Source organism: Anas acuta, chromosome 4, assembly GCF_963932015.1.
Source record: "Anas acuta chromosome 4, bAnaAcu1.1, whole genome shotgun sequence".
NCBI classification, from domain to species: domain Eukaryota; kingdom Metazoa; phylum Chordata; class Aves; order Anseriformes; family Anatidae; genus Anas; species Anas acuta.
The window spans coordinates 132491-662006 of record NC_088982.1 but is presented as its reverse complement, the minus strand read 5'-3'; the positions used below and the strand labels follow the sequence as shown (position 1 = coordinate 662006).

At 64.0% G+C, this 529516-nt stretch overlaps 41 protein-coding genes and 3 non-coding genes across 90 annotated transcripts in view; 20 read left to right on the top strand and 24 right to left on the bottom strand.

Moving 5' to 3' along the window:
• Positions 1–657, top strand: part of AP5S1 (adaptor related protein complex 5 subunit sigma 1) — a 1719-nt gene extending 1062 nt beyond the window's left edge. The window contains 2 exon segments of the mRNA XM_068679456.1: positions 132–179; positions 181–657. Coding sequence (XP_068535557.1) covers positions 132–179; positions 181–541 — 409 coding nt within the window. The 3' untranslated portion in view covers positions 542–657.
• Positions 658–2309: 1652 nt separating this feature from the next.
• On the bottom strand, positions 2310–4528 carry LOC137855370 (C-type lectin domain family 4 member F-like). The gene is made up of 7 exons (XM_068679455.1): positions 4370–4528; positions 4144–4260; positions 3978–4052; positions 3847–3903; positions 3571–3722; positions 2616–2728; positions 2310–2537 (listed from the first exon to the last, which is right to left on the bottom strand). Exons 1-7 carry the CDS (start codon positions 4437–4439, stop codon positions 2381–2383), a joined length of 741 nt encoding a protein of 246 aa, XP_068535556.1. The 5' UTR covers positions 4440–4528; the 3' UTR covers positions 2310–2380.
• Positions 4529–6473: 1945 nt separating this feature from the next.
• On the top strand, positions 6474–13063 carry LOC137855369 (RING finger protein 145-like). 3 transcript variants are annotated; one of them, XM_068679454.1, is made up of 10 exons: positions 6648–6923; positions 7391–7499; positions 7582–7673; positions 10414–10649; positions 10762–10937; positions 11044–11184; positions 11351–11533; positions 11649–11796; positions 11994–12350; positions 12455–13063. In XM_068679454.1, the coding sequence occupies exons 1-10, from the start codon at positions 6791–6793 to the stop codon at positions 12890–12892; spliced, it is 2013 nt and encodes a 670-aa protein (XP_068535555.1). In that variant the 5' UTR covers positions 6648–6790; the 3' UTR covers positions 12893–13063. The 3 variants fall into 3 exon arrangements, with proteins under 3 accessions (XP_068535553.1, XP_068535552.1, XP_068535555.1); XM_068679452.1 differs by lacking the exon at positions 7582–7673 and having other exon boundaries at positions 6474–6923; positions 11652–11796; XM_068679451.1 differs by lacking the exon at positions 7582–7673 and having other exon boundaries at positions 6474–6923.
• A 3285-nt stretch (positions 13064–16348) lies between these two features.
• On the top strand, positions 16349–32290 carry LOC137855368 (transcription factor COE4-like). 4 transcript variants are annotated; one of them, XM_068679448.1, is made up of 18 exons: positions 16349–16651; positions 17240–17355; positions 21097–21253; positions 21374–21437; positions 21502–21557; positions 21777–21850; positions 22423–22491; positions 26674–26755; positions 27614–27731; positions 28620–28753; positions 28820–28946; positions 29252–29340; positions 29505–29570; positions 29838–30012; positions 30102–30284; positions 30443–30646; positions 30745–30820; positions 30927–32290. In XM_068679448.1, the coding sequence occupies exons 1-17, from the start codon at positions 16370–16372 to the stop codon at positions 30813–30815; spliced, it is 2067 nt and encodes a 688-aa protein (XP_068535549.1). In that variant the 5' UTR covers positions 16349–16369; the 3' UTR covers positions 30816–30820; positions 30927–32290. The 4 variants fall into 4 exon arrangements, 3 of the variants coding, with proteins under 3 accessions (XP_068535549.1, XP_068535550.1, XP_068535551.1); XR_011095687.1 differs by having other exon boundaries at positions 16350–16651; positions 28523–28753; XM_068679449.1 differs by having other exon boundaries at positions 16354–16651; positions 28623–28753.
• A 16130-nt stretch (positions 32291–48420) lies between these two features.
• Positions 48421–55729, top strand: CPXM1 (carboxypeptidase X, M14 family member 1). Its single transcript, XM_068679441.1, has 14 exons — positions 48421–48834; positions 50289–50396; positions 50683–50792; positions 51217–51356; positions 51434–51518; positions 52345–52495; positions 52607–52695; positions 52809–52932; positions 53032–53228; positions 53305–53484; positions 53576–53873; positions 53961–54100; positions 54473–54575; positions 55426–55729. The coding sequence occupies exons 1-14, from the start codon at positions 48486–48488 to the stop codon at positions 55692–55694; spliced, it is 2343 nt and encodes a 780-aa protein (XP_068535542.1). The 5' UTR covers positions 48421–48485; the 3' UTR covers positions 55695–55729.
• Positions 55730–55804: 75 nt separating this feature from the next.
• On the top strand, positions 55805–57607 carry LOC137855366 (probable N-acetyltransferase camello). 2 transcript variants are annotated; one of them, XM_068679442.1, is made up of 2 exons: positions 55805–56001; positions 56772–57607. In XM_068679442.1, the coding sequence occupies exons 1-2, from the start codon at positions 55947–55949 to the stop codon at positions 57452–57454; spliced, it is 738 nt and encodes a 245-aa protein (XP_068535543.1). In that variant the 5' UTR covers positions 55805–55946; the 3' UTR covers positions 57455–57607. The 2 variants fall into 2 exon arrangements, with proteins under 2 accessions (XP_068535543.1, XP_068535544.1); XM_068679443.1 differs by having other exon boundaries at positions 55843–56001; positions 56735–57607.
• Positions 57608–58202: 595 nt separating this feature from the next.
• Positions 58203–60441, top strand: LOC137855367 (N-acetyltransferase family 8 member 3-like). 3 transcript variants are annotated; one of them, XM_068679446.1, is made up of 2 exons: positions 58203–58318; positions 59692–60441. In XM_068679446.1, exon 2 carries the CDS (start codon positions 59697–59699, stop codon positions 60387–60389), a length of 693 nt encoding a protein of 230 aa, XP_068535547.1. In that variant the 5' UTR covers positions 58203–58318; positions 59692–59696; the 3' UTR covers positions 60390–60441. The 3 variants fall into 3 exon arrangements, with proteins under 3 accessions (XP_068535547.1, XP_068535546.1, XP_068535548.1); XM_068679445.1 differs by having other exon boundaries at positions 58317–58454; XM_068679447.1 differs by lacking the exon at positions 58203–58318 and adding an exon at positions 58455–58473.
• Positions 60442–62023: 1582 nt separating this feature from the next.
• Positions 62024–69993, top strand: VPS16 (VPS16 core subunit of CORVET and HOPS complexes). Its single transcript, XM_068679440.1, has 24 exons — positions 62024–62180; positions 62270–62358; positions 62440–62537; positions 62896–63024; positions 63391–63535; positions 63604–63719; positions 63986–64108; positions 64930–64985; positions 65191–65280; positions 65481–65575; positions 65727–65803; positions 65994–66125; positions 66225–66352; positions 66569–66604; positions 66770–66878; positions 66970–67104; positions 67181–67289; positions 67577–67674; positions 67809–67913; positions 68475–68552; positions 68704–68873; positions 68987–69083; positions 69210–69313; positions 69550–69993. The coding sequence occupies exons 1-24, from the start codon at positions 62128–62130 to the stop codon at positions 69692–69694; spliced, it is 2517 nt and encodes an 838-aa protein (XP_068535541.1). The 5' UTR covers positions 62024–62127; the 3' UTR covers positions 69695–69993.
• Positions 69994–70276: 283 nt separating this feature from the next.
• On the top strand, positions 70277–76989 carry IDH3B (isocitrate dehydrogenase (NAD(+)) 3 non-catalytic subunit beta). 2 transcript variants are annotated; one of them, XM_068679428.1, is made up of 12 exons: positions 70277–70369; positions 70556–70636; positions 72023–72121; positions 72520–72640; positions 73033–73093; positions 73182–73314; positions 73711–73844; positions 74042–74144; positions 74563–74709; positions 74792–74886; positions 74986–75046; positions 76820–76989. In XM_068679428.1, the coding sequence occupies exons 1-12, from the start codon at positions 70334–70336 to the stop codon at positions 76895–76897; spliced, it is 1149 nt and encodes a 382-aa protein (XP_068535529.1). In that variant the 5' UTR covers positions 70277–70333; the 3' UTR covers positions 76898–76989. The 2 variants fall into 2 exon arrangements, with proteins under 2 accessions (XP_068535529.1, XP_068535528.1); XM_068679427.1 differs by lacking the exon at positions 76820–76989 and adding an exon at positions 75374–76244.
• A 277-nt stretch (positions 76990–77266) lies between these two features.
• On the bottom strand, positions 77267–81335 carry NOP56 (NOP56 ribonucleoprotein). The gene is made up of 11 exons (XM_068679413.1): positions 81268–81335; positions 80973–81062; positions 80726–80840; positions 80483–80644; positions 80151–80349; positions 79735–79922; positions 79478–79629; positions 79183–79283; positions 78693–78841; positions 78389–78510; positions 77267–78191 (listed from the first exon to the last, which is right to left on the bottom strand). Exons 1-11 carry the CDS (start codon positions 81268–81270, stop codon positions 77652–77654), a joined length of 1821 nt encoding a protein of 606 aa, XP_068535514.1. The 5' UTR covers positions 81271–81335; the 3' UTR covers positions 77267–77651.
• On the bottom strand, positions 78279–78351 carry LOC137856578 (small nucleolar RNA SNORD57). The gene has a single exon (XR_011096598.1). It is a non-coding gene; the product is annotated as a small nucleolar RNA SNORD57 (small nucleolar RNA).
• LOC137856579 (small nucleolar RNA SNORD56) lies at positions 78583–78653 on the bottom strand. Its single transcript, XR_011096599.1, has one exon. It is a non-coding gene; the product is annotated as a small nucleolar RNA SNORD56 (small nucleolar RNA).
• On the bottom strand, positions 79982–80113 carry LOC137856582 (small nucleolar RNA SNORA51). Its single transcript, XR_011096602.1, has one exon. It is a non-coding gene; the product is annotated as a small nucleolar RNA SNORA51 (small nucleolar RNA).
• A 213-nt stretch (positions 81336–81548) lies between the features above and the next one.
• On the bottom strand, positions 81549–138339 carry DCTN1 (dynactin subunit 1). 13 transcript variants are annotated; one of them, XM_068679380.1, is made up of 33 exons: positions 138185–138339; positions 135441–135570; positions 123389–123637; positions 119958–120036; positions 117194–117225; positions 114184–114204; positions 102894–102914; positions 99854–100042; positions 98461–98496; positions 96959–97156; positions 94295–94499; positions 93586–93664; positions 92962–93121; positions 91937–92041; positions 91629–91820; positions 90809–90925; positions 90262–90414; positions 89649–89809; positions 88952–89120; positions 88485–88553; positions 87924–87986; positions 87689–87838; positions 87098–87259; positions 86676–86807; positions 86076–86204; positions 85668–85810; positions 85231–85397; positions 84009–84023; positions 83378–83511; positions 82680–82869; positions 82089–82165; positions 81881–81970; positions 81549–81803 (listed from the first exon to the last, which is right to left on the bottom strand). In XM_068679380.1, exons 3-33 carry the CDS (start codon positions 123614–123616, stop codon positions 81666–81668), a joined length of 3804 nt encoding a protein of 1267 aa, XP_068535481.1. In that variant the 5' UTR covers positions 123617–123637; positions 135441–135570; positions 138185–138339; the 3' UTR covers positions 81549–81665. The 13 variants fall into 13 exon arrangements, with proteins under 13 accessions (XP_068535481.1, XP_068535474.1, XP_068535476.1 ...); XM_068679373.1 differs by lacking the exons at positions 135441–135570; positions 138185–138339 and adding an exon at positions 131342–131567; XM_068679375.1 differs by lacking the exons at positions 114184–114204; positions 135441–135570; positions 138185–138339 and adding an exon at positions 131342–131566.
• On the top strand, positions 136791–141098 carry LOC137855351 (uncharacterized). The gene is made up of 5 exons (XM_068679416.1): positions 136791–136988; positions 137082–137660; positions 138980–139130; positions 139219–139385; positions 139749–141098. The coding sequence occupies exons 2-5, from the start codon at positions 137514–137516 to the stop codon at positions 141033–141035; spliced, it is 1752 nt and encodes a 583-aa protein (XP_068535517.1). The 5' UTR covers positions 136791–136988; positions 137082–137513; the 3' UTR covers positions 141036–141098.
• A 205-nt stretch (positions 141099–141303) lies between these two features.
• Positions 141304–144479, bottom strand: LOC137855296 (retinol dehydrogenase 12-like). The gene is made up of 6 exons (XM_068679334.1): positions 144308–144479; positions 142535–142774; positions 142357–142446; positions 142089–142277; positions 141606–141712; positions 141304–141498 (listed from the first exon to the last, which is right to left on the bottom strand). Exons 1-6 carry the CDS (start codon positions 144462–144464, stop codon positions 141304–141306), a joined length of 978 nt encoding a protein of 325 aa, XP_068535435.1. The 5' UTR covers positions 144465–144479.
• Positions 144480–148962: 4483 nt separating this feature from the next.
• Positions 148963–151299, bottom strand: C4H2orf81 (chromosome 4 C2orf81 homolog). 2 transcript variants are annotated; one of them, XM_068679419.1, is made up of 4 exons: positions 151240–151299; positions 150694–151083; positions 150320–150529; positions 148963–149860 (listed from the first exon to the last, which is right to left on the bottom strand). In XM_068679419.1, exons 1-4 carry the CDS (start codon positions 151258–151260, stop codon positions 148982–148984), a joined length of 1500 nt encoding a protein of 499 aa, XP_068535520.1. In that variant the 5' UTR covers positions 151261–151299; the 3' UTR covers positions 148963–148981. The 2 variants fall into 2 exon arrangements, with proteins under 2 accessions (XP_068535520.1, XP_068535519.1); XM_068679418.1 differs by having other exon boundaries at positions 150694–151277.
• A 602-nt stretch (positions 151300–151901) lies between these two features.
• On the top strand, positions 151902–156847 carry WDR54 (WD repeat domain 54). Of its 2 annotated transcripts, XM_068679429.1 has the most exons (9): positions 151902–152233; positions 152858–152920; positions 153049–153115; positions 153446–153502; positions 153732–153859; positions 155575–155675; positions 155879–156041; positions 156204–156278; positions 156553–156847. In XM_068679429.1, exons 1-9 carry the CDS (start codon positions 152009–152011, stop codon positions 156682–156684), a joined length of 1011 nt encoding a protein of 336 aa, XP_068535530.1. In that variant the 5' UTR covers positions 151902–152008; the 3' UTR covers positions 156685–156847. The 2 variants fall into 2 exon arrangements, with proteins under 2 accessions (XP_068535530.1, XP_068535531.1); XM_068679430.1 differs by lacking the exon at positions 153446–153502.
• A 1365-nt stretch (positions 156848–158212) lies between these two features.
• LOC137855346 (rho-related BTB domain-containing protein 2-like) lies at positions 158213–163218 on the bottom strand. The gene is made up of 9 exons (XM_068679407.1): positions 162924–163218; positions 162705–162808; positions 161374–161559; positions 160362–161284; positions 160123–160241; positions 159767–159917; positions 159489–159577; positions 159273–159378; positions 158213–159191 (listed from the first exon to the last, which is right to left on the bottom strand). Exons 1-9 carry the CDS (start codon positions 163113–163115, stop codon positions 159022–159024), a joined length of 2040 nt encoding a protein of 679 aa, XP_068535508.1. The 5' UTR covers positions 163116–163218; the 3' UTR covers positions 158213–159021.
• Positions 163219–165431: 2213 nt separating this feature from the next.
• On the top strand, positions 165432–171176 carry LOC137855347 (drebrin-like protein A). Its single transcript, XM_068679409.1, is given in 15 exon segments — positions 165432–165591; positions 167003–167055; positions 167150–167262; positions 167467–167541; positions 167949–168086; positions 168205–168282; positions 168394–168545; positions 168672–168726; positions 168965–169039; positions 169137–169257; positions 169338–169521; positions 169523–170043; positions 170165–170280; positions 170536–170590; positions 170672–171176. Coding segments are annotated over 15 exon segments (1923 nt in total). The 5' UTR covers positions 165432–165505; the 3' UTR covers positions 170773–171176.
• RTKN (rhotekin) lies at positions 171150–178863 on the bottom strand. Of its 9 annotated transcripts, none has more exons than XM_068679400.1 (14): positions 177719–177911; positions 177103–177343; positions 175143–175342; positions 175002–175063; positions 174831–174884; positions 174647–174764; positions 174195–174416; positions 174024–174118; positions 173642–173748; positions 173240–173371; positions 173010–173175; positions 172822–172926; positions 172475–172676; positions 171722–171917 (listed from the first exon to the last, which is right to left on the bottom strand). In XM_068679400.1, exons 2-14 carry the CDS (start codon positions 177205–177207, stop codon positions 171911–171913), a joined length of 1575 nt encoding a protein of 524 aa, XP_068535501.1. In that variant the 5' UTR covers positions 177208–177343; positions 177719–177911; the 3' UTR covers positions 171722–171910. The 9 variants fall into 9 exon arrangements, with proteins under 9 accessions (XP_068535500.1, XP_068535498.1, XP_068535504.1 ...); XM_068679401.1 differs by having other exon boundaries at positions 172475–172583; positions 177719–177907; XM_068679399.1 differs by lacking the exon at positions 172475–172676 and having other exon boundaries at positions 171150–171917; positions 173240–173368; positions 177719–177907.
• Positions 178864–179312: 449 nt separating this feature from the next.
• On the top strand, positions 179313–182024 carry INO80B (INO80 complex subunit B). Its single transcript, XM_068679432.1, has 5 exons — positions 179313–179569; positions 179773–179965; positions 180137–180255; positions 180592–180773; positions 181047–182024. Exons 1-5 carry the CDS (start codon positions 179524–179526, stop codon positions 181509–181511), a joined length of 1005 nt encoding a protein of 334 aa, XP_068535533.1. The 5' UTR covers positions 179313–179523; the 3' UTR covers positions 181512–182024.
• Positions 182025–182211: 187 nt separating this feature from the next.
• On the top strand, positions 182212–184672 carry WBP1 (WW domain binding protein 1). The gene is made up of 4 exons (XM_068679433.1): positions 182212–182458; positions 183002–183104; positions 183208–183369; positions 183557–184672. The coding sequence occupies exons 1-4, from the start codon at positions 182390–182392 to the stop codon at positions 184219–184221; spliced, it is 999 nt and encodes a 332-aa protein (XP_068535534.1). The 5' UTR covers positions 182212–182389; the 3' UTR covers positions 184222–184672.
• A 231-nt stretch (positions 184673–184903) lies between these two features.
• Positions 184904–187791, bottom strand: MOGS (mannosyl-oligosaccharide glucosidase). Its single transcript, XM_068679388.1, has 4 exons — positions 187425–187791; positions 187087–187307; positions 186790–186983; positions 184904–186714 (listed from the first exon to the last, which is right to left on the bottom strand). The coding sequence occupies exons 1-4, from the start codon at positions 187774–187776 to the stop codon at positions 185004–185006; spliced, it is 2478 nt and encodes an 825-aa protein (XP_068535489.1). The 5' UTR covers positions 187777–187791; the 3' UTR covers positions 184904–185003.
• A 303-nt stretch (positions 187792–188094) lies between these two features.
• On the bottom strand, positions 188095–191169 carry LOC137855295 (programmed cell death protein 4-like). The gene is made up of 9 exons (XM_068679333.1): positions 190731–191169; positions 190203–190300; positions 189988–190101; positions 189490–189711; positions 189244–189341; positions 189067–189181; positions 188463–188750; positions 188234–188373; positions 188095–188146 (listed from the first exon to the last, which is right to left on the bottom strand). The coding sequence occupies exons 1-9, from the start codon at positions 191167–191169 to the stop codon at positions 188095–188097; spliced, it is 1566 nt and encodes a 521-aa protein (XP_068535434.1).
• A 576-nt stretch (positions 191170–191745) lies between these two features.
• CCDC142 (coiled-coil domain containing 142) lies at positions 191746–204578 on the bottom strand. Its single transcript, XM_068679387.1, is given in 11 exon segments — positions 191746–192052; positions 200488–200699; positions 200773–200950; positions 201032–201146; positions 201317–201481; positions 201576–201727; positions 201853–202008; positions 202081–203429; positions 203431–203545; positions 203654–203771; positions 204185–204578. Coding segments are annotated over 11 exon segments (2850 nt in total). The 5' UTR covers positions 204221–204578; the 3' UTR covers positions 191746–191798.
• Positions 204579–204588: 10 nt separating this feature from the next.
• Positions 204589–210847, top strand: TTC31 (tetratricopeptide repeat domain 31). 3 transcript variants are annotated; one of them, XM_068679411.1, is made up of 17 exons: positions 204589–204723; positions 204853–204920; positions 205014–205074; positions 205475–205722; positions 206155–206238; positions 206458–206526; positions 206733–206882; positions 207002–207133; positions 207822–207918; positions 208266–208356; positions 208450–208591; positions 208701–208802; positions 208877–208955; positions 209104–209263; positions 209463–209537; positions 209802–209904; positions 209993–210847. In XM_068679411.1, the coding sequence occupies exons 1-17, from the start codon at positions 204636–204638 to the stop codon at positions 210074–210076; spliced, it is 1833 nt and encodes a 610-aa protein (XP_068535512.1). In that variant the 5' UTR covers positions 204589–204635; the 3' UTR covers positions 210077–210847. The 3 variants fall into 3 exon arrangements, with proteins under 3 accessions (XP_068535512.1, XP_068535511.1, XP_068535513.1); XM_068679410.1 differs by having other exon boundaries at positions 208874–208955; XM_068679412.1 differs by lacking the exon at positions 204589–204723 and having other exon boundaries at positions 204883–204920; positions 205497–205722; positions 208874–208955.
• A 4810-nt stretch (positions 210848–215657) lies between these two features.
• On the bottom strand, positions 215658–219857 carry LBX2 (ladybird homeobox 2). Its single transcript, XM_068679434.1, has 2 exons — positions 219215–219857; positions 215658–216296 (listed from the first exon to the last, which is right to left on the bottom strand). Exons 1-2 carry the CDS (start codon positions 219543–219545, stop codon positions 215896–215898), a joined length of 732 nt encoding a protein of 243 aa, XP_068535535.1. The 5' UTR covers positions 219546–219857; the 3' UTR covers positions 215658–215895.
• Positions 216889–351391, bottom strand: AUP1 (AUP1 lipid droplet regulating VLDL assembly factor). 4 transcript variants are annotated; one of them, XM_068679421.1, is made up of 13 exons: positions 351234–351391; positions 350837–350974; positions 350219–350369; positions 349109–349296; positions 348949–349021; positions 345914–345987; positions 344950–345016; positions 344258–344363; positions 343783–343938; positions 343447–343607; positions 343155–343243; positions 341301–341398; positions 216889–216912 (listed from the first exon to the last, which is right to left on the bottom strand). In XM_068679421.1, the coding sequence occupies exons 1-12, from the start codon at positions 351281–351283 to the stop codon at positions 341350–341352; spliced, it is 1302 nt and encodes a 433-aa protein (XP_068535522.1). In that variant the 5' UTR covers positions 351284–351391; the 3' UTR covers positions 216889–216912; positions 341301–341349. The 4 variants fall into 4 exon arrangements, with proteins under 4 accessions (XP_068535522.1, XP_068535521.1, XP_068535523.1 ...); XM_068679420.1 differs by lacking the exon at positions 216889–216912 and having other exon boundaries at positions 341197–341398; XM_068679422.1 differs by lacking the exons at positions 216889–216912; positions 344950–345016 and having other exon boundaries at positions 341197–341398; positions 345919–345987.
• PCGF1 (polycomb group ring finger 1) lies at positions 234887–238519 on the bottom strand. Its single transcript, XM_068679370.1, has 9 exons — positions 238314–238519; positions 237708–237813; positions 237467–237619; positions 236621–236692; positions 236391–236499; positions 235841–235874; positions 235566–235652; positions 235382–235462; positions 234887–235057 (listed from the first exon to the last, which is right to left on the bottom strand). Exons 1-9 carry the CDS (start codon positions 238407–238409, stop codon positions 235010–235012), a joined length of 786 nt encoding a protein of 261 aa, XP_068535471.1. The 5' UTR covers positions 238410–238519; the 3' UTR covers positions 234887–235009.
• LOC137855294 (uncharacterized) lies at positions 240316–243586 on the top strand. The gene is made up of 2 exons (XM_068679332.1): positions 240316–240499; positions 242342–243586. The coding sequence occupies exons 1-2, from the start codon at positions 240316–240318 to the stop codon at positions 243505–243507; spliced, it is 1350 nt and encodes a 449-aa protein (XP_068535433.1). The 3' UTR covers positions 243508–243586.
• Positions 247891–254293, top strand: TLX2 (T cell leukemia homeobox 2). Its single transcript, XM_068679368.1, has 5 exons — positions 247891–248418; positions 250926–251163; positions 251359–253315; positions 253657–253781; positions 253853–254293. Exons 1-3 carry the CDS (start codon positions 248022–248024, stop codon positions 251573–251575), a joined length of 852 nt encoding a protein of 283 aa, XP_068535469.1. The 5' UTR covers positions 247891–248021; the 3' UTR covers positions 251576–253315; positions 253657–253781; positions 253853–254293.
• Positions 254897–257171, bottom strand: LOC137855197 (interleukin-12 subunit beta-like). Its single transcript, XM_068679306.1, has 6 exons — positions 256900–257171; positions 256371–256592; positions 255997–256108; positions 255745–255929; positions 255454–255602; positions 254897–255093 (listed from the first exon to the last, which is right to left on the bottom strand). The coding sequence occupies exons 1-6, from the start codon at positions 256967–256969 to the stop codon at positions 254932–254934; spliced, it is 900 nt and encodes a 299-aa protein (XP_068535407.1). The 5' UTR covers positions 256970–257171; the 3' UTR covers positions 254897–254931.
• On the bottom strand, positions 258928–265079 carry DQX1 (DEAQ-box RNA dependent ATPase 1). Its single transcript, XM_068679396.1, has 11 exons — positions 264408–265079; positions 262633–262826; positions 261968–262343; positions 261473–261712; positions 261195–261294; positions 260956–261114; positions 260584–260775; positions 260344–260469; positions 259976–260166; positions 259696–259886; positions 258928–259458 (listed from the first exon to the last, which is right to left on the bottom strand). The coding sequence occupies exons 1-11, from the start codon at positions 264687–264689 to the stop codon at positions 259275–259277; spliced, it is 2235 nt and encodes a 744-aa protein (XP_068535497.1). The 5' UTR covers positions 264690–265079; the 3' UTR covers positions 258928–259274.
• LOC137855362 (dedicator of cytokinesis protein 2-like) lies at positions 266494–339175 on the top strand. The gene is made up of 53 exons (XM_068679438.1): positions 266494–266568; positions 268154–268237; positions 268367–268407; positions 268632–268687; positions 268763–268859; positions 268948–269096; positions 269454–269589; positions 269682–269836; positions 270039–270120; positions 271198–271333; positions 272424–272499; positions 272972–273051; positions 273243–273368; positions 273678–273802; positions 274611–274709; positions 274861–274933; positions 275771–275874; positions 277831–278020; positions 288578–288675; positions 289045–289134; positions 289210–289310; positions 289428–289562; positions 294938–295049; positions 300383–300453; positions 300716–300822; positions 300990–301117; positions 301573–301644; positions 304741–304836; positions 327757–327855; positions 328109–328203; positions 328755–328833; positions 328962–329062; positions 329260–329318; positions 329901–330049; positions 330974–331059; positions 331536–331692; positions 331964–332004; positions 332231–332321; positions 332414–332533; positions 332986–333075; positions 333206–333310; positions 334688–334829; positions 334978–335059; positions 335162–335246; positions 335475–335561; positions 336128–336304; positions 336432–336515; positions 336598–336735; positions 337000–337085; positions 337545–337695; positions 337895–337991; positions 338294–338427; positions 338495–339175. Exons 1-53 carry the CDS (start codon positions 266526–266528, stop codon positions 338582–338584), a joined length of 5487 nt encoding a protein of 1828 aa, XP_068535539.1. The 5' UTR covers positions 266494–266525; the 3' UTR covers positions 338585–339175.
• Positions 280074–287767, bottom strand: LOC137855334 (uncharacterized). Of its 2 annotated transcripts, none has more exons than XR_011095685.1 (2): positions 286479–287767; positions 280074–282803 (listed from the first exon to the last, which is right to left on the bottom strand). XR_011095685.1 is itself a non-coding variant. In XM_068679367.1 (2 exons), the coding sequence occupies exons 1-2, from the start codon at positions 284076–284078 to the stop codon at positions 282764–282766; spliced, it is 1089 nt and encodes a 362-aa protein (XP_068535468.1). In that variant the 5' UTR covers positions 284079–287767; the 3' UTR covers positions 280117–282763. The 2 variants fall into 2 exon arrangements, 1 of the variants encoding a protein (XP_068535468.1); XM_068679367.1 differs by having other exon boundaries at positions 280117–282803; positions 283030–287767.
• On the bottom strand, positions 307859–325033 carry LOC137855350 (INSYN2B protein-like). Of its 2 annotated transcripts, XM_068679415.1 has the most exons (4): positions 324894–325033; positions 313249–315130; positions 310786–310860; positions 307859–308290 (listed from the first exon to the last, which is right to left on the bottom strand). In XM_068679415.1, exons 2-4 carry the CDS (start codon positions 314757–314759, stop codon positions 308098–308100), a joined length of 1779 nt encoding a protein of 592 aa, XP_068535516.1. In that variant the 5' UTR covers positions 314760–315130; positions 324894–325033; the 3' UTR covers positions 307859–308097. The 2 variants fall into 2 exon arrangements, with proteins under 2 accessions (XP_068535516.1, XP_068535515.1); XM_068679414.1 differs by lacking the exon at positions 324894–325033 and having other exon boundaries at positions 313249–320420.
• On the bottom strand, positions 339380–341046 carry LOC137855361 (BCL2/adenovirus E1B 19 kDa protein-interacting protein 3-like). 2 transcript variants are annotated; one of them, XM_068679436.1, is made up of 5 exons: positions 340874–341046; positions 340548–340665; positions 340240–340473; positions 340013–340162; positions 339380–339758 (listed from the first exon to the last, which is right to left on the bottom strand). In XM_068679436.1, exons 1-5 carry the CDS (start codon positions 340884–340886, stop codon positions 339710–339712), a joined length of 564 nt encoding a protein of 187 aa, XP_068535537.1. In that variant the 5' UTR covers positions 340887–341046; the 3' UTR covers positions 339380–339709. The 2 variants fall into 2 exon arrangements, with proteins under 2 accessions (XP_068535537.1, XP_068535538.1); XM_068679437.1 differs by having other exon boundaries at positions 340240–340392.
• A 349-nt stretch (positions 351392–351740) lies between the features above and the next one.
• HTRA2 (HtrA serine peptidase 2) lies at positions 351741–360306 on the top strand. 2 transcript variants are annotated; one of them, XM_068679425.1, is made up of 8 exons: positions 351741–352078; positions 353854–354058; positions 354125–354319; positions 354580–354612; positions 355045–355153; positions 355951–356020; positions 359525–359620; positions 359934–360306. In XM_068679425.1, the coding sequence occupies exons 1-8, from the start codon at positions 351756–351758 to the stop codon at positions 360097–360099; spliced, it is 1197 nt and encodes a 398-aa protein (XP_068535526.1). In that variant the 5' UTR covers positions 351741–351755; the 3' UTR covers positions 360100–360306. The 2 variants fall into 2 exon arrangements, with proteins under 2 accessions (XP_068535526.1, XP_068535525.1); XM_068679424.1 differs by having other exon boundaries at positions 353854–354319.
• Positions 360307–362132: 1826 nt separating this feature from the next.
• On the bottom strand, positions 362133–381137 carry LOXL3 (lysyl oxidase like 3). Of its 7 annotated transcripts, none has more exons than XM_068679392.1 (16): positions 381001–381137; positions 372714–373035; positions 372026–372189; positions 371035–371246; positions 370507–370560; positions 367883–367942; positions 367399–367618; positions 366910–367090; positions 366524–366678; positions 365554–365727; positions 364870–365032; positions 364410–364653; positions 363861–363976; positions 363627–363763; positions 363014–363125; positions 362133–362793 (listed from the first exon to the last, which is right to left on the bottom strand). In XM_068679392.1, the coding sequence occupies exons 2-16, from the start codon at positions 373021–373023 to the stop codon at positions 362720–362722; spliced, it is 2376 nt and encodes a 791-aa protein (XP_068535493.1). In that variant the 5' UTR covers positions 373024–373035; positions 381001–381137; the 3' UTR covers positions 362133–362719. The 7 variants fall into 7 exon arrangements, 6 of the variants coding, with proteins under 6 accessions (XP_068535493.1, XP_068535491.1, XP_068535492.1 ...); XM_068679390.1 differs by lacking the exon at positions 381001–381137 and adding an exon at positions 380513–380569; XM_068679391.1 differs by lacking the exons at positions 365554–365727; positions 381001–381137 and adding exons at positions 365252–365407; positions 380513–380569.
• A 734-nt stretch (positions 381138–381871) lies between these two features.
• Positions 381872–397789, bottom strand: LOC137855363 (protein O-GlcNAcase-like). The gene is made up of 17 exons (XM_068679439.1): positions 397101–397789; positions 393801–393852; positions 392210–392307; positions 391670–391800; positions 390896–391067; positions 390464–390562; positions 390030–390314; positions 389617–389745; positions 387610–388652; positions 387364–387538; positions 387005–387061; positions 385264–385349; positions 384919–385023; positions 383690–383781; positions 383123–383315; positions 382874–383045; positions 381872–382576 (listed from the first exon to the last, which is right to left on the bottom strand). Exons 1-17 carry the CDS (start codon positions 397705–397707, stop codon positions 382440–382442), a joined length of 3633 nt encoding a protein of 1210 aa, XP_068535540.1. The 5' UTR covers positions 397708–397789; the 3' UTR covers positions 381872–382439.
• A 2826-nt stretch (positions 397790–400615) lies between these two features.
• Positions 400616–406949, top strand: DOK1 (docking protein 1). The gene is made up of 5 exons (XM_068679371.1): positions 400616–400774; positions 400993–401292; positions 403510–403621; positions 403774–403946; positions 405415–406949. Exons 1-5 carry the CDS (start codon positions 400712–400714, stop codon positions 406504–406506), a joined length of 1740 nt encoding a protein of 579 aa, XP_068535472.1. The 5' UTR covers positions 400616–400711; the 3' UTR covers positions 406507–406949.
• Positions 406950–411669: 4720 nt separating this feature from the next.
• Positions 411670–431806, bottom strand: M1AP (meiosis 1 associated protein). Its single transcript, XM_068679372.1, has 9 exons — positions 431542–431806; positions 426500–426682; positions 423687–423864; positions 417091–417264; positions 415352–415502; positions 414029–414170; positions 413279–413485; positions 412129–412284; positions 411670–411825 (listed from the first exon to the last, which is right to left on the bottom strand). The coding sequence occupies exons 1-9, from the start codon at positions 431788–431790 to the stop codon at positions 411685–411687; spliced, it is 1581 nt and encodes a 526-aa protein (XP_068535473.1). The 5' UTR covers positions 431791–431806; the 3' UTR covers positions 411670–411684.
• A 21031-nt stretch (positions 431807–452837) lies between these two features.
• On the top strand, positions 452838–458815 carry LOC137855329 (integrator complex subunit 6-like). Its single transcript, XM_068679366.1, is given in 9 exon segments — positions 452838–452978; positions 454349–454472; positions 454899–455041; positions 455160–455301; positions 455304–455396; positions 456077–456267; positions 456270–456474; positions 457259–457352; positions 457761–458815. Coding segments are annotated over 7 exon segments (912 nt in total). The 5' UTR covers positions 452838–452978; positions 454349–454472; positions 454899–454954; the 3' UTR covers positions 457861–458815.
• The last annotated feature ends 70701 nt before the right edge of the window (positions 458816–529516 follow it).

The window sequence follows — 529516 nt, the reverse complement described above, 5'->3', positions numbered from 1 at the left end:
CCCCCAGCAATAGGGGACCCCCCATTTTGGGGGGGGGGCAGGGCCCGGCGGGACCCCCCCCAGCAAGCCCTCCCCCTTCCCCCACACCCTATTAGAGGGGGGGTCCTCACCCAAATCCCCCCCCCCTCCAGACAGGTCGCCTCCCACTGCCACCTCCAGCACTCATCCTCCGGCCGCCCCCTCGCCCCCCCCTCTCCCGGAGGAGCCCCCAGCCCTGCAGCACGCCCCGGGGGGGCTTTTCCAGCTGCCCCCCGGCGACCCCTTCCCCCGGGCCACCCCGGTGGCTTGGCTGGGGGGCTCCGGGCTGGCCCTGGCCCTGCTGTGCGACCCCCGGGACAACCTGGCTCTGGCCGAGACCACCCTGAGGCTCCTGGCCCCCCGGCTGCTGGCCGCCCTGCGCCCCCCCGGCCCCCCCGGCCCGGGGGTCCTGCTGCGCCCCGATGCCGCCGACCTGCTGCTGGAGAGGCTCCTGCCCCGCGGGCAGCTCCTCTTCCTCACGCAGGCCTTCCTCCAGGCTGGGGAGAGGGGGGGGGCGCGCTGAGGTGGACCCCCCCCCCCCCCACACACACACACACCATGGGGTGTGGTTTTTTGGGGGGAAAAAGGGGGAATGGGGACACGGGGGGGTGCAGGGGGAATAAAGGTATGTGCTGGGGAGTGGTTGTTGGGGGTTTAATTGGGGGGGGTTGCAGAGGGGGTCATGGGGATGGGATGGGGTTGGGGTTGGGGTTGGGGATGGGGTGGGAGGGGAATGGGGATGGGATTAGGGATGGGATTGGGATGGGATTAGGGCTGGAGATAGGATGGGGATGGGATTGGGGATGGAAGGGGGATGGGATTGGGATTGGGGATGGGATGGGAATGGGATTGGGATTGGGGATGGGATGGGAATGGGATGGGCGTGGGATGGGGATAGAAGGGAAATGGGGATGGGGATGGGATTACGGATGGGATTAGGGATGCGGATGGGATGGGGATGGGGATGGAAGGGAAATGGGGATTGGATGGGATTGGGGGTGGGATTAGGGATTGGGGTTGGGATGGGAATGGGGTTGGGGATGGGATAGGGATGGGGATGGAAGGGGAATGGGGTTGGGATGGGATTAAGGATGGGATTAGGGATGGAGATGGGATTAGGTATGGGATGGGATGGGGATGGGATTAAGGATGGGATGGGGATGGAAGGGAAATGGGGATGGGATGGGGATGGGATTAGGGATGGGATGAGAGTGGGGTGGGGATGGGATGGGTTTTGGAATTAGGGATTTTATGGGGATGGGATGGGAATGGGATTAAGGATGGGGATGGAAGGGGAATGGGATTGGGGATGGGATGGAAGGGGGATGGGATTGACGTGGAGATGGGATGGGGATGGGATTAGGGTTGGGGATGGGATGGGGATGGAAGGGAAATGGGGATGGGATGGGATGGGATACAACAGGACAGGGTAGAATAGGACAGGACGGGACAGGCTGGGATAGAATGGGGGCACGGCTGGGCGCTGGGGGGAATAAAGGCACCCGCTGGGGAATGGTTGTTGGGGGTTTAATGGGGGGGGTCGGGGTGGGGTGGGGGGGTGAGAGTGGTGGGATAGGATTAGAGATGGGATGGGATTAGGGATGGGATTGGGATGGGGATGGAAGGAAATGGGGATGGGATGGAAGGGGGATGGGATTAGGATGGAGTTGGGATTGGCATTGGGATGGAGATGGGATGGGGATGAGATTGGGATGCGGATGGGGATGGGATTAGGGTTGTGATAGGGATGGGATGGGGATGGGATTAGGGATGGGATTGAGATGGGGATGGGATGGGGATGAGGATTGGATGGGTTTCAGAATTGGGGATGGGATGGAAGGGGAATGGGATTGGAGATGGGATGGGAATGGGATTAGGGATGGGGATGGGATGGTAATGGGACGGGAATAGGGTGGAATGGTGATGGGATGGGATACAACAGGACGGGGTAGAATAGGACAGAACACTTGGGTGGGGTTGCACAGACCCTATGGATCCCACGCCCCCCCCCGAGCACCTCGGGGCTCCCCAGGGGCCGGGCGCGTTCCCGAGGGCATCGTCAGGGGGCACCGGGGGGGGGGGGGGCTGTGGGGCTCTGCCCACCCTGGGGGGGGGCAGCACCGTGGGTGCCCCCAGCACCGGGACCTCCCCGGCCCTCACTGGGGGGGGCTGGGGGCTGCGCACGGGGGGGTCCCGGGGCAGGAATGGGGTGGCCACGGGGGCACCGGGGGGTGGCTGATTGGGGACGGGGGCGCACGGAGATGGGGGCACAGCATCGGGGGGGCACAGCGGATGTTTAATTGGATTTAATTGGGGGCAAATGGGCACCGCCTGCCTCACCCCGGGTTTGGGGGGGGGTCTCTCAGGGCCCCCCCAGGCCCCGCTTGCAGATCCAGAGGAAGGGGATGTTGCAGTTGTGGTCGTTCCAGAGCCCGGTGCCCACCGGGTGGATTTGGACGCACCCCTCGCGGCCCTGCTGCCCGTGCTGCTGCCGGTCCGGCTGCCCCGGTGCCCAGAAGCTGGGGGGCACAGCAGGTCGGGGGGGGGGGTCCCAGCAAGGTCCTGTGCCCCCCCCCAGATCCCTGCCGCCCCCCGACCTGTTGGCCGGGCTGTACGCGGTGCCGTCCACCCAGCGCCAGGTGTCGTTGGGGCCGCCGTCCTCCAGCCCGATCCAGTAAGAGCCCCCCCGCGACTCCCGTGCCAAGAACTCCTGCAAGGAGGGCTCAGGGGGGGGCAGGGGGAAAGTGGGGGGGTCGGGGGGGTAAAAGGGGCACGGGGGGGGGCAATGGGGGCACAGGGCGCAGGGGGTGCATGGGGTGGGGGGGCAGGGGGCTAATGGAGCAACAGGGGGGCACAAGGGGCAGGGGGGCACATGGGGCAGGGGGGTGCAGGGGGCAGGAAGGCACAGGCAGGGGGGTGCATGGGGTGGGGGGCACAGGGGGCAGGGGGGTGCATGGGGTGGGGGGTGCAGGGGATGGGGGGTACATGGGGCAAGGGGGGCGAATGGCACAGGGGGTGCACAGGGCAGGGGGGCGCATGGGGAAGGGGGTGCAGGGGGCAGAGGGGTACATGGGGCAGGAAGGCACAGGCAGGGGGGTGCACGGGGTAGGGGGGTGCAGGGGGCACAGGGGGCATGGGGTGCAGGGGGCACAGGGGGCATGGGGTGCATGGGGCAGGGGGGGCGAATGGCACAGGGGGTGCATGGGGCAGGGGGTGCAGGGGACAGAGGGTACATGGGGCAGGAAGGCACGGGTAGGGGGGTAGATGGTGCATGGGGTACGTGGGGTGGGGGGCGCATGGGGAAGGGGGTGCAGGGGGCAGAGGGTACATGGGGCAGGGGGGGCACAAGGGGCAGGGGGGCGCATGGGGCAGGGGGTGCAGGGGGCAGAGGGTACATGGGGCAGGGGGGTGTGTGGGGTGAGGGTGCACAGGGGGCACGGGGGTGCATGGGGCAGGGAGGTCAAATGGCACGGGGGGTGCATGGGGCACAGGGGGCAGGGGCAGGGGGTGCCCGGGGGTGTCCGCAGGGCGCAGCCCCCCCCCAGCTCCCACCTGCTCGTCCCAGCTGGTGATGGAGGTGAGCTGCGCCTGCCGGGACAGGCAGAACTCCCTCGCCTCGCGCCAGGGCTTCTTGTCCCAGGAGAAATAATAAATCCTCCCCCCGTGGTACCGCCAGCCCAGCCCCAGCCCCTGCAGCCAGCGCCCTGGGGACAGCGGGGGGGGGCTCGCTGCAGCCGTGCCGGGGGGGCACACGGGGGGCACACGGGGGGCACAGCCCTGCCCCGACCCCATGGGGTCTGTCCCCACGTCCCCACATCTCCACGTTACCCAAAGCGTCCCTGCGCCTCTGTGCCACCTCGGGGCTGTCACCGGGGCTCCGTGTGCCTGGGGGGGGGACAGCAGGGACAGGAGCCTGGCACAGCCCTGCCCGCGCCCCCCCTGCCACCAGCCACACTCACCCTCGGGGCTGGGCAGGGGTCCCAGCACCTCCAGCTCTGCCCGTGCCACCCGCAGCTCCGCGCGGTCCCGTGCGCCTGGGGAGGGCAAGGGGGGGGGTCAGGGCAGCCCCAGCCTCCCTCCTGCCCCCCAAAAAGGGGTGAGGGTCCCCAGCCTGGTTGTGCTTACGCAGGGTGGCCACGGCCACCAGGGCAGCCCCCAGGGCCAGGAGGGTCACCAAGCCCACGGCCAGCAGAGTGCCCAAAACCTGGCGGGATGGGGGCGGCCGGGTCCCCAAATCCAGAGCTGCGGAGAGACAGCAAAGGGACCCTCAGCGGGGGCTGAGCGGGACCCCCAGGACCTGCACCCCGGGGGTCCCAGCCCCACGGAGGAGCCGCGGGGTCGGGGTGCTCACCGCGGGGGTAGCGGATCTGGAGGTTCTCGTACAGGTCCGGCCCCTCGCTGCCCATCCTGCTGCCCCCCATGCCCCCCGACGCTTCCTCCCCGAGCCCCGCAGCGGCAGCCGAAGCAACCGAAAGTGCCAGGAAAGGGAAGAAGATACCGGGGGGGGGGGGGGCTGCGTGGGGTGCCACCGCCCAGGCTGGACAGGGATTCCCCCGTCCCAATGGGGTCAGGCCTCCACGCAGGGTTTGGGGACACCCCACGGGGACACCCCGCATGGGGGATCCCTGTCCCGCACCCCACAGCCAGCCCTGGGCTGCGGGGACCCACGGGTGGCTCCCCTGGGGGCACATCTGGCTCGTGGGGATGGCACGGGGGGGTCAGCCACAGCCTTGGCCACGCTCCCGAGCACCCCCCCGGCGCAGCCCTGTTCCGCTTTTTGCCCTCAGATGCAGAACTGGGTCCGGGAAACAGCAGGGGAAGGCTGGGGGGGGGGGGGGGGGGGGGGCGGGTTTTGGGGCTGTTTCCTGGGCTCAGCACCCCCGGTGTCCCCCCCCCAGGACAGCCCTCGCCTGTGCGCCCCTCCCCGTGTGCCCCACACCTCGCTGTGGGTGCCCCGGATGAGTTATTTCGCAGCTTTCTGGGTGTTTTTTTTTGGTTTGTTTTTGTTTTTGTTTTTGTTTTTAATTATTATTTTAGTTTCTGGGTGGTTTTTTTTGTTTTGTTTTCGTTTTGGCCCCATCCATCGTGGATGGATCTGCAAGATGCGGCACTGCCCCGGCACGGGGACGACCCGGGGACGCGATTCCCCCACCCGCCTGCAGCCCCTCGCCAGGCTCAGCCCCAGTGGCCCTACTGGGATGAACTGGGAGCCCTCATCCCCCCCCAGGCCGCTCCTGCACAGGGCTGAGGCCCCCCAGGATGAGGGGTCCCGGTCTCAGCACCCCCAAGGAGCTCCTGGGGGCCAGGAGGGTTTGGTCCCTGCTGCTGCGGGGGTCTTGGACTCGATGATCCCTGGGGGTCCCTTCCAGCTCGGGGGGTTTTATGGCCTCGGTGCTGGTGGGGGTCTCGTGGGGAGCAGGGGGAGGTCGGGGTGGGGTGGCTGAAAGCCCCAGCACGGGGAGCTTCGTGCAGGAGGCAGACTAAAAATGAACACCGAAAGAAGCAGCCCCAAAACCAAAGCCAAAGTTTCGGCTACCCAAAACGGCAGCACAGAGCCCGCTGGGTGCACCCAGAGCAGCTCAGCACGATGTAGCACGGCCCGAAATGAGGGATGGGGTCACTGGCTGCAGCCCCTGGGTTATGGGGTCAGACGCCATCCTGCCCCCACCACCAGCACCACCAGTACCACCAGTACCACCAGTACCACCAGTACCAGCTGGGCGAGCAAAGGCAGAAAGCGAGGCCTTCTCCTGTCCACTTACCCACGTAGCGTTTCTCCTTGTTAGGACAACACAACCACCCCGGAATGCAGAAATTTGGTTCTCTACTACAAAAACACAACTTCGTTTCTCACAGAATGGGCTGAAATTGCACCAGGGGAGGTTTGGGTTGGATATTAGGAAGAAATTCATTACTGGAAGGGTTGTGGGGCACCGGGACGGGCTGCCCGGGGAGGCGGGTGAGGTATTTAGGAGACATTTGGATGCAGAGCTTGGTGATGTGGGGCAGTGGAGGGCTGGGTAGGGTTGGGTCAGGGGCTGGGCTGGGGGATTTTGGGGTCTCCTCCAACCTGGGTGGCTCTGAGGTTCTGGAATTTTGGGGGATTCTGGAATTTGGGGATTCTGGGATTCTGGAATTTGGGGATTCTGCAATTTATGTGACTCTGTGACTGTGGGATTCCATGATTTTGTGACTCCGGGGTTCAATGATTTTGGGATTCTGTGCCTCTGGGGTTTTGTGGCTGTGTTTTTGGGGTTTTACACCGTTTTGGGCTCTGTTTCTTGGCAGCACGGAGGCGCTGCAGAACCCCCCCCCCCCTCCCCGCGCCCCTCTCAAAATGGCGGCCGCGGGGTCCCCCTCGCAGCCTGCCCGCACCCAACATGGCCGCCACCCGGCCGGGCGGGCGTCACCGGGCCGGGCCGCGCCCCTCTCCAAAATGGCCGCCCCCAGGCGCATCGCCCTCACCCAAGATGGCGGAACAGCGTGAGCCAAAGACACCGGTGCCCGCTTCCAAGATGGCGGCCGCAGCTTCATCCGCAGGCGGGCCCTCGCTCCGGGCCTCCCCGCCACGCACCGGGGCGGAGCGGGAGAAACCGAAAGTGGCGGCGGGCGCGGGGCCGGCACCGGGAGCGGGAGGGGCGGCGGGGGCGGGGCCCGCCGGGAGCCCCCACACAGGGCCAGGCCAGGCCGGGCGCCCCCCGCCGGGCCAGGCTGGGCCGGGCCGGGCCGGGGGAGCTCCCCCGGTGCCCCCCCCGGTTCCCCGGTCCCGGCCATGTCGCGGCTGGAGGCGGCGGCCAACGTGGCGCTGCGGGTGCCGGCGCTGGCGCTGCTGGACGCGCTGTACCGCTGGGACACGGCGGGGCCCGGCCCGCTGCCGGTACTGCCCGGGGCCGCCTCCTGCCTCGGTGAGGGCCGCGGGGGGGGGGGGCAGGGAGGGGGGGGCACCGGGACCGGCACCGGGACCGGGGAGCCCGGGGGGGTGAGGGGAGCTCTGCCCCGTGCCCCCCCACAGCCGCCCCGGTGCCCGGGGAGAGCCCCGGCACCCAGCGGGGTGGGGGTGTCACGGCCCCGGGGGGTGAAATTTTAGGAGGGGATGGGCAGAAAGCCCCAAACGCCCCAAAATTTTGGGGAGGGGATGGGCAGAAAGCCCCAAACGCCCCAAAATGTTGGGAGGGGACAGGCAGAAAGCCCCAAACGCCTCAAAATTTTAGGAGGGGATGTGCAGAAAGCCCCAAACGCCCCAAAATTTTATCCGGGGACGTGCAGAAAGCCCCGGCCGTGCCCGTCCCGTGCCGTGGCGGTGCTGGGGGCACGGAGGGGACCCCCCCAGGGACCCCCCCCCAATTATCGCTGTCCCCGTTGCCCCCCGCAGGCCACGCTCTGTGCCTGGTGCTGCTGCTGCTGCCCGTGCGCGCCCTGGTCCGGCTCTACCTGCACCTGCTCACGGCGCTGCTGCTCTGCGCGGGGCACCAGGCGGCCAGGTGAGGGGGGTACGGGGTCGGGGGGGGGGGTTTTGGGGTCCCGGTGGGGGGTTTTGGGGGTGCTGAGCCCCTTTCTATGCAGTGAGTACGTGCGTCGGGAGCTGGAGCACGGCTTCCAGGGCGCTGTGTACAGCGACGCGGCCGCCTTCAGGCGCTTCGCCACGGCACTCGCAGGTGAGAGGGACCCCCCCGGACCCCCCCGGACCACCCAAAAGGGTGGGGAGAGGGTGCGGGATTGGGGGCGAGGCGGAGGGTTTTGGGGACACGGCCAGGGGTTTGTCCCAGGGTCAGGGGGCTGCGGGGTCGTGGGGCTGCGGGGTCGTGGGGTGCTGCGGGGTCAGAGGGGCTTGTGGGGTCATGGGGCTGTGGGGTCGGGGGTTTGCGGGGTCAGGGGGCTGCGGGGTCGTGGGGCTTATGGGGCCAGGGTGCTGTGCGGGGTCAGGGTGCTGTGGGGTCGTGGGGGTACGGGGTCAGGGGGCTGCGGGGTCATGGGGGCTGCGGGGTCGTGGTGCTGCAGGGTCAGGGTGCTGCGGGGTTGTGGGGCTTGTGGGGTCAGGGGGCTGCGGGGTTGTGGGGCTTGTGGTGTCGTGGGGGCTGAGGGGTCTGGGTGCTGAGGGGTCTGGGGGGCTTGCAGGGTCGTGGGACTGCGGGGTCAGGGTGCTGCGGGGTCAGGGTGCTGCGGGGTCGTGGGTGCTGCAGGGTCAGGGTGCTGTGTGGGGTCAGGGTGCTGCGGGGTTGTGGGGCTGTGGGGTTGGGGCTCTGTGCGGGGTCGTGGGGGGCTGCGGGGTCGTGGGGGCTGCGGGGTCATGGGGGCTGCAGGGTCGGGGTGCTGCGGGGTCATGGGGGCTGCAGGGTCGTGGGGCTGTGGGGTCAGGGGTGCTGCGGGGTCGGAGGGGCTATGGGGTTGGTGGGGCTGCGGGGTTGGTGGGGCTGTGGGGTCAGGGTTTTGTGGGGTCGTGGGGGCTTGCGGGGTCGTGGGGGCTGCGGGGTCGTGGGGGCTGTGGGGTCGTGGGGGCTGCGGGGTCGTGGGGCTGCGGGGTCGTGGGGCTGCGGGGTCGTGGGGGCTTACGGGGTCGTGGGGTCTGTGGGGTCATGGGGCTTACAGGGTCAGGGTGCTGCGGGGTCGTGGGGGCTGCAGGGTCAGGGAGCTGCGGGGTCGTGGGGGCTGCGGGGTCGTGGGGGCTGCGGGGTCAGGGGGCTGTGGGGTCAGGGGGCTGCGGGGTCAGGGTCCTCCAGGGTCGTGGGGCTGTGGGGTCAGGGTGCTGCGGGGTCGGGGGGCTTATGGGGTCGGGGGGCTGCGGGGTCAGGGGGCTGCGGGGTCGTGGGGCTGCGGGGTCGTGGGGCTTATGGGGTCAGGGTGCTGCGGGGTCATGGGGCTGTGGGGTCGGGGTGCTGCGGGGTTGTGGGGCTTACGGGGTTGTGGGGCTTACGGGGTCGAGGGGCTGCGGGGTCGTGGGGGCTGCGGGGTCAGGGGGGCTGCGGGGTCAGGGGGCTGCGGGGTATGGGTGCTGCGGGGTATGGGTGCTGCGGGGTCGTGGGGGCTAGGGGGTCGTGGTGCTGCGGGGTCGTGGGGCTTACGGGGTCGTGGGGGCTGCGGGGTCGTGGGGGCTGCGGGGTCGTGGGGGCTGCGGGGTCAGAGGGGCTGCGGGGTCAGGGTTTTGTGGGGTCTGGGGGGCTTGCGGGGTCATGGGGGCTGCGGGGTTGTGGGGCTTGTGGTGTCGTGGGGGTTGTGGGGTCAGGGTGCTGCGGGGTCAGGGGCTTGCGGGGTCGTGGGGCTGCGGGGTCATGGGGCTGCGGGGTCAGGGTGCTGCGGGGTCGCGGGGGCTGCGGGGTCAGGGGGGCTTACGGGGTTGTGGGGCTGCAGGGTCAGGGTGCTGCGGGGTCATGGGAGCTTACGGGGTTGTGGGGGCTGCAGGGTCAGGGGTGCTGCGGGGTCGGTGGGGCTTCGGGGTCGCGGGGCTGCGGTGTCAGGGTGCTGCGGGGTCTGGGGGGCTGCAGGGTCAGGGTGCTGCGGGGTCATGGGAGCTTACGGGGTTGTGGGGCTGCAGGGTCAGGGTGCTGCGGGGTCGTGGGGGCTTATGGGGTCGTAGGGCTTACAGGGTCAGGGTGCTGTGGGGTCGGGGTCTGCGGGGTCGGGGCTCTGTGCGGGGTCGTGGGGGCTGCAGGGTCAGGGTGCTGCGGGGTCGTGGGGGCTGCAGGGTCAGGGTGCTGCGGGGTCGGGGGGGCTGTGGGGTCGTGGGGGCTGCGGGGTCAGGGGGCTGCGGGGTCAGGGGGCTTACGGGGTTGGTGGGGCTGCGGGGTCGTGGGGGCTGCGGGGCCGTGGGGGCTGCGGGCTCAGGGTGCTGCGGGCTCAGGGCGCTGCGGGGTCGGGGGGCTGCGGGGTTGTGGGGGCTGTGGGTTCAGTGGGGCTGCGGGGTCGTGGGGCTTGCGGGGTCGGGGGGGCTTATGGGGTCGTAGGGCTTACAGGGTCAGGGTGCTGCAGGGTCAGGGGGCTGTGGGGTCATGGGGGCTGCAGGGTCAAGGGGCTGTGGGGTCAAGGGGCTGTGGGGTTGTGGGGCTTACGGGGTCGTGGGGGCTGCGGGGTCGTAGGGCTTACAGGGTCAGGGTGCTGCGGGGTTGTGGGGCTTGTGGGGTCAGGGTGCTGCAGGGTCATGGGTGCTACAGGGTCGTGGGGCTGCAGGGTCAGGGTGCTGCGGGGTCGGGGGTCTGCGGGGTCGTGGGGTCTGCGGGGTCGGGGTGCTGCAGGGTCGTGGGGGCTGCGGGGTCATGGGGCTTGCGGGGTCGTGGGGGCTGCGAGGTCGTGGGGCTGCGGGGTCAGGGGGCTGCAGGGTCGTGGGGCTTATGGGGTTGTGGGGCTTATGGGGTCGTAGGGCCTACAGGGTCAGGGTGCTGACCCCCCCCGTGCCCCCCCCAGCCCAGGTGTGTGTGTGCACTCTCTGCACGCTCCTGCTGCGGCCCCGCCAGGCCTGGCTGTTCTCCGCCCCGCTGCTGCCCGTGCTGGCCCGGCTCTGCGGGGTCCCGCTGCGGCTTCTGCCCCTCGCCAACACCCTGGCGGCCGCCTGCAGCGGCGCGGAGCTGCTCTACCTGCTGGGCTCCCACCTCCTCGGCCCCTTCCAGCTGGCTGCCGCCGCCTGCCGCGAGCTCATGCAGGTACGGGGGGGGGCTGCGGACCCCCTAAAGTGACCATCCCCAACCCGCCACCACCCCTCGCCCCCCTGTATATGACACAGCCCCCTCCCCGCTGAGCCGTGCTGCCCCACAGGCCATGGAGGTGTACCGGGTGCTGGCGCTGGGGGTGTCCCTGTGGGGCCAGCTGGGCGTCCCCCTCCTCTTCCTCGTTTTTTGGCTGGTGCTCTTCTCCCTGCGCCTCTCCGCCTTCCTCGCCTCCTCCGGCAGCGCCGTGGCTCAGCAGGGGCTGCTCTTCGTCCTGCTCAGCAGGTGGGTGCTGGCGGTGCTCAGCCTTCCTCCCTCCTGGCCTCAGAGCGAGGAGGAGGAGGAGGAGGAGGAGGAAGGTGAGGGGTGCTGAGCCCGGGTCCCCCCGCAGCGTGGCCGAGTGCTGCAGCACGCCCTATTCCCTGGTGGGGCTCACCTTCACCGTCTCCTACCTGGCCCTGGGCGTGCTCAACCTCTGCAAGTTTTACCTGCTGGGCTTCGGAGCCTTCCACAACGGCAACGTCATGCACCGGTCAGCACCGGGGGGGCTACCGGGGGGGCTGGGGTGGGTGGGGGGCGTCCCCTGTCCCAGCCCTGCATGGGACAGCGGGGTCAGGAGCGATCCCGGGGCATCCAAAATGGGATGGGGACAGCCCGGGGTGTGGAGACCCCCGTCCTCACCCCCCTTTTTGTGGCAGGGGGGTGACGGAGGGGGTGACGCTGCTGCTGCTGGCGCTGCAGACGGGGCTGCTGGACCTGCAGGTCCTGCAGCGGACCTTCCTCCTCAGCATCATCCTCTTCATCGTCGTCACCTCCACGCTGCAGTCCATGATCGAGATCGCTGACCCCATCGTGCTGGCGCTGGGGGCTTCCCGAAACAGGTACCGGGCACCCGGGGGTGGGTGGGCAGCAGGAGGCAGCCCGGAGGCAGAGGGTGCTGCTGGGGGGTGCCTGTGGGGGGGAGACCCCCCCTGGCTGAGCTGTGCCCCCCCCCAGGAGCCTCTGGAAGCATTTTCGGGGTGTCAGCATGTGCCTCTTCCTGCTGGTCTTCCCCTGCTTCATGGCCTACAAGATCGCCCACTTTTTCCACCTGGATTTTTGGCTGCTCATCCTGGTCTCCAGCTGCATGCTCACCTCGCTGCAGGTACGGGGGGGCCCCCCCTGCTTCTGGGGGGGTCGCACATCCCCTCCCACAGCCCCGGGAGCTCCTGGAAGCTGGGCTTCCCTGGGCTGCTGGAGCACGGCGGTGTGCCAGGCGTGCTCGTGGTGCTGGGGGGGGGTGTCGGGGCGTGCTGCGCCCACCCAGCAGCACCCACCGCGTGTCCCCCCCCCCCCCCCCAGGTGCTGGGCACCCTGTTCATCTACGGGCTGTTCGTGGTGGAGCTGCTGCAGGCCACGCCGCTGGAGCGCATGGACGAGATCATTTACGGCGTCACCGCCGTCAGCCGCGTGCTGGAGTTTTTGGTGGCCCTGTGCGTGGTGGCTTACGGCAGCTGGGAGTCCCTGGTGGGCGAGTGGAGTTGGGTGGGGGTCTCGGTCATCGTCCTGCACTCCTACTGCAACGTTTGGCTGCGCGCCCGGGCGGGCTGGAGGAGTTTCTTGCTGCGCCGCCAGGCTGCCCAAAAAATCAGCTCCCTGCCCCGCGCCACCCGCGCCCAGCTGCGGGACCACGATGACGTCTGCGCCATCTGCTTCCAGGTGAGCCCCCCCACAACCTCCCCAACACCCAAATGGGGTCCGGAGGAGCCCCCCCCCCTGGGGTGTGTGCCGCAGGGTGATGTCCCCGCTGTGTGTGCCCGCAGGACATGCAGGTGGCCGTGGTCACCCCCTGCGGTCACTTCTTCCACGGCGCCTGCCTCCGCAAGTGGCTCTACGTGCAGGACACGTGCCCCATGTGCCACCAGGGGGTCGCCCCCCCGGCCCCCCAGGACGATGCCGGCAGCGGGATGGGGACGCAGGAGGGGGCAGCCCCCGAAGACGAGGGGTTGGAGGACGCGGGACCCCCAGCACGGCCCCAGGAGGATGAGCCCCCCCCTGGGGACAGCGTGCCAACAGGCCCAGGGGACAGCGGGGCTGGTGCCTGCAGCCCTGAGCGGGGTGAAGAAGCGGCGGGGGCCCCCCCACAGCCCCCCAGGGTGCCCCCCAGCACGGACTCGCAGCAGCTGCTGCCCCCCCCTGCCAGCCCCGATCCCACTGTGGGGGACAGTGGGGACAGCCACAGTGGGCACCAGCCCTCCTAGCACCCCCCCCTCCCCTCCTGCAGCCCCCTGGGTGCCCCCCCCCCCACCAGCAGCCCCCGGTGCCGGGGGGGGGGCTCCAGGCCCCCAGGGTTGGGGTCTCTCTGTGGGGTGCAGGGGCTGGGCCCAGGCTGTGCCCCAGGGACAGATTTTTGCAATAAATTTGGAGCTGAAGCTGCTGTGCCCCCCCTGCGCCCCCCCCCAGGACCTCAATGGGGTGGGGGCTGGGGCTGCATCCAGCCCTGTGTGCTTGGGGGGGCGCAGGGTGGGGGTCTGCCTGGCGGGGGGGGGGCATGGCTGGGTGTGGGGGGGTGCTGGGCTTGGCATGGGGCTGGTGGGGGACTGGCACAGGATGGGGGGGGGCTTGGTGGGGGTCTGGACACCCCCAGCCCCCTCCCAGCCCTGCTGCCAACCCCATTTCCCCAGTGCCATCCACATGCTGGGGGGGGGGGGGGCGTGGGGGCCCCTCTGTTCCCAAAAGGGGCTGGGGTCCCCTTCCCTGGGGTGCTCAGCCCCACTGGGGCTGGGGGGGGTCCCTGCGGGGGGGGCACGCAGCCCCTCTGCAGCCCGGCGGGGGAGGCAGGGAGGGCCCCAAGGGCTGGGGTCCCTGGGGAGGAGGTAAATGTGCCCCCCCCCCACCCCCTTCCAGCTCGGCCCCACCCCGCACTTACCCTAAGGAGGGTGACGCAGTGTCCCGGGGGGGCCCTGTGCATCCCATTAGCCAGGGGGGGGGAGGGAGAAGCGGCCATAAAACCCCTCGGGGGGAGCCTCCCTCCCCCCCCCTGAATCCCCCCCCCAGCCCTGCACCACCGCCTCGACCCCCAAACCCCCCCCCCCCGTGCCAGGAATGGGGCTCCCTGGTGGAGAAACCCGGTGTGCCCCCCCCGGGTGTGCCCCCCCCGGGCACGGCTCCGAGGGTGCTGCCTGGAAGTGGGAAGGCTGGGGGGGGGGCGCGGGGCTGGGGTCCCCTGGGTGCTGCCCCCCCCCGGGATCCCAGCACCGGCAGCATAATGGGGGTGGGGGGAGCACCAAGGCGGCCCCCCCCCGGGGCTGGGGGGGGTGCCCAGGGCTGGGGGAGTGCCCGGTGGGCTCAGCCCCCCCCCGGGGGGGTCCCTGCAGAGCCCTGGTGCAGAGGCTGTGAGGGGAGCGGGGGCTGCGGGACACCAACGACCCCCCCAGACCCCCCCGGGGCTGTCCCCTCCCAGTTATTTGTGGTGGGTGCTCATTTGGGGTCACTCTGGGGTACCCAAGGGGCTCTTTTGGGGTCCGTGTAGGGGATGCAGGGGACACAACGAGGGGCACTGGGGGCCCTCAGGAGGCAGGGGGGGGTCATTGGGGTCTCCTGGGGTCCACCCGGGGTCTCTGTGGGGCACCAGGCGATGCGGGGGGGTCCCTGGGGGATGTCTCCTGGTGGGGATCCCACGGTGCCTCGGGGGTCACCCCGGGACATCTGGAAGGCCAAGTTCGGGGCTTTTTGGGGTGAATCGCGGGATGCAGTGGGGTCACTGGGGCATCCATGAGACTGGTTTGGGATCTTTTTGGGGTGTCTCAGGAGATGCAGTGGGGTCACTTTGGGGCATCTGCAGGACCAGTTTGGGGTCCTTCTGGGTTATCCTGGTGGATGCAGTGGGGTCACTGTGTGGCATCCCTGGGAGCATTTTGGGGTCCTTTCGGGGTGTCTCAGGGGATGCAGTGGGGTCACTCTGGGACATTCATGGGACTGGTTTGGGATCTTTTTGGGGTGTCTTGGGAGATGCAGCAGGGTCACTCTGGGGCATCCACAGGACCAGTTCGGGGTCCTTTTGGGGTGTCTCGGGGGGTGAATTGGGGTCACTCTGCAGCATCCCTGGGGGCACTTTGGGGTCCTTTTTGGGTGTCTCAGGGAATGCAGTGGGGTCACTCCGGGGCATCTGCAGGGCCAGTTTGGGGTCCTTCTTGGTTATCTTGGGGGATGCAGTAAGATCACTCTGGGGCATTCATGGGACTGGTTTGGGATCTTTTTGGGGTGTCTTGGGAGATGCAGCAGGGTCACTCCGGGACATCTGTGGGACCAGTTTGGGGTCCTTCTGGGGTGTCTCAGGGGATGCAGTAGGGTCATTCTGGGGCATTAATGGGAATGCTTTGGAGTTCTTTTGGGGTGTCTCAAGGGATGCAGTGGGGTCACTCTGTGGCATCCGCAGGAGCATTTTGGGGTCCTTTTTGGGTGTCTTGTGGCAATGCAGTGGGGTCACTCCGGGGCATCTGCAGGACCAGTTTGGGTGTCTTTGGGGATGTCTCGGGGCGTGCAGTGGGGTCACTCTGGGGCATTGCATGGGAGCAGTTTGGGGTACTTTAGGGGTGTCTTGGGGGATGTAGTGGGGTCAATCTGGGCCATTCATGGGACTGGTTTGGGATCTTTTTGGGGTGTCTCAGGGGATGCACCAGGGTCACTCTGGGGCATCTGCAGGACAAGTTTGGGGTCCTTCTGGGGTGTCTTGGGGGGTGAATTGGGGTCACTGTGTGGCATCCCTGGGGGCACTTTGGGGTCCTTTTGGGGTGTCTCAGGGGATGCAGTGGGGTCACTCTGGGGCATTCATGGGACTGGTTTGGGATCTTTTTGGGGTGTCGCGGGAGATGCAGTGGGGTCACTCTGGGGCATCTGCAGGACCAGTTTGGTGCCATTTCGGGGTGTCTCAGGGGATGCAGTGTGGTCACTCTGCGACACCCCCAGGGACACTTTTGGGGTCCTTTTGGGGTTATCTTGGTGGATGCAGTGAGGTCATTCTGGGGCATTCATGGGAATGCTTTGGAGTCCTTTTGGGGTGTCTCAAGGGATGCAGTGGGGTCACTCTGTGGCATCCCCAGGAGCATTTTGGGGTCCTTTTTGGGTGTCTTGTGGCAATGCAGTGGGGTCACTTTGGGGCATCTGCAGAACCAGTTTGGGGTCCTTCTGGGGTGTCTTGGGGGATGTGGTGGGCTCACTCTGCAGCATCCCCGGGGGCACTTTGGGGTCCTTTTTGGGTGTCTCAGGGGATGCAGTGGGGTCACTCTGGGGCATCCATGAGAATGGTTTGGAGTTCTTTTTGGGGTGTCTCAAGGGATGCAGTGGGGTCACTCCAGGACATTCATGGGAGCAGTTTGGGGTCCTTTCGGGGTGTCTCAGGGGATGCAGTGGGGTCACTCTGCGACACCCCCAGGGACACTTTTGGATCCTTTCGGGGCATCTCACAGGTGCAGCGGTGCCACCCACCAGCGCATCCCCGCGCCCTCCCCAGGCTCCCAACCACGACCACCCCCCTACCCCCAGCTCCCCCCCGGTCGCTCCCCGGGTCCCCCCCGGCGCCGTCCTCGGCGGCGCTGCCCGCGGAGCCCCTCGGCGGCTCGGGGAGGGGCCGCTCCTCCCCGGAATGATGTCAGCCTGCCCGGCCGCGGCCCCCGCCTCCCCCGGCGGCTCCGGCCCTGCCTCCCCGGGGAGGCGGCGGCGGCGGCGGCGGCGGCGGCATGGCCCGTGCCGGTGGGGCGGGGGGGCCGCGGCGGCGGGTGCTGGTGCTGATGGTGCTGGTGGCGGCGGCGGGGCGCAGGGGTCGAGGAGGGGGGGGAGGAGGAGGAGGAGGAGGAGGAGGAAGGCGGCGGGGCGGGGGGGGCGCCCCCGCCGGGCTCCCACCGCCCCCGGTTCCCCCCCCCCCCGGCCGCCCGTTGCTGCTGCTGATGCCGCTGCCGCCGCTGCCGTCGCCGCCGCCCCCCCGCACTGCGCCCACCGCCGCCGCCGCCGCCTCCCGGCCGGTAACGAGCCCCCGCCCCGGGTCGCGCCTGCCCCCTCCCGCAGCCCTCCTCCTCCTCCTCCTCCTCCTCCTCCTCCTCCTCCTCCTCCCTCCCTCCCCCCCCGCGCCCCGCATCCCTCCTCCAGCCCCCCCGAGCCTCCCCCCAGCCCTCCCTCCACTCCTCCCCCCGGCCTTCCTCCCTCCCTCCCCTCCTCTGCCTCTGCCCCCCCCCCCATCCCCATCCCTCCCTCCACTCCTCCTCCTTTACCCTCCCCATCCCTCCTCCCCCCCCCTCCCCTTTTCCCCGCCGCCCCCCGCCCCTTTCCCCTCACTTGGGCTCCTCCGTCTCCAACTTCTCCGGCCCTGCCTCCGCCCCCCCCCCGCCCCCGCCGCCCGCCCCCCCGCCCCCCCGACCCCCCCGGTCCCCCCCCCCAAGCTCCCCTCGCTGCCGGCCCCCCAGCAGCCGCAGATGCCGCTTCCCCGGCGGCCGGGACGGCGGCGCCCGGCACCTGCCCGGCTCTGAGCGCAGCGCCCCGGAGGAGGTGGTTTTTGGGGAGGGGGTCGCAAGTTGGGGGCGGCCGCTGAGCCCCCTGCCATGTTCTCCGTGCAGGAGGCGCTGCCCCGGGGGGGGCTGCCCATGAAGGAAGAGCCGCTGACGGCCGGGCTGCCCTCGGTGAGGTGGCTGCAGGGCACCGGCATCCTGGACGCCAGCACGGCGGCGCAGAGGTAAGGGGACGGCGGCGCAGAGGGCACCCCAAACAAACACCACGGGCACCCCGGGCTCCACGAGCATCCTGGGCTCCGTGGGCATTCCCAGCGCCATGGGCATCCCAAACACCACGGGCATCCCGGGCTCCGTGGGCATCCCAAACACCCTGGGTACCCCAAGCTCCGTGAGCATCCCCGGCACCATGAGCATCCCAGGCTCCATGGGCATCCTAAACACCACGGGCACCCCAAACACCACAGGCACCCCAAACACCACGGGCACCCCAAGCTCCGTGGGCACCCCGGGCTCCATGGGCTCCGTGGGCTCTGTGAGCATCCCGGCTGCCCCCAGCAGCCCGGGTACCACCAGCACCCCGAGCACCCCGTGCACCACAAGCACCCCACACCCTACAGGCACACCCTGCACGCTCCGAGCACCCCAGGCACTCAACCCCCTCAGCATCCCGGGTGCTTTGGGCATCCCTAGTGCCCACTGGGGACTTCGGGCATCCAAAGTGCCCCCCACACCCTGGGCTCCCCAGGCCTTGTGGGTTATCCAAACCCCTGAGTTTCTTGGGTACCGTGGGGACCCCCAGGGACCTCAGCAGCACCCCAAATCTGTCACCCCACACGTGCCAGGCTGGTTGCCCCGTGCTGGGCGGCTGGCAGGTCCCACAGCAGGGCAGGTGCTGCTGCCAGAGCTGCGAGGGGCTCGTGCCGAGCTGTGTGCTGCATGTCTTGGGGTGTCTTGGGGTCGGACCCGCACCCTGCGCCCCGGCTGTAGGGCAGGGCTGGTGGCATCGGCCGGGCGAGACCCCGCTCACGCAGCCTGCACAGCCCCCTGTGCCCTGCCTCACCCCGTTCCCTGCCCTCCTCATAGGGCTCTGCGTGCCCTGTCTGTCCCTGTCCCCAACCCCTGCCCTCCCTGTCCCCATCCCCTGCCCTCCCTGTGGGGCTCCCCGTGCTCCACCCCGTCCCCATGGGTGCACAAAGCTCCCCTGCCCTTCCCCAGCCCTGCACCCAGAGGGGTCCCAGCAGTGGCAGGGGGACACCTCCACCCCTGTCCCCAGTGCCCCTGCTCCTGCTGTCCCCCTGGGCTGGGGGGCTCGGTCTGGGGGTGCCGTGCTTGCGGTGTGCTGCGGCGCTGCCTGGGGGTGCCAGGGGGTGCCGGGGGTGCCGGGGTCCCTGGGACAGCCTGGACGCAGCCCAATGAGGGTGCGGGTGCTGCCACCCCACTGCCCCTGCCCTGTGTCCCCTCCCAGCCAGGGACACTGGGGCTGGGCTGCGTTGGAAGCCCTGGGGTCTCCCCCGGGACCCCCCCCAGCTGCTGCACTCGCAGACGCTCCGGGGTGCTGGAAACCTGCAGCGATCCTACTGCGCCCCCCCAAAAACCACCCGGCCCCCACTGCACCCCAGCAGAGGGGCTGCACCGGGGGGGGGCTGTCCCAGCCCCGGGAGGTGGGGAGGGGGCTGCAGAGGGGGGTGAGAGCCGGGGCGCAGGGAGGGGCTGCTCATTGTGCACCCAGAAACTTCCCCGTGCCCCGGTGTGGTGGGGGGGCAGGCGGATGACATCCGCCCCCTGCCACCGTCCTGCAGCACCTCGCAGCCTCGCTCCCCACGTGCTGCCAGCGAGCAGCCCCCGGGCACATCCCGGGGGTGACTTTTAGGGTCGGGGTCCCGGGGACAAGCCCGCGCCCCGTGCCTCGGCTCCCCGGGCTCCCCCCCAGCCCTCCCGCAGCCCGAGCGCGGAGCCGGGGGCTGCATAATTGCGCGGTGCCCCCCGTTCCTGGAGGATCGGTGAGTGGAAGATGTTGCTTTCCTGTAACAGACATTCGCTGGGCTCATTTGCTAGGAAATGCTCTGATTTCCTTTAATAATTAATGGCAGCCGGGCTCGGCTCTCGGAGCGCCGGGGTCTCGGCAGCGCTGGGAGCAGAGATGCAGCTATTACCCGGCCGGCAGCCCAAGGGCCCCCCCCGCTGCACTTTAGGGCCAAAAAAGCCTGGGGGAGGCGGAGGGGAATTAAAAGGCCGAGGCTCGCTGCAGCTGCCCTGCTGCTGGGGCCGTGCCACCTCCGCATTAGCCGGGAGCCCCGTGGATGGCAGGGTCCCCGTCCCGGCAGCGTCGTGGGGCTTCGTGCACCCAGCTGGGGTCCCCGGGGGCTGGGGGGTCCCGGGCTCAGCACCCATGTTTGGGGATAATGGTCCCGAGCTCGGAGCGTGGCACTGCCAGAGCCCCCGCTCATGGGCACGGAGGGGGTTTGGGGAGCGCCCCCCGCACTGCTCGGAGCCTGGGTGCGAGGCGGTGAGGACGCGGGGGTGTGAGTGTGCAAAGAGGTGTGCAAGGAGGTGCCAGCAGTGTGCAGGGACAGCGAGTGTGAGCGTGCACACCCGTGTCCAGCCATGCACGCTGCACTGAGCTCGGGCACCCGAGTGCCAAGCAAGCGCAGGGCACCGGCACCCCAGTGTGTGCCAAGGGGCTCGGAGCCCCCCCGCGGGCACCTGGGTGGGCTGCGCGCCCCCCGGCCTCGGAGCGTCCCGGAGCTTTGGTGAGGGTCTGGGGGAGGCGAAGGGGGTCTGGGGGCCGTGCCCCCCTCCCCGCCGTTCCCGGGCCGGCCATCAGGTGGCGGCCGTGCCCCGGCGCAGCGGGGGGGCCCCGTACCGGGACCGGCTCCGGCAGCGCCCTGGCCCCCACCGAGCCCTCTCCCACCCCCCCCCGGGGGGCTCCGGGGCTGGAGCAGGGCCGGAGGGGTCGAGTCCCTCACGTTTGTGCCCCCCCCCTCGGTGCTGACCCCTGCCTGCGCCCCGGCTGCCCCACACCGGGGGGGGCTGCGGGCGCAGGGGGGTCCTGCCCCACAGCGGGGGTCACTGCGGGTTGTGGGGTCCCCGTGGGTCTCCGCTCCCTGCCCTGCTGGGGAGGCTCGGAGGCAGCGTGGGAAGCGGCTCCGGCAGCCCGAGCCCCCCGAGGCTGTTGCTGGGGGGGGCCGAGCCCCCCGCCCCCGGCTCGCTCCCGGCCCGATGTGTTTTTAATCGCGGAAGCGGGGAATTTCTTACAGCCCCGTGTTTGTCTTGGCCGAGCCTCACGGCAGGGCCGGGTCCTGCTCCCGCGGCCCCCCACGCGGATGTGCGGGGCGGGGGCGGCCCTGACCCCCCCCCCCCCAGGGTGCTGACACCGCTGCGGGGACGGGGACCACCCGCCGGGCTGGGGACGGTGCCGGCCGTGTGGGTGGCTGCGTGTGCCGGGGGGACAGGCAGTGCCAGGGCTGCTGCCCATCCTCTGACCCCCCCAGTGCCACCCGTGCCTCGTCACCGTGTGCCACCCGAGCCTTGTCACCCTGTGCCACCGCTGCTTTGTCACCAAGTCCTTGTGGGGACAGCAAGGGGGTCCCATGAGGCTGGGTGGCTGGTGCCCACGTTCGCCCCGGGTGTGTGCACGTGGTGGGGCCCCGCTGCAGCACTGGGAACTGGGGGGTCCCTGTGGCTGCCCCCCTCTGTGCGCCACAGCCTTCGACCTCGCTCATTTTGGGGGTGAGCTGGGTGGGGGCACGGCCCAGCCGTGGTGCAGGGCTGGGGGCTGGGGTCCTCCCTGCTTCCATCCCGTGGGTACCGGGGACACCCTCGCCCTGGGGGCACCACGATGGGCACGTCACACTGAGTCCCTCCCGGGGAAGGGGCTCCATGGGGGGACGCAGGCGGCCCTGGGGAGGGGGCGCAGGACCCCAGCAGCCGCCCCGCGCTCACCCCCTGCCTCGTCCCCGCAGCGGGGTGGGCCTGGCCCGAGCCCACTTTGAGAAGCAGCCCCCCTCCAACCTGCGGAAATCCAACTTCTTCCACTTCGTGCTGGCCATGTACGACCGGCAGGGCCAGCCCGTGGAGATCGAGCGCACCTCCTTCATCGACTTCGTGGAGAAGGAGCGGGTGAGGCCGGGGGGCACGGCATGGGGGGGGGGGTAACACCATAGGGTGAGGGGTCTGGGGCCGAACCCGGGGGACGGTGACACCCCGCGGCCCCCTCCCGACCGTCCTTCCCCTCCCCAGGAGCAGAACGGCGAGAAAACCAACAACGGCATCCACTACCGGCTGCAGCTGCTCTACAGCAACGGTGGGTGCTGGGGGGGGGGGCGCGGGGGCGCGGGCCGAGCTGACCGACCCCTCTCGCCCCCCAGGGGTCCGGACCGAGCAGGATCTCTATGTCAGGCTCGTCGACTCCATGTCCAAGCAGGTAACGCTGGGGGGGGGGGTCCCCGTGGTGTCCCCCCCCGCCCCGTCCCATGAAGCCGCCGAGCCCTGCGCGTGCACAGGGGGGTGTGCAGGATGGGCACGGTTGGTGCAGGGTGGGCACAGGGGTGTGCATGGGCACACGCGTGTGCACGCACCCCCTGGCTGTGGGCACACCGCTGCTCCTGGTGGAGCCCCCACCTCCCGTTTTCCCCCCCCCCAGGCCATCATCTACGAGGGGCAGGACAAGAACCCCGAGATGTGCCGGGTCCTCCTCACCCACGAGATCATGTGCAGGTAGGGGGGCCGGGGTGGGGGGTGGGTGGGGGGCTGCCGGCCGCAGCTGCCTGGTGCCAGCGCACGGTCCCCGGTGCCCCATTAGAGCCGCTCTTGTTTACCACGCTCGCTCGGTGTTTGTGCAAATTAGCACTCCGTGCCAGCACGGCTAATTGAGCTCCAGGAGCCGCGCTAACGATGCTGCGGCCGGGCCCCCTGCTCCCCGTGGGGCTCGGCCCTGCCGTGTCCCCCCCTGTCCCCGTGGGAGCCTGCGGGGTGTGGGTGTCCCCGGCGCACGGAGCCCACCCCGTGGCACCCCGCTGCAGAGCCCAAATTCAGAGCCTGGTGGCACAGTGGGACCAGTAAGGGGGGGGTGCAACAGGGTGACCCCTGTGGCACCCCAGTGCCCCCCGTGCCCTGGCACCACGTGGCCGATGTCCCTGTCCTGGGGACAGCCCTGCTCCCCTGGGGGCTCGTGGTTGTCCCTTCCGTGGCTGCCCCCCATTTTTGCTCCCCAGTAAAGGGGTTGGTGATGGGGGGGTGTTCTGGGGCTGGGGTCCTGGGGGGTCCCTCACTCTGCTCCTCTCCCCCAGCCGCTGCTGTGACAAGAAGAGCTGCGGGAACCGCAACGAGACGCCCTCGGACCCCGTCATCATCGACAGGTACGGACGGGGCAGCGCCCGGGGGTCCCCGGGGAGCCACAGGGCAGGGAGCCCCTGTGCCGGGGGGGGAGGGGGGGGCGGATGTGAGCGCTGCCTCGTTAGCGCTAACGACCTCGGAGCCTCTCCGCGCTCCCTGCTCCCTCTTCTCTGCTGTTTGTGCAGCTGGCACTGCGGCACCCGGTCCTGCCCGGGGCCCTGGGGGACAAGGGGGAGCCCCCCCCAGCACGGGGCCCCACACAGTGGGGACAGCCTGGCACGGTGTCCCCAGGCGTGTCCCCACAGGGGGGGGACAGCCCCGAGTCCCCCCGAGCCCCCCGGGGTCCCCGTGTGTGCTCCCCATCCCTCGGTGCCGGGGCTGAGCAGGTGTCACCCCCGGGTCCCCATGCAGGGTCTGACACCCCGGGGGCACCCCGACCCCAGGACAGAGCGGGGAGGGGGTCTCCTGCCCTTAAAGTGGGACACAAAGGGGCACCGACGGTCAGGAGCCACCTCCAGGTCCCCCCCCCTTGTGGGACTAGGGGCAGCAGTGGGACCCAGGCTCTGAGCTGGGCACGGCACCACGACCCCCCCAGCCAGCCCCATGGGGGCTGCCCCCTCCTCACCTCACCCCCGTGCCCCTTGGTCCCTGGGGGCCACCCGGGATGCGGGGGGGCTCTGGTGGTGCTCTCAGGCCGTGTCCCCGTGTCCCCATCCCCATCCCCTGCCCTCTGGGTGTGACCCCAGCCCCAGGTGGGTGTCAGGTCCCGGGGTGTGCCCCCCCCCCCAGCAGCATCCAGCTGTGCCTGGCCAGATGTGCAGGGCCAGATGCGCCCCCGCCCCCGCCCTATGGATCAGGAAATCCCCACACAGCCGCGGGACCCAGCGGCCAAGACAAACTCCCGGTACCGGCCAGGGGGTCCCCGGGGCCCTGGCCCCCGCCCCCTTCTTCCCCCCACCCCGTGGGGACGGGTCCCCCCCGCGCTGACCACCCCCGACCCCTTTGGCCACGGAGACCCCCGGGGACCCCTGCCCGGTGCCGTGCCCGGGGGTCGCGGCTCTGTCCCTGCTCCTGCCCCTACCCCATGACCCGGCCCTATTGGGGACCCCCCCGTCCCCCCCCATCCCGTTCCGTGCCCGGGGCCGGCAGGGTCCCGCCCGGCGCCGCCGCCGCCCCCCGGCCCTACCCCCGCGCCCGCTCCCGGCCCGACGCCCGGCCCCACTGGTTTAGAGAGCCAGATAAGTGCCCTATCAACATGTTAATCAAATTACTTAGGAGCTAAAATTGACGCTTTTTTCATTAATTATACAAGATTATTCTAATTGCGAATTCAAATTTATGCGCTCGGAACAGAAGGTGTTCGGCAGCACTGCCGGGAATTTGCATATTAAATGGGGAGCGCGGCGCATCAGGATGCTAATGGATGCGCCGCGCGGTATTTTTAACTCTGCGCCCATCTGCGCCGTGCCGGAGGGGGCCGCCCGCCGCCCCTCTCCCCTCTCGGGCCGGGCCGGGCCGGGGGGGGCTCAGCCCCGAGCCGCCCCTGTCAATCTCCTGGCGGGGGGGGGGTTGCTTTCCTGGCCCCCCCTCCCCGCGCCTTCCTTCCGCTGATTACCACCTGCGAGGACGCGGCCCCGCGCCCGGGACACGGGGAGGGGGGGGGTTGGGAGGGTTAAGGGGGGGTTGTGGGGGGGCGTTTCCTGTGCCCTTCCTGGGAAAAATGTCCCTGAGTTGGCTGGGGACAGGAGTAACCTAGGGGACAGTGGGGGGGGTGCTCCGGTGGGGATGGATAGGGACCTCGGGGGTCTGCGCCCCCCTCCCCTCATGCGTCCTGCCCCCCCTGCCCCTCCTGGGCTATTGGGATGGGGTGGGATGGGATGGGGATGGGGATGGGGTGGGATGGGGATGGGGATGGAGGTGGGATGGGGATGGGATGGGGATGGGATGGGGATGGGGATGGGATGGGGATGGGATGGGATGGGGATATGGGATATGGGATGGGGATGGGGATGGGATGGGATGGGGATGGGGATGGGATGGGGATGGGGATGGGGATGGGATGGGGATGGGATGGGGATGGGGATGGGGATATGGGATGGGATGGGATGGGGATGGGGTGGGGATGGGGATGGGATGGGGATGGGATGGGGATGGGGATGGGGATGGGGTGGGGATGGGGATGGGATGGGGATGGGATGGGATGGGGATGGGGATATGGGATGGGATGGGATGGGATGGGGATGGGATGGGGATGGGGATGGGGATGGGATGGGGATGGGATGGGGATGGGATGGGGATGGGGATGGGATGGGGATGGGATGGGGATGGGGATGGGATGGGGATGGGGATGGGGATGGGGATATGGGATATGGGATGGGGATGGGATGGGGATGGGGATGGGATGGGGATATGGGATATGGGATGGGGATGGGATGGGATGGGGATGGGGATGGGGATGGGGATGGGGATGGGATGGGGATATGGGATGGGGATGGGGATATGGGATGGGGATGGGGATATGGGATGGGGATGGGATGGGGATGGGGATGGGGATGGGATGGGGATGGGATGGGGATGGGGATGGGATGGGGATGGGGATATGGGATGGGGATGGGATGGGATGGGGATGGGGATGGGGATGGGATGGGGATGGGATGGGGATGGGATGGGGATGGGGATGGGGATGGGGATGGGGATGGGGATGGGATGGGGATGGGGATGGGGATGGGGATGGGGATGGGGATGGGGATGGGGATGGGGATGGGGATGGGATGGGGATGGGGATGGGATGGGGATATGGGATATGGGATGGGGATATGGGATGGGGATGGGGATGGGATGGGGATGGGGATGGGATGGGGATATGGGATATGGGATGGGGATATGGGATGGGGATGGGCTGCTGGGGCAGGGTACCAGGCAGTGTACTGGGCAGGGTGCTCAGGGGGATGCTGGAGCAGGACATTGGGGTGCTGTCAGTGTGGGGTGCTGGGATCAGGCACTCAGACAATGCTGTGGCAGGACGGGGGCAGGACGGCACCCCAGGGTGGTGCGGGGGGGCTGGGGCTGCCCCGTGCTGGAGCAGGGGAGGGGGTGGCACAGGGGGACACGGTGACCTGGCACTGCTTGGTGGCCTGGCACAGCAGGGTCCTGGCATGGAGCAGGGACTGGGGCAGTGACCTGGGGGAGTACCTGGGGGGGGGGGGGGGACCTGGCACATCCTGGGGGCTTGGTGTGGGTGGTGAGCGGGCACAGCACCGCGACCTGGTCAGCACCACAGCTCAGGGGGGGGGTTGTGTGTGTGGGGGGTGCGTGGTGTGGCTGTGGTGCCAGGGGATGTGTCAGTGATACTGGGGGACAGGTCTGTGCTCCTAGCATGTGCCTGTGTGCCATGGTCCCTGTGCATTCCCCATCCCATATCCCCACTCCATCCCCATCCCATCCCACCCCCATCCCATTCCCATCCCCATCCCACCCCCATCCCATCCCCATCCCCATCCCCATCCCATCCCCATCCCCATCCCATATCCCCATCCCCATCCCATCCCCATCCCCATCCCCATCCCCATCCCATCCCCATCCCATCCCATCCCCATCCCCATCCCATCCCCATCCCCATCCCCATCCCATCCCCATCCCCATCCCATCCCCATCCCATCCCCATCCCATCCCCATCCCCATCCCCATCCCCATCCCCATCCCATCCCCATCCCCATCCCATCCCCATCCCATCCCCATCCCATCCCCATCCCCATCCCATCCCCATCCCATCCCCATCCCATCCCCATCCCCATCCCCATCCCCATCCCATCCCCATCCCCATCCCCATCCCCATCCCCATCCCCATCCCCATCCCCATCCCCATCCCCATCCCATCCCCATCCCCACCCCACCCCATCCCATCTCTGCCCCTAATGTGAGTGCTGCTGCTGCTGCTCATTAATTATTGAGGGGCCGATGCTGATTAGGGCCGTGGACAAGCAGCCTGAATATTTCATCATGCCGGGAGGTGGGGGGGGCAGCTCTCCCTGCTGCCCACCCATCTCCCAAAACTGCCCCACTCCTGTGGGTCCTGGGGTGTGCACACACCGCTGCAAGGTGTAGGCATGGGGGGGGGAGAGCACCCAAGCACGTCTGGCTGGGGACATGGGGACAGCGGGACGCTTGCCCTCACCCCGCTGGCCCCCCCCCGCCTTCCTCCCCAGGTTTTTCCTCAAGTTTTTCCTCAAGTGCAACCAAAACTGCCTGAAGAACGCAGGGAACCCACGGGACATGCGGCGCTTCCAGGTGAGCCCCGGGCCCCCCCCTCCCAGCCCTGCCCCACACATCGGGATCCTCATCTCCCCCTCAGAGGGGCCGAGGGGATTTGGGGGGGTTCGATCCGATGAAGAAGGCGAATCAGATCCTGAATCCCCCCCCCCCCGACCCCTTCGCAAAGTCTTCCCCAGCGTCCCCCTTCCCACAGCTGGAGTTTCCGTAGCGAAGCGGGGGGGGGTGTAGGGGGGGGGGGGCTCTGTCCCGTCCCCCACCCAGCACGGGCGCCTTCATTAGGGCCTCTCGTAAAGATATGATAATTGTGACATTTTTACATGATTAACGACCTATCCAATTTGCATAGCGCCAAGCAGCTCCGGGAGAACAGCCAAGTCCACGCCGGAGGGAGGGAGGGGGGAAGGTTGGGGTGGGGGCGCAGGGGGCGGGATGGGGTGTCCCCCGCCGTGGTGGACCCGGGGTGTCCCCGGGGGGGTGGCGTGGGACGGGCAGGTCCTGGTGGTGCCGGGGGGGTACTGGGGGCACTGGTTTCTGTGCGGGAACGGCACCCATGGCGCACACGAGTGCTCACCAGCATGGTCAGGTACCCCCCCGCCCCCCCCCCTTGGCTCCCCACCTCTCCATGCACACGTGGCACGTGTTGGCACACGCATTGGGGGGGGCTGGGGGGCAGGCGTGACAACGGTGGCGTGCCCAGAGGCAGAGGGGACACCAGAGGTGACCGCGGGACCCCTCCGGTGGGTGCCGTACCCGTGGCAGGGTGCCCTGCGGGGGTCCCCACGGGGACGGGCACCAGCCCCATGCGCCCCACGGCTGCGCCCCCCCCCCCCGTGGGGCAGGAGGGGGCGGTGGGGCTGACGGTGGGTCCCGCAGGTGGTCGTGTCGACGACTGTGAACGTGGACGGCCACGTGCTGGCCGTGTCCGACAACATGTTCGTGCACAACAACTCCAAGCACGGGCGGCGAGCGCGGCGCCTCGACCCCTCCGAAGGTGAGCGCACGCACACGCACACACACACACACGGGATGTACACGTGTGCACACGCGTGTGCCATGCTGCTTGCACACCCAGAGCCACACGTGTGTGTGTGTGTTTGTGCAAGGGGTGGCCGGGCACGGGGCTGGGAAAGGGGAAGGGTCCCCAGCTGTCCCCAGGCTGCGGGGTCTGGCACAGCCCCACGGCACCAGGGCAGCCCCCAGCCCCAGGGGATTGTGTCCCCATGGTGGGACCCCCAAGTGGGGGCCGTGCAGTGCCCCCGCTCTGCCCCACGCTGCTCTGAGCCTGCCAGGTCAGCGGGGCGAGCGGGCACCCTGGGGTGGGCACTGAGCCCGGTATTGGTGCCTCGTCCGTCTGTCCGTCCGTCCAGCACGCAGCCTCTCCATCTCCCCACCGTCCTTGTGCGTTCTCTGTCTGTCCCTCCGCCCGTCTGTCTGTCCGTCCAGCACGTCCAGGCTGTCCTGCCACCACGCACACGCCGCCCCCCCAGCCACTCCGTGCGCCCCCGCCGTCCGTCTGTCCGTCCACCCGCTGTCGCCGTGCTCTGCCTGCCCACCCGACACGTCCGCTCCCTCTGTCCGTCCGTCCACCCGCCCGCCCCCCCGTGGCACCGTCCCCGTCCCCCCGCCGCCCCCGCCTGTCCCCGCGTCCTGGCAGCGCCAGCCATCCCGTGCTCCCCGCGTGGCGTCTGTCCGTGTCCGTCTGTCCCCGGCCGCGCGCCCCCCCGCCGCCGCCTGGTTCTCACTCTCTGCCTCTGCTCTCCCTCTCTGCCTTCTCTCCCCCAGCTCGCGCCCCCGGCCCCGACCCCGGCGCCCCCCGCTCCCGCCACGCGCGCGCCCCACACTCACTGCTGCCCTGTCTCTCCCCCCCCCCCGCCCGAAGCAGCCACCCCCTGCATCAAAGCCATCAGCCCCAGCGAGGGCTGGACCACCGGAGGCGCCACCGTCATCGTCATCGGCGACAACTTCTTCGACGGGCTGCAGGTCGTCTTCGGCACCATGCTGGTGTGGAGCGAGGTACGGCACGGGGCGGGGGGGGGCGCGCAGCCGGCCGAGGGCTCAGCCCCCTCCCTGTCCCCGCAGCTCATCACGCCCCACGCCATCCGGGTGCAGACCCCCCCGCGGCACATCCCCGGCGTGGTGGAGGTGACGCTCTCCTACAAGTCCAAGCAGTTCTGCAAGGGCGCCCCGGGGCGCTTCGTCTACACCGGTGAGGGGCCCGCAGCCCGGGGAGGGGGCACGGCCCCTGGGGGTGCCGTGGGGTCTCCGTGCCCGCTGCCGGCCCCAGGGCTTCCCCCGGCGCAGGGGAAGGGGCTGCGGTGGTTTGCATGGGGGGGGACAGGGGTGATGTGGGGGGGGTCCCTGCAGTGGGAGGAGAGACCCCGGGGTCCCCCTTTCCGCTGTCCCCTGCTCGGCTCCACGCACGGTGCTCCGTGCCTCAGTTTCCCCAGCGGATAGGGCAGGTTTGGGGGCCCGGGGCTGGCCTCACCACTCCCCCCTTCTCTCCTCGGCCAGCGCTGAACGAGCCCACCATCGACTACGGGTTCCAGCGCCTGCAGAAGGTCATCCCCCGGCACCCCGGAGACCCCGAGCGCTTGCCCAAGGTGGGGACAAAGTGGGGCAGCGCTGGGTCCCGGCCCCTTGGGGCTGACATGGGGCAGGGCTCGGGGCATTGCACGGCAGCCTGGGGAGGTGACACTGGCATGGGGACGTGGTGGGGTGCAGGGGGGGCCGGGTTCCACCTGACCCTGTGCCCCTCGCTGCCCAGGAGGTGCTGCTGAAGCGGGCGGCCGACCTGGTGGAGGCTCTCTACGGGATGCCGCACAGCAACCAGGTACCACGGCCCCCTCCCACCCCACAGCCCCCCCTAAATCTGGCCGGGCTCAGCTCCTGGCGCTGGAGCAGGGCCGCAGGAGCCGGCCCCACATCTGCTCCGCGTTAGGACTCCCCGGGCGCTGAGTCAGGGCCGCGGGACCCCCCCGGCGCCGCCGCCCCCGAACCTGCGCGGAAGCCGGAGCCGCCCAGGTCCGGCCGCAGGAGCTGCCCCGCTCCCACGGCCCCCCCGCAGCCCCGGGTGACGCCGTGCCCGTGCCATCCCCAGGACATCATCCTGAAGCGTGCGGCGGACATCGCCGAGGCGCTGTACAGCGTCCCCCGCGCCCCCGCGCAGCTCTCCTCGCTCGGCAGCCACGGCCCCGGTGCCGTGATGGGCGTCAACTCCTTCGGCAGCCAGCTGGCCGTCAACATCGGCGACTCGGCACAGGGCCCCGAGCAAGGTGGGCTGGGGGCTGGGGAGGGTCTGGAGGGGCCGTGGGGGCCGTGGGGGTGGCACCCTGCCCGGTGCCACCTCGGCTCTCGCCCGCAGGTTACTCCCGGAACACGAGCAGCGCCTCGCCGCGTGGCTACGTGCCCAGCTCCACGCCGCAGCAGGGCGGCTACGGCGGCGCCTCCGGCATCAACGGCTACGGGGGCAGCGGCATGGCCGGCTTGGGGGTGCCCGGCTCCCCCAGCTTCCTCAACGGCTCCACCGCCAACTCCCCCTACGCCAGTGAGTCCCCACCGGGGGCCGTGCCGCCGGCTCTGCCCTGGCTGCGGGCACCCCCTCCCCGAGCGCCAGCCCCGTCCCCATCCCTGTCCCTTGCTTTTGGGTCCCCCCTGGGGGAGCTGGCGCAGGGGCTGGGGGTCCTGAGCGCCTTCCCCCCGCAGTCATGCCCGCCAGCCCCCCCCTCGGCGCCTCCTCCATCACCCTCCCGTCCGGCACCGCCAGCTCCGCGCCCGCCGGGGGCTTCTCCTTCTCCCCCGTCAACATGATCTCGGCGGTGAAGCAGAAAAGCGCCTTCGCCCCCGTGGTGCGGCCGCAGACCTCGCCGCCGCCCGCCTGCTCCAGCACCAGCGGCAGCAGCCTGCAAGGTGAGCCCGGCCGGGAAGGGGCTGCCCCCATCCCTGTCCCCAGCCCTGTCCCCGTCCCTGTCCCCTCTGGGCTCACCCTCTCCGTCCCCACCGCCCAGACCCGGCTTTTGAGGACTCGGACAAGTTCCACACCCCGGCACGGTCGCTCCAGGGACTGGCCTATTCCTAAGCACAGTAGGTGCCTGGTGCTGCATCCACACCTGATGGGGACCAGGCCATGGAGGGCTGGGGTCCTGGTCCCCCCCCCCCAGCACTGCCGACCCCTCCCCTTCCCTTACAGCCATGCCCGGGCTCCTCGTGCTGCCCGCAGGAGCCGGGACAGCCCCGAGCAGCGGACGGGGACGGGACCGAGCGCAGCCGTGAGCGTGGCGGTGCCGGCCCCTCCGACCCATGCTCAGGGCTGGGGGGGGGCTGCAGGGCCAGGACCCCCCTTTCCCGGCTGCCCACGGGTCCCGGAGCTCAGCCCCTGCTGCAGCGGGGTGCCCCCAGGGCTGCGGGGTGCCCCTGGCCAGCATGACCAGAAGGGGCCAGCGTGGCCGGATCCTGGATTTGGCACAGCCCCTTGTGGGGCCAGACAGACCTCGGGGGAGCTCCCAGGATCGAATCAACCCCTCCAAGTTCATCCTCAGAGGCACCCCGAGACCCGTGCAGCAGGACCGGGACCCCCGTGCGGGGGCAGCTCCGGGAAGCGGGGCGGAAGGCTCAGCCCTGCTCCCCCCCGGCTCGCCCAGCTGCGCGCTTCCAGATGTGCGGCCGCCCACCCGCAGCTCCTGGGCGGCCACGGCCGGGTCTCTGCCCCCACACAGCACCGGGGCCGTGCGGGGGCTCAGCCCAGCCCATCCTGCCCAGCTGGGGGGGCCACGCTGCCCACCCCCGGCCCTAGCACCCCCATGGGGGCACGCAGCACTTTGCCCACCCTGAGCCATCCGAGCCCCCTGGCGCGGTTCCCGGCAGCGCCCGGAGGCAGCAGGCACAGGACACGGGACACGGGACATGGGACACGGGACACGGGACAAGGGACATGGGACATGGGACATGGGACATGGGACACTGCTGCAGCCCCGTTACTGCCATCAGCACTGGTTTTAGCCAGGTTGGGCCGGGTGGGAGCCCCCCCCGGGCTGGCACTGCCCCCCCTCCCCATTGGGGCTCTGCTGGCACTTCCAGGCAGGGGGGAGCGGACAGAAATTTTGTAAATAAAGGGAAAGAAAAAAAAAACACACCACTCCCCCCCACACCCCCTGTCCCTGCCCCATCCGCACCCCCTCGCAGGGTGGCCGTGCCGCCCGTCCCCCTGCCACAGCCGAGGTGACGCCTCCGTGCCCAGCCTGTGCCCCCCGCACCATCCCCTCCTCCGGAGCTGGGACCTCACCGGCTGTCCCCACCCGTCCCCAACTGGGGGTCCCAGGGTAGAGCCCCCCCCGGTGACCCCCAGCCACCAGTGCTGACCCCTGTCCCCAGCCCAGCCTCGAGGCCAGGGGGCTGGGGACGGGGTCACGCAGCGCTGGGGACGGGGTGGCCGGGACGGGGTGGCCACATTGGGGTCCTGGTGCCCCCCAGGGTGGTGGCACGGGGCGGGCGGTGCAGGCTGGCTCGGAGGGGGGGGGGCTTTTTGAAACAGAAATAAAAAAGGACTTGCAGAAAGGCAGCGGCTCAGCAGGGTCTGTGGGTGGGGAGGGGGCTGCCTTGCACCAACCCTGGGGCAGGGAGAGCGCATGGGGGTCCTGGGGTCATGGAGAGAGGGACGGGGACGGGGACAGGGACAGGGACAGGGAGGCTCTGGAAGGTGCTGGAGCCGGTGCCACGGTGGGGCTGGGGGCTGCAGGCTGCCCCTGCCCGGGGGGGTCCCCTCTCCATGTGGCCAAGCTGCTGCCCCGGTCCTGGCCCCCCGCACCTGGAAGCGCTCAGCCCCAGCCCCGCAGCCCGGAGCGCAGCGGGGTGGGCGCGGAGCTTCCTCCCCACGCCGGACCCCCGGGACCCCCAGGAACGCGCCCGCTCCTCCCCACCCTGCAGGGTCAGAGCCCGGGGGACGTGGGGCCAGCCCCCAGCCCTCGCAGCTGCTACGGGGGGGCCACGGCCGCCCCCGGACCAGGCTCGCCACGGTCCCTGGGAGTGGATGCTGTGGGGTCTGGAGGTGTGGGGCCGTGCCTGCCCCACAGCCAGCCCCAGGGGCTCCGCACAGCCAGGGGCTGAGCCAGCATGCGTGGGGGGGCAGCGGCTTGTGCCCCGTCCCCTGTTGCCCCCGCAGCCCAAAAGCGGCCTGGGACCACCCTGTAGGAGGGAGAGGAGCTGGGTAGGGGGACATGGGGGGGACATGGGGGGGACACGGGGGGGACAGGGGGGCTTGGGGACCCCCCTGGCCACAAGGAGCAGCAGGGCACCCTCAGGCACCAGACGTGGTTGGGGTTTTCCACCCAGCCCCAAGTGCAAGGGGGGCACACGGGGGGGGTCGCAGGGAAAGGGCGCACAGCGGGCTGCGGGGCCGTGGGGTGAGCGTGTGCGTGGGCTGCGTGTGCACAGGGACACGCGGGTGTGGGGTGGGTGTGGGGTGGGTGTGGGGTGGGTGTGGGGTGGGTGTGCCCCCGGGGGAGGGGTGCGGGCACCGACCCCACAAACCCAGCGCCACCGCTGCGGGGGGGCTGCGCTCCAGGCTGGGACACAAAACCCCGGCTGCAGCAGTGCTGGGGGGGGCAGCAGCAGCACCCCGCACACGTGTGCACACACACACACACACACACGTGTGCAAGGGGAGGACCCCTGTGCCGCTGTGCCCCCGAGGAGCCCGGGGGTCTCAGCACCCCCACAGCGCCTGCCCCACACCCTGACCCTGCGCACAAATGGGGGCACAGCCGGCAGTGGGGCACACGCGTGTGCAAAGGGCGGGTGGGGGGCCCCGCTGCCACGCTGGGGGGGTGCACGTGTCCTCACCTCGCTGCTGGCACACCCAGCGGTGTGCACCCGCCTGTGCCCGGGCAGCCAGCACCACGGGTGGGTGCGGGCACCTGGGCAGTGCTCAGGGGGGTGGCAGTGCAAATTTGGGCCCCCCCAGCCCCTCTCAGCCCCCCACACTCTGCAGCACCCACACGGAGCATGGGGGGCACAGGAGGCAGAGGAGCCATGGGGGTGCAGCCCGGGTGGGTGCACAGAGCGCAGCCCCCACTGCCTGCCCCCAGCACCCTGCTCGGGGGGTGGGGGGGGTCTCAGAGCTGCCTCCATTGCTCCAGCCCATCTGGGACCCTCTGGGTGGTGGCACCCCCCTGCCATATAGCCCACTCCCCCCCCCTTTTGTGCCACCTGCAGCAGGGCAGGGAGCAGGGGGACCCCCACCACCCCCACCACCCCTCGCTCCTCATGCCGGCCACCTCTGGCACGGGCAGGACCTGGGGGGTCCGGACCGGTGCCCCCTCCCCACCCTGCCCCGGGTGTCCCCAGCCCCCCGTGGGGTTGGGGTGGGGGCCGTGGCCGTGCTGGCAGCGAGGAGGCGTCGCGGTGGGACGGCGCGCACCCACCCCACCGAGCGGCGTGCCGGCAGCCTCCGCCTCGCACAGATGCTGCCAGCATCTGCCTGGGAGGACCATAAATATTTATGGCCCCCGGCGCAGGCAGCAGCTCCCGTGGTGTGCCTGCAGCCCCCCCGGATCCCCCCCCCCAAGCTGCCCCCGAGGGCTCCCTGCCCCATGGGGATGGGGCACCCCAGCACCTGCACCCACATCGGGACCAGGGGCCACTGGACTGGGGCCCTTGCAGCCCCCAGACCCCCAAGCTGCCCCCCCCTCCCCAATGCCCCCCAGCACCTCTGGGGTCCCTCAGCCCCCCTGCGTCCCCCCCACATCCTCCCCTTTGTGCAGGGGTCTCCAGCCTGGGGGGTTGGGACAAGGTGTGCAGGGAGGGGACCCCCATCGGGGCGCCCTGGGGACACCCCCAAACCCCCCAGCTCATCCCAGTGGCTGCGGGTGCCAGCTCCCGCCCCCCCAGCCCCGCGGAGCAGCGCAGCCTGCGATGTTTAGATTAGAGGATAATGTGCTGGAAATAATTGCCTTAATCAAGAAAGGTTAATGAGGCTGCCTGTGTGTACAACTGCGGCGGGCGCCGGCGCAGTGCGGGGCTCGCGGGAGCGCTCAGCGAGCGGCAGCGCGGCACAGCCGGCACCAGGAGTGGGCCCAGGGCCACCTCGTCCCTGTCCCCAAATGGGGACACGCCACGCATGACCCACGGCGGGTCTGGGTGCACAGGACCCATCGCCTGCATGGGGTCCCCACCCACAGCCTGGGTGCCCCCAGGTGGCCGTCACCTGCTGGGGGATGTGGGGAGGGTCTGGGGGGACCCTGGGGTGCCCACCCTGCTGCTGGCAGTTGTCACTTTGGGGACATCGCAGGGGCTGCCCAGGCTGGTGCTTGAGGCAGAGGAGAGAGCACCGTGCCTGTGGCTGGGAGGGGACGGGAGTGGAGCCATGAGGACCCCCAGGACCCCCTGTGCAGGGGTCAGCCTCGCTGGCAGGGGTCCTGCACCCCCTGGGGTCCCCCAGCACCTCCCCAGCTCCTGCGCACCCGGTGCCACCAGCACCCTGCCCAGATTTCTCCTTGGCTACGGCACCTGGGGTCCAGGCCCCAGGGAGCAGCACTCGGGGACCAGTGTCCCCAGCACGCAGGCGGTGTCCCCAGCTCGCGGGGGTGACCGCAGGGAGGGGGCTCAGCGGGGACCCGTGGTGCTGGGGGGGGGGGGGCGCAGCACGGCCGTGCCGCCAGCCCCGCTGCGCATTTGGTGGGAAACAGAGACATCTGCAGGCCTGCGCCCTGCTCGCACGCTGCGGTGGTGCCGCACGGCTGCACGCTCCCCGGGGCTTGTGGCACACTCACAGCAGGGTCCTGCACACACGCCTGGCTTGCACAAGCCTTTATTAGTGCCCCACACTCACAGCCCACCTGCACAAGCACCACACCAATGCCACACACACCCCACTGGCACAAGCAGCAGGACCCCTGCACCCTCCTTGCACGAGCACCACGCTCACCTCGATGCCCACACGGCCCTGGTGCAGGAGTGAGGTGTCCACATCAGTGCCCTGCACACCCATCCCGCTTGCACGAGCACCGTGCTCACATCCACGTCCCCTCACCCTGCACCTTCTCCTTGCACCCCCTGCCTCACACCCAGCCCACGCCCCCTGCTCCTGCCCCTCTCCGCCGGCTGTGGGAGCGCGCACGGCTTCGCGCCCCGGCACCCTCAGCTGGCTCCTGCAGGGGTCCCAAGGGTGCCCTGGGGGGCAAGCCCAGGGGGACATGCCCAGAGCAGACTGGGGGCATCCACCCCACAAAAAACACCCCCCCCCCATGGCACTCCCACCCCCCGGTGCACCCCGGTCCCCTGCGGCCGGTGGCCCCGGAGGGCCCCAGCACCTGGCTGCGGTTGCGGCGCTGCGCCGGGGAGACGCTGACATTTCCAGCAAGCGGGACGCGTCGGGAGCTCTCAGCCGCTCCTCGCGGCTCATTAAAAGCCAGACGAGCTGCAGCAGTAATTGCTTTAATTTATTTGCTTACGGCTGGGGCAGAGGGGAGAGGCATGTGGCACTCGCTGCCTTTATGGGAACCATATGGAACCCATTTATCACCATTTGCTGCAGCGGGGCAGGGGGGGGCAGCGGCTCCTGTTAACGCGCTGCTAACGGTGAACTTTTCTCATCATCTCCTGCTGCAGGAGAGGCGGGGGCACGGCACTGGGGGCCTGGGCAGGGGTCCGGGCAGGGGCCCGCAGGGCACAGCACCCACCGGGCACAGCACCACCTCCCCTTCCCCATACACAGCCCCTCCTGGCAGCGTTACAGCAGCACCCAGTGCCCACATCCCAGCCCCCACAGAACAGGGCACGGGGCATGCAGGGTGCTCGGGGAGGGACCGCAGTGCGGTGACGCTGGAGCACCCCCAGGGGACAGCCCCCTCCTGCAGCCTCAAGGTGTGCAGCTGGGAGCACCCAAGGGTGGGATCCGATCGGGTCTCACCCCTTGACCCCCCAGCAATGGATCCAGACGGTGTGCTGGGAGAGGAGGAGAGGGGGTGAGGTGGGACCTGTGGCGTCCCAGGGACGTGGCCGTGCCGTGGTGTTCCTGGGGATCTGTCTGTCCCGGAGCTGAGAGCCCAGCTCCAGTGCTGGCTCTGGGAGCGGGACCTCAGCACCCTGCGGTCCTCCCACCCCCAGTATCGCTGCCCCACATCCCTCCGGGCTCTGCCAGTGCCCGGTCACCTCCCAGCCACTGTCCCCAGCACGTGGCAGGACACCAGGGACACTTGCTGGTGAGGCCAAGAGGCTGCAGCACGAGGCACGAAGCCCCCTGGAAGGCGCAAGCAGGAGGCGGACTCGTGGCAGTGCCGGGGCTGTATTGAGCCGCGGGACCCTCACCACAGCAGGGCCAGGGCCTGGGCAGCCAGAAGCAGCAGCAGCTGCGTGCCGCAGAGGAGGATGAGGGTGGGTGGGAAGAGCGCGGTGAGGAAGGCGGCCAGGGCCAGCAGCAGCCCGTTGAGGAAGACGTCGGCGACGGGCAGCATGGCACGCAGCAGGGCGAGCAGGGCCGGCAGCACGTGGTCGTGCAGCACGAACACGGGCAGGAGCAGGAGGAAGAGGAGGAGGAAGGCGGCGTGCAGCAGGAGGTCGCAGAAGGCCACGGTGACGGCGAGGGACAGGAACCTGTGCAGCGTCTGCGAGCAGCACTGCAGGGCGCACCGCACGCTGCCGGGGCCACCCCGCGCACAGCCCGCTGCCACGCGCTGCCTCTGCCTGGGGGGAGACCAGAGGGGGCTCAGTCCCTTCCCACAGCTGCCCCCCACCCGGCTCGTGCACCCCAGGGCTGTGTTAAGGGGACATGTGCTGCCCTGTCCCCGTCCCAGCCAGGATGCCCAGCGATGCCCGGTCACCCCACCAAGCCCCCGGTGCTGCGTGCGCACAAACCCTGCCCTGCCCCAAGCACCAGCACAGCCCGGGGAGGGTGCGCTCCCCCAGGGCCACGCTGAGGGTAGGGGACAGGGGACCTTTGGGACACCCCCCGGGGACATCAGCCTGGTGCAGAGCCCGAGGGGGGGCCATCAGGCAGCCCCCACACACCTCCGGTGCAGGCCCGCCATCAGCAGGGCAGCGTCCCGCTCCTCTGGGCTCTGCCAGCCCCGGTGCTGCCGGTCCTGTGAGGTCACAAAGGCCACGTGCAGCTGGGGACAGGGGGACAGCAACGGCGTCCTGCAGGGACCCGCAGCTGGGAGATCCAGCTTCCCCCCTGACACCCCAAAAAAGCCTCCCTGGAGGTGTTAATGGCAGTTACACGACCCCCCAATAACACAAAGTGACCACAGGGGTGGGACGGGGTCCTTGCCATGAGCAGAGATGGGCTGGGACATGGGGACAGGGCTGGGACATGGGGACACGGCTAGGACATGGGGACAGGGCTGGGACATGGGGACAGGGCTGGGACATGGGGACAGGGCCAGCCCCCCCCCGGCACATGCAGGCAGAGCCACCTCTGTCCCTGCACGCACCCAACCCTGGGCTGCACGAGCCCCGAGCACCCGCCAGGCGCTGCCCCCTCCTTGGGCATGGGACAGCCCAAAAGAGCCGGGCACCACGAGCCCCATGGGGCAGACCCAAAGTGGAACCGCAGGGGACTGGTGGCCAGGGCGTGGGGACACCCCAGTGCTGGCCGTGGCCACGCAGACACCCTGGCACGGACACCCCGGGACACAGAGCCCCTCTGGGACACAGAGCCCCTGTGGGACATGGACCCCTTGGGACACGCTCCCCCTGGACCCGGACCCCCTGGACACTCTCCCCTCGCACAAGCCCACCCCGGGACACAAACTCCTGGACATGGACCCCTGGGACACAGAGACCCCCTGGACACGCTCCCCCTGGGACACTCGCCCCTTTTCACAAGCCCACCCTGGGACACAACCCCTTGGACATGGACCCCTGGGATACAGAGACCCCCTGGACACGGACACCCTTGGACACGCTCCCCCTCGCACAAGCCCACCCCGGGACACCCCCCCCGAACCCCAACCCCCCCGGGACACACGGCGCCCCCGGACACAGCCAGCACGCGGGGCCTGGTGCCACGTCTCGGCTTTATTGGCAGGTGTTGCGGGCACAGCAGCAGGGCCGTGTGCGGGCGCGGTGGTGCGCGGGCGCTGCGCGGGCGGTGGCGGCCGGGGCTCCCATCAGCGGCGGCTCCGCGGGCGCCCGGGGCCGGCGGGGACGGCTCAGTAGCGGCGGCTGCGTCTCCCGCGGCGGCGGCGGCGGCGGCGGCTCCTCCCGTAGCGGCGACGCCGGCTCCTCCCGTAGCGGCGGCGCCGGGGGCTCCCGTAGCGGCGGCGGCTGCGGCGACGCCGGCTCCTGCTGCGGGTCCTGCTGCGCCGGTAGCTGGCCATGCTGGGCTGGGGGCGCGGCTGCGGGACGCTGGCCCTGCTGTGCCGGTGGCTGGCGCTCTGCGCCCCCGCACCCCTTTTATAGGGGCCCGCGGGCGAGGCCCTTTGTGACGGGGCGCGCGTGCCACTGAGGGGGGACCCCGGCGGGGCTGGGGAGGGGCAGGGGGGTGCAGGGAGAGTCACAGAACCCCAGACGCCCAAAATTCCAGGGTCCCAGAGCCCTCCCGGTTGGAGGAGCCCTCCAAGGTCACCCAGCCCAACCTCTGACCCGACACCACCCAGCCCTGCACTGCCCCACAGCACCGAGCTCTGCATCCAAACGTCTCTTAAATACCCCAGGGGTGGTGACTCCTCCACTTCCCCGGGCAGCCCATCCCAATGCCAAACACTTGGGGTAGGAGCGGGTGGGGGCCTGGGCTCTGCTGCGCCCCAGCTCCTGCTGCCAGGCACCGAGCCCCACCAGGCGCCCGCCTTTCCCACCAGGATTTGGTGCTGAAATGTGGTGCTGGTGGTGCCCTGCGTGCTGCCTGCTCGTGGCTGCGCTCCTGGGGCTGCTCCTCAGTAGGTGCTGGTATCAGGACGATGCCCAGCCCTGCAGCAGCGAGGATGCACCCAGCACAGGGAAGGAGAAGGGCCACAGCACGAGGCCTGTCCGTGTGTCACCCCCGTCGCCGTCCCCATGTCTGCTGGGAATGGTGACCCACAGCCAGCCCCTCGCGCTCTGGCCACCTCCCTGCTTGGTGGCTGGCACGTGGTGGCAGGGCTGCCCCCAGGTGTAGCACAGCCCAGTGTCCCTCTTTCCCTCCTAGTAGCTGGTAGGGTGCTGTGTTTGGGATTTAGGATGAGAATAATATTGATATCACGCTGATGGTTTAATTGTCACAGAGCAGTGCTTACACCGAGCCAGGGACATCTCAGCTCCTCGCTCTGTCCTGCCAGCAGGCAGGCTGGGGGTGCAGCAGGAGCTGGGAGGGGACAGACCCAGGACAGCTGACCCAAACTGCCCAAAGTTTGACTATTATCCTCTTCCGTACCATATGGGGTCATGCTGAACAATTATATGGGGGGGCTGGCTGGGATGGGGGGGCAGCTGCTGGGGATAGGCTGGGCATCGGTCAGCGGGTGGGGAGCAACTGCATTGTGCATCACTTGTGTGTACACGGCACTAGGAGTAGCACTATTGTCATTATTTTCCTGTGTTAATAAACTGTTTCTGTCTCAACCCACAGTCTTCATTTTCCCATTTTTCTCCCCAGTCCCAGAGAGGGCAGGGGGAGGGTGAGCTTGGCTGCGGAGCGGGCTGGGGCCCTGGGAGAACCCCGGCCCCGCTGACATCACGGTGACAGCACAATGTCCCCATGGCTACGCAGCATCGCGCCCGGGCTCGGTGGGTGCCGGTGGCCGCAGCAGGAGGAGGCAGCGCCGCACCCCCAGGACCACCATGTGCCGCTGGGCCCCCCGGCCCCGCGCCCCAGCAAGGCGGCGCAGGAGGAGCCGCCGGACCAGCAGCCGGCGCAGGCGGCGCCGTGGGAGGAGGCAGCGGAGAGGTGGCGGTGCCCCTGCACCCCCGGGGACCCCGAGGGGACCCGGAGGGGACCCCGAACTCCCCACCCCCCAGGAGTGGTAGGGGGCACGGCACTCAGCCTCGCTTCTCTCCTGCAGGTTTCCAAGCCAAGACGGTGTATTACTACCGGAGGAGCAGGGCCCGGTGAGCGCTCGCCGTGCCCGCACGCCTGGAGCACCCCTGGGCGCTGCCACCCGCCCCAGCCGTGCTCCCCGAAGGCTGCTGGGGGTTCACCTGCCATTAAATGCTGCGTGTCATCCTGCACAGCCGCCTCTGTCCTTCCTGCTGCCGCCGGCCCCAGTGCGCTCACCCCGATCCCTCCCAGACCCCATCCGCCCGGGGTCACCTCCCTCTCAGCCCTGTCCAGCCCCCAGCTCCCAGCCCCAGCATGGGGGGAGCTCACCGTGAGCACCGTGGGTGGGTTTGGGGGTGGCCCACTGGGGGCCAGGGATGCCCACAGGTTGCACACAGGGGCTGGCATCCTGGGGACAGGGGGGTCCTGGGCTGGGTCCTGCCGGTGCCCCCAGTGCGTTGGGGTGACATGGAGATGGGGGGCACAGGACACAGACACCCGGCACGCACACAGCTCCGTGCCATGCAGGGGCTGCTTCTGTCCCCGCTCCAACCCAAGCAGCTCCTGCACCCACAGGGAGTGGGACAGGGACAGCGTGGGGACAGGGATTTGATGGCTGGGGTCAATGACAGTGTCGTGACAGTGGGGTGATGTGGAGCGCCCCAGTGCAGCCACGCACGAAGCGCTAAGAGGAGCGCGAGGCTCGGCACCATCCTGGTGGCACTGAATGACTGCGGGGTCCTGCAGGACACGGGGCTGTCCCTGAGGGCACAGGCAGCCCGCCTGGGACCCCTGCCCAGCAAAGGGGGAGCTGGGCACGGCCACAGGCAAGGCGGGCTCACTGCTGCTGGGGTCATCACAGGTACGGGAGGGCAGGTCCTGAGCCGTGCCCTGGGCTGTGACTGTGCCACGTGTGGGGCTGCGCACGGGGGCCCTGTGCCACGCACCCCATGCAGTGCGCCCTGTGCCGAGGCCCTGTGCCACCAGCACGTGGGCACTGGGGCGCTGCAAGCACCTCGCTGCCATTTCAGCACCAAATCCTGGTGGGAAAGGCGTGCGCCTGGTGGGGCTCGGTGCCTGGCAGCAGGAGCTGGGGCGCAGCAGAGCCCAGGCCCCCACCCGCTCCTACCCCAAGTGTTTGGCATTGGGATGGGCTGCCCGGGGAAGTGGAGGAGTCACCACCCCTGGGGGTATTTAGGAGACGTTTGGATGCAGAGCTCGGTGCTGTGGGGCAGTGCAGGGCTGGGTGGTGTTGGGTCAGAGGTTGGGCTGGGTGACCTTGGAGGTCTCCTCCAACCGGGAGGGCTCTGGGACTGTGGAATTTTGGGCGTCTGGGGTTCTGTGACTCTCCCTGCACCCCCCTGCCCCTCCCCAGCCCCTGAGGGTCCCCCCTCAGTGGCACGCGCGCCCCGTCACAAAGGGCCTCGCCCGCGGGCCCCTATAAAAGGGGCGCGGGGGCGCAGAGCGCCAGCCACCGGCACAGCAGGGCCAGCGTCCCGCAGCCGCGCCCCCAGCCCAGCATGGCCAGCTACCGGCGCAGCAGGACCCGCAGCAGGAGCCGGCGTCGCCGCAGCCGCCGCCGCTACGGGAGCCCCCGGCGCCGCCGCTACGGGAGGAGCCGGCGTCGCCGCTACGGGAGGAGCCGCCGCCGCCGCCGCCGCGGGAGACGCAGCCGCCGCTACTGAGCCGTCCCCGCCGGCCCCAGGCGCCCGCGGAGCCGCCGCTGATGGGAGCCCCGGCCGCCACCGCCCGCGCAGCGCCCGCGCACCACCGCGCCCGCACACGGCCCTGCTGCTGTGCCCGCAACACCTGCCAATAAAGCCGAGACATGGCACCAGGCCCCGCGTGCTGGCTGTGTCCGGGGGCGCCGTGTGTCCCGGGGGGGTTGGGGTTCGGGGAGGTGTCCCGGGGTGGGCTTGTGCAGGGGGAGCGTGTCCAGGGGGTCTCTGTATCCCAGGGGTCCATGTCCAGTTGTTTGTGTCCTGGGGTGGCCTTGTGCGAGGGGAACGTGTCCAGGGGGTCCGGGTCCAGGGCTTTGTGTCCCGGGGTGGGCTTGTGCAAGGGGGCGAGTGTCCCAGGGGGTCCGTGTCCGGGGGGTTGTCCTGGGGTGGCCTTGTGCGAGGGGGAGCGTGTCCAGGGGGTCCGGGTCCAGGGGGAGCGTGTCCACGGGGTCCATGTCCCAGAGGGGCTCTGTGTCCCGGGGTGTCCATCCCAGGGTGTCTGCGTGGCCACAGCCAGCACCGGGGTGTCCCCACGCCCTGGCCACCGGTCCCCTGCGGTTCCATTTTGGGTCTGCCCCACGGGGCTCGTGGTGCCCGGCTCTTTTGGGGGGTGCTCGGGGCTCGTGCAGCCCAGGGTTGGGTGCGTGCAGGGACAGAGGTGGCTCTGCCTGCCTGTGCCGGGGGGGGGCTGGCCCTGTCCCCATGTCCCGGCCCTGTCCCCATGTCCCGGCCCTGTCCCCATGTCCCAGCCCTGTCCCCATGTCCCGGCCCTGTCCCCATGTCCCAGCCCTTCTCTGCTCATGGCAAGGACCCCGTCCCACCCCTGTGGTCACATTGTGTTATTGGGGGGTCATGTAGCTGCCATTAACACCTCCAGGGAGGCTTTTTTGGGGTGTCAGGGGGGAAGCTGGATCTCTTGGCTGCGGTCCCTGCAGGACGCCGTTGCTGTCCCCCTGTCCCCAGCTGCACGTGGCCTTTGTGACCTCACAGAACCGGCAGCACCGGGGCTGGCAGAGCCCAGAGGAGCGGGACGCTGCCCTGCTGATGGGGGTGTGTGGGGGCTGCCCGGACCCCCTTGGGCTCTGCACCAGGCTGACGGACCCATGGGGTGTCCCAAAGGTCCCCTGCCCCACAGCATGGCCCTTGTGTCCCATGGTGTCCCCTATCGTTCGTGTCCCACCACATCCATGCGCACTGAGCGTGCAGCCCCCCGTGTGCACCCCCCTGCCCCCAGCTCTGTACCCCCATCGGCTGTGTGTGCCCAGAGGCTCCACGTGTCCCAGCGGGTGTGCACATCTCAGGGCATTGTGCTGCGTGTCCCCTGGTCCCGTCCCCTGGTGGCAGCACAGCGGAGACCCCTGGAGCTCGCCCCAGTGCCCGCCCTGCCTCCCACCGCCCCTTCTGGGGGATTTCCCATTGCAGCCGCTGTGCTGGGCTGCCTGGGATGGAGTCAACCTTCCCTGCAGCCCGTGCAGTGTCTGCTGCTGCACGCTGCTGGCACAGCATCAGGACCCCCTCCAAGCCTTTTTTTTTTTTTTTTTTTTTCCCTTTTCCCTTTAATTAAATCATCCTTATCTCAAACCTCGAGCTCTTTGTCTCGTATTTTCTCCCTCTTCCTCTTTGAGGAGGGGGAGTGAGAGCGGCCGTGGAGGAACTCATGGAGGCAAGGACCCCCCCCGGGAGCTGAGCACGGCCGTGGGACGTCCCCGTCGGCCACCACATCCCCGTCCCTGTCACTGCCCCAGCTCCCAGCCCCTCCACTTGCAGGCAGGATGCCCGACGGGGCAGGAGGGCACTCGGCGAGCAGGGGGTGCAGCGCGCCCACCCTCACCCCCCAAGGCACGACACAGCACGGAGGGCAGGAGGCATTATTGAGCAGCTCAGGCAGGACCCGCAGCCATCCTCATCATTCCCCGACGGCGTCCTCGAAGAGGAGCAGCAGGGGCAGGAGCACCAGCAGGTAGAAGAAGAAGACGTTGGCGTGGGACAGGTAGCAGGCGAGGATCACGCACGCCACCATCTCCAGCACCATCTGGTTCTCGCCGTGCAGCTCCATGGTCCGTGCGCAGCCCCAGGCGGTCGCGTCCATCCTGCAGGGACACGGAGCCCGAGGGCATCACCCACAGAGCCAGGTGGGAGCCCCCCGGGGGTGCTCCCAAACAGGGCCCAGCACCCAGGGCCCCCCCCCCTGCGCCCCTCGCCCCGCTGGGGGCTGGCACACATTGGCTCTGCTCCCGTTGGGGTCCCGGCACGGCTCCGCTGGCCCCCCACGTACCCACGGCTCAGCACCACCAGGTCCCGGCTGTGGCAGCCAGGAGGGCGATGTCACAACCGGGGCTTGTGGGGTGACACCACCTGCAGGGAGGGGACAGCCCCGGAGCATGGCCTCCCCTGGAGCTGGGGGCTGTGCTGGGACCCCAAGGCTGGGCATGGGGCTGCTGTGAGCCCCCCCTGTCCCTGCACGGAGCCTCTCTGGAGCGGCTCCCAGGGGAGGGCTGTGATGTTAGCATGGTGCAGAGGTGGCTGCGGGGACAGGGCACGGCCCCGAGCAGCCAGAAAGCCCCACAGAGCCCCACAGAGCCCCACAGAGCCCCACAGAGCCCCACAGAGCCCCACAAAGCCCCACAGAGCCCCACAGAGCCCCACAGAGCCCCACAGAGCCCTTGACCCTTCTCACACCCGGCAGCCCCACTCCAACCCCCAGCCACCTGCCCACCCCCAGGGGATGTGGGGCCAGCAGGAGGGGTCTGCCCGCACCCCCCGTCTGCTGCCGTCACCCTGTGGTGGGGACAGCACCTGGGGGACAGGGACGAGGCCAGAGGGGGCCGGGCTGGTGCTGGCAGCCCTGTCCTGCAGGTGGGCACTCAGCCACCCCTGTGGGCTCCCTGGGTGCGTGCCGGGCGGTTTGGGCACGAGCCTGGCGGCCAGCGGCGGCTGCCAAAGTGTTTGCCTGGGCCGCCAGCCCTGACCTCAGCCACGGGCTGCGGTCCCCGGCGGGGCAGGACAGGGCAGAGAGCCAGGGCACGGGGCAGCAGCACCACGGGGCAGCCCGGGGCTCGCAGCCATCCGTGTCCCGCGGAGAAGCTCCCTCCTGGGGCACCCCGGCACTGGGGTCCCCCGCGGCCTCTCCAGCCCCACAGAGAGCTCCAGGCTCCCCAGGGGTGCAGGCACCAGCGGGTCAAGGAAGTGCTGTTGGATCTGAGACCCCGCAGAGGTGTGCAGCACCTCATCCCCTGCCCCAGCCCGGCGCCTTTAAGGCACCTCCTGCAGCCGGGGAGGGAGCTGGCGGCTGGCCGGCGGTGCGGCCGCCTTGACTCCGGTCCAAGCTGCATGTGGAAATCCAGCGAGTCCCTGGAAGTGCTGACTGGGGCGGAATCCACCGCTGGAGCCCCGCTGCGCCGAGTGCCTTGGCCTCCGGTCACCACCACCGCGGGCACCCCCGGAGCGGGGCCAGCTCCAGCACGGCCTCTCCTGCCCCGCAGCCGGGCACCGGTCCCAGCGGTGCAGCCAGGGCAGCGCGGAGCCGTGCCAGCCCCGCTGAGAACCTCGAAAGCCCCATCACGTGGAGGCTGAGTCAGGCCCCCAGGCAGCCTCCCCTCCCGGCCCTTCCCGGAGCCGCTGGGCTGCGGGCGCTCCGGCACGCTGCGGAGCTGCCTCGGCTCCCTGCAAGCCCTTCCTGCGCCCTAGCCCTGGGACGGGATGGGAAATAAAGCCGTGGTTCTGCAGCCCAGATGTGTGGTGTGGGGGAGCGCACGGCATTCCCGGCCACATCCTGCTCTCACCAGGGCTGGGGAAGGAGCCGGGTCGCAGAGCACGAGGACCCCCTCCTGCAGGAGCACCCCTGGGTGTTGTGGGACCAGGGGGCCACATCCTGCTCCTCCCGGCCAACACAACCCATTCGGTGCTGGCCCAGCCCCAGGGCGCTGTTCCCATCCAGGAGGAATGCGCAGCCACTTCCCAGCCCCCGGCACCACTCCGAGTCCTGTGACCCCTCCAGGGATCCAGGGAGAGCAGGGATCGGGGATTCTGGGCTGGATCCGTGGGCTGCAGCGGGTTCCAGGAGAGCCACAGGGACCAGGAGCAGGGAATGGGGTGGGAGCAGCACCCCGACCTGCTGGCTTCGCTCCCTGCCCGCTGCAGCCAGGCACACGGAGCCTCCCCAGCTGCTCTTGGCCACCAAAGGGTGCCGGTGGCCAGTTGGCAGCAAGAGCCCAGCCGCTGCCTCCCTCCTCCTCGTCCCAGCCCAGATGCTGGAGGCTGTAAAAATCCTAATAAACCACAAGTGAAGGTCAGGCCCAGGAAGGCCCTTTAGGGGTGGAAAATGAGGTCATGGCAGGCTGGTGTCGGTGCCAGCAGCGGCACGGCTCCTCGCAGGATGCTGCCCTGAGCAGGACGGGGGGCTGAGGTGTGCCAGAGCTCCCCACAGGGTAAAGGGAAAGAGGACAGGGCTGGGGAAGGGTCTGGACACAGCCCAGGGGAGCCCCCAGCTCCCCCAGCCCGCACCAGGGCTGGTGCAGGGGCAGCGGGGCTGTACCAGCAGGCAGTACCAGCACTGCACAGCCCCCACTCCCTGCGCCCCAGCCGGGATCCCCCCGATGTGTGCGGGATGGGCTCCCCGGGCACCACGGGGCCTCGAAGCGACTCCGGCACCTCGTGCTTCCCTCCCTGCAGGCTGGATCCAGCTGCAGGGACACGGCCGGGGCAGGGCAGGGTGCTCAGAGCCACCTTGGTGCTGGTGCCAGCGCCGCAGCCACCCTGCCCTGGCCATGCTGGCGGGGGTGCACGGGGTGCCACGGGCACCGCATCCCTGGGGCTCAGCTCTGGCTCTCCTGGGGGTCCCTGCACTCCCAGGGACACCCCTCCCTGCTTCCCACTGTCCCCCGCTGCTGGTGAGGGGTGGGTTCAGGTCCTGGTGCACTCACAGCTCCTGCGCTCTGCCAGGATCTGGCTGCGATGCCCCGGCTGGGCTCAGCTCCATGCCAGCAGCTCCTGGGGCCTCGCGGGTGCCCGGGCTCAGCCGGTGGCACCGGCTGCTGCTGCGAGCAATGGGGTGGGGGGGGCTGGAGCCCCCAAAACCATGCTCTGCTCTTGGAATGCACCGTGCATGGTCACGGAGAGCCAGGCACAGCTCCATGGCCAGGTTTGGCTGGGGAGTGCTCAGGGTCTCCTGGTGGGCAGATGGGGAGTGGGGAGCACAGCGGGGCACCCGCGGGGCACCCAGCGCACCCACCCGGAACGGGGGACACCCAGTGGCTCCAGGAGGGTTGGGGACAGCAGGAGAGCGGCTGAGGAGCAGGGAACACGGCTGAGGAATGGGGAACACGGCTGAGGAGCAGGGACCAGGCCAGGCAGATTGTTCCAGTCTGGGAGGGTTTTGTGCCCAAAACTGCTGTGTAATCAGAGCCGAAACATTCCTGCAAGGGCGGCAACAATCCCCGATGTGCGAGCACTGCGGGATCAGCCAAGGAGAGATGGGGCACCCTTTGCTGCCAGAGCCGGGCGCGGGCAGCCCCGGGGGCATTCAGCATCCCCAGGAACGGGGGGGTCCCCGCACCAGGCACCCCCAGGCTGCCCCGCTGGTCCCCGCACGGCGCTGCCGACGTGGAGGACGGGACCGCAAATTTCCTGCGGGACCGGGGCCAGCGAGCAGCGGGGGCCGGGGCCGGATCCCGGCGGTGCTGAGCGCCCCCCACCCAAACGAGGGGCCGGGGGCTCCCCTGCAGCACCGCCGGGCCGGGGGCTGCGAGCTGGGTGCGGGACACGCGGGAGGCAGCGGGGGCCCCCCCGGGCACCCCGAGCACCCCGGGGGGCGCAGAGCCCGGCTGGGGGCGCACAGAGCCGGGGGGGACCCCGAGCCCCCCCGCTGCCGGGGGGAGCCCCCAGCCCGCTCCCGGGGGGTGCCCGCGGCCCCGGTGAGAGCAGCGGGCGGCGGGGGGCGAGGAGGGCCCGGGGGGGGCGGGGACGGGGCCGGGAAGGGGCCGGGGGGGGGCGGCGAGGGGCGGGGGCGGGCGGGGGCGGCCGCTGTGCTCGGCTCGGCTCCGTTCCGCCCGTCCCGTCCCGTCCCCGTCCCGTCGCGGCGATGCCGGGGCTGCGGCTCCCGGTGCTGCTCCTGCTGCCGCTGCTGGCCGCCGCCCCCCCCGCGCCCCCCACCCACACGGCGCCCCCCGACGGCGCGCTGAGGCCCGGGGCCGCGGGGGTGGGGGGCTCCCGGGGCTCCACGGCGGCTCCCCCCGGAGACGCCGGGACGGGGGGGCCAACGAGCAGCAGCGCCGCGACCCCCCCGAGGGGCACCGCGGCGGGGGGGGCGCCGAAAAGCCCGGCCGCGACCCCCCCGAGGGGCACGGAGAGGGGGGGGCCGGGCAGCGCCACCCCCGCCAGCCCCCAGCCCCCTGAGCGCGGGACGCTGAAGGGGGGGGCAGGGGCCAAAGGTAGGAGCCGGGGGGGCTGGGGCTGGGGGGAGGGGTGAGGGGTGGGGGTGAGTGTACATGTAGGGGGGGGTGCATGTGTGTGGGGGTGTGTGCACATGTGTGCATGTGTGCACATACGTGTGTGTGAGCTGTGCATGTGTGTGTGTGTGTGAGAGCGTGTGTGTGTGTGTGTGTGCTTGTATGTGTGTGCATGTGTGTGTGCATGTGTGTGCATGTGTGTGAGAGCATGTGAGTGTGTGTATGTGCTTGTACGTGTGTGCATGTGTTGGTGTGTGTGTGTGCATGTGTGTGTTCTTGTGCATCTGTGTATGTTAGTGTGTGTGCAACTGTTTGTTCATGTGTGTGTGTATGTGCTTGTACATGTGTGCGTGTGTTGGCGTGTGTGTGTTCTTGTGCATCTGTGTATGTTAGTGTGTGTGCAGCTGTGTATTCATGTGTGTGTGTCTGTGTGTGTGCATGTGCTTGTATGTGTGTGCATGTGTTGGCGTGTGTGTGTGAGCGTGTGTGTGTTCGTGGGCATCTGTGTGTGATTGTGTGCAGCTGTGTGTCTGTGTCTGTGCATGTGTCCGTGTCTGTGTGTCTGTGTGTCCGTGTCTGTGTGTCTGTGTGTCTGTATGTGTGTGTGCAGCTCTGTGCATGCATGGTGGTGCAAGCAGGGCAGTGTGCAGGGCTGTTTGTACACAAGTGAGTGTGAGCGAGGGGAGGGATTTAAGCGTGCACTGTGTGTGGGGGGGGGGTGAGTGTGTGTGAGCATGGACGTGTGTGCATGGTTTGTGTGTATCGGTATGCAGCAGTGTGTGCTGTGTGCCTGCGTGTGTGCACTTTGTGCACTGTGTGTGTCTGTGCACTGCTTGCACACGCAGCAGCACGGCTGGCACAGCGTCGGCATTCCCCGGTGCCAGTTGTGCCAGTCCCGCTGTGGTTCTGTGCAGATGCCCTGGGCAGGGTGTGTGTGTGTCGGGGGTGTGCATGTCCGTGTGTGTGTGTGTGTTTGTGTGTGTGTTTGTGTGTGTGTGTGTGTGTGTGTGTGTGTGTGTGTGTGTGCGTGTTTGTGAGCTGGGGCTGTGCACACCTGGGGGCTGTGCTGAAGTCGTGCGTGTGAGGGGCTGCCCCAGGGTATCCCTGTGAGCCAGAGGGACGGGGGTGTGCACATGGGTGCGTGCACGTGTGTGTGCACATGGCTGTGTGCACGTGTGTGTGCATGTGTGTGTGCACATATGTGTGTTTGCACATGGGGGTGTGCACACGTGTGCCGGGTGCTCCCCAGGGCCATGCACTGCAGCGGGGTCATGCAGGGCTGCGCGGTTCCCCAAGTCCTTCTCATAGCCCCCCTGGGGCCATTGGGGTGTGTGCGCCCCCAGCCCCAGCTTTGCCCCCTCCCACCCAGGGGCACCCCGAGGGCCGGCAGCCCCCAAGCCCTGAGCCCCCCCCCCCGTCCCTGTGCCTGCCCGCAGCCCCCGTGCCCAGGAGGAAGGTCGTGCGGGTCAAGGTGGTGAAGAAAAAGGTGCTGAAGAAGAAGCCGAAGGCTCCGGCCAAGCACCCGGCTGCCCCGCAGGAGCCTCGTATGTACACACCTTACACATGCGTGTGTGGGGGGGGACACAAATCACACACACAACCCCCCCCCCAATCACACAGCAGGGCTGGGGGCACTGGTGGGGCTCCCCGCATCCACCCCAGTGCCAAGACGTGGCTGTGCCCCTTAGGGCGGGTCCCCAGGGACCCCATGCACAGGACCAGCAGGCAGAGGAGGGCGCAGCATGGGGGCAGCCCTGGGGGGACCCCTGCATGGGAGCCGCCCTGCGTGGGGTCTCTGAGCACACCGTGCCCCCTCTGCTCTGCCCCCAGAGTGCCCCCCGCTGGGGCTGGAGTCCCTGCGTGTGCTGGACTCCCAGCTCCGTGCCTCCAGCGACAAGCGCTACGGCCTGGGCGCCCACCGCGGGCGGCTCAACATCCAGGTAGGGTGGCAGCGCATGCATGGCGTGTGCGTGGCGTGTGCGTGGCATGTGCATGGCATGTGCATGATGTGTGCATGGCGTGTGGTGTGTGCTCGGTGCGTGTGCAGTGTCTGTGGCACCTGCACGGTACCTGCACGGCACGCAGTACATGCATGGTGTGCACATGGCACACGTGTTTTAGGGGAGCCGGGGCTCTCCGCATCGCCCCTCCTGGCCCTGCTGTGTTTTGCTCGGAGGGGGGGCTCCACCACGACCCCCCCGAGGGCCCCGTTAAAGGAGGGCTTGGTCCCCTGGCCGAGGCACCCGGTCAGCATGGAGCTGTCCCATCGCTGCAGCACCAGCACAGCTCCATGCGGGGTCACTGGGGCTGTGCCCGGGATGGTCCCCGTGTCCCCCCCCCACCCTGACCCCCTCCTGCCCGCAGTCGGGGCTCTACGACGGGGATTTCTTCGACGGCGGCTGGTGCGCGGGGCAGGAGGACAAGGAGCAGTGGCTGGAGATCGACGCCCGCCGCCTGACCAACTTCACCGGGGTCATCACGCAGGGGCTCAACTCCATCTGGACGTAAGGCGCGGGGCAGGGCTGGCCCCGGGGCTGGGGGCTGGGGGCCGGGCCCCCCCCTGACCCTCTGCCCCTCGCAGGTACGACTGGGTGACCTCCTACAAGGTCCAGTTCAGCAACGACACGCACACGTGGCAGCCGTGCCGCAACGGCACCGAGGAGGCGGTAGGCACCCGGGGGGGGGGGGGGAAGGGAGCGGAGCCCCCCCTGCGCCCCAGCCCAGCTCCGGCTCCTGGCGCAGAGCGAGGGCTCGGCGGAGTTAACGGCACGGGCGGGCGCTGTGCTGGGCTCCGGTGCTGTTGCCTTTGGCCTCCCTTCCCGGAGAGCATCCTCCAGCGCTTCCCCTCCCGCACAAAGGCTGCTTGTCCTCGCTGCCCACCCGGGGGGGGGGGGGCCGGGAGCACGGGGAGGGGGGACGCACGCGGGTGTGCGCAGGGCCCCATGGCACGGCGGAGCGTGCCCGAAGGCGAACACGGCAGCCTGGTGCTTGGGTGCACGTGTGAGAGCTGGGCAGCCGTGGGCACTTGGGGGTGCGGGCAGGGAGGGTGCAAGCAGCCCCCCCGGGGGGGCGCAGGCATGGGGGAGAAATGGGGGCTGCCACAGCAGGGCTGGGGTCCTGGGGCAGCGCTGTGCCAGCAGCGGCTTTGGGGTCCCCGTGCCAGGAGCAGCTTTGGGGTCCCCACGCTCACCCTGGTGCCTGTGCCGGGGGTCCCGCAGTGGGGTGGGGGCAGAGCAGTGCGGGTGCCCCAGGCCCCATGGCTCTGTCCCAAATCGGGTCCCCCCCCCCCAGTGCCGGTGCTGGGCTCAGCCCAGCGCCACGTGTCCACTGTTCATTAGGGGCTGGAGGGGGGCCAGGGGAGGCCGGGGCTGGGCGGCCGCACGCCCGTAACCCTTCGGTCCCCAGCCGGCAGCTCTGCCCCAGCCCCGCGTCCCCCCCCTGGGTGCCACGCTCGGGCCCGGGGGCACGCAGGGGCTGCGCCTCCCCCCCCAGGTCTTCCCGGGGAACAAGGACCCCGAGACGCCGGTGCTGAACCTGCTGCCCTCGCCGGTGGTGGCCCGCTACATCCGCATCAACCCGCAGACCTGGTTCGAGAACGGCACCATCTGCCTGCGGGCGGAGGTCCTGGGCTGCCCCCTGCCAGGTGGGCGCCCCCCCGGCCCCTGCCCTGCCCCATGTCCCCGGGCCGGGCTCTCCCTGCGGGGCTGGGGGCTGGGGGCTGAGCTCCCTCTCACGGGTCCCCGGCTCCCCGCAGACCCGAACAACATCTACTACTGGCCCAGCGACCCCGTGCCCACGGACAAGCTGGATTTCCGCCACCACAACTACAAGGAGATGAGAAAGGTGCCGGGGGCAGGGGGTTCTGCACCCCTGGGGACCACCCAAACCAGTCCAGGGGTCCCTGCACCCCCCGGGGGTGCGCTGGACCCCGGCGCCCAGAGCTTTGCCCTCCGCAGCTGATGAAGCGGGTGAACGATGAGTGCCCCAACATCACCCGCGTCTACAGCATCGGGAAGAGCTACCTGGGCCTCAAGATGTACGTCATGGAGATCTCCGACAACCCCGGGCAGCACGAAGTGGGTACGTGCCCCGCAGCCCCAGGGCAGGGGAGGGGCGGGAGCAGAGCCGGGGGGCGCACAGCCGGGGGGGACCCGCAGCCACCGGGTGCCGTGCCCGCAGGCGAACCCGAATTCCGCTACGTGGCGGGGATGCACGGCAACGAGGTGCTGGGCAGGGAGCTGCTGCTCAACCTGATGGAGTACCTGTGCCGCGAGTTCCGCCGCGGGAACCCCCGCGTGGTGCGGCTGGTCACCGAAACCCGCATCCACCTCCTGCCCTCCATGAACCCCGACGGCTACGAGACCGCCTACAAGCTGGTAGGGCCTGGGGGCTCTTCGGGGCTGTGCGCCCCCCTCCTCCCCACACCGCCCGCTGACCCCGTCCCCCCTGCAGGGCTCCGAGCTGTCGGGCTGGGCCATGGGCCGCTGGACCTACGAGGGCATCGACCTCAACCACAACTTCGCCGACCTCAACACGGCGCTGTGGGATGCCGAGGACAACGATCTGGTGCCCCACGAGTTCCCCAACCACTACATCCCCATCCCCGAGTACTACACCTTCGCAAACGCCACGGTGAGGGCACGGAGGGGATGGGGACGGAGCCGGGGGGTCCCGGCTGCGCCCACCCCCCAGCCCTCGTGGCCCTGACGCAGCGATCCTGCAGGTGGCCCCCGAAACGCGGGCGGTGATCGACTGGATGCAGCGCTACCCCTTCGTGCTGAGCGCCAACCTGCACGGCGGGGAGCTGGTGGTCACCTACCCCTTCGACATGACCCGCACCTACTGGAAGGCGCAGGAGCTGACGCCCACGGCCGACGACGGCGTCTTCCGCTGGCTGGCCACCGTCTACGCCACCTCCAACCTGGCCATGGCCAGCGAGGAGCGCCGCCTCTGCCACTACGACGACTTCATGCGCTCCGGCAACATCATCAACGGGGCCAACTGGCACACGGTGCCCGGCAGTGAGCGCGGGGCTGGGGGTGGGCAGCGGGGGGGGCACGGCGGCGGCAGCAGCTCCCCTGCCCTGACGCCCCCGATGCCCCACGCAGGTATGAACGACTTCAGCTACCTGCACACCAACTGCTTCGAGATCACGGTGGAGCTCTCCTGCGACAAGTTCCCGCACGCCTCCGAGCTGCCGGCCGAGTGGGAGAACAACCGCGAGTCGCTGCTGCTCTACATGGAGCAGGTGCGGGGCCACGTGGCACCCCCGGCCCCGGGGGTCCCACCGACACTGAGGGGCTGGTGCTGGGATGCAGCCAGGGGGTCCCCAAATGCCCCCTGAGGCTTTGCACCCCCCTTCCCTCCTCCCTCAATGGGGAGACTGGGGCTGGGGCAGCGGGGGCGTGCGCACTGTGTGTGCGCTCTGTGTGTGCGTGCTGGGGCACACGCGTGTGCTGCTGACGGACACGTGCTGGGTGTGCACATGTGTGTGCTGTGCCACCATGGCCCGTGCCGTGCCCCACAACCTGTTTTGGGGTACAGAAAGCATTGGGTGCACCCGGGGTGTTGTGCTGGGGTGGGGGCTGCCCCTGACACCGCCCTGGTCCGTGGTTCCCAGGTGCACCGCGGCATTAAGGGGGTGGTGCGGGACGCGGAAACGGAGCAGGGCATTGCCAACGCCATCATCTCCGTGGATGGCATCAACCACGACATCCGGACCGGTACGGGGGGACACGGGCAGGGCTGGGGAGGGGACGTGGGGATGGGATGGGAGGGGGTTGGATGGGATGGGATGGGGATGGGGATGGGATGGGATGGGATGGGATGGGGATGGGATGGGATGGGGATGGGGATGGGATGGGGATGGGGATGGGGATGGGGATGGGGATGGGATGGGATGGGATGGGATGGGGATGGGATGGGATGGGGATGGGGATGGGATGGGGATGGGGATGGGGATGGGATGGGATGGGGATGGGGATGGGATGGGGATGGGGATGGGGATGGGGATGGGATGGGATGGGGATGGGGATGGGATGGGGATGGGATGGGGATGGGGATGGGGATGGGGATGGGGATGGGGATGGGATGGGGATGGGATGGGGATGGGATGGGGATGGGGATGGGGATGGGATGGGATAGGGATGGGGATGGGATGGGGATGGGATGGGGATGGGATGGGGAAGGGATGGGGATGGGATGGGGATGGGGATGGGGATGGGGATGGGGATGGGGATGGGGATGGGGATGGGGATGGGGATGGGGATGGGATGGGGATGGGGATGGGGAAGGGATGGGGATGGGATGGGGATGGGGATGGGGATGGGAGGGGATGGGGATGGGGATGGGGATGGGATGGGGATGGGATGGGGATGGGGATGGGATGGGGATGGGGATGGGATGGGATGGGGATGGGGAGGAGGATGGGGACGGGACAGGACAGGGGAGGGGACAGGGACAAGATGGGATGGGATGGGGTTGGCAGTGGGGTCAGGGCTGGACACGGGGCCCGGAGGGGGCTGGTACCGGGGGTGTCCCCCCCACGCCCGGTCCCTGACGCCCCCCCCCCAGCCACGGACGGGGACTACTGGCGGCTGCTGAACCCGGGCGAGTACGAGGTGACGGCGCGGGCCGAGGGCTACGAGGCGGCCACGCGGCCGTGCCGGGTCCCGTTCCACAACGAGCCCACGGCCTGCAGCTTCCTCCTGCACCGGCACCGGCCGCGGGGCCGAGCGGGGGCCGCGTCCCGGCCGCCCCCCCCCGACCTCCCCCTGCGCCTCCGCCGCCGCCGCCTCCGCCGGCTCCGTGCCCAGCGCCGCCACGTGGGGGCGGGGCCGTAACGGGGAGGCCACGCCCATTTTACGCGCGCCCCGCCCCTTGTCCCGCCCCCTTTCCCTGGTTATCAATGGCGCCGCCGCCGACGGAAGCCCCGCCCCCCTCGCGTTAGCCCCGCCCCCAGCCCCGGCCGTTCTCACGCTTCATTCATGCGACCGGCCCTGCCCCCTCAATGGCCCGCCCCTGCCGCCCTTCCGCCGGGCGCCTATTGGCTGGTGGCCGCGGGGGGGGCGTGGCCGCGGAAGTAGCGGCGGCCAATGGGCAGCGAGCGCCGCGGCGGCGGGCAGGCGGCGGCGGCGGGCGGAGGGAGCGGTGAGCGGGGGCGGGGCCGGGGGGGGGTCCCGGGGTAGGGGGGTCCCGGGTAGGGGGGGGGTCCCTTGGGGGAGGGGGGCAGAGGGGGGTGCCCAGGGCTGGTCCATGGGCGCGAGGAGGGGAGGGGGGCGCGGAGAGGTGGGGGGACCACCCGGGGGTGTGGGGGGCACCGGGGGGTGCGGGGGGCACGGAGAGGTGGGGGGGTCACAGAGAGGTGGGGGGGCACGGAGAGGTGGGGGGGCACCAACAGGCAGGGGGGGCAGTGAGGGGTATGGGGGGCACCGGGGGGGGTGAGATGGGGGTGCTGAGAGGCCCGGGGGGCACTGAGGGGTGTGGGGGGCACCGAGGGGCCCAGGGGGCATTGCAGGGCATGGGGGGCACCAACAGGCACGGGGGGCACTGAGGGATATGGGGGGCATGGGGGATGCTGAGATGCGGGTGCTGAGAGGCCTGGGGGGCACTGAGGGGTGTGGGGGGCACCGAGGGGACCAGGGACCATTGCAGGGCACGGGGGGCACTGCGGGGGGCACAGGGGGGCGTGGGGGGTGCTAGAGGGCATGGGGGGCACTGAAGGGCACGGGGGGCACCAAGGGGCATGGAGGGCACCGAGGGGCGCGGGGGCTCCCCGGGGCACGGGGCGGTGCTGGCGCTGCCCTGCCCGCACCCATGGGTGCCGCACCACCCTTGGGCTCCTCGGGTGGCCCTGAGCCCGTCCTGAGGCCCTGCCGGGCAGGGGGGTGCCGGGGCCGAGCCGCCCTCTCCCACCCCAGGGCGCACCATGGCAGGGTACCGGATCCGTCCGTACCGCGACGAGGACTCCGAGGCGGTGCGCGAGGTCTTCGCCACCGGCATGAACGAGTACGCGCCGGCGCTGTGCCTGCACGTGCTGCGGCAGCCCTGGGTGCTGCTGCTGCTGGGCTGCGTCTTCTGCCTGCTGCTCGCCAGCTCCCGCTCCCTGCTGCTGCCCGTGCTGGCCCTGACGCTGCTGCTGGCCCTGGGCCGCCAGCTGCTGGGCTGCGCCTGGAGCGCCTACATCGAGCGCTGCCTCGGGGACGACCTGCGGGACATCCGCGCCGCCTACATGGACATCCCCGGCGCCTGCTTTTGGGTGGCCGAGGCGGACGAGCGGGTGGTGGGCACGGTGGGCGTGCGGCCGGCCGGTGACAGCGGTGACAGCGGTGGTGGCGGCGAGTTGGCGCTGAAGCGGATGGCGGTGCGCAAGGACTACCGGGGCCGCGGCATCGCAGCAGCGCTGGGTCACACCGCGCTGGGCTTCGCGCGGCAGCAGCGCGGCTGCCGGGCCGTGGTGCTCAACACCGTGATGCTGCAGCACGAGGCGCGCGCCCTCTACGAGCGCCTGGGTTTCCGCCGGGACCGCCACTACCTCCTGCCCACCGTCTACGGCCGCCTGGCCAACTGCACCGTCACCACCTACCGCTACGAGCTGCCCTGAGCCCGGCGGCACCGGGAGGGCTCCGCCAAGTGCTCGGACCCCGCTGTGCCGCAGGCTCCGGGGGGTGTGCTACGAGCTGCCCCGGGGAGCCCCCCCCCCGCCTCGTGCCTTTTGGCCAAGCTGCGCCAGCGATGCCTCTCAGGGAGTGCGGGGTGCAGGGGGTGCGGGGGGTGCGGGGGGCTGGGACCCTCGTGCCGTGCGGTGCCTGGCTGGGGACCCCCCCCCCCCGGTATCCCAACCCTGCTGCACCCCGAGACGCCCACCCTGGGGGCTCAGCCTCCGGGGGGGGGTCCCTGGGGTGTGTGTGTTGTGCACGATGCCCCCGTGTCCCCTGGGTGCACAGGGACCCACGGGGGTGCCACGTGGCCGTGTCCTTCTCCCGCTGCCCCCCTGCAGTGCCTGGGGGCTGGGGGCTGCCCCTGCTGCCCCCCCCCCCCAGCAGGCAGTGAAATAAAAGTGTCTGCAGCGCTGCCCGCAGCCCCACTTTGTGCTGGGGGGGGGGGGGGAGCACTGGGGGGGCTGCCAGCTCCCCAGGGACCCCCAGCAGCCCCTCGGGGGGGGCTCCACGCGGGGTCGTGCCCAGTCTGCGGGCAGCCCCCGGCCCCCCCCGGCCCCCCAGCAAGGACACCGGCCCCGGGGTGCCACTGCCCCCCCCCTCGCCGTCTCCTCCCGTCCCCTCCGCCCTTCGCTCGCGGGACGTGGAGCCACTGGCAGGGAGCCCACGGCACCGGCGCTGCCCGTGGGCAAAGTCCCCGGGGGGGGCCACGGTTCCCGGGGGGGGCACCAAGCCCCCGCATCCCCGCGCCGTGCCCGAGCATCTCCCGCCGCCGCCGGTCTCCGTGCGCCTGCCGGGGCCGCCCTCGGGTGCGTTTCGCCGGGTCCCGGTCCCGGTGCCGGTCCCGGTGCCGGCGGAGGCGCCGCGGGGAGGTCGGTGCGGGGGGGGCCGCCCCTTCCCCTTCGCCGCCCGCCCGCAGCCGCCGCCAGCCCGGCCCGGGCCCCGGTAAGGGCCGCTACCGCCGGTAACCGGCACGGCCGCGGCCTCGGTGTGCGGGGGGGGCACCGGAGGAGAGGGACGGGGGGGGGGACACACAGGGGGATAACGGGGGGAGTGGGGGAGAAACGGGGGGAGCGGGGAACGGGGGGCGGGGGGGGCACGGAGTGGGGGGGGGGACGGAAAGGAAACGGGGGGGGGGCGAGAGGGGAGAGGGAGAGGGGAACGGGGGGAGATGGGGGAGGAAGCGGGGAGGGGGGGGAAGCGGGGAGATGGAGCAGGGAAGGGGAGAGGGGAGCAGAGGGAAGCGGGGAGGGCGGAAAGGGGAAGCTGGGGGGGGGGGGAGCTGGGGCTGCGCAGAGCAAAGCGCGTCCCATGCCCCGTGGGGGGGCTGCGGGCCCGTGTCCGTGGGGCTGGGGGGGGCAGCACGGCGTGCAGGGGGCTGGCAGCAGCGGGTGGGGGGCGCAGGAGCCCACCGGTGGGGTGTGCAGTGCCACAGCCCTAACGGAGCTGGATGGGGGCAGGTGCCCCCCCAGAGACAAGGCCAGCACGGCCCCCTGGGGGGGTGCAGCATCCCCAGCGCCTTCCCCAGCCCCTCTCTGCTTGGGGTCCCCCCCGCTGGGGCAGCTCAGCCCCCACAGGCACAAACTTTGCCCCTCGCTGACAGCTCCTTGGGGCACGGGGCAGAGCTGGGGCTGTGCTGGGACCCCACTGGGTGCTGGGGGTGCCGGGGGGGCAGCAACCCCCAGACCCTGCCCCGCTGGAAGGGGCTGTGCTGGGGGGAGGTCCTGCTCGGCCCCTTGTCCCAGCCCTGCAGCCTCAAGGTCTTTGGGGCCCTGGGGCTGGTGGTGTGAGCATCTCTGTGGCCTCACCAGGAACAAAAATTGGGACCCCCCCCCTGCCCATTGCTTGCAGAGGGACCCCCGTGCAAGTCCAGCCCGGCACAGCCCTGGGCTGGCTCTGCTCAAAGTGCTGGGAGTGGGGCAAAACCCCACGGGGGTCCAGCAGGACGGGGGCCCGGGATGCCTGCCCCAGGCAGGGTTTGTGCAGGATTTTGGTGGCAGGGGGGCACCCACGGTGGCGGGGGGGCACCCACACCGACAGGGGGGTGCAGGCCGGGGGCTGGTGCCCAGCCGATGAGGGACATCGTGGTGGTGGTGCCCACGTCCTGGGCACCGCGGGGTCGAGGCATGGCCGGGGGCGCTGAGGGCTGCCGGAGCCGTGACCCCCCCGGTACCACCCGCAGGTGCCATGGCTCCCTGCCGCATCCGGCAGTACCGGGACCAGGACTACGACGCCGTGCGCTCCCTCTTTGCCCGCGGCATCCTCGAGCACTCCCCGGCCGTGTACCGGCACGTGCTGCGCTCGGCGCGGATGCAGCTGGCTCTGCTCGCCCTCTTCACCGCCGTGCGGGCGGCCGCTGGCTGCTGGCTGCTGGCGCTGGGGGCCGCGGCGCTGGCGCTGGCGGGCGCCTGGCCCCTGCTGCGCTCCTTCAGCACGTCCTACGTGCGCCAGGCGCTGCTCAGCGACCTCCTGGACATCCGCGCCACCTACATGCGGGCGCCCGACTCCTGCTTTTGGGTGGCGGAGGCCGGGGGGGCCGTGGTGGGCATGGTGGCCGTGGCGCCGCCGCAGGACCCGGCGCACAGAGGGGTGGCCCTGGAGCTGAAGCGCATGTCGGTCAGCAAGGAGCACCGCGGCCGAGGCATCTCCAAGGCGCTGTGCGGGGAGGTGCTGCGCTTCGCCCAGGCCCGGGGCTACGGGGCCGTGGTGCTCTCCACCTCCGTGGTGCAGGTGGTGGCCCAGCGGCTCTACGAGGGTCAGGGCTTCAGGAAGGTGGGCGCCTCCAGCCCCTCGCTGCTCGCCAGCCTGCTCTGCTTCCAGATCTTCCAGTACCGCTGCGATCTGCCCGGACGCCCCCCAGCCCCGGCACCGCCGCGCTAGGCCCCGCCGCGGCACCAGCACCGGCACCGGGACCAGCACCGGGAGGTGGCGGCAGGCTGTGTCCGGGGGCTTTTCTGGATCCTAGAGCACTGAGAAATAAACAGAGACCTGTGGGACGTGCTGCACCAGTGTTTGGGGCCTTGTATGGGGCCGTGTACGGGGCTGTGTATGGGATTGTGTATGGGGTCATGTACAGGGCCTTGTATGGGGCCGTGTATGGGGCCATGTTTGGGGGTGTGTACAGGGCTGTGTTTGGGGCCATGTACAGGGCTGTGTATGGGGGTGTGTACAGGGCTGGGGCCAGGGGTTGTTCAGGGTTGTGTATGGGGCTGTACATGGGGCTGTATACAGGGCCGTGTATGGGGCTGTGTACGGGGCTGGGGCCATGTATGGGGCCGTGTATGGGGGTGTGTATGGGGTCATGTACAGGGCCATGTACGGGGCCGTGTATGGGGGTGTGTACAGGGCTGGGGCCTTGTACGGGGCTGTATCCGTGGGTTGTATGGGGTTGTGTATGGGGCTGTACATGGGGCTGTATACAGGGCCGCGTATGGGGCTGTGTACGGGGGTTGTACGGGGCTGTCTATGGGGCTGTATACAGGGCCGTGTATGGGGCTGTGTACAGGGCTGTGTATGGGGCTGTGTACGGGGCTGGGGCCATGTATGGGGCCGTGTATGGGGGTGTGTATGGGATCATGTACAGGGCCATGTACGGGGCCGTGTTTGGGGCCATGTACGGGGCCGTGTATGGGGGTGTGTACAGGGCTGGGGCCTTGTACGGGGCTGTATCCGTGGGTTGTATGGGGTTGTGTATGGGGCTGTACATGGGGCTGTATACAGGGCCGTGTATGGGGCTGTGTACAGGGCTGTGTATGGGGCTGTGTACGGGGCTGGGGCCATGTATGGGGCCGTGTATGGGGGTGTGTATGGGGTCATGTACAGGGCCATGTATGGGGCCATGTTTGGGGCCGTGTACGGGGCCGTGTATGGGGGTGTGTACAGGGCTGGGCCCTTGTATGGGGCTGTGTCTGTGGGTTGTATGGGGTTGTGTATGGGGCTGTCTATGGGGCTGTATACAGGGCCGCGTATGGGGCTGTGTATGGGGTCATGTACAGGGCCTTGTACAGGGCTGTGTTTGGGGCTATGTACGGGGCTATCCCCACATGTCCAAGCCCCCACAGCTCCTGCCCATGCTGCAGGTTGCCGTTTCCCTGCACCATGCCCATGTCCGTGCCAGGCCCCGGTGCTGCCCTGCGGCCCAGGGTGCTCCCGGTTTCCCTGCGGCCCTACACACACCGGGTGCCCCCCGGGGGCTTCCCCTGACGCACCGGGCATGGCGGGGGGGTGACGGGCCTGGTGCTGGCCCGGTGGGTGGGGGGTGTCGGTGGGGATGTTGGTGTCGGTGGGGGTGTCAGTGGGAGGAACGGGGCTGGAAGGGGCTCGGGGCACCGAGGGCTGGGGCCAGGCCTCGCGGGGCCACCCCGGGATGGCGGCGGCCCGCCGCGCCCTCACTCAAGATGGCGGCGCCTCCTTCACCCCGCCGGTGCCCTCACTCAAGATGGCGGCACCTTCCCCCTCCCCTCCCGTGCCCTCACTCAAGATGGCGGCAGCCGGGGCGGTGTCGGTGGCGGCGGGGCGGGGCCGGGGGGGGGGGGGGGCGCGGGCACCGGCAGGGACACGGGAACCGGCAGGGGCTGAGCGGGGTGGGGGGCGACCCCGGGGGTCCCGGTGCGGCGCCATGGACTGCTACACGGCCAACTGGAACCCGCTGGGCGAGGAGGCCTTCTACCGGTGAGGGGCGGCCTGTGGCGGGGCGCGGGGGGGGGGGCGGCCGGTGGGGGTCTCAGCACCCTCACCGGTGCCGTGTGCCCGCCCGGCAGCAAGTCGGAGCTGTACGCCATGGAGTGGGGCCTGCGCGAGGAGCTGCGGGACTGCCTGGTGGCGGCCGCCCCGTACGGGGGGCCCATAGGTACGGGGGGGGTACCGGGGGGGTACCGGGCCCCGGGGGGGTGCCACCGGCTGAGGGTCCCCCCCCCATGGCCTCCCGCAGCTCTGCTCCGGAACAGCGCCCGCAGGGAGAAGTCTCCCGGTGCCCGCCCGCTGCTGGACACCTTCTCGGCCTCGGGGCTGCTCCTCGCCAGCATCCCGGTGAGTGGGGGTCCGGACCGGCCCCGGGGGGGGGGGGCAACGGGGCCTCAGCACCCCCCCGTGCAGCTCCTGCGACCCCCGGGGTGCCCGGAGGGGCTGCTTGGGAGCGGGGGGCACCGGGGGGTGGGTATGGGGGGAGAGGGATAGGGACAGGGACTGGAAGCCCACCAGGCTGGGAGAGGGGATGTGGGAGCAGTGCTGGGGTCCTGGGAGCACCGTGCCCCCCGTCCCCCTGCACGGGGCTGGGGCAGACACGGGGGGAGCTGCCCTCGTCTCGGGGTGCTGCGGAGATGGGGGTCACACCTCCCGGTGGGGTGCCCGCAGCCCCGCAGCACGCTGAGCGGTGCCGTGCCCGCAGTGGAAGAGCGGCCAGGTGGTGCAGCTGGGCTGGACGGCCGGCGAGGACCTGCTGTGCATCCAGGAGGACGGCACCGTGCTCATCTACAACCTCTTCTGCGAGTTCAAGCGCCACTTCAGCATGGGCAACGTGAGTAGGGGGGGTGCAGAGCGCGGGAAGGGCCGGGGGGCTCGTCACCATCAGCTGGGCAGGGCTGGGTTTGGGGGGCAGAGAGGTGCTGTGAGGCCTTGCTCGGTGATTTCGGCCCCACGGGGCTCAGCTGAGAGCCTGAGGCCCCCGCTGGCTCCCTTCGGACATGAGCTGGGGGCAGAGCAAGCCCCCAGTTTGGTGCAGGAGCGAGACCTGTCGCAGCTGGGATGCTGCTGGCCGTGCAGCACGGGGCTGGGCTCGCTCCTCCCCGGGACAATTTTGCTCCCAGAGCCCCGGTGCCTCTCTGGCAGCGTGCTGCACAGCCCAAGTGCCCACCTCCCTCTCTTCTCCCTCTCCGTGGCGCAGGAGGTGCTGCAGAACCACGTGCTGGAGGCGAAGGTGTTCCACACAGAGTACGGCACCGGCGTGGCCATCCTCACCGGGGCGCACCGCTTCTCGCTGGCCACCAACATCGACGACCTGAAGCTGCGCAGGATGCCCGAGGTCCCAGGTGGGTTTCATCCCTCCTGCTCCCCTCTCTGGCTCCCGCGGGTCCCTGACGCTCGGTGCCCGCTGCAGGCCTGCAGAAGCCCCCCTCCTGCTGGGCCGTGCTGTCCCAGGACAGAGTCACCATCGTCCTGCTGGCTGTCGGCCAGGACCTGTACCTGCTGGATAACACCTCCTGCTCCGTGGTGGTGAGTGACCCACTCTGAGGGGAGCGGGGCAGCCTCCAGCACTCGCTGGCAGGTTTTTCCCCCATCCCTGCTGTCCCACGGGCAGCACAAACACCCGGACACCTCAAAGGGATGAGGACAAGGTGGGCACAGCGAGGGAGGGGACAGCTTTGGCCAGCTCACAGCCCCTTACTGAGTCAGTGCCGGCGTGTGGCACGCTGTGTGTCCCCAGGTGGTGCCCCTGGGTGTAACCCTGTCCCCTGACCCTCTCATTTTCCCTGTCCCAGACCCCCCCCGGCATGAGCCCCTCTGCCGGCGCCTACCTGCAGATGGCCGTGTCCTTCAACTACCGCAGCCTGGCTCTCTTCACCGACACTGGCTACATCTGGATGGGGCTGGCCACACTGAAGGTGAGCTCCCCTTCCCGCTGCTGGGGGCTGGGGGCTGCCTGCCCCTGCTCTGCGCTCCCTCCCTGCCTCTCGCAGCCAGACCTGAGGCGTCCCGGGGGGGGGCATCCCAGCAGCATCCTTCTGGGCACCGATGGGCTCAGCTCTGCAGGCTGGCCTTGCTGCTGCTGATAAGCATCTGCACTCCTGTCATTGAAATATCCTCCCACCTTTGTTTTTTCATCTACTTTTAGACCTATCTCACCAATTTTTCCAATTCCAAATCCACATTTGCATCTCCCTTTCTAAATCTGAACTCCTCCCAAACAGCCTGCCCCCAAGTGCTTCTTCCACAGCAGATTCTGACACCTGTACCCAAACTGGGCGGTTCCAGTATCGTTTCCCAGCTAGTCTCACTCTTATTGCTGTGAGCAGTGTGCTCACTCAGGTGTAGGAGGCCTTGCAGGACTTTGCCCAGTTCCCATACTGGAGGTGTCCCAGTTATTTATGTGCTCCCCTGAAGCAATTTCGTTTCCTTTAGTCTCTGTCCACTTGCTGGTCTCATTTGAGCACCAGCAGTTCCTTGCTTTGCATGTGGATGTGCTGCACACCAGAGCAGCAGATAAATGCTTCTCACAGATGGTTTAAGTGCCCACACAGCATCCTCACCCTTTGGCTGTGCCAGCCGTGCCCTGGCTCGCTCTGGGGCTGGATCTGGAGCCAGCTTCTTCAGCAGGACGTGTGCTCTGTGCTGGTTTTCACCCCTAATCGCACCCCTGGGTGCGTGTCTCCAGCAGCACACACACCACCTTCCCTCACCTCTCCCTGACTCATTTCTTTCCCAGGAGAAGCTCTGCGAGTTCAACTGCAGCATCCGAGCGCCGCCCAAGCAGATGGTTTGGTGAGTACCCCCCTGGGCTGTGCCCCCCACCACACACCCCTGGATGCTCGACCCTTTGCCGGGGTCTGCCCAGCTCTGCAGCCACCCCGGGACGAGTGGGACCGTCCCTCGTGTCCCTGCTCCAGGCGTGGGGGCTGCGGGGCAGTCCCGCTGCTGCAGTGGGGCTGGGGGCAGCGCTCCGTGACCCCCTGGGGTTCCCCCGCAGGTGCATGCGGCCCCGCAGCCGGCAGCGTGCCGTGGTGATGGCGTGGGACCGGCAGCTGATGGTGGTCGGGAACTCCACGGAGTGCATCCAGTATCCTCTGGGGAGGGGGGGCTCACCCCAGGGGTGAGCGAGGGCTGTCATGGTGGGGCGATCCCTGCCCCTCCCCAGGCCCTGGAAAAGGGGAGGGGGCTCATGAGGCCAAGCTGAGGGGGTGGGTGACAGGGGGACGCTGCGGGGCTGGGCTGGCTCCGCACCGCTCCCTTCCCGCGAGCCCTTAGCGGGGAGCACAGATTCGTCCTGGATGAGGACTCCTACCTGGTGCCAGAGCTGGATGGGGTCCGCATCTTGTCCCGCACCTCCCACGAGTTCCTGCACGAGATCCCAGGTGAGATGTCCCCCGGGTGAGGCCCCTCCAGCCCCGCTGGGAGCGGGCACTGGCACCGGATCTCCCATAGGGTCCCAGAGCTGCACTGGGAGCAGCACTGGGACAGCCCCAGCTGACACCTGCTCTGTTTTTTTTCTTTCTCCCCCCGCAGAGGCCAGCCAAGAGATCTTCAAAATCGCCTCCATGGCCCCAGGAGCTCTCCTGTTGGAGGCACAGAAGGAGTACGAGGTTTGGCACCCTGCCCTGCTCCATACCTGCCTCCTGCCCCAGCTTGGTGGGGCGGCTCTGGTGCAAACCAGCACTGCCTCTGTGGTGGGACTGGGATGGCCTGGCAGCCCCTGTGGTCCTGGGGCTCCCCCTGGCTGGTGGGCGTCCCCTGGCCCGCAGATCCCCCCCCACGGGCTGTGCTTCCCTGCAGAAGGAGAGCCAGAAGGCAGACGAGTACCTGCGGGAGATCAAGGACCAGAAGCTGCTCCCAGAGGCGGTGAGCCAGTGCATCGAGGCGGCTGGCTACGAGCACGAGCCGGAGACTCAGAAATCCCTGCTGCGGGTGAGTGAAGGAGGCAGAGGAGGGTCTGGGTGAGGCCGAAGGCGTTTCCCCACCTGCTCCAGGCCTCTCCCGTGAGCAGAGCCCACGCTTGTCCCGCAGGCAGCCTCCTTTGGGAAGTGCTTCATCGACAAGTTCCCCCCGGAGAGCTTCGTGCGCATGTGCCAGGACCTGCGGGTGCTCAACGCCATCCGGGACTACCAGATCGGCATCCCCCTCACCTTCACCCAGTATCCTGCCTCGTGGGGGGGCGGCAGGGGGTCCCTGGGGGGCAGGGGGTCTGGTGTGAGCTGGGCTCTGTGCCCGTGCCTCGGGCCGGCTGTCCCTCCGTGATGGGGTCCCGTGCTGCTGGGCTGGCCCTGGGGTGCTGCCGGGAGGGGAGAGGCACCCAGCAGGCGTTGCCTGCGCTCTGGGGGGGTCCGAAATTCCCTTGACTGTCAGCACAGGTACAAGCAGCTCACCATCGAGGTCCTGCTGGACAGGTGAGGCTCCCCTGCACGGGGCCAACCCCGAGCAGCCCAGGCTGAGGCTGTGCCCGGCCCTGCTGCCGTCCCCACAGAGCTGGGGGCTCAGCGGGCTCTGAGCTGCGTGGCCCCTCGCCCACCCTGCTGCAGGGCTCACCACTGAGCCCCCACGTCCCCCCCCAGGCTGGTGCTGCGGCGCCTCTACCCCCTGGCCATCAGGATCTGCGAGTACCTGCGCCTCTCCGAGATCCAGGGCGTCAGCCGCATCCTGGCCCACTGGGCTTGCTACAAGGCAAGGGGGCAGCTCCGGGGGGGTGGGCGGCTCGGGGGGGGGCTCTGCAGCGCCAGGGCCGTGCTGACCGCGCCGCTCTGCTCCCCTCCAGGTGCAGCAGAAGGATAAATCCGACGAGGAGGTGGCCTACGCCATCAACCAGAAGCTGGGGGACACGCCGGGCATCTCCTACTCCGAGATCGCCGCCCGGGCTTACGACTGCGGCCGCACGGAGCTGGCCATCAAGGTAACCCCGGGGGGCCGGGGGGGTGCAGGCACCCACGGGGGGGGCTGCGTGCTGATGCCCTCTCTGCTGGCCACAGCTTCTGGAGTACGAGCCGCGCTCCGGGGAGCAGGTCCCGCTGCTGCTGAAGATGAAGCGCAGCAAGCTGGCCCTGAGCAAGGCCATCGAGAGTGGGGACACGGACCTGGGTAAGGGGCAGGGCTGGGGGGGCAGCGGGTGTGAGGGAGGGTCCTGAGGCAGGATGGGCTCTGCGGAACCCAGCACCGGGGGGCTGCTCGGCATCCGGGCAGCAAAACTCCCTTGGGAAGGGCTCGGAGTCCGGGGGAACGTGGTTATGGCTCTGTGCTGCGTGGGGTGGGGACAGTGGGAGCTGCTTGGGACCTGCAAGGGGGGAAGCACGGGGCTGTGCCCTGTGCTGGGGTGGCTGCACGTCCCAAAATGCTGCCCCTGCCCCAAAACGCTGCCCCTGCCCCAGTCTACACCGTGGTGCTGCACCTGAAGAACGAGCTGAACCGCGGCACCTTCTTCATGACGCTGCAGAACCAGCCCGTGGCCCTCAGCCTCTACCGCCAGGTAGGGGCTGCCCGCTCCTTCCCCTGCCCCTCGTCCCCTGCCCCGATGCCTCGGGGGGGCCCTGGTGGTGCTGCGGTGTGGCGGGGGCAGCTCCCAGTCCCCGCCTGCCCTCCCCTCTCCCTGTGCCCCCCCAGTTCTGCAAGCACCAGGAGCGGGAGACGCTGAAGGACCTGTACAACCAGGACGACAACCACCAGGAGCTCGGCAACTTCCACGTCCACTCCAGCTACTCGGAGAAGGTCTGTGCCCGGCGGGGGCAGGAGGAGGGTGGCGGAGGGGCTGGGGGCTCCAGTCTGGCTCCTCCTGGGCCGTGGCAGCGTCCTGGGCGCCCTCCCTGGGGAGAAGGGGCTGGGGGGGCCACGTCCTGCCTGGTGCCTGCGCCTGTCCCCTGGGGTCAGCAGCATGAGCCTGGTGTTTGCACCCTCAGGGTAGGCTCTGGCTGTGGGATTCATAGAATATCCCGAGTTAGGATGGACCCATAAGGATCAAACCCAACCCCAAGCACTATGAAGGGTCCCCCTGGCTCATGTTTTAGGGTCAGCACCTCCCTGGGGCTCTGCTGGAGGTCACCGTCCCCTCCTGCGTGTGCTGGGGAGCTCTGGGTCCCCCCAGGGCAGGAGGGATCCAACCCCCTGCCTATTTTGGGTGATCAGTGCTGAGTGTCACCACGCTGGAGCCTGGCCTTGGCTGTGTCGGTGTCACCCACCCCTCCTGCTGGGCTTTGAGGGGCCGCCCGTCCCCGGCAGCGTGCCAGCCGTGCTGCCGGGGGGGTGACGTGGCCGTGGCTTCTGTCCCCCCAGCGCATCGAGGGGCGAGTAGCAGCCCTGCAGAACGCGGTGGATGAGTACTACAAGGCCAAAAACGAATTTGCTGCCAAGGTGAGCGGGGCCAGGGAGGTGCCGTGGCCCCCCCACTATAATACAGGGCTCAGCTGGGCCACGGGCACAGGATGGGGGCCACAGGACCCCCACCCTGTGTGGGGTGCTGCCCCTGGGACAGGGACCCCTCAGCCAGGACCTCGTTCCCCAGGCCACGGAGGATCAGATCAAGCTGCTGCGGCTCCAGCGGCACCTCCAGGAGGATTTTGACAAGCCCTACCTCGACCTCTCGCTGCACGACACCGTCTCCACCCTCATCCTGGACGGCCACTACAAGAAGGCCGAGCAGCTCTACCGCGACTTCAAGATCCCCGACAAGCGGTGGGGGCACAGGGGGGCGGCTTTTTGGGGGACCCCTGGGCTGGGGGAGTTACGGGGGCTGCAGCCTGCTGGCAGCAGCTGGAGCAGCCCCTTCCCTCTGTGCCCCCCCCCAGCTACTGGTGGCTGAAGATCAGCGCCCTGGCCACGCGAGGGGACTGGGAGGAGATGGAGAAGTTCTCCAAGAGCAAGAAGTCGCCCATCGGCTACCTGGTAAGGGCTGGTCCCACTCCTCGAGGGTCCCACCAGCCCCTCACCCTGTCCCCCTGCTGTCCTGCAACTGGGGGGGGTCTTTGTGGGGGGCAGCTGCCTCCCCTCTCACCCTGTGCCTCCCCCCAGCCCTTCGTGGAGATCGCCGTGAAGCACCACAACCGCTACGAGGCCAAGAAGTACGCCCCCCGGGTGACCCCCGAGCAGCGCGTCAAGGCCTTCATCCTCGTGGGGTGCGTGGGGAGCCCGGGGGGGAGCCCCGGGGGGGGGGCCCCGGGGACAGGGCTGGGGCTGGGGGGAGCAGCTGGGGTCGGCGCTCCTCAGGCTGTGGGTTTTGGGGGACTTGGGGGCAGCACTATGAGCCTCCTCCTTCTGTAGTGGGGGGGGTCCCCCTGTTTCCTTCCCCTTGTTCCCCGTGGGGGGGGGAGCGGTGCCGCAGCCCCCAGCCCCCTTTGTTTTATGCCCGCAGGGACCTGGAGCAGGCGGCCGACGCTGCCATCGAGCACAAGAGCGAGGCGGAGCTGAGCTGGGTTCTGGCGCGCTGCACCCCCGGCACCGACAGCGCCCTGATGGAGAAACTCAACCGTGCCCGGGCCCAGATCATGAAGAAATAAACCCGGGGGGGGGCTGTGAACCTGGGGGGGGGCCGTGAGCCCCCCTGGGAGCTGCTGGGGCCAGGGGGCCTCGCTTTGCCCCCCCCGCCCCTTCCAGCCCCTCGTCCCCTCTCGCTGCTCCCCCACCCTGTTGGTTTAGGGGCTGAGCTCAGGGGTCCTGGCCCTGTGCTGGGGGGGGCCGGGGGGGGGCTGCGTGCTGTGGGCAGGGGGTGCCTGACCCCCCCGGCACCCCCTGACCCCCCCAGCACCCCCTGACCCCCCAGCACCCCCACTTCTGGTCAATAAAGAGCAAAAGCGCCCGGCTGCCTCCCGTCTTGGGGGTCTGGGGGGGTCGAGGGGGGGGGGTCTTAGGGGTCGGGGGGGGCATCTGGGGGCTGGGAGGGGGGGTCTTGGGGGTGGGGGGGGCTCTCAGAGGGCTGGGGGGGGTCTGTGGGGGTCTCAGGGGTCTTGGGGGGGGGTCTTGGGGCTGGGGGGGGGCTGGGGGGGGTCTCGGGGGTGGGGGGGGCTGAGGCCATGGGGGGGGTGGGGGAGGCGCTCTTGGGGGCGTGGCCACCAGACCCCGCCCACCCCCAAGCCCCGCCCACCCTCCCCCTAAGCCCCGCCCCCCTCCCCAGCCGCAGTGCATTGTGGGACGGCAACATGGCGGCGCTCAGCGCGGGGCGGGCGGCGGCCGGGGTGAGGGGGGGGGGCTGGGGGGGGCGGCTGGGGTTGGGGGGGGACGGGGGGGGCGGCCTGGGCCGGGGGCCGTTTGGGTGGGGGGGGGGGTTGGGGGGTTTTGGGGGGGGTTTGGGGGTCTCCAGCCGGGGCTGGGGGCTCGGGGGGGGGCCCTCGGCCGCCGCTCACCGCCTGCCCCCCCCCCAGAGCCTCCTGCGTGCCCGCAGCATCGGCGCCTGGCGGGCCCTGAGCGCCACCGCCGCCCTCCGGGACACCGCAAAGGGCAAGGTGAGGGCTGGGGGGGCGCAGGGGGGGGCTGGGGGGGGCTCGGCCTGGTGCTGGGGGGGGGGGGGCTGTGAGGGGCTGCCAGGGGGGGGGGGTGCAGGCAGGGGGCACCGGGCTGCGGCAGGAGCAGGGGGGGGGGCCCAAAATGTAGGGGACGGGGCATGGGGAGCCCCTGCAGAGCCCCTGCACCCGGCTGGGTCTGCGTCGTGTCCCCGTCCCTGTCCCCGTCCCCGTCCCTGTCCCTGTCCCCGCAGGGTTTGTGCAGCCGCAGCTCGGGGCTGCAGCAGTGACAGGCAGCTTGCTCTGCCCCCTGCCCCTTACCCCTAATTTCGGGGTGTGTAATTATAGCAACTGCTGCCAACAGCGCTCTGAGCAGCAGTGTGCGATCGCTGCTAGAGGTCAGGTAAGGTAAGAGCAGTGGCTTAGCACATACGAACATGATTTACCCTTCATGGCCTGAAAAGCAGAACCACTCACTGCTTTCGGTGGGAGTAAGGACGGAGCAAACAAGGGGAGCGCCAGGCAGTGAGGTAACATCTCTGTCACACCGTGGCTGACAGCACAGCTCCTGCCCGGACCCCTCGGTGGGCAGAGGTCCTGTGCCTGTGGCAAAGACACCGAGAGGAAGGGTTCAGCACTGGGTAACATCTGCTCTGAAGGTGCTCTGCCCCTTCTCGACGCTGACTTGGCGAGGTTTTCTGCCCCGCAGCTTGATTCTGGGCTTGTGCTCTCCAAAACAGACAAAAGCAGAGACTTTTGTTTTTCATTTCACGTTTGCTGTTGCATTTTGCCTCTCCTCACCGCCTGCCTGCACCTTGTAGTGCTGACACGTGCACTCCCCCTGCCGCGCGGAGGAGAGCAGACAACATTTACATTTAACATATTAAACATCTTGCTGTTTGGAACTGGATAAATGCCTGCCAGGCGTGGCTGTGGCTCTGAATACAGCGTCCCTGACTTGCCCCTGTCTGGTACTGGAAGGTCAGGAGTGGCTGAGAGGAAGAAGAGGAAACGTAAGGTTCCCTTTCACACCGATGAGGGGAGCCAAACCTCATATTCTTGTCTCCTCCTGAGACTGCTGGTTCTGTGAGATCTCGGCTCAGCTCGGTGCAGGGAATTACTGCCTGCAGGGGCAGGATTAGTAAAAGGAGCGGGTAAAAATAGGATCCAGCGAAGTGGGGGGGCAGCAGGGCTGATGTTGGGGTGCCTGTGGGGTGGCTTGGGGATTAGCCCGAGGCTGGTTCTGCTGAGTGCTTTCAGGCTCTGTCCTAGCACAAAACCTGGGGATGTGCCAGCTCCCCTTCGGTGGGTGCCGGGGGGGGCAGGGGGTGTAGGTGGGTCACGGCCCCGGGGGGCAGCAGCTGTCAGTGCCCTCTGCTCTCCCTGCAGCCAGAGAACACCAAGCCGGACGGCACCTTCCAGGTCACCATGCTGCCCGGGGACGGCGTGGGCCCGGAGCTGATGCACGCCGTCAAGGAGGTGTTCAAGGTAAGGGCTGCCCCCGGTGGGACAGGGACGGGGGGGGCAGCTGCTGAGACAGCTGAGACAGCTGAGAGCCTGCCCCTGGGCTGCAGCGCCGAGCTGCAGGGGTCTGAGAGCCCCGGGGCTTTGCCCTTTCCCTAAAAAGATTCAGCTCAAATAGTGATCCTGCAAATAGGGATGGGGTGGGAGGCAGCAGGGAGCGGTTCTGTGCTCTGGCACGTGACAAGGTTGGTGACAGGACCCCAGCACGCCCCGCGGTCGCTTCCCTCCTCTCCCCGAGGCTGGTTTGAGGCTTCACGCCCCTCGCTCCGGGCCGTGCAGTCGCTGCCCCTCTGTGGGGTGTTTGAAACGTCCCTGCCGAGCCTCCTGCGGGCCGTGGCTCCCGTGCTGCCTCCCTGCTGCAGGCCGCCAGCGTGCCGGTGGTCTTCGACGAGCACCACCTGAGCGAGGTGCAGAACATGGCATCGGAGGAGAAGCTGGATGAGGTGGTGGACTCCATGAAGGAAAGCAAAGTGGCCCTGATAGGTAAGGACAGCGGGACTGCCCGGCACCGAGGGCTCCTGCTTTGCCTGAAGGTGTTGCCTTAACCCAAACGCCGTTAGACGCTTTCAGAGGGCAGGAATTCCTGTGTTAGCCCTGGGGAAGGCAGCGTGGGGTCTAAATAAAGAGGCAGACTGCCCATATTGGGTGTCCTTAGCTTATAAATGAGGTGTGTGAGGCTGTGTCCAGCTTCTGCTGCTGAAGGGAGATCTGGCACGGGCTGGAGAAACAAAGGATCTCACGGGGCTCCTGCAGCGCGTGGCCAAGGCTCTGCTGAAAGCCCCCAGTCCCTGCTGCTGTCATGCCCAGGTTCAGGCCGTGCCCTTAGGGGCTGTGAGCGCGCTCCCTGTTCTTACTCCTGCTCCATGTCCCCGCAGGCAAGATCCACACCCCCATGGAGTACAAGGGAGAGCTGGCGTCCTACGACATGAGGCTGAGGTGAGCTTGGAGTGGTGGCAGCGGCAGCAGCTCTCAGCCCAGCACAGCTCATGGTGAGGTGCCGACCCTGCTGCCGCTTCTCTTGCAGGCGCAAATTGGACCTGTTTGCAAATGTTGTCCACGTGAAGAGCTTGCCAGGCTATAAAACACGCCACAACAACCTGGACCTCGTGATCATTCGTGAGCAGACGGAGGGGGAGTACAGCTCGCTGGAGCACGAGGTACGAGAGCTGCCCTCCAGCGCGTGGCTGCTCTGCCTTGGGGACATCGCTGAGGGCCGGGGACGCCTGCCCCAGGCTGTGTGGCTTTTCTTGCTGCTTCCCACAGCGGTTCAGCACAACCGAGGAGCTGGCTGAAGCTGCAGCGACGTGCCACGGGGCAGTGGTGGGCGCAGGAGATGGGGTGGAGGGGTGGAGATAGGGACTTGATGGGCTGCAGGAGGGACAGTACCCAAGAAAGGCAGCACGGCTTTGAGGAACCTGCTGGTGAGAGGAGATCCAGCGCCAGGCTCCTCGTCTGGGGCTCACCGGGGCTCAGCGGTGCAGGGGGGGGCGCGTTGCAGAAGGTTGGGGCAGGGCTGCACGGTGCCCAGCTCCTCACCCCCCTCCCATGCCCAGAGTGCCAAGGGAGTGATCGAGTGCCTGAAGATCATCACCCGGGCCAAGTCGCAGCGCATCGCCAAGTTCGCCTTTGATTTTGCCACAAAAAAAGGGCGCTCCAAGGTCACGGCCGTGCACAAAGCCAACATCATGTGAGTGCCATGGGGTGGGTCTGACACCGTGAGCTGGGCTCTGTGCCCCTAGGCCACGACTTCACCGCTTTGGGTTTGGGTGGAGGTGCCCTGCTGTGCCCTGCCATGGTGGGACAGCAGTTGCTGTTGGATTACCTGCTTCTGTAATGGTTTTGCTGCGGCCCTGCAGGACTTTCACTGTGTTTGCTGTGTCTCAGGAAATTAGGCGACGGGCTGTTCCTGCAGTGCTGTGAGGAAGTGGCAGAACTGTACCCCAAGATCAAGTTTGACACCATGATAATTGACAACTGCTGCATGCAGGTGAGGATCCTGATTCCCTGCCCTACCCCAAAAGCTGTTCTTTACCTTCTGCTGCTTCACCTGCGGAGCGAGGGGATTAAAAACACCGGTGTGAAAGCTGACACAGCTGCTGCTGCTGACAGCTCCCTGCACGAGGGAGCACAGAGGGGGTTCTGCAGGTCCTGTCCCTGCTCTGTGCCAGCTGAGGGCAGGAGCTGCAGGGCCATGTGCAGCTTGTGCCTGGTAGAGGCTTATAAAACAGCCTGGATGCCAGGGCACCCAGCTCTTCTCAGCAGGGCTCTGCCTGCTGCCACTTGAGCACATCTGGGGATGTTTTTGGGTACAGACTCATGAACCTTCCCCCCTCCTGAGGGCTGCTGAGCTGCCTGTGTCGGGTAGGAGTGCTGAGCAGGGCTCACAGCCTCTTCCCCCCATGCAGCTGGTGCAGAACCCCTACCAGTTCGATGTCCTGGTCATGCCGAACCTCTACGGGAACATCATCGACAACCTGGCGGCTGGCTTGGTGGGCGGTGCTGGCGTGGTGCCAGGGGAGAGCTACAGCGCCGAGTACGCCGTCTTCGAGATGGTGAGGGGGGGGCTCTGCGGGGGGCTGCGGGGGGCTGTGGGGGGCTGCGGGGCTGCTCCCTCACCGGCCTCTCCTCCTGCAGGGCGCCCGCCACCCCTTCGCCCAGGCCGTGGGCAGGAACATCGCCAATCCCACGGCCATGCTGCTCTCGGCTGCCAACATGCTGCGGCACCTCAAGTAAGGGCCCGATGGGGGTGTGTGGGGTGGGGGCACGGGGCGGGCGGGGGGCACGGACTGACAGCGAGGGGCTGACCTGTGGCTGCTTTCACTCCCTAGCTTGGAATTTCACTCCAACTTGATCGCGGACGCGGTGAAGAAGGTGATCAAAGTCGGAAAAGTGAGTGTTGGGCGGCCGCTCCCGGTGTGTGTCCGTAGCTCCCGTGGGAGCTGTGTCCCAGCTCCCTCCCCAGCCGTCAGCTCCGAAACCCGCGTGCAGCCGTGCTGTAGTCGGTCCCTCTGTGCTTGTCTCGTGCTGTCCGTAGCGTTCGCTGCCTAGGGGAGCTGTGGGGGACGTCAGGCGGCCTCTTCCTGGCTTGCTGCCCCGCCGGGGTGCCAGCAGGGTGTGCAGAGGGAGCTGCTCCCCTCTCCCTGCTTGCGGTCACTGCGCTCAGTTCACGATGGCGTTTCTCCCTTGTTTCTCCCCTTCCCTGTGTTGGATTTTTAGGTTCGGACACGGGACTTGGGCGGTTACTGCACCACTTCTGACTTCGTCAAGTCTGTGATTGACAACCTGCACCCCCACTATGGGGCCTAGGAGCCCCGTGGGCAGCCCTGGGACTTCTCCGCGCCCTCCACCCTCCACCAGCCTCCCCCAGCTTAAGGCCTAGCAGCGCCGCCTCCCCCACCCACCCCCCGGCTGCCGGGTCCCTGGGGAGGAGGGGGCTCGCCTCCTCCCCAGCCCAGCACCCACCCGTGGCCGGCACTGGGGGGCTCCCAGCCCCCAGCTTCACATCAGCTCCGTCTCCCCTCGTCCCCATAGCCGGGGTGGTGCCAGGTGGTGGGCAGCGCCCAGCACGGCCCCCGGCAGGCAGCTCAGCGGGGCCGGGGTCCTGCGGGGTCCTCCCCCTGCCCGCAGAGGCTGTAGCAATAAATAGGACCCCAGGGCTGAGACCCCGCACCCAGGGATGCAGAAGGGGAAGGTTCTCGCTCGGCACCAGCAGCCCCTCGGGCTCAGTGCCAGGTCCTGGGACAGGCGGCTGTGGGGTGGGGGCGCTGCCGGCCCCCAGCACCCGGTGCAGACCAGGGGCTGTGCGAGGGGCTGGAGCCTGGGGGCTCTGGGGGCTGTGAGCTGAGCCCCCCGCCCCCAGGCAGGGCAGTGCAGGAAGAGGCCCAGGCACAGCCGGCTGCTCACTGTGCTCGGGGTGGGCACACTGCTGCTGCTGCAGCCCCCAGGGGCTGTGCCCCACGGCGCTGTGGGGCTGAGCTGCACGCGCTGGGCAGGACCATGGGGCAGACACTGCCCTGAGTGTGAGGGAGTGGGGCCTGGGTGCCGCCGCGCTTTGTATCCGTGTTTGCAAATAAAGGGACCAACGCTGCCCCCCCAACCCCAGTGCTGTTTCCCCACAGGGTTGCTCTCCCCCTGCCCTGCCCTACAGCAGCAGGGTCATGGGGAGGTGTGGGTCAGCCCCAGCCCTGGCAGGGACCCGAGGCCGTGCTCCAGGGGCCAGATGCCGGTTGTTGGAGCTGGGGGGGGGGTCCAGCTCCTCACCCCCACCCCCAGCCTGCAGCAGGGGAGCTCTGCCCAGGGAGCTCTGCTCTTACCACAGCCCTCTGGGTGCAGGAGAGGTGCCACCCTTCCTTTGCAGCCACCAGCAGCCCCCGGGGGGGGCTCAGAGCAGGGGAAAAAGTGCTGGTCACTGCTGAAGCCTGCGGCAGGACACCCAGCACCACACACACCCCCACAGCTGCGGTGTCAGACACAGCAGCAAAAAAAAAGATTAAAAAAATCAAGAGGACTGATGCTGCACGATGCAGGCGGGATGCACCACCTGCCCCCTGCTCCCACAGCTGTCCCCATGGCCCCTGCACCAGCGCTGGGGACACCAAGGGGGGCTTCAGAGGGCCTGGGGGGGCCCAGCCCCGCGGTGCTGACGCTCCCCTCTCGTTGCAGGTGCGCACAGCGGACATGGGTGGATACGCCACGTCCCTGGACTTCACCCAAGCGGTGATTGCAGCCCTGGATGTGTAGGGATGCTGCTCGGCCGTGGGCAGCCCAGGGGCGCCTGCTTTGCCTGCCCGGTAATTTATTGCTTCCCTGTAATAAAGTGGCCTCTGCAGCACAACGGGGGGCTCCGGGTGTGCACCAACTGGACGCAGCAGGGGGTGGGGGGCACAGCACCATGCAAGCTGCATTGGCTGCTCCAGGGGCACCAGGCCCCTCCTGGAGGCGAGCTGGGGCAGGATGGGCACAGCTGCAGGGTGCTGGGGGGAGCAGGGGGACTGCCCGACCCCCTCCCACCTGGGCAAGGGGGAGCAAAGCAAAGCTGGGGTCTCCCCCTGCCTCTCCCAGGCTTTCAGCCCCTTCTGAAAGCTGCAGCAGGACAAAAGACAGAGGCGATGGACAACAACCTCAGCCCTTTATTGAGGTTCAGTCACACCGAGCTACTTCCTGCCCCCACTGCGCATGCTGGGGGTGCTGGGACGGGCAGGACACAACCAGAGCCAGCCCAAAATGGGCTTGAGGAGGCAACGCTGCGTAAGGCACAGCGAGGCTCAGGCCTCCCCGTGGAGCCTGCTGGCACCTGGGCCTGGCCCATGGACTCACCCGGACCCCGAGGTGCCAAAACACCTTTAATGCAGCCCCCCCGGTTACATTCTGGGGCATGCAGCTGCCGGGAGCCCTGGGACGGCAGGCGGGGGGGCCGCAGCCGTGCCAAGCTGAGCTCCTGCCAGGCAACGAGTCCACACTGCTGGAGCACGGCTCTGCTCCAGCTCCTGCTCCCCTAGTCCTCCTCCAAGTCCTTGGCCGCCTTCTTCTTCTTCTTCTCCTGCTGGGCAGCCTCTCCCGTCAGTTTCCTTTTCTTCTTGGGCAAGGCGTCTTCCTCCAGCCCGTTCTCCTCAGGCTCTGAGAGGGACTCCTGCTCCTTCTTCTTCTTCTTCTTTTTCACAGGCTCTGTGTCATTTTCCTGAAGGGAAACCGACGGTAAATAAATGGGCTGTGTCCAGCCCGGGGAGGAGACAAATGCCAGGTCCATGCAGGCTGCTTCCCTCACCTGTGGGGGCTGGGCTGTTTTTTTTTGGGGTCCCAACGCCCCCACAAACCCTGCAGGGCAAGGACCAGCCCCACCCTGCACAGCAGGGCCACCACAGCCCCTTCCTGACAGGCACCCGCCCGGAGCTCCTGCCCTCACCTCTGCCTCCACCGAGTCCTCCATCTCTTCTGCAGCTGCAGCCAGAGCCTCCAGCCGCCGCTTCTCCCGCTTCTTCTTCTTCTTCTCCTTCTTCTCCTGCTTCCTCTTGACCTCAGCCACCACCTCGTTCGCCTGCCAGGGGAGGAGAGCGAGCTCATCAGGGTGGGGAGAGGCTCCCAGCACGCAGCTCAGTCCCAGCCCCTTCCCGTGGCACCCGTCGGATCAGCCTCATTAAATCAGTTTTTTTTTTGCCTCCACGGCAGGTCAGGATGGCAGGTTGACATCACGTCCGACACGGGGCCCTGCCCGGCCACCCCACACGGCCTCACCTCCACCATGGCCTCCTTCATGACCTCCAGGTTCTTGCGGGGCGGCTCCCCGGTCTCGTAGAAGGCGAGCCGCTCCTCCACCTGCTCCCGGAGCTTGTCCCCGAAAACGCTGGTGGGGACCTCTGCAGGGACAGGACGGGGGCTCAGCATCCCTCCTCCTGCCCCAACCTCCCACCTCCCCCAGCCCCAGCGCTCTGCTCAGACCACAGGAGTCACCATTCACTCAGTGAAATGCTGTTGACGAAAAATTTTGCCATCACGGCAGAGCCTGCGGGGCGCCAAGGGCTGTGGTCCCCCCACCCACCTGAGAAGCAGTCGATGCGGGAGGCGATGGTGCACTTGTTGGCCAGGTAGCGCGAGATGCGCCCCTTGTTCTTGGCGGCCGCCCGCCCGATGAAGGTGGAGTGGAAAATCAGCCCGTACTTGGGGGTGTTCCCCCGCGTCTTCAGAGCCCTGGAACCGGGGGGAGGCGTCAGGGGAGAGCCCAGGCCTGAGGGCACCCCAGGCAGAGCCACTGCTCCTCCCCCAGCCCCGGTGCTGGCTCACAGGCAGTGCCCCAGGGGCTGCCTCCCAGCTCCCAGCTCCCAGCCCACCACAGCGCTAACCTCCAGGGCAACCCCTGGGCAGAGCCGCCTGGGGCACCCGGCACGCCCCGCTGGGCGAGACGCAGAGCCGCGGTGGTCGCTCAGGGGCTGGGGCTGGCTGATCACACGCAGCCGAGGCAGCGGGGGCCCGGCGCATCGCACCCAGCGGCCCAGGAGCCTGCCATCACCGCAACCACCCTGCAGCGGTACCTGAACAGGGCCTTCTCGGCCCCCAGGATCTGCACCGTCGAGGCCGGGTACTTGGCCAGGTTCGTCAGGCTGCCGGCATGCGAGATGAGGCGGGCGCCCACCTGCGAGGAATGGGGCAGGGGTCAGGGCTGCCCCTGTCCCACAGCCCCACGCCAGCAGGACGGGGCAGGACGCAGCCCCCGGGCCGGGATCAGCAGTGAGAGGTGTCAGCAGCACAGCTCAGTGGATTGACAGATTAACTGAGACATCATCTCCGCGGCCGGGGGCAGCCGGGGGGGGACACACTCGCACTCACCACCTCCCCGATGAGAGCCGAGAGGCTGGGAGCCACCTGGCTCATCTTGGAGCGCAGGTACTCCTGCAGGCCCTTGCGGTACTCGGACAGCGAGATGACGCGGCTGGAGAAGCTCTCGATGTTGATGAGGTCGATGGGGGAGATGTCCATGCCTGGGGAAAACGAGCACCAGGGCTGAGCAACGCCAACCACGCAGCAGCAGCGACCCCGCTCAGCTCAGAGCTCCGACGGAGCCATCGCTGCCCATCCCCACCTACCCATGGAGGAGCGGGAAGCTTCCAGAATGGCCTGAGCCTTGGCGCTGTCCATGACGATCTCCTCCAGCCCCTCCAGGCTCTCCTCGCTCAGCTCCTTGCGGTTGCCGATGAACTTGGCCAGCCGGCAGTAGGTGTAGTTCTCGGAGACGATCTTGATGAGCTCGGGGAAGTGGTACCCGTACCACTCCCTGCAGGCACAGCGTCAGGGCACAGCCCGGCCCCATGCACGCCCCCACCCGCCGGCCCCACGTGTGTCCCCGCTCACAATCCAGCCGGGGCACGGCCTCCCCGGCTGGGGTGCATTCGGGGCCGTGCTCTCCCTCCCCGTTCTGTACAGGCAGCCGGAGGACGAGCTGCCTGTGGTAAGCATGGGGAGGAAACCCGCGCCCCTCCTCCCGCCCGGGGACCCCCCTCACCGAACGCGCATGGAGAAGGTGTTGATGTCCTTGTCCAGCTGGTCCAGCAGGCTGATGGACTGGATGATCATGTTGTCCACGCGGTTCACGTTGAACTTCACCTTGGCCCGGGAGTAGCTGTGGCCGAGGCCCAGCTGCGCCTTGGAGGCCGACTGCGCGGTGAGGCCCTTCACCAGCGCGTGGAAGTGCAGGCGGATCCCTGCACGGGGGGGCTCCGTCACCACCCCGGCAGGACGTGCGGTTCAGCACCCCCAGGCTGCGCCCCCCTGCAGGGCCCGAGGCTCCCCCCAGGCCGCGAGATCCCCCTGCCCCCGGTGCCCCCGGCCACTCACCCCGCAGGATCTCAGCCACGACCCCCCCGGTCTGGCACTGGTAGCCCAGCTCCTCCAGGATGGCCGCCCCGATCTTGGCGTCGGCGACCCCCAGCAGCGCCTTCTTCTTCTTGGCGGGCATCGAGGTCTCCAGCAGCAGCCGCAGGTCCTCGTGCAGGATCCCTGTGACGGGGGTGGGGGCGGCTCAGCGGGGCCGTGCCCCCCACCCTCTTTGCCCCCCACCCCCGGTGCCCCCCCACTCACCCTCGGACACGGCGTTGATGTTCTCCAGCGCGCTCTGCGCCGACTTGAAGGGCGCGAAGGCCACGAGCTTCACCACGTTGTGGAACTTGCCGATGGTCAGGACGCTCTCCTCCACCTGCCCGCGGCACCCCCTGAGCGCCCGGCGGGCACCGACCGGCCCCGGGGGGGGTCAGCAGCCCCCCCCCCGTGTCCCCCCGCCCCCCAATTTCCCCCCCACCCCCCAATATCCCCCCCCCCCATCCCGTACCTGCGGCAGCAGCAGGCTGATCTCCTCCACCTCGCGCACGGCGAACAGCGCGTACCCGGCCGCATGCTCGAACAGGACGTGCAGCAGCACCTGCGGGGCGCCGGTCACACGCGGGCCGGGCCGGGCCGGGCCAGGCCGCGCCCGGTGCCCCCCCCCCTCACCGCCCCCATCCCCGCGAGATGCCCCCCCCCCAAGCCCCGAGGCACCCCCCCGGAGCCGCCCCCGCCCCCCCCGCGCCCCCCGGTGCCGTCCCGGTGCGGATGGGGGCGGATTGAGGCCGGCGCCCCCCGCTCACCATCCCGCCGCCGCCGCTGCCGCCCGGAACTGGCCGCCCCGCACCGGAAGCCCGCCCCTCGTCGCTTGCAGCCAATGGGAGCCCGCGCACCGCTCCCCGCCCACCAATCGGCGCGAAGAGCCTCGGCCAATGATCGGGAGAACCGGGTGGCCCCGCCCTCCGCTGCCGCCCCACCAATCAGCGCCGCGTATCGCGGCTTCTGCCCGCCCCTCGCCGCCCGCAGCCAATGGGAGCCGCCGCCGCGCTCCGTGGCCCCGCCCCCCGTGAATAAAAGCGCGGAGTGCGGGGAGCGGGAGCTTTATTGGGGGGGAGGGAGGGGACGGGGCAGGGGTGCGGGGGGGGGGGTCCCGCCGGGTCCGTTCCGTGCGGGCGGTGCGGGGGCGGCTCGGGGGGGGGTCTCAGCAGACGAAGTGTCCCTGCAGGCGCTGCAGCAGCTCGGGGGTGAGCAGCACCCGCTCCGTGTGGCCCTGCCCGGCCGCGCACGGCACCGACACGCGCCCGAAGGCGGCGGCGCCCTGCTCCTGCTCCCGCTGCGCCTGCGGGATCAATGGGATTAGTGATTAGCGATCGGGGATCGATCAGCAGCCCCCCACCCTGCCCGGCCCCCGCTCACCTTGAGGAAGGAGGAGGACGGGAAGACGCCGAAGGCCGTGGGGACGCTGGCGCCCGGGTGCTGCTGCACCACCTCCCGCAGCGTGTCGGCCTGGGGGCACAGGGGGGCACAGCACTGTCAGCACCACGAGCCCCGGGGGCAGGGGGGGGCTGTGCCCCGCAGCCCCCAGCCCACCCCTCACCCTGACACCCCCCCAGGCCCGCCGTACCTGCAGCGTGTCGATGGTGGTCTTCAGGGACCACAGGCGGGCCGTCTGCTCCAGCAGGCGCGTGGCCGCGCTCCTTCCTGCAAAGGCCGGGGCTGAGGAAGGGGCATTTGACCCCCCCATGGCCCAGCAGGGCCCAGCACCCAGCCCTCAGCACGGTCCCACACCGCGGAGCACCGGCCCAGCCCCGGTTCTTTGCCACCAGGGGAGGGCTGTGGGGACAGGAGGCTCCAGGCTCAGCCTGCAGCACCTTGGGGGAGAGGCTGAGCCACCCCGACAGGGAAACAGCTTCAGCCTCCTGCCCGCCAGGCTGGAGCCACGCTGTCCCCAGACATGTGCTGGGACAGGAGGGCCACGGCTCTGGGCCAGGAGAGCTCCCCAGGGGAAGCCCGGCCAGCACAAGCTGCACAGCCCCATCCCTCCCAGGGATATGGGGCAGGCTGGAGCCGTGCCCTGCAGCACACACCCCCTGCTGCTGGATCCCAGCTGGATGGCCAGGGGGTGCCAGTCCCCATCAGCAGTCCCCCCGTGGCACAGAGCACCTCTGCGTGGTCTCCCAGCTGCCCCAGCCCCGGGGGGTTGTGCAGCACCTACCTGACTTTGTCTGCTTCATGTCCACCACCTTAGTGTTGGTGCTCATCTGGTAGAGGGTTTCCAGGAGCTGGCTTGTCTTGCGATAGAGGCTGACCGTAGCCAGATCTTCCCCGTGCTTGTTCTTGGCGACAGAGACCTTAGCTACGTGCAGAGGTTTCAAGCTGGCCAGCTCCATCTTCATCTGGGCTCCCTAGAACCAGCGGGTGAAGGTGATCAGAAGTTGTTTATTTGGGAGGAGTAGAGCAGAGAAAACGAGGTGTAAATACAGCTGAGAGTCTGTGAGCCTCAGGGCAGGGAACAGATCGGCACCCCAGCACTTACAGCACCCTAACAAGGCAGCGGCCACAGACGTGACTCGGATTTAATAGCTACAATTAACATCTGCACAGTTATGCGTAATAATCTGCATAATGATATGTCTATGAATTAGTACCAGTGGAACGTTATTTTGCTAATTAGATTATTTGCTGCTTTGCCAATTTCCTCATAGTGCAATCATTAATCAATCAGGGACTGGATCAGGCTCCATCAGCCAGCAACCAGAGCATCTGCTGCAACGGGGCTGGGCAGGGACACGACACCAGCACCGGGTGCTGCCAGCCCAGCACAGGAGCGGGGACGGTGCCCTCGTGTCCTGGCTGGGCTCCCCACAAAGCTCCCTCCCCTCCATAAAGCAACATCTGCTGCCCCCTCCTCACCTTGAGCCGGTTGTTCTCGTTCTTGAGGTGCTTGATGGAGAGCTGCAGGGCTTCGATTTGCTGCAGCAGAAGAGGCGAGTCCTTCACCTGCACCGGCCCCGAGCCTCCTCCCGCTGCCTGGCCGGTGCCCACACCTGCAGCAGGCACAAAGCAGAGCTGTCAGCACCCAAAACGCCCCGGCACGGGGAGCTGCAGCGGGCGCCAGGCATGCAGAGGGGGCTGGGCACCAGGACACGGCCGCAGCACCGGGGGGTGCACACCCAGGTGCCCCACGAGCCATCGGGAACATGCAGCACTGCACACACCTTGCTCGGATGGAAAAGGCCAAAACCCAGCAGGGCCGGGCAGCATCACGCACCCATGCTCCTCAGCAGCCCCGGCACCGGGCACCCACTGCCCCTTGCCCAAAACACGGGGTTCTCCCCGGCCGCTCCAGGGCCCCCTCTCTCCAGTGCTGGGGTCACAGCAGCTGCCCGCTCCCCTGCCCCACAGCCCCCATGGCACCCGCACGTCCTGGCTCCTTCCCCCCTCCGCCCCGGCCAGACCTTGCCCTGGGCACCTCCCTGCAGCCCCTGCATGCACGGCTGGGGCTGGGAGCACTCGCATGCTGGGGAGCAGTACTGTACTGTACCTCTCTGCTGTTCCTCTGCGGTACGAGGAGAGGAGGCAGAGGAAAGATGAGAAGAAGCAGAATTAAGCCAAGGGTCAGCTTTGGAAGGAGCCGTGCCCAGAGGGCTGCGAGCCATCCGAGTGGGACACGCGTGGGCCCACGACTGCTGCCCCTTGCTCTGGGTCTGAAGAGGTGCGGATCCACACGGATCTGCCCCAGACGCTCAGCCAGAGCCTCCCAGTGCAGGAGCAGCCCCACGGAGGCCCCTCAGGCTTTGCACGTCCCCAGCAGAATGCAGGCTCTGCACCCAGGATTTGCATCCTCACGGGGTGTTTTGGGGGCAGGGGATGGCCAGGGGGTGACCTCTGCCTCTTGGCAAACTGACAGCACTCGTGGTGCAGCCAGAGCCAGCCTGAGACCTGCCCTGCCCTCCTTGTGCAGGGCTCTTACCCAGCCCTGGTGGGGCCGTGAGGGACACAGACCCAGCAGACCATGGGCACGCTGCTGCTAGAGGCACAGGCTGCTCCCCAGCCTCCTGGGCACGGTCCCAAAGGAGAGCTGAGCTCACAGTTCAGCAGGCCACGCACTGCCCGATGGCCAGAGCTCCTGACAAAGATGCCAGCACAGCTCTGTCACCCCACGGCCCTGCTTTGCCTCTGTACCTGCCTCCAGGCAGTTTCCATAGGGTGTTCCTCCAAATGGAGGGACCCCAAAGGCGCTAAGCCCTCTGCTAGGCAGCACGAGGAACTGCAACCTCAGCCATCACCTGTCCTTCACCATCACCCACCCCTCGCTGGGGGCTCCAGGGGAAATTGGCTCTCATTCACCGAGCCAGGTGGACAGCAGAGCCCACCCGTGTCCTGGGGAGCTGCAGCAGGGAGGCAGGCGCTGCATGCAGCAGGGAGGACCCACCAGCAGGTTGCACGGAGCCCTGCATCCCCCCTGGAGCACCCTGCGGGGAGGACAGGCCCAGCCAGCTCCACAAAGCTGCCCTCGCTGCTCTGCCTGCCCCTGCACGGAGCTGCCAGGGGCTGCGGGCTGCCTGCATGCCCCACTCCTCACCACGAGAGCCCAAACACCTCCTGCCCTCTCCCCATCCTGTCCCCCACCAGGGCCGTGGCTCCCCGAGGACAGGTTGGGCAGCAGAGCTGCGCTGCTCCCAGTGCCGGGGGCATTCCCCTGCACGGCTCCTGCCCTCTGCCCCCACCCCACGGCGGCTGGGAAGCTCTCGGTGGTTACACACCTCCGGCAATGCCGGACACGATGGAGGCAACCCCGGAGGCAGGCGCCCCGCGCAGGCCCTCGATGGTTCTCTTGGACTGGTTGTTGAGGCGCTGCTTCAGCTCCACCTTCTCCGACTCCAGCTGGTCGATGTCTGCCTGAAGAGCATCCATGGTCTCCTCGAACTCCCTGGGAAGAGCACACAGACCGTGTGGGAGATCCTCGGAGCACAGCGATGGCAGTAAGAACACGCCAGGACAACGGCCTTTTCCACAGAGTGTTTGAACAATGCCTTCCCCAGGATCCCTGTCCCAGCCTGAGCTCTGCTGTGCACCACGAACACAGCAGTTTCCCTGCTCAGCCCCCCCAGTATCACCCTGCACTAATGCACAAACTCCCGGCCAGCCCGAGGCATGCAGACCGTGCAGTCCCAGCTCCACGAACCCACCCCACACTTACTTCTCCTTCTTCTTGAGCAGCGTCTGGGTCTCATCCAGCTTGGTCTGTATCTTTTCCACGCGGTCGTCTGCGTCCTTGGACGCGCTGTCCAGCTTCTTCTCCAGGAGGCTGAGGCGCACGTTGGCCTCGCTGAGCTCCTCGCCCTGCAGCAGCAGAAATCAGGGGGCTCAGGCCCTGGGGGTGGCACCAAGGAAAGCTCCTCGTGGTGCCTGGGGGGAGCCTGCCCACAAACCATCGGTCCTGCCCCCGCCACAGCAGGCAGCAGCTCCCTGGCAGCAGGGTCGGTACCTCCAGGAGATCCGACCAGGATTTGGGGCAGCCAGCACCACGGGCAGCACGGTGCCGGGAGCTCAGCAGCCCCACTGCAGCTCCTCACCGACCGGCAGAGGCAGATGAGGAACGGCTCACCTTGATCTTCAGGGACTTTTTCAGCTCCTTGATGACCGTCTCCCTGTCCTCCAGCTTCAGCCCCAGCCCCTCAGCATCAGTGATCTCTGCCCGAAGGGCCGCAGCCCGCAGCTCAGCAGGGGGGGTGGGCTGCAACAGATCAGAGGAAAAAGCCATGAATAGTGGTGTTTTAAGAGGAATCCCAGTAATTGCAAATGGGCCACAGGGCAAGTGGGGGACTGTTCTTGGCCCCCCTGTACCTGCAGGCCTCTGCCACCCATCCCCAGGTCTCTGCCCCCCCTTGCACCCAGAGGATTTCTCTAGCCAGGGACCAGCAGCGGGTACCCCACCGCTGCCCACCACGTGCTGAGCACATCAGCAGCTTGTTCCGTGTGCTCAGCACCACGTCCCAGCACCACCAGCCTCAGGGCATTGCACCTTGGTATTTGTTCAGAGGGTCACTGTTCCCTGTGCCTTCACCACCACCAGTGTCAGCCCCTGGGGAAACCTCGGAGGCACCAAGACCTCGCAAAGGCCTCGTCTCTCTCAGCAGGATCCTGAGTTGTGGGGAATCCCAGAGCAGCTCAAACGCCCGAGGCTCCTCCCGCAGGCAAAGCCCACCTTGGTCTGAGGCCTGTCAGCATCGTACTCTCCCTCCTGCATGGCCGTGGCCATCTTGTTCATGGTCGCGATGAGGATGCTGCAGGACTGCCGCAGGCACTCGTAGGGGTTGATGCCCTGGGTGCCGTAGATCTGCACGGGACAGGACAGAAGCTGTAGGTGCCCCTCAGCCCCCGCTGCAGCCCCCTCCTGGCTCCCCACCAGGTGCCCCTCGGTGTGGCTGCAGCACAAGGCCAGCCGTGGGGAAGGAGAGCACAGAGCAGGGACCGGAGCGTGCTGCATTTCGGCATTCCCCAGCCACGCTCCCAGTTCACTGCCAGGCTCCCCGAGACCCTCCCGGGCAGGTCTGCATCCCCTGGGGACGTGCACCAACCCCCCCCACCGCAGCAGGGAGCAGGGGCAGCAAGAAGAGGATTTCCCACCTGCTCGCTCGCCTTGAAGGCCAGGTCCTCCAGCTTCACCGCCAGCAGCCCCTCGTTCTCTGCCAGAGGGGCGATGAGCTGCGCGCCCGCCGCGGCCACCTCCTGCAGCACGGCCACCACCCAGGTCAGGTGCTTGCGGCAGTCCAGCAGCGTGTCCGAAACCTGGGGCCGGGCAAAGCAGGGGGGGGGTCAGGGAGGAAAGGCAGGGGGCTGCCCCCCAGCTCCCTCCCAGACACCGCAGCTCCCGGCTGCACAACGCTTCCCTCCCTCTGGTGCCAGCTCCTGGTGTCTAACACACATCTGAAGGAGGAGGATGGAAAACACCAGGAAAGACAGAAAGAAGCTCAGGGCTGGAGGAGAGCAGCTTACAAAGGCCACGTCTCCACCCTGACCAGAACATAAAGCCCAGAGACACTCTGTCCCTGTGCTGCTGCTTGGCTCACGCAGGGCTCTGCCAGCCTGTGTGCTCCCTCTGTGGAGCCGGCGAGGAGCGCAGCGAGCTGAATGCTCTCGGTGCCAGCCCCAGCACGTGGCCGTGGCCGTGGCCCCCCAGGGAGCAGCTCGGGCTCCCTGCCTGGCCGCCCAGCTCACCTGCTGCCCAAAGCCCAGCGCCGCGGGGATCCCCGGGGCGTCTGTCCCCGGCATGCGGCGCCTGATCTTCTTGCAGAACTGGCGGATGTCGCTGCACGACGTCTCCAGGTCCTTGAGGAGGATGGCGAGGTCGGACGCCTCCTGCCCAGCCTGGGGAGCAGCAAAAGGACCTCAGAAAGACCAACCGAGGGCTGGGGGGAACCCAGCAGCAGGCAGCAGGGCCGGGCACTCCTACCTGCAGGAAGGCTCGCAGCCTGCACACCTCCACGCCCATGCAGTCCAAGGCACTCTGCGTGAACTGCGGAGCACAAGCACGGGCACCGTGAGCTCAGGGCAGCAGACACCAGGCAGGGCAGCTGCCCCAGGACAAGCTGGGGCTTTGGTCTCGGGTGTCTGGGGACGGGCCCTCTCTACACCACGCTGCCACGGCTCCAGGTTTCCCAGGAGAAGTTTGAGGCATTGAATCCATTCTTGTTTTACTCCGTGGGGCACAAGACACCCGCACCCCCCTCTGAAGCCCAAGGAGTGCAGCGGCTCGGGAAGCACGACGTCCCCCCCAGACACAGGGCTCCCTGCACCCCCCTCGCTGCTCTTCTCTTCCAGGGATGTCTGCAGGGTGAAGGGCCCGGGTTTCCCTCCCCTCTCCCCGAGCTGGGAGCCTGCAGCGTGGCTGTGCTGCGAGGGGAGGAGGGGGCAGAGGGGCACCCCAATTCACAGAACGATCTCAGGGGATTGGGGGGGGGCAGAGGGAGACAACACACAACAAGGACACTGGGGTTATTTGGCACCACTTCACCTTGATGTGGTCAGCCAGCTGCATCGTGCAGTCCTCAGCCTGCTCAGCCAGGTGGATGCTGTACAGGTGCTGGGGGAAAACAGCAGAGATCATCACCCCTCCGAGGTTTGCACACACACAAGCAAACAAACCCAATGAGGGAATCCAGAACAAAAGCAAACACCGAATTTTTGGCCCAACTTCCAACTGAAGTGCAACCTCCCGCAATGACCCCGCCGGGTCCCTGTCAACACTGCCCCCTGACCGATGGCCTTTAACTCAAACAGGTCAGTGCCCCCGCCCTGCACGAGCCTGGGACAGGGGAACCACGTCCCTGCTGCCCGCGTCCTCCCAGGGACAGAGGACGCAGCCCCCAGGTGCCAGTGACTCAGGCTCATGTCCTGCACGCTCCGAGGGTGAGAAGCACCCAAGGGGGAGTCGCTGCCAGTGGGCTTTATCTGCAGCTCCCCCACGCCACGGCCACGCACCTGATAGTACTTGATGGCTTTGGTCAGCGGCTCCACGTTGACCGTCTCGTCCAGCTGGTCCTTGTGCAGCAGCTCGATCAGGAAGTCCAGGGAGCGCTCGTGGACGCTCATCTCGGGGTACAGCATCCCCACCTTCTTATACACCTCCACGCTGCACTTGTTCAGGGCCCTGGGGAGGGAGACACGAGGTCTGCCTGCCAGCACCAGCAATGCCCCGTACGGCGCTCAGTGACGCGCTGGGGAAGCTCTCCCGTGGAACTGAGCACGGGGCACATGTGGAAGGGGGCACTGGGCTGCAGGGGGCTGGGAGCCTGAAGCCCAGAGCGAATCCCAGGCACAATTCAGCTCAGCAAGAAAAAGGCTGTGGTGTGGGACAGATGGAAAATAAAAATACAAATCAGCGCACCAAGGCTAATCCTGAGCTAAAGACACACAGACACAGCTGAAGAACCAGCCATGCATGCTAGAGATTTGAGTCCCCCGTGTGTCAGTTCTTGGGAAGAAAATGAGGAAGGGGACAGAAGAGAAGTGGCCACCCCATAGCAGGAGAAACCCGGGGCCCCTCAGCTTTGTTCCAGCCTCGATGCCCAAACTTCAGCTCCAGCAGGATCCGGGCCCTGCTGCGGGGCTGCGAGCTCCATGCTTCCAGAGGGTGAAGAGGGTGGGAATTGGGGCTGGGGGGCGGCTGGGTACTCACTGCTCGTATTTGTGCAGCGTGGCCTGCAGGAGGCTGAGGGAATACACCAGCCCTGCAGCAAAGCTCAGCTGCTCTCCCGGAGCGCCCCGGAGGCCAGCACGCTCCGCGCAGTTCTCGTTCAGATCAAACTTCTCCTGAGCTTGTTTGCTGATCAGCTCGGCCTGTTGGGGAGGACAACCTTGGAGAATCCCCCTGCGCCCACCCTGATCTGTCCCACTTAGACCTGATCAACCCTCCCCTGCACCCCTACCCCCAGAAAAACAAGCTTCCTGGGAAAGATTTGAGTCCAGAGGGAGAATAAGAGGGACAGCAGAGAGCCGAGCAGCCCGCTCAGCACTGCAAGGCACCAGGGCTGACAGCCTACCCTGCACCCAGGCAATTAATTAACAAGTAAATGTTCAAAATCCCAAATTTACATGGGACAGAAAGAAAATCTCCCCCAGAGCTGCGGCACAGCCACCACCTCCTGGTTAGGCCCATGGGCTTGCAGACACTCCAAGCCCCATCAGCCCAGCCCAGAGCCTTGGTGCATGAATTAACGCGAGCTCTTGACGAAGCCTAACCCCCCCCCCCCCTCCCCCAGGGCAGGCAGAGGCCGCGGCAGCCCCCCCACCTTGCAGATGAGCCGAGGGATGAGCAGCAGCACCAGGATGCAGTCGTGGTCCCCGCCGTGGCGCAGGAAGCTGTCCGGCATGAAGGAGGTGAGCAGGGAGACGTGCCGGTTGGCCTGCTGCACCTCCATCTGCCGCAGCTCCATCTCGATGGCCTGCAGCACACAGCACAGGGGCTCAGCGCCGCAGGGACACAGAGCCCCCCTCCTCCTGCAGCCACCACCGCCCTCCCTGACACCCCCCATCACTGCCCGGGGGCTGCTCTGGAGCTCTGGCCCCAGAGAAGTTGGGGTACACCAGTGTCAGCCAGTGTCCCCCGTGCTGGGATCCTGCTCCCCCACAATGTGCCCTGTGTTCCCTGCAGCTCCCAGCAGCTGCCTCGGTGTTTCCACTGCTAGCAGGAGCACCACAGCCCGGCTCTGAGAGCTGCCCCAGGGGCAGCCCCACCACATGGCGGGGACAAACCTGCCCCGAGCCCAGCATCTGGAGCACAGAAGTGCCCAGCACCCAGTGGGTGAGCCTGGCACACAGCCCTCCTGCTGCCCCTACCTTCGCGTGGGCTTTTGTCTCTGCAAACTTAATCTTGAAGTCAAACATCTCGGGAGGAGGCTGCTGCTGCTTCTCAGCAGATGCTTCTTGCTGACTCATGAGTTCTCGGTTCACGTCCTGAGCACAGACAGAAGCTGCTGTCAGAGAGAACCGCCGCGGGGAGGTCTGCAACCCTGCAACCCCACAGCTCTGCAGCCCAACCTCCACGTGCCCCCTTCTCGGGTAGGGTGGGAGAGCTCTGGGGGCTCATTGTGCAACACACGCAGCGATGGATGAACGTCAGGAGGAACACGAGCACTGTCCAAATGCTCTGTTGACTCCAAGCTGTGTGACAGCCAAGGACTCCACACGGACTCATCACCCCTCTCCTCTGCACCGCCAAAGCCGAGAGCAGTGCTGGAACAACCCCACGCTACCCCGACCTCTCCAGGACTCAGCTCCCAGCCTGGAGCAGGAGCAGCTCAGCAGAGCGAAAAGCCAAAACCCCCATGTGGTCAGCGCTGACTTCAGCAGCATCCAGCAGGGGCCCTGCCAGTGAACTCCCCCTCGGGGTGGAGGCCAGAGGGCCAGGCCTGTCAGAGGTCACACCAAGCACGTGAACCTGGCAGTGCTGGAGGCTCAGGGAAGCTCTTTCTGCAGGCCAGCAGCCACCTGATGAGAGGAGAAGTTCCTGCTCCTGCCAGCCCATTCCCAGGGGCCCACGTGTGCTGCCTCCCTGTAGTGAGGTCTGCTCCCGAAGGACCTCAGCTCCAGGGGGAAGCGCTCCTGGCTGGCAGCACCTGCCTCCCAGCCCGGCCCCCTGCAGCACTGAACGCCCTACCTGGAGGTGAGCAGTCAGCTCTCTGTACTTCTTGATGGTCTGCTGGTAGTCGGCCACGGTCTCCTGCGCAGCCTCCACGCGCTTCTCGGCCTCGCGGACCCGCGCCGTGGCCATGTCCAGCTGCTCCCGGAGCTCCAGCTCCGTCTCCCGGGCGTTTTCCTGCAGCTCGTCGTTCATCTCGTTCATGGCTTCCTGGCAAGGGGTGGCAGGGGACGCAGTTACCCCGCAGCCCGGTGTTTTTGGAGCAGAGCTGGGGGGCACCCTGGGGTGCAAAGCACTGCCCCTTGTCCCGGGGGAGTTTCTCTTACCAGGTCCCCGACAGTCTCACGCAGCTCCCGGACCTTCTCCTCCAGGTCCAGGTTTCTCTCTGTCAGGGTCTCCACCATCTCTTCAGCGCCCAAAGCAGCATCCACCTGGAAGCACACACCCATCAGAGTACAACCCGGCTGGAGAACGCAGTTTGAAGTCACTTCACACCACAATTGGGGTCATCCCGTGGGACATGGCTGGTGCATCCCCTCCAGTGACAGAGAACACCAGGACAGCAAACAGCTCAAACCAGAACAGCCCCCAGCCGGTCCTGTAGCCCCAGCAGGACGGGCACAGGAAAAGCAAGGCCTGGCTGTGGCTCTTACGGTTGTTACTGGCTCTTCAGCTGCAGCCCCAGGGCACAAGTTGAACAGCTTCAGGTCAGCGTAAATGCTGCCGACCTTCGGGCTGGGTCTGTAGGCTCCTGACACGGCCCTAACCAAGCTCCCCAAGGGCCTGGTGGTGGTCACACACAGACACTTAACAGGGAACGGGTGTTGCAGTCCTTGCCCTAAGAGGCAGCACCCCCACCAGCAGCCCACGGCCACACAACCCCAGCAGTGCTCAGGTAGCGCGGGGCCAGCTCCCTGGGGGGAGCAGCTCAGAGGAGAGCCCAGGCAGCTCTGCAGGGAGCACAGATCCATCACGGGGGCTTCCTCAAGGCAGCCCCACACCCACACCAACATCTCAGCCTGGGGAACACCCCACAACGATGGCCAGGCAGGGAGGTTACAGGGACCAGAGCTCAGATTGCTGCTGGGAGGCACAAGCAGCTGCCTGCACCCTATGCTCCGGAGCCACCCTCACACCCAGCAGAGCCCCGCACAGCTCCAGGGCTGGAACAGCGTTTGGTTATGAGTTCAGACCAGAAATTAAAGTCCCTGCAGCAGTATCACCAACTGAGCGATGGACAGAAAGAGCTGCGTGCCAAGAGGTGACCCAGAGCTGCCTGGCAGCGGCTGCTCGGTGCCCAAAACCAGCCCCGAGCTTCCCCTCCCCACCCACCCTCTGTCGGTGGACTCACCTGCTCCTTCAGCTCATCCACCGTTTTCTCTGCCTGCTTCACCTCCTCCTGAAGCTTCTCCCTCTGCTGGCGCAGGGACTCCAGCTCGGTGTTCTTCTTCTCCATTTGTTTCTGAAGCTTGACGTGCTCCTGCTTCTCCGAGGCAGACAAGTCCCGCATCCTTCAAGAGAGCCACCAGCCTCAGCACAAGCCCAGCAGAAGCCGTCCCCTCGCAATACACCGCTCCTGGTGGGCTTCAAGACACCACCACCACCCCCTGTTGGCGCTGGCTGCCCGCTGGCAGTGAGCTGCTGAAGAGCCCTGCCAACCTGCACAGACCAGCTGGGCACAGAGGGGAGTTTTTTAAGCTCTCCCAAGGACGCTTGTGATGCCCAACTAGTGCCTGGGCCAGCACTTTTGGAAAAAAAAAAAAAAATCAGAGCTACAGGGGCTGGAGGGAGCAAAGGCAGAATGGGAAACAAACAGAGCACAGGAGAGACGGGGAGGAAGGAACAACCACACATGGGATGGGCCCAAAGCATGGAAGGGAAGAACCAAGGGAGTAAAGACCAAGAGGGCATGGGCTCTCTCCAGCAACTCCAGCAGCAGCCTCCCAGCCTCCTGGGGCAACGAACGGTCTCCTACCTTACGAGAGCTTCCTTGAGCCTTGCATTTTGCTCTTCCAGCTGTTTGACCTGGTAACTGGATGCTGCTCCATCCGAGCCTGGAGTGGAAAGGAAACAGCTCAGCTCTCAGCCCTCCTGGCCCCCGGGGTTCAGCGAAACCAAACTCAGACAAAACGACATCGCTCCCTTCAGCAACGTCCACCCGTCCCTGCAGGCTGCCTTTGTCCTCTCCGCATTCTTCCCACTCCCTCAACACGTCCATCTTTCTGTCACACCCCTCTGCCTGTATGCCTGATCTTCTAGGGGTTTGATTTATTGCAGGTATAAATACAAGTATTTATACGTGCATAAGTGCTCAACGGCTGGCTCGTTCCCTGCTGTGCGTAATTTTTAAAGCTCACCTTGAATACAAAGAGCTACGAGGCCACAGGGGAATCAAATCAAGGGCAGTGCACTGGTTTTGAAGCTATGCTCAGTGCTAGGCTGGCAAGCTGGATCTAAAATCAGCGAGCAGCAGCAGCAGCTACGGTACCTATCACATGAAGGATGTGTCACAACACCTTTTGGGGTGGGATCCGCTGTCCCCAGCAACAGTCACGAGCACTAAAGCTGAGCCTCTGGCATTAAACCCGAGCTCCCCCAGGCCCAGGACAAGTTCGCCCGTCCCCATGCTCAGAGAGCAGCAGCGAGGCTGCCCCCCAGAGCCGCCTTCCCAGCTCCTCTCCCACCTTTCTCTTCGATCTCGTGCTTTAGGATCTCCAGGTCCATGGTGAGATATTCCACCTTCTCCTTCAGGGAGTCCACCTCCTGCTGCAGGGACTCTGCCCGCTCCTCCGCCATCTCCTTGTCCAGCGTGGCCATCTCGATGGCGTCAGCGGTGTCTGCCATCTCCTCCATGTAGCGCTCCTTGGCTTCCAGGGCATCTTTGGCTTCCTGCGGGCGAGCACACGCAGCTGGGGCTCGTGCAAACCACGAGCCTCAGACCCTCACAACGCTCACGGCTCCCCCAAAGGGAACGAGTCCAACTGACAAAGTGTTGGGGCTGAGAGGAGAAGGCAGGCCCAGCGCCTTCCCCCCAGCATCTCCCCTCTCCCCTCCATCAGAAGAGCCCAGCAGGAACACCCCCAAAACCACCCTGCAGGCGAGGGGAGGGGGGTGTGAGGGAAGGAGAGACCCGGACCCGCAGCGCTGGTGCTGGAGCACACCAACAGATCGCTGGGGAAATAAAGGAAAGAGCCCCCGGGACAAAACAGGGCAAAGAGCAGAGAGGAGAAGCTCATTCCTCAGAGCTGAGTGCTGCCAGCCCAAGAGCACCGAGCTGCAGCACGAGGAGCACGTCGGAGGAGCCTGTCCCTGGGGAGCACAGGGCACTGACACCGAACGGCAGGCACCCGGTGACACTGCGGGCAGGGAGCCCTGCTTCATAACTCGGGTGAGGACAGCACAAAAGGCAGCCTAGAGCTATTGCTAGAAGGACGACAAGCCTTCAGAAGAAGGGAGGGACCCAGGAACACCCGGGGGGTAAGGACACCACACCCCAGCAGCTGGCACAGGGCTCGTGGGCACGGTGCAAACCCCAGCGGCTCAGCACCTTCCCTGCTGAGCCACGGCAGCAGCAGCAGAGCCCGATGGAGAAACATTTCTCCGTAAGGAGCAAAGCCCAGGGCCATCAGCTCCCAGCCCTGGGGCTTCCACTGGCGGTGACTCTCACCAAGCTGCCCTGCAGGGCAGGAGCTCGAGACACAGCACTTTGGCTAAAGGGAGAAGAAGTTGAACAAGTTAAAAGTCTGGGAGCCCGCTGGAGGGAGAAATTGAGCCAGAGCACGTAAGGAAAGGAACAGCAGAGACGTGTGTGTGTGTCTGTCTGTCTGTGTGTCTGTCTGTGTTTCACACATCCCCACGGTGGGGACTCCGCAGCGTCTCTGCTCCGGGGTTTGATCACTTCCACACTAGAAGTTTTTCTTCCTGTTTAAACCAAATTTCCTGTATTTCCGTTCGTGCCCCTTTCCTCTTGCACTCCCAGTGGGCATCGCTAAGAGCCTGGCTCTGTCTTGTTCCCCCCCTTAATCAAACACACTGATAACCCCCCCCCAGCCCTCAGCCTTCCCTCACACCATCAGGATGCGCTCAGCTCCAACACGGCTGCAGAGCACTGGATCAGCCAAGTGCTGTGCAGGACCAGCTCCTGGGACACCCAGCTCCCACGTGGAACCTGTGCTGATCACTGACTCAGCACAACGAAGAGCAGCTTGTGTCACTGCTGTGTTTATAACGCTGGGATGGAGCTGCTGTGAGCGACCAGCGCTGTGCAAGGACACGCTGCCCACTCGAGGGGAACCCCCAGCGCAGCGCAGGAACAAGCAAGGGGAAGGACAGGACTCCTCACACACATCAGGGAGTCAAAGAGAAGCGTGCAGGGCAAAAAGAAATCCTTCACGGAGGAAATTAAGAGCAGCACGGCAGTTTCAAGAAATCTGTCAAGACACCCAGGCACTGGGACATCGGGGAAGCCAAAGCCTGCAGCCAGCACTGGGGAGGTGAGCAGGTCGGGTGCTGTTACCCGTGGGTCTGCTCCTGCTGAAGGAGCTCCAAGATCTCCAGGAACTCTCCCTCAGACCTTGGAGGAGAACAGCAGCTTATCAGCAGGTCTGGAATCTTAACGGAGCCATTCCCACAGCTCTGGCAGGGCTGCAGCAGCAGATTAAACCAGAGAAAGGCGGCTGCGGCCACACGGGGACCCCTCCCCTGCAGGGTGAGATGCACAACCCGCTCCTCAGCCACTGCTCTCCAATCCCAGCTACTAAAGGAAACCACCCGAATCTGCCTCGTCTTACCCTGCACAAGGCTGACAGGAATGGATCTGTGGATAGCGCAGACGCTCCTGCCTCGAGCTGTCTGACAGAGGGGTCCGGCAGGCGGCAGAAAGCAAAGCAATCCCCAGGGTGCCCAAAATCTGATACCTTGACAGGCCTGTGCAGGGTCCGCCCAAGGGCTGTGTGCTCTCACAGCTAGCGTGGGGAAAGGAGGAAGCCACGGCTCCAGCTCCAGGCCAGGCTGCACGCACTGCCAGAGGCAGCCGGCACCCACGCGCCGTGCAGCCTGTGCTCGGCGTTTGCACGGGCAGCTCAATGCCTAAACCAATATTTACGATGGAGAGAACAGCGATAGGTGAGGTCAGAGGCCACTTCACAACCCTGCACATATTCAGAAGGCCAAGAGCCAGGACAGGCCACAGTTTAACGCTGGGATATCAAAAAAAAAAACACAGAACAAAGCACACAACTCCCACCCAAAACAAACAAATCATTCTCAGCAATTGAATTAGCCCTGGGATCATTCCCCCCTGCGCCAGCCCCAGCACCGTGGCTGCGTGGCTCCCCGGGGCTGCCCACCTTTTTGGCCTCCTTTAACCGTTTCTGGAGATCAGCCTGTTGCTCTTGCATTTTGCTCTTCCATTCCTGCACCTGCTCCAGCTGGATCTTGTACTTCTCGAGCTCTTTAAGCTTTGCTTTGTCTTCATTCCGCTTTATCTTCAGAGTCTCCAATTTTTCCTCCAGGTCCCTGACTTGAGAACGCAAATTTTCCTCCTCCTACAAAGTCAAACAAAGAATTACCAAAGGGAACAGGAGCGTTCTTTGGAGAGACCTCCAAAGGTGTTGATTTACCCCGCAGGGAGCAAACCTCAGCACCTGGCCCAGGCACCCGCCTGTAACTTGGCCTCGTGGCCAGGGCACTGCCAGCAGAGCGCATCACTGCGCACTTGCAGCTGGAGTAAATCCATGAAACCTGCTGATCCTTTCTACAAAACCTCGTTGTGATCAGTGCTCCTTGTTGCTGACACAGGCTGGCTCGCCCGTGATGCTAAGCACCTCGCCACTGCCCTCGCAGGGAACCAAGGATGCCCGAATCTTTTAACAAAAATTAATAAACAACCCCCGAGGCAGTAACCCGCCCAAATCCACCCGTCGGTAGCTCTCCTCCTCCCCCTAGGGCCGCAGCAGCATTATGGCACGCAGCAAACACCCCCGGAGCAGATGTCACCGAAAGGTTACCGAGCAGCCCGTGCGCCCAGCTGGTAGCGTGCCCCCCAAGCGCAGGCACCGGTGGGCACACCGCAAACCGTGCTCATGCCACGCGCCTGCTGTGCCCCGTGGGAGCTGCTCCCCTCTGCCTCCCACAGCACCCAGCCTGCAGGCTGAGGCTGGCCTCTAAAAAAGGGGGTCCTGGCCACTGAAGGCTACAAGGCACGAGCCTAAAGCCGGGAGCGCTGCTGCCTGGAGGCATCACAGCCCAAAGCTGGCTGTGCTGCGAGCCCCAGCACAGCTCGTGTGGCAGCCAGGGGTGCCCCAGCTCCCAGCCTGAATCCACTCCTGTCCCAGGGGATTTGGGACAGCACAAAACTGGCTTTGCCTTGAGTAAAAGACAGGGCCTGGGGAGGTGCTGCCTGATCCTGGTCGGTGCTGGGCTGGGAAGGGCTGCACAGGGACACAGCCAGAGCCCACAGCGTCGCTTTGTGACCAAAGGGGCTGAAAATAAAGCTGGTGCATGGGGAAGGGCCCAGCCCCGAGGTCTCCAACAAGACTCAAAAGCTGCCCCCTCGGGGGCCGCATCCCACCCGGCTACAGCATCTCCCTGAACAAGGCTCCTGTTCTCTGGGGGAAGGCAGTGACTGCCCTAAAAAGCATCGGGGTTAGCGCCGAGCTTCCAGCACAGCCGGGTTGTCACTGGGGAGCTGCCTACGGGGAGGGAAAACATCACTCAGCACCAAGCCAGGACGGCGTTCAGCCACGCGGGAGGTTTTGCTGCAGAGCTGGTTAGGTCTAGGCAGGGCCCCCCCCGTTACACGGCTCCCACATGCAGGCTCAGCAAACCAGAGCCGTGGGGCTGCGGTCACCTGGCCTTCGGGGCCCACGCGTGGTGCCGAGGTGCTCTGGGGACAGAGAAAGGCCTGAGTTAGCCGGGCTGTCCCCGAGGAGATGAGTGGAGCCCCCCGCTCAGGCTGCTCGGGGCTGGCTGTCCCCACGGCCACCCCAGACCCCTCCCAGCATCCGAGCACCCTCACCCTGAGCACCCTTCCCCGTACCCACCGGGGTTTCCTCGGCTGCTGCTCATCGCTGGCACCTCACCCCGTGCCACCACCCTGTGCCCTGCCACCACCGGGGACGTCCCGGGCTCCCCACCGCTGCCCACTCGACCCCACAGCAGGGAGACCTCATCCTGTACCTGCCAGGGCAGCTCCCAGCGCAGGTAAATGCTGGCACCAGCACGCGGTACCCGGCTGTGGGCAAGGGCAGCAGGAGGGGACGCAGCCCCCTCCTCTCCCAGCAGGACCCCAGGCTGAAAGCAGCCCCATGGCTGGTGCTGAGGGGTCACAAAGCTGGGTGACATTAAGGAACGGGCTTTGAAAAAATCCCACGTCAAACAGCACAGGAAGACCAGGCTTCTCTGCTGCTTCCTCAGCCCTGGATGTGCCACTGTCACCAGCGCTACCACGCAAACAGCTTTTGGTGAGTTTCCATAAGCCTGGTACCAAAACCCTCTGGGCCAGGCAGGGCTCAGGGAATGGCAAAATCCTTTCCTTCCTCCCCACCCACTGCGACTCCTCCAGCTGTCTCCCTGACACGCAGCCTCGGAGCAGGCTCTCTGTCCTCTCACGCTATTAATTCCTCACCCTTCTGCCCTAAATCTTTCACGAGCTCTCATTTTAACTAATTAATACAAAGCGGGACGGAAGTAATTAAAAACTATTTTAAAGAACAAAAATGGAATGACTGCGCAGATGTAACTGTTAGAAAGACCCAAGCCAGGGACAGAGGGGTCCTCCCCGGGGTCTGTGCCCCCGCAGGCAGCAGTGACCCGGGGCGCACCGCCCGCTGTGGGCTGCTGGTGGCAGCAGGAGGACGGGGGCTGTGTCCCAGCCCTGTGCGGACCCCTCGGGGACACCCCCTGCACTGCCTCAGCCCCTCGGCACGTTCCTTGGGGTTGGTCTGATGCCACGTGTGTCCCATGGGGACCCAGGAAGGGAGAACGCACCAGGAGCTGAGTGAGGCTGTGGCACCCTTTATTTCTCCAGCGCCTTCCCATGTCTGGGCCAGCAGCCTCCGCATCCCCCCAGCCGGCCCCGCTCCCCCCGCAGCCCCGGCTGCCTGCGGGACGAAGCCTGGCAGGTCCCCACGGGGTGGGCACACGAGCCCTGTGCAGGGATCACCACCGGCCCCTTCCCTCCTACCAGTGCCGGGGAGGTTTCCCTGCTCCTCTCCGCACCGACCGCAGCCGCTGCGCCTTACCTTGGTGGGCGAGGGAACCATCGGTGCCACCGGCGAGGTGAGGGAAGGAGACGGGATGACGGGGGCCACCAGTGGTGTCTGGGCGGGCGTGCTGGGCTCGCTGCTGCTCATCTCCCCGCCAGAGGCAGAGGCTGAGCCCGAGGGCCCGGCCGTGCCGCTGGACGCCGCAGAACTGGGGGTCCGGGTGGGCTGCAAGACAACGCGGGCAGAGGGGAGCATCAGAGGAGCGTGTCCTGGGGGAGAGGGGCTTCCACGGCCACTCTGCCCCCCTCACACCTCGTTCAGTCCTGCCTTCCTTTCACCACGGCGTTGGCCCATCGCCACCACTGTCCTTGAGACCCCTTCCAGCACAGAGGAAACCCAGAATAAAACTTCAGAGGTGCTTGAGGCTCTCACAGTGTGAATACTCACCGGCTGCGATAGGAAGGGAGCAGGAATTTGGGCAGCACAGTCCCACCCAGGCAGGGGGGATGCCCTGGGAGAGGGCTGAGGTCGGGCACAGCTCGCCCGGATGGCAGAAGGGGCTCTGCAGGGCACGGTGACAGGGGGACGGTGACAGCAAAGTGCCTCTGGCTACGCTGAGCACAGCCATGACCTGGTTTTACCGAGACCTGCAGCGTGCTGAGGATGAACAGCACTCCGGAGATTTCCCAGCAATAAATTCTGTGGGTTTTATGCTACAGAGTCTGGCTTGAGCAAAATTCATAGATACTGGGTTGCTGAAGGGAAGGCAAAAGGTTATTACGCCACTACCATAGCTAAAAACCAAACAAAACCACAGATTTTTGTCTGCGCACACAAGCCCTGCTATGGGTCGGACGCAGCAGTCCCTCTGCTCCCTCCCGTGGTGACGGGGACAGTACGAGGCTGCCCTACAAACTGTTCCCTGGTGCTGCCACATCCACCCTGCTGCTGCAGCCAGGCTGGGCACTGAGTTCCTCACACCAAGCCCAGCTGCAGGCACCACCTACACCCATCAGGTGAGCGTGCAGAGCGGTCAGCGAAGGGGCTGAGGGGGGCCCTCGGCACTGCCCGCAGGCGGGACACGTGCCCAGGGCTTTCAGGGTTCCAGCTGCGGAGGATGAGACAGCAAAACCCCAAAGTGTGCAGAACCAGGGGCCGGGCAGCTCTCACCCCCTGCTCCCCGTGCAGAGGGCTGCAGGCATGGGTTCGTGGTGCGCCCAGCTCGGGCACGGGGATGTCGCCGGCAGCGCCATGGGGACACCGCAGCAGGGTCCCAAACCTGCATCCTCTGCTTGCAACTGGGCTGTGGGCACACAGCACGGATCCTAGGGCAACAGGAGGACAAAATGAAGAGTAGCAAGGGTTCACCAGAGCCCAGGGGAAATCAGAGGAACCTGAAGAAGCAGCGCAGCGGAGCCGCTCCAGCGGTGCTTACGGGGCTGCTGGCCGCAGGCTGGGAAGCCGGCAGTGAGGCGCGAGGCTGGCTGCGTGACCCGGGGTTGGGGTGCACCCCATCGGCCCCTCATGGCCCTGCACTGCTGAAGCACTTATCTCCATGGTACCTAACACCCTGTAAATTAACCTCCTGACTGTTTTACTCCTCAATCTTGGCTTTTTGGTGCACTGCAGTCTCCCAAGGCACACAGCTCACCAGGCTGGGTGCGCACGGGCACTGAGACGGGCACGGCACGGGCACCGCTGCTCCCGCCTGCCAAAGCAGCACTGGAAACGGGGCAATCACCTGCCCCGCTGCAGCCGGGTCTTCTGCAGACTCCTCACTCATTTTGGCCAAGCCTGGCCCTGCTGCAGTTGCTGAACGCCCCACGGACAGGCGGGCTCAGCCCCCCCTGCTGAGCACAGCCCCAGGAGCAGCCCCCGTGGTGCCAAGCCACCCACGGGATCCCCAAGAAACGTCACACTCAGAACAAGGAAGTTCAGAGGTGCTGCTCTGGGATTAAAACCACAGATTGAGCTTTAAGCTTCTGTGGGCAGGGAGAAACATGGCCCGGGGACACTCCTGGTGTGGCTTAGTGGTGCAGAGCCCGCTGACAGCCTGGCGGCTGGGGTCCAACAAGGTGCCAGGGAAGGGATGGTGCCAGGACCAAATGGAAGTGTGCCCTGGCACCCCTAGAGCCCCGAGCACAGCTACAGCACAACCCTCACCAGTGGTTCCCACTGAAACCAGTGTCCCAGGGCGAGAGCTGCCTGCTGACCCCATCTGCTGTGGCTGTGAGCCTGACCACAACCGGGTGCGATGCTCGAGAGGGGCTCGCTGCAAATGCACAGGTCTGCAGCAACACCCCTGCCCTGTCTGAGGCATGTGGGGTTTTACACTTCTAGGCACTTTAGAGGAAATTTTGACCTACAGGTTTTACCCTTGCAGATTGCCCATACACTGCTCTTTTTTTTTTTTTACCCATGAGGTAAATGCCCACGGATCAGCTGCTGCCCTGCTTTGTGTTTCTTGTACATGCCAGTGAAAACCAAGCCCTCCCCGCAGAGCACCCTCCACAGAAGAGATACAATCATTCACAAACCATAACTTGGCTACTGAAGAGTTCTTTGAGGTTTTATCTCCCTTGTTTGTTCTCATCTATCGTGTGCTGTGCTCCTCTGCTGGTCCTGCTTGCTGGGGCAGACCTCGACACGTGCGTGACTGTGCTGGAACCAGTGCAGCCCTAGCAGCTACCTCTTACCTCTCCCCTCCCGCTGATAAACTCAAGATGCTGCTGGAAAATCTCCTGCACGAGCTAGCAACAGTCAGTGAGCAGCAATAAGGACATTAAGAGGGACACCAAGCAGCATGCTCTGCCAGCCAGGCTTGGTGTTAGTTCGCTGCCTGTAAGCTCCGCTGCTGGATGCGCTCTGGCTGAGAGCACCAAGCTTCTCAGTACGGTTTGCCCCAGAAGGCTGTGCCATGATTCAGACCCACCCTAGAGGAGCAGTTTTGTGAGCTCCTTCAGGTTCTGCACAAAGGACAACAGCAAACAAACGCGCTTTGGGGTCAGCACTCAACGAGTTCATATTTACAAATCCGGGGGTGCTCAGCCCCCCGAGCGCAGCTGCTGGTTCTCACCTTGGGCCGCCGGGCGGTGGTCTGGAGGGCAACAGGAGCAGAAGGCAGAGGAGGAGAGACATTCATACAGGGAAAGACAGGAGCAGAGAGACAGACGGCAGCAGCACAGCAGCAGATGCAGCAGAGAACAGGTAAAGGAAACAAAAGACATCACTGCAATTAGTGCGTGTGGCATCAGGTGTCGGTGCTCATTAACCCGCGCTCCCAGCACAGCTCCAGGTGAAACCCCGCAAGCAGAGCCCCCAAGGAGACAGAGCCCGGCAGCAGCCCAGCCTCCCGCTCAGGTTTTCTGGCCCAGACCGCCCGGAATTCGCCGTGCCCCATCCCGGCTTCTCCCCCCGTAGCATCGGTGTGGGACCACAGGGCTGCCTGCAGCCCGAAACCCGCAGATCCCCGCAGGAGCCAGCCCCAGGACTCCAGCAGGTGCCCTGGGTGCAGAGGCTCCATTTGCTTCCAAAAAGAGCTTCGGCTTCGCGGGCAAAACCTGGGCTGCCTGAGGTCAGCCTGGAAACGGCCCCGTTCCTGCAGCACTGCTCAGGGCTCGCCGGCGTTCTGCTGCCAACCAGGGGGTCTCGCTCAGCACGTCTTTCCTAGGCAGGTCACGAAACTGAGATTGACTTTTTATTAAAAGAAATAGAGAGACAAAATTTCTTCCCTCCCACCCTTTGTTTCCAAAGGACCTAGAGCATCACCACGCCAGCTGCACACAGAGGTGCCAGAGCCCCCGGGCTCTGCTTTAGTTGTAAGACTTGTAGGCATAACATCTCGTGAAGCTTCTTCTCAAACACTCCAGATTTTCTTCTCATTTCTGGAAACAAATGGCTCCGGAAGGTGCAGGGCAGGACCCCCTGCCCCCAACACGCACTGTTTGGCACGCAGCACGGCAGAACAGCCACAGCCTGCACGGAGATGTCTCAGCACGCCTCGCAGGGTCACATCAGCAGGATTGTCCCGTTACCAAACGCTGCAGCAGCAGGGGAGATCTGGACGGCCCCGCTCACGGTGGGACGCTGAAGCCACCAAAACCAGGCACCCGCACCCACTGCAACGCCTGGCCAGCAGCAGGGGGCCTGGAAACGCCACCCAGGAGATCCTGCAGCCACTTTTCTATTTGTACATAGATCAGAGCTGGGCAGATCGCTGCTTCAAAATAGCGAACCCACAATTGGACTGCTTAGGCTAAACCCTGCCCTGCTCATTGCCAGTGTCCTCTAAAAGGCTGCACTCAACAGCAGGCCCCCACCAGCACAGAGGGGAAGATGCACATCTCCCAGATCATATTCCCATTTGCAAAACTATCTGGAAAAATGTAACAAAACCAGCAAAAGCTTAAAACTCTCTGATAAACGCCACGCTGATTTAGGAGCACCAGCTTTTCGTAAGCAGGGCTTCTTTGGGAAGCCCTGCTAACCGAGGATTACTTGGCATGACACCAGCAATCCTCACAGAGACCTGAAAGCTCCCCCGGACCCTGCAATGCCAGCAGGAACACCGCACAGTGATCACTGATCCTGTTCCCATCGCTCAGCCCTCGCCTGGCGGCTCCTGGTCCATGGGGGCGGGCAGAGGCAGAGCATCTTCCCCACTGCAAATGCTGAAGAACGGGAGAGACCTCCTGGTGATGGCCACGTTACACAGAGAGCAACCCTGGTCTGGTGCCTCCTCTCCCAGCACAGTAGCACAACGCAGAAGGTCATTCTGGCTCCAGACCACGTACTGCCAAGCTGCTATCAGGAGCTGAAGCTCTGGGGTGTGCCAGGCAAGCACCCCTTGTTGAGGGGAGGTCAGAGGAGGTCTGCTGCTCAGGAGGGTGGCTGAGCTCCTGCTGCTTTGCTGTCCGCAGCACACCCCGCTCCTCCGAACCAGCACTGCGAAGGCAGAAGTGCTCCCTGCTGGAGGGGGCCAAAGGTGCTGGGGAGCCCCTGGGGCTGAGCACGAAGGGCACTTGGAATAAAAGCAAGACCCTCGTGCCTCCTCGGGGAGCAGCTGGGGTCAGCTTTCAGGCAGCAATTCACCATCTGTGGTCTCCAAAGCACTTGTAAGCGGCTTGCAGAGCGGTGCCCGGGCTGGGCTGCTGGCTCCTCCTTCCCAGCCATTAGGATCAGGTAGGTTCCAGCTCTCACCTCCCGCTCCCCAAAGCGCATCCGAGATGGAGGGAGGCAGCACCGCTCCCCCGATGGAGCGCTTCCCACCGCGGGATCATCGAGGAACACTGGTCAGGAATGGGGCTCAGGCCCTCATGCTTCTGCCAGGCTCCAGAACTGGCTCCCCACGACGTCTCTTAACGCAGACACTTTGTGTCCTCCTGGATCCCAGGACGCTCCGCACCGGCCCGTTGTGGCCATTAATATTTTATTTGGTGGTTCTGAACTCTGCTGCGTAATGTTGCTGCATAAACACTCGATGATGCTATCACACAGCCTTCAATCCTCAGGAGCAAGAGCAGCAGCCGGGGCTCGAAGCAGACTCACTCATATACAAACCCCGCATCCAGCCCTGCAAAACTCCCGGCCACCTCCAGCTGCCCCCAGCAGCAGCCGGTGTCACCCACGGGTGCTGCGAGGCTGCGGATGGCAGGTCCCGGGGTGCTGCCCAGTCGGTTCCACTCGGAGCACGAGAATCACAGCCCAGAGCCAGCCAAGGGCACCGAGTGCTGGCACCATCCCGAGCGTGCTGCAGCTCTGCCCTCGGGATGAGCACGCCGGTGTCATCTCCTCTCTCCGGGTACCACCTCGCCGAGGTCTTCTGCTGGATGTGGCTTGTGGGGTTGAGGCGCAGCGGGGCAGAGCTCTCCCCACACCACAGGCCCTGCTGCAGACATTTCCCACGTTGTCCCTGGGAGGCTTCTGGCAGCCGAGGTCAGCGCGCGGCTCCTGCTGCTGGCAGCGCTCCCTTCCCGGTGATCCCCCAGCGATGGAGGATCCGAGCCCTTCTGGGGAGTGCTGGGTCAGATCCCACCTGTTGGTGCTGCCCCATCGCCGAGCTCCATCCCTGCAGCTTGTCCTGGGGTCCCGGTGCTGCCGGGGGCGTTCTGCTCGGGATTTCAGCACACGGGAGCAGCCGGCAACGCCTCGGGCACCGAATGCCTGCGGCACCCAAGGCAAAGCAGGAGGAAAACCGAGACCGAAGCGAACCAAAGCGACACCTCCCGAAGCTGGGGGAGAGGCCGGGGGAGAGGGGCTGAGCCCTGCCGCGGGGACACCCGGAGCCTCGGCGGGAGCTGTACGGGCACCGGGAGGCACCGGGCACCGCTGGGGGGGCACCGGGAGCGCCGGACCCCGGCTGTACGGCGGTGAGACCGCAGTGCCCGGCCGGCACGGTACAGCACAGCACGGCCACCGCCTTCGCTCCGTGGCTCCCGGTGCTGCCCGGGGCCGTCCCCGCGGGCACGGAGCGGGGCGCGGAGCACCCGGTGGGGTCGGGCCGGGCCGGGATGCAGCACCGGGAGGAGGAGAGGGAGGGGGGGGGGGGATGAGGCCGTGAGCCCGGTGCCGCCGCCTCGCCCCGCGCCCCCCCCGCCCGCCCGCAGCGGGCCCCGACGCCGGTACCGGGGGGAGGCAGGAGAGCGGCTGTACCTTCCGTGCGGCCGGGGCCTGCCTCATCATTGCGGAACGGAACGGAACGGGGCGGGAGGAGAGGACAGGAGCGGACAGAGGAGAGAGGAGCCGGGGAAGGGGAGCGGAGCGGAGCGGAGCGGGGGGAGCGGAGCCGCCTGGAGCCGCCCGGTGCTGCCGGCGGCGCCCCCCCCGCCGGTGCCTGCAAATGGCCGCGCGCCCCGCCCCGGCCCCGCCCCCTGACGTCATCGCCGCCGCCACCGGGCCCCGCCCCCGACCGGGAGCTGCGGGCGGAGCCCCCCCCCCCCCCCCCCCCCAGCGACCACCTCCCCCCTCCCCTCCCCGCCGGTCCCGGGCACCGCCGCCGCTCCGGGCTCCTCCGGGCAGGCACCGGGCACCGGCGGTTGTTCCCCGTGCCCCCCCGGTGCCCCCCGGTGCCCGGTTCCCCGGCCAGCACCGCCCGGTTACCGGAGCCGCAGGGCGCTACGGGCGGCACCGGAGGGAGCCGGGCTGGGGGCCCCGAGGCCTCGACCGGGGTAGTGCAGCGCTGCGGGTGGGCACCGAGCCATGCCCCCGCCTTAACCGGCCCCTCGGGACCCCCTGGAATAACGGGACCGAGCTCAGGCTGCAGCCCTGCTCCCTCCAGCAGGACCGGAGCCCGGCTGCCGGCACCCAGCAGTGCCCGGGCCCCCTGCCCGCCAGCCCCCCGCTCACCCCGTTCTGCTCCATGGGGCTCGGCCACGCCGTGCGGGGAGCCTCAGCTCCCGGGGACCCCATCCGTGGGGGACCCCCTGCCCTGCAGCAATCACCCCCGAAACCGCGTCCCCCGCTTGGTGCCACGCTGGGAGCTCTCAGAGCTTCAGCTGAGAGCTCCTGAAATATTTGGCAGTGAAGCCGCACACCCAGCCCCTATGGCTGGGGTCCCGCAGTGTCCCAGCGCACTCCCTGTGCTGCACAAACACACATTTGGGTAGACTCAAAGTCTACAAAAAACATCAGGCACAAAAGGCAACCTTGGGGCTACCACCTATTAGCCCAATATCTCGGCTATTAGCCCCAAATATCCCGGCCCCGCCGCTCCGTAACGCTCCGCAGACCAACGAAGGAGCCTGGCAGCGGCACCCGGCGCAGCCCAAAGCTGAATCATGCCCTGCTCGGCACCCTCCTCATCCATCGGCCTCGGCACAGCCCTCGGGTACCTTAAAAGCACTTAGTGCCGCGCTCAGGTTACACACCCCGATCGATGGTCCTCAAGGGACGGTCTGGATTTCATTACACTGAGGCTGACGAGTGCCGGGGACGAGCCTCGCACCAGCAGCCCCCATCCCCACACCAGCACCCCCCGATCCCTGCACCAGCACCCCCCAATCCCCGCAGAGCCCCTGGGGCTGGCGCAGGCTGCCCCTGCTGCAGCTCACCCGCTGCAAGGACGGGGACAACTCCCCGCATGGGAACTGCTAACCCAAACCCTGATTCCATCTCTTTTTGTTTTTCTCCCTCACAGGGCGATGCTGTCCAAGGCCCAGGAGGAGGACGCAAGGTGCAAGGCTTTGGTCAATGACCGCAGCGCAGGAACCCGGTTCCTCCATGCTGGGGGTGGGCAGCAGCTCCCCTGGCCCTGGGGGTGCAGAACTCGGCCCTTAGCGCCTCTAAAGCCTTCCACGTCCTGCGTTTTGGATGGTTGCTGGTTGCTTTGGTTTGGTTTCTGAAACCAGAGAAATCCTCCCAGAGATGCAATCATCACTGGAGCGGCCGAGCGAACAGCGCGTGGCCTCAGTGCAGAGCACGGCTGCAGCTCCTGAGATGCTCCCGCAGGACGCGGGATCACGCCAGCGGATTGAGTTACAGAGCAAATGCAGACAGCCCGTAAGGATATCCCACGAAGAGTGCGAAAGGCAATTAACGCAGCAATCAAGGCCCGTCGCTTTGTCGTGATGCTCCGAACGCCTCCTCGTCCAGCAGCTGCGATCACGGCTGCCTGCAGCAGCGCATCTGCTCTCGGCTTAGGGACCCTCTGCAATGCCCGGTCCCCGGAGCCCCGCTGCCCACATTTCCCAGCCCTGATGTTCTGTAGCACTCCTGGGTGTTGTGTCCTTCTGCCGGAGCACCGGTGGGCTTACACCAGCCCCCAGGCAGTTGAGCTGCAACTCCTTGATAGGATAAATGTCAGCAATTTTGGGGCACCTGGCCAGTCTGGATGCGCCCTCCTTGGCATTTCCCCTTCAGGCAGCGTCTCTCCTCCTTCGGGAAGGTCACAGGCTCGGGGCTGGGCTCTGTCCTTGGCAGGTGGGGGTCTCCAAGCAGTGCTGAGGATGAGGCAGGTCACCGGCCTCCCAGCCCCTCCTGCTGCAGAAGCCGGCAGTCCGACAGCCGCCCAGCGGCTCTCCTGCAGCCAGGCTCTCCTGGAACCAACCCCACACAGAGCTGAGCTTCCCCTCCACCAGGAGCAGGGACAAACGATGCTCCTACAGCTCCACCTGCACAGCAAAAACCTGCGAGTTTTGCAAAATGCGCAAAGGTGCAGGAAGCACACGACAACTGCGTGCCACAGCACTGCAGAAGGGACCTTGTACAAAGCAGCCCCGGCCAACGCGTGGCTGCCTCAACCGCTGGGAATTGCTAAAGCAGGGAAAAAAAAATCTTAAGACAGCCACAGAAGATAAACGCTGAGGGCAATGCAGGCACAGGCAGCAGCCACCCGCACGCATCCAGCGAGAGCCAAGAAGTCTCTGCCTGCACCTAATGAGAGGCGACCAAAGAACCTGGAGGCCAAGTGACACCCCCAGCCCCCAGTACAAGGCTGGGACGCCTGCCCTGCCACCTCCCTCCTCTTCAGTTTTGATGACGACTCTTCAAGGCCAACCAAAACAGCTCATTCTGGGGCAGCACAGTCAGCCCATCACTCTACGGAGTGAGCTGCTTATCTTTAAAGTCCCGTCTGGCCCAAACCATTTTATGAGCTGCCAAATCAGACAGCTCAGTGTCTGCAGAAACCATTCTTGGAATGGGACACAGCCAGCACCCAAGGCAAAGGGTCTTTGGGTTCCCTCTATCTGGCCGTGGAGCTCCTGCGGGGGGTAACAGGTAGCAAACAGCACGGGCACCTTGCAGAGCCGGGGCCGGGCTCCCAGCGGGTGCGGGCAGCAGCTGGAGGCAGCTCTCAGAGCACTGACAGCACGTGTTCATGGAGAACCACAGAGTCCCATTAGCTTCAGCGCGTCACAGCAAAATTTGCTTTGGGTCAGGAGTTGGTTTTGTACAGAGATGGCTTTTAAGTGACAGGGAGGCACCAAGCAGCTGCTCCAGGGCAGCCCCTCGCCAGGCGCCCCAGGGGGGGCAGAGGCCAGAGGCTCGCCTCCATCTCGCAGTCCCCACCAACTGTTTGCCTCCAGGCAGGGGGCCGCACACCCGTTAAGTGTTCCCAGACAAAAGCATCCTTCATCCGTGGCTGTAAGCCCCTTGGTGAACAAAGTGCCATATAGATTGCTATGGGAGTCACATGAAAGCTTACGCAGATTTAAGGTTCAGAGAATGAAGGAGTTACAGTGAGGGGGGGAGGCAGGAGCTGCTCTCGGGAATCAACCCCTCTCCTAACGCAAATCCCAGGCTCTGTACATTTCTTCTCCATCCAGCACGGAGCTGGCCACACCTTCCACAGCTGCCCTCGTAAGCAGGAGGAGGAGGTAATAAAACACTGAAAAGAACGATGCTCGATGCCTCAGAGCTGCCCTTTAGAAACCACTCAGCAATATCCCAGAGAAGTTATTTAGACGAGAGCCGTGCGGATTAGCAGGGAGCTCCTCGCACCACCGCAGATAATAAGATTGCTGACTCTGATCTCGGTTCTGGAGCCGGCCCAGCTCGTGCTACCTTCAGCTCCTTTCCGTGGGCTGCCCAGCTTGTGGCGCCAGGCGCTGCTCAGCTCTGCGCGCTGGCCCTTCCTTTGCCAACAGCCAAAAAACCGACCCGGCACCCCCATGGGCCTCGCACATCCCCGTGAACGACCCCCGGCAGGGCTCCTGGGCAGGAGCAGTGCAGGCACCGGCACCACCTCCACCGAGAGCCTTTTGTAGGACACGTTCCCAGCAGCTCAGATGTGAGGCACGCTTTATGAGGTAATCGGATTACTCTTTCCTTTAAAGGATTAACAGGGCTCGGGCTGGCCCCTCTTCTTTAAAAAGAAGCCATCTGGAAGCGGAGCGCCCCGTGCCCCCTCCAGGCTGGCAGCAGCCATCTGCTGCCCCAGGGGAGATGACTGCGAGCACCGGGGGCTGCGAGCACCGGGGGCTGCGAGCACCGGGGGCTGCAGCCTGACGCAGGAGCACAGGGGGCAGCGGAACGAGAGCAAGCACACAGCAGAGCAGGAGATGAAGCTCACTGCAGATCTGTTGTACTCGGCTCAGAACAAAACACTTAAAATCCAGCTCCAGCACACCGAATGCCACCTGGAATGATGAAGGGGACAGGAGTGCTACCAGCATGGGAACAACGCCTGTCCGAAAAGCTGGCATCACGCTGGTACAGGATGGGTGAGCTGCGGCTAGATGGCACGATGGAAAATAGTTATCGTCATCAGCACCTGGCCGAGGTGAACAGGGCACAGCACCAAGTGCGCTCCCACTGCAGGGACGGGCTCGCTTCATCCACGCCTGCAGCCGTCGCCACCAGCAGCGCGCCCACGGGACCAGCAGAGAACTTGCTCCCTGCTCTGCCTGACCTGGGACCTCCGTGCCCGGTGCTCTGCAGGGCCCAGACCCAGCAGCGTTGGGCACACCTTTATGAGTGTTTCACCCAGGAGCTGCTGCCCGTTGAGCCCAGAACGTGCACTTGGCTCGTCCTGCTGCCAGCAGGGGCACAGCTCAGCCACCACCACGCAGTGTGACGGGGGCTGTGACGGGGCCAGGGAGCAGAAAGCAGACGGACTGCACGTGAGCAGGTAGGACACACAACAGCCAGAACTCAACCAGCAGAGAAGGCAGAAGCATGTTGTGCTCGGACACTGCCACCCTACCGCAATATCCTCACGAGCATGGCCGAGCCCATGGTGTAAAACCAAGAACGGAGGAGCGCAGCAGCATCCTTGGAGCACCCCAGCAGCAGCAGCGTTAACACCAAGCAGGCAAAGCAGCCTCCAGATTCCTGCTCCCAGCCCCAGGGCAGCTGCAGGGCAGGACCCGGGGCTGTGCTGGAACCCCCAGGGGAGCGGCCACGATGTGCAGGAGCAAAGGGCAGAGCAGAGGCCCAGGGATGGGCACGTGGGGAGGGCAGCACCCAGCTGTGCTCCCACACACTGGCAGCTCGTGCACCCCTGAGCAAAACACGATTCACGTGCACTTCGTATTCCTTAAGATTTATCTTCAGGGAGAGGATCTGTCCAGTCCTTCCATGCAGCCCTAAGCGCCCTCATCACACCACTGCCCCGGACAGGAGCGCCCCAGCTGCATCACGCCGCAGGACCCAGCGCTGCCGGCTGCTGGAAGGTGACCCAGCAGTGACACCTGGCATTTCGGCAAGAGGGGGAACAACACTGCTGACACTGGGCACCGGGGGACTCCTCCCGCCCAGCACAGCAGTGGTTTTGGCAGAGCAATCCTGGCTGAGGATGCGGAGGGGATGCTGGAACCAGCCCCAGCAGCTTGAGCGAGGGATGCGTGGCTGCTGCCCATGCGAGGGGGGAGCTCCCCAGCACCCTCGCAGCACCCCAGGGACAAGAATCCCCCCGACCAACACCAAAAGAGCAGCAAGACCAAGGCAAAGGGAACACACAGCGAGGGGGACAGTAGCTCGGAGGATGAGGACCATCTGGCACAACAAAGCAGCAAGCAGCAGCTTTCAATACGATTAAGTCTATATTTAACATGCAAAGAGCTACCTTAATCTCATGACTAAGGATTTACCTGCTGATAACGTTAGTTATTTTGCGATCATACCAACTGGACCACAGTTTTCATGCAGTTGTGCAATGTCAAGAGCTGCAGGGGAGGGGGATGGAGAGCTGGCAAGTTTATTGTTTATTAGAGGCTTTTCTCTGAAAAATTAAATTCTCAGGTGACATCGGAAAAAACACGGCAGGGGTCTGTCCCTCTGCAGAAAGCTCCACGTACCTGCCTGAGCCCACCTCCACGCCAGGAGAGCTGTCCGGACAGCTGTTAGCACACAACCACTTCTAAAGGCAACACAGCCACAGCTCTGAGCAGATGGCAGCGTACGTACGACAACCCACAACCAGCCCAACTGCCCGCCAAACCCAGGGAAAGGGGGGATGGAAAATAAAGAAACAAAGCATCCCAGACGAGTCCTTCCCATGGGCAGAGGCACGGAAAAGAGCTGGGTACGAGCACAAGCTGCGTGCAAACCAGCAAGGGTCAGAGGCAGTGGGACTGGACAAGCAGGAGGAGTGTGTGCACGCCTGCCCAGCCCCAACACGGGCAGGGGATTTGGACAGAGGCCGTGGAAGTGGTCGGAGACGGAGGCCACGTGGCAGCTGTCCCTCCCAGCCACCCCCCTGCAGCTCCGCGCTGCCCCTCATCCATGGACCTTCCAAAGGAGGAGCAGTGCTGCAGTTTGGATCACCTCTGCACCCCAAAATCCGAATGGAAGCGGCTGGGAACTAAAGATCCATGGCCGAGACCCCTGACGGGCATCCTGCACGCAGAGGACTAAGCAGGTATGGTTCCAGCATCCCCTCGCTGCTGCTCCCCCAGGTCCCTGAGCGCTGCTGTTTGCTCAGTAAGATTTCCTTGGCAAAAGAAAATGTTCCCCAAGCAGCCCCTGGGAAAGGGTCGCTCTCTGCCAAGGCCTGTGTAGCTGTAGGTCATTTTGGCCATAAGGGATCCCAAAGGCTTTTTGCTCTGGTTTGTGCTATAGGCACACGGGGCGTGGGGTGTTCTTACCTGGAGGCAGCACGGGGAGCCACGTCCCAAGGGGAAGGCAGTAACACAGCTAAGCAAAACGGTGACTTGTCTGCAAGTCCCCAAACATATTTCATGGCACTGTGGTACCTCTCCCAAACTCCCATGGGAGCTCCTTGCTTCACCAGCACCCAGCTACACGTCAGACCTGCCCAGGAGCGCAGCATCACCCCGTGCTGCTAGGTATTGATCAGAAAAGGGCCACACGATGGCCCTGTGATAACACAGCGGGTTACCAAAATTCATCTGTCATGTTTTAAATGTTTCCACTGAAGACAGTAAGCGCCAGGGAGCACAGCTCATGCTCCCCACGGCGCACAGAGCACTCGGCATGCAGCACTTGACAGCCCCCGTAGGCAGGGGAACATGCCCCACGTTATAATGGCACTTAGAGGAAAGAGAAGAAAGAAGAAAGCAAAAGCCGAGGTGAGTGTCAGCCATCGTTCACATGGGAGCAGCAATGTGTGTGCTCACTTCATTGCCTCAAATTTAACATCCCTTGATGTAAAACCTAGGCACAGACACGTTGGGAGCGATGCTGGGCACAGCCCACGGGTACCAGCGACCGGCACCACGTGCTGCCTTGAAGGCCCAGCTGCAATTAACTCATTAGCAGAAAGTGCTCACAACTGTGCTTTTACCTGCATTTACCTCGTACCCCTGGGTAGGCTGGGGGCTGCAGGGGGGAGCGCATGCAATGAGCAAACATGCAGGGGTACGATGGGGGCACAGCAATGAGTGGCGATGGACTGGGATGCACCAGAGGGCGTTTCATGCGGCCAGGAGACTGCAACATGCAGGCTAATTTGGCAAAAAACGCACCACCTTTTTAGGTTTCACTCCACGCTGCATGAAGAGGAAACAAAAGGTTAGAAAGTTAGAGCTCACATCACACAGACAGCCCTGGTAAGAACGGTTTGCTCTCTGCCCAAATACCACAAGTTTTAGAGCTAGTTCGTCACAAAAGAGCACATTTCCCAATGAATTCACCAGGCTGCAAAAACACGAACCGTCAGAAAGGAAGGAAATTGCATTCAGACACATTTAAACAAACGTGAGGTGGCTTAACAGGGACGTAGACAGCGGGGCTTGTGCTCAGCCACCCGATTCACTGACTCACTGGCTTCACTCCACTCACGGGTCCAGCCCCCAAATCCCTCCAGCACAAAGTCTTTCCAAGTGCCAGGGCACAAAGGAAGAAAAGTTCCTTCACTTGCTGGCAGCCGGCAGCACCTGCAAAGAGCTAACAGCGGGGACAGCCCACCCCAAACCCAGCTCCTGCAATGCTCGATGCTCGCCTGCTGCTCTGGCCCACCTTGGAGCAGCCCCCGCAGAGGGCAGGTGGTGCTGTGCCCGGCTGCTTTCTGCTCACTTTTTTGGGGTACATTTGCAGCTATTGAAGAGGAACTACACCTCGGGACACGCTTACAATTTACTGTAACACAGCGCTTTGTGTTAAAGCACAGCTCAATCACACGGAGGCAAAGCCCCCCTCGGCTGCTGCCCCCATGGACAATTTCCCCTGTTGGCAGTGCTCACCCAGCGTGCTGCCCAGTGCTGGGGGCTGCTCCGGCTGCCCCGTCCCCACAGGTCGGGGCCCGCTCCACGTGCTCTGTCCAAAACCTGCACTGACCCCTCCTGGCAGAGCCCCCCGAGGCCGTGCTCTGCCCCGCTGCACTGCAGTGCTTTGCCGTGGTGAGGAGAGCTCCAAAGCGATGCCACGAGATCAGGCAAACTGGGTGCGAGCTCTGTGGATCCCTGCGCCATCTCACAAATGCTAAAATTTATCTTTTTTTTATATTGCTTCTGTGTCCGTGGCACTGTGGGGGCTGCCCTGCAGCAAGGGCCAGCCTCATCTGCTAGCCACCCCCTGTGGCCAGCTCCCAGCCCAGCAAAGGACATCGGGGTGCAGGGGCAGTGTGCTGGGGGTGCTCCTCCTCTCCACCTCTCCGGGACATCATTTGGGTTACGCCGGGAACCCGCTGCGCCAGGGCAGCACCTCAAAGGCAGCAGGGCGTTATTTAAGAGTTTTTCCACACCAAAAAGCTCGGCCGGCTGCCCCACGGCACAGCAGCACCTGCAGCCCCCAACAGCACAGAGCTGCACCTACCTGAGTGCCCTGCCTCCAACATGGCCAGCACCAAATTCTCTCTTACACAGAAAAAAAACAAAACAGATGCTTAAAGCAGGGGGCACCACCAGGTATCTAACTGGGGGGTTCTAAACCTGGGAGCAAACCCTGCCAGTTCAGCTCCTTTCCTTCTTAGGCAGAGCAGTTGCAGGACAATTACTATTTTAGCACCCCGATTTCATGAATGTTACATCTTTCCCCCTTCATTAATATTTTATCTGTCTCTTACTACAAATGTTCTGAAACAATTTTAAAACCTCTCTTCCAGCACCCCACAACTCCCTCTCGCAGCCTTTATTCTGAGGAACCATATTCTGGGCTGACCCTTACAGCACACAGCTTCACCTAGCAACCCTCGCACTAATTGCAGCATGTAATTAACCCAGGACTGGGATGTCATCACAGGCACAGGACACAAGGGGGAGAAGTTGCCACCAGTGCAGGGCCCTGCAGCGGAAGGGAGCAATCCGCCAGGACACGCCAGCAGGTAAGGGGAGCCCCGGTCAGCAGAGGAGGTAACCCTACAAAATCCCCCAAATCCCTTAAATACGAGGCTGGGGGGTGGGAATTTCCTCTCCACCCTCTACTCTGGGGTCTGTTTGACTCAGAGCATGAGCGAGGCTCAGCCTCTCAGGCCCGTGAGGGTGCTGAGCCCCTGGAGCCCCTCCACATGCGGGTTCCTTGCCCACATCCCACCGTGGTGCAGGCTGACCCCGACCCGGAGCACGGCTCTGCCCACCGTGGGGAAGTGCCTCCTGCTCCTGGCAGTCACGGGTACCACAGAGTCCATGATTGGGCTGGTGAGCTGCCCTAACGCTGCCCCAAAACACTGCCCCAATGCTGCACCAATGCAGGGACACGGGTGCTGGGCACACCGGAGGGCTGCCTGGCGAAGCCACCGTCCCCCCCAGCACTACCACAGCTTTCTCAGTACCTGCACACACGCGTGGCCATTTTTGTGCTTTCACACTTAAATAACTGTCTGAGCTTGTCTGGGGGGCAGAAGCATTTGTGGAACAGGTACCTGCTCCCATTCCTGTCCCTGGTGGCGCACACGGCACATGTCTGGATACAGCACGTACCCATCAGTGCCTCAAGAGCCATCGAGATTCCTGGCTGCTCAGAAGTAAACACACAGTTCCTCTGCAAGCCCTACAGGAGCCACAGAGCGCTTATTTCCCATATCCTGAGGAGCACACTTCCTGCAGGGTGTACGGGTGCTTTTCTGTCTGGTTTGTTGTGTTTTTTGTTTTTTTTTTTTTAAGGATCACAGCCAAGAAGCGTGCAGGACGTGCGTGTTGCAATGCTGATTGAACTTAGCCTTAAGTGTGTGACATCAACAACTGTGCTGGGAGTGTATTCCTCTGCAGCTCACTGGTTTCTCATGGTTAGCTGAGAAATTGCTTCTTAGAGAGCCTCGTTTCCCATGGGTTTCAGGAGAAATGCACTCTGTCACTGGCACTTTTACAGCAAAGAATGGAAAAGGGCTAATAGGACACGGGGTGGAAAAGCTGCCCTTTTGTGTGTGTGCAGCTCCGTGCACTTTTCCTGCAGGGTTGAAAAATGGAGCTTCTAGAGAGGTGATAAAAGTTAACGGAAGGAAAAACACTGGAGGGGAATGTGTGAGCCTGCCTCTCCCACTGATCACGTGCTGCAAAGTGAATGTGTTTCAGCAGCCTGCAGCGTTATGGGCTCAGCACTCACCAGTTTGCTGGCTTTGGCAGCTTCCAGGGAATCTGTAAAGAAAAACAGAAACAAACCCATCAGCTCTGGCACAGCAGTGCCCTCGGGCCTGACCCGCATACCAAGTGTCTGCAGTCCAGCGAGAGCTGGGGCAAGCCAAAAGGACATTTACACGAGATCTTAAAGAGGTGGGAGTGGGGCAGAGCCCACGGAGCTCTGCAGAAACCAGGACGTGGTGGTGTACCAGGGCATAAACGTGTAGGAACAGGGGCTCTCATCAGACCTGCTGACAGTCTGAGGAAGGAGCCCAACGTCCAGACACGTTCGAACTAGGTCACGGAACCCTTCCCTTCTCCCATGAAGTTACTGCAGTGCAGAGAGCCTTGAGCCACCCTCAGCACATCCCCTTATTGGGGACAAATGGCAACCCAGCCACCCAACCAGCACCTAACCAGATGGATCCCAACAGGAGAACCACGAGCAGAGGCACGGGCCCGGAGGGTGCTTACTGTGCCCACCAGGACTGCCTGCAGCACTGCACACACAGCACGGACACAGGAGGTCTGCTCGGGGACACGTCCGAGCCTCCCAGCCCTGCAGGAGCCCCGCATCACTTCCCCGAGGGCATCCTCAGCCCCAGCCCTGACTGAGCAGAGGGCTTCCCACTGCTCCGGAGCCAAAGCCCTGCAGCATCGGAGGTCGTTCTGCAAACCAGCCGCGTCCTTTGCTGCACTGCTGGGTGCCCGATGGGCTTGCAAGCAGCTCACAGCTGCAGGGGGTGCCCCCTCCTCTCCCGGCTGCAGCCCGGAGCTCAGTACTGCCCGTTCGGTGTTGCTGCTGGCCCAGCAGCGAGCACAGCAGGGGCACATCTCAGAGGAGAGGAGCTGCCAGCCCCACGCCTCGGGCTCTGGGTGAGGCAGGTGCTGGGCTCCGGGCTGAGGCTGCCCCAGGTTGTGCAGCGCGGCTGCGGCAGCCAGCACCGACATCTCTATGGCAACTCCTGGCACGCAGCCGGCACCACACCGAGCAGCTCCTCCAGGGCAGCTGCTGCAGACGGCAGCGGCACCGAACCCCCCGGCAGCCCCGGAGCTGGGGTAGCCCCGTCCCCTGTCCCCTGTCCCCTCCTGCAGTGCTCGGCGGGCTGCGGGCAGCGCAAGGTGCTCCAACGGTGCCGGTGCTGCGTGCGGGGAGGCACAACGTGACCCGTCTGTGTTTCACTTGCTTTGAATTTCAATGAAAGAACCAGCAGCGGGGGGAAAAGGGCCAGAGCATCGCTGCAGGAAGCTCGGTGAATGCTGCTGGCAGTGACACCAAGCCTCAGAGCGTGCTGAGAAGGAGGAGGCTGCACTGAACAGCCAGCGCTGTGCTGCGAGGAAGCAGCCGCAGACCTCCGGGTGCTGCAGTCGCTGCTGGTCTCCCCCAAAGGTTTCAGAAGAAAGCAGCAACCCTGCAGCACGCAGCACAGAGCCTCAGAAAAGCTTCCACATAATGAGGGGGCACCCGATTTAAAGGCTCCTCGTGCTGACCCACAGAGCTACCCAGAGGTTTGTTTGTTCCTCCTCCCAAGGCAGCTGACACACGTCTGGTCTGTGCCCGTCCTGCGCTCCTGACAGCATCTCCACTCCCTGGCTCTCAGGACTTTCAACGAGGGTCTCATGGGGTGTTCCTCCTGCCTAGCCCCCGGGATCTCAGGGACAAGAACAACAGCGGGCTCCCAGCTCCGGGAGCCGTGTAGCTTTTTGCACGTTCAGTGTTCTAAAAGGTGAAGGCCATTAATGTAAATTCAGAAAACCCAGACCTACAGGAAAAGCGGGGACAAAAGTGTTTGCAGTGCTCCACACAAGCTCCTCATCCAAAACGAGGACAGAATTTTAACAAGAAAAAACGAGCCTTCAGCTGGGAAGTCTGAACTGACAAACAGTGAAAAGATCGTACAAACGCTAGGGAATATTTTCGTTTACTGTTAACATCGAGCAGTTAAAAAAAGAACAGACTGAAGCTGCTCAACTGACTGGGCTCTCCAGCACTCTGGAGCAAAATAACACAACTCGGACCTGGGTACTAAGCAGAAGAGTTTTCCTCTTTCACATTAAGCCCTGCACCCCACCACCAGGACTGGATTCACCAGCGCCCCGCTGAGCTGCACGTGCTGATGGACGACCACACCAGGGGCAAACCAAGAGGTGGGGGCACAGCACCTCCAGGGCCCCGCTGCGGCTCAGGGCTCCCCGGAGAAGGCAGGGGGATGCCCAGAGAGGTGAATGCCAGCTCACTGCCCTTCCACCCCAGGGACACCAAATGAAGCTGCTGGGAACCCCCCTTCTGAGTCGATCGTCCCCCTCGGGTGCCTTTGGGCACGTTTGATGTGGCTGCAGGGTGGGTTTCGTTTGTGAATAAAGGGAAATTTTGGTTTCTACTGGCCAGGAAAGGAAAAAAACAACAAAGGAAACAGTCCTGCTCTGAATCTCTAGGCATGTGTTCAGCAAATGCTCCGCACACAAGGAATCCTCAGCTTGGCACGCACAGCTTCCTGTCCTGGACAGTCTGCAAGCAATCAGACGGGTTTTCTTTTTCCCCCTCAAGCTCCTAGGATTCCTAAACGTACTGCTAAATAATCGCTAAAAAAACAGGCCTCAAAGGGAGTCAAGCCTGACAAAAGAAGGAAAAAAAGAAAAGAGCAGCCTCTGAGGTAACAGAACGGGGCCATCATGAAGTGGCCTGATGACGGGGAGCAGAGGGAGGCTCGGCAGGGAGCACGACGCGCAGCGCAGCACGGTGCCCGTACCTCTCTTGGGGACCTTCAGGGCAGCGGAGTCCGGCGTTTCTGGGGACGTGGTATCAGCTCCATCTTCAAACACCTGGATCTGGAACACAGCACAACAGCCGTTAGGGCAGAGAAGAGGATGGGTGCACATCTAACCCCCCCCGCTGCAGGTTCATACAGAGACTACAGGGTTTTGGTGCAGATTTTTATTTTGGTTACTCAAGGACCATCCTCCTTCCCGCAGGCTCCCTGAAAAAGCTGCGTGTTCACTTGAGAAAAAGGCAAAGCTGGGGATTCACCCCCCCAGGGGATCCACAGCAGCTTCGTGGTACCCCCGGGGCAATCTGCTCACACCCCCGGGCTGGTGACCACGTTACGTTACTGGCACTTGGCAGAAAGCTTTTTTTTTTATCATGTTTTGTCTTAAAGTTATTTTAAAACCTTTCTCCACTGTAAGGAAACTGCTTTTCTCTGAGACAGCACCTCCTGCGCTGCCGAGCAGCCAGCAGCGGGGCCGGGCTGGTTTTGCTCCCACACTGGAAGCCCGCGAGGCACAGACAGGAACACCCCCAGCTCTGAGCTGCATCAAGGGATGAGGAGCTGGGGTTTTCTCTGTCATCTATTTCTGGACACATTTCTGCTTCATAAATATAGAACACGAGACCGGAAAGGATTAGGCCACTTCCTCAAAACTGTTCCTCAACCTCGGAGGGCCAACACCACCTGAATTGCTCCTGGCAGGTATTTGCCGCAGCTGCCCGCTCCGTAGAAGCCTTAAGCACGGGACTTCAGTTTAAAAATAACATTCCAAAATAACAATCAGATCCTGTACACCTGCTGGTCACGGCTTCCTTTCTGGAAGATGCCCAAGTGTCATACTGGTAAACGGGAAGAAGCACGGAGGCTGGTGTCACAGGAATCATCACGACTGCACCAGTGCTGCAAACACTCACCCAATGGTTTAAGAAGCGAGGAAGAGGCAAGTTTCCCCTGAAATCACACAGAAAGTGCATCTCTGACACAGCCAGGTACGCCTGATCTCTGAGCAGCGTGGCGATGCACTTTCAGAGCCATTTGCTAACAGCAGTGGGACAGAAAGGTGAGGATGACAGGACGGAGATCTGCTGCGCCCTCGGGGTGCTCCTGGGGACCTCCTGCAGCCACCAGCACCAGAGCACCCGGAGATGGCCCCTGGCAAAGGAGGGGGCTGGAACAAGGAGCCTCTGGTTTACGCTGGAGAAGCACAACACACACGAGGTGCTGCAGAAGCAGGACCAGGCTGAGTCCTTCTGCCAAGCAGGAGCAGAAAAGCAGCTCCACCTGACGCCAAAATCGGCGACATTTCCACGTAAAACAACGCACACTCGGAGCTACGAGCCACATCCAAGCCCTGGGCAGGTGCAATGCTGAGGCTGCCAGAGCCAGCCCCCGGCTGGAGATGCCCATCCCAGAGGCACAGGGACCGTCTGTGGGCACTGACACCCCCAGCACTGCCGCAGCCCCACGAGGGAGGGAGCCCTCCTGGGGTCCATCCTGCCCCCAAGGCGGGGGCACAGCGAGGGGCACGGGGCCATCGTTGCCCCAGGGCTCCTGGGTGCCACCAGGACGCGCACCCCCCTGCAGAGCAGCCGGTATCACCAGCACTCGTTTCTGGAGGCGTATTTTGAGGTGGAGAGAACAGAAAGTTAACCTTGGAAATTTCTTAGGAACATTTTACGTGTGTCCAAGATGCGCCGTAGTCCGTCTCCATGAGCAATGAGAAAAACATGTTAGTTTTTCTCCTCGAGAAAAATCATCGCCATCCAGAGGCCTGACACTGCGTGCAACCACAGGAAAGCCACCCGCTGCGCTGGAGAGACCAGCAATGAATGAGGGGAGGAAGCAGCAGACAGATTTACAGCCGAGAGCACGAGCAGAGCACTAACTCCACTGGAGGGAACCCTGCCATCTTCCATCTGCATCTTAAAACCAGTTCTTGAAAAATTAATGCCCCAAACCAAAGGGACCGTTCCGGATAAGCCCTCTTGGTACGGGCCAGCTCGCCCAGCCCTCGTGCTGGAACTCCTCTGGGACACCGTGCTGCACGAAGAGGGCTCTGAGGAACAGAAGGGAACCGAGCCACCGCCCCGCACCGCACCGGGCACCGAGTGCTGGGCTCGCAGCCTGCTCCGGACACGCTGCTCAGAGACCGAGCTCGCCAAGTTCACGGTCTGAATTTTGGGGTAGAGCTGCGTGGTGCCAGGAGCTGGACTTGATGATCCTTGTGGGCCCCTTCCAACCCGGGATATCCTGTGGTTCTGTGATTCCAGGTTCACCTTCCCACACCGAGCACGGGCTCAGAGGGGCGGGCGGCGCTGCCAGCACCAGCTCACGGCTCCCCTCGGGCTGGGTCCCGCAGCGTGGTGCTTCCACGGCCCAGATTTAGCTGGCAGGTTAGGCTGGGAGGCAGAGCAAGGAAGCCAGGTCCACGGGTCCCAGAACAGCCAGGAGAAGGTTCACTTCTCATCAGTGAGCTGTCACCATGCCCCTGCATCCACACAGGACCTGACGGCCCTCCTGACGGCCGGGACAGGGGATGGGGGGGTCCAGCTCAGGACTCCTCTCCCAAAGCAGCTGATTTTCCCTCTACTTCCACAGTCACCCACTGCCAGTGACCTGGAAGGGAGCCACCACGTCTCCTGGTGCAGCGGGAGGGTTCGGGGAAGGGGAAACGAGCTCAGTGCTCTGCTTCAAGCCAAGCTTCCAACAATGGTTTTGCACTCAGGGAAGGAGGAAAGGAGCTGAGCGTCTCCTGCTGCGACGTCGTGCTTGGAGCACAGCCACCCGTGGGACTAGAGCGCTGCCACCTCGCTGTGCTCGTGCTGTTGGAGACTGCACAGAAGTTAAAAGGGAAGAGACGTGTCTGCACGCAGCCGAGATGGCTGGCTCCTACCTGGGCACAGGAACAAGAGCTCCCCAACCAAACACCCAGGCGCTGGTCGCAAACCTGACTGGGGATAACGGAGCTGGCAGCGCGCTGAGGCAGCACACAACGGGCAGATTTGTACTCCTCGTTTCAGAGGTGAAGTGAAAGCATCCCACGCTGCCTGGAGCTCAAACTTTCTTCACCTGACTCATCTGCAAACACTTCACTACAACCTCCCAGGCTGAACCGAGATGCTCAGTGAGATGGGCAGAGGGGATGAGCACCAGGCTAGTACGAGCCACAGCTCTGGCAGCAGCACTGCCTGCTGGTGAGGCCTGGGTTTGTGGCTGGAGCTGTTCTTTCCCTTGCACAGTGGAAGACAGAGTCCCAGAAACACTGTGCTCCCTGGGAGTGAAGGAAAAACATTTTAGCTCTCCCATCAATAGGTGCAAAGAGCCATTTTCCTCTATTCAACCAAGAAATCCAGGAGCTACACGAGCCTGGCAAGCAGAAGCTGTCGCAGGACACACGCACGGGAGAAGCGTACCTGTGACTGCCGCACGAAGATGCCGTGGTTTTCCTCACAGGTGAAGTATTTCCTGCCCTGCACGGTCCCATCGTTCTTGCCCTTGGCTTCATCCAGGATGACACCGACCCACTTCCCCGTGGCAAACAGGGTGGCACCGACATAGGCCACAGTACCGCGGTGCCCCTTCCCGATGACTTCCACTCTGGAGCCCACCTTCAGGGGCTTGCTGCTGCCTTCCGCGCTCATCCTGGGGCCGGTGCTGGATGCCTGCAGAGAGAGGAGAAGAGCAGCCAGTTACGCACGGCCAGTGCAGCCAGATGGAACAGCAGCTTGGACACCAGTGCCCCGTTCCCTGCAGGGGTGGGCTCCCAGCACGCGGTGCCCCCCCAGCACCCTGCCCAACACCGAGGGTCGGTCCCTGCTCGCACTGCACCAGCCCTCGGGTGCGGGTGGGATGCCCTCCCTTCCGTTACAGCTGCCCACAGGCATCACAGACAGCAGCAGAACCCCCGACTGCAGCTCGCAGCAGGCCCGCTGCTCTCACACCCACGTCGTGCAGTTTGTAGAGGATCATGGAGCAGCTCCAGAAAGAGCTGAGCGAAGGGGCCGATGTGAGTGCAAGTCTCCTTTGCCTCTGGTGCTGGCTGCATTCTGCTTTCACTGCGCTGGCAGCTGCCTGGGGCTCCCCAGCCTCTTGCCCTGCACACTCAGGAACAGAAAGCCCCGTGGTGGAGCAGCTCCAACAGCTTCGTTTCCTGCACCTCGACCACGCGCCCTGCAGCCTCCTGCCACTGAGCCAGGTCCCGTTCCCCACAGGACCGCGAGGTCACAGCGCTGCTGGGCACAAAATGCCTCCAGTAAACCCAGTCAGCTCGAGGCATCGCCACCTGGAACGCCCAGCGGTGCACACATCACTCTGTACCCCCAGAAATCAGGCTTGCCACCTCTCTGGCCAGGCGAAATTAAGCACATCAACCAACCCCATCACAGCATTGATAAGGGGGACAGGAGGAACTCCATTACAGCGCCTGGGACCCTCAGCCTTACCTCGATTCTGCAACCTCAGTGCAGTTTATAAGGGGGGGGCAGGCAAGACAGGCATTGGGACCCCATTGCCCAAGGCTCCCTCCTCTAAAACACGACTGCGTGAATAGATGAAGTTTACGTTATATTGCCATGGAGTTAAATTAACTGCATGCTTTAATGGTTTGAAAATTAGTGCTGTCCTAATTGTCCCTCCACAAACAGCCCTCCAAAGGCTCCTACTTTTAAATAGGAATCAGCAGGCAGGGGGACACTGACTGTTTGCTCATTTGCACGGCTCGGTGTGGCAGCGTGGGGCTGTCCTCACGCCAGTCCCAAAATGAAGCAAATCTCAGCATTTACATCACGCCGGGCATTCTGCCCAGCTCATGCAGCAGCCCAAACCCACCACCATCGGCAGCCCACCCAGCCGGCCGTCTCCTCCCCTCGCACGCTGACCACGCGGGTTCTGAGCGCAGAACGGCCCCGCGGTGCTCAGAGCGCGCTGAGACCGGGAACTGTGACAGCAGCTTCCACACGACCCCGTTCCACTTTCCGTCCAAATGCAATTGGCGGAAATCAAAAGCACAAAATCTCTTTTATGCAAAGAAAATCACTCATCAGTTCTAGCAGGAACAACAAACAAGACCTCGAATCTAAAAACGCACGCTGCACATTCAGAGGAATGTCTGCCAAAACATCGGATCGTTTAATTTCAGGACTAGCAACAACGTCCTGCACAATACTGAGAGCCATAAAATCTGCAACCTACTAGCTACAAGAAACGAGAGCAATGCTCAGGGAAAACAGCAGGCCTGGAGGAGGACAAGCAAGATTTGCAATTTAAGTGGAAAGCTTCCTGCTCAGCGATATACGAACACCAACCACCGCCGTGCTGCTGTCCGCCCTCCCCGACACCCGTGGGTCCCATCCGGGGGTCCAGGAAACCTCACACGCGAGGGCTCGGAGCTGCCCGTGGCTCGGCACAGCTCGGCCACCAGGCTGGGGCAGGGACTCCTGTGCATCAGCGCGTCGGCTGGGGAAGCTTTTGAAACAGAACACGTGCAGAGAAAATGTGGAAGCAGGAGTATAAACTGACAATACCGCACTGTAACGTCACTGTGCCAGCGCCTCTCGATTCGATCAATGGCCTGAGTAGTTAACGGAGCGCACGCAGCCTTACTTGAATCCATAAGGCAAAAAGTTGCTCTTTCTCCCTGCAGAAGCTCAGGTCCGGCCCCACGGCTGAAGGTGGGCACCTGGGGGGCGTTCTGCACGGCCCCAGGGCAGACACAGGGCTCGGTCTTCGTTGCCTCCTCTCCAGGGTGCGACCAGAGCAAAAAGCACGACCTTGAAGCAGGCGGACACGGCACGGCTCCATAACACAGCAGCCCCCCCGCCTGCCCCCGGAGTGGCCAGGCCCGGGTGCCCTGGTGCAGGGGGGGGCTCGGGGAGCACCGTCGGGGCTGGGCGCAGCCGTGCCGCTGCTGCTGCTCCTCCTCGGCCCTGCACGAACTCTCCAGGGAAGAAAATCTGGGACTTTGCAGGGAACAAGACTTTTTTCTTTTCTGATCCAAAAGCTCTTCAGGGCCCGTCTTACCAATTATGCAGCAAACATGCATATGGGGGAAAAAAAAAAGCAAAAAGCAGCAGCACATCTTTGTTCTCTGCCAGCGCCTCTCTAGAGACCACCCCTAGGGCTCGGCAGCGCGGCCGGACGCGAGGATCGCCTCGCCAGCCCCAAAGCCCCGCCACATCTCACTCGCAGCGTGCTCAGCGCGGATTTTCTGCCGCTGTGATGCCTTTCGGTGCCAACGAGGAGCAAGTGGCTGTGCGAGATAAAACCTCTGCCCTGCACCAATGTCCCGAGGCTGCTGCTACAACCAGCTACTGCAGCAGCGAGGTGCTACCGGCAGGCCTTGACAAAAAGGAACAATGGGAAAAAAAAACCAAACCACTCGGGCACATCAGCGCCTGGCGAGCTGGTTACACCATCCTGGCCCTGGGAAGCCCCCGCTTTGCTGTCAAGCAAGTGGAAAAATCCAAACGCAGGCAGAAGGCTCCAGGACGTGCCGTTTTCCTGGCTCTGAGCAGAGACGCAGCGCAGGGCTGCTCGTAGCTGTACGAACAGGCAGACCACAATAATTCGTGTCACCAGAGCAAAACACAAGATTATGCAAACCCATTGTAAATCTCGAGTACCCTGAAAAAAAAAAAAAATCTGGCAATTTCGGTAGCGTTTCCGTGTTAAGGGTCGTTATGGCACACACTGGGGCAGGCGCCCTGGTGCCATAGGGCCGGGTCGGGTGCCGTGCCCGGCAGCAGCCCCCCCAGTTCCAGGTACTGACCCCTCCAGCGACCTCCCGCTGCTCCCCACACCCAGCCGGGGGCTCGGGGCACCTGCAAAGTGCCACCAGGTGAGGACAGGAGAGCGGCTGCATGCGCTTGGTGGCACGTCCCCGGCACAGGAGGCCAGAGCCCCCGAGGGCGCAGGACCCCAGCAGGAGCCTCCTGAACACCAGCAGCCCCCACCCTGCAGGGACAGCAGCTACAGCACCTACAGGGTTCTGCCTTCTTTTGCCTCCTGACTCCCCACCACCTGCACGGACACAGGCCGGCCCCACGGCTTACACCTCACTCATTAGGTGTTCTAATTAACGCAGCAGCCCGTTAGGAACACGCAGCATGCGTCACCTCCAGGAAGCACCGAGCTGCTAACGTCTCCTCACCGCTGTGATCTCACCGGTGCTGACAGAGAGAAGTTAATGAAATTCACCCTGGCACAAGTAGGTATGTGTTTTTTTCAGCCCCAAATTTAAAATTTAATAACTTCTTAATTCTGTCAACTCAGCTTTCTTTTTAAGCAGCAGGTCAGAAGCTTGCTGGCCTCCCAGTGTCCCGGTGCTGCGCCCTCCCCTCCCCAGCAGGTTGGGAAGGCAGCAGAGCATCCTGTCAGCTCCACGGCTGTGCTGAAGCCCGAGCCTGGTGCTGCCTGGCCCCACCGCCTCCCCTCGGCTCACACACGGCACAAACCACACCTCGAAGGCCCAGGGGCTCCTCCGCTGCCATCTGTGGGGCTCTGGAAGATGACTTCTAGCGATACGAAACCCATCCTGAACAGAACAGCACCAACAGGACTGATTGAAGAGGAAGATCCCTGAGCTGCGGGTGCTTCCAGAGCAGGACTTCCCAACACACGGATTGCCCAAGAACCCTTTTTATAGGTGTATCGGTACGAGTACAAGCCAAGGGCTGGCACACGGAGGCTTAAAGTCACTGCCTGGTGCCAGGCTCTGCCTCGGATGGGGCTCCGGAGGGCGCAGGCAGCCCGGGGGCGCAGTGACCAATGGCCCTCAGCTCGCGTGGGGCTGAACCGGGGTGTAGGAACCATGGTTGTAAATCCTCACACTGCCAGATCGATGCCACGATGGAAGAGCTTTTTGTGACTGAGGCAGCTCCGGTGGTGTGAGAAGGGTGGACTCGAGGTGGCCGGGACAAAGCCGCGTTCCTCCAACACCTTCAGGAACATGCGAGCGCTGAGCTCCTCCACCTGCTGGTGTCCCCGAGGGCTGCCCCAGCGCCTCCCTGGTGGCATTCAAAGGACACACAGACATGGTGCTTGGGGACGTGGCTCAGGGCAGACTTGGCAGCGTGAGGTTCACGGTTGGACCTGCCCATCTCAGGGTGTTTTCCAGCCTAAATGGCTGGGATCCCATTCCCAGGAGCCATGGGGAAGGGGAGCCCCAGCACTGCACAGCCACCCCCGGGGCGCTCAGCACCGGGACACCCGCTCGAGCAGGGCTGAAGGCAGAGGCTGAGCCCATGGAGCGGCCACAGCAGTGAGTAAAGGGAGTGCCTGGATCCTCACCCCAGAAGATTTGATTCGTGGGATCCCCCTGGGGCTCGAGAAGCTTCACTCACCCCACCGCGTGCCAAAACTCAGGCCGAGGGGCACCGTGCTGCCTCCTCTCCGAAGCAGCTCCCACACTCAGATGGTCCCTTAGGTGTGAGTGCTGCCACCACATCTACCACCAGCCTCAGCTTCTTCCCAAATGCAACACCAAGACACAGCCCCGGCGAGCACAGGGAGCTCCAGGGCCGTGATGCTGCTACCTGGCCAACTCAGCGCATGTCTTGGTCCATTTGTGTCCATTTGGTAACCAGCAGTGATTTTACTGGAAGCGTTTTCCAAATCTTAACATTCAGGAAAGACAGCAGGGCACAGAATAAGCCCCCTGACATACTCAAGCCCTTAGGACTGCTCTCTAGCTTTTCTTCACAACTCACAGTAAGCCAGGGGAACAAGGTGCAGTGCTCCAAAACGAGGGTCAGTGCTCGCCGTCCACCACAGCCTGAAGCTGAGCAGGCCACAGCACACAGCCCAGGTATCTCCCCAAAATCCAGAGAGTGCACGGCTCAGGTAATGCGTGACAGCTTTGCTCCGGGGACTGACCGCCTCACCAGACCCAAGCCTGGTGTTCCCAGAGGGATTAAAGCCAGCGCCATTATTGCAATTTCAGATTTTAAAAGGGGAGAAGCCGTGCGGGCTGCAAACACCGCCTTGCCCCATCGGCCTCCCCAGAGGGACGGCTGCTCGCTCAGAGCCTGATGGGGAAGGGCAGAGCCTGGCCGGGGAGCCCGTGGGGGTCTGCCCCGTGCCTCCTGGTGGCAGATGTGCCCCCAGCCATCCACGGGGTGAGCGGGGGGGTAAGGAACACCACGAAGCTGGGGGACGGTCACCCAGGTACCACACTGCCCAAAAGGGCAGCTGGCGACCCAGCCCAGAGCTTCCTCGGGTTCTTCAGTTCAGGTTCCCCTCTGAGCTCCTCCTGAAGGACGCGGGCAGAGCTCTCCAGGCTGGCACCGAGGCTCTGGCAGCAGCACGAGCACCTCAACTTCAGCCCCAGCTGCCCACTGCCCCCACGCCAGCCTCTCCAGCAGCCCCTCCAGTGCTTCAGACACCCAAGCTTTGGAGCATCGTGCTGCTGATGGGTGAGTAAAGCTGTGGGGGACCTCCAGGCTGGAGGAGCTGCAGCAGACCTACACGAGGGCAGAGAGAAGCAGCTCACACCCCGACAGGCTCCCTGGGGGCCCTGAGGAAGGCTTTTAAGCACCAGCACGATTCAGGACAGCTCACGCCCATTGCTCCCATGCAGCGGTGGCCAAAAGGGTGAACGAGCCACTAAATTAAATTAAAACAGAAACCAGCAGCCAAGCGATGACCTGCATAGGGCTGGGGGGCAATCGGGCAGTGGGGGCGCAGCCGCCGGGCACCCTTCCCCCAGCCACCCGCCGACTGCCACTGCCCCAGCTGCCCACGCACAATTCCCTCCGTTGTTTAACGCTACTGATGATTAGCCACTGAAAAATGTCTGTAATTTCAAGTGACTTCACTTGGGATTCGAACACGATTGGGGTCACTGCCGTGCTTCATCCGAACGTGACAGCTTCAGCACCCGGCTGCACCGCAGGGGACAGCCCAGGGAGCATCCACGGCGTTCCTTCCCGAAGCCAGGCGGGGGGGACGCCTCCCTGCGCACAGACACTCGCTGAGCCTCAAAGTGTCACTCAACGCAGATCAAAAGTTTCAGGCAAAGCAGGAGCACAGCAACTGCCTCCGAAAGCTCCCGTGATGAGATTCACAACCACGGGTTCCAGCCCCAAATCCAAGGGGTGCCCCAAGGCAGCTGGAACACGGGAGGACCTGCCGGTACCTGCAGCACCCGCTGAGCCCAGGCACTGCCAGACACACGGCGTTGGGTGCTGCTGTGCCACCCGGCACGGCAGGGGGACTGCGGGGTCGGTGGTGGGGAGGCAGAGCCCTCACCGGTGAGGGGCGGGGGGCTGCGGGATGCCCCACAGGGTGCCCAGCTGCTGCTTCCCCTGTGGGGCACCCACCGCAGTCGTGCCAGATCTCACCTGGTCAGGGCTCAGAAGCCAGAGGCAAAGGGCGTCACGGACACGATGGCACCGGGTGTGTGTAGAAGGGACCCCCCAAAACCCTCATGCAGCCCACCAAGTGGCAGCAGGACAGCCGTCACCCGGCCCACCCAGCTCAGACCCCCCCGGCACCGCCCGCAGCCAGCGGCCGTCCGGCCCAGCTGCAGCTCGGCGCAGTCACAGCACAGAGCTGCCGGCACCCAGCCCGAAATTCCACCTCTGGGCCCCGCTCCCCGCACCAAAACGGGGACGCTGAGCAAACGCAGAGCCCCGGGGCCGAGCGGTTGGAGGTGACAAACCCGAGGACATCCCACCCCCAGCCCACAGCCACCACAAAGGCTCCCGGCCCCTGCACAGGGTGGGTGAAGCAGCCCCCAGCCCCACGCTGCGACCGGCACCCCTCGGCCCTCTGCACGGGGCTGCTGCCACCACCTCCAGCCACACAAACAGCCCTCGGCAGCGGGGACCAGGACACGGCACGGGGTGACAAAGGGGAGCTCGGCAGCCAGGCCTCGCTGCGAGGCCGCTGCCCGGCTGGAGTCGTGCTGCCCACCCCCAGCCCGGGGGTCACTGCAGTACGGGGAAACCTGGCAATGATTTCTGACACTGGGAGGGCCGGCGTCTGTCCACGCAGCCTGGAAAATAAGCAGACGGGGAGAAAAAGCTCACGGTGGGGAAAGGGAAACGAGCCGGAATCTTTGTGCTGAAAAACCCTGGAAAGATTCTGTCAGCAGCAGCGGCTCAGCTGACGCCTGGCTGCATTATCCGCGACAATTACCAGCACAGAAAGCCTCATTTAAATCAGAAGGACGCAGCCACCACCATCGCTCAGACAAATCCATCCACCCACCGCACAGCTGAGCGGATACGGCTGGGGATGGAGGGAAACACAGCCCCAATTCCTGCACAAAACCAGCCGCAGCCCCACCGCAACAGCATCACGGCGCAGAACAATGTCTCACGGCACAGCCAGGAGTTGGTAAATAAGTTTCCCTCCCCCCAACTTACCCGCCCGTACGTGTGTCTCTTGCTCTGGGCCATGCTGCCGCCGGCTTTTCTCTTTTATTTGCAGGGTTTATTATTTCCCGCAGCGCTCTCAGTTCATGGCTCGCAGCGGTTCAGCGGAGGCTTTTCCCCGTTTCAGCTGATCTCATCGTCCCCGCGCCCCCCCCGGCGCCGCGCTGCGGGCTCACAGGGCGCGGGGAGAGGGCCCTTTTGGGGCGGAGGATGCTCGGATGGGGGCCATGCGGAAATCCAGCCCAGCTGATGGAGACGAGACTGCGCCACTGCGCTCCGGGGCTGTCACCGCGCCGCGCGCTGGGTCCTAACGCTGCCCGGCTGCGGAGGGTGGGCACCGCAGGGGGATGCTCGGGGAAGGCCCCGGCAGGCAATGGGAGGCCCCGGGGGCAGCCCCGCACCCCCCGGGCTCCTGCTGCCACCCTTGCCCCAGCTGCCCTCGCCCCAGGCCCTCTGATGCTGCCCTGGGCGCAATGGCCCCGAGCCACGTCCCGGCCAGCACCCAGAGGGGCTGCAGCAGCCAAAGGGTTAATCCCGGACCATCCCGGATCAATACTTGCTGTCGGCCTGATCAGGACAGATGCCTAATTAAAGTCATCGCCCCCCCCTTCCAATGCAGCGCTAATTGCTGCCCTGGTGGGGCGGAGGGAGGGGCAGGCGGGGTGCCCCCAGACGGCTCCCAGCAGTGCGCGGTTAAACCCCGCTCAGCACCCGGGGGCTGCAGCCACCAGGCTGGGGCTGGGGCTCTGCAGAGCCCGGCTCAAGGAGCCAGCCCAACGGCTGCACCTCAGCTCCCTCGGCTCCTGCGTGACCCCACCGGGCGAGCGACACGGCCACCGGGCTGGGCACCGGGCCCGCATCAGCCACGGGACAGCCTCAGCCCGGTGAGGGCAGCATGCCGGGGCTGGGGGCTGCCGCAGCGCCCACCGGGCTCCAGGGGTGGGTTGGCAGCACCCCAGCACCCAGCAGTGCTCATCCCCCAAAGCCGAGGCCACGCTGCCCATCAGACAGGCTCGAAGCATTCAGCAAGCCCCAGCCCTGCTCCCGTGGAAGGCTGGCAGGAAAGGGAACCCAAAAGCTGCCAATTGCTTCCTGACGTCTCTACAAGAATGTGAACGTCTGTCTCCATCATTTTTCCTCTCCTCTGGGCTGTTTTAAAGGATATACAGAAATCCAGCCCAAAAATTATTGGGAAAGTTACAAAAAATCAAGACTGTCCTCCCGTTCCCCTCCGTTCTGTCAGCTCCAGGACAGATGAAGGGCATCAGGTGCAAAACCTGCATGGCTTGTACAAAACCCAAGTGAAACACTACCAAAATTGGTCAAACACAACAATAGTATGAAAAAAACAAAACCAGCACCAGCTCGGCCAGCCCATGTGCACGGTGTGGCTGTGCTGGGGCAGCCCAACACGTGCCCTATGAGTGGGTTGGGTTGTTGGGGCTGTCGGGCCCTAAGGACCCCACAAACACCCTCTGTCCGCTCTGCTTACTGGGGGAGGGAGGCTGCAAAGCAACCCCCAGGAGCGCTGCCACGTGCTGCCTGCTCCCGTGCAGCCTCCTCATCCTGCTCACATCACGCTCTCCAGCTGCTCAAAACCCAGCTGACATTCTGGGGGCAGATCACAAAACCCCGCACACCGCGATCAGTGACACCGGGTGGCGTGGGGTCAGCGCAGGCAGCCCCGGGGATCTTTGGGGTTCTCCTGAGGTGTGAACAGAGTCATGGGTCAGAGAAATCCCCTGGGGAGAGCCGCCCTCCTCTCAGCCTTCCCTCGTTCCTCTGTGAGGATTCTGTATGCATCCAGGCTGCCTGCTCCACCCCCTCTAATAAATACCTCCAGGTTCATTCCCTTACAGAACCCCAGCCAGTGCCTTTACCCAGAGGTGGAACCAGCTCGGGGAGGCTCCAGCAGCACCCTGCAGGAGCTGTGAGGTTGTGCTGGAGGACGCGCTGTGGTGCTCTCTTTCCTCCTGGGAGCCCTGGGTCTGCAAGGCTGGGGCAGAGCCAAAGCAGCAGCAGCAGCAGAACGAGGAGCACGGCCAGCACCGGGGGCACCTGGCACAAACCCTGCAGGACACCAACCCCACACGGTGCCAGTGCTGTGTGTGCTGGGGGAGAAACCGGGTAACAGCAGCAAGATGAGAATGAGGACAGGGATGAGAACCTCAGGGGGACTCCAGGAAGCACAGCCCAGGCACAGCGGGGCGCTCTGCTCCCCCTCAGACCCCTCAGACCACCCTGCCAGCAGCACAGATCCCAGGAAGGCTCCCTCCCACACAGCCAGCAGGGCTTTCCTTCCCTTTCCAGGGAACACCACAAGTGCCACCCGGCCGATGCCCCCTCCCCTGTCCTGAAGTTCCCCCAAAAAGCCGGAGGTGCCAGCAGCTCCCAGGAGGCAGGACCCCGAACTGCTCCCGTCTGCCTCGGGGCGAGCTGTAGTGCTGCAAAGCCAAACACCCGGACACAAAGCTGAGAACATCTGCTGTGTGAAACGTGCCCACAACGAGCCCCAAGGACAGTAAGACAAAAGCAATGTTAAGCTTCCCCAGCGCATACAAAAGCTGCAAAATAACTGACAAAAAAGGGGAAGAAGCCTCAGTTTGGGGTCACTTGCAGCTAAATCACACCTCCCAGCGGGAGGCGTCCCTGCCCATGGCAGGGGGGTGGAATTGGAGGATCTTTCAGGTCCCTTCCAACCCAAACTGTTCTGCGATTCTGTGAGACCAAAACACCAGCAAACACTGGGGCTACCTGCCCCAGCACGGGCGGCTCAGCACCCAAAGCACGCTGCCCCCCACGACCCCAGCACTGCAGCTGGAACCTGCCTCCGTTTTCTGCAGGACCCTGAGGGGGCCGGGACGCCGGGGAGCGGCTGTGGCTGCCAGGAGATGGTCCCCCAGGGTCCCTGCGAGGCTCCTCACAGAAAAAGGAACCCACGCAGCTACTGAAATAGGTCAGGAACGAGAGCACAGCACCTGGAGCGCACGGAGCACCTGCTGCTGGAAGGGAGCCCGAGGGACGGCAGAGCCCAGCCACCCCGCAACTGACCCCGAGCTGCAGCCCAGGGGCAGCGCGGCCACGTGGCTCCCGGCAGAGCGCGCCCAGGCTGCAGGACACCAGCTCGGGCTGCACGGCTCCTGCGCCCGGGCTCAAAGCACAAAGAGCAGGAGCCTCTGGCAATGGGTTTGAGGTACCCACACGCTGGGTGTTGTGCCTGGTGCCCAGCAGTGCAGGAGGGGCTCCTGGGGCACCACGCAGCCCTGCCCTCACTGCGTGAACATCAGGGAAAGCCAAATCTCGACCAGAAGGCAAGAAGCCGATGTTCAGCAGCACTTTTATTAGTTAACGAAACTGCATCGCATGGAAACATGTAACTTCTGTAATTAAAGCACTCTGAGGTGGGCTGAAGCAAGGAATGCAAAGAAGAACACCCCCGAGAGGTGGCAGCCTGCTGGTTGCTGCAACCCAGGGCCTGCTCCACGTCCCAGCAAACAACTCTTCCCCTCCCACCCCAAACTCAAACACGGGCACTTTCGAACGATCTGCCCTTCCCATCAAACAAAACAACCAAAACCAATCAGCCCCGGTGCTTCCAGAAGCTGCCACAGCTGTCGGGAGCACAGCAGCCCGGCCCCACAAGGGCACACCCAAGTTTCTGACTCACTTTAAGATCTGGAATACCCCAGCGTGTGAATTCCTTCCAGGAGCTTGGTTCAACAAACCCCAGGCGTTTCCAAACGACAGGGGATGCCCGAGGAGCAGGCAGTGAACCCCGAGCAGCACAGCTGCCCCGCCAGCAGGGCTGGAGCTCTCAGCCCCCCGATTTCAGGGGGCACCCTCACCTCTACCACCCACTCCCAGCTGTGCTGGGGGAGCCTCGCGCCCAGCCCTCACCCCGGCAGACGCCCAGCGCTGGTTCCTTCACCAGCACCACAAGCAGGCAGCCCGTGCGCCCCATCCCACCCATCGGGGGGCCAGCAGCAGGGAACGGGGTGCCCCACAGCACCGAGGCCAGGCAGGTGCCAGCAGCCCGGGCAGCAGGGCAGGGTGTGGGGTCACAGCCCTGTTTTGGGGCGGTAACACAAACCTCAGAGTGAGAGCTGGCCGGGTGCTGGCTCACGGATCCGACTCAGGAGGCGTTGATCGGCACGGGAGGCTGAACTAGCACATGGGGCATCATGCACGCATCGGGGTCCGCCACGGCAATCTTCCTTCACCTGCAAAAGAGTGGAAATGTCACCAACCCTGCACGCTGCCCCCTCCCCGTCCCCTGGGGCCAGGCCCCGCTGCAGGACGCCCCCAGCCAGACCTTCCCGAGCCCCAGGAGCCGCCCCCGCTGTGGTTCCTACCCCACTGACATCGGGACAGGAACCAGCCCAGAGCAGCTGCAGCACCAAGAGCACAGCTGCCGTGGGCAAACCCAGCAGGGAGCCCACGAGCCTTCAGAAAACTCCTCACTACTTATCTAGGAAGTGTGAAATTGTATCTTACTGTGTTTATATTTATCCACACACACACACAAAGCTGCTTCAGCGCAGCTTCCTGACTCCTAAGTGTCTGAGTCTGCCAGCAACCTTCTGCTGAGAACAGAAGTCCTAAAAATGGCACGTCAGGCTCCAATCTTCACCGCGTCAGTACAAACCCAGACCAACCCTGCTGGGCTCAGGACTCCCGAAAGAACCAGCGGCCGCCTGGGTTCCTTCTGCTCCTCCCATGGGCACGCAGAGGAGGTGAGATCTCGCTCTGCCCACTGCCTGCTCCGCTCTCAGCTACAAACCCAGCATTGCTGAGCAGTGCAGCAGCACGGGGGAGGCAGATTCCTGCCCCTGAACTGACACAACAGACAGAGCAAATCCCAGTGCCAGCTCCTGGCCCAGCACAGCCGCACCTCCCTCCCCCAGCAGCCACAGGTGCAATCCCAGTACCAAAGAAAGTCTGCGGGGCTGGTAAACACCTCACCAGGGCCCTCATCTGCGGGGAAATCCAGCAGCAAGCCCATCGCACTGCCCCGTGAACCCGCTGTGCTTCCCAGGGCCCTGCAGCCCACACCCTAACTAGGACTTTGGGGACACTGCTCGCCCCGTCCCTGTGCACCTGCCGTGCAGGGAGCTCCTGAGCCTGCTGCAGACCACAGCCACGTGCCCACCAGCCAACAACACATCCACCCAGCAGGGTTTTGGGGCGTTTTGCTCATCCAAACACGAGCTGACAGATGCAGGTGAGCCACATGGCACTGCTGGGGCAAAATCCAGCCCTGCCTGTGCGCAGAGCCCCGGAGCAGGGGAGGCAGCTGCTGCCAGGCACAGCACCGTGCCAAGCCATGCCATGGGGCCGTGGGGCAGCCCAGCCCGGTGGCAGCGAGCTCCAGCCCCAGGCACTAGGACCCCGCGGGCAGTGAGCGCGGCGAGCCTGCGCCCTGCACAACTGCAGCATTTCCCGAGCCAGCGGCAGCGCCGCAACAAAGCCGGGTGAGGAGCTGGAAGCTGACAGCGCTCCGCAGCCCCCACAGCCTGGACCCTGCGGTTTTCTCCCCCGCCTCAGCCGAGCCACCAGCAGCACAGCGAGCACCACACCAGCAGCACAGCGCAGCGCAGGATGCCGCAGCCCCACCACATCGCCCTGCTCGCAGGGGCAGGTCAGTGCCAGCCGCCTGCTGCCCGCAGCCCCCAGGGGTTCTGCTCGCCCCAGGAGCTGCCGCAGCCGCCCCTGCTCTGCCTCCCTGCTGCAGGGCTGGGAGCTGCCGCAGCCGGGTTTTGCTCCCGCTCCCTCCGGGACATTTTGGCTGAAATGCTGGGACAGCTGCTAGCACATCCAGCACCCACAGAGCCGCCTTCGTTTGCATTTCGGAGCAATTACCCCTAAATGAGGATATGCCCAAACTTCTCTGCCTGGCTGCACTGCGGAGCTCCTGACCAAGGGGACCCGGTTTCTCCCAGCACCGTGTAACCGCAGCTGCCCCGGCCCCGGTCACGGCGCCTCCCGGAGCCACCCGGCCACAGAGCCGGCACCGCGCCCCTCCACAGGAGGACCCTGCCCAGCCCCTGCGCGCTCCGTGCCCAGCTCTCTCGGTGCCGTTTTGTGACCGTTTGGATTTTTTTAAGCGCCCAAACCCGGCCCCGAGGGCTCCTCGGGAACGGGAGCAGGACCCGGCCCCGCGGCCATGCAGCTCCCACAGACCCTGCTGGGATCCGGGGCCTCGGCGGGGCGCGGCTCGGCGCTGCCCCCGGGACGGCCTCTGCCCCCCGGAGCCAACGGAGCCCCCGGACCGCTCCAAGCAGCAACGACGCAGGGAGAACCGGATCACCGGGTAACCAAACAACCGGGATAACCGGATAACCAGATCACCGGATCACCGAATAACCAGATAACCGGATAACCGGGTAACCCAGCTCGCTGCTCCCCGGCCGGTCCCGCTTTTTCCGCCGCAGGGAGCCCCCGCCCCGCCCGGGAACCGAGGAGGAAAATGGACGGGACCGAGACCGGGACCGGGACCAGGACGGGACCGGGCCTCGGCCGAGGCCGCCCGGGCGGAGGCTCCGGGACACGGAACCCGCGCGGTGCCCGCCCCCGGGACCGGCCCAGGGGGACGCGGCCCGCGCAGCGCCCCAGGTACGAGGGGTCCGGGTGGTGCCCGGGGGGCTCCGGTAGCGGCCTCGCCGCCTCCCAAGGCCCGGCCCGGCCCCGCCGCCCCCTGCCGCCGGCGGAGGGCCCGGCCCGGCCCGGACCGCGCGCGGGGGGGTTGGGGGGGGCTGGGGGGCTCCTCCCCGGGGCTCCTCCCCCGCCCCCGCCCGCCCGGGGGGTCCCGGTGCCGCCCCTCCCCCCGCCCGGTACCTGCCGCCGCCGCCGCGCCGCGCCCCGCGCCCGCCCTCGGCCGCCGCCGGCCCCGCCCGGCCTCCCAAGGCCCCCGCGAGGCCCCCCCCGGGGCTGCCCGGCGCCACGCCGCTCCGCAGGGCCTGAGGCCGGCAGCGCAGCGGGCCGGCAGGCGTGGAGCGGGGCAGCCCGGCGGGGAGGGAAGGGCGGAAGGGGCCTGAGGCCGCGCGCAGGCGCGGTGCGCGGGGTGAAGCCGGCCGGGAGCCGGGGGCACCGGGCAGGGCCGGGCCGGGCGGGGCAGGGCGCGGCCGGGGGGCGGGGCCGGGAGGGAGCCGGAAGCGGGACGGGACCGGGACGGGACCGGGAGCGCCGCCGGTAAGTGCCGGGGGTGGGGGCGGCCTAGGCCGGTCCCCAGCCCCCCCCCCGGCCCCGGTCCCGGTCCCGGTCCCGGCGGCAGGAGCGGGGCCGCTCGGCCCCGGCGGGCGGCCCCGGCCCGGCCTCACCCTCCCGGTGCCCGGTGCCAGCCCCCGGGTCCCGCTCGGTGCCCGCCCGGCCGCAGCCGTTACCGCCCCCCCGCTGCCCCCCGCCGCGCTGCTCGGCCCCGGGGCCCGTCCCGCCGGCCGGGGGGGGGCGCGGTGGGGACCCCCGGGTCACCGCTCGGGGTCCCCGCCTGTCCCGGTGCCACCGGGGCTCCTGCCCGCGGGTTTGTCCCCTTGCAGAAATACCCGAAACCCACCCAAAATCAGCTCCGGGCCCCCCCCCCGAGCCCCGGTGCCCCGGGGGCAGCTCCTGACCCCCGTTTCCCCCCCCCCCCAGATGCCCCGGAGGAAGGCGGTGGCGGCGCTGGGCAGCCTGTGCCTGCAGAGCCTGGCGCAGCACATGCAGAGCGTGTGGGTGAAGGATTACAGCGACAACTACCTGGACGAGTACCAGTTCCGATTCGTCATGGGCCCCTTCAACGACCTGGGTGAGCCGGGGGGCAAGGGGGGGGCGGGAGGGTGAGTGGGGCCGGGGTCCCGCTCGCTGACCCCCCCCCGTGATGTCCCCCCCCCCAGCTGGCAGCCTGGTGCAGGATCTCATCCGGCTGCTGGGCGAGAGCCGCCGCCTGACGCGAGCCGCGCTCCACCTGCTGCTGGTGCCGCACCTGCAGGAGCTCAGCCTGCGCCCCTGCCCCAGCCTCGTCAGCAACGCCATCGGCCAGCTCGTCACCGTGCGCTGCAAGGTGGGCGGCGGGGACGGGGGTAATCAGCCATCGGGGGGCCGGGGCTGACCCTGTGGGGATGGGGGCTGGGGCTCAGCACAGCGGCTGGCAGCCGGGGTGCTCCGGTCCCTTGCTGGCATTTGGGGTGAGGGGCTTTGGGTCCCTCCATCCCGGCCCTGCCTGGCTCCCTGACCCACATCTCCCGCAGCCGATGCCGTGGGGCTGACGCTGCCCTGGCTGAGGGTGGGGGCGAGACCACCCGCCCTGCTGGGGGCACGGGCTGGGAGCCACAGCCCCCGTGAGGCAGCCGGGTAGTAGGGAGCAGGGTGTGGGGTCCCCCCAAGCCCCGCGCCCTGCTGAGGAGGCTCCGTGTGTCGGCGGCAGAGCCTGAGCGCCCTGGACCTGCACGGCTGCAGCCGGCTGTCGGCGGACGTGCTGGTGGACCTGGTGGAGGAGCTGCCGCTGCTGAGCCGCCTGGGGCTGGCGGAGACGCAGGCCAACGTCCAGGTGCTCTCGGCCGTGGGCTCCTGCTGCCGGCGCCTGCGGGAGCTGGACGTGTCCCACTGCAAGAAGGTGTCACCCCGCGCCCTGCGGCACCTGGCCTACGACCCGCTGGAGCGAGCCCTCTGCTGCCCCGCGCTCCGCGTCCTCCTGGCCCGCGGCCTCGAGCCGGCGGGGGACGGCGGCATGGTGGCGGCGCTGGCCTTCCTGCTGCTGGCCCTGCCGTGCCTGGAGGTCCTGGCGCACGGCGCCGTGCCGGACGCGCTCTGCCTCCTGCACGCGCAGCAGCTGGGCGGCGGGGGGGACGCCGATGGCTTCCCCTCGCTGCAGGAGCTGCTGGCGCGGCGGCAGAACGGCTCCCGGCTCACCCTGCCGCTGCGGCGCCTGGAGGAGGTGGAGGAGCCCGTCCTCGCCACTGTCTGCGCCCTGTGCCCCGAGGCCGAGGAGGCCGGCGTGTGGCTGGGGGACGGCAGGGTGGCCGGCTGGGACGCGCTGCGCTGGGGCCGCCTGGCGCGGCTCAGCCTGTCCTGCACGGGGCCGCGGGGCCGGGCGCTGGGCGAGGTGCTGCCGCTGGCACGCAGCCTGGGCCCGCAGCTGCAGAGCCTCGCCCTGCACGGCTTCTGCTACGAGGACGAGCTGTCGCTGGGCGCCCTGCTCTGCAGCTGCCCCAACCTGCAGGCCTTCAGCACCGAGCTGCAGGCCCCGCCGGGCGCCCGCCCCGAGGAGGAGCCCCCCGACGAGCCGTCCCGCTGGGACACCGACCTGCTGCCCCACGCCTTCCCCCAGCTGCAGCGCTTCTCCCTGTCCCTGGACAGCAGCGCCAACCCTTTGCCGGTCCCGCACGGGCTGGTGCTGCGTGCCACGCTGGCCTCGCTGCTGTGCCACTCGCCGCGCCTGCAGAGCCTCTCCCTGCTCAGCATCCCCTTATCACTGGACTCGGTGTTCGAAACGGTGCTGGCGGCCCCGGGGCCGCCCCTGCTGGAGCTGCGGGAGCTCTCGCTGGTCGGGAGCAAGGTGTCCAGCCAGACTGTGCAGCTGCTGCTGGCCTCCGACGGCCGCCTGTGCCGCCTGGACCTGTCCCACTGCCGCGACATTTACCGCCGGGACTACGACGGCTTCCTGCAGGCGGTGCGCAAGCAGCGGCTGGACCTGGACATCACCTGGGAGTAGGCGCCCAGCCCGGAGAGCGGGTCTGGCCGTACAGAGCTCTTTAATAAAGGAGTTGCACTGCGAGCGCTGCGACTGCCCGTGGCTGCTGATGACGCCTCTGCCCCGTCCCAGCGCAGCTGCGCTCCCCGTGCCGGGCTGGGGGGGCTCAACCGTGCGTTGTGGTGGTGGCACCGCAGGAGCTGGGGAAGCGCCCCGCACCCCGGCGCTGGCTGCAGCTCGGGGGATGCCAGGCGGCTCGGCAGCCCAGGCCCCCCCCAGCAGCACCAGTTCAGTGTTGGGGGCCTGCCAGCAGCCCCGTCAGCCTCTCCGACTCCTCCCAGAGCTTGCGAGCCAGGCCGGCGTCGCGGGCGGCTGCGGAGGGGAGCACGAGGCCGCAGTCACTGTCGAAGTACTTGCCCGTGATGCCCGAGACCTCCTCCGAGATGGCACAGTAAAGGGTGCTGACGGCGCCCTGCTCCGCCGACTGCCAGGGGAGGGACGGGTGAGGAGGGGGCCCTGCTGCCCCTGCCCGGCCCGGCGCCCCCCAGCTGTGGGGCAGCTCCCGCTCAGCCCCCCGGTGCCTGCGCTCACCTTGATGAAGGGGCGGATGAGGAAGAAGAGGGTGCGCAGCGGCCAGCTGAAGCGCCGCATGATTCCGGTGCTCACCACGCCGGGGTTCACGCTGTTGGTGGTCACCCCTGCCCCCGGCGGCACCATCAGCACCCGCTCCGCAGGCACCGGGCAGCCGGCACCGTGCCCAAGCAGGGACTGGGGCACAGGCAGAGGTGGTGGGATGGCTCTGGGAAAGAGGGGCCGGGCCCCTGCACCCCCAGGACAGAAAGAAGGGCCCTGTCCCTGATCCCAGCTCTCCCACCCGTGGGGCACGCGGGGGTCCTGGGGTGTTTCTGAGAGGGCTGAGCCCCTTCAGCCCCCCGTGCAGCTCCTGGGGCTCAGCACAGCAGCGGGGTGCAGTGGGGACGGGCGGGTGGCCCTGAGGTGCAGCCACCCCTGGGAACCTGAGGCCAAGCAGGGCACGGCACAGCACGGCATGGCACGGCACGGCACGGCACCCACCTGTGCCCTGCAGGCGCTGGGCCAGCTCGGCGGAGAACAGGACGTTCATCAGCTTGGTGCTGTTGTAGATGGGGTCGTAGCCGCCGGGCTGCGCCTGCCCGGAGAGGTAGCGGACGTCGACGGTGCCCACGGCGTGGCGGAAGGACGAGACGTTGACGATGCGGGCGGGTGCTGAGGCCTTCAGCAGGTCTGTGGGGTGCAGGGGGTGAGCGGGGTGGTCCCCAGCCGTCCCCAGCCACCCCCAGCCCCGGCAGCCCCCTGCACTCACCCAGCAGCAGGTTGGTGAGCAGGAAGGGGCCCAGGTAGTTGGTGGTGAAGGTCTGCTCCAGCCCCTCCGCCGTGATGCTCAAGGGCAGCCCTGCAGGAGGTGCGGGGAGCCGTGGGGCTGCCGGCCGGGCAGGCGTCACCCCCCGGGGCAGGACGGGGAGCGGGGCCCCGGCGCGTACCGGTGAGGCCGGCGTTGTTCACCAGCACGTCCAGCCGCGTCTCCTCCCGCAGCACCGCCTGGGCAAAGGCACGCACGGAGGCCAGCGAGCTGGTGTCCAGCAGGCGCAGCAGCACCGCGGGGTTGCCGGTGGCCGCGCGGATCTCCTCCACCGCCGCCTGGCCCCGCTCCTGGCTCCGGCACGCCAGGATGGTGCGGGCGTTCCTGCGGGCCAGCTCCAGGGCCACGCATTTGCCAATCCCTGCAGGACATGGAGCGGGCACGGGGCTGGTCCCCCTCCGAGCCCGGTGGCAAGGGGAGCCCCCAGGGTCTGTGCCCACCACCCCCGGGGCCCGTGCCAGGCAGCTTGGGCACTGCCAGGAGCCTGGTGCCGAACCACGGGCACCACAGCCCTGAAGCAGGAGGCCAAAATGGGGGCGGCAGCCCTGGGGCGCAGGCAGTGCAGTGCAGGCGGGCTGAGCGGGATGGGGATGGGGATGGGGATGGGGATGGGGATGGGATGGGGATGGGGATGGGGATGGGGATGGGGATGGGGATGGGGATGTGGATGGGGATGGGGATGGGATGGGGATGGGGATGGGGATGGGGATGGGGATGGGATGGGATGGGGAGGGGATGGGGATGGGGATGGGATGGGATGGGATGGGGATGGGGATGGGATGGGGATGGGGATGGGATGGGGATGGGATGGGGATGGGATGGGGAGGGGATGGGATGGGGATGGGATGGGGATGGGGATGGGGATGGGGATGGGGATGGGATGGGATGGGGAGGGGATGGGGATGGGGATGGGGATGGGGATGGGGATGGGGATGGGGATGGGGATGGGGATGGGATGGGGATGGGGATGGGGATGGGGATGGGGATGGGATGGGATGGGATGGGATGGGATGGGGATGGGATGGGGATGGGGATGGGATGGGGATGGGGATGGGGATGGGGATGGGATGGGGATGGGATGGGGAGGGGATGGGATGGGATGGGGATGGGATGGGGATGGGGATGGGATGGGGATGGGATGGGGATGGGATGGGATGGGATGGGGATGGGGATGGGGATGGGGATGGGGATGGGATGGGGATGGGGATGGGGATGGGGATGGGGATGGGATGGGGATGGGATGGGGATGGGGATGGGGATGGGGATGGGATGGGATGGGGATGGGGCAGGACAGGATGGGAAGGAGCCAGGGCTGGCAGATCGCTGCAGCTCGGTCAGGGCTCCCCTGGAGCACGCAGCACAGCCGTGGTCACCGAGCCCACGCGTGGCCCTGTGGCAGCCCCGTGCCATGCGGAGGGGGCCAGGGGGGAGCAGCTTCGAGGCGAGGCAGTGCCGGGGGCGGCTGGCACCGTGGTGGCCCACGGGGACAGGCGGCACCGGTATGGCCTTGGCTGTCAATCATTAACCCAGAGGGGACAGAGTCCAGGCTCAGGGAGCTTCCCAGAGCCTGGCGAGGGAGAGCAGCTCCCAGGCAGAGGATGCCAGCGGGCAGCAGGTCCCCAAGCACGTGGCCGGTGGTGAGCATGGGGCAGGGCACGGAGGCACCGGGGGCACAACCTGCACACCCTGGGGACCGGCTGCCAGCCTCTCCTGGGGCCATTTGTGCCTCCAGAGCAAGGCTGACAGCTGGAGAGGGGGGTCCTGTGGCAGCCAAGCCCCGTGGCCATGCGGGGTCCCACAGCCCTGCGCCCCTGTCCTGCATCTCCCTGGCCCCCCGCGTGGCATCCTGATGTCCTGCGTCCCCGCGCACCCCACGCCCCCAGCCCCATCTCACCGCTGTTGGCTCCGGTGACAATGACCGTCTTGCCCGTCAGGTCGGTGGGGCACTTGCGTGGGTCCCAGCCTTGTCTCCTCCTGGCCCAGAGCAGCAGCCCCAGGACCAGCGCCAGCACGGACCAGCCCGGGTGGCTGCAGGCGCTCCGCAGCTCCATGGCTGGGGACAGGGGCTGGCTCGGGGAAGGAGCGTGTCCGGGGCACCGAGATCTGCACGGGGGACAGAGTCCAGCTGAGGACCTTCGTTCAGCCCCGCGGCCCTGGCACACCGCGGTGTCCCCTGCCTCCCAAGCCAGGACAGCCAGCAGGATCCTGGGGCTCACTCCAGGGAGAGGCCAGGCTGGGCACGCTGTGTCCCGCACGGCTCCCGGCCCCGCTCGCCCACGTCTCTGGGAGCCCCTCTGGGAGTCCCGGGGGCAGCTGTGCCACGAGGGCTGGCTGGGTCGGGACAGCCCCGAGGTCACCGTCCCACCAGGCAGGGACAGGCTCAGCCAGCAGCCGGGGTGCTGGAGGGGCTCCCCCGATGTGCGGAAAAGACCCCACAACCACAGGGTTGTAGGATAGGGACACTGCATTGTGCCGCACCCAGCGCACTGGGAATAGCTTCCCCCAAAAAGTGCGCGCCTGCCCGGTCGTCTCTCACAACTTTATACAAGAATCCTCTTACATATTACATGACTCTTATACATATTTCTTAATTTCCCCGAAAAGGAGGACCTCTTCCAAGTACTCATTCCCATACTCCCCGCCCTTAACTCCCAGCTGCGCCTGCACAATGCAGCCTGGTGGTCGTGGGCAGGGGGCTTTCAGGAGGAAGGCAATGAGGAAGAGGAGGTTAAACTTTTTACCTTTCAGGATTTTGCCTTTTGTTGGACAGTATTTAGGCCTTTTTTATTTATCTTTGCCTCTGTGGAGGTTTTACCACGCTAGGCAGCTAAACACCACAACCGCTCTCTCACTCCCCCTCCCTAGATGAGGAGGGGAAGAAGTAAAGCAAAGAACAACTCACAGGCTGAGATAAGGAAAATTTAATTAAAGGGAAATAATAATAATAATAATTATTATTATTATGGAAATATTATTATTAACTAAACAATTTAACTAAAGGGAAAAACAAGGGAAAGGGGGAAAGGGAGGGGGAAAGGGAAAAAGAAAAAATAATAAAAAACAAAATAAATAAAGGCTGTGTGGAAGTGCAGAGGAAATAAATCACTCTCTACTTCCCACAAATGAGCGGTGCTTGCCCACGTCCTTGAAGCGGGGCCTCAACGCACGGAGCTGGTGTTGGGGAGGAGGACCGACGTTTTCCCAATGAGAGCCCACCCCTCCCCTCTTCTTCCTGTTCCCACCTTTTATCGCTGAGCGTGACACCATTTGGGATGGAATAGCCGTTTGGTTGCTTTAGGGCAGCTGCCCTGGGGATGTTCCTTTTCTCACTTTTTTGCCCACCCCCTAGGAGGGTCAGGGGGTCCCGGTGCTGTGCCCCATAATTAGGATATTTTTAGGTTCTCATCCACATCCCCGATAATTAGGATATTTTAACATATATGTAGCTAAATACTAAATACTAAATAGCTAAATACTAATTCAGAAAAGTTTTAGCATCTTCCCCATCTCAATTCCCCCCCTTTCTTCCAAATTAAGTACATTCTTTTACCTAGTACTTAAAGTATTAAGCACTAAGTACTTTACTTAGTACTCTAAATCGGTTCCTACTCTTTGGAACTGATCAATTTACCTACAGCAACTCTGCTTTATTACAGTGCCCACTCCCCCTTCCTTCGCTGCTAATAAATCTAATGCCATTGGGTTTTGTAAAACCACCTTCCTGAGGGACGAGATTTCCACCTGTAGTGCTTTCATCGCGTCTGTGGTGGAATTCTCCACCCGTTCTAATTCGGCTGAAATATTTACTATTGCCTTTTCCAAATCGCTCAGGAGACCCAGGAGCTCAGGTGGTGACTCGGAGGTCCTTGCTTAATTGCACACAGAGCCGACCAGTTTATGGGCTTGGGAACGACCCCCTCCATTCCCTTCGAAATCCACCCCTGATAGGCCTGGAACCTCTCCGTATGGACCGACCTATTTGGGTCCCATTTGGGATCCTGAAGGGGGAGGCACCCTTAACACCCCCTCCTGCAGCCTCTAATGTTCCTCAGCCGAATCTGCTGCAGTTTTCAGAATCAGCTCTTTCTCTGTTTCCGTCATATACTCCAATACCAGCTGAATATCTTGTCCTGGTCCCCGATGAATTTTGCTTATCTCAGTACACCTCTGCCCGATGCTGCCCGCTGAACAGCACCGCCTCAATTTGCCTTTAAGTCCCTTGTTGTTTCCTCCCTCGAGGGCTACCACCGCGGGGTCCTGTGGAGGCACAGCTCCACAGTCCCTCTGCCACCCCGGGTGATTTCAGAGTGAAATCCATGCCTGCATGTGCAGCCTCATCCCATTTACTGTCTCAGTAACAACATCAGCTGTAACATAGTGTTATAATTAATAGCTCCATTTAGGGGCCACTGCTCTCCATCCTCTGATTTATAAAGTGGCCACCACTGATTACAGGATTTGATGAGTTCTTTTACTCTCTGTCCCCCCTCGCCCCGCTACATCCCTCCCATGTGTAAGCACACATCCTAAGGGGCTTTTCTGTGAGATTTCTTTGCTTTGGCCCTGTCCCATTCTGATCTCTAGCAGTTAACGTTCCACCGTCCTCTCCGGAGCTGCTTACTGGTTTATCCCAATTCCCTCCCAAATCCACAATATACGCAAACACAATCAGGGCACCCTAAATCAACTGCCTGTAGATGATTGCACCAAGGACAGCTGAGTCTGAAGGACCGATAATACGCCAGAGCAAATGTCGTTCCCTTTGGCATACACCCCGATGGCAGTTCCCATATTACACTGTATTTACGTATCTTTACAGATGTTTAAAAGAATACTTCACCAACAAGTGCCCGGGCCTTTACAAAGACAATACACAATTATTATTCCAATTAGAATGATTCCCCCAGCAGCTGCAAACACCGTGCCAGTTACCATTAAAGCTCGCTTACCCTCCTCCCGTCCCTTCCACAATCTTTTAGGAGGTTCCTTGTGGTTCCTGGAACCAGGGTACAACGGCTTCTACCCCAACCCCATTTGGCTGCTCTACCGGCCACTTCCCAGGACGCCCTCAGGGTTCATGTCACGAGCTAGAAGTCTCTATGCAACTTATCAACCTCCCCGGCCAATTGGCTTACCTTAATTAAGGCATCATACCATTTGTCCGCAGCCACAGGATCTTCCTCTGTCCCCGCAGTGAGTGGCTGGGAGAGGAGCTCCCCCGAGAGAGAAAAGGCTCGGGGTGCACCTAGGAGGTCCGCTCGCTGTCGATCCCTCAGCCGAACAGAGCCCTCCTGCCTGGCTCGCCAAACTGATGCGCAGAAAAGACTCAACCACAGGGTTGTAAAATAGGTATACCTTATTAGTAGGTATACTTTATTAATAGGTACATTTTATTAGTATGTATACTTCATTAGTAGGTATACTCTATTAGTAGGTATACTTTATTGCGGTGCACCAGATGCACTTTTTGAGGGAAGCTTTTCCCAATGCACCCAGCAGTTTGGGGGCACCGGCACCGCTCTTCTCCTTGGCACGCTCCTGGCCATCCCCTTCTGGTCGTTCCATCGGCAGCAGCACCGGCGGTGCTCCCTGGGGGATGCATCCAGCTCCCCTGGGCACAGACAACTCGAAGCATCTGGTGCTGGATGAGCACCACCGGCCCCGCTCTGCCGCTGCTCCCTGGCCACGCCGGGCATTTCCCCGGTGCCGATCCCCGTCCCCAGCGGAGCCACCCCTGAGTATCAGCAGACCGGCACAGCCCAGAAATGGTTCTTTTTAGCAAAACTGGGGCACTTGTGCAGTCAGAGAGCTGTCAGAGCCAGCCCTGTGGTGGCTCGGTCCCTCAGCCGAGCTGAAAAGCTGGCGTGAAAAATGATTGGTGCCGAGTGCTGCTTCCCAGGTGCTACGGGAGCACCTCGGGTTTATTTGCTTTGCTTCCCAGAGCTTGTGAAGAGCCCAACCTCACCACGTGCTGCATCCATCGGTGGCACTCAGCCCACAGGACGAGCCCGCACCCCCAGCATGCGGCGCAGCACCGGAGCTCAGGCAGGGCGAGGGGGCTGGTGGGCACGGGGCTGGTGGGCACGGGGCTGGTGGGCACGGGGCTGACAGCAGGCAGGGAGCTGTTGGAGCTCGTTCCCCAGCCCATGCCCCATGGGTCACCTCCGGTGCCCGCAGCTCTGCCCTCCCAGCCTGGGGCTGCCCAGTGCACGAGGCCGGGGAGCAGCAGGGGTGCGGGCACCAAGCCTGGCACAAGGCGGTGCCTCGTGCCCACGGTGAGGGCGCACACGGTGCTTCAGGACACCGGGAGCCCCCGGTGCCAGACCCGGCAGCTGCTGGGAAATGCCCAGGAGAGGAGGGGAGGGAGCGGCGTTGGAGGCGCTGGGTTAGGAGCTGGCTGCCAGCAGCAGCCCCGGGACACACAGAGCCTACAGAGGGGAGCAGGGGGTCGGCACCCGCAGTGCCCACAGCTCTGTGTGGGATGGGAACGGGGCTGCCCCCGAGCAGAGAGGTCCCCGCACACCAAACACTGACCCACAGCCTGGGAGGTGTTGGATGGGTGCTGCATTCAATGCGGGCCATAGCCGGTGACCTGGCTCACTGACACGGTGGGGAAGGGCACGGCGGGGCGCAGGGGCCTCAGGTCCCGCCTGGCCTCCCCCATCTCCTCCTCCTCCTCCTCCTCGTGGTGTGCAGGGCGGCAGAGCCCGTGCCTCTCGCCTTCTCCACGCCTGATGGTGACACCGGGGGCCAGCCGGACGGCATCCAGCAAGGAGCCCAGCTCTGGGGGCTGGGGGCTGCTGGGCTGCCGGGCCCCCGGGGCAGGCGGCAGGAGCTGTGCCCCCCCTGCAGCTGCCAGCCCCAGGGGGGGCAGCGAGCTGCCCGGCCCCTTGTGCCTCACGGAGGGGCTCCGAGGCTCCCGGCTGTGCCGGCGGGTGGCTGGGGGGCACGGCTGCCACTTGGCCTCCTCGCCCGGGTCCAGCACCTCCACCTGGGGCCGGATCCAGCGCCTGGAGGGGTCCAGCCGGGAGGTTCCCAGCGTGGTGCTGGGCTTACCACACACCCTCGCCTTGCTGCATGGGGGCCTCCCTGTCTGGATCTTCACCAGGGGTCTGCAGGAGAGAGGCAGCAGCAGCCCGTCCACGCTGACCTCCACCGAGCTGCCAGCCTCCCTCTGTGCCAGGAGCTCCGGGCTCTCGAGGCCGGGCAAGGGCTGGGGCTGGTGCCGGGGCTGGCGGCGGGGCCGTGCTGCAGCAGGGCGGAGTGGGGCTGGCTGTGGGGCTGGTCGTGGCGCTGGGCTGGGGGAGCTGCTGGATCTTCCCCCGGGTGGCTGGGGAGCGGTGAGCGCCCCGTCCTGCGGCAGAGGCGCGTGGGAAGGTGCTGGCACGCCGCGGGGTGCTGAGGAGGCGCACTCAGCCTCGGCCAGGACGGTGTCGGTGCTGGAGACCTGGCCAGGACACAGGGGCAGCGCTGGGGGAGGGCACGCTGCCTGCACAGCGCCACAGCCCCAGCCACGGCCCCCACGTGCGGCACCTGCCCAGGAAGGGCAAAGCTGGGGGCGCTTTGGGGGGGGTCAGGGGGGTGTGCTCAGCATGGGCTGGCTCCGAGGGCTGCCCCCATGTCAGGGGGGGCTGCTCGGGCTGCACCAGGGCTGCTGCAGGCACTGGTCCCTTGTCACCCACACAGCCCTGTGGCATCATGCAGGGGACGCGGGGATGGGAACAGTTCCAACTCCCAAACAATGCCCTGAGCACCCAGACCCCTCCTGCCCCTCACCCAGACGTGGCCGTGGCTGTGAGGACCCCCGGGCTCAGCCCCAGCCAGCCGAGCTCCCCCCAGACCCCACGCACAGGAGGAAGGAAAACCCAGGGTGTGCAGGGCGCAGGAGGGGCCGGGGGGCTGTCACCTCTCTGTCCCCCGGGCGCGGGGACGGGTGCTCCTGCAGGATGGGAACCGAGCCCTGAGCCCAGGCGTCGATGGCGCAGGGTTGGGGCTCCTCGTCCTCCTGCCAGGCGCCACCTTCCAGCTCCGCGTCCCCCTCGTCCCGCGCCTGGAAGCGCCACTCGGCCACCTGCAGCACGGCGTCCCTCGCCTGGCTCACGGTGAAGGGCACGCGCTGCGGGCACAGGACCCGCATCGGTGCCCGCTGCGGTGGCACAGGGCAGCCGGGAGCGGGGCTCGCACGGGGACCCCTGGCAGCCCCCGGCCCCGCGGCCACCGGGCGAGGGGCCCACAGGGACGGCGGCCGCGGCGTCCCGCAGGCGGTGGGGGGCTGCCCACCTGCCGAGCCAGGTAGAGCTGGAAGCACTCCTCCAGCACACGGCCCAGCAGCTCGGCCAGGACGTCCCCCACGTCCTCGTCCCCTTCCTCAGCCGCCAGCAGCGCCAGCCACTGCGCCTCGCTCAGGCGCCCCGGGACAATGTCCGTGGGGACGGCGGTGGCCGTGGAGGGCCGGGATTTGTCCCCGCGCAGCCTGGAGGCGGCCGTGCGCTCGCGGGAGGCCATGCCCTGCACCGACACCGCCAGCCCTGTGGCCATGCTGCCCGCGGCGCCCAGGAGGAGCCCGGCAGGGCTGGGGGCTCCCCCCTGCCGCCCGGCACCCCCTGGGCTGGCACCCACACACCCATCACACTCCCCAGTGCCCCCAGTGCATCCCAGTGCCTCCCAGCACTCCCCAGTATCCCCCAGCACATCCCAGTGCCCCCAGCACATCCCAGTGACCCCCAGCCCCTCCTGGTGCCCCCAGCACATCCCCGTGCCCCAGTCTATCCCAGTGCCTCCCAGTTCCTCCCAGTGCCCCCAGCTCCTCCCAGTATACCCCAGCACATCCCAGTACCCCCAGCACATCCCAGTGCTTCCCAGTTCCTCCCAGTGCCCCCAGCTCCTCCCAGTATACCTCAGCCCCTTCCGCTGCCCCCAGCACTCCCCAGCGCCCCCAGCCCCTTCCAGCGCCTCCAGCACATCCCAGTGCCTCCCAGTTCCTCCCAGTGCTTCCCAGTTCCTCCCAGTGCCCCCAGCTCCTCCCAGTATACCTCAGCCCCTTCCACTGCCCCCAGCACTCCCCAGTGCCCCCAGCCCCTTCCAGTGCCTCCAGCACATCCCAGTGCCTCCCAGTTCCTCCCAGTGCCCCCAGGTCCTCCCAGTATCCCCCAGCACATCCCAGTGCCCCCAGCACCACATCCCAGTGCTTCCCAGTTCCTCCCAGTGCCCCCAGCTCCTCCCAGTATACCCCAGCCCCTTCCAGTGCCTCCAGCACATCCCAGTGCCTCCCAGTTCCTCCCAGTGCCCCCAGCCCCCCCCAGTTCCCCGCCCCTCCCGGTGCCCCCATCCCACCCCGCCCCCCCCACAGCGCTCACCCACCCGTGCCCGTGCCCACGGAGCCCCCCGGGACCCCCCGGACCCCCCCCCAGGCCCCCCCCGCACCCCTCCCCGCGGCGTTGCGGTCTCCATGGCGACGCGGCCCGGCCCCGAGGCGCGGCGGTGACGTCTCCCCGCGCGTGACGTCATCACGCGGCGCCGCCGTCTCCATGGCTGCGGCGGAGCGGGGCTGAGGCGGAACCGGGAACACCGGGGGGACACCGGGGGGGGCTCCGGGATGTACCGGCGGGACAGGAGCGTGCAGCTGGGCGGCAGCAGCTCGGCGCTGTACAACAACCTGAGCGTGCTGCGCCTGCCGCAGCGCCAGCTGGCCTGCTTCTGCGCCGTGCACGGCCCCGCCGTTAACGTGCTCAGCGCCGCCACCGACGGCCTGGGCGGCTCCCAGCGACAGCTGCGGCCCCCGCCCGCCGCACCGGCAGCCGCCGCCGCCGCCGTCACGCAGGTGGGGCCGGCGGGGATGCCCCGGGCCCTCCCCCGGTCCCAGCCCCGGTCCGGTCCCGGTCCCGGTCCCGGTCCCAGCTCCGGTCCCGTTCCCGGTCCCGGTCCCGGTCCCGATCCCGATCCCGGTCCCGATCCCGATCCCGTTCCCGGTCCCGGTCCCGATCCCGATCTCGGTCCTGATCCCGGTCCCGGTCCTGATCCCGGTCCCGGTCCCGATCCCGATCCCGATCCCGATCCCGGTCCTGATCCCGGTCCCGGTCCCGGTCCCGGTCCCGTTCCCGTTCTCCATTTCCCGTTCCCCTCCCGGCACCCCGAGGCGGGCGGCGCTCCCCGGTGATGCCCGGGCCTTGCTGCATTCCCCCGCCCGGTGCCCGTTGTCCGGTGCCGGGCGGGCAGAGGCAGGGCCCTGCCGAGGGGGGGGGCTCCGGTACCGGGAGGAGGCAGCAGGAGGGAAGGAGCCCCCCGGGGAGCCTCCTGAGGGGCCCCGTGTGGGCCTGGGGGGTCGCTGAGGTCAGAGCCCAGCGTGGCTGCGGGGAGAGGCAGCTCGATTTTGGGGAGGGGGGGGTTGGGGGGTCCTGCCCGCAGCCCCCTCCCCAGCCCCTGACTGCTCGGTGCTCCCCTGCAGGCCGCCTGGTGCGTGCTGCCGGCCCGCGTGCTGCTGGTGCTGACCTCGCAGAAAGGCGTCCAGGTGAGGCGGCTCCCGCGGGGCAAACAGGGCCGGGGGTGGGCTGGGGGCAGCCGGGCTCCGGGGCCCGGGGCTGTGGGAGCAGCTCTCCCCGCAGCCAGCTCTCACCCTGCTGATTTTTCTCTTCCCAGATGTATGAGTCGGATGGCTCCGTCATGGTTTACTGGCACGCGTTGGACGTCACAGAGCAGCCGCCAGGTGAGTGCTGCAGGGGGAGCGCAGCAAGAAGCCCCCAGACCCCCCTGTGCTGCTCCTGGGGGTGTGGGGTCAGGTGGTCCCGTTGGGCAGCCTGGTTCCTGCCGGCCTGGGACCCCAGCAGCATTGTCCCCATGTCCAGGCAGGGCTGAGGCAGGCTCAGTAGAAGGGTCTGGAGGAGGTTTTGCACCATCCTGACTCCTCCGTCCAGGCTTCACGTGGGCCTGGGAAGGTTAGGAGGGGCCCTGTGGCAACCACGGGACTGGGGGTGACACCGAGCCGGGGGTTCCCGTGGGCTGCCCCAGGCTGCAGCCAGCTCTCGGTTCCTTCCAGCACAAGCCGTGTTTGCCCGAGGGATCTCTGCAGCTGGAGAACGCTTCATCTGCGTGGGTGAGTGACGTGGGGCAGCCAGGGGGAGGAGGGGATGGCAGGGACACACCGGGTGGTCTTTGTGGCCCCAGGTGGAACGGGGAAGCGTGGGGGCAGCCGGGGGGGCTGCACTCACACTGCAGCTCTCATAGGGAGCTGGTGTGTGGGGCGGCTGTGCCCGGCAGCAGGAGCTGGGGGCTCGGCCGTGGGACGCGTCCCCGCTGACACCTCCAGTCTGGTCCCCCCGCAGGGACGTCCTCGGGGACGGTGCTGGTGTTTGACATCCCCCACAAAGGGACCAACGTGACGGTGAGCGAGGTCCTGGAGGAGCACCGCCACGCCATCACCGACATCGCGGCGGAGCTGGGCCAGGCTCCGGTACGTGCATGGCCACCGGGGCCAGAGGTGCTGCAGGGGCCCCGGCCGTGGGAGGGGGCTCTGGGGGCTCCAGCTGCCCCTCGGCGTGGGGGCTGCCCGGGGCCTTTCCCGGTGTGTGGCACCGCAGGCAGCCCGGTGCCCGTGCAGGCTGCAGGGCAGCCCAGGCAGCTCCCCCTGCGGTGCAGGGCGCAGGCAGCTCTCACCTCCCTTCCTTCACCCAGGACGTTGGCTCCCGAGGCTGCCGTGGCACCGGGGGGGTCTCTGCTGTTCGGGGAGGTCAGGACAGGTCCCTGCTGCAGCCCGTACCCCGGCTGGCTGGCTCAGCGTGGCGTGCAGCAGAAGCAGGTTGTGCTGGGGAGCAGCTCCAAGCGCTGTGTGTGCAGGCTGGCATTTCGGGGCTCTTCCTTCTGCTCACACAGCTGGGAGCAGCCCCCCCGCCAGCTGTCCCGGCTGTGCTGGCAGCGTTCAGCCAGTTCCTGCCCCTTCAGCTCCTCCATCTCCCCGTCTCTGAGCTGACCGAACCTCAGTCCCGGTCACACAAAGTCTCGTAAAACAAACCGTGCAGAGGCAGAACCGTCCTGACAGGGAAGAGCTGAGGCCCTCCCACAGGAAGGGTGGCCGTGGGCGTGTGAGTAATGGCCAGAGAATATCCTGTGAGGCAGCGGGGTGCGTGCCAGAGCACACAGCAGCTATTGAAGCCCAGGGCTGGTCTGCTACACGAGCAGATGAGCAACACCAGCCCTGAACAAACACGCGCTGAACTCAGGCTCCCAGCGTGCGGGCAGGGAGCTGCTGGGGCAGACCCTCCCCAGGGCGGGGGGGCACAGCCCTGTCACACCCCAACCCCTGGAGCAAGCCCAGGCACCGAGCTGCTGGTGCAGAGCGCGGTTCTGCTCCCCGGGAGCAGGGGGGGCCGAGAGCTCCGCACCCGGGGCTGGGTGCAGGAGGTGCCTGAGGCCAGGAGCCTGCTTCCCCTCGCTAAATTCCCCAAATGGATGGAGGTGTCCTGTCCGAGCTGCCACCGACACCGCGGTCACCTTCCTGCTGCCGCACGCAGATCCTCCTGCTCTCAGAGCAGGCTGCAGCCAGGATGGGGCTCCCTCCACTTCAGTCCGTTCGGGTTGACATTTCTGCAGATGCACTAATTGGCTTCCTCATTACTGGCTGCACACTTCCCAACGAGGACACTTTCAAACACTTTCTCTAATTAGGTACACTTAACTTGCTCTGCGCTTGGGACTCCCTTGAACAATTAACTGCTTAGAACGGGTTCCCAATTAGCCTGGATATGGAGCTTGTTTATGCGAAAGCTGCTCTCTCGTCTCTCATCTGTCTCTGGCTGACTTTAACTCGCTGTGCTCGGACTTTGCTCCGTGGTTTGTTTGAAAGGCTTTCCAGCAAGCTTTGCACACACAATCCGAGGTGCGTGTCGAGGTGAAGTCTGTTGTGACTCGAAAGCAGAGGGAGGAGATGCAGTGACTGTTCTCACAAATTTATCCCCTGTGTAATTAGCGTTGCCAAACACCGACATGTTTCAACTGAAATGCCCGTGTACGATCACAGCCCAGCCTTCCTCGTTCACAGAGTGTCAGCAGTTTCTGGGGGCAGCTGAGCTTTAAGCCTGTCCTGCTGCAGGCTCTGGCCCCGGTGCGCAGCAGCAGCTCGGTGCCTGGCGCCGCCCCGGGGGCACTGCTGACCCCGCGTCCCTCCTGCAGGAGGGGGCTGGGGACCTGGTGACTGCCGACGATGCGGGGGCCCTGTGCATCTGGAGCTCTGGAGAGGAGTTCACCTTGCTCAACAAGATCCCAGCCTTGGGGTAAGCCGGAGCAGCGTGGCAGGATCCCCAGGATCCCCACAGCAAGGTGGTGCCGGACATCCCCGGCCAGACCCTTCCAGGCTCTTGCGTGGGACTGGGAGGGTGCTGGGCCGGGACAGGAGGGGACCCCGGCCCCGGTGTGCGGGTGTGCAGCTGGGAGGGGAGGAGGTGACGGAGGAGGTGACGCGTGCCCCTGTGCCCAGCTGCACCTGCTCCTCCGTGAAGCTCTGGAACGGGGTCGTCGCTGCTGGCTACGGCAACGGGCAGATTCGGCTGTACGAGGCAGCAACGGGCATCCTACGAGCAGAGATCAACGCTCACGCTCGCTGGATCTACGCCCTGGACCTGGCACCACTGACGGGAAAGGTAAGGGGGAAGCTGCCCGCAGCGGGCACCCGGCCTGCCGTGCCTTCTGTGTGCGGGACCCCCAGGCCCGGAGCTGGGCAGGGGCTGCTCAGCACCGTCACGCTGTGCTGCACCCCTCTGGCGTCCTGGTCCCCACGGCCCCTCTGCTGCTTCCCTCCACAGCTGCTCTCGGGGGCTGAGGACTCCTTCGTTCACGTCTGGAAGCTCAGCAGGAACCCAGACACCGACGATGTCGAGGTGAGTCCTGGGACACGGACACCCAGCAGGGAACCTGGAGCCGGGGTGGGTCCCTGTGGGGTGTCGCTGCCCCAGTGGGACCGCGGGTCGGTGCTGCGGGGTCACGCAGCCTCCCGCGAGCTGCTGCTGCTGCTGGGGGCTGCGGAGCTGAGCTGCTGGCTGGAAGCCCCCCGGGCCCAGCCGGAGCTGCTGCGTGGTGGCCCAGCGCTGGGGCAGTGCTGGTTGTGCTCAGCTCCCAGTGCTCAGCTCACGTTGCCTCCTCGTCCCGCTGCAGATCGAGCACTGCCACGCCGAGTGTGTGACTGACACCCAGATCTGCGGCGCCCGTTTCTGTGACCCCGAGGGCTGCTCCTTTGCCGTGACCGGCTACGACCTCAGCGAGATCTTCCGCTACAGCCAGGTGTAGGCTGCCAGCGGCGCCCTCAGGCCTGAGCCAGGCCACCAGGCACCCCCTGGCCCAGCGCTGTGCCCCAGTGGGGTGGCAATCAGTGCAGAGGTGGAGCTGGAGGGGGCTCCTGTCACTCCCAAAGCAAACCTGCCCTTAGTGGGGCATGGCCGTGCACGGGGAACATCAGCTCCGAGCTGCTCTGGCTCAGTGGGACCCATCTGCACGGCGCTGTGGGTCCCTGAGCCGAAAGCTGCTCCCCCTGCCCCCTCCTGAGCCCTCCCGGGAGGGCAGGAGGCAGCAGGGCTGATGTGTCTGAGCAGCGGCTGCCTCCACGCAGGCTCTGGTAGCAGCAGCGGTGGGGAGGAGCAGAACCGGCTCCCCTCTTCCCCGCGGCACCTCTGCTTCAAACAGGAGAGGATCCAGGGCGAACCTGCCCTGCACGCTGCTCCGGCCGAGAGGGCTGCTGGAGCCGCTCCCTGCGGGGGGGCCGCACCCACGGGCGCTGCAGCGTGGGCCGCCCTGCCTCGGGGCAGCGTGTGCGGACGGGCTGGGGCGAGGAGCCTCCGCGCCCTGCCAGCCGCCCCGGGCACGGCCGCGTCCCAGCGGGGCCCCCCCGGCTGGCAGGGAGCTGTGCGGGGCCGCAGCTGCGCTCCTGGGCTGGAAAAAGCAGAGGCGGCCGCACTGCGCTCGTCCAGGCCAGCTGAGCGCCCCAGGGACAGGCTGCGAGGTCACCCAGCGGAGCCGTGGCGCTGAGCGGAGCCGTGGCGCTGCGTGCCAGCAGGCTGGGCTCCTGCTCCAGCCCCCAGCCTCAGCCTGGCTCCCCGCTGGCTTTGACCCTGCCCCAGACTGGGGGTGCTGGAAGGGGGCACACGCCGTGCTGGGGCTCCCCCCACGTTCCCGGTGCTTCCCCCTCTGCGTCCAGGGCAGGGCTCGGCCCTGTCCCAGCAATCGCTGTCCCCCTGGTCCTTGTCCCTGTCCCAGTCCCTCTCTGCTGGCTGCTGTTCCCAGGGCCCTGCGGGGGCAGGGGGGCCCCATGTGCGGGGGGGCCCTGCCCGGGGCAGGCCCTGTCCTCAGCAGGCAGGGAAGGAGCTTCCCGCAGCTCCCGGATCCGGCTCGGCCCCGCAGGAGCTTCCTGCAGCTCCTGGCAGCAGCAGGGCCCGGCCCGGCCCTGGGAAAGGCAGCCCCAGCCCCAGCCCCAGCCCCAGCCCCAGCCCCTGCTGCTGCGCTGGGGGAGAGCCACGCTGCGGGCAGGGGGCCCGCTGCCCACACACTGCATTGCCCCCAGCTGCGGGCCACAGCCCCTGGCCCCCATCGTGCCCCTTTCCCAGCATCACTGAGCCCAAGCATCGCACCACACCCCCCCTGCTGCACCCCCTGCTCATGCTGCACCCCCATGTGCTGCCCCCCTGGCTGCAGGTCAGGACTCCGCACCCTGCCCTGTGCCCCCAGCCCCCCAGCCCCGTACCTCCCCCACAATAAACGCACCTGAACCGAGCCCCCCGCGTCGCTCCTTGCTGTGGGACGCTGAGCAGGAGCGGGAGCCCCGTCCCGTTACAAAAGGCTTTATTAAAGGTTAAAACTCGGCGCGGCGAAGCGCGGCGCCCCACTCACAGTGGTTGGGAAGGCGAAGGAAGGTACAAAGAGCCCTTGAGGCGGGCGCAGGCGCCCGGGAGGTTGTGCTGGGTCGGGGCGAGCGGAGTAGAAAAGTGTACAAAGGGTTGTGCAGCGCAGGGACACCGCGACGGGGACGTCGGCCCCGCCGGGACGTGTCCAAGGCACAGAGATGACCGGGGTGAGCCGGGACGCCCTCGGCGGGCAGGGGCAGCTCCTGTGGCACACGCAGCCCCCGCGGCCCCTCTGCCCTCCCGCCCCGTGCCCCGCTCACAGCTTGGCCCCCACCTCCGCTGAGGCAGAGGAAGGGGGGAAAAACAGCACCAGAGAGCCCAGCCGGGGAGCCCCAGCCTGGGGAGCCAGCACCCTCCCGCGGGGCCCTGGCAGGGGAGGGGGCAGCAGAGCCCCCAGCCCCACAATACTGCTCGGTCAGAGGTAGCACCAGCGCCGGCCGGGGTGGGGGGGCCCTGCCCGGCTTGGCACGCCGCCGCCCCAGGGAAAGGCACCGCGAGGCGGCGGCAGGGGGGGAATGGGGCCGTAAACCAGAGCGGCGGCGGCAGCGAGCGCCTGTAAACCAGCCTGGGGACGGGGGTGTAAACAGGCAGCCCCCAGGGCCCGCAGCGGCCGCAGCCCCGGGGCAGGAGGGGGGGCGGAGAGGGGAGCCCCCCGCCCTGTGCCAGCCGGGCCGCGGCCGTGCCCCCTGCCCCGGGGCGCGTCACGGCCGTGCCCCTCGTGCCCCTCGCTTCAGGAGACGTGGGGCGAGGGGCGCCAGAAGCACCACTTGCTGCGGGTGTGCTGCTTGCGCTGCAGCTGCTCCTCGCGATCCCGCTCCTTCTTGGAGCGCAGGTACAGGTCCTCCTCCTTCAGGTACCACACCGGCGGCCAGCGGTGCCGCTCGAAGTGCGCCTGGTTCTCTGCGGGGACGGCGGCGTGTCACGGCACAGCCGGACCCGGCACCACCGGGGCCATCCCTGCCCGGCCCCCCGGCAGCCTACCTGGGGACATGAACTTCATCTCCCGGGGGAAGCGGCGGCAGACGCTGTTGTAGTTGGTGCAGATGTAGTGCAGGCACCAGGCGGCCAGCTGCCGGGCGTTGTGGAACTGCAGGCAGGGGATGGGGGGAGCCAGGGCTGGGGATTCACAGCCCGGAGCCCACCCTGGGGCTTCGTGCCCCGCAGCAGCCCCCACCCTGTGCCCCCCACCCCGCATACCTGCGTCATCTCCAGGTAGATGATCACCTGCTCATCGATCTCCACCTGCTGCATGAAGGCTCGGAGCAGCTCGTCCACGGCGTACTGCTCTGGGGGCAGGGAGGGGGGGCCGTGAGCGCCGGGGGACGCGGTGCAGCCATGCAGTGGGGTTACGCCGGGCTCGTCGGGCTCTTACATAAGGGCCCCGCTAATGACACCCCGGGGCCGCATCGATCCCATCCCCATGGCTCCATAATCGTATTGGCAGCTGACGTCAGCGGGGCGCGGGGGGGGCTCACCTGTGAGCGCCTGCAGCCGGGGCAGGCAGAGGCGGTTGGTGAGGATGAGGAGCTCCATGGCGTCCAGGTCAGGCGTGGGGGTGAAGACGCCGGTGTAGAGGAAGTCGAGGACGGCGCGCAGGCAGGCGCAGTTGGTGCCCGGCAGAGAGACCTGGAGGGACAGGGGTTGGGGGCTGGTCTCTGGCAGCGGGGTGGGCGCTGCAGCAAGGACGGACCCTGCCCCGCCACCCGGCATCGCCTGCCCCACCATGGGGACACCATGGGCGCAGCTGGGCCCCGTGTGCCCCGTGCCAGCAGAGCTGCAGCCCCACGACAGCCTCGTGGTGTCCCCCCCCCAGCCATCCCCATGCCCTCACCTCGGCAGCGTAGCTCTCCCGGAAAGCCCCCCGGAACATGGCCATCATCCAGTCGCAGCCGGCAATCAGCAGGGGCTTGTGCGCCGGCACGGTCCCGTCGTCCACGCGGAAAACCACGTCTGGGGTGGCACAGGGACAGGCTCAGCACGGGACAGGCACCCCTCGGCCGTCCCCGTCCCACAGGGAGAGGGAGCTGTGTGATGTCCCCGCAGGGCACCGCCACCCCTCGCCCCCTGTACCTGCGAAGACCCCCTTCCCCAGGCACTCCTTGATGCGGTTGGCACGGCGGACGTGGAAGGCCTTGGTGATCTCCTGGTTCATGAAGCTCTCCTTGTTGAGCACGTTGGCCACCATCATGCGCAGGTCGAAGACCTCCAGCAGCTCGGCGATGGTGGCCACCTGCATCAGGTCCCCGCGGGCCTGGTCCAGCCGCCCGGTGTAGAGGTACTCCAGCACGGCGCGGAAGGGCTCCGCCTGCACCAGCCGGTCCATGCACACCACCGTCATCCGCTTCTCCCGCCCCGCCACCGGGTCCTCCACCAGCTCCCAGCGCATGCTGACGAAGCCACGGCCCCACGCCGACAGGTCGCGGGCACCGGGCACCGCGCTGTCCCCCGCCGCCGGCCGCAGGGCATCGTCACTCTGCGAGGTCCGCAGCGGGGCGCGCGCCCCCTCGCCCAGTGCCCCCCGCTCCCCATCCAGGCTGCGGGCGCGGGCGGCCGGCTCCTTGGCCGCCCCCCGCGGCCCCTCCAGGGTGAAGAGGTCGTAGAATTTGGAGCAGGAGGTGGCCAGGTAGACGCGGTGGGCGAAGACCTGCTGGCCGCCCTGCAGCTGGAAGACGACGTCGGCGCACAGCGGGGTGCAGAAGAGGGCGGCGGGGCCCCAGCTGCGGCTGGCAGGGGGGTCGGGGATGTGGATGACGGGCGGCGGGGGCTTGGGGGGCAGGAAGGGGGCCTGCAGCAGCGGCCGCTGCATCTTCTTCAGGTGGGACTTCCAGAACTGCAGGTGGCGGCGGGAGATGAGGGCGGCCCGGATGGCGTTGTCGAAGACGTCCTTGATGCCGAACTGGGCCACCACGCTGGTCTCGTAGTACGGCACACCCAGCTCCTTGGCCACCTCGTGGCCCCGCTCCGGGGGCAGGATGTCTGTGGGCTTGATGGGCCTGGGGGTGCAGAGCGGGGCCGTGTCACCGCATGGGGGGGCCCAGACCCCAACCCTGACCCCCCACCCACCCACCAGACGCAGCCTCACTTGGCCAGGGGGCGCCGGGCGCGGTTGACGGCCTCCAGGTCGGCGTAGCGCAGGTCCAGCTGGCAGCCCACCAGGATGATGGGGGTCCGCGGGCAGAAGTGCTTGATCTCGGGGTACCACATGGTCTTCACGTGGCGCAGGGAGTTGGGGTTGGCCAGCGAGAAGCAGAGCACGACCACATCCGACCTGCGGCGAGGAGGAGGAAGAGGAAGAGGGGGAGGAAGGGGGTCAGAGCAGCCCTGTCCTGGCACAACCTGCAGGCGCCACGTGCACCGGCGGCTGCAGGGAGATGCCCACCAAGAGCAGCCGGGACAGGGGCAGAGCAGGCGCAGGGGACCCGAGCCCCGTCCCGTGCCCATTGTGGGGCCGGACCCCTGTGGGCAGGGACCCTCAGGGCGGCCGGGAGCAGCCGCGTGTCCCCCAGGCCGGGTTTGTTTTTAGTCCGTGCCTTCCGAGACGTGACCAGGAGCCGTGTTTGGAGCTGGGCCCGTGCCGGGGACCAAGATAGACGCCGTCCTCCCGCCCCCCCCGGGCCCCCGGCCAGCACGGGAGCCACAGCTCAGCCGGCACCCGCTGCCCCGCGGGGAAGGGGACGGCAGGGTGGTGGCACTGGGTGCGCTCTGGGCACCCCGGGCTGTGCCCCCTCACCCGGGGGTGCCCCCATTCCCACCGGGCGTCCCTGCCCCCCCACACGGAGGGGAGCTCAGAGCTCAGAGCTGGCGCGCTGCGGCGGGGCGATAAGAGCCTGGACGTGCCAGAGGCCACGGGGAAGGGGTTGTTTACAGCCCAGCCACTTGGCACGGGGGGGGGCATGAGGGGGCGGGGGCTGTCACCCTCTCGGCCACAGCCACGGTCACAGCCACGGCCACGGGGATCTCCCGGTGCCAGGACGGGCTCAGCCGCACGGCACCGGGGCTCAGTGCCTGCTCTCGGCCACGGCCGGGGACCCCCCGGGTCCTGCCCTGGGACCCCATGGCCGTGCAGCCCCGGGTGCGGCGGGTCCCGTGTGTCCCAAATACCCCCCCGGAGCCCCCTGGTGCTGCCACTGCCTGCAGGGACACCCCGGGCACCCAGAGCTGCCCCCGGAGCCGGTGCCTGTCCTGTCCCTTGGGTCACGGTGCCCCCGGGGCTGCAACCGGACACCGGAGGGGGGTGTGAGGTGTGGGGGGGGGGGGGGGGCAGACCTCTCCCGGCCCCCCCGCGTCCCACCCGGCCGCGGGTCGGGTCCCGTGGGGGGGGGGGGGGGGTTCCCTCGTGCTCGGCGCCCCCCGCCCACCACCGGGGCTCGGAGCGGGACCGCGCCCCCCGCGCCCCCCCCCTCCCCCCCCCACCTGCCGTAGGCGAAGCGCCGGTCCTTGTGGTGGTCCCCGAAGGTGTCCCAGAGCCGCAGCGACACGCTCACCTCGTCCACCACGTCCCGGGAGCGCTCCAGCACCTGCGGGGGCGGCGGTCAGCGGCTGCCCGGGGTGGGTGGGGGGGGGGGTTCCCCGGGGGGGGGGTCCGGGGCCGCCCCCCCCCGGTGCCCCCGGTGCCCCCCGGTGCCCCCGCACCTCCTGGCAGACGCGGTACTGGTCGATGGCCCACACGGTGGGCACGTGCGTGGCCAGCAGCTGGTACTGGCTGAGGGTGGCGTTGCAGGCGCGGGCGCAGATCAGCCGGGTCTTGCCCACGGCGTTGTCGCCCACCACCACGCACTTGATGGTCTCGACGTTGGGCCGCTCGTAGTCCACGTCCAGGTCCATGGGGGCCCCGCTCAGCGCCCCCCGCCCATCCCGCGCCGCCGCCGCCGCCGCCGCCGCCGCCGCCCGGGCCCGTTACCCCGCCCGCCCCGCCCCTCCCCGCCCCGCCCCGCCCCGCAGCCAATCAGCGCCCGCCCCGCCGCGCCGAGCCACGCCCCCTCAGCCACGCCCCGCGCCCGCAGCCAATCCGCGCCGGCCACGCCCCGCCAGGCCACGCCCCCTTCAACCCCCCCCCCCCCCCGCCGCCAATCCGCGCCCGCCCCGCCGCGGCCCCGCCCGCGCGCGGACAAAGGAGCGCCGCCAGGGGGCGCCGCGCCCACGTGACCGGCCCCGCCCCCGCGCTCCTCGCGGCCGGCGGCGTGCGCGGCCGAGCCCCCGGTGGGCGGGGCCCTGCGGGAGGGACACGCCCCCTGGTGGGCGGGGCTATGAGTGGAAGCCACGCCCCTCTCCTCGCCACGCCCCCCCGCCCAGCGCCGACGGGGGGGACGGCGGAGACACCGGGAGCCGCGGGGGCACGGAGCGACAGCGGGGCCGCGAGGGGCACCGGCAGTGAAAGGGACAGCAGGGACAGCAGGGACAGCAGCAGCACCGGTGGCACCAGTGACACCAGTGGCACCAGTGGCACCAGTGGCACCAGTAACACCAGCGGTACCAGCAGCACCAGTGACACCAGTGAGACCAGTGACACCAGTGGCACCAGTGACACCAGTGGCACCACCGGCACCAGTGTCTCCAGCGACACCAGCAGCATGAATGGCACCAGTGAAACCAGTGACACCAGTGACACCAGTGGCACCAGTGGCACCAGCAGCACCAGTGGCACCAGCGGCACCAGTGAAACCAGGGGCACCCGTGACACCAGTGGCACCAGTGACACCAGTGGCCCAGCACAGCCAGCACACGCCTGGCACAGCGGGACACCAGGGACACAGGGGTGCTCCAGCATTCACAGTGCCACCAGCAAGCTCCAGTACAAACCAGTGACACCGTGAGCCTCTAGGCCTGCCCGCTGTCCCGTTGTCCCGCTGTCCCTGCCCCCACAGCCCTGCCAGAGCCCCGCGGTGCCCGCAGCTCTCCTGCCCCAGCGCCTCGGGGTGCCGGTGCTGCACCAGGCCCTGCGGGCACACCACACCCCGGGTCCCCCCCCGTGCCGGAGCTCTCCCTGTCCCCGGCCACCTCCTGTGGGTCCCCGGGGTCTCGGGGCTGTCCCCCCAGGACTGGGTACCACTGTGTGCCAGTGGCCCAGGGCATCGGTGGCTGCTGTGGCGGGGGCCCCTTGTTTTGGGGGCGTGAGGGCTGTGGTGTCTGGGTCCCCGTGCCCGCATGGGCTGCAGCTCGGCCCCCCCCGCAGGGGTCCCCAGCGGTGCCCCCGTTGCTCGCATCAGAGAAGGGACCAGGACGGGCCCGGCGGCCGGGGACTGCGGGACCGGGCCCCCGCCCCAGGCTGCCAGCAGCGACAGCCGAGCTGGGGAGAGCTGGGGGGGGGACAGCAGCGATGGGCACCCCCGTGTGCGGGGCTGGGGGGCAGCTCGGGGCGCTGCGGGGACACGGGACGGTGCCGGGACACGGGGCGGCGCAGCGACACGGCGCGGGGGGGGGCTCATCCCCGCCCCCCGGGGGGCGCCCCCCCCGCCCGGCCGCAGCTGCCGCTGCCGAATTTTTTCTCTCTCTGGGGCTTTGGGGCTCGGAGGCCGCGGTGACCAAATAAGGGCAGCGGCGCCGGGCGGCCCCGCGCGTGGGGAGGCCGCTCCCGGGGGGGCCGGGCCCCGGGGGGGCTCCGCGTCACGCGTCGCGTCCACCCGCACGGGCCCCGCCGCGCCCGCACCCACGTCCCGGCGTGGGACCCCGATCTGCACCCACGTCCCGGCCCCCCCGGGGCGCTCTGCCCTGCACCCGTGTTACGCGTGGGACCCCGCCCTGAGCCCCTGTCACCGCGTGGGACCCTGCCCTGTGCCCACGTCACGCAGCGGGACCCCCGCATCGCCCCCACGCCGCGCTGTGGGCCCCGCGCTCTGCCCACGGTACCGCGTGGCACCCACGAGCCCACGGCCAGCCCACGGACCCACGCCCTCGGGCTCCCGAACCGGCGGGGGGGACCCGGCACCGCCGCGCCCCCGCGCTCTGCTCCGGGCCGGGCCCCCCCCGGAGGCAGCGACCCCGTCCCGGGCGGCCACCGGGCGGCCCCCGTGCACCGGTAACGGCCCCGCCGCCGGTAGCGGCCCCGCGCCCCCTCCGCCGCCCCCTCCGGGCCGGGCACAGGGCGCGGGGCTGGCGCGGTGCCCGGTCCCGCCCGGTCCCGCCCGGTCCCTCCCCGCCCTCCCGGCGGCGGCGGAGGCGGGGCCGGGCCGGGCGCAGGATCTGTCCGGGCGGCGCGGGGCCGGGCAGGGCGCAGCATGGGGGCCCCGGGGCTGGACCGGCACCGGCTGGCGCTGCTGGCGGCCAAGGAGGACGTGGGCAACCCGCGGGCGGCCACCAACTGGTGAGGGCACCGGGCACCGGGCTACGGACGGGCTTCGGCACCGGGCACGGGCGGGGACCGCGACGTGCGGGGCAGCGGGCGGGGGGGACCCCCGCGGGGCCGGGGAACCAGGACACCGGAGCCGGGACAGGGGGTCCTGGGCCGCACGTGGACCCGCGCACCGGGACCGGACGAGCGTGGCCCCGGGGAACGGGGACGGCGGGACGGTGCCGAGACGGTGCCGCGGCCCCGGGGCTGGGCCCCGCCCGGCGCTGAGCCCGCGGACCCGGGCAGGGAACCGGGCGGCCCGGCCCGGCCCGTCGGGCTGGGAGCGGCTCCGGGGTGCGGGGCCCGCCGGGGCTGAACGGCTCCGGGACGCGCCAGGGCCGGGGGGAGCGGCCGCGCCCCCGCACCGGTGCCAGCCCGGGGGTGCCCGCAGCGCCCCGCCCGGCTCTGCCATCCCCCCCCCCGGCCCCACCGCGTGGGGACCGCGGCTCCTGCCCGGCCGCGCCCGGGCGTGGGAGCCCCGCGCCCCTCCCGATGCCGGCGGGGCGGCGGCGGACCCGGTCCCGGCACCGGTGCCGCTCCTCCCGCGGGAGCCGGGCCGGGAGCCGGCGCCCTCCCGACACCGGGCGGCCGCGGTCGGGGCCGGCTGTCGCGGCGGGTCCCCCGGGCTGGCGGCGGCGGCGGGGCAGGGGGGGGCCGGGGGCGGGGCCGCCCCTTTCCCCGCCGCTTCCCGGTGCCGCGCGGCCCCGCGGCCGCTGCCCTCTGCCCCGTGGCCCCGAGCCGCGCCGTGCTCCAGCGCGCCGCTACCGAGCCGTGCCGGGCCGGGCCGTGCCGCTCCGCACGCGTGCTGCTGGAGCCGGGCCGCGCCGTGTCCCCGGCGCGCAGCGTGCCGCCACATGCGGCTGTAATCGGAGCCGTGCCGAGACAAAGGCGGCGGCGGCTGGCGGGGAATGCCGCCCCGGCGGGGGGCTCCCCGGCCCCCCCGGCCCCAGCCCCGGGCGCACGAGGCCCGGGGGCGCCGGCGGGTCGGGGCTGCCCGGTCGCAGGGGGGGCTCTCGGGCAGCGGGGAGAGGCCGGCTCGGGGCCGGTATCACCGGGGGAGGGGGGGCTCGGGCACGGGCCGGGGGGGTCCGGGCGCTGCGGCGCTTCCCGCGGCCCCATTGTCCCCTGGGCGGATGCTGCCGGCGGCACTTCCACGAATTCAGCCCGGCGGGCAGCGGGGGGGGCACGGCGGGGGTGTGCGATGGGGTGGGCACGGCGCGGGGGCCGGGCACTGGTGGGCGGGGGCCGGCGGGGCCGCGCGGTCCCGGTGCGGCGGGGACCCGGTGCTGGATACCCCCCCCCCGGCCCTGCCCTGACTCCTCCCGGCGCCACCCCGGGGGGTGCCGCTCCCCCCCCCCGGCTGCTGATCCCTCTGCCCCCCCAGGGCCGTTTTCGCCTACGAGAAGCACCATGACCTCAAGCTGCTGGACTCCGGAGGTACGGAGGGGGGGGGACCGGCCGCTGCCTGCCCCCGCAGAGTGCGCGGGGGTCCCGCAGCGCCCGGCCCCCCCTGACCGCCCCCTCCTTGCAGCCGGGGGCGCGGACGAGCTGGCCGCCAAGTTCTGCGCCAGCAGCGTCATGTACGGGCTGTGCCGCCTCCGGGACCCCAACACCGGCGCCCCCCGCATCGTCCTCATCAGCTGGGTGAGTGCGGGCCGGGGGCTCCTGCGGGGGGGCTCTGGGGCTGACCCCGCCGCCTCGCACCTTGCCCCGGGCACGGCCGAGGCTCCCCCCGGCCCCCAGCCCCACGGCTGTGCGGGATCACGGCGGGGGCTCCGGCCGGCGGCGGGCGCGGGGCGGGGGGGGCGCGGCGGGGCCCCAGCCCTGAGCCGCCTGTGCCCGTGCCAGGTCGGGGAGAAGACGCCCGAGTCCCAGCGGCAGGCGTGCGCCGGGCACCTGCCGGCCATCAGAGCCTTCTTCAGGGTGAGTCGGGGCCGGCGGGGGGCCGGGGGGGGCCCCGACATGGGGGGGCTCCCCCCGCCCCTCCTCCCGCCCCCCAACCCCGGGGCAGCCCCGACCTTTGCTTGCTGCGCTCAGTGCATTCCTGGCGCTGCTGACTCAGGCGCCGCCGTTCCCAGTTCCCAGCCTTGGCCGCCGACCCGGGGCTGTGGCTGGGCTCCCTGCCCCGGCCGGATCCTGCCCGGCCCCGCAGCAGCGGGGAGGCTGCCCCGGCCCGCCCGGCGGGACGGCCCCCGCGCCCCGAGCCGTCGGGGAATGGCGCCGGGATCCCCCGGGGAGCGCTCGGGGCCCGTCCCGGGGGGAGCGCGGGGGGGGGCTCCTGGGCACCCCCGCGGGTGCTCGGGGCTGACTCCGTCCCGGTGTGGCGGCAGGAGGCCAGCGTGGTGCTGAGCGCCCGGCGCGCCGAGGAGGTGACCCAGGAGGGGCTGAGCCGCGCTCTGGCCCAGCTGGCCCCCACCGCGGCCCCCCCGGCCAGGAGGGCCCCCCCGGCTGACACCGAGGAGCTGGTGGTGAGCGGGGCCGCCGGGGACGGGGAGCGGGACCGGGACCGTCGGGGCGAGGGCGAGGGCGCCCCCCGGTTCCCCTCCGCCTTCGCGGGGCCGCCCTGAGTCCCGGCGGGTCCCGCAGGGCACCAACTACCGCAAGACGAACCCGGCGCTGGAGATCCGCCGGACCCAGCGGGACTCCTTCTGGGCGCAGGCCGAGGTGAGGGCCGGGGCACCCCGCGCGGCCGCCGCTCCCGGGGGGCCCGGGCTCGGCCCCGGTGCCCATCCCGGGGGGTCCCGGCCCCTCTGAGCCCGGTGCCGCCCGGCGCAGCGCGAAGAGGAGCAGCGCAAGGAGGAGGAGCGGCGGCGGCTGCTGGAGGAGCGGCGGCGCTGGGAACGGGAGCGGATGGAGGAGGAGAGGCGCGAGGCGGCCGAGCGCGAGCAGCGCTTCAGGGAGAAGGAGCGGCTGATCGAGGAGCACCGGTGAGCTCCGCACCCCCGGGGGCACGCAGCCCCCCCCGCGGCCCCCCAGCGGGATCCGCGCTCCCCGCGGTCCCCGAGCCCCGGCGGCCGCCCCGGTGCCGGCCCTGAGGGTCCCCGTCCCGGCAGGAAGGAGCAGGCGCGGCTGGAGGCGGAGGAGCGGAGGAAGGAGAAAGCCCGCTGGGTGAGCGGGGACGGGCACGGGGGAACGGGGCACGGGGGAACGGGGCACGGGGGAACGGGCACGGGGACGGGGAGACGGGGCACGGGGGCACGGGGCGGGCACGGGGTTGCCGCGCCCCAGCCGGCTCACCGCGGCCCCATCCCGTTCCCGTTCCCGGTCCCGTTCCCGGTCCCTGTTCCCGGTCCCTGTCCCGGTCCCGGTCCCGGTCCCGGTCCCGGTCCCGGTCCCGGTCCCGCAGGAGCAGCAGCAGCGGGAGCACGAGGAGGCGATGCGGGAGCGCTCCCGGCGCTCCGAATCCATCGAGAAGGCGGCCGTGAGTGCGGGGGGGGGCCGGGGGAAACGGGACCACCGGGGGGGCTCCGGGGGCTCCGGGGGCCGCCGCTGACGCCCGTCCCGTCCCGGTGCTGCAGGAGGCGGCCGTGCTGGTGTCCCAGCGCCCGCAGAACCCCCGGGATTTCTTCCGGCAGCGGGAGCGCGCGGGGTCCACCTCCGGGGCTCCGCTGCCCGCCGGCCCCGGGGGCGCCCGGCCCGGTAGGTGCTGGGGGGGGGTGGGACGGGGCGGGTTGGGGGGGGCCGGGCCGGGGGCTGGCCGCTGACCTGCGCTCCCCCAGGAGCCCGGCGGCCGTTCCTGCGGTACCAGCGCAGCCTGACCGAGTCAGCCTTCATCTTCCGCCGGCCGGAGCCCCCGCCCTCACCCTCGCCCCTCGACCCCGGGGCTTTCAGGGCGGCGCCCCCCACCAGCCCCCGCCGCCCCCCACCGCCGCTCCCCGCCAGCCCCGCGGGGACGGGGCCCCCCCCCTCGATGTGCCGCCGCGGGGGCTCTCAGCCCAGCCGGGGCAGGGCCCCCCCCGACCCTGCCGGGGTCCCCGCCCCCCGCCAGCCCCCCCGGGTCGGGGCCCCCCGACGGCACCCGTGGGGCAGAGCCCGAGCCCCCCCGCGGCACTCCCGGGCTGGGCTCCCCCAGCAGCCCCGGCGGGGGGCTGCCGCTCCCGAGCCCTCCCTGGCAGCCCCCCCCGGGGCCGGCTGCGCTGTCCCCCACCGGCAGCGCGGGGGCTGAGGCTCTGCCTCTGCCCAGCCCCCCCAGCACCCCCTTGGATGAGGAGGGGCCCCCCCCGGGCACCCCTCCCCTCCCCAGCCCCCCGGCTTGGGGGTCTCCAGGGCTGCCGGTGGAGCCGGGCGAGGGGGCCCCGAGCCCCCGGGGGGGGTCTCCTCCCCCTGGGCTGGTGCCTGCCCCGGTGCCCCCGCGTGGCCCCAGCCCCCCCAGCCCGCTGCAGGATCCGGCCCTCCCCAGCCTGGCAGCCCAGGAGCCGCAGCAAGGTGGGTGCCCACAGCCCCCTGCCCGCTATGTGGGGCTGGGGTGGGGGTCCTGCACGCTGCACCCCCCAGCCCCAGCACCTGGGTTGGTGGGGGGGGCTCAGCCGTGCCCGCATCCCCCCAGGGACCATCAGGGAACCTGAGCAGGAGCCAGCCCGGAGCGACTCGGGGCACAACGGCATTGGGGACCTCGGGCATGGGGGGTGGCCAGCCCCCTGGGAGCAGGACCCCCCGGTGCAGGTAGGGCTGGGGGGGCTGGGGGCAGGTGGTGGTGGCATGGGTGGGAAGGGCGGCACCTGCGGCAGGTGGGGGGCAGCGGGGGGCTGGGGGTGGATATTTGGGGGCTGGGAGGGGACAGCAGGGGGAGCAGGAATGGGATGGAGGGGGGACATGACAGGACAGGGGCTGGGGGGGCAAGATGGGGCTGGGGGCAAGGGGCAGGACCAGGCAGGGGGGCCCTGAGAGTATGGGACCCCCCGGGGCCCTCTCGTGCAGGGGGATGAGCCCAGTGACACCATCCTGCCGGAGCCGCTGCACAAAGCCAAGCCAGGTACCGCTGCGCCCCCCCGGCCCCCCCGTGTGTCCCGAGCCCCCTGGCCGGGCTCAGCCCTCACCCCCTCTCCCCCCCCAGGCTTCGCCCTGCTGCTGGCCCGCGATGCCCCCCACCAGCAGCTGCCCGCCGGCAGCACCCCCCCAGCCGAGGACGAGGACCTCTCCCCCCATGCTGTGTAGTGGGGGGGACAGCAGCACACCCCCCCCCCACCCAGCACCACCTACTGTGCCCCCCAGCACCCCCCAGCCGGGGCTGCCCCCAGCCCCCCATGCATTGGCTGCCCCACACCTCGCCCCACTGCCCCACGCTCGGTGTGGTACCTGCAGCCCCCCAGCCCCCCCCCAGCACCACCTCTTGCACTGGGGCCGCTGGCCCCCTTCCCCCCCCACCCCCCCATACAGCAGCTTTGGGAAACAGCCACACACCCACAGCCCTGACCCACCTGTGCAGCACAGGGCTGGGGGGGGAACAGGGGTCCCCAGCTTGGGGGGCACAGGGCAGGCAGCAGGACCCTGCCCCCCCGCGACCCCCAGCCCCCCCAGTGAGACGCAGTGGCTGTTAAATAAATTTTAATGCACATGAATGAGGTGGTGGTGTCAGCTGGTCCCCACGGGGTGCAGCGGGGCCAGGGTTAGGAACGGTGAGGAAAGCAGAGTGGGGGGGCTCTGGCCCCCTGGGCTGGGCCCACAGCTGCTCATGGTGGGGTGAGCCCCGAGCACCCCTCGGAGGGGGTCAGCCCCCAATGCCCCCTGCAGTGGTGGCAGTGGCCCCAAGTGCCCCCCCCCCCAGCACAGGGGCACCATAAATTCCAGTTTCTCCCCAGGGAAAGAAGCTCTGAGCCCCCTGCAAGGCCTGGGACCCCTGGGACCCCCCCCCACCGCCTCCCAGGACAGGTCCCCTGTGGTGTCAGCCCCCCCGGAGGGGGACAGGGCCCCCTGCCCCTGAGCCTCCTGTAGGTCCCGGGCTCAGACCTGGGACTGGAGGTACCCGGGGGGGGCCGGCAGGCTGGGGGGGGGAGGCACGCGCTCCGTGTCCGGGCTGCTGCTGCCGGGGCTGGAGGAGCTGGAGCTGGGTGAGGGGCGAGGGGAGGGGGCGCGCCTGGCCCCCCGCCCCTTCAGGGTGCTGAGCTTGGCGTCGAGCGAGAGCGTGCGGGGGCGGGCACGGGGGCCGGGGCTGACCCCACTGGGGGTGGTGGCGCACAGGGGGGGCCCCTCGAAGAGGGAGAGCCAGGGGGGGCAGCCCAGCCCCGGCCCCCCCTCCAGCCCTGCCGCCCGCCGCGTCAGGATGTCCGTCACTGCCTCGATGTCATCGGCCGGCTCAATAGCTGCGGGGAAGAGCGGGGGTCAGTGGGGAGCCAGACACCTGCATCCCCCACCCCAAGGAGCGCCGGGATGTGCCCCACGGCTGTGACGTGCCCTATGGCTACAACGTGCCCCACGGCTGGGATGGTCCCCAAGGCTGGGACATGCCCCACGGCTGGGACTTGCCCCATGGCTGGGACTTGCCCCATGGCTGGGACATGCCCCACAGCTGGGACATGCACCAGATCTGGGATGTGCACGGGAGCCAGGACGTGCACCAGAACCAGGACATGCACCGGAGCTGGAATGCGCCCCAGAGCTGGGACAACTGGGATGTGCCCTGCAGCCTGGGTGGCCAGGACAGCCAGGATGCGCCCTGTGGCCAGGGCAGCTGGGATGTGCCCTGCGGCCGGTGCTGCTGTGACACCTCCGGCAGGCAGAGGCAGCCGTGCCGTGCCCCGTGGGCAGGGTGGCCGTGCCGTGCCCCATGGCTGTGCCGTGCCCCGTGGCTGTGCCCCGTGGAGCTGTGCCGCGCTGCGCAGCGGGTGCTGCTGGCCCAGCTGCCGGCCCCGTACGTCACCTGTCGCTGTAATAGGAGGAGAGCAGGGCGCGGATCTCCGCCGAGACGGCGTTATCCTGCAGCAGGAGCCCTTCGCAGGCCGAGGGCGGCACGGCAGGGCCGGGCAGGGCTGCACCGTGGGAGGGCACGGCCAGGGGCAGAGAGAGGCAGAGGACAGCAGAGAGAAGGCAGGAGGTTAGGGAGGCGCAGGTGGCAGGAGAGGCTGGTTAGCGGAGAAGAGGAAGGTGAGGAGGAAGATGAGGAAGATGAAGAGGAAGGTGAGGAGGACGATGAAGAGGAAGATGAAGAGGAAGGCGAGGAGGACGATGAGGAGGACGGTGAGGAGGCCACGCGCTGGCCGTGCTCACCCATCTCGTGGTACAGCGAGCCCTGCCGGGGCAGGGGGGCAGGCGGCCGGCGCGGCGGCGGCACCTCGATGCGCATCAGCTCGTCACAGCACTGCTTCCACTGGCCTGCGGGGAGCAGAGGGGCTGGACTCAGTGCGCCATGGGGCAGGGGTCCTGGTCCCCATCCCCGTCCCCGTCCCCGCACGCACTCATGTCGTAGAAGTGCTGCCAGAAGGCCTCCATCCAGCGCTGCGTCTCGGCGCGGCTCTCGGCCAGCAGCGTGTGGGTCACCTCCTCGGCCCCGTAGCGGTTGGTGACGGACATGCTGTGCAGCTTCCCGCGCGCCTCCTGCTCCGTGGCGCGGATCCGGGTCTCCTGTGGGGCACACCGCGGTCAGCCCGCGCCCCCGCGCCCCCCAGCCCCCCGGCCCGGCCCCTACCTTGTTGATGGCGATGGTGAGCGCCGGCTCCACGCCGGCCTCAGCCTCCTGCGGGCGCCGGTAGCAGAGGAGGTTGGTGCCGCGCAGGACGCAGAACAGCCGAGCCCAGCCCTGCGGCTCCCCTGGTGCCTGCTGCCGTGGGACAGGGCTGCTGAGCGCACACAGCCCGGCCCCGGGGGTGGGAGCAGCCCCCTCCCCAGCGCAGGGATCCCCGCTCCCCATCCCCACCATGGTCCATAGCCTAACGGCAGGGATGGCTGGCACTAGGTTGGCACTGCCTGTCCCTTACCCACCCTGCCCCAACACAGCCTGTCCCTGCTCCACCCTGTCCCCATCCCATCACTGTCCCATCCCCGTCCCCACCCCGTCCCCATCCCGTCCCCGTCCCCATCCCGTGCTCACCTGCACCTTGAGGAAGCCGCACATCATCTGGGCGGCCATGCAGCGGGGCTGGGCAGCCAGGCGGCAGCACATGCTGCCATACAGCGGCAGCCAGAAGGAGCTCTCCTCTGGGGGGGGGGGCACAGCACTCACAGGGGGGCCCTAGGGCAGGGCCCCCCTGTTCCCCCCCTGCCTGTCCCCAGCTCTCCCCAGAGCTGCCCATGTCCTGGTGCTGCCTCCCCACCTTGCCAGGCCCCCAGCCCCACCAACCCCTCTCCCCTCCCATCCAGCTGGGACCCCGCAGTTTCTTCTCCCCCGCCCCATCACACCCCAGCCCCCCCTGCCCACCCTCAGGCCCCCAGCCCCAGCCCTGCCCGGGGAGCCCTCACGGCGCTGCGCTCACCGTTGCAGGCGATGGCGAGGTCGTGGGTGCGGAAACCGTCCTGCACCTCGGCCAGGGACAGCACCGCGTGCGCCAGCAGGTGATACTTGGGGCCCCTGGGGGAGCCCAGAGTGAGGGGCAAGCAGGTGGGGAGGGGGGATGACGGGGGGGGGGGGGGGGTCAGGTACTCACGGCACGCTGGGGGCCGGCAGCAGCAGGGGGCCGCTGCCACCGTTAGCACCGGGGCTGCCGGGACCCCCGTCCATGGCGCTGCGCAGCCGGCGCCCCGAGGAGCGGCCCAGGGAGCTGCTGAGTTTGCTGGCCAGCTTCTTGGGCGCGCTGCCCGGCGCCTCCTCCTCCAGCCCCGCGCTGTACAGCTCCACCTTCAGCTCGAAGTCCGGACCGGCCTCCGTGCTGGGGGCACGGCTCAGCGGGCGCACGCAGCCCCCGGCCCCCGCCCCCCCCTGCTACCAGGGGGGGGCACTTCCAGGGTGCCCCCGGGGACGTGGGGATGCAGGGACGCGAGGGCACGGAGGTGCGGGGAAGCGGGGACGCGGGGACAGGCGGGGATTTGCGGGTTGCGGGGACGCGGGGGGACACGGGGACATGCGGGGACGCGGGGACCTGCCCGGCGCGGCGCGCACAAGAGGACGGCGTTCTCGAAGCAGATGTCGGTGAGGGTCCGGTCCACCAGCACCATCTCGGTGTCGTAGATCTCCACCCCGATCTGGAGGAGGCAGAAGACGGCGCAGCGGTGCAGCTCTGCGCCGGGGGCGGGGGTCAGGCCAGCGTGGGGCTGGGGGCCGCGCTGCCACCCCCCCCACTCACCTCCCTTGTTCCTGAAGTACTCCGTGTCCTTCCACATCAGCGGGATGCGCAGGTCTGGGGGAGTGAGAGGGGTGGTGGTGAGACCCCCGGGGCCCTGTCCTCACCCGAGGGGCCGGTGCAGGACCCCCAGCAGCCCCCCCTGGCCCCGCAGGGTTTTTGGGGCCCCCATACCTGAGATGCAGACCCTGCCCCGGCAGGGCAGGCGGTCATCCGTGGGGCCAGCGTCCGAGGGGCTGCGGGAGGAAGCGCAGAGCCGTGACCGCTGCCCGGGGGCCCCCACCTCCCAGCCACCCCCCGCCGCGGGGTCCTCACCGCCTGGCCACGCGCTGCATCACCTGCACCTCCTTCATGCGCTGCAGCTCCGACATGTAGGCCAGGATGCGGCTGTTGCACACCAGGAGGCTCTTGGTGGCCTCCAGCGCCTGCTCCCGCTGCGTGCAGGCGGCCAGCAGCTTGCAGGCCCCCTCCCGCATCCGGATCTCATGGTCAATCTTCTTCTGGATGTCCGTGTCCTGCGGGATGGGCGGTGTGAGAGCGCAGGACCCGGTGGGGGGGGTCCCGGGTTCTGCCCTCCCCCACCGCTGCAGACCCCCGCAGGTTCCCGGGAAGGGGTGGCCACATTCACAGGGAGGGGACGGTGGCCCCCACGCGGCCCCACTCCCCCCAGCACGGCCAGTGCCCGGGGCTGACCCTCCCACCCCGAGCTGTGCTCAGCACACACGTCCCCTGACCCCCCGGGCACAGAGCCACCATCCCGGCCGGGCCCCTGGGGAGCCACATGCCCCACGGACACGTCGCGTGCCCCACGGAGCGCCGTGCGCCCTGCGGATACATCATGAACCCCGCGGGAGAGCCAAAAACCCCACAAGCACTTCACGAACCCCACAGGAATGCCACATGCCCCACGGATATGTCATCTGCCCCACGGCTGTTTCACACCCCACGGACAGGTCGCAGAGCGCACAGTTGCACCTCGTGCCCCACAGCAGTGCCACACACCCCACGGGTCCATCATGCGCCCCACAGACGAGCCACGTGCCCCACAGACACCCCACAGGGCAGACGGATACCCACAGCTCCATCATGCACCCTACCGAGGTGCCACGTGCCCCACAGCTCCATCATGCACCCCACAGACGTGCCATGCACCCCACAGCTTCACCGTGCCTCCCAGGGGAGCTCCGTGCCCCACATGCTGCCCCACACCCCACGGAGGGGTGACGCACCCCACAGCCGCCTAACGTGACGCACAGAGGGGCCGCGCACCCCACGGCCCCCCCAGCACTGCCCCCCAGACCCTCCCCCTGAGACCAGAGCTGCACCAGAGCCACATCGGAAGGTGGCAAAGCCCCCCCCAGCCCCAGCCCCACACCCTGGAGCCCGCAGCCGCAGGGGGAGGGGGGCACCCCCCAGCCACACGGGCGGAGGATGCCAGACCCCGGCGTGGGGCTGCCCCCTCCCGCAGGACCCCCCCGGAGCCCCCCTGCCGCAATCCGCAGCCTCGGTGCTGCGCATCCCCCCTCCACCCCCCCCGCCGGCTCGGCCCCCGCCTCACGTTGCCGGTGCCGCGGCGATCCATGCCGGCCCAGGGCATCCCCCTGCCGCCCCCCGTGCCCCAGCCCCCTGCCCCCGGCCCCCGGCAGCGGGGCCCGGCGGAGCTGCGGGCGGGCGCGGGGCCGGGGCTGGCGGAGCCGCAGCGCCGGAGCGGTGACATCACCGGCAGCTATAAATAGCCACCGGAGCCGCGGCGGGGGGCGCGGGCGGCTGCAGCCCCCCCCCGGGACCCCCCCCCGTAAGCCCCACGCTCCCCCCGCAGCGCTCACCCTCCCTGCACCCGGCGGCCCCACTCGCTATAGGGCGCCTGCCCCACGGCGGGGAGCTTTTGGGGGCGCTGCAGGGCGAGGGGGGGGGCGACCGACGTGGGACCCCCCCCCCCACATACACCGAGCGCTGCAGCGCGCCCTGGCCGGGCGGGCGGAGGGGGCTGCGGGGGGATTCGCTCCGGGCACCGCGGGCTCCGTGCGCCCCACCGGGGGGACGCGGGGGGGACCCCCGCGCGGCAGGGCAGCGCCCCGGGCTGCGGGACCGGCCCGTTACCGGAGCCCCCCCCCATGGCCCCCGCGCCCCGTCCCGGCCTCGCCGCGTGGCATCGCCCCGGGGGGAGCCGCCGCGGGGCTGGGCGGCCGCGAGCCTCGGTCCCGGCGCCGCGGGGATCCGGTACCGGGGGGCCGCTACCGAGGGGGCGGGGGGCGCGCCCCCCCCCACCCCGTACCTCGAGGCTGAGGGCGATCTGGCGGATGTAGAGCATGTTGAGGTCCTCCAGGATCCGCAGCTTGTCCTGCAGCGGGGCGCAGCCGTCCCGCCCGGCCACCTCCATCGGCCCCGCCGCGGCCCCTCGGGGAGCCGCCGACACCGGGCGCGGGGATCCCGCATCCGCCCCGGCCCCCGGCCCGCGGCCCCCGCCGCGTCCAGCGCCGTGCGCGGCCTCCCCCGCCCGGCCCGGCCCGGCCCGGCTGCGGAGAGAAAGGGCCTTTCATCGCCCGGCGAACAAGCGGCCTCTGTGCCGGGAAAGGGCAGCGCGGGCGGCGGGGGGCACGGGGGGGACGGGGGGACCGGGAGGGGCGAGGGGAGGGGGGGCAGCGGCCCCGAAACCCGCACGCGGGGACTGAGCGGGGCGCGGGGGGAGTGGGACCGGGCACCGGGCACCGGGGGGGGGGGTCAAGGGACGGGGGTGAACGGGGTGCGGGGGGCGCCGGGACGTGGCGGGAGTTGCGGGGTCGGGGTCCCGGGTGCGTGGCGGGGACGTGGCCCCGGTGCGCCTCGCGCCGCCCCCCCGCCGCCCTCTGCCGGCCCCGGTGTGCGCTGCAGCGGGGCCGCCCCGCCGGTACCTGCCGCCGATCCCGGACCGCTGCTCCGGCGCCGCGCGGCGCTCACAGGAAGGCGGCGGCCGCCCGCCCCCGGCCCGCCCTCCCCCGGCATTCCTCCGGCGGCTCCGGTTACAGGGGCCGCCCCCGGCCCGGCCCCCCGCCCGCGGCACCGGCGGCACCGGCACCCCGGGACCCGGGGGCGCCCCCTGGCGGCGGGTCCTTCCGTCCCCCCCCCTCCCCGGTGTACCGGGACCCCGCCGCTTCGACTGCAGCCGGTGCGGGGCTACCGGGACCCCCTCCCCATAAAACACCCCGGGGCTCGGGGGGCTCGGGAGAGCCGGGACCCCCCCGTCTGTGCCCGGGGCTCGGAACCCCGGCGGCCGCAGCCCCCCCGCTGCACGCGGGCAGACACCGAGCCGCGGGGCTCGGCACGGCTCCGCCGCCGCCCCGGGCACGACGCGGCCCCGCAGCCGGCGGGGGGGGCGCGGGGCCGTGGGAGCCGCCGGGGGCAACGGCCCCTCCCGTGCCACGGGGCCGGTTCCCGCTCCGCCCGGCCGGGCTCGCTGGGCCGGCAGCGCCCGGTCCCACCGGCGGGACGGGACGGGACGGGACGGGACGGGACGGGACGGGAGCGGCCGCCGCCGCCTTCGCCCTTCCCAGGCGGTTGCGCGGCCCCGGCCGTTCCCACGGCCCCGGGAGCCTCGTGGGACCCCGCGGCACGGGAGGTCCCGGCGCGCCCAGGCGGACACGTGGGGACACGCGCGGGGCTCCCGCCCGTCCCGCGGTGCACGGGGGGCTCCGGGGGGGGCTCCGGGGGGGGCTCCGGGGGGGCTCCGGGGCGGCCGCGCGGGTCCCGGCGGCGGGGCCGGGCCCTACCTGCGGGGCGGCACCGAGCAGGCTGAGGCGGCAGCGGCCCCGTCGGATCTCCATCTCCAGCGCCGAGCCGCGGGCCACGGTCACCCGGCTGCGGTGGTTGCGGCAGAACATCGCGGCGGCGGGGCCGGGACCGGGACCGGGGCCGGTACCGGGGGTTGGGGCCGCTCCGGGACCCGCGGGAACTTCCCCGAGCTCCAAAGTCGCGCAAACCCCTCCCCGGGGCCGGCGGCACCTGGCGGCGGGGGCGGGCGGCGCCGCACCGGGGCTGCACCGACACGCACCGGGCTGCACCGGGCACACACTGAGAGGCACCGGGCACCCCCCGGAGCGGGAGCGGGGCCGGTACCGGGCGTCCCCTGGCACGGGCGGGGCGGGCGCGGTGCCCCCAGCCCCGCGTGGCACCGGGCGGACAAAGCCCGAGTCAGGGCGGGCAGCTGCGGCCGGGGGGGGGGGGGTGCGGGGGGGCCGCGCGTGGCCGTGCCCGTGCCCGTGCCGGGGGGGCGTGCAGGTGGCCTGGGCGCGTGCCCGGGGCTGCGCACACGCGCGTGGCCGCCGCCGTGCCCCACGCGTGGGGCTCCGCGGGACCCCCGGCCGCGGGCGCTGACCCGGGATGGCCGCGGAGCGCCCCGGTACCGGCGGGCCCGGCCCCTCCCCTGCCCCCCCCCGCCCCGCCCCCCAGCCCCGGGCCCCCCCCGCGCCGTGGCCGAGCCGAGGCGGGGCAGGCGCGGGCCCGGCCGCAGGGCGCGGAGCAGCGGTTCCCACCCGGGCAGCGGAGCCCGGCGGACTCTGCCCGCTTCAAAGATGGCGGCAGCGGCGCCCCCTCGCCCTGCTGAGGCTGCGCGCGGTGCCCTGCGGCGGGCGGAAGCGGGTCCGGCCGGAATCGGTTCCCCCACGGCGCGGGTTTGGGCTTCGGGGCCAGCACCGCCACCGGGCGCGGGCGGCTCGGCCGGATGAGCAAGGCGTGGCGGCGGGGCAGGGCCGAGGGCGGCGAGCACGGTGAGACCCCGCGCGGCCGGGGCGGGCCGGGGCCGGGCGCTTCCCGGCGCTCCCCGCGGGCCGGGCCCGGTGCCCCTGGCTCGGCCGGCGGCCAGGCCGCAGCCCCGGGAGCCCCGGTGGCGGCCCCGCCGGGCGGCCCCGTTCTCCCCTGGCGGGGTCCCGCGGCCGGGGCTCCGGGCGGGGCTGACGGCGGTGCCCCGCAGGCGAGGAGGACGATGGCGGCGGGCACGGCTCGCACAAGAAGAAGCACAAGAAGCACAAGAAGAAGCACAAGAAGAAACACCACCACGAGCCCGGGCCGCCCGCGCTGGAGCCCGCGGAGCCTGGAGCCGCCCTGCGGAAGCCGCAGCTCAAGCTCAAGATCAAGCTCGGGGGGCAGATCCTGGGCACCAAGAGGTGAGCGCGCGGCCGCTGTGTCCCCAGACCCTGCCTGGTACAGGGGCCCGGCTGGCCCCAGCCCCCCCCGCGTCCCACTGCCCCAGCGCCCCCAGCCCCACAGCACCGGTGCCTGCCCCCACCCCCCAGAGCCCTGTCCCGGCCTCAGGGGCTGCCGCGCTCTCTCCGCAGCGTGCCGACCTTCACGGTGGTCCCCGAGGCACAGCGCTCCCCCTCCCCGCTGATGGTGGTGGATGAGGAGGACGAGCCCACGGAGGGGGTGCCCATCGAGCAGTACCGGGCATGGCTGGGTGAGTGCTGGGGCTCGGCCAGCCCCGGGGCGCTGCCACCGCTGTGGGCACAGTGCGGGCAAACGTTGGGGATGGAGGGTCTCTGAGGGAGTGTTGGGCTGTAGGGGTAGGTGGAGGGGCTGGAGCAAGAGCGGGGGCCCTGTGGGGATGTTCTGGTTCCCTCCTGCAGGCTTTAAGCAGGCTGTGAGTGTCCAGTGCCTCACTGAGGGGCTCAGAGATGGTTCCTGCATCATGGGGAGAATGTGATGCAGTTTGGGCACGGCATCACCCCAGGATGGAGCAGACACGGCAGCTGTGCTCCACAGTGACCGTTCTGTCCCTTGCTGCCCGGCCCAGATGAGGACAGCAACCTGGACCCCTCACCCCTGCCGGACCTGGACTCGGAGAGCTGCTTCCCTGCCCGTGAGGAGGAGGAGGAGGAAGAAGAGCGCTGGCTCGATGCCCTGGAGAAGGGTGAGCTGGACGACAACGGGGAGCTCAAGAAGGAGGTGGATGAGTCCCTGCTGACAGCAAGACAGGTGAGGGTGGCAGGATGGAGCAATGGGGCTGTGATGGGGTTGGGTGGACTGCCCTGGGGCCATTGTGTGGAGCCCCCAGCCGGGGGCATCCTGCCCGGTTTGGGTGCTGCCCCAGAGGCGGCTGGCTCTGGTGAGATGAGGAGCGTGGGGACCCCAGAGCTGGCTGGGAATCGGGTCGGAGCCTCCGTGCCCTTGGAGGGATGGGGATGGGGGGCCCTGGTTGGGGTGCCCCCACCTGCCTCCAGCCTGACGGCGCCCCCGTGGCCCCCGCAGAAAGCCCTCCTGCACAAGCAGCAGAGCCAGCCGCTGCTGGAGCTGCCCATGGGCTACAAGACGAAGGAGATGACGGAGGAGATGCTGGTGAAGCGGGAGGAGCGGGCCCGCAAGCGGCGCCTGCAGGCGGCCAAGAAGGCGGAGGAGAACAAGAACCAGACCATCGAGCGCCTCACCAAGACCAACAAGGCCAAGGTGAAGACGCTGCGGGAGCGCCGGGCCAAGCAGGCGCCGTGCCCCGTGGTGCACTACTGCAACGCCGCCGACCGCATCACCGTGTCCTTCCCGGCCGGCATGGCGCTGCCGCTGCTGCCCGCGCCCGCCCCCGCCGTGCCGCCGCCCGCGCTGTGCGGGGTCAGCGGCTGCTCCAACCACAAGCGCTACTCCTGCTCCCGCACCGGGCTGCCCCTCTGCAGCCTGGCCTGCTACAAGAAGAACCTGCGGCTGCAGGAGGCTGCGGCCTAGCGCCGGGACCACGGGACTGGGGGCACGGGACGGGACCGGGGGCACGGGACGGGGCTGGGGGCACCGCTGGGACCGGGGGGGTCCCGGGGGCTCTCTGGGGGGTCCCCGGTGGGCCCCGTGCCCGGGCCGTGGGGGGGGCCCAGCCTCGGGCCCAGCCCCGCCCCCCCGGTCCTGGCCCCGCCCCCCGAGCACGCCCCGCACCGGGAAAGGGGGCGGGGCCGGAGGGTGGGGTTTGTGGGGGGGCGGGCACCTGCGGGCGGGCCCTATTGGCTGGGAGCGCTGTCTGTCAAAGAACAACGCCGCTGGTTGGTCGGCCTATCCGCCAATCTTTCGTCCGAGCAGTGGTTTCGCGTCTGTTTAGCTGCGGGCCGCTGAGGGTCCGCCTCTGGGGCGGGGTCGAGTTCGCCATTGGTGGCTGTGGCTGTCCATCATGCGCTGCTTCGGAGGTCTAGGCTCCCATTGGGCAGTAGCTACGTCCGTCACGGCTGGGGAGGCGGTGCTCGGCCTCCGATTGGCTGCCTCCGCCGCCACTCCCCGCGGGGGCGGGGCTCGGTCCCTTTGTCTCTGTTGTTGGGCGTGAGGAGCGGGCAGACGGCACCCGATTGGCTGGGGCAGGGCGGCGGCGGCGGCGCCGATTGGCCGGCGGCGGCGAGGCGGCGCCCGATTGGCCGCGGCCTCCGCGGAGGGGGCGGGACCTCGGGCCCGGGAGCGATGGCGGCGGCGGCGGCTGCGGCCCGGGCGGCGGCGGCGACCCCGGCGGCCGCCATGGGGGCGGCGGCGGCGGCGGGGGGACAGCGGCTGCTGCTGCGGGCGGCGGGGGCCGGGGCGGCCGAGCGGGAGGAGCCGGCGCGGGGCCGCGGCGGGCTGTAGGCGGCGCCATGGAGCGGCCCGGGAGCGGCGGCGCCGAGGGGGCCTGGGCCGCGCTGCTGGGCCGGCAGCACCAGCAGGTACCGGCGGCACCGGGCCCGGCCCGTTCAGCTCCGTCCCGTCCCGTCCCGACCGGGCCCGTCCTGGCCTGTCCGGTTCCGTTCAGTTCCGTCCTGCCCGGCCCCGTCCGGTCCCGTCCTTTCCCTTCCCGTCCCGTCCGGCCCCGTCCGGTCGCGTCCCATCGTGTCTTCCCCGGTCCCGTCCGGTTCCGTCCCACCCGGTCCCGTCCCGTCCCGTTCCGTTCCGACCGGTCCTGTCCTGGCCTGTCCGGTCCTGTCCTGCCCGGCCCCATCCTTTCCCGTCCCGTCCGGTTCCGTTCAGTTCTGTCCCGCCCGGTCCCATCCGTACCGGCGGGACCGGCCCCGGCGGGGCGGCACCGGCTGGGCCCGTCCCGTTCAGCCCCGTCCCGTCTTCCCCGGTCCCGTCCCATCCTGTCCTTCCCGGTCCCGTCCCGTCCCGTTCCATCCCAGCCCCCCCGGTCCGGTCCCGGTGCCCAGCAGCGGTGTCGGGGCCCGTCCCAGCTCCGTGCCCCCCTCCCGTGACGGTGCCGCTGCCCCCCGCAGGCCCGGGAGTACTGCCCGGGGGTGAACAACCAGCCCTACGTGTGCGAGACCGGGCACTGCTGCGGAGAGACCGGCTGCTGCACCTACTACTACGAGCTGTGGTGTGAGTGCGGCGGGGCCGTGGGGGGGCCGGGCGCGGGGCAGGCGGGGGCGGCGGGACGGGACGGGACGGGACGGGACGGTCACCCCCCGCTCTGCCTCCGCAGGGTTCTGGCTGCTCTGGACCATCCTCATCCTCTTCAGCTGCTGCTGTGCCTACCGGCACCGCCGGGCCAAGCTGCGCCTGCAGCAGCAGCAGCGGCAGCGGGAGATCAACCTCATCGCCTACCACGGTGCCTGCAACTACCCCACCTCCATGATGGATCTCAGTGAGTGCCGCTGCCCCCGCGCGTCCCCAGGGCCCCGCGCTCGGCTCCGTGCTCGTCCCGGTCCCGAGGAACCCCCTGGGGATGGACGGGGCTGCGGTGGTTTGGGGTGGCTGCGCCCTGCAGAGGGGGGTGCCGTTAGGGCTGGTGGGGGGCTCCCGTTGCCGTGCTCACCCCGTGCCCCCCGCAGGGATGCTGGCTTCCTTCAAGCTGCCTGCCTACGAGGAGGTGGCCCACCGGCCCAGCACGCCGCCGCCGCCCTACAGCGCCATCCTGGCCCAGCTGAGCGGGCCGCGCAGCCGCCTGGGCTCCAGCAGCCTCACGCTCTCGCCCAGCTCGGAGAACTACACCAGCTGCTCCTGCGAGTCGAGCTGCGTGACGTCCCCCAGCAGCACCTCGCTGTCGGTGCAGGTGACGGACGAGACGGAGCGCAGCCGGGCCAGCACGCCCAGCGAGGAGGGCGGCACCAGCAGCACCGGCACCGGCGCCAGCTGGGAGCTGCCCGAGGAGCTGCCCGCCCGCACGGCCCCGCACAAGCACGCCCTCTTCTCCTCCAACGTGGACTTCTTCGAGGCCGACTGCCACCGCTGCTCGGACATCGAGGAAGGCGAGGAGGAGGAGGGTGGCGCGGCCCCGGAGGAGGAGGAGGGCGGCGAGCACTACCGGCACCGGCGCCTGACCGGCGACTCGGGCATCGAGGTGGGGCGCTGCCAGGAGGAGGAGGGCGGCGAGGAGAGCGAGGGCGAGGCCGTGCGCCTGCTGGGCAAGGCCGGCCCCGCGCCGCCCCCGGCCCGGCGCAGCGTCCCGGCCGAGGGGGGCAGCGGGGAGCCGGGCGCTCCCACCCTGCCCGTCTGAGGGGCCCGGCCCGGCCCTGCCGCCTCTCCCGCCGCGCCGCCGCCACCATCCCCCTGCCCGCGGGGCCGGCCCGGTGCCGCCCGCGCCTCTCCCCGCCGCCACGGCTCGCGCCGCCGCTCCCCGCCTTGGAGCAGCCGGGCTGGGGGCACCGCGGTGCCGAAACCGCCCCTGCTCAGAGGGCCCCGGGTGCGGCAGGGCCGCCTTCCCCCGCCTCCGCTCCCCGCTGCGGCCCCCCGCGGGCTCTGCCGCCATCCCCGGGCTGTGGACTCTCACCGCGGAGCCCCCGGGATGGCCCCGCCGCGGCGCCGCCGTGCCCCCCGCTGTCCCCTCTGAACTGCTTCCAGGGAGCCGGGCCCCGGCCGGGGGGGTGGCTCTGTCCCGCAGCAGCCTGCAGGTCTGTGTGCGGGGCCCGAGTAGCGTCCCCTCATCATTAAAGAGATGTGGAATTATGGCCCCGCCGCCTTCCTCTGGGGGAGCGCAGGGTGCTGTGGAGCTGGGGCTGAGCTGTGACACCCCCCCCGTCCCCAAATCTTTCCCCACGGGCAGGGACACAGCAGCGAGGCGATGCTGCCCCCCTCCCCACAGCAGGGGAGGACCAGGACAGCTGGAGCCCAGGAGGTTTGGGGGCAGCAGCGCTGCTCACCCGGCCCCTCGCACCCATCCCTGACACAGGCACCGAGGCTCGTCACGGCTGAGGTTTATTGTCGGTGGAGGACTCGACCCCAGATCCGGGGCGCCTCCACCTGCCCCTGAGAAAGCCAGGCCCCCCGTTGCGCCCTGCCCTAGTAGTCCTCGGCCATCACCAGCACCACCAGCGCCGACCAGCCGGTGAAGGGGTGGGAGCCCTGCCCCGCGCCGCTGCTGTCGCTGTAGTGCTCCCAGAGGTAGCCGCTGTCGGCGTACTGCCGGTACAGGTTGGCCACGAGGTTGTGCCGCAGCTCACGGTACAGCTCCGCCGCCCGCTCCCGGTGCGGCCCCGGGAGGCTGCCGTAGGCGTGCAGCGCCCGCAGCGCCAGGTAGTTGATGTTGACCCAGACGGAGCCCCGCCAGTACGGGGGGTCGTGCTCCGTGTTGCGCTGCATGTACAGGGGGCTGTCGCGGGCGAGCGAGCGCAGCCCGAAGGGCGTCCAGAGCTGCTTCTCGCTGCGCATGGCGGCCAGCAGCGGGGCCAGGCGCGGCGAGTCGGGGGGCAGCAGCTGCAGCAGCAGCGGGAAGAGGCTGACGTAGCCCAGCGCCCCCACGAAGCGGGGCTGAGGCGCCTCGCGCACCACGCGCACCAGCCGGGGTTCCGGGGGGGGCCGCCCGGGGGCCGCCCGCCCCGCCTCGCGCCGCAGCCCCACCGCCCGGCTGTGGTTGCCGTAGTCGGCGAAGGCGCCCAGCTCCTCGGCCCAGTGCAGGCGCTCCAGCAGCTCGCTGTCGCTCAGCGCCCGCTGCATGTGCCGGTAGGGCTCCGCCGGCTCCCCCAGCCGTTCGGCCGCCTCTGCCAGCACCTGGGAGGCCAGCGCCATCCAGCAGCGCAGGTCGAGGTGCCGCTCGTCCGCCGAGGGGTGCGAGGCGCGGGGGTAATCGTCCAGCCCCGACGCCAGCGTCTTGGGGTTGAGGAAGCGCTCGGGGTCGGTGTCGCGGCCGCGCCAGCGGAAGGTGTAGGGCAGGGGCCCGGCCTGGGTGCTGTTGTACCACTCGTACCAGGCGCGCAGGCGGGGGAAGAGGCGGCGCAGGTAGGGCAGCGGGGCCGTCCCCAGCAGCCGCTGCAGCGCCAGGAAGAGCGTGGGGGGGTTGGCGGTCTCGCTGTGCTGCACCACGAACTCGGGGGGCACCTTGGCCAGCGCCTCCTCGCCCAGGATCTGCTCCCGCGGGATCCAGCCCTCCGCGTTCATCAGGTCGAACCAGTGCGCGATCACCTCGCGGCTCAGCTCGGGGTCCCAGCGCGCCAGCAGCAGCTGGTGGAAGCCCTCGTCCCAGAGGAAGCCGCGGGGGAAGAAGGAGCGGGAGGGCACGGCGGTGAACAGGGAGGTCTCGGCGTAGGGCACGGGGCGCTCGTGCAGCGGGGACTGCACCAGGGAGCGCCCGTGGAAGTAGCCCATCCCGCCCAGCATGTTGCTGAGGGCGGCCTGGGCGAAGCGGCGCTGGGCGGGCGGGAAGCCCTTGCGCTCCAGGCCGAAGGTCTCCTCGAAGCGCCGCTCGAAGGCGGCCTCGTGCCGCGCCAGCTCCGCCGTCAGCGCCGGCCCCGCCAGCGGCCCGCGCCGGTCCCGCACGCTGCCCGACTCGAAGGTCACCTCCACGCGGGCCGGCAGCCGCAGCGTCACCTGGTGCAGCAGCAGGTGGCTGCGCGGGGCCTCCACCGCTCCTGGCAGCCCGCGGAAGGTGTCCACGGCCAGGAAGCGCTGCCGGGGCCCCCCCGGAGGGGAGAAGACGAAGCGGTCGCTCAGGCTGCTCCGCACCACGTCGGTGAGGCGGTGCAGCCCCGGGCTCCACGCGTCCAGGTAGTGGTAGCTGCAAGCACAGAGAAGTCAGCGCCCGGCGGCACCCCGGGGACGGGGGGGGGGGGGCGCGGACGCCACGAGGCACCTGCTGTACGTGGAGCCCTCCCCGCTCTCCGAGGTGGGCCTGAGGAAGGTGATCCTGAAGTCCCCCAGCTCCTCGGACGTCCCGCTCACGGCGCCCAGCCGCGTCCGGTCCTCCACGTGCGGCTGCAGCGTCCCCTGCCCGTCCGTGGCCACGTAGAAGAAGAGGGAGACGAGGGAGGCCGGGCTGCCCGCGCCCTGCGGGAGGGGGGACACGTCTGGATCAGGGGGTCCCAGAGCCGCCTGCGTTCCCCTCCTGGGGACGCCGATGTCCGGGGGGGTCGCGGGCGGCAGCACCCACCTCTGGCCGGGCGGTGACGCGCCAGCTCCAGTCCCCGCCGTGCTCCCCTCCGGGCCGTTTGACGAACTCTGTGCGCAGCAGCAGCCCCCGGTCGCGCAGCTCCTGCACCCCGAAGTTGTCGCCGTCGTGCCGCAGCCAGCCGTAGCTCGCCAGCCCGTCACCCTGCTCGCACGTGTGCCGCAGGCCGCCCCCCGCCTCCCGCTGCTGCAGCCACATCAGCCCTGGGGGCGCGGGGCGGGGGGCGCTCAGCGGGCTGCCGGTCCCCGGTCCCCGGTCCCCCGGTCCCGACCCCCGACCCCCGACCCCCCTCCCCATTTTCCCCCGTCCCCGCCGCGTACCGGTGACGACGGCTCGGGGGCTGCGTGTCTTCATGCCGAAGTAGACGTGTGGCCGGTAGGAGCCCCAGAAGCGGCGGGGCGCGGCGCGGGGCCCGGTGGCACCGGGGGGCAGCGCGGGGGGCGCGGGATGCGGGCTGGCGGCGCGGGCGGCCGCTCGCCACCGGCCCCACTGCCCCAGCGCCGCCGCCGCCGCCGCCAGCCCCAGCCCCAGCGCCAGCGCCGCCGCCAGCCCCAGCGCCGCCCGCCCCCCCCGCGCCCCCCGCGCCGCGCCCCGCTCCCGATCCCGCTCCCGGGGCCGCCCCCGCGCCTCCCGCGGCCCCTCCGCTCCCCGCCGCCGCCGCTCCGCCGCCATCGCCGCGCGTCACCGGTCGGGGAGGGGGGGGCGCAGAGCCCCGGGGGGGGGGCAGCGCCCTCTGCCGGCGCCTCCGGGGGCCGCTGCTCGGGGGGGGGGGCGCGACCGAGGCGCCCCCGGTAGCGGCGGGGCCGGAGCCGCAGACGCAGACGCGCTCGTCCCTGGAAGCCGCTTTTATTGTGCCCGCGCCCGCCCCGCCCGCACCGGCGGCCCCGGCTCCGCCGCGGGGTCCGCGTCCGGGTCCGGGTCTGGGTCCGGGTCCGTTCCCGGGGGAGCCTCGGGGGGGCCCTCGGTGCCCGGGGGGGCCGTGCCCGGCGCTCACTGCTTGACCTGGCCCCCGTCGCCCTCGCTGACGAAGCGCTTCCGTCCCCTGCGGAGGAGGATGAGGATGAGGATGAGGAGGGGGTGAGGGGATGAAGGCCCCGCCGCCCCCCATCCCCCCCCCGTGTCCCCGTACCTGGCGGGGCAGGCGTCGCGCAGCGCCCTGGTGATGATGCCGCGCTGGAAGCAGAGCTCCACCAGCCGCTCCAGGAGCCCGTGCGCCAGGGGCACGTCCAGGCTGATGTCCCCCAGCTCCGCGTACACCCGCTGGAAGCCCTGGGGGGTCGCGGGGACACTGCAGGCGTCAGCCCTGGGACCCCCGCCCCGCACCCCCCGGCCCCCCTGAAGGTTGTCTCCGCGCTCACCCGGTTCATCTGGTCCAGCGTCACCAGCCCCGTCTCCCACAGCACCTTCAGCAGTGTCACCATCATCGTCACCGGCGCGTCCCCAGAGCCCTCCAGCACCATCACCACCGCCTGCAGGCAGCGGGCGTCAAGCAGGGCCATGGAGCCCCCCCGGCACCCCCAGCCCCCCCAGCCCCTCACCTCGTACACCAGCTCATGGTGGAAGTGCGGCACCTCCAGCGCCCGCAGGCAGCGCTCGGCCTCCGACACCTCCCCGGAGAGCAGGTACTCCCGCAGCAGCAGGTTCATCTGGGGACAGAGACGGCTGCGGTGGGGACACAGCAGGGACTTTGTGTGGGGACGGCTGGGAACGGGGTCCTGATGTGGGGGTGGCACTGAGGCAGCTGGGGGTGCTGCTGGTGTGGCAGAGCAGACGCAGGGACATGAGCAGGGGATGCCACGGGGGCGTGCAGGTCCAGAGGGGTGCGGCGGGGGACACGCGGGGCACGTCTGGAGGCATGGGCAGGGCTGAGGGGACAAAGCGCGGGGACATCTGCAGGGACGGGGCACGGGCAGGACCGGGGGACGCGGTGCGGGATGCACGCGGGGCCGGCCGCGCGCTGACCTCCTTGACCAGGTGCTTGACGGGGCGCTGGCCGCCCCCCACGCCCCAGACGTTGTCGAGCCGGTTGACGTCGCGCTTGATGCGCAGCAGGACGGCGGCGCGGTCGAGGGCGGCCCTGCGGAGGACGGGGTGAGGGCCGGGCGCGGGGCGGGCAGCGGGGGCCGGGGCGGCGCTTACCTGGCGTGCTCGCAGTCCACGCGCCCCTTGTAGCGCTCCAGGAAATCCAGGGGCAGCGCGTGGTCGGCCACCGCCCGGGCGATGAACTGCCCCAGCATCTGGGGGCACGGTGTCAGCGCGTGGCCCACCGCCAGCGTGGCCGCGTTCCCCCCGGCACCCCCTGGCACCGCCGCCCCCCCCATCCCGGCACAGCCACCTCCCCGCACGGCAGCCCCGGCACGGCCGCGTCCCCGCGCCCGCTGACACCTGGGGGGCCTCGGGGGTGTCGAGGATGAGGTCGGGCAGGTCCTGCAGCATCTTGTCGAAGGCCCAGGCGATGTCCTCGGGGCTCACCACGCGGCCCACCAGGTCGGACAGCAGGCGGGATGTCAGCTCGCGGTGGCTGGCCTTGCCCTCCAGCGCCAGCGCCACCGCCAGCGAGGGCACCGCGTGCTTCTGGCTGCCCAGGTTCAGCCCCCGCAGCAGCGCCTGCGCCCAGCACGTTAATGCCGGCCCCACGCACACCCCCCAGACCCTGCCCCTCCCCAGACCCTTCCCCACACCAGCCTGGCCCCTGCATCTCCCCTCCCCATCGCCGAGGCACCCCGTCCCCTCCCCAAGGGACCCTGCCCCTTCCAAAGGGCTTCCACCAGCAAGGGACCCCCCTCCTCGCTCCAAGGGACCCTTCCCCTCCCGGGACCCTGCCCCGCACCAGCCGGCCCCGTCCCCCTCACCAAGGGTCCCCTCTCCCCCTCCCCGACGCACCATGACCTCACTGGTGTCCCCGTGCTCAAAGTACTCCAGCACCATGGGCTGCACGTTCTTCTCCAGCTCGTCCTCCTCCAGCTCGGGCACCACGGTGGCATACACCGTGTCCCCCTGCGGGGACGGACAGATGTGGCTAAAGGTGGGGTCCCAGTTGGCTGCCCGCAGTGGGGGCTGCCCCAGGCAGGGGCTCGGGGAGGGGGCCGGGGCTGTACCTGAGCCACCTCATCGTAGTTGGGGTCGCGGGCGTCGGGCTCCTGGTAGCCGTACACCACGCCGGGGGCACCCCACACGCCCTTGCCCCCGGCACCGCCTGCACCGGGCACAGGTAGGGCTCAGCCGTGGGGGGCACTGGGACTAGCCGGGGGGGGGCTACCAGCAGGGCCAGCCGGGGGGGCTGGGAGGGAGCCGTGCCCCTTGGGGAGTGGGGAGGGAGGAGGGGGAAAGCTCGTGGGGAGGTGATGGGGCATTGCGGGGCAGGGAGGATGCAGGGGGGTGTCCCAGCCCCATGGGGGGTGACAGGGCTGTGCGGGGGTCCCAGCCCCGGGGGAAATGGAAGGGGGGGGGTCCCAGCCTCATGGTGGGGGGGGTGAAAGGGCCGCGTGGGGGTCCCAGCCCTGGAAGGAAACGGAGGGGGAATCCCAGCCCCATGGGGGGGGGACAGGGCTGTGCGGGATCCCCAGCCCCAAGGGGACGTGGCGGGGGGGTCCCCAGCCCCCCGGGGGTCCCAGCCCGCCCCTCACCTTTCTTGGGCAGCCCGCGGCCCTTGCCCATGCGGGACTTGCGGTCGTGGGCCCTGCCCTTGGGGCTGCCGGGCTCGGGGCCGGGCTCGGCGCCCTCGGACAGCGACTCTCGGGCCGAGTCCCGGGACGAGGCGCGCCGCAGCCGCCGCTTGGCCTTGGCCTTGAGGCGCGCCTCGTGCAGCTGCTTCTCGCGGGGGGCCCAGGGCAGCGCCCCCCCGGCCCCCGCCAGCTCCTCGGCCCCGTCCTCCTCGGCGCCCGCCGGGCACGGGCCCTGCGCAGCACCGGCACCGTCACCGCGCGCCCCGCCGGGACCCGGCGCCCCCGCCCCGCCCCGCCCCGCCCCGGTCCCGGTCCCGGTGCCGGTGCCGGTGCCGGTACTTGCCGTGGCGAAGGGGGCGCGGTCGGCGGCGCCCAGCTCGGCCGCGCTGGCGGCGGACATCGCGGCGGGGCCGGGCCCGAGGCGGCACCGGGACGGGGACCGGGACCGGGACCGGGATGGGGACGGGGACCGGGACGGGGAAGGGGCGCTGGGCTCGGCCCGACCCCGCCCCGCCCCGCCGCGCGGAGGAAGTGACCGGGGGCGGCGGCGGCGGCGGCGGCGGCATGATGGGAGCCGTAGTCCCGCCGGCACCGGGCGCGGGGAGCACCGGGGGGCCGGGAGGCCCCGGCACCGGGCACGGCGGCACCAAGGGGGGCGGGAGAGAGGGGAAAGAGACGAGACGCGGGGGCACGGAGGGATCCCGGGGGTGGGCAGCGGCGCGGTGCGGACCCCGACCCCCTCCTGGGGACCCCCCCCCGCACCCCACACCGGCCCCGGGCAGCACCGGGCGAGCACGGCCAGAGCTGCACCGGGCTTGGGGGAGCCCCTCGGGGACAGCGGGACCGGGGCCGGGCTCAGCACACACCGGGTGTCCCCATCGGACACCCCCACGGGCACGGGGAGGATCCCACAGCCAGGGCAGGGGCTGCCCCCCCCCCCCCGGGGCGCTCCCACGGGACCCCCCCCCCCACGGGGAAGGGGACAGAGGCCCGGAGCCCGGCTCTGCCCCGCGGGCACTTTATTGCTGCTCAGCCCTCGGGGCTCTTGGCCATGCAGGGCAGGCCGGGCACACGCCAGCGCCGGGCCCCGCGCAGCCGCAGCGACAGCCACTGCTGCTGGCTGCCCACCAGGTACGACTCGGGGGGGGCGCGCGGCCGGCCGGGAGCCTCGGTGCTGGGGGAGGCCGGGGGGGGCCCCGCCGCAGCCCCCGGCACCTCCAGGGTCTCCAGGCTGTGCAGGCTGCTCGCACCCAGCTCCTGCGTGTGGGCACCGTTGTTGGAGCCTGGATGGGGAGAGGAGAGGGGGTCACAGGAGGGATGGGTCCTGCCCTGTGCCCCCCATCCTGAGCTCCCCGACACCGGGGGGGTGAGGAGCCTGAGCCAGGCACCACGGGAGCTGCAGGCTGGTGATGGGGGCTCCCATCCCCATCCCATCCCCATCCCCATCCCCATCCCATCCCCATCCCCATCCCATCCCCATCCCCATCCCCATCCCCATCCCATCCCATCCCCATCCCCTCCTTATCCCCATCCCCATCCCCATCCCATCCCATCCCCATCCCCATCCCCTCCTTATCCCCATCCCCATCCCCATCCCCATTCCCATTCCCTCCCCACCCCATCCCCACCCCATCCCATCCCCATCCCCTCCTTATTCCCATTCCCTCCCCACCCCATCCCATCCCCATCCCATCCCATCCCCATCCCCATCCCCATCCCCATCCCCATCCCCATCCCATCCCATCCCCATCCCCATCCCCACCCCATCCCATCCCCATCCCATCCCCATCCCCATCCCATCCCCATCCCCCTCCCATCCCCCTCCCATCCCCATCCCCATCCCCATCCCATCCCCATCCCCATCCCATCCCCATCCCCATCCCCTCCTTATTCCCATTCCCTCCCCACCCCATCCCATCCCCATCCCATCCCATCCCCATCCCCATCCCCACCCCATCCCCATCCCCATCCCCATCCCATCCCCATCCCCATCCCCTCCTTATTCCCATTCCCTCCCCACCCCATCCCATCCCCATCCCATCCCATCCCCATCCCATCCCCATCCCCATCCCATCCCATCCCCATCCCATCCCCATCCCATCCCCATCCCCTCCTTATTCCCATTCCCTCCCCACCCCATCCCATCCCCATCCCATCCCATCCCCATCCCCATCCCCCTCCCATCCCCATCCCCCTCCCATCCCCATCCCATCCCCATCCCCATCCCATCCCCATCCCCTCCTTATTCCCATTCCCTCCCCACCCCATCCCATCCCCATCCCATCCCCATCTGTCGTGGTTTAACCCGGCCGGCAGCTAAACACCACACAGCCGTTCGCTCACCCTCCCCCCTCCCTCTCTGGGACGGGGGAGAGAAATGGAAAGTGAAGCCCGTGAGTTGAGATAAAGACAGTTTAATAAGACAGGAAAATAATAATAACAAAATAATAATAAAAATAATAACAATAATAATACAATGGTGATAATAGGAAAGTAATAATAGTATGTACAAACAAGTGATGCACAATGCAATTGCTCACCACTCGCTGACCGATGCCCAGCCTAACCCCGAGCAGTCCGGTCCCCTCCCCCCGGCTAGCCACCCCTATATATTGTTTAGCATGACGTCAGATGGTATGGAATACCCCTTTGGCTAGTTTGGGTCACCTGTCCTGGGTCTGTCCCCTCCCAGCTCTTACTGCACCCCCAGCCTGCCCGTTGGCAGGACAGAGCAAAAGGCTGAGATGTCCTTGGCTTAGTATAAGCACTGCTCTGCAACAATTAAAGCATCGGGGTGTTATCAGCACTTTTCTCATCCTAAGCCAAAACACAGCATTCCACCAGCTACTAGGAAGAAAATTAATTCTGTGCTAACTGAAACCAGGACATCTATCCACCCCTTATTCCATACCATTTATGTCATGCTCAGGTTACACTCTTTTCCATACATTCTAATTAGTCACCTATAGTAATCATGGTAGTGATAACATACAGTATAATATACTATTTAACATGGTACAATTCAGTTCATGGGCTATTCTCACCCAGTATTAAATCTCCTTGAGGTACACACCGGACCTCTCCGTTCTTTTGCATCACCCACCAAGTGTATCCAGGTCCCTGAGCGAAAACAATTCCACGAATAGGTTTGCCTTTTCCTGAGGCAGGAGTAGCCCAGACTGTTTTACCCAGCATATTTTTTACATGCACTACAGGAACTTTATCCCCATCTACAGTACGTAACAGGTTTGATTGGGCAGGTCCAGCTCGGTTGGTAGATCCCCTAGTATTGACTAACCAGGTGGCCTTTGCTAAATGCGTATCCCAGTTTTTGAACGTCCCAGCGCCCATTGCTTTCAAGGTAGTCTTTAACAGGCCATTGTATCGTTCAACTTTCCCGGAGGCTGGTGCATGATAGGGGATGTGATACACCCATTCAATACCATGTTCTTTGGCCCAAGTGTCTATAAGGTTGTTTCGGAAGTGAGTCCCATTGTCTGATTCTATTCTTTCTGGGGTGCCATGTCGCCATAGGACTTGCTTTTCAAGGCCCAGGATGGTGTTCCGGGCGGTGGCATGAGGCACAGGATATGTTTCCAACCATCCGGTGGTTGCTTCCACCATTGTAAGTACGTGGCGCTTGCCATTGCGAGTTTGAGGGAGTGTGATGTAATCAATCTGCCAGGCCTCTCCATATTTATATTTCAGCCATCGTCCTCCATACCAAAGAGGCTTTGACCGTTTGGCTTGCTTGATTGCAGCACATGTTTCACAGTCATGAATAACCTGTGCTATAGCGTCCATGGTCAAGTCCACCCCTCGATCACGAGCCCATCTGTATGTTGCGTCTCTACCTTGATGGCCTGAGGTGTCATGGGCCCATCGGGCTATAAATAATTCACCTTTATGCTGCCAATCCAAGTCCACCTGAGCTACTTCAATCTTAGCAGCCTGATCCACCTGCTGGTTGTTTTGATGTTCTTCAGTAGCCCGATTCTTGGGCACATGAGCATCTACGTGGCGTACTTTCACAGCCAGGTTCTCTACCCGAGCAGCAATATCTTGCCACAATGCAGCAGCCCAGATGGGTTTGCCCCTACGCTGCCAGTTGTTTTGCTTCCATTGCTGTAACCATCCCCACAGGGCATTTGCTACCATCCATGAATCGGTGTAGAGATAGAGAACTGGCCATTTTTCTCGTTCAGCAATGTCTAAAGCCAGCTGAATGGCTTTCACTTCTGCAAACTGACTCGATTCACCTTCTCCCTCAGCAGCTTCTGCAACTCGTCGCGTAGGACTCCAGACAGCAGCCTTCCATCTCCGATGCTTCCCCACAATACGACAGGACCCATCAGTGAACAGGGCATATTTCTTTTCATTCTCTGGCAACTGGTTGTACAGTGGGGCTTCTTCAGCACGACCCACCTCCTCCTCTGATGATATTCCAAAGTATTTGCCTTCTGGCCAGTCCATGATCACTTCCAATATTCCTGGGCGACTGGGGTTTCCTATTCGAGCCCGCTGAGTAATCAGTGCAACCCACTTGCTCCATGTAGCATCAGTTGCATGATGCGTAGAGGGGACCCTTCCCTTGAACATCCAGCCTAGTACCGGCAATCGGGGTGCTAGGAGGAGCTGCGCTTCAGTACCGACCACCTCCGAAGCAGATCGAACTCCTTCATATGCTGCCAATATCTCCTTTTCAGTTGGAGTATAGCGGGCCTCAGATCCTCTGTATCCCCGACTCCAAAACCCCAGGGGCCGACCTCGAGTTTCCCCAGGTTCTTTCTGCCAGAGGCTCCAGGTGGGGCCGTTCTCCCCGGCTGCAGTGTAGAGCACATTCTTTACATCTGGTCCTGTTCGAACTGGCCCAAGGGCTACTGCATGGACTATTTCCTGCTTGATTTGTTCAAAGGCTTGTCGTTGTTCAGGGCCCCATTCAAACTCATTCTTCTTACGGGTTACTTGGTAGAGCGGGTTTACAATCAGACTGTAATTTGGGATGTGCATTCTCCAAAACCCCACAACACCTAGGAAAGTCTGTGTTTCTTTTTTGTTAGTTGGTGGAGACATAGCTGTTATTTTGTTGATCACATCCATTGGGATTTGACGACGTCCATCTTGCCATTTTATTCCTAAAAACTGGATCTCTCGTGCAGGTCCTTTGACTTTATTCTGTTTTATGGCAAAACCGGCTTTCAGAAGGATTTGGACTATTTTCTTCCCTTTCTCGAAAACTTCCTCTGCTGTGTCACCCCACACAATAATGTCATCGATGTACTGCAGGTGTTCAGGAGCTTCCCCCTGCTCTAGCGCAGACTGGATCAGCCCATGGCAAATGGTAGGGCTGTGTTTCCACCCCTGGGGCAGCCTATTCCAAGTATATTGGACTCCCCTCCAAGTGAAGGCAAATTGTGGCCTGCACTCTGCTGCTAGAGGGATGGAGAAAAATGCATTAGCGATATCAATTGTGGCGTACCACTTGGCTGCCCTCGATTCAAGTTCATACTGAAGTTCCAGCATGTCCGGCACTGCAGCACTCAGTGGTGGCGTGACTTCGTTCAGGCCACGATAGTCCACTGTTAGTCTCCACTCGCCATTAGACTTTCGCACTGGCCATATGGGGCTATTGAAAGGTGAATGGGTCTTACTGATCACTCCTTGGCTCTCCAATTGACGAATTAGCTTATGGATGGGAATCAGGGAGTCTCGGTTAGTGCGATATTGCCGCCGGTGCACAGTTGTGGTAGCGATTGGCACTTGCTGTTCTTCGACCCTCAGCAACCCCACAACAGAGGGGTCCTCTGAGAGACCAGGCAAGGTAGATAATTGTTTAATGCCCTCTGTCTCTAAGGCAGCTATACCAAAAGCCCACCGGAACCCTTTTGGGTCCTTGCAATATCCTCTTCTAAGATAGTCTATGCCAAGGATACATGGAGCATCCGGGCCAGTCACAATACGGTGCTTTTCCCACTCATTCCCAGTCAGACTCACTTCAGCCTCCAATACAGTCAACTGCTGAGATCCTCCTGTCACTCCACAAATATAGATGGGCTCTGGTCCTTTATAGCTCGATGGCATTATAGTACATTGTGCACCGGTGTCTACTAAAGCCTTATACTTCTGTGCGCGTGATGTGCCAGGCCATCGAATCCACACAGTCCAATAAACTCGATTGTCCCTTTCCTCCCCCTGGCTGGAGGCAGGGCCCCCCTAATCCTGGTCAGAATCTTCTTCGTTTCTGTGTTTGAAGGATTGTCTGCTGGAAGTTGGAGCAGCAAACTTTTCGGAGAATCCTTTTTTCCTGATTGTTTTCTTTTGCAACTCACGTACCCGTGCCTCTAGGGTTGCGGTAGATTTTCCATCCCATTTTCTCATGTCCTCTCCATGGTCTCGTAAGTAAAACCACAGGGTGGCACGGGGTGAGTACCCACCATATCGTCTTCCTTGTGTGGGTGAACGCCTACCCCTGACAGCTGAGACACTGCTTTGTGCAGGTGCAGAGGAGAATAATCTCTCTTCAAGTTGGTGAACCTTTTCAGAAAGTTTCTCCCAAGTGTTCTCTTTTGGTCGGTGGGCACTGGTTGGTTCAGGTTGGGGGGAAGATAGATTCTCTTTAAGTTGGTGGACCTCTTCAGACAGTTTCTCCACAGCTGAGACGCAGGCCTGTAAGGAAGAGGAGAGACTTTCTTCGTACTGCCGGAGTTGTTTAGCCGCTTCATCCACTGTGGGTTCCTCATCCTCTTTCCAGGCCATTACTGCCAATGAGCTGGCATATGATGATGGTGCACTCCGTACAAACTTCCGCCACATGGGTCGTGTACACTTGACTGCATCTGGATCTTTGGATGTTTGTGTCTGGTCTGGATCCTCATAAATCACTTCCCGTACGGCTAATTCCCTCAGGTACTGGATTCCCTTCTCCATAGTGGTCCACTTGCCTGGTACACATAAAATATCTTCCTTGAAGGGATACCTTTCCCTCACAGCTGAGAGGAGACGCCTCCAGAGGCTGGTGGGTCGTGCTCCATCTGCAATTGCTTTGTCAATGCCGGCGTCTCGAGCAAGGGATCCCAACCGTCTGGCTTCCCTGCCGTCTAATTCCACACAATTGGCTCCAGAGTCCCAGCACCGGAGCAGCCAGGTGACAAGCTGCTCACCTATACAGCGACCAAAATCTTTTCGCACATCTCGTAGCTCGCGCTCGTTTAGGCTTCGGGTAGTTACTGTTGCTCTTTCGGCATCCTCATCTTCCTCCTCCTGAATCCTTGATGGCCCAGCGTCGTCATCATCTTCGTCATCTCTATACTTAGTTTTGGCAGAAGCCTTACCTGGATTGGCAGAAGACTCTCTGCGTTCTAAACGACTTGAATTTCTGTACCATATTTTCACCTTCTCTACAGGGGCAGCTTGCACTGCTACTGCTCGTTTCTCTGACTTTGTTACAGGGTCTGCCACAGGGGTTGGAATACCCTCTGCAGGGGCAGCTTGCACTGCTACAGCTCGTTTCTCTGACCCCGTTACAGGGATTGGAATACCCTCTGCAGGATCAACTTGCACTGCTACAGCTCGTTTCTCTGACACGGCCACAGGAGCTGGAGCGGCTGCAGGAGCTGGAGCAGTTGCAGGAGCTGGGACTGGAGCAGCAGTAGGAGCTGGAGCTGGAGCGGCTGCAGGAGCTGGGACTGGAGCGGCTGCAGGAGCTGGAGCTGGAGCGGCTGCAGGAGCTGGAGCTGGAGCAGTTGCAGGAGCTGGAGCTGGGGCGGCTGCAGGAGCTGGAGCTGGAGCGGCTGCAGGAGCTGGAGCTGGAGCAGTTGCAGGAGCTGGAGCTGGGGCGACTGCAGGAGCTGGAGCTGGAGCGGCTGCAGGAGCTGGAACTGGAGCAGTTGCAGGAGCTGGAGCTGGAGCGGCTGCAGGAGCTGGGACTGGAGCGGCTGCAGGAGCTGGGACTGGAGTGGCTGCAGGAACCGGATCTGGAGCGGCTGCAGGAACTGGATCTGGAGCGGCTGCCGAGTCCACCGTAGGGGTCACAGTGGCCGTTGGATCTGTCACAGGGCTTGGAGTGGCCGCAGGGTCTGTCACTAAGTTGATAGCAGTATCAATGGCAGCTCGATAGGCATGAGCCAGGCCCCAGCACGTTACAATGATTTGTGTTACTTTAGAACTGCCAGAATCATGACACCTTTTTTTCAAGCATTCTGCCAGTTTTTGAGGATTTTGCCATTGTTCAGGGGTGAATTTCCAACACACTGGGGGTGCCAACTGCTCTAGATGCCTGCCCATATCCGCCCATACTCCCTGCCACCCACAACTATCCTGCCTCCGGGCACATCTCCGAAAGAGCTTCCCAAGTAGTTGTTTAACTTTAAGCAGAACCTGAAGTGCATTCATGAGGCAGAACAACAAGACTATGGTACTCTGAGTATTCCAGAAATATTCAATATCTTGGAGAGCTATTGTGACAAGCTCAGGGGATAAGAGGGTGGTGAAGGAGGAAGGCAGAGTGACCCAGGAGGATACAGGGGTGGTGAAGGAGAAAGGGAGAGTAAGCAAGTAAGGAAAAATATCCTCCCCTTTCCCCTCCACAGATTGACTCCCTAATGGAAAAAAACAATAGGTATAATTGCTAATAGTTTCCAAGATACAGTTTCCAAAGTACAGAGTCGACGATGTTACTGAATACAAATAACAAGTTAGAGTCATGACCACATATTTCATCGTCTCATAAGCCATTGCTACAACACACAGCACCATAATGATCTGAAACCAGGGCCCGGAGAGGATAAACAACACGACAGAGAGCAAATACGGAAAATAATGTACTATAATACTCAATTTGGAAAACAGGCGCAGCAGAGTTGAGATTAAAGCAATCAGCATCATGACAAGTGACTATTAAGCAGGTCTAATCCTTACACCAATTTTAGTTTAACACACTCTGGTCAGATCTGCCGTTATCTCAACCTTTCGGGCCCCACGTTGGGCGCCAAAAAGGCTGTCGTGGTTTAACCCGGCCGGCAGCTAAACACCACACAGCCGTTCGCTCACCCTCCCCCCTCCCTCTCTGGGACGGGGGAGAGAAATGGAAAGTGAAGCCCGTGAGTTGAGATAAAGACAGTTTAATAAGACAGGAAAATAATAATAACAAAATAATAATAAAAATAATAACAATAATAATACAATGGTGATAATAGGAAAGTAATAATAGTATGTACAAACAAGTGATGCACAATGCAATTGCTCACCACTCGCTGACCGATGCCCAGCCTAACCCCGAGCAGTCCGGTCCCCTCCCCCCGGCTAGCCACCCCTATATATTGTTTAGCATGACGTCAGATGGTATGGAATACCCCTTTGGCTAGTTTGGGTCACCTGTCCTGGGTCTGTCCCCTCCCAGCTCTTACTGCACCCCCAGCCTGCCCGTTGGCAGGACAGAGCAAAAGGCTGAGATGTCCTTGGCTTAGTATAAGCACTGCTCTGCAACAATTAAAGCATCGGGGTGTTATCAGCACTTTTCTCATCCTAAGCCAAAACACAGCATTCCACCAGCTACTAGGAAGAAAATTAATTCTGTGCTAACTGAAACCAGGACACCATCCCCTCCTTATTCCCATTCCCTCCCCACCCCATCCCATCCCCATCCCATCCCCATCCCCATCCCCCTCCCATCCCCATCCCATCCCCATCCCATCCCATCCCCGTCCCCGTCCCCACTCACAGCACTGGCGCAGGGAGGGCCAGGGCTGTGAGGCCAGGTATGCCTTGCCGCTGGGCTGCTGCAGCAGGCAGAGGATGGCGCTGTCCATCTGCTGGAAGACGCGCAGGGACAGCAGCGACTGCCGGGTCTCGGGTGCCAGCCCGTAGTGCTCCGACTGCACCAGGTCCCGCACCAGCGCGAAGTCCTGCTGCAGCTGCAGGGCGCCCTGCAGGCTGTGCACCACACCTCAGCCTGGGCGCCCCCGGCCACGGCCCCCGCCCAGCCCCTGCCCCGCCGCCCCCTCACCTGAACTTGATCTTCCGAGCCAGGATGTGATCCAGCCAGGCCTCCACGAAGGCCGTCGTCACCCGGGCCAGGGTGGGCACCTGGGAGTCGCGGGGCAGCAGCTGGGCCCCCTGCAGGACCTGGCCCAGCACCGTCTGCACCGCTGCCGCTGCGTAGTCGCTGGGGGAGCTGGGCAGCTCTGTGGGGACAGGGACCCGGTCAGCTCCGTGGCCCTACACGGGATGGGGGGGGGGGGGGGATCAGGGTGCCTGCCACCCACCGGCTCGGAGGCTGACCCGCCAGTGCTTGCCCAGCGGCATGGTCTGGTCAAAGATCTCGGCCGACATCCGCTTGCAGTCGGTGGAGAACATCCTCAGCACGTCCCCCGCGAATTGCTGGGGAGCAGAGCGAGGGGAGCTGGGGCTGTGCAGCCCAGCACCCTGCTGTGCCAAACCACCCCCCTCCCCGCTGCGGGACCTCTCTGACACACCGCACAGCTCGGTGCGTGGCGGCTGCTGGCACCCGGGGCTGTGGCACAGGAGCCGCTGGCAGTGCTCAGCCCTACCTGGATGCTGGCAGCCATGGAGCGGATCTGCTGGCACAGCCACAGCTCCTGGTGGCACCGGAGCCGCTGGTGGGGTGCGAGGTGCTGGAGGCTGTCCCCGGGCTCCGGGAAGGCTGCACCCACCAGCAGCACCAGCGCGTCCGTCTCAGCCTTCAGCAGCTGCAGGTGGAAGAGGGAAGAGTGACCCAAATCCTGCCCCCAGCCCTGCAGTGGGGCTGAGCCCCCTGTGCCCCCACCCCGGCCCTGCCCTCACCTGCAGGTCTCCCTGGGTGACGAGCAAGAACTGGTGGAGGGACCAGGACGCCAGGAACTGGAAGGCTTTGCCCATCAGCCAGGAGCAGGAGGCCTGCACCGTGGCCAGGCACCGGCCCAGCAGCTGCAGGCGCAGGCAGGGCGAGCCGGGGGGGCTGCCTGGGGGCAGACAGAGCGGTGGGGACGTTGTGGTGGCTGCGGTGACACCGCACCTAGCAGGAGCTCGGCACAGCAGGGCCAGCAGAGGGACTGTCCCTGTCCCCAGGCCACAAGGTGCCACTCACCCTCCGGTGTGGGCGGCAGGTGCCGCAGGGCGAAGGCCAGGGCTGGGTAGAGCTGCTGCAGGAGCCGGGCGGTGCCGCTCTGCGCCGCTCCCCCCGACGGCCCCGGCACCGCTGAGCACCGGTCACACAGCCCCGAGCCCAGCGCCCGGCTGAAATCTGCGAGGGGGACACGGGGTGAGCGGTGCTGGGCACCAGGCAGGGCCCCCCCAGCCACCCCGCAGCCCGTACCTCGCTCCCAGGTGCGCAGGACTCCCTGGCACAGCAGGCACAGGCAGAGCCGCTCCAGCTCCTCCTGGCACTCCGGGGGGACGCAGGCTGCAGGGGGACAGCGCTGAGGGACGCCCTGCAGGACTCTGAGCCCCCGGTGCAGGGCTGGGGGTCTCCCGGAGGCGGCCACTCCGCAGGGACCCTGGGTGAGTGCCTGGTGCAGCTCCCGCGTGCTGCCGGGGGTCCATCCTGCCCCGAGGTCCAGCAGCTCCAGGCGCAGGCCCAGCGCGGCGCTGGTGGCGTCCCAGAAGAGGGGGAGGTACCGGGCGTACAGGGCCTCGGCCGCTGCCGCGTGGGACGCGTCCAGCCAGCGCACCGACTTCCAGCCCGGGGAGCCCGGCTGCGGGGCTGTGCATGGGGGCAGGGGGCTCCCCGCCTCGCTGAGCACGTGGCGCCAGAGGCTGTCAGCGGAGGCCACCAGCACCTCCAGGATGGGGCCAACGAGCTCCTTGTCCTCCACGCACAGCGCCCGCAGCTCCTCGGGGAGGTTCCGCAGCACTCCCCGGCCCAAAGGCCCCACGTCCTGCGCCGTGACGGGGCAACCAGCCGGAGGCCAAAGCGTGGCACCCCCCGCCCCGTGCTGCAGGAGCTGCCCGAGCCGCTTGGCCGCCAGCCGGCCGCGCTCAGCCGCCAGCAGCGCCAGCACCCGGTGCAGGGGGAAGGCGCGGGGCAGCCCCTTTGCCGCGCAGCCCGGGACGGAGCCCAGCTCGGGGTCCAGGTCTCCCAGCACGCGGTTGTAGATCTCCAGCCCTTGGAAGAGGTCAGCGAGCAGCGCCGGGGGGGCACCCGGGGGTGCGACCCTCGCCAAGCCCCGCAGCTCCTCCTCGACCCGCGCCTCCAGCAGCCGTGCTGCCTGCAGCGCCAGCAGCCCCAGCGCCCTCCGCATGTGCGCCACCGCCTCGTGGCGCCGCAGCAGCAGCGGCCGCAGCCCGGCCTCGCCGCGCATCCGCCGCTGCAGCGCGCTCCAGTGCCCGGCGTGCGCCCGCAGCTCCTCGCACAGCCCCCGCAGCGGCCGGGCTGACCCTGCCAGCAGCCGTCGGAGGAAGGCGGAGGCGGCGTGCAGGCGGCGGCAGTACTCGCGGGCCAGGCGCAGGAGGTGTCGGTGCTGCAGCAGCGCCTGCAGGGTGGCGCCGCGCTCAGCCACGCGCGGGTGCAGCGGGTGGAAGGAGAAGGCGTCGGCGGGCTCGTGCCGCACGTGGCCGCGGAAGGTCTCGGTGCGGGGGTCCTCCCAGGCGCGGAAGGCGCGGCGCAGCCCCGCCAGGCTCCGCTCCAGCCCCGCCAGCTCCTCGGGGCGCTCCTCCGCGGCTTCGTCCGGGCCGTGCGGGGGGGGGGGGCAGCAGGCGCCGCAGCCCGGGCCCCACGCAGCTCCGCAGCATGGCCTCCGCCTTGCGCAGCGAGCGGGCCAGGCCGGCCCGGGAACCGCCGCCTGCGGGGACGGGACCGGGACCGGCACCGGGGTTGGCACCGGGAGCGGTACCGGGAGCGGCACCGAACCGGGCGCGAGGCGGGGAGGACGCGGGGCGGCGGCGCTCACCTGGCTCCGCGGGCGGGGCGGGCAGTGGCGGCAGCAGCGGCGGCAGCGCGGGCAGGGCCGGCGGGGGGGGCACCGGGACGGGCACCGGGAGCGGCGCGGGGCGGGCCGCGGGCGGCAGCTGCGGGCGGGGGGCGCTCAGCAGGGGGCGGGGCCTCCGGCGCGCGCCCCGCCCCCCCGCCCCTCCCGCCGCCAATCGGCGCCCGCCGAGCCGGGAAGCCACGCCCCCTCCCGGGCCGGGGCCACGTGACGCCCCGCGGGCGGGCGCCGTTGCCAAGGAGACGCCGAAAGCGGGGCCGGGCCCGGGGCCGCCGCCAGGCCGCGACCTCAGGGCCGGGCCGGGCCGCAGCACGGAGCCGCCTCCCCCCCCGGCAGCTTGGGCCCGGCCCCGGCACGGCCCTGCCCCAGAGCCCCCCCCAGCCCGCCCGGCCGTTCCCCAACTGACGCCCCCGCAGCCGGGGCCGGGCGCCATGGGCAGAGCTGCGCGCCCCGGCCCGGCCCCGGCCCGGCCGCCCGGTCCCCGCGGGGCCTCACCTGCCCGCAGCTCCTCCCGGGCCGTCCGTCCTGCATGCTGGGCACGGCTCCGGGCACGGCTCCGGGCACGGGCGGCCGCCGCCGGCAGGAAATGAGCTTAGCGCCCCTGAGCCCCGCTAATCCGGGCAGGGCAGCGGGCAGGGACAGCCGGCACACAGCGCCCGGCCCCGCCTACCCGCAGGGCCGCAGGGGGGCACGGCGGTGTCCCGGGAGAGGCGGCGGCGCCCACGGTGCGACCCCCGGGGGCCGCGGGACCCCCCGGAGATCCCCCCCCCCCCCCCAGGGCCGGGAGCTGTCGCTTGAGCCCTGCGGGCCGCCGTCCTGCCCGCACCCGACATGGCGGCCCCGGCCTCACGCCCCGCCCGCGCCCCGCTTCCGGCCCGCGCCCAGCGGGAGCTTCCGCGGTCCGGCGGCGGGCACCGGGAGCGGCGGGGCCGGGCCGGGCCGGGCCATGCGGGGCGCGGGCGGGACGGGGCCCGGGGCCCCCCTCGTCGCCTGCCCCTGGGGCTGCGTGCTCGGTGCCGGCGGCTGGAGCGGCGGTACGGGGCTGGGGGGGGCGCGGGGCGGGGAGGGGCAGGGCCGGGCCGGGTCCGCCCCCCCCCTCCCGTCCCCGCCGCGTTTCGGTTTCGGTTCCGCCGCCGGCTGAGCGCTGCCCCCCCCCCCCGCAGTGCCCCCGTGCCCCCTGCACTTCCTGCGCGGTGCCGCCGAGGCTGAGAGGAGGATGCGGCAGGTGCAGGTATGGGGGGGGTCGGGGGGGGGCACCGGGAGCCCCGGGGCAGCGCCCCCGGTGTGTGCGGGGCGGCCGCGGCACCTCCCGTCCCGCCCGCAGGCTGCCTGCCCCCCGCTGCACCGCACGGCGCCGGGACGAGGCCCCGCGGAGACGCTGCCAGGTGAGGGCGGGGGGGGCTCAGCCCCTGGGACCCCAGGGGTGGGGGGGGGCTGGGAGCGTCCCGGGGCTCGGCCGCCCCCCGGTCTGTCCCGGCGGTGCCCGGCGAACCCCGGCACCGGGGCAGCGGCTGCCAACCCCCGCCAGACACGGGGGAGGACCCGTCCCGTCCCCTCCCCTCCCGTCCCGTCCCGTTTCGGGGCTGGGTTCCCCCCCCCCGCAGTGCCTCTCCCGTTATCGGAGCCTGGCCTTCAGCAGCCGGCAGCTCCCCCGCCCGCGGGGCCGTTTGCTGCTGCTTCGGTACCGGGAGGGGGGGGGAGAAGGAGGCGGGATGGGGCCGCTCATACCGGGGCTGCGGGGGGCACGGCCGCGGGGAGCTGTGGGCAGCCCCTCGCCCTGCACAGGCCAGGGCCTCTCCTGCCCCAGCCAGCCGGAGTCCAGCGAGGAGGAGGAGGAGGAGGAGGAGGAGGAGGAGGATGAGGAGTGGATGGGCTGCGCCCGGGGCTACGGCAGCCCGGCCTTCCACCTGCATGGCACCAACAACCCCGTCCTGCACGGGGGGCCGCTCCCTGCGTACCCCCCCGTTCCCAACTTTCTGAACCTGGGCGTGCACGGCCTGAACCCGTCCTGGAGGCACCAGGTCACGGCGGAGGTGAGTGCCCTCGGCCACACGCGCTGCTCCCCCTCCCCGAGGTGCCCCCGCTGCCAGTGTGACCCGTCCCTGCCATGCCGTGCCCGCTGGTCCCTTTGCCTCCTGGCTGCAGCAAGGCTCAGCTCTCGCAGCCGCTCCTGCGATCCCCGCGTTGGCTCCGGCTCTGCCCGGCTGCCCCAATGGCCCCTTTTGGGGCTTTTTGCTCCTGTGTGAGCTGCAGCTGCTGCAGCTTCCTGCCTGCAATCCCCTCCCGAATACATGGCTCCCCCCACCAAATCCCTGCAGCTCCACGATGTCCCCGTCAGCCCTGCAGCAGCTCCCACCACGAATGGGGGCAGCCTAGGCGCCGCTGCCTGCACCTCCCAGCCCTGTCCTGGCTGGGGCGCGGTGTCGGGGGCTCACATTTGGTCACTGACACCCCCCTGCCCCCAGGAAGCAGAGAAGAACGCAAAGGAGCTGGTGGCAGAGGAGGAGCGAATAAAGAAGAAAGCGGAGAAAAAGAAATTGAAGAAGAAGGTGGGTGTGTGCCGCTGCGGGGTTCTCACGGCCTGCCCGGATCAAGGTCTCTGCCGCCTGAGCCCTGCTGATAGCCCCGGGGGGAGGCGTCTCCCAGAGGCTGGCTCTTGTTTACACTCCTTGCCCGCAGCACCCTGTGCAGAGCTGTGCCACAGGTCAGCTCTGGGCTTGTGCCGCTTTGGGCTGCTGCCAACTCGTGGCTTTATCTCTGCTCTTCAGAAGCAGAAGGACAGGAAGAAGCAGGAAAAGTTAAAACAAGAGCTAAAAAGCAAGCAGGAGGCTGAGTCGGTGAGCGGCCGCGCACCTTTCTGTCCCCCTAGGCAGCCTCATTCCCTGCTCATCCTGGGCTGTGGTGCTGGGCTCTCCGGCAGCCTCCGTGCGGCGCCTCCGAGGGCTCCCACAGACCTCGGGGTGTGCAGAGCTGGGGCTGCGAGAGCTGCCGGGGGCACAGCCCTGCCTGCAGCTGCCCCCCCGCTCCCCTTCTCTCTCTGCAGAACGCCTCGTCTCTGAACGGCGCTGCTCCCGGCGAGGCTGGTGGTGCTGAGGAGGAGAAGGGCTGCTCAGCCCCCAGCCCCTCTCAGAGCCTCGGGGATGATGCGGAGGAGGGAGCGGGGGCCCAGGGTGGTGGCGTGGAGGTGGCAGAGGTGAGGTGCTGCGGCCGTGGGCTGTGCTGCCTGCCAGCCGGGGTCAGCCCCGCACGGTGCCTGCTGCCCTCCCTGACTGCTGCCTGCCGTGCACGGCCCTGACCCCTCTTATCTTCTAGGACGAGCTGGATTTGAGCTGCACCTTTGTCTTCAAAGCTCGGCAGAAAGCTGGTGTGAAGCTGCAAGTGCCTGAGAAGGAGAAACCGACCCAACCCAGTGCTGTAGAGCCCGACAAGGGGCCGCAGGAGACAGTGAGTTGGGTCCCGCTCCCCCAGAGGGGCCGTGCAGGCAGGAGCACACTGCCAGGGGGCTGGGGCAACTCTGCAGGACCCCTGCCCACGAGGGTCCCCTGGGCAGTTCCTGGGAAGGGAGGGGAGCCAGGGCGGCCGTGGGCAGTGGTGCTGCTGCTGCTGGTCCCAGGGCTGGGCACCGGCGTTCCTGGTGCTCGGGGGGCGTCCAGAGCTCTTTTGGGCTGGGGCCTCCTGAGCACCCTGACGGCAGCTGCAGGAACCTGGTAACGGACATGTGGGAGCCGTGAGTACCCTCGGCACTGACTCGCCCTGGCCTCTCTTCACAGCCTGCGGCTGGCCCAGCTCCTGAATTAGAGCTGGGACCGTGCGTGGGCAGAGGGAGCCCCCAGTCGCCAAGGGACTGGCGCAGCACATGGGTCCCAGGCCTGTGCTGTCTGCCTGGGTGGTGGCAGGGACAGTGCCCACCCTGGTGCTGTAGGCTGGGAGCCATGGCAGCTCCTCCCCAGCCTCTCCCAGCTCTCTGGAGCTGGCTGTGTTGTGCTGGCGGGGGTGTGGGTGCCCCCATCCTCTGCCCAGCCCCACGAGCTGGGGCACAGCAGGGACAGGCAGCTCTCCTGGGCCGTCTGCCTCAGCCCCCGTGCTGGGGCAGGAGCCCTCACCCCCACTGCCGTGCTTGGCTGCCCCACAGGCACCTGAGCCCCCGCTGCCGTGCTTGGCTGCCCCCCAAGCGCCTGAGCCTGTGCCCCTGGACACAAGCGTGGTGGAGCAGAGCATGATGCTTGCAGGTCAGTGCCTCGGGCTGCCCCGGACAGCGAGAGCCAGAGGGTGGGCACGTGGCAGCTCTGCCCTGCTTTGTCCGGGCTCTGCGGGCAGCTTTGCCCCAGGAGGGTTGCTCTGGGTGTGCACCCTCGTGCTTCTCACTGGCTGTGGGTCTGCGTGGCACCGGGCTGTCTCGAGGCTCCTTTCCCACGTGATGGGGTGAAGGCGAAGCCGCTGCCACCTCCCCTCTGCAGCCCTGCCTGTCCCCAGCAGACACACGTGTCCCCGCCGCGTGCCGGGACACCGCTCTGCTCCCCCCGCTGGGCTACCCGGCTCCCTCGAGGGTTGGCAGCGGGTGATGCTCTCCCTGCAGGCCACGGCAACGAGGCCGCCCAGAAGGGCTACTACGAGGAGGCAGTGCGGGCCTTCACCGAGGCCATGAGGCTGAACCCCAGGGAGCACCGGTGAGCACGGGGCTGGGCGCTGCGGGGGCACTGAGCTCCGGGTCCCAGCTGGCGTGCCCAGAGCCTGCAGCCACGGCCCTGCTCTGCCCCCAGGCTCTTCGGGAACCGCTCGTACTGCTACGAGAAGCTCCAGCAATACGAGGAGGCCCTCAGGGATGCGCAGATGTCCCTCAGCCTCCAGCCCAACTGGCCCAAAGGCTTCTTCCGCAAGGGCAAAGCCCTGCGGGGGCTGAAGGTACCAGGGCGGGCAGGGGGCTGCAGGTGCTTGGCAGAGCCCTGCAGGGAGGTGGTGGCAGCGTGTCCCTGCAGACAGGAGCTCAGCCCCTCTCCCCACTTGGTCCCAGCGCTACGCCGAGGCCGTTAGGACCTTTGAGGAGCTGCTGCGGCTGGATGGGGCCCACCCTGACGCGGCCGCCCAGCTGCAGGCCTGCCGGGTGCTGCTGCAGGTGAGCCCTGGCCCTGCCCTGCTGCTGGCCCCAGCACCCCCCCGCGGTGCTGACCCCTCTCCCCTCCGCAGCAGAGCAGCGCCCACACAGCTGGCGGCCCCGGGGGCGTCCCCGTGCTGTCCCTGCTGGAAGATGGGGAGCCACCCCTGCCCGGTAAGGGGCTCTGCTCCAGCAGCAGTTCTGCCTCGGGGATGGTGCTGGGGGGGCCCTGGGTGTGGTGGAGGTGGATGGGAATGGGGGCTGCAGGGGCTGGGCTGGCCCCCAGCCCTCAGTGTGCTGAGCCCCAGGTGCTTCTCGCCAGAGGAGTGGGTGAACGGGAGCTGTAGCGACACCGACATGAGTGGCTTTGTGACCGTGGGGAAATCGAGGAGCCACTCGAAAAGCCGGGCCAGGGCCACAGCTGCAGCGAGCACCAAGCAGCAGCAGCAGCAGCAGCAGCTGCCTCCGCATCATCCTGCCAGGTAGGGCCGAGGGGCTGGGGAGGGAGATGGGGCTGGCGGGGACTGCAGCCTGGGACCCCAGGGAAGGTGCCCGGCGCTTACTGGGGGCAGCGGGAGGGCCGGGTGAAGCATGGTGCTGCCACGGAGCTGGGGTGCTGGGGAGCCCTCCAGGTGTGGGCAGGGGGGAGGCGGTGCTGGTGATGGTGGTGCGGTTTGGCAGGGACTGCTACCCGCTGTGGGTTGGGAACATCACCTCCAGGATCACTGAGAAGGTGCTGCGGGACTGCTTCAGCCGGTGAGCGTTTCTCCCCGCGCCTGCCCTGCTCCGTGTCACCATCCCGGGGCCAGGACCCTGCCCCCACGGTGCCCCGCCAGCCCCCTGCCCGCCCTGTCCTGTGGGACCGACTCACTTGGGCCCCTGCTCCCCGTGCTCCTGCCCTGTGGGAGCGAGCCCTGCGCTGGCACATCCCGGCCCCATCCCTGCTGTGTTTTGCCTTCCCTGTGGGGAGCGTTGGTGGGGGCTGTCCGTGGGGTGGGCTCCTGAGACTCCACCACGCAGGTTTGGGAAGATCCAGTCCATCCGGATGCTCCCAGGCAAGCGCTGTGCCTTCATCAACTTCAAGCAGAAGGCAGCGGCAGAGGCAGCCTACGAGGACATGCTGGTGAGCACCGGGCTGGGGGGACCCACGGCCCCTCCTGGGCCCTGCGCCCACCGGGGCTGCAGCAGCACCGATGTCTCTCCCTCGCCAGGACGCTGACCTGGAGGGAAGCAGGCTGGTGCTGCAGCTCAAGCACCCCTCCCATGCCACGCCGAGCCCCTGGCAGCGCCCCTAGGCCTGCTGCGAAGGGGGTGCCCTCCCCGGGGGGCTCCTGTAGCCAGCAAACCTCGACAGCTCACGGGGAGCAGAGCCAGGCCCCCTGTGGGGGGACGCTGCCCCCCTGTACACTGGGACCCCATCCAGGGGCTGGCCCCACCGGACTGCAGCCCCAGCACCACCCCGCTCCGCAGCGCCCGGCCTCGTGCCCCGGGGAGCCAGCAGGAGCACGGACCCCTCCCGGCAGGGCTGTGGCCACGGGGCTGTGACCTCTTGGGATGTTTTCCCCCAGGAGCCGAGGAGTGAGCACAGCTGGGTTTGGGCGCTCCCTGCTCTGGTTTCAGCCCCAGCCTGGTGCTTCGTGCCCCCCATCCTGCAGCAGCAGCTCCTGGCTGAGTGCTCGGAGCTGGTCCCCAGCCCTGGGAGGAGCCGGGGGCACCCTGCAGGGTGAGTTCCCCGGGCCTCAGCGGGCTGGGGGGGCCCTGCCCACCCCCTCTCTCCCTCTGCAGCAGCAGCCCCGGCCCCTGTCCTGGTGCTGCCGTGTGCTGGTCTTGTTCCCAGCCCAGGGCCCTACCTCCTGCCACACGGCGTGACTGTGCCTTGGGGGCTTGCCCCCCCCGCCCTGTGGGCTCTGGGGCCCAGGGCCCGTGCTGCCCCGGGGGCTGCCCACGGAGCTCCCTGTGCCCAGGGGCCCTGCACGCAGCAGGGCTGGGCCCTACCCCACAGCAGCTGACGCTGCCTTCAGGGATTTGTACCTGCTTTGGGTTTCTTAATAAAACCAAGAGCCAGACGTGTGCCTGTGCCGCTCCTTCTCCTGCCCTGCTGCCTGTCCCTGGCACCCCATCAGCCCCCCCTGCACATCAGTGCAAAGCTGCTCCCCCCAAACCGGGCTGTGGGTCTGTGTCCCCCCCCCGGGGCACTGCCACTGTCACACCTCACCCCCCCCCCCCAGCTCCTGCCCCTGCTTTCCTCCAGCTCCTGCCCCGTCGCCTGCCACGGCCTCGCTCCATGCTGCGGCGCAGCCCCCCCTGTGCAGCCCCCCTCTGTGACTCTGGGGAAACCCAACACGGGGGCGGGGGGCGCCGCGTTCCCAGGCAGGGCACGGTGGATGTGTTTTGTCTCTCAGTCCCTTCAGGCCCTGGCAGCGATTGATGGCCTGGGACTCGCGCGCGGCCTTTGAAGCGTTCGGGGCTGCTGCTGAGCTCCATTAAAGCTCACTTTGCAGCAGCACCCGCGGCACACAGGGAGGCTGGTTTCCCAGCGAACATCTGTGGGTTTTTAGCGGGATTATCTCTAATGGAGCTGCCCTTTGAGGCATCTGAGGGTTTCATGTGATTTACAGAGGCGAGCTGTGCTCGGTGGCTTTTGCATGGGAGAGGAGTGAGTGTTGGGCGGGCTCCCAGCCGGGCGCTGCCGCAGCTCCTGCCCACCCAGCCCTCGCCACGGGGTGCTGGCTCACCACACTGGGGTCAAGGGGCCCTTCACTGCTCACCGAGCTGGGGTGAGTGGCTCTGGTGCACAGCTCCACATCCTCTGTGGCCCAGCACCCACAGGGCTGCTGCTTTGGTCACTGCCTCCCTGAGTCTTGCTGCCCCACCACTGTAGCTGCCCCCTGGCTGTGCTGCAGGGGCTGTGTGGGCACTCCTGGTCCTGTGTGGGTGCTCCCTGGAGGAGTGGGGACACCGTGGTGACCAGGGAGGACAGGACAAGGGACAGCAGGGACAGAGGGGATGGGCGATTGCCCAGGGCAGTGCGGGGTCCTGCAGGAGAGGTGGTGGTGGCACGGGGACGCAGTGCTGTCACACAGCAGGGACAGGGCAGCTCCGTGCCCAGGCTGCTCCCTGCAGTGCGGAGTCACCAATTCATGGCATCCACCTGGGCTGGAAATGAGCTTCAACCGAGTCCAACCACCAACCTGACTCACCACGGCCCGTCACTAAATCGTGTCCCTTAGAGCCTCGGCCACGTGTCCCAAATACACCAGTGATGGGGACGGCTCCATCTCCCTGCTCAGCCCAGCGGCACCGGGCCCCCAACCCTGGGAACCTCTGGGCACGGAGAAGAGCCCGGGGGTCCCAGGGGCATGGGGAGGTGCTCTGAGCACCTGGGGTGAGGTGGGGGCAGCGCCCAGGCAGCCCCCAGTGCCTCCCACCGCCCAGCTGGGGCCTCCCGGTGCCCGGGCTTCCCATCAGCAGGGGTCCTGGTGAGGGGCAGGGTCGGGGGGGTCCCGCTGCCCCCTGTGCGGGGCCACGCTGTGTTTGCTGTGGGCCCCCAGCCCCGCTGTTAGGAGAGCAGCGCCTGTAATGTCATTTGCAGGTGATGGGAGTCGCAGGGGCCGTGGCAGGGAGGCAGTAGGCAGGCCATCAAGTAGGATTTGATTAATATGCAAATGAGCGGCGGGGAGAAGGAGCACGGGAGACAGCGAGTAATTAATCACTAGTTAAAAGAAATTAATACCAACAGCAGAGGTTGTCAGGAAACAGCAGCAGAGTTAATCATCCAGAAAATTGGAAGAGGAAAAAGACGAGAGCGCGCGGGGAGGAGCGGAGCGCGGGGCCGGGCCTGGCGGTGCCCCCGCCGGCGGCACGGGCACGGAGCCTGCCCCAGCGCCCCGGTGACGGGCGCGGAGGACGTGCCCGCGGCCCGGCTCCGGGCAGGGCCTCCCGGGACCGCGGGCCGGGTCCCGCAGCCGGGGACCCCCCCGGGGTGCTCAGCGCCCGCTCGCGTGGGGGACGCGGGGGGACCCCGCTTCGTGCGGCACCGCACAGCCCCGCAGCCCCGCTTCCCCCGCAGCCCCGCTGCCTCCCGCAGCCCCCCCAGCGCGCACACCGGGGGGGCCGCAGCTGCTGCCAGTGCCCGAGCCCGCGGCCGGCTGCCCCCGCGCGATGCCGCTGCGGGCGGGGGGCCCGGGGAAGCGGCTGCTGATGGCGGCGCGCCCGGCGCCTGCGGCACGTCCCGGAGCGGAGCCCGCGGGACGGGACGGGACGGGCGGCGGCGGGGGGGCTGAGCCCGGGGGTCTCGGGCAGGCTGGGGCCGCGGCGGGGGCACCAAAGCCGCCGGGCACCGCGGACGGAGGAGCGGGAGGTGCTGGCACCGGCTCTCGCTGCGGGGACGTTGCCAAAACGCAGGGGCCTGAGCCCCCTCCTCCTCCCCCGTCCCTGCCCCACGCTGCCCCCCCAGCCCGTGGGGTGCAGGGGGAGGGCTGGGGCCGAGGATGTGGGGTCCCGGCGGCGCTCGGGGAGGCTCTGGGGGCGTTGGGACTGCGGGACTGGAGCCCCCGGCCCCGGGCGTGCGGCCCCGGGCCCGGCTCTATCGTGGGGACCGGGGACATCGGCGGCGTGGCCGCCTGCCGGGAGGGGGGTGGCGGAGGGGCCGGGGGGCTGCGGGACCGCAGAGGCGCTTCGTTATCTCGCTCCTGGCTCCTGGCTGCGGCTGCTGGGGGCTCGTGGGGTGAGTGCAGGGCTCCTGGCTCTGGGGCTGGGGACAAACCGCCGCTTTTTGGTCGCCCCTCAAGTGAATGAGGCGTTGGTGGCAGCAGCCCGGAGCCTTGCCCCAGCCCTGCGGGGCCGTGGCTGCGGGCACCACGGGGCAGTGTGAGAGTCCTGGGATCCCGCGGGGGTGTGCAACCCCACTGCTGTGTGTGCAACCCCACTGCTGTGTGTGCAACCCCACTGCTGTGTGTGCAAATCCCATTTCAGTGTGTGCAAATCCCACTGCTGTGTGTGCAACCCCATTGCTGTTTGTGCAAATCACACTGCTGTGTGTGTGTGACCCTATTGCTGTGTGTGCAGCCCCCCCCATAAGGTGTGCAAACCCCATTGCTGTGTGTGCAAACCCCATCTGTGTGTCTCCAAACTCTTCCTGCGGTGTGTGCAAACCGCACTGCTGTGTGTGCAAACCCCATTGCTTTGTGTAAGCCCCATCTGTGTGTGTGCAAACTCTCCCTGCTGTGTGTGTAAACCCCATTGCTGTATGTACAACCCCTCCCCGCGGGGTGTACACCCCCCCCCCCCCCAAGTCTCTGGGCCTCTGGGGGCCCGTGCGGAACTGGGGGGAAGGAGTCGGCCCCAGAGCAGCACCGGGGCAGCCGGGTGGGTGCCGGGCTGGGGGCTCCCGAGGCCAGGCAGCCCCCGGAGTCTGCAAGCAGTGAGGGGAGGGAGGAGGGAGGCAGGGCGGGACCCTCTGGGGGTCCTTACCCCCACCGCTTGTCTTCTGCCCCTCTCCTCCGGAGCCCTGTCCGGGGCTGCCCGCAGCCAAGGGGAGAAGCAGCACAAGGAGATCCCCCGACCACCCCCGCCCCTCGCGCGTTCCCCCCCCCCAAGGTACGCCCTCAGCTGGGGGCTTTGGCACGGCCGGGCCGGGGTCCCCGGGCAGGGCTCGCCCCTCCTGACCCCGGCGGGATCGCGGCCGCGGCCCCGCGCACGCCCCGAGCCCGCCTTCCCCAGGCCTCCTACCTGTCAAATTAAAAGCAATTCCCGGGGGGGGGGACCGCTCAAAGGCACTTTCAGGGCTAAATCTCATTTCTCCCCCTCCCCCTCGGCCGGCGCTGCTGCAGCGCTGGGGGAAGGGAAGGACAATGCAATTAAAAATGGAGTAAATAATGGAAGAAGCGGGTCTCCGTTCGGAAGTTTGCACCGGCGTAATTAGATCAGCGAGGGCTCATATGGAGCCCGGGGGGGCTCACACGGAGCGGCGATGACAGGGGGCTCCGGGGACCGCCGGCAAGGGCACGGGGCCGGCAGCTGCCTGTCACCGCCCCGCGGCCGCCCCGGCTCGGTGGGAACGGACGGGGGGGGGGTGCGGGGCCGGGCCCCAGGCACGGCGCAGCGCTTCGCTGCCGCTCGGACACCCCCCGCTCGCCCTGAGCCTCCTCGGGGAGTGACGTCATCGCCCCCGCGCGGTGACGTCACCGGAGCATGACGTCAAGGGCGGTGGTGTGAAGCCCAACGACTCGGAGCAGGTGTCCGGGTACCGGGGTGCGCCCCTGCCTGCCCCTGCTTGGGCGGTGGGGGCACGGACACGGGCACGGGCACAGACACACGGACACACGGACACACGGACACACGGACACGGGCGCGGAAACACACACATGTACAGACACACACAGACATGGGAACACGCACACGTAGGAACACACAGACACACACACAGACACGGCTACACCAACAGAGACACACAGACACAAAGGCACGGGCAGGGACACGCGGAAACGCGGACACGGACACACAAGCACACACCCGCGGACACACGGACACACAGCCGGGGGTGCTGGTTGGGGCCCGCTGCTCGCCCCCCCCACTGCTCCCTGCCCCGGCTGCGGGTGGCGGCGCCCCGAGCGCGTTCCCGCTGCAGCCCTGCCGGGGGGGTCCCAACGCTCTGGGCGCAGGGCTGAGCAGGGAGCCGGGGGGCTCAGGGACCGCGGCTCCGCGCCCCGCCTCGCCCCCACCCGCCCCGGGGCTCCCCCGGGCTGAGAACCCCATGCTTGTGCCCAGCGTGCCCAGCTCGGGCTGCAGCGGGGGGTGCGGGTGCTTGGGTGTCCGTCCGTCTGTCCGTCCGTTTGCTCGTGCACAGCCCGCCGCGCCCAGCCAGCCCCCCCGCTCCTCGTTAATAAGGTGTCTCCTTTATTCAAAATATATACACGCGGGGCGGCCCGGGCCTCGCGGACGGACCGACGGGACAGACACGATAGAAAATAAAATTAAAAAAAAAAAAAAAAGAACAAAGACAAAAAAGAGAAATTGCACCAAAGCCCCCGGCGCGGGGGCGGGGGGCAGCGCGGCCGCCCCGTTCCGGCGGCGGCCCGCGGTCAGTTCCCGGTGCCGGCCCGGCCCCGCCGCCTCAGTCCCCGACGTCGATCTCCTCCTCCGAGAGCTCGGCGGCGGGCGGCGGCTCGGGGCCGGCGGCGGGGGCGGCGGCGGCGGGGGCGCGGGGGGGCTCGGGGAGCGCCGCCAGCTGCTCGAGGGCGGCGGGGGGCAGCGCCTGCAGCGAGGCCACGTCGGCGCGCATCTCCTCCAGGTCGCGCTTGAGCTTGGCGCGGCGGTTCTGGAACCAGGTGATGACCTGAGCCGTGCTCAGCGCCAGCCGCTGCGCCAGCTGGTCGCGGTCGGCCGGGGAGAGGTACTTCTGGTAGAGGAAGCGCTTCTCCAGCTCGTAGATCTGCTGGTTGGTGAACGCCGTCCGCGACTTGCGCCGCTTCTTGGAGGCCGGGCGGTGCCCGAAGGCGCCCAGCGGCTCCCGACCTGCGGGGACACGGCGTCAGCGCGGCTGCCCCCGGCCTCGGTGCAACCCCCCCCTCCCGGCCCCGCCGCCCCCCGGCCCCTTCCCGGCCGAGAAACGCCGAGCCGTGCCCAACCGAGCCGTGCCCAACCGAGCCGAGCCGTGCCCGACGGGGCCGCGCTGCGTTTTGCTCAGCCGTGCAAAGCGAGCCGAAACGAGCCGTGCCGAGCCGAGCCGTGCAGAGCCTTGCAGTGCCGAGCCGAGCCCCGTGCCGTGCCGTGCCCGGTGCCCGTGGCTCCGCACGGAGCCCAGTGCCCAGCCGCGGGTTCCCGGGGCCCGCAGCCGCCCGCCGCTCCCGGCCCGCTCCGCCCGCTTCCCCCGCCGCTCCACAGCGGCCCCGACCCGGGCCGAGCCGCCGCCCGCCGGCTCCTCGCCGCGCCGGGCCGAGCCCACCCGTGTCCCGCGGCCCCGCAGCTGCTCCGTTCCCCCCTGTCCCGGCCCGGCGGAGCGTTCCGGGGCTCCGGTCCGGTCTCTCCTCGCCGGCGGCTCGCCCCCGATCGTGCGTCCCGGAGCGCTGCCGCAGGGCCCGCACCGCGCCGCGGCCGGGCCGGGCTCGCCCCCGACCGTCCCGCGCTGCCGGTTGTCCTTTCGCTTCAGCGGCTTTAGGAGCACCCGCTCCCGGTGGGCCCGGCCCGGGGACCGCCCTCAGAGCGTTCCGGTGACCGGCGGCCCGGTGCCCCGCGGCCGGTGTGCGGTGTGAGTCGGTCCCGGCCGCGCCGAAGCTCCGAGGCCCCGACAGACCGCGCTCAGCGGCTGCTCCCGGTAAGGAGCTGCGAAACGCGCGGATCCGTGTCCGGCCGCTGCCGGTCTGCTCCACGCTCGGTAACGGCTTCCCACCAGCGGCACCATCCCGCTCCCGGCTCCGTGCGGCCGTTGAAGCCTTTCTGCCACCGGCGGCACCGACCCGCAGCGCTCGGTAGCGCGGCTCCCGAGGCCCGGCCCGGCGGCGGCTCGCCCCGTGAGGCTCCCGTTAACGCTTCGCCGTAGCCCGCGGGGCCGCGGCCCGGGCCGCTCTCGGTTCTCGTCCCGCTGAGCGGTCGCCGCCGGCCCCGGCCCCGCCGCGGCCCCGTCCGCCCGTAACGGGGCTGCCCGGCCCCGCGCGGTCTCTGAGAGGCGCCGGTCGGCGGCGGCTCCGTCCGTGTGTCCGTCCGTTCGGCGCGCTCGTTCGCTAAGTGCGGGAGCCCCGGGCTGTCCCAATTTTCTGCCCGTGTGTCCGTCCGTGCAGCGGGCTCGTTCGTTAATTATGTTAATTACGGGAGTCCCGAGCTGTGCCGGTTCTGTCCGTGTGTCTATCCGGGTAAGGGTTTTTTCGATAATTACAGGAGTCGAGATCTGCCCGTCCGTGTCCGGGTGTCTGTCTGGGTAACGTTTCTTTCTTTCTTTCTTTCTTTTTTTTTTTTTTTTTTTCAATAATTACAGGAACCCCGCTCTGCCCATCCGGGTGAGGATTTCGTTGTTAATTACGAGAACTCCGATCTGCACCTCCGTGTCCGTGTGTCCGTCCGGTTAAAGGCTTTTTTCGTTAATTTCGGAACCACGCGCTGCCCGGCTTCTGTCCGTGTGTCCGTCCGGGTAAGGGCTTTTATTTTTTCGATAATTACGGAGCCCCGAGCTGTCCCGTTTTTGTCCATGTGCCCTTCCGGGTACGTTTTTGTTTTCCCCGTTAATCACGGGAGCCCGCTCTGCCCGTCCCCGGCGTTTCTTTTCGTCAGCTCCGAGAGCCGCGCTCTGCCCGCCGGTGTCCGCCCCGTAACGGCCTGTGTCGGACCGGGGCTGCCGGGAGCCCGGGGCCGCCCGGGGCGTTCGGAGGAGCCGCGGCCGGGCCGGGCCCCGCCGGCGACGTGGCTGAGCGGCCGGGCTGCCGCCGCCCGCGGGGCCCGTTCCCAGCCCGGAGCCGCGCGGCCATTTCCAGCCCCGCGGGGCCGCCTCTGCCGGTACCGGGTGCGAGCGGCCGCCGGGGCCGGGATTCCGCGCAAACGGGATTTCTGCGCTACAAACGAGGATCGCGGCCGGGGCCGGCGGGTCCGCTCGGAACGCGGCGAGGGACCCAGCCCCGCTCCGGGGGGCGGAAAAGCCGCGGCCCGGCGCGGGTTTTCGTTAAAGGTTTTCGTTACCGACGGGAGCGAGCCGGCTGCGGCCGGTCTGCCCGAGCGCTCGGTAACGGATCCACACCCTCCGTGGGGCCGCTGCCTCCGTTTTAAGGCTGGGGCCGCCGGTGGGACCGATCTCGTGCTCTCTGTGGCGCGGACGCCGCGGCCCGGCCCGGTACCCGGCTCGTTATGTGCGGCTCCCGGTAAAGGCGCCGGGGCCCGGCTCTCCCTCCCGCCGCAGCGTTTTGCGGAGCTCGCGCTCCCGCTGACGCCGGGCGCCGAGGGCCCGGTACCGGGCTCTGACCTCGCCCGTCCCGGAGCTCCCGCGGCGCGGCTCGGTCGGGGCGCACGGCGGGGGTTCGCTGGGCCCCCCGGGCCGGCCCCAGCCTCTGCCTCCCTCCGGGCCGCGGCTCCGCGGAGCGGTAACGCCGCGCCCGGTCCTCGCTGCGGGCACGCTCCGGGCCCTGCCGGGCCGCCGCCGTCCTCCGGGCTCTGTCCGGCACCGCGGCCCCGCTCTCCCGGTGCGGACATGAACCAAACTTACCGGAGCCGCCGGGCCGCGCCGCGCCGGGCGGGAGGCGAGGAGGGACCCCGGAGGCGGCCCAGGCCCGGCCCGCCTCGGACCGTGTCCGCCGCCCGCCGCCCCCTCCGCGCCCGGCCCGGCCCGGCCGCCGGACACGCACCTGCCCCGCTCCCTCCGGGCCCCCGCCGGCCCCGGGCCGCCTCCGCGGCCGGCCCCGCTCCCGGCCCCGGCCCCGCGCCGCCGGCCCTGCCCCGAGGCGCCCCGGTACCTTCCGCCGCCTGCAGCACGTTCAGCTCCAGCCCCTTGAAAGTTTTGCTGGCGAGCTCCTCCAGCGCGCAGAGCGGCGAGGACGGGGCGCACACGCCGTTACGGGGCGCGCCGGGCCCCGCCGCCTTGTCCGGGAGCCGGGCCGGGGGCGCGCCGTGCCCGGGGGGGGCCCTGCGGCCCGAGGGCCTGCTGAGGATGTCCTCGATGCCGAAGGGGGTCAGCGGCTTGTTGGAGTTGGCGGGCGGCGGCAGCTGGTCCAGGGCGCCCCGGCGGCGCTCCTCGCCCGCGGCGGGCAGCGGGGGGGAACCGGCCGCCTCCCGCGCCGAGGTCATGGCGCGTCCCCGGTCCTGCACCGGGGCCGGCTCAGCGGCGCGCCCGCCTCATGCTGCCGGGGCCGCGGCGGCGGATCCCCCCTCGGAGCCGCTGTCCCGGCCGCCCCGCCCGCGCATGAAGCGGCTCCGCGCCGGCCGCGGCCGCACTTAAACCCGGCGGGCGCAGCCCGCCCCCTCGGCGGGGGCCCGGCGGCGGCGGAGCGCTCGGCCTCCCGGCGCCGGGAGCCGCTCGGCGGGCAGGGCGAGCTCCGCGCCCGCCGCCGCTCCCCCCCGCGGCCCCGGTGCCGCAGCCTTAAAGGCGCGGGGCCGGGGCGGATAACGGGGCACCGGGAGGAGGAGGAGCCGCGGGGGCGGGAGCCGGGAGCGGGGGAGCGGAGGGGAGCGGAGGGGGCCGGGGGGGGCCGGGGGGGTCCCCGCCGCTCCGGCCCCGCGGGGCGGGGGGGGGCTCCGCTCCCGGGCCGGTGTGGCTGTAACGGGAGGCAGCCGGGGCGCAGCACCGCGCCACCGCGCCCGGTTTTAAGAGCTCCTCGGGGGCGGCCCGCTAACCCCCCGCCGAGCCCCCCCGCCCGACCCGGCGGGGCTTTTGCCGTCGCAGAAATTTATTAGCTCCCCTGCTCTAAAACGCCCCATAAAAGCGCAGGGGCCGCCGCGTCTGGGAGTGATTAGGCCGCTTCGGGCGGGTTTTGGGTTTCAGAGCGCGGCCCGGCCGTAAACCCCCCGGTACAAATAGCTCCGTGATCCCGTCCGCTCGTAAAGGCCCAGGGACGCCCGCACACGCAGGTGAGCCCCGCCGCCGGCACCGGGACCGGTTTCCCAGGCGGGACTGGGACCAGGAACTGTCTCATCGCCCAGAGGTCTCGATCCTTCCCAGGGCCAGTGGTGCATTCTCGGGGAATGCTGCCTGGGCTCCGGGCAGCATCTTCCCTGGGGGGCTGGGGAGGGGGCACCCAGCTATGGGATCAGGGAGGGAGCGGAGGACGCCGTCCCGCTGTCCCAGTGCCCGGGATGGTGCAGATAGGAGGGGAAAGGACGGGCGAGGGGCTGCCCCCAGGAGGCAAGGAATGGCCTGGGGGCATTCCCAGCTGCTGGGGGGGATTGGGAAGGAGGGGATGCTGCAGCAAGCAGGGAGCAGCTCTGCTGGGTGCAGCGGGGAAGCCCTGTGCTGCTGGAGCTCATGTGGGCACAGGCTGGCCACTGCGTGGCACAGGCAGCATTGGTGACACATTCTGGGGGGCTTTGGAGAGGGGATCCTGCTCGGGCACGGGGGCTTGCACCAGTGACAGTGCCCTTCTGGGGTGGGTGATGCTCCGAGGGAGGGCAGCCTGAATGTGGGGGGGGGGGGGACACAGAGATGCTGCTGAGGGTGCAGGGGTCACCACAGTAATGACAGAAAATGAACCTGTGGGCTGGGGGCCGTGGGGGAACTGTGCCGGGCGGGTGGGAGCAGGTGCAGGGGGACCCGCGTGTGCCGCTGCTGGTGCTGGGGAGGGGGAGAGCTGCGGGGGGGGGCTTCCAATGTTGCTGACAAAGGCAGAACGCGATCCCCTGGCTGGAAATTGGAGTTAGACAAATTCAACCTTGAAATTTCCTAGCAGCCGGAGCAATTAAACCCCGGGGCGGGGGTGGGGTGAGGGCTTGCCGGCGCTCCAGCCCTCAGCGTGAGATTTAACCAATTTCTGAGAGGTTTTAAAGCTGCTCTCGGGAAGTCCCTGTGCCGCGGCGCAGGCTGGGAGAGCTCAGGGCTGCCCCTTCCCCTGGTGCTGTCCGTATGCTGTCGGATGGGTCCCACTCGTGGGGGCACCCGCAGCCCCTCGCACTCGGCGCCGATGCGGCAGCGTCCATGTGGCTGCCTCGCAGCCTTTTGTCCTTTCCGCAGGGCTCGTGTGCTCAGCTGGCGATAAGGAGACACGGCAAGGAGCTGGTGGTGCCACCTTCCCTGCACGTGCTCCTGCCCGGCTCTGCAGTGCCCGTCCCAGGGCGCAGGTGAGCCAGGCCCCCGCTGCCTCCCCTGGCCCCTGACCCCACAGGAGCTGCCCAGGCCTCGGCTGGGCCGCAGCAAGCGGCAGTGCCAGCCGTGCACGCTGTCCCCTCCAGCAGCACTGTGCAGCACAGGGGCACCGTGCCGGACCGTGGGTCCCAGCCACCCAGCGCAGGCAGGGAAGGGGCTCTGAGCTCCCCGGCCACATGTGCTGCGGGGAGAGGGGGCTGTCCCCTAGGATGCTGGGGCTGTGGTTCCCATGAGCTGCACCCTCAGCGTGCGCAGCCCTCTGGTGTGTGCAGCCTTCCTCACCCCGGTCCTAGCCCCGCGGGGTGGCTGAGCCCCAGCTCACACCCGCGCCCTGTGCTCTGTCTCAGCTAATGCCCTGTGACACGCACCAGGAAATTGCTGCTTAGGCTAATTCCTTGTTCTTGCACTGACCGGGGTTTGTAACAGCCCTGCACCTCTGAATAAATCTCACCCTGCAACTTCATCTGCTCTGGGGACCGGGACGAGAACTTTGCCTACGAAGCCCTGGGCCAGCAGTGCCTGGAGCTCAGCATCGAGGCTGGGACTGCGGGGCCAGGACCTGTGCTGGTCACAGGGCTGCGTCTGGCTGCGCTCACCCTGCTGGGACGTGAGGTCCCCCCGGCCCATGCCCCACGCAGCCTGCACCAGGACAGCTGGTGGGGGGAGTGCACGGCCAGAAGGTGGACACAAGGGCACAGAGCAGGGTGCCACCCCGTGCCCCCCGCCCTGCAGCAGGCTCACTGTCCTGCCCCAGCCCTGCTCACCACGGGCACACGGACCCCAGCTAGGCGCAGAGAGGGCGCCGACCCCTGGTTCACACCGGGTGGGGAAATGTCAGCCCCAGCTGCCGGGAACAGGATGGGAAATGCGCTTCACCCCAAAGCAGGACACAAGGTGGAAAACAAAAAGACTTCTGAATTTTTGCAGGAAAATTTCAGCTTCCTGCTGAGTGGGGCAGAGCGCCCTGGCTGGCGGCCGGCCCCACGCTGGCCAGGCGCCCACAGCCCAGCGGGTGCTGCGTCCTGCATGGGTGCTGGGACAGAGCTGGGGTCCCCAACACTGCGGGGGTGCATACCCCAGTACAGCTCTGCCAGCACCCGCCTCGTGTCCCGTATGTCACTCCCTTGGTGCAGGCCTGGGTGCGGGAAGCAGCCCCCGGTGCACCCGTGGGTGCCCCCAGCACGGCCTGGGACAGCCGAGGCGGAGCCCTGCGTGGCTCTGCCCCAGCAGCTGCGCAGGGTCTGCAGCACTCGCATCGGGAGCAACGCGAGCAGTGTCAGAGCACAGCTGCGCATGCACGTGTGAGGGTGTGCGCGCGCACAGGGCCGTGTGAGCACGCGCAGGGGCACAGGCACAGGATGGCGTGCATGCGTTGCATGGTGCCAATGGCTGGGGGTTGCCCGGACACCCCCACCGAGGACAACCCTGTCTTGAGGGCACCCGTAGCACAAAGCACCCACGGCGCAGGGGCACCCGTGGCCTGGGATGGCAGCGGCTCAGGGGCACCAGCGTGGCTTGGGGCACCCGTGGCCGTGGCAGCCCTGGGAGCAGGCGGCAGGGACGCCCCACGCTCGGGTGTCTGCGCCGTGCAGCGAATTCCCCGTGACAGGGTAACGTGATTAGGGGCGGGAGGCGGCAGCTCAGCCCTCTAATATGCTTATGCCAAGGCTCCGCGTTCTGCCCCTGATCTATTATTTAGCGAATCCATTTCAATAACGCAGGCTCCATGACGAACCGCCTGGCAGTAATTCAATTAGGGGCGCTCCCAGCCCCGCGCCAGAGTTAGAAATGCAGAGCAGTTTGCACATGGAAATTGCTTGCAAATGAATTTTCCTTTAATAAGGGGAATAGCTCGGTGTAAAATTAAACTGTCAGTAGCGGAGGCGCGCGGGGCATTACCAGGGGAGCTGCTGCGCGGGGCCTGCGCGCCCTGGTGCCGGGGGAGGAGACCCGGCCAATTATTGGCAATAAACACTCACCCGGCTCGCGGCTGGGGCGGCTGCGGCGAAGCAGCAACTGATGCGATTACACTCGCCCCGGGGAAACGGCGTATTAATGTGTCCGGGGAGCGGGGGGCGCCGGGGATCCCTCGCCAGGGGTTACTGGCAAATGATCTATTCATTACCGTGCACTGACCTCGCGGCACGCACAAGTGCTGGGCGGACCCGCAGCTTAATCAAGCGGAGAGCGCGGCGGGGATGAGAGCTGGCGGGCGTGGACAGGGCGAGGAGTGGGCAGGGGCTCGTGCCCCCCCAGGAGCTGAGGGGCTGGGGGCACCTGAAACGCGTTGGGTCCGTGCAGGTGTGCGCGGTGTGCAGGCAGTGCTCACCCCCCATGCCTGTGGTGTGTGCGTGCACCCCCGGCAGACACCCAGTGTCCCTGCGTGTGGCTGTGCACAGAGGTGTGCAGGCGTGTGACAGCCGTGCCTGGGGGTGTGCGGAGCACCAGGCTGCGAACTGGGACCAGACGTGCTGGTGCTGGGGGCCCGAGGCAGTGCCCAGCCTTAGGGAAGGCTCGGACCCAGCCCCTGCGTGATGCCCTGGCAGGGACAAGGTGACCCCGCCGCAGGGACCCCAGCCCAGTGCCATGGGGGGAGCTGCCAGCCCCCAGCCCCAGCTGCCGCCCTCCCCCTGAGACCCCCCCTGCCACAGGGGCCTCCATATGGGCCTGGGCCAAACTCTAGCCAAATGGGCCGGGGGGGGGGTTGCATTTCAAAGCCTCCGGCTGTGAGCAAACGCTGCTCCCTCCTCCCGCGCTGCCTCCCAGCCCCGCGCCCCGCTGGCCCTGGGTCAGGGCAGGGCTGCTGGGGACAGCCCCGTCCCCTTTCCCAGGGACGGTGGGGGCAGCCCCAGCCCGTGGTGGTGGATGGCACCCGTGGAGCAGCCAGCAGCAGTGGGATGGGAGCAGGGGATGCACTGGCGAGGTGCCTGTGCCGGGTGGCCTCACGCAGGGGCTGGGGATCCTTCCCGAGGGTGCTGGGGCAAGGGGTGCTGCAGGGGGAGCCTGCGCTGGCCAGGGCAGAGAGGGGGGAGTGCAGGGGAGCGGGGGCTGCGGCCAGACCTGGGACTGGGAGCAGGCGGGGGCTGTGGGGAACGGCCCTGGACCCCTGCCCCATGGGGCCAGGCGCTGTCAGCTGCAGCAAGGCGAGCGTCCGCACAGCCTCCCCGGCGTGGGAACCGCGTCCCGCCGCAGGCTCGGGCAGGGCCATTGTGCAGGGCTGTGCGCCCGCGCCCGGCGGGGGCAGGAAGCGGGGCAGGCAGCACCGTCTCCCCGCTGCCGCTTCCTGCCCCGCGCCACAAATAGCCCTGCCCGTGCGGCGGGGCAGCCAGCGGGGGCAGCTGCCGGGGGGCTCTGCGGGACCCTCGCCCGCTGCTGCCCTGAGCAGCGCCCCCGAACCAGGGCAACCCCTGGCGTCCCCACGGCCCCTGGGGGTCCCAGCCACCGTGGGGAGGGGGGCCGGGTGGGAGTCAGGGACCCTCTGGGGGTGGCTGTGGCTGGGCCGGCCCCTGCCCCGCTACCACAGCACCCCAGGGCCCCTGGGGGTGTCCGGGTGCCGCGGCGGGGCCGGCACTGCGACCCGCAGCCATGCGGATTCAATTAGGGCTGTGAGCGCGGGGACCCCAGCTCAGCCCCTCGCCGGGGCAATGAAATGAGGAAATGGCTCGTCTGAGCCGCTGACAGCTCTGGGCCGCGCTCGGAAGATAAACGACCGCGGGATTAAAGCTTCGCACGCTGACAGGGAGCACCTGAGCGAGGAGCAGGGCTGGGGCGGCCACGGGCAGGGTGTCCTGGGACCCTGACACGGCAGAGAGGCTGAGGGGGGCCGGGCAGAGGGCTTCTGGGGTGCCCAAGGGGCAAGGGAGACCTGGCACCTGTGGGGTGCAGCTCTGGGAATGGGGGTCTGCAGGCACAGCGAGGCCTCTCAGGCCCCGAGCGGTGCCGGGCTGGCAGTCATGCAGGACCTGCAGGGCACTGAGCGATCCCGGCCCCGCAGACCTGGGCTGGAGCTCGGTGAAGCCTCCCCAGCCCGGGAGCATGAGCTGGGAGCACCGGCATCAGCACCCTGGGGTGCTCAGGGCTGGGCTCAGGGACAGCAGGGCTGCAGTGCCACAGTGCTCTCCTCTGGTGGGACGTCACCTGTGGGGCATCCTCCAGGGACAGGGACGGGGATGGGGACAGGGATGGGGACAGGGATGGGGTCAGGAGGCAGCAGGCAAAGCTTGAGCTGGTCTCCCCCCGTCAGGGCTGCAGCTCCACACACCGCTCCCCACCAGTTTCCCGGAGCACGCAGCCGTCCCCACGCCCCACAGCGCAGTCCCACCAGTGCCCCACAGCCCCACGGCCCCCTGCAGCCCTACAGAGCAGGCAGCAGGGTGTTACCAGGCAGGGCTGGGGGCTGAGGCCGGCACCAGGGTACTGGGCACCCCACTGGATGCCAGGGGGATGGCTGGTGGGCAGGGTGTTGGGGCGGCGTGCGTCGGCACGGTGAGCACTGGGGCTGCAGCGTGGTGGCAGGCGGAGGCGCGGGGAGGGGGGGGGTGGGGGGGTATCGATCGGGGCCGCCACGCAGCGGGTCAGTGATATCATTAACCCCGACAGGGCTGCCGGGCCGCGCCGCCGAGAGGTTAATTAAAAAGAAAAGTTCAACGAAACGCAGCAGCGGTGGCTGTGGGGAGGCCGGCGCGTCGGCACTGGTGCAGGCAGGCGGGCACGGTGCCGCTGGGGGCAGCCATCGATCGCCCCCCCCAGCAGCATGGGCTGTCACTCAGCGCTGCGGTGGTGGCGGGGCCGTGGGACAGCGGGGGGGGGACAGGCGGCTGTGGGGCGTCCCCATCCCAGGGCTGTGGGGCTCAGGAAGGAGAGTGCTGGGGCCCTGTCCCATAGCAGGGGGGGCACCCTGAGGGGTGGGGGCTTGGGCTGGAGCAGCCACAGCGCTGCCGGCCGGCAGCAGGGCAGAGCGCTGCCATCCCCACCCCGTCCCTGTCCCCAGCCCAGACCTTGCTCGTTGCCCCCCAGCTGCCACACAGACCCCCCCCACCCACGGGCACCAGGGCTGGGCAGGGTGCGGGGCTGCTGGACTCAGCAGTGGGGAGACCCCCCCCAGCCCTGGCACCCCCAGCCCCACTGTGCCCCGCACGCTGCCTCGTGTGTGTCTGTGCAAGCGCACGCACGCGTGGTCGGGGTATTTGTGAGCCGTGCACGTGGGGGTTCTGTGCCTGCTGCCTGCGTGGGCACGGTGGGCACGCGCCTCCCTGCACACCCCGGCTGCATGCGTGTGCTTGGGTGCCCCCGTGTGCAAGCCTGGGGCACGCGTGTGCATGTGTGTGGTGCAGGTGGGTGCTCACACGCGCCCTGTGGGGACACAGCCGAGCGTGGCTGCGTGTGCCAGTGCCTGGTGGCACGTGGTGAGAGGGCTGCGTGCCGGCAGGGGTCGAGCGCTCCAGCGTGTGGGTGTCTGCGTGCACAGAGCTGTTTGTGCACACACACGCGTGAATTTGTGTGCGCTGGCACACGTGGGTGTGGGCATCTGAGCAGCACACGCAGCTGCTTTGTACGCACACACACCGCGTGCACCGGCACCGGCAAACGGGCTTGTGCCACCCTGCGCAGTGTGTGTGTGTGTGGGGGGGGGACACGCTGGGCTCTGGGCCCTCCTGCCCCTCCCGTGTGCCCCCCGGTGCCCCCAGCCTGCAGCCCCAACCCGGCCCGGTGTCCCTGCACCCCCACGTGCCTGGCCGGGTGCAGCCCCGAGCCGGGGGCTCCTGCTGCCCGCGCCGCCCGCTCCCGCACTCCCTAAATCAATTCCGGGGTTATTGAAACGCCGCGTCTCCGTCTGGCGGCTAATTGCTTCTGATCCCTAATAACGCACGAGGCAGCCCCTCTCCCGCTCTGCAGCCACGCTGCGCCGTGGCATCACCGCATCCCGGGCCTCGTGGCGGGGCTGTGGCCGCTGGGGGCCGGAGCGGGGGTCCCATGGGGGGGTCCCGTGGGCAGCCCCGGCCCCGGGCGCCGGCTCAGGTGGGCGCCCCCCGGCCGGGCGTAATCAGTCCCAGCAGGGCCGGCCGGAGATGAAAGGGGCGCGCTCCCGGCCCATCCATCACCCTGTTTGCTTGGCCTGCTCCCGCGGCCCCGCGGCCGGGCCCTAAGTACCTGCTCCTGACACGGCCCATATTTACGAGCCCCCCCGCGCCCGGCCGGGGACCGGCCCGCGCGTTTAATGGGCTTTGTAATGGCAAATTACAAAGTGTTACAAGGGGAAGATTAATCGGCAGGGCCGAGCCCGGCTCATGCCTGCAGGTAACCCGATCGGCCGGGCCAGCGGCAGGAATGCGGCGCTCCCGGCACGCTGACCCCGCTCGCCTGGGGACGTTCCTGGGACACGGGGGTCGCGGGGACCCACCCGTGCCTCCGCACCCATGGCCACGGCCCTGCAGCCCCGCACCCAGATGGGATGGATGTGACCCTGGCCCCCAGACCCAGCCAGGCACTGCTCCAGAGGTCCCTGTCCATGGAGAGGTCCCCAGCGTCCCCAGCCTAGCAGGGATGCTGTCACCGTGTCACCCCGCTGTGACTGGTCCTGGATAGGTGCCACCCGCTGTCCCCACACCGCAGGCACTGTCACAGGAGGGGCCCATCCCCAGGGACACCTGGGTGCCCCCCAGCCTGGGGTGAGCAGAGGGGCTTGGTGGGACGGGCAGGCTGCTTTCACCCGCACCCGGCCACGCCGTGCCCTGCCCCATCCCCTCAGTCCTAATGCCCCAGAGGTGCCCGGTGGCCACCTGGTGGGCTCGGTCTCCCCCCCCCACGTCTTTGCCCAGCACAGCACAGAGCACAGCACAGCACAGAACAGCACGGCACATGGCATGGCACGGCACGGCACAGCACAGAACGGCATGGCATGGCACAGAACGGCACAGCATGGCACAGCACATGGCATGGCACGGCATGGCATGGCACAGAACGGCACAGAATGGCATGGCACAGAACGGCACAGCATGGCATGGCACAACACGGCAAGACACAGGGCACAGCTGTCGGGCTCTCGAGTTACTGAGGCTGGGCTGGCCCTGGGGGTGCAGCTGGGGGGAGCAGGGCCCGGGGCAGGGAGGGGCAGGGCCCCCCCAGCGGGTCCCCCACGCGCTCTCTGCCCCCCTCGGGACAGCACGGGCCAGACCCTGGCTGGGCAGGGAGGATGCAGGACAGACCGGGGCTAAGAATAGAGCTGGGCTGGGAGCGGGAGGAGGAGGAAGGATGGGGCTTCCTCTGCGACGGCTCTTCTTCCTCCCGCCCAGCCGCTGCCATGCGGCACGGCGCGGCACAGCCCTCGCCCTGCGCCAGGTCGGGGCCTCGCCGCGGACCCCGGGACCGCCTGAGCGTGGGTTGGGGAGGGGATCACTGCTCTCCTGCCTGCTCCCAGCCCTGGGGTCTCCCCCACAGGCTCCTGCCCACTCAGCATCCCCTGCCTGCTGCGGGGCAGAGCCAGAGGTGGCTTCTCCAGTGCCCAAAGTGGGGCTGGAGCCGTCCAACAACCGCAGCGGGGAGCTGGGGCTGGGCAGGCACCACTGGCAGCAGGAGATTGGGGTCCCCAGAGGACTGAGGACTCAGCCCAAAGGCTGAGGAAAGTGCCCTGGGCCGGGTGCTGGTGCAGCTGCAGGCGTCCCGTGCAGGGATGTGACCACAAACGTCCCGTGCAGGGAATCCAACCAGGGGCACCCCCTGAGCTCTCCCTCCACAGCACCTGCAAGAAGGGCTGGCAGCGGGTGCAGGACCACGAAGCCTCGGAGCAGCTCCGCATGGCCCAGGCACGGCTGGGGCTGGTGCCAGGGCTGGTGCTGAGCGCGGGCTGCCCCCGGTGTGCCGCTGCTGCAGGGGGCTGGGCTGGGGACCGGGGGGGCAGGCGCCAGTCCCGCTTCTCCCCGTGGCTGGGAGCACCGTCCTTCTGGGCACGGAGCCGCTGGCTCCACTGGGACCGGGGGCTTCCTGCAAGGAAGGTGGGACAAGGAGGGGAAGACAATAAAACCCAGGAAATGCTCTGAATAGCAAAGGTAACTGCTCCACCGAGCCCTTGTGCCGCCTCTGTGCTGAGTCAAGCCGGAAGCATCGGGCAGATGGAGTGGCTGAGCAGGGACTGGGGCCTGGGGGCCCCCACAAGGCTGCCCTGTCCCCATCCCCATCTCCATCCCCATTGCCATCACCAATGCCAGTGCCATCCCCATCCCCATCCCCATCCTGCAGCCCCACACTGGACAGCACCCGCCGTGCCTGAGGCCGGGGCTGAGCCCTCGCACAGCCCTTGCTGCTAGCTGGTGTTTCCAGTCTTGCAGTGATTAGCCCTAAAAGCCTGACCCCACGTCCCCCTCGTTAAACTGCTGCCCGTTTTATTGCTGGGCAGTGTGGTGGGGAGCGGTGGGGGAGGCCTGGAGGGATGGGGCTGGGGCTGGGGACAGGGCTGGGGCTGGGGACAGGGCTGGGGACAGGGCTGGCAGGGTGCTGTCTGTCCCCGAGACAGCCAGGCAGGGCTCCAGCACAGGGGATGCAAGGACAGGGGCACAGATCAGGGCAGGGGACCCCTGGGCAGGGGGCACAGATGCCCCCAGTCATGCCCTGGATCCCTCGGGACAGGAGGGAAGCACCCCCAGGCACAAGGGCTCTGGGGCACCCCTGGCCCCGTGCAGGAGCTGAGCTGCCCGTGTGCCCTTCAGCTGCCCTCACCCGTGCTGGAGGTGAAGCCCCGGGGCCGGGCACTGCCCCACGGCTGCTCCGTGCCCACAGCACTCGGCCCCAGCGCATTGCCTCCCCGGGCAGGTCCCAGGCCAGCGTGGGCTCCGACGGTGCCCTCGCGTGGGGCCGGGGCTGTGGGTTACGGCCAGGCGCGCTGCGCTCCCCCAAGCCTCCCAGCGCCGAGTGATTTATGGGCAGGGGGAAGCGCGCGGTGCAGACAGATCGGGCCATAAAACCTCGGGGCAGGAAGTCTCGCCAACTTCAAAGGCCGCACAGGGCTGTGGCCGCAACAATAGCGGGGCCGACGAGCCCAGCGCTGTGGCACCCGCGACGGCGGGGTCCCTGGGACGCGGGTGGCACCGCAGCCTGCGTGCACCCCGTATGTACACCCCGAGCATGTCTGCACCCAGCCTGCCTCCAGCCCCTGCACCCAGGGCACGCATCCGGCACGTGCAGCCCATGCGAGCACCCCATGAGAGCGGCTCCCGTGTGGGCACTGCAGTGGGAACGGGGCTGGCTGCGGCGAGCCCAGCACCACATCCCGTGGGCACCGAGCACCCTCCACGGCGGCCCCAGCCTGCAGACTGCGGTGGGGTATGGGGAAGGTGGCCCCATGGTGTGAGCGCAGCCCCACACGCATCCCGGTGCGCATCCCCCCGCACCGTGCCCGGCGGCACGGAGGAAGGCAGGGTGGGGCGCGGGCGGCGCGGCCTCGCAAACAAAGGGCTGGAGGAAATGCCGCCGTCCAAGATAAACCGGGAAAGGTGAGGGGGTGCCCTCCTGCCCCGCCTGGCCCTGCTCCCACGGCCTCCAGCCCTGCCTGCCGTGCGCTCCTGCACGGGGCTGGAGGAGAAGGGCCTGGAGGTGCCGGCCCTGGTGCTCCTTGTGCCAGGGCAGCCACCCTGTCACTGCCCGCACCTGGTGGCACTGGGTCCCCAGCTCGTCCCTGCAGCCAGGGCCGGAGCCACCGGCCAGCACCGTGCTGGGGCTGGTTCAGGTCAGCCTGGGCTGCCCCGGGCTTGCTGTGGGGCCTGCGTGGTCCCGGTGGGGACAGGACTGCAGCAGGGGGGTGCTGGGGGATGCGGGGGGCTGAGCTCCATGCACACCCCCAGCCCTCCCAGCCCTCCTTGGCTGCTGCTTTGATGCTCTGGCTGGGAGAGAGCCCTGCGTGCCCAGCGCGGCTTTCCCAGGCCCTGGGGCTGTGTCCCACGGGGCTGGGGCTGCCGTGGCCCCTCCGTCCGCAGGAAGGTGCCCCCCCCACCCGGCCCCACTTTCCCACGGTGCCGGGCATCCCGGTGCCAGCCTCCGGTGCCCACATCCTCGGGAAGCCGGCAGGAAGCGGGTGCTGCCCCCCCCGCTCACCCCAGGTCCGCTCCCTCCGCGGGGGCTCGGCGGGGGCTGGTGCGGGACCCCAGTGCCGGGAGCGGCGGTGGCGCGGTGCCGGAGCAGGGCCGGCGCGGTGCCGGGGGGCGCGTGGGCACAGCAGGCCGGCCCGTCAGAACCGCACGGCGTCGTTTAAAGACGATCAGGCGGTGACAGGAATTAAATTGTGTTTTGATTTTCTCATTAGCCTAATCTCCAGCGCGCCTCGTTACGGGGTAATTTCCCCGCTCCGGCATGACAGCTCATTCCCACCATGACAGCCATATGCCAGCGTGCCCGTGCTGCGCACCGGTGGTCACCAGGGTGCCGGGGAGGGACAGCCGCGCTCCTCAGCAGCTCCAGCACGCGCGTGGTGTGGGTGGGACGTGGTCAGGGTGCAGGCTGTGGGGTGGCACTGGCTGGGCCCTGGCTCTTGTGTCCCGCGGCGCCCCATCCATCCGCGCCCCGCCGAGAGGCGCTGTCAGGTCCCGCTGTGCGCGGGCTGGCAGCCGAGCGGGGCCCCGCGGCGCGGCCTGGCAGCTGGGCTGGCAGCACGGTGCCGCGGTGCTGGCAGCACCCAGCCGAGGCCGGGAGCCACGCTGAGGTCCGCGGGGGGGTTCCTGGCCTGGGCACGGGGGCATCGCAGGGCTGGCCCCATGCACCGGGTCCCCAGGCGCTGCCCCGCTCACCCCGGCAATGGGGTGTGAAAGCCGTGGCAGGCACGGGCAGCTCATTTGTCTCTGTCAGGAGCCAGCACAGGAGACGGTGCCGCCGAAGCGTGGCGGGGACAGCAGCGGTGAGAGGGGGCTCAACACCACCCCACTGCCCAGCCCAGCTCAGGACAGGGCAGCTACGCGGGGATGGGCCCCACAGCGGTGCAGCCGCTGCCAGCACCAAGCACCAGCAGCATGGGGGTCCGACCCCTGCCCCACCTGCAGGGCAGGGACAGCGATGGGGGGTGTGAAGCCTTCAGAAGGTCGGTGCCGTACCCCTCTGACAGGCACCACAGCCCCACAGCCTCCCTGCGGGGCCCAGGTCCCCTGGCACCTCCTGCAGGACTCACGGCAGCACCCGTCTCCCTGAGGTGCTGCTGGAAAGGGGCAACGAGCACAGCAAGGGGCAGGGGGGGGCTTGGGGAGGGGGGGCAGCAGGATGGGGTACATGAGGCGGGGCTGGTGCTGCCCTGCACCCCGGGGCTATGGGGGCAGGGGCTGGGGGGCCATGTGGTGGCGGGGCTGGGGGGTCCCTCGGGGGCTGAGCCATCCCGCTGATGGACACGCAGCCCCTCGCCGAGGTAATCCCGCAGCTGAGCCTGTCCGTTACCGGCTGCATGGGGCCAGGGCGCTGGGACCCGTCTGTGCCCGGGGGCCCGGCACGCCTGGGGCACCCCCATGTCACCGCCTGTCCCCGTCCCTGCCCGGTGTCACCACGCAGGGCTCAGAGGGGTGGCTGCGGCCACTGACCCCAAATCCCCCAGCCAGGCCCTGGGGCAGCCCCAGACGGTTTGGGGCTCAGGGTGGTCGCTGCCCCCGTCCTGAGCCGGGCTCGCTCCTGGGGACCCCACTCATGGGGCACCAAACGCTCCCCCGGGTCCCCGCACGGCCGTGGGGTGCCGCAGTGGGGCCGGGCCGTGCCCACAGCCCCGGGGCCGTGCCGGCCTCCCCGGGCAGGGCTGTGCGGCCCCCGCCGCCCCCCGGATTAGGGCCGGGCGGAACGGGGGGCTCAGGTTTCCCTCTCTGCCGGGCTGGAGCCTGGTGCCATTAGCCCCCTCGGAGCATGACGTGGGGGCAGGATATCAAAGCGCCTTCGCCCTCCACTAAGCGGCGTGACCGCGGCTCGCAGCCGGCCCCGACGGCCGGGCTCGACGCGGGGCCCCGGCCCCCCCCCGCGCCCCCGCCCCGCCGTCCCCCGGCACCGGCCGCAGCCTCTTGGGGCCGGGCAGCGGGCACGGGGGCTGCCGGCACCCCGCGACCGCCCCGCGCCCCCCGTGCCCGCCCCGCGCCCCCGGCCCCCTGGGCTCATCCCGCGCCCCCGGCCCCCCTCCCCCGGCCCCCCCCCGCGCCCCAGCCCCCGCGGCTGCGCTTGGTTTGAATTAGGCTCCGGGGCTCGGCGCGCTGATAAGCGGGGGCGCGGGGGGCGCGGGATGCGCGGGGGAGCGCCCGGCCCCGGCCCCGGCCCCGCGGCGGTTTCCTGCTCTGCCAGAGCCGCTGCTGAAAGACGCGGGGGCGCCCGGCCCCCCCCCCCCCAGCCCGGCCCGCCCCGCCCCGCCGCCCGCCCGCCCGCCCGCCCGCCCGTCCGTCCGTCCGCGCGCTCCCCCGGCTGCGCCGCCGGGGGTGCTGGGGGCGGTGGGGGCCCCGTGTGACCCCCCCCCCGGGGTGCGGGGCCGGCCCCAGCGCCCCCGTTCCCCGGGGCGTGCTTAGCGGGGGGGCCGCGGCTGGGTGAGGGATGGCCGACAGCTGGGCGGGGGCGCGGGGCCGGTAACCGGATCCCCCCGCGGCGGCGGCGGGGTCCCGGGCGCGGGGTCACCGCGGAGCCGGGGGCCGGGGGCGGCACCGCCGCGCTGCTGCCGGCGCCGGGGTCCCGCGGGGAAGGAGGGGGGGGGGGTTCCGCGGGCACCCCCCGGGCTGACCGGGGACCGGGCTGCGGCACGGCCCCGGGGCTCCGCGGCGGGGTCCGGGCACCTGTTCCCCTGCCCGGAGCGGGGTCCCAGCCGCCGGGACGCGGTAACGGGCGGCCCCGGCCCCGCGCCGCCGCCCCCCCCGCGCCCCAGATGGCTGCGGGAGCGCCCCCCCCGCGGCGGGGCCGCCCCGTTCCGCCGCCCCCCGGCGCCCCGGGCCCGTGCCTTCATCACGGCTCATTATGCGCGGGCGGCGGGGGGCGGCGCGGGGGGGCCGGGCCGGGCGGGTGCCGCATCTGTGCTCGGCCGAGGGGCTGCGAGCACCGGCACCGCGGGGAGCCGGGGGGGGGGAAGGAATGAGGCTGGGGGGGGTCCGGGCCCCTCAGCGCTGTCCCGCACCCCACAGCGCCGTGCCTGGGGTGCACCCCCCGGGGCACCCCCCTGGCTCGGTCCTGCACCCAAAAACTGTTCGTCATGGCTGTGAACTGTGTCCCCTTGGTACCTCTGCACCCGCTCCCCATGGAACCCACCCCAGGCTGCACCCCCCGGCACCCGGCGTGGCCCCCCCACCAGAGGGACCCCAGCAGCAACCCCCAGCCTCCCCCCACCTCCCACAGAGAAGGGAGGCGCAGAGGATTTTCAACAGTTTTATTCAAAAAATAAACTCAAGCAGGGGGGGTATTAAGTTAGGAGGAGTGGGGTAGGGGGGCAGGAGCAGGGCTGCGCTGCGGGGGGGGGCAGCACCGCCCCCAGCCCCTACCTCCTCTTGTCCTTGATGCTGTAGTGCAGCAGGAGGGGCGCGGGCTGCAAGGCAAGGGGGGGGCGTCAGGACAGCAGCAGCACCCCAAAGCCATCGGCCCCATGTGCCAGGGCCCCGGGCGGGGGTGACCAGCGGGGGGGGCTGCTCCGTGAACTTGCCCACCCCTCCTGGGATGTGCCCCCACCCTGACCTGTGTGGGGACGCAGCGCCCGGCGGCACGGAGCGGCGTTATCCAGCACCTCGTCTCCCTGCTCCCCTGCCTCAACCGAGCACTGCCCCAGCCCAAACAGCCCCCAGAGCCCCCCCATCTCCCCGCCCAGGGCAGGGGGACGGGGGGCAGCGGGTGCCCGTCCCCCCCCACCACCCACCTTGCCGAACCAGCGCGAGAGCCAGAGCTGCTTCATCGTCATGTGGTCGGGGAGCAGCTCGCCGCCGAACAGGATCTGCACCTACGCATGGGGGCACGCAGTCAGCCAGGGCCTGCGCCCCCACCCAGCTCCCACCCAGGGTCTGCGCCCCCCCCGGCCCCCCCCAGCCCCGGGCCCCACTCACGTGCTGCAGCGGCAGCCCCAGGCGGTGACACAGGACCCTCCGCAGGTGCCGGATCTGTGCCCGCACGGAGCACCTCACGTACTTATGCTGCAAGGGGCAGAGGGCTCAGTGCGGGGTGGGTGCTGGGCAGGGGGCTCCAACCCACCCCCCCCTCTGGGATCAGCACCGGGCCGAGCCCTCGCCCCTGCACCACAGGCACCGAGCCCGAGGGGGGGCTCTGCCTGCCCCCCAGTCCGGGGCCATCCCTGGGCACTCAGCAGCCCCCGGGCGCTCACCTGCAGCACAGCCTTGCTCTTGTCCTTGCTGGAGCTGCGGGGGGAAGAGAAGGGGGAATCTGGGGGCCCCTGCAGGGGAGAGGGGCTGCAGCCCCCACCCCTTTCCCCAGCACAGCCTGGGACAAGTCCGCGGGGGCTCCTGCGCCCAGCCCCGGAGGTGGGGGCTGCCCCGTGCCACACGTCCCCCCCCGCTCCCCCGTCACGCACGCGTGGAGCTGGGGCTGCAGCGGGGCAGGCGTGCGGCTGGGCTGGCAGCTGAGCTGCAGCCATCGATCCCATTACAGCTCCCCGAGCTGCCACTTATTGACTTTGCTGTCGGGAGCCAGCAGGCAGCTGCGCAGCGCGCCCTCCCCAGCATTTATTAACGCTCACAGCCGCCAGGCAGGGGCTGCTGCTGGGGGGGGGGGGGATCTGCAGCACGGCCGCGCAGCCCCACGGCTCGGCCGGGTCCCCTGCTGCCCAGCAGCGGGATGCACGGGGTCCGTGCTGTCCCTGCCCTTGTCCCTGCTCCCACCCAAGGGGCAGCGGCTCGGCGGGACCCCCCACTCACCTCTGCTTCTCGAGGCAGAGCGAGACGTGCTCGTCGTAGCGGAAGTAGTGGGCGCGGGAGTGGTCGAAGGTGCTGTAGGGGAGCCCCATGGGGTCGCCCCCGACTGTGTCTGGGGAGAAGGGGGTGGCAGTCAGCCGGCCCCAGGTGCCGGGGCTCCGCACGCAGCCGGCTCCTGGCACCGCCGTGCTCCGGCCCCGCGCCCCCCTGAAGCCCCCCGGCCCTGCGCCCACCCTCGCCGCTGGGCTGCGTCACCCGGTCGAGGCCGCGGGACTGGTAGAACTCCCGGATCCTCTTCTCTTCACCTGCGGGCGAGAGGCAAGCGGTGCTCAGGGCCGTCCCCTGCCCCCCCAGACCCTGGGGGCTCCCCGACTGCCCCTCGCCCATCTCCCTGCTGCAGGGGGGGTCGGCAGCACTGCCAGAAGCCGGGTGCCCTCGGGCAGCCCCAGGGACCTGCAGCAGTGCCCCCCCGTCTCACACAGCCCCGTCCCTGCTCTCGGCGTCCCTCAGACCTGCTCCCGCTCTCCCTCCCCACGTTTTGGGGCGCGGGGCCCACACCGTGCGCTGCCTGCACGCCCCCAGCACAGCACAGGCACGTCTCCATCCCGCCGTGACAGCGCCCGGAGCCCCTCCGCCTCCCCCCGCTGCTGCTGCGAGCTGACATTTCCAGAGACGCGTCCCCAGCGCCTTCCCCATCCCCGTCCTGAGTGACGGCGGCTGATCTGGAGCCCCCCCGCCAGCGCCACTTTGCATTCATCACCACCCGCCCGCCGCCCGCCTTCGCTGCGCTGTCGCTCAGAGCCGGGCCCTGGGGACACCGCTCGGAGCTGGCCCCGGCTCCCGGCCCCACAGCTCAGCACCACCGAGCACAAACCGGGCACCAACGCCTGGAGCAACGAGGGGGGGGCACAGAGCTGGGCTCAGGCACCTCCTTGGCCACGTCCTGGCCTCCACGCTCTGCTCCCTGCCACCTCCCTGTGGGGCATCCGAGGGGCAGCAGCGGGTCCCCTGCCTGCATTGTCACTTGGGATGCGTGGAGCCACGGCCCGGGCACCCCGCAGCACCCCCTCCCCACTCACTCTCCTGCAGGCCGGGCACCAGCTTGTAGACGATGTCCTGCATGACGCGGTCCAGCTTCAGGTTGAGCAGCGGCTGCGTCTCGTGGATCTTGGTGTTGCACATGGGGCAGTACTTGCTGGTCTGCAGGTACTTCACGATGCAGCTCTTACAGACTGGGGACGGAGGGAGGGGGGGTCAGCGGGGCCGGGCGCCCCCCGGGCAGGGGGCTCGGGGGGCTGGGGGGGCTGGGGGGGCACTCACAGGTGTGCAGGCACTCGGTGATGGTGGTGGCGTCGATGAAGTACCCGGCGCACAGGCAGCACACGATGTGCTCGTTCAGCTCCTTCATCTTCACCTTCACCTCCTCCTGCGGGGGGGCGACACCGCGTCACCCGGCCCCGTGGGGAGGGTCCCGGGCTGGGGGGGCGGCGGGGGGGGCAGGGGCTGGGGGCAGGGGCTGGGGGCAGGGGGCACCCCGGGCACCCCCCGCCATGTGACAGCGTTGGGGCCCCGCCCCCTGCCCACCTGGCCCCGCCCACCACACCTGGCCCCGCCCCCTCACATGTGCACCGCCCCTCACGTGCCCCCGCCCTCACGTGGCCCCGCCCCTCCCCTGTGCCCCGCCCCCTCTGCCCCTGGCCCCGCCCCCTCCCCCTGAGGCCCCGCCTCCCGCCCGCCCCAGCCCAAGGCCCTGGCCCCGCCCCCTGGCCCCGCCCTCCCGCGGCGGGGGCTCCCGGCGCATGCGCAGCGCGGTGGGGACGGCGCCTGCGCGGCCCCTGCGCCCCCCCGAGCGGCGGTCGCGGCGCCTCTTCCGCCCACGCATGCGCCCGGCGCCCCCCGCCGGCCCCGCCGCCCGCCGCCGCTCGCCTCGTTCCGGAGCGGGTCCATCTTGTAGACGGCCTGGAGCTGGTTCCGCAGCCGCATGGCGATCGCCATCGGGCCCCCCTGAGGAGGCGACGCCATCTTAGAACCTCCTCCGCCTCCCCGCTCACTTCCGGGTTCGGGCCGGGGGCGGGGCCGGCGCCACGCGCGGCGTGACTACAACTCCCGGCGTGCCCCGCGCGCCTCGCCCCGCGCCGGCCAAGAGCACGGGCGCCCCCTGGCGGCCAAGCCGGGAAGCACAGCCGGGCCGCGCGGCGCTGGCCCCGGTGCTGGCCCCTGCCCCCGCCGGGCCGGGCCGAGCCGAACCGGGCTGAACCGGGCCGAACCGCGTCGTTCCGTGCCGTGCCGAGCCGTGTCAAGCCGTACAGATCGAGCCGAGCCGTGCCGAGCCAAGCTGTGCCGTGCCGTGCCGAGCTGTACTGATCCAGCCAAGCCGAGCCGAGCCGAGCCGTGCCCGGTTCTTTGCCCCAGGGCCCTGCCCCCCCCGATCCCGGCACTCCCGGGGCTGGCGGCGGGGCCCAGTCCCGGAGCCTCGCGCCCCCTCCCCCGGGCCCTCCACGTGCGTCCCCCCCCACGTGGCCGCCCCGCCGCCGGCAGCCAATGGGCGGGGAGCGCCCTGAGCCGCGGCCAATCAGCGCCGGGCGCGGTGCGGCCGGCAGGGGGCAGCAGGGAACTGCGGGAAGGGCGCGGGGGGGGCACCGGGGGCAATGGGGGCACGGGGGGGGCAACGGGGCACCGGGGGACAATGGGGGCAATGGGGGGGTAATGGGGGTACCTGGGGTACAGGGGGGCACCGGGGGTAATGGGGGCACCGGGGGCAGTGGGGGCACGGGGGGGGCACCGGGGTACCGGGCACCAATGGGGGAACCGGGGGCAATGGGGGTACCTGGGGTATAGGGGGCACGGGGGGGGTAATGGGGGCACCAGGGACAGTGGAGGTATTGAGGTTATCTGGAGTACAGGGGGGCACCGGGGGTAATGGGGGCACGGGGGGGCGATGGGGGCACCTGGGGGTCAATGGGGGTACCTGGGGTATAGGGGGACACGGGGGGCACTGGGGTCAATGGGGGCGATGGGGGCACCAGGGGGCACCGGGGGAGCGGGGTCCGGGGGTGCCGTGGAGCGGGCTGTGGGGGGAATTCCCGCCGGGAAGGGGGAGATGGAGGACGGGGGAGGGCGGGGGGGCAGCGGGTGGGCGCCCGGCGGCGGGGGGGTGCTGGGGCGCCGCGCCCTGCCCGCAGCCCCCGGCCCCGCTCTGCCGGGGGGGGGGCCGCCGGTGGGACCGGGCCGGGCCGGGGGCGGTGCAGGGGGCAGCGTGCGGGGCTGGGGGGCTGGGGCCGGGGGGCTGGGGGGGGTCTGGCGGGGGCGCGGGGCCGGGGCCGGGGCCGGGCGCTCTCCGCAGCGCAGCCGCCGGAGCCTGGAGCCGCGCTAATGGGGGTGATTGGATCAGGGCTCTGGAGGGGAAGGAGCGGCCCCGCTAATGCAAAGCAGAGGCTGTTAAGGGCCGTAATGGCTCGTTACGGTTACGATTATTGCTGCAATCCCCAGCAACAAGTGCTGCCTGGGGAGCCGCCGGGGCCGGGGCCGGCCGGGCAGACGGCGCGGCCCCGAGGGACCCGCACCGGGCGCCCGGCGCTGCGGGGCGGCCCCGGCACGGAGCGGGGGGGGGCGGGGAAGGGGGTGGGGGGGAGCCCCCGAGCACCGGCCGGGCCGAAATCCCAAATCCCGCAGCCGGGGCCGGGCACGGGGCGCAGGGACCAGCCCGGTACCGGCACCGACCCGGGGTGTGGGTGGGCAGCTCGGGGGCGCCTGGGGGCTCCGCGGGGCTCCTCGGCCCTGGGCCGCCTGCAGGAGCTCTGCGACCTCCGCACCATGGGTTGGGCGTGTGGGGCCCGGTGCCTCTGGGGCAGTGTGGGGCTGTGGGGGTCCTGGGCAGCCCCACACCGTCCCCTTGCCACCAGCACCCTCCTGTCACAGCAGCCCCTGGATGCCGCTGGCCTGGCTGGTGCTGGTCCCAGTCAGGGTCTGGGTCCTGGTCCTGGTCCTGGTCCTGGTCCTGGTCCTGGTCCTGGTCCTGGTCCTGGTCCTGGTCCTGGTCCGCTCAGCTCCTCCTGGGAGCCTGGGTCTCGATCGCAGCACCTGGGTCCCAGCAGTCACCCCATCTCCTCCAGGTCCCAACCAGCCCCTGTCTGAGCAGCTCAGCCTGGCCCATGGGAGGCAGCTCCCAGCGTGTCCCCGAGCTGTCGGCCGCCCTCTCCCTGCCTCCTGCCCCAGCCAAGTGGTGTGTGGCTGGGCTCCAGCACCCCCAGTCCAGGCACCCCCAGAGGGGACCCCCAGCAGGGGCAGCCAGTACCTGCCCCTGCGCCCTGGGGTGGCCGTGGGCCCACACAACGCCCCCCCTGCTGCCAGCCAGAGCCTGCCCCCCCTCCGGCCCCGTCCTCGCCAGGCGGTGAGAAATGAGGCTGGGGCCGGGGTGAGCGCCCGCGTCTGGGGTGAGCGCGGGAGGGCCCGGCCCCATTTGTACCTGCCAGGAGCAGTTCCTGGGAGGGACGGCCGCGCCGGGGGCTGCGGGGGTCACAGCTGGGCCAGCACAGCCCTGGGGCTGGGCAGCATCGCTCACTGCCAGCTCCACACCGAGCACCAGCACCAGCAAGGTCACCGCGCCGAGCACCGGCACCGCGGCACCGCAGCGAGCACAGCCCCAGCCCATCTCCCTGCACACACACACTCTGGCCTGGCACAGCCACGTGCTGTGTGTGTGCAGCCCTGCGCCCCTCTGTCCCCTCAGCCCCCCCGGCTGAGCTGTGGCCCAGGCCAGCAGGCGGGCGTCCTGGTGGTGATGCTGGGGCTGGGGTGGCTCTGCTGGCCAGGACCGAGCCCAGGAGAGGAGCCCGGGGACAGGGACGGGCACCGGTGTGTGCAGGCACCCGGCTGCCACCCTGCTGGTGCACATCCCCACGGGATCGGCTCACCCAGGGACACCAGGCGTGCTCCGTGCTGGGCGTGCTGTCCCCTCAGCCCAGCCTGTGGTGTGGATGCGCTGTCCCCACGTGTGCCACCCCTCTGACACCTGCTGCATGCAGGACACATCCATACTCCCCCCCACACTTGTCACCCTGTGTGCTGTCCCCAGTCGTGCCCAGGCTCACACCAACACCTCCTGGCACACTGGCAGTGCCAGTGCCCGGACTGGGAGCACTGGTGAGGAGTGGGGTGTGCGGGGTGGCAGGGGCTGGGGGCAGCTGGCAGCGGGGCAGGGGTCCCCGCATCAGCCTGGGCCCCCAGGGCCATGTTTGCAGCCTGGCACGCGCGGGGCCGCGCAGCTCCATCTCCCGATGCATAATTAATGCCTGGGCGGCAGCCGGCGCTTCCCTGGCCTCCGCGAAGCTCCGGGGCCGGGCAGGCCGGTGCTTTTAGCAGAGACCTGCTCAAATATTCAGCTCCATTTCCGCTGCGGAGCCGCGCGGGGTCTGGGCGGCTCCTTCTGGTAAGCGCCTGCCGGGGGCTTTCCCGGCCCTGGGGTGTGGGGCTGGACGGACCCTGCTCAGGGCTGGGGGCAACAGTGGGCAGCAGGGGGGCTGCACTGAGGCCTGGCGCACTCGTGACAGCAGCCAGTGTAGGGCAGTGGTGCTCCAGCCCCCGGGCCAGGCGAGTGGGGGCCCATTGCCGGTCCGGTCCCACTGTCGTGGCTGCCACCCAGGTGCCTGCACCCCTAGGTGCCCTCAGCTCCCTCCCGGCAGCACCGTGGGGCCCCCTGCCCCACACCGCCCCCAGCCCCACACGTCCCAGCAGAGGAAGTCCCCCAGTGAGGGGGCTCCGGGGGCAGCCGGTGCCCGGGGGGGTGCTGGGGGAGGCAGAGCCGTGGGGCCGGGCAGGGCGCGGGGCGGGGGGCTCGAGCGGGGGCGCAGGGCCGGGGGCTGGGCGGTTATGGACTGAACTCCCTGCCTAATGCACCTGATTGGATTTGCAGAATCCAATTACCTGCCCTCGGCCTTTGATAACGAGGTTCTGAGCGACGGCTTCTGTCAACGGCCCCGCGGCAGCGAGAGCCACGGCTGCAGGCACTCGGCACCCCGGCCTGAGGGGACGGGAGCCCCCCGGCACCCGCAGCCCCGGTCCCGCTGTCAGGACCCCCACAGCCCCTGGGGGGGGTGGGGAGGGGGCTGCCCGTGGCTCCTGGGCTCAGCACCAGCCCTGTGGCACTGCAGGACCCGCTGCTGCTCGGGAGGGTGCAGGAACCAACCTGGTGCCTGTGGCCAAACGGGGGCCAGGGGCTGCACCCCCCCCTCCTGCTGTCTCCCCGCTCCCGCAGCGTCCCCACATCCCTGCTCCGCGTCCCCCAGCCCAGCCCCGAGTCCTGGCGCTGTTGGCCCTGCAGAAGCCTCGGGGCCTTGGCTGCCGACCCCAGCAGCTGCAGCGCTGCCACTGGTCACAGCGGGTCCCTCCTGCACCCCCCCCCAGGGCACCCAGGGTCGTGCTCCCAGGCACCGTGGCAGAAGGTTTGTGCTGCACGGGCAGCAACGCCTGCTCCGCACCCCTCCCCAAGCCCTTCTGTCCCTGCTCCCATCCCATAAAGCTGATAGAGGAGGGCAGCACGAGGGGCTGCAGCACCCATTCTGCCCCCAGCCCAGGTTCCCCTCTCCCAGACCCAGGGATGGGGCACGGGAGCTGCCCTGAGCCCCCTACCAGGCGCCTCCCCCCCATCCTGGGGCTGCAGCCCGGGGCCACCCGGCGGGAGCAAACCCTGGGCAGCTCGGCCGGTGCCACCACGCCGCAGCCGCCTGCGTCCCCGTCACACCGAGCTCCTCCCCGAGGACGCTGCGTAGGTGCCGACGGCCACCGTGACGTCCAGCCTGGGCGGCTCCGGCCGTCGGGGCCCGGGCACCGGGGGGGTCCCGGTGCGGTGGGGCCGCGTCTCGCTGCACGGCCGAGCTGCCCGGGAGCCGCCACGGCCGCGTCCCGGCCCGGCGCAGCCCTCTCGCGTGCCGGGTGGGAGGCGTGCGTGCCACCGCGTCACCCCCTGCACCCCACCCCGGGTGCCAGCGCCCAGCCCGGGGCCGGCGGGTGCGGGGCACCGGGAGTGTTTCATGCAGTTAAGAAGTGTCTGATTGAGGCAGGAGGCGCCAGCAGCTCCCCCGGGAGCCGCAAGTCAAGGACTGGAGGACCAAATGCAGGCTAAAGTAATCCAATCTGGGCTGGCTTCATCTAATTAGCCCAGAATTAACCCAGCAGCCAGAGAGGAGCTGACTGTCCCTACAGTTTGCCAGCGGGTTTGGGGGGGAAGCGGGAGGAAGAAGGGGACGTCCAGCGATAATGAGATTAGGGGGGGAGCGGGCGGGAGAGGACGGCTTGGCAGCATCTCGCCGGTGGTAACGTGGGGCCCTACCAGGCCTCCGCCGCTTAATTGCTGCGCGCTGGCCGGCGCGCAGGGAGCAGGCTGTCAGCAGTGAAGGGTGGGCAGGGACCCGTTTTAATAACTCCTGCCCCCCAGCAGGAACACCTGAGCCCGGCAGGAGGCCCTGCAGGGGACAGGGACGCAGGCACGGGGCTGGTCCGTGGGGACCCGGTGCCACGGAGCCACAGCCCCGGGCTGCAGGTGCCCGCGGGCAGGGGGGGGGACGGGGTGAGGGGCTGCCGGCAGGGGCACTGTGGGGGCCACGGCAGCACCCAGGACAGCTGCAGGGACAGTGCAGCGGGCAGGACCACGTCGCTGCATGGGGTCACGGGGCAGGTGCCAGGACTGGTGCATCCATCCCCTGCCTGCCAGGTCGGCTGTGCTGAGGGCTGGGTGTAGCCACTGGGGAGGGGTCAGCGGGGTGCTGGGGTGCTGGGGTGTGCGGCCCTTGTGCAGCTCTGGCAGCAGCAGGGTCTGGTGCTGAGCAGGGTCAGGCGGAGTACTGAGGCTGACAGCTGATTTCCTACCCCAAGCCAGGCGAGTGCCCCCTCTGCCTTGTCCCCCTCCTGCCCGTGCCGTGCAGGTGCCAGCTCATGCAGTGCGCTGGGCTGGGGACACATCTGCTGCGCCCCGCAGGGAGCCCCACATCCAGCCCTGCTGCAGCAGGAGGGGGGCACCCACCAGGGACCGTGGGGGTGTGAGATGTGGCAGAGAAATGCGGAGCAGTTTTGTGTGGGTGCACTGGGATATTCCCGGCCCCCTCCTATTGCAGGTGCATAGGGGGGTCCCTTGCCCAAGCTTTGCTGTGCACACAGTGCTCAGGCTCAGGGCAGGGCCATGGCACCTGGGACAGGGACAGGGACAGGGACAACGCTGGCCGCAGGTGGCACAAGGGCCACTTGGTGCAGACAGGGCCAGCAGCACTGGCAGATGACAATGGGGAGGCCCTGGGGCTTGTGGGGGTCCCTGGATGGGAGACCTGCACCCCCAACCATCGTGGCACCGGGCTTGCTGAGCACAGTGCTGACGAGGGCTCAGCCTTCCCTGTGAGCCCCCTACCCTGGAGCAGCCCCAGCCATGGTGCCATGGGAGCTGGGGAGGGGTCTCTGCTCCAGAAGTGGGAGCCAGCCCCAGCCCCCCCGGACCTCACATCTCTCCAAAGCGAGCACCCAGGGCCAGCTCTCACCCTGAGCAGGGGCCGGTGCTGGGGTCAGGGCACATATCACGGTGAGGCCCCTGCCAGGACCCTGGGGCTGCCACCCGGCGGACCCCCGCCGGCACAGGGTGGAGGTGACCGTGATGCAGGCAGGCACCGCGGGAGCCCCTGCCCGCCCCAGGCCCTGTCACCTGCCCCCCAATCCATCTCCCGGGACCATGCAGCATTCCAGCCCCTGGGCACTTCCAAACATCTGCCTCCTGCTCTAGGTTTAATTAACCTGCTGCCGCCCGGTCCCTCCCCCAGCACAAGGCATTTCCTCCCCGCCACCCGCCCCGCGCCCGGGCAGGCGCCGCTCGCGCCTGGGCCAGTGCCAGCTCCGGCCCGAGGGGCTGCTCCCTGCCCACGGCGCCCGCAGCCGCCCAGCGCCTGGGGCTGCTGCTGGAGCTGGGGGGCTGGAGGTTGGCCGTGCTCTGGCAAAGGCGGCACCGGCTAAGCGTCCCCAGCATCTGCTGGGCCAAGAGCAAGACACTGGGGGAGGCTCAGCCTGGCAGGGCACCAGGAAGGCAGCTCCAGTGCTGCAGATCGGTGTGCAGCATTCCCCTGCCCTGCGCTGATGCGTGGACCCAAACCAGTGGCACAGGGCTTGCTTGGGAACACGGGGACAGCAAAGTGCTCGGGCATGGCAGGGCCAGCTCCTCCTGCCTGTGCACGCACGAGGACAGCTGCAGGGCTATGTTATGTGGGACAGCGTGTGCCTGGCGTGGGCCTGGCTGGGACGTGTGCGAATGGGGTGCGCGTTGTGCAGGCACAGAGGCTGGGGGCCCTGCACGGGGCGCGTGTTTGTGTGCACACAGCAGGGGTGGGCGCAGCTCCGGTGAGCCCCCATGGGCTGTGGGTGTGCATCGCCACGCCGTGCTTTGCACACGTGTGTGTGCGTGTGTGTGTGTGTGCTCCAACGTCGTGCAGGTGGGTCAGTGTGTGTGTGTGTGTGGCTGTGCTGAGCTGTGGGGTGTGTGTGTGCACGCACACGGCTGTGCTGTGCTGGGGTGCACACGTGTGCAGTGCTGGGGTGCACACATGCGGCTGAGCCATGGCACAGGGGCTGTGTTAGCACATACATGTGTGTGCGGGCGTGCACCCGCGCTGCACAGTGTCTGTGTGCATTGTGTGGCTGTGCTGTGCCGCAGGGTGTGTGCACACACGTGTGTGCAGGCAGCTGGGTCCTGCTGGGGTGTATGTGTGGGGTGTGCATCCCCACCTCCCACGGCCGGGTGAGTGTGCACCCAGCACAGCACCCGTGCCATGACCCCAGGCCCCGAGGAGCTGCCATGGCAGGGCCGGTCTCCCCACACCGCAGTGGGTCCCGCTGAGTGCGGGTGTGCCCAGTGCTCACGGTGTGTGCGGAGCCCCGGGTCCACCAGTGCCCCTGGGCCTGGCCGTGCCCCCGGGACGCAGCAGCTGCAGCTCCCGGTGCTGCCGTGATTTACAGGCGCAGGCCCCGGTAATGTCATTTGCCCCAGACCGGTGGCGCCAGGGTGGCCGGGCGGCCGCCCTCCCCCGCCGGCCCCTGCCCCGGGGACGTGACCCGCCGCCCTCGCCCTGAACCGGGGCCCGCCGGGGAGCCCGGCACCCCGTCCCGGCAGCCGCGGCGCGGAACCACCGGCCCCGCCACACACGTACCGATCCCGCCACTCACGGCGCGGCTGTCGCGATAGTCGCCGGGAGGCCCCGCGGCCCGGCTCGCGATCTCTGTGCTGCCCGTTACCGCCCGGGGCGAGCCGCGGGGCCGGCCGGAGCGGCACCGGCAGGAGAGCGGGACCGGGCGAGCCCGCCCCGACCGGCGCCGTCGCATCCCGCGCCCGGGCGGCTCCGCGGCGCTGCCCGGCCCCGGCCACCCGGTCCCGCTCCTCCGAGCCAGGTACGGGCGTGCCCCGGGAACGGCGGGGGGGCGGGAAGGGCTGGGGTCGGTGCTACCGCGAGCGGCGGGTCCGTGGGAAGCGGGACGCGTGCTGTCGGGAACGGCGGGGCTGCTGTAGCCAGGGTCAGCCAGCACCGGGAACGGTGGAAGGGTCCGTGGCCCGGGAAGGGAGGGTGCCGGGGCGCGGGATCCGTTTGCTCCGTGATCGGTGGGCTCGGCGGGACCGCGGCCGGTCCGCCCTGGCAGCGGAGGGTGCGGGGGGAACGAAGCCGCTGCGCCCCGGAGCGCCCTGGGACCCGGGAGCGGCCCCGCGCGGCCCCATGACGGCCCCGGGGCCGGGGCCCGCTCCGTGCGCCCCGGGACGCGCAGCCGGCTCGGCTCGGGCACGGAGCGGCGGCCCCGGTTCTGCGCGCCCGGCGCCCCGACGGTCCCGGTCCCGGCCGACTGCGGGGGCTGCGGGTAGCGCCGGGGCTGCGCCGAGCCGCGGAGAGGCGCCGCGGCGCTGTCCGGTGTCGCGGCGGCGGCTCCGGTTCGCCCCGTGCCGCCGTTCCGTTGCTCCGACCCAGGGAACGCCCGGCGGCAGGACCCGGGACGAGCCTCCGCCGCCGTCGCGGCGTTTCGCGGGCTGGAGCGCGGCGGTGCCGCCGGGCCCGGCCGGTGTCCGGGGGCCGGGCGGAGCCCCGTGCGCTCGGGGCCCGACGGACCCGACCGGCAGGAGCGGGGCCGCGGCGGAGCCGCTCCGGGGGCCGCGCTGCCCGCGCCGCGCCAACGGGGGTCCCGGGGCCGTCCCGGCGGACGGCGGGCCGGGCGGGGGGGGGCCCGGTGCCGAGGCCGGGAGAGGGGGGCCGGGGGGGGCGCCGGTGCCGGGGCGTGGCCCCGGGATGCGCGAGCCCCCGCCCCCGGGGGCGCGGGCTGTCAATCACGGGGCGCGGCCGCCAATCAGCGGGCGGGCGGCCGGGATTTTGGCAGGTCCAGATGGAGCGGGGCAGAAAAGCGCGTGCTGCCGGGGGGCCCCGCCGCGCCGCGCCGCGCACCGCAGCCCGCGGCCGCCCGCAGCCGCCGCCGGCCATGCCCCAGCCCCTGCCCCTGCCCCTGCCGCAGCGGGCGCCCGGTGCCAGCCGCCCCCGCCCCCGCGCCCGCGCCCGGCCGCCCGCGGCCGCCCCCCGCGCCTAGGCGGCCCCGCGATGCCCGCGCCCCGCCGGCTCTGAGCGCGGCGGGGCCATGGAGGCGGCGGCGCTGGCGCGGGAGGGCGGCGGCCCGGCCCCCCCGCCCCACGAGCCCATCAGCTTCGGCATCGACCAGATCCTCAGCGGCCCCGAGCCCCCGGGCGGCGGCGCGGGGCCGGCCCGGGCGGCGGGGGAGCCCGACTACGGGCTGTACGGCGGCGGCTACGGCCCCGCCTGCTCTCTCGGCTCCTACAACCTCAACATGAGCATGAACGTGAGCGTGAACGTGACCCCCGCGCCCGCCGCGCCACCCGCCGGGGTCATCCGCGTCCCGGCGCACCGGCCCGCGCCCGCCCCGCCGCCCGCCGCGCCGCCGCCGGTGCCCGGGCTCTCGGGGCTCACCTTCCCCTGGATGGAGACGACGCGGCGCATCGCCAAGGACCGGCTCTCAGGTGAGCGCCGCCGGGACGGCTCCCGGCCGCTTCCCTCCGCTCCGACGGCTCCCGGCCGCTCCGACGGCGCGGCGGGGCGCGCGGCTGACCGGGGCTCCGGCCGGTCCGGGCTCCGTCGCGCCGGAGCTGGCTCGCGGGGCGGGTCGCGCTCCGCCGGTACCGGGGCGCGGGGCTCCCTCCCCGGCGCACCGGAGGCTCCCGCCCGCTCCTCGCCGCCGCGGTCTCCGCGCCCCGCTCCGCCGAGCGCTGCCGTGCCCGGGGCCGGGCTCTCGCCCATTCCCCGTTCCCGCTGCGGTCTCACGCACCGGGAAGCGGCAGCCGTCGGGGCTGATAAACGGCAGCTCCGGGATGGCGCTGTCACCGGCCGCTCCACCGCCGCGCTTGTTCTGCTCCCGGCACGCGGCGGGGACCGGAGCCGGCTTCCCGGCAGTTGCGGGCAGGGGCCGGGGTCCCGCTCCGTGGGGGACCCCAGAGGTCCCGCCTCACCCTGGCCGCGAGCTCGGGCTCCGCGGCGCCGACCGTCCCGTCCCCGGGGCTAAGGCACCGGCCCGGTCCCACCGGGAGGGCGGTGGCTGCAGGAGAGGCTGGGGCGGCGCGGGGTGCAGAACGCGGTGTGTGCGGGGACGGGGGGCGAGGACCCGGGGTGTGTGTGGGGAGTGCAGCAACACCCGCCTGCATGTGGGGACGGGGCTGTGCAGGGAGCAGACACCGTACGGGGCTGCTGTGGGGCAGGGGGCCCGTGCTGTGGGGTGGCTGTGGGGCTGGGCTGTGGGCCATATGGGGATGGGGATGGGGACGGGGACTGGGCTGTGCGGGTTGCAGAACCCCATCTGTGTGTGGGTGGGGACGGCTGTGGGGCCCTAGGGTGCCGAGGTGGTGCACGCCGGGGTGCTGGCGGGAGGCTGGGACGGGTGATGTGGGGGTCTGGGGGTCTGGAGGCCGGTGGGGGCTCCACATGGGGCCATGTTGCTGCCGATGGGGCCATGTGCTGGGCACCGATGTTGTGGTTGGAGTGCCTGCAGGGTGCTGGGCGAGGGACTGGGCGCTGCACCCCAGTGCAGAGGCTGCGGGGTGCCGGTGCCTGGGGTGCCGGCAGCGGGTGCTGGCTGCGGGGTGAGCGCGGTGCCGGGCAGCGCCGGCCGGGCTCAGCTCGGCTCCTTCCCAAGATGGCGGCGCTGCCACGTCCGCAGCGCGGCTCCGAGCGGGGACGAGGGCGGTGGACGAGGCCGGGGCCGCGGGGGGCCGGGGCTCTGCGCCCCGTGGGGTTGGGGGGCTGGGGGCCACGGAGGGCCGAGCCCGGGCGCCGGCAGAGCCGGGTTTGCCTCCCGGCCCACGCGGGGCCCTGCGGTGACGAAGCACCGTCCCCGAGCAGGGGCGGCGGGTGACGTCCCCGTCTCCTGCCTGGCGCCAGCAGCGGGTGGACGGGGCGGCCCCTCCCCGGCACGGGGTCTCCCAGCCGTGGCCATCACTCAGCGCCGCGGCCTTGGGGTGGTCTCGGGGCTGTCGGCATCTGTTCCCGGCGAGGGGCCGCCCCGCGTGGGGAGGGGGCGCGGGGGCGTCCAGCCCCCCGCCTGCACGGCTCCACCTGCGTCAAGCGCTTCCGCCCCCGCCGGCGGGCAGCCTGGCTCCCAGCCGCGGTGGGCTCGGCGGGGTCTGCCCCGCTCCCCTCCAGCGTGGGGTGTCGGAGCCCCATGGCGGCCCCACAGCAGCCCCATGGGCCCAGCCACGTGCGGCCCTGCCCATGCGGCGCAGCGCTGGCGAGGGCTGTGGTGCCCTGGGGCCGTGTCTGGGCGGTGGGACGCATGTGCAGGGCTGGCTCCTTCCTTCCTGCTGGCGCCTTTGCTGCCCTGGCGCTCCCGGTGGCTCTGTCCCTGTGTCCACGAGGGGGGTGAAGCCCCTCCCCGGCCCCCAGGCAGCTGGTGGGCAGCCAGCCCTGACGCTGCTGGTGTGCAGGGGGAGACATCAGCTGCCTCCTCGTGGCCTCTGGGGTCCCATCCACGCCGCCAGGAGGGGTGGGAGGCCCTGGCAGGTCTGTGGTGGCTCCTCTGGGGCTGTGGCCCAGCGTGGTGCTTGGCACGGGGGTGGCTCTGTGCTGCCGGGAGCCTTGCCAGCCTTGCACCGAGCCTGGGACCAGGCCTGCCCTGCTGCCTGCTGAGGCTGGAGGTGTCCCAGCCCCACTCATGGGGCTCAGAGAGCAGTTGGAGCTGTGGCAGGGAACCGAGCACGAGCCCGTTGTGTGTTGCTGCGTGCGTCCCCAGCCTGCAGGAGCGGGATGGGGATGACTCAGGGTCTCCATCCCCACCTCCTCTGCAGCTCCCATGGAGCTCCCCTTCCCCTCACCCACTCAAGCACCCGGGTCGGGCTCTGTCACTGCCCCAGGGCTGAGCCTGTTCCTGCCGAGCCCCTCAGCAGCGGCTCGGCCCTGGCCTGCGGCAGCAGCGAGGGCCGGCGCTCTGCCTGCGCCCCCCCTGCCCTGGTGCAGCCGCTCACCCCCCCTCTGCCCGCAGCCGCGCTGTCGCCCTTCGCGGCGACCCGGCGCATCGGGCACCCCTACCAGAACCGCACGCCGCCCAAGCGCAAGAAGCCGCGCACCTCCTTCAGCCGGGTGCAGATCTGCGAGCTGGAGAAGCGCTTCCACCGCCAGAAGTACCTGGCCTCAGCCGAGCGTGCCACTCTAGCCAAGGCCCTCAAGATGACGGACGCCCAGGTCAAAACCTGGTTCCAGAACCGCCGCACCAAGTGGAGGTAACGGGCCCGGGCACAGGGGTAGCCACCTGCAGCCCCCCGGGCAGCGCCGCCCGGCTGCATCCCTCGGGGGGCCAGATCCTGCCACTGAGCCCCGGGGAGGGCTGGGCTGGAGCGGGACCGGCGGTGCCCGTCCCCTACACCCGGCGGGTCAGAGGCCGCGCGGCAGTGCCAGACGGGCTGTGTGTGCTGCAGGAGGCAGACGGCGGAGGAGCGCGAGGCGGAGCGCCAGCAGGCCAACCGCTTGATGCTGCACCTGCAGCAGGAGGCCTTCCAGAAGAGCCTGAGCCAGCCGCTGCCCCAGGACCCGCTCTGCATGCACAACTCCTCCCTGTACGCCCTGCAGAACCTGCAGCCCTGGGCCGAGGACAATAAGGTGACATCCGTCTCAGGGGTGGCCTCCGTGGTGTGAGGTCCCTGTGTGGCAGAGGGGGACCGCCTGCGCACCTTGGGGACCTTGAACTTGTCAGGAGGAGGCTGTGGGCAGCAGGAGCCTGGCAGGGTGCAAGCCAGCACCTCTGTCCCGTGGCAGGGAGGGGGCTGCTGCTTCCTGGGCACTCCCCTGAGCGGCAGCCCCCTCCCCATGCCCACGCCCCCTGGGCACTGGCCCTCTCCGGGCCCCAACGCTGCCCCAGGTGAGTGGCGGCCCCGGGCAGGTGGACTCCAAAGCCCCGATGACCCTGCCTGGAGCACCACGACCCATGGGCAGCCCCGCGCCCACAGCCTCCGGGGGAGCCCACGCACGGGGCCCCTCTCCCCACGTGCCTCTGCCAGCCCTGGACCATCTGCAGGAGCTGCCCGCTCCCCCCAGCTCCCCGGGACCTGGTGCCCCCCATCAGCAGCTCTCCCGGCCAGGCTGCCCCCGCTGCTCCACCACCATCCTGCTGGGGAGGGCAGAGCCCAGGGCACGGGCGGCCTCCCCCAAACTTGCACATTCCCAGTGCTGGAAACTTGCCGCTGCCCTTGCGAGCGGGTGCTGGGGTGGATGGCGTCCTCACGAGCACCCGAGTCGGAGTTCATCATCTGGGGATCCCAGGGCTGGCGAGGAGCCCCAGCCCCTCTGTCCTCTGAGCAGACAGACAGACAGAGCTTCTCTGCCGCAGGGCAGGACCTCCTGGTGCTGCTGCCCCCACCGCCTCCTGCAGTGCCGGCCCTGGACACTGGGCACAGGGTCCCTGTACCTGCCAGTGGGCAGCAGCACCCGGCCAGAGGCTGCCCCCTCCAGCCTCTGCTCCCTGGGGACACCTCCGCCTCCTCCCCACGCTGCCTGGTCCTGGTGTGGGACTGAACCCTTGGTGTGGTGAGGCGCAGAGCGTGCAGGCAGTGGGGTCTGCTGGGGTCTCTGCTGCAGAACCCCTGGTCCAGAGAACTTCTGGCCCACGACCTGGCCCCTGCTGAGGCAGGACCGGCACCAGGGCGCAGACCTGAGCCCCTCAGCCCTGCTCCAGCTCCAGCCCTGACCGGGATGGAGCACAGCTCAGGCAACGTGGTGCCGGGACACGGGGACCCCCCCTCCCGGGCCAGCTCCAGATGGGGTCCCCGGCTGCTGATGGGTCGTGATGACCTGCCCCTGCCTCTGCCCCTGCCCTTGACCTTGACCCCAACCCCGGCCCTGCACCCGCCCTGCCGCTGTCCATGGTGCTGCCCGGGACCCGATGGGGCGCACGGGGGCACCCTCCGGGACCGGGGGTGCCGGCAGGGCGCTGCCCCCACCCGGGGCTTGGGGGCGGGCGGGCGGCGTCCCACCGGTGCCGGCAGCACCACCGGGGGGGGGCGGGCAGCCGGTGCCGGTTTCCCGGGGGCGGGATTGGCTGCGGCCCCGTGACGCGGCCCCGTTTACCGGGAGGCGGGGGGGGGGCGGGAGCCGCTGCGGCGCCGCCGCAGAGCCTCCGGGATGAGCGCGGCCGGCCCCGGCGGGGGGGAGGAGGACGGCTCCGCCGCCTGCGCGCTGGGCTGGCCCGGGCCCCGCTGCCGGCCCCGCTCCCGGGGCGGCGAGGCGGTGCTGCGTGCCCGCGCCGAGGCGGCCGGGTACCGGCGGCTGCTCCGCGCCCGCGCGGCGGAGGTGGAGGCGCTGCGCGGGGCCGTGGGGGCTCTGCACCGGCAGCTGGAGGGGCTGCGCGACCGCCGCAGCGGGGAGCTCGCCAAGTACCAGGTGCGGGGGGGCCGGGACGGGGGGCGCTGGGCTGAGGGGAGGGGGCGCCGCGGGGTACGGGGAGGGGGCGAGGCCGGGGGGGCGGGCGGAGCCGGGGGGTCCCGGCCGGTCGGGTCAGCGGGGGGAGCGGGGGCGGCGCTCGGGGGGGTGGGTGTGGGGGGGAGCCGGGGCTGGGGGCGGCGCGGGGCCCGGCTGGCGGGGGTGCGGCCGGGACTGGGGGGCCGCAGGGGCTGGGGGGCGGCTGGGGCGGGGGTCCCGGGGGCAGCCCGGGGCCGGGAGGGTGGTGGTGGGGGGCGGGCCGGGGGCCGGGCTCTGGGGCGGCGCTGACGGCCCGACGGCAGGAGCGGGTGGCGGAGCTGGAGCGGGAGATCGGCGAGGCGGAGCAGGAGATGGCGCGGTGCCTGCGCGAGTACCCGGCGCTGCTGCGGCTCCGGATGGCGCTGGACGCGGAGATCGCCGCGTACCGGTACGGGGCGGGCGGGCGGCGCGGGCGGGGCGGGCGGGCGCGGGGCTCAGCCCGGGCCCCCTCTCTTGCAGGGAGATGCTGGAGGGGGAAGAGCTGCGCCTGGGCTCCGTGGCCCCGCCGTGACGGGACCCCCGGCCCCCGGCCCCCCGCGCTGCGCGACCCCGGACTGCCGGGCCCCGCCGGACCCCCAGCCCCCGGCCCGCTGCGCTGGGGGGTGCCCCGAGCTCCCGCTGCCCCGCGCCTCGGGACAACCCCCGGATTCCCGAGCCGTGGGACCCCCGGACTCCCGGAACCCCCCGTCCTTTGGACCCCCTCGCCACGGGACAACCCGGACTCCGGGGACCCCCGGGCACCTGGGCTGCCCAGACCCCCGCCCCAGGAGGCCCCGGCACCCCAGGAGGGCAGCGCCCGCCGGGCCGCCCACTCTCACCAGCCTCTCCAGAGCAGCAGCAGGGCTGGGGTCCTGGCCCCGACCTGCGCGGAAGCACCTCAATAAAGGCCCCGTGGCATTACCCAGTGCCGGGCAGTCTGTGGTGATGGGGCCGGCGTCCTGGCAGGCCCCTGCGCTCGGGGGCACCCAGCTCTGGCACCCGGGGCTGCGGCTGAGACGAGGCCCAGGGCTGGGCCGTGGGAGCGCGGTCCCAGGGCTGCGCCCTGCCAGGGCTGCGGGGTCTCAGCTCCCTCCCGCCTGGCTGCAGCCCTGAGCTGGAGCTGCTGTCTGGGTGCCCCGTGGGGGTGCTGAGTGGGGTGGCATGGTGGGGACCCAGCCGCATGGTGGTGGACACTGACCCGGGGAGCTGAGCCTCTCCGGTGCTGGTGGCTGCTTCTTGCCCCCTGGCTGTGCCCCCAGCCTGCCCTGGGTCCTGGCCCTCCTGGGCTCAGGGCTGTTATAGGGCCCAGGTCTCTGCTCCCCACCACACACACAAAACAAAACGATTTTTTTTTTTTTGTAGCAAAGCCAAGCCCAGCTCTTTTATAGGGATAAAATTCCATTTTAAAATAACAAAAGTGAAAGTGAACGTTGAGGGGGGAGGGGGCGCACCTCTGGCTACTTCTCCCAGGGGACACCGTGCCTTGGCCCCAGCTCCCCTTGAGGCCCCAGGCTGGGCATCCCTTGGCACCCTAGGGTGCCGTGGTCTGGGGGAGAGGCTCAGTGTGCACGCAGCCTGTGCTGCTGGGCTGCATCCACCACCTGCCAGGGGCTCCAGGAGCTCCAGGAGGGTTTGGCGTAGGGGTCCTGGCAGCTGATGCGCACCCGCCGCATGTGCTCCTCCACGATCGTCTCCTCTGCACCCTCCACGAACTTCTCAACCTGCAAAGGGTGGTCAGGTCATGGCCACGGGGAGGGGGCACTGGCACAGGCACCGTGGGACGCATTTTCCAGGGGAAGGTGCAGGGCACGGAGCTGGGGGCACAGCGGTTGGGGTCACCGACTTCCCAACCTAGACTTGGGCCGTGGTGGCAGAGGAGCAGCAGTGACAGCTGCTGTGGGGGGGGGGGGTGACAATTTCCTGCACCCCCTGTGTGCCACTGAGCAAGTCACTGCTCCTCATGACACTCCTTTGCCAAGGGGGGGTGCTGAGCTGGGGCGGGGGGAGCGCGGCTGCGGGGCAGGGCAGCGAGGCCATGGGGCAGTGTGAGGCAGAAGGGGGTAGGGCAGCCGTGCAGTTACCTGGGTGCCATTGGAGAGCTCGTACTGCAGCCGGTACAGAAGAGCAAAGTAGGACCTGGGGAGCGGCCAGGAGGCTGGGGGGGCCCAGGTCAGGCGGAGCTGCTCACTCTGCTGCTGCACGGTCAGCTTCTGGGGTGGATCTGGCCGCACTGTGGGCAGCGCAGAGCACAGCGGGGGCTGAGCACGGGGCACCGCTGCCCAGCCTGGGGCCGGAGTCCTCCCAAGAGGCTCCGGCACCCAGACCCCACCCTGAAGGTGTCTCCCACCCTGCTGTTGCTGGGTTGTGCTCACCAATGTCACGGATGAAGAAGCGGGGGGAGGTGAAGTTGAAGAAGGAGGTGTCCGAGATCCCCTCCAGGTACAGCTGCAGCTGGTGCAGCTCCTCCGCGAAGGGGCAGAAGGAGGGGTCCGTGAAGCTGGCGTTGAACTGGCCACCACGACCGGCCACCGGTACCCAGTCCCCGAAGGATCCGTTACTGCGAAGCAAGGCAGGTGTGAGCGCTGGGAGCCCACGGGGCTGGGGCCAGGGGCGCGGGTACCCACCTGCGCATCAGCCGGGCACGGAAAACGGCCGAGCGGGGCCCCGTCCAGGAGCAGCGGAAGGAGCCGCGGTAGGAGTCAGCCTGGCAGGAGACGTTCTTGGCCTCCTCCTCACCTGCTGGGGCCAGGGGACAATGGTTAGGGTCAGCCGGGGCTGGGGAACGGTGCCCCTTCCCCAAGCAGCATGGGCAGGCTGGCCCCGCGGCTGGGCTCCCAGAGCATCGCCCACCTTGCAGGCTGTGGCACGAGCCTCCCTCATCACTACGTGCCAGCCTGGAGTTTCCTGGTCCCCCACCTGCCCCCACACTCCCTGCACCCATCCCCGCCCCGCTGTCCCGCAGGGCTGTGCCAGCCCCCCTTGCCCCGGCCGCAGGTACCGGTGACCCTGACCACCACGTAGGTGGTGTCCAGCAGGACGCCGCCGGCCCAGCAGCTGTAGTTGCCCGTGGCTGGCAGGTCCAAGCCGAGGATGGTGAGAGTCTGTCCCTTGGCCACGAGCTCGGCCATGGGCTCCAGCTCCCCGTTCTGCGTCCAGGTCACTTGCTGCTTTGAAGTGTTGCATTTCACCACCACGTCCTCGTTCAGGCTCCCCAGCACAACTGGGGATGAGATGCAGAGGCTGGGGTCAGGGGCAGGTCTGTGCTGAGGGCAGCCCGGCCCCTGCACCCTCATCCCAACCCCCCAGATCCACCCTTCCCCATGGTCCCCAGCCTTCTCCATCACCCCCTGTCCCCCCCATGCCCCCCAGCCCGTAGAGCTGCCCCAGTCCTGTGCTCACACAGCCCCGTACCAGAGGGATTCGGGTGCCCCCGGTCCCTCCAGCTGCCGTGGGTCCTGCAGCCCTCCCCACACCAGGGTGCCCCCTTCCCCTGCCCCCCCACAGTGCCCAGGCAGGGCAGGACTCACACTTTGGGGGAAAGGCAGTCAGGGCGTCCGTGGGGGTGAGGCACAGCACCAGTCCCACCAGCATCAGCATCTGGGAGGGGAAGGGCAGCGCTGGGGGAAGGCAGCCCCGTGCCAGGCAGGCAGGCAGCCGTTCCCACAAGAGGAGCCGGGGCAGGGTGCGGCCGGCAGCGCGGGCGAGGGCACAGCAGCCTCAGCCAGGGTGGCAGCAGGTTTGGGCAGGAGGGAGGGAAGCGGAGCCGTGGGGGCAGCGGCTGGGAAAGCCCCGCACAGGGTGGGCGATGGGCGCAGCACCCGGCCCTTCCCCGTACAGCCCCCGGCAGGAGGAGCCCCCTGCCTCCCGGTGCTCCCCAGCCCCCGAGGGACCCCCGCTGTGCCTACCTCACCGGCCATGGTGTGCGCTGCTCCTGCTGGCTCTGCACGGGCTGGGGCCGGTGAGCGGGGTATATACTGAGCCGGGACCCTGTGGGGCTGCCCCAAGGTGAAGCCAAACCACAGAGGCATCAGAGTTCTTAGAAGAGGAGAAAGCTGTGCGGGGTGGAGCGGGGTGGAGCTGTGAAGCGGTACCCACGCTCGCTCTCCAGCCTCGTCGGGTACGGGTACTGCCCGTGGGCAGCAGGAGCTCCCCAGCGATGACAGGTTGAGAGCAGCGGGGACCCCCTCATGGGGGGGAGCCCTCCGAGGGGCTGCGGGGTGAGGGGGCGGTGCGAGGCCCCCCAGGACGGTGCCAGAGCCCTGGATGCTCTCAGCTCCCCCAGGGTGCTCCTGAGCTCAGGACCAGCTGGAGAGTTAACGCCGAGCACCCTCACCCTGCGCCCTCGGGAGAGCGGGGAAGGGACGGCCGAGCTCCGAGCTCCATCAGCACCGGGCCTGGGGGCGCACAGCCTGAGGGGGGCACGGCCCCAGCCCCGGCCACAGGCACAGCAGGGAAGGGGCAGGAGCCCACCCTCAGGCAGGAGCCAGCCCCTGCCCTGTCCCGCTGCCCGACCCAGGTGCCAGCAGCCGCCAGCCCCGCACCCAGCGCCTGGTGGCCCCACTGTGACAAAGGGACAGAGGCCAGAGGGGCGCTGCCATCCCCGGCCGGGAGCGGGACGAGCCCCTGCCCAGAAGGAGCCGCCCCGGCACCGCCACCAGGGCAGGGACAGGGATGGGGGGGCTGGGATGGACCAGGGGGCAGCAGCCTCGGGCAGGGGTGGCTGCAGCCCCCGTGCTGGGGGCACTGCGGTGCCAGGCTGGGGAGCGCGAGCTGCACCCACTGCTCCCGCTCACGTACTTTCTGGGGTTCCTAGAAAGCAAGGGGGAAGTTCAGGCTCCAGTGTGGCCGTGGGTGGGGGGGAGGCCCAGCCATCACCTTTCTGCTCAGCCTTCGAGGCGCTGCGGTGGAGGACGGAGCCTCCGTGCCCCTTCCCAGTAACAGCAGAACCCCCGCCTGTGGCAGCAGGGGGGCGAGCAGCACCCCCCCAGTGCTGGGGGCAGCTCAGGAGCACAGCACCCCCTCCCCTCGGGGCCAGGACCCCCACCCTGCCCCCCAGCCTGAGCTCGCTGCTGCAGCACGGGGCAGGCTCGTGAAGGCAGCGATGCTGGGGGGGAGCCCCCATGGCAGGGAGGGGACCCTGAGGGCAGGGGGAGAGGGCAGCAGCTCCCCCCGGCGCATCGCCCCCTCCGGGGAGCAGGGAACTGGGCTGTGATTCCAGCCTGCCGCCCGCCCCCGCCGCCAGCCACAGCTTCCCCTCTGCTTCTGCAGAAGAGAGCACACCCGCAGAGGGGAATACCCGGCACAAAGGCCAGGGCTGCCCCTTGACGGGACCAGGAGCAGCGGCGCAGTACCCAGAACTGGAGGCAAGTTGGCAGGAGGGGGATGCATCACACTCAGAAACCCCCCGGGCTGGGGACAGGAGGCTCGGCTGTGAGGGGTCAGTGCTGGTGGGAGGGGGTGAGGTGAGAGCCATGGCCCTGGGGGAGGCAGGACCCCAGGGAAGCCCACCCTGCCCCCAGCCCCATGTAGTGCAAACACCACGCAAAGCCAAGAGCAAAGGTCACAAAACTTTATACAGGAGAAATCCACAAGCGGCCCCACAGCCCCTGAGGGTCTGCCCCCACCTGTGGGGAGGAAGAGGGGCAGGGCCAGCAGGCCCAGGGGAGGCTCCCCACCCCTGTCCAGGTCCAGGACGGGGCCAGCGCTCCCCAAACCCGTGTGTTTTCCCTGGGGACAAAGGCAGGGGCCAGTCCTGTGGCACGACCGTAGTGTGGAGCTGTCCTAGCAGCAGAGAGCCTGCACCTCCTCAGGACGGGGGCAGCCCTCGTGGCAGCGCCGTCTCCCCAGGGCTCCCTGTCCCCGGTTGTCCCAGCCAAAACCAGGTGGCTCGAGTGGCTCCGGCTCACTGCAGCACGCAGACATCCTGGTTCTCATCGTCCTCCCTGCCGGCCGCCTCCTCCAGGGGCTCGGGCACCTCCGGGACCTCCTCTGCAGCCACCACCTTCTCTCGCAGCTCCATGAGCAGGTCCCGGCTCTCGCTGGGCGGCAGGTTGCTCAGGTAGTACTGGGGTGCCAGCTCCACCAGCCTGCAGGGATGGAGAGTCAGGGGGGGCAGGCGGCCCTGGGGTGCGTGCAAGGGGCTGGTGGGGGCACTACAGCCCCAGGGACCTCGCTGGGAGCAGCCTTGCGCCCCCCAAATGGGAACAGCCACCCCATGGGGACAGGAGGCCCAGGCATGGCCCCAGGGTACTGCCAGAGCCCCGGAGCCAGCCATGGACGCAGCCTGGGCAGGACCCAGCCCTCCCCAGCCCCGAGGTCCTCACATCTGGGGCTGGATCTCCGAGACCACGCGGAGGCAGTTGTCCTGCGAGATGGTGAACTCGTGGTACAGGACCCAGGGGGGCAGGCGCCGGGGGGGCTGGCGCAGGAGGTAGCAGCAGGAGGGGGGCAGGTGGGCCACGTGCTTGTGCGTCAGCATCACGTAGTTGCCGGAGCCATCGATGTCCCGAGCTACCTGGGGAGCAAGGGGGAAGCGAGGGAGGGTGGGGGCTGCCTGGCACTGCCCCGGCCCCAGCCAGGCGAGCCCCCCGCAGCCCCCCTCACCTTGAGGAAGTAGCCGGAGATGAGCGCGCGCTGGATGTTGAGCACGTTGGCGTCGGTGCCGAAGGCGGGGGGCGAGACGGGCAGCTCGATGCGCTGCATCACCTCCAGCAGCTCGGCCCGCACGATGCCCGCCAGGCGCAGCGCCTCCCCGCTCACCCCGTGCTTGCGGCACCAGCCCTCGTCCCCGTTGTCTGCGGGGAGAGCAGGGATGGGGCTGCACGGGGAACCGGCCCCGGGCTGGGAGCGCCCTGCAGCCAGCCTGAGGCGCCCGGGGGCTGTCCTGAAGGCAGCTCCCGTGCCTGCCCCGAGGAGCGAGGGAGCCGTGAGATGCGGGCAGGTGCTTCAGCACCTCCTGGCCCAGCACTTACGCTGCTGGAAGGCGTTGAAGATGTTGATGAGGGTGAAGTGGTCTCCGGCCGGGTGGAGCAGGGCCCGCCGGCGCGTGGTCACCGCCTCCTCCAGGCGCGTGGAAGGGGGCACAAAGCAGGGGGGGACTGGGGACAGCGCAGGGGGGAGGTCACCGCGTGCTGCCACCGCCACGCTCCCGGTGCCAGCTCCTGGGGGCTACGCCGTGCCCCTGCCCCTCGCCCCGTGCCCCTGCGGGGTACCTGTGAGCATGGCAGCCAGGCTGACCATCTCCTCCACGCAGTCGAACTCGCAGGAGGCGATGAGCGCCTTGGCCAGCTGGGGGTCCAGGGGGAACTCCGACATGATGATCCCCACCTCCGACAGGTTCCCGTCGTCATCCAGCGCCGCCAGGTAGTCCAGGTCCTCCAGCGCCTGCATCAGTGACTCGGGGGCTGGGGCAGGACATCAGCCGGCTGCCGGCGCCAGCGGGGCCAGGCAGCCCTGCCACCCCCCTGCGCTCCCGCAGACCCCCCAGGCCCTCTCCAGAGGAAGCCCGGGCCACGGCTGCGGCCACGTCCAGCCCCCAGCCCCTCCTGCACGGCCACCCCCAGCACTCCCTGCCCTGGCGCTACCTGGCCGGTCGAGGAAGTCGCACTGCCCCATGTCGGCGATGTCCAGGCGCTTCAGCAGCAGCACGAGGCGGCTGAGGCTGGTCTCGCTGACGTGGGGCGCGGGGCTGGGGGGCATGCGCTGCTCAAAGAAGGCCTCTGAGTAGAGGCGCAGGCAGGTACCTGCGGGACAGGGGCCGTGAGCAGGGGCAGGGCAGACGCCACCTCCTGCTGGAGGCGCACAGGGACCCCCCCGCACGCACCCTGGGGGCTGCCGGCAGCTCGCTGCATGCGCGACTCCGCCTGGCTCCTGCTGATGGGCCGCAGCACCTGGGACTCTGCCCGGATCCGGGGGTTGTAGACCTGCAGGGTCACAGGAGGGAACCCACAGATGAGCCCCTGCCCTCGCCGAGGCTCCCCCTGCCCCACCGGTGTGGGGACTGGGCCGTGCACGCAGCCGACCCCAAGCCCAGCCTCCCGCTTGCCGTGCTGCCATCTCGCCCCGGGGCAGAGCCGGGCTCCCCGTCCCCGCCACACTCACGCTGCGCAGCTCCAGCCCCGTGTCGATGACAAAGCGCACGCTCCCCAGCGAGAAGGACGAGTCCCCGAGCCAGTGGGTGACCACCACCCGCCGCTCCCGGCCGCCCTCCTCCAGCGCCTCGTACACCTTCTGTGCCGCCCGCCCAACGCCGGGGTGCAGGGGCAGGACCAGCAGCGGGCCCAGCCCCGGGTTCAGCGCCACGGCTTCGGTCTGGATGGCCCCGCAGCACTCGGTGATCTCCTGCGGAGGACAGGGGCACGAGTGATGCTCCAGCAGCGCCCAGAGCAGCAGCACAGCCCCAGCACAGCCCCACGCCCACCTGGCCGCCCTGGGGGAAGGCCCCAAGAACCCACTGCACCCACAGCTGAGGTGTCCCAGCCCAGGGCACACCCCACACCTCTCCTGGGGCTTCCCCATGCCCCCACACCACCTCCCCATTTCCCCTGCAGCAGCGGTGCAGAGCTGCCCTGAATGCCTGGGGTGCCCCAGCCCCACCTGCTCACTGGCCAGGAAGAGCAGGACGTGGCCGGGCTCCTGCCGCCGGTGGATGTCCAGCACAGCCTGGCAGGCTGCGGCGACGCGGCTGCGGGCCGGAGGGTCCCTGTGGAGAACCTGCGGGGGCGGCCCCGGGCCCGGCACCCGCACCACGGGGGGGTCCCCGCAGAAGGCGCGCAGCTGCTCCTCCGCGGCCGGCGAGGTGACCACCACCACCTTCAGCTCGGGGCGCTGGCGCAGGACGTCCTTCAGCAGCCCCAGCAGCACGTCCGTGGGCACCGTGCGCTCCTGCGCCTCGTCCAGCACCACCACCCCGTACTGCCGCAGCAGCGGGTCCGACGTCATCTCCCGCAGCAGCATCTCGTCCGAGCAGTACCTGTGGGTGTGCCCCGAGTGGTGCTCGTGTGCGTGCCCTGAGCACGACCTGCGTGCCCCAGCCCCGTCAGGGCACGGCTGCAGGGCACTGCCCCCATGGACCCCCCCCGGGAGCACCTCACCCACCCAGCGGCAGCCCTGACCCGGGGGGAGGCGCTCCCCCTGCCCTGCTCCCCTAACGAGGCCAGCAGGGATTAAGAGATTACGCGGCGGCCGGGAGCTGAGCGGGATTAGAGCGCGGTGTGAGTGGCACTGCCAGCACCGGGCAGCCCAGGGCCCCGGCCCCGCACCTCAGGATGGTCTCGGTGGTGCAGCAGTCCTCGTGGGGGACGCAGTAGCCGACCTCGTGGCCCAGGTTCAGGTCCATCTCGTCGGCCACACGCAGCGAGAGGCTGAGGGCGGCCAGGCTGTGGGGCTGGGTGCAGGCCACCAGGCCGTGCACGAACTGCAGGGACAGGGCGTACTCCGCGCACCACTGCGGGACCTGCGAGGGGCGGCAGCGGTCAGGGCCTGGCAGCACGGCCCCGGGCATGGGGATGCCCCATCCCCACCCCGAGCAGCACCCCCTGAACCCTCCCCACGGCAGCGCTGATGCCCAAAGGACCCGGGGCAGTGCAGGGGCACCCACACCTCTCACAGCTCCATCCCCAGCACCTGCCTGCAGCACCACAGCGAGCTCCTCGGCCTCATCGCCCCGTGCCCGGAGCTTCCTGATGGATCACGAAGCCCCACGGCCCTGGGGCTTGTGTTAAGGATGTGGACAGCTCCCATCTCTATCTCACCATGCCAAAAAAAACTCAGCAGAGGCAACGTCTTACCCGCACCCAGCCTGGGCTGCTCAGTGCCTCCCTCGGGGAGCCGTTCCTCCTCCAATTGCTCCCCGTCACCTGTCTCAGCCCCAGTCCCACCACGGCCAGGGTTTGGGACCAAGGAGCCTGTGCCCACAGCCTACTGCTGTCCCTGTGCCTGTGTTAGGGGAGCTGCCCCCCACTCCTCTCCCGCAGCCAGAGGTTTGCCATTCACCATCCCGTCTGCAGGCAGGTGCTGCCACAGCCCAGGGGGTCACAGAGCGGCAGGGACCTGCCCCCAGAGCCACCCTCAGCACCCCACTCACAGCTCGGCAGGACCGCACACGGTCAGCCCCATGGGACACAGCCCCGTGAGCAGCAACAGGAGCTGGGCTGAGCACCAGCCCTTCCCTCTTCGCGGGGGAGCCTCGTGTTTGGTGCTGTCACTGCACCAAGGCGCGGGGTCAGATGCTGCACGCAGATCAAGTTGTATCTCCTCTGCTCGGGGCACAGCGGCCTCAGGCTGAGGGCAGCCCAGCCCCACACGAGCAGTGCTCAGGGTCCCCGTTCCCTAAATTGGGCTCCTGGCAGGCCGCCCGTTGGGCTGAATCCCGGGCTGACTGCTCCACGCAGTCACACCCCAGGGAAGTGTTTTGGCCAACAGCCCCGAGCCCTGCTGCCAACACCCTGATAAACCCAGGGGCCGGGAGCTGCTGAGCTTCAGTCCAGACTGCGTCTGGCCCCGGGAGGCCCAGGGTTACCCCTGCAGCTCCCAGGCGATCCCGCCCTGGTCAAAGTCTGCGTGACGACGCCTCCAGGTGCCGTGCCAAGGCTCTGGGCTGGGCTGAGCTGTGCAGGTTTGTGGGCTGGGCCAGGAGCCCAGATCCCAGCACCTCGTGCCCACCATCACCCAGCCTGAGTGCCCCTGGCCCCAGGAAGGGCCCCGATGCTCTCCCCTGAGCGCAGCCGCTCCCAGCACATGCGGCAGCACCTCCCCGGCTCGTCCTGAGGCTTTGCCCAGCACCCATGCGCCTGCCCCGTGCATCCCAGCACTGCCCTGCCAGGGGCACACTGAGGGGCTCCCCGGTACCGTGGCCGAGGGCAGCGCGGGGAGCCAGCCCGCCCCGGGGCTGCGGCACATCCACCGTGTGCGTGGGACGTGCGGGGAGGCGGCCGCCCCGGTGCAGGACGTGGCACGGCCGCTGCTCCGAGCGGGAGGGACGGCGCTGCGCGGGGAGCCCAGCACCGCAGCGGCCCCGGCCCGGCCTCCCGCTCACCTGGGTGCTCTTGCCGGTGCCCGGGGGCCCGGACACGAGCACGATGCCGCCGGCGCCCTCCAGGTGCTCCATGAAGCTGTACTTGGTGGTCCACACCGGCAGCTCCCGGCGCTGCCGCAGCAGCTCGTAGTAGCGGGAGGAGAAGGGCAGCCCGTCGTACGGGTTCACCTCCAGGTCGCCGTCGCAGCCCAGGGCCGGGTCGTCCTCCTCCTCCTCGGCCTCCGGCACCGAGCCGGGGCCGCGCTGCCGCGGCGGGGAGCCCGGGGCCCCGCAGGAGGCCATGGCCCGGCCACCCCGGGGCTGCCGCCGCGAGGGGCGGGCGGGGAGGGGGGCGGGGAATGGGGGCCCGGTGCCGCCCCCGGCGGGACGCGAGGCGCCGGGCGGGAGGGCGCGGGGCAGGGCGCGGGGACCGGGACCGGGAGGGGCCTGGCGGGGGCGGAGGGGCCTGGGCCGGGGTCACCGGGCGGGGGTCACCGGGCGGCACCGGACCAGGGCCGTGACTGCCGGGCCGGGCCCTGACCGCACGGAGCCGACCGCCCCGAACCGGCCCGGCTCAAGTTCCGGCTCAGGTTCCGGTTCCGGTTCCGGTTCTGGTTCCGGTTCCGGTCCCGGTTCCGGGCCCGCCGCCCCTCACCTGCCCGCGCCGCCGCCACCTTGGGCCCTGCCTCGGGCGGGCGTCAGGTGACCGCCCCCGTCACGTGGCCCCGCCGCCGCCGCCAATCAGCGCGCGCGGTGCCCGCCCCGCCCCGCCCCCCCCCGCCAGTGGCCGCGCAGTGCCCGGTGCTGGGCGGGGCCGGGGGCGGGGCGGGGGCGGGGCCACCCCCAAAGGCCCCGCCCCTCCGGCCCCGGGAGCCCCGCCCCTCCGGCCCGGCCCGGGGGCTCCCCCCCCGGTTCCCCCCGCCCCGCTCCCCCCGTCCCGTCCCGGGCCGCTCCCCGGTGCCGCGGGGCCGTTGCCGGGCGCTGCAGCAGCCCCGTGCCGGGCAGGGCCGTACCGGGCCGGCAGGGGGCGCTGCCGCACCGGGAACGCCGCGGGAGCCCCGCGCGGCCGCCGGGCACGGGGGGAGCGGCGGGGTCGGGGGGTCCCGGGCCACCGGGCACCGCGCCGGGGGGCACCTGCTCAGTACCGGGCACCCCGCCGGTACCGGGCACCCCGCGGAGCTCAGGTGCTGCGCCCCGTCCGGGGCTGGCCGTGAGCGGCGGGGCCGTGCCCGGTGTGGCCGAGCAGCGGGGCCGGCGGCGGCACCGGGCTCCGCGGCTGGGGGGAGCCGCCCGCGGGCACGGCCCTGCCCCTGCCCCGGCCCCTGCCCCGGGGCGCCGCGGGGCCGCCTGCCCGTCCCCGTGGGCTCCCCGTGGGCTCCCCGTGCCCCCGCCCCGCGCTGCCTGGCCGGGCTCTGGGCCCCGCGGTGTCCGGGGCTGGGCACGGGGCGGACGCACCCAGGGGTGACCCCATGGCGGAGACGCGGCTCAGCGGGGTGCCCGCCCGGCCGTACCCTGCTGCAGACCGGGAGCACGGCGGGGACAGGGCCCGGCCGGGGCTCCGTGAGCGGGGCAGGGCGGCAGCACCCAGCTCCCCGAACCCAGGGGCAGGCGGGGAGCAGCGGGCAGGAGGAAGGAAGCGGTCGGTGCCCAGCCGCTGCTTCCCTCCCCGCTGGGTGCTGCGGGAGGGCAGGGGCTGGGCACGGCCCTGCTGAGCCCCCCGCGCGGTGCCCGTGCCACCGGCCTCGTGCCCTGAGGGACGGGGACGGGGACAGCCCAGCCCCAGCTGGGACCGCCGAGGCCTTGTCCCAGCGGGTGCCCTCAGTGCCACAGGCTCCAGCCCCGGTGTCACTGCCATGGGCACTGCTCAGCTGGGGGGCTCTGGGTGCTGCAGCACGGCCGGGGCAGGCAGCCCCATGGCACCCCGGGCAGCCCCATGGCACCCCAGGCAGCGTGGGGGCAGCGGGCTCCGTGTCGGTGCCCCGTGGGGGTGCAGGGCCGTTGGCCGGGTCCCGCAGCACCCAGCTGGGCGTTGAGGAAGCGGAGGTTTGCACAAACCGATGAGGCGCACGTGACCCGGGGAGCGGGGCGGGAGGAACCGGCAGCTGCCCCGGGTCCCCGCGGTGCGCTGCAGAGCCGGCCATGGCCCCCTGGCTGCCCACCAAGGAGGAGAAGTATGGCGTGGGTGAGTGGAGCCGCCGGGGCAGCGGGGGCTGCGGGTGAGCGCTGCCGTGCCGGGTGGAGCAGCGGCGATGCGCAGGGCACAAGGTCAGGTCCACGTGATGCCGTGATGCTGCGAGGCCACGGGATGCAGGGACAAGTGTGGGACAGGCGGGGGCTGCAGGGCCGGCGATGGGGTGGGCTGGGGGCTGAGCATGGCAGGAGGCTGAGCATCGTGGGTGCTGGGTGGGGATGGGGAGCCGAGGGGCCAAGCATCAGGGCGGGGGTGCTGGGGCTGCACCTCTCCAGTCCCCAGCTCAGGAACCATCCCTCCCCGCTGGGCTGGGGGTCTGGGCTCAGCTCCTGTTGGAGCTCGGGACCCTGCACCCAGGGCACCTGCAGCGGGCAGCCCAGAGCCAGCCCCGCTCCTTGCCCCAGGCCTGCTCGGGGCTCTGCTCCCAGCCTCTGAGTGGGCTGCGGCAACGCCCCTGAGCCCTGCAGCAGCCCCTGAGCGAGCAGCAGGCACTTCTCCTTGCGCCGCGCCGCCCCGCGCCTCTTCCCGTTTCTGGGGGGCCATTTCCCACGTCCCCTCCCTGCGCTGCGGGCAGCGACCCCGAGCAGGGGCTGAGCCCCACATGGGGCCTGGGGTGCTGCAGGGGGCTCTAGGGACCGGCCTACGAGGAAGCCTGGGCTGGTGGGGGCTGGGGGCAGGAAGGAGCTGGGCCAGGAGTGAGCTGGGACCCAGGCTGGGGCTGGCAGGGGGCAGGATGGCAGGAGGGGGCCCCAGGCAGCTCAGGGCTCCTGGTGCTGCTCAGGGCTCCTGGTGCTGCGGGGAGCCTTGGGGCCAGCAGCGTGTGTGTGTCCATCCAGGGGGGCCTGGTGGAGCTGTGTGGGTCTGGGGGCACCGCACCCCCGAGGACGTGAGCTGGAGGACTGGGTTTAGGTGGCGAGGTTTTGTAGTGGTGGGTGTTGGGCAGGGTCCTGGAGGGAGCTGCTGGGGGCGTGCATGCCTGCAGGGGACGGTCCCAGCAGCGCGCAGCCGGTCCTGCAGCCAGGGCAGGGCTGCTTCTCCCCAGAGCCGCCGCTGGCCGCAGCACCAGAAATAGCGGCAGGACTAACCGCAGCAGTCCCGGTGCAGCCTGCGCTGCGGCAGGAAGCGCCCTGCGTGCTGCGCTCACAGCCCCTGTGCTCGCGGTGGGCGCGTGCCCCGGGCAGCGGGACCCGGCCGTGCGGGGCTGCGGGTGGCTGGCAGCGTGCTGGGAGGACGCAGGGCTTGGGACCAGCACGCGCTGGGTCTGGGGGCTGAGGGGGTCCTGCCCTGCCCGGTGCCGTGGCAGCTGCGTGGGGGCTCCGTGGGGTCCCCTCCTGCGGGCTGGGGCACCCCAAGGTGCTCTGCTCCCGCCCAGCCCCTTGCCCCCCTGGGATCTCAGGCTGCTCGTGTGGGGCTGGGACCCTGCACCAGCACCCCGGGGGCAGAGCGGTGCCTGTTGGGGTGGCTCTGCCCCATGGGGGAGATGGGGTGTGGGGCACCCTGTTCCCAGGGGGCTGTACTGGGCAGGGGGGGGCAGGCAAGGTCCCCTGACCACAGCTCCTGGTCCCTCTCTCCGCAGCCGTGTGGAACTTCCCAAGCACCAACGAGCATCACCTCCCGCTGCAGGTCGGGGAGACGGTGCACATCCTGCAGGCCTCTGAGGGTAAGGGGCCCCGGTGCCCCCCAGGCTGTGCCAGGCTGGGGTACCCAGGTGCACCCAGCGCCAGAGCCTCGTGCCAGGGCCATCAGGCCCCAAGGCTGGCTGACGCTGTCACCTCCCCTTCCCTTGCAGGCTGGTACCGCGGGTACTCGCTCAGGAACAGGGCTGCCCGGGTAGGTGAGGGGCTGCCGTGGGGGACGGGGTGCAGGGGATGGCCCCGGCTGGGTACCCGGCAGGGGCTGCACCAGGCACTGGGGGCATCGCTGGGCTGGGGACCCCCTGCAGGGTGCTCAGTCCCGAGGGAGTCCCCAGTCTTGACCCCCCAGGACTGTACAGGGGGGCACTGCATCCTCACCCAGCCCCTGCCCGTGGGTGCTGATGGCTGCTGCCCCCCCAGGGCATCTTCCCGGCCTCGCTGATCCACCTGAAGGGCGCGGTGGTGGAGCGCAGGGGGTAGGTACGGGGCGAGGGGGCCGCCTGCCCGCCCCCCCAGCAGCGGGGTGCTGCAGGGCTCTGCGTCTTCCCCAGGGCGGAGGAGTGCGTGGTCCCTGCCGAGATGCCCATGGTGCAGGAGATCACCACCACGCTGCGGGAGTGGGCCACCATCTGGAAGCAGCTCTACGTGGTGAGGGATGGTGGGGGACGGGGCCGCGGGGGCGCGGGGGGCTCGGTGGGGGCGCGAGGGTGACCCTGTGCGTGGCGGCCGCCCGCAGGCGGGGCAGACGGAGCGGTACCGGCAGGTGAAGCAGATGATGTACGAGCTGATGGAGCGGCGCTCGCAGCTGCTCTCGGGGACGCTGCCCAAGGACGAGCTGCTGCAGCTCAAGAAGGAGGTGACCAGCAAGATCGACTACGGCAACAAGTGAGAGCGGGGCTGGGAGCGAGGCGCTGCAGCTGCCACCACCGCAGGCACTGTCTGTGGTGCTGGGGGGTGCCGGATGCTCTGCGCCCTGCTGCAGCGTCGGTGCTGACCCGGCTTGCTGTCGGTGCTGTCCCCGCGTCCCCCCTGGCGTGCTGCTGGCTGGGCATTGCACCTGGCCGATGGCTATTGCCAGTGAGCCCTGGGTGGGGCAGGAGCACGTCCCTGGTGCTGCTCTGCTCCCGTCCCCTCCCCGGGTGGCTGTTGCTGGCCACGGTCCGCTGGGATCATCCTGCCCCCACGCCGTGCGCCCAGCTCCCCAGGTGCTGGGTCCCATCTCACCCATCCCGGCCCCTGCAGGATCCTTGCGCTGGACCTGGTGGTGCGGGACGAGGATGAAAACATCCTGGACCCCGACAGGACCAGCGTCATCAGCCTCTTCCAGGCACACAAGAAGGCGGCGCAGACCATCACGCAGCGCATCCAGGAGGAGATGGTGAGAGCCAGCGCCGGCCCCGCCGTGCCGAGAGCCTGCAGGGCCGTGCCGTGGGGCCGTGCCGTGGGGCTGAGCCACCTCCTGCCCCACAGTGCCCACAGCAGAGCGAGCTGGGCTGCAGCGCCCGCCTGGCGGCTTCGCCCTCCCACAACCTCTACCTCTGCGTGCGCAACTTCGTCTGCAACATCGGTGAGGAGGCGCAGCTCTTCATGGCGCTGTACGACCCCGGCGAGCAGCGCATGATCAGGTGGGGCCCCAGGCGGCACGGCGCTTGGCAGGGGTCCCATCCCTCTGGTCCCCACAGCATCCCCTGGTTGCTGCCCCCCGGAGCGGGGCAGCCCCTGCCCCTGTTTGCTCTGGGTCCTACTGCCGGGGCTTCTGCCTGGTGTGGGACCCCCGACGTGCAGGGGCTGTCCACGGGCTCCTCACGTCTCGCCGTCCCCTCGCAGTGAGAACTATGTGATCCGCTGGGCCAGCACGGGCGTCCCGCAGGACATCGAGCTGCTCAACAACCTCAAGGCCATCTTCACGGTGAGCGAGGGACCTCGCCTGTCCCCGCAGGGGCTGTGGCTGGGAGGCGGCGCTGCCTGCTCGCTGCCCCCCTGCAGGCACCCAGCCCACGCGTCCTCCCCTCCCCACGGCCCTGCCAGCGTGCCCCTCAATGCAGCGTGTGGGGTGCGCTGGGGCACCGTGCACGGGAGGTGCCAACCCCACTGCAGCCCCTGTCCCCCACCCCCATCCCAGTCCCAGCTCTTCCCCTCAGCGCTCTCTCCTTGCTGCTCCTTTTTCCTTTTTTCCCGTCACGCCAGCCCCGTGGCTCCCGGTGCAGCCCCTGCCCTGGCACCAGGGCTCTGCACACCCCCCCATGGGCTGCCCCTCGCCCCCCGTGCCCGCCCTCACCGGGCTTGTCCTGGTTTCAGCCGCCTCCGGGGAGGCAGGCGAGGAGCAGCTCCTGCTGACGGGGCAGGTTTCCGCTGCGCAAGCAGAGCCGAGCTGACCCTCAGGACAGCCCAAGCCATCGATATGCAGATGAGCCAGGAAATCAATGCAAATGAGCAGCATCAGCACTTCCAGCCCCACCATCCAACTCCCCCAGCTCTTGCTCACCTCTGACCCCCGCTCGCTGCCAGCACCAGCTGCATGTCCCTGTGCCATGTCCCCAGGCTCTGTCCCCACACCGTGTCCCTGTGCTGTGTCCCCACACCACGTCCTCCTGCTGCATCCTCGCAGGACCTGGCCTGGCTGGGGTGCCTGGAGCTGGGGTGTGGGGCTGCCCCCCTGGGCCCTGCCCCATGGAAGAGCTGCCCCCCCCCAGTGAGCTGTGCCTGCCTCAGCCACGCTGCCACACCGTGGGTACCCCGTGGGGCCATCGGTCCCCACCAGCACGGCGTTGTCTGGGGGTGCACAGAAACCCCGGGCTCCCTGGGACAGGGGAGCTTTGTGCCCTCCTGCCAAGCCCCTCCGTGGGGCACAGCAGCGAGAGCCCTCCCCAGCCCCTGCAGGCAGAGCCCGTGGCAGCTCTGCACCCCCGGCTCGTCCTGGCAGCAGAAGGTTCCCCGTGGTCTCCCAGTGCTGCCGGCACCCTGCTCACACCCCCTGTGCCCCCAGGACCTGGGCAGCAAAGACCTGAAGCGGGAGAGGCTTTTCTTGGTGTGCCAGATCATCCGGGTGGGACGCATGGACCTCCGGGAGACCCTCAGCCGCAAGCTCAGCACCGGCCTCCGTCGGCCCTTCGGCATTTCGGGTGAGCAGGGGCTCCCGGAGCAGACCCCGCACCGGCCTCTCGGCCAGCTCCTGTGCTCAGACCCCGACCCTCGCTCGCCTCTCTGCGTGGCCGTGCTCTGCCCGTGCCCCCCGTGCTCGCCGCCTGCTTTGCCCCGTTCCAAGCCCGGTGGTGCCAGTGGGGACCCCAGGAGCAGGGGACCCCGGGAGCAGCCCTGGGCACCCCCTGTGGAGGGAGGAGCGCTGGAGCTCCCCGCACCCTCCTCTGCCTTGACAAATGTTCCTGCTCTGAGTATTGATCCTCATCGGATGAACTTGGTAGGAAATTATTGATTTTAATTGGCCAATTAGCGTGCACTAGGATCTCAGCCACAGAGCAATTACCAGGTGAATTATTAACATACCGGCAGCTAATTGCGCTCTGAGCTGAGCGTGTCCCTGGGGAGGGGGCCAGATGGATTGTCGTGGTGCCTGCGGGGCAGTGCCCTGTCCATCCTGCGCCGAGCCCCGGTGCCCGTGGGGGATGGAGAAGTCCCGGGTATGGCCGGTCTTGGCTCCAAGGTACCTGGCGGGGAGCAGCCGGTTCGTGGCTGGAGGGGGCGCCGGGTGGGTGCTGTGCGCCCCCAGCCCCAGCTCTGCCCATGTGGCTGGAGCAGAGCAGGGCGAGGAGGGGCGAGGTGGGGGATGGCCCCCAGCTGCCCAGGATCCTGCGCCCAGCACAGGGCACACGGGGGTGCAGCAGAGACCCCCTGGCTGCAGCAGAGACCCCCCTGGGAGCTTTCCCATGGGCGAGCTGTGCCCGGGTGCTGTGTCCCAGCCCATGTCAGCTCTGTGCCCGTTCACCACGGAGCTGTGTGTGTGTAGCGTGGGTCCCTGCGCAGAGCCCCCTGTGGCTCAGCACCATGAGGTGGCAGAGGGTCCTGGAGGGACATGGGGGCCTCCCTGGGGAGCTCTGGCCAGGCACAGAAGGATCAGTGCGGGGGCGCAGGCAGGGTCCTTGGCTGCAGGAAGGGACGAAGCCGGCCCCGCGTGTGTCTCCTGGAGGATTTGGCACCAGGGCCGTGTCCCTGGGGGTGCAGCCGCCCCATGCTGCCGTGTCTGTGCCGTTGCAGTGATGGACATCACGGACATCAGCAAGGGGAAGTGTGAGAGCGACGAGGACAAGCAGCACTTCATCCCTGTGCACCTGTGAGTCCTGGGCTGGGGACGGGCAGGGAGGCAGAGCTCCGGTGCCTGGGCTGGCATGGGGACAGAGCAGCAAGGGGCATCAGAAGGTGCCAGGATCACAGAGCAAAGGATTTCTGTTAACTTTGGCTTTGCAAAGGGACCGTGGATCCTTGGGACGGGATGTCACCAGGTCTAGGAACGCAGTGAAGTTAGACAAAAGGGCATTTATATGGGCAAGGAGGTTCTGAGAGAATCCTTCTGGAACCCTGCTGGGGCTCTGCAGGGACACGGGTGTTCAGGGTTGGGGACCTCGTCCCGTGTCAGCTGTGGATGCTGTCCTGCACCTTCCTCTAGGTGGGCTCGGTGTTGGGTGGGTGTGGGGGACCACAGGGGGGTTCAGCTTGTTCTCCTGTTTGTTGCTACCAGCTGCGGGGCTCCCACGAGTCCTGGCTGGGAGCTCCTCTGAAGCTCTCCCTGCTCCGGTGTTTGGCAGGGCAGCTGCTGAGAACGATTTCCTTCACAACATGATCAGGAAAGCGGTGGAGGGAAAGGACATCAACCACAAAGGACAAGGTAGCAGCTCCCCCGTGCCTTGTGGGGGCATTGGGGCGGTCGCCCACCCCCCGAACACCTCGGGGCTGAGCCCCAGGACAGGGCAGCAGCTCCCGCAGGGGCAACGCGTGGCAGCCGGCTCTGCCCAGCACGGCACGGCTCAGTCCTGCTGCTGGCCATGGGGCTGACACCCCTCGCCTTGTCCCTGGCAGGGTTCTGGGTGTCCCTGAAGATGCTGTGGGGAGACCTGAGCCAGGTGCGGAAGGACCACCCGCACCTCGTGGACCGCAGCACGGTGGTGGCACGCAAGCTGGGCTACCCGGAGGTCATCATGCCAGGCAAGCGGGGAGGCAGCGCCGGCCTCCCCTCCCCTCCCCTTTGTGCCAAGACTCCCCCGTGCCACGCGCTGCTCACAGGGGGTGGGTGCAGCAGCCACCCCCAGCAGGGCATCTGGGGGCTTTTGGGGGGCTGCAGGCAGGACCCAGGGCGTGCACATCCCGGCCAGCCCAGGAGGGGAGGCAGCTCGTGTGGGAGAGCGTGGGGCGGGTGGGCTCATCCCCCGGTGGCTGCTTGGGGTCCCGGGGTGAGGCCGTGGGACACCCTGGCTGCGGGGGGACCTGACCCCACTGACGGGGGTCTCCTCCTAGGGGACGTCAGGAACGACATCTACCTCACGCTGGTGCAGGGCGAGTTCGACAAGGGGAACAAGAAGACGCAGAAGAACGTGGAGGTGACGGTGTGCGTCTGCGACGAGTCGGGCAACGTGGTGCAGGTACGGTGAGCACCAGGCCAGCGCCAGCCCTTGGGCAAGGGGACCCCCCCGTGCATCGCCCCGGCTCGGGCAGGGGCAGCAGCTCTGCGGCGTGCGGTGTCAGTGCTGGTGCTGGCACAGAGCGGCTTCAGACCTGTGGCAAGCTGCTGCTCCTGGAGTTGTCCTTTGGGATAAAGACTTGAAAAAGTCACGGGAAGGGACAGGGAGAACCCCGGCCACCCCTGCTCACGGGTTGCCCACAGCCCTCGTGTGCCCAGGCAGGGGAAGGAGCCGGGGGGCAGCTCAGACCCAGCCTCTCCCACCTCCGTGGTGCCTCACCTCCCTTCCCAGGGTGTTTGCTTTCATTTCTAACTCAGTCCTTCTCTGCCCCGTGCTGAGCAGGATTTTAATTACCGAGGCTCCTGCTGGGCTTTGCAGACACGCAGCCCCCCTCCCTCTGCCTCTGCCCGCGATAACGAATTTCCTGTGGGGCAATGGAATTCAAGCCTCGAGCATCACTGCAGGCTCGTGCATCCTTCCTGCCTCCGTTCAAAGGCTGTGGCCAGCCCTGGTTGATGTGGGTGGGGATGGGGAAGCCCTCGGCAGCCCCCCCCACCCGCCTGGGAAGCGATGCTCAGGACGGCCCCATTCCGGACAGGTTGTGCGGGGCTGCGGAGGGGAACGCTGGCACAGGCTCAGGGGCAGGGGCTGTTCTGGGTTAGCCGAGGATGTGAAGTTCCTGGGGCCTTTGGGGCACTTTGATGTGCAAGTCAGGTGAGTCTTGCAAGAGCTGTCCATGGATATCTTATCCGCTGCTGTCCTCCCACAGAACGTGATTTACCACGGGGCGGGGGACAAGCCAGCCAGTGAATACCGCTCCGTGGTCTACTACCAGCAGCGGCACCAGCGGTGGATGGAGACAGTGAAGGTCTGCCCCGGGGGGCTGCAGCAGGACCACCCTCCATGGGGCTGTGTCCCACTGCCCCTGCTGCAGAGGGGTCCCAGAGGGGTCCCACTGGGGCTGGTTCCCGGGGGACGGGCGCTGTGGCAGCCTCTCTCAGATCGCCTCCCTCTCTCAGATTGCCGTTCCCATCGAAGACGTCCACAAGACCCATCTGAGATTCACCTTCAAGCACCGCTCCTCCAGTGACTGTGAGCATCTCCCTCCTTCACCCGTTCCTCCGCCCGTGTCCCCTGCCAAGGCTGCGGTGGCAGCGGGTGGCCCGGGGGCTGCAGAGAGGGGAGGACCTCGCAAGAGGTCCCAGTCCTGCTCCCGTGGGGACACCCCGGGTGTGCTGTGACACCTGGATTCTCATGCGGGAGGAGGCAAGCCGTCATCCCTGCTTTGCTCAGTCCCAGCTGCCCGTGGCGAGGCAGCAGATCTCCAGGACATCGCTGCCAGGCAGCTCCTTGGGCTCGGTGCTTGGCGTCTGCTCTGCCTCCTGTGGCTTTTGGCTGCGGGGAGGCCGGGGGCTGCAGCGTGCGGCCGGGAGCAGAGGTGCTGCTGTTGGTGGAGCTGAAAATCCCAGGCACCGTGATTTTCCCGTCTGCAGGGAGGGGCAGCAGGGACCTGCAGCTGGGTTGGATGCTCACAGGCCTGACCCTGCACCAGCCAAACCCCGCCTGCCCCAAGCCCAGCCGTGTCCTCACAGGGTCCCCGGGCTCCCCTCTTTGCCCCATCCCTGCTGTTGGTGTTCTCTCCCTCCCTCTTTGCCTTGCCTGGCTGCTGCAGCCGCTGCCCCCAGGCGCACGGAGACATCCCTGCTGCCCACAGAGACATCCCTGCTGCCATCCCTGCTGCCATCCCTGCTGCCCTCGGTGCTGCCCACGGTGCCCTCGGTGCTGCCCGCAGCTCCCGCACCCCGGCACCACCTCCCCGCAGCGCTCCGGTGGCAGGCGCAGCTGGGGCTGCCTCTCCCTGCCCACCCCGCGGCTCCCCGGGCTGTCCCCACGCTGCCTTCACCTCCCCCGTGCTTCTGTCTCTCCCAGCTAAAGACAAAAGCGAGAAGATTTTCTCCATGGCCTTCGTGAAGCTGATGCGACCCGACGGCACCACCCTGCGCGATGGGGAGCACGACCTCCTCCTCTACAAGGTACTGGTGGAGCTGGACGCGCCGGCCCCGTCACCACCGCAGGTGCCCCGGCTGCAGCCACCGCTGGCTCCTGCCCGAGGTCTCCTGCAGGGTCCCCAGCCCCGTCCCCATCTCCTCTCTGTCCTCGGAGGCCCTGCCGCAGCTCTGCACACATCATCTCCAGCCCCCACTCTGCTCCTCTGCACTGACAAGTTTTGTTTAGGAAAAAGCAACTTAAATGTGTCAGGCACAGGAGGGAACAGCCTGGTGAAGATGTTTGCTGCATTTTATCTGATTTCACCAGGGTTTGTCTGCTTAAAACTGCCCAGGTTTGTTCTGAGGGAGCATAGAGACAATGTGAGGAGGGAAGCTCTCCGTTCATTAGGCAAAATGCGGTCAGCTTTGGTGCCAAAGTGCACAAGAGCGGGTGCCCACCTGTGCTGCTGTGCCAGGAGCTGGGCTTCGTTGGGGTGTGGGGACAATGGAGCCATTTAGGGGAGCCTCCCTTTAGGGGAGCCCTCCCAGCGCCCCAGCTTCTCCTGCCGCTAACGGTGCCCAAGCAGTGGACATGGCACAGGCACTGTGCCCGCTGCCAGTGTTACTGCTGTGGTCCCGGCTGCCCCGGGTGCCTGTGCTGCCTGAGCAAGCCTCGTCCGTCCGTCCATCCATCCATCCATCCATTCATCCATCCATCCGTCCGTCCGTCCGTCCGTCCGTCCATCCGTCTGTCTGTCCGTCCGCCCTCTCAGCCTCCTGCCCCAAGCCTTGCACACCCTCTTGCCCGTGGCCGCGGCCGGGCTCCCTGCTGCCTGCCTGGTGCCCCCCCCGCGCTGCTGTTCCCATCCATCGCCCCCGCAATGCCCGGTGCCCCTCCCTGCCGTGAGCTGTGGCTGCAGAGATAGATTGGTGATATTTTCCCCAGAAGATGAATGCATCTGAAATTTGTTATCCTGCCCCTCCTCTGTGCTCGTTTTGGGCAAAACACCCGAATTCTTTAAATGCCGCTGTGGCCTTCCCTGGCTCTCCAGGGGACCGTCCTGCTCCACGTCCCACAGCAGAGCGAGCTCTGGGTGCCTTCAGGCTTGCTGCTGTTGGCTGCAGCAGAGACCAAAGCCCTGCACGTCTCCTCTCTGGATGCATTTTCTACTTTTTAAAGAGTTGTTGCTGCCCTCGCTGAACCCATCGCATTCAGCAGTGTCCTCAGCCTCCGAGCGAGTTGCAGTTGGCATGCTCTGTTCTGCTTTGTCTTCTCCCTGGCTGATCCAGCAGAAGATTTCTGCTCTTCCCGGCAAACAAAGGAGCTTGACTCTGGGAGTCAGAAGCTATTTAATCTTTTATCTTTGTTTGCCAGGAGTGTGAATTCCATGCTTTTAGCTCTTCAGACCTCTTGATCTCACGCTGGTTGAGAAATGTCTGAAATTAAGTCAGTTTACCCTAGTAGGGCTCAGCTGCCCTCGGAAGGCACGGAGTGCCTCGCGTGAGTCAGCTGGAAATCGCGGTTACACCGGGGGAAGTTACACGCCGAGGGAAAAGTGAACAAACAAACGAACAATTTTGCGATCTTTGTCTGACCTCCAACAGAGGAGAAGTTTACCAAGCAGGCTGCAGTCAGGGAAAAGACAAATGCCTCGTTCTTGAGACGCAGAAGCGCTGCGGTCCCCAGGGGCAGGGGGACGTGTGGGGCTGGGGGCTCTGCTCTACTCCCCGGTGCGGTGCCCTCAGGGGCTGCTGGTGGTGAGGGGGGGGCCCCGAGCAGGGACCCGCTGTGGGCTTTGTGTCCGTCCTCGCAGCAGTGCTTGGGCCCTGGGGCTGACCTCTCCCCATGCGCTCCCACGCACCCATTTCACGATTTCACAATTCCCTCGCGCCGCGGTGCAGAGACAAGGTGGCGATGGCAGGGCGTGCAGCCCCCCCCTCCTGAGGTGCTGCCTGGCCACCCGGGGGGGACCTCGCCTGTGCAATGTGCTCTGCTTGCAGGGGGACAGCAGGAAGCTGGAGGACGCCAGCTCATACCTGGCGCTGCCCTCCATGAGGAACCTGCCCGAGCCCAAGCTCCTCTCGGGGTCCTCGTTCCGTGTGGGTGGAGGCGCGTCTGGCTTAACCGTGTCGGCCCGGGACAGCTTCCAAATCTCCACGCTCGTCTGCTCCACGAAGCTGACGCAGAACGGTGAGTCCTGGCTGCGGGGCCGGTTTCCTGAGAGCTGTGCTGTGCCCAGCTGGTGGTGCCCGGGGACGGCACCGCGTGGGGATGGGGAGAGGCACCCGGCTGTGCCCCATGCTCTGGCTGATGTCCCCACGTGCCAGTCCGTGTTTGTCCCTGCATGCTGAGCACAGCAGGCTCGGTAACCCCACCGGTCTGTGGCACAGTGCCCCTGTGGGGAGCTGGCCCGGGGGGGGGAGGCCGGCTGGGCTCTGCCTGCCTGAGCTGAGCCATTTGTCCTTGGGGCCAGGGAACAGGAGCGGGCCTGCTCTCCTTCCTAAAATATGGAATAAATACAGCTTGTGCACACCTCCCCGCAGGGGCTTGTTAGAAAGGGAGCTGCTGTTATCCCTGTTTTACGAGGGAGCCGGGTGCTGTGGCTGAGTGATTTACGGCCAGGACAAGAGCAGTGTGTGAGCAGCAGCCCTGGGGAGCCCAGCTGGAGCTCGGGGCCGGGGCGCTGCGCGGCCTCCCCAGCGTGGTGCTCGCTCCCATCACCAGTGGCATCAGGGACCCTGTAGATAGCATGCAGAAAACGCAGGGAAAGCAGAAGTGCTGAGCACTGCATTATGTTTAGACATGGCCAGTGCCTCTGGAGCAAAAGGCTGCCCCCAGGGCCATGCAGGCTGACAGGTTTTGGGGTCCCAGGGGTCTCAGGGCTGGGACCTGGGGGCTCCCCAAGGCTGCTGCTGGGGCCAGCGCTGCCCTCGGCAGCCACCACTCCCCCACGTTTGCCGTGCTTGCTGCATGGCACCGCTGCCGCAGGACTCGTGCTGCTGTGCTGGGGTGCTGCTCACTACCAGCTCTGTGTACGGCTGGGTTGATAGCTCAGGGCTGGAGCTCATAATGGTTCTCACTTCTCTCTCTCTCTCTTTTTTTTTTTTTTTTTTTTATTAAGGTTGTCTTTTGGCTTATCTGTCTCCTGAGCCCTCCTGAGCCCTCCTGAGTTAGCGGCAGATTAGTTTTCAAAGGCAGGGGAATGAGAACAAACAGTAACAGGCTGCAAGTATTTACACGCGCTCTCCACCTTGGCGGAGCCTCGCCTGCCAGCAGCTATAGGTAGTTAGCAGTTTCTTGGCCCGTGTAAACCCCTGCAGATGGTAATTAATCTGCTCATGGCCCTGAGGGAACCGAGCTGCTGCCTCCAATTTGGGAGCTGGAACGAGCTGCTGAGTGCTGCTGTCAAACGCTGTGCGACCTTCTCTGGGCCCTTCTGAAATCATGATGGGAATTGGGACTCGGTGTTTTTCAAAGCCCTGTCTTAAGTTGCATAGCTGGGGCTTTTAGCCCTGGAGGTCCTTTGCTCAGTTCATTGCAAGTCAGCCAAGAGTGTGCGTGCCATCCAAACACAGATGCATCAGCATTTAGAGACAGGATTTTGCCTCGCACAAAATGTTTCGGGACGTGGCAAACAAAAAGGTGCAGGCAACCCTGAGTGAGCGCTGGCAATTACACAAACTCCATGCGTGCGTCGGAAGTGAACAGGAGAGCCCAGCTGATAACGCAATGTTTCTGCTCTGCTGATAAAGCCGCACTGTCTGAGCGCCCTTACAACGCCCGCGTTGGAGGCGTGCAGCACGCGGGTGGCCGTGGCCGTGCGCTCCCCGGGGCTGGCGGCTCTGTGCGGCGGTGCCGGGTGCTCCAGCTCCGGGTGCATTGCCTGTGTCTCTGCAGGAAGCGCAGCAGCAGCCTGTCCCTCCCCGGGGGGACACAAACACGTGGAAATAACATTTTGGTCTGGGTTGGGGTTAAAGCGCTGCACGGGAGCACTGGCAGCAGGCGGGTCCTGTCAGTGCTTGGTCGGCGGGGAGGACGCCGCAGGAATACCGATGCTTTCCTCCCGAACCACAGTGCCTCCTCTGCAAGGCCAGCAGCTTGTAATACTCAGCCCTGCTTTTGCTACATTTTAATGATGCAGCAGGGGAAACCACGGCTCTGACCAGGGGCTCTCAGTGCTCGGGGAGCTGGCTTTGCAGTGCAGGAGGCGCAGGACGTGGTTGTTATAAATGGCTCAGGATTCAATTTAGGATTAAATGAAAAATAGGATTTATTAAAGTAATATAAAGGAATAGAGGTAAGCAAACAGCGCTGGGTGCACCGGGAGTCTCCGCTCCACCAGGACGCACACCAGTTACATCAAGCAGCTGATTTTTATGCACCTAGACTAATACATATTCATTACTACTTCTAAAAAAGTAGATTATTATAATTAGCTTCCGGGGTCCAGTTCCTCCTACTGGAGCATGCGCATCAGTCTCCTCTGGGGGTCTCTAGGGGTCTTTCATGCTGAAGGCTCGTAGTCTTCCTCTCACCCTTTGTACTTACTCGGCACTATTCCAAGTTTATGGAACACTCTCTGTACACTCTCCGCAGGTCTTGTCTCCCAACCGTCCTTCAGCTTCTTCTTTCTTCCTCTTAATCTCTTGGCCCCCCTGGCCAGATACCAAGGATCCCATAACAGTCACCAGCAGTCACCGGTTATTATCAGTTGTTCTGAAACTCCCAAACAGGTTGGTGATTCACAAGCAATTAAAACATTCTTTCCCAGCTATTCACAGTCATCTACATAACATCTATAGCAGTGTTAAATCAATCTCGACAGAGAAGACAGAAAAGAAAAACTGTAACTGTTAGAACTAGAAGTCAGGAATAACAAAAGCAAACAGGTTCATAAATTTAAGGAGTGTTTTCTGAAGACGTGATAAACTGACTGGAATGAGGGGGAGACCGGAGCACACTGCATCTGTGGTTCAAGAATTAAATTGCCAGTGCAGGGCCCAGAGGCAGGCAGGATTCAAACAGAATTATTGCAATTATTACATTATTACAGACTTATTTATTTATGGACACGAATTTATGGACACGAATTGGAATTGTTAAAACATTCCTCACAATCCCTTATCTTCTTTTTAATATCCCCAATTCGTGTCTCTTCTGTTATTAATAATTGGATTTCATCAGTTTGTTCTCGGTTTGTTCTCCAATCCTTAAGCATCATAATTGACATATTCCCTTCCTTTCTTAATGAAGTTATTACCAATGTACTATTTATCACCCGGCGTATTAATAATGTAAAACAAGGTATCATACAAGGTACAAATAATAACGTCATTACACCACATAACAAAAAAAAAAATAACATTCTTCTAACCCATGGTCCACCAGGCAGCCATGAAAATAAATCCCATTCCATATCCTTCCAGGTTTGTGTTGGGACGTGGGCTAATTTTCTAATTTCCTTGGTTATCTTTTTAACTACTTTTCCATTATCGTCAATTCGTAAGCAACAATTAGAATAATTTAGTTTACCACACACACCCCCTTCTTCTGCTAGTAAATAGTCTAAGACCATTCTATGTTGGAAAATAGCATTCCTCATCTGAGTAGATTGGTCAGCTAAGAGATCCAGAGCTGTTGCTGTTTGATTAGTTATTAATTCGAGAACTGCTTGTAACCTAATTATGCGATTCAAATTATAAATAGGTTCTCGAGCTCCAGATATTACCTCATTTGGATTCCATGTAGCTGGTCCATAATACTGTATGATTCTTTCAGGAGGCCATTCGTTTTCTCTCCATTTTTGAGCACTACCTCCGGCTAAAGAGGTATCAATGTATCGTTTCTCCCTATCAATATCAATATCATCATATAATTTTATTCCCAAGTGATTCCCTTGTATTTGAGATAATAAAAAGAATAAAGGTCTTATGTATCCCACGTAACATACTCCTGACCAATCTTTTGGTAGCCTTTTGTAGGCCCGTTTGCCACATACCCAATAATGTCCTTTTAAAGCCCACACCCCATTTGGAAAAGGACCGTCCCACTCCTTTTTATTCCTTGGGGCATGAAAATACAAGGTGTTCTCATTACCAAGAGGCCCCGTTACAATGTTTGCCTCATTAATGCTTGTATACATACACTTCCAAGCCCCCGCACTAGATTCCCACTCACAATTACAACTAATTTCTCCTTCACGATTTGTCATATTACGAGCTGACCAGAAATGTTTAAAAGAAACTTGTGTCCCATTCTCATTTTGCCACCTCCAGCGGTAGACTTTTACCACATGCTGTTCACTGGTGGTGTTATCACGCTGACAACTCAAAATTTGAACGTCAAATTGTCCTTTTGATTGTGCTCTTGCCATGGCTTTACACCCAGGCCCAAAAAATTCCTTAGATGAGCATCTCAGCCAAGTCCCGTTTTTTAGCTGGACATGTGTGGTATTCCATTTCCCTTTACTTGCTGTACAGTTTATAGGTCCACATTCAGGATCAGTACATTCATATCCAGGGGACAGAGTCCATTTACAAATGCTTTCTCCTACTTTACTGTTCCTGTTCGGTTTAAACAATATATACCTTTTCTTGATGAATGCAATTGCCACGGGTCCTCCTCCTCTTTCCAGAACTGTGTTCCATCATGAACCTCACTCAAATTACTAACCCACCACTTAGGTTCGACTGGGCCAGCTACCCAAGGCCAACTTTCAGCTTCTCCTGGTCCTCCACAAACCCAGCAATTGCTAAGATTAAAAGCCTTAGCCACTTCCTCCCCCAAAATAAAAAATTATTTCCATGGCTCAATTGCCCTTGTAAGAATAGTACCAGGAAGTATAACATCCTTCTGCGTCGTCCAGCGAGTATCGTAAAGGTGTGAGAAATGCCTTGGGGTTGGATCCACCTCCAGAATCTGTTTAAACTCGTGTCACTGTTCGGCTTTCGAGAGTGATTCAGCTCCTGGAAAACTAATTACAATAGGTTAAAAAAACAACAAAATTCTTCAAAATTCTTACTATATACATACATTTTCCGCTTGCTCATTTGTTTCTTTCTCTGGGACAGCTTGATTTCAGTGCGGGAGAAGTCCGGTAGAGGCCCTCACACTCGGCAGTCAATACCCATAGGGGTTGCCTCCCTCGGTAGACTATACACACCGCAGTGGAGAATCCTGCCCCGGTCTTGCCTTCTCACCTTTCTTCATTGCGGGCTTGCTTGTCCCCTTCTTCTGGTGTTTCATGTAAAGCATGCCCTATTTCCGGAATATTAGTTCTTTTTAGTTTTAATTTCAGTTCCCCAGGAGCGGACTCAACCCTCCAAGTTTTGGTATTTATTGGTCCTTTTACTCTGGATGCATGGGTCCAACCCCTTTCTGCTGTTCTCACAGCTGTTTCAGTAGTCAGTAAAACAAGGTACAGTCCCTCACACCCATGCCCTTGAGCCAAAAGCAAAAAGTCAATAGCAGCTTGATCCTGCAAGAGCGCATGTCGCAGACTATTTTGATCTGGTAACATCTCCTCAAGTATCTCTGTCATGGCATAGGCTTGCTTCTTGGCCCAGCATACCAATTTTTCTAAGTTGTTACGTGCGGCCGCAGATGCCACTCCAAGCACTAAAATTGCCAATGCTGCTCTAGCTGCAACCCCACACAATTCAACATTATCATTGCTATCCGGTGCAAGCAATGCCCATTTATGTCTGGTGATCTCACGCAACTGTAACAAGCTAGGAGCAAACACCATGAGTTTATCTAAGTAACATGGACATCTGATAGCATTTGCAGGGATACCATGCCAGGCCCCATCCCCACAAATCAGAAGCACATCAGGAGGCAAGGCCAAAGCTGTACAATTGTTCCAAACACTGTAGTTGTTACCCCTTGTCTCCATGCTATAAACTCCTAAACCCTGCTTAGCAGCGTCATTGTAATCACAGGTGTTATTTGTGTTTTTGTACCGGTATGGCCCTTTCCCAGTTCCTGTAGCAGGATTCATCTGATAGCCACAGCTACGTTCACATTTGTAGCCACCTTTCAGGTTGATACAGATTTGACTACAGATACCAGGGTTTTGACATTCATCAATTCCACAGTTTCTCTTTTCTACAAAGTCAAACCCAGCTGGACAGTCACATTCATTTATGTTGCATTCCTTCAGGGGCTCATCACCCCAGTCCTTGCAGTCTCTCTGCTGGTTACACACTTTATTGATATCTATGCACACAAAGTCAGATTCAGTACACATCTTCTTCACACAAGCACTCTCATCACTGCCATCTGAGCAGTCTTCACATTTTACTCTAGCACCGTTGGCAGCAGTGCACAGTCAGGTGAGGGCGAGCAGCAGGCAGAGCACCCCGCACCGTCACCTGTGTCACTTATACTACTCCTATTACCCATGCTGTTAGTGTCAGTGGCATCCTCCTTGTACCGTTTCTGTCTTTGTCTCCCCCCTTTTCTTTTTGTCACTGGCCATTCACCACAAATGGATAAGACACATGATTACTAGTTAGGAAAGAGAGTGTAACGTCTGCTATACGGCTGCAGGCAGTGCCAGCTGCAACCTTAGGTTTGTGAAAGAGCCTGCCGGTGGTCATTTGGCAGTGTAATCTGCGTCTCTGCACTCCTGCCCTGCAATAGAGCTAAGTCGTCATTAGTAATAGTTATAACACCGATCTGGGGACGAATAGTCTTTTTTACATTGCAAGATAAACCTTTTATAAAAAGAATGCCAGAGTGAAGCAGCACAGCCGCTGCTGCCGCTGCCTCCATGGTTATGTCAGACAGGCTGCAGGGTCCTGATGTCCGTCCCTCTGCTCTGTGCCAACTCGCCTCACGGTGAGGGTCAGCTACCGGTGTCCACTGACGCCTCTGGTCTCCCGTAGCAACTCGATCTCGGATGTTCTGCAATTACTTCAATTTCCCCGCGTTTTGCAGCTTCTGTCAGGTCTATTCTGTGTCTCTCAGAGCCGTCCGTGGCTCTGCAGCGTCTCTCAGGGCTCTCTCCGTCCAGCGGTAGTCCCTCCGTAGTGTCTCGGCTCTCCCGGCGCCGCTCCGGTCTCTCGGTGCCGCTCCGGTCTCGGCCTGTGCAGGTCTCAGCGAGTCTGGGTCTCAGTGAGTCCAGGTCTCGGCCTGTGCGGGCCTCATATGTTGCAGGAAGCATGTCATATCATGCTCCTGCCTTTTTCTTGTCACAGTCAAAACATTTAAGAGCAAAAATAGGATACACAAGATATACAAGATACACCGGGCCCATATATTAGGCACCACCACTCAAAACTTGGATAAAACAGCACTTCTTTTCAGTCTGTCAAGCACTTCGTTCGTCTCTGCCCACTCCCTTGCGGAGAGTAAGGAACAACGGATCGGAACTCTGCACTCGCTTTGCAGCAACGCTGCGTCTCACTCACACAGCACACTCGCACACGGAGGCCTCCAGCACATCTCATTCATACCACAGGAATATAATTTAGAATGATAACCAACCAAATAAGTATTGTCTCTGACTGTGTTCTTCGTGAAGTGACTTGTAACACTTTGTTTCAAACCCTTACATTTACACAAATACTTTCAACACAAAATACATACATAAAAACACACACAATTATTAACACTCCAGTTAGTATCCCTCCAGCAGCCGAAAACATACCATTTGTCTGCAGTTTCAGGAGATCTCTGCTCCTGCGGTGAGCAGCTGAGAGTGGAGTCCCCTCCGAGCAAAACGCTCAGGGTGCACCTAGGGGCGTCCACGCTGCAGCCGATCCCGCAGCCGAGCAGAGTGTCTCCTGCCTGGCTCACCAAAATGACTCTCAGAAAGCTGACTCCACAATCAGTAGGATTGTAAAGTAGGTATGTTTACTCAGTTCTGTGCAGCACGGGGCGGGTAGTCCCCCCAAAGTCGTGCAGGCCTAACGTGACAAATTGCTTTAGTAAAAAGTTACATATACATAAACATTCCTATACATATACATAACCTGTCCCTTTATGAACACTCCTCCTTATTTCAGACACCTCGGTTAAACTCTGAACCATGAGGTTTTTAATCTGGTTCTCGGGGCCCGAGAGGCTCCTGTTATCTGGTGGTATAAGTGCAGCACAGGCACAAATGTAGCACATATTCATTCTTAATCAATTGCTCTCTAATTTCTAATTCCAATGTTTCAGCTTGCTCTTTTCCGGATCCACGGGTATTCTACTATTAATGTTCAAAGCCTGACAGACCCCGTCCTCCGTGGATCAAAATACAGGGGGTCTTAAGGGTCCTTTTGGTCATTCTATCATAAAATACTGGATCATTTTTAATTTACTCTTTAATTTTCTGGGGCCCCTATTGTTCCAATTTCTAATCATTATTCATAATGGACTTTTTGGTCATATATCTGGTAATTTGCTCCCTTTCTGGTCCTCGGTCTTCGATTTTATCTGACCCATCCGGGAATTTTACTAGTGGCAATTCCCACAGCCCTTGGCTGCCCAGTGAGAGTGTCTTGCAGGGGGTTTAGGACCTATCACCCACCCACGTATCCCTCTTCTCACCAGTCCAGCCCCCCCGACAGGAGATTAGAACCAGTGAGAAAACAAAAAGACCTCCACGCTGACTTTAGAAGTCTCAGTTACACTCACACACAAAAACTGGCAACCGTACCTTTACCCAACCGGACGGTATCTTACGAATCAGTCGTCTTCGTCCAGATTGTCCAGACTCCAATCGGACGGTATCCACCAGCGTCTTCGTCTGGGATCGAACCAGACGGTATCCAAACGACTGTCGTCTTCGTCCGGTTTGATCCCGGACACCGGAATCCAACCAAACGGTATCCAAACGACTCTGTCGTCTTCATCCGGATCTTCGCGCGCAGAATTACGGGCAAAAAACAGCCGGCAACAAGGGAGCTCAAAAAAAATCAAATTCTTTGCTTACCTTTATTCAGGTTCAGGATGGCATTAGTCCCGATCTGACTCAAACAGGAGCCACCAAATGGTGGGGCGCCTCTCCTAGATTAAATCAGAATTCAGGAACTATAGCCATCCCGGACGAGCCCCCAAATTGTTATAAATGGCTCAGGATTCAATTTAGGATTAAATGAAAAATAGGATTTATTAAAGTAATATAAAGGAATAGAGGTAAGCAAACAGCGCTGGGTGCACCGGGAGTCTCCGCTCCACCAGGACGCACACCAGTTACATCAAGCAGCTGATTTTTATGCACCTAGACTAATACATATTCATTACTACTTCTAAAAAAGTAGATTATTATAATTAGCTTCCGGGGTCCAGTTCCTCCTACTGGAGCATGCGCATCAGTCTCCTCTGGGGGTCTCTAGGGGTCTTTCATGCTGAAGGCTCGTAGTCTTCCTCTCACCCTTTGTACTTACTCGGCACTATTCCAAGTTTATGGAACACTCTCTGTACACTCTCCGCAGGTCTTGTCTCCCAACCGTCCTTCAGCTTCTTCTTTCTTCCTCTTAATCTCTTGGCCCCCCTGGCCAGATACCAAGGATCCCATAACAGTCACCAGCAGTCACCGGTTATTATCAGTTGTTCTGAAACTCCCAAACAGGTTGGTGATTCACAAGCAATTAAAACATTCTTTCCCAGCTATTCACAGTCATCTACATAACATCTATAGCAGTGTTAAATCAATCTCGACAGAGAAGACAGAAAAGAAAAACTGTAACTGTTAGAACTAGAAGTCAGGAATAACAAAAGCAAACAGGTTCATAAATTTAAGGAGTGTTTTCTGAAGACGTGATAAACTGACTGGAATGAGGGGGAGACCGGAGCACACTGCATCTGTGGTTCAAGAATTAAATTGCCAGTGCAGGGCCCAGAGGCAGGCAGGATTCAAACAGAATTATTGCAATTATTACATTATTACAGACTTATTTATTTATGGACACGAATTTATGGACACGAATTGGAATTGTTAAAACATTCCTCACATGGTGACTCATTGCCGCTGCACTAACAGGGCTTGGGACTTACGGTGCAGCGCACGTGGGGCTTGGGGCGCTGGAGTTCAGCTCATTCTCTTCCTGCAGCACAAATGCAGCTTCTGTAGTAATCATCCTGTTTTTAGCTGAATTCATGGTAGTGAACTTGGGAAGCTTTTGGTGCTGAGCAGCTGTTGTACGCAGGGTCATTGACCGGTGCACGGCTCTGCAGGAGCGGGAGCTGCCCGGGGATGTGGACATCCCTCAGGCGGTGTGGGGCCGTGCAGTGCTGTGGGCCCTGCAGGCGCAGGACTGGGCTGCATGAAACCGAACCAATCTGTTAAATGTCCACAATGTTCAATATGTTAAATGTCCACAAGCAGCCGGTGCAAAGGCTCGTGCGCAGGCGTGCCCTCACCCTGCTGCAGATCATGGCCGCCTGCACGGCCCCCCCCTTGCCCAGAGGAGCCGGCAGTGGCACTGTGCTTCCCCTTTCACCGTGGGTTCTCCTCGCCTAGAAGCTGGCTGCTGTGTGTGGCTGCAGGGCACTGGGGTGGGGGGGCACGGTGCCCCCTGGGGGTCCTGGCCCCACAATGGTCTGGCTACGGAGGTTACGGGGGGGCAGTGTGGCCACCCGTGAATGTCCCCCCAGTCCCTCCCCATGGGGCTGGTGGGCTCGGGGTCGCAGGGAGGCTGCTCAGCCCCTGCCACATCGCTCGGGTGGGTGGGCAGCGGTGAGGCTGCGGGCACCGTAACGCGGAGCCTGGGGGTGAGCAAAGGCCGAGCTGACCCTCACCTTGTCCCCACACAGTCAACCTGCTGGGGCTGCTGAAGTGGCGGTCAAAGCCCAGCCTCCTGGCGGGGAACCTGCAGAAGCTGATGAATGTGGACGGAGGAGAAGTCATCAAGGTAGGAGAGGGGCTGCTGCCGCCTGTGCGCCCCCCGGCCCTTCCCTGCTTGCATCTCCCCTGCCAAGCCCCCGGGTGTTTTCTGGCTTCTCGCTCCCCCAGGGGGCTGGGGGGTGCAGCAGCTGCTGGGGGTTGGCGGTGTCTGTGCTGGGGGCTTCCTGGCACGGTGGGTGGCTGGAGGTGCCGGGCTCCCAGTCAGGACGGGTCAGGCTGGGGAATTGTGTCCTGGAAAAGGGCCGGATGCCTCCAATGGAGAACAGCTGGGAAGGGACCGCAGGCGGCTCTGTGCCGGACGGGTACCTCCTCTGTCAGGGCTGGGGTGATGCTGGGAGCGAGTGCTCGAGCCCTCACAGTCTTCTCCTCTCCCCAGTTCCTCCAGGACACTTTGGACGCCTTGTTCTCCATCATGATGGAGAACGCAGACACGGATGTCTATGACACGCTCGTCTTTGATGCCCTGGTAGGCAGAATCCTGTTTCCCTGCTGAGCTTTGAGCTTTGGCTGCCCCATGCCAAGCCATGCGGCCTCTCCGCAGGTTTTCATCGTGGGGCTCGTGGCCGACAGGAAATTTCACCACTTCAACGCCGTCCTGGAGGCTTACATCCGCCAGCACTTCAGCGCCACGCTCGCCTACAAGTACGGCGGGTGCCAGGAGGGATGGAGACAGGGAGGGGGGGTGATCCGGGAGGGGGCTCAGCCCAGGTCCGTGTGGCAGGGAAGCCGCTGAGCCCCCCCGGTGCCCCTGTCCCGCAGGAAGCTGATCTCGGTGCTGACGCAGTACGTGGAGCAGGCGAGCCGTGGAGAGCCCTGCGAGCCGCTCATGCGCACCTTCAAGGCCTTGGAGTACATCTTCAAGTTCATCGTCCGCTCCAGGCACCTCTTCGCCCAGTGAGTACCGTGCAACGCCAGCTACTGGCAATGGGTCTGGGGGGGTCGGGGAGGGGTCCCACGGGGGCTGTGCACTGTGGGAGCAATGTTGGTGCTGACCGGCACTGGGGACGTGGTGCTGGTGCCTCCTGGTGCTGGTGTGGGTGCTGGGTGTGATGTGACACCCATGGGTGGCACCCCGGCTCTGGGTGTGCTGGGGAGGTGCTGCCACGTCGGCCGGTTCCTGGCCAGACTCTCTGCACCGCTGCATTTCCTCCTGCTGAGGTTTCCATCTATTTTCTGCCACATTTGGTGCTTGATTTGGCTGCTGCTGGAGCGGCTGCGGTCGAGCACCGGAGCCAGCAGTGCCGTCCATGTCCGGGGCGGGAGTGCCTCCACGCGGGGCCGCGGGGCGATGTGGTCTCACATGAACCACGCTGTGCCTGGAAGCAGCCGCGTGTCACCGGGCTCGCCCAGCACTCAGGCAGCCAGGCAGCGGGTTGGTGACAGCACGAAGCGTGCCTGTAGCTGGGTCTCTGTCGGGTTCACTGCTGCAGGACCACATCGCGCTTCCCCGCTGCTGCCGGAGTGTCGGGGTGCGGTGTGAGTGAGAGCAGCTCCGTGTCTGGGGCCGGCTGGCAGGGCCCCCGCTCCCCCGCTGGTGCTGGCAGCTCTCCTCTGCCCCTGCAGCACTCAGCGTGCCCCGGCTCCCACTGCTGCACGCGTCGGCTCCGGGAAGCAGCGAGCTCTTCTTGTGTGCTGTTAATCATAGCGCCAAATAAAGTAAGGCCAGAAGGGACACGCAGAGGTTGTGCAGCAAACTCCTGCCCCAGGGCAGGCTTGGCTCTGCCTAAGCCACTCCTGACAGATGGCTTTTGTCAATGCACTCCTAAAAGCCTGCGGTGCTGCAGGCAGCAGGGCTCCCCCGGCAGCCCCTGCCCTGTGCAGCCAGCACTGCACTGGGACTGGCAGCCCTGGCACCCATCCTCATCCTCCTCGCCTGCTGGAGCTGCCCGGGGCCTTCTTGGCCACACTGGGTCCGGTGTGGCCGTGGCCCTGGTCCTGCCCGTGTGCCCCAGCACCACTGGTGGCTGGGGGTGCTCGGTCACCTCCTGACTCCTGCAGCGCTCTGCAGGGAGCGCACAGGCACACGGGTAACCAAGCAGACAAGTTGAGCAGCACAGGGTCGATACGAAGCACCCTCTCCCTCTGCAGTTGCCGGTGCATACAGCTCCTCAGGCCTCTTCACAAGCTGCCCAGTCACACTTCAGCCTGTCACTGTGCTTTTAAATCATTTAAACTGCAGCCTGTGTATTCACAGTCCTGGGGGTGTCCCTCATGCTGCAGCAAAACCAAGCACGCCGGCAGCCCGAGGACCTGGAGGACACCTCCAGCTGCCCTGCCCCAACAGCTTGTCCCCTCTGCTTGTCCCCACGGCTCAGTGCGGGCGGCACAAGGGGCCACGTGCCCCTTGGTGCTGCTGAGGATAAGTCAAAAGTCCTCCCACATGGGGACCTCTGGGGTCATCCAGGACCTGGTGTCCTTTGTCCCTAGGTTCCCGTCCTCACCCACATGGAGCGTGGTGGGACAAATAAAACTCCCCAGCAGAAACTTGTGAAAATACAAGTAGGCAGAGTTATCAGGAAAAGCAGGTTACGTTCCTGTTTCGTTCCCAGTACAAGGCACCGAAAGCTGGGGCCGCCCCGGTGACTGCTGGAGGTGATTGCCCCCGCGCAGGGCAGCTGGGCACCAAGCACAGAGCCCCTGGCCGTGCCGCAGGGATGTGTGCCGGCTCTTGCCCGTGTCCCAGAGAGCCAAAAGGAGTGGTGGCAAGCACAGCGGGGCTGCTTGGGTCACCCGAGGCCCCGAGCAACACGCAGGGACCCCTGGGTGTGCAGGCAGCTGCCGTGTCTCACAGCAGCCAGGAGCTGCGTTGGGTCCTGGCACCAAGATAGGCTCGCAGACCCCGTTTTTGCTTTGTCCTCACTGCCTCCCTTTGCTGTCCTCAAAGCCTTCGCTGTGTGGGCGTGCAGCAGCGTGCTGTGCCTGCCCGTGCGTGTTGCTGCCGGCCTCCGGCTTCACCGCTGCCGCCCGCGGTCCCTGGGTCACGCTCGTGGCCCCGCTGCTCGAGGGCCCTGGGGGCTCCTGCATCCAGCTCAGGCACCCACTGCTTCGCTGTAAGTGGAGGTAGAGGGCACATTCCCCAGCTTATAAGGCTTCTGGCGAAGAAAATTAATTATATGGAGCATTTGCAAACAGCCGTATGAATTAGTTAGCATTAAAATAAAGACATCCCTGAAGACATTTAGTTTTTATTCATCTTCCCTTTATCTTAGTGATCTTAACAGTGGAATAACACAGACTCTTCAGATCTTCCAAATACTTTAAATGGTACTAAATTTTGTACACAGTCTATAATTTAAAGAAATTAGATTGTAATTATAATAAGTTACTGCAGTATGCTGTATCCATTTCATTATGTATGCCACAGACAGAATCGGGTGAGCGGCTCCAGCGCCTCCGATGTGAAACCGAAGCCACCTCCTGCTGCTGCCGGGCTCACTCAGCAGCTCTGTGGCCGCGGCATGGGGAAGGGGCTTCCCTCAGCCGAGCCCCCCTTCCCCAGGACAGGAGGTGCTGGAGCGCCCAGCTCAGAGCTTGCTTTGCCGCCGGAGCAACTGCATCCACCTGTGCTGCCCTGTGCCCCCCTCTCTGCCCTGTGCTGGGGATGGGCACGGCTGAGCCGCGCTCCCTGCCAGCCCCTCTGAGCGCAGGGGACATCTCCCGTCCCCTCCCTGCAGGAGCTCCGCAGGGTTTGGACATTGCGCTTGGTCTCTGCTTCCTCCCTGCTAACTCCTCCCGGCTTTTTGACTGCTGCTGGGCGCAAGCAAAGTTCTCTGGAAGCTGCAGATCCCAGGCTGGGTGCCCAAGGGTCCTGCTCCCACCTGGCACTGGCCGATCCTTGCCCGTGTCCCCTCGTGCCCGCCGGCTGTGCGCATCCTGACCCCGCTGCACCAGCGCTGCCCTTCCTGGGCACCACGTTGGCTCCTCCCAAGTAAACCACGTTTTTCACACAGTTTGTTTCTAATGCACACTTGTTTCATCGCAGCCCATGCTAAGTTGCTTAGCGTGCTGGTGGCCAGGTCATTTTCCAGCCTAGCTTAATTGCCAGTGCTCAGAAGGCCTCCCGTGGTGTGCCGTGAGCTTGGGTGTGCGTCAGGGTCCCGTGCACCAGGCTGAGGGGCTGGGCGCCCCCTGGGTCCCCCCTGCCAGGCTTCCTGTGAGATCCTCCAAGCAGGTCAGTGGTCAGTGAGGGACCGCATTGACACACGTCTGCTGCAGCCACGCAAACCAGCAGTTGTCTCAGCTTAATCGCGATGCGTGCTCTGACTGCTTTATCATGCTCTGGTTAGGTCCTTGTGCACTTAAAAGTTCAGAAATCGGTGTTGATAATTTATCCTACAGTTGTTAACATAGTGTATCATATTCATGTATGCCCTCTCTGGTGTAAGGATACAGAATGTTGTAGGCAAGAGTTTGCAGTGGGGGTGAGCTTGAAAATTTATGCCAGTTGTTTGCGGGCAGTGGCATTAAATAAAGGGACTATGTGAAAAACCTGACAGATCTCTAATAAACGATGCTCATTGCATGATATCATTGCTGTGAGAGTAAAGCCTCTATGTGATTCTTCATTTCATTTTGCAATGAAATGCATTCTGCATTTCATTTTGCGCATACAGGCTTCTTTAATTTTCCTGGTCTCATGTTTGGTTTTGGGCCAAGCAAAGTACCGAGGCTGCAGAATTGGGATTCTGAGAAACGTCAGAGTTACTGGGGAACCTCATATTTACGTGACTTTGTACATTCAGGGTGAGAGGGATGGAACTTCCTCGAGTTAATTTCAATTTTAGTTTCATTTCAGTGTTAGCTGAGGGGTGTAAGCTGGCAGTTATTCAGCTAATGCTTTTTTTTTTTTTTTTTTTTTTTTTTTTTAAGAAAAAAAGCAAAACTAAGATGCTTCAGTCAAATTCACAGGCTTATTTCTGCTGTTAAGCCTATGATGTTTTGTACATTCCCTTGGGTTCATTTACCAGAAGGGGAAGATGAATTTGAAACCAGAACAATCCAATTGCAATTTTATGAAACAAGGAAGCAAAATTTTTACAAAACCCAGATTCGACAAAGCAGCTGGTAAGCAGGAATTAACGCTCTCATTCGTTCTGCTGCTGCACACATGGTTCTAGCAGCAGCGGGTCAGCCGTGCAGCGGGCCGGGCAGGACGCACCGCGGGCAGGTCCGTGCCCCCGTGCCAGTGTCCACCCTCCGTGCCTGCACCGCTCACGCAGCACGCGGACGGTCTGGGCGAAGTAGCTCAAACATGGCCTGCTGGCCGCAGTGGGTTGTGGTGGTGGTGACCATTCTTGCAGTTTGGCATTTACCTAGCTGCTTTGTAACATTCCTGAAGGTTTTCCATTCACGTGGCCAGGATTTCCCATGTTTAGTTTATTTTTTTTAGCTTGTTCTGTGGCTGGTCGTGTGGTTCGTGTTCAGGCTGGAGGGCTCCGTTGGTTTCCAGCTGAGGCAGGAGAATACAAACCTCCTTTGAGGTGGCCTGGGCAGTACAAAGTCATGTAAAAGGCTGCTTTTATACAGCTGTGTGTACGTTACGTGAGAAAAGTCTCGATAATTTTCTCCAGACAGGACCTTCTGTGAAGCCGTTTTATTCGTGCTTGCAATGTCGGGCGTCCTGCAAGCAGGAGCGGCAGTACAAGTTTATCCTAACCCTACATCCCCTGTACCTGACACCTGATTTCTCCCGTTTCCTCGTTGGCTGAGTACTACAGGTTCACAGCCTACTCGACGCACTTCTATACCACAGACGTACATTTTTATTTGACCAACCACTATTTTCTCCTTTTCCTTTCTTTTCCTTCTTTTCTCATGATTAGAGGGCCCATAATTTTTTGTTTTTACTGATTTCGTACTGCTCATCCTGTTTTTCTTAGCTATGCTCCTTATTGTCGGGCAGTGGGACCTTCCCCTTATCTGCTTTACATACTCCACGCTGCTGTGCTGCACAATCACTTCTGAATATAAGGTTAGTGGAATTTTCCACTGCAAAAACACCTTCTATTGCAAAAACACGGCTCTGTTTCTCACGTTGTGTGTGTGTGTGTGTGTATATATGTACATATGTGCACATAAATCCCTATGTGTACACACATGGGTATGTACGAGTGGTACATATACAGCCCGTGGAGGAGCAGATTGCAGCCTTTAATTCTGGCTGCTTCTGGGTCCCACCGATGGCCGGGGCAGTGCTGGGACCGAGCTGGCCGCCGTGCCCGGTGCTCCAGGAGCAGCACGGTGACGTGGGGTGACCCTGCCTGTTGCAGGCTCTATGAGGGGAAGGAGACGGCCGAGTTCCAGCGCTCGCTGCAGCGGCTCTTCCAGACCCTGAACCAGCTGATGAAGTCCCCGCTGGAAGGGCCCACGCTGCTCTCCCAGGTATGCGGGCGGGTGGGCTCCAGCTCTGGGCCTGGCTGGGGGTGTGAGGTGGGACAGACAGACGGACGGGCAGGCAGATGGACGGGCAGGGGGTGGCCCAGCTGGGCACTGGCTGTCCCGACGTGGTGCCACAGCCGGGGTGAACTGGGGTGGTGCCGCCTGTGTCATGGCTTGGTCCTGCACCTTGTTTGCCTGCAGCGTGTTCCCAGAGGGCAGGTGCTGCGCAGGAATTGTGGTGAGGTTGTTTGTGCTCTGTGAGGTTAATGAGAGGGGAGGCAGATGCAGAAAGATGGGGATGGGACGGGGCTGTGCTCTCGGCCACCCAGCTGGGAGGACCCGGGCCCCGGCTGCAGCACCCGCAGCCTGGCAGCTTCTCCCTTCTTTTCACAAGGGACTTCTGTTTCTGTGTTGCATTGTTGGCATTCTTAAATAAGGCCTTATAAATGAATCTAATTAAATAATAATTTAAAAAAAGTAGTTTGGAGATCAATAATGACCGTGATCCTCATGAAGAAGGGGGCTGTCCCTCCTCATCCTCCTGCCCCTCAGAACACCGATCATCGTTCCAATTTCCATCTCGGTACTGTTGCTCTAGAGACTCTCTGCTATGGTAACCTGGCTGCGATTTCACCAGGCTGCTGCAGACTCACCTGTGTGATTTCTGCATCGCTCAGCACCTCGATTCAGGCCTGAAGGAACAGTTTTTGCAAACGCGTCCAGGGTGAAGGTGCCACTGTCCAGGTGCCGAGGAGAACAGCCTGTGCCTCACCAGACCAAGCATCCCCGTGCATGGATCAGGAATAGCAGTGATGGTAACGGCACAAAGCCAGCCACGAGGCTCCGCCGGGCAGCAGGACACACAGATGATGTGAGGCTGGGACCCACGGGGACAGAGATTCCCGAAGCTGAGGCTGCCGTGACTGCAGACCCCTCAGCGCGTTGGCGCCCATGGGTGTCCGGGTGAATCCGCGCCACCAGGCAGGCAGTGGTACCGGCCTCAGCAGGACAACTTCTCTTTATTGCAGCACTAGGACAGTTCTGGTGTGCCTGGGGCCTTGTGGGTGTACGTAATGACCTACCTGCATTAGAAAACAGACTGAAAAATGGTATTTCATTAGGCACCGTCACACTGCTGTGGCTTCAGGGCAGGATCCTTTCTTTCAGGGGGAAGGGCTCACGGGGTGCTTCCTCCACCCAGGGTGACCTGTGAGACACTTGGGATGAGGTTCAGAAATGTGCTCATTCTGCTGCTGCTGGGTTTGCAGAATCAGGCTGTGCTTTTTTCTGGTGACGGCTGCGCTCTGCAGTAGGATCTCAGCTGCTGAGTGGGAGCGTTTCCCATGAAAGGAGCTGTGATGGTCACAGAGGGACCAGGGGAGATTCCGGCTCCTCCAGCAGATCTCCGTTGTTTTCTCTAAGTGAAACGTCCCGCTCAGAAGCACCCGGTTCCTCTGTGGGCCTGCTGGAGCAGCTGGAGGTGCGAGTCCCGTGGCTCAGAGCTCCTGTCCCCCTCGCTGGCACGGTGACAGCTCCTGGGTGGTGTGAGCGCACTGCCACGGCACTGCTGGCACTGCGGAGCTGCACCTCGGCCTCCCCAGGGTCGCTGTCAGCACCCAACTTGAAAGTTCTCGGTTTTGAGATGTGACTTGGATTCGGTGCTAGAGGTGTGGCCGTGCCCTTGGCCGATCGCGGTGTGCTCACACTGGCTGTGCTGTGTCAGACCCATCTCGTCCTCTCCTTCCCGCTGCTCCTGTGTGGGGGCCTGCAAGCGTCACCAGTGCTGGGGTCCTCCCGGGTCAGACAAAGTGTATTGCTGCGTGCTGGAGTGCCCAGGTGAAATTATTCAGTCTGGAGTGCAAATGGGAAAATGGCTTTAAAAGCGAGAAACACCTTAACTTTAAACGCCCGGTGATGGGTGCGAGCTGACGAGCACGCTGGCGGATGGGAACAGACAGTGCTATGGCAACGTCAGCTCACTGCTAGCACCGATCTCTGGAAGTTGGAATTATCAGGAAGGGAATCAGGAGGAAAAGATCCTTTGCCATGGTAAAAATCCCTGCATGAGCCTGCCTGGCACCCACGTCTCAGAGCGTGCAGCCGGGCTGGAGCACCCTCAGCGAGGGGCACTGGGTGCATGGGGCAGCTTCCATTTGGCATCTCCTGGGCAGAGCAGAGCAGAGCTCGGTGTCCTGGGAAGGAGAGGTGTGGGGAGCCGGGACGGGGGGCAGGAGAAGGGGCTGCACGGGGCTGTTGGAGGTGTCCCCTGAGCCAGGAAGGAGGGAGCATCTCGTGAAACAGGCAAAAGGCAGCGCCTGCCACCCCGTCCCATGGGATAAAGCCATGGAGCTCCTTGTGGCTGCTCCTCGGAGCAGGCTGCTGATGCTGGAAGTCTGCACAAGTCTGGGAACAGCAGCACTGCTCTGCGGAAGAAAAAAATCCATCCAAGATCATTTAAACATAAAGACATTTCTGACTCCAGAGGCCCTGACCGGGGGCACTGCCCTGTTTTTAGCCAGTGCTGGGAGGCTGCAGGCACCTCCACCCAGCCTGGCCATTGCCCCGTGCCTGGAGCTGGAGCCCAGCTACCTGCTGGTGCATCCCGGACGTGCTCAGCGGCTGCTCTAAGGAGAGAACTTTTTGGTTTTTATTTTTATCGTTCTCTACGTGGGCTCTGCGACGTCTTGACAGACCCCTTCGTGTCGGGCTGCAGGAGCAGCTCCCAGCCCGCAGCCCCAGGTGACACCCGCGGGATCTGCCGGGGGCTGACGTCAGCGTCGCAGCTTCATCCAGCTCTGCCTACTCCTGTCGTTAAAGCTGCAATTATCTGATCAGCCCAAGGCAGGGCTGATAATAGCTTGTTAGCTGCAACACTCCTTCAAAGGCCACCTCTTTTGTGGAGAAAGCCAGTCTTTTGTTGGACTACTTCAGGCGGCGAGGTTTTGTACTATTTTGACAGCTCTGTGCTGTGGAAAGGAGACTGGGGCTCCTTTAGCTGCTGCTGAGCGCTGGGCAGGACGGGGCCCAGGGATGAACCTGCACAGCCCTTGGCCAGAGAGCCAAGGACACCTCCAGCACCCCCAGTAAATGCTGGCACCTGGTGGCTGCCCCCAGTGTGGGAGGAGGCGGGGGCTGCCTGCGCCCCGAGAGCCCTGCCTGGCTCCAGCAGGCTGTGGGGGCTGCCTCCTACTGTGGCAGGAGGGGTCCCAGAGGGGAGCCTTACCCAGCCCCTGCCTGCTCCCAGGGCCCTGCTTTCCTCTGCCCCTAAATGGGCTGAGGTTTGGGGTGGGATGGCACCCAGTGCTCCCTGTAGCTGCCTGGGCACTGGCAGGAGTCCCATGGGTGGCATCTGCTGCAGGGCCCGCGCCAAGCCAGCGCCTGCAGAGAGCCTGCACGGGGAGCACCACGGGCAGGTCCCCTGTGCTGGACGTGCCCTTGCCCTCGGGGACACCTTGGGGACGGCGGCTCGAGGGGTTGAGCACAGGAGCTGACATGCAGCAAGCGGTGCCGTCCTGTGCTGGGAGGGGGATCGGGCACGGCTGGTGCTTGGGGGCAGGCTGGTGCCCTCCTCGGTCCTCAGCAGTGGAAGAAACGCTGCCCACTTCTGCACGACCGGGGGGGGACCTCGGCAGCTAACATAAAAGCCAGGAGCAATTTCTGGAAGAAAGCCATACTGAGACATGGTTGCTGATTCTTAGGGAGTCTTGTAATGCTGGGAGGAAAAGGAATGGGAAAAATTCTGATATTATCTCATATCTCACAAGGTGAGCAAGCTGACCTTGCCAGCTGCAGACAGAATAGGCTGGCTGTGGATCCTGGCTCTGTCATGGAGAGGGTGTAATCAATACAGCATTAAAGGATGGCAGAAAAATTAATGTTAATCAGTCCAGCTTTACTTAAGCATGGAGTTTAATAAAAAAAATCAAATTTAGCTGATTTTTCTGAAGTTGTGAATGTGACTGAATAAGATAACTGACATAATATGCGAGACTAACAACTGTCTGACTTTGTAAAATATTCTTATTTAAAATTAGCATCGTATAAATGTATTTAAATAACTACTTTTTAATCTTTTTTTTTATATATCTTCTCGGTACAAAAGAAAAAAAGTCATTACAAATGGAGAGGCATCCTGCTGGGATGGGCATTTCCTTGGGGTCCCAGGGACTCTGGCTCTTGTCTCAGAAGCCTCTGTTTGCAGGACAGACGGGGTGTGGGCGGTGTTCCTGGGTCACAGCTGGGATGGGAGCGGGGCCGGGGGGCTCCGGGAGCCCCAGCAGTGCCCAGCTGACGGCAAGGCCACTGTGGGGCCTGGGTAGAGGAGCAAAAGATGGTCCGTGGGTGTGTGCACCAAGAGGCACTGAACAAATGCCTGGAGAGGGGAGCAGGAGGTGACGAGGCTGCTGTGGATCGTGTGTCAGCTTTCTGCCCTCATCCACAACAGGGGACACGGAAACACCTGAGCAGGGTTTGCAAGAGCTGCAGAAATGGCTCGGGGTGTGCTGTGTGTGATGACAATTGGTGCGATTTCAGCTGTGTGGGAGGGGGTGCCAAGTCCCAGCCCTTAGCTGCAGGGACAGCGATGCTGGAGCTGCTGGACTTGTCGCCCGCCGAGGATCCAGCTCCGTCGGCAGCCCCTCTGCATGACTCAAAACTGTCGGATCCCAGCTGGGGCACCCCTTAGGCTTGAGGGTCGCAGCTCTGGTGCCAGCGTAGTCCAGGGAAGCCTGCAGGACCAGGCACCCCAGCAGAGTTAGAGAGGAGCAGAACTCGGCAAGTTCTTGATGCTATTTAACCACGTTGCAAACATAATGAAGTAGATTTTAATGCAGACTGATTTGTGGCCCACGTGCTTGCTTTTCTAAAAAAATCTAGCCGTATGCCCCCAGCCCTTGGAGTCCCATGGGAGCACAGGGCAGGGTGGGCTCCGGGCAGCCCCCTGCCCCTCCGGCAGCCCCCCTGTGGCTGCAGTGGCCGTGAGCAGTGCTGGGAGGCTCCAGAGGCAGCCCCAGCCAGCGGCCGTGTGCCTGGTGCAGTTGGATTTTCTATGGCTCCACAGCACAGGCTGGAAACAATCATTTACAAGACACACGTGTTATCGCTGCGATTTCAGGTGCTTTGCTCGGTGTGGGTGATGTAGCAGGAGAGAACTGCTGCCAGCAGGACGCCCCTTCCCGAGGGGGTGACCGTGGGGGGCTGGCAGCAGGGGCCGTGGAGCTGGGGTGGGTGGGAGAGGTGGGGAGGGACGGGGTCAGCGCCCTGCCTGCGTGCTGCCTGTCTGTCCGTCCATCACCCCCACGGGCACGCCGCGGCAGTCAGCACTCGTCTCTCTGCAGGGAGCAGCCCTGAAGTACTTGCCTTCCATCCTGGAGGACGTGTTTGGGATCTTTGACTCCTCCATGCTGGGGTAGGTGTCCCCAGCCCTCCGCCTCCGCTCTGCCTGCAGGATGCCCCCAGCACAGGGCGGGGGGCTCTGCCTCCTTAACCCCTTCCCTGTGCAGATGCAGGGGAGCGTTTGCTCACTTTTTGTGGGGCTCAGCTGGCACCTGGCTCCCCCAGTGGTTTTGTCCTAGAGGAAGGGGGCTGTGGGTGCTTGGGGCTGCAGACACCCCCTGTTCCCACAAGCCTGGTGTTTTGATGCTCGTTAAATCCTCTTGTCTGGATCGCAGGGTCTTGCTGCGGGACTTCATCGGAAACCTGCTCCCCCAGCGCCTGCTGAAGCAGAAGCTGCAGTCCCTGACCAACATCATCAACACCAAGGTCTTCCAGTCCTACGGTGAGAGCAGCACACGGTGCTCGCTGCGTGGCCCGGCCCTGTGCTGCCAGGGCTGATCGGACACGGCCACGTCCCCGCCACAGGCGTCCCCCCTTTGCCCCGATATTTTGGCAGCCTGGGCGCTGGGGTGCACACACCGCCAGCCCTGCGCCCCCTCCTTCCCACAGAGTGCCGGGAGCTGCTGCTGCACACAGCGGTGCCCATCCTCCAGGAGCTGATCGAGAAGGGAGAGGAGGAAGACGCCTGCATTGAGCTGCTCAGCAACATCCTGGAGGTGCTCTACAAGGCCCAGAAGGTAAAGCCTGGCTTCTCTGCCGGGCCCTCTTCCCCTTCCAGGATTCACCTTGGAAAGCACCTGGTGGAGCACATCGGAGCAGGGCTGAGCACAAACTGCTGCCCTTGGCTTGGTGGGGCTGATCCAGGCCCATCCTAAGTGGAATGGGGTTGCTGTAGCCCACCAGTCATGGCAGGAACCTGCCCGGGCTGGTGCTAAAACCACCGACGGGCAGCCTGAGTTGGCCTAGGGCTGCCCTGAAACCCCTGTGCGTGTTCCCCCTGCCTGCAGGGCAGTGCCGGCACTGCCCAAAGCCCCACAAAGGAGCAGCGTCCCTTTTCTGGCCAGCAGACAATGTGGTGCTGTTCCAAAAATCTGTGAGAAGGAACAGTGACACCGACATCCCCGGGGTGGCCCCAGGTGGGAAGGTGCTGTCCTTGCTGGGCTTCGCCCTGACGCCAGGCTCTGTCTTGCAGAGAGCAGAGGAGCAGCAGGCGCGGGGCAGCGCGGGTGCGGAGCGGCACCGGGACCGTGGGGACTCGGAGCTGGTGAGTGCCTCTCCTGGGGGCCAGGCTTCTCCGCCTCCCACGGCAGCCACAGACCCGGTGCTGGTGCCGGGGGTCACAGCGTGGGGCTGGGGTGCTGCAGGGATGGAGACGCCTCCCCGGAGCCGTGGGTGATGGGGCTGGGTGACTCCGGGCTGTGCTGCGAGCCCTAGCTGAGGGCTGGGATGAGGATGTCTGTGCCATCACTGCCGCTGCCTTCCAGGCTGGTCGCCCGGGGCCGCTTGCTGTCTGCACCCAGCGCCTGCATTTTCCCTCTCAGTCCTCCCTGGGCATCTCCGCTGGGCACCTAACCCAGCCCTAGAGGAGCAAAGTTCTGTGCGGGACCAGGAGCAGACTCCTGGGACGGCACGAGCGAGGGCAAGCTGTGTGTGGGTTGTGGGCCAGGTTCTCACTCAGAGCCCCCACGGTGCCCCCCTGCTGCACAGGTGGAAGGCACGGACACACACACACGTCCCGGGGCACAGCGAGAGCTGCACAGGGGGGCTGGGAGGCACCACTGCCTCCAGCCTCAGAGCTGGCTTTGTTCAGTCCAGGCTGTAACCAAACAGCTTCTGGCTCTGGGCGTTGAGCTTTTCCTGCCTATAGCAAACCAGCAGTGCACTTTATAACTTAGAGGTGTGAGCTGGGGAGTGCACGGACACCTGGCTGGCGCTGTAACTCATTTTCCCTGTGCTCAGCGGTCCTGTGCCAGCTCTCACACGGCAGAGGCATGTCAGTGCCACGCTGAAGTGCTCTCTGTCAGCATCTGCCATGGGACTGGTGGTGCTGAGAGCGTGCCCTGGGCTCTGCGGAGCTGAACCCTCCATCCGCACCCGCTGCTGGCCGTGCTCACACCGCGGCGTTCCCTGCGCACACACAGCCACCTGCTGACAGCTCGCCTTGACAGCGGCTCTGGCTCAGGATAGCCGAGCTTTAGGCTTGTGCAGATTTTCTCCCATATGGACTCTGGTGCTGGAGGTGTGCCCCCCCCAGGGATCAGCCCAGCTGCAGCCCAGGCTGAGGCACCTGGTGCTCAGACGTGCCCGTGCCTCGGTCACTGCGCCCCGTCCCTCCGACACGCGCCCTCCACCACCGCCCCTCCGGACAAGCCCCCATCGGAGCACGCGAGGTCCCTGGCAGCGGTGGGTGCAGGTTGTTCCTGCAGCACCTCAGCACAGCACAGACCCGTGCTGCAGCTCGGCAGGACGCTTCCTCCAGCTGCTGGTCTGCCTCTGTGGCAGCAGGACCCATTGTGCTGGGGTGTGACGGCATTTTGCTGGCTTTATGGAAGTTCGTTGCAATTTGTCCCAGATATCAGTAACCAGGAGTTGTTACTCCTGTGCATAGTGCACTGGATAAAGAGGTTAGGGACAGAGGCTGGCAAGGAATGTGGTTTAGGTCCGAGCTGAAGGTGGGAGCCGTGGCAGGCTGCGGACTGCGGGCCTGATGCAGCCGGGGTGAGACTTGGGCTGGGCGGAGGTGAGGGGCCCGTGGCTGCCCGCAGGCTGTGCCCTGCGTGGGGATGGGCATTCTTCCTGGCACGGGCTATGGCTGGGAGGTGCAGAAAGACATTTGTGTGCTGAGGATGCCAAATGCTCCCTGAGGGGTTGCCGAAGGAATGGGGGCTCCCCTTCGTGCATGGGATCCGCTGTACAAAGAGGGTGTTGGATTTGTGCACTCTGGGGTCTCGGTGCACAGCACCCTGGTGGAGCAGAGGGGATTTGTGGCTGCTGAGCAGAGCAGCACGGGAGGAGAGGGCAGAGCCATTGACACAGGAGAGGAGATGGCCCCTGTGCAGGAGAGCAGCCGTTTGCAGCCTTGGCTGAAGGTGCCTCTGGTTCTGCCTTTCCCCAGCTGCTCTGTGCTCCGTGGTTGCTTTCTGGGAGGCTCAGACCTCAGAGCTGTTGGCATGGGGGCTGGATCAGACGTGTGCTGCCGTGCCCTGGGTGGGTGAGGTGGCTGTGTCAGCTCAGCTGGGGAGGCACACGAGGCCACGTTGTGCTCCACAGCGGGGCTCGGGGTCTCGGCACATGCAGGCTGGCAGTCCCGGTGCCGGCCCCCACAGGAGGAGGTTGCTCAAGCTGTAGGTGCTGTGCTGGCATCAACAAGACTTTTTATTTCGGAGGTGTTAGGGCTTCGCCAGTGCTGTCTGAGCTGCAGAGGTGCCTCCTGTCCTGCAGGGGGAAGCTGCTCTGGGTCTTGTGAAAAGGGAGGGATGCCGGGGTGTCCCTTACACCTCTGGCACAGAGCCACCGTTGCCCTGCTCAGATTGTTGCTGCTGGTGTTACCATCCGTCCCCAGGTGTCTCCTCGCAGGACACCCTTTCTTACACATCCTGACCTGGCTCCCAAGAGCTGCTCTGGCATCACCGCAGAGCCCTGCTGAGACAACCTGGGGTGGCTTCTTCCTTGTGCCTGCCTGCAGAGAAACTTGGTTTTCAACCCTGCAAAACTTCTGCAGGAATCCTGGAGACGGCGGAGCTGGAGGGTTAACAGCGTTCCAGCTGCTCCGAGCTCTTTGTGTGAGCTGGGAATGTTTCTTCTATTATGGACAAATGAAGGGGGAGGCTGGAGCCTCCTCCTAGTACCGTCTGTACTAGCACAGCTGGCGTCTTGTGTGGGGAGCAGCGTTGCGCAGCCTCTGCTCAGGGCGGCATTACTGTTGGCCAGGAGGATGCGGTGAAGCAGCAACCTGCACCTGGGCTGCAGGGGAGGGCTGCGGGGGGTTCTGGGGCTGCTCCAGTGGGAGCAGGGGCTCCAGGGTGCAGCTTCTCCTCCACAAGCACCGATTGCCTGTTGCTGCCAGGGGCTGGGGCACTGTGTGGAGCACTCAGGGGGTGCCAGAGGAAACCCATGCTGGCAGCCCCAGCTCCCATAGCCACTGCCAGCAATACCGAGGAGCATTCTGCAGAAACAAGGAGCATTTTGCAGCCTCCTTGCCCGCTGTTTTCATGAGCTGCAGTGCCGGTGATGCCAGCCCCAGGAGGCCGAACCCTTCCCAGCCTGGCTTGGTGCTGCCTGGGGAGATGCCCACCAGCGGTGCGCATCGCCTGCCCCCCTGGCAGCACCTGCCGTGGCCGTGACACCTCTTACCTTTCAGGTGAAGGTGAAGAAGCATGTCCAGCTGGTCCTGGAGCGGCTGCTGCACACCGTCAACCGGAGGGTGATCGTCCTGGAGCGGGAGAACAGCCTGAGGGTGAGTACCTCCGCTCTGCCGGGCAGCGGCACCGCGCCGCGTCCCCTGCTGGCCCTGGGGATGGAGCAGTGTGGGGCTGCGCTGCCGTGGGCACGTGGGAACAGGCAGCAAGTGGTGTTCTTCAGCTGGTGCTGCGGTCTCTGGCAGCAGCTGGCCGGGGATGGATTTATGGGTATTTAACACCGCAGGATGCATGAGAAAGCCCAAAAGGGGAGGGAGGAAATGTGCCAGAAGCGGGTTCTGGAGTAGAGGGTGTGCTGGGAGGAGCGGGCTGGGTGTTTGTGATGCAGAAAGGACATTTTGGAAGCAGATGAAGGGGTTTGGGCAGTATTCTCTGGAAAACAAGTGACAGACCCAGCGACCCTTCACAATTTTACATGCCGGGAGCACATGGGAGGAACGTGCTGGGACACCCACCTTGCGCTGAAGGGTTGGCAGCTCACAGTGCTGCTCGGCTGAGGCTTCCTGCGGAGCAGCTGCACTGGGGGCAATGATTTAGTCATGAAGGGGGGAAGCACAGCCCAGCACAGCCCTGGCCTGTGTGGGCTTACGTGTGCTATAGAAGCATGAAGGCAAACCCAGCATGCTTGACCAGGCTGTGCGGAGCAGGCCAGGCACACGGCTCTGGGTAGCGAGGGGGTGAGCATCTGGGACTGGCTGTGTTTTGGGGGTGGAGCAGTGGAGCAGAGCTATACGTGCTGTGCCACGCTGTGCCGTGCCGCGCTGCACTATGTCACACCATGCCACACTGCGCCGTGCTGCACCGTGTCACACCGTGCTGCACCGTCACACCGTGCTGCACCACGTCACACCATGCTGCACCGTGTCCCACTGTGCTGTACCGTCACACCGTGCTGTACCTTATCACACCGTGCTGTACCATGTCACACCGTGCTGTACCTTATCACACCGTGCTGTACCTTATCACACCGTGCCGTACCACGTCACACCGTGCTGTGCAGTGCACCATGCCCAGGGAGGTGTGAGCACCCTGAGTTGCAGCTCAGCCCTTTGCTTAAGGAATCGTGCTGGGATACGCCTGTAGCTCTGCTGTCCCATCCTTGGCTCTCATTCATGGAAACCTAAAGCACGCGAGGCGATGCAGCCAGCAGGCAGGACGGGAGCTTTTTTCTTGCTGGCCCTGCCCCTGCTGCCCCCGTGGCTGCCCAGTCCCCGGGGCTGTTCCCTGACAGCAGCTTTGCTGTCCCCGAACAGCTCCACTTGACAAGGTGCTGCCCCAAATATTCGCCTGGCTGCAAGCAGCCTGCGGACAGGCCGTGCTGCCAGGCCAGGCTGCGCCCCTGGGGCTGTGCCAGCCAGGCAGGGTCAGCTCCTGCTGCTTGTGATTCAGGTGTGATTCAGGCAGGAGATGCTTGCAGGGCTGGGTTTGGTATCATCTTGCGTTCAGCTTTTGTTCTCAGGCTGCATGATTCAGTGCTAGAGGAAGCAAGAGCAAAAAAAAAAGAGCTATTTGAAGCTACCTACCAGGGCTGTGACAGAGATAATGAGGAACGCCGGGTGTTGAAGCATGGCCTGATGTTCAAGGCGAAGAGACGGAGAGCAAGCCTTTGGCTGATCCTCACTTTCTCTGCTTGCTCCTCTTCCCACGTGCTGGCCCTGCTGATCTGCAGAAATGCTGTCTAGCAGTTTTCCCACTTTAGTTTATCATTTTCACAGTGTTGCTGCAGTCTTGGGCCTCACCCTTGTGTTTGGGCCCCCAGTCCAGGCTGCTCCCAGCAGCTGTGGCTGCGGAAAGCTTTGGGGGGGACAAGGGACACCCATGCCTGTGCCAAAGGCCCCCACAGCCCCGTCCTGCTGCTGCTGGGAATCAGAAGAGGACCTGGAAAAAGGCATTCCCTGTGTTCTCTGTCCCAGCAACTCAGGCACTGAAAGGTGCCTGATCTCTCCTGCCAGGTCTTTATGGCTCAGCCCCATCCCGGGGGGCTCGCAGGCACCCTACGATCTGCTGAGCCGCCTCGGCACCACGGGGCCGTGGCCACACGAGTGCCATCGACACAGGCACGGGCTTTAAGGCAACACCAGCTCCTGTGCTGGGTGCGTGCAGGTGGGGCACCCTTGGGTGCCAGCTGGGGATGCCCTGGTCAGACTTCCCCATCCTCCCTCCCGCTTGCAGGGGCTCCATGACCGAACGTGGGGGTGCCAGAGGCTGCCCTGCCCCGGCCAGGCGCTGTCCTCTGCCTGTGGGCCCAGTCCCCCAGCAGGATGGCAGCAGCTGAGGCCCAGCTGTGAGCCCCCAGTTCTTTGTGCCGATGGTGTGCCTGGCCCCGGGCTCTGCACAGCGCTCACCCCCGAGGCTCTGCGACTCGCAGGGGTCTCCAGAGCATGGCAGTGGCGGGGGGGCTGTGGGGAGCATCAGGGAGCATTCACTGCACCGCGCTCAGCATACGCTCACCACCCGCCGCCGCCAGCCGCTTTCATCCAGGACCCTCATTAAACTGCCGCTGAGTTTCTCCTCTCGTGGGCAGCCTTGCAGAGGCTGGAAGATTTGAGCTGCTCATTTCTGCCTGCCTGTAATTAGCCAGTGCATATTGCAGCCGGGGAGGCCCTGGCCACCTTCCCCCGCCAGCCAGCTGCAAAGGGTGGGAGAGGGAATTTCCAGCCCCTGGCTGCGTGGGGAGAGGCAGCCGGGGTCCCACAGCACCCCGGGTACAGACAGGCTGTGTGGTGCCCCCCAGGCTCCCTGGCCCTACCAGGCAGAGGAGCTGGCAGGAGGAGAGCGGCAGTGTCCCTGGGACCCCAGCCCAGCCTCCCACCCGAGACGGGGCAGGGACAGGGTTCCTCTCTCCGTCCCCTGGGTGCAGGAGACCCCCGGTGTTTCTGACCTCGGGGGGGACTCTGTAGGGCCTCCTGGGGGGCTGTGGAGCTGCTGGCAGCCAGGACAGGCTTGGAGCAGCAGGGCCTGCGGGGAGGAGATGGGGCTGGGGGGCTCCGCAGCCCTGTGTGGGGTGCGCCCACTGCGCCGTCCTCATCCAGAACAGAAATGCACAGCTGGGAGAGGATGTAACGAAAATAGCGTCTCCCTAGAATTTATTGGTTTCTCATTAAATACAGCAGCTGTTCCCCTCACCTCTTATTTACACAGGGGCTTCGTCACATTAAACTGAACAGTTAAAAATATAAAAGCTGGTGCTACCCAAACCCTAACGTCAGAGGGAGGGAGAGGAGGAAGGAGCCTGTGCGGCGTCAGAGCTGGGTTGGTCCTCGTGGGCGCGGGGCGCTCGTGCCCCTCGGCAGCACCGGTTACAGGAACCAGAAGCATTTGCGCCTGGATTTCTTGGAGTCCAGCTTCGCAGGCAGCCTGCTCACCGGCGAGGGCTCCTGCCTGGCCGGCGGGACGGGCCCTGCCGCGGGGGAGCTCTGCGCCGCCTCGCCCTCCATGTGGCTCAGCACCCGCTGGAAGCGGCCCTCCTGCTGCCGAAAGTCGTGCTCCACGCTGCGGGGAGAAGGGGCCGCGTGAGAGGCATCGCTCGCCGCTGCCCTGCGCCCACAGGGCCGCCTGAGCCCCAGTCCTCGTGCCCCCAGATCCTCCTGCAGGCAGCTGCTGCCCTGTGCCCGCACCCTGCGGGGCTGTGAGAGGAGGGGTGTGCTCAGGACCCGTCCCCATCCCAGCCAGCCGTCCTGTCCTGCCCATGGTCTGCAGCAGGGCACGTGGCACCCCGCCGCAGCTCGCAGGGACCCCTCCAGCTGCAGGAGCAGCCGTGGCTCAGAGTAAGAAATGCTGAGACTTCACCCACTGCAGCAAACCCCCTGGGTACTGACCTGCCTGGGGTGGGAGCTGGCCACCAGCCCAAGCTGGAAACTGGTGCAGATACTGGGGGGGGTCCAGGGTCTGAGGGACCCTGGTTAGCACTGAGCACCCCCGGAGAAGGGCTGTACCCAGCCCTGATGTTACAGACCCCCAGTGCCCTCCCCTGAGCCCAGTGCAGCCGCGGCACCAGGCATGCAAGGCCTGCACTGCTGGCTCCGACACCGCTCGTCATACTGGGCACGTGGGCGCCATGGGTCTGGGTAGGGAAGGGGGGGCTGCATCACCCACCACTGGCGCCAGGTCTCCTGCACGTCCCCTCCGCTGTCCCTGCAGCACCCACAGGCAAGCTGCCGGCAGCCACGTGCTGTAAAAAGCTTCCTCACCCAGAGAGCTCCAACCTGCAGCCGGCTCCGCTCTGAGCAGCAAGGTGCTGCTGCCTCCGCCGCCACCACGCACGTGGCCTGGCCACGCACACGGGGACCCCAGCAAGCTCCTGTGTGGTGTGCTGGCAGCTCGTGTCACTGCGTGCCATCAGGACACCCGTTGTCCCCAGCTGCCTCTAACAGGGCTCCTGGGCTCCAAGGAAGGGTGCACGTGCTTGCTGCAGGGGTAATTCCCCACAGGTTCCATCACACCGCTGGGGAGCTCTCCCAAAACCAGGTCCCCGTGGCAGCAGCCTTAGAAACGGACGCTGATGTCCCTCACATGCAGGGGAAGGTCGGGGTGTGCCCGCAGCACAGCCAGAACCCCTGCAGCCCCTCCCCTCCGTGCTCTCAGCCCACCCGTCCTCATCCTCACCACCCGCCACAGGGGACCCACCTTCTGTCCCCGCCTGCGTGCAGCCCCTGTGAGGTGCTCAGCCACGGCCCCGAGGCCAGAGAGGGTGCGCTGCTGCTGGCCGGGGTCTGCCCATGGTGGTGCCCCCTGCCCCTGTCCCATCCCACTCTGCCCCCACCCCATGTCCCACCGGAGCCTTTTCCCATCACGGAGGTGGCAGCAAAACCCAGCGGGAGCCCTCAGCGGGAGCCTGGCTGTTCCATGAAGCCACCTCCCGCAGCAGTGACATCTCCCAGCCGCAGTGCCGCGTGGAGACAGGCTCGTCAGTCCCAATTAGCACTGAAGGCCCCCATGAGCTAAGGAGGGGGAGCTGGCTGTTGGCTCTGGCGTAAATAAGCCGGGAAGAAGAGACACAGCCCCAGCAGTGCCGCAGTGGTGTAAGGGTGCCAGGGCACAGGGGGACGGAGCTGGGGCACCCCTGGCCCTGAGGTGCCCAAGGAGAGCGCACGCGTCCCAGGCACCCAACGCAGTGCAGCGGGGCAGCGGCTGCTCCTGTGCACACCCCGTGACCCTGGGGAAGCAGAGCCGAGGCACTGCGGTCCTGCACCTTGGTGAGGCCCTGGCATGGCAGGGAGGTGGCAGCCCAGGGACACTGCTAGGGGCACTGGTCCCCCGGCAGCCCCAGGCCAGGTGCCTTCCCCAGCACAACCAGCACCCAACAGCAGCACCTGCGTGAATTCACGCACGGACAAGACACAGCCCAGACTCAGAGCTAGCAAGCCCAGCGCTGCTGTAAGGAGGTTTTCCCCCAACACATTGCTTTTAAAGATAAATGCCCTGTCACCTCATCAGAGCAGATCTCCTTTCAGCTGCCAGCCAGCCCACCGTCCTTTGTGAAACAAACAGCATCCGTGAGGGGAAGCCAGAGCTGCCCCCCCAGTGACAAAGGGCCCAGGTTCAGAGCCAAGGACACCAGGACGCAGCCCCGGCCTTCTGGCCGTGGTGAGCTGAGCCTGGCGTGGGGACAGGCACACTGCCCTGGGCAGCAGCCACGGCACCGGCACCGAGCAGCTGCAGCTCTGCCCCTGAGCACCCCTCCTGTGCCTGGGGTGCCCGTTTGGAGGCAGGGAGGGAGGTGCTGCAGCTTGCACCCGGGTGTCTTATGGTGCCACGATCGTCCCTCAGGTCGTGCGAGCCTCCTCTGGCACACCAGCACTGCCCGAGGAGTGGGCAGCACAGTGGGGCTGGGGGGCCATGGAAAAGCTGCGACTGTCAGTGCCATGTCCCCCCCGAGAGCTGGACCTGCCCTGCTCTGCCTCGTAGCCACGCTAGGAGTGTGATACCTGGAATGGGGACGGAGGGGAGCAGGGACCCACCGGGAACACCCCAGAGCTGCCTCGTACCTGTAGATGATGCAGGCGCAGTCCCGGCAGGTCCCGCAGTTGGCAATGTCCTGCCCTGTCCGGTACGAGTGTCGCCTGCAACAGAGCACAAGTGCTGTGAGCCTGGAGACCCGACCTCCTGTGCCTCCCCCAGGCCCTCAGCTGCCCCACAGCACGGACACCGGCCGGCGGGGGCCCCTCTGCTCCCGGGATCCCCGCTCCTCTCCTGCCCCGTGCGATGCCCTTTGATGCCAGGCCAAGCACGGTGCCTCTCAGCTCAGCGGATTTCTCAGTTGGTTGCAAACCAGGCAGGCATGGCAGAAGCCCTGAATCCTTTGCACTCTGTCAGCCTCGTTTTATCACCACCCCAGAGCTGTACCTCGTGCCCAGGGACACCCCAGGACACTTTGCATCTCCCCACACACAGCACCTGCAGGGAGCGGGGCCACGGGCAGCGTGGGGGACAGGGGGGAGCACTCACAGCACACAGCAGTGCCCTGACAGATGGGCAGAGGGAGATGTGCCAGCCTAATCGCCAGCCTACGCTGGACTTAGGATTTCTCTCTTTTTGAAGCTTTTGTATCAAAGAAGCAGCCTCCTCCAGGGAAGGTGCAAGGGACTTAAATAAAGCAGAGATGGCTGCTGAGCCCCAAAGGTCAGCTCAGCCCCAAAGCCAGTCCTCCTCCCGGATCTCTGCAGAAAATGGTATTCTGCTGCTAGTGCTAAACGCTTGCCCCGATGCATCCTCGGCCAGCTGCATCCTGCTGCCCTGCCGGAGCTCGGCAGCTCCCTGGGGCGTCTCCCTGTGCAGCACCGAGCCCCAGCCCCTGGCACCAGCTGCCCCCCTAAAGGCTGGCGGTCACCCTAGCAGCTGCCTCCTCACCTCCTGTGCCCCTCAGGCAGTGCAGGCTGCGGCTTTTTGGGGGACAGCTGAGAAAACTCCCCCCTGTCCCAAATACCAGGCACAGCTTCCTGCTTGAATCATTCTCCTCTTACTCGACCTTGATCATGACTGTTCTCAGCCCTCGGAAACTAGGTCTTTTAATGCACCAAATTATATATTACAATTGGGATTATACTGTTAGCACATAAATTAGATCATGATACCTTTTATATGCGTATACAGAAGGTGTGTATACACGTGGACCTAATGTTGTATAAACTGCACCTCTGTCAGGATGAGATCTAACGTGGGGACAGACGTTTGGCTCGGGAAGTTGCTGCTGGGAGACACCCGGGCCCTGTGAGGCTGCACTACGGGGCGAGCAGTGCTGGGGCTGGTGGCAGCGCCTCGGGGCCACCCGCAGGTCTGCCGGGACCCTGACCCGTGGCAAATAAGGCCAGGCTGTTCCTCAGCAGAAGGACACTGGGAAAATCTTTTATGTGATTTCCTACCCCGTTCCTTATGTCTCTGGGCAGCGTTTGCTCATTTGACTGCAGCAGTATATGGAGCCGAGATCTTAATTAAGCTCCCCACGGTGAAGCTAAATCAGCTTCCTGAGCAGACAAACTCAATTCCGACCGTGGGAGCAGATCTGCCCTTTGGACGGGCTCTGCTCTGGACCTGCCTGCGCCGAGCCAGGCTGGGACACAGCCCTGCCCGGCGGGACCCCTCTGGGGGCACCCCACAGGCAGGGGCACCCCAGGGCCATGCCCTCCGCCCAGCACGGGCAGCGGCCCCCGTGCAGCCCCGAGGAGTGAGGCCAGTGGAAGTGGAAGTGGAAGGAATTATTTAGCAGCCACTTAATTTGGTTAAACAATTAAGCGCTTGTGCAGGCGGGAGGGACAGGACCCGCAGGAGGTGCCCTGTGGCAGGGCAGGACCTCACGCCGGGTGCCCCCTGTCCCCCTGAGCTCGCTGCCATGGCACGCGCCCGGCTTGGTGCACGTGCCAGGCACGGCCCCTTGCCAGCATGAGGCCAAACTAACGAGCTGCCAAGCTAGCTAATGAGCTGTCCCGTCCCAGTGCCCTGGGCTGTCGCACACAGCTGAAGCCCAGCAGAGCCCTACCGGCGATGCCACCTGCAGCTGGCACAGGCGATGTCCCCATCACCAGGCACCAGGCACCTGGGCCCCCTCAGACACAGACGGTTCGTTCAGGTTCATTAACAGGCAGAGCGTGCCAAACCCTGCCAAGCCCCCCAGGCTGTGCCCCCTGGGCATGGCAGGCTCCCAGCACAGGACCCTCTGCCTTGCTGGCGGCCAACCCAGAGGAATCCCAGCAAGTTGCTAACGGGAATATCCCGAGCCACGGGCAGCGCCTGGTACTGCAAAACACAAACGAGGCCACGAAAACTGGCCCGGGGCATGCCCTGCCCTTGACCTACAGAGCAGGGATGGGCAGGACAGACAGCGGGGGCCATTCCTGTGGCACAGACCGGCAGCACCAGAGACCGAGCCCTTGACAAGGGCCCTGGTCACCCATCTTTCATCCACAGCCCCCCAAAGGATATTTGCCCCCCGCCCCCCACCTGCGCTTGCTCACCCGTCCCGCTGGGCCTCCTTCTTCTCCAGGTCCTGGATGACGTCCAGCAGCACTCGGATGGTTTGTTGGCTGGTCTCCAGCACCCCTTCCAGCGACTGCAGCTGGGACTGCAGGTCCCCCTGCGCCCCCGCAGGGCCCTGTCCCTGAGATGTTCGGGTGTGCTCGTCCCCCGCCGGCGCTGCCGCTGGCCCCTTGGCTGCGACCACCAGTTGCAGAAGGTCCTGGACGTGGCGCAGCGTCTCCGACTGCTGGGCGGTGAGGCAGGGCTGCCCGTGCTGGGGGGCCTCTGGCGCCCGCCCGCCCAGCTGAGTCCCAGTGCCGGAGCCCTGCAGGGCCGGGGGCAGCAGCTCCCCGTGTCCCTCTGGTCCCGCCTGGCCGTGCCCGGGATCGGTGGCCCGCAACTGACTGCTGATGCCGTCACGGGTGTCCAGACGGCCAAGCGCAGCTGGTGTCTTCTCCGGTGTGGCGGCTGAGCTGTGCCAGCCCGGCGCTGGTAGGATGGGGGCTGGCGGGGTGCAGCAGGGCCCCCCCCATGGCGAGCTGCAGAGCTGGTGCTGGGGTGGTGGGGGGTCCCGGGGGGGGGTGCCCTGAGCTGGCTGGCGGAGCCCCTGGATGTGCGCGGTGGGGAGGGTCTGCTGGCAATGCGGAGAGGGCTGGGGCAGCAGGCGCCCGCGGGGCAGGCTGTGCTCTGAGTCGCTCCGGCCGAGCCCCTGCACCTCAGCGGGCAGCGGGGGCTGGCCGCAGGGCACAGAGGCCGGGCGCTGGGAGGGTCTCCGGCTGCCCCTGGGGTTCCCGCAGAGCCGGGCGCAGGGCTCAGGGGGGCAGCTCTTGGCTGGGGAGGTACAGCTGGCAGCAGGGCACCCGGCTGTGCCCGGATAAGGGGGACAGGGATCCCTGGGCGGTGGCGGTGACGTGTGGCACGCCGCAGCACGCTGGGTGAGGGCGGCGGCACGCTCATGCGCGGGGAGGCTGCCGGGCACGTGTGGGGGCACAGCCCGGACGGAGGGGGTGGGCGAGGGGCCCCCCGGGCAGCGGGCGCTCCCCAGGGCGGTGGGCAGCCCCACTACCCCGGCCATGTCGCAGACACTCTTACTGCGGGGCTGGGAGGCTGGGAAGGGCTTCTGCAGGCTGGGGGAGGTCTGGATGGCAGCGCTCGCGCACGCCTTCCTGGGCATGGGCAGCGTCAGCGAGCATGGCTGGGCCTGGGGCCAGCTCCGCCGCGAGGCACAGAGAGCCGCCGGCTCAGGGGCGTCCCTGGGGGGCGGCGAGGCACGTGGGGTGTTGGGGCCAGGGGCGGCTGCGGGCCCTGGTGGGGGGCTGCCCGCCTGCTCCGCGCTGCCCTCCACCAGGTCCTTGAAGCGGACCTGCTGCGTGCGGTTGCGCCGGCGCTGGAGGCGGCTCTCGATGTCGGGCGAGTCGCGGTTGAGCAGCACCGAGCGCACCGTCATGGCTTTCTCCTGGCCGCCCTCGCTGGCGGGGGCCGGCCCAGGAAGGGGCTCCCTGCTGACCATGGCTCACGGCCCCGGGGCCGAGGCCCTGTGGCGGGGCGCTGCAGCGGGGCCGAGCTCTGGCGTTCGGAGCCCTGCACTGCGCCCGTCCCCGGAGCTGTCCGGGGCACTGGGCGGCCTCATCCCGTGCTGCCGCGGAGAGGGGATGCCGTGTGGGAGGCGGGCGAGGGGCTGCTGGGCACGCCGCCCACCGCACAGCCCCTACAGCCCGCGGCACGCGGACACCCTGACGGCCCTGCCTGCCACCGTGCCTCCCCGCTGGTGCCAGCAGCCCATGGTCCCGCCGCCTCCGCCCGGGCTCAGTGCCCCCCACGGTGGGCTCCCCAGGGCACCGGGTGCCGGCCGTCCCTGCGCATGGCTCCTGGCTCCCAGACCTGCGGGGACAGAGAAAGGAGGTGAGCCCCGGCCCTGCTGCCCGCTCCCTCCTGTGGATGGGGACGGGGACGGGGATGTCTCTGGCTGCCCCGTGGAGCCGCTGGCCTCTGCACACCCTCCCACCCAGCGCGGCCATCACAAAACGCGAAGAGACAAGCTTTGATCTCTGGCGCTGCCTCCTCAGCACAAAAGGAGAAGGGAAAAAAAGAAACCCCTTTAGCATAAACACGTTACAAGTTCACAGCTCAAATCAAGCAGAAGAAGCTGTTAAAAATAGCTCTGCCTTGCTGGGGCTTGGTACCTCGTGTTCAGAGGGCGCTGGGAGCAGGCAGCCCGTGCTGCAGGGGCACAGCGGGACGGGACGGGAACAGTGCAGAGGAGCAGGTCAGGCTGCGCTGGGCACAGGGGGCTCGTACGTGGGGATGGACAGGCAGGGGGCACCCGCTGTGCATGGGGCTGGACAAGGTGTGGGGTGCCCAACCTATGTGGGACCTGGCTGCAGAGGCACAGGACCCGTCGTGTATGGGGCACAGGCTCCCATCCTGCACGTGCCACCTGTTGGAGGTGGGGCAGGGCTGCGGGCGTGGGAGAGCAGCTCAGTGCACGGGACGAGGCTGTGACTTGGGGACATTTAGCCAATTTGGGCATGTGAGAACCAGCCTCGAGGAAGAAGAGGTATTGCATCTGGGATGGCAGCTTCCAGTGCTGGGCTCCTCTCTGAGATGGGCATCTCCGGGCAGGCTGCCCTGGCTGCGAGCAGGGCTCCCACGCAGGGAGGACCCCCCAGCCCCACTGTCACACAGCTGCACACAGCTGCACACAGCGCCTCCTCCCCGCACAGGCACAGCAAACCCCTTCCCCAGCCCTGACCCCAACCAACACCAGGCCCCCATGCACAGCCGGATCTCTTGCGCCCACCGTGGTCACTGCTCAGGTACATGGCACATGCCTGTGAGCCCTGCTCAGGAGCCCCTGCTCCCCTGGGCACAGAGGATTTGTGGCTCGTTTTGGGAAGCAGCATTGTGAGAAGGAGGCACTGGAGAGCAGAGCGGGAGTCGCCAGCCCCGGCAGGGAGTGACGCTGCTCAGACTCATGGCTTGCTGTCCTGCACTTGAGGTCTGCAGACACCCACAGGTGCCTGGGCACGGGCAAGGAGCACAGTGCTATGGGTGCCCCTGGCACCATGCCGTGCCCTGCATCCCGCAGCTGGCACCGGTGGTGCCCACCCCGCCATGCAGCCCAGGGAGCCCCCAGCCCCGTACTGCTGCAGCACACTGAGCTGGGAGCTCTGCTCCCCCCACAGCCCTCTCGCCCTCCCTGCAGCCCCCCCCCGGCCCCGCTCGCCGCCTCGCCTTGCTCTCACTGCACCGAAGCAGCTGACTCAGCACAGCAGCCTGGAGTCCCCATGCACTGGGAACGAGCAAACTTCCCAGCTGGGCTGGATTTCCTGCACCTCCCCAGGACCACAGCGAGCCCAGCAGCAGCAGGCTCAGCCAGGGCCTGGCCCGGCCAGTGCGGGGGACCCACATCTCACACCTCTGCGCCCCTCGTCCAGCACTTGTCGGGATGCTGCTCCACGCGCCAGCAGCCAGCCGCACGGCGCTTCCCTTCCCCAGTCTTGGAGCTGTGCCCAGACACCGGGAGGTGTTTGTGAGGCAGGACGCGGCGAAGGCATGGCCGGCGGATGGGGCACCTCGTTAGTATGGACAGCAACAGGCTGAGGAGGGGAGGGAGCTCACTGGAGAGCCGAGCTCGGTGCATGCCTGAGGCAGTGGCCGTGCTGGCACCCGCATGGAACAGGGCAGAGCCCGCAGGACCACAGGACCCAGTCCAGCCCCGCAGCGTGGGACCAGCAACCCCAGCTACGGCTGTGCCAGTACAGGAAACACGCTCAGTGGCAGGGGATGGATGGGCTGGCACGTTTCTGTGCTGGACCGTGCCCCTGCATGTGGGTCAGCACCAGTACAGCCTGGCTGAGCGCTCCCAGAGGACAGCTTGTGTGGCCACCCTGCTCCGGAGACTTTCTTAATGAGGATGCTAATGGGCACAGGGCAGGGGTGCCAGGAGCCACTCCAACAGCCGAGCACGGGTCAGGAGCACTCCCGGCACAGTCCAGGCAGTGGGGGCAGACACGGACCCTGCAAGCTCCCAGGGGGACCAGGCTGAGCCATGGCCGATGGCAGAGCGAGACCAGGACACCTCACTGCCTGCGCAGCCAACGCGACGCTTCCAGTCAGCGGGGCATCCGCTGAGGCACCCCCTGCCTCCCGAACCGCGCTCCGCTGGAGAGATCAGAGACATGCCACAAGGACAAAGAAAAAGTCTATAAATTATACATGGCACTAACTGCATTTGGAGAACAGTTCTAAGGGTGTCAAACACCAAAAGCTAGGACCCTCCCACTCGTCCTTCTGCATATGCATTACAGCACGGTCAGATTTAGTGCTGTGCTCAGGCTCTGTTTCCAGCATGCCTGCATCTTCTGGTGCTAATGAGTCCTGCTGTGGGACTGAATCAGGACCGTGGAACCGAGCGGCTGCTGTACCTCATGTACCCCCCCGTACCGGAGCCGAAGCTGAAGGAAACAGCTCTGCCAATAGATCCAGCTGGAAGCACGGCTCCAGGGACATTTTGAATGCACAGAAAGGGCCACGGGGAAGGGGCTGTGCAGGAAGCACAGACACGCGGCACTCAGCCGCACCAGGGCTTTCCAGCTGCTATCTTCAAGCTTGTTTACTGGGAGATGGCACTCGGGACAGTGTATGCCAACGAGCCTGCATGCTCACCCAGGGCCCCGCACAAGCGCTGCTCTCCCAGCGGGGCACCGCAGCCCACAAATCTTCCTGTGCCCACAGCTCCCTGCCCCTGGGCACCTTGTGCAGGACCTGAGCTGCCAGACAGAAGGCACAGGAGCAGAAGCGTTCCCTGCTGGTGCCACCCTCCCCAAAACAAGGCACAGATTGCTTTGCTTGGTCTTGCCGTGCTGAGTAACGTGGTGCTACAAAGCTGGAGCCCTTCTGGGGTCCTGAAACTGAGTCAGCCCCTTTAGGGCCAAGCTGCTGTCAGCCCAGGACTGCAGCAGCTCCCCTCTGGAGGGGGATGACCAGGACTGGGGATACAGGCAGACAGGGGAGGGGACAGCTGAAGGATGAGAGCTGTCCTCGCTCCTGCGTGGTGGCTGAGGCTGTCCTCAGGTGCCCTGTGCCAGCAGCTCTCCAGCAGTCCCTGCTAGAGCGCGTGTAAGGGCTGCGCACGCCAGCACCCCAGCCTCACACCCAGCAAACACGAGCAGCTCTGTGCACCCCCCGCAGCTGATGCAGGGGCAGGAGGGCTCCCCACGCTTTGCTTTTGCCCATGTGTGCAGTGCAGGGAGCAGGCAGGCACCAGGGATTCAGAGTGTTCCTCTCCCAGCTTTGCCAGCAGAACTGCACCAAGGAGGGCAGGCTGGCTCTGCCCGTCCTGCTGCTGGCCCCGAGGAGACCTCCCCGTGCGTACCCGTGGAGGAGGCAGGGCAGGGCAGGGCAGCCGTGCTCCCAGAGGTGAGGAACCCACCAGAGCTGTGGGCACCCTGGCACGCAGCACTCCTGCAGGTGTGGAGATGGGGACGCCACGGTGCTACAGGACCAAGGCCACAGGAGAGCCCGGCGCAGGCAGGACCTCAGACCCGCAGAGCCCTGAGCGCAGAGGCACCGGGGGGGGGCTGGCACGGGGACCCACCAGCCTGGTGCCTCTGCGGGCAGCGGTGGGAGCAGATGCAGAGCTTGATTAATGACAGATGAAGGATGGCAGCATGTACCAGTCGTGCCAGTCAGCACGGGGTTATAGGAAACACGGTTCATCAAACTAATTTTCTGTCTGTTTTGATGAGATTCCCAGTTTGGTCGACGAAGGTAAAAGCCTCGATGGAACAGACTTAGATTTCTGTAAGGCATTTGACATTTTGACGAAGAAAGCAGAATGATACGAAAGCAATGTGGCACACATTAAATGGATTAAAAACTGGCTAACCAGCATGTCTCAAGACATAATCATCCAGCGATCATCACCAATTAGCCGTGCTTCTGCTCAGGTCCTGTGGAGGGGCGGCCGGGGCCCCACGCTAACACTGGCTATTAGTGACCTCAAAGAAGAAGAGTCAGCACCGATAAAATGTGCAGATGATACAAAGACTGAGAGAAGGATAAGGAATGAGAACGGCAAAAGTGCCATGCAAGAGGCAGGGAACAGGCACTGCAAAGAGGGGTCTGTGCCGTGGGGAATGGCACTGCCCTGCAGCCGTGCAGGTAAAGTGCAACATAACAGTGCCTGGAAATTGGTGGTCAGCACGTTCAGATGGGGAATGACTTCCTTGAAAGGTGAGGTCATCCAGTGTGAGAGCGATTTGGAAAGAATTTAGGTGGTGGTGGATCCTCCATCTTGGCAATCGCTTGAGGTCTGAGTGTTTTTCTCCTCTGGTTCACATGGGAATTACAAGCAGCAAGTCATACGCGATGATTTATAGATAAAACCAGATGACGCCACTGTAATGCAATAGATGACATGAGGACTCCAGTGATGGGCTCGCCAGATAAGCTGGATGCTCAGTGCAGCTGGGAGCAGATGTCCCATCAGCTGAACGAGACCCAGGAGCCGTGGAAGGGACACAGGCAGCTTCCCCACTGCCTGGCCACCGGCACCACCGAACTGCAGTGCCAATGCTCCCACGCTCAGGCTGCCCTTGCCCCCACACGCATCAAGTCTTTCTCCAAACGTCTGGGATTCACGGCTGGCACTGAGGCTCCGACTCACATCAGCCCGGTGTCCTTCAGGTCCACGAACCTGCTGCTGTGCTGCGGGTGCTGGTGTCCAGAGCCCGGTGGTGCTTCGCTGCCCTGCACCTTGCCAGCGCCGTCAGCTCCTGCCCGCAGCCCAGGCCCTGCACGTCCCTCCCAGAGAACAAGGGCCTGCGACAGTGGCACTGCTCCGGCCCATCCTGATTAATGGGCTGGCGAATCTTGTAAGAGAGGCAGCAAATCTTCCCATGCTCTATCTTGATACATGGGCTGCAGGGTTGGGCTGAGAGGAACAAAGCCCTGCTTCACACCTGCTCCTCCATCCACCGGAGATGCTGCAGAGCAGAGGCACAGCCTCCAGCTGCCTGCCTGCTCTCATCTCCCCACACCGGGACGGCACAGCCCTGCCCAGCTCTTCCTCCCGACGCCACGACGCCAGCAGACACCAGCCCAGCACCGCCGGACAGACCCTGGGCACCGGACCCAGGGCTGCAGGCACCACCACGGGGTCCCAGCCGCCCCCGTGCCCGGCAGTGATCCTGCACGGCCCCAGCCCCTTCTCCACCCATCCTCCACCTCCTCCTCCTCCTGGCAACGTCTGTGGAAGAAGGAAAACCAGAGCAGACACATAAATCTTCTCCTCAAGACGCAGGAAGCTGGGAGATTAGATTTATGAGAGAGGAAGTCATATTCTTCTGGAGCTGCAGAAGAGAACAGCTAATTACCCAGCTCCACTACTGGGTACAACGGTTCCTCCTGGGACAAAACCTTTGCTGTCCCTGATCTCTGAAAGGGGACGAGGTGCTACGGCAAGCACAGGAGGAAACAGAGGATGAGGCATTTGCGCACAGCCGATGACCAGGCAGGAGCCAGGTTCTCAATACATCAGCCGGTAGCAGGACTTAATCCCAGTTTGGCTCCAAGAGGACTCGGCACGTTTGTACTCGGCGTGGAGCATCCACGGGACGTGGGGGTGGAGGATGGAGAGCGTCTCCTCAGCAGCCAGCAACGCCAAACCCCAGCTCCTTGCAGGGGCAGCGCCAGCACGGAGCCAGCACGTGCCCGGCCCTCGCAGCTGCTCTTGGAGGCTCTTCCAGCACCCGGCTGTTTGGAGGCGTGCAGGCCTCCTCATTTCCTGCAGGCACTTAATCACGGCCAGTTGATATCCGTTTGTGCTTGTGCCAGTACCGTGCTTTTCTTGAACAGCTCTTCTCCCTCCTCAGCTCAGAGCCCGTGTGCTTTGCCATGAGGACGCAGGGACTCAGGCCCCTTCCATGGCACGGGCTGGGGGCGCTGAGCAGGGGCAGGCCCTGCCCACACCTCCAGGCCAGCTCCCCGCTCCCCCGTCCCCCCACAGCTTCGCCCATTCCCGTGGGGGCTGAACACCTCTCCACCACCAGCACCCAAGGCGAGGTCTCGCGCTCTGTTCCAGCACCCCCACGGCTCTGCTGGGAACACCCAAAGAGCTCCATCTGAGGACAGCGAATTCCCTGAGCTGGGGCAGTGCCCTGGAGGACTCACACCACCACGCACACTCACTGCAGATGCCACTTGGGTGCCCCAGAGGAGCCCTGCTGGCACAAAGGTCCCTTTTCTGTGACAGCAGGTGCCTGGTGGAAGTGGCAGCTCGCACGAGCCAAGGGATCTGCACACATCTTTATTTAGGTCACTGGCTGAAGAGCTCTGCAGGAAAATGAGTCACTCTCCCAGTCCAGGGGCCCTGGAGATGGCCGGAGCCCCCAGCCCAGCCCGGGTGCTCCCTGGGGCCCCAGCACCTCTCCAGGGCTGCCTGAGGCTTCTGCAGCCCCTGCCTGGGTCCCACGGCCGGTGCCCAGCAAAAAGGACACCAAAACCCGTGAAGAAGCAACAACGCCCTCCCGGCACCCAGAGGCCGTCATCTCACCCTTACATCGTGCTTCCCTCCTTCAACTGCAGACACACCGGTGCTGTCAGGTGGAGACTGCATGGCCAGGAGATGCCGCAAGATGCAAAGCCGTTGGAGAAAGCCTTTAGAAGCCTGTGGAAGCCAAATTATTCCTCTGTCTCCCACGGATGCTAATATGGCTGTGGTGGCAGTAGTGGCTGTGCTCTTGCTGTGACTTGCTTTCGTTCCCAGCTCTTTGCAATGCAGAGGAGCACCACTGTCACCATTTCAAATGAGACATGAAGAGGCAGAGTGACCTGCCCAGGGGAGCACAGGCAGACCAGGCAGTACAGAGCAGGAGGAGGTGAGGAGTTTGTTTTACATCCCGAGGCTTTCCTTAACCTCCTCAGTGGGAGGCACGAACACCTCCCGTGCAGCCTGCAGCTCCTGGGCTGTGCAGCACCACTTGGCTGCCTTTGCTACAGGCTACAGAAGAGACCACCATGGGAAGAAGGCACCCCTTTGTCTGCTTCCTTCCCAGCAAACGTGGTGTGGGCACACTGCGTCCTGCTGAGTCTCAGAGACAGCTCGTGCAGGTGCACGGACATGGGGAGAACACCTGACACAGACCTGGCCTCGAGAGCAGGCAGGCTCGGCCGGTGCTTCCTCCAGCAGAGGCTGTCCCCAGAGTCATTACAGGACAAACAAAATGGGACATGGCCTAAAGGCTCGTGGTCACAGGAGACGCAGCTCGTCACAAGACATCCCACAGCTCCGCACTTTCCCAGGGAGCAGCGTGTCGCCCCTCGCAGAACCGGGCTCCGCTCTCCATCTGGAGCCACGCCGCCAGCCAGCAGCCTGCGGGCTGGGGAGCCCCGGCAGACGGGGACTGGCTGTGCTCCTTCACATGCCAGGAATTTTATTAGAAAGCCACAAGCTGTCCACAAAGCACATTTCTGGAAAAAGCTAGAAAGGTTTTGCCGCCCAGCAATTCACGGGCAGACGGCCACAATGCCCGGCCTCGCGTGCACCCGTCCCGGGGAGCCTGGCACAGCCCCACGGGGGGCACGCAGCCCCGCTGCCCCTGCAGCTCCGAGCCCACGGCCCCACGGGGACCGGTGCCCCCGTCCCGCTGCCGCACCGTCTGCAGGCTGCAGCCCTGGCAGCGGGAGCAGGAGGCCTCTGCGGCTGCAGCTTCCCAGCACCAGTGCAGAGAACGTCATCTCAGAATACAAATTCCTGCCTTTAAGTGGATTTCCAATGCCATCTAGCAGCCGGCCCCCCTTTATCTTTATGCGCCTTAGACAACACTCGCTACCAGGGGAATTTAGGAATTAGCAAGTGTCTTTGCCGCGTGCCTCGGTTTCCCAACCCACAAAGCAGCCAGGGTGGTACGAGTACCACTGAAAGCACACGAGACAGACCCCGTCCAAAAGCACTGGTTACGACTGAAGTATTGTTACTACAGATGCAAATGAACCCACTAATTATTTGTGGCCTCTGAACACTACCATACTATTAAATAATTATAATAATTATGATTTGTAAAGAAGATAACCTCAGCCTAAAGGAGCTTCTGTGTTTAAATCCACTCTGCTTCTCCAAGCGCACGGGAGGGATTTTGAGCACTTCCCAGCAGATGTGGAACCTGCCAGGACAGGACCAGGGCCGCCAGCCTGTGCCAGCTCTCGCCTGGAGCTGCTTCCAAGCCCAGGAGGGACTTGGGCAGCTCCTGGTCCCCTTCTCAGGCAGGCTGCCAGCGAGGGGACACAGCCAGCGGGCCCTGGCATCCCTGCCCGTCCCAAAGGGCTTGTTCCTGTGCCCTGGGAGGCGCTGGCAGCTGCAGGCTGGCAAGCAGTCCCCTGCCCCGCCACGGGCACGCGGCTCTCACCGTCCCTCTCTGGGCACACAGCCACAAAGCCGGGTCCCAGCGATTCCTCACACGTGTCCACCTCGTGCTCTGATCAGAAAAAACGGCTCTGTGGAGACCCCTTCTCCCAAATCCCTGCGTGCCTCTGCGAGGAGCTGCAGCTCCGGCTCAGTTCCGCGCGCACTCCTGCGGGGAGGAGAGGGACTCGAGCAGTCCGCAGGAGCTTTGCCTTCGTATTTCATGGGCAGCAGCTCCGGCTGCCCCGGCCCCACTCCCACCGCCCCAGCTGCTGAAGCCCCCCCGGCAGACACAAAGGCCTCGAGCACAGAACACGGCGCTGGGAGCTGCCGGCAGCAACGTGGGCTGAATCCCTCCAGCGCCAGCAGCCGTACCCGCGGCCGGCATCAGCGCAGCGTGCAGGACCGAAAGTGACATCCCTAGGATCATGTGTGTGTGCGTGTGTCAAACACAAACACGGCTCCGGCTGATGGACGTGTCTCCAGCCGAGGGACAGCAGTGAGCCAGGCTGAGCCGGGCAGGCTGCTGCTGGAGCCCAGCTCCGTGCCCACATCTCCCGCAGGAGCCGATCTGCGAGCGGAGGTGCCACGGGCTGGGGGGGGCAGCAGGGCAGGAGGGCTGCGGTGCAGGAACCAGACCCCGGGGGTCTTCAGCCCTTGTAACGCAGCAGCACCCAGATTTATCCCCTCGGCCACAGCCCCCAGCACGGCCCCGTGCCCCCAGGGACCCCGGCACAGCCCCAGCAATGTGCTCGGTGCGGGTGCCACCGGCACCTCTGCGCGGGGTGTGGGTGCCGGGGGTACGGTGCCCCCCGCCGTTCCCCAGGCAGAGGCGAGAGGAGCCCCGGGGGCGCTGCGACCCCCGCGGCACGGGGAGGCAGGACTGCCCGGGGCCGGGCTCCGAGCTCCGGCGGCGAGGAGGAACGGGCACGGCCGCCCGGGCACCGCGGCTCCCTGCCGGGCAAGCCGGCACCGCGCCCCCGGCCCCCCCCGGCCCCCGCGCATCCCGGGGGCTGCCGCGCCCGGCTCCCGGCCGCGGGTCCCCGCGCTGCCCCGGGGTCCCGGCGCCGGCCCCGGGCTGCCCGCACGGCTCCGGGCTCCCGGCCCCGGGGCTCCCCGTTCCGCCCCGGCTCCCGGCCCCGGCGCAGCGAGCGGGCTCCGCAGGGCCGCTGCCCGCGGGGCTCAGCCCGGCCCGGCCCCGCCGCCCCCTCCCCGTGCTCCCCGCTCCCCGCCCGGTACCTGCTGCTCGGCGGCGGCGGCGGGCGCGGGGCGGCAGCGGCGCGGGGCGGCGTGCGCGGGGCACGGCCGGGGCGGAGCCGCGCGGGCTCCCCGGTACCGGGAGGCGGAGCCGGCGGGGGGGGGGCGGGGCCGGGACAGCCCCGTGGCGGCGGGGCCGGGGGGGGGGGGGAGCCCCGGGCGGTGCCCCCGGGCGGGGACGGAGCCCGCTGCGCCCCGCGCCGCTCCCCCGCGCGGCCCCGCGGCCGCCTCCGGTGCAGGGCAGGGGGCGCGGCCCCGGCCCCGGCCCCGTGCAGCCCCCCCGGGCCCGTCCCCGCGGCTCTCGGGTGTGCCCGGGGCCCCGTGGTGCTGGGGCAGCGCCGGGACCGTGCGTGGGCTCCGGGGCTGCTGGCCCCGTGCTGCGGCGGGGGCCCGGCCGGGCGCTGTCAGCGGGCAGGGTCCCACTGGTGGGTTTGTGTGAGGGCTGCGCTGTTGGTGTGAGGGCTGTGTCTGATCCACATGCCTGTGCCATGCGCTGTGCCATGCGCTGTGCCATCCGCTGGACAAACCGCATCCATACGTGGAGCAGGGTCTGGCCGTGCAGCTCCCCGGGAATGCAATCTCAATGTAAATGCAGCTTCCCTTGAACGAGGTGTAGCAGCGGCGCAGGGAGTTCACCTGGATCTAACGCCGGCAGCCACCAGAGCAGCTGCTTTCAGGTGACTGAACTAATCCCATCAAATCCCTAGCATAGACCAGCCCGTACGAAAGTTTCCTCCCATCCTTCCTGCCTTGCACCACGTTGCCCCTGGGGCACTGCCGGCCTTCCCCCTGGGGCAATGAGGTGCGAGGCTCGTGCAGCCCTGCAGCGATGCTGGGTGACATCCACTGCGGCTGGTGCGTGTGAAATGGCCCCCCGGGAAGGAACGAGCTGCTCCTGCCCCCTGTGAGCAGTGTGCCTGCCCAGACAGCTCTGTGGCACCACACGGCCACACTTGGGGACGTGGGTGGGCTTGTGGCAGCCCTGGCTTTGGCAGCACTTGGTCTGGGAGTGGGCCTGGCTGGGGCTGGGGCAGCAGCATTGCTCGGTGAGCAGAGGCTTGACCCCAGCTCTGCAGCCGAGCTGTGCCCGCTCGGCCACGCGGGCAGCTGGTGACCGGAGTGTCCCTGCAGCACTGCTGCCACGTGCCTGCACGGCTGCCCCATGTGCAGGTGCTGCTGACCCTGCTGTGTGCCGGCCTTCAGCAGGGACATTTTGGGTCTGTAGCTTCACTTTGATGCTAAAAAAGGATTGGGATTCATGGCATTTCATTCGTTTGCTTTTCACAAGGTAATTCCCTGTGCTGCTTCCTTTCCTTGGGGGCAGCACGGCAGCCGCAGAGGAAAGGTTACCCCTGAAACCACCCACGGGCCCTGCCAGTGACACTAAGCCACCTTCATTCATTCTGAGCCTGCCAAATGATGCATCCTCCTCAGCAAGAGCTGCCTTTTCCCAGCTACCAGGGCAGGGAGAGCTTTCTGGCTGAACAGCCAAGAATGGGCCGTGCTGGATGCTGCCGAAACCCAGGAGGTGTCATGCAGCTGCGTGGCCAAGCGTTTGTCCTCGCTCAGCACCAGCTGTGCAGGGTTCTCCATTGCCCTGAAGTTGCCCTGGGCTGTGCATGGCCCCTGCTCACAATGGCACTTCGCAGGGCAGCCGGGCTGGTTTGTATTTTCCCCAGGAACGCGTTTCTCTCTTTGTGGCACCCTTGTGGCTGCGGCTGGCGCTCAGAGCAGCCAGCTTCCCAGCACACCGGCTGTGTTGCTGCGTGTTGTGGGGCTGGGGCAGGGCTGGTGTGTCCCTGGTGCTGCTGTGCACGGGGTGGCTCCAAGTCACAGCCTCCCCAAATGGCTCGCGAGGGCCTGGAGCTGTTGGCATGCACCCAAGGTGCGGGCTCGGTGGCGTCCTCTTGCAGACCACCCCAGCAGGGAGCAGTCCTTTGTGCCTGGTGGCAGGCAGCCTTTGGGAAGAAATGCTTTGAAGTGCCTCTCCGAGCCTGGTATTGCGTGCTGGCCAGCAGCTGAGTGACCAGAGCTCAAGATGATCCTGGAGATCGAGCAACACTTCCTCGTTCAGTGATCGGGAGCTCCAACCCCATCAGCTCTCAGGCTTTTAACACTGAGCATCCATCAGGGAGTTTCCACTGGCTTTGTCCCCAGACCAAAGCTCCTCTTAACAAGTCAGTATTCAAAGTGCTTTAAAGTCTACTGCAGACTCAGATTTTACGTTAGAAGCATCATCAAGAAAATGTTGCATTTATAATAGACTAAAGGGAAGATGAAAGGCTTTGGTGAGCAGCAGGTGGGGCATTGCTCTCTGCCACCTGCTCCTCTCTTGTTTCATGAACAATGCAACAGAGCACAAGTCCAAGATCAAGCACAACCTTTCTCACCGTGCAGAATGGGAATCCTGGTCAGCCTTTGCTACAGCTGCCCTGCTCGTGTCATAACAGGGCTGTGAGCTCCCAGAGCGGGAGCACAGCTCAGTTTGGGACCCTTCACTAAAGGCACAGAAGGAAGCTGCTTGCCATTCTAAAAATGCACTTACATATTACCTTTAATTCACTTTAAACCCACAGATTTATGCTACCACAGATATATTATGGTTATGTCCATGTTCTCTGCAGCACCATGGTGGTTGACAGGGCTGTCCCACCCTGGGAGCGGGGTGTGCAGAGAGCGGAGACAAAGGGACGAGGGAGCCAGGGCTGAGTGGGGCACAAGGAGAGGTCTGGAGAGGCAGGGAGTGGGGCCTCGGAGTGGGGATGGCTGGAGGAGCCTGAGTGGGCTCACGGGGCCCCCTCGACACTGGCCATGGCAGTGCTTGACCCAGCTGCTCCCTCCTCAGAGTCACTACGTGGCCTGCATGGCTGCCATCCTGAGCCAGATGGACAAGGACCACTACAGCTCCTACATCCAGGCGTTCCCCTCCCGGGCTGAGCTGATGGTGAGTGCTGCCCCACGCAGCGAGACCTGGGCCATGGCAGGGGGCACCGGGCATCTCCACTCTGACCCTCCAGAGGGACATCCCGCTGGCCCCACCACCCTGCCCGCAGCAGGGCACCTGGCACTGCTGTCACCGCCCTGGCCACCGGCACCGCTCGCGTCCCCACTGCTGGGTGGCCGTTCACTCCTGGCCCTGGCACTCAGCACAGCATCACGGCTGAGCCCCAGCCCCCAACATCTCCTCTCTTTGGCAGGACTTCCTCATGGAGACCTTCATCCTCTTCAAGGACCTGATCGGCAAGACGGTGTACCCCTCGGACTGGATGGTGATGAACATGGTGCAGAACCGGTGAGGACCCTGGGCTGGGAGGGACCCCGGTGCTGGGGCTGGGTGTGAGAGCTGGGGCACCTTGCTGGGGCACGCAGACACTGCCTGAGGCTGCCCTGGCCCCCCACGTCTGTCTCGAGCAGCCCAGGAACAGGAGCTGCTCTCTCCATCCCCATGGGCATGCTGTGGGGTCCTGGGGGAGGGGGGAGCTGCTGGCAGACACCCCATCCCTCCTTCCCTGGGTGTCTGCGCACAGCAGCTGTGCTGGGGTTGAAGTTGGGATGCCAGGGACGTGTCTGTTCCTACCTCCAAGCGGGTGCACCCGTGCAGCCCCTGGCTGCAGCACGGTGGGCAGAAGGGATGCGGTGCCACGGGGACGGGGGCAGGAGCACGCTGAGAGCCCCAGCCCCTGGGGGAAGCTGGTGGTGCCCCAGGCTGCCCCCACCTGCCCCTGTTTCTCGCCTCCCGTGGCCGGGGGCCGCCAGCCCTGCTCCCCCCTGCTGCTGGTGGGTGGGGGGTCCGGCAGCGTGGCCACCCCCCACTCAGCGCCCATGCTGCGGGTGCTCCTGCAGGGAGTTCCTGCGCGCCATCAACCAGTTTGCCATGACGTTGACGGAGATGTTCCTGAGCAGCAGCAGCTTCGAGCTGCAGGTAAGGGGGCACCACCCCCACCCCCGATGGGGGCTGCAGGGGACATGCCCAGCCTGCGGGGCTGCTGCATCCAGCCCCAGCTCCCCCTGTGCCACCCCACCTGGCACTTGTCCCCATTTTCACTGCAGCTTTGGAACAACTATTTCCACCTGGCCGTGGCTTTCCTCACCCAGGACTCCCTGCAGCTGGAGAACTTCTCCCAGGCCAAGCGCACCAGCATCCTGGCCAAGTGAGTCACTCCTGCCCCCGCCTGCCCGAGCTCTGCCGCTCGGGTTGAGGCTCCAGCCCCAGCCTGCAGCCGTGCTGTGCAGGCAGGGATTTGGGGATGAGCCGCTCAGGCTGTGCATGGCCTCCTGGCCTGGAAGCTGACATGCCATGGACCGTGCCCAGCTGCAGAGTGATGCTAACCACCCCCCATCCTGGCAGGTACGGGGACATGAGAGCCAAGATTGGAGCTGCCATTCGGGACATGTGGTACAACCTAGGTGAGCCGTGGTGTTGCCAGCAATGAAGGGGCTTGGAGAGTCTCTGCAGGCTGGCGTTGGTCACCTCTGTCCCCAGAACGGGTGCTGGGGAGTGGAATAGTCCAAGTGTGGGGCATGGGAGGCTGCAGCCATGTGCCCCATGGGATGCTGTGGGATGTGCCAACCCGTGGTCCTGAGGACACTCTCCCAGCCAGCAGTGTCCCCGCGCCGGGGCTGGCGTCTGTCCGTGGCTCTGTGCCGAGTGGCACGGCGCAGCCCCAGTGCAGCATCGGGCATGGGCTGGGGAAGGGGCTGTGCTGGGATGATGTCTCCTGCGTGTGGAACCACAGAGCAGTGCCAGGCTTCTGTGTGTGTTGTTTGCCTGTGCAGTGCCTCTGGGTCACCAGCACAGCCCCAGCTGTCGGCCCCATAGCCGGGTGTTGGTTGTGCTGTCCTGGCCACACAGCGCGACCTCCCTGCCACCAGCACTGGGTGCGCAGACCTCTCCCACCGCCGCTCCCCGGCCTCTTCCACACACCGCTGCCTGTTCCTGGGCACAGGCTGCGAGTGCCTAGGCAGAGCAGCCTTCCGTGCCCTCCCCAGGCCATCGCAAGATCGAGTTCATCCCGGGCATGGTCGGCCCCATCCTGGAGATGACGCTTGTGCCGGAGCTGGAGCTGCGCAAGTCCACCATCCCCATCTTCTTCGACATGATGCTCTGCGAGTACCAGCTGACCGCCAGCTTCAGCCGGGTGGGTGCCCAGGGCCAGGCGGGGCTGGGGACGCCAACGCGGCTGGATCCTGCCTCTCGCCCGGGCTCACCATCCCTGTGGCATGGGTGGGGGCTCCTGGGGTGTGCGGCTGCAGCAGGGAGGGGCTGGGGCCAGGGGCTCCCACCTCAGGGTGGTGCCGAGCATTTCCCCGTGAGCAGCAGGGACAGGCCAGGTTGTGTGCACTCAGCGGGTCCCAGCACTGGCTGGAAACAAGAGCACGGCAGGAGGGGAGAGGTCTGTATAAACCTCCCATATTGGCACACTCTTCCTGAGCTGCTGTGAGTTTCCTCTGTGCAAAAGGTTTTTCCGATTTGTGATTGGGTCTTTTCTGAGCTGGAAGCCCACCTCCCTGTGGGACGTCCTGTGGAAGAAGGGCTGGGACCCCCAGAGCCATGCTCTCATGTCCCGTGCTGTGCATGTGCAGGCTTCAGAGTCCACTGGGAGCAGCTGCAGCACAAACCCCAAGGCTAAGCTTCAGCTGGCGGGTGGGGGACCCCGGCAGGTACAGCCCTGACCCCCAGCAGGGCAGGCAGCGGCTTTAGGGGGCACGGGGCAGAGCCCAGAGATCCCCGGGACACCATCCTCTCCACAGCACTGGGATGCCCCAGGCTGCAGCAGGGGCCCAGGCTGCTGGGAGGTGGCAATGAGGAAGGAGCAGGACCTGGGGAGCAACTGGGAGCCCGTGGGAGCTGGGCAGGGGGACCGAGCTGGGCAGCCCTGGGAGAGCCGCCCGCAGCAGCTGAGCCCTGGGCTGCCTGCGTGGCCCAAGCTGGCTCCAGCCCCACAGCCACCCTCTCCTGGTGCCGCTGCTTTGTGCCCTGCAGAGCTGTGGCCGTGGCAGCCTGGGGCTGAGCTCAGCACATCCTCGGTTCGTGGGACACCCTCACCTCTGTATCTTTGCAGTTCGAGGATGAGATCCTGCGCAAGCTGGACAGCGAGGTGGAGGGTGGCCGGGGAGATGAGCAGTACAAGCAGCTTTTTGAGAGCATGTGAGTGTGCAGCACCTGCACCATGCCCTTCCCTCTGCGACCGACCCTTTGCAATGCTCTGCACCCCTGCACCAGCTGCATCTTGTCCACCCCACTCCTCCGCGCTGTGCTCTGACCCAGGGCGCACCTCCTGGGGCGCTGGATCTGAGGGAAGAGGCTGTGCCCGGGGAGCAACGTGTGCCCTCGTGCACCACAGCAGCTCCAGCCAGCCCCCCCCGGTCCCCGCCCTGCCCTGGCTTTGCTCCTGCCCCACGGTGCCCATCTCAGCCCGGTGTGCGGGTGGTTGGGGCATTTGGGTCTCTCCCCAGTCCCTGCCGTGCCTGCTGGGGGCAGCACGGCTGCTGGCTGGCCGCCGACCCAGCGGTGCTGTTTTGTCCCTTGTGGGGGGGCCTGGCACCCGCCCCTCGGGTACAGCTAAGCTGGGGCATTGCGGAGCTGAGCACGCAGCCAGACCCATCGCCTCCTCTGCTCCCCAGCCTGCTCAGCTGCTGCCAGGGTCACCCTGAGCTGGCCAAGCCTGGGGAGAACTTTGTGGCACTGGTAACGGGGCTCCTGGAGCGGCTCCTCGACTACCGGGCGGTTATGAACGACGAGAACAAAACCTACAGCATGAGCTGCACCGTCAACCTCCTGGTGGGTGCCCACCCCGTGACCCCAGCTCCTGGGGCCGGCTGTGCTCAGCCCCACGTCCCCCTGAATACCCGTGGGGTCTGCAGCAGCCCCAGCACAGCAGAGCTGGGGTGCGCAGGGTGCCAGGCTGGGCAGCACCACGCAGCCCTGCACTGCCAAGGGCAGCCTGGTGTCTGCTGGGCTGGGTCCTGCTGGCAGCGTAACCCGGAGCTGGGGAGCACGGGGGCTGTGCTGGGAGCCCCCTGGGGCCGCTCTAATGCCTGCTCTTCCCCAGAACTTCTACAAGGAGATCGACCGCCAGGCCATGTACATCAGGTGAGCGCTGCCCCAGGGAGACCCCCGGCACCGTCCGCTGCTCCGATGGAGCTGGCAAGCACAGGAAGGCGCCCAGCATCAGCCAGGGGGTCCCCATCCTTGAGCTGCCCCCACCCCGCCTGCCCCAGCCCCTGCATGGGGGGAGGAAGGTGGAGTGGCCGGAGGGCAGGGTGCCGGGGCTGTTCCTCCCCGGCATCATGCCCGGCACGTGGCGCCCTGCTCCCAGGTACCTGTACAAGCTGAGGGACCTGCACATCAGCTACGAGAACTACACGGAGGGAGCCTACACGCTGCTGCTGCACGCCAGGCTCCTCAAGGTGCGGCACGGTGGGTGGGGGCCGGGGGCTGCCACGTGCCTCGGGGTCCCCAGGGCTCTGTGTGACCCCGCTGCTGCTGCTGCCCCGCACAGTGGTCGGATGAGGCGAACACGGCGCCCATGCAGGGCTTGCACAGCCCCAGCCTGCACACCCAGCGGCAGCTGAAGGAGGCTCTCTACAACCAGATCATCAACTACTTCGACCAGGGCAAGGTGAGCGCAGCGTGGGGCAGCTGCAGCCCCCCGGCCATCCCAGCTCCCCCCCATCGCCGCCCTCCTCCAAGCCCCCTGTGGGCAGGGTGTCCCTGCCCTATTGCTGGGGTTGGGCTGGAGCTGCCCTGTGCCAGGCAGGAGGCAGTGAGCTGGGACTGGACGGCTCATCCCTGCAACCCCCCAGCTCTCGATTCCCCCATCCTGTACGAGCCTCAGCCCTGGCCCTGGGGAAATGTGGGGAGTTCTGGCACCCCACAGGGGGTTGGCCTGGCAGGGGGCACCGTGGCTGACGATGGCAGGAGGTGAGCCCTGCTGCAGCACGCCGGGGACCCATCCTGCTCCTCGTGCAGGAGCAGAGCTGCCATTACCCTGCAGAAGAGGCTGTGTGCCCTGGAAGCACCCAGTCCCCTTCCCACCCCAGCTTACCCCACACCCTGGCCCCTCTGCTGCAGATGTGGGAGGAGGCCATCCACATCTGCAAGGAGCTGGCAGAGCAGTACGAGAGCGAAATCTTTGACTACGAGATGCTGAGTGAGATCCTGGTGAGTGCCCGGCTGGGCTGGGGTGGGCGATGGAGCGGAGCGGGGTCTGGGCTGGGGGCACTGTGCCAGTGGGCAGGGCAGGGGGGGCTGCGGGGCTCCTGCACCCCTCCAGCGCCATCTCCCCTTGCAGCAGCGGGAAGCCAAGTTCTACGAGAATATCCTGAAGGTGCTGCGGCCCAGCCCAGACTACTTTGCTGTGGGCTACTACGGGCAAGGCTTCCCCACCTTCCTCCGGGTAAGTCTCCTGGCTGCTGTGCTCAGCCTGGGCTCCGCAGCGATGTGCTGTGCCCTGCCCACGGCCAGCTCTGGCCAGCAGCTGTGGCCATTTCAGGGCATTGTCCCTGCAAGCAGAGCCCCAGAGCTGTCCCTGCTCCTCACCAGGATGGCAGCAACAAGATGGTCCCTGTGGCCTGGAGAGATCAGGCTGCTCAGGGAGGTTGTGGAGTCTCCTCTGGAGATATTCAAGGCCCGTCTGGACACCTACCTGGGCAGCCTGCTCTAGGGAACTGCTTTGGCAGGGGGCTTGGACCCGATGATCTCTTGAGGTCCCTTCCAACCCCTACGATTCTGTGATTCTGTGATCTAGTGGAGGTCTGGCAGCACATGGGGATGGGGATGGGGATGGAGACATGGTCCTGAGGGATGAGGTGAGCGGGAGCTCCTTGGAGCTCACCCCAGCTTGCTTTGGGGTGCAGCACTTACGAAGGAAACACATGGCATGAAAAGCTGCGGTTCTCACTAGCACATGCCAGAGAAGGCCCTGGGCAGTGCCCTTGGCAGGGCTGTACCTCTGCTGGCCCATCTCTGCCCAGAGCGCTGGTCCTGGTGCTCCACCTGCAGCAGCTGTACCTGCGCTACCTCGTGGCTGCAGCACGCGGGGAAGTTGTGTCTGCACCACACTGCCTGGGCGCATAGGCAGATTTGTGCTGTACCTGTCTGGGGTGCAGAGATGTCTGTGCTACCCGTGAACGCATTCAGGTACCTCCCAGAGCATCCCCACTGCCCCTCCACGTCCCTGCCAGCAGCACAGGTTTAGGGAGAATGGGAGGCCTTCGGGCAGTGGTTTCCTCAGCACCCTGCTGTTCCCCTGTGCTGGCATCCAGCGTCCCCCAGTGAGAGCAAGGCAGTGTTTCAGCTCCATTCACTCCTTTTACTTTTCTTACATTTTTTAGTCTGCTTGGGCATCAGTTTGCATGCTTGGTGCGCTTCTTCCAGCTGAAGTGTTGGTGCTTATTTTGCTACTCTGCTGTTCCAGCCACAGCAAGAGCTGCATCATTTTTCACAAGGTCAACCCCATTTCCAAGGTCTCCTTGCTGCCTCCTGGGTGGGTTTCTGTATCCACTGACTGCAGACCTGGTCACTGTGCACCCGAGCAAAGAGCTTCCCTCCAGAGCCCCAGCTGCCACAGCCAGCTACCCTTTAATTCCATTTTTCTCCAGCTGTTGGGTTAGGGGATTTTCTTTCCAAGAAGGGGTTTCCCCCTCGGTTGGAGGCTCAGCCTTGCTGGTACTTGCACCCACCCGTGCACATCGGCGCTCACTGCAGCCCGAGCACAGGGGGGCCCCCAGCCCCACTCACAGCGTGCTGGGACCGACTGCCCTTCCTCCCACAGAACAAAGTCTTCATTTACCGGGGCAAGGAGTACGAGCGCCGGGAGGACTTTGAGATGCGGCTGCTGAGCCCCTTCCCCAACGCCGAGAAGCTGCAGACCACATCTCCGCCCGGCCCCGACATCACTGGCTCCCCGGGGCAGTGTATCCTGGCAGCGTGGGCATGGGCAGGGCGGGCGGCTCCCTGGGCCCTCATCCCCACGCGGGTCCCGCAGCACCTCCCGCACACCCCCCATCCCCTCTCCCCTGCAGCCCCAGCCCCTCAGCCCTTGAGGCTCCTTCACTCCCGCAGACATCCAGTGCTTCACCGTGCAGCCGGTGGAGGAAGCCAAGGTCCGGTTCAAGGACCGGAGCATCCCGGAGCAGATCACCAAGTGAGTCCCCCGGCAGGGACGGGTGCACCACGGGGGTGGGACACCACGGGGACGTCTTCCCCTGCACACGTCTCTGTGCCCTGTCCCTTCCCTCCTCTGCAGCTTCTACAAGGCCAACCACGTCCAGAAGTTCAGCTACTCGCGGCCCTTCAAGAAAGGCCCAAAGGATCCAGACAACGAATTTGCAGTGAGTGCTTCTGGGGGCTGCCGGGACCCCAGGACGGGGGGAAAGACAGAGCTGCAGGGGCCCTGAGAGGAGCCAGGTCTCAAGGGGATGCAGAGGGACAGGGGGCTCTGGTCCTGGGATGGGGAAGGCGGCAGCCCCGTGTGGGAGCCCCCCACCCCGTGGGGTGGCCGGGGGCACCCTGTGGTGACGGGGAGCAGGGCGGTGCGGTGACTGCTGCCCTGCCCGCAGAACATGTGGATTGAGCGGACGACCTTCGTGACAGCCTACCCCCTGCCTGGCATCCTGCGCTGGTTCGTGGTGACCACCACTACCACGGTGAGGAGGGGGCTGCGAGGGGAGCGGGGCCATCCCCAGGCACCCCTTTCCCGGGCTGCCCCCTGCCCAGCCAGCGGCTCCGCTCATGGCTTTTACCCCTTGGTCAGAGTGGGGGAGCCCAAAGCCCAGGGGGCCGGGTGCTGCGGCAGTGAATGCAGGCAGCACGCAATCTGGGCTGTGGCACCGCTCTGCTGCAGAGCCCCTCTCCAGCAGCACGAGTGCTGTCACACGGCGTCCCCGGGGTGCTCACTGCTGTCACACAGCGTCCCCGGGGTGCTCACTGCTGTTGCACAGCGGCCCCCACAGTGCCAACGACGTTTCCGTAAGCTCCCCACGGAGCTGCCCCTGCCACGCTGGCACCTGGGCTGCAGCCTCGCGCCTGCAGTGAGAACCCTGCAGGCAGCCCGGAGCCAGGGACCCACACAGCGCGTCCCCGCAGGCCACCAGCTCAGTGCCAGAGGCTCGAGGGGCTTCTTGGGGCCCCCGGGGTGAGATGTGCAGCCCCGGGGCTGGGGAGGGCAAGGCTGCAGGCCAGGCAGCTGCTGACCCCCCCTCCCTGGGCACAGAACATCATCTCCCCGCTGGAGAACGCCATCGAGACCATGATGAAAACAAACGAGAAGATTCTGAGTGAGATCAACCGGCACCAGAACGACCCCAGCCTGCCTGTCAACCCCCTCTCCATGCTGCTCAACGGCATCGTGGACCCCGCTGTCATGGGCGGCTTCGCCAAGTACGAGACGGTGAGGACTGAGGCCGTGCGGGTGCTGCCCCGGGCCGGTGCTCTTGGTGTGGGGACAGAGCACAGGGCACCAGCACCACCCTGTGCCCGTGGCAGCCACCAGCGGGACTGAGCCGGGCTCGCTGCAGGCCTTCTTCCAGGAGTCATACCTGAAGGAGCACCCCGAGGACCAGGGGAACATCGACAAGCTGAAGGACCTGATTGCCTGGCAGGTACCGCCTGTGGCACCCCGCCAGCAGCCCTGGCCCGGGGACCCCACGATCCCAGCCAGACCCGTGCCCTCCTCTCCTGCAGATCCCGCTGTTGGCAGAGGGGATCCGGATCCACAAGCGGAAGGTGACGGAGGACTTGCGGCCCTTCCACGAGCGCATGGAGCAGTGCTTTGTGCAGCTGCGGGCCAAGGTGGAGAGCCAGTACGGTGTGCGGGAGATGGTGAGTGCCAGGGCAGCGCGTGGCACCCGCAGGGGCTTGCTGCAGGAGGTGCCCCACGTCTTGGGGCCGCGGGTTGGGCCCGATAAGGCCACAGCTGCAGCAGCAGCGGGGCTGGGGGCAGCGTGCGTGCGGGAGCACAGGGGCTCTGCCTGCCCTGGGAGCAGGGACGACTGCCGCTGGGTAGCACCGCAACCAGGAGGGGCGAGAAGGGTGAGAGGCTCCGTGCCTCACCCCTCCTGGCTCTCGGTCCCCCGGCGCTCTCAGATCTCCTTCGAGGACCGGCGAAGTGGGCGACCCCGCTCTGCAGCCTGGGGACCAGACTGGGACCGGCTGAGCCACGCTGGAGACAGGCGAGTGCGGTGTTGGGGAGGAACGCTGGTGGCCCTGCCTTACCCCCTGCCTTCCCCACAGCCCTGAGCCATTCCCACTCCGCGGGGCACCACGCGCTTCCCTCCCTCCTGCCCCAGCACAGTGCCCACCCAGCTTCCTTCCTTGGTGCTTTATGCTGAGCCACATCTTGGGGGCCCATCCCACCATGCCACCCCCATCCCATCGGGAGGACACAGAGCAGACACACCACACGCAGCCCTCCCAGCTCACCTGGACACCGCTGTCCCTGAGCCACCCGTGCCTCTCCCTCTTGGTCCCACCTCAACACTGAGGTCCCACCCCGCTGCTGAGCTCTGCCAGGGTCGGCGCTGGTGCCTGGCTCAGGGCGGCCGTGCCTGGTTGTGGCCCGGCTGGTGAGCAGCACGGCCCCGCTCCCACTCCCCTGCACTGGCCGCTCACCAACCCCGGTCTCTCTGCAGCACGGAGACACCCCCGACCCCAAAGCCTGCCCCACGCACTGCCGAGGGCGAGGACCGCAGGAGCGAGCGCAAGGAGAACCGCTCCAGCACCTTCTTTGGGTACTGGCGGCAGGAGACGCGCCTGTCTGTCCCGGAGCTGCCAGAGCCCAAGGTGATGGTGCCCGGCACAGCCCTGCAGCCTCCCTGTTGCCTCCGGGCTGACGGAGGGGAGCAGGGGCAGAGCTGGAGGCGTGTGGGGCCCAGAGCCCTGCAGACAGGGGGCTGGGGAGCATCGTGCCCTGCCAGAGGCTCCTGCGCTCCCGGGCCGTGGTCCTGCCCCCCGGGCACTGAGCCCCCTCTCCTTGCCCCAGGATGACAAGCGGAGACTGTCCCGCAACATGAGCGAGAGCAGCCTGGGCAGCTGCGATGGGAAACAGCCGCCACCGAGCCGCGAGCCCAGCACCGCAGGTACCCCCAGCCCCGCAGGTACCCCCAGCCCCACAGGTACCCCCAGCCCCGCAGGTACCCCCAGCCCCGCAGGTACCCCCAGCCCCGCAGCCTTCCCATCCCCTGCAGCCGGGGGGCACCTCCCCAGCCCCACAGCCTCGTTGATGTCCAACCCCTGAGAGCAGGGCTGCAGCCCCAGCCCCTCAGCACTGGGCCCTCGCTCCCGGGGGTGGCCACGGGCAGCCCAGGGCCCCCGGAGCAGGCCCGGGCCCCCCCGGTGCTGTGCCGGCCGCACTGCCCAGCCCGCCTGCCTTCCTCCACAGCGCTGTCCCCGTCCCCCACGGGCTTTGGCGGCCGTGTGAAGAGCGCGAGCAAGGCCCCGCCGCTGCCCCGCAGGATCAGCCCCACGGTGTACGAGGCCTTCCTGGAGCAGAGCGATGCTGCCAGCGGGGGGAAGGTACCGCACGGCCCTGCCCCGGCCCGGCCCGGCCCCTGCCCCCCGTAACCACCCCCTCTGCTCGCAGGCGCTGCCGTCACCAACAGCGGATGGAAGCAGGGGGCTGAAGTCACCCCCACCGCCACCACCGAAGTCCAAGCGGCTGTCACAGCTCTGAGCCGTCCCTGCCCTGCCCGTGGGGGCCGGAGCACAGGGCCCTGCCCCGGCCACCCCCCTGCCTCTCCCACAGCACTCACACCAGAAGCACCCGTGTGGCTCCGGGACACCCCGTGCACCCTGAGGTGCTGCTGCCCTCGGCCTGGGACCCCAGCTGGGACCCCCCGACCACTGCTCTGCTTCAGACCTGGCCCGGCCCTGCTGCCTCCCCCACACAGCCCCCCAGTGCCCTGCCTGCAGGCTGCCAAGAGGACTGCCATCCCACCACCGCCACCACCCTGGCACAGAGCGAGCCGGAAAGCTCCCTGCTAGCCTGTGCTGAGCCCCCCCATACCCTCCCTCTGCTGTCCCCCCCATCCCATAGCACTGGGATGGACACTTCTGGCCCTGGCCATGATCGCACAGGAGCCAGGTTGGTGAGCACAGCCTGGGCAGCGCCGTACCCTGTGCAGTGCCACCTCCCCTGCTGGTATCCAGCCTCACAACCCCACCTGTGCTGAGCTAGCACCACTGCGGCCAGCGGCACGGCCCCTGCCTCCCTGCTGCGGGCAGGCTGCAGCCATGAGCCCACTAATAAAGGACCCACTCGTCAGCCAGGTGCCCTGCAGTGTTCATCAAAACCCAGCGCACGCTGCAGCATTCGTCCCTGCCCCCAGGGCCCCAGCATCACACCGTGCTCCAGAGCCGGGCCTCGTGGCGAGGAGAGCCCAAAGCAGCCCCACGTGCTGGGGCTCCCGTTCTCAGCAGCGGGGCTGTGCCAGGTGTCGCGCAGGGACAGCCAGCTCGCCACTCTGCCTGCGGAGCTGCACCAGGCTTTTTATTTCCCCCTGGCGTTGCAGGCTCAGGAGCCACGTTTACAGTCTTCTGTACTAAACAGCAGGAACCCAGACCCACACCGAGGGGACGGGGAGGGACGGGGCTGCCTGCAGCAGGAAGCTGCCATCAGCGGGTTCCTGGCTACGAAGGAGGGCACGGACTGGCTCCCCAGGCCGGGGTAAAGAAGGGGCACGGAGAGACGGCGCCTCGTGCCACCAACACGACGTCTGTGAGCAGCGGGGCTGCACCGAGGCTCCCTCCGTGCTGAGCAGAGCGACAGAGCCGCCTGTCCCTCGCCGAGCCCGGCTCCTCACAGCGGGTTTGCTGAGGAGGCTGCCAGCCGCTTCCCAATGTAGATCCTGATGGGAGACAGAGACTGTAAGGAACCTGCCTGGGGAGAGCCCGGCTGCGAGGCGTGAAGGCAGCAGCCACAAAGATGACTGCAGCTGCTGGGAAAAGCGGTGGGAGAGCTCCCAGGGAGGAGCAGGAGAGTTCTGAGTTCCTCCCCTCCCAGGGCGACAGCCTCCTGCCAGGGCAGCCAGAGGCCCCAGCAGCAGAGCAGCGCTGCGCCCCGCCAGCACCCGGGGGTCGGTTCTGGCCCTGGCAGACTCACCCCAGTCCCAGCGTCAGCACGTGGCTGAGCAGCAGCGAGGGGATGAAGAGCAGCAGCAGCTCGGAACTGAACAGCCTCTTCTTCCTGCCCACCGCCCCTCCCGGCAGGCTCCACAGCACCGGCTGCGGGGAGCACACGAAGGCAAAGTCCCTGGGGAGAGCGAGCCTTAGGGGCTGCGCAGGAGGGGCGGGCGCAGCGGGAGGGCGCGGGGCACGGCCGGGCCTTACCTCGCGGGCAGCTGCTCGGGGCAGCGGGCACAGCCCCGGCCGAGGGCTGCGGGCAGGCGTCGCCCCGTCCGCTCGGCGTCCTCCGGTGCGTCCCGCTGGGCGCGGGCGGCCGGCTCCGTCCCCGGCAGGGGCTGCGGGCGGCCCGGGGGGGCCCTGCCGCGGGGAGGGGGCCGCTCACCCGCCCGCCCCGCTCCTTCCTCGCCGCGGGCCGGGGGGCTCGGCGCCGCCGGGGCTCTGCGGACACAGCCCGCCGGTCACCGGGCGCCCCCCAGCCCCGGCCCCGGCCCCGCCGCCCGCCCGGCACTCACCCGTCGCTGCCGTCGGGCTCCAGCTGCGCCTCCAGCAGCAGCCGCTCCACGTCGGCGTGGCACGAGGAGGGCGCGGGGTCGGCGCCCCCCGGGCCGCTCCGCAGCTGCACCCAGGAGCCTGCGGGCAGCCGTCAGCGCCGCGCCCGGACCCCGGACCCGGACCCCCGCCCGGCACCCCCGGGGCCGCCGCCCCCCGCCCCGCCCCGCGCCCCCCAGCACCTGCCCCGCGCCCCCCCCCCCCCCACGACCGCCCGCACCCCCCGTGCTGGGCTCAGGACCCCCCCCGCCCCCCGGGCCGCGCCCCCCGCCCGGCGCCCCCCGCGCACCGCCGTCCGCCATGGCCCCGGGGTCCCCGCCGCGCTCAGCCCCCGCCGCCACCGGCCCCGCGGCTCCACTGGTCACGTGACGCCCTCCCCATGTAAATAGAGCCACCGGCACCGGGAGCCCGCGCGTTAAAAGGGCGCCGGCTCCGCCCGCTGGGTCCCACCCGCTGGCTCCGCGCTGAGGGCGGCCTCGCGCTCCGCATCGCCCCTTTAAGCGGCGCCTACGTGCGGCGGGTGACGGCCGCGGCGCGTGCAGAGCTGCACGGAGCCCCGCGCCCCGCCCCCGGCCCCGCCCCTCCCGCCCCGCCCGTCCCCGCACGCCGCCGTTTGCTTCCTGCGCCGTTTTATTGCTGCCGCCGCCCGGCCCCGCCGCGCCGGGATCAGCCCCTCCCGGGCCGGGCCGCGCCCCCCCAGCCCCGCGCTGCCGCCGCCGCTCCCGGTCCCGGTGCCGGTCCCGGTCCCGGTCCCGTCCGCTCCGCTCAGGGGCTGCCGCCGGCCCGCGCCGCGCCGTGCTTCTCGGAGAACCTCCTGCGGGGAAAGCGCGGTCAGGGAACCCCGGGACCGGCCCCGGCCCGCAGCCCCCCCGCCGCCGGGAGGCTCCGCGCAGCAACCGGCGCGGGGCCGGGGGCGGCCCCGGGGCAGGGCAAGGCAGGGCGGGGCGGGTCGCACCGCGGGACCCCCGCACAACGCCGGGCAGCGCCCCCCGCCCGCCCCGGCAGCAGCACGGACAGGCCCGCGCCGGGTAGGGGAGCCCTCGGGGATCCGCGGGGGCCCAGCCACACGTCCTCCCCCTCCGCCCCAGCCCCTCCGCTCAGCCAGGCCACCCGGCTCCCACTGTGCTCCCCCCTCCTGGACATGGTCCTGGGCAGGCTCTAGGTGAGGCAGCCTGAGCAGGCACCGGGAACAGGAGACCTCCGGAGGTCCCTGCCCCAACCCTTCTGTAACTCCCTAACTCCAAAGGCAGCATAACCTTCTGCACAACAGCCACGTTCTGTTAGGGCAGCCACAGGGCTACTGTAAGAGCCCTGAATTAAAGGGATCTTTCAGAAGAACAGACCTCTAAATTCCTGCTGACAATGAGCTACCCGCGGTTATGTGGGACCAGCCCTTTCAATACAGACACTTGGAATTTGCCTAGCTTCAACATCCAGCCATGGAATTTCCTCAACTAGCCCTAGTAGGGAGAAACCGACACTGTGGTAAAGCCACAGGATCTCCACGGTTAAACTGATCCCCGAGTCTTCAGAATCCGCTCACGAGCACTCTGGAGCAAAGCTCAGTGCTACACCTGAACTCGGCACCAGAATCTCCCCTTTACTGCAAGACCCTACTGATCAGGAACCTCCCCTTGTAGCAGTTGGCCTTTTATCACTCCGGCCCGAACCAAAGGCTGGTATCTCTACCATCTGCTAAGGAGTCAGCCAGGCTCACCTGGAGACACCTAGACACCAGGAAACCATTGGTTCTGCTGGAAGCTTATTCCACTGATTACAGATTTCCTTCTCAGAAATAAGCCTACAACTTCTAAGCATTAGGTACGATTCTGCTTTTCTCTGCCAGATTAAAGAGCCTGATTCCTTCACCCAGGAAGATAATTACACACAGTGAGCCAGCTCATTTACAGTAAACGTAACAGACTTCACTTCCCCTCGTATTATTTTGTGGCTCCTCTCCAAACTTATCCTGAATTTTCAGTATCTTTTCTAAAAAAAGTACCACACGCCAGAATTGGACACTCATCCCAGTACTTGCCTCATCCAGACCACGCACAGAGGTCAGACTCCCTCCCTGTTCTCTGTTAGTATTCTCCAGCTATGCTAAGATTGATTACACTATCCCTGATGCCAAACAGCAAGCTTCTTTTCTAAAACGAGCATTCCCCAGCATCAATACTATTTTCAACAAAATCCATAGTCTCACAATGACTTCTATCACTCAAATGTTACACCAAAGAACAAAATCCCCCCCCCCCTTTTTTTTTTTGCTAAGCCTCATTCCTCAGAAACTGTGTTTCTGGCAACCAGCTTCTATCCCACCCAGTCCCCACAACCAGAAGCCTGGTGACAGTGCAGGAGACCCGGTGTTTCCCAGGAACAACAATGGGCTACACGCTTGGAAGAGGTGAAGCAGGCAAACACCGGCCTCCTCTGTCCTTCAGCATGGTTCACTGCCCCAGCCCCACCCCGCCTCGATCCAGAGAACAGGTCCCTTGGCGCAGCAAAGGCCGAGCCTTGCTTGGGGCATACCCTCCTGGGGACAGGTGGGGCAGGGGGGCGATGCTCACCTCCTGGCATAGTCGTACAGCGCTCGCTTCCGCTCCTGCAAGGACAGGTGCCGCTCCACCGGGGACTTTGCGAATTGCTTTGTAGCTGGCTGGAACAGAAAACACAAGAGTCATCAGGAGACGGTCAAAGCCAGGAAATCTCCTTATTGGCCCTGTAAGCATCCAGCACGCCAATTTGGTCTCCAATTTAAAGTGCTCGGTTCCCCTGACATCATGGCTAGTTCCAAACAGGCCATTGTGCTCTGGCTGCAAGCCATCAGAGTGGGGGAAGCATTACAACCACCAAAAGTACCTTGGAAGTAGGCACAGCTACGGAGCCCTGGATGCCAGAAGCAGCTGCAGCCTGGGAGGTAGACGGAGCAGGCAGGTCAGCACCAGCCTCACTTTCAGGGAAGAAGGGCACTCTCCCCTCCAGCAAGTTGGCAATGGTGGTATCCACACAGTTCGTTTGGGCTGTAGGAACACAGAGGATGTGTCAGATAGGAAGCCGAGTTTCCGGACTGTAGCATGCTCTTGCTGCCATCATGCTCCACAGTGCAGCAGGGACAAGGGTTTCTGCTCTCAGGTATCATGGAGACGTGGCATGGAAGGTGATCTGTTCCTGCTAACACCCTAGGCCTGTGCTTACCCAGGTCTGTCCTGATGACATCCAGAGGCACATGAGGCAGCACCTCCTTGACCCGCTGAGCCATTGCTGTGATCCGCACATCCTCAGCAGCAAAGGACCCAACTCCAGGCAGGCTGGAAGGCATCCTGGGCCTGGCTGCCAGAGGCTGGCTCGAGGCTGCAAGAGAAAGAAGAGTGGGCACAAGAAGGCAGCCTATAGGTACACAGCCTTCAAGTTGCACCAGCTCCACTGCCCCTACGTATGGGGGTGGTAAGCAAGCAGGACCTCCTGCACACCACCACCACATCTGTGCTGAGGAGCGGTGATCCTCTCCTTACAGCTAGCAACACCCACAGCCCAGAGCACGCAGCTACCCCCGTCCCTTGGAGGATGTCACACCTCTTCTCCTCTCCCACCACGCGTCCGTAACCGAGAGCAGTCTGAGGCTTCCCCAAAGGCAGAGCCTAAGCGGCCGTTCCACAGCCTGGACACCCACCTGGGGCAAAGCGGAGAAGCGACGTGTGTCTCAGCCTCTTCATGTGTTCAGCTTTATCTGCTGCAGTGAGCCGTGTGGATACCACACCCAGCTCCATGGCCAAGAGCTGCAGAAATGTAGAGAAGAGTCACATGTACACGGCACAAAACATGCACCACCCAGGCACTCTCATCCTGCAGGGAGTGTCAGATGTACAGGCCTGCTTGGAGCCACACTGAGGGGGGAGAGGACAGGGAATTGATTTCTCCAGGTCCTCAGTGATGCATTTCAGTGTTGCATGGAGCACATGAAGGACCAGGAGTATGCAATATCATCCTGCCAAAACAGGCTGACATGGAGATTCAAGATCTTTGGTACAGGAGCTATGATGTACCCAGCACTAAAGGGAAAGGTGGAGAAACAACCACTGTTTATTTGATTTGTGATATTATGAAAGGGGAGATCTTAGCGTGAGAGGTTTGAGCTACATAGGGAGACCCTTGATAACTGGCAGAAAGGATAAACAGGGGATGGCAAGTAGGCCATGGAAACTGAATAATTATTAAGGGGTGATAAATACAGGCCAGAGTCCCCATCACAAATAACACCCATCCAGAAACACCCTTTGCAACTCTCCTTACACCCCACTCTCCTCTGTGACCATCCCAAATTGCAGTAGCCCTACACATCCCTCTCCCACGTCATCCTCCTACCTCCTGAACTCGGAGCGCAAAATCCTCACTCAGTTCTTCAGCTCGTCTGGGGACAGACGGCATCCACCTGAATGGGGACAACAGCACTGGGCTGACTGCCTCACGGGTTGCTGGGGGAGCCAGCCCCATCCGGGACCAACGGTGCGATCCCCACCTCAGCTCTCCCTGCTCACCCCACCTCTCCTCCCACGAGACGAGTGTCAAGCTTTACCACTAGCATTAGGGGCAAGGCATGGCCCAGAGGACAAAACCGGCTCATCTGATCTTAACGCTCAAGCAGAACATGCAAGTTATCTCCTAATAAAGTTCCCGGAAAGGCCCCAAACGAGGAGATGCTGCCATTTACATGGGAGTAGAAAGCACATCAGCAAGACACGAGCCCGATGCAGCTGGCTTTTCTTTACTGAAGAAACGTTAAAGACTGCTCTTTACCGCAATACCCCAACCCCTAAGTGCACACCGGAAAGAATTCAACTCCAAGCCCCTTCAGCTGCCTCCAGACCCTTATTACACCAAAGCTAATCAGACCTGTCGGGGGCCCAGGTGAGCCTGGACTGTGTCTGAACAACCTCTGCAATTCACAAGGTATTGCAGGGAAGAGACAGATGCTAGAGGACAGAGCTGCCTGCAGGGTGTCGCCCATGGGACACCCTGAGCAGCCCGGGGGTGAATTACAGCAGAGGATCTAACTTCAAAAATATACCCAGCAAACTTGAAATAAAAGCCCCGTGAGACTCGTCTCCTTCACCAGCTGAGAGCAGGAATTGAGAGCCCTCTGCACTTCAGAAACTGGCTGGAAGGACCTGGCACAGAACAATAATGCTGGACAAAGCCATGCTGTGATACCACAACGAGGGTGCACGTTAGTGCATGCCAGAAGACCTCTTACTACAGTTGCAAAAAGTCAGGCTCTCTGCCCACCCTAAACCCTGCCCCAAATGCAAGACAGAGAGAGAGATAGTACCTTACTTGATAAACTGTGAAGGGAACAAAGAAGGTCCAGAGCAGCTCTGTAATCCAGGAGGAGTCAGCCACACTCTGGGGAAAAGAGCACAATGAGGTTATGGCCCACAAAACATGAGCTACTCAGGTCTCCCTCGGGGAAGCAGGCGGGCAGAGCAGAGCTAAGGCCTGGCAGTGGGGGACGGATACGTGGGCAGAGATGCAGATGAGTGGGCAAGAGAGAAGGACAAACCCAGAGCACAGTGAGCAAGCCCCAGGGCAGATTCACCTTCATTAGTCCTTGCCAGGCAGAGCAAGAGAGTCAGTTTTCACTGCTCTAAGTCATCTTTTCCTCCCACTAGGACAGCAAGATTTTCCCTCAATATCCCCACATTCTCTACAGGACCGTGCCCTTAGAAAGGACTGACAACGCTTTAAGACCTGTTAACGCTCCCTTAGAATCACGACGGGAATCACACGCTGATGGGAACAGCCCGCGTAATGCCTCAGCTCCCATAAGCTCTCTCTCTCCATTTGCAATTTGCATTGTGGAGTTTTAAGAACGACTCTTCTCTTTGAAGATAAATCATTAAAGGCAAGCTGTAATTCATTACTGTCTTCCTATTTCTGAAAAGTAGTAAATAACCTTTTTCCTAAGAAGGACTGCGATGCCTGCCAGAAGAGAGTGGCTGAGCAGTGTCACAGGTGCACGGTAGCAGAGGGCTCTCCGCCCTTCCCAGCCTGCTCAGACTCAGAAGCTGGTCTGACTGTGAGCGCACAGCCAAACTGAAGGGCTCCAGAGAATCCTTCCAACCTAAACTTTTCAATGATTTTAATGAATTTGCTATCAAATGGACGCTGTTTCTAGGATTTCCGTAGTTGGTTACTTTTATCCTGCAGGTGACCAAACTTTCCACAAGCTGGTGAAAACAACACCTCAAAATCTACAGCCCATAACGTAGCTCCCTTGGCTTCTTCTGCCTGTGACTTCATCCTGGACCAAAGCATCATAGCTCCAAGACAGGCCTTGCACCTGGTTTATTCAACAGCCTGGAAAAGGTGCTATAAATGAGAGAAGTTCAGAAACCACAGCCACCGAGGGGAAAACAAAGAATTAATCTCCTGAGTAAACAGATTTGAGATTTAAGAAGCCTGAAATCAGAAGCCTTATAGTGATCCCAAGAGCCAGTCTTCAGAGTAACACTGCTGTGTGCCACAGAGCGACACCTCCCTTCAAGGTTCCAGCCAACTGCAGCTAGAGAAAATTCTTTCTTAAACCCTGCCTTGGGCGTTTGCTCAGACTGGCGTCCATGTGCCTATATATTTATGTATCAGGTAAGTATCTAAGCAAGCTTTCTGTAAAGCACTGATCGAACCATCCAAAGCATCCCATCTCCAGTCCTGAGAAATTACTGATGATTTAAAATGACATCAGAAATCCACTGGGATTTACTTCGCCAGTTTGTATGAAGGACAAAAAATACTACATCGCTTCTGAAGGTAAAAGTCTGAGCCAAGAAATGATTATAAGCAGCACCTTCAACCAAATAAGCAGTTGCGTGCGTGTTGTTCTCCCTAACATTCATGAAGGAAGAAGACGGACAGACAAATTTAAAGATTTCCCTACAACTTGCCACATTTCACAGAACTTCTTAGAGGGATCAAAACCATAACAAGACAACATATTCATCACAAACAACCCAGGACAGGGCATCTGTCCCACCTCACTGGAGCAGTCATTCAAAAATTTAAAGTATCATCACTGTTAGAAAACCACATCTTAATCCCAAATTGAACTTGTGTATTAACAGTACCTAGTTTCAGAAGCTGTGTTTTCAGCAGATTGCTGCTGTGTTTTGACAAAAAAAAAAAAAAAAAAAATTCTCACTCTTAAGCAACTTCTCCACTGTGCAAGCAGCTATCCTCAATCTCTCTGCCTTATCTCCGATAAGCTGATTAAGCTGGATGCCTTCAAATCCTGGTCTGTGGATTGTGCACCATGCTTACAGCCTTCCTGAGCTCCCTCTAGTCCCACTTTCTTGGCAGCAGGGTTACCAGAGCTTTGCAGACTACTGTAGCAGCAGTTGTCACCATTGCACGTGTGCAGCTAACACCCTTTTCCTTACTATACCAGCTGCTCCTCTTGTGCATCCACCAGCTGTGTTAGACTTGTAATATTGGGATTGCCTCAGTAACCCAGCTCGTTCGTTATTCACTAAGGAAATTGTGCCAGCAAGAATCTCAATACCGTGCTCCTGTGGACAGGAGCCCTAAATAGCATGTGACAAAGATCTAACGGCTAACAGAATCTCACTTGAAAAATACCTGCCTGCTGAGGTTTTGCTACAGGCAGTGACGTTTTGTGACCTGCTGGCAAGTGGCTTTAAACCTATTTAGTGCGTCCTGCTACCTTAAAAAGATGAAAATGGAAAACCCAGTAAAGCATCTAACCAATATAAAACGGGTGTTTTAATCAAGTAAGCCCATAAGCCACATCAAGAAGTAAGAAAATCAACAAAATCTCACTGTAAATAAGATGAGAGCAGTTTTACTGCTGTCAGTTTAGCAGCACTAGTACTCTCGTTGTGAACTTTGCCACTTTTCTGAAGCTAACATTGCATCATTACATATCTGCACTTAGGAAACATGAATTCAAGAACCTGATTTGGAGAGCCTTGCAAAACTTTCAGTACGTCACTCAGTCTCTAGGGGGGCTGCAGTTCTTTCAAAACATTTTAAAAGAAAGGAACTAACCAAAAGGGTGTAGGACACCGATGGTCATGGAAGCCAGACAGCATATTGTTAGACAGTCAAGCCACTAAGAAAGTCTACCAAAACTGAGCGTAACTAAAAGAACGTTGATTTAGTTAGCTCAAGTTCTCCAGAAAAAGCACCTGAAAAGCAAACTGCAAACATGAGAAGCTCATCCCAGGATGACAGGGAACCAGGCCAGGCTGCGCTACCCACAGCCTTCAAAGCAGAAGCAAAGTTAGCGACACCACGGACACCCTGACACAGCTGCCAGAACTCCTCCTTGCCCAGCACCACCAGACTCACCACGGTGATCAAAGGCCTCTGAACCTGTAGGGCAACTGGCTGCACCACGTCCAAGATTGAGAACGGCCAAGAGCTGAAAAGGAAGAGGACAGCTGCCAGTGAACCCCGAAGCTGAAAGAACCCCGAAGACAGGTGCTGCAGGAGCACTCGTTCCTAGCACCTGAAGCGGAGCAAGCCGGCCCGGCCGTTGGTGGCAGCCTCCTCGGGGAAGAGCAGCAGCGGAGGGTTCTCTCTGTGCGACGAATACGCCTTCAGGGAATCCACCAGCTCTGCCCGGCTGCCTGTCACTCCCAACTCCATGAACCCCCGTGACCAGCAGATGAAGCCAGGAGCACCATTCAACGCAGGCTGCAGGAAAAGATAAGAACAAGGAAGAAATGACACCCTGTCCTCCCTTCAAGGCCTACTTTCTCAGGTGATAACGGGAGATGAAGCTTCTGCTTATTAGTAAAAATGCCTCTGGGGGCTGAGGGAGCAACCTATATGCTAAAAATGCTAGCAGCAGAGAACGTGCTACCGCCAGGTTTCAGCGGCAGCTCTGGCCCATTTCCTGGGAATTTTAATTCCCGATCCTCAGTTCAGATCATATCCCATCCATCTGAGAAACAAACTGCTCCCCGCCCTGGGTGACGGCCACGTTCCCCATGTTTTCTCTAGGAGCTCCCAATACGCTTGGCGAAGGATACACTGCTTCCAAGAGTTACTTTTCTCCAGGTAAGGACCCAATCTACTGCCATTCAGGACATATTATACCAGTTAACTCCCAGACATATTTGAGGCCTACGGATTCAGGGACTCCATACACAGGAAACTTTGTAAGAACGCAGGGGAAGTTACACAGCTGCCAGCCCAGCACAACCCGAGCACACTGCTTGGGCGCAGCTCCTCTTGTTGCCCGTGCAGGGCAGGCGGCACCCAGACACGGCACCCAGCGCTGTGAGAAAAGCCCACGGCCAACCCTGCTTTGGACATCACCTATCCCAAGGGCCACGAAAAGATACAGATGCTAGAAAATGCCCACACTCAACAAAATCCCTCCCCACTGTAACCCTCACCACCTCCTGTTACCCTCACCTTGTTTCAATTTGTCATGCAAGCATGAAACCAAGCCTCAGGAAATAAAAAGAGCCATGACTCAAACAATCCTAGGTTAACCCACAAGAACTCAAAAAGCTCAGGGCAATACCTGAATTCTGAAACAGCTCTCTGCGCACTTCTCATGCAGAGAGATGTTTCCAGACCCACCGTGCCCTGGCTCTGTGTTGCTCACCGTGTTACACGAGGTCAGGAGGTTGATGACGTTGTGATCGAATTGTGTCACGTGGTTGGCAATGTACACCTGCACGTTGACGTCCCGAAGCCGGGGATCGCTTTGCTGCACAAACAATCCCAGCACTGAGCACATCACACGTACAATAAACCTACAGCGGAGAAAAAAGGTTTCCTCAAGTCCCACAGTCTGAACAACAGCTGTCTCAGAACACCCTACAAACAAGAACCTAGGAACTTATGTGATTTGGAAACATATACTGGTACAAAATGGTGATGGCGTGGCAGGTGTACGGGCCAGGAGTTGTTAGGGGGCTGCAGCTGGAGCCAGAAGCTGCCAGCACACACCACGGGGCAGCAACCCACGCAGCCTCCAGGCAGGACATGCAGCGATCCACATGCTCCAGATCGAACCTTGAGCACACAAGAGCAATTGCCAGCTTTGATCTTGGCAGGAAGGCGCCTTTATAGGTCCCTGGGACAAAATGTTCTTGAAGCACAGCTCCCTCTAAACCTCTGCCCGAGCCCAGCCTCTGCGGCTCAGGCCCCCAGCCCGGGTGCCCCCCCCAGCCCCACCGGGTGCCCGCACGCTGCCCCCCTTCCCCCCGGGCTCACGCACCGCCGCACGACGCTGTCGGGCAGGATGCAGCTGACCAGGAAGACGTGCACACCGATGAAGAGGCGGAGGACGAGCAGGCAGAGCCCCACGGGCGCGTAGAGCAGCAGCGCCAGGAGCAGGAACCCGTCGGTCGGCAACCTGCGGGGCACAGCGCAGCGCCCGTAGCCGGAGGGCGCCGGGGCGGCCCGCGGCACGGCCGGGTCACGGAGAGGCACCCCCGGCCTCACCTCCGGCCTCGCCCCCGGCCGCCCGCCCGGGGCGCACCGTACGGGGCCCAGCGAGACCCCCGGCCCGGCCCCCGCCCCCCAGAGCCGCCCCTTCCCTCCGGGCTGCCCAGGGGCGCCCCCCGGCCCCCGCAGCGGAGCCCCAGCGGCACGCGGCTGCCCCCGGCGCTCACCGGTGCGAGTCGAAGAGCCGCTCGGGGCCCGGCGCCGCGCCCGGCTCCATCCCCACGCGCTCGGGGCCTCAGCGCCGCCCGCCGCCCGCCGCCATCTTCCGCCGCCACCCGCCCGGCCCGCGCGGGGCAGCCTGGGAGGGGCGGCGCTGTCCCGGCGTGCACCGCGCCGCGGCTCTTCCCCCTCCCACACACTCCCCCCCCCACTTTGCCGGGGTCCCGGCGCTCGGGGCCGACCCGCGCTGCCGCTACCGGAGCGCCCCGCGCCGGGACTACCTCTGCCGGCAGGCCCGCCGGGCTGAGAACTACAACTCCCAGCGTGCCCCGCGGTGGAACGGTGCCTGCCAACAGGCGTGCCGGGCCGAGAACTACAACTCCCGGCGTGCCCCGCGGCGTAAGGCACCTCCCTGCAGGCTTGCCAGGGTCAGAACTACAACTCCCAGCGTGCCCTGCGGTGTAAGGCGCCTCCCGGCAGGCTTGCCGAGCTCAGAACTACAACTCCCGGCACGCCCCGCGGCTGGCAGCATGGCGGCGCTGGCGCGGTGGGCGCGGGCCGGGCCGTGGGCGGGGGCGGCGCGCTGGGGCCGGGCGCTGCGCGGGGCCGCCGGGACCCCCCCCCCGCCGCCGCCGCCCCCTCCCCCCGTGGGGCGCCAGGCGCTGGCGGCGGCGCTGGGCGCGGGGGCGGCGGCGCTGGCGGTGCTGTGGGCCCGGCAGGCCGAGGGCCGCCCCCCCGCGCTGAGCGCCGCCGTGCCCGCCCCGCCCGCCTCGCCCCGCGCCGCCTTCAACTTCATCGCCGATGTGGTGGAGAAAACGGCGCCGGCACTGGTCTACGTGGAGATCGTGGGCAGGTCCGGGATGGGGGGGGGGCTCTGAGGGGCGCGGAGCCGGGGGCTGCTCGGGGCAGGGCCGGGGGCAGGGCCGGGGGCTGGGCCGGGGGCTCGGGGGGCTTCGTCACCCGACTCGGAGCTAGGGCAGGCGGCGTCCGCTGCTGTCCCCTCATCGGCACGGCCGCGGGTCGGAGGAGCCGCTCAGGTGAAGCCACGGACAGGTGAGGTTGGCTGCCCCGCGTTTTGGTCGCGGTGTTGTTGAAGGCTGTTGTGATGTTTCCCTCTTCCCAGCCCTCAGGAGCCTTCCTTAGGCACTGGCACTGTTTGAAGAGCGCCAACAGCAGACTCAAAGGGACACCAAGCTGGGGGATGTGTCGATCTGCTGGACGGTAGCGAGGCCCTGCAGGGGGATCTGGGCAGGACGGGTCAATGGGCAGAGGCCAAGGGAGGAGATTCAGCAAGGCCAAGTGCCAGGTCCTGCGCTTGGGGCACAACAACCCCGTGCAGCGCTTGGGGCAGAGAGGCTGGAAAGCTGTGCAGAGGGAAAGGATCTGGGGGTGCTGGTCAATGCTCACCTGACCATGAGCCAGCAGCGTGCCCAGGTGGCCAAGGCCAATGGCATCCTGGCCTGTATTAGAAATAGAGTAGCCAGCAGGAGCAGGGAGGTGATCATCCCCCTGTACTCAGCTGTGGTGAGGCTGCACCTCGAGTACTGTGTTCAGTTCCGGGCCCCCCACTACAAGAAAGACATCAAGGCCAAGTAATTTGTCCGGTGAAGGGCCTGGAACACAAGTCCTATGAGGAGCGGCTGAGGGAACTGGGGTTGTTTAGTCTGGAGGAGGCTCAGGGGAGGCCTCACTGCACTCTACAGTTACAGTTGCGGGGAGCTGGGGGTCGGCCTCTTCTTGCAGATCAACAGCGATAGAACAGGAGGGAATGGCCTCAAGTTGTGCCAGGGGAGCTTCAGGCTGGAAATGAGGAGACGTTTCTTCTCAGAAAGAGCAGTCAGGCATTGGGACGGGTTGCCCAGGGACACGGCAGCATCACTGTCCCTGGGGTGTTTAAAGGAGGGACGTGGTGCTGAGGGACACCGAGGAGTCATTTCTACTGCAAAAATACAGCTTTGTTTCTCACAGTTTAGTGGGTGATGGTGGTAGGGGGTGATCTTGGAGGTCTTTTTCAACCTCAGTGACTCTGTGGTCAGCCTGCTGCACGCTGTCTGGTCCCACGGGCTTGTGTGTGTCTCGTTGGCCTCAGTGGTCCCCTCCTGAGCTTCTGTGTCACGCTGCCTTCCCACAGATCCCGCCTCCTGGCACAGCAATTTGGGATTCCTGAGAAACAAAGGGTACAGACGTACCCTTCCCCTCTTAGGTGGTTCTTACCTGCTCCAAGGCAAAGCTCTGTGTTCAGGTTTCTTCTTTCCCTAAGTCCCTGCCTGTTTTTCCTACAGAACCTGCACTGTCCCGTGCAGCTCTCCAGTCAGGTGTGCTTCCCACCACGTCCCTGTGGTCCTCACAGGGTTACACCTTTGCTATTGCGTGTGGCTTTGTGGCTCCTCCTGCTTGTTCCCCCACTGTGTGCACATCTGTGCAGCCCCCTGGGATGGGTGCCTGTCGGGGGGAGGTGAAGGAACCCCCGTGTTGTGCTGCCCCCCAGGCACCTCCTCGCTGCTCCCTGCTGCTCTCCAGGCCTACCAGCCCCGGCACCCGGCCTGCCTGGGCTCCAGCTGCTGCCCCAGGCCCCCACCGGTCCCCTCCGGGTCCCTGCCACCCCCGTGACCTCCGCCCACCTTGCAGGCACCCGTTTTCGGGCCGTGACGTGCCCATCTCCAATGGCTCGGGTTTCCTGGTGTCTCCGGATGGGCTCATTGTGACCAACGCACACGTGGTGGCAAACCGGCGGCGCGTGCGGGTGAAGCTGGCCAGCGGGGAGCAGTATGACGCGGTGGTGCAGGACGTGGACCAGGTCGCAGACATCGCCACCATCAAGATCAAGCCCAAGGTGCGTGTTACTGCTGCAGGGGTGCTCCCTGGGCAGCTCTCCGCTCACCCTGTCCCTCTCTTCCAGCGCCCGCTGCCCACCCTGCCCCTCGGCCGCTCCTCCGAGGTGCGCCAGGGAGAGTTCGTGGTGGCCATGGGCAGCCCCTTCGCCCTGCAGAACACCATCACCTCCGGCATCGTCAGCTCCGCACAGCGCGGCAGCCGGGAGCTGGGCCTGGCCGCCTCTGACATGGAGTACATCCAGACCGATGCTGCTATCGACGTAAGGGAGCCGGGGGGACGCGGCGGCTGGCACCCCTTCCCACGGCCCTCCCTGGGAAGGGGGAGCTAGGGAAGGGCTCTGGGTGCCGTGAGGTCCGAGGAAGCTGGGCGTGGAGGGCTGGGAGAAGGGGGTTTCTGGCTGGTGACCTGGCTGTTTCGTGGCCCGACCCCTGTTCCCTGGGCTCTGCCTCCTTGCTGAGGGTTGGGCTGTTTGAGGGTGTCTCTTTCATGGCCTATTCACTGCTCTCTCTCCTGCTGCAGTTTGGGAACTCCGGGGGTCCCCTCGTCAACTTGGTAAGTTCTCCCACGGGTACGCTGGTGGGCTCTGCCTCCTGGGGCTGGGTGCTCTCGGTGGCAGCGCTGTGCGGGCGCTCGCAGCTGTCGGGAAGGAGGGGACTGTGCATGCTCCAGGCTCCCTGAGGAGGGAGCAGGGAATGAGCCTAGGGTGGGAGCCCTGCTTGGTCCTGTTCAGCAGCTGCTCTGGGGAGCCCACACTGATGGAACTTGCACGGCAGAGCCAAACCTCGCCGTGGTGAGGCCAGCATGGCTGATGTTCTCAGGGCGCGGGGAGGGTTGCGTGGCTGCAGCCTCTGGGGCCCGTCCCTGCCCAGCCTCAGGCAGTCTGGGGAGGAATGGGGGCACAGGCAGGGCTCTGGGTTTCCGTCCTGCTTCCCCTCCTCTCCATAAAGGTGAGGGCTGGAGAACATTGTGCCCTTTTCGCTGCAGGATGGAGAAGTGATTGGAGTGAACACCATGAAGGTGACGTCAGGCATCTCCTTTGCCATCCCCTCAGACCGGCTGCGGAAGTTCCTGCAGAAGGAGGAACAGCGCAAAAGTGAGTGGGGTGCCTCCCCGTTCAGGTGCTGGGGGAAGGAGGGCAGGAGGAGGAGGGTGGAAGCAGGAAGCACTGGCCTAGCTGGACTCTCAGTGCTTCTTCAGAGAGAAGGGCACACGTAGCAGGAGGAAGTGTTGTGTGGGGGTAAGATTATTCCGTCTGGCACGAAGCAGTGAGTGCTTTTCTCAGGGGAAAGCTGTGTGCTGCTTCTGTGGCCACAGAGCATGAAATAACTGGCCCCAAGGAGGATGCTGGCCTGCTGCTGCTGCAGATAAAGACTTTCAGAGCGTCCCAAGTAGCTTGCAGCTAAGTCCCCAGAGAGTAGGTGAGCGCACCATTTCTTGAGATTCAAGAATGGGAAGGATGAGCTGGACCCTGGAGGCTACTTAGCCCTGTGGGTACTGCCAAGGTAAAGAACAGAAACATAAGTACAGAAGTCAGCTGTATCATAAATGACAAGTGGTTAACTTAGTCCTGTAGAACAGTGCCTGTTTTTTTTTTTTTTCTTAGGGTTTTTGATAATTTGTTTAATGCAGATTCTTGTTATCTGATTCTGTGTTAATGTTAGGGAGGGATGCTCTCAGGCCAAACAACCACAACTCAAACCGAGAGAGCAAAGTGTGCAGTGCCTGTAGAGCTGCTAAAGGAACTGACGTTTTGTGTTGGTAGGGGATCAGAACCCCTGTGCAATGTCTGCTGGGATGTGCGTGTGCTTTGTGATCCGCCTGGCTCAGCCCGGTGCTGTTTTGAGCATGTCTGTTTGCAGCCCTGCCATTTGATGTCCCTTCCATCGGCAGGCTCTTGGTTCGGTAACGCCGAGACAAAGCGCCGTTACATCGGGGTGATGATGCTGACTCTTACGCCCAGGTATGTGCTCTGAGATCAGGGGCCAGCAGGCCAGCCTTGTGGGGTATGGTGACTGCGAGGGGCTCTTCCAAACCAACTGGCAGTGCCAGGTTTGGGGGGAATTGTCTTCGCAGCTCAAGCATTTAAATTCCAAAATCTCTTTGCTGGTGTTGTGTTTAGACTCTAAGTTGTTTGTCAGGGGTAAATTAGAAACCTGCAAATTTCTATGCCTGTGGCAGAACATGCAAGCAGATAAAAAGTCCCTAAGTTTACCACATCGGTGTCTTAATCCTCATTAAGAGGAGTTCTGCAAAGAGCCCTAGCAACGCCCTTGCCTGAATGAGCAGCCACCAGAAATGTGTAATTAGTAGACATTCATTGTGCCAACTGAAAGTTGTGATGAAAACGTTGGGCAGGTTGTGCTCTGTGCGAGGAGGGCTCTGGCAGGCGGATTGCAGTGGCGCAGAAGCAGTTCTAGGATCTGGGACTTCCAGAACAAGGAGTGGCAGGGTGCCTGCGGTAGAGTTCACTGCCTGGGGCAGGAGGGGAGGGGTAGGAGAGCAGGCTGTGCTGGCACACACAGCATGGCTGTCTCCCGGAGGGCCGTGTGAGGGTGTTGCGTGTCAGGATGAAGCTGGGTGCTGCCTCTGGACAGAAATCATGGTCCTAACCAGCGTGGCACCGGCAAGGACCCACAACATGAGCCAAACCAAGCACCCTGGGGCAGAGCACTGGGTGGCCCTGCACAGAGCATTGCCTGGTGCTGCAGGCCCTGGAAGGGAGCTGCTGCAGCTCTGTCTGATCTCCTGCCTGGGGCCTCCTAGATGCAGCTGTCAGGAGAGCACTGTATCTTCACTCTCATCTCTGAGCAATTTCCTTTGCAAAGGCAGAGTGCCTGCTTTGCTTTCTTGGCTGTTGTAGCTACCTCTCAAGAGATTCTTGGGGCTCAACACGTTAGCGGGGTTGATGCTTGCCACGTGCTTGCCAGAAACGCATTTGAGGGCTGTGCTTCTGCCCTTGCTACAGCTCTGGTGGCTCCTGTGTGGTTGGCTGGGATTGTGCACTGCACACCACCAGCGGTCTTGGTTCCTTGGGTGGGCACACAAACAGAGGAAGAGATGCGCGGCACCTCCTGAATTTTGGGGCAGCAGGGTGGGCAGGGAACATTGTCAGCACCGGTGGCATGCCCAGCAGATGGTGCTGGTGCTCAGCACGAGAGCTGCAGTTGGTGCATGAGGAGCCGGTGGGGGCAGCGTGCTGCGGAACAGGACACCATGGGGAACAGGCTGTGGTGAGGGCTCATGCTGCCAGCCAAAGGTGGGGCTCTGATCAGAGAGCAGAGCCCATATGGGCACCCTGTTTTCTCCCATGAAAAGTCCTTGCTGAGATTCGCATGGCTCTCTAGAGAGGAGAGAAAAATACAGCTAGGGAAATGTCTTCTCAAATAATATTTAGTGTAGAGCTGGTGAGGCTGAGCTTCTGCTGTTGTGCCTTATAGCACGGAGTAAGCGAGGGCTGAGCAAGGGACTTGGGGAACAGAAAAGGAAATAGGTGCTGACTGTTGGGAACAGGTCCTATGTGAAACAGGAGCTGGTGGGGGACGTTACTAGAGAGATGTTAAAACATGGGTTGGTTCTTCATGCTGCGTGCAGTAGAACTTGCTGATGTTGTAGGATTTAAAAGAGCAACCCTTACAGAAGCAAAATCTTACTGGCTGTCAAAAGCTCAGATGCAGCATTTCAGCTCAGGAGCTTCCCGAGCAGGCAGCTGGGGAGGGAGCTATCTCATCTGCAGCAGGCGGTGCAGGAGATGGGTGGTGGTGCAGGCAGGCCCTTGATCTGACCGTGTGTACCGGGGCTGGCTGGGGAGGAGGTGATTTTCTGCACAGAATCTCACAGGAGGCTGTGTCTTGGATTTGTGACCAAAGCAGTGTTGGTAACACCAGTGCTTTAGCTATGAGCACTGCATGCACAGTACCAAGGCCTTCTGCGTTCCTTGCGCTTCTTCCCACTGGGAGGGGTCACCAGCGGGACGTGCAGACCACACGGCGCTGCGCCCAGCAGTAAAACTGGGGGAGCTGCTCAGGGGCTGGCTGGTGCCAGTCTGCAATGGGAGGCGCTGATACCTCTGCATCCCCTGTGGTTTTGTTTGCTTCCTCCTTTCTTTGCTTGCTGACTTGTCTTTACCTCAGCTCACAAGTTTTCTTGCTTCTGCCCTTCTGATTCCATCCCCCATCCCGCTGGGGGGAGTGACTGAGTGCCCGGGTGGGGGCTTACCTGCTGGCTGGGGCTGACACCCCACCACAGCCTGTTCCAGCCTCTCATGGCATGAAGGCACAAAACTGTGGGTTTGTTATGTTTGTGGAGACACCTGCCGAAGGGCACGCCTGGTTCTGTGTTAGTGACGGAGGCGAAGCAGGCTGGTCATGGTAAGTACGCAGCTCACATCACATCGGTCGTCCTGCTGACAGGACGAGGGGCGATGGGCACAAACTGAAACACGTCAGATTCCAGCTGAATGCAATAAATCGCTTTTTTTTTTTTTTTCCAATTGTGACGGTGTTCAAACCCTGGTGCAGGCTGACTAGGGGTGCATGGAGTTTCCCTTCTGGGAGGCATCCAACACCGAACTGGACGCAGCCCTGAGCAGCCCATTCTGGCTGCCCCTGCTTGAGCAGGGTGTTGGACGAGGTGGCCTCTGGAGCACCCTTCTAAGCTCATCGGTGCTGTGATACCGCGGAATGAAGAAGGGACAGCAACTCACAAAGATCTGTGCAAAAGTACTGTGCAGCAGGGGTTCAGCATGAACCCGCGTAAAGTGGGGAGTCAGCTGGTGGAACGGGTACCTGGTGGGGAGCAAGGAGCTGGGTGCAGGATTTTCTGGGCTTACAGTGGATCAGAGCTGGTACAGTATTTGAGAGAAATTCACAGAGAGCAGTTCACATGGTGCACAGCTGTGAGGTCCAGCTGGAGCGCCATGTCCACTGCTTTCAGGAGCAGGTAGCATCCGGATAGGAGCAGAGAGGTGCAGAATTCAGAACTAGGGTTAGAAAACATGATCTGGAGGAACTGCTGTTGTTCAGTCTAGACTCCAGGGGAGAGATGTAGGCGTACCTCTGCTTGACACATCTGGCAAAAGGAGGGGGCATAGCTTTTCTCCTGTGACCTATCTGCAGGAGAGAGAAGTGAAACCGCCGTAGGGGAGGTGCAGATCTGATACCAGGAAAAGCCGTCTGACATGGGGCTGCTCAGACATGGGGAGTGCATCACCAGAAGCTGGGAGCCAGCCGGCCACAGCTCTGGTAGTTTCCAGCTCTCCCTGGCGTGCCCAGGACTTACATCCTCTCTAGTTGTTGGCAGAAATATGGTGATGTTTGGGTGCCCCCAGGCTCTGCAGCTGGTCAGTTCTGCAGCAGCACAGAAGGAGAGGTTCTGCACCACATTCCTCAAGCCTGTGCAGTCATAGCCAGGCAGGAACCCTGCTCTGCTCCCCAGCTCCTTACGATGCTGATTTTTCACTCTGCAGCATCCTAGCTGAGCTGAAGCTACGTGACCCCAGCTTTCCCGATGTTTCCTACGGAGTGCTGATCCACAAGGTGATCATCGGCTCCCCAGCCCATCAGTAAGTTCCGAGCTGTGCCTCGGGGGTTGGCATAGGAACAAGTACATGGGGTGGGGTGTATTTATCTCCCTGTGGTTTGCCCCAGAGCAGCAGGGGTTGGGCCCTGCAGACCACTCAGTCTACAGCAGAAGCTGACTGGTGGCTCTTGCCTGGGCTTAACATTTGGCCAAGCTACCTGCGGAGCTGGAGGAATGCCTGGCACAACAGCCCCAGCTTCCTGGAGTGCCTGGCTCTCCTTCCTGCCTGGAGGATGAAGCCGCAGACAGGCGTCTGCTTCGCCTGCTGTGCACTCCTGACTTCCTTCTCCCTCCAGGGCAGGGATGAAGGCAGGCGATGTAGTGCTGGAGATCAACGGGCAGGCAACGCGCCGCGCAGAGGATGTCTACGAGGCAGTGCGGACACAGCAGAGCCTGGCCTTGCTGGTGCGCCGTGGTTACGACACTTTGCTGGTGAGCGTTGTCCCCGAGGTCACGGAGTAGCCGTGCTGCAGCGCAAACCGCCGTGAGCGCTGGCTGGCAGTGCTGGCCGAGAGCCGAGGACACAGGACTGAGACACATCTGTGTGCCCGCTGGGGAGAGACTGAGAGCTTGCGACGGACTGAGGGGCCAGGCGGGGGGCACGGCAGCGGGATGGACTCAGTGTGCAACCACTTCCCTCCCTGCTCAAATAAAGCACTTTTCTAGGGAGCCCCTCGGTGCTGCTTGGCCTCGTTCCTGTGGCGCAGGGTGTCCTGCATGAAGCCTGGGAGTGGTGGGCTGTGTGGGAGCCTGTCCCTCCTGTCAGCCCGCAGCAGTGGGAGGACCAGCAACCTCCCCTGTGCTGGGGGAGAAGCATCCTAACACCCCCTCAGCACCTGCATGGGCTGCGGTTGGACTCCATAACGCACGGGCTTGCATCAGGCTGTGGCTCCAGAGGCCTCCTTCTCTGCTGGTGAGGGGCCCTGGGGCTGTTGCGGGGCCGGGCTTTGCAGTTCAGGGCTGTCACCACCTCCCTCACATGCAGCCTGAGATGGGCCTGGGCAGAGCTCACTGATGGGGCTGTTCCCACAAGGCCTCAGGGAGGGGGCTGATGTTTTCCAGGTCAAATCACTCCCATGTGGAGCATTGCAAAATGCTCCAGTGTCAGTGTCCACATCCACTCCTTGGACTCAGCTCTCTGGGTCACAGTGAAGGGGTCTTCAATGTCACGGCCAAGCCAGCTTACGATCTGGCAGGAGTAGCACAGCGCCAGCCCCGATTTGGGAGAGCCTGTGAGAGGGCTGCGTGTGCCTTCTGGGCCCCCTCCCTCCTTCCCTCCCCTGGCCGGCATCTCTGCGCCAGAGCGCTGCGCTCCCACGCACGCAGCGGCCCCTGGGGACCCGACGGGCCCTCTGTTGCCTGGCCACGCTCCCTCCCTCCCTGTCCTCTGCAGCTGGCGGCCAAGAGCCTGTCTGCACTGGGAAGGAGCAGCCCAGGCTGTGCTCGCCTTCCTGGAAGAGCCCTGCTCCGCTCCAGCCCCAGCGCCCCTGCCAGCAGCTGTGGGAGGCAGGGAGCTGCTGGGGCTGGGGGGCCGGAGGGGCTGCGCCAGGGCCCTGCTTCAGCATCAGGAGTGCAAGCGTCCAGCAAGGCTGTACCCGTGGAGGGGCTCCCGAGCCCTCGTGCACCCGTCATTTTTAGGTGATGAAGGAAAAACAGTTCCTTGGGGGTGCTGCGGCAGAGGGCGGCTCAAAGCACTGCTCCCTGCGTGCCCGTGCCTCCCACGCGGAGAACAGGCCTCCTTTCAGGCTGGCCCTGGCCTCACCAGTGGAATTTGTTCCCCGGCAAGCCCCAGCCGTGGGGAGGGGCGGCCACTCGCAGGGGAAATAGCACAGACGTTTCTTGCATAGCTGTTCCGGCAGCGCTGACCGCAGCGCTTTCCAGTGCTGGAGCCAGGGCCTGCCCGGTGCCAGCTGCCCCTCTCCTCCCCTGGTCTGCCCCCAGCAGAGGCTGGAGCTGCTCCTCCGCACTGCTCAGACACGGCCAGAGCCTCTGGCTGAAGGACAAGAGCTGCAGCAACTGAGGTGTCTTTCTCCCTTTCACGTGTCTGGTGTCCCGATGTGTGCGCAGTCTCCCTGACTCCGTGGGGCTCTGCTCCACCCATGTCAATCCCTGTGGGGCTGCTCCCCATCGAGGCAGCCCAGCTCTGCTGTGAGCTTGCACTCCCTGCGGTTCACAGCCCTGCGGGGCTGGTGGAAGGTCATGCTGCTTGGGATTCCTGCTACATGACATCTGCGTTGCATCTGGCACAGGGGAAACAGCGCTTCACCACATCCATGCTGCGCCAGGGTGGCCCCATCTGCTCCTGCTGCTGCGAGCCTCCAGCAGCTCTGTGGGGCTGCGTGGGGCCAGTGCCGCTGCTGCAGCCTCCGGCAGCCCCTTCCTCCCCCCTGTGCGGGGGCAGCTCCCACACACTGTGCCGGACAGCCTGGCCGTGCTTTAGCCCCGAGTTACCAGGCTCTTCTTTCCACCCCAGAGAGGACCCAGCACCCCTTGAGGAAATAGAACAGACAACTTTATCAAGAAAATAAAATTACAACTAAGGAATGAGTGTGGGAGCTGCTGCTGGGCAGCCAGAGGCAGCACTGCCAGTGCAGGGCGGCCACCGCGTCCTGGGGAACAAGGGGCTCCTGGGGCATGACAGAGGCTGGCCCTGAGCGGGGGGGTCCCCAGGTGGGCAGAGGGTCCTGGTGCCAGCAGAGGGCAGAGCCCAAGAGAAGGCAGCTCAGGGCGAGAGGAACTGGGCTGGGGGAGCAGGAGGGGGTGCAGTGGGGTGGTGGGGACGGGGAGCGGGGGGAGCACGGTGCAGCAGGAGGAGGCGCGGGGCCTCTCTGGACCGTGCCCTGGTGCCGCAGCCCAGGAAGGGGGCGCAGCGTCCGGCCAGTGTTTGGGGCAGTGCCCCGGGCTGCCGGTGCCTCCAGCCCCCGGTGGCTCCCCGGTGGTGGGTCCTGGGCAGCCCCCCGAGCGGTGCAGGGCTCGGAGGTGTTGGGGGTGAGCCCCCCACCGGCCCCGCAGCAGCTTCCTCCTGCACGTGTGGGGCGGAGGAGGGAGATGCCCATCTCCCCGGGGCTCCTGTGTCTGGGCCCTACGAGATCTGGTTGTTCAGCTGGCCCGGGTACTGCTCAAACCGCTTGCTGGCCTCCTCGCTGAGCGCATCGCCTGGGCGGCAGAGGACAAGAGCTGTCAGCTCCAGTGCTGTCCTGCCAGCGCCTCCGCCCTTCCCCAGCCACCCCCGGCACCCCAGCCCCTGCCCCCGACGCCTGCCCATGCCCCCAGCCTGCCCCCATCCCTTGCTGCCCCTGTCTCAGTCCCCCCCCAGAACACCCCCAAGCCCCACCGTGCCCTCGCCTCAGCCCGTGCCGCGTCCCTGGGCCGTTACCGATGTGGCAGCTGTGCACCCAGATCCGGTGCCCGTCGTACTTGCAGTTGCACTTCATGGCGTTGTTGGTGAAGTCGCTCTCTGCCACCTCAAAGTTGGGGTTAATGACGACCTGCGGGGCACTGACAGTGAGGAGCTGCAGGCCCCTGCCCCATGCCCTGCAGCCCCTCACCAGGTCAGCTTGGCCCTCCCAGCCCAGCGTAGCGGCTGCCTGGGGTACGGCCCCAGCACAGCCCCGTCTCCCTGGCCGCGGTGGGATGTGCTGGAGGGCTCTGAGGAGCTGGTGGCCCTGTCACTGTGCCCCATGTGCCCAAGAGCAACATTTCTTGGGGCAGGAAATGGCTTTCAGGCCGCAGCAAGCCTGAGCGGGTTCCACACGAGCCCTGCACAACTCCAGGCCCTGGGATAGGCACAGTCCCTCCGTGCCGTGGCTCCTGGGGCCAGGCACCGTGTCCGCAGAAGGGCCAGCAGCGTGCTGAGGACCAAGGGGCAGAGGCAAGCCCCAGAGCCCTCCTAGCCCCACGGCACAGCCCGCGCTGGGTGGGCTCCCCAGCATGTCCCAGGCAGTACTGCTCAGGGGGTGTGAGAGGGGCAGGGGGCACAGCTGCAGCACCTGCAGGATGTAGTTGCCGGGCTTGACGTCAGTGATGTCGATCCACTGGCAGTCGATGTCGTGCCGGTACAGGTCCCAGCAGCCCACCGTGATGCCCTGCTCCCCAAAGTTGGCACACTCGTACCGCTTGGCCACATCTGCAGGCAAGAAGAGAGCGCGGCTCATCCCTGCTGCAGCCCCCTGCACAGGGGGGGACACGGCAGGGACAGTGCCCCACAGCCTTGCGGTTCCCACCTTCTTCACATTCTGTGTCCTCAAGGCAGAAGCTGGCCTTGTGGCCCTCTGCCACTTTGGTGCCGTTGGGAGTCAGGATGTCGTAGTGGGTGAAAATGTCCATGCTGTGGTAGTGCCTGTGAGAGAGCCCGCAATGCCCCTCTGCACCACTGCAACCCTCAGGGAGGGCCAGAGGTGGAAGCAGCAGCTGAGGAAACCCCACAGAGCAAACAGGAGACAGGTCCCCCAGCTGCCCGCCCCCTCAGTGCTTGGGAAGGTCCCCACAGCCCCTGCTCTGAGGTCACAGCACCACGAGGCTAGGGCAGAGCTCAGCCTTGCCCTGGGATGGGACACGGCTGGCCCCAGCCAGGTGGCCCCGGCAAGGGGAGGCTCAGCCCCCGCACAGCCTGCAGCCCCGTCCTTGCCCCCCAGCACCCCCAGCCCCAACACCGCTGAGCCAAAACTGGGGAAAATGACACGGGTCCCGGCACCACCCTCCCCCTGCCCACCAGCAGCACCACTGCCCTCCTGCTGCCCGCAGCCCCAGCCCCGGCCGTTCCCTGCACGCACCGGTGGCACTCGTGCCAGACCCAGGAGTGGCGGCCAGCCTTGGGACGGAAGTCGGCCCGGCCGTTGTTGTGGATCTGGGAGGAGAAGCGGAGCAGGCGGCGGTGCCCGTAGGGCCAGTTGGCCAGGCGGGCCGAGCTGGAGAGGCAGTTCTCCTCGGCGGCACAGTACAGCATGTGCAGCGGCCGGTCCTCGATGTACGCCGTCTCCTGCACCAGCGGCGCATGCAGCAGCAGGTCGGAGGCGGCTGGGGAGCAGGCGGTGGCTCAGGGACGGCTGGACACACCGCTGCGCAGCGCAAGCAGGGCTGAGCCAGCCAGGTGAATATGTACCCCCCCCCTCCATCAGCCGGCACAGGCTGACCCCACAGCCCCCACCACCTGCGGAGCCCCTTGCCCACAGCTTCTGCCTCTGCAGCCCCTGGCCCCACGGCCCCGTGCCCGCAGTCCCCACCAGCGCTCACTCTCAGAGCAGATGACGCCTGCGGCGAAGCGCGTGCCCGTGTTCCTGCAGCTCAGGCTGCTGCCGTGGTGCTGGCAGTGGCTCAGGGACATCTCGTGGCCAGCGCACTTCACACCGCTCAGCACCATCTCCGTCACGTTGCTGGCATCCCAGTACCACGTCTCCTGGGGTGGGTGAGACAGGCTGGGCCAAATGCTCTGGGTGACCCGGCTCAGACGCACTCTGCCTCGGTGTACCCTGCCCACCCCCTCAGGCTGCCCCCACACGTCCTATGGCACAGAGGGGCCACGTCCCATCACCCCTCTCAGCCCCAGGGCCATCAGGGAAGCGCCGGTGTCTGTGTTTGCCAGGGCATCACCAGGCGCCTCCCCGCCGGCACCTACCGTCACCGCGTGCAGGGAGTAGCCCAGGCCAAGCTGGCGGCAGGCCACCATGGCCTCTTTGGTGGTCCAGCCATCGCTGCACACCGTGCCCCACTTACTGCCGCGCTTCACCTCCACACGGCCCTCGAACGCCGTCCTCCCGCCAGCTAGGCGGATCTGTGGGGAAGTCCTGGGGCCGTGAGCGTGCACCCCGCACTGCACCGCCCCCCGCCACGTCCCCGTCCCCGTGTCCCCATCCCCGTCCCCGCGGAGCAGTGGTGGTGGCGGCTCGCTGCCCTGGCCAAGCTGGCGCTAGCACCTACTTGTAAGCCGTGGTTAGCGAATCCCAGACCCAGCTGGCGACAGACCACCATCGCCTCCAGCGTACCCCAGCCTTCGCCGCAGACCAGACCCCAGCGGAGCTCGTCCCCGTCGCCAGCCCCCACCGCCACCTCGACCCGCCCCTCGAAGCGGCTCCGACCCCCGCTCAGCCGAATCTGCAGAGAAAGGCAGTGGCAGCGTCATCGGCATCGTGAGCGATGCTCCTGCTGCTGGGGCCGTGTCCCACAGCGCATCCTGCCCAGGCAGCCGGGGCCACGCGGCAGCACCTGGATGGGCCCCGGGGCCAGGGCAGCACGGCATGAAGGAGGAAGCAGACAGAAGCTGAGCAGAGCCAGGCACAACTTTTGGTGAGCTGGGAGCTCACCAAAAATGGCACTTTTGGGGCCAAAACTTTGTGGGTTCAGGAAGTGTGTACCAAAGCAGGGAAAATAATTCATTTCAAAATGTGTTCTCATTTCAGAAATGACAAGCGTGAGAGTGTTAAAAAGGTTAAAAAGCCCAAAGTGGATGAAATGAGACACTAGGTCAAAGGAAGGTGCTGCTCCATTTGCTCATTTCATCATCAGTTTGAAAAAAATCTCTCTTGCTTGGCCCACAGCGATTTTTTTTCAGGTGCTTCAGCAGGGAGCAGCTGGCCACACCACTGAGCAGGAGGCACCACAGAGCTCTCAGCGCCCCCAGGGCCTCCCTTCCACCACCCTACCCACAGGGACAGTTTGGGACTCCAGTCCCCAGAAATCCCCAACCCCCCTGGGCAGCCCTTTCCCCAGATCAGGAGGAAACAACAATGGGGTGCAGTACAGGACAGATGAGGGGACATCCCATGTTAGGTCCCATGGGCTCCCCGGGCTCTGCAGGTGACACAGGCACTGCTGTGGTCCCTCAGCCCCCCACTCCATGGCCCCGATGCCAGGAACCCCACGGATGCGCAGCCCCCACCACAACACGCACCAGGTTCTCGTAGCCCATGTAGGGGATGTTGCAGCGGACGGCTGCATCCTCTGTGTGCTTGCAGTCCTCCTGCGTGATGTTCTTGAAGGGGCAGCTCCAGAGGGACTTCTCGGTGCCCAGGCATTGCACCTCGTTCAGGTGGATTGGCCCTGTCCCTGCAGAGAAGCTGTGGGGCTCAGCACCCAGCCGCACCATCCCCCGCCGCAGCTGCCCGTGCCCCCCTCCCGGCACAGCCCTGCCCTCCCCAAAGGACCGAGCGGCTGCAGTCCCCCGGGATGCTCCGGGCAAGCCCTGCACCACGTGCTGCCCGCAGCTGCAGTGCCAGGCCTGGCTGTGGCTCGCCCACCGCAGCCATCTGAAAGCGATGCCTGGCCCAGGACCCTCACCTTGGCCCATGCGTGCCCCAGTGAGGGCTTCCTTGGCGCTGCCGAAACCCAGCTCACGGCACACCACGCTGGCTGACAGCAGGTTCCAGCGGTCATCGCAGACTGTGCCCCACTCGTTGCTCTTGAGCACCTCGACGCGGCCCTCCCCGGCCTTCGCACCTCCCTTCAGCCGGATCCGCAGCTGCGGGGCAGTGGGGTCAGGGCATGGCAGGGGACAGCGTGGGGCGGCACGGTGTGGCACAGCACGGCAGGCACGGTGCGGCACAACGTGGCACAGCACAGTGTGGCATGGCACAGCGGTGTGCCACGGCACAGCACGGTGCAGCACAGAGGTGGCTGTGACGTGCAGGGACAGAACGCTGTCCCCACCTCCTGCCCCAGGGACACCACACGCCTGCTCTTGGCCCAGCCAAGGGCTCAGAGCCCTGCAACAGGGCAGTGGCCATTGTGGGCCACCACAGCACCGCACACCCACCCTGCAGGGCTCACCTGGCCCTGCTGCTGCTGGCGCTGCTTCTTCTTGTGGGTGCTGCCAGAGGTGAAGAGGGGCCCAGGCAGGCAGCTGACAACGGCGGGCATGCCGGCCCCGCAGGCTGTGGAGGTGTTGCCCTGGTAGAACTGGAAGGTGCACATGGAGAGGTGCACCTCCGTCCCCGTGCAGGACACGGAGTGCAGGCGGTAGTTGAGCTGCTGCCGCTCCGCGAACAGCCTGCAAGGAGAGAGCACAGCCTGCAGCACAGCCACCGGGAGCAGAGGTGTCGGCGGTCGCCCCCCCTGCGGCTGCACCGTCCCTGCCCCTCACTCCATCCCCTGGCTCCATCCCCTGGCTCCATCCCCGGTGGGATGCACTGTGCCCCCTGGGCGCCCACCAGTTGCTGGCCCTGCCCCTGTCCCAGCAGCACAGGGACACGTGTGGCTCCAGCAGCGCTGAGCAGGGCTCCAGGCACTCGGGCTGCCCACTGGAGCCATTTACCTCTTCCTGGACCCTACGTCCTCCCTGCGCTTTTGTTTAGGCTGAGATTTGGAGGCCAGCCTGGAAAACAGAAAACAACCATCAAGGAGCCTGGAGCCCCGGAGACTGAGCTTGGCATGCGTGCCCCTGGCGAGCCTCATGCACGTCCACTTCGTGTCATGCGTGGGTGCAATGGCATCATCTGCTGCCAGCAATATGACACAACTGCCCTCCACAGCAATGATGCAGTTTCCTGCCCACATCCCGCCAGGAAACTGTGACAGATGCAGCAACATCCCGTGCTGCTTTGACACACAGCAGAAGATCAAACACCGGTGGCAATGATTTGATCTGTCAGGTGCAAGTGAGGTATGCCCTTGTCCTCATCCAGACACCAGACAACATCACTGTGCTTTGCTCCAAGGGGAGCAGGACACCTAGCAAGCACGGCGCCAAGCTAGCGGTGCATGTGGACAGTGCTCTCCCCGAAGCCATGGGGATGGTGAGACACTCTGTGAGCTCACCTCACCCAGCTTCAGTGCGGGGAGTACCCTGGGTTCACCCTGAGCAGCACAGAGAAAACCATAGAATGCTGGTATGTTGTGTGTCCCCACACACACACCAAAAATGGTTTGTTTTGCTTGGTGGGGAGGAAGACGCTGACCATGGCCAAATTCCCAGGGACCAGGAGAAAAGAGTCACAAAACAGGGCAGGGGACTGCAAGCTCCCCAGAAACTAGGGATAAGGCAAAACCAAGCCTGGCAGCTGTCCTGCCGGCCTACAGCACATCAGTGTCAGCCCACGCAGCCCAGTGAGCCCTGTGACACAGCGCACGACGGTCAGGACGAGGGTTCACACAAATGTTCAGAGGACATCAGCACCCATCTGCACTCCTGAGACCACAGGTAGCTCCTGTGCCCAATGCTGGGTCTCCTGATACAAGAAAGATATCAGCAAAGCAGAGCGAGCCCTGCAGACAGCACCGGGACAGCCAGGGACTGGCAGAGAAATGGGAAGCTGAGCTGCTGCAGCCTGGTGATGATTTGGCTCCAGGGGCTCAGGCAGCCCCCGACCTGCACACACAAAGGGCTGTCAGGAAGCTGGAGCCAGGCTCTTCACAGCTGCTAATGACAGGTGCACAAGGGAAAGCAGGCAACATTTGCAAGAAGAGGGTCACACTAGATGTAAGGAAAACTTTCCCCATGAGGGCCACTCAGCATCAGAGCAGAGTCCACAAGGCTGTGGGATCTCTGTCCTTGTCTTTCAAACGCCAGCTGGATGAAGCCCTGAGCCAGCCCACAGCGCTGCAGGAGATGTTGGACCAGAACCACGAGGTCCCTTCCAGCCAGGATTACCCATTACCATCACCCCACGCGGGCTGCAGACGTGCAGCCTGAACAGCTCAACCCAAGCAAACCAGAGCTTGGCTCCTGTGGCAGGCAGAGGAAAGGGAGCGGATCGCTGCTCACAGACGTGGCGCAGCATTTTGCCCAGTGCCACGTGGATAATGCCCGCTCAGTGGGAAAGAGGCAGAGGGCACCAACCAGACAAAGCAGCACCAGCAAGTTGCAGCAAGAGGGATGTGTGAGTGGGGCTTTGAGGAGACCCCCACAGGCTGACCCCATCTGGACTCCCACCACCAGCACAGGCAGAGCTACAGGAGCTGGGGACGGTGCCCATCGATGACACAGTGCTGGGAGGTCACAGTGAAGGACTTGGGATGGGCCAAGAGCACATGGGGCACCTTCAGCACCATGGGGATGGTGGGACCGAGCTGAAGCAGGGCAGGGGCAGAGCAGCTTCTCCACATGATGGGCTCAAGCGAGAGGTACCATGCAACAGCCCAGGGAGGATGGGCTTTGGATGGCTTTGGAAGTAGCCTGGGTCTCTGCACCCACTGCCAAATCTGTCAGCAGCAGCGCAGGGCCAGAGGGAAAGGGCAGCCAGACTGTGCGCGGGGTCAGGCAGAATGGCACCAAGAGAGAGTGGGCAGACAGTGCAAGAGATCCCGGGCAGCTGCAGCACCTGGGACAAGACCTAGCAAACCACGACCATCAGCCCAGTGCCCAGCACCACCAGCACCACCATGCCCACTGCCCTGGTGCCCAGCACCACCAGCACTGCTGAGCAAGCACTTTAATGCCCGCGCCACCCCACCCCATGGGGAATAGGGAAGTGCGCAGCCTTTCCAGCTTCCCCACTGCCACTTTCTGCAGAAAGCAGCCCATTCCTGCAGTCCACCCTCCCTATCCACCAGGAGAGAGAGCTCCTTTCCGAGGCCTCCCTGTCCCCGCAGGGCTGCAGCACAGGGCACCGCAGCCCTCCCCATGACTTCCACCAGGACCCTGCCCACAACGGGTCTGCTCTGCAGACACAGACCCTGCCCATTGTGTGGGACAAGGCTGCTTGGCCTGGGGCACCAGCAGCCTAGGAGAAAGAGCATCTCTCATGGGGGACAGGGGACCCCAGTGCACCCAGACAGGTCCCACTGGAGTGGGCTCTTCCTGCCCAGAACACCACAGGCCCTCAGTCTGCTCTGTCCAGATCCGCTCATGCCAGGATCCGCTCGGACTGCAGAGCCTGGCGGGACAGGACAGCCCGGTGCTGCCCAGGGCTCAGCAGACGGGGCGCCCCAGCCCCTTACCTGCTGCCCAGCCTTGGGCTCCGTCCCTTCATCTTGGCTGCGCGCTTCAACCGCCTGCAGGAGCAACACCCTGGCTGTGTGGTGAGGGGTGCGCACAGTGCTGGGAACCACACCGCGGACAACGCACCCACACCCAGACCCCTCCCTTGAGTCACAGTGCTGTGGCAGCATCCCTGCCTGGCTCACGACAAACCACCCTGGGCACAGGGACCCCCTCACTCCCTACGAGAGGGAAATGTAGAGGTGCACCACTGCCGGGGAGCAAAACTTGCCCTCTTGGTCAGGCTCTGCAGTGGTGCATGGGGAGAATGGTGGCCCCCAGCCGTGCCACGGACCCCCAGCTTGGTTAGCTAGTGCCCAAATGGCCCATGGAGCTAGGGCTGGGTGAACTGCAGGGACAGGAGGGATGCTGGGGAGCCTCAATGCCCAACAGCAAGCTCCCAACTGTCCCCCCAGCACTGCCCCTGGCATTCCCCAGTGCTGCTCCAACACCCCAGCCACACGGGACTCCTTGCCAGCCCCACTCACTTGTAGAAGTTCCTGTTCACCTTCTTCTCTGCAGGGAAGCCCATCATGCCACAGATGACACGGCTGTTCTTGGTGTCCCAGCCCTCGTCGCAGATCTGTGCCCAGCCATCCTTGTAGCGCACCTCCACGACACCCTCTGTCACTGGCAGCCGCCGCCGGGCCCCTGACACCACCGGCCGCAGGCGAACCTCCTCCACGTGGCTCTGCTCTGTCTGCAGGGCAGGGGTCACCCCAGGCTTGCTTGGCACCCCGCTCCCTGCCAGCCCAAGGATGCCCTGCAGGAGGGGGGGGTCCCCAGACCCATGCGGGGAACAGGGACAGGATGGTCCCATCTCCAATGGCCCAGGGTAGCCAAGTACCTATCCCCGTCCCTGGTCCCTCAGGTCTATTTCCAGGACTGCAGCCAGGAGAGCCAGTGCTGCCATCCCTTCACCTCAGAACCTTGTATCCAGACCCCAGCCCAGGCACCCTCCCAGGGCAGGATGGCAGCAAAGGGCACTGGATGCTGGACACAGCCTGCAGGACATGGCTCCAGCACCCCTCTCTTGGTGGGACCCCAGCTAGCGCATGCCCAGAGCTGCGCCACGTCCCCACACCCCAGGTGTGGTCTGAGAAACAGCCTGGAAGAGAGAGAGGGGAGCGGCCACACATGCCAGCGGAGTGCAGTGTGCAGGAGCAGGTCTGGGACCAGGGCCCCTGGCAGACAGGGGAATACAGTCTGCAGGGGCACGGGACAGCCACGAGGGAAGGAGCAGCTCAGGATGCCCAGGGGATGCCCAGGGGATGCCGTGGCAGTACTGCACTCCATGTGGGGCAGGATTTGCCTGCTGCAGGGCTGCATCGCAGCCCCTCCTCCCCACTGGCAGGCACAGATGGAGGGCACCGCGGGTCCTGCACGTGGGCGCCTGCCGGGCTGCAGTGAGAAAGCTGCCCCCAGCCAGGCAGGGGGGTCAAAAGCCAGGCAGGGCCACCCCAGACACAGCACCCTCACCTCAATGACGTTGGAGTCCTTGAAGCCTGGGATGCGCTCGTCCTTGCAGATGACACCTGCATCTTCCTCGTGGCTGCAGTCACTGTTCCCCCAGCCACGGTGTTTGCAGTCCCCAATGCTCTTCTCACCTCCCGCACAATTCACGTTATCCAGCCAGATCCGCCCTGCCACATGCCAGGGCCAGAGGTGAGAGGGAACCAAGCCCACGCAGCAGCCCCCAGGAGCAGGGAAGGTGCCAAGGCCACACAGACATGTAGCAGGCACGTGGAGATGAGGCTGGGGCAGCCCTCCCTTGGCACAAAGCTGGGGCCAGACATGCAACGAGGGAAAGCCTGAGTGTGGGAGCAGCTGGTAGGGAGTCTCCACAGCACCTGGGGCCTGTATGGCACCTCGCCTGCACGCAGCCTGCTGCCCCTCTGCACATGTCCTCAGCAGCACAGCGCTGCAGCCACCTGCACCACCCAGGGCATGCACAGCCCACTGCCATAGTGTGTGCATCCTCCCTAAGTGCTGGGGACACACACGCACACACACACATACACACACGTGGAGTTTGCAAGTCTGCTTTGCACATGCACGCACACGCAGGCGCACACACACACATATTCATGCTGCCAGGCACTCTGCAGCCATGGGGCCCTGCTGGCCCCCACACCAGCCTCGTGCAGCACACGGCTGCGCCTCTTACCAACGCCTTTGCCGTACTTGGCGCTGTGGGCCCAGCCGGTGGCAGCCACGAAGCCGAGGTGCCGGCACAGCACGTGTGCGTTGGCCAGTGTGAAGTCGTCATCGCAGATGGTGCCCCATTCATCGTTGTAGAAGACCTCGATGCGGCCCTCGTTGTGCTTGCGTGGGTAGCCAGCCAGCCGAAACTTCAGCTGGGGCGTGGGGCTGCGCGTGGGGCCCGGAGGGGTGGGCTGGGCACTGCCCCCCCACAGCCACAGCCCCCCCAGCAGCACCAGCAGCTCCTGCCACGTCCACGTGCTGTGGTGTCCCATGGCGGCGTGGCCCTGTGTGGGGACACAGTGTCAGGGCAAGCGGGAGAACTGCACGTGCCGCAATGCCAGCTCGGCCCGGTGCTGTGAGGTGAAGCCCCCCACTCCTGCACAGTTCTTCTGGGTGCCAGCACGCCCGTGTGTCCCATCCCCAGCCAGGAACAGCCCCTGGCCACCACCCGCCTGCCCCCCCAGCCCCGCTGCCCCCCAGCCCCGCTGCCCGCCATCCCCAGCCCCTCGCCCCGCTGTGCTGCTGGCACACATTTCCCGTGCCGAGAACGACAGCAGATGTGCCCAGCAGACGGGCATCACCTCCAGAAAGGAGGGGCACCGGCTGCTGGAGCAGAGGTGCTGGGCCAGGGCCAGGGAACGGGGGGGGGCCTGGCTGGGCTGGCTGTGGACCTCGGTGCACCACCGGCCGCACAGCAGCCGGGGCCGGAGCTGCTGACCACAGGGCTGCCAAGCCATGCTCCTGCCCACTGTCAGGAGCGACGCAACCAGAGCCGTTTACATCTCTCCCTGTGAGGCATTTTCTCCAGCCCTTCAGTAACATTTGTGGCTCCCTGAGAATACCTGTGGGAGATGCGGTATTCCTGCACCAGCCTCGGTGACAAACAATGGTGAAAACGTTTCTCTGTAAACCTCCTTCACCCTATTCCCAAATCTGCCGCCAGGGACCACCTTAACCCCCTCAGTGCCGCGCCGCCTGGGAGCAGCATAACCTGTGCAGGCAGCACCAGCACTGCTCCAGGCTGGGCTGGCAGCGTGTTTGGTGGCACAGCACCAAGGCACAGCACCAAGGCACGGCGAGCCTCCTGCCACAGCGCTGCAGCCCCACACCTTGCCCCCAGCCGGCCCGTGGCACAGTGCCCCCTCCACCTGGGAGCCCCTCCTGGGACAGACCCAGCACCCAAACCCACCAGGAGCACATCCCACATGCCTCACTCACACAGGTTGTCATTAGACAACATTAAAAGAATAAGGTTGAGCACAGTCACCTAAAGGCTGGGGTGATTTCAGGCTGATGTCGAGCTACAGGGCTATGCAGAAGGGAAAGCAAATGCAAGCCCTGCACATGCTCCTGCTCGGGCCTGTGCCTCTCACAGCCAAGCCCCACGGTGCCGGCACACTCCCTCTGCCAGCCCCCGCCCTGTGCGCCCCATCCCCTGCTCCCTCGCAGCTCCAGCGTGCTGGTTTGATGGGGCCACAGAGCTGCCAGAGCCCCTTTCTTGGGGCGAGATACATCCCTGTGCTGCACTGGGACGATCGCCCTGCGCCTTGCCACCAGCACGGAGCCTAGGCTCAGGGACGGACCCACAGCCCCGTGTCCACCCATGGGATAGGTTTTCTATGGGAATCGGCCCTGCTCCTGCTCTCTCATGCCTCTCTTTTCCAGGTCACCACTCCAGCCTCCAGTGACTCCTGAACACGAAGCAGGGACAGGCAGACAAACCCTTCCCTGTGCCCATTGCCCTGGACCCCTGCTGCCTCCTGCCCCTTCGGGCTGGGACACCAGCACGGTGCCAGCGAGTCCCAGTGCCTGCAGGGACGTGCGAGGAGGGAGGGCGATGGCAAGGGGACCAACAGCACTGCTCCACAGCCAGCGCAGACGTTGCAGCAGGAAGACGCCGACCCCTGTGGGGCAATCGCATCAACTCTGGCCCTGCTCTTTCCTCTGTCACATCTTGGGGTATGGGGGACACAGCAGCACTGATGGGGACAGCACCAGGCACTGGGGGTCAGGAATGCGCCCCATGAGCCCTTGGGTTTGCAGTGGCTGGCTCTGGGCTACCCGTGCCTCAGCTGCCTGCTTTGGCATTGCAAGAACAAAGTGAAGCCCAGCAGGAAGCATATTTGTGGGCAGGCAGCAGGAAAATGCTTTGCTGAACCTTTTAATCAGCCTGTTAGGCAGGAGAAAGGGGAGGGCAGGCATAAAGGGCCATCCCAGCTCTGCCAGCGGGGCCAGGCAGGGCAGGAGTGCTCCAGTCGTGTTTCTGCTCTGCCTGGAAAGCAGCGAGGGGATCAGTTTAACATCTCACAGCAGTAATAAAACGCTTCTTATTCTGTGCATCAGTCAGAGGGGACGTCCTGTCCTTCCCAAGTGAAGCAATGTAAATCCGCAGGGCCACGCTGCGCCACACATCACACACAAGTGCTTGCCAGCAAGTCTGGGCCCTCTCAGTGCTAATTTTAACTCACCTGGGGAGACTGGAATCTGCAAGCACACGTGGAGCTAAAGCTTCCCCCGCACTTGCACTGAACGAGGCAGGCAATCTCTGCTGGTGTTGACTGCAGGCAAGCTCCAGGCTGCTTTGCGATGGGGCCAATACAACGCTAAAGGGCAGCAGCACAATTAATGCCAGTCTCCACAGTTCTGCAGAAATAGTCCATGTCACAAAGCTGGTGTGACCTTTTATGAGATCACAAGTTTGGTTAATTGAAGTAACTGTGTTGATACAACAGGCTGAGACTGGAAGGCATTCAATTCATCTTGCATGACCTTTTAATGAATGATTAGCACTCAACAAAATCAGTGCACCTTCTGCTAAGTGGATTAAAACTGGACACCTGCTGTAACTAAAATGTGGTTACAACTGGAAAGCCACCATTCGGTGGGCTCTCTGGTGAAGATCACATGCTTTTCAAAAGCAAAACCATGTCTGAAGGAGAAAAAAAGTCCTCTCCTGGTACAGTCTGCAAAGACTGAAATGGGCAGAGTGTGTAGGTGGGGACAGACCTGGGCAGCCTGGCAAAACGGCATCGCATAGACCATACCCTTGTCTTGAAGGAAATGTAAGGCCAAGAACAAAGCATGCAGGATCAGAAACCAGAACACAGCACCCAGGAAAGTGCTCAGTCTGTCTGTAGCCATGGAAGGCACACAGTGCCACCGAGTCTCTGCAGTGCTACCGCAGGACCTGATGCACTTGCTATTGACAGGATTGCTGAAGCCGCCGGCCTCCAGCTTGGCTGGATGCGAGGTCTCAGCCCCAGCCCTGTGTTTGCAGATGTGGGGAAGCCCCACACAAGGCTGTCTGGGCACGGTGCACTGCCAATGGGGCCAGCACTGGCAGATGCTCCACATCCTGATGCCATCAGTCAGGGCAAGAGCCATGCAGCGGTGCCAGGCCACGGCAAATGTCCCTCAGCCCAGACCCTGATGCCCACAGAAGCAGCAGGAGTGCCTTGGGACAGGGTGGGGATGCTCTGCTGCTTCCCTGTTGTGGTGCCCACAGCTCAGCCACCCCTGTCTTTGCATTCAAAAGCTCTCCGTGGATTCGTCTTCCTCACAGTCCTTCAGTTGCTTCTGAACCTGCTTAAATCCTACCACCCCTGCGGTATTAACTGCAGCTTGCTGAAGGGGTCCCGCTGTCACCGCCTGCAGTGCTCCTGGGTCACTGCTGTCCTCTTTAGAGGCTCCAGTGTCCCGCTCCCTACTCGCTCCCCCTGCCTCAGCTCAGCCTGTCCTCAGCCCCTGCCGCCTGCCCCCTGCCCTTGGTGAGGTCGGCACAGGCCTTCAGCACTTCCCACGTGCATCCAGGAGCGCGGTTAGGTTGGCAGCGTGGACTCCCTGGGGGAAAAACGAGCCATTTTCCCATTTCTGTAACATCTCCCTCTCGCAATGCACTCTGAGGCTTGGTGTCACAGACCTTGGGCTAACAGGGCTGGCGTTGTCCAGATCACTTTTTCCACTTTCTTAAATGCCAGCAGTGCATTTGCTCCTCCAGCATGGTGACACTGCCCCATTTCCTTGCTCGCTGGAAGCTTTGCTCCCGGACCCAAGTGCTGCTGTGGAAACAGGGAGCCCCCTGCCCGCCCTGCCCCAGGCAGCTGCGGCACAGTCCCACAGGCTTCCAACGGGGCAGATCTGCACTCAGCATCTCTTGATTTCAAGCCTGGGCCCTTCCCTGCAGCGCCTGTCTCTGGATCACTGCAACCAGAGAGCCAGCCGCTGACTCAGTCCAACGGGACCACAGTCCTGCCAGCTGGATCTGCTGCGGGCATGAGGTCTGTGCCAGGGCTAGGGGCTCTTTGGCAGGCACAGACAAGCTGGGGGGTTGCCTGCACCGTGGAAGGGCTGATCTGCCTGAGCGAGAGTCCTGAGGGGGCATCGCCCTCACTTCTCCCTCTGGCCAGAGGCAGGGGCACCCCTTTGTCCTGGGGACAGGCTGTTTGGTCCTGCTGGGAGCAAGGGGGGCTCTGCCACCCCTCCGGCACAGGGGATGCCTGATGCGAGCAGCAGTACAAGGCGTGTCAGGGAGGACGCTAGCTCTGCTCCTAAGGACCAGAGATTAGCATGAACCTCACACATCCACTGGAGAACAGATGTGCAGGCAGCTGGGGGCATGGACAGGCAACACCTGTGGAGAGGGTCGGGGGCCAAGAATTGCCTGGGACAGGGATGGATGCCCTGGCTGCCGCTGTTACCCAGAAGCTGGGCACAATCCTGCCCAGACTCGCCTGCCCCAGGGCCTCAGGCACCCCACTGCTGGCTTCTGTCTGCAGCCACAAAGTCCCCTCTCTGACAGGGGTTTTGTGCATGGCACTCCTGCATTCCTCTGGCAGGTGAATGGGGCTCGGACACGCACCCAGCTGGGGGGATGGGCTGGCCCCCAGCAAGCACCAGCCATAGATGCTGGAGAGCAGCCTAGGTCCTTGTGACTGCCCAGGAAACCTCAGGAAACGCAGAATAACAGAATGGCTGAGGTTGGAAGGGACCTCTGGAGATCACCTAGTCCAACCCCCCGGCCAAGCAGGATCACTCAGAGCACGTTGTGCAGCATCACATCCAGGTGGGTTTTGAATGTCTCCAGAGAAGGAGACTCCACAGCCTCTCTGGGCAACCTGTGCCAGTGCTCTTTCACCCTCCCAATAAAGAAATGTTTTCTCATATTAAGCTGGAACTTCCCATGTTTCAGTTTGTGCCCTTGCCTCTTGACTGGCCCTGTCCTCCCACAAGATATTTATACACATGGATAAGATCTTCTCTTGGTCTCCTCCTCCCCAAGTTAAACAGGCCCAGCTCTCTCAATCTCTTTTCATATGAGAGATGCTCCAGTCCCCTCATCACCTTTGTAGCCCTCCACTGGACTCGCTCCAGTAGCTCCATCTCCCTCTTGTACTGGGGAGCCCAGAACTGGACACTGTCCTCCAGGTGTGGCCTCACCAGGGCTGAGTAGAGGGGCAGGATCTCCTCCCTTGACCTGCTGGCAACACTCGCTGTAATGCACCCCAGGATAACATCGGCCTTCTTGGCCACAAGGGTGCATTGCTGTCTCATGGAATGTCACAGCCAGGCATGTGCGAGGCCCCGGCCCCTTCCTGGCAAACAGTAGGGATGGAGCTGGTTGTGGGTACCTGAGTGCACCACAGAGCCGAGACCACAGGATCCACACCCCCAGCCCGGCTGCAGGGTCCCCTCTGTGCTGAGGGCAGCTCCATGTGGCAGCAGGAACTGTGGCACTGCTTGACCTGCTTCCAAACCAGCCCCACCACTCTGCCCTTCCCAGCAAACAAGGGCTCCAGTGCCCCACAGGAGCTGCACTCCCTAGCCCCAGTGCCCTCAGCATGGCTTTGCTCCCCTAGCATGGGGGCTGTGCCTTCCAGGGGCTCAGCTGTACCAGCAGAAGCAAGCAGTGGCAGCGGGGGAACCCCAAGTATGGGGATGTTGGCTCCGAGGCTGTGCTATTCAGAACCCACCAGGCACTGGGACTGGCCTTGGTCTGCCCCAGCAAAACCTCAGTGAATAGTAGACAGGCTTGGGAAGGAGCAGATGAAGCAGATATAGAGCAGGTCGGTGTGTTGGGTCCTCATGCATGCCAGCAGCCAAGTGCAGGTCACCTCCATGGCATGGGGACAAGGTCCCAGGCAGCAGCAGCAGGGAAGGGCCAGGCTGGGGTGGCACCACAGGAGTGGTCTCTCTCAGCAGTGCTGCACAGGAGGCCTAAGGCATGCACAGGGAGATGCAGCAAAGCAGGCACTGACAGACTGGAAGGACTCAGAGAAGAGCAGAGCAAATGACCGATGACCTGGGAAGCCTGCCAGCAGGAGGAGGAAGCAGCTCCCTCTGTTTATCCATCACTGGGAAGGTCAAGAGGTGATGGGATCACACTCTGCCAAGGCCCATGCCGGGACATCCCTGAGAGCAAAGGGTCATGTCCCCAGCACAGGGGCAGGAGAAGGTCTGTTGGGTCCCATGGTTTCAGGCACTGGGCTCTGTTCCTTCCCCATCTCCCTGGGGCCCCAGCACACACAGGCCAGAGCCTGGCTTCCCGCACCGGCCCTTTCGCAATCCTGGCTGCCTGGACCGGCCTCCTTCGTCCTCCTGCTTCCCAGCGGCCCAGGGGTGCTGGAGCTGAGGGTTGTGACAGCCCCACCTCACTGGGGCAGGACTGGCTGGACCCGCCAGCAGGGACCCCGCAGGATAGGAGGCACAGGAGAAGCACAGCCAAGTCCAGGGGCTGCAGGGCTCCCAGCTGAACTGCTCCCAGTGGCACCGAGGAACACCCCAGGGTCACCCCGGCAGCCCCACCACACTGGCAGGCTCAGTGACACCTCCCCACACCACCACCTCCTGGTGGGGCTGGCTGGGGGCTCGCTGTCCCTGGCTGACCAGAAAGAAGGCTGCGTGCCTGTCCCTGCCGTCCCACTGCGTGTCCCTGTCCCAGGTGGTGATGGGGACACTGCTGTAGACGCCCCGGCACTGGGTTTGTCCTGAGTGCCAGCGGGGGACAGAGCACCTGAGTGCACTTACCAGATTCAAGCAGTCCTGAGCCCTTTGGACTGTCTGATGTCCCCTGCTCTGCTGTCAGCCTTTAAGCCAGGGCAGCACACAGTGCAGCTCTCTGCAGTTCCTAACTTCACTGGGTTTCCCCGAGACACAGCAGGGAGATGGCTGCCAACTCTGCTCTCGGCTCCTCCGGGCTCTGGAGGGGCAGGCAGGAGGGGAAGACCCCGAAGGAATGTGCAGATGCTGTAGCCATTGGCCACAGTCTCAACAGCCCAGCCAGGCTAGGAGGCAAACCACGGGTCCGGGGGGGGGGCAGGCACCGCAGGGCAGGGAACCAGCCATCTCAGAGCTACTGAGCAAGGAGACCTGCTCCGCTGCCTGCCAACTCCTCTGGAGAGCAGCTGGGAGGATGCAGGACCTGCCCAAGCCCTCCAGCCTTCACGCCTCGCGTCCCTTCATCCTTCCTCTCTTCCAGCGAAGAAGCAAATTCCATCTTCATGGAAATCCTGAGTTTCCACCGCCCTCTGTAAACCACAGCTCAGCAAACGAGCCTCCTGAAGGCAGGCGCTGCTCAGCACGTTCAGGGCTACGTGTGGCTGCGCAGCCCCGAGGCAGCACCCCGCTAACCTGCCGGGGCTGACGGGCACCCCTTTCCCTTCCCCTTCCCCTTCCCCTTCCCCTTCCCCTTCCCTTTCCCCTTCCCCTTCCCCTTCCCCTTCCCCTTCCCAGCAAGCGCGTGGGGAACGCACGCCGCAGCCAAACCTTTGCACCCCGCCAAACGCCGCCGCGCGGCACGACGACCATGGCACAGCTCCCCCGGCCACGGCGCCGCCGGCACGGCGCACAAAGCAGCCTTTCTGTACCGGGCGCGGGGCACCCCCCGTGCGGCCGCCGGCAGGGGCAGCCCGTCCCGCCGGCACCGCGCAGCCGCGCCGGGGAACCGGGGGTCGGGGACGGAGCCGGAGCGTCCCGCGCAGTCACGGAGCCCTCGCACGGGACGGCCCCACGCAGCCCCCATTCATCCCCCGCGCCGGCCGCCCCCCGCCCGGCTCTGCAGCGCCTCGCGACCCCGGCCCGGCGCCCGCCCCGCGAAGCCTCCCACGCGCGGCCCCTCGCCGCGAGCCCCGGGGCCACGCGGGGCGCCCCGGGCACCCGCGCCCAGCGCCGCGCCCGGCGCCCCCCGCGCCCCCAGCCCCGCCGCTCCGGGCCGGTCCCGAGCCGCGCTGCCCGCCCCGGGCCCCGGGCCGTACCTCTCGTCCCCACGGGCTGCGCGGCTGCGGCGGCGCCGGGCGAGAGCGTCCAGCCGAGTGCCGGCGGGGCCGTGCCGAGCAGAGCCGAGCCGAGCCGCCCCTCTCCGCCCCGGCCCGCCCCGCGCAGCGCCCCAGTGTCCGGGGCCGGCCCGTGCCGCCCCGGCCCGCACGGATCCGGCCGCGGCGGGGCCCCGCTGCCCCGGGGGGCTCCGCTCCGGGGCCGACACCGGACCCCGGCACCGGACCCCGGCACGGGGCCTCCAGCTCGGCCTTCTCCCTGCAGGGTCCCCGGCATTGCGCCCCCGCCCCGCGAGCACCGCGCTCCCGGCACAGCCCCCGGCGGACCCGGGAACGGGGACCGGGCTGCAGACCCCCGCAGAGCAGCTCCCGGGCATGGAGCAGCGCGACCCGGTGAGGCACGGGGCCCGAGCCCCCTCTGCTCCGGGTCCCTCTGCCACCCAGCCTCCTCCTCGCCCCATGACCAAGGGGCAGCCAGCTTTGGCGAGCACGGAGGAAAAGCCCTCAGTGACCCGTTTGCTCCCTTCATGCCTCCCTCCCAGCTCTTTCCAGGCAAGCCAGCCAGCCAGACGTCCCCCTTTGGCACTCCTGCGTGTCCTGCAAGGGACCCCCAGGCACGCCAGGGAGCCATTGCCCCAGGGGAGCCCTGGAGCTGCAGGGAGCCTGGCTGAGCTCATTCCCGTAGTGTGGTGCGGGGGAGGCCAGGGGTTGGTGAGCAATTGGAGAGGCAGCCACGAAGTCGCTGCTTTGCCTGGGTTCTACTGCACTGTCTGTAAGCACAGTCTGTGCAAGGCGGGCACAGGGGTGTTGGAGGGAAATGCCGGTATCCCAATAACATCCCCAGGAGACAAACCATGGTGAGAGACCAGCAAATGCTTTATTACTGAGGACAGCACTTCCCTCAGCCCCTGGGCAGCAGAGATTAGGGCTGCCTCACTGTGCCCCATGCCAGCTCAATACAACAAGCAGCTCCTGGGTGCCAAGAGCCAGCCCTGGCACCAACTGTCCAAACTGAGGCCACAATGGGGATGGAGAGAGCTGGGCAGCTCCATCGGTGGGACAGGGACACTGTCCCAGTGCCAACACGCCATGCCCCAAGACCACTACCCCAAACACTGCCCATGCACAACCTGCCAGGCCGGGTGCTTTGATTCCCTGGCACAGGTGGAGGGTGCTCAGCAAGCAGGAGTGAAGGGCCTGGATGGCCAAATCTCCTGAAGCAGCAGAAATGCCCCTCTCTTGCCAAGTACTCCCACAGCCTGGTGCCCTGTGCACATCCCAGTGGCACCCTGCTTACCCCCAGGCCACATCCCCCATGTACCTGCCCTGCCCAAGGTGCCCCTCTGCTTCTGCTCCCTTGAGACACGCTGCCAGTTCCCATCCTGTGGTGCTGTCTCCCTGTGCCCATGCCCAACGCTCACTCAGAGGAGGCGTCCCAGGAGCCGAGCATCAGGGGAGCTGGGCCAGGGCACAGGCAGGGCGACGAAACCCAGCTTGCTGTAGAAGCTCAGCTGCTGCTGGTCAGCGGCACTGACCTGGCAAAACACTCCCCGTGAGCCTGTGAGGGAGAGAAGAGCTCAGGCGCCCGTCTCTGGGAGCCTCAGCCCAGGGCTAAGGGCAGCAGCTGAGCCCCCTCCAGCGCTGCCCGTGGCAGCGGGTGACCATGCAAGGCCCTGTGACACACGTCCACATGTCCCTGGTGCAAAGGGAGGTCATGGTGCCAGGGAGCTGGGGTCAGACTGCAGGGACGGGAGCCCCAGAGATGGCTGCCCCCAGCTCCGGGGTGGGCAGGGGGTCGTGATGGGGTTGCACTGTGTTGATGGAGTAGTCCCAGACCCACCAACATGGAGCTCACCATTGGCTCTGAGCGCACTCAGCAGGCAGACAGCCAGGCTGCGGCTGGCCCCCACGTCCAGCACCCGAGGGGCCGTGCCCAGCTGCACCAGGGAGGGGAAGCGCCGCAGCACGGGCAGGGGCACGGCCGGTGGCTCTGCGTGGAAGAAGAGCAGCGCTTCCTCCAGGGCATCCTGCAGGTGACAAGCACAGGTGAAGGAGCCCTCCCTCCTCCCTCCCCACTTCCCACCACTGCGGACGCTCCCCTCACCTGTCCCAGGGCTGGGCCACCCACACCCAGCTCCCGGGGGTACTTGTGCCGCATGGCCGGCAGCCAGCTGCTGGCTCGCTCTCGCAGGAAGCCTTCAGCACAGAGCGCTCCGGCTGCGTAGCCACACGGGCCGCCCTCGTCCTCCAGCACGAACGTGTACTCAGGGCTCAGGTGCAGGAAGCTGCCCAGCAGCCTGCCAGCCAGAGGCACTGCTGAGCCGAGGCCGAGCCCAGCTCGAGGAGAGCTTGGAGCAGCCGTCCACCCTCTGCCCCTGCAGCACCCAGCGCCCCCACCCTGTGCTGTTGAGACCCCCACAGATGACTTCAGCTGGGGGAGCCACTGCAGCCCCCTTAGGGACCAGCTGGGCAACAGGTCTGTCCCCACGGCAGCTTCCATGACCCAGCTGGATGTCCCCTCCCTTGCCCCATCCCATACTGCGAGGCCACCACAGCCACGGTGCGGAGCTGCTCCCTGCAGGGGTGGGAGGAGAGGGCCCTGGCTGGCCAAGGCCACATCGCCCAGGCTTGGCACGTATCCAGAGGGAGCCCCAGAGGGACCAGGTCTCACCTGTCACCCAGAAGGTCAGGGTGGGCCACGAGGACCTCTGCAACGCTGGGGTCACAGTCCAGACCCTCCCGGCACATTCGGTAAAGCTCTCCCTGGAAGAGCCCAAACCACCTCAGCCTTGGCCCTGCCCCACTGCTGCCCCTCGGCTCCTGCCACTCCACCAGAGCATGATGCACCCACAGGTGCCCACGTTGTCCCCAGAGAAGGACCGCAACCAGAGCCATAGCCTCCAGTGCTGCTGGCCAGGGGAAGGCGGGTACTGCAGCCTGCCCAGGGTGCTAGTGCAGAGCAATGTGCACAGCCGTTGTGTAGCATGTCCTGCTAGCCTCTGAGGCTTGCTGCCACAGCACAGCATGCTTTAAAATGAGCCATTGGCATTCCAGTCAGGCACCCCAGAGCAGCAGCTGCTGAGAAAATGCTGATCAGCCCCAGTCCAGAGCATGCTCAAAGCAGCCAGAACAGTAGCAAAATTAATACCGAAATTCAAGTCTCTATCGAGCACGTGCAAAGTGGGACCTCTCAAAAAAATCCCGTCTTGGTCAAATTTGAGCTTTCTGCTGTTCACAGGATCAGCAAAAAGAACATCCTGGTAAAAATACTGCTTCTCAAAGGGAAGGCTGCCTGATCACTGAACAAGGTCAAAGCAAGGCACTTCTGAGCTGCCTTCCCAGAACTGGCTTAAGTGCTCAGAAGAGTTTTTCTCACAGTTTCACTGGAAACAGACGTTCAAATGTAATCTGACAACAGGCAACTGAAAACAAACTCTTGCAATGGGAATTGCTGGTGGCCATAGTCTGGTATTATAATCTGCTCTCACATTCTTGCAACTCCACCTCTGTTAGCCATGCAGGTGTGCATTGCAGGGTCTGTGTTTAGCAGGGATGCACATGTGTCCATGGCGGTGGATCTGCAGTGCCAGCATTTCCTTTAGCCAGGAGGGGCAGCAGAGCAGACAGAGCAGGGTGATTGCTGCAGGCTGCGTGGCATTTGATGAAGAGGGCTCCACCACGGGGACTGCCACCACTGCGAGACGCAGCATGGAGCGACCTGCCCCAGGCTTGCCTGACCCTTGGGGTCCCTTCCCACTGCCATCATCCTGTGCTGTAAGCTCAGCCCTGGGGGCAGCAGCCAACATGCATGTTTCTTGTCAGCACTTTTTTGGCAAAGGCCACGCAGGGTGAGCTACAGGGTGAGCAGCACAGGTGGTGTGTTCAGGCCATGAGTCTCACCTTGTCCTGAGGCAGCAGCGGGCGCAGGAGATACAGCTGGCGAGATGGAAAGAGTGGAGGTGGGTGATAAAAGAGGTCACAGCTGTTCCCCACGGGAAGCAGGGCCTGGAGGAGGTACAGTCCATCATGGAGCAGCTTGTCCTGGCTCCAAACCTGCCTTGGGGTGGCAGGACGAGGGTTCTTCTGTGACCCCCCAAGCCTAGGAGCAGCAGCCATGGTGCAGAGGCCTGAGCAGCATCATTTCCCTGAGCCTGCAGCCACCCAACAGCATGGCAGGAGCAGCAGTTGGAATCCTGGCTTCCCACGGGTTCCTCCAGTCCCCAGCAGCCAGGGGTGCGATCTCACCTGCAGCTCTCCAAAGAGGCCCCCGCGGCGTGCCCAGGGCTCAGCATCTTCCCTGGGAAAGAGTGGGGCAGTGATGCTCTGGCACCCTGGAGGCAACAGGAGACAGACACACACGAGGTGAAAAATAACCAGCTGGGACAGGGGGACACCAGCCTCCCCTGCACAGCAGCATCATGATCCGTGCTTGTCACAGCTCAGGATCTGCCCCACATGCATGCAGCCCAGGTACTGGAGCTCTCCCTGGACTTGTGCAGCCCAACACTGGTGGCAGCAAGCCCCCTGCAACACGGCTTGAAGTGGGGGAATGGGAAGATGACTGATCTGGCCTCTGTGAAAGGTGTAAGGAAAAACCACAGCTCCTGGCATGACCGAGAAGCTGCAGCCTGGAACAGAGCCCATTGTGCTGCTTTGCTGCTCAGCCAGCAGTGCCAGCGGGAGCTTGCAGGGCAGCTGGGCATGGGCACCCTCGCACCATGCGCAGCTGCTTCTCCGCAGAAGTGGCTCAAAGTACATGACCACATTCCACACCAAACTTGGAGCCCCTTTCAGGCTGTCATCTGGTAACAGCTCCTGGTTTATAAAAACTCACAAGGTCATGGAAATCTGAACCAGAGGAATGGGGGCTCGCAACGTGGTGCACAGGCATTCAAAATCCAGCCTCACTTCTGTCACCCAGGACACTACTGTTCCCAGTAGCCCAGAGAATCATAGACTGAATCACAGAATTGTTTGGGTTGGAAGGGATTTAGAGATCATTTAGTTCCGATCCCCCTGCCATGGGCAGGGACACGTCCCACCAGACCAGGTTGCTCAAAGTCCCATCCAGCCTGGCCTTGAACACTTGCAGGGATGGGGCATCCACAGTTTCTCTGGGCAACCTGCTCCACTGCCTCACCACACTCATAGTAAAGAATTTCTTCCATGTACCCCTTTTACCAGAAAGGTCCTGGGATTAAAAAGGCCAAGAAGCCATGCCCCAGAAACAGGCATTCCATTTAAACCACAAGACAGTGAAGTGCTGCTCTGATGAGTGCCACCTCCCTGACGTGTGACACTGCCCCCCTGCCACCTCCCTGATGTGTGACACTGCCCCCCTTCCAGGCTGCTTCACTTCAGTTCCCACTCCGCTATCCAGCTCCCTGGCCCCTCCCGGCCAGGTTAGGAGTCATTTGCAGGGAGGATGCTCCTGAGGTGACAGCTCCTTGCAGAACACTAAGCGAGGTGTCTTGCTGTGACACACTTCTCAGAAGCACGGGAACTCGGATGAGCTCCGTGAGCCCAGTGATCCATGCTGACTGGCGTGGGTGTTCCCAACGCGGCCACAGAGCCGGAGCTCAGCCACCTGTGCTGGTGGGGCAGCTGTGCAGCTCTGGGACACTGCTGGGTGCCTGGGGGCAGAGCTGGAGGGCCTGGGTGTTGTGGGGCAATGCCCTCACTGCCTTGTAGAGGTTCTTTCAGTCCCTGCTTGGGTCCTAGAGCAGAGCCTTTGCCCCCAGCTAGCTGGAGGAGCAGAGCCCAGCAAGACCCCACACAAGTGGAACCCTCAGCCCTGCTGTCCTTTCCCAGCAGCCATCCCCATCCTGCCTTGGTATGCCAGGGAGTGCAGGGGGGCAGCCTTCCTGCAGCCATGCCAGCTGCACTGGTAGGAGAAGGACAGCCCCATGGCAAGTGCTAGCTGTGGGGCCTGAGGTTACAGAGGGCATCAGCCTTCGTGGGTGGGCGAGAGCAGTGCCATACTTACAGCCGAAGCAGCTTCTCCAGGTGCCCTTGGGGTCAGGGTCACAGAGCAGGTGGCCGTCTGCAAAGGAGACGTGGAGGTGAGTGCAGGCACAGGCAGTGCACGGGGATGGCATCAAGGGGAGATGCGTTCCCAGCAGAGATTCTGGCAGCCTGGCCAGACTCCAGGACCCCAGCCTGCTGGGAGTGTTCCCAGACACCTCCACTTCTTTAGGGGAAAGGACAGAGGAAGTTTCAGGTGCCATGGTGCCCAGGGACCCTGTGCTCCATTGTCCCTTAGGGAGCAGGGCTGGATTTGGCCAGGATGTGGATACACGACTACAGTGCTAGAGCCTGGCTCTCAGGGTGGCCTCATCCACATACCCAACCAGAGGATGAAGGCACTGGCAGCCAGCAGCATGTTGCGGATGTCCCAGAGGTAGGGGTGAAGGTCATAGAGCAGCGCCTGCCCTGCGCTGCAGACGAAGCGGCTGTGCAGGCGGCACGTCTGGGCACAGAGCAGCTGGAAGGACTGTGCTCGGCCACGCCACTGGGTGCCCTGCAGACAGACCGGGTGTCAGAGCAACCACAATGGGCACCCTCCTGCAGCAGTGCCCAGGCTAGCCTTACCTCACAAGAATTGGGTGCTGTGGCCGGGACCCCCACGCTGGGACTGTTGGCCCGGAGCCACTGAAGGTGCTCCAGGAGATGCTGTGCCTGTGGCCCATGATGGTAGGGCAAGTAGAAGAGCTCCACCAGCATTCGCACCTCTTCCATGGTCAGTGGGTCATTTGAGTTGGACCTAGCCTCCTCCAGAAACCTGGGTGTCATGCAGCCAGACCTGACCTCCTCTGGGGCCAGCAGTGCCATGTGGATGGACGTGGCCTCCTCTGGGGTCAGTGGTGCAGTGGGGCCAGGGCTGGCACTGGTCCCATCAGTGAGCAGTGCCATGGGGTCAGGGCTAGCACCAACCCCATCGGTGAGCAGTGCCGTGGGGACAGGACTGGCACCAGCCCCATCGGTGAGTGGTGCTGTGGGGACAGGGCTGGCTCCAGCCCCATTGGTGAGTGGTGCTGTGGGGACAGGGCTGGCACCAGCCCCATCGGTGAGTGGTGCTGTGGGGACAGGGCTGGCACCAGCCCCAGCCCCTGGGAGTGTCTGGGGCACATCAGCCCCATTGGTCCCAGGCTGGGGACTGCCAGGGGCCTGGGGGAGGTTGCCATCCCCTCCCCTGGCATTGCTGGTGTCAAGGAGAAGGCTCTGGCTGTTGTCGGCCCCACTGCTGCAGCACGTTGGGGTCTCCAGGCTGCAGAAGGTCTCACCAGTGCCAGGGGCTCCAGCAGGCTTGGCATTGCCCCCTGTGCTGGGTGGAGCAGAGGAGGGCTCGCAGCTTGCTCCGCTACCTGAGGCGAGCTGGTCCCCATCCCCTGGGGGGCTCTGCTGACTGCGGGTGGGGGTCCTGCTCCCACTGTCCTTCTTAGGCACCAAGGTCACCTTCCTCCTTCCCTCCCCTGGTGTCCCGCCATAGGTCTCAGGGTCACACTGGTCTGCCCCACCAGGAGCAGTGCCATGGGTCTGGGGGCCAGGCGTGGCCTCCTGCCATCCCGCTGTGCCTGGCTGCAGCCCTGCTCCTCCCTCACAGCCGGCGCTGGGGTGCAACAGAGCTCTTCCTCCTGGTGGGACACAGCAAAGGCAAAGCCCCTCTGGCACCCACACCAGAACAGCTGCCCAGATGCAGGACAGCCCCGGGGCGGCTGTACCAGGAGCTCAGCTCTGTGCTGACAGGGACCAGGAGCTGCCCAGACTGTGGGCTCTGCATCACTTGGGCCACTGTGGCTGGGGAGGCCACAGGCTTTCAAGAATCAAGCAGTGCAAAACAAGCCCTCACCATGTTTAGCCCCTTCTTCCAGAGCTGTACCATGATCTAGGCTTCCTAACCTCCTGCTGAGCCCATGGTATCATGGACAGGAATGCAGAAGCAAGGAGCAGGCTTTGCTCTCCTTCCTGGCAGCAAATGCCACATCATGATCCTCTTTCAGGCAGCTAGGTGCCATCCAGAGCTGCTCAGGTTGCTGCTTCACCCTGTTTCCACTCCAAAGCAGTTCCTGAACCACACCCTGGGGTCGCAGACCTCATCCACACTCCCTGCAGCCAGCTTACCCAGCTGGCCCTCGTCACCTCGTCACCCTGCAGTGCTTCTCCTGGACCTCACATGCATTCCCCACCAGTCACCTCCTCCCCCAGCACCACATTGTCTTCTGTCAATGTCTGTTTTCCCAAAGTGCTCTCTTGGGAAGGCAGGCTGGTAAGGCAGCACACATCTGCTGGTAACACTCTCTTGGCTCATCCAATCCTCCATCCCATGGGCTCACTCACTTCTGCTGCAGGATGAGCCCAAAGCCCAACTAACTGTGAGGCCAACGCTTCAAACTCTTCTGCCCCACCTGCTTGGCTTAAATCCCCTCCTTTTCCCAGCTCTGCTCAGGCAGAGACTCCTCCAGCTGAGCCTGACGACAGGGGACCCCACTGCAGCATCCCATCCCAAGAGGCAGCTCTCCCACCCCACAGAGCTCCCAGCAGAGCTGGTCCAGAGTTTGAGGGCTGAGGGATGCTGCATGGTGCCAGCTCTTCACCTACCTGTCTCCAAGGCCTGCTGGTTTATCTCAGCCACCCAGTCAAGCAGTGCCAGCTCCAAGGCCTCTTGGGGGCTGTAGCTCCCCTCGCATGGGCCCTGGCTGTCCCCCAGGGCTGCTGCAGTCTCCGTCCCTAGTGAAATGGAGCTCATCAGCCTGGATAGCCCCACTCGTTGTTTTACCAAGCTATCCCATGCGACTCTGAGGGAGGGCAGCCCACCACCCAGGAGGGACCCCATGCCCAGGACAGGGGGTGCCACCTGATTCAGGCTGGCAAGCAGGGGAGCCTGTGGGGCCAAGGCAAAGCCAAACAGAGATGGGGAGGGCCCATCCAGGCCAGGGCTGCCCTGGCATGAAACCTCATCACAGATGTGGGGCCCCACATACAGAGTGGCCTGGGGCACAGGGACCTGGTACCTGCATGGTCAGGGTAGGCACAGCTCCCCAGCTCGCTCCGAAACCAGCTGCCCAGCGTGTGGATGGGGATGAAATTGGCCTGGAGCTCACAGTTCGGGTTAAGGAGCAGCCCACAGAGTCGAGGCATGAGGCCAGGGGCACGTCCCGTGTAGGGGCCCAAGAAGACACGTCTGCAGTCATAGTCATTGGCGAACAGATTGTCCCAGATGATGGGACGGCGCCCCAGGACGCCCTCCACCTCCTCCAGCAGCACGGCTGAGAGTTCCTGTGACACCACCTTTGGGCCTGGAGCATCAGGGCACAGACTCAGATGGGACACATGGGTGGCACGGTCCCTCGCACACAGCACATCCAGGGCGCACATGCACCTGGGCACCGAGTGCAGACCGAGGACAAGCCGCATGCACACCCACAGAGCCGGGAAGGGTGCTCACCAGTCCAGATGACCCCAATCCCTGGGAGCAGCTCCCGTCCAAGGGTCAGCAGGTAGCAGGACTGGCCAGGGCTTGGAGAGCAGAGTGAGCTGCAGTACTCTGGGCAGAGAGCAGAGCATCCCCTGAGGGAAGAGACTGGGGCAGAGAGGCTGCCCAGGCGCAGTGGGCAGGGGCAGGGGAGAGGCACCAGGCAGGGAAAGCAGCATTGGCCCCTCTGCAGCCGGTTCCTGTCCTATCCTGAAGCTTCCAGGGCTGCCCCAAGGCATGGTGGAGGCTACAGGCCATGGGGGCAGTCAGCTTGCAGGAGGCAGATATGCTGTGCATGTCTGGTAGCTGCAGCCACAGGGCAGCCGCATGGCCTGGGCATGAGGGCTTGCCAGGCACACGGTCCTGGGGAGGGGCAGCTGGGGGCTGTGCAGCTGCAGGCAGTACCTGTGGGGCAGAAGAGGAAGATGGAGGGCTGTCCCAGCTCCTGGTATACCTCGTTGGCCACAGAGGCTTGGGCCTCTGCCAGGGAGGTGAAGACATTTCTGTCGGCTCGGCACATGCAGGGGTCGATGTCATCAAAGAGCAGCGCGAAGGCACGGCACCCCATGGCAGCCACCTGTGGGCACAGCAAGGGCGCTAGGACGCCTGGGCAGCAGCAGGAGGATGCGGCGAGCCCTGGTTGAGCCCCTCACTCCTTGCAGGGACAGCGGCAGTCAGGAGCAGCCTGACAAACAATGCCTGCACCCATGCTGCCACATCCAGCGGACGCAGCGCACCACACACGGCCACGCCATGCAGGCTGCCCCTCCACCATAGCCCTCCTCGCCAAACCCTGGCACAGCCCTGCTTGTTGCGGGCCAGGAGCCCTCTGAAACCAGGGCAGGCATTGTGGCAGCCCAGACCCCCTCCTGTGCCACATCTACACCACCGGCCATTCCCCTCTCACACCGTGGTGCTGCGGGGACAGCCTGAGAGCTGGATGGGCAGCTGCTGTGTGGCTGTGCCGTGCCACGGGGAGGAGTGGTCGCCCCGCAGAGCACAGCGGCTGTGCGAGGGTCTTCACCCTTCCCAGGCAGCGGGGCCTCAGCAACAGCCTGCAGGAGCCCCCTGGTGCTGCCCACAGGCTCGGGCTCAGCTGGTCCCTCTCCTGCAGCTCCTGCAGCACTGCCTGCTGGAGCTTGCCTGGGAGCCATGGGATGAAGGAATGGCCCACGGTACCTGCCTGAGTTTTTGCTGCAGCAGGAGCCGATCCCCAGCACTTGAAAACACCATGTCCTGGCCAGCAGAAATGGCGAAGATGAACTCCACGCCATGCATTTGGGCAGCTTCTATGAGAGACCGCATCCGGGCTGGGGACAAAGCAGAGGAGGGCTGTGAGCGCTGGGAGACAAGGTACAGGTGGAGGGGGAATGACTGCTGCCCAATGGAAAGAGCCACGGGCACCCAGAGTCAGAAAAGAACACTGAAGAGAAGGGCCATGGGGAGATGGTGTCCAGAGTGCTGGAACACAGAGGACCCTCCACAAGGGTCTGCAGGCCCTGGCACACTGGAGCATATTGCCAAAGACCTGCACAGGGAGCTCCATGGGCAGTGTAGGGTCCAAGGGGACACCTTGTGATGGGCAGGGTCTGGGGGCAGGCTTCTGGCAGGAGGAGCAGCAGCAGCCAGCCTGCCCCTGGCTGAGATGCAGACCATGCGTCACCTGTGAGGACTGGGATGCCACAGCCCACCCATGGTGGGGCCCAGCAGAGCCGCTACCTGCCTCATGCTCTGTGTAGGGCTCTCGCCAGAGCAGCCGGTGCTTCAGCTCATCCTTGGGTGCGTACATGTAGCAGTTCAGCTCCTGGCGCTCCAGCCTGTGCAGCAAGGACAAGAGGTCACCTAAGGCTCCAGACGGACTGGAGGACTCTTTGCAAAGAGGCATCCAGGCAGGCATGCCAGCCCATGACGACAAATGCTGCTCAGCTCACAACTCCCTCTCTTTCATAGGGCTGTGCCATGCCCTGCTCTCTGGATGCTGCACTGCAAGCGGAGCTGAAGGAAAACAGGTCTGAGTAAAAACAGGGCCTGGCTGTTTCAGGAGATGAGACTACACCATCAAAAGGCCCGTTCTGGCCTCAAAACCACGAATTCTTTCCAGAATCTGCACAGCAATCCATAGGGCAGACACTTCCTTAGACAGCTCTTTTGGCACTCCTGTATGAAAGGCATCTGATTTATTCATTTATTTGTGTTTATCCTCCTTAGTAGATGACGTTTTACATTTTCCCATAGTGAACAGACTGTCATGTACTGCATGACACAAATGCTACATCTTGTTTCTTCCCAGAGAAGGAAAACACAGATAAACACGCTGCTCGCATGTGCAAACACACAAACATTCCAACCCGCTACCAGACTAGGTAGATCTGCTAGATCATTAGATCTGCTCATTCTTAATGTATTTTAAAACAACATCCCTTGTTTTCCTTTGTCTCAGTGGCACATTTTCCCAGATTTTCTAAGTAACATTTTTCTGTGTCTGCCTCTCTGGTTCCCCTACTATAGTCTTTGCACTTGTGACTGCTTACACCACCACCAGCACTCTCCTACTGTTGTCAGAATGCTTCCCACGCTGTCACCAGCACACTGCAACCAGCACACAGCCCCTGCTGCTCCTGGCTCACTGGCCCAGCCATCAATAGCACTCTGCTCATGCTGTCACCAGCATGCTGCCCACACTGTCGCGAACACGCTGTCCACATTGTCTCTAGCACCCTGTGACCAGCATCCTGCCCACACTGTCACCGGCCCCCTGCCCACAACATCCCGTGTGCTGCCATCGTTAGGGCACTGCTCACAGAGCCGGGCGTGCTGCCTGGGCTGTGACCATCGCCCCACGGGTGCACAGCTCCGTCGGTGCAGCTCATTGTGCCAAGGGCCGGCGCACGGAGCAGGTGCCCGGAGAGGGCTTTTTCTCTCCTGCAGGGATCAGCTCCGTGATTCTCATCACCAGCTGGTGGCGGATCCTCCCCACATCCTTCCACACCGTGGGCAGTGGGACCCAGCAACGCCCCCCCCGAGCTCGCACCCTCCCCGCAGCACCCCCAGCGCCACGGCCACTTCCCCAGCCCGGCCCAAGCCCCCGGCGGGACGCCTGCGGCTGCAGCGGGCTGCGGAGCCCCAGCACCACCTGGCGGGCACAGGGCAGCGCAGCCCGCCGCTCTCAGGCCGGGGCAGGGCAGGGGCTTTTTCCCTTTCCCCAGCCCTGGGAGCAGCACGGGAGGGGGGCTGGCATGCACTGCCGAGTTCCACCTCATCGACCTGTTACGTGTCAGTGCGTCCAGAGAGCAAAATTTGGGGTACTTGCCATCGAAAGAGCAGTCTCCTCTGTTCCATAGACCATGGTCTCCCATAGAAACCTGTAAAGAGGAAAAGCAAAAACCAAAATACAGTTGCCAGTATCTCCCTTAAAACAGTCTCTCTATGTACTGTCCCTAAGAAGCTGCTCTTAAACTGCAAGAGCCAGTGGTTTGTTCAGCTCAGGATGATTCAGGTGCCTGTTAGCCTGCTGTGATCTTGCTGGGCATTGGTATTCAGGCCAGCAGGCATAATAATATCTATGCTGCAATCCTTCCCAGAAAGAAGCAGCTGGGAAAAAATGCACAAGATAATAATTATCCTGAGAGGGGAAATTTATGTGGTAAAAGCCAAGCCTAGAAGAGACCGCTGAGGCCTGGCACTTGAGCATTTGGGGTGCACCAAAGCACCGAGCTATTGTACATCCACCCTAGAGTTTCCTTCTTGGGGATACTCCTATACAGAGACTGACTCTGTGCTTCTCCTGAGTCATAGAATCATAGAATGGCTCAGGTTGGAAGGGGCCTTAAAGATCACACAGTTCCAACCCCCCTGCCATGGGCAAGGATGCCACCCACTAGATCAGGTTACCCAGGGTCCCGTCCAACCTGGTCTTGAACATCTCTGGGGATGAGGCATCCACAAGCTCTACGAGCAACCTGTGCCAGTGCCTCACCACCCTCTGACTGAAGAATTTCCTCCTAACCTCTTATCTAAATCTCCCCTCCTTTAGTTTAAAATCATCTCCCCTTGTCCTGTCGTTACCTGAATGAGCAAAAAGTTGCTCTCCATCTTTTTTATAAGCCCCCTTCAAGTATTGAATAGTTGCAATAAGGTGACCCCAGAGCTTTCTCTTCTTTAGCCTGAACAGCTCCAGCCCTCTCAGCCTTTCTTCATAGTAGAGGTGCTCCAGCCCGCTGATCATCCTTGTGGCCCTCCTCTGGACCCGTTCTAACAGATCAACGTCCTTCCTGTGCTGGGGCCTCAGACCTGGACGCAGCACTCCAAGTGAGGCCTCACAAGGGCAAAGCAGAGGGGGACAACCACCTCCCTTGACCTGCTGGCCACTCCTCTTTTGATGCAGCTCTGAATGTAGTTGCCTTGCTGGGCTGCAAGTGTGCACTGCTGGCTCATGTTGAGATTTTCGTCCCCAAGCCCTTCTCTGCAGGGCTGCTCTCAATTTCTTCTCCCAGTCTGTACCCATGTCTGAGACTACCCCGACCTTGCACTTGCACCTTGCACTTTTACTTGTTGAACCTCATTAGATTCACATAGGCCCAATTCTCAAGCCTGTCCAGGTCCCTCTGGATGGATCCTCTGTGCATCTCCCTCTCTGTGTAGTGTCAAGCTGCGTCAAGCAGAGCATCAACATTCCTGTCTGGGCTATAAAGTGTTGGAAGTGTTCAAACACAGATCTCAAATTTAGCAAGAAAAGGTTCTTCAGCCACGCAGTCCAGTCAAGGAATCACAGGAATACAGAATGGTTGTGGTTGGAAGGGACTTCTGGAGGTCATCTGATCCAACCCCCTGCTCAAGCAGAATCACCGAGAGCATGTTGCCCAGATATGAAGGCTCACAGAAAATACATTATATTTAGAATGTTGATGGTAATTAGTCATCAAGGCAGCTCCTAGCATCAGAAGGGCTCCACATCATGGGCAACTTTTACATCAGCCAAGCACTTTCTAGCAGACAAGAACAGGAGCAGAGACTGAGGGAAGTGAAAGCATTTGCTGAAATGTGCTGTGCACAAGGGAAGGTCACGACAACTCCACTAGTCTGGGAAAAAGGGCCAGCTCTCAGTGACTGCCATGAGGCCAGTGCTGCCATGCAGCATCTTACTGCACCAGAATGGCTCTGCCTGGAGGGGACTCTGTGCCCGGCTCCTTTTGGCAGGAGTCTGCTCTGCAGCCCCCCTGGCATGAACCTTGGACAACGATGTGCTGGGCCACACTGCAGATGGATTTTCAACCTGCTTGATCAACTACATGTCTTTTCCACCTACTTTGAGGCAGTATAGATTTGCTATGCTAGCCATATCCTACTGTGCACAGGGCCAAATCTGTAGCCACTCAAGAATCCCAGCAAACATCTCATCCAAAGAAGGTATTTCTGTGAGAAACAGACTTTCTGTTCCCCAGCCTAAGGGAACTCCTGCTTAGCTCACAGTTCAGGATATATCAGGAGTCCCTGCACAGCATCTGCCTCCAAGAACCTCACTCACACTTTGCTGTGAAATGACACGTGCACTGTCAAGAGCAGCACTACTGAAAGCACCACCCTAGCATATTCCACACAGAAAAAAAAATGGATTAAACTCTATGAGCAAAAACCTAACTGTACTTGTGGCAGTATCTCCAAAGGAGGGGGATGCAGGTGCCTTGCTTTAGAGATAGATGAGCACTGGTAAATGATGCAGTGCATTTGCCCTTTGGCTCTCTGACAGCCCAGAGCACACCAGTATCCAGTCAACACCATTACTTGCCAGCCTCTGGGCATCTGGGATAGCTCATCTTTGGGCCTGTGTTACAGCAGGATGTAGAAAGTCTAGAAACCTTCTCCTGGAATGGCTCTGGAATGGCAGCATCTTTGTCCTTCTCTTTCCCAGGTCAGCTTTCCTATATCGATGATTCTAGTCTGACTCATATTCTTTCTTATGATCAACTTCCCCGTTCCTGCACTTTCTATTTGATTTGTGTGTATTTGCTTGGTGTTTTTGCTTCCTCCCTGCGTGGCAAGGCAGCTGGCAGTGGGCTGCAGCGTGGTGATGTGCTGCCAGAAAAGGTGGAAATGCTTTTGACCAGCAGGTGCCCGGCCTCACGCAGCTCCAGCGGTGCAGTGCTGCAGGAACAGGAGCTGAGGGGGGCAGGACAGGAGCTGAGCGGGGCAGGACAGGGGCTGAGCGGGGCAGGACAGGGGCTGAGCCGCCACCCCGCTGCGGGCAGGGGCAGGAGGGCACGCAGCGGGTGCCGGCCTCGTGCCCAGGGCAGAGAAGAAGCCACCGCCGAGCGCTGGCGGCAGGGCCACAACGCGGTGCTGGGAGCGGGGCTGTGCCGGGATGCCCGAGGGGCCCATCAGTGCCCTGCAAGTGAGCTGGGGAGCTGCGGGGGTGCTGATCCCCAACCCGCGGGCGAATCCAGTGTGGTGCAGGGGCCCGGGGCGCTGCCTCTCCCATACCCGGGGGCCCGGGCGCGTTGGGCTCGGGTGCCGGCAGCCCCCCCCGACCGCAGTGCGCTCCGGGTGTGCCGGGCCAGCCCCTGCAATGCTCGGGCGGGGCACGGGCCCCAGCCGCGGCCCCGGCAGGACCTACCTTCCACCACGCCGCAGAGGAAGCGCGGCCGCCCCGCCATGACCGGGCAGGAACGGCCCTGCTGGCGCTGGGGCGGGCGGAGGGCTGCAGGGAGGGGTGCGGGGAAGGATGGAGGGGCGCGGGCAAGGGCGGCCGGAGGGCTGCAGAGGCGCTCCGAGGGATGGAGGGCTGCACGGAGGGACCGCGTCGCCGCCCGCCCGCCCCCGCAGAAGCGCGCCCGCCGCAGCGCAGGGGGCGGCCCCGCGGGTGGGGCCGCGGCGGGGCCGGGCGCGGGGCGGGGACCGGGCGCAGTCCCCGGCCAGAGCCGCCCCACCGAGAGCCGAGAGCCGCAGCCCTGCCGCGGAGGGGGTCGCGGACGGGACGGGACGGGACGGGACGGGACGGGACGGGGCTGTGTCCGGTCCCGCCGGGCTGGAGTCCCCGCCGCCTTGCCCGGTGGGGGCAGCGCCTGGTTTCGAGCCGCAGCCCGGTTCCGGCCGCCGCCCCTGGCAGCGAGGCCCCCAGCCCGGTGCCCCGCAGCAGCCCCCGCCGCACCGGCAGAGGTTTCTCCTCCGCGGTACCTGCGCGCTGTCGCCTGCCCCCTCCAGACCTGGAGCAGCTCCCGCATCGCACCTGCCCTTGTGTTCGCCCCTGCACCGGCACCTGCCCCGCTGGGCCCCTTGTGCCGGCCCAGGCCGAGGTGCGTCTCCCACCCATTCAGTCCGTGCAGCTCAGGACTGTTTTGTCTTGCACGTGACTCACCTGCTTGCAAACGTCAGGCTGCTGTTTGCCTTTAGTCACACTGTTCTGAGCTGTTGCCACATGCTTGGCTCGTGATCCTCTCCATCCCACAGGTTCTGGTTTGCAGAAGTGCTGCCACATCAGTAGTTCCCTGTCCTGCAGCTGCGCAGCCGCTGGTACCTGCCTGCATGCGGGACCTCGTGTTTGTCGTCACTGAGCTTCTCTGCTCTTTTTCTGACCACTTTTCCTGCTTGTCAGACTCATTGCAAGACAGACCTCTGCTCTGGAGCATGCCTGCAGCCTCTCCCAGCTATGTGGCTTTAAAACATGGGGACCATGTGCACAGCGTTGTTACCATGGTCCATGCCTGTGTGAGTGATCGAGCCAGAAGAAGCACTGGTGCTCTCCTCCAGCAAGCACTGCTGAGTGCCCTCCCAGCAGCTGTTGCCACCCACACTTTCTTCCAGCCCACAAGCATGGGGTTTCACAGGAGAAGTGGGTGTCAGAGGCCTAGAAAGCCAGGATCTGTGGCAGCTCCCTCATTCCCTTGCAGGTAAATGTAGTGCTAGGGAGCTGAGTGATGGTGTCTGGGCCATCTGGTGACCAAGGAGCCCCCAGGTGACAGACCAACAGCAACTAGACAGGGAAGAGATGATCAGAGTGTGCCATGGGCTGCCACGGTGTGCCCAAAGCTCAGTGATGTGGCACAGAGAAGGCTGAACACTGCAAGGAGCACCCAGAGCACTCAAAGCCTCAGCACCTCAGTATATTTATACATTATACTGCTCATAACCAGACTTACACATGTCAATAAAAACTGCATGCAAGGAGCAAGGCAGCTGCTGCTGCTGCAGAAAAGCCAGTTCAGCTCTGCCAGGCTGCATTATTCATGTGCAGAGAGCAATTGCTGGGGATAGCTGGGCACAGGCCATTCTTGTGCTTGCTCCTTCCTCACCCTCTACACTAGCCTGTGCTGAGTTTTGTTGCTGGGACAGCCGCGTTTGAGGCTGGCCTCTGGAGAAGGCTGTTGGGGCAGACTCCAGAGCAGCCAGCCATGGCATGCATGGGCAGCACTAGGAGCAACCCAGTGCCCCTGCAGTAGCTGGGGTCATGGCATGTTAAAGGTAGAGTTGTGGCTGGTATCCCCTATTCACAGCTGTCAGAGAAGTTAAGCAGGGCTGTGCATACAGGGTGTATTGGTTCCGTGGTTTTCTTGGACTTTGAAGCTGAGCTAAGTGGCCTCTAATTCATCACTTCCTTTTTTTTTTTTTTTTTCTTTCAAAGATGGTACCATGTCACTATGTCACTCCTTTTTCCTGTTCTCTGAAAACACATCCATCCTCTACCAGCTCTGAGTGTCACCCTCAATTATCTCAGTTTAGCTAATCTGGTCACATTTTCCCTTATCTAGCCTGAGCATGCTCCTCTGCTGCTCATGTTAACAGTGTTAATTGTGCGATTGCGTCTACTCTCCTCAGCGTGGGCTGAGAGGAGGAAGACATCGAGCACTTAAGTCCTGGCACATGCTGCTGTCCCTCTGTCTCAGCAGGACAATGGGCCACACGGACAGCTCAGCATCCTCTTGCTGACACCCCCTTTTTTTGGATTTTTTTTTGGTGATCCTTTGTGTTTCTTGCTAGTTACATCTCATATCATACTTTGGCTTTTCTGATTTTTTGCTGTTCTGTTTATCCCGGGCTTTTGGCCCAGTTTCTACTTTTGTGCACTTCCTTCTGAAGTTCCAGGTCATTGTCTGAACTACAAGCCCTCCCTTTCCCCCAGTGCTGGGGTGGTTTCTATCATGCCCTGTGGCTTCATTAAAGCCCTGCCAGGTTTTCAGATTGCATTTTATTAGACCTAACCTCCAGTTCCCTGAATTCATCACATTGTCTCTGAAAGGCATTTTGAGGTTGCTCCCCACTCTCACACTCCCAGGTATTTCTTCTCTGCTACCTGGAGTGAGGTCTGGGGGAGCAGCCCTGGGACCCAAAGCCCTTGGGTGCCCAAGCCCCATGCTGTGCTGGCAGCCATTTCCTTGGGGACACCGGGCTGCAGGGGAGCTGCAAGAGACTCCTCGGGGAGGGGGACAGGGTCAGTCCTGCCCCAGACATGGCAGTTCTGTCCCTGTTCTTTCCCAGGTTCGTACGCGGTGAGTCCTGATGTCTGGAAGGCAGACCCAGCCCATATCTAGTGCATGCCTAGCAACACCTTCCTCTTCTGTGTTTGTTTTTATCTTGATGAGCTACACCTTCTAATTCACCGGCCGGTCCACATTTACCCTACAGGGTGTGTTCTGCCCTGGATCAGCAGTTGGATCAGCATTTCAGGTGTGTACAAAGCCCTCCCCCTGCAGACGTTTGTGCCCTCTGGCACTCACACACCTGTACTCAGGGCAAGGACCAAGGTGCCCGATCCTGCCGGTTCTGGGGCTGACACCCAGCGCCCACCTCTCCAGGCACCTTGTGGGCTTGGGGCAGGGGCTGCGGCTCACAGCGTCTGCTCTGAGCTCACCCTCGCCCAGGAGCTGCCACCACAGACGCAAAACCTGCGGGGTTGGACGGCCCCCGCACCTGGGGAAGCTGTGACAGGGCCAGGGCCCACAGCTCCGGCCCGGCACCGGGGAGGGGACGGCCCCGCTCCCTGCTCGCCCCACGCACCCCAGCCCCGCGGCAGCCGCGCAGGGAGGCCCCTGGCGAGGCCAGACCGGGGGGGGCAGCGGCCGGGCTGGAGCCCGGGGGGACCGAGGGCCCGCCCGCAGCCCCCGCGGAGAAGCCGCGCTGCCGGCCCCGCCCCCTCAGGGCCCCGCCCCCCAGGCCCCGCCCCCCGGGGCCGCCGCCGCTCGGGCCCGGCGCGGGAGCGGCAGCGGCAGCGCGGGGAGCGGCGGGCGCGGGATGGAGCCGCCGGCCAAGGAGGGGCCGCTCTTCGTGCAGCACAGCCACAAGTTCGGCACCAAGGTGCGGCGCCCCGCCGGGACGGGCGGCGGGGCCGGGGCCGGGCGCTGCCTGAGCCGTCTGGGCCGGGCCGGCGCCTGGGGAAGTCGGCCCGGGGTTCTGCCGGCGGCGGCACCGGGCGGCGAGGGGCCGGGCGGGGCGGCGAGGGGCGGGCGGCGGCGGCGGCCGGGGTCGGCCGGGTCGGGCCGGGGCGGCCCCGCGGTGACCCTGGTGCTTTGCAGAGGTGGAAGCGGGGCTGGTTCGCGCTGTTCCCGGCCAGCCAGCACGGCGTCGCCCGCCTGGAGTTCTTCGACTGCAAGGAGCCGGCGGGGCCCCCCGGGCGGCTGGGCACCCGGCGGCTGGACAAGACGGTGGTGCGGCTGGCCGACTGCACCAGCGTGGCCCCCGCGCCCGCCGAGAGCGGCCCCCGCGCCGGCACCGTCGCCTTCCGCCTGGAGACCAGCGGCAGGAGCTACCTCCTGGCGGCCGACAAGCAGCAGAGCGAGGAGTGGGTGGCGAAGCTGTGCGAGATCGCCTTCCCGGTGAGCGGGGCGGGGGGGGCGCCCCTGGGTCCCGGCGTGGCGGCGGGCGGGGGGCGCCGGGCCCCTCTGCCCCGGGGGTTCCGCCCGCCCCCCCCGTGCTGCTGCCGCGTGGAGCCCTGCTCGGCCCCTCCGGGCGTCTGGCAGGGCCGGCTGGGCAGCGGCTCCTCTTGGCCCAGCTGCCGCTGCCCTTCCCGCTGTGGGAGCGGAGCCCCGAGCACGTCGGGGTGCCTGAGTCCCCGGGCAGCCCCTTGCCCGGCACAGGGGTCGCTCCCTGGTGTTGGGGACGTGCTGTCGGTGCTGGGCCCACGGCACAGCCCCTGGGCTCCCCTGGCCTTCCCCAGCACTGGCGGTCAGTCTGTGTGCCGCCTCCTCGTCAAGGCGGTGTGCAGGACAGCAGTGGCCCGCAGGTGCTGCCATCCGCACTGCTCCACAAGGGCCGTGCCTGCCTGCCTGGCTCCACGGGTGCTCCACACTCCCTCCCAGGACGGATGGGCTGTGCAGCCCTGGGTTGTGCTTGCCAGTTGCAGGTTGTGTGTGCAGGGCTCGGCTGCCCTGCGAGATGGCTGCTGCACAGCTGGCAGCCCCAGGGTCCTCCCACAAGAACCCAGGTGTTACTGAGCGTGACTTGCCTCGAGCATCTCCCTGCTGCCACCGGCTGCCAGTTGGCCCAGCCAAGAGGCACTGGGAGTCACTCCATGGCACTGTTCACACAGATGGTGTTGGCAGCCTTTGTCCTGGAAAGGGCTCTCGGGGCTTAGCTGGGAATCCATCACGGGCCTTCAGCTTGGCAGGGGCAACAAAAAGGCAAGGAGCATTTGCTCAGAGCAGGGCTGTGTCTGTGCCTTAATTTGCTTGGTAGTTGCTGATTGTGTGCTTGAGGTCCAGGAGCAAGTTAACAGTTTAGGAAGAGGTTGGCAAAGGGCTGTGAGAATGGCACTGGAGCAAGAGACATAGGAGCTACGTGTGCTCTCTCAGCAAGAAGCTAAAGGTCCTTGGTTATAATTTTTGCTCATCTGCTTGGAGAGCATGACTTTGTATGGTGGTGTTTGTTGCTACCCAGAAGGTGAGCAGGGTCTGACAGCTTGGGAACTGGGGTGGGAAGAGATGATTTGAGTTCAGAACAGAATTTCTTTTTCTTTTGAAGATGAGGGAAGGCGCAGTCAAGCAGCCCTCCAGGGCTCTTCGCTGCCTGACTCCAGGCTGGAGTTCTACTTCTTTGGATGCTGTAGCTGAACAGGAGAGCTGCTGCTCTCAGACATTGTGTTTCAGCACTCCCCATTCTCTTTAGGAGAAAGAGAGGGGCCTCATGGCCTTGTTTGGGCCTCACCTCTAGTTGAGGAGCTCATGTGACCATTTTTAAACCGAAACTGTGACAGCTTGCCTTCTGCAAGATGTGCACTCTGCTGCAACCCCATCCCTCCCACGTGACCCTGAGAAACAGCTTCTGGCTCAGTCTGAGACCAGACCCTTGTGCAGAAGCACAAAATCTGCTGGAATAGCTCTTGCAGGGCATCTGTGAGCCTCTGGTGTGTGGGGGGCTGTCCTGGAGGAGGGTCCATGTGTTTCCCCTGGTGGCACCAGGAGTGCATCCCCCACACGGGCCCTTAGGGGACCCTGCTGTGGGGACATGGCCTCTGGCAGAGTGTGTGCGTTGCGCTTTCAGTTCTGCATATGCTAAAAGTAGAAGTGCTCGCTTCCCTCTGCGGTCTGAGCACCAATACTGGCACTGTCTTCCTGCCTGCCTGCGCAGAAGAACACAGTCCCTTGTGTTACTGGGTCATCTCATCTGCTCCCCCCTAGTTTGTGTGGCTGGCGGAGTGCCTGGACCCACACCATGCGTTGGGTACCAAAGTTGCCCACGCTGGAGTGCATCTGTGTGGAAGTGGAGCTGTTTGTTGCCTCCACACCAGGCACCTGCACGGACAAGCCCAAGCTGGAGCTTGCAAAGGAGCAGTGGTGGAGTGGGCACATGTGGTCCTGGGGGCTGTGTTGGTGGTTGCTTACACTGTGCCGGAGGGAGGGTCTGGGGGGACTGCTTCATCTGCACCCTGTCCTGTGCACTGAGCTTGGTGCAGCTGAGCTGTGTGGGACCAGGTGGGTGAGGGTGGCAGGACCCAGGGGATGTGGGACTGGGGTCAATGGCTGCAAGGAGTTTGGGGAGGGGAGCGGGGCTGCTGTGGGTGGAGGGGCTGGGACTGATCTGTTCTCCCTTGTCAGGGGAATGGCCCCAGCAATGCTGGCGTGGCAGCCCAGCGTGGCAGAGAGGGCAACGGGGAGGCGCCGGCCCTGGAGATGGCTGTGAACTCCATCTACTACTCGAGAGATGAAGGTGGGACCTGCCCTGCACTGGCCTTGGGCCTCCCTTCCCTGGGGCTGTCCTGCTGCTGTGCCCTTGCAGAGGCTCTGGTGGGCAGTGCCGGGGCTTGCAGGGAACAGGGGATGGGCTTTCTCTGCCTCCCCTGAGCACCTCCATTCCTGCAGTGAACGCATTCTGGGTGACAGTGCAGCGGACCGAGGCTGCAGAGCGATGTGAGCTACGTGGTGCCTATGTGCTCAAGGCTGAGCGTGACAGCCTTGTCCTGAAGGACCCACGGACAAACGAGACCCTCTATGTCTGGCCCTACCGGCTGCTTCGGAGATACGGCCGGGACAAGGTGGGTGTATATCCATACATGCCATGGGCCTGCCCGTGCCCCCACAGGCTGTCCCTTACTGCTGTGCCAGACCTGCTTGTGGCAGCCGTGTTGTGGGCCCTGTCAAATGCCAGAGGTGCTACAGACCACGGTGACCACAGTGGGGTCCCTGGGGTATCTGTGATCCTCGGTCTGTTCCCAGCTCCCCACATGTGTCACCGTGTAGGAGCGTGGATTGTGGGGCTCCCATCCCTGCCAGGGACCCGGCTCTGCAGGGCGTTTCTCTGTGCGGTTCTTGCAACACTCCCATTGAGGCCACTGCAGCTCTTGCCCACCCCCATTCTCCACTCCCAGCCTGTGCTGCCAGCTGTGTGTCTGTTCATGCCGTACCTGCCAGGGAGCTCAGCTGTCTGCAGGCCTAGCTCCAAGTACTCCCTGGATGCCGTCCATCCTTCCTGTAGGACAGTGGCCAGAGCGGGAGGGGTTGTTCAAGACACCTGTTATATTATATGTTTGTTATATTATATGTTATATATATAGTTGTTCATCTTATGGGGCACACTGCTATGAGCCTAGCTGACCTGTGCAGGCCTCCCCAGTGTCGTGTAGAAGTGGGTTCCCCCACCTGTCCTCCTGCTACACTGAGCATAAAATGTACCTGCTGTGCTGGAGGCAGAGGAAGTGGTCTCCCCAGGGCTGTTTATAGAAGCAATGGTGTCAGCTGCAGCCTGCTAGTGGCACTTTCTGCGTCACTTTACCAAAACAGAAGTAGACACCAAGCTGCTCTTGGGGAGGCAGCTGGCTCATCCACAGGATCTATGCTGGGGCAGGATGAGAACCAAGTTGTGTGAGGAGCAGGTGACTGCACACTCAGGTCACCAGTGATGACAGGTTGGCTGTGCTTGTGTTTGGCAGCACTGACCCACAAAGGAAGTCTGGCCCCAGAGGCTTTTGTAGTAACCCAAGAGACTGCTGCTGCATATCAACACCAGTAAGACAGAAAAATCTCCCCTGGATTCAGGAGCAGAGGTCCAAGAAGGGTCTGGATTTCTGCTGGTGGAAACCTATGCCTGAGTCTGTTCAGGCCTAAGGAACGCAGCCTTGGTGCAAGACTTTTCTTTAAAGTACTTCATGCCATTAACAGTAATGCTTGTAAGGCAAATGCTTTGCTTACTGTTGGTAGGCAAGCTGCTGCTTCTGGCCTTTCTCTCATGAAAAGCTGTGCTCTTCTCTCTTGGATCTTGTTTCTGGATTGCTTCCCTTCTCCCTGACTGATGCTGGTTGACCCAAGATGCCAAGTGATTTCCCCTGCTAAGCTATTGCTCACCCTGCTCCCTCAGGGAGCTGAGGGAGCAGGGTGCTCACTGAAGTCTCTCTTGCAAGATGTGCAGGACCAGCACCACAGCCAGTGCATGTCAGCAGAATACAGCCTGTGTGAGGCTCTGGAAGGGTAGGTGCTGAAAGTCGTGACACTTGGCTTCCATTGCAGGTGATGTTCTCCTTTGAAGCTGGCCGGCGCTGTGACTCTGGCCCAGGGAACTTCACCTTTGAGACCAAGCAAGGCAATGAGATCTTCCGCCTGGTGGAAGACTCCATCCGGGAGCAGAAAGCACAGGTGGAGGAGAACCGGCAGAGCTGTGATTCACTGGATTCAGACAGCCCCAGTGTGGTCCTGATTCGCCAGGCCCTGGCCGACTCTCTGAGCCTAGAGCTGCCTGTCGAGGGGGACGACACTGCAGCACCCAAAGCAGGACTGGCACCCAGGTCCATTGCTGCAGCGGAGGAGAGAGACACGGTGTCTCTGCTGAAGAACCGGACCCTGCCAGAGCCCCCAGTGCTGCAAGCCAAGCCCACCGTCCCCAGCACGCCCCCGCGCTCCCCTCTGCCCAAGGCACCACGAGCTGCGCTACTGGCTGAGGACCCCTCCAGCCTGTACTCAGAGCCCCTGGACTCGGTGAAGGGCTTCCGGCCCTGGCTGGACCCGTTGTACTCGGACCCCGTTGACAGCAAGGCCGCAAGTGGGGCCCCAGATGAGGCGAAGCTCCGGGTGCCAGCACCACTGTACACGGGCGCCTATGAGCAGGTCCGGGCCGAGGCTCGCAGCCAGGAACCTGGGCAGAAGGAGCACATCTATGATGAGCCCGAGGGCCGTGCTCCACGTGCAGTACCCTCTGCTGCCTGCATCTATGATGAAGCGCGGCCCACGGGCGAGGCCTGGCGTACCCAGGGTCACGATGGCAAGGGCGGCTACGAGTATCCCTATAACCCCAGCACTGATGACTACTCAGTTCCTGCCTTCCAGGCCAAGGCCAAGGGACCTAAGCCAGTGCCTGCCCCCAAGCCCCCAGCAGCATTTATCCCCAAAGGTGTCGAAAGAAGTGGGGACCCTGGCAAGCGGCGAGGGAACCCTGCTTCTGAGAAGGCAGTCATCAAACCCAGCCTCAACAGCAGCAGCAACAACAACAACAAAGTGGAGGTGCTGTACAGCCAGGTGGTGAAGCCCCAGCAAGGGCAGAAGAAGGAGCAGTCTGTGGATGAGTGCAGCTTGTCACCTGTCTATGAGGACTTAGGAGAGATATAACATGCCACTGCTCTGTACCTGTCTGGGGGAGACTGTGGGGCCTGGACCCACTTGTGAGTGGCACAGGCTACCGTCCTCCATTGGTCCTGTGGGTGGCTTGGGTTTGGGGACTGTGTGGGACTGGGCAGAGCCCCTCCTGCTCACGAGCACCCAGGGACTGCATCTCCCTGGGTCCTTCCCACACCTGGGAGCCAGAATGCTGCAGCTGCTGTAGGTGCCCTTCCTGGCTCAAGCCAGCTCCTCTGACACCTCCTGATGTTGGCTGTGTCGCACTGTGCCTGCTGCTGCAAATCCAGAGGCTTTGGTTCTGCTCTGGCTTCTCTGGGTAGGCCACAGGGCTGAGATGTCTACTGCAATGCCTGGAGGACTGCTTGCAATCAGTCTCCAGAAGTATTTTTATACAAAAGTATTTTGATATTAAAATCTGTATGTCTCATAACAAAGTGTTTGCATGTAGCATGTCTAGACTGTCAGGCACATGATTGGGGAAATGCTGGTGCATCACTGCATCATTGTGGTGCCTGGTGCCCCTGCTGAGTGGTGCTCACACTCTCACACTCATGCCAGTCTATCTGCGCCAGAGCTGCTGAGCTAAGGGGAAACTGCAAAGAAAGTGGGTGCCAGGTCCAGCAGTGGCTAGGATGCCCTGATGCCAGCGTGTTAAGGCACATCTGTCAAACTCACGGATGCCAGTGTTGGTCTGGATGTGAAATGCTGGGATGACTTGAGCAAGTGCAGGTCTTTTCCAAGCTTAAGGCTGGGCAGAACCAGGCTCCAGGTCTGTGCTGGAGCTCAGTGACTGTTGATTGGTCACAGGGTCCCTCCTTCCCCAGCCTCATCCTTCTGATTCCCTTCCTCCCACCACCCACCTTCAGAAGGTGCAGTCTGGGTTCCATTAACTTTAATGGCAAATGCTGTGATCTGACTGTGGTCTGAGGTGAGGGGTTTGGCTGTGAATGCTGTGTGGCTATCCGTGGACAGAAACTTGTGCAAGGGAAAATAGGTTTCCCTTTTCATGTTGGTAATGGTTATGAGAGAATTTCTGTTCCTTCCATGTAGGGCTGTGTCAGGCATCCTGGAGTTGTCTGTCTCTGAGTCTGGGGCTAATGATGATTTCTGCAGGTTTGCCAGCCTGTTGACAGAGACAGCAGCAGAGCAGTGGTCTGACAACCTAGTAGTCTGTTATCTCTGTGCAGAGAGCTAAGCATGAATTCTCCAGCCCCAGCTCAGACCCAGGGAGTCATAAACCAGTGGGGAAGTCTGGAGGGCCAGGTTTGTGCCCCGGGAGTGGGGAGATGGAAACAAGGCAGCGAGCTCTGAATAGGTGTTTGGTGCCCAAGTTGCAGGGGGTATTCCTCAGTCCTGTAACAGTACAGCATGTGTGTAGCCTGGACCAATTTTTCACTGTTATCCTGTGCTGGTCCTCTTCCCTGCTGCAGGAGATGGGAGGAGGTGTAAGTGGCTTTGGGAGCCTGAGAGAGGCTGAGGTGAGCCCAATACAGGCATGTGTCTCCTCCTCATGCCTACAGGCTGGGTGGCCCTATGCAGGTGCTTCATGTCCTGGGAGCTGTCTGCCCAGCCTCACAAGGGAAGAGTACTGTGCATGCTCATAATCCTTGCTTGTGGCTCCAGTGTCAGGCTCCAAGACCTAAATGATGATGAGCAGCCTTCTGGGAGCTGAGCTCTGGGGCTCTACTTTCCATGCTATGGTGGGTATTTGTGTATCTCCATCACTGCTGCCACTGTGTCTCAGGGTGGTGCATTGGCTCCAAAGCAGCTGACCCAGCTTTCACTAAAGAGACTGGTAGGGAAGAAGGAAAATGCTCCAGCATCTGTGCCAGAACCATTGTCCTTGCCACAGCGCGGCACTCCTTCTGGGTGGGATGAAAATATATTTGTTCTTCTTGCTTCAGCAATGATGTCCTCTCTCATAACAGCTGGCTTAAAACTAAGAGGTAACAACACAAGGCAGGAGGAACACTTCTACATGTGGCCTGTTCTGTTTATGGGCTCTGCCACGTGTCAGCAGTGTATGCAGCCTGGAGGGCTCTTGCTGATCTGGAGAGCAGTCCATTTTTTTTTCTGTCTCAGTCTTGTGGACCAGATTTGTCATCTTTCTCAAACTGCTGCTCTGTGCTCTACTTTATCTCCATTCTGCAGCAGTTCAGGGTGCCGTAGATGCTTTGGGAAAGCATTAGAAACAAGGCAAATACAGAATGAGCCTTTGGCTTGTCACACCCATCCTGTAGCCAAAGCATGTCTGCAATGAACTTTAGGAGCAGGAGATGATTCTCCTGGATTTTGTCTGGATTAGGGTTTCTTCTGTCCTTCCCTTCCCTTTGCCCTGCTTCCACTGTCTCCTTACAACTAAATGCCATGTGTTGAACAGTGAAATGACCAGGTGCAGAATGAAGGTGGCCCTGGCACGTCACTGTAATTGTGTGCCATAGCTGAATGCAGTCTGCATGCTTGGGGAAACAGCATCCTGGCAGCCAGTCCTGAGTCAAGGCTTTGCTGAGATGCCTGGGGATACACAGCTCATTCTTGATGGCTCAGTGTTTTCTTGCACTGCACAAATGGTTCTGGACAAGCAAATTTGCTTATGCCCTGTCCGGGTGCTATGAGCCAGACTCAGTGTAGCATGGAATGTCATTTGGATATCAGACTTCCTCGTGTGAGGACAGCCTGTGTGCCTTCCTGTTCTCTGTGAAAAGCCCAGACCCCAGATTAGCTGAAAAATGCTCCCAAGTACAGCAGGTCTAGCAGCCACTGGCTGGGATTAAGAAGTAGTCTTGGTCTCTGTAGGCCAGGTGGCAGTTTTTACCAGGAGAAAATGACTTGGGAGCTGCCATTGCCCAGTCATCCTCTTCCTCTTCCTCTTTGTATTGCCTTTTTCTGTTTCCCATTGTGAAAAATGCATCCTTTTATAACCACTTCCTCCTCCCATTTGGGGCCCTAGCATGGTGCAGGTGTGAGACAGCTGTTCTGCCAGGTTATTTGTTCCCATGTTGTTATTTGGGAAAGCACCCAAGTCCCTTCTGGCTGTCAGGAGCTGATCACTGTACTGTGGTGATCAGGTAGAGGGCTATTCAAAAGGAATCCTCCAACAGCCCCAATTTTTTTTTGACTTGCTTCCCTTTATAGTCCCTTTTCCCTCTTCACAACTTTCCCTTTTAGCAGCCTCCTTCCAGTCACAATAAACCACTGGTCTGTTTGTTTACTTTTTCCCACTGATAAGGTTGCTAAAGTAATTTCCATCTGAGTCAACAGAGCAGTAAAGGAGGGGGTGGGTGGATTATTTTATCTTCTGATTTTGTCACTTTTATGTTGTCTGGTTTGCATGCCCCAGGTGGGACGATTTGCATGTGCCTTACTGCCATTTGTTACTGGACACTCCCCAGTTCCACACCCGCTGAGCTTGTTAATAAAAAGGTAAGGACTGGCTGCTTACCTGCATACCCCAGGAAATGCATCTCCCCATGCTGTCAGGGATGTCTGCCTTGTCCTTGAGGTACCTTCCCTTAACATCTTGCCCTGAGCAACTGCCTGCAATGCAACCTCCTGCCAAGTATGGAGTGCTCCTGGGGCATGAGAAGAACAGGCCCATGCAGGAGAAACCAGTGGCAAGGTGGACCCAGGCTTTGCATGCAACTGTAGAGATGTGTAGTCAGGCAGTTGTTCAAGGCACAGCTCCCACAGAGGCGCAGAGGAAGCAGGTTTCACTTCTCAGACTTAATAACATCTGTGTGATTCCTTCCCCTGCTCTCAACACTGGGAAGGGTGCTGCTGCCCTCATCGAAGCCTCTGCAGCTCAGTAGTGTACTGTTAAGATTCAAGACTGAGATGAGACTACCAGTGTCAGAGGCAAACAGGTGCTGTCATTACCTTTTCTTCTGTTGGGTGCTTTGCCACCTTAGCGCGTGCCTCAGGAACAGGTAGACAATAGGTGGCAATCAGACCCTGTTACTGAGCTGAGATCCTGGAGGAAACAGCTCACTCTGCTCTCCTGCTGTTGCAGTCCCTCGGGGAGTGTGCTGCCTGCACCATGCCCTTGGTCAACCGCAGCTGTTTCTCAGGAAGTGCGGGTCAGTGCTAGGATTGCTGCACACCATATGCATTATAGACCACAGGCAGTAAGGTAATATTGTATGGGAGAACTTTATTTTGAAACAGCATGTCAGAACAAAGTAGAACGTAAATGCCTGGTGGTGTACAGTATCCAGGAAGCCAAGTGAGGCTGCCCCCCCTTGGCTCAGTCACACTGTATTCAGCTCCGGCTCTGGCAGTAGCAGCTGTTCTATTGCTGCACTGAAAAAACTGGGGCTCACATTTGTGCTAGCACTGGGCAGAAGCTCTCTGGAAAGCTCCAGGCTATATTCCCCATTTAATGAGTCCAAAATGTACTGACTGTGCTGGCTTGCTGAATGGCACCGTAGGTGTGGACCGGACACAGGAAGGAGTGCATCCAAGCAACAGCTGTCTGAGAGAAGAGTGCTTGGGGGTCCAGCTGCAGTGAGCTCTCATGCGGGACCCAGCCAGGGCATTGCTGGTGGCTTGGCACTTGCTACAAACCCATCTGCAAGCTGGGGAGTTGGACGGTGAGACCACCATGGAAGCAGGCGAGTCATCATTGTCTTGTATAAATATAATGCTGCTCTAGAGGATAGCATCCTGGGCTTTACAGTGAATTCACAAGCCCTGTTTTTTGCTTATTAAAACACCCTGGTGAAGCTGCTCCTGCAGGATGAGGGCAGTTTGACATTGCTTTGTACTTTTGTCTATCTGCCTGACTTCCTCACCACACTGTCTGCAGCTTTACTGCACTTGCTGACAGTAATCTGTGGTTTGTGGGCTGCACTAGCCTATTCTAAGAAACCATAATTTGAGGCATGTTGGTGATGTGTGCTGATGAGAATGGGAAATACAGGGTGTCGCAGGGGATAGCTGAATAGCAAGGGGACAAGGAGCCCCAGAGTAGCAAGCTTCCTGCAGACTGACTTAGTGACTAACAAAACCATAAAACAAGGAGGAACAAACAATGGGAAGTGACTGTCTGACCACGGACAGGCTCAGTGTCTTGCCTGACCGCTTCCGGCTCAGTGAGTAAGCCTTAGCAGCCAAGCAGAAGCCAAGCTGTAACTGCACGTGAGCAGGCGTAAGCAGTGCCATGGGGTATCTTCACTGCAGGAACTCATCGTCCTCTTTGGGGAGAAAGGAGTACTCAGAGGAATCTCTCTTCACCACTGCTGGTCTGAACAATTGGGCAGGAGAAGGAGCCATCAGAAGGGGTGCTACTGTGGCTTTGGCTCTGCTCTGATGCTGCAAAGCAGGGAGAAAAATACGAATGCACTTCATGGAAGGAGGGGCTGGCTTCTCCAACAGCTCTCAGCATGCTGTCTTTGTCTGCATGTGCCAGCTGGTCAGCACCTATCTCCCCCATAGCACAAGGATATGCTATACCCCACTCACAGCTCTACCAGCTACAAGTGAATGTTGTTGCTGCCCTGTGCTGCTTTCCCTGTACTGTCAGGCTATCGGGGGTTACCCATTTCCCCTCTGCAAGAAGCAGACCAGGAGGACAAGACAGGGTCTACATAGGCTAGTCAAAGGCAAGAGTCATACCTGCTTGGATTGATGCCGCTCTGGTCGCTGGTCCCTGTGCTGGGCCTGCTGCCTGTGCAGTGGTCTGTACAATATACTCTTCAGGTGTTTGTACAGATTGCTTTTCAGGTGCAAGGGGTTATAAGTAACTTCCACTTCCAAGCTGTTCAGGGCAGTCTGCTCAGATAGAAGAAAGAACCTGGTGGTAATGAGATATGCCAGGTGAAGGCTGCGGGCTTTTATTATCATTAGCATAGTGTTTTTTTTTTTGTTTTGTTTTGTTTTTGCGTTTTTGTTTTTGTTTTTTTTGGGGGGGGAGAATTTTTTTTTTTTTTGAGAGATGGATGACACTTCTTGGCATGCTGAAGCAAGATAGGCTCTTTGGTTGTGCTGCAGCCCACAAGGACTGCTCTTAGCTGTGTATAGAGCAACAGGCATCTGCAACCAGGTCTCAGTGGATTTAAGCTTTCCTTTGCAGGATACAGTCCTATCCTCCCCCATGCCTGAAATCAGACAACAAGCTGTAGCACCCTGTCTACATGTTGTTATCCTCAATAATTCTTCAGTAGATTGCCCCTCAGTAGATATACCTCCATTTGCCCTACCAACTCCACCACATGGTGCTTGCACCTTTCCTTCACAACCAGTGCCTTTTCTCTGCTGCCCTCTCAGCCTCAGAAGCTGATAGAAGTTGCCTTCCCACATAGCAGCATTGTTCCAAAGGATAAGCATTTTTCTGTCTGTGAGGAAAACTGTAGGACATATTGGCTGCTGGGAATAAATTTTGGAAAAGTTCATCATGTTCCAGTCACCACTGGACATTTTCACAGCTGTTTCCTCCTCTGTTCATCTAAGACCTATAGTGAGAGCCCTGCCCTTTCTGGCATCACCTGAAGCAGACACAGAAAACTCAGGAGAAGAACGTATGGATGCACAAGAGGAAGTGCAGAAGCCTGAAGCTACTGGAAGACATCAAGAGAGCTTTTGTGTTGATGTATCTTATGCCTAAAGCACCTGTCTGCAGTCTGCCATGTTTCCCAGGAGCACGGGAGGTAAGTATGCCTCAGTAGCATTTGCATTCCCTGTGCGTGAAGGGATTGTTACTCAGATCCCTGCTTGTATAGCTGGGATCCTTTCCACATATTTTTGTGTAGGGCCATCAATGACTTACCTCTATAGGGCCCTGCACTCTCTCAGGATGCTCAGCAAGGAGGGCTGGGAAGACTGATGGCATCAGGAGCTCTCTTACAGCGACTGCTTTGACAAGCAGAGTGGCAGAGTCAGAAGGGACAATGATGTAGTAGGAATGCACCACGATATTCCAGCTTGGACAAGTGTTCTGTGGATCGAGTTTGGCCAAAAGCATCCACTTCCTTTTCTAGATAGCAAACACCAAAATCAACGTGAAAAAAAGGTGCAATAGCCTCTTCCATCAGCATTTTTGCTGTATGGGTTGCTGGGCTCAGCAGCAGAGAGTCATTCATATGTATCAGAATAAGAACACTAATCTGCACTGTGGTTGAGGACAACCTGAGTTTTTTCTAATCGAATGCATGACAATTCTTAAGAAAACATCCAAGTTTGATTTAAGACTTGTTAGTAATGGAAAGTCTGCCACATTCCAACCCTTGGTTAACTATTTTCACAGTTAAAAATGCTTGTCTAACTCCTTTCGTGACTTTGCACTCCAAACACTGGATTTTTGATAGGCTAGAGCACCTTTAAGATTTGATGTGCTGTATCTTCTTTCCAGTGGTTGCATTGGCTGGAAGGACTTACAAGCCCAACCCTGGCCCATGAGATGAAGCTGCAAATTTTGAAACATGTTTTCTGGCGAAGACTAGATAGATCTTACTAGATGTGCACTAACAATTCCTTTCTGTGTCAATCCCTCCCCACGAGACTGCAATTTTACACTCACCAGAAGACTATGGCATAGAGCATGGAAGCTATGCTGGTTTAACTCCAGTTCATCCCAGTCTAGCTGCCAGCAGCTTGTGGGCTTGATGATGAAAGGCAGTCCATACAGTACAGACTCACAGACCCCTTCGGACTTCAGAGCTCTGTAAATGTATAGCTTATGTTAATGAAGCACAGCCAGCATGAAACTGCCGAGACGAGACTGCAGGGGGACGAGTAGCTCAAATGGCTATGGCAGTATCAACTGCAATACTGCTACAAATGTCTGTAATACTGTGGCCTGCCACTATGAAACCCTGGAAAAAAAGGTCAGTTGCAGTGGAAAGAGCTGCCATCCAAGACTTTCTTGATGATCAGCATGGAATTCAGCATCCTGCAGCATGCTGCCAGATTCCCTTGTGTCTATGTTGTCAAGAGCATGCCATGGACCATGTCCAACCCTCATGCATTTTGAATACCAAACAGATTAGTAATCTGGCTTCTTGGGCAATAGCTCACTCAGGCAGTTACATCCCTTCCTATGTGACTTTAGTATATTGTGGTTATCCTTCACTTAAATGGAGATGTGCTCTGCTCCTGCACACAGCCAGGATCCCACCTCAAACACTACCACGTAGTTTTCAATACTTAAAGTTGTCCCTAGCACACTTATGCTTCATGACAGAGCCGATAGATACTAAGTAGCTGAAGTGCTTTGGACGTGGGCCATTTATGCACAATTACTGAGTGCTCTTCAACTACTGACAGGCTGAGAATCATTTTAAGAAAAATTGTACAAAAAGAAGTTCAGAAATTACACAACTTTTTAAATAAAAACAAAGCTCAGAAAAGACACTAGAGAGTATCACTCTTCTTGTTATTCTCTGTGCCTACCAGCAGAGCTTGCTGATGGGAAAGCAAATAAATTCTTACCTGAAGTCATGCAGCACTGTGAAGCTTTCATTGCTTTTTTTTGCATTTAGGTAGTGAGAGAACAGCAATATCATATATGGGGCAATGGCTACAACCTACAAGACTTCACGCTGGAAGGAAACAACTGTTACATAAATAATATCTATGTTTTTACACTCAAAAGTGCTAGTGCCGTGGTAACAGTATTTTTTGACTTTGCACACCTGTCAGCATGTGTGGGATGTGCTAATCCGTAACATTAAGAGATACAGGGGATGTGGGTGTCTTACAGTTGAATTTTGCTCACAAGCTCTTTGAGTCCCCAGCACTTAATATTGATATTACTGATTCCTGGTTGAAATTGCACAGAAAGAATTAAGGTTACTTCTATACGAGCCTTCCAGTTACCAAGCACAAAGAACATAACACTTACTTTACAACCTGGAGTTTATACAGCACTGTAGCTGGCCAGGCTGTCATCTGGCAGGATGAATTTGAATCAGCTGTTTTCATGGTGCCATCAGCAGTCCCCAAAAGCAGAGCTGGATCAAGCAGTCTTTCCTGTAAATCACACTTCAGGCATACTAGGAGAAAGAAATTGGTTTAGACTGCTGGAAATGGCAACGTGTAGCACACGACATGCTCAAAGCACTTACATACACTTAATGTTTTCTAGCAACAGCAACTATTAAGGGAATAATATAATCATGGAATATCCTGAGTTGTAAGGTCACAACAAGAATCTTTGAGTCCCAACACTTGGCTCCATACAGGACTACCTAAAAATTAAGCCATATGTCTCCCTCTCCGGAAGAACAGCGTTAAAGCCTATGGCAAAAGAAGGCAACAAGCTTTCTCCCAAAGGAGCTACCACATGCTTGGCACATTAATGAAACAATGACTGGTTGCTAAACCCCGCAGGCAAGTTCCACTTTTCGAGATGTGTGGCCAGCTGAAGAGGGAGCAGAAGCATCTTTCCCAATGCCACGCAGGGTTCAGGGCCATACTATTTCCTGCCAGCTTCTCTAGCCATGTTTGTGGAGAAATCTGCTAGACTGAGGATACCAGCACTGGTATAGTAAGTTATATAGCAAGATACACATTCCCTGGCTTTCTAAAGACTTCTTGAGTGTGGGAAGGTGAAAAAACCTGACTGCTGAGAAACCTGGTTTGCCTTGCTAGCTACAGTAATACAATATATTGATTGTGAAATTCAATGTTATGATGAAGGAAAATCAACTTTTAAGAATAAAACATAATTGTCTGCACTGATCTGGAGGCTGTTATGGTAGCTACTACGTAAATAAAAAGTCACACCAAGCTTTCTGATCTGTTTGCTGTGAAACCTATCTCCAACAGCCACCAGCACTGACCGCTCTATGAGCTCTGCTTCCAGTCTAGAGCTAGTCTGTGGACCACTAGCAGAAAACAAGTGTGCTTCTACTGCCAAGGCAATGTGAAGTAGCACATTAGAGCCATATTGGAGCAGCATGGAAAGGGGGGGGTGCTGGTACTGCACGTGCAGATTTCCATGGCAGCATAATACAGCTAACAGCTACTTAGGGGAAGCACTTCTATCTCCTGTAGCTTTTGGTGTTATCAGTGCTTGCCCAAGTGTGGGTTAGGAACTTGGTGTTAGGCTCTTAAAAGGAAAAACAAACCAAAACAAATATATATATATATATTCCTTATAAATATTCCAGTGTGTTGGCAGGTCTGGCTATGTTACCTATTTCAGTTCTAAGTCAATAAATAAAAATACATGCCAAGTCACTTTGTAAGACAGCTTTTACTTAAGTGACCCTTAGCATCAAGCACAAGAAACACAATTTTAGAGCTATGTAACAGCCAGAAGGTCTCTGGCTCTCAGTTTGTAAGGCCCCTTTACTTTGATCCAGTGGCTATAAAGTCACATGCTCTTCAAAGCACATCTTAGCTGCAGAATGGAAATGGATGATAGCATCAGCAGCCACAGTACACAACAACTTAGACACATTCTAAGGAGATGGCCCCTCAGACTCAGACAACAGAAACTTCAGACATCTTTCAGTGTCACCCAGAGGCCTTACTTGAATCTCAATATGTAGGGGAACATGCCCAGCACAGGCCTGGGTAATCATTAAGGTTGTGGGAGTCAGGATCCCCTGCAGAGAGGGAGAGAAAATTAAATACTTAGGGTGGTCTTGGGTGCAGTGGCACAGCTGGAGCCTCCTGATGGAAGGAGGAGATGGAGGTGTTCTCTCTCTGAGCCACAGTCATGAAGCCATGTTTTAAACAGCATCTCCAAGCTGATGACATTGTCCTCTATGGTTTGCAGATCAATGTCCATTCCAAGGATTGCAATGTCTGCAGGGAAAAATGGTGAAAATATTTTCAGCAATAGAAAAGAACATTCTGCATTTTCCACTACACTATACCCCATTAGTTCCTCAAATGCTTTCACAAAGGAGGTGCTTCAAAAGCCATTACCATGCAAATCATAACACAGAACTGTGACACCTGCCCTCTTAGAAGAACTTTGCTATAAGCTGAGCTGCTCCACAGGTCAAATCAGCAACTGTCTTCATCACTGGGACAGATGCAATCGCTACTACCATCTTCAGAGGAGCAGATGTGACACATTATCTGCTGGAGTAAGTGGTTATCTTAGCACTGACCTTAGGGACTTTTCTGTAAAGTTTAAACCATTTTCTCCTTTTCAACAAGCAAGGGACACTGGATGCATGATGTTATGACAAATCAGAGAAACTGCAAAACAGAAATGCTATTGAAATGGAGTACTTTGTAGTAGCGATGGAAAAGTACTACTCCTCATATAGAAGATGAATGTTACTTTGCAATATGGACCCACAACAAAATTGCTAAACACCCTCAATGCATACTTAAAGAAGCAGCTAGTCACAATCCTGACAAGAACAGAAGCAAAACTTGACCTGGACCTGCACAACACAGAAGACATGGTTCAATACATTACTATTGAAGTACTGCTTGGTAACAACAATCATACAGCAGAACATCCGTGTAGGTAAAACAACAGGCAAAGCTATCTACCATGGTTACTTTCATTTCAAATAAGAGAAATGCATAAAATTATGAGGTTTGTTCAAAATAAATTAAAAGAAGTTGAAAATACCTAGCAAGTATTTAAGCCACCATGATGAAGGTGCAGAGCAAATATATATGATCTGTTCACAACATTTAGAAATGGGCAAATGTAGGCTGGACAGCAGAGTCAGGAACTTCATAAACAATATGAAACCCCTCAATATAAATTAAATAAATAAATAAATAAAACCCTTAACTGTCTAAGTAATAGCTGAAATGAGAAGGTGGCATACAGTCTACCAGATAAAATAAATTTTAAAAATGATAAAAAATAAAATAGGTGAAAGTGGGAAAAAATAGAATCTGATGAACAATTTGCAAAATGCATAAGACGTATAATATGGGTGTTTATAAACACAGGAGAAACAGTGTGTTTGCATTACTCAGGTCACCATACAACTGACTATGAATGCATAGCAGAAATAGCTTTTTTGTTTGTTTGTTTGGTTTCCCAAATGTGTTCACCAGTTCAGCTGGAGACTAAAATGCAGTGCTATATTCATCTGCAATGAGAAATCTTTTCTTTATGCCTTAGTATTTATAGGTTGCAAACATGATACTATGCATCCTCTCCTACATGAAAATAAATTAAAAAAAAAAGAAAAAAAAAGAAAGGGAGAGAGAAATTCATTAATCTCCCTCTAGATGGCAAATAATCTAAAAGAGACTGTGATCTTCAAATGGTCTGCAACTTGCAACTTGTTTGGCCATCAGAGTAGGATGGCCTAACAATTGTTTCTCCTTGCAGCCTTGAGGAAGTCATTGAGCTCAGGTAGGCTGTACTTCTGCAACAAAGTAGAATCAACTCCTACCCACCACTGTCCTTGCTACTGAAAGCCTTTCCTTCTTAAAGTCTGGTCTGACTGTCCTTGGTTTCAGGCACGTTGAATTCCTTTTTTTTTTTTTTTTTTAAATAATTTTATTTTTTATTGCAGTTCTTTTCAAATATAGCTTAAGACTATCATCATGCCTTATCCCAGTCTTCTCTGATGCTTATGGGAATTCAAGTTCTTCTCTCTTGGATCAATGGTGGAGAATACTCTGGTGAAAGGGAATTCCCTGTTTTTCTCTGAAGACAGGGCCTCATGAACAGAACTATTACTATTGTCAGGCTCTTGTCCTGATGCTAGGATCCTTGTTCTTTTTTCTCTGCAGAATGCACCTGGAGACCTTGCCGGCTGTATTTCAGCTGTGATGAACTCCCTACATTTTTAGATGTAAGTGTCTCTCTGGGATATGCACTTACATATTAATGCAGATGGCATTAGTAGTTCAAAAGACGAAGCACCAGGAAATGCACATAATTTACTTTAACAAATGCTTTATACATAAGTGACAAGGGGAATTAGCTGTGTTTTGAGTGACAGTGTTTTGCAGCTGGTAAATGTTTTAGTTATTTCCTCAGTAAATATTTTCCTATTTTTTAATTTTCTCTAATAGATATGTAGCCACTTACACATCTTAAGTCAGCACAATACATGGCAATTGTAAAAAGAAATTCATTGGATTCACTGGTGTCCAAAGGAAGATTGTGTTGGGATGCTGATGCCTGCTGTGTGATGGCTCTAGGAATCCCTGAACACTGCGTATACAAAACCATTTATTGGTTGTCAGTCTGCAGAGCATATAGAAAAAGGTTCCCTTGGGCTTGTAGAAGATGGATTATGTTCATTAAAAATGTATCAGTGCTTCAACTCCAATGTGTGTATTTTTCTTTTCCCGAAAGACAGATAGGGCCAGCATTGATATGACATAATATTAACCATCATTTGCAAATGGTTTAGCAATACCCAGGTGCTCTAAGTGTTCACAATGGGGTAGGGACAAGACAGACATAGTGATATTTACTGTGAAATCCATTAGAGGCCAGTCCGCTGCATCCTACTGATTACAAGTACACACTATTCCCTCTACAAAAGCTTTATGTATTGGTCTCTTTATCAGACTTCTATCGTGGTCTCTGCTTCAGTCTGCAGTCTGCCAAGCCCTAATGTTTCACCATTAAAGAAATACCATAGATTTAGTCTATTCCACAGAGGAGTGGCTTTGCAGTTTGAAAAACCAATCCTTACTGCTTGTCACATGGTCTCTGTCTAGAAATTCACACTCCTAGAGAGGTTGCTGTTGTAAGGAAAATAAAAACAGCAAGCATTTTTCATCCAAGACAGGCTGTTCTTCATCTTCCAAGCTATTCTAAGAGTTGCTAACCATGGGGCCTCAAAATATAGGTCTTTTCTACCTGTGTTAACCTCGAAATGAGCCTATGAAAGTGGATATCCTGATTCTGCCTTTCTTCTTTCAGTGCTATAGGAAATTGTAACTGCATGTTGCTTTACCTGTTAGGGCAAATGAGAGAGGAAAATTTCTAGCTGAGAGTGAAAGCTCAAAAATCAGGTGCTTTCTCACAATGCAGATTTAGCCTCTCCAAATCTTCTAGGATTTGGAAGAAGCAATTTGTGAGAGTAAAATAACACTGACCACATTCACTAATGGCCCAGTAGGAACCCTTGCAGTGGATTAGAATCTCACTGTAGTATATGCAGTACAATCAAGGCAACAGGCTGATATATGTCTTAAAGAGTTTACAGCCCTACAGAAGATCCAAACGAAATCAGGGTAATACCATATATTCCATGGGACTCTATCATGGAAATACTAGTTTCCCACTGGATTGTTCATAAATGCATCTTGAAACCATGGTATACTAATCCAAGATAATACACTAATGTCCAGACAGGTGTCACAGCTGTTATGTCCTTAATGACTAAACTTCCAGCTTTCTGTCTGCACCTTCCCCAGTGTAATTGTCTGTCTTGATGACAATAGTCAGCAGCATATCCAACACTGTATGTATTTATTTCTTGCATACATTAAAAAAAATCCAGCCCAGACCAGATATTTGACAAGCCCAGCTTAATGAGGCTGCTTCTGTGCACCTGGCATTCACCACAGACAACTGTTTCATAGCAACAGAAAATTAGAATTTCATAGTCTGAAATTCAATGTATTGTATCTCCATTTATTTTTTTCACTCCATTTATTGGGCAAAAGGGCTACACAACTTCACTTTAGACAATAGAGAGGGGTTTTGCATGTTCTAAAGCGGTTTTGTGACTAAGCGGCACACAGCATCTTCTGTTTTGTAGTGTCTCGCTTTCCAAAGCCTCTCTGTAGGGTTCTGTGGAACACCAGCACAATGCAAAGTCCTGATAATAATCCTCCTAATCCGAGAAGTCAGCATTTGCAGCTACCTAAAATGCTGCCCTCTTCCCATATGGGCTAGATCAGTGTTTGTAAAGAACACCTCAGCCTCAGAGCTGTAGGCAACAGCTCTTTCCAAAATCGTTTTGTAATTTGCAGATCAGGTGCTGTTGGTGCTCTGACATCCTGAATTAATTCTAAAATCATGTCAGTGTGACAGAACCCTGATCCTCTTCCTTATGATTCAGCGACAGCAGTGCTGCTCAGGAAGAAAAACAGCCGTATCCTCAGGGCAGCAGGGAGGAGCACTCTCCCTGAGGCCTCTGTTTTAAAACAGGCAGAGTCCAGAATAACCACCTATGCCTTACTGAGGGAGACAGTCCCTTCTGGGCAGGAAGCTTTCAGCACGTAGTAAAAGTGCTTGATTATAGAGTTCAGAGTTGGATTAAGCCTGGCCAGCAGCTTACTAGGAGGCAAGGTGGCAAAGAGAGCAACTGTCACCTGTGGCAAAATGCAACCAGTATGTGCTGTGCTGCAGATAAGAGAAAACCAGTGCAAGCTCCTGCTATTCAGCAGTCACTTTATCAGCCTTCATAAAGAGCTGAAATAACTGAGCAGATTTTAAAGTCAGGTAAAATGAAATACAGAAATGAAAACTGCAGTTAGAGCAGCATTGTGTTGTACAGGCTTCTGCACTAAACTATTGTGGTATAGGACTTCTGTTCACCGCCTGGCTGATTTATGTAGAGACTGTTCAGAATCATTTCCTTTGAAACAAAAAGACTCAAAAGAGAAGCTACTAGGAATTCCTGGTTTTGAATTTCTCATTACTATAGCTTAAATTCTCACTGCTGAAAGCACACAGATTGGTGCAGAAGTTTTTTTAGAGATAAGACCAGGAAAAATATCATTCAGGTTCTGGGGTGTACTTACTCAGGACCAAAAGGAATCTGTGATCTACCTAAAACAGTCTCAACCCCTACTCTGACAAGTGTCCAGAAATTTGCTACTGCAACCGAGAATAAAGGAAGAGGAGCTAGAGACAGACAGGTAAGGAGACAACATCCAATATGGTCTGTCATGCTGTAAAAAAATACTGCCATTGCTAGTAACAGACCTTACCCTAACTTTGCAAAGAATAGTGACTCAGGTTTATCGAACTTGTTATCAACTTGTTGTGAGAACCTGTCACATGAACTGAGGCTTGGTATCATGTGTGTCTTGTTAGTGTGGAGTTTGAGTGTGAGATAACAGCAAAGGTTTTTAAAATGGAGAAAAACATTGAAAAAAAATATAAAAAATTGAAAAACATGGACAGTAGGGCTTTAAGGAACTTACTGATAGGCACTTTTACTGGTTACAGAGGATGTATAACCTTAAGAGATCAGGAAAAGATGACCTAAGCACAGAGAAAAAGCAGCAGCAGCTAAGCAAGAATAATAACAGTAACAAAAACAGCTAATCATAGAATCACAGAATCATAGAATCATAGAATATCCCAAGCGGGAAGGAACCCACAGGGATCTTCGAGTCCAGCTCCTGGTTCCATACAGATCTACCCCAGAATTCAGACCATATGACTAAGAGCACAGTCCAAATGCTTCTTAAACTGACAGGCTTGGTGCCATGACTATATCCCTGGGGAGCCTGTTCCAGTGCGTGACCACCCTCTCAGTGAAGAACCTTTTCCTGATATCCAGCCTGAACCTCCCCATCACAGCTTGACACCATTCCCTCTGGTCCTATCACTGGTCAATGAAGAGAACAGATTGCTGCTTGCCCCTTCACTCCCCCTTGTGAGGAAGCTGTAGGCCACGATGAGGTCTCCCCTCAGCCTCCTCTTTTCCAGGTGGAAGAGGCCAAGTGACCTCAGCTGCTCCTCATACGTCTTCCCCTCTAGGCCTTTCACCATCTTTGTAGCCCTTTGGACAATCTCCAATAGTTTCACATCCTTTTTTGTACCGTGGTGCCCAAAATTGCACACAGTACTCGAGGTGAGGCTGCACCAGCACAGAGTAGAGTGGGAGAGTAAGTGCACAACTTGGTCTGGAAGAGTAACTCTTCCTAGTGCAGAGGAATATGTAGTCCAGGGGCAAAACAAAAGGTTAGTGTTTACCATTATGACTGTCTGAGTGTGTGCTATCCCCACAAACTCTGGGGAGTCATTTATTCTCTTTAATTCCTCAATAAAGCTGTATTGCACATAAAACCATTTTTTGGTAATACCGAGAGATGAAATAGCGTGTGAAGTCCTGTGCTAAGTCTGCCCAAATGTGATAATGCTTCCAGATAAGTGTTGTAGTACAAGTGTCTTGCTGTTTTCCGTTTCAGTAGTTCCCACTGAAGTGAGTGAAATTAAATGATAGAAAAAATAGTAAATATTGGACAAAAGCAAGAAGTAGTGGTTGTCCTGCTGTCCAAAACCACGATTTTTCCAAGTCCCTTGTTTGTCTTATACTCACCATTGCTGCTGGGCTCTTCTGCTAGCATACACTGTTCCACATCCTCAGGCTCCAAAAAGCCTCTCTTCAAAACCTCAATGACTTGTATTCTTCTCAGACTCACAAGGTCTACATCCTTTAACTTCTTTTCCAGATGCTTTACCATTTCTTTTCCTGACTGGCTTGTCAAAATTATGATCTGAAACACAAATTACAGACTGTAAGAGCTGCCTCTGACCCCAATCCTCTGTTGCAGCAATGATGCTGAGCTGCTCTCTGAATAGCACAAAGGAGAGAAATATATAATCTATTCAAAAGCAGACTTAAAAGCGTAGATTTTTGAGCCTTAGCTCTTTTGTAAGCCAATATAGTATATTCAGAGGTTTGCTGTGGGAACATCAACAGTTTTTGTGCTGCTGTTGGAAGAATATGGAACAACCAACAGCTGCCTTATAGAATATACTTTGCACTTAAGGGCAGTGAGTCAACATATGTATAGAAGTGCTTCTGCCTGGGTTCTTCTGAAGGAAAGCATCACTTCCCACTCCTGCATCAGTTATAGTTCAAGATTAAATCTGTCTGTCTCACTTGAAGGCTGGATGTGAATTATTAATATATACATATACATATGTATATGTATGTATATACGTGTGTATGTGTGTGTGAATATAGTCTATCCTAAAGGTGTTTCCATAGTAAAGTATAACTTCTCCATCTAAATGTATCTCTGGTGTTTGGCTCTGAGGTATTAAGAGTGAAGTAAGGCTTACGATCTCCTTTCAGGAATTACTGGAAAAGGTTAACAAGGACTGTTCTTGAAGTGGGGAGTGCTGGACTTTCTACAAGAGACTATTATCATCTGTGGAGATATAGACAGAGCATTTGCTATACTGATGCACCATTATTTAGTCAAAAGCACGGATGCATCTCATCTGTAGCTTATCACCTCCCATTTACCCTTTTCACAACCTGATTCACATTAGCACATGCCAGTCAGAGAGCAGGAGAAATATAGTACCACATACAAAAGCTGAGATAGCTACTGTAACTTATCTTCCTATTACTACAGTTCCTCAATATAATCTCTGAATACCATTACACTTCTCAATCTGACCAGACTGGACATTAGGAAAAGGCTTTTCACCAAGGGGGTGGTTGGGCACTGGAACAGGCTCCCCAGGGAAGTGGTCACAGCACCAAGCCTGTTGGAGTTCAATAAGTGTTTGGACAATGCTCTCAGACACATGGTCTGATTTTTTTTTTTTTTTTTTTTTTTTGGGGGGGGGGGGGGACGAGTGGTCCTTTGGGGACCCAGGAATTGGACTTGATGATTCCCGTGGGTCTCTTCCAACTCGGATATTCTATGATACTGTGCAAAAGAATGGTCTGCTGGAGACTTGAAAAGTACTATTCATCTTAATGCATGCTCACTGTGTTCCCTGTTCCATAGCTGCTGCTGAGACTTGACCCCACTGATGCTGCTGTTTTTTTTTCCCCTCTGAAGTGAGGATTACTCCAAAGAGTACGCATTTTCAATATTTTTTATAAAATGTTTGGGTTTTGTATGACTGTGGTTTGTAACAAAGTCTACCTCCTATGCCTACTAGCCAGCTAGAAATATTCTTCCCTCTATGTGGTTTTACTGTTGGGAAAAGGCACGTTGCCTGAAGACTGCATCTGATTTGCACATGCAAGTTGCTAGTGGTGCTCTTGTGCTACAAATGCTGGCCATCATGGTCCCACACTAAAGAAACTATACTTCTAAAATAACCATAACATCTCCTTAAGCACCTCACCTTCCTGCTAGGAGTTCACATGCAAGCATACAGCATCACCAGTATCTATCCATAACCCTGTCCTCTCCCTAAAGCAGCAGCAGGCCACAGGGCAGCAGGGGGGTGGTGCCACAGCAGGCTACCTGGTGCAGCTGCACTCTGGTGAATCCCATCAGAACCTGTAGACTTACATACATCCAGCTGGAGCAGCAAATCATGCACAAGTTTTGGATTTTCTCCTTACAGAGGTGAACAACATCCCTGCAGTCCTCTCATGTTACCTGACCTTGCTTCCAGCAACCATACACTTTATTTTTATGCCTAAGCTTTAGAAGAAGATCCCTGCTTAGCCAAGCTGGCCTTCTACTCCTCCTGCTTGACTTCCACATTTTGGAATTGCCTGTTCCTGTACTTTTAAGAGGTGGCATTTAAAAAGTGACAACCACTGGTGTACCCTAAAGTCTTCAAAAGCAGATGCCTGGGGGATTTTACTAACTAGTTCCCTGAGCAGCCTGAAGTCTGCTCTCCCCATATCCAGGGTTGAAATTTTAGTGGCAGCCTTCCTCCTATCACCAAAAATTTTAAACTCAACTATTTCATGGGCACTATGACATATTTGACTGCCAATCACCACTTTACCCACTAGACCCTCTCAGTTTACAAGCAACAAATCTTGGAGGATGCCTTTCCTAGTAGGCTCCCTTATTACCTGTACCAAGAAGTCATCATCAGCTTATCTTATCAATGTATATAACTACCTGAAGTGAGGGTGCAAAGAGGACAGAGCTATCTCTGCTTGAGCCAGTCTTAAATGCTTGGAAAATAAATTCATTTTTCTATATTTTAAAGTAAGTCGTTCTCCATAAGTATCTCAAACCCAAATTTATTTCTTATCCATGAGCATCCAGAGATTGCAACATGGGTATTTTGGTGGGCTTAATTACTCTTTCCCTCCCATGGTCTTTAGATATCACACAGACTATCATCTTAATGTGTCAACAAGTGGCAAAGTCACAAGTCTGATAGATGGCTCCTACCATCTTCCCAATGTTTTCTTACCTCAACAGAACTATTTGTTGAGCCTCCTACCACTGTGTGTCTGCTGTATTGCTTGAACTGCTGCAATCCATCTTGCACAGCCTGTACCACTCCATCTCCCCCCTGTGGGAAACAGCCTTCTCTTGGTAGTGAACGGAGCTCTGAAATGCAGGCTTGAACTCGTGCAAAGCTTTCCTTCAGTTGCTGAAAAACAATATTCAATGAAATTGAAACACAAAGAATGTCAACCATAATATGAAATATTTTTCCATAATTTGGAATGAGGCCTTTGAATTCACAGCGATGAGATAAGACATGGCCCAGGAGCTTTTTACTAGTCATAAAGCCATGAACAGTGATATGAATTGACCCCTGGCCATATCACCATTGTCATACCCATACTCCATCACTCATCGGGCTGTGTACCTCTGGGACCTGCACACTGGAGGGCTTGAAGTCAAACTGCATTGTCAGGTCAAAAAGGGGGTCCACAGACTAATGGGTAATGGGTCCATAATCTGATAGCAAGGAGAATAACTTCAAACATATCCTTCATCATTCTTAATACGGCAGCTGTGGAACTGGGGGGGCACAAGGAGAAAGAACAGCAGAAAGTGCTTGGGCTGGGGTACTCCTCCAAAACAGCCTCTCCTTTTGAGACTGAGCTAGTGGGCTGCTGGTCAGACCCAGTAAGGCATTTCTTGTGCTCTTGTAATGCTGTTTTAGAACATGCACCACAGTAATAATTCTCAGAACAAATGCTGATGGAAGGTCTGTGGACCCTCCTGCTTCAAAAATGAGATACCAGAGCAAGTATTAGAAAAGTTATTCTATAATTGTCATTTGAAAACATTTTACTCTTTCATGGAACAACTACTACAATATAATGGCTGCCCCAAGGACAGCTGGTCTGACTCATTATAGCAAGATGAACATTACAAATGCACAGTTTATTAACCTGATGAGTTCCACTATGCTTCTTTGTGTCAGTCTCATGTACTGCAGGATATTGGGCCATATTCTCACTGTCTGCTATTGTGATTTAGATTACTTATAGTCCAGGGCTACCAAACCCATATATCACATATGTTGCTCATGACTTCCTTGAAGCTGGTATCATTTTATACTGATCACCTAAATCTGTAGAAAGCAGTCTGAAAATGAACCAGAATGGCCACAATCCTGGTAGGCCCCTTACACTCTGTTTCCTAGTTAAAGCTACCTAGTAGCTGTTACCAAGCCATGTCCTTGCTTTAGCATAGATGTGACAAAGCAAGAGCGCACCCAGGATCCAAAGGTGTGTGGAACATAGCTAGCCCAGCATTTACACACATCATCTCACCTGGGCTTCAACAAGAACTCGAAGTTGACAAATAACCAGCAAGCAACCTGGAAAATTGTGGCCACAGGGAAAACTACCAATGAACTGTAGCAAATCTGTTTGAAGCAATATAAAACACTACTGCCAGAAGTCACTTTCCTCAGAGAAGAGGCAACAGCTGAATGTATGCTTCATTTGCTTTAGAAACTTGGCACTGATTCATTAAGCAGCTCCTGAGCAGCCATGGTTTACAGCATGGCCTTTTAGGGTGACTGAGTTATGAACCAGGTAGGCTGAAGCTTGTCACAGGCAGCTCGGATGGCTCTGCAAACAAGGTGAGGCAGAAAGATGGGACAGCCCAAACCTCTCGTCAGAATGGTGATGAGCAGTTTTAAGGAAAGTCACCACACTTTATACTGACTGTATTCCACAGTGGGAGAAATGTCTGGCCCATTATCTCAGTTCTCCTGTGAGGCTGGGAACCTTGTGTACATGCACAGAGCCATGATGCTCTTCAGAGTGCTATAGCAAAACTCCCTACAGTTCAGATGCTTGCCCTCAATCCCAAGAGGCAGTTGCAGCTCACAGAGATGTAAACCATCTGTCCCAGGTCAAGTATTGCTCCTCAGTGGCAGAACAGGGCTCAGCATGTGCTACAGGGCAGCCAAAAGCCCAGTTAACTACCTGTGTGTCTTGGAACTGGCACCGGCAGAGTTGCATTTTCTGTTGCATGCATACAGCTGCTTTAAATATTAACTTAGGCTGGTCTACACAAGCTGCAGTTTCAACTCTGGAATGTACTTGAGACATCCCTGCTGCCCATCCCCAGGGAAAAAGAGTAGGAAGATATGGTTTAATGGAGGACTTGTTAGTGTTAGGTTGGACTTGGTGACTTGCTGGACTTGGAGGACTTGTTAGTCAGAGGTTGGACTAGGTGACCTTGGAGGTCTCTTCCAACTGAGATGATTCTGTGATTCTGTGAAAATTGCCCGTCAGTTGGAGGTGATCTCAGTCCTTACCCACTTACACATTTAAAGTTTCTGTCCCTTTAATGTTCACTCCGCCTCTTGTCACCATCTGTTGTTCTCCATTGTTATTTATTTTATTCCTAGTTTCCCTTTCTTTGGCATCACCTCTCCCTTTCCAGGGAAGCTCTTTGGAGTGCTTAGAGTTAGGCCATTAGAGGAGATCAGTAGGAATGCAGACTCTAAACATGTGCCTGGGGAAGACTGAAAAAAGGGCAACCATACGTGACACTTCCTCATGTACTCTCCCAGCCTCTGTTTTTAGCTCTGGGGGTTTCCTGACCTCATATGATTTGTCTAATAAGCAACCTCCAATATATATCTATCTTGGTTTCTCACTGAGAACTATCAAGTTATTCTCTAGCTAGATCAGAAAATTAAAGTGACAAACATGCATTATTGACACATGGGTACATTCAGAAGTACAGAAAAAGTGAAGGAGCACTAGTATTTCTGGAGAAGGGTGAAATGGAATAGATGTTTAGCAGACAGAGATATAAAATTGGTCCTGTTCTGAGAAGCTACAGAGGACTAGAAATCATTTATAATAAAATGAAAAAAAAAGGTCCATCAAAGATTGCCATCCTGCTATACTTTAATGTCCCTAAAAGGGAAAAAACAGTTCTTAAAAACAGCCCTCAGTACATCAGCAGATGTTTGAATAGAGATGGCTTAGTAGGCAGAACACCCAGGCAAAACTGGAGGGCTGTGCCTATCAGCATGGTGTGCGGTACTGGCCCAAATCTTTGGGTGAGATCTGCATGAGCTTGGGTGCACACTTTGCAGGCTTGGACAAGTCCCAGAAAAGCACATTATGGCAAAAGAGTTGATGTGATTACCAATCAAGCAAACAGGAGGAGGGGATACTTTTTTAGCTCTCTTTACAGCATTGCTGAGACTGGTATTGGAATGCAGCATCCAATCTCAGTGACCATATTTTGAATCAACTGTGAAAAAGACAGAAGAGTGAATACAGGGAAGGGCTTGGAAGTTATTAAGGGACTCTAAAAATGCCTTGCAGTTAGACTCATATTTTTTTCTCTTTCATTTGCCAGCTAGAAGATTACAGGGGAACCTGATTATCTCTAGAGGAAGAAAAAATAAGATATAAGCAGGTTTTTCAATCAAGCCAAAAGAGGAAATATATGAACAAATCCCTGGAAGCTAAAGCCAATAAATACAAATTAGAAGCTGGCTGCAAGTTTCACAATGACAATGATTAACCAGTGAAAGAAATTATCAACAGAAGTAGATTATTCTCCATCTTGTAATATCTTCAGATAAAAACTTCATGTCTTTCTGGAGAAAATGCTTTAGTGAAGTATGGCTATTTTAGTGAAATATAATAGCTTATATAATAGGCAGGGTTCCTCTGTCTTAAAAACAAAACAAAACAAAACAAAACAACAAACACCTATGATAATCGGAATGAGTTGTTTTTTACATAAAAAGACAATCTGTCATAAGCAGCAGAAGATTCACGATTCATACGAGGGCAAGTGGGGGGATTGTGTCAGTCGTACTCTAGTGATCCATGATTACTGAATGAGATCTGAGTTTGTTTTCAGCCAGCACAGGTTGGAACAGTGTCAGCACTTCCCTAGTAAATAAAAAAGCAGGTGTTTGGCCCTAAACACATACAAATTAACTTGGACAAAAGGCAAAATCACAGAAAACAGGCCTGGAACAAGTTGTGATACAGAATGCCTAGTCCATTCCCGTATTTCCATGCCAGAATGGATTATATCTAAACTCATCCTAAGAAGTGTCTGTTCTTAAAGACCCTAATCAGAGTGGTTTCACAATCTCCCCAGTAAATGTTCTTCTGGTGTCATCTTAGTTATCTTGTCATGTTCTCTATAACCTATTATGCAAAATGAACAATGCCATTTAATACAGTCTCCTTGCAGATCCCATTTTCTAAATTCATCGTTAGCATTGGCCTTTGATTATTTTTTTTCCAGTTGGTGTCTGCCTCTCTTGAGATGTGAAAACTTGACAAAATATTTCAGAATGTTTTTACCATTGCTGAATAAAGTGGAAGGGTTAATACTGAGTGTTCATACTACCTTACATAAATGAGAGTGGTTAGTATGACCGCAGTAGGATGACTTCATAGATTCCAATGAACTTTATGATGCTTTCCAAACCCAAACTTTTATTGTAGAGCTGCTACTAATTCCCCGTCTGTGTTTATTCTGCAGCATATCCCTATGTGAATGAAGTACTTGTTCTTATTGACTTAGATCAGGATATTTCTCAAATTTGGCAAAAATACTTTGAATTCTGATCCTTTCCCTTTAAAGGTCTGGAACAGCCCCCAAAGTGGTAATATTTGTATAATCAACTGGTATACAGGCAATTTCACCATCCAAATTATTGCAGTTGTAGAGTTGCAATTGGTAAGTATGAAGCAGCACAGACAGTGCAGGAAGTAGCATATGGGAGAGTGCAACAGATGGTACAGAAAGGAACAGTACAAAACCTAATTTATGCACATGAGCAACTTCACAGATCAAAAACATGAACCTTCTCCTTTTAAACACCATTCTTTCATAAAACTCACTTCTTCCATGAAGTCTAACAGGCTTTGCTCTTTGAGAATGATTATTTTTTTAAATATAAATTTGTAGGAAATCATAACTTCCTTTACTGAACTGCAACAACATATTGCATTCATGTTTGCTACATCCCAAGAGACATAATTTCACACCTACCACAAAGGGAAGCAAACATTCCTGCTGGTTCTGTACCACATAGAGGCTAAGAAGGGGAACACGGCAGGGACCTGTCAATCTGCATGCCAAACTCAGTGTGTTTTCCAGAGCTTCAGAGAGTACAGAACAAGTGTTGTCCCAGGAAGCTGATGTGACATCCACAATGAGAATCCGTGATGGCTGCTGGCAGTGTGCTTTAGTATCAGGAAATGTTTTCCGTGTTTCTGAGAATAATTTTCTGGAATTCATGACTTCTGTATGTAGGTAGTAGACATCCAGTTACCCTTCTGCATCTGAGCTGGAAAAATTGACAAATATCAATGAGTGCGACTCTCCTTTTCCCATTCACTTGAAAGCAATGTGAGAAATAGCAAGCAGTAGTGAATTAGACTTCAATAGCTTTCACCAAAGTATTTGTTCATACTTTAGGATAAACCCATGCAAATGTAAGGGAAAAAGCATAAGGTCAGAAAACAAAATGGATCAACCAAAAAAAATGCATAGCAAATATACTTCTGCAGCTGTAACTGGAGCAGTTAATGTTGCTAGCACAGCCATACCTAGCTCATGGACAAGCTATGTGATACAATCCTCCAGTATGACTCAGGTGTGTGGCAACAATCTCCAGCATAGCAGTGATTTTCAACAGCTGGTGGATAAAAGGACTCGGAACTAGTACTCCTGCTTCTGCAGTGGCCAAGTGATCATACCCAATATCCAGATGAGAACACAGCCCCACTCCTTGATGAGACAAGTAGCTGTCATATCCAAAAAAGGCCATCACGATGCAGAAATAAAATAGTGCATATACATCAGTTTTACATTGTGAACTATGCAGAGCCAACCTTTCTTTGGAGTTTCTAACACACAAAGTTAGCTCTCTGCATTAACAAAAGCCTCAATGAATGTAGCACTAAGGTTGCCTGCAGTGTCTCATACTGTTCAAGCACATGGAGTACAGCAAGCCGTAAAAATCTGGAATGCCAGAAACTCCAACAGAAAGCATTTTCCAGCCAAGCACCAGCTTTGATTCCCAGAACTGGCTAGAGACACTGGGAATACTGTGTATGGAGGTGGACGTGCTTAACCTGTGTCACAGAGCTGTGCCAAACAATGCAGAGATTTGTCAGAACAGCTTGATGGAGCTGTCAGCATTGCAGACAACAGCTTGCACAAGGAAGCAAAGAAAAGCAGAAGGCTCCTGATTTCTTGGATCCCATGTATGTGGGAAGAGAGGTGGTGCATGTTCCAGTGCCCCGAGAGACCACAGAACACCTGGTATGAGAACAAAGCACATGGACCTCTTTTTGTGTGCTTTCTTTCAAATATCCACCCTTTCATCTGGAAGCACAACTACACTTCTGCATGCATAAGGCTCAGCTGGTGCTGTTTTGAGAGACTTCCCCACAATATTTAAGAAAATTTGACTATTTTTGAGAAATTTTAAGCAGAAGCAAGAAAGAGAAGGATCATGCTGTAAAGGAGGTCTTGTGTCTTTCCCATGCCTCACAGAGTATGAGACGGAGAAACCATTTGGCCCTGAGTCCAGAGTGAACACGTAATTGTTTGTCTCAAAGGTTTAGAGGCAAAGTATTCACCTATGCTTTTCCACAGACCTTGAATGTGACCTTTGTGTCGTCCCCCCCCCCACACCTTCCCTTCAATACATACATCTTAAGCACCAAAGCCAGAATTTTGCTATTAAAAATTCCTTTCCTTCCTCCATTGTGAACAGAGATGCTGCCCAGAATCTGCTCTTCACTAAGTCTAAACATATCTGCACAAAGCATTCAGTGCTGTTTCTACGGTTATATGCAATCCTTCAAAAATATGTATTGTAGTAACAGTAATCCATAACCACAGAAATCTACTTGCACCCAGGGAGGTGTTTATATAATTGCACTTGTATTTTCAATATGAACTAGAATAAATTATGTCTTCTTATGGCTGTGTAAACCCCCAGTGGGTTTACTGAATCTTAAATCCCACCCTTGGCTTACATACTAGGGCTCTGGTAAGAACCTAGGCCAGTGTGAATTCCTGTGCACAGCTCTTAACTTGTGCAGGATGTTTAGCTGAGACATGCAACTGTTATGTTCATGGGAAGGGAAGGGAAGGGAAGGGAAGGGAAGGGAAGGGAAGGGAAGGGAAGGGAAGGGAAGGGAAGGGAAGGGAAGGGAAGGGAAGGGAAGGGAAGGGAAGGGAAGGGAAGGGAAGGGAAGGGAAGGGAAGGGAAGGGAAGGGAAGGGAAGGGAAGGGAAGGGAAGGGAAGGGAAGGGAAGGGAAGGGAAGGGAAGGGAAGGGAAGGGAAGGGAAAAGGCTAGCATATTTCTGACAGTCCCCAGGATGCTTGACTAAGAATTTCTTGAGGCCTTGAAAAGAACAAGAAACACATTTCCATCTAATTTAAGTATCATCAGGAAAACAAAAATGAACATAAAAACCCACCACCAACAACAAAAAAATGTATTTCTAGGATGTCTGTCAATGATGTCAAAACAGAGTGAACACAGATTGAATTTCAAAACTGAGGCTAACAGTTCAGAACTGGTGAAAATATTTTACAAATATCATGTACATGTGTGTGTATCTTGCTTTGTTTTGGCTAGTAACCTGATACAATTTTACTGGAAAGTGAAAAACAGATAACACTTTAATCAGTGTCTCTTCTGAAGCTGTAAAATATACAGTAAAGTTTACTAAATTACTTCACTGAATCTGGAAAAAAAAATTGTCTCTCTCTATCTCTTTTTTTTTTTTTTTTTTTTTTTTTTTGTGATGAGGCTTTGTGCTACTCTTCTCTGCAAGCACCTAATGCCTTCTCAAATAAGGAAACAAAATCTATCCTACAGTCAGAAGTCTAGAAAACTTGGCTCTGTTTTTTCTTGTTTTCAGATGGAAAACTGAGCTTTGATACTGAAAAATACACTTTTTCTGAATTTGAATGAAGTCTTCACTCTTGACACTTCATAGAACTGTGCCTGTTTTAAGGTGCTTTAGTAAAACTGATCCCTCATCAGCTATGTTCTTAGACTAAGGGTAACTGTCTCACAGGCTGTGAGAGAGGTGGGCTGTTTACTCTGTATATCAAATATTGTGCAGAGAGATGCACATAAATCATCTGAATATTGCTAAGCAGAGATTAATTAACAGACCACAGTTATGAAGAAATGAAATTCCTTCAGCTGATAAAGAAAAGGTTGTCCAACCAAAGAATTCTGTATAATAGTCTAATTGGTTGCTATGGTAAAATCATATCTTCATTTAAGTAGCAAGTGAACTGACAGAGAGCCTAGCCTAAGGGATTGCACCATAATTCAGTGTGCATGAGTGAAAACTGTTCTGGCATCTCATATAACATTAACTTACTGCTCAATAAAACAGAACTTATTAGCTGTCAAAGCTAGTTACTAACGGTAATGTACAATTTGCTCAATGCAGGAAGACGAATACTGAGGACGGTTTCCATTTTCTTTCTAATAAATTAGTCAGCAAAGCTTGGATTCAACCTCAATTTAAGTGGAGGGAAAATAAAAAATAAAATAAAAAAAAGAAAAACACAAAACAACACAAAACCAATACATGTGAATAATGAGTTTAACTTAAGAATACTTTATTGGGTAGGTAAGCCCCACAGACCTACTTTGACAGTGGCCTATTTACAGAGCAGTACACAACTAAGCTAAGAAAACCTCAAGATGCAATAATGAATACAAACTATTGGTGAGGAAAAGCTTTTAAAATTGTGAACAAAAGGCACCAACAAACAGTATCAGTTAACAGGTTTAAGGACAATGAAAACTTATTCTTTAAGCTATTAAAGCATAAAAGCTACTCTTTAAACACATCGAGAACTTATTTAACCAAGCAGAAATGGTGTTCAATAAATATTTTGATCTGCATTTAGAAGAAAGCACTGATGACTAATTATTCTGTTTTTCATTTGTGACTAGAGTGGATATTAAGTTCATCTGCTAGGTCAGCACGTTTTACTCTTTGAGAAGAGGATCTTTGTGCCCTGGAGCGCCCTGGAACTCTTTGAACCCTTCTGAACCTTTAACTCATCTCAGAGCTGTGAAAGCTCTACAGTAACCGTAATGTTCTTGTTTAAACAAAGAACATACAACATGATTCAGATAGCAATAGCCCATTTGTCATTCGTCATGTATGTACCAGGGAAATTAATAGAAACAGTGATATGAGGCATAGTCAATAGCAAACCTAAAAATATTAGCATAAGTATGGAAAATAGATCTCCTTGATAGTAGATTTTAGTGGGATTATACACAGGCATAGGGGTTTCAACAGAGTATAATTTGATCTCTAAGAGGCATTTAATTTAAACACACTTGATTTTAGTCACCATATCACCATAAAAAGCAATGTAACTCCTCAATAAATAGATTAAGAGACAGTAAATGGAGAAATTGCAGATAATATATACAAATGAGGATTATTCTGTCAAAAATTTTCCACTCGAGTTCTAATTAAGTAGAGATCAGAAGATATATAAAGATTTACCATATAGAATTTATAGAAGACACAAACATTGAAGTGTCTAAGCAGTGTGGACAGCCTCTGTGTACCTTTTTATCTACCAAGCCCAGATGGAAAGACATTTATTTTAAAAAGTCAGGATGAACAGAAGAATACAATCAAACTAACAAAGTTAGCATATAATCAAGCTACTGAAATTATTCAGGATCCTATATAGCAACAGACATTACATGTTTTTCTGTACATCAATGCTAATAGCAAATACAAGGCTTTGGGGTTGTGTTTTTATTGAGATAAAAATCACCAACTCTTAGTAAGAATAGGTACTTTATCATAAGATTCAAATCAGTCATTATCACCCTTGCAGATTTATTTTTTTCTTAAATAGAAAGGAATTATGATGCTATAGGAGTGCTAATTCTGAATCACTATAAATAATGCAGCAAATGATTGTGAATGCTTATCAACCACTGTCTTGACAGATAAGGACAAGCTGATGTATAAGGATAAGATGATGTATAATGCATATGCCCAATTGCTCCTATAGAACAACCTGCCGACTCATAAAACCCATCAAGAATGCTCTGAGGAACACTGTCTTATCATAAAGGACTTCTGCTTGAGTGATGTGCTTGAACTCGCAGAATTAAAACTTTTTAGGTATTGTAATATCTTTTTGATGAGATTATATGTACGATTAATAAAGCTTCATAAGGCAGATGCTTTATCTTGCCTGGTAAATTGATTAAGAAACTAGAATTATATGAAGTCAAGATACACATTAAATGGATTAAACCTGAATAATTCATAAGCCTCAGAACATAACTGTAGACAAGCAAACATCACTGAGCGTGTTTTAGTTAAGTGTATATGAAATCACTGTGAGATACATGCACATATCAGAGCAGAGTGAAATAATGCTCCATGGTAATGCCTTACAGATAGGCTCACTTTTATTTCTTCCTTTCTCCTACTCGCTGCCACAAGACATCTTGAAACCTTTTCAATACAATGAAGCAGGACTGAACAAGAGGGAACAGTTATTTCCCTTACATCACACCTTCAAATACCCTCTAACCGAATGGTTAGGGCACTTTCCTGAGAGGTGGGTTATCTTCTGTGAACTCTTCAGCCTTGAATGCATACCTCCCACATTCTAGATGTCTTTTCTAGTCATTAATCCTGTGTATGAAAGGATGCTGGTTTGTGTACCCTCAGTGGAAGCAGCTGCTGCATTGTAACCCAGACCAGAGCACTGACATGACAAAGAGGGTAAGATTTAAGGTAACACTGTTCTTTTTGTACTTCCAGCTGGCCAGGTAAAGTAATTCTTTGGTCTGGGCGAGACCCAGAAATCTAACACCATGGCATGGGTTCTGCTTTAGTCCATGCAGGACCTTCCCAGCCATGACTGAAGAGGGCTTGCACCTGAGCAACCACATTTGACACTGTTATTATGAATGAGAGTCCTAAAAACTTAGTCTTCTCTTTCTGCATCAACACCAAATTCTGGTGGACGGTGGGCAGTGGGATGATGAATTAGACCAAATCTGCTGCAGGAAGGGTTTTGGGAAGTAGGGCTGGAGAGCTGCAGATGGCGACTTCTCTCAAGCCTCCCCTGCACAGAGGCAGCAGCTGATGGAGGTGAGAGCCAGAAGACACCCTCACAGCTCCCCAGGCTGGCATCTGCAGGAGCAGTTTGCTCCCGGGCCTGTGTTGCAGACCAGTTCCCAAGTGCTATGGCCTCCCTTCTGTTTGCTGTCAGCTGCCCAACAGCCACACAATAATGCAGATGGCCTAGCATGAGTTAATGCTGCTTCTCACAGAAAAACTCATACTAGATTTACAAAGGAAGTCTGCAGTTTGCAGGGGACAACACTGTGGAGAGCAGCCAGTCTCCTGCTCCTGTTTCTCCTTCAAAACCCTTTACCATATAAAAATCAGCGCAGGAAACAAAGTAAACATGCAAGGGTTTCTGTCAGCTCCAGGACAGAATCATATAGCAGGGAGCTGTGTTTCTGTACTCCTTCCTACCTTGAAAGCACTTAACACTCTTTTGAAGGTTGCACTTTGAACTAACGGCCAGTTGCAATATATCTCCAGTGCCATGACTTCAGATTATTCTAGAAGCAGTTTCATGAAAGGATATAAGACATTAACCTCACACTGTATTAGCAATATAGGATTCCTCAGTGAATCGTTCCTTATTATCACAGTTAGTATGCCATGCAGTTCCATTGTTAACTCATCAAAACTCAAAGTATCATAGAAGCATAGAAACACAAGGTTGGAAAGGACCTACAAGATCATCTAGTCCAACCATCCTCCTATCACCAATACTACCCACATATCTTGTAGCACCTTGTCCAGGTGCTTCTTGAACACCACGAGGGATAGTGACTCCACCACCTCAGTGGGCAGGCTGTTCTGGTGCCTGACCACTCTTTGAGAGAAAATGTTTTTTCTGATATCGAATCTAAATGTCCCCTGGCACAACTTGTGGCCATTTCCTTGAGTCCTCTCATTAGTTATCTGAAAGACTGACCCCCTCCTCATCACAACCTCCTTTCAGGAAGCTGTAGAGTGAAGTGAGGTCTCCCCTGAGCCTCCTCCAGACTAAACAACCCCAGTTCCCTCAGCCGCTCCTCATAGGACTTGTGTTCCAGGCCCTTCACCGGACAAATTACTTGGCCTTGATGTCTTTCTTGTAGTGGGGGGCCCGTAACTGAACACAGTACTTGAGGTGCAGCCTCACCACAGCTGAGTACAGGGGGATGATCACCTCCCTGCTCCTGCTGGCTACTCTATTTCTAATACAGGCCAGGATGCCATTGGCCTTCTTGATCACCTGGGCACACTGCTGTCTCATGGTCAACCAAGCATTGATCAACATTCCCAGATCCTTTTCTTCTTCACAGTCTTCCAGCCACTCTGCCCCAAGCCTATAGTGTTGCATGGAGTTATTGTGGCCAAAGTGCAGGACTTGGCACTTGGCCTTGCTGAACCTCATCCCATTTGCCTCAGCCCAGCAGTCCAGCCTATCCAGATCCCTCTGAAGGACAACTCTACCCTCAGGCAGATCGACACTATCTCCCAACTTGGTGTCATCTGCAAACTTACTGAGGGTACACTCTATCCCCTCATCTAGGTTGTCAACGAAGACAGTAAACAAGATAGGCCCCAATACCTAATGGGATGCCGGCTGGACTTAACTCCATTAAATCACAACCCACTGGACATGGCCCTCCAGACAGTTCTTTACCCAGAGAAGAGTATAACTGTCCAGGCCACAGGCAGACAGTTTCCCCAGGAGAATACTGTGGCAGACTGTGTCAAAGGCTTTGCTGAAGTCTAAGTAGAAGTCTAAGTAGACGGAGATGAGGTTGGACTAGTATGACCTGCCTTTTGTGAACCTGTGCTGGCTGGGCCTGATCTCCTGGATGCCATGCAAGTGCTGTGTGATCTCACCCAAGATGATCTGCTGCATAACTTTCCCTGGAACCAAGGTCAAGCTCATAGTAGTGTAGGGCTTCCTGTCCCAATGTTATTATTGACAGACAGACTTTTCCTAAACCTGAGTGACAAGAAGCTTTCCAGTAATTTCCATCCTAGATGTGTGGTGGCTGGTCATTTTACCCTGTTGTTCTTGTGCCAGAATTACCTTTCTTTTCTCCTGTCTCACTTTTTGCACAATTTACATATTTATAGACAAAAAACATATTCCTGCTCACCTTTTCTAGTTATAGCTCATAAAATAGTTTCTCTATGTCCCTTGCTTATCTTAGTAACTCTTTTCTGCGGCTGCTCCAGTTTGAACATTTCTGTGCATATTTATTTAATTTCTGTTTATATTTCATTCACATTATATAAAACATTTCAGATGGCATCTCACAAGCAAATTTCTAATGGAACTCATACTTCCTTATTACTATTGAATGGAATTTGTCATATATGACAGTTGAGAGTACAGAATACTCTAAGCTCAAATGATGAACCAAAGTTCATAAGTACAGGTAGTACTCAATATGTATTCAGTATGTATTAGTGTATGACTATCACTATGACTATCAATAACATATAGCTCAGGCTTTTTCACATCTGGAAGGTGTCCTTGACAAGTTTTATAAAAGGTTTTACTGAATATGTTAGATATCAAGAATAAAATCCCTACAATATTAATGTATGCCTACTGGTTAAAAAGGAAGTTCTGTGTGTTTAGACCACATGCTATAACCTAACCCTCTTGAGTGCTGGATGTGACCTCAGAGTCTCTCAATCTGCAGTCTCACTGTAACTTTTTTCTCATAGGTTCATATTTCCTGTACTATTTTGCAGACACCTTTAGAAAGCAATGCTACCCCATTCACAAATCCTGTGACTGGATACTCAGAATGAGGGAATACAGCCCCTAGCTGCCTGATGCACTTGTCCTCTGGTCCACAAAACAGACACTATAAAATCTGCACATTAACTGCATGTCCCACATCACAAACAAGGAAGTGCTGGAAAGGCTGTGGCACTTGTTCTCTCAAAAAAGATTTGCAGGTCTCTAAACTGGGCAACATCCCCCACTACAAGTTGTGTCTATAAGGCTGCAGTGCTGGTGTAATGGTATATCCTCTGTGCTCTGCCCATGGTGGGGGCCACAGAACAAGGGCATGCATCTAACATGGCAGGGTTCACAGAAAGTGGGTATATTGCATTCAATGAAACAGTGCCTGGGCTATTCATCCTCCAGAAACACTGGGAGGAGGGCCAGGAGGGAGCTTTCCCCACTGTGGGGACCCTACCCTGAGGGACATGCCCATTGAGCGACACTGGGCCTGGCTGGGCCGTGCACTGCAGGACATGCCCAGCGCAGCACCCGGCCTAGGCTTGTGAGGGGCCTCCGTGGGCAGTGATGCTGGGCCTGGGGCAAGAGGAGAGCCTAGCACTGCACAGCAAAGCCCAGGACAGCAGAGCTGGCGCTGAGGTTACCTTCACAGCAGTCCAGTTGGTCAGAGCTGTCCGGCCTTCACTGCTCAGGTTGGCTTCAGCAGGGCAGCCATGCTGGGCCACAGCTCTCCTCCCACAGGCCAGGACCGTGTCACACATGCCCACTGGCACATATGCCACTGCTCGTGGCAGGCACCACACACATGCTCAAGGCACTCCTGGACATGCACACATGGTCATAGGTGTGCATTGGCAGGTACAGGCACGCTTCTGCACACATGGGCATGCACAGGCAAACTGTACCATGTAGACCCATGTAGGTAGACCTATAAGGCTGAAGTGGAAAGGACTGACAGTCATTTCTGCGTCCAAGTAGCTGCATTTTGTCTGCTCCTTTTTTCTTTCATCCATTAGGAAATGGACGTGTAAAGGAAAATATAAATTTTCAGAAGGCATTTTAGTTTTCAGAATACATGGGAGATCTCAAGCTAAAATCACAGAACCACAAAATCATCTAGGTTGGAAGAGACCTCTAAGATCACCCAGTCCAACCTCTGATCAAACACTAACAAGTCCTCCACTAAACCATATCACTAAGCTCTACATCTAAACATCTTTTAAAGACCTCCAGGGATGGTGACTCAACCACTTCCCCGGGCAGCCCATTCCAATGCCTAACAACCCTTTCAGTAAAGTTCTTCCTAATATCCAACCTAAACCTCCCCTGGCACAACGTTAGCCCATTCCCCCTCATCCTGTCACTAGGCACACGGGAGAATAGAACAATCCCCACCTTGCTATAACCTCTTTTAAGGTACCTGTAGAGTGCAATAAGGTCGCCCCTGAGCCTCCTGTTTTCCAGACTGAACAATCCAAGCTCCCTCAGCTGTTCCTCATAAGACTTGTACTCCAGACCCCTCACCAGCTTTGCTGCCCTTCTCTGGACTTGCTCAAGCACCACGACATCCTTCTTTTAGCGAGGGACCCAAAACTGAAAACAGTACTCGAGGTGTGGCCTCACCAGAGCCGAGTAAAGGGGGCAATCACTTCCCTAGCCCTGCTGGCCACAATGGACTACAGAGGACCTAGCCCTGCTGGACCATCAGTGATGATCCTTTCAGAAAACTAGAATTTATAAACTAAATTAGCCTATTAAATAAAGATCTTAAAAGTATAATGAACTTAAAATTATAAAATAAATTAAAATACATATGTCTTCAATGAATAAATGTCTCAAATGTCTATTACATTCTGATACCTCATCAGCTATATTTCTTAGCCTACGCTACAAGAATCTGTTACCTCCCATGTCTTTATTTGTATAGATGTTCATAGCCATTGTGGGTGGAGATTATAGGTAATACAATGACCACAGCAGTAGATAATGATAAATACAGATCAGCTGGAATAGAAACGTGAATCCTATTCGCAGGTTGTAGCATATCTGTGGGAAGCCAGAAGAGAATTTGGGTGTGAAAATTATAGAACATTTCAGACTGACACAATTGTTAAGAGAGGCAGTGCTATCCTTGATTATCTAGATAGGGAACTTTGAAATTAGAAGTACAGAAGTACATCATCTCTATATCCTACTGCAGAAGAGTCTTTATTGGAAGAACAAATCCAATGACTGGAAGCTGAAGCCAGAAATTTATATAACCATTAGAATGTTTTTTGTCTGTCTGCTTGTTTGTTTTTCTTTCAGGGAATGCTTGGCTGGAGTCTCTGAATCTGGATTATTATTAGTAATAATAGTGTATTATTTATATTTATATTATTTATTTGTATCATGTCACCAATGCTACAGTCATCTAGCAGGGCTTAATGACACTAAACATTGTTAAAACATGGAACAAAAAGAAGATTGTAGACAGGAGAATACAAATGATCGGCATTGCAGAAAACACTTCTGCATTACATAAGTCCACTGTGAAGCTACTTTTAGAGAATTCATGCCTTTCTGGTCCTTTCATCTTTCAAGGGATAAAGCAAAAATGGAAAAAGTTGGGGAAAACCAAGGGTTATGAAATAGGTGTCACAATTTCTGCATAAGAACCAATTAAATAGACTGATTCCTCAGCTTCTGAAAGAAACAGCTGAGGGCATACATGATAGAAGCATATAAGATTATGAATGTCATTGAGAAAGCAAACAGAAAAGTTTATTCATATTTATATTTAAAAAGAGGTAGAAGACATTGAGTAAAATGATCTGACCAAAGTTTACATGTAAAACAAGCAAAAAAATATATATATTTTCTTATACAGGGTATACTTAAATTCTGGAATTCGCAGGCAGGAGATGGATGGTGTAGAGGCCAAAACCATGAATTAGTTCCAAATCTAATGCAATTAACTCATGACATGAGTCGCCTTCAGTGCCTGTTAAATGGAAAGATGGAGATAAAACCTTTGTCCTAGAAAGAGTTCATAAACTGAAGATTACTGGAAAGATGATACAGTGAAATCATCATCTGTATGTGCTCAGTTCTTACATTCCTGCTATCAACATCTCTTCCTGACCACTGCCAGAAATAGCATACTGGGCATACAGGGCCTTAGTCTGACTGAGCTCTCCCAAAATAATGGGATGGGATGGGGCTTTGAGCAACCTGGTCCAGTGGGAGGTGTCCCTGCCCATGTCAGAGGGTTTGGAAGCGGGTGTGCTTTGAGGTCCCTTCCAAACTAAACCATTTGGTGATTCTATAATTAATCCTGGGTTCTTAAGAATCATGATAATGGTTGAAAATGATACACTCAGCCCATAGCTTACTGTCATAAATTATTTTGGATCCTAACTCTCTCCTGGGTGAGGGTTCTACTCTGCGTGCACATGTGTGCATGGGGGGCTAAGTACCAGCAGCTGGAGCCAGACCATGGCTTGGAGGCTTCTGTATCCAGGGGGCAGCAACTGGAGCGTGTGCGGGTGTGCAAGTGAGCATATTCTGGTTAGCAAAGAGCAAGCTCGATAAGGCATTGAACAGGGGAAATGGCCTGGGAGCAAGGGGTGTGTGGATTTCAACGGGCAAGACTGCAGAAGGAGATGTTTGTTGGAGGGACAAGGGGAATACTAGTCAGCTGTGTGTATATGTGCATGGGTGTGCATGTAATGTGTGCGTGTACACAATGATCTGTGCAGCCGCTGGAGCATGGCTGCTGCCTCGGGGGCTCAGTTGCCCAGATGCCACATCAAGCCCGGCTGCTGGAGGCATCTACACTGAAAATGTGGAGATAGATATATCTGTGTGTGCATATATTTATATATTTCTGCCAGCGGACTTCCATACTGCTCAGCAAGAGCAGGGAGCCAGACGAGACACTGGTGCAGTCTGTATTGGTGTGAACACTCTGGGCATCTGTGATCTGTGTGGCCAGCTGTGTATATGTATATATACATGTTCTATACACATGCTCTGCATGTATTTGCCGGCTGGGAACATGTGCTCAGCCCCACAACTGGTTGGGCCTGAGGGCATGGAGATGTGGCAGCCTTGCCACTGTCAGATCCAGCCCCATTTCCTCCTACCAGCTGTAGCTGGGAAAGCATCATATGTACCTTAAAATGGAACCTGATAATTTGGTAAATTACATGTAAGTGACTTCTGCACTAGCAATGAATGAGTTTTCTGGGTGAGAAGGTGCTTTTCAAGCATACATTCTTAAAACACATGGCTGTTGTGAGCAAGTGAGTTAGGAGAATGGAAGAATAGGAGGCAGAGATCTCAAGGCTATGATGGAATGAGGACAGTACAAAAAGTGAAGTTTAAAGAGAAGAAAGGTGAGTGACTTCAGTGTCTGTGACAGGTAAAAAGAAAAGGTCCATCATATATGAAAAGCTAGTGCAGAAATTATCGCATAGGTCATGGTAGTTCCATGGGCTGAAAGCAGGAGTGATAGATTAGAATAGTCTTGAACAAAAACTTTTCTGAGCAGCACAAGGTGACCGTAGGTCTCCAGAACTATGAAGCAACTCCATCTCTCTCCAAGGCTGTGTGGGAACTTGCTGGCCCAGGGAAACATTTTCTTTGACTCCTCCACTTGCCTTGTCATAAAGGCATTATTTTCCACAGCTTTGAGTGCCATTCTTTTTGTACTGGCTTTCATATACTTGGGTGATGTAACAGGTTTTCCTGGGGGTTCCTGTTAAATTCACATTTGCTAAATTCAATGTATTTAGTCCTTGCCAGAATTATAGGCATACTGCTCTGCCTACTTGGACAGGATCTAAACAATTGCCTTCACCCTCTGAATGTCTCAGAATACACTTGCCTTTTCTTCTCCCTCGTTCTCTCTCCCTTCCCTCCTCTCCCCTTCTCTTTCTAAGGTGACGAAAAGAAGCCATAGTTTGTATTCGAATACCTAACAAAAGATTCTGTTAAAATCAGAAACATGCCCAGTGCTGCGTATTTAGCTGTCCTGTCTACTTCATCATGGAGCTTTCACTTTTTTTTTTTTTTTTTTTCCTTTCTGCAGAATTACAAAGAAAGTATAAGAAAAAGCACCATGCTTGACAGTGCTTGCATGATTGGAGTTTTTTTATGAACTATTTGCAAGTGGTTTTAGTTAACAGTTCTAGTTTTTGAAAACTGGAAGAGGTGTTCAGCATGTATCATGTTCTGAAATGACATACAGTCTGTCTCTGTGGTATCTTTCAGTAATCTTAATGTTACTTGTCTTGTAATTTACTTGTAGATATTAGCCTGTCTTACAAAAGTAAAGGTCCACTGCTTGTTGTCCATAATACACCCTCCCTTTTATCAATCTTTCACCTAGATCCTCACACTGTAGAGGAGCTCCAGCTGTTTAATACATTATTCATCTACCTAAGATGAGACTGCTTCTCCTGTGCTTCTGTTGCAAAAGTTCTCTCTGTTCCTTAGCCTACCAGCCTGTGGGGTGCACTGGCTCTATGGAGAGATTCTTGCATGTGTTGTAACTCCCCACTCTCCCCGCATAGTTCTCTGTAAATTTCAGAAGTATTGGAGACTGATTTACATTATATAGACACATTGCAGGTTATGGGCTGCAGTTTAGAACTTTCAGCATTTAATATAAATCAATTTATCTTTCTATATTCTCAAACTATTTGCATACAAAGGATTCCAATCTAAAGAACAAGGTGTGTCTTTGCTCACAAATGATATAGTACATGCTTAGATATCTTGGAGAGTGAAAGCAAGTATGGGATGACATTTGTTTAGAAAAGGCAACTGAGACCAAATTTCAAGGTACAAAATTATAATATTTCCTGAGCAGTTTCAAATTTGTCAACACCATGAAAAATGGTTAGTAATTTATCCTGATTTCAGCTAGGATAGAGTTAATTTTCCTTCTAGTAGCTGGTATGGTGCTGTGTTTGGGATTTAGGATGAGAATAATATTGATATCACGCTGATGTTTTAATTGTTGCAGAGCAGTGCTTACACTAAGCCAAGGACTTTTCAGCTTCTCACTCTGTCCTGCCAGTGGGCAGGCTGGGGGTGCAGCAGGAGCTGGGAGGGGACAGACCCAGGACAGCTGACCCAAACTGCCCAAAGGGGTATTCCGTACCATGTAGGGTCATGCCGAACAATTGTATGGGGGGGCTGGCTGGGATAGGGTGGGCCGGCTGCTTGGGGATAGGCTGGGCATTGGTCAGTGGGTGGTGAGCAATTGTATTATGCATCACTTATTTTGTACACGTTATTAGTAGTAGTACTATTGTCATTATTATTATTATTTTCCTTCATTTTCTGTCCTAATAAACTGTCTCTATCGCAACCCACAGACTTCCATTTCTTTCTAATTCTCTGCCCCATCCCAGAGAGGAAGGGGAGAGGGTGAGCGAACAGCTGTGTGGTGCTTAGCTCCCAGCTGGGTTAAACCACAACATAATTCTATTTACAACTTATTATTTTAAATAAAATAATATTTCTGAAAATAACTTTGTGATTTTTATTAGTCTGAGATTTATAATTTCTTTCATAAATTATTCAATCCAGTACTGAATAAGACTGAGATGGATACATGTGTAAAACCTAACTAGCTGTGAACTCACTCAGGTTTGTCTGCCTATAGTAAACATCTCTGAAAGGAAGAATTTAAATGAGGAAAGCCCAGCTCCTCTGCTTGCTTTCAGGATAAAAGATTTCCAGCTCATGCTCTTCAAAAGGATGGCTGGGTTGTAACTGAAATACGTGTTTTTCACACGTCATCTTTGGAACTCCTGTAAGACAGCTGTTGTGACTTGCTACCAGCAACCAGTCTGTTGTTACCCTATAGAATGAGACACAGCATCCAAGCATCAGTTTTACTACATAGGAAAAGCAGCTTTGCCAGTGATACAAGGCCAGCTGCCTCTCCCTTAGGATTTCACTGAAGTGTGTAGCAGGGTGGCAAGGCCTCAAAGGGGTGGCAGGGCAAACCATCTGCTTGATGAAGCCCTTCCCACCCCATCTCTGTTTTTCATACATTTCTGCATGCTGCCACACCATCTTTCTCTGTACTTACACCAGCCACTACATGAGGAACAGACTGGGGAAGTGAGCATATGTGTTTTTTCCTTTTACATAAAGTTCTGGCAAGGAAGCTGCTTGCTGGTCACAGCTCCCTGTCAGTGAGGAGTGGTGTACAAAGGGCTCCCAGGGTGCTTCCTGAACTGCAGTATGGATGCAATTACTTAGCTCTGCAGGGGTCCCTTGGTGTCTCTCCAGGATGTGTACATTGAAGGACCTGGGTCCTTGAATTTGTGTTGAGGCACTGCATTGAAAGCACAGGTGGGACTGAAACCCTCTGCCTGGTTTGATTTGAAAACCCTCTTGATTATTTTTTGAGGCAGTAGCATTAGTGTGAAAGTGCTTGTTTCCACAAGGAAGCAGTAGCGTCAGTGTGAAAGAGTTTGTTTCCACAAGAAAGCTGCACTGAACTAGTTGGTAAGTGAATTTCAAGCGTTGTTGCTGTTCCAGGATAAGTTTGAACATGGGAACCTGTTTGAGAGTATCAGAGACAAGTTTATTTGTGGTAGTCCTAGCTGCTTTTCATGTAAAGAGCAACTCCACCACCTCGGCTTGCTGGCCTGTCTTTCCTGAGCAGGACAATAACAATAGTTCTTGTTCACACTCCAGTGGATTGCACAGGCCTGAGGTGTTTTCTTCTTGCCAGAGTTCTGAGTACAACTACCTTGGCTCTTGCACCTTAAACAAAAGAAAACCACCCATCATTGTGATCACAGAAATATTTGTGTCCCATTTATAGCTGACAGTGTACTGTCTATTTGACATATGAGACACATTTGTCTATTTGAATATGGGATCTATTCCACAATCTTTAATATGGTACAATAGTCACTGGTCTCCAAGGGGTTGTTTCAGGCTGTTTCTGGGGTTGAATCTGTGCTATTTCTAATCTCCTCCAATACCTAGTCAATTTGCAGTACTCATTGAACACCTCTTATAACTTAGCAAGAAGACTGATCTTCTTGCCAACCAGATTGGAGCAGAGGAGTGCAGTGAGCAGGATGTCCTGTACAATACTGAATCAGATGAAGTTTGAGGAAAGTTAGCTGCCAAAGCATACTGGGATCTCGCTTAGCTTGGTGCACGTGTATGGCAGACGAGCGATGCTTTAAGGCAGGCTGCCTAGTAGATGGTACCTATGTCAGGCCTATGGAAGGTGGAGGGCAATGCTGTTCAGTTAGAAGGAATTTGAAAAATCCTTTAATTTGAAATATTTTGTTATGCTGCGGGGGATGTGGTGTGACATACTGGTGTGCCTCTGAACACTGTTTTGTTTTGTTTTCTTTTGTTTTTGTAACATCTCTTGCAGGTTTAGTAGGGTACAAATACTAGCACTAAAATAGATTTGATAGTGCTGTCATCAGTTATTCGTATCAGGAAACTGCTTTAACAGTAAGCAGCCTTTGGCATTTAGCTCTGGGAAGAGTAGTTTGCAGTGCGGCAGACTTTATCACTTGTCTCATGTATCGTGCATCATCTCATGGTCGTTGCATCCCAAGCTGCTCCCGACCTTCACATCCCTAACAAGCCCATCCCTGTTGGTAAGGACAAGGTCCAAGAGCACCCCCCTCCTCATTGGCTCCTCCACCACCTGTGTCAGAAAATTGCCTTCAATGCATTGTAGGAACCTTTTGGACTGCGAAGATGGGGACAGACTCTTTTCAGTAGTGCCCAGAGACAGGACAAGAGGCAACGGGCACAAATTGAAACATGGAAAGTTCCAGCTGAATATGAGAAAACATTTCTTTACTGTGAAGGTGACAGAACACTGGCACATGTTGCCTAGAGCGGCTGTGGAGTCTCCTTCTCTGGAGAGATTCAAAACTGTTTTCCCCACCCCTCTGTGCATTTTGAAGGAGGTAGTCCCTAAGCCAATGCAATCTAACTACATCTAAGCTGTAAGTCTTACTTCCATATATAAAGGAACTTTTTTTTTGTTGTTTGTTTGTTTCTTTAAATCGAGGCTCATGCGCATGTGTTTGGCTTGTCCCAATGGCTGGTGTGTATGATCGCTCACATGCCCCGAAACTCCATGTGCTGATGTTGGATCTACATCCCGTAAAGGTCCACATCCTGTGTGTTCAGCTTTTCTTCCTTACTGTGTTGTAGTTATTTTATTTTATTATTTAATTTAATTTAATTTAATTATTTTTTTTTTCTGAAAGAAATAGAGGATTTTTTGTGTGTCTCTCTATGATTGTATCAAACCAGGATGCAGTAAATATGCATAAGCGAGTAGGCTGCAAAGCGTACTGGACAGTATCAGAGTGCTACTCTGCTAGCAGTGGAGAGCAAGATGTAGGTGTCCACGGTAAGGGCTTGTTCTGCCTCAAGTTGAACATAAAATTTCAGAAGTTGGGCATCCCGGGGGATGTTTGTAGGACTGTTTTTAGATGATAAAAGTTCAGATGGCTGTGGATGAATGGGATTTTATTTGCTCTTTCAGATAGCTATTCCTACCAAAGATCATTATCAGTTATAAAACATGAGCTTGCAGTTTATACAGTTCGTAGCATCTGTAGCAAGATAAACTGGCAGATGAATAAATTAGCAAGTACAAACACACGTGACTCTATAGATAAGATTAAATAACGTGCAGTTACTTCTCTGTAAAAAAATTGCTAATGGTCAACACTGACCGTTTTGGGTGATATTTGCAACATAAAGGGTAAAGAATGTGGAAATTTCTAATAAATGTTACTCTTAACAGAACTGACGTTCTTCAGGCGCCCCCTGCTGCCACCTGCTGGCGAAAAAGCGCTACTGCAGGTGCAACGGCGCGGCGCGATAGCGCCCTCTGTCGCCACCTGCTGGTGAAAGGTGGGTACTGCAGGCTGAGCGGCTCGGCGCATGAGCAGTAGCGCCCCGTCGCCCTCTGCCGCCCCCTCTGGCCAAAAAAGTGGTACTGCAGGCTGAGCGGCGCCGCGCATGCGTGGTAGCGCCAGTGCTCCTGGCATTCTCTAAGTGCCCCTGCCCGCGGGAAAATGGCGGCGCCCTGCGCGGGGGCGGAAGTTGCGACGCCTGAGCTCGGGACGGGGCGCGACACCGCAGCATCGAGCCTGGGGGGCGGGGCCGCCCCGGGACGGCGCCTGGGGCGAGGCGGCGGTTCCTGGGGCAAGAGCCCTTGTGTGAGGCGGGGGGCGTGCCGGGCCGGGCCGGACCCGTGGGGTCTGGCGGCGGTGAGCCTGGGCGAAAAGGGACGGGAGAATTTTGGGATGGGGGGAAAGATCCTACATAGAGTAGCTCAAGATGACAATTTCTGGGCATTTAGAAACAGCTGGGAGAAACTAACTTTGTGGTTACCTAACTGGAATTGGCTCAAACGCCTATTGGTCTTCTGATAATAATGGCACTGTACACCTACAATCCCGTGACATCGGAAGAAGAATGTTGCACCTTCATGTTGGAGAAACTCAAGAGTGCGGTATGTGAAGAGGTGCAAAAACAACAGCAGGAGTAAGGAAAGGAGAGGGGGAAATTGTGGGGAACCAGGTTGTGTTTTTGCAGTAGAGAACTGATTTTCTGTATCCCAAGGCAGTTGTAGGCACAGTAAGAAGTGCTATGTGGATACGCGGACAGCAGGAGGCCTCACTGTTCCAAAATAAGGCAGAAGCATGAGGAAAAACAGGGTGAGCAGTGCGGGAACACCAACAAAGGTCACAGCTCTCGGGACATCAGAAGGGGAACAGGGAATAAAAGGTGAGGCTTTAGCTATAACGCGCTCCTCGTTGGCAGGACGCCTGCCACTGCAATCGCGAGTAAAACAGCTTCACAGAAGGTCCTGTCTGAAGAAAATTATTTCATATTTTGCTCACAGCTGTACCCGATGAGAGAGACCCAACAGCACCCGGACACTGTCTGTTTTTGGGGGGGGGGGGGGGGGGGGGCGGGTTGTTGCCTTCCCAGAGGGCAGTGGCGCCGTGATTGGCTGGACCCTGAGGGCGGAAGTGGCGTCAGGGCACGCCTTCATGAGGGCGGAAACACTCCGTGATTGGCTGGGAGGAGCCCGGGGCAGAAGCAGCACGCGGGGCTTCCGGCGCCATGGGCGGCAGCTGCCGGTTCCGGCCCGGCCCAGCCCGCGCTGCCGCCGCACGGTGCCGACACCAGGTCGGTGGTCGGGGCCGCCCCGGAGCGGGCCGGGCCGGGCGTGCGGCGGGGTCTGCACTGCGCGGGGCTTCGGGGGGCTGGGGGAGAGGGGAGCGGCTGCGGCGGCGGAGGGGGGCAGCGAGGGCAGCGGGAGGAGCTGCGGTTGTGTGCGCGTGGCCGACGCCCCCTGGGTTGGTTGGGCTGCTTGAGCTGTGTGCAGTGAAGGAGGCCGCGGGCCTGCACTGAGCAGCGAGAGAGCAAAACTCCGCCTAGGCGCTGGCCGTGGCAACGCTGCTTGGGAGCTGAGCGGCTGGGGGTCTTCCCAGCGGTGGGGGTCTTCCCAGCGGAACCCGGTACGCAGACAGAAACGTGACCTTCGAGGTCTTTGTTTGTGTTGCAGCTGTGGGATTCGGCCCATAACTGTGTGGAGTTGCTGAGTGCTAGAGGGGATGGTAGAGACGTCCCTGGTTCAGCCTTTTTTGCCACAGTCGTTGCAGAAGTTTTGGAAAAATGAGCAGTATCCTTCTCTTTAAGTTCACCTTTTAAAGAATTCACCTTTTAAAGTGTTCTTTCTGCAGACTCCTGTCCGTGGTTTAGGTACTTGATTTGTGTGAAACAGAGCCAGGCTTTCCTGTTAACGAGTGCCCTGATTGAAATTCCCTGTTGTTGGAGAACAAGAACCATCAGTGCTGCTTGGCAGTTTAAAACCTCTTGGCTTCTAAAAGGCTAACTTGCCAAAGCGAATGGGAAGTAGCCTAAAGTTCAGTAAATGTGCTGAATAGAAAAGGCCGTCTTCTTGAAGGGAAAAGAGCTTTGCAGAACGTGAGCTCTGTTTCCCGTAGGGCTCACTGCTTACCCACCTGTTCAGCAATTACTGCAGGCTTTGACTGGTCCCCTCAGGCCCAATATCGCACACGTGCTGTGCTGCAGACGGTACCTTAGCTTCCTTGCCGTCTTGTGCTGCGTTAGTTGTACCTGCAGAAAACTTACTTCAGTGTCACAGAAACCCCATGGGAAGCGTTCCCAACTCATGCCGGTAGGACCATCCCTTTGTGGCTGGTAAAATCCAGGAGCAGGACGATGCTTGGAAGAACGTAACCTATGGAGGAGAAGGCAACAGTCTCCTGTTAGGCAACAGGTTTTCAAGACTGGTTTCCCCACCCCCCTGTGCATTTTGAAGGAGGCAGTCCCTAAGCTGATGCAATCCAACTGCATCTAAGATGCAGGTTGTTACTTCCATAAGCTATAAAGGAACTTAATGTGTTCTGTTTTTTTTTTTTTTAAGTCGAGGCTTGTGTGCGTGAGTTTGGCTTGTCGATGATTGCTCACATGCCCCAAAGCTCCTTGTGCTGATGCTGGATCTGCCCCATGGTAAAGGACCGCATGCCGTGTGTTCAGCTTTTCTTCCTTACCGTGTCGTCCATATGTATGTATTTATTTACTTCTCTGAAGGAAAGGGTGGATTTTTCATGTGTCTCTCTGTGCGTGTCTCGAACCAGGCTGCAGTAAATACGTGTAAGCGAGTAGGCTGCAGCGCATCCAGGACAGTATCAGAGTGCTACTCTGCTAGCAGTGGAGAGCTGGGTGAAGGTGCCCAGGGTAAGGGCTTGTTCTGCCTCAAGTTGAACAGAAAGTTTCAGAAGTTGAGCATCCCAGGGGATGTTTGTAGGACTGCTGTTAGACGGTAAAAGTTCAGATGGCTGTCGACGAAGGGGATTTTGTTGGTTCTTTTCGATAGCTGTTCCTGCCGACGATCGCGTCGGTCACAAAAGGTAGTAGTAACCTTGCGGTTGCTATGTTCTGTAGCGTCTGTAGTAAAATACACTGGCAGATGAATAAATGAGCAGGTACAAATACATGTGACTCCATAGCTGAGATTAAATAATGTGCAGTTTCTTCTGTGTTTTATCTTTCAAAGCACGTTGTTGCTGAGCGCCTGAGCTTTTTGCTCACGTTATCGAGGAAAGGAATGGCAGTGCTTCTTCCCCCCTCATCTCTCTTTTTTTTTTTTTTTTCTCTCCTCTTCTTCCTCGATGACAGGGACTCAAAATGTTTTCCTCGGATGTCCACATGAAAATTAAAATAAGTAAATAAATAAATAAATGCTGATGGTGAACACACTGACAGAATTGGGTGACGTTTTCAAGGTAGAGGAGGGCGAAGAATGTGGAAATTCCTGGTACATTAGTGGTGCTCTGTTAACAAAACTGACGTATACGCCACTTGCTGTTCCTAGTTTTTTGGTTTGGTTTTCCTTTCAGTAGTCTCCCTGAAGGCTTTTGTGGACACATGGTGTATCTTTTCTGTTCTTCCAGTATTCATTTGTCAGGAAAGACGACCATGAAATCCAAGGGGTGTGGACAACCATCTGCCAGGTGGCTGTTGCAGACTCCATCGGTCATGTTATCTGTGCTTTTAGCTCGCCCTTTCTTATATCTTGAGTTGAATTTTTCTTTTTTTTTTTTTTTTGCAACGCTATGTTTGCAGTGATAGCATTGCTGCCAAGGTATTTTTGACTAAAAATGATCTTAACTGTAGTAGTGAATTCACAGAGTGTGGCTTTGTGTAATGACTCCCACGATCACAACTTTTTTTTTTCCTTTGTCACAGATAGGAGGAAAGCTCTTTCTAGAGAGATGGAAAGAAAGTTGTTTCAGAATATGTTCAGAACGTCTGAAGTTGTTTCAGAATATTTTTTTTTTTAGTAGTTAACGGTATTACAGTCCACAGAGTAATTTCTTTGTGCATGAGAACTCATGGGTTAACTGAAAGTTACTTGTTTTATTATAAAACTAGGATTTGAAGCCACAGGCATTCAGAAATGCATATGATATGCCTTGTCGCAGTCTTCTAGATCAGCTAACCAGAATGAGAACCAATCTTCTGAAAACACACAGGGATATCGTGGGGCAGGATGAAGGTAAATAGACACAATTATTTATTGACATTCTGGTACAGCTATTTAATTCACCTAAGTAGTGTTTCTGTCCTCGGTGTGGGAGAGCAAGTAGACTTTGCATCGTTTTTTTGGGTCAGTCATCCTTCCCTAGATTCTGAAGGAAAAGAATTAAATTTCTGCCTTCAGTCACAAAACATGTTTTGCGTGCTTGGAATTTGAAAATTAAATTTCACGGGTGAGCTTTCCTACGCAACAGGATGCAGTAGATGTTTTTATAGTGATGGTGAAAGGAAAGAGGGGCTTTATTTGCCTTTTGCTTTTCCTTTGTAGAGGGAGGAAATAGTGATTTCTAGTTCTTAAATGCTAACACTTGAAATGGAAGCATGTGAGGCTTGTATTTCCTTAGTTTTAAGGTAGACTAAATTTAGATACCCTGTTCTGCTGCAGACTGCCTTCACAGCGTTCCTGTTGCTCAAATGGGAAATTATCAGGAGTAGTTGAAAATGATGCCTTCACCCCTTTGGGAGATTGATCCAGATCAACCAAAAAGTCTTCATACATTTGGCAATCTGTTCAAACAGGATGAGAAGGTAGGAGAAGTCTTGCTATCTGCTGTATCATTATTTGAAAAGTAACTGAATTGTAACACAGAGGCAATTACTCTGGTAGTGAATTGACGAAGCAATTATTTTTTACTTAAAAAAACAGTCTTTTCAGGGTATGATGATAGATGAAGCAGATAAATTTGTTGCTGGGCCTCAGAATAAGATCAAGCGTCCTGGAGAGCCCAATACTCCAGCATCACTAAAGAGAAGGCGTAGCATGTCACCGCTATTGCGACGGCCACAGTCACTGTTGTGACAAACCATGTTGGTGGGAAAGGGCCACCGTGTGCTGCTGGATCTCCATCATATCTGAACCTCAAAGGCATGCCAACAAATAAAGGTACGTTGGAGTTGTTGTAGTACAGGAGCTTGTGTGGTCATAAATGGACATGTGTGCAAAAAAAAAGGTCTATGTGCTTTCTATGTTAATTCAAAAAGACACGTAAGTTATAGAGTTAATTGGGACTGAATTTCTTTGGTCTTCTTAGACAAACAGGCTGTTGCTATAGCTAACGAAGTCCTGAATGAGCAATAATTTTGAACTGTTTTTAAAAAGTGCTGAAACCTTTCACCATGATGGTTTGGAGGTAGCAAGGATTTCATTTCAGCTTTTAGTTCTCATTTGTGTATTCTATTGTGGGGAAGGAAAGTGTAAAAAAAATAAAATAAAATAAAAAATAAAAGTTTAAATTTCTCACAAACAGTAATTTACCCACCTGTTGCAGCAGAGTCAAAAGAAAAATTTGCTGGAACTGGGGGAAGGAGGGGAAACTTCAGTTTACTTTAGTCACTGAAATGGGAATACAGAAAATAACTTCACAACAGTCATATGAGACGGTAGCAGTCCAAAAGGAGGTATTCCTGTGGTTGCGTCGAAGGGTGAATAAAACTACTGAAGTGATCTGACAGTGCTGAGTAACTCTCTACACAGTACTTTAAACAAGAAGGGATGCAGAATAATTTCCTTCTGTGTCTTTGATACTGCAGTTATGCACTACTAAGCTGCTACTTAATTTTCAGACACTGGTAACAGTACTGTCCAAGATGGTAATGGAGAGAAGAAAGCAGAAAATTGTCAGTTGCTGGAAAAGCAAATTGATGGCTTGTCTGTGCAAATGGCTTCTTCAGTTGCAGCTGTTATGGGAGAGGATGAAATGTTACCTGGTGACTTAGACTCTCTACATGATGAGTTCAATTGCTTAAATGATGCAAAGATGGCTTGGATCATAAACCTGGTACCAGTGCACTTGTTCGAGGGCCTCTAAATTACAGTGTGGCTGGAGATGACCAAAAACGAGTGATGGAGTCTACTTCTGAATCGGTGCCAAATTCATTTAAAATAACACCTACAATGTTGGAGGGAAGTGATGCTGATATTAAAATTAGAGTGGTGAAAGGAGTTCGCAAACCTGGAAGAAGTAAGTTCTTTATTAGTGTATTAAAAATAGGCTAGGGATCCAGAAGACTTCTCTTGAAATGAGGATCTATTTTGAAAATAAAACCTCAGATTTTGAATGATTTTTGATTACTCGTGTACAAGTAGTGGAAGAACAAGAAAGTAAGTAATTCACAGTCCAACTTTATATCCTCACCATACTTACTGCAGCACTCTTAAGCAGGCTTAGTCACAGCACCATTCATGTTTTCATAGTTGGTTCAGATAAGAAAATACAGAAACCAATGAAAAAATACCATTGTTTCACATCTAAGGTGTGCAGTTCATTCTTTTGCACTACTTTTTTTTTAAACTTTATACAAGACAATCATATTAATTGTGCTCATGCTCCACATAGATTAGTCATCTTGTAAAGAGCAATTATCTTAAACCTCTGCTTTCAAAAATGACAGCTCTAGATTGAAACATGGCTTGGTATCCCTTTGTTTCTATTAACTGCTAATCATGGCAGTGTGTTCATGGAGATACAAGACTCCTCTGCTGATTAAACCTAGACTGCATTTTCCAAGGGCAGGTGTTCCTAGATACTGCTCTTTTAAGAGAACAAAATTTTTCAGCACTGCATTTGAATACCAGCTAATCACTTCAAATTATTGGTATGCTGGCTTTTTTCTTGTCTTATGTGCATTACTGTATGCAGAAATGGGAAACTCTAGGCTTTGTTATTTTTCCTTTGGCTGTTAAGATTTATTGAAAATGCATTTGCAAGATGTGTTTCTAATATCTGTTTGGATCTTTTCTTTAAGATTATGAAGAAATCTTCTCTCTTCTTGAGGAGGTACAAGGACCAATGGAAATTCAGAAGTATTTCATTGAATTTGCTATAAAGGAAGCAGCAAGGTTTGTATAGATACAAATGATTCAGAGTTAAATGCTAACATTGTTCATGATAGTAAATCTCAATCTTCTCCAAAACAAGTACTTTGTTTTGACATACATAAATTACCACAGTTTTAGTGGTCAAACTGCCGTTGTATTTTCTGGAGTAAATGGTTGTTACCTAGAGCTGAAATGAGAAATAGAAAGGTATGGGTGGTTATGGAAGAAAGACCCAGAATTTGCGTGGGTTGGGGAAGGATGGCTGTATCAAATTAAATTTTCCATTCTCATGTCAGAAATGAGGGAAGCTCGTCCATGCTGGAAACAGAGAGCCTATGGTAATACTGTTTGTCGTGGCAAAATAATACTGACGTATTCAACTGTTATTTTTGGAAGAAAAAATGAAATTACTTCCCTTTTCTTCCCTAGGTTTAAAAAACGTGTCTTAATACAACAGTTAGAGAGAATACTAGAGGAACTAGAGTTCACCAGCCTACCCAACAGATTTAATCATGTCAACAGTAGATAATAGTGTACCAGCCAGAGGAATACGGACCAGGAATGAGTTTGCTGTGCCACAGAAGAATGGGAGAGGATGTAGCTGTTGCCCTCACTGTCCTGGTAGTCAAGTGATTTTACTGTCAGAGTCTGAGAAGAAGCAGTGGAGCTTTAACTTTACAAACCTCTATCGGCAGAAGCTGGGCTGTAACCTTAAGGACGGGCTATGAAAGGTGTGGCTTTTTTCCTGTGGAGGGTGCTATTTGCTCAACAGGCTGAAAAAAATAACCATTGCTGCCCCTCCTGCAGGTGGTGAGAATTTACTCATTTGAATACTGTCATTAACCGTTTTACGTGCTATAGGCAGTGGATCGCACTAAAATGGGGCACTGTCAAATGCACACAGTGTCTGCATTGTGGAGAGATCCCATGTATTGTTTCCCCCCCCGCCACCCCCCCCCAAAAAAAAAACAACCTCCCAGAAACACCTGCACTGGTAGTATTGCATGTTGCCAGCACAGAGACAAGGGTCTTGTTCCCGAGAACTGCTAGCCATGCCTCTAAACTTGAGATTCAGTGTAGATTGAGAGTAAAGAAACTGCTATTGTGTTAAGGAAAGCTAAAGACAGCCCTGTGACTGTTACCACTTGGTGGTCACTAAACAATCTACCTCAGACTCTCTTCTGTTTTTGTCTGCAGACATTATGAAAATGCACCTGAGGCTTCCCAGGTCCCTGACTTCAGTTCTCTTTCATCCCGTGAGGAGGACGGAGATTCTTCAGGTGGCCTTGGCACACGGGCACACGCTGTGCTTTGGAAGCACTAAAAAGAAATGCTTTTAAAAGTGTGAATTTTAATGTTCATACAAAAGAGATTATTTTTGAACAGTATTGTTACTGGATCACTAATTTGATATTTTAACTGTATACATTTTGTGAACATAGGTGTGTATATATATATAAAATAAACCGTTTTATTAATTCTTATTAAGTGCTGATCTGAGGAGTCTGTAATGGGCAGCGCTAAATTCCTCGAATTGTCTGTTACCAACAGACCGCTAATATTTTTTGTGAAACCAGTCTGCATATCCTGAAACCCCACTTCTGGTAATAGCTGCAGAATGTGTTTGTACTTACCTCCCAGTAGCACGTACCCTGGAGCACCTGCCTCATCAGTCAGCTCAGCCTGTACAGGGTGTACATTTTTGCTCCAAGGCTAAAGTATTAAAGACACCAAGTTCCAGCTTACCAAATCCTTGGTTACCTGAGTTAATATCCTCTCCTCAGTTCCTGTTACTCTTTTATTCAAAGGTAATGTTGTGAATCACAGAAAATGCAACGAAGGCTGAAGCACCTGCACGTAATTAATTTTTTCATTTTAAACAGTAATATGCCAGTAGTAAGTGGCTCTTCAGATAATTTTATTTTCAGTTGTTCTCATTTAAAAACATTCTCCTGCTCCTTTAACAGCTTTCTTTTAAAAGACAGGTTGAAGTTGTGCTCGTGTTAACAAGCTCTTCACAAAGTACTGCGACTGTCCTGAGGATTCCACTTGATCAGCCAGCAGAAGAGACAGGGAAACATATTTAAGTTGATGGCCTGAACTTCTCTTCCTATTACTATTGTTAGTACTAGCCAGCCTGTGAGACATCTTTTCTGTCTCTTGTGAAGCAGTGGCCTTGTCTTTCTGGAAGAGCTGGTTTGACCATTGGAATTACACCAGTGAGATTCAAGAAGGAAATAAAATCTAAAAGCAGCATATGTTAAGTGAGAAAGTGACACAGAAAGAACTCGTTATAAACAATTCTGAACTCTTTTCTTAGCAGTAATGTACTTATCTGTACCGTTGAACATACTTAAAAAAAAAACAAAACACAGTAATACCTTGGAATACATAGGGCGATTCATCCCTTCAGGATCATTACACGGCAGCTGTATGTCACCACAACACACCTCTCTTGCCTAGTGGTGGACTTCTAAGAGGGAATTTACTTAGGTCAGGTGTGCTGTGTGTATGTGGTTTGGAAATGCCAGGTTATGCGCGTAGAACTGCCTGTACTACACTATCTTTTAAATAGGAGGTGGTAAGAGGAGACAGCTTTCTTCTAGTAGGTTCTTACTTAAGTGTTTGTGAGAAGAAAGCCAGACGTCTTTGGAGACTGTGCCAATGAAAAGACGAAGAAAAATGAGTGGAATAAATCCCAGTGCGTGTAGTCCTGCATCCCAAATGGAGCACAGAAGGAAGGCTGCTTGCTTAGAAGAGCAGTGGATGCTTCATGTCCGTGTTAAAGAGAATATTAACAGAGAGAATTCTTTGTAAGACAAGCTGCCATGCGTGGTGTGGGTAGCAAATACGTTGGAAAAAATCCAGCCATAAACTCTGAATGGCACAGGAGGAGAGCTGTAATCCGCCCGACAAGCCCTCCCGCGGGCGCTCTCTGCCGCCACCTGCTGGAAGCAATCGGGTACTGCAGGCGGCGAGCACGGGAGGTGGCGCCCGCGGGCGCTGTCTGCCGCCACCTGCTGGTGGAAAACGAGTACTGCAGGCGGCCGGGAGCGCGCATGCGCAGTGTCGCCCGCGGGCGCCCTCTGCCGCCACCTGCTGGAGGCAATCCGGCACTGCAGGCACCCGGGATCGGCGCATGCGCGGTGGCCCATGCGGGCGACCTCTGCCGCCACCTGCTGATGGATATCGAGTATTGCAGGCTTCCGGGTGCCGCGCATGCTCGTTGTCGCCCACGAGCGCCCTCTGCAGCCACCTGCTGGTGTTAATTGGGTACTGCAGGCGCCCGAGAGCCGCGCATGCGCGCGGGTGCCCGCGGGCACCCTCTGCCGCCACCTGCTGGACACAATTAAGTACTGCTGGCGGCCGGGCGCCGCGCATGCGCGTTGCTTATTACGTCTTTTTTTTTTTTTGATGTGTAATTTCCTAAACTCCTAGATTTTTCTTCATATGTAAATGAAAGGTTCGTGCTAATTCCCGTTGAAAATATTTCATTTACTTTCTTGGTTGTATTGTCCTTTCTATGTTCAAAGCTGAGGCAAAAATACGGTAAATTTTGCTTCTAGAAACGCCGCAGTTCTTTTGTCTGCACTCCGCATGCTGTAAACTAGGGATAGGTGACAAATAAATAAAAAAATAAATAAATGAACACAGCTGCTGCTCCTGCTCTCTTTCTTGTGCTTTGCCCCCTCCTCTTTCCCAGGTGATTGGGTTTGGGTGCTGGGCGGGGCCAAATGTTATACGAGCCCTAGGCGTTCTATCAGAGAGCTCCTTCTGCGTGGGCTGCTCTTTGGGGTCGGTGCTTTGTTTATTCTTCTGTTAGCTACATGCAGGGTTCTTTTCGTGGGTCAGAGTCTTGTACGATATTTTAGAGGAAACCAATCTAGTAGTACGTGCATTTATTGCATGAAGCTCTTTGGAGGTGATTAATTGTTATAGCACTTTTATGGATAGGATGTCAATGTTATTTTGTGTGTTTGCTTTGTTGTTCTATGTCCCTCATGATTTTTGCAGGGTTATAGGGCAGATGCCACCAGGTCTACCCCTTTTGTTGTTTTTGTTTTGTTTGATTTATTTTTCTTATTTTCTTTTTCGGAAGGGGGTTTGGGATTTGAGCGTCCTATTTTTTGGGGTTTGGGATTTGAGCATCTTAATTTTGTGGGTGTGGGATTTGAGCGTCTTAAGTGTTTGGGTTAGGGCTTTTAGGCATAGGACTTCAGGGGTTTAGTGTGGTGGATAGTTTGGCTTAGGTCTGTAGGGGTTTCGAGGATTTTTAGGGTTAGGGCGGTAAGGGCTAGGGTTCCAGGGAGTGCTGTTAAATGGAGTTCTCGACAACTCGGCCTCTGATTGGCCGTGCCGGCTGCCCAGGGAATGCTGGTAGGTGTAGTTTTCCGGCACAAGGCTTTCCGGTAGGCCGCGTTGAGTGCCCAGAGCGTGCCGGGAAATGTAGTTCTGGGACTCCAGACTTCCGGGAGGCCATGTTGGGTGCCCAGAGCATACCGGGAAATGTAGTTCTGGGACTCTTAACTTCCGGGAGGCCATGTTGGGTGCCCAGAGCATACCGGGAAATGTAGTTCTGGGACTCTGAACTTCCGGGAGGCCATGTTGGGTGCTCAGAGCATACCGGGAAATGTAGTTCTGGGACTCTGAACTTCCGGGAGGCCATGTTGGGCGCCCAGAGCATACCGGGAAATGTAGTTCTGGGACTCCGAACTTCCGGGAGGCCGTGTTGGGTGCCCAGAGCACACCGGGAAATGCAGTTCTCGGGGACTAGGGCTGGGGCTAGGGTTGGAGCTTAGGGTGAGGGTTGGGGTTAGGGTTAGGGCTAGTGAATGCTGGTTCTCTGTGTTTGCAGATGACGGTGAGGGTGTTTAAACTAATTCCAGTTGAAGAAGTTTCAGTTACTTGCTTGGTGACATTATCAGTTCAAGATTAAAAGCTGCAGCAAAAGCAAAAGGGGAGTTTTGCTTCTAGAAACACCACAGGTCTCTTGTCTGCTCTCGGAATGTTTTTGAGATAAACCAGATTTTAAAAAACAAAGGAAAAAAAAGAAAACACAGCTGCTTCTTTTGCTCTCTTCCTACTTTCTTGTGCTTTGCCCCTCCCCTTTTCCAGGTGATTGGGTTTGGGTGCTGGGCGGGGCTGAATGCTATATGAGCCCCAGGCATGCTATCAGAGAGCTCCTTCTGCCTGGGCTGCTCTTTGGGGTAAGTGCTTTGTTTTTCCTTCAGTCAGTTGCAGGGTTCTCTAGGCAGACTGGAGCGTATGGATTTCTGGATTTGAAGTGCTTGGAATTCACTCAGTAGCGGGATGTTTAGTAGGGGCTGCTGGCTCACTGTTTTTTTGGGATGGTGGGATACTCTTCTGTTTTTGAGCTATGTTTTAATCTCTAGATGTATAAACCCACTTGTGTAACTCTCCAGAGGACTAAAACCAGCTTGATTGAATGCTACGTATGGCTTGGCAGTGTAGATGCAGCATTACCAAGAGACTGAGCAGAGTTGTATCAGAGTCACCTCTTTCATCTGCAAAGGGTAAGTTTGATTACCCCTGCCGAGGCTTGTGTGCGTGCATGTCTTTTTGGCATTTGTGGAGCTCAGTTGTTTTTCTTTGTGTGTGTGCATATTCTTTTTTTTTTTTTTTGAGGGTCAAACGGTGTGTTTGCTGAGTGTGGTTAGAATGAGGAGGTGGGGAGCTGCTCAGGACTGGAAGGTTTGGTTTCTAGGAGTATGCGGCATCCTTCCTGTGCGACGTGACTAATTGTTGGGCTGGAACGTTCCAGCTTTTGTGTGTCTTAAGCAATGTAGCTTGTGTAGTGTGTGTTGTGTGGCCTGGGCAGAGTTTGCTGTGGTGCAGTGGGCGAAGAATCTCAGTTAGAGCTGGTGAGCAGCTGAAGTACCAGAGCTGGGAAGAGAGAGGTCTTGCAGCAGGTACGCTGTGGCTGTGAGGTGCCTCAGACTGTGCTTTTCTGTCTTTTTTTTTGTTTTGTTTTGTTTTGTTGTTTTTTTTGCAGGCGCTTTGTGCGGTCGTGGACAGGAAAGGGAAATCCTCGTGTCGCGGAGCAGTGAGGGAAGGTGAGTGTTGTCAGCCTGGTCATCCCTTATCTGAAGCGAAGGGAAGACACTCGGGTGTTTCCCTCAGAGGGTCCGAGGTGAGTCTGTTTGGGATAGAGGAGCAGCGTGGCAGGTGGGTGCTTGCAAGCACAGTGGTTCTTTTGTCCTTTTGTGTTCCCCGGTGGTGTGGGTGATGCTGGCCGCTCCTTTCAAGCTTGGACCTAATTTGCAGGTCTAGAGGCAAGTGGAGTGCTGTTTTGAAAGGATAAAAGTAAAGCTGGGGTCGCTTATGTTGTTGAGGGATGGGTGCTACTGCTGGCAGCTGAATGTTTATCTTCTGCCTGTGTTTTGCCTTTCATTAGGCTGAAACGCAGTGTGCAGTGCAGGATGTGTCAACCAGCTGCCTCTGCAGTGACTCTGGTGCGTGATGAGCAGAGGTAGTTGTTAATTTTGGGGGTGTGGTTGTCACTGAAGCTATTTTCCTACATCCAATAGAGTAAAACTCCAGTTTGCCTTTTAGAGGTGCTATAAGTGGGTAAAGAGAAGAGATGGAAGCATGTGCCACGTGGGGCAGGCAAGCGGCTGAGGTACAGGAGGGGATGAGAGTATGTGATTTTTTCCTGGGGGTGGAATGGAATTGATTGTTTTGGTGTATAGTCTGTTTTGCTCCTAGATTCATTGTAAATAAAAGTTTGAGCCAATTCCAGTTAGGAATGTTCCAGTTACGACCCAGCAAGTATTGTCCTTTTAATGTTAAAAAAAAAATGCGGCAAAAGCTTGGTGCAGATCTGTTTCAGGTCTTGTGCATCATATTCGGTTCGAGATCGCGTCTGTTTCCATCCTCACTCTTGCAGAAGTCATCTGGGCCGCATCAGGAGCTCTTGCTTGGGAATTGATTTCCTAAGTGTCTTCTTAGGGGGTTTTCAGTCCCCATCCTTCTGGTCTCTTGTCTTGAAGGCAGGCTTTTTAGGCCTCCACCATCCCAGTTCTGGCAGTTGCTTCCAGTTGCGTGTTGTGACATTTTAGTCTCTCCTGGGGTCTGGTGCAGAGCACCTGTTCTGACTTGCTGTTGCTGTAGGGCTTTCTTTTTGGGGGTCACTTTTTCTTGTGCCTTGTGTTGTGTGTTTTGTTTGTAGTGTTTGTGGCGTGCCTGTGTGTGTGTACGTGTTTGGTCTGGAGCTGTCCTGCCTGGCAGTTAGTGATGACAGGTAACGTGGCAGTGCATGGGTGTACTAATACATCGTCTGGACTGTGTTGGCAAAGACATCCGGTCTGCCTCTGGGCACTTGCTGAAGGACATCTGGCACAGTATATCTGTTTGCGAGCAACTTCTCGTTTACCTCTATTTATTTAAAAAACTGTAAAATTTAATTGCAATCCAGTTTGGGACCCAGTCATGTATGACACCAGGGGGCTTGTCCAGGAGGGCTTTGGTTCTTGGAATCTTATTTGATGTAGGAGAGGTGCCCCAGCATTTGGTGGTTGCTGTTCGAGTCTGGTCGGGACTAATGGCATCTCGAACCTGAATACAGGTAAGCTAAGGTTTTGATTTTTTTTCAGCTCCCTTGCTGGCTGCAGCAGTATATTTTGCCCGTAATTCTGCGTGTGAAGATCTGAATGAAGACAACGGAGTCGTAAGTGTTTAAAGCGTATACTGTTCTGTTGGATGGGTTTTGGTTGCCTGTGTGTGTAAGAGTGTGACTGAGACGGAATTTAGTTCCGAAGCGATTGTGGAGGTCTTCTTTACCACGGTTCCAATCTCCCGCGAGGGACTTGGCCGGTGAAGGACCGAAGGGATTCCTATAGGCTTTGTGGGTGGGTGATAGATGTTAAATCCTCTTTAAGACACTCTTATTAAGGTAACCAAGGGCTGTGGGAATTGCCAGAGTAACGTTCCTAGATGGGTGAGACAAAACCGAAGACCAGGGACCAGAAGAAAGGAAGCAAATTACCAGACATACCACCAGAAAGTCCATTAGGAATAACAGTTAGAAACTGGAAGGAGAGAGGCCCCAGAAACGTAAAAAGTAAATAAAAAAGGGTCCAGTCTTGTGTGATAGAATGGCCAAAGGAGCTTTTAAGACCGCATGTCTTTGGGCCCGTTTTTGGATTCTTTGAAGACTGTATTTGTCAGGCCTTAAATACACATGTTAATTCGAAGGAACCTTTCTGCCGGGAAGAAAGTGATGATGCAGGATTATGGATCAGGAGGACTTCATGTCCTTTTACAGCCTTAATATTTACCCTAAAAGCAGGTAAGAAATTTTGAAGAAGAAGAAGAACAGGAAAAATAAAAAGATAATAAACGGGAGCCGTTGGATAACCTACCATCTCCATATCGTAACAATCCACCTCTGGTGGTGTACTGGGTCTGGCTGGAATGTTAACTTTCCCAGCAGCAGCCCATACAGTGCCGTACTCTGCAGTTGTAGCTGGAGCAGCAGTGTTATCACACCAGTGTTGTGTCTACTGCTGAGCAGCAGTGGCACAGCATTGGGCCTTTCTCTAACCCTCCTAGGGGATGGGCAAAAAGCGAGGAGAGAAACATCACTAGGGCAGCTGACCTAAACCAATCAAAGGGATATTCCATACCATGGGATGTCACACTCAGCAATAAAAGGTGGAAACAGGAAGAAGAGGGGAGGGGTGGGCTCTCGTTGAGAAGACGTCGGTCCTCCTCTCGAACACCGGCTGCGTGCGTTGAGGCCTTGCATCAAGGACGTGGTCAATCATCGCTCATGTGTGGGAAGTAGAGAGCAATTTCTTTCCTCTGCACTTCCATATAGCTGTCATTTATTTTGTTTGTTTTCGTCCCTTCTTTTTATTTTCCCTTTTCCCCTCCCTTTTCCCCTTTCCCTTTTTATTTCCCCTTAGTTAAATTGTTTAGTTCATGGTAGTCTTTATTTAATTATTATAATTATTTCCATTTAATTAAATTATCCTTATCTCAACCCGTGAGTTGTTCTTTGCTTTACTTCTCCCCCTCCTCACCTAAAGGATGCATTCATGAGAAGTAGGACTGCCGTATCTGAGAGAGCTCCTCTATATCCTTTAAGGGAGGTAACTGGTGTATAACTGGGTTGGAGTTTTAACAGGGTTTTAAGGGTTTCAGGGTTAGCGTGTTAGGGTTTTAGAGTTCTTTTTGGGATGGAGTGTTGCTATGTTTTTTAGGGTTAGGGTCCTAGGGTTTTATTTTTGGTCAGTTATTTAGGGTTAGTGTGTTAAGATCCATTTTTTTTTTTTTTTTTTTTTTCAGGTTAGGTTCTCCAGGGTTAGAGTTTCGAGCGTCCTAATTTTTTGGGTTACGGTGTTGAGCGTCCTAATGTTTTGTGTTAGGGCTTTGGGTGTTAAGCATCTGAATTTTTGGGTTAGAGTTTTGCGCATCCTGATGTTTTGAGTAAGGGTTTTGAGCGTCCTAGTGTTTTGGGTTGGCTTTGTGTTTTGAGCATCTTAATTTTGGGGTTACGGCTTTAAGCGTCCTAATCTTGTTGTTTAGGGCTTTGAGAATCCTATTGTTTTGGGTTTGGGTTTTGAGCGTCCTAAGTGTCCTAAGGGCTTTTAGGCATAGGACTTCAGGGGTTTAGTGTGGTAAACAGTTTGGATTAGGCCTGTAGGGGTTTCGAAGTTTTTTAGTGTTAGGGCTTGAGTCTATTTTGAAAGGGCAGTAAGTGCTTGGGTTCCAGTGAGTGCTGGTAAATGTATTTCTCGAACACTGGGCCTGTGATTGGTCAAGCCAGCTGCCTGGGGAATGCTGGTAGGCGTAGTTTTCTGGCACCGGGCTTCCGGGAGGCCATGTTTGGTGCCCAGAGCATGCCGGGTGGGGGTTGGGGGGTAAGGGGGTCGGGGGTTAAGGTGGGGGTTATATCTGTTAGGGTTAGGGGGTTAGGGTTGGGGGGTCGGGGGTTGGGGGGTTAGGGTTGGGGGGTTGGGGGGTCAGGGTTGGGTGGTCGGGGGTTAGGTGGTTCCATGGGGTGACCCCCCTATCTCTGCCCCCCCCCAGACAAGGAGGAGACGAAGCTGAAGGGCGTCCTCTACTTCCAGGCCATAGAGGAGGTGTACTACGACCACGGGCGGGCGGCCTGCAAGGTGGGGGGGCCATATGGGGCCGGGGGGGGCTGTATGGGGCTAAGGGGAGGGTACTTGTGGGGCTGGGAGGTTGTGGGGAACATCTGGAGAAGGTGCCTGTAGGGTTTGGGGGAGCACCTACAGGCTTTGGGGTGGGATCTGTGTGGCTGGGGGGGGGTCTCTATGGGGCCGGGGGGGTTTGGGGGGGTTGTGACCCTATGGGGTGCCCCCCCCAGAGCCCCAACCCGCGGCTGACCTAGCATTTTAGCGTGGCCGCCGTCTACCAGCAGCTTCATGCCCGTCTTCCGCTCCCAGTGGCCCGCGGGGCGCCCGGTGGCCCTACTGGTGTCACCAGCGGCCACCTTGGGGTCAACGGCGGCGGTTTTGGGGTTTCGGTCTGGGGGGTGCTGACATGTCCCCCCCCGCACCCCCCCAGGCATCCTGGCCCTGCAGCTGCCCCCGGGGGGGCTCGACGCCGAGTTCTACAGGTGAGAACCAGTCCCCTTCGCCCCCTAAATGCGCCCCCAGACCCCCCCCAAATTGACCCCCCCAATTTATTCCCCCCCCCCAGCGCCTGCCTCCACCTGGCCGAGATGCAGCGTCGGGTGCGGGAGGCGCTGGCGGAGCGCGAGCGGCTGCTGCGGGCACGGGTAGGACGGGGGGGGGGGCGCCAAGGGGGGGGGGTTCAAGGGGCTTGGGGGGACCCCAAGGGGGGGGACCAAAATGAGGGAGGAACCAAGTGTGCGGGGTGCGTTTGCCGGGGGGACGCATATGCGGGGTGCACCGGGTGGGGGAACCAAAAGGAGGGGGGAACCATATGTGCGGGGTGCGGGTTCCGGGGGGAAACACTTGCGGGGCGCACCGGGGGGGGGAACCAAAATGAGGGGGGAACCAAGTGTGCGGGGTTTGGGTTCCGGGGGGACAAATTTGCGGGGCGCACCGGGGGGAACCAAAAGAAGGGGGAAACCAAATGTGCGGGGTGCGGGTTCTGGGGGGACAGTTTTGTGGGGCGCACCAGGGGGGGAACTAAAATGAGAGGGGAACCAAGTGTGCGGGGTGCGGTTGCGGGGGGACGAATTTGCGGGCCGCACCGGGGGGGGAACCAAAATGAGGGCGGAACCATATGTGCAGGGTGAGGTTGTCGGGGGGACGCCGTTAGGGTTGGGGTTGGAGTTGGGGTTCGGGTTAGGTTAGGGTTAGGGTTAGGCCGCCCCCTGCTGGTGGAAAAGGGGTACTGCAGGCGGCCGGGGGGAGCTCATGCCCGGTGACGCCCGAGGGCGCCCCTCTGCCGCCACCTGCTTATGGAAAACGAGTACTGCAGGCGGCCGAGGGGAGCTCATGCCCGGTGACGCCCGAGGGCGCCCCTCTGCCGCCACCTGCTGGTGGAAAAGGGGTACTGCAGGCGGCCGAGGGGAGCTCATGCCCGGTGCCGCCCGAGGGCGCCCCTCTGCCGCCACCTGCTGGTGGAAAAGGGGTACTGCAGGCGGCCGAGGGGAGCTCATGCCCGGTGACGCCCGAGGGCGCCCCTCTGCCGCCACCTGCTGGTGGAAAAGGGGTACTGCAGGCGGCCGAGGTGAGCTCATGCCCGGTGACGCCCGAGGGCGCCCCTCTGCCGCCACCTGCTGGTGGAAAAGGGGTACTGCAGGTGGCCGAGGGGAGCTCATGCCCGGTGACGCCCGAGGGCGCCCCTCTGCCGCCACCTGCTGGTGGAAAACGAGTACTGCAGGCGGCCGAGGGGAGCTCATGCCCGTGCCGCACGAGGGCGCCCCTCTGCCGCCACCTGCTGGTGGAAAACGAGTACTGCAGGCGGCCGAGGGGAGCTCATGCCCGGTGACGCCCGAAGGCGCCCCTCTGCCCCCACCTGCTGGTGGAAAAGGGGTACTGCAGGCGGCCGAGGGGAGCTCATGCCCGGTGCTAACATGTCCCCCCCGCACCCCCCCAGGCATCCTGGCCCTGCAGCTGCCCCCGGGGGGGCTCGACGCCGAGTTCTACAGGTGAGAACCAGTCCCCTCCGTCCCCTAAATGCGCCCCCAGACCCCCCCCAATTTATTCCCCCCCCCCAGCGCCTGCCTCCACCTGGCCGAGATGCAGCGTCGGGTGCGGGAGGCGCTGGCGGAGCGCGAGCGGCTGCTGCGGGCACGGGTAGGACGGGGGGTGGGGCACCAAGGGGGGGGGGTCCATGGGGCTTGGGGGGACCCCAAGGGGGGGGGGAACCAAAATGAGGGGGGAACCAAGTGTGCGGGGTGCGGGTTCCGGGGGGACACACTTGCCAGGCGCACCGGGGGGGGGAACCAAAGTGAGGGGGGAACCAAGTGTGCGGGTTTCGGGTTCCGGGGGGACACATTTGCGGGGCGCACCGGGGGGGGGAACCAAAATGAGGGGGGAACCAAGTGTGCGGGGTTCGGGTTCCGGGGGGACAAATTTGCGGGGCACACCAGGGGGAACCAAAAGGAGGGGGGAACCAAGTGTGCGAGGTGCGGGTTCTGGGGGGACACTTTTGTTGCGCGCACCGGGGGGAACTAAAATGAGGGGGGAACCAAGTGTGCAGGGTGCGGTTGCCGGGGGGACGCCATTAGGGTTAGGGTTGGGGTTGGAGTTGGGGTTCGGGTTAGGTTAGGGTTAGGGTTAGGCCGCCCCCTGCTGGTGGAAAAGGGGTACTGCAGGCGGCCGGGGGGAGCTCATGCCCGGTGACGCCCGAGGGCGCCCCTCTGCCGCCACCTGCTGGTGGAAAACGAGTACTGCAGGCGGCCGAGGGGAGCTCATGCCCGGTGCCGCCCGAAGGCGCCCCTCTGCCGCCACCTGCTGGTGGGAAAGGGGTACTGCAGGCGGCCGAGGGGAGCTCATGCCCGGTGCCGCCCGAGGGCGCCCCTCTGCCGCCACCTGCTGGTGGAAAAGGGGTACTGCAGGCGGCCGAGGGGAGCTCATGCCCGGTGACGCCCGAGGGCGGCCCTCTGCCGCCACCTGCTGGTGGAAAAGGGGTACTGCAGGCGGCCGAGGGGAGCTCATGCCCGGTGCCGCCCGAGGGCGCCCCTCTGCCGCCACCTGCTGGTGGAAAAGGGGTACTGCAGGCGCCCGGGGGAGCTCATGCCCGGTGACGCCCGAGGGCGCCCCTCTGCCGCCACCAGCTGGTGGAAAAGGGGTACTGCAGGCGGCCGAGGGGAGCTCATGCCCGGTGACGCCCGAGGGCGCCCCTCTGCCGCCACCTGCTGGTGGAAAAGGGGTACTGCAGGCGGCCGAGGGGTGCTCATGCCCGGTGACGCCCGAGGGCGCCCCTCTGCCGCCAGCTGCTGGTGGAAAAGGGGTACTGCAGGCGGCCGAGGGGAGCTCATGCCCGGAGACGCCCGAGGGCGCCCCTCTGCCGCCACCTGCTGGTGGAAAACGAGTACTGCAGGCGGCCGACGGGAGCTCATGCCCGGTGACGCCCGAGGGCGCCCCTCTGCCGCCAGCTGCTGGTGGAAAAGGGGTACTGCAGGCGGCCGAGGGGAGCTCATGCCCGGTGACGCCCGAGGGCGCCCCTCTGCCGCCACCTGCTGGTGGAAAAGGGGTACTGCAGGCGGCCGAGAGGAGCTCATGCCCGGTGACGCCCGAGGGCGCCCCTCTGCCGCCACCTGCTGGTGGAAAAGGGGTACTGCAGGCGGCCGAGGGGAGCTCATACCCGGTGCCGCCCGAGGGCGCCCCTCTGCCGCCACCTGCTGGTGGAAAACGAGTACTGCAGGCGGCCGAGGGGAGCTCATGCCCGGTGACGCCCGAAGGCGCCCCTCTGCCGCCACCTGCTGGTGGAAAAGGGGTACTGCAGGCGGCCGAGGGGAGCTCATGCCCGGTGCTAACATGTCCCCCCCGCACCCCCCCAGGCATCCTGGCCCTGCAGCTGCCCCCGGGGGGGCTCGACGCCGAGTTCTACAGGTGAGAACCAGTCCCCTCCGCCCCCTAAATGCGCCCCCAGACCCCCCCCAATTTATTCCCCCCCCCCAGCGCCTGCCTCCACCTGGCCGAGATGCAGCGTCGGGTGCGGGAGGCGCTGGCGGAGCGCGAGCGGCTGCTGCGGGCACGGGTAGGACGGGGGGTGGGGAACCAATGGGGGGGGGGTCCATGGGGCTTGGGGGGACCCCAAGAGGGGGGGAACCAAAATGAGGGGGGAACCAAGTGTGCGGGGTGCGGGTTCCGGGGGGACACACTTGCCAGGCGCACCGGGGGGGGGAACCAAAGTGAGGGGGGAACCAAGTGTGCGGGGTTCGGGTTCCGGGGGGACACATTTGCGGGGCGCACCGGGGGGGGAACCAAAATGAGGGGGGAACCAAGTGTGCGGGGTTCGGGTTCTGGGGGGACAACTTTGCGGGGCGCACCAGGGGGAACCAAAAGGAGGGGGGAACCAAGTGTGCGGGGTGCGGGTTCTGGGGGGACACTTTTGTGGGGCACACCGGGGGGAACTAAAATGAGGGGGGAACCAAGTGTGCAGGGTGCGGTTGCCGGGGGTCGCCATTAGGGTTAGGGTTGGGGTTGGAGTTGGGGTTCGGGTTAGGTTAGGGTTAGGGTTAGGCCGCCCCCTGCTGGTGGAAAAGGGGTACTGCAGGCGGCTGACGGGAGCTCATGCCCGCTGACGCCCGAGGGCGGCCCTCTGCCGCCACCTGCTGGTGGAAAACGAGTACTGCAGGCGGCCGAGGGGAGCTCATGCCCGGTGACGCCCGAAGGCGCCCCTCTGCCGCCACCTGCTGGTGGAAAAGGGGTCCTGCAGGCGGCCGAGGGGAGCTCATGCCCGGTGATGCCCGAGGGCGCCCCTCTGCCGCCACCTGCTGGTGGAAAAGTGGTACTGCAGGCGGCCGAGGGGAGCTCATGCCCGGTGACGCCCGAGGGCGCCCCTCTGCCGCCACCTGCTGGTGGAAAACGAGTACTGCAGGCGGCCGAGGGGAGCTCATGCCCGGTGACGCCCGAAGGCGCCCCTCTGCCGCCACCTGCTGGTGGAAAAGGGGTACTGCAGGCGGCCGAGGGGAGCTCATGCCCGGTGCTAACATGTCCCCCCCGCACCCCCCCAGGCATCCTGGCCCTGCAGCTTCCCCCTGGGGGGCTCGACGCCGAGTTCTACAGGTGAGAACCAGTCCCCTCCGCCCCCTAAATGCGCCCCCAGACCCCCCCCAATTTATTCCCCACCCCCAGCGCCTGCCTCCACCTGGCCGAGATGCAGCGTCGGGTGCGGGAGGCGCTGGCGGAGCGCGAGCGGCTGCTGCGGGCACGGGTAGGACGGGGGGTGGGGCACCAAGGGGGGGGGGTCCATGGGGCTTGGGGGGACCCCAAGAGGGGGGGAACCAAAATGAGGGGGGAACCAAGTGTGCGGGGTGCGGGTTCCGGGGGGACACACTTGCCAGGCGCACCGGGGGGGGAACCAAAGTGAGGGGGGAACCAAGTGTGCGGGGTTCGGGTTCCGGGGGGACAACTTTGCGGGCGCCCCAGGGGGAACCAAAATGAGGGGGGAACCAAGTGTGCGGGGTGCGGGTTCCGGGGGGACACACTTGCCAGGCGCACCGGGGGGGGGAACCAAAGTGAGGGGGGAACCAAGTGTGCGGGGTTCGGGTTCTGGGGGGACAGATTTGCGGGGCGCACCAAGGGGAACGTAAAGGAGGGGGGAACCAAGTGTGCGGGGTGCGGGTTCTGGGGGGACACTTTTGTTGCGCGCACCGGGGGGAACTAAAATGAGGGGGGAACCAAGTGTGCGGGGTGCGGTTGCCGGGGGGACGGCATTAGGGTTAGGGTTGGGGTTGGAGTTGGGGTTCGGGTTAGGTTAGGGTTAGGGTTAGGACGCCCCCTGCTGGTGGAAAAGGGGTACTGCAGGCGGCCGGGGGGAGCTCATGCCCGGTGACGCCCGAGGGCGCCCCTCTGCCGCCACCTGCTGGTGGAAAACGAGTACTGCAGGCGGCCGAGGGGAGCTCATGCCCGGTGCCGCCCGAAGGCGCCCCTCTGCCGCCACCTGCTGGTGGGAAAGGGGTACTGCAGGCGGCCGAGGGGAGCTCATGCCCGGTGCCGCCCGAGGGCGCCCCTCTGCCGCCACCTGCTGGTGGAAAAGGGGTACTGCAGGCGGCCGAGGGGAGCTCATGCCCGGTGACGCCCGAGGGCGGCCCTCTGCCGCCACCTGCTGGTGGAAAAGGGGTACTGCAGGCGGCCGAGGGGAGCTCATGCCCGGTGCCGCCCGAGGGCGCCCCTCTGCCGCCACCTGCTGGTGGAAAAGGGGTACTGCAGGCGGCCGAGGGGAGCTCATGCCCGGTGACGCCCGAGGGCGCCCCTCTGCCGCCACCTGCTGTTGGAAAAGGGGTACTGCAGGCGCCCGGGGGGAGCTCATGCCCGGTGACGCCCGAGGGCGCCCCTCTGCCGCCACCAGCTGGTGGAAAAGGGGTACTGCAGGCGGCCGAGGGGAGCTCATGCCCGGTGACGCCCGAGGGCGCCCCTCTGCCGCCACCTGCTGGTGGAAAAGGGGTACTGCAGGCGGCCGAGTGGAGCTCATGCCCGGTGACGCCCGAGGGCGCCCCTCTGCCGCCACCTGCTGGTGGAAAAGGGGTACTGCAGGCGGCCGAGGGGTGCTCATGCCCGGTGACGCCCGAGGGCGCCCCTCTGCCGCCAGCTGCTGGTGGAAAAGGGGTACTGCAGGCGGCCGAGGGGAGCTCATGCCCGGAGACGCCCGAGGGCGCCCCTCTGCCGCCACCTGCTGGTGGAAAACGAGTACTGCAGGCGGCCGACGGGAGCTCATGCCCGGTGACGCCCGAGGGCGCCCCTCTGCCGCCAGCTGCTGGTGGAAAAGGGGTACTGCAGGCGGCCGAGGGGAGCTCATGCCCGGTGACGCCCGAGGGCGCCCCTCTGCCGCCACCTGCTGGTGGAAAAGGGGTACTGCAGGCGGCCGAGAGGAGCTCATGCCCGGTGACGCCCGAGGGCGCCCCTCTGCCGCCACCTGCTGGTGGAAAAGGGGTACTGCAGGCGGCCGAGGGGAGCTCATACCCGGTGCCGCCCGAGGGCGCCCCTCTGCCGCCACCTGCTGGTGGAAAACGAGTACTGCAGGCGGCCGAGGGGAGCTCATGCCCGGTGACGCCCGAAGGCGCCCCTCTGCCGCCACCTGCTGGTGGAAAAGGGGTACTGCAGGCGGCCGAGGGGAGCTCATGCCCGGTGCTAACATGTCCCCCCCGCACCCCCCCAGGCATCCTGGCCCTGCAGCTGCCCCCGGGGGGGCTCGACGCCGAGTTCTACAGGTGAGAACCAGTCCCCTCCGCCCCCTAAATGCGCCCCCAGACCCCCCCCAATTTATTCCCCCCCCCCAGCGCCTGCCTCCACCTGGCCGAGATGCAGCGTCGGGTGCGGGAGGCGCTGGCGGAGCGCGAGCGGCTGCTGCGGGCACGGGTAGGACGGGGGGTGGGGAACCAATGGGGGGGGGGTCCATGGGGCTTGGGGGGACCCCAAGAGGGGGGGAACCAAAATGAGGGGGGAACCAAGTGTGCGGGGTGCGGGTTCCGGGGGGACACACTTGCCAGGCGCACCGGGGGGGGGAACCAAAGTGAGGGGGGAACCAAGTGTGCGGGGTTCGGGTTCCGGGGGGACACATTTGCGGGGCGCACCGGGGGGGGGGGAACCAAAATGAGGGGGGAACCAAGTGTGCGGGGTTCGGGTTCCGGGGGGACAACTTTGCGGGGCGCACCAGGGGGAACCAAAAGGAGGGGGGAACCAAGTGTGCGGGGTGCGGGTTCTGGGGGGACACTTTTGTGGGGCACACCGGGGGGAACTAAAATGAGGGGGGAACCAAGTGTGCAGGGTGCGGTTGCCGGGGGTCGCCATTAGGGTTAGGGTTGGGGTTGGAGTTGGGGTTCGGGTTAGGTTAGGGTTAGGGTTAGGCCGCCCCCTGCTGGTGGAAAAGGGGTACTGCAGGCGGCTGACGGGAGCTCATGCCCGGTGACGCCCGAGGGCGGCCCTCTGCCGCCACCTGCTGGTGGAAAACGAGTACTGCAGGCGGCCGAGGGGAGCTCATGCCCGGTGACGCCCGAAGGCGCCCCTCTGCCGCCACCTGCTGGTGGAAAAGGGGTCCTGCAGGCGGCCGAGGGGAGCTCATGCCCGGTGATGCCCGAGGGCGCCCCTCTGCCGCCACCTGCTGGTGGAAAAGGGGTACTGCAGGCGGCCGAGGGGAGCTCATGCCCGGTGACGCCCGAGGGCGCCCCTCTGCCGCCACCTGCTGGTGGAAAACGAGTACTGCAGGCGGCCGAGGGGAGCTCATGCCCGGTGACGCCCGAAGGCGCCCCTCTGCCGCCACCTGCTGGTGGAAAAGGGGTACTGCAGGCGGCCGAGGGGAGCTCATGCCCGGTGCTAACATGTCCCCCCCGCACCCCCCCAGGCATCCTGGCCCTGCAGCTTCCCCCTGGGGGGCTCGACGCCAAGTTCTACAGGTGAGAACCAGTCCCCTCCGCCCCCTAAATGCGCCCCCAGACCCCCCCCAATTTATTCCCCACCCCCAGCGCCTGCCTCCACCTGGCCGAGATGCAGCGTCGGGTGCGGGAGGCGCTGGCGGAGCGCGAGCGGCTGCTGCGGGCACGGGTAGGACGGGGGGTGGGGCACCAAGGGGGGGGGGTCCATGGGGCTTGGGGGGACCCCAAGAGGGGGGGAACCAAAATGAGGGGGGAACCAAGTGTGCGGGGTGCGGGTTCCGGGGGGACACACTTGCCAGGCGCACCGGGGGGGGAACCAAAGTGAGGGGGGAACCAAGTGTGCGGGGTTCGGGTTCCAGGGGGACACATTTGCGGGGCGCACCGGGGGGGGAACCAAAATGAGGGGGGAACCAAGTGTGCGGGGTTCGGGTTCCGGGGGGACAACTTTGCGGGGCGCCCCAGGGGGAACCAAAATGAGGGGGGAACCAAGTGTGCGGGGTGCGGGTTCCGGGGGGACACACTTGCCAGGCGCACCGGGGGGGGGAACCAAAGTGAGGGGGGAACCAAGTGTGCGGGGTTCGGGTTCTGGGGGGACAGATTTGCGGGGCGCACCAAGGGGAACGTAAAGGAGGGGGGAACCAAGTGTGCGGGGTGCGGGTTCTGGGGGGACACTTTTGTGGGGCGCACCGGGGGGAACTAAAATGAGGGGGGAACCAAGTGTGCGGGGTGCGGTTGCCGGGGGGACGGCATTAGGGTTAGGGTTGGGGTTGGAGTTGGGGTTCGGGTTAGGTTAGGGTTAGGGTTAGGACGCCCCCTGCTGGTGGAAAAGGGGTACTGCAGGCGGCCGGGGGGAGCTCATGCCCGGTGACGCCCGAGGGCGCCCCTCTGCCGCCACCTGCTGGTGGAAAAGGGGTACTGCAGGCGGCCGAGGGGAGCTCATGCCCGGTGACGCCCGAGGGCGCCCCTCTGCCGCCACCTGCTGGTGGAAAAGGGGTACTGCAGGCGGCCGAGGGGAGCTCATGCCCGGTGACGCCCGAGGGCGCCCCTCTGCCGCCACCTGCTGGTGGAAAAGGGGTACTGCAGGCGGCCGAGGGGAGCTCATGCCCGGTGACGCCCGAGGGCGCCCCTCTGCCGCCACCTGCTAGTGGAAAACGAGTACTACAGGGGGCCGAGGGGAGCTCGTGGCCGGTGACGCCCGAGGGCGCCCCTCTGCCGCCACCTGCTGGTGGAAAACGAGTACTGCACTGGGCCGAGGGGAGCTCATGCCTGGTGTCGGCAGAGGGCGCCCCTCTGCCGCCACCTGCTGGTGGAAAAGGGGTACTGCAGGCGGCCGAGGGGAGCTCATGCCCGGTGCCGCCCGAGGTCGCCCCTCTGCCGCCACCTGCTGGTGGAAAAGGGGTACTGCAGGCGGCCGAGGGGAGCTCATGCCCGGTGCCGCCCGAGGGCGCCCCTCTGCCGCCACCTGCTGGTGGAAAAGGGGTACTGCAGGCGGCCGAGGGGGGCTCATGCCCGGTGACGCCCGAGGGCGCCCCTCTGCCGCCACCTGCTGGTGGAAAAGGGGTACTGCAGGCGGCCGAGGGGAGCTCATGCCCGGTGACGCCCGAGGGCGCCCCTCTGCCGCCACCTGCTGGTGGAAAAGGGGTACTGCAGGCGGCCGAGGGGAGCTCATGCCCGGTGACGCCCGAGGGCGCCCCTCTGCCGCCAGCTGCTGGTGGAAAAGGGGTACTGCAGGCGGCCGAGGGGAGCTCATGCCCGGTGACGCCCGAGGGCGCCCCTCTGCCGCCACCTGCTGGTGGAAAAGGGGTACTGCAGGCGGCCGAGGGGAGCTCATGCCCGGTGACGCCCGAGGGCGCCCCTCTGCCGCCACCTGCTGGTGGAAAAGGGGTACTGCAGGCGGCCGACGGGAGCTCATGCCCGGTGACGCCCGAGGGCGGCCCTCTGCCGCCACCTGCTGGTGGAAAAGGGGTACTGCAGGCGGCCGAGGGGAGCTCATGCCCGGTGCTAACATGTCCCCCCCGCACCCCCCCAGGCATCCTGGCCCTGCAGGTGCCCCCGGGGGGGCTCGACGCCGAGTTCTACAGGTGAGAACCAGTCCCCTCCGCCCCCTAAATGCACCCCCAGACCCCCCCCCAATTTATTCCCCCCCCCAGCGCCTGCCTCCACCTGGCCGAGATGCAGCGTCGGGTGCGGGAGGCGCTGGCGGAGCGCGAGCGGCTGCTGCGGGCACGGGTAGGACGGGGGGTGGGGCACCAAGGGGGGGGGTCCATGGGGCTTGGGGGGACCCCAAGGGGGGGGGGAACCAAAATGAGGGGGGAACCAAGTGTGCGGGGTGCGGGTTCCGGGGGGTCACACTTGCCAGGCGCACCGGGGGGGGGAACCAAAGTGAGGGGGGAACCAAGTGTGCGGGGTTAGGGTTCCGGGGGGACACATTTGCGGGGCGCACCGGGGGGGGAACCAAAATGAGCGGGGAACCAAGTGTGCGGGGTGCGGTTGCCGGGGGGACGCCATTAGGGTTAGGGTTGGGGTTGGAGTTGGGGTCCGGGTTAGGTTAGGGTTAGGGTTAGGACGCCCCCTGCTGGTGGAAAAGGGGTACTGCAGGCGGCCGGGGGGAGCTCATGCCCGGTGACGCCCGAGGGCGCCCCTCTGCCGCCACCTGCTGGTGGAAAAGGGGTACTGCAGGCGGCCGAGGGGAGCTCATGCCCGGTGCCGCCCAAGGGCGCCCCTCTGCCGCCACCTGCTGGTGGAAAACGAGTACTGCAGGCGGCCGAGGGGAGCTCATGCCCGGTGACGCCCGAGGGCGCCCCTCTGCCGCCAGCTGCTGGTGGAAAAGGGGTACTGCAGGCGGCCGAGGGGAGCTCATGCCCGGTGATGTCCGAGGGCGCCCCTCTGCCGCCACCTGCTGGTGGAAAACGAGTACTACAGGGGGCCGAGGGGAGCTCGTGGCCGGTGACGCCCGAGGGCGCCCCTCTGCCGCCACCTGCTTGTGGAAAACGAGTACTGCAGGCGGCCGAGGGGAGCTCATGCCTGGTGACGGCAGAGGGCGCCCCTCTGCCGCCACCTGCTGGTGGAAAAGGGGTACTGCAGGCGGCCGAGGGGAGCTCATGCCCGGTGCCGCCCGAGGTCGCCCCTCTGCCGCCACCTGCTGGTGGAAAAGGGGTACTGCAGGCGGCCGAGGGGAGCTCATGCCCGGTGACGCCCGAGGGCGCCCCTCTGCCGCCACCTGCTGGTGGAAAAGGGGTACTGCAGGCGGCCGAGGGGAGCTCATGCCCGGTGACGCCCGAGGGCGCCCCTCTGCCGCCACCTGCTGGTGGAAAACGAGTACTACAGGGGGCCGAGGGGAGCTCGTGGCCGGTGACGCCCGAGGGCGCCCCTCTGCCGCCACCTGCTGGTGGAAAACGAGTACTGCAGGGGGCCGAGGGGAGCTCATGCCTGGTGACGCCCGAGGGCGCCCCTCTGCCGCCACCTGCTGGTGGAAAAGGGGTACTGCAGGCGGCCGAGGGGAGCTCATGCCCGGTGACGCCCGAGGGCTCCCCTCTGCCGCCATCTGCTGGTGGAAAAGGGGTACTGCAGGCGGCCGAGGGGAGCTCATGCCCGGTGACGCCCGAGGGCGCCCCTCTGCCGCCACCTGCTGGTGGAAAAGGGGTACTGCAGGCGGCCGAGGGGAGCTCATGCCCGGTGACGCCCGAGGGCGCCCCTCTGCCGCCACCTGCTGGTGGAAAACGAGTACTGCAGGCGGCCGAGGGGAGCTCATGCCCGGTGACGCCCGAGGGCGCCCCTCTGCCGCCACCTGCTGGTGGAAAAGGGGTACTGCAGGCGGCCGAGGGGAGCTCATGCCCGGTGACGCCCGAGGGCGCCCCTCTGCCGCCACCTGCTGGTGGAAAACGAGTACTGCAGGCGGCCGAGGGGAGCTCATGCCCGGTGCTAACATGTCCCCCCCGCACCCCCCCAGGCATCCTGGCCCTGCAGGTGCCCCCGGGGGGGCTCGACGCCGAGTTCTACAGGTGAGAACCAGTCCCCTCCGCCCCCTAAATGCACCCGCAGACCCCCCCCCCAATTTATTCCCCCCCCCCAGCGCCTGCCTCCACCTGGCCGAGATGCAGCGTCGGGTGCGGGAGGCGCTGGCGGAGCGCGAGTGGCTGCTGCGGGCACGGGTAGGACGGGGGGTGGGGCACCAAGGGGGGGGGGTCCATGGGGCTTGCGGGGACCCCAAGGGGGGGGGAACCAAAATGAGGGGGGAACCAAGTGTGCGGGGTGCGGGTTCCGGGGGGACACACTTGCCAGGCGCACCGGGGGGGGGGAACCAAAGTGAGGGGGGAACCAAGTGTGCGGGGTTCGGGTTCCGGGGGGACATATTTGCGGGTCGCACCGCGGGGGGAACCAAAATGAGGGGGGAACCAAGTGTGCGGGGTTCGGATTCTGGGGGGACACTTTTGTTGCGCGCACCGGGGGGAACTAAAATGAGGGGGGAACCAAGTGTGCGGGGTGCGGTTGCCGGGGGGACGGCATTAGGGTTAGGGTTGGGGTTGGAGTTGGGGTTCGGGTTAGGTTAGGGTTAGGGTTAGGACGCCCCCTGCTGGTGGAAAAGGGGTACTGCAGGCGGCCGGGGGGAGCTCATGCCCGGTGACGCCCGAGGGCGCCCCTCTGCCGCCACCTGCTGGTGGAAAACGAGTACTGCAGGCGGCCGAGGGGAGCTCATGCCCGGTGCCGCCCGAAGGCGCCCCTCTGCCGCCACCTGCTGGTGGGAAAGGGGTACTGCAGGCGGCCGAGGGGAGCTCATGCCCGGTGCCGCCCGAGGGCGCCCCTCTGCCGCCACCTGCTGGTGGAAAAGGGGTACTGCAGGCGGCCGAGGGGAGCTCATGCCCGGTGACGCCCGAGGGCGGCCCTCTGCCGCCACCTGCTGGTGGAAAAGGGGTACTGCAGGCGGCCGAGGGGAGCTCATGCCCGGTGCCGCCCGAGGGCGCCCCTCTGCCGCCACCTGCTGGTGGAAAAGGGGTACTGCAGGCGGCCGAGGGGAGCTCATGCCCGGTGACGCCCGAGGGCGCCCCTCTGCCGCCACCAGCTGGTGGAAAAGGGGTACTGCAGGCGGCCGAGGGGAGCTCATGCCCGGTGACGCCCGAGGGCGCCCCTCTGCCGCCACCTGCTGGTGGAAAAGGGGTACTGCAGGCGGCCGAGTGGAGCTCATGCCCGGTGACGCCCGAGGGCGCCCCTCTGCCGCCACCTGCTGGTGGAAAAGGGGTACTGCAGGCGGCCGAGGGGTGCTCATGCCCGGTGACGCCCGAGGGCGCCCCTCTGCCGCCAGCTGCTGGTGGAAAAGGGGTACTGCAGGCGGCCGAGGGGAGCTCATGCCCGGAGACGCCCGAGGGCGCCCCTCTGCCGCCACCTGCTGGTGGAAAACGAGTACTGCAGGCGGCCGACGGGAGCTCATGCCCGGTGACGCCCGAGGGCGCCCCTCTGCCGCCAGCTGCTGGTGGAAAAGGGGTACTGCAGGCGGCCGAGGGGAGCTCATGCCCGGTGACGCCCGAGGGCGCCCCTCTGCCGCCACCTGCTGGTGGAAAAGGGGTACTGCAGGCGGCCGAGAGGAGCTCATGCCCGGTGACGCCCGAGGGCGCCCCTCTGCCGCCACCTGCTGGTGGAAAAGGGGTACTGCAGGCGGCCGAGGGGAGCTCATACCCGGTGCCGCCCGAGGGCGCCCCTCTGCCGCCACCTGCTGGTGGAAAACGAGTACTGCAGGCGGCCGAGGGGAGCTCATGCCCGGTGACGCCCGAAGGCGCCCCTCTGCCGCCACCTGCTGGTGGAAAAGGGGTACTGCAGGCGGCCGAGGGGAGCTCATGCCCGGTGCTAACATGTCCCCCCCGCACCCCCCCAGGCATCCTGGCCCTGCAGCTGCCCCCGGGGGGGCTCGACGCCGAGTTCTACAGGTGAGAACCAGTCCCCTCCGCCCCCTAAATGCGCCCCCAGACCCCCCCCAATTTATTCCCCCCCCCCAGCGCCTGCCTCCACCTGGCCGAGATGCAGCGTTGGGTGCGGGAGGCGCTGGCGGAGCGCGAGCGGCTGCTGCGGGCACGGGTAGGACGGGGGGTGGGGAACCAATGGGGGGGGGGTCCATGGGGCTTGGGGGGACCCCAAGAGGGGGGGAACCAAAATGAGGGGGGAACCAAGTGTGCGGGGTGCGGGTTCCGGGGGGACACACTTGCCAGGCGCACCGGGGGGGGGAACCAAAGTGAGGGGGGAACCAAGTGTGCGGGGTTCGGGTTCCGGGGGGACACATTTGCGGGGCGCACCGGGGGGGGGGAACCAAAATGAGGGGGGAACCAAGTGTGCGGGGTTCGGGTTCCGGGGGGACAACTTTGCGGGGCGCACCAGGGGGAACCAAAAGGAGGGGGGAACCAAGTGTGCGGGGTGCGGGTTCTGGGGGGACACTTTTGTGGGGCACACCGGGGGGAACTAAAATGAGGGGGGAACCAAGTGTGCAGGGTGCGGTTGCCGGGGGTCGCCATTAGGGTTAGGGTTGGGGTTGGAGTTGGGGTTCGGGTTAGGTTAGGGTTAGGGTTAGGCCGCCCCCTGCTGGTGGAAAAGGGGTACTGCAGGCGGCTGACGGGAGCTCATGCCCGGTGACGCCCGAGGGCGGCCCTCTGCCGCCACCTGCTGGTGGAAAACGAGTACTGCAGGCGGCCGAGGGGAGCTCATGCCCGGTGACGCCCGAAGGCGCCCCTCTGCCGCCACCTGCTGGTGGAAAAGGGGTCCTGCAGGCGGCCGAGGGGAGCTCATGCCCGGTGATGCCCGAGGGCGCCCCTCTGCCGCCACCTGCTGGTGGAAAAGGGGTACTGCAGGCGGCCGAGGGGAGCTCATGCCCGGTGACGCCCGAGGGCGCCCCTCTGCCGCCACCTGCTGGTGGAAAACGAGTACTGCAGGCGGCCGAGGGGAGCTCATGCCCGGTGACGCCCGAAGGCGCCCCTCTGCCGCCGCCTGCTGGTGGAAAAGGGGTACTGCAGGCGGCCGAGGGGAGCTCATGCCCGGTGCTAACATGTCCCCCCCGCACCCCCCCAGGCATCCTGGCCCTGCAGCTTCCCCCTGGGGGGCTCGACGCCAAGTTCTACAGGTGAGAACCAGTCCCCTCCGCCCCCTAAATGCGCCCCCAGACCCCCCCCAATTTATTCCCCACCCCCAGCGCCTGCCTCCACCTGGCCGAGATGCAGCGTCGGGTGCGGGAGGCGCTGGCGGAGCGCGAGCGGCTGCTGCGGGCACGGGTAGGACGGGGGGTGGGGCACCAAGGGGGGGGGGTCCATGGGGCTTGGGGGGACCCCAAGAGGGGGGGAACCAAAATGAGGGGGGAACCAAGTGTGCGGGGTGCGGGTTCCGGGGGGACACACTTGCCAGGCGCACCGGGGGGGGAACCAAAGTGAGGGGGGAACCAAGTGTGCGGGGTTCGGGTTCCAGGGGGACACATTTGCGGGGCGCACCGGGGGGGGAACCAAAATGAGGGGGGAACCAAGTGTGCGGGGTTCGGGTTCCGGGGGGACAACTTTGCGGGGCGCCCCAGGGGGAACCAAAATGAGGGGGGAACCAAGTGTGCGGGGTGCGGGTTCCGGGGGGACACACTTGCCAGGCGCACCGGGGGGGGGAACCAAAGTGAGGGGGGAACCAAGTGTGCGGGGTTCGGGTTCTGGGGGGACAGATTTGCGGGGCGCACCAAGGGGAACGTAAAGGAGGGGGGAACCAAGTGTGCGGGGTGCGGGTTCTGGGGGGACACTTTTGTGGGGCGCACCGGGGGGAACTAAAATGAGGGGGGAACCAAGTGTGCGGGGTGCGGTTGCCGGGGGGACGCCATTAGGGTTAGGGTTGGGGTTGGAGTTGGGGTTCGGGTTAGGTTAGGGTTAGGGTTAGGACGCCCCCTGCTGGTGGAAAAGGGGTACTGCAGGCGGCCGGGGGGAGCTCATGCCCGGTGACGCCCGAGGGCGCCCCTCTGCCGCCACCTGCTGGTGGAAAAGGGGTACTGCAGGCGGCCGAGGGGAGCTCATGCCCGGTGACGCCCGAGGGCGCCCCTCTGCCGCCACCTGCTGGTGGAAAAGGGGTACTGCAGGCGGCCGAGGAGAGCTCATGCCCGGTGATGCCCGAGGGCGCCCCTCTGCCGCCACCTGCTGGTGAAAAACGAGTACTGCAGGCGGCCGAGGGGAACTCATGCCCGGTGCCGCCCGAGGGCGCCCCTCTGCCGCCACCTGCTGGTGGAAAAGGGGTACTGCAGGCGGACGAGGGGAGCTCATGCCCGGTGACGCCCGAGGGCGCCCCTCTGCCGCCACCTGCTGGTGGAAAACGAGTACTGCAGGCGGCCGAGGGGAGCTCATGCCCGGTGACGCCCGAGGGCTACCCTCTGCCGCCACCTGCTGGTGGAAAACGAGTACTGCAGGCGGCCGAGGGGAGCTCATGCCCGGTGACGCCCGAGGGCGCCCCTCTGCCGCCACCTGCTGGTGGAAAAGGGGTACTACAGGGGGCCGAGGGGAGCTCATGCCCGGTGCTAACATGTCCCCCCCGCACCCCCCCAGGCATCCTGGCCCTGCAGCTGCCCCCGGGGGGGCTCGACGCCGAGTTCTACAGGTGAGAACCAGTCCCCTCCGCCCCCTAAATGCGCCCCCAGACCCCCCCCAATTTATTCCCCCCCCCCAGCGCCTGCCTCCACCTGGCCGAGATGCAGCGTTGGGTGCGGGAGGCGCTGGCGGAGCGCGAGCGGCTGCTGCGGGCACGGGTAGGACGGGGGGTGGGGAACCAATGGGGGGGGGGTCCATGGGGCTTGGGGGGACCCCAAGAGGGGGGGAACCAAAATGAGGGGGGAACCAAGTGTGCGGGGTGCGGGTTCCGGGGGGACACACTTGCCAGGCGCACCGGGGGGGGGAACCAAAGTGAGGGGGGAACCAAGTGTGCGGGGTTCGGGTTCCGGGGGGACACATTTGCGGGGCGCACCGGGGGGGGGGAACCAAAATGAGGGGGGAACCAAGTGTGCGGGGTTCGGGTTCCGGGGGGACAACTTTGCGGGGCGCACCAGGGGGAACCAAAAGGAGGGGGGAACCAAGTGTGCGGGGTGCGGGTTCTGGGGGGACACTTTTGTGGGGCACACCGGGGGGAACTAAAATGAGGGGGGAACCAAGTGTGCAGGGTGCGGTTGCCGGGGGTCGCCATTAGGGTTAGGGTTGGGGTTGGAGTTGGGGTTCGGGTTAGGTTAGGGTTAGGGTTAGGCCGCCCCCTGCTGGTGGAAAAGGGGTACTGCAGGCGGCTGACGGGAGCTCATGCCCGGTGACGCCCGAGGGCGGCCCTCTGCCGCCACCTGCTGGTGGAAAACGAGTACTGCAGGCGGCCGAGGGGAGCTCATGCCCGGTGACGCCCGAAGGCGCCCCTCTGCCGCCACCTGCTGGTGGAAAAGGGGTCCTGCAGGCGGCCGAGGGGAGCTCATGCCCGGTGATGCCCGAGGGCGCCCCTCTGCCGCCACCTGCTGGTGGAAAAGGGGTACTGCAGGCGGCCGAGGGGAGCTCATGCCCGGTGACGCCCGAGGGCGCCCCTCTGCCGCCACCTGCTGGTGGAAAACGAGTACTGCAGGCGGCCGAGGGGAGCTCATGCCCGGTGACGCCCGAAGGCGCCCCTCTGCCGCCGCCTGCTGGTGGAAAAGGGGTACTGCAGGCGGCCGAGGGGAGCTCATGCCCGGTGCTAACATGTCCCCCCCGCACCCCCCCAGGCATCCTGGCCCTGCAGCTTCCCCCTGGGGGGCTCGACGCCAAGTTCTACAGGTGAGAACCAGTCCCCTCCGCCCCCTAAATGCGCCCCCAGACCCCCCCCAATTTATTCCCCACCCCCAGCGCCTGCCTCCACCTGGCCGAGATGCAGCGTCGGGTGCGGGAGGCGCTGGCGGAGCGCGAGCGGCTGCTGCGGGCACGGGTAGGACGGGGGGTGGGGCACCAAGGGGGGGGGGTCCATGGGGCTTGGGGGGACCCCAAGAGGGGGGGAACCAAAATGAGGGGGGAACCAAGTGTGCGGGGTGCGGGTTCCGGGGGGACACACTTGCCAGGCGCACCGGGGGGGGAACCAAAGTGAGGGGGGAACCAAGTGTGCGGGGTTCGGGTTCCAGGGGGACACATTTGCGGGGCGCACCGGGGGGGGAACCAAAATGAGGGGGGAACCAAGTGTGCGGGGTTCGGGTTCCGGGGGGACAACTTTGCGGGGCGCCCCAGGGGGAACCAAAATGAGGGGGGAACCAAGTGTGCGGGGTGCGGGTTCCGGGGGGACACACTTGCCAGGCGCACCGGGGGGGGGAACCAAAGTGAGGGGGGAACCAAGTGTGCGGGGTTCGGGTTCTGGGGGGACAGATTTGCGGGGCGCACCAAGGGGAACGTAAAGGAGGGGGGAACCAAGTGTGCGGGGTGCGGGTTCTGGGGGGACACTTTTGTGGGGCGCACCGGGGGGAACTAAAATGAGGGGGGAACCAAGTGTGCGGGGTGCGGTTGCCGGGGGGACGCCATTAGGGTTAGGGTTGGGGTTGGAGTTGGGGTTCGGGTTAGGTTAGGGTTAGGGTTAGGACGCCCCCTGCTGGTGGAAAAGGGGTACTGCAGGCGGCCGGGGGGAGCTCATGCCCGGTGACGCCCGAGGGCGCCCCTCTGCCGCCACCTGCTGGTGGAAAAGGGGTACTGCAGGCGGCCGAGGGGAGCTCATGCCCGGTGACGCCCGAGGGCGCCCCTCTGCCGCCACCTGCTGGTGGAAAAGGGGTACTGCAGGCGGCCGAGGAGAGCTCATGCCCGGTGATGCCCGAGGGCGCCCCTCTGCCGCCACCTGCTGGTGAAAAACGAGTACTGCAGGCGGCCGAGGGGAACTCATGCCCGGTGCCGCCCGAGGGCGCCCCTCTGCCGCCACCTGCTGGTGGAAAAGGGGTACTGCAGGCGGACGAGGGGAGCTCATGCCCGGTGACGCCCGAGGGCGCCCCTCTGCCGCCACCTGCTGGTGGAAAACGAGTACTGCAGGCGGCCGAGGGGAGCTCATGCCCGGTGACGCCCGAGGGCGCCCCTCTGCCGCCACCTGCTGGTGGAAAAGGGATACTGCAGGCGGCCGGGGGGAGGTCGTGCCCGGTGCCGCCCGAGGGCGCCCCTCTGCCGCCACCTGCTGGTGGAAAAGGGGTACTGCAGGCGGCCGAGGGGAGCTCATGCCCGGTGACGCCCGAGGGCGCCCCTCTGCCGCCACCTGCTGGTGGAAAAGGGGTACTGCAGGCGGCCGAGGGGAGCTCATGCCCGGTGACGCCCGAAGGCGCCCCTCTGCCGCCACCTGCTGGTGGAAAAGGGGTACTGCAGGCGGCCGAGGGGAGCTCATGCCCGGTGCCACCCGAGGGCGCCCCTCTGCCGCCACCTGCTGGTGGAAAAGGGGTACTGCAGGCGGCCAGGGGGAGCTCATGCCCGGTGACGCCCGAGGGCGCCCCTCTGCCGCCACCTGCTGGTGGAAAAGGGGTACTGCAGGCGGCCGAGGGGAGCTCATGCCCGGTGACGCCCGAGGGCGCCCCTCTGCCGCCACCTGCTAGTGGAAAACGAGTACTACAGGGGGCCGAGGGGAGCTCGTGGCCGGTGACGCCCGAGGGCGCCCCTCTGCCGCCACCTGCTGGTGGAAAACGAGTACTGCACTGGGCCGAGGGGAGCTCATGCCTGGTGTCGGCAGAGGGCGCCCCTCTGCCGCCACCTGCTGGTGGAAAAGGGGTACTGCAGGCGGCCGAGGGGAGCTCATGCCCGGTGCCGCCCGAGGTCGCCCCTCTGCCGCCACCTGCTGGTGGAAAAGGGGTACTGCAGGCGGCCGAGGGGAGCTCATGCCCGGTGCCGCCCGAGGGCGCCCCTCTGCCGCCACCTGCTGGTGGAAAAGGGGTACTGCAGGCGGCCGAGGGGGGCTCATGCCCGGTGACGCCCGAGGGCGCCCCTCTGCCGCCACCTGCTGGTGGAAAAGGGGTACTGCAGGCGGCCGAGGGGAGCTCATGCCCGGTGACGCCCGAGGGCGCCCCTCTGCCGCCACCTGCTGGTGGAAAAGGGGTACTGCAGGCGGCCGAGGGGAGCTCATGCCCGGTGACGCCCGAGGGCGCCCCTCTGCCGCCACCTGCTGGTGGAAAAGGGGTACTGCAGGCGGCCGAGGGGAGCTCATGCCCGGTGACGCCCGAGGGCGCCCCTCTGCCGCCACCTGCTGGTGGAAAAGGGGTACTGCAGGCGGCCGAGGGGAGCTCATGCCCGGTGACGCCCGAGGGCGCCCCTCTGCCGCCACCTGCTGGTGGAAAAGGGGTACTGCAGGCGGCCGACGGGAGCTCATGCCCGGTGACGCCCGAGGGCGGCCCTCTGCCGCCACCTGCTGGTGGAAAAGGGGTACTGCAGGCGGCCGAGGGGAGCTCATGCCCGGTGCTAACATGTCCCCCCCGCACCCCCCCAGGCATCCTGGCCCTGCAGGTGCCCCCGGGGGGGCTCGACGCCGAGTTCTACAGGTGAGAACCAGTCCCCTCCGCCCCCTAAATGCACCCCGAGACCCCCCCCCAATTTATTCCCCCCCCCAGCGCCTGCCTCCACCTGGCCGAGATGCAGCGTCGGGTGCGGGAGGCGCTGGCGGAGCGCGAGCGGCTGCTGCGGGCACGGGTAGGACGGGGGGTGGGGCACCAAGGGGGGGGGTCCATGGGGCTTGGGGGGACCCCAAGGGGGGGGGGAACCAAAATGAGGGGGGAACCAAGTGTGCGGGGTGCGGGTTCCGGGGGGTCACACTTGCCAGGCGCACCGGGGGGGGGAACCAAAGTGAGGGGGGAACCAAGTGTGCGGGGTTAGGGTTCCGGGGGGACACATTTGCGGGGCGCACCGGGGGGGGAACCAAAATGAGCGGGGAACCAAGTGTGCGGGGTTCGTGTTCCGTGGGGACAAATTTGCGGGGCGCACCAGAGGGAACCAAAAGGAGGGGGGAACCAAGTGTGCGGGGTGCGGGTTCTGGGGGGACACTTTTGTGGGGCGCACCGGGGGGAACTAAAATTAGGGGGGAACCAAGTGTGCGGGGTGCGGTTGCCGGGGGGACGCCATTAGGGTTAGGGTTGGGGTTGGAGTTGGGGTCCGGGTTAGGTTAGGGTTAGGGTTAGGACGCCCCCTGCTGGTGGAAAAGGGGTACTGCAGGCGGCCGGGGGGAGCTCATGCCCGGTGACGCCCGAGGGCGCCCCTCTGCCGCCACCTGCTGGTGGAAAAGGGGTACTGCAGGCGGCCGAGGGGAGCTCATGCCCGGTGCCGCCCAAGGGCGCCCCTCTGCCGCCACCTGCTGGTGGAAAACGAGTACTGCAGGCGGCCGAGGGGAGCTCATGCCCGGTGACGCCCGAGGGCGCCCCTCTGCCGCCAGCTGCTGGTGGAAAAGGGGTACTGCAGGCGGCCGAGGGGAGCTCATGCCCGGTGATGCCCGAGGGCGCCCCTCTGCCGCCACCTGCTGGTGGAAAACGAGTACTACAGGGGGCCGAGGGGAGCTCGTGGCCGGTGACGCCCGAGGGCGCCCCTCTGCCGCCACCTGCTTGTGGAAAACGAGTACTGCAGGCGGCCGAGGGGAGCTCATGCCTGGTGACGGCAGAGGGCGCCCCTCTGCCGCCACCTGCTGGTGGAAAAGGGGTACTGCAGGCGGCCGAGGGGAGCTCATGCCCGGTGCCGCCCGAGGTCGCCCCTCTGCCGCCACCTGCTGGTGGAAAAGGGGTACTGCAGGCGGCCGAGGGGAGCTCATGCCCGGTGACGCCCGAGGGCGCCCCTCTGCCGCCACCTGCTGGTGGAAAAGGGGTACTGCAGGCGGCCGAGGGGAGCTCATGCCCGGTGACGCCCGAGGGCGCCCCTCTGCCGCCACCTGCTGGTGGAAAACGAGTACTACAGGGGGCCGAGGGGAGCTCGTGGCCGGTGACGCCCGAGGGCGCCCCTCTGCCGCCACCTGCTGGTGGAAAACGAGTACTGCAGGGGGCCGAGGGGAGCTCATGCCTGGTGACGGCAGAGGGCGCCCCTCTGCCGCCACCTGCTGGTGGAAAAGGGGTACTGCAGGCGGCCGAGGGGAGCTCATGCCCGGTGACGCCCGAGGGCGCCCCTCTGCCGCCACCTGCTGGTGGAAAAGGGGTACTGCAGGCGGCCGAGGGGAGCTCATGCCCGGTGACGCCCGAGGGCGCCCCTCTGCCGCCACCTGCTGGTGGAAAAGGGGTACTGCAGGCGGCCGAGGGGAGCTCATGCCCGGTGACGCCCGAGGGCGCCCCTCTGCCGCCACCTGCTGGTGGAAAACGAGTACTGCAGGCGGCCGAGGGGAGCTCATGCCCGGTGACGCCCGAGGGCGCCCCTCTGCCGCCACCTGCTGGTGGAAAAGGGGTACTGCAGGCGGCCGAGGGGAGCTCATGCCCGGTGACGCCCGAGGGCGCCCCTCTGCCGCCACCTGCTGGTGGAAAACGAGTACTGCAGGCGGCCGAGGGGAGCTCATGCCCGGTGCTAACATGTCCCCCCCGCACCCCCCCAGGCATCCTGGCCCTGCAGGTGCCCCCGGGGGGGCTCGACGCCGAGTTCTACAGGTGAGAACCAGTCCCCTCCGCCCCCTAAATGCACCCGCAGACCCCCCCCCCAATTTATTCCCCCCCCCCAGCGCCTGCCTCCACCTGGCCGAGATGCAGCGTCGGGTGCGGGAGGCGCTGGCGGAGCGCGAGCGGCTGCTGCGGGCACGGGTAGGACGGGGGGTTTGGCACCAAGGGGGGGGGGTCCATGGGGCTTGGGGGGACCCCAAGGGGGGGGGAACCAAAATGAGGGGGGAACCAAGTGTGCGGGGTGCGGGTTCCGGGGGGACACACTTGCCAGGCGCACCGGGGGGGGGGAACCAAAGTGAGGGGGGAACCAAGTGTGCGGGGTTCGGGTTCCGGGGGGACATATTTGCGGGTCGCACCGCGGGGGGAACCAAAATGAGGGGGGAACCAAGTGTGCGGGGTTCGGGTTCCGGGGGGACAAATTTGCGGGGCGCACCAGGGGGGAACCAAAAGGAAGGGGGAACCAAGTGTGCGGGGTGCGGGTTCTGGGGGGACACTTTTGTGGGGCGCACCGGGGGGGAACTAAAATGAGGGGGGAACCAAGTGTGCGGGGTGCGGTTGCCGGGGGGACGCCATTAGGGTTAGGGTTGGGGTTGGAGTTGGGGTTCGGGTTAGGTTAGGGTTAGGGTTAGTCCGCCCCCTGCTGGTGGAAAAGGGGTACTGCAGGCGGCCGGGGGGAGCTCATGCCCGGTGATGCCAGAGGGCGCCCCTCTGCCGCCCCCTGCTGGTGGAAAAGGGGTACTGCAGGCGGCCGGGGGGAGCTCATGCCCGGTGATGCCAGAGGGCGCCCCTCTGCCGCCACCTGCTGGTGGAAATGGGGTACTGCAGGCGGCCGAGGGGAGCTCATGCCCGGTGCCACCCGAGGGCGCCCCTCTGCCGCCACCTGCTGGTGGAAAAGGGGTACTGCAGGCGGCCAGGGGGAGCTCATGCCCGGTGACGCCCGAGGGCGCCCCTCTGCCGCCACCTGCTGGTGGAAAAGGGGTACTGCAGGCGGCCGAGGGGAGCTCATGCCCGGTGCCGCCCGAGGGCGCCCCTCTGCCGCCACCTGCTGGTGGAAAAGGGATACTGCAGGCGGCCGGGGGGAGGTCGTGCCCGGTGCCGCCCGAGGGCGCCCCTCTGCCGCCACCTGCTGGTGGAAAAGGGGTACTGCAGGCGGCCGAGGGGAGCTCATGCCCGGTGACGCCCGAGGGCGCCCCTCTGCCGCCACCTGCTGGTGGAAAAGGGGTACTGCAGGCGGCCGAGGGGAGCTCATGCCCGGTGACGCCCGAAGGCGCCCCTCTGCCGCCACCTGCTGGTGGAAAAGGGGTACTGCAGGCGGCCGAGGGGAGCTCATGCCCGGTGCCACCCGAGGGCGCCCCTCTGCCGCCACCTGCTGGTGGAAAAGGGGTACTGCAGGCGGCCAGGGGGAGCTCATGCCCGGTGACGCCCGAGGGCGCCCCTCTGCCGCCACCTGCTGGTGGAAAAGGGGTACTGCAGGCGGCCGAGGGGAGCTCGTGCCCGGTGCCGCCCGAGGGCGCCCCTCTGCCGCCACCTGCTGGTGGAAAAGGGGTACTGCAGGCGGCCGGGGGGAGCTCATGCCCGGTGATGCCCGAGGGCGCCCCTCTGCCGCCACCTGCTGGTGGAAAAGGGGTACTGCAGGCGGCCGAGGGGAGCTCATGCCCGGTGCCGCCCGAGGGCGCCCCTCTGCCGCCACCTGCTGGTATAAAAGGTGTACTGCAGGCGGCCGAGAGGAGCTCATGCCCGGTGACGCCCGAGGGCGCCCCTCTGCCGCCACCTGCTGGTGGAAAAGGGGTACTGCAGGCGGCCGAGGGGAGCTCATGCCCGGTGACGCCCGAGGGCGCCCCTCTGCCGCCACCTGCTGGTGGAAAAGGGGTACTGCAGGCGGCCGAGGGGAGCTCATGCCCGGTGACGCCCGAGGGCGCCCCTCTGCCGCCACCTGCTGGTGGAAAAGGGGTACTGCAGGCGGCCGAGGGGAGCTCATGCCCGGTGCCGCCCGAGGGCGCCCCTCTGCCGCCACCTGCTGGTGGAAAACGAGTACTGCAGGCGGCCGAGGGGAGCTCATGCCCGGTGACGCCCGAGGGCGCCCCTCTGCCGCCACCTGCTGGTGGAAAAGGGGTACTGCAGGCGGCCGAGGGGAGCTCATGCCCGGTGACGCCCGAGGGCGCCCCTCTGCCGCCACCTGCTGGTGGAAAACGAGTACTGCAGGCGGCCGAGGGGAGCTCATGCCCGGTGCTAACATGTCCCCCCCGCACCCCCCCAGGCATCCTGGCCCTGGAGGTGCCCCCGGGGGGGCTCGACGCCGAGTTCTACAGGTGAGAACCAGTCCCCTCCGCCCCCTAAATGCACCCGCAGACCCCCCCCCCAATTTATTCCCCCCCCCCAGCGCCTGCCTCCACCTGGCCGAGATGCAGCGTCGGGTGCGGGAGGCGCTGGCGGAGCGCGAGCGGCTGCTGCGGGCACGGGTAGGACGGGGGGTTGGGCACCAAGGGGGGGGGGTCCATGGGGCTTGGGGGGACCCCAAGGTTGGGGGGAACCAAAATGAGGGGGGAACCAAGTGTGCGGGGTGCGGGTTCCGGGGGGACACACTTGCCAGGCGCACCGGGGGGGGGAACCAAAGTGAGGGGGGAACCAAGTGTGCGGGGTTCGGGTTCCGGGGGGACACATTTGCGGGGCGCACCGGGGGGGGAACCAAAATGAGGGGGGAACCAAGTGTGCGGGGTTCGGGTTCCGGGGGGACAAATTTGCGGTGCGCACCAGGGGGAACCAAAAGGAGGGGGGAACCAAGTGTGCGGGGTGCGGGTTCTGGGGGGACACTTTTGCGGGGCGCACCGGGGGGAACTAAAATGAGGGGGGAACCAAGTGTGCGGGGTGCGGTTGCCGGGGGGACGCCATTAGGGTTAGGGTTGGGGTTGGAGTTGGGGTTCGGGTTAGGTTAGGGTTAGGGTTAGGCCGCCCCCTGCTTGTGGAAAAGGGGTACTGCGGGCGGACGGGGGGAGCTCATGCCCGGTGACGCCCGAGGGCGCCCCTCTGCCGCCAGCTGCTGGTGGAAAAGGGGTACTGCAGGCGGCCGAGGGGAGCTCATGCCCGGTGACGCCTGAGGGCGCCCCTCTGCCGCCACCTGCTGGTGGAAAACGAGTACTGCAGGCGGCCGAGGGGAGCTCATGCCCGGTGACGCCCGAGGGCGCCCCTCTGCCGCCACCTGCTGGTGGAAAAGGGGTACTGCAGGCGGCCGAGGGGAGCTCATGCCCGGTGCCGCCCGAGGGCGCCCCTCTGCCGCCACCTGCTGGTGGAAAAGGGGTACTGCAGGCGGCCGAGGGGAGCTCATGCCCGGTGACGCCCGAGGGCGCCGCTCTGCCGCCACCTGCTGGTGGAAAAGGGGTACTGCAGGCGGCCGAGGGGAGCTCATGCCCGGTGCCGCCCGAGGGCGCCGCTCTGCCGCCACCTGCTGGTGGAAAACGAGTACTGCAGGCGGCCGAGGGGAGCTCATGCCCAGTGACGCCCGAGGGCGCCCCTCTGCCGCCACCTGCTGGTGGAAAAGGGGTACTGCAGGCGGCCGAGGGGAGCTCATGCCCGGTGCCGCCCGAGGGCGCCCCTCTGCCGCCACCTGCTGGTGGAAAAGGGGTACTGCAGGCGGCCGAGGGGAGCTCATGCCCGTTGCCGCCCGAGGGCGCCCCTCTGCCGCCACCTGCTGGTGGAAAAGGGGTACTGCAGGCGGCCGAGGGGAGCTCATGCCTGTTGCCGCCCGAGGGCGCCGCTCTGCCGCCACCTGCTGGTGGAAAACGAGTACTGCAGGCGGCCGAGGGGAGCTCATGCCCGGTGACGCACGAAGGCACCCCTCTGCCACCACCTGCTGGTGGAAAACACGTACTGCAGGCGGCTGAGGGGAGCTCATGCCCGGTGACGCCCGAAGGCACCCCTCTGCCACCACCTGCTGGTGGAAAACACGTACTGCAGGCGGCCGAGGGGAGCTCATGCCCGGTGACGCCCGAAGGCACCCCTCTGCCACCACCTGCTGGTGGAAAACACGTACTGCAGGCGGCCGAGGGGAGCTCATGCCCGGTGCCGCCCGAGGGCGCCCCTCTGCCGCCACCTGCTGGTGGAAAATGGGTACTGCAGGCGGCCGAGGGGAGCTCATGCCCGGTGACGCCCGAGGGCGCCCCTCTGCCGCCACCTGCTGGTGGAAAAGGGGTACTGCAGGCGGCCGAGGGGAGCTCATGCCCGGTGACGCCCGAGGGCGCCCCTCTGCCGCCACCTGCTGGTGGAAAAGGGGTACTGCAGGCGGCCGAGGGGAGCTCATGCCCTGTGCCGCCCGAGGGCGCCCCTCTGCCGCCACCTGCTGGTGGAAAAGGGGTACTGCAGGCGGCCGAGGGGAGCTCATGCCCGGTGACGCCCGAGGGCGCCCCTCTGCCGCCACCTGCTAATGGAAAACGAGTACTGCAGGCGGCCGAGGGGAGCTCATGCCTGTTGCCGCCCGAGGGCGCCGCTCTGCCGCCACCTGCTGGTGGAAAACGAGTACTGCAGGCGGCCGAAGGGAGCTCATGCCCGGTGCCGCCCGAGGGCGCCCCTCTGCCGCCACCTGCTGGTGGAAAAGGGGTACTGCAGGCGGCCGAGGGAACTCATGCCCGGTGACGCCCGAGGGCGCCCCTCTGCCGCCACCCGCTGGTGGAAAAGGGGTACTGCAGGCGGCCGAGGGGAGCTCATGCCCGGTGACCCCCGAGGGCGCCCCTCTGCCGCCACCTGCTGGTGGAAAAGGGGTACTGCAGGCGGCCGAGGGGAGCTCATGCCCGGTGACGCCCGAGGGCGCCCCTCTGCCACCACCTGCTGGTGGAAAAGGGGTACTGCAGGCGGCCGAGGGGAGCTCATGCCCGGTGACGCCCGAGGGCGCCCCTCTGCCGCCACCCGCTGGTGGAAAAGGGGTACTGCAGGCGGCCGAGGGGAGCTCATGCCCGGTGACCCCCGAGGGCGCCCCTCTGCCGCCACCTGCTGGTGGAAAAGGGGTACTGCAGGCGGCCGAGGGGAGCTCATGCCCGGTGACGCCCGAGGGCGCCCCTCTGCCACCACCTGCTGGTGGAAAAGGGGTACTGCAGGCGGCCGAGGGGAGCTCATGCCCGGTGACGCCCGAGGGCGCCCCTCTGCCGCCACCCGCTGGTGGAAAAGGGGTACTGCAGGCGGCCGAGGGGAGCTCATGCCCGGTGACGCCCGAGGGCGCCCCTCTGCCGCCACCTGCTGGTGGAAAAGGGGTACTGCAGGCGGCCGAGGGGAGCTCATGCCCGGTGCCGCCCGAGGGCGCCCCTCTGCCGCCACCTGCTGGTGGAAAAGGGGTACTGCAGGCGGCCGAGGGGAGATCATGCCCGGTGACGCCCGAGGGCGCCCCTCTGCCGCCACCTGCTGGTGGAAACCGAGTACTGCAGGCGGCCGAGGGGAGCTCATGCCCGGTGCCGCCCGAGGGCGCCCCTCTGCCGCCACCTGCTGGTGGAAAAGGGGTACTGCAGGCGGCCGAGGGGAGCTCATGCCCGGTGCCGCCCGAGGGCGCCCCTCTGCCGCCACCTGCTGGTGGAAAAGGGGTACTGCAGGCGGCCGAGGGGAGCTCATGCCCGGTGACGCCCGAGGGCGCCCCTCTGCCGCCACCTGCTGGTGGAAAAGGGGTACTGCAGGCGGCCGAGGGGAGCTCATGCCCGGTGACGCCCGAGGGCGCCCCTCTGCCGCCACCTGCTGGTGGAAAACGAGTACTGCAGGCGGCCGAGGGGAGCTCATGCCCGGTGCCGCCCGAGGGCGCCCCTCTGCCGCCACCTGCTGGTGGAAAACGAGTACTGCAGGCGGCCGAGGGGAGCTCATGCCCGGTGACGCCCGAGGGCGCCCCTCTGTAACCACCTGCTGGTGGAAAAGGGGTACTGCAGGCGGCCGAGGGGAGCTCATGCCCGGTGACGCCCGAGGGCGCCCCTCTGCCGCCACCTGCTGGTGGAAAAGGGGTACTGCAGGCGGCCGAGGGGAGCTCATGCCCGGTGACGCCCGGGGGCGCCCCTCTGCCGCCACCAGCTGGTGGAAAACGAGTACTGCAGGCGGCCGAGGGGAGCTCATGCCCGGTGACGCCCGAGGGCGCCCCTCTGCCGCCACCCGCTGGTGGAAAAGGGGTACTGCAGGCGGCCGAGGGGAGCTCATGCCCGGTGACGCCCGAGGGCGCCCCTCTGCCGCCACCTGCTGGTGGAAAAGGGGTACTGCAGGCGGCCGAGGGGAGCTCATGCCCGGTGCTAACATGTCCACCCCGCACCCCCCCAGGCATCCTGGCCCTGCAGCTGCCCCCGGGGGGGCTCGACGCCGAGTTCTACAGGTGAGAACCAGTCCCCTCCGCCCCCTAAATGCGCCCCCAGACCCCCCCCCAATTTATTCCCCCCCCCCAGCGCCTGACTCCACCTGGCCGAGATGCAGCGTCGGGTGCGGGAGGCGCTGGCGGAGCGCGAGCGGCTGCTGCGGGCACGGGTAGGACGGGGGGTGGGGCACCAAGAGGGGGGGGTCCATGGGGCTTGGGGGGACCCCAAGGGGGAGGGGAACGAAAATGAGGGGGGAACCAAGTGTGCGGGGTGCGGGTTCCGGGGGGACACACTTGCCAGGCGCACCGGGGGGGGGAACCAAAGTGAGGGGGGAACCAAGTGTGCGGGGTTCGGGTTCCGGGGGGACACATTTGCAGGGCGCACCGGGGGGGGAACCAAAATGAGGGGGGAACCAAGTGTGCGGGGTACGGGTTCCGGGGGGACAAATTTGCGGTGCGCACCAGGGGGAACCAAAAGGAGGGGGGAACCAAGTGTGCGGGGTGCAGGTTCTGGGGGGACACTTTTGCGGGGCGCACCGGGGGGAACTAAAATGAGGGGGGAACCAAGTGTGCGGGGTGCGGTTGCCGGGGCGACGCCATTAGGGTTAGGGTTGGGGTTGGAGTTGGGGTCCGGGTTGGGTTAGGGTTAGGGTTAGGCCGCCCCCTGCTTGTGGAAAAGGGGTACTGCGGGCGGCCGGGGGGAGCTCATGCCCGGTGACGACCGAGGGCGCTACTCTGCCGCCACCTGCTGGTGGAAAACGAGTACTGCAGGCGGCCAAGGGGAGCTCATGCCCGGTGACGCCCGAGGGCGCCCCTCTGCCGCCACCTGCTGGTGGAAAACGAGTACTGCAGGCGGCCGAGGGGAGCTCATGCCCGGTGACGCCCGAGGGCGCCCCTCTGCCGCCACCTGCTGGTGGAAAAGGGGTACTGCAGGCGGCCGAGGGGAGCTCATGCCCGGTGCCGCCCGAGGGCGCCCCTCTGCCGCCACCTGCTGGTGGAAAAGGGGTACTGCAGGCGGCCGAGGGGAGCTCATGCCCGGTGACGCCCGAGGGCGCCCCTCTGCCGCCACCTGCTGGTGGAAAAGGGGTACTGCAGGCGGCCGAGGGGAGCTCATGCCCGGTGACGCCCGAGGGCGCCCCTCTGCCGCCACCTGCTGGTGGAAAACGAGTACTGCAGGCGGCCGAGGGGAGCTCATGCCCGGTGACGCCCGAGGGCGCCCCTCTGCCGCCACCTGCTGGTGGAAAACGAGTACTGCAGGCGGCCGAGGGGAGCTCATGCCCGGTGACGCCCGAGGGCGCCCCTCTGTAACCACCTGCTGGTGGAAAAGGGGTACTGCAGGCGGCCGAGGGGAGCTCATGCCCGGTGACGCCCGAGGGCGCCCCTCTGCTGCCACCTGCTGGTGGAAAAGGGGTACTGCAGGCGGCCGAGGGGAGCTCATGCCCGGTGACGCCCGAGGGCGCCCGTCTGCCGCCACCAGCTGGTGGAAAACGAGTACTGCAGGCGGCCGAGGGGAGCTCATGCCCGGTGACGCCCGAAGGCGCCCCTCTGCCGCCACCTGCTGGTGGAAAAGGGGTACTGCAGGCGGCCGAGGGGAGCTCATGCCCGGTGACGCCCGAGGGCGCCCCTCTGCCGCCACCTGCTGGTGGAAAAGGGGTACTGCAGGCGGCCGAGGGGAGCTCATGCCCGGTGACGCCCGAGGGCGCCCCTCTGCCGCCACCTGCTTGTGGAAAACGAGTACTGCAGGCGGCCGAGGGGAGCTCATGCCCGGTGACGCCCGAGGGCGCCCCTCTGCCGCCACCTGCTGGTGGAAAAGGGGTACTGCAGGCGGCCGAGGGGAGCTCATGCCCGGTACCGCCCGAGGGCGCCCCTCTGCCACCACCTGCTGGTGGAAAACGAGTACTGCAGGCGGCCGAGGGGAGCTCATGCCCTGTGACGCCCGAGGGCGCCGCTCTGCCGCCACCTGCTGGTGGAAAAGGGGTACTGCAGGCGGCCGAGGGGAGCTCATGCCCGGTGACGCCCGAGGGCGCCCCTCTGCCGCCACCTGCTGGTGGAAAAGGGGTACTGCAGGCGGCCGAGGGGAGCTCATGCCCGGTGACGCACGAAGGCACCCCTCTGCCGACACCTGCTGGTGGAAAAGGGGTACTGCAGGCGGCCGAGGGGAGCTCATGACCGGTGACGCCCGAGGGCGCCCCTCTGCCACCACCTGCTGGTGGAAAAGGGGTACTGCAGGCGGCCGAGGGGAGCTCATGCCCGGTGCCGCCCGAGGGCGCCCCTCTGCCGCCACCTGCTGGTGGAAAAGGGGTACTGCAGGCGGCCGAGGGGAGCTCATGCCCGGTGACGCCCGAGGGCGCCCCTCTGCCGCCACCTGCTGGTGGAAAATGGGTACTGCAGGCGGCCGAGGGGAGCTCATGCCCGGTGACGCCCGAGGGCGCCCCTCTGCCGCCACCTGCTGGTGGAAAAGGGGTACTGCAGGCGGCCGAGGGGAGCTCATGCCCGGTGCTAACATGTCCACCCCGCACCCCCCCAGGCATCCTGGCCCTGCAGCTGCCCCCGGGGGGGCTCGACGCCGAGTTCTACAGGTCAGAACCAGTCCCCTCCGCCCCCTAAATGCGCCCCCAGACCCCCCCCCAATTTATTCCCCCCCCCAGCGCCTGACTCCACCTGGCCGAGATGCAGCGTCGGGTGCGGGAGGCGCTGGCGGAGCGCGAGCGGCTGCTGCGGGCACGGGTAGGACGGGGGGTGGGGCACCAAGAGGGGGGGGTCCATGGGGCTTGGGGGGACCCCAAGGGGGGGGGGAACCAAAATGAGGGGGGAACCAAGTGTGCGGGGTGTGGGTTCCGGGGGGACACACTTGCCAGGCGCACCGGGGGGGGGAACCAAAGTGAGGGGGGAACCAAGTGTGCGGGGTTCGGGTTCCGGGGGGACACATTTGCGGGGCGCACCGGGGGGGGAACCAAAATGAGGGGGGAACCAAGTGTGCGGGGTACGGGTTCCGGGGGGACAAATTTGCGGTGCGCACCAGGGGGAACCAAAAGGAGGGGGGAACCAAGTGTGCGGGGTGCAGGTTCTGGGGGGACACTTTTGCGGGGCGCACCGGGGGGAACTAAAATGAGGGGGGAACCAAGTGTGCGGGGTGCGGTTGCCGGGGCGACGCCATTAGGGTTAGGGTTGGGGTTGGAGTTGGGGTCCGGGTTGGGTTAGGGTTAGGGTTAGGCCGCCCCCTGCTTGTGGAAAAGGGGTACTGCGGGCGGCCGGGGGGAGCTCATGCCCGGTGACGACCGAGGGCGCTACTCTGCCGCCACCTGCTGGTGGAAAACGAGTACTGCAGGCGGCCAAGGGGAGCTCATGCCCGGTGACGCCCGAGGGCGCCCCTCTGCCGCCACCTGCTGGTGGAAAACGAGTACTGCAGGCGGCCGAGGGGAGCTCATGCCCGGTGACGCCCGAGGGCGCCCCTCTGCCGCCACCTGCTGGTGGAAAAGGGGTACTGCAGGCGGCCGAGGGGAGCTCATGCCCGGTGCCGCCCGAGGGCGCCCCTCTGCCGCCACCTGCTGGTGGAAAAGGGGTACTGCAGGCGGCCGAGGGGAGCTCATGCCCGGTGACGCCCGAGGGCGCCCCTCTGCCGCCACCTGCTGGTGGAAAAGGGGTACTGCAGGCGGCCGAGGGGAGCTCATGCCCGGTGCCGCCCGAGGGCGCCCCTCTGCCGCCACCTGCTGGTGGAAAACGAGTACTGCAGGCGGCCGAGGGGAGCTCATGCCCGGTGCCGCCCGAGGGCGCCCCTCTGCCGCCACCTGCTGGTGGAAAACGAGTACTGCAGGCGGCCGAGGGGAGCTCATGCCCGGTGACGCCCGAGGGCGCCCCTCTGTAACCACCTGCTGGTGGAAAAGGGGTACTGCAGGCGGCCGAGGGGAGCTCATGCCCGGTGACGCCCGAGGGCGCCCCTCTGCTGCCACCTGCTGGTGGAAAAGGGGTACTGCAGGCGGCCGAGGGGAGCTCATGCCCGGTGACGCCCGAGGGCGCCCGTCTGCCGCCACCAGCTGGTGGAAAACGAGTACTGCAGGCGGCCGAGGGGAGCTCATGCCCGGTGACGCCCGAAGGCGCCCCTCTGCCGCCACCTGCTGGTGGAAAAGGGGTACTGCAGGCGGCCGAGGGGAGCTCATGCCCGGTGACGCCCGAGGGCGCCCCTCTGCCGCCACCTGCTGGTGGAAAAGGGGTACTGCAGGCGGCCGAGGGGAGCTCATGCCCGGTGACGCCCGAGGGCGCCCCTCTGCCGCCACCTGCTGGTGGAAAAGGGGTACTGCAGGCGGCCGAGGGGAGCTCATGCCCGGTGACGCCCGAGGGCGCCCCTCTGCCGCCACCTGCTGGTGGAAAACGAGTACTGCAGGCGGCCGAGGGGAGCTCATGCCCGGTGACGCCCGAGGGCGCCCCTCTGCCGCCACCTGCTGGTGGAAAAGGGGTACTGCAGGCGGCCGAGGGGAGCTCATGCCCGGTACCGCCCGAGGGCGCCCCTCTGCCACCACCTGCTGGTGGAAAACGAGTACTGCAGGCGGCCGAGGGGAGCTCATGCCCTGTGACGCCCGAGGGCGCCGCTCTGCCGCCACCTGCTGGTGGAAAAGGGGTACTGCAGGCGGCCGAGGGGAGCTCATGCCCGGTGACGCCCGAGGGCGCCCCTCTGCCGCCACCTGCTGGTGGAAAAGGGGTACTGCAGGCGGCCGAGGGAAGCTCATGCCCGGTGACGCCCGAAGGCACCCCTCTGCCGCCACCTGCTGGTGGAAAAGGGGTACTGCAGGCGGCCGAGGGGAGCTCATGCCCGGTGACGCCCGAGGGCGCCCCTCTGCCACCACCTGCTGGTGGAAAAGGGGTACTGCAGGCGGCCGAGGGGAGCTCATGCCCGGTGCCGCCCGAGGGCGCCCCTCTGCCGCCACCTGCTGGTGGAAAAGGGGTACTGCAGGCGGCCGAGGGGAGCTCGTGCCCGGTGCTAACATGTCCACCCCGCACCCCCCCAGGCATCCTGGCCCTGCAGCTGCCCCCGGGGGGGCTCGACGCCGAGTTCTACAGGTGAGAACCAGTCCCCTCCGCCCCCTAAATGCGCCCCCAGACCCCCCCCCAATTTATTCCCCCCCCCCAGCGCCTGACTCCACCTGGCCGAGATGCAGCGTCGGGTGCGGGAGGCGCTGGCGGAGCGCGAGCGGCTGCTGCGGGCACGGGTAGGACGGGGGGTGGGGCACCAAGGGGGGGGGGTCCATGGGGCTTGGGGGGACCCCAAGGGGGGGGGGAACCAAAATGAGGGGGGAACCAAGTGTGCGGGGTGCGGGTTCCGGGGGGACACACTTGCCAGGCGCACCGGGGGGGGGGAACCAAAGTGAGGGGGGAACCAAGTGTGCGGGGTTCGGGTTCCGGGGGGACACATTTGCGGGGCGCACCGGGGGGGGAACCAAAATGAGGGGGGAACCAAGTGTGCGGGGTTCGGGTTCCGGGGGGACAAATTTGCGGTGCGCACCAGGGGGAACCAAAAGGAGGGGGGAACCAAGTGTGCGGGGTGCGGGTTCTGGGGGGACACTTTTGCGGGGCGCACCGGGGGGAACTAAAATGAGGGGGGAACCAAGTGTGCGGGGTGCGGTTGTCGGGGCGACGCCATTAGGGTTAGGGTTGGGGTTGGAGTTGGGGTCCGGGTTGGGTTAGGGTTAGGGTTAGGCCGCCCCCTGCTTGTGGAAAAGGGGTACTGCGGGCGGCCGGGGGGAGCTCATGCCCGGTGACGACCGAGGGCGCTACTCTGCCGCCACCTGCTGGTGGAAAACGAGTACTGCAGGCGGCCGAGGGGAGCTCATGCCCAGTGACGCCCGAGGGCGCCCCTCTGCCGCCACCTGCTGGTGGAAAAGGGGTACTGCAGGCGGCCGAGGGGAGCTCATGCCTGTTTCCGCCCGAGGGCGCCCCTCTGCCGCCACCTGCTGGTGGAAAACGAGTACTGCAGGCGGCCAAGGGGAGCTCATGCCCGGTGACGCCCGAGGGCGCCCCTCTGCCGCCACCTGCTGGTGGAAAACGAGTACTGCAGGCGGCCGAGGGGAGCTCATGCCCGGTGACGCCCGAGGGCGCCCCTCTGCCGCCACCTGCTGGTGGAAAAGGGGTACTGCAGGCGGCCGAGGGGAGCTCATGCCCGGTGACGCCCGAGGGCGCCCCTCTGCCGCCACCTGCTGGTGGAAAAGGGGTACTGCAGGCGGCCGAGGGGAGCTCATGCCCGGTACCGCCCGAGGGCGCCCCTCTGCCGCCACCTGCTGGTGGAAAACGAGTACTGCAGGCGGCCGAGGGGAGCTCATGCCCGGTGACGCCCGAGGGCGCCCCTCTGCCGCCACCTGCTGGTGGAAAAGGGGTACTGCAGGCGGCCGAGGGGAGCTCATGCCCGGTGCCGCCCGAGGGCGCCCTTCTGCCGCCACCTGCTGGTGGAAAACGAGTACTGCAGGCGGCCGAGGGGAGGTCATGCCCGGTGACGCCCGAGGGCGCCCCTCTGCCGCCACCTGCTGGTGGAAAAGGGGTACTGCAGGCGGCCGAGGGGAGCTCATGCCAGGTGACGCCCGAGGGCGCCCCTCTGCCGCCACCTGCTGGTGGAAAAGGGGTACTGCAGGCGGCCGAGGGGAGCTCATGCCCGGTGACGCCCGAGGGCGCCCCTCTGCCGCCACCTGCTGGTGGAAAAGGGGTACTGCAGGCGGCCGAGGGGAGCTCATGCCCGGTGACGCCCGAGGGCGCCCCTCTGCCGCCACCTGCTGGTGGAAAAGGGGTACTGCAGGCGGCCGAGGGGAGCTCATGCCCGGTGACGCCCGAGGGCGCCCCTCTGCCGCCACCTGCTGGTGGAAAAGGGGTACTGCAGGCGGCCGAGGGGAGCTCATGCCTGTTGCCGCCCGAGGGCGCCGCTCTGCCGCCACCTGCTGGTGGAAAACGAGTACTGCAGGCGGCCGAGGGGAGCTCATGCCCGGTGACGCACGAAGGCACCCCTCTGCCACCACCTGCTGGTGGAAAACACGTACTGCAGGCGGCTGAGGGGAGCTCATGCCCGGTGACGCCCGAAGGCACCCCTCTGCCACCACCTGCTGGTGGAAAACACGTACTGCAGGCGGCCGAGGGGAGCTCATGCCCGGTGACGCCCGAAGGCACCCCTCTGCCACCACCTGCTGGTTGAAAACACGTACTGCAGGCGGCCGAGGGGAGCTCATGCCCGGTGCCGCCCGAGGGCGCCCCTCTGCCGCCACCTGCTGGTGGAAAATGGGTACTGCAGGCGGCCGAGGGGAGCTCATGCCTGGTGACGCCCGAGGGCGCCCCTCTGCCGCCACCTGCTGGTGGAAAAGGGGTACTGCAGGCGGCCGAGGGGAGCTCATGCCCGGTGACGCCCGAGGGCGCCCCTCTGCCGCCACCTGCTGGTGGAAAAGGGGTACTGCAGGCGGCCGAGGGGAGCTCATGCCCTGTGCCGCCCGAGGGCGCCGCTCTGCCGCCACCTGCTGGTGGAAAAGGGGTACTGCAGGCGGCCGAGGGGAGCTCATGCCCGGTGAAGACCGAGGGCGCCCCTCTGCCGCCACCTGCTGGTGGAAAACGAGTACTGCAGGCGGCCGAGGGGAGATCATGCCTGTTGCCGCCCGAGGGCGCCCCTCTGCCGCCACCTGCTGGTGGAAAACGAGTACTGCAGGCGGCCGAAGGGAGCTCATGCCCGGTGCCGCCCGAGGGCGCCCCTCTGCCGCCACCTGCTGGTGGAAAAGGGGTACTGCAGGCGGCCGAGGGGAGCTCATGCCCGGTGACGCCCGAAGGCACCCCTCTGCCGCCACCTGCTGGTGGAAAAGGGGTACTGCAGGCGGCCGAGGGGAGCTCATGCCCGGTGACGCCCGAGGGCGCCCCTCTGCCGCCACCTGCTGGTGGAAAACGAGTACTGCAGGCGGCCGAGGGGAGCTCATGCCCGGTGACGCCCGAGGGCGCCCCTCTGCCGCCACCTGCTGGTGGAAAAGGGGTACTGCAGGCGGCCGAGGGGAGCTCATGCCCGGTGCCGCCCGAGGGCGCCCCTCTGCCACCACCTGCTGGTGGAAAACGAGGTCTGCAGGCGGCCGAGGGGAGCTCATGCCCTGTGACGCCCGAGGGCGCCCCTCTGCCGCCACCTGCTGGTGGAAAAGGGGTACTGCATGCGGCCGAGGGGAGCTCATGCCCGGTGACGCCCGAGGGCGCCCCTCTGCCGCCACCTGCTGGTGGAAAATGGGTACTGCAGGCGGCCGAGGGGAGCTCATGCCCGGTGACGCCCGAGGGCGCCCCTCTGCCGCCACCCGCTGGTGGAAAAGGGGTACTGCAGGCGGCCGAGGGGAGCTCATGCCCGGTGACGCCCGAGGGCGCCCCTCTGCCGCCACCTGCTGGTGGAAAAGGGGTACTGCAGGCGGCCGAGGGGAGCTCATGCCCTGTGACGCCCGAGGGCGCCCCTCTGCCGCCACCTGCTGGTGGAAAAGGGGTACTGCAGGCGGCCGAGGGGAGCTCATGCCTGGTGACGCCCGAGGGCGCCCCTCTGCCGCCACCTGCTGGTGGAAAACGAGTACTGCAGGCGGCCGAGGGGAGCTCATGCCTGTTGCCGCCCGAGGGCGCCGCTCTGCCGCCACCTGCTGGTGGAAAACGAGTACTGCAGGCGGCCGAAGGGAGCTCATGCCCGGTGACGCCCGAGGGCGCCCCTCTGCCGCCACCTGCTGGTGGAAAAGGGGTACTGCAGGCGGCCGAGGGAACTCATGCCCGGTGACGCCCGAGGGCGCCCCTCTGCCGCCACCCGCTGGTGGAAAAGGGGTACTGCAGGCGGCCGAGGGGAGCTCATGCCCGGTGACGCCCGAGGGCGCCCCTCTGCCGCCACCTGCTGGTGGAAAAGGGGTACTGCAGGCGGCCGAGGGGAGCTCATGCCCGGTGACGCCCGAGGGCGCCCCTCTGCCGCCACCTGCTGGTGGAAAAGGGGTACTGCAGGCGGCCGAGGGGAGCTCATGCCCGGTGACGCCCGAGGGCGCCCCTCTGCCACCACCTGCTGGTGGAAAAGGGGTACTGCAGGCGGCCGAGGGGAGCTCATGCCCGGTGACGCCCGAGGGCGCCCCTCTGCCGCCACCCGCTGGTGGAAAAGGGGTACTGCAGGCGGCCGAGGGGAGCTCATGCCCGGTGACGCCCGAGGGCGCCCCTCTGCCGCCACCTGCTGGTGGAAAAGGGGTACTGCAGGCGGCCGAGGGGAGCTCATGCCCGGTGCCGCCCGAGGGCGCCCCTCTGCCGCCACCTGCTGGTGGAAAAGGGGTACTGCAGGCGGCCGAGGGGAGCTCATGCCCGGTGACGCCCGAGGGCGCCCCTCTGCCGCCACCTGCTGGTGGAAAACGAGTACTGCAGGCGGCCGAGGGGAGCTCATGCCCGGTGACGCCCGAGGGCGCCCCTCTGCCGCCACCTGCTGGTGGAAAAGGGGTACTGCAGGCGGCCGAGGGGAGCTCATGCCCGGTGCCGCCCGAGGGCGCCCCTCTGCCGCCACCTGCTGGTGGAAAAGGGGTACTGCAGGCGGCCGAGGGGAGCTCATGCCCGGTGACGCCCGAGGGCGCCCCTCTGCCGCCACCTGCTGGTGGAAAAGGGGTACTGCAGGCGGCCGAGGGGAGCTCATGCCCGGTGACGCCCGAGGGCGCCCCTCTGCCGCCACCTGCTGGTGGAAAACGAGTACTGCAGGCGGCCGAGGGGAGCTCATGCCCGGTGCCGCCCGAGGGCGCCCCTCTGCCGCCACCTGCTGGTGGAAAACGAGTACTGCAGGCGGCCGAGGGGAGCTCATGCCCGGTGACGCCCGAGGGCGCCCCTCTGTAACCACCTGCTGGTGGAAAAGGGGTACTGCAGGCGGCCGAGGGGAGCTCATGCCCGGTGACGCCCGAGGGCGCCCCTCTGCCGCCACCTGCTGGTGGAAAAGGGGTACTGCAGGCGGCCGAGGGGAGCTCATGCCCGGTGACGCCCGGGGGCGCCCCTCTGCCGCCACCAGCTGGTGGAAAACGAGTACTGCAGGCGGCCGAGGGGAGCTCATGCCCGGTGACGCCCGAAGGCGCCCCTCTGCCGCCACCTGCTGGTGGAAAACGAGTACTGCAGGCGGCCGAGGAGAGCTCATGCCCGGTGACGCCCGAGGGTGCCCCTCTGCCGCCACCTGCTGGTGGAAAAGGGGTACTGCAGGCGGCCGAGGTGAGCTCATGCCCGGTGACGCCCGAGGGCGCCCCTCTGCCGCCACCCGCTGGTGGAAAAGGGGTACTGCAGGCGGCCGAGGGGAGCTCATGCCCGGTGACGCCCGAGGGCGCCCCTCTGCCGCCACCTGCTGGTGGAAAAGGGGTACTGCAGGCGGCCGAGGGGAGCTCATGCCCGGTGCTAACATGTCCACCCCGCACCCCCCCAGGCATCCTGGCCCTGCAGCTGCCCCCGGGGGGGCTCGACGCCGAGTTCTACAGGTGAGAACCAGTCCCCTCCGCCCCCTAAATGCGCCCCCAGACCCCCCCCCAATTTATTCCCCCCCCCAGCGCCTGACTCCACCTGGCCGAGATGCAGCGTCGGGTGCGGGAGGCGCTGGCGGAGCGCGAGCGGCTGCTGCGGGCACGGGTAGGACGGGGGGTGGGGCACCAAGAGGGGGGGGTCCATGGGGCTTGGGGGGACCCCAAGGGGGGGGGGAACCAAAATGAGGGGGGAACCAAGTGTGCGGGGTGTGGGTTCCGGGGGGACACACTTGCCAGGCGCACCGGGGGGGGGAACCAAAGTGAGGGGGGAACCAAGTGTGCGGGGTTCGGGTTCCGGGGGGACACATTTGCGGGGCGCACCGGGGGGGGAACCAAAATGAGGGGGGAACCAACTGTGCGGGGTACGGGTTCCGGGGGGACAAATTTGCGGTGCGCACCAGGGGGAACCAAAAGGAGGGGGGAACCAAGTGTGCGGGGTGCAGGTTCTGGGGGGACACTTTTGCGGGGCGCACCGGGGGGAACTAAAATGAGGGGGGAACCAAGTGTGCGGGGTGCGGTTGCCGGGGCGACGCCATTAGGGTTAGGGTTGGGGTTGGAGTTGGGGTCCGGGTTGGGTTAGGGTTAGGGTTAGGCCGCCCCCTGCTTGTGGAAAAGGGGTACTGCGGGCGGCCGGGGGGAGCTCATGCCCGGTGACGACCGAGGGCGCTACTCTGCCGCCACCTGCTGGTGGAAAACGAGTACTGCAGGCGGCCAAGGGGAGCTCATGCCCGGTGACGCCCGAGGGCGCCCCTCTGCCGCCACCTGCTGGTGGAAAACGAGTACTGCAGGCGGCCGAGGGGAGCTCATGCCCGGTGACGCCCGAGGGCGCCCCTCTGCCGCCACCTGCTGGTGGAAAAGGGGTACTGCAGGCGGCCGAGGGGAGCTCATGCCCGGTGCCGCCCGAGGGCGCCCCTCTGCCGCCACCTGCTGGTGGAAAAGGGGTACTGCAGGCGGCCGAGGGGAGCTCATGCCCGGTGACGCCCGAGGGCGCCCCTCTGCCGCCACCTGCTGGTGGAAAAGGGGTACTGCAGGCGGCCGAGGGGAGCTCATGCCCGGTGACGCCCGAGGGCGCCCCTCTGCCGCCACCTGCTGGTGGAAAAGGGGTACTGCAGGCGGCCGAGGGGAGCTCATGCCCGGTGCCGCCCGAGGGCGCCCCTCTGCCGCCACCTGCTGGTGGAAAACGAGTACTGCAGGCGGCCGAGGGGAGCTCATGCCCGGTGACGCCCGAGGGCGCCCCTCTGTAACCACCTGCTGGTGGAAAAGGGGTACTGCAGGCGGCCGAGGGGAGCTCATGCCCGGTGACGCCCGAGGGCGCCCCTCTGCCGCCACCTGCTGGTGGAAAAGGGGTACTGCAGGCGGCCGAGGGGAGCTCATGCCTGTTGCCGCCCGAGGGCGCCGCTCTGCCGCCACCTGCTGGTGGAAAACGAGTACTGCAGGCGGCCGAGGGGAGCTCATGCCCGGTGACGCACGAAGGCACCCCTCTGCCACCACCTGCTGGTGGAAAACACGTACTGCAGGCGGCTGAGGGGAGCTCATGCCCGGTGACGCCCGAAGGCACCCCTCTGCCACCACCTGCTGGTGGAAAACACGTACTGCAGGCGGCCGAGGGGAGCTCATGCCCGGTGACGCCCGAAGGCACACCTCTGCCACCACCTGCTGGTGGAAAACACGTACTGCAGGCGGCCGAGGGGAGCTCATGCCCGGTGCCGCCCGAGGGCGCCCCTCTGCCGCCACCTGCTGGTGGAAAATGGGTACTGCAGGCGGCCGAGGGGAGCTCATGCCCGGTGACGCCCGAGGGCGCCCCTCTGCCGCCACCTGCTGGTGGAAAAGGGGTACTGCAGGCGGCCGAGGGGAACTCATGCCCGGTGACGCCCGAGGGCGCCCCTCTGCCGCCACCTGCTGGTGGAAAAGGGGTACTGCAGGCGGCCGAGGGGAGCTCATGCCCGGTGACGCCCGAGGGCGCCCCTCTGCCGCCACCTGCTGGTGGAAAAGGGGTACTGCAGGCGGCCGAGGGGAGCTCATGCCCGGTGACGCCCGAGGGCGCCCTTCTGCCGCCACCTGCTGGTGGAAAACGAGTACTGCAGGCGGCCGAGGGGAGATCATGCCTGTTGCCGCCCGAGGGCGCCCCTCTGCCGCCACCTGCTGGTGGAAAACGAGTACTGCAGGCGGCCGAAGGGAGCTCATGCCCGGTGCCGCCCGAGGGCGCCCCTCTGCCGCCACCTGCTGGTGGAAAAGGGGTACTGCAGGCGGCCGAGGGGAGCTCATGCCCGGTGACGCCCGAAGGCACCCCTCTGCCGCCACCTGCTGGTGGAAAAGGGGTACTGCAGGCGGCCGAGGGGAGCTCATGCCCGGTGACGCCCGAGGGCGCCCCTCTGCCGCCACCTGCTGGTGGAAAACGAGTACTGCAGGCGGCCGAGGGGAGCTCATGCCCGGTGACGCCCGAGGGCGCCCCTCTGCCGCCACCTGCTGGTGGAAAAGGGGTACTGCAGGCGGCCGAGGGGAGCTCATGCCCGGTGCCGCCCGAGGGCGCCCCTCTGCCGCCACCTGCTGGTGGAAAACGAGTACTGCAGGCGGCCGAGGGGAGCTCATGCCCTGTGACGCCCGAGGGCGCCCCTCTGCCGCCACCCGCTGGTGGAAAAGGGGTACTGCAGGTGGCCGAGGGGAGCTCATGCCCGGTGACGCCCGAGGGCGCCCCTCTGCCGCCACCTGCTGGTGGAAAATGGGTACTGCAGGCGGCCGAGGGGAGCTCATGCCCGGTGACGCCCGAGGGCGCCCCTCTGCCGCCACCTGCTGGTGGAAAAGGGGTACTGCAGGCGGCCGAGGGGAGCTCATGCCCTGTGACGCCCGAGGGCGCCCCTCTGCCGCCACCTGCTGGTGGAAAAGGGGTACTGCAGGCGGCCGAGGGGAGCTCATGCCCGGTGACGCCCGAGGGCGCCCCTCTGCCGCCACCTGCTGGTGGAAAACGAGTACTGCAGGCGGCCGAGGGGAGCTCATGCCTGTTGCCGCCCGAGGGCGCCGCTCTACCGCCACCTGCTGGTGGAAAACGAGTACTGCAGGCGGCCGAAGGGAGCTCATGCCCGGTGACGCCCGAGGGCGCCCCTCTGCCGCCACCTGCTGGTGGAAAAGGGGTACTGCAGGCGGCCGAGGGAACTCATGCCCGGTGACGCCCGAGGGCGCCCCTCTGCCGCCACCCGCTGGTGGAAAAGGGGTACTGCAGGCGGCCGAGGGGAGCTCATGCCCGGTGACGCCCGAGGGCGCCCCTCTGCCGCCACCTGCTGGTGGAAAAGGGGTACTGCAGGCGGCCGAGGGGAGCTCATGCCCGGTGACGCCCGAGGGCGCCCCTCTGCCGCCACCTGCTGGTGGAAAAGGGGTACTGCAGGCGGCCGAGGGGAGCTCATGCCCGGTGACGCCCGAATGCGCCCCTCTGCCACCACCTGCTGGTGGAAAACGGGTACTGCAGGCGGCCGAGGGGAGCTCATGCCCGGTGACGCCCGAGGGCGCCCCTCTGCCGCCACCCGCTGGTGGAAAAGGGGTACTGCAGGCGGCCGAGGGGAGCTCATGCCCGGTGACGCCCGAGGGCGCCCCTCTGCCGCCACCTGCTGGTGGAAAAGGGGTACTGCAGGCGGCCGAGGGGAGCTCATGCCCGGTGCCGCCCGAGGGCGCCCCTCTGCCGCCACCTGCTGGTGGAAAAGGGGTACTGCAGGCGGCCGAGGGGAGCTCATGCCCGGTGACGCCCGAGGGCGCCCCTCTGCCGCCACCTGCTGGTGGAAAACGAGTACTGCAGGCGGCCGAGGGGAGCTCATGCCCGGTGCCGCCCGAGGGCGCCCCTCTGCCGCCACCTGCTGGTGGAAAAGGGGTACTGCAGGCGGCCGAGGGGAGCTCATGCCCGGTGCCGCCCGAGGGCGCCCCTCTGCCGCCACCTGCTGGTGGAAAAGGGGTACTGCAGGCGGCCGAGGGGAGCTCATGCCCGGTGACGCCCGAGGGCGCCCCTCTGCCGCCACCTGCTGGTGGAAAACGAGTACTGCAGGCGGCCGAGGGGAGCTCATGCCCGGTGCCGCCCGAGGGCGCCCCTCTGCCGCCACCTGCTGGTGGAAAAGGGGTACTGCAGGCGGCCGAGGGGAGCTCATGCCCGGTGCCGCCCGAGGGCGCCCCTCTGCCGCCACCTGCTGGTGGAAAAGGGGTACTGCAGGCGGCCGAGGGGAGCTCATGCCCGGTGACGCCCGAGGGCGCCCCTCTGCCGCCACCTGCTGGTGGAAAAGGGGTACTGCAGGCGGCCGAGGGGAGCTCATGCCCGGTGACGCCCGAGGGCGCCCCTCTGCCGCCACCTGCTGGTGGAAAACGAGTACTGCAGGCGGCCGAGGGGAGCTCATGCCCGGTGCCGCCCGAGGGCGCCCCTCTGCCGCCACCTGCTGGTGGAAAACGAGTACTGCAGGCGGCCGAGGGGAGCTCATGCCCGGTGACGCCCGAGGGCGCCCCTCTGTAACCACCTGCTGGTGGAAAAGGGGTACTGCAGGCGGCCGAGGGGAGCTCATGCCCGGTGACGCCCGAGGGCGCCCCTCTGCCGCCACCTGCTGGTGGAAAAGGGGTACTGCAGGCGGCCGAGGGGAGCTCATGCCCGGTGACGCCCGGGGGCGCCCCTCTGCCGCCACCAGCTGGTGGAAAACGAGTACTGCAGGCGGCCGAGGGGAGCTCATGCCCGGTGACGCCCGAAGGCGCCCCTCTGCCGCCACCTGCTGGTGGAAAACGAGTACTGCAGGCGGCCGAGGAGAGCTCATGCCCGGTGACGCCCGAGGGTGCCCCTCTGCCGCCACCTGCTGGTGGAAAAGGGGTACTGCAGGCGGCCGAGGGGAGCTCATGCCCGGTGACGCCCGAGGGCGCCCCTCTGCCGCCACCGGCTGGTGGAAAAGGGGTACTGCAGGCGGCCGAGGGGAGCTCATGCCCGGTGACGCCCGAGGGCGCCCCTCTGCCGCCACCCGCTGGTGGAAAAGGGGTACTGCAGGCGGCCGAGGGGAGCTCATGCCCGGTGACGCCCGAGGGCGCCCCTCTGCCGCCACCTGCTGGTGGAAAAGGGGTACTGCAGGCGGCCGAGGGGAGCTCGTGCCCGGTGCTAACATGTCCACCCCGCACCCCCCCAGGCATCCTGGCCCTGCAGCTGCCCCCGGGGGGGCTCGACGCCGAGTTCTACAGGTGAGAACCAGTCCCCTCCGCCCCCTAAATGCGCCCCCAGACCCCCCCCCAATTTATTCCCCCCCCCCAGCGCCTGACTCCACCTGGCCGAGATGCAGCGTCGGGTGCGGGAGGCGCTGGCGGAGCGCGAGCGGCTGCTGCGGGCACGGGTAGGACGGGGGGTGGGGCACCAAGGGGGGGGGGTCCATGGGGCTTGGGGGGACCCCAAGGGGGGGGGGAACCAAAATGAGGGGGGAACCAAGTGTGCGGGGTGCGGGTTCCGGGGGGACACACTTGCCAGGCGCACCGGGGGGGGGGAACCAAAGTGAGGGGGGAACCAAGTGTGCGGGGTTCGGGTTCCGGGGGGACACATTTGCGGGGCGCACCGGGGGGGGAACCAAAATGAGGGGGGAACCAAGTGTGCGGGGTTCGGGTTCCGGGGGGACAAATTTGCGGTGCGCACCAGGGGGAACCAAAAGGAGGGGGGAACCAAGTGTGCGGGGTGCGGTTGCCGGGGCGACGCCATTAGGGTTAGGGTTGGGGTTGGAGTTGGGGTCCGGGTTGGGTTAGGGTTAGGGTTAGGCCGCCCCCTGCTTGTGGAAAAGGGGTACTGCGGGCGGCCGGGGGGAGCTCATGCCCGGTGACGACCGAGGGCGCTACTCTGCCGCCACCTGCTGGTGGAAAACGAGTACTGCAGGCGGCCAAGGGGAGCTCATGCCCGGTGACGCCCGAGGGCGCCCCTCTGCCGCCACCTGCTGGTGGAAAACGAGTACTGCAGGCGGCCGAGGGGAGCTCATGCCCGGTGACGCCCGAGGGCGCCCCTCTGCCGCCACCTGCTGGTGGAAAAGGGGTACTGCAGGCGGCCGAGGGGACCTCATGCCCGGTGACGCCCGAGGGCGCCCCTCTGCCGCCACCTGCTGGTGGAAAAGGGGTACTGCAGGCGGCCGAGGGGAGCTCATGCCCGGTGACGCCCGAGGGCGCCCCTCTGCCGCCACCTGCTGGTGGAAAAGGGGTACTGCAGGCGGCCGAGGGGAGCTCATGCCCGGTGACGCCCGAGGGCGCCCCTCTGTAACCACCTGCTGGTGGAAAAGGGGTACTGCAGGCGGCCGAGGGGAGCTCATGCCCGGTGACGCCCGAGGGCGCCCCTCTGCCGCCACCTGCTGGTGGAAAAGGGGTACTGCAGGCGGCCGAGGGGAGCTCATGCCCGGTGACGCCCGAGGGCGCCCGTCTGCCGCCACCAGCTGGTGGAAAACGAGTACTGCAGGCGGCCGAGGGGAGCTCATGCCCGGTGACGCCCGAAGGCGCCCCTCTGCCGCCACCTGCTGGTGGAAAAGGGGTACTGCAGGCGGCCGAGGGGAGCTCATGCCCGGTGACGCCCGAAGGCGCCACTCTGCCGCCACCTGCTGGTGGAAAAGGGGTACTGCAGGCGGCCGAGGGGAGCGCATGCCCGGTGACGCCCGAGGGCGCCCCTCTGCCGCCACCTGCTGGTGGAAAAGGGGTACTGCAGGCGGCCGAGGGGAGCTCATGCCCGGTGACGCCCGAGGGCGCCCCTCTGCCGCCACCTGCTGGTGGAAAACGAGTATTGCAGGCGGCCGAGGGGAGCTCATGCCCGGTGACGCCCGAGGGCGCCCCTCTGCCGCCACCTGCTGGTGGAAAAGGGGTACTGCAGGCGGCTGAGGGGAGCTCATGCCCGGTGCCGCCCGAGGGCGCCCCTCTGCCACCACCTGCTGGTGGAAAACGAGTACTGCAGGCGGCCGAGGGGAGCTCATGCCCTGTGACGCCCGAGGGCGCCGCTCTGCCGCCACCTGCTGGTGGAAAAGGGGTACTGCAGGCGGCCGAGGGGAGCTCATGCCCGGTGACGCCCGAGGGCGCCCCTCTGCCGCCACCTGCTGGTGGAAAAGGGGTACTGCAGGCGGCCGAGGGGACCTCATGCCCGGTGACGCCCGAAGGCACCCCTCTGCCGCCACCTGCTGGTGGAAAAGGGGTACTGCAGGCGGCCGAGGGGAGCTCATGCCCGGTGACGCCCGAGGGCGCCCCTCTGCCGCCACCCGCTGGTGGAAAAGGGGTACTGCAGGCGGCCGAGGGGAGCTCATGCCCGGTGACGCCCGAGGGCGCCCCTCTGCCGCCACCTGCTGGTGGAAAAGGGGTACTGCAGGCGGCCGAGGGGAGCTCGTGCCCGGTGCTAACATGTCCACCCCGCACCCCCCCAGGCATCCTGGCCCTGCAGCTGCCCCCGGGGGGGCTCGACGCCGAGTTCTACAGGTGAGAACCAGTCCCCTCCGCCCCCTAAATGCGCCCCCAGACCCCCCCCCAATTTATTCCCCCCCCCCAGCGCCTGACTCCACCTGGCCGAGATGCAGCGTCGGGTGCGGGAGGCGCTGGCGGAGCGCGAGCGGCTGCTGCGGGCACGGGTAGGACGGGGGGTGGGGCACCAAGGGGGGGGGGTCCATGGGGCTTGGGGGGACCCCAAGGGGGGGGGGAACCAAAATGAGGGGGGAACCAAGTGTGCGGGGTGCGGGTTCCGGGGGGACACACTTGCCAGGCGCACCGGGGGGGGGGAACCAAAGTGAGGGGGGAACCAAGTGTGCGGGGTTCGGGTTCCGGGGGGACACATTTGCGGGGCGCACCGGGGGGGGAACCAAAATGAGGGGGGAACCAAGTGTGCGGGGTTCGGGTTCCGGGGGGACAAATTTGCGGTGCGCACCAGGGGGAACCAAAAGGAGGGGGGAACCAAGTGTGCGGGGTGCGGGTTCTGGGGGGACACTTTTGCGGGGCGCACCGGGGGGAACTAAAATGAGGGGGGAACCAAGTGTGCGGGGTGCGGTTGCCGGGGCGACGCCATTAGGGTTAGGGTTGGGGTTGGAGTTGGGGTCCGGGTTGGGTTAGGGTTAGGGTTAGGCCGCCACCTGCTGGTGGAAAACGAGTACTGCAGGCGGCCAAGGGGAGCTCATGCCCGGTGACGCCCGAGGGCGCCCCTATGCCGCCACCTGCTGGTGGAAAAGGGGTACTGCAGGCGGCCGAGGGGAGCTCATGCCCGGTGACGCCCGAAGGCGCCCCTCTGCCACCACCTGCTGGTGGAAAACGAGTACTGCAGGCGGCCGAGGAGAGCTCATGCCCGGTGACGCCCGAGGGCGCCCCTCTGCCGCCACCTGCTGGTGGAAAAGGGGTACTGCAGGCGGCCGAGGGGAGCTCATGCCCGGTGACGCCCGAGGGCGCCCCTCTGCCGCCACCCGCTGGTGGAAAAGGGGTACTGCAGGCGGCCGAGGGGAGCTCATGCCCGGTGACGCCCGAGGGCGCCCCTCTGCCGCCACCTGCTGGTGGAAAACGAGTACTGCAGGCGGCCGAGGGGAGCTCATGCCCGGTGCCGCCCGAGGGCGCCCCTCTGCCGCCACCTGCTGGTGGAAAACGAGTACTGCAGGCGGCCGAGGGGAGCTCATGCCCGGTGACGCCCGAGGGCGCCCCTCTGCCGCCACCTGCTGGTGGAAAAGGGGTACTGCAGGCGGCCGAGGGGAGCTCATGCCCGGTGACGCCCGAGGGCGCCCCTCTGCCGCCACCTGCTGGTGGAAAAGGGGTACTGCAGGCGGCCGAGGGGAGCTCATGCCCGGTGACGCCCGAGGGCGCCCCTCTGCCGCCACCAGCTGGTGGAAAACGAGTACTGCAGGCGGCCGAGGGGAGCTCATGCCCGGTGACGCCCGAGGGCGCCCCTCTGCCGCCACCAGCTGGTGGAAAACGAGTACTGCAGGCGGCCGAGGGGAGCTCATGCCCGGTGACGCCCGAGGGCGCCCCTCTGCCGCCACCTGCTGGTGGAAAAGGGGTACTGCAGGCGGCCGAGGGGAGCTCATGCCCGGTGCCGCCCGAGGGCGCCCCTCTGCCGCCACCTGCTGGTGGAAAAGGGGTACTGCAGGCGGCCGAGGGGAGCTCATGCCCGGTGACGCCCGAGGGCGCCCCTCTGCCGCCACCTGCTGGTGGAAAAGGGGTACTGCAGGCGGCCGAGGGGAGCTCATGCCCGGTGACGCCCGAGGGCGCCCCTCTGCCGCCACCTGCTGGTGGAAAAGGGGTACTGCAGGCGGCCGAGGGGAGCTCATGCCTGTTGCCGCCCGAGGGCGCCCCTCTGCCGCCACCTGCTGGTGGAAAACGAGTACTGCAGGCGGCCGAGGGGAGCTCATGCCCGGTGCCGCCCGAGGGCGCCCCTCTGCCGCCACCTGCTGGTGGAAAAGGGGTACTGCAGGCGGCCGAGGGGAGCTCATGCCCGGTGACGCCCGAGGGCGCCCCTCTGCCGCCACCTGCTGGTGGAAAAGGGGTACTGCAGGCGGCCGAGGGGAGCTCATGCCCGGTGATGCCCGAGGGCGCCCCTCTGCCGCCACCTGCTGGTGGAAAAGGGGTACTGCAGGCGGCCGAGGGGAGCTCATGCCCGGTGACGCCCGAGGGCGCCCCTCTGCCGCCACCTGCTGGTGGAAAAGGGGTACTGCAGGCGGCCGAGGGGAGCTCATGCCCGGTGACGCCCGAGGGCGCCCCTCTGCCGCCACCTGCTGGTGGAAAATGGGTACTGCAGGCGGCCGAGGGGAGCTCATGCCCGGTGACGCCCGAGGGCGCCCCTCTGCCGCCACCCGCTGGTGGAAAAGGGGTACTGCAGGCGGCCGAGGGGAGCTCATGCCCGGTGACGCCCGAGGGCGCCCCTCTGCCGCCACCTGCTGGTGGAAAAGGGGTACTGCAGGCGGCCGAGGGGAGCTCGTGCCCGGTGCTAACATGTCCACCCCGCACCCCCCCAGGCATCCTGGCCCTGCAGCTGCCCCCGGGGGGGCTCGACGCCGAGTTCTACAGGTGAGAACCAGTCCCCTCCGCCCCCTAAATGCGCCCCCAGACCCCCCCCCAATTTATTCCCCCCCCCCAGCGCCTGACTCCACCTGGCCGAGATGCAGCGTCGGGTGCGGGAGGCGCTGGCGGAGCGCGAGCGGCTGCTGCGGGCACGGGTAGGACGGGGGGTGGGGCACCAAGGGGGGGGGGTCCATGGGGCTTGGGGGGACCCCAAGGGGGGGGGGAACCAAAATGAGGGGGGAACCAAGTGTGCGGGGTGCGGGTTCCGGGGGGACACACTTGCCAGGCGCACCGGGCGGGGGAAACCAAAGTGAGGGGGGAACCAAGTGTGCGGGGTTCGGGTTCCGGGGGGACACATTTGCGGGGCGCACCGGGGGGGGAACCAAAATGAGGGGGGAACCAAGTGTGCGGGGTTCGGGTTCCGGGGGGACAAATTTGCGGTGCGCACCAGGGGGAACCAAAAGGAGGGGGGAACCAAGTGTGCGGGGTGCGGGTTCTGGGGGGACACTTTTGCGGGGCGCACCGGGGGGAACTAAAATGAGGGGGGAACCAAGTGTGCGGGGTGCGGTTGCCGGGGCGACGCCATTAGGGTTAGGGTTGGGGTTGGAGTTGGGGTCCGGGTTGGGTTAGGGTTAGGGTTAGGCCGCCCCCTGCTTGTGGAAAAGGGGTACTGCGGGCGGCCGGGGGGAGCTCATGCCCGGTGACGACCGAGGGCGCTACTCTGCCGCCACCTGCTGGTGGAAAACGAGTACTGCAGGCGGCCAAGGGGAGCTCATGCCCGGTGACGCCCGAGGGCGCCCCTCTGCCGCCACCTGCTGGTGGAAAACGAGTACTGCAGGCGGCCGAGGGGAGCTCATGCCCGGTGACGCCCGAGGGCGCCCCTCTGCCGCCACCTGCTGGTGGAAAAGGGGTACTGCAGGCGGCCGAGGGGAGCTCATGCCCGGTGACGCCCGAGGGCGCCCCTCTGCCGCCACCTGCTGGTGGAAAAGGGGTACTGCAGGCGGCCGAGGGGAGCTCATGCCCGGTGCCGCCCGAGGGCGCCCCTCTGCCGCCACCTGCTGGTGGAAAAGGGGTACTGCAGGCGGCCGAGGGGAGCTCATGCCCGGTGACGCCCGAGGGCGCCCCTCTGCCGCCACCTGCTGGTGGAAAAGGGGTACTGCAGGCGGCCGAGGGGAGCTCATGCCCGGTGACGCCCGAGGGCGCCCCTCTGCCGCCACCTGCTGGTGGAAAACGAGTACTGCAGGCGGCCGAGGGGAGCTCATGCCCGGTGCCGCCCGAGGGCGCCCCTCTGCCGCCACCTGCTGGTGGAAAACGAGTACTGCAGGCGGCCGAGGGGAGCTCATGCCCGGTGACGCCCGAGGGCGCCCCTCTGCCGCCACCTGCTGGTGGAAAAGGGGTACTGCAGGCGGCCGAGGGGAGCTCATGCCCGGTGACGCCCGAGGGCGCCCCTCTGCCGCCACCTGCTGGTGGAAAAGGGGTACTGCAGGCGGCCGAGGGGAGCTCATGCCCGGTGACGCCCGAGGGCGCCCCTCTGCCGCCACCTGCTGGTGGAAAAGGGGTACTGGAGGCGGCCGAGGGGAGCTCATGCCCGGTGACGCCCGAAGGCGCCCCTCTGCCGCCACCTGCTGGTGGAAAACGAGTACTGCAGGCGGCCGAGGAGAGCTCATGCCCGGTGACGCCCGAGGGCGCCCCTCTGCCGCCACCCGCTGGTGGAAAAGGGGTACTGCAGGCGGCCGAGGGGAGCTCATGCCCGGTGACGCCCGAGGGCGCCCCTCTGCCGCCACCCGCTGGTGGAAAAGGGGTACTGCAGGCGGCCGAGGGGAGCTCATGCCCGGTGACGCCCGAGGGCGCCCCTCTGCCGCCACCTGCTGGTGGAAAAGGGGTACTGCAGGCGGCCGAGGGGAGCTCATGCCCGGTGCTAACATGTCCACCCCGCACCCCCCCAGGCATCCTGGCCCTGCAGCTGCCCCCGGGGGGGCTCGACGCCGAGCTCTACAGGTGAGAACCAGTCCCCTCCGCCCCCTAAATGCGCCCCCAGACCCCCCCCCAATTTATTCCCCCCCCCCAGCGCCTGACTCCACCTGGCCGAGATGCAGCGTCGGGTGCGGGAGGCGCTGGCGGAGCGCGAGCGGCTGCTGCGGGCACGGGTAGGACGGGGGGTGGGGCACCAAGAGGGGGGGGTCCATGGGGCTTGGGGGGACCCCAAGGGGTGGGGGAACCAAAATGTGGGGGGAACCAAGTGTGCGGGGTGTGGGTTCCGGGGGGACACACTTGCCAGGCGCACCGGGGGGGGGAACCAAAGTGAGGGGGGAACCAAGTGTGCGGGGTTCGGGTTCCGGGGGGACACATTTGCGGGGCGCACCGGGGGGGGAACCAAAATGAGGGGGGAACCAAGTGTGCGGGGTTCGGGTTCCGGGGGGACAAATATGCGGTGCGCACCAGGGGGAACCAAAAGGAGGGGGGAACCAAGTGTGCGGGGTGCAGGTTCTGGGGGGACACTTTTGCGGGGCGCACCGGGGGGAACTAAAATGAGGGGGGAACCAAGTGTGCGGGGTGCGGTTGCCGGGGCGACGCCATTAGGGTTAGGGTTGGGGTTGGAGTTGGGGTCCGGGTTGGGTTAGGGTTAGGGTTAGGCCGCCCCCTGCTTGTGGAAAAGGGGTACTGCGGGCGGCCGGGGGGAGCTCATGCCCGGTGACGACCGAGGGCGCTACTCTGCCGCCACCTGCTGGTGGAAAACGAGTACTACAGGCGGCCAAGCAGAGCTCATGCCCGGTGACGCCCGAGGGCGCCCCTCTGCCGCCACCTGCTGGTGGAAAACGAGTACTGCAGGCGGCCGAGGGGAGCTCATGCCCGGTGACGCCCGAGGGCGCCCCTCTGCCGCCACCTGCTGGTGGAAAAGGGGTACTGCAGGCGGCCGAGGGGAGCTCATGCCCGGTGACGCCCGAGGGCGCCCCTCTGCCGCCACCTGCTGGTGGAAAAGGGGTACTGCAGGCGGCCGAGGGGAGCTCATGCCCGGTGACGCCCGAGGGCGCCCCTCTGCCGCCACCTGCTGGTGGAAAAGGGGTACTGCAGGCGGCCGAGGGGAGCTCATGCCCGGTGACGCCCGAGGGCGCCCCTCTGCCGCCACCTGCTGGTGGAAAACGAGTACTGCAGGCGGCCGAGGGGAGCTCATGCCCGGTGCCGTCCGAGGGCGCCCCTCTGCCGCCACCTGCTGGTGGAAAACGAGTACTGCAGGCGGCCGAGGGGAGCTCATGCCCGGTGACGCCCGAGGGCGCCCCTCTGTAACCACCTGCTGGTGGAAAAGGGGTACTGCAGGCGGCCGAGGGGAGCTCATGCCCGGTGACGCCCGAGGGCGCCCCTCTGCCGCCACCTGCTGGTGGAAAAGGGGTACTGCAGGCGGCCGAGGGGAGCTCATGCCCGGTGACGCCCGAGGGCGCCCCTCTGCCGCCACCAGCTGGTGGAAAACGAGTACTGCAGGCGGCCGAGGGGAGCTCATGCCCGGTGACGCCCGAGGGCGCCCCTCTGCCGCCACCAGCTGGTGGAAAACGAGTACTGCAGGCGGCCGAGGGGAGCTCATGCCCGGTGCCGCCCGAGGGCGCCCCTCTGCCGCCACCTGCTGGTGGAAAAGGGGTACTGCAGGCGGCCGAGGGGAGCTCATGCCCGGTGCCGCCCGAGGGCGCCCCTCTGCCGCCACCTGCTGGTGGAAAAGGGGTACTGCAGGCGGCCGAGGGGAGCTCATGCCCGGTGACGCCCGAGGGCGCCCCTCTGCCGCCACCTGCTGGTGGAAAAGGGGTACTGCAGGCGGCCGAGGGGAGCTCATGCCCGGTGACGCCCGAGGGCGCCCCTCTGCCGCCACCTGCTGGTGGAAAAGGGGTACTGCAGGCGGCCGAGGGGAGCTCATGCCTGTTGCCGCCCGAGGGCGCCCCTCTGCCGCCACCTGCTGGTGGAAAACGAGTACTGCAGGCGGCCGAGGGGAGCTCATGCCCGGTGCCGCCCGAGGGCGCCCCTCTGCCGCCACCTGCTGGTGGAAAAGGGGTACTGCAGGCGGCCGAGGGGAGCTCATGCCCGGTGACGCCCGAGGGCGCCCCTCTGCCGCCACCTGCTGGTGGAAAAGGGGTACTGCAGGCGGCCGAGGGGAGCTCATGCCCGGTGATGCCCGAGGGCGCCCCTCTGCCGCCACCTGCTGGTGGAAAAGGGGTACTGCAGGCGGCCGAGGGGAGCTCATGCCCGGTGACGCCCGAGGGCGCCCCTCTGCCGCCACCTGCTGGTGGAAAAGGGGTACTGCAGGCGGCCGAGGGGAGCTCATGCCCGGTGACGCCCGAGGGCGCCCCTCTGCCGCCACCTGCTGGTGGAAAAGGGGTACTGCAGGCGGCCGAGGGGAGCTCATGCCTGGTGCCGCCCGAGGGCGCCCCTCTGCCGCCACCTGCTGGTGGAAAAGGGGTACTGCAGGCGGCCGAGGGGAGCTCATGCCCGGTGACGCCCGAGGGCGCCCCTCTGCCGCCACCAGCTGGTGGAAAACGAGTACTGCAGGCGGCCGAGGGGAGCTCATGCCCGGTGACGCCCGAGGGCGCCCCTCTGCCGCCACCTGCTGGTGGAAAAGGGGTACTGCAGGCGGCCGAGGGGAGCTCATGCCCGGTGACGCCCGAGGGCGCCCCTCTGCCGCCACCTGCTGGTGGAAAAGGGGTACTGCAGGCGGCCGAGGGGAGCTCATGCCCGGTGACGCCCGAGGGCGCCCCTCTGCCGCCACCTGCTGGTGGAAAATGGGTACTGCAGGCGGCCGAGGGGAGCTCATGCCCGGTGACGCCCGAGGGCGCCCCTCTGCCGCCACCCGCTGGTGGAAAAGGGGTACTGCAGGCGGCCGAGGGGAGCTCATGCCCGGTGACGCCCGAGGGCGCCCCTCTGCCGCCACCTGCTGGTGGAAAAGGGGTACTGCAGGCGGCCGAGGGGAGCTCGTGCCCGGTGCTAACATGTCCACCCCGCACCCCCCCAGGCATCCTGGCCCTGCAGCTGCCCCCGGGGGGGCTCGACGCCGAGTTCTACAGGTGAGAACCAGTCCCCTCCGCCCCCTAAATGCGCCCCCAGACCCCCCCCCAATTTATTCCCCCCCCCCAGCGCCTGACTCCACCTGGCCGAGATGCAGCGTCGGGTGCGGGAGGCGCTGGCGGAGCGCGAGCGGCTGCTGCGGGCACGGGTAGGACGGGGGGTGGGGCACCAAGGGGGGGGGGTCCATGGGGCTTGGGGGGACCCCAAGGGGGGGGGGAACCAAAATGAGGGGGGAACCAAGTGTGCGGGGTGCGGGTTCCGGGGGGACACACTTGCCAGGCGCACCGGGCGGGGGAAACCAAAGTGAGGGGGGAACCAAGTGTGCGGGGTTCGGGTTCCGGGGGACACATTTGCGGGGCGCACCGGGGGGGGAACCAAAATGAGGGGGGAACCAAGTGTGCGGGGTTCCGGTTCCGGGGGGACAAATTTGCGGTGCGCACCAGGGGGAACCAAAAGGAGGGGGGAACCAAGTGTGCGGGGTGCGGGTTCTGGGGGGACACTTTTGCGGGGCGCACCGGGGGGAACTAAAATGAGGGGGGAACCAAGTGTGCGGGGTGCGGTTACCGGGGCGACGCCATTAGGGTTAGGGTTGGGGTTGGAGTTGGGGTACGGGTTGGGTTAGGGTTAGGGTTAGGCCGCCCCCTGCTTGTGGAAAAGGGGTACTGCGGGCGGCCGGGGGGAGCTCATGCCCGGTGACGACCGAGGGCGCTACTCTGCCGCCACCTGCTGGTGGAAAACGAGTACTGCAGGCGGCCGAGGGGAGCTCATGCCCGGTGCCGCCCGAGGGCGCCCCTCTGCTGCCACCTGCTGGTGGAAAAGGGGTACTGCAGGCGGCCGAGGGGAGCTCATGCCCGGTGACGCCCGAGGGCGCCCCTCTGCCGCCACCTGCTGGTGGAAAAGGGGTACTGCAGGCGGCCGAGGGGAGCTCATGCCCGGTGACGCCCGAGGGCGCCCCTCTGCCGCCACCTGCTGGTGGAAAACGAGTACTGCAGGCGGCCGAGGGGAGCTCATGCCCGGTGCCGCCCGAGGGCGCCCCTCTGCCGCCACCTGCTGGTGGAAAACGAGTACTGCAGGCGGCCGAGGGGAGCTCATGCCCGGTGACGCCCGAGGGCGCCCCTCTGTAACCACCTGCTGGTGGAAAAGGGGTACTGCAGGCGGCCGAGGGGAGCTCATGCCCGGTGACGCCCGAGGGCGCCCCTCTGCCGCCACCTGCTGGTGGAAAAGGAGTACTGCAGGCGGCCGAGGGGAGCTCATGCCCGGTGCCGCCCGAGGGCGCCCCTCTGCCGCCACCTGCTGGTGGAAAAGGGGTACTGCAGGCGGCCGAGGGGAGCTCATGCCCGGTGACGCCCGAAGGCGCCCCTCTGCCGCCACCTGCTGGTGGAAAACGAGTACTGCAGGCGGCCGAGGAGAGCTCATGACCGGTGACGCCCGAGGGTGCCCCTCTGCCGCCACCTGCTGGTGGAAAAGGGGTACTGCAGGCGGCCGAGGGGAGCTCATGCCCGGTGACGCCCGAGGGCGCCCCTCTGCCGCCACCCGCTGGTGGAAAAGGGGTACTGCAGGCGGCCGAGGGGAGCTCATGCCCGGTGACGCCCGAGGGCGCCCCTCTGCCGCCACCTGCTGGTGGAAAAGGGGTACTGCAGGCGGCCGAGGGGAGCTCATGCCCGGTGACGCCCGAGGGCGCCCCTCTGCCGCCACCTGCTGGTGGAAAAGGGGTACTGCAGGCGGCCGAGGGGAGCTCATGCCCGGTGCCGCCCGAGGGCGCCCCTCTGCCGCCACCTGCTGGTGGAAAAGGGGTACTGCAGGCGGCCGAGGGGAGCTCATGCCCGGTGACGCCCGAGGGCGCCCCTCTGCCGCCACCAGCTGGTGGAAAACGAGTACTGCAGGCGGCCGAGGGGAGCTCATGCCCGGTGACGCCCGAGGGCGCCCCTCTGCCGCCACCTGCTGGTGGAAAAGGGGTACTGCAGGCGGCCGAGGGGAGCTCATGCCCGGTGACGCCCGAGGGCGCCCCTCTGCCGCCACCTGCTGGTGGAAAAGGGGTACTGCAGGCGGCCGAGGGGAGCTCGTGCCCGGTGCTAACATGTCCACCCCGCACCCCCCCAGGCATCCTGGCCCTGCAGCTGCCCCCGGGGGGGCTCGACGCCGAGTTCTACAGGTGAGAACCAGTCCCCTCCGCCCCCTAAATGCGCCCCCAGACCCCCCCCCAATTTATTCCCCCCCCCCAGCGCCTGACTCCACCTGGCCGAGATGCAGCGTCGGGTGCGGGAGGCGCTGGCGGAGCGCGAGCGGCTGCTGCGGGCACGGGTAGGACGGGGGGTGGGGCACCAAGGGGGGGGGGTCCATGGGGCTTGGGGGGACCCCAAGGGGGGGGGAACCAAAATGAGGGGGGAACCAAGTGTGCGGGGTGCGGGTTCCGGGGGGACACACTTGCCAGGCGCACCGGGTGGGGGAACCAAAGTGAGGGGGGAACCAAGTGTGCGGGGTTCGGGTTCCGGGGGGACACATTTGCGGGGCGCACCGGGGGGGGAACCAAAATGAGGGGGGAACCAAGTGTGCGGGGTTCGGGTTCCGGGGGGACAAATTTGCGGTGCGCACCAGGGGGAACCAAAAGGAGGGGGGAACCAAGTGTGCGGGGTGCGGGTTCTGGGGGGACACTTTTGCGGGGCGCACCGGGGGGAACTAAAATGAGGGGGGAACCAAGTGTGCGGGGTGCGGTTGCCGGGGCGACGCCATTAGGGTTAGGGTTGGGGTTGGAGTTGGGGTCCGGGTTGGGTTAGGGTTAGGGTTAGGCCGCCCCCTGCTTGTGGAAAAGGGGTACTGCGGGCGGCCGGGGGGAGCTCATGCCCGGTGACGACCGAGGGCGCTACTCTGCCGCCACCTGCTGGTGGAAAACGAGTACTGCAGGCGGCCAAGGGGAGCTCATGCCCGGTGACGCCCGAGGGCGCCCCTCTGCCGCCACCTGCTGGTGGAAAACGAGTACTGCAGGCGGCCGAGGGGAGCTCATGCCCGGTGACGCCCGAGGGCGCCCCTCTGCCGCCACCTGCTGGTGGAAAAGGGGTACTGCAGGCGGCCGAGGGGAGCTCATGCCCGGTGCCGCCCGAGGGCGCCCCTCTGCCGCCACCTGCTGGTGGAAAAGGGGTACTGCAGGCGGCCGAGGGGAGCTCATGCCCGGTGACGCCCGAGGGCGCCCCTCTGCCGCCACCTGCTGGTGGAAAAGGGGTACTGCAGGCGGCCGAGGGGAGCTCATGCCCGGTGACGCCCGAGGGCGCCCCTCTGCCGCCACCTGCTGGTGGAAAACGAGTACTGCAGGCGGCCGAGGGGAGCTCATGCCCGGTGCCGCCCGAGGGCGCCCCTCTGCCGCCACCTGCTGGTGGAAAACGAGTACTGCAGGCGGCCGAGGGGAGCTCATGCCCGGTGACGCCCGAGGGCGCCCCTCTGTAACCACCTGCTGGTGGAAAAGGGGTACTGCAGGCGGCCGAGGGGAGCTCATGCCCGGTGACGCCCGAGGGCGCCCCTCTGCCGCCACCTGCTGGTGGAAAAGGGGTACTGCAGGCGGCCGAGGGGAGCTCATGCCCGGTGACGCCCGAGGGCGCCCCTCTGCCGCCACCTGCTGGTGGAAAAGGGGTACTGCAGGCGGCCGAGGGGAGCTCATGCCCGGTGACGCCCGAAGGCGCCCCTCTGCCGCCACCTGCTGGTGGAAAACGAGTACTGCAGGCGGCCGAGGAGAGCTCATGCCCGGTGACGCCCGAGGGTGCCCCTCTGCCGCCACCTGCTGGTGGAAAAGGGGTACTGCAGGCGGCCGAGGGGAGCTCATGCCCGGTGACGCCCGAGGGCGCCCCTCTGCCGCCACCCGCTGGTGGAAAAGGGGTACTGCAGGCGGCCGAGGGGAGCTCATGCCCGGTGACGCCCGAGGGCGCCCCTCTGCCGCCACCTGCTGGTGGAAAAGGGGTACTGCAGGCGGCCGAGGGGAGCTCATGCCCGGTGCTAACATGTCCACCCCGCACCCCCCCAGGCATCCTGGCCCTGCAGCTGCCCCCGGGGGGGCTCGACGCCGAGTTCTACAGGTGAGAACCAGTCCCCTCCGCCCCCTAAATGCGCCCCCAGACCCCCCCCCAATTTATTCCCCCCCCCCAGCGCCTGACTCCACCTGGCCGAGATGCAGCGTCGGGTGCGGGAGGCGCTGGCGGAGCGCGAGCGGCTGCTGCGGGCACGGGTAGGACGGGGGGTGGGGCACCAAGAGGGGGGGGTCCATGGGGCTTGGGGGGACCCCAAGGGGTGGGGGAACCAAAATGAGGGGGGAACCAAGTGTGCGGGGTGTGGGTTCCGGGGGGACACACTTGCCAGGCGCACCGGGGGGGGGAACCAAAGTGAGGGGGGAACCAAGTGTGCGGGGTTCGGGTTCCGGGGGGACACATTTGCGGGGCGCACCGGGGGGGGAACCAAAATGAGGGGGGAACCAAGTGTGCGGGGTTCGGGTTCCGGGGGGACAAATTTGCGGTGCGCACCAGGGGGAACCAAAAGGAGGGGGGAACCAAGTGTGCGGGGTGCAGGTTCTGGGGGGACACTTTTGCGGGGCGCACCGGGGGGAACTAAAATGAGGGGGGAACCAAGTGTGCGGGGTGCGGTTGCCGGGGCGACGCCATTAGGGTTAGGGTTGGGGTTGGAGTTGGGGTCCGGGTTGGGTTAGGGTTAGGGTTAGGCCGCCCCCTGCTTGTGGAAAAGGGGTACTGCGGGCGGCCGGGGGGAGCTCATGCCCGGTGACGACCGAGGGCGCTACTCTGCCGCCACCTGCTGGTGGAAAACGAGTACTACAGGCGGCCAAGCAGAGCTCATGCCCGGTGACGCCCGAGGGCGCCCCTCTGCCGCCACCTGCTGGTGGAAAACGAGTACTGCAGGCGGCCGAGGGGAGCTCATGCCCGGTGACGCCCGAGGGCGCCCCTCTGCCGCCACCTGCTGGTGGAAAAGGGGTACTGCAGGCGGCCGAGGGGAGCTCATGCCCGGTGACGCCCGAGGGCGCCCCTCTGCCGCCACCTGCTGGTGGAAAAGGGGTACTGCAGGCGGCCGAGGGGAGCTCATGCCCGGTGACGCCCGAGGGCGCCCCTCTGCCGCCACCTGCTGGTGGAAAAGGGGTACTGCAGGCGGCCGAGGGGAGCTCATGCCCGGTGACGCCTGAGGGCGCCCCTCTGCCGCCACCTGCTGGTGGAAAACGAGTACTGCAGGCGGCCGAGGGGAGCTCATGCCCGGTGCCGCCCGAGGGCGCCCCTCTGCCGCCACCTGCTGGTGGAAAACGAGTACTGCAGGCGGCCGAGGGGAGCTCATGCCCGGTGACGCCCGAGGGCGCCCCTCTGTAACCACCTGCTGGTGGAAAAGGGGTACTGCAGGCGGCCGAGGGGAGCTCATGCCCGGTGACGCCCGAGGGCGCCCCTCTGCCGCCACCTGCTGGTGGAAAAGGGGTACTGCAGGCGGCCGAGGGGAGCTCATGCCTGTTGCCGCCCGAGGGCGCCCCTCTGCCGCCACCTGCTGGTGGAAAAGGGGTACTGCAGGCGGCCGAGGGGAGCTCATGCCCGGTGCCGCCCGAGGGCGCCCCTCTGCCGCCACCTGCTGGTGGAAAAGGGGTACTGCAGGCGGCCGAGGGGAGCTCATGCCCGGTGACGCCCGAGGGCGCCCCTCTGCCGCCACCTGCTGGTGGAAAAGGGGTACTGCAGGCGGCCGAGGGGAGCTCATGCCCGGTGATGCCCGAGGGCGCCCCTCTGCCGCCACCTGCTGGTGGAAAAGGGGTACTGCAGGCGGCCGAGGGGAGCTCATGCCCGGTGACGCCCGAGGGCGCCCCTCTGCCGCCACCTGCTGGTGGAAAAGGGGTACTGCAGGCGGCCGAGGGGAGCTCATGCCCGGTGACGCCCGAGGGCGCCCCTCTGCCGCCACCTGCTGGTGGAAAAGGGGTACTGCAGGCGGCCGAGGGGAGCTCATGCCCGGTGACGCCCGAGGGCGCCCCTCTGCCGCCACCTGCTGGTGGAAAAGGGGTACTGCAGGCGGCCGAGGGGAGCTCATGCCCGGTGACGCCCGAGGGCGCCCCTCTGCCGCCACCTGCTGGTGGAAAAGGGGTACTGCAGGCGGCCGAGGGGAGCTCATGCCCGGTGACGCCCGAGGGCGCCCCTCTGCCGCCACCTGCTGGTGGAAAAGGGGTACTGCAGGCGGCCGAGGGGAGCTCATGCCCGGTGACGCCCGAGGGCGCCCCTCTGCCGCCACCTGCTGGTGGAAAAGGGGTACTGCAGGCGGCTGAGGGGAGCTCATGCCCGGTGACGCCCGAAGGCGCCCCTTTGCCGCCACCTGCTGGTGGAAAAGGGGTACTGCAGGCGGCTGAGGGGAGCTCATGCCCGGTGACGCCCGAAGGCGCCCCTTTGCCGCCACCTGCTGGTGGAAAAGGGGTACTGCAGGCGGCCGAGGGGAGCTCATGCCCGGTGACGCACGAAGGCGCCCCTCTGCCGCCACCTGCTGGTGGAAAACGAGTACTGCAGGCGGCCGAGGAGAGCTCATGCCCGGTGACGCCCGAGGGCGCCCCTCTGCCGCCACCAGCTGGTGGAAAACGAGTACTGCAGGCGGCCGAGGGGAGCTCATGCCCGGTGACGCACGAGGGCGCCCCTCTGCCGCCACCTGCTGGTGGAAAAGGGGTACTGCAGGCGGCCGAGGGGAGCTCATGCCCGGTGACGCCTGAGGGCGCCCCTCTGCCGCCACCTGCTGGTGGAAAAGGGGTACTGCAGGCGGCCGAGGGGAGCTCATGTCCGGTGACGCCCGAGGGCGCCCCTCTGCCGCCACCTGCTGGTGGAAAAGGGGTACTGCAGGCGGCCGAGGGGAGCTCATGCCCGGTGACGCCCGAGGGCGCCCCTCTGCCGCCACCTGCTGGTGGAAAAGGGGTACTGCAGGCGGCCGAGGGGAGCTCATGCCCGGTGACGCCCGAGGGCGCCCCTCTGCCGCCACCTGCTGGTGGAAAAGGGGTACTGCAGGCGGCCGAGGGGAGCTCATGCCCGGTGACGCCTGAGGGCGCCCCTCTGCCGCCACCTGCTGGTGGAAAACGAGTACTGCAGGCGGCCGAGGGGAGCTCATGCCCGGTGCCGCCCGAGGGCGCCCCTCTGCCGCCACCTGCTGGTGGAAAACGAGTACTGCAGGCGGCCGAGGGGAGCTCATGCCCGGTGACGCCCGAGGGCGCCCCTCTGTAACCACCTGCTGGTGGAAAAGGGGTACTGCAGGCGGCCGAGGGGAGCTCATGCCCGGTGACGCCCGAGGGCGCCCCTCTGCCGCCACCTGCTG

Bases quoted from the DNA above. Each gene is read 5' to 3' on its own strand.
- LOC137855370 (XM_068679455.1), bottom strand. From the start codon at position 4,439: ATGGGGGGCAGCAGGATGGGCAGCGAGGGGCCGGACCTGTACGAGAAC. The intron at 3,723-3,846 runs GTAACGTGGAGA...CGCTGTCCCCAG, and splicing joins GAGGCGCAGGGACGCTTTGG to GGCGCTGGCTGCAGGGGCTG. The intron at 2,729-3,570 runs GTGGGAGCTGGG...CCCTCCTTGCAG, and splicing joins TCACCAGCTGGGACGAGCAG to GAGTTCTTGGCACGGGAGTC.
- LOC137855369 (XM_068679451.1), top strand. From the start codon at position 6,489: ATGGCGGAACAGCGTGAGCCAAAGACACCGGTGCCCGCTTCCAAGATG. The intron at 6,924-7,390 runs GTGAGGGCCGCG...TGCCCCCCGCAG, and splicing joins CGGGGCCGCCTCCTGCCTCG to GCCACGCTCTGTGCCTGGTG. The intron at 11,534-11,648 runs GTACCGGGCACC...GCCCCCCCCCAG, and splicing joins CTGGGGGCTTCCCGAAACAG to GAGCCTCTGGAAGCATTTTC.
- LOC137855368 (XM_068679448.1), top strand. From the start codon at position 16,370: ATGGCCCGTGCCGGTGGGGCGGGGGGGCCGCGGCGGCGGGTGCTGGTG. The intron at 21,438-21,501 runs GTGGGTGCTGGG...CTCGCCCCCCAG, and splicing joins GCAGCTGCTCTACAGCAACG to GGGTCCGGACCGAGCAGGAT. The intron at 30,013-30,101 runs GTGGGCTGGGGG...TCTCGCCCGCAG, and splicing joins GGCACAGGGCCCCGAGCAAG to GTTACTCCCGGAACACGAGC.
- CPXM1 (XM_068679441.1), top strand. From the start codon at position 48,486: ATGCCGGGGCTGCGGCTCCCGGTGCTGCTCCTGCTGCCGCTGCTGGCC. The intron at 48,835-50,288 runs GTAGGAGCCGGG...GCCTGCCCGCAG, and splicing joins GGGGGGGGCAGGGGCCAAAG to CCCCCGTGCCCAGGAGGAAG. The intron at 51,519-52,344 runs GTAGGCACCCGG...CTCCCCCCCCAG, and splicing joins GCAACGGCACCGAGGAGGCG to GTCTTCCCGGGGAACAAGGA.
- LOC137855366 (XM_068679442.1), top strand. From the start codon at position 55,947: ATGGGCAGCGAGCGCCGCGGCGGCGGGCAGGCGGCGGCGGCGGGCGGA. The intron at 56,002-56,771 runs GTGAGCGGGGGC...CTCCCACCCCAG, and splicing joins GGCGGCGGGCGGAGGGAGCG to GGCGCACCATGGCAGGGTAC.
- LOC137855367 (XM_068679446.1), top strand. From the start codon at position 59,697: ATGGCTCCCTGCCGCATCCGGCAGTACCGGGACCAGGACTACGACGCC.
- VPS16 (XM_068679440.1), top strand. From the start codon at position 62,128: ATGGACTGCTACACGGCCAACTGGAACCCGCTGGGCGAGGAGGCCTTC. The intron at 67,105-67,180 runs GTAACCCCGGGG...TGCTGGCCACAG, and splicing joins GCACGGAGCTGGCCATCAAG to CTTCTGGAGTACGAGCCGCG. The intron at 67,914-68,474 runs GTCTGTGCCCGG...CTGTCCCCCCAG, and splicing joins ACTCCAGCTACTCGGAGAAG to CGCATCGAGGGGCGAGTAGC.
- IDH3B (XM_068679427.1), top strand. From the start codon at position 70,334: ATGGCGGCGCTCAGCGCGGGGCGGGCGGCGGCCGGG. The intron at 70,637-72,022 runs GTGAGGGCTGGG...CTCTCCCTGCAG, and splicing joins GGGACACCGCAAAGGGCAAG to CCAGAGAACACCAAGCCGGA. The intron at 73,094-73,181 runs GTGAGCTTGGAG...CTTCTCTTGCAG, and splicing joins TCCTACGACATGAGGCTGAG to GCGCAAATTGGACCTGTTTG.
- NOP56 (XM_068679413.1), bottom strand. The intron at 80,841-80,972 runs GTACGGGATGGG...TGCCGCGGGCAG, and splicing joins TCAGCCTGCTGCTGCCGCAG to GTGGAGGAGAGCGTCCTGAC. The intron at 80,645-80,725 runs GTGAGTGGGGGG...CCCCCGTCACAG, and splicing joins CATCAACGCCGTGTCCGAGG to GGATCCTGCACGAGGACCTG.
- DCTN1 (XM_068679373.1), bottom strand. From the start codon at position 131,374: ATGGCCCAGAGCAAGAGACACACGTACGGGCGG. The intron at 100,043-102,893 runs GTGAGAACCAGC...GTTGTCTTGCAG, and splicing joins CCACCGCCCGGCGGCCCAAG to CCCACCCGGACCCCCAGTTC. The intron at 93,122-93,585 runs GTAGGAGACCGT...GCTCTCTTGAAG, and splicing joins CTCAAGGAAGCTCTCGTAAG to GATGCGGGACTTGTCTGCCT.
- LOC137855351 (XM_068679416.1), top strand. From the start codon at position 137,514: ATGCAGCTCCCACAGACCCTGCTGGGATCCGGGGCCTCGGCGGGGCGC. The intron at 139,131-139,218 runs GTGAGCCGGGGG...CCCCCCCCCCAG, and splicing joins GGGCCCCTTCAACGACCTGG to CTGGCAGCCTGGTGCAGGAT. The intron at 139,386-139,748 runs GTGGGCGGCGGG...TGTCGGCGGCAG, and splicing joins TCGTCACCGTGCGCTGCAAG to AGCCTGAGCGCCCTGGACCT.
- LOC137855296 (XM_068679334.1), bottom strand. From the start codon at position 144,464: ATGGAGCTGCGGAGCGCCTGCAGCCACCCGGGCTGGTCCGTGCTGGCG. The intron at 142,278-142,356 runs GTGAGTGCAGGG...TGCACCCCACAG, and splicing joins GCTCACCAACCTGCTGCTGG to ACCTGCTGAAGGCCTCAGCA. The intron at 141,499-141,605 runs GTGAGCGCAGGC...CTCCCCTGGCAG, and splicing joins TCATCCGCCCCTTCATCAAG to TCGGCGGAGCAGGGCGCCGT.
- C4H2orf81 (XM_068679418.1), bottom strand. From the start codon at position 151,260: ATGTGCTGGGGGTACTGGGATGTGCTGGGGTATACTGGGAGGAGCTGG. The intron at 150,530-150,693 runs GTGGGCAGCCCC...CTGTGCCCGCAG, and splicing joins AGCTCTACCTGGCTCGGCAG to CGCGTGCCCTTCACCGTGAG. The intron at 149,861-150,319 runs GTGACAGCCCCC...TGTCCTGGCCAG, and splicing joins CGCGCCCGGGGGACAGAGAG to GTCTCCAGCACCGACACCGT.
- WDR54 (XM_068679429.1), top strand. From the start codon at position 152,009: ATGTACCGGCGGGACAGGAGCGTGCAGCTGGGCGGCAGCAGCTCGGCG. The intron at 153,116-153,445 runs GTGAGTGCTGCA...GGTTCCTTCCAG, and splicing joins CGTCACAGAGCAGCCGCCAG to CACAAGCCGTGTTTGCCCGA. The intron at 156,279-156,552 runs GTGAGTCCTGGG...GTCCCGCTGCAG, and splicing joins CAGACACCGACGATGTCGAG to ATCGAGCACTGCCACGCCGA.
- LOC137855346 (XM_068679407.1), bottom strand. From the start codon at position 163,115: ATGGACCTGGACGTGGACTACGAGCGGCCCAACGTCGAGACCATCAAG. The intron at 161,560-162,704 runs GTGGGGGGGGGA...TCCTCGCCGCAG, and splicing joins CGGCGCTTCGCCTACGGCAG to GTCGGATGTGGTCGTGCTCT. The intron at 159,578-159,766 runs GTGAGCCCCCCC...CCCTGCCCCCAG, and splicing joins CCGGCTGCAGGCGCTCACAG to AGCAGTACGCCGTGGACGAG.
- RTKN (XM_068679402.1), bottom strand. From the start codon at position 178,684: ATGTTCTGCCGCAACCACCGCAGCCGGGTGACCGTGGCCCGCGGCTCG. The intron at 175,343-178,573 runs GTAGGGCCCGGC...CCCATCCCGCAG, and splicing joins TGCTCGGTGCCGCCCCGCAG to GACACGGACATCCAGAAGAA. The intron at 172,927-173,009 runs GTGCGTGCGGGG...TGCTCCCCGCAG, and splicing joins GCAGCACTTCTACGACATGA to GCCAGTGGAAGCAGTGCTGT.
- INO80B (XM_068679432.1), top strand. From the start codon at position 179,524: ATGAGCAAGGCGTGGCGGCGGGGCAGGGCCGAGGGCGGCGAGCACG. The intron at 179,570-179,772 runs GTGAGACCCCGC...GGTGCCCCGCAG, and splicing joins GGCCGAGGGCGGCGAGCACG to GCGAGGAGGACGATGGCGGC. The intron at 180,256-180,591 runs GTGAGTGCTGGG...TGCCCGGCCCAG, and splicing joins GCAGTACCGGGCATGGCTGG to ATGAGGACAGCAACCTGGAC.
- WBP1 (XM_068679433.1), top strand. From the start codon at position 182,390: ATGGAGCGGCCCGGGAGCGGCGGCGCCGAGGGGGCCTGGGCCGCGCTG. The intron at 183,105-183,207 runs GTGAGTGCGGCG...CTGCCTCCGCAG, and splicing joins CTACTACTACGAGCTGTGGT to GGTTCTGGCTGCTCTGGACC. The intron at 183,370-183,556 runs GTGAGTGCCGCT...TGCCCCCCGCAG, and splicing joins CACCTCCATGATGGATCTCA to GGATGCTGGCTTCCTTCAAG.
- MOGS (XM_068679388.1), bottom strand. From the start codon at position 187,776: ATGGCGGCGGAGCGGCGGCGGCGGGGAGCGGAGGGGCCGCGGGAGGCG. The intron at 187,308-187,424 runs GTACGCGGCGGG...CCGCGCCCCCAG, and splicing joins CCCCCGAGCCGTCGTCACCG to GGCTGATGTGGCTGCAGCAG. The intron at 186,984-187,086 runs GTGGGTGCTGCC...CCCCTCCCGCAG, and splicing joins GCGTCACCGCCCGGCCAGAG to GGCGCGGGCAGCCCGGCCTC.
- LOC137855295 (XM_068679333.1), bottom strand. From the start codon at position 191,169: ATGTCCGCCGCCAGCGCGGCCGAGCTGGGCGCCGCCGACCGCGCCCCC. The intron at 189,342-189,489 runs GTGTCAGCGGGC...CCGTGCCCCCAG, and splicing joins ACACCCCCGAGGCCCCCCAG to ATGCTGGGGCAGTTCATCGC. The intron at 188,147-188,233 runs GTACGGGGACAC...CCTCCTCCGCAG, and splicing joins CGCGACGCCTGCCCCGCCAG to GGGACGGAAGCGCTTCGTCA.
- TTC31 (XM_068679410.1), top strand. From the start codon at position 204,636: ATGCGGGGCGCGGGCGGGACGGGGCCCGGGGCCCCCCTCGTCGCCTGC. The intron at 208,956-209,103 runs GTAAGGGGCTCT...GCTTCTCGCCAG, and splicing joins TGGGGAGCCACCCCTGCCCG to AGGAGTGGGTGAACGGGAGC. The intron at 209,905-209,992 runs GTGAGCACCGGG...CTCCCTCGCCAG, and splicing joins CAGCCTACGAGGACATGCTG to GACGCTGACCTGGAGGGAAG.
- LBX2 (XM_068679434.1), bottom strand. From the start codon at position 219,545: ATGACCTCGGCGCGGGAGGCGGCCGGTTCCCCCCCGCTGCCCGCCGCG. The intron at 216,297-219,214 runs GTACCGGGGCGC...GTGTCCCCGCAG, and splicing joins CGTGCTGCAGGCGGCGGAAG to GTCGGGAGCCGCTGGGCGCC.
- PCGF1 (XM_068679370.1), bottom strand. From the start codon at position 238,409: ATGGCGTCGCCTCCTCAGGGGGGCCCGATGGCGATCGCCATGCGGCTG. The intron at 236,693-237,466 runs GTGAGTGGGGAG...TCTCGCCCGCAG, and splicing joins GGTGCCCGGCCTGCAGGAGA to GTGAAGAGAAGAGGATCCGG. The intron at 235,875-236,390 runs GTGAGTGGGGGG...TTCCCCCCGCAG, and splicing joins CTCTGCCTCGAGAAGCAGAG to CTCCAGCAAGGACAAGAGCA.
- LOC137855294 (XM_068679332.1), top strand. From the start codon at position 240,316: ATGCCGCTGGCCTGGCTGGTGCTGGTCCCAGTCAGGGTCTGGGTCCTG. The intron at 240,500-242,341 runs GTCCCAACCAGC...CGAGGTTCTGAG, and splicing joins AGTCACCCCATCTCCTCCAG to CGACGGCTTCTGTCAACGGC.
- TLX2 (XM_068679368.1), top strand. From the start codon at position 248,022: ATGGAGGCGGCGGCGCTGGCGCGGGAGGGCGGCGGCCCGGCCCCCCCG. The intron at 248,419-250,925 runs GTGAGCGCCGCC...CTCTGCCCGCAG, and splicing joins CGCCAAGGACCGGCTCTCAG to CCGCGCTGTCGCCCTTCGCG. The intron at 251,164-251,358 runs GTAACGGGCCCG...TGTGTGCTGCAG, and splicing joins AACCGCCGCACCAAGTGGAG to GAGGCAGACGGCGGAGGAGC.
- LOC137855197 (XM_068679306.1), bottom strand. From the start codon at position 256,969: ATGCTGATGCTGGTGGGACTGGTGCTGTGCCTCACCCCCACGGACGCC. The intron at 256,593-256,899 runs GTGAGTCCTGCC...TCTCATCCCCAG, and splicing joins GACTGCCTTTCCCCCAAAGT to TTGTGCTGGGGAGCCTGAAC. The intron at 255,930-255,996 runs GTGGGTACCCGC...CTTGCTTCGCAG, and splicing joins CGTGCCCGGCTGATGCGCAG to TAACGGATCCTTCGGGGACT.
- DQX1 (XM_068679396.1), bottom strand. From the start codon at position 264,689: ATGGCCTCCTGCGGGGCCCCGGGCTCCCCGCCGCGGCAGCGCGGCCCC. The intron at 262,827-264,407 runs GTGAGCGGGAGG...CGCCCCTCGCAG, and splicing joins GCACCGGCAAGAGCACCCAG to GTCCCGCAGTGGTGCGCGGA. The intron at 259,459-259,695 runs GTGAGGACCTCG...CCATCCCTGCAG, and splicing joins TCGGAGATCCAGCCCCAGAT to GCTGGTGGAGCTGGCACCCC.
- LOC137855362 (XM_068679438.1), top strand. From the start codon at position 266,526: ATGGCCCCCTGGCTGCCCACCAAGGAGGAGAAGTATGGCGTGG. The intron at 274,710-274,860 runs GTCTGCCCCGGG...TCCCTCTCTCAG, and splicing joins GGTGGATGGAGACAGTGAAG to ATTGCCGTTCCCATCGAAGA. The intron at 304,837-327,756 runs GTGAGTACCTCC...CTCCCTCCTCAG, and splicing joins AGCGGGAGAACAGCCTGAGG to AGTCACTACGTGGCCTGCAT.
- LOC137855334 (XM_068679367.1), bottom strand. From the start codon at position 284,078: ATGTGTACTGAATCTGACTTTGTGTGCATAGATATCAATAAAGTGTGT. The intron at 282,804-283,029 runs GTGAGAAGGCAA...TATTGTAATTAG, and splicing joins CAAGCCCGCAATGAAGAAAG to TTTTCCAGGAGCTGAATCAC.
- LOC137855350 (XM_068679415.1), bottom strand. From the start codon at position 314,759: ATGGTCAGCAGGGAGCCCCTTCCTGGGCCGGCCCCCGCCAGCGAGGGC. The intron at 310,861-313,248 runs GTGAGCAAGCGC...GCTCTGTTGCAG, and splicing joins AAGGAGGCCCAGCGGGACGG to GCGACACTCGTACCGGACAG. The intron at 308,291-310,785 runs GTACGAGGCAGC...TTCTCCCCGCAG, and splicing joins TGCGCCTGCATCATCTACAG to CGTGGAGCACGACTTTCGGC.
- LOC137855361 (XM_068679436.1), bottom strand. The intron at 340,474-340,547 runs GTGAGTGCCGGG...CTGTGTCCGCAG, and splicing joins GAGCCCGACGGCAGCGACGG to AGCCCCGGCGGCGCCGAGCC. The intron at 339,759-340,012 runs GTGAGTCTGCCA...GTCTCCCATCAG, and splicing joins GTGCTGACGCTGGGACTGGG to GATCTACATTGGGAAGCGGC.
- AUP1 (XM_068679421.1), bottom strand. From the start codon at position 351,283: ATGGAGCCGGGCGCGGCGCCGGGCCCCGAGCGGCTCTTCGACTCGCAC. The intron at 345,988-348,948 runs GTGAGTCTGGTG...TCTTTTCCCCAG, and splicing joins AGAGGCCTTTGATCACCGTG to AGTGTGGCTGACTCCTCCTG. The intron at 344,364-344,949 runs GTAGGAGGATGA...ACATTTCTGCAG, and splicing joins TTGCGCTCCGAGTTCAGGAG to CTCTTGGCCATGGAGCTGGG.
- HTRA2 (XM_068679424.1), top strand. From the start codon at position 351,756: ATGGCGGCGCTGGCGCGGTGGGCGCGGGCCGGGCCGTGGGCGGGGGCG. The intron at 352,079-353,853 runs GTCCGGGATGGG...CCCACCTTGCAG, and splicing joins TACGTGGAGATCGTGGGCAG to GCACCCGTTTTCGGGCCGTG. The intron at 359,621-359,933 runs GTAAGTTCCGAG...TTCTCCCTCCAG, and splicing joins ATCGGCTCCCCAGCCCATCA to GGCAGGGATGAAGGCAGGCG.
- LOXL3 (XM_068679390.1), bottom strand. From the start codon at position 380,554: ATGGTCGTCGTGCCGCGCGGCGGCGTTTGGCGGGGTGCAAAG. The intron at 372,190-372,713 runs GTAAGAGGCGCA...GGCATGTGGCAG, and splicing joins CAAGTACGGCAAAGGCGTTG to GGCGGATCTGGCTGGATAAC. The intron at 365,728-366,523 runs GTGCGTGTTGTG...CTTTCTCTGCAG, and splicing joins ACATGGGCTACGAGAACCTG to ATTCGGCTGAGCGGGGGTCG.
- LOC137855363 (XM_068679439.1), bottom strand. From the start codon at position 397,707: ATGCGGGAGCTGCTCCAGGTCTGGAGGGGGCAGGCGACAGCGCGCAGG. The intron at 391,801-392,209 runs GTAGCGGCTCTG...CTTTGTCCCCAG, and splicing joins CTACACAGAGCATGAGGCAG to CCCGGATGCGGTCTCTCATA. The intron at 390,315-390,463 runs GTGAGCACCCTT...CTGATGCTCCAG, and splicing joins GATTGGGGTCATCTGGACTG to GCCCAAAGGTGGTGTCACAG.
- DOK1 (XM_068679371.1), top strand. From the start codon at position 400,712: ATGGAGCCGCCGGCCAAGGAGGGGCCGCTCTTCGTGCAGCACAGCCAC. The intron at 403,622-403,773 runs GTGGGACCTGCC...CCATTCCTGCAG, and splicing joins CTACTACTCGAGAGATGAAG to TGAACGCATTCTGGGTGACA. The intron at 403,947-405,414 runs GTGGGTGTATAT...CTTCCATTGCAG, and splicing joins GGAGATACGGCCGGGACAAG to GTGATGTTCTCCTTTGAAGC.
- M1AP (XM_068679372.1), bottom strand. From the start codon at position 431,790: ATGAATTCCAGAAAATTATTCTCAGAAACACGGAAAACATTTCCTGAT. The intron at 423,865-426,499 runs GTAAGAAAACAT...TTTGTGTTTCAG, and splicing joins CAACAAATAGTTCTGTTGAG to ATCATAATTTTGACAAGCCA. The intron at 411,826-412,128 runs GTATGACTCTTG...CCTGCTTTGCAG, and splicing joins AGCGGCATCAATCCAAGCAG to CATCAGAGCAGAGCCAAAGC.